Source organism: Homo sapiens, chromosome 2, assembly GCF_000001405.40.
Source record: "Homo sapiens chromosome 2, GRCh38.p14 Primary Assembly".
NCBI lineage: Eukaryota > Metazoa > Chordata > Mammalia > Primates > Hominidae > Homo > Homo sapiens.
Window position 1 is genome coordinate 203,225,698 of NC_000002.12, and position 563,901 is coordinate 203,789,598.

Sequence of the window (563,901 nt, forward strand, 5' to 3'; positions counted from 1 at the left end):
ACAAACATTGTTTTAGTTTTTCCCTTAGCAAATGATTATATGCCATAAATCTCTGTTTGTAGTTAACCAAATAATATATTAGGTTGAATTTTTTAAACCTACATTCTTTCATAATTATAATCTCTAGGGCCAGTCGTGGTGGCTCACGCCTCTAATCCTAGCACTTTGGGAGGCCAAGGCAGGAGGATCACTTGAGGCCAGGAGTTTGAGGCTGCAGTGAACAATGATCACACCACTGTACTCCAGTCTGGGCAACAGAACAAGACTCTGTCTCTAAAAATAAAATAAACCTTTTATCCAGTCAACTTTGACAATCTAAATGTTGACCTAATCCTTCTGGTTTTGTCAAGGTTAATAGAATCTAATCCATAATAAGACAGAAGCCAAACTCTGTTCCAGGTTCTTGTTTGTACTTTTGTCTCTAGATCCAGAATAACAAAACAACAGAGATGAACATGAACCTTTACCTACTAGCACCATCCATTCACTATACTACACTTTATTGAAGACACTTCATTAGAATTGGAAACTTCCTGCGTTAATTCATCTGGTAAGATTCTCAGTCACTGGACAATCAAAGCCATGTTAGTTACGTGCTTCATTAAGACTGCCTTGCTTTTGTAAAACAAGTTCATAACACCATTCCAAGCATCAAATAAATCTGTTTGTTTCACACAATGATACTGGAGCTTATATTTTCTTACCATATACAGTTGATCCTTGAACAACTTGGGTTTGAACTGTACAGGTCCACTTATATGCAGATTTTTTTTCAACCAAATACAGATCTAAAATACAGTATTTGACCTGGGAAACATAGACTCTTTCTCTACAAAAAAGTCAAAAATTAGCTAGGCACAGTGGTGCATAGCTGTAGTCCCAGCTACTTGAGAGGCTTAAGCCTAGGAAGTCCAGCTGTGTGATCACACCACTGCACTCAGCCTAAGTGACAGAGCAAGACCCTGTCCCCCAAAAATAAAAGAAAATACAGTATTCATGGGTTGTGAACCCCGTGTGTATGCAGGACAGACTTTTTGTTTTTTTGGGGGTTTTTTGGTTTTTTTTTTTAGCAGAGACAGAGTTTCACCATGTTGGCCAGGCTGGTCTTGAACTCCTGGCCTCAGGTGATCTGCCTGCTTCGGCCTCCCAAAATGCTGGGATTACAGGAATGAGCCACCATGCCTGGCCAATGAAGGGATTTTTTTAAAGGCATAAACCTATAAGGACAAAGAAAACAGGAGAGAAGATGATACAATTTGGGGAATTGGAAAATCAATGGATGAATGGTTAAAAAAAAAAATTCCAAATGGATGGATGAATACTTACAGGGAGCCTAAGATAAGGACAGTTACCTAACTTCAAATCTTTCCACATGTCCTCTTAAAAAACCATACAGATGAACAAGAAGAATAAATACAGCCTCAAAACCCTATGCCTTCGAGATATCTAGAAGACAAACAGTACAGACTTCAAATTAAAAATACAAAAAAGCCAAATTCCAGCAGAGCTATCTCAAGTTTCAACAGTAAACCTCTGCAGAAAGGAAGGTGGGTCCAAGAAAGCAGGGAGTAGGGAAATGGAGGGCCTAACATTGAGTTTTTTAAAAAGAGACTCCCAGAAAGAGAAAGGCCATCCTAAGTGCAAAAGTAATGAAAAGTGAAAGAATGTGAGTGGATCAGAGTACTGTATATTAAAAATGGACTTAGTGTGCAGGATTCGATGTGGCAGTCTCAGGAAGGCATTGTCTCTTGAGAAGAGTATAAAAATGTCCGGAGACTGAATAGTGAAGTGAAAGGGGAAAAGAGTGGGAGAAATTTATGATTTAAGATCCTACGGACAATAAAAAATAAATTGGGGCTGGGCACGGCGGCTCATGCCTGTAATCCCAGCACTTTGGGAGGCCAAGGCATGTGGATCACTTGAGGTCAAGAGTTCAGGACCAGCTTGGCCAACATGGCGAAACCCCATCTCTACTAAAAATATGAAAATTAGCCAGGCATGGTGGCACACACCTGTAATCCCAGCTACTTGGGAGGCTGAGGCACAAGAATCGCTTGAACCTAGGAAGCGGAGTTTGCAGTGAGCTGATATCATGCCACTGCGTGGGTCTGGGTGACAGAACAAGACTCCATCTCAACAAAAAAGGAAAGAAAAAAATTGGAATATGTATAATCCCATCCCTCACCCTCACCCTCACCCCCACCCCCACCCCCACCAAAAAAAAACTAAAACTAAGCTATTGTCTCATGAACAAAGATTCAAAAATCCCTAAGGGAATATTAGCAGGTCAATGCTAGCAATGTGTAAGAAGGATAATGCATTATTACGGTGATGGTTAATATAGTGTGTCAAATGATTGGGCTAAGGGATTCCCAGATAGGCGGTAAAACATTATTTCTGGGTATGTCTGTGAGGGTATTTCCAGAAGAGATTAGCATCTGAATCAGTAGATTGAGTAAAGGAGATGTGCCCTCATCAGTGTGGGCAGGCATCATCCAATCTGTTGACGGCCAGGATAGAACAAAAAGATGAAGGGCAAATCCCCTCTATCTTCTAGAGCTGGGACATCATCTTCCACCCTGTGATGTATGTTAGAGCTTCAGTTTCTTGGGCCTTCAGACTTAGATTGAACTACACCACACCATCTACTGTCCTGGTTTTCCAGCCTACAGATGGCATATCATAGGACTTCTCAGCCTCCCTAACCTCATAAGCCAATTCTATTGGTTCTGTTTGTCTGGAGAACCCTAACACAATAACCAAGTACAGTTTACCCAAGTAATTTAAAGTTAGATTAACATTTTAAAATTAAGGCTGGGCATGGTGGTTCATGCCTGTAATCCCAGCATTTCGGGAGGCCAAGGCAGGAGGATCACTTGAGCCCAGGAGTTTAAGGCTGCAGTGAGCTATAACTGCACCACTGTCTCCTTTTTTTTTTCTTTCTGAGACAGAGTCTCACTCTGTCGCCCAGGCTGTAGTGCAATGACGCGATCTCGGCTCACTGCAACCTCTACCTCCTGGATTCAAGTAATTCTCCTGCCTCAGCCTCCCGAGTAATTGGAATTACAGGCGCCCGCCACCAGGCCTAGCTAATTTTTTTGTATTTTTAGTACAGACGAGGTTTCATCATGTTGGCCAGGCTGGTCCTGAACTCCTGACCTCAAGTGATCCACCCGCCTCAGCCCCCCAAAGTGCTAGGATTATAGGCGTGAGCCACTGCACCCGACCATAAAACTTAAATTAATTTGTACAGTTTTCCTTTTTTTTTTTTTTTTTGAGATGGAGTCTTGCTCTGTCGCCCAGGCTGGAGTGCAGTGGCACAGTCTCAGCTCACTGCAAGCTCTGCCTCCTGGGTTCACGCTGTTCTCCTGCCTCAGCCTCCCGAGTAGCTGGGACTACAGGCACCCACCACCACGCCCGGCTAATTTTTTGTATTTTTAGTAGAGACGGGGTTTCACTGTGTTAGCCAGGATAGTCTCAATCTCCTGACCTCGTGATCCGCCCGCCTCGGCCTCCCAAAGTGCTGGGATTACAGGTGTGAGCCACCATGCCTGGCCAATTTGTACACTTTTTCTTGGTAACCTGTCCTTTGTTGTAGGGGGCTCAGCCATGAACCTAGTGATAGGTAAGAAAAGAAATCTTTCCTGCTCTACAAAGATAGATTTGGGGCAGGAGGATAGAATATCATTTATTTGACTAATTGTTAACTTGATGGGTGACTGTTGAGTATTTTGACGTGTCAAGCAAATCCACACCAATATTTCCATCTCCCTAAACCTTTGTACTTCTTCTATAGCAGGAGTTCACCCACTTTTTCTATAAAGGGACAGGCAATAAATATTTTACACATAACTCTGTAGCAATTATTCAATTCTGCTGTTGTAGCCATATATAGAACATAAATGAGCATAGCTGTCTTCCACAAAATTTTATTTACAAAAACAGGTGAGGCCAAGCATGCTGACTCATGCCTGTAATCCCAGCACTTTGGGAGGCTGAAACAGAAGAATTGCTTGTGGCCAGGAGTTTGAAACCAGCATGGGCAGCATAGAAAGACCCTGTCTCTACCAACAAAACAAAACAAAACAAAACAAAACAAAAAAATAGCCAGGTGTGGTGGCACGTGCCTGTAGTCCTAGCTACCCAGGAGGCTGAGGCAGGAAGATCACTTGAGCCCAGGAGGTCAAGGCTGCAGTGAGCTATGATTGCACCACTGCACTCCAGCCAGGAAATTTCTGGCATCCCAACTTGAATGACTGTAGGCCGACATTGAATCCAGACTTCAGTTAACCAAACAAGCATATGCAGATTCAATCTCAAGTGCTCAACTGATATGGTTTGGCTGTGTCCCCACCCAAATCTCATCTTGAATTGTAGCTCCCACAATTCCCACATGTTGTGGGAGGGATCCAGTGGGATGTAATTGAATCACGAGGGGCAGGTCTTTCCCATGCTATTCTCATGATAGTGGATGAGTCTCACAAGATCTGATTGTTTTATAAAGGGGAGTTTCCCTGCACAAGTTCTCTTGTCTGCTGCCATGTGAGATGTGCCTTTCACCTTCCACCATGATTATGAGGCCTCCTCAGCCACGTGGAACTGTGAGTCCATTAAAACTCTTTCTTTTGTAAATTGCCCAGTCTTGGGTATGTCTTTATCTGAGCGTGAAAACAGACCAATATGGTAAATTGGTTATCAGTACAGTGGGGTGTTGCTGAAAAGATACTCAGAAATGTGGAACCGACTTTGGAACCGGTTAACACGCAGAGGTTGAAACAGTTTGGAGAGCTCAGAAGAAGACAGGAAAATGTGGGAAAGTTTGGGACTCCCTAGAGACTTGTTGAATGGCTTTGACCAAAAATGCTAATAATCATATGGACAATTAAATTCAGGCTGAGGTGGTCTTAGATGGAGATGAGAAACTTGTTGGGAACTGGAGCAAAGGTGACTCTTTTTATGTCTTAGCAAGGAGACTGGTGGCATTTTGCCCCTGCCCTAGAAATTTGTGAAACTTTGAACTTGAGAGAGATGATTTAGGGTATCTGGTGGAAGAAATTTCTAAGCAGCGAAGCATTCAAGAGGTGACTTGGGTGCTGTTAAAGGCATTCAGCTTGAAAAGGAAAACAGCATAAAAGTTCAGAAAATTTGCAGCCTGACAATGTGATAGAAAAGAAAATCCCATTTTTTGAGGAGAAATTCAAGCAGGCTGCAGGAATTTGCATAAGTAATGAGGAGCCGAATGTTAATCTCCAAGTCAATGGGGAAAATGTCTCCACTTTTGCAGCAGCCTCTCCCATCACAGGCCTGGAAGCCGAGGAAGAAAAAATGGTTTCCTGGGCTGGGTCCAGGGTCCCTCTGCTGTGTGTAGTCTAGGGACTTGTTGCCCTGAGTCCCACCTGCTTCAGCCGTGACTAAAAGGGGCCAAGGTACAGCTCAGGCTGTGGCTTCAGAGGGTGCAAGCCCCAAGCCTTGGCAGCTTCCATGTGGTGTTGACCCTGCAGGTGCACAGAAGTCAATAATTGAGGTTTGGGAACCTCTGCCTAGATTTCAGGGGATGTATGGAAATGCCTAAATGTCCAGGCAGAAGTTTGCTGCAGGGGTAGCGTGCTCATGGAGAATCTCTGCTAGTGCAGTGCAGAAGGGAAATGTGGGGTGAGTGCCCCCGACACACAGTCCCCACTGGGGCGCTGCCTAGTAGAGCTGAGAAGAGGGCCACTGTCCTCCAGACCCCAGAATGGTAGATGCATTGACAGCTTGCACTGCACACCGGGAAAAGCCACAGACACTCAATGCCAGCCCGTGAAAGCAGCTGGGAGGGGGGCTGTACCCTGCAAAGCCACAGGGGCAGAGCTGCCCAAGACCATGGGAACCCACCTCTTGCATCAGCACGACCTGGATGTGAGACATGGAGTCAAAGGAGATCATTTTGGAGCTTTAAGATTTGACTGCCCCTCTGGATTTTGGACTTGCATGGGGCCATTAGCACCTTTGTTTTGGCCAATTTCTCCCATTTGGAATGGGTGTATTTATCCACTGCCTGCACCCCCATTGTATCTAAGAAGTAACTAACTTGCTTTTGATTTTACAGGCTCATAGGCAGAAGGGACTTGCCTTGTCTCAAATGAGACTTTGGACTGTGGACTTTTGGGTTAATGCTGAAATGAGTTAAGACTTTGGGGGACTGTTAGCAAGGCATGATTAGTTTTGAAATGGGAGGACAGGAGATTTGGGAGAGGCTGGGGTGTAATGATATGGTTTGGCTGTTTCCCCACCCAAATCTCATCTTGAATTGTAGCTCCCAGAATTCCCATGTGTTGTAGGAGGGACCTGGTGGGAGGTAATTGAATCATGGGGGACAGCTCTTTCCTATGCTATTCTCGTGACAGTGGATGAGTCTCACAAGATCTGATGGTTTTATAAAGGGGAGTTTCCCTGCACAAGTTCTCTTGTCTGCCACCATGTGAGACACGCCTTTCACCTTCCACCATGATTGTGAGGCCTCCCCAGCCACATGGAACTAACTGTGAGTCCATTAAACCTCTTTCTTTTGCAGATTGCCCAGTCTCAGGTATGTCTTTATCAGCAGCATGAAAATGGACTAATATGTCAAGTTAACACATTGACTTCCCAAATTCTGAGTGAATGAAACCATATAAATAAATTTAGCCCTTACCATCCTTTATGTTTTCTTTTCCTTAGACAAATATCTATTTCCATACATGCTTCTCAGTATCCCTCTAATACAAATTAGCAAGGTCTCATTGCTCCTTTGATGTATAAGCCAGTGTTCTGCTCCAGGTCCAGGCATTATGAGTAGAGTATTTTAAAACAACAATAGAACCAACCAAATGTGTTCTACTTTTTATGATCACTATGTGCTGGCAATAGTAAACTGTGAGTGACAAAATACCCACCCTGCTGTACCATCACCTGTCCCCTTTCTCTTGCAGTGCCTCTGTTCTCTAAGAACTAAACTGGTAATTATCTCCCTGGGCTATGATGGGTTTGACTGTTTTTACCCAGACAGTCCATTATTACCTTTATTATTTTATTAGTTTATTATTATCAGTCTTTTTTTTTTTTTGATATGGAGTCTCACTCTGTCACCCAGGCTGGAGTGCAGTGGTGTGATCTCAGCTCACTGCAAGCTCCGCCTCCCGGGTTCACGCCATTCTCCTGCCTCAGCCTCCCGAGTAGCTGGGACTACAGGCACCTGCCACCATGCCCGGCTAATTTTTTGTATTTTTAGTAGAGACGGGGTTTCACCGTGTTAGCCAGGATGGTCTCCATCTCCTGACCTCGTGATCAGCCCGCCTTGGCCTCCCAAAGTGCTGGGATTATAGGCGTGAGCCACCGTGCCTGGACTATTTTCAGGCTTTATTGCCTAGAAAAAATGAGAAGAAATGGGAATTCTTCCTCAGAGATAATGGGCACCACCTTGTTATATAACTGACCCAAAAGAAGTTTCTGAAAGACTCATGTGAGGGAAGTTAGTTTCCTCAGACAGGGGAGATAGGCCCACTCCCATTGACAAGGAAGGTTCAGCAGGACTTGGGGGTTTCAGCTTTGTCTTTCTCTGACCAAATGTACTCATCTAAGAGTCCTATTCCTTCTCAAACAGTGCCCTGATTTAGAATAAAAGACTTGGCAAGATTCTGCTTTTAGCTGGCATTATAACTCTACAACCTGCACAATTAGATTTTAGGGCCTGTAACCCAGCCGTATCTGCCCTGCAGCTGCACAAAATGTTCTTTTGTTTTTTTTTTTTTTTTTGAGATGGAGTCTCGCTCTGTCGCCCAGGCTACAGTGCAGTGGTGCGATCTCGGCTCACTGCAACCTCTGCCTCCTTGATTCAAGCAATTCTCCCTGCCTCAGCCTCCCAAGTAGCTGGGATTACAGGCACCTGCCACCATGCCTGGCTAATTTTTGTATTTTTAGTAGAGATGGGGTTTCACCATGTTGACCAGGCTGGTCTCGAACTCCTGACCTCAGGTGATCCGCCTACCTCAGCCTCTCAAAGTGTTGGGATTACAGGCATGAGCCACCATGCCTGGCCATGAAATATTCTTTTGAGAAGAATGGAAGCCTTCTGGTCCTTCATCTATACCATCTTATGTTGGAATGTCAAGGCCTAAAACTTGTTTTTTTTTTCTTTTCATAAGCTCTATAATGCAGTCAGAAATAGCCATCTAGCCCATCATCTTTTTTTTTTTTTTCTTCTTCTTCTTCTTTTAGACAGAGTCTTACTCTGTCGCCCAGGTTGGATTACAGTGGTGCCATCTCAGTTCACTGCAACCTCTGCCTCCTGGGTTCAGGTGATTCTCCTGCCTTAGCCTCCTAAGAACCTGGGATTACAGGCATGTGCCACCATGTCCAGCTAATTTTTGTATTTTTAGTAGAGACAGGGTTTCTGCCATGTTGGCCAGGTTGGTCTTGAACTCCTGGCCTCAAGTGATCAGTCTGCCCTGGCTTCCCAAAGTGCTGGGATTACAGGCATGAGCCACTGCGTCCGGCCTATTCCACAATCTTTTGCAATACCCATTGTTGCTACCAATAATCACTTGACCATGTAAAATTTCTTCCCTACTGACATTCCATCCCATGTCACCACTGGCAATAATTTGAATAATCTTGCTGTCATTGCATGCTACACATTATCACTATCAAGAATGAATCTCATCATGAGGTTGTCAAATATGTGTTTAAACTGGTCCTAGAATTCCAACTTGAGGAACTGTTTCTGGGAGCCACTCCTTGTGCCAACTAGAGTCAGGTCTGACAGTAAACAGTATCTCACTCCAATGGTTCAAAAGATTTTAAGGAAGAAACTATATACAAAAGTGTGGGGAGGATTAAGGGAACCAATAAAGGATGCTGAAGTCTCCAGAGACTACCAACAGGGGAAACCATTGTCACTCCTAGGTCTGAAGGGGCAAGGAGAGAAAATATTACTGTTGCTCAGAGAGGGTTGGAGGATCATAGGAGGAAGTTCTACCTCAAAAGCTATATATATAGTGGGATGTAGCTCCTGCCAGCAAATATGGCTCAGAGCTGACAGGGAGCAAAACAGGAGGCTTCTAAAGCTGCTCTCTTCTCAGCCTTAGCCTATTGATGCCTCTTGGTGGAATTAGAAGCAAGCTCATAAGAAGCCCAGGTGGCGTAGTCTGAAGGAATGAACATCAGTGGTGACAGTTGCATGGTAGACACACCTGACAGTGATAACGTAAGCATACCCTGAGAATGACCCTATATTCTAAGAAGATTGTGTGTTCACAATTCCAATCTAAGGAATCTAGTAGTAGCCAACCAGAGATTCATTTGGAGGTTGTTGTCAGCTGGGACTCCAAACTGCACTCCAAAGCTGGGACTCACCACTGCACTCCAAACCTGGGTCACAAAGTGAGACTCCGTCTCAAAAAAGAAAATTAAGGCCAGATGCGGTGGTTCACGCCTGTAATCCCAGCACTTTGGGAGGCCAAGGCAGGTGGATCACGAGGTCAGGAGTTCGAGACCAGCCTGGCCAATATGGTGAAACCCCGTCTCTACTAAAAATACAAAAATTAGCCGGACGTGGTGTCGCGTGCCTGTGGTCTGAGCTACTCAGGAGGCTGAGGCAGGAACATCACTTGAACCTGGGAGGCGGAGGTTGCAGTAGGCCGAGATTGTGCCACTGCACTCCACCCTGGACGACAGATGGAGACTCCATCTCAAAAAAAAAAAAAAAAGAAAAAAAAAGAAAAAAAAAATAAATACATTTGTAGGAGTTTTTAAAGCCACAGAGTTTAAAACTTTTGTGGTTTTTAGACTTTTTTTAGAGACTAGGTCTCACTATGTCACCCAGGACAGAGGGCAGTAGCACAACCATAGCTCACTATAACCTTGAACTCCTGGGCTCAAGTGAACTTCTGAGTCTCCCAGAGTCCTGGGATTATAGGTGTGAGCCATTGTGTGCGGCCCAAAAACTATTTTTTTTTTTTAGAGACGGAGTCTCGCTCTGTCGCCCAGCCTGGAGTGCAGTGGCACGATCTCAGCTCACTGCAAGCTCCACCTCCCGGGTTCATGCCATTCTCCTGCTTCAGCCTCCTGAGTTGCTGGGACTACAGGCGCCACCACCACGCCCAGCTAATTCTTTTTTGTATTTTTAGTAGAGACAGGGTTTCACCATGTTAGCCAGGATGGTCTCGATCTCCTGACCTCGTGATCTGCCCGCCTCGGCCTCCCAAAGTGCTGAGATTACAGGCATGAGCCACCACGCCTGGCCCCAAAAACTATTTTTTAATTCAACATGAGTACATGTTGAAGAGAAGAAGTATGACAGGTGATGAAGAAAATTACTTTCAAGGATAAAAATAATTTCATTAGAATAAAATTCTGTCGGATAAGTGCAATAAAAATAAGTTCAGAAAAAGGAACCATGGAAAATTTCCAGTTGTTCACAAAAAGTGTATGGGTTTTTTGTTTTGTTTTGTTTTGTTTTGGGTTTTGTTTTTGTCCAGGCTGGAGTGCAGTGGCGCCATTTTGGCTCACTGCAACTTCTGCCTCCCGGGTTCAAGTGATTCTCCTGCCTCAGCCTCCTGAGAAGCTGGGATTACAGGCGCATGCCACCACACCCAGCTAATTTTTGTAATTTTAGTAGAGGCGGGGTTTCCCCATGTTGACCAGGCTGATCTTGAAGTCCTGACCTCAAGTGATCTGACCGCCTCCGCCTCCCAAAGTGCTGGGAATACAGGTGGAGCCACCGTACCTGGCCAAGTTTGTGTGTTTTTAAAAAAAGTCTTATAGTTATCACATCACTATTATATTTACATTCCTTTTCATACACTTAAAAGAGAGCTGTAACAATTTCAAAACGTGAATATTTATAATATGACAGAAATTTAATCCTTTAAAGTCAAGATAAAAATTTTAGATGTCAATACAAAAAATGTGTGAAAAGATATATATGTGTGTATGTGTATATATATATTATATATATATTATTTATATATGCTTTTAGGGAGTATCTGGGCAAAACGTTTTAGGAACACAGGAAGAGGAGGTAGATGTCTAGTTTAGAGACTCACACTATAAAATATGGTGCCCTGACAATTTCTGGAATTTTTGTCTCTTTTTTACAGCCCTCAAAGTTCAGAGAGTCTCAGGATGTAGGTCAATTTAGGACTAAAAGAGAATTCTAGATATCTTGAAGGATTGGTACCTAAGATTACGGTACCTAAGATTACGGTTATATGGCTACCTTATGCAGTTAAAACTCTTATGTTTGGCCGGGCGGGGTGGTTCACGCTTGTAATCTCAGCACTTTGGGAGGCCCAGAGGGGCGAATCACGAGGTCAGGAGTTAAAGACCAGCCTGGCCAACATGGTGAAACCCATCTCTACTAAAAATACAAAAATTAGCTGGGCATGGTGGCGCGTGCCTGTAATCCCAGCTACTCGGGAGGGTGAGGCAGGAGAATTGCTTGAACCTGGGAGGCGGAGGTTGCAGTGAGCCGAGATCCCGTCACTGCACTCTAGCCTGGGCTACAGAGGGAGACTACGTCTCAAAAACAAACAAACAAAACAAACAAACAAAAAACTCTTACATTTACTGTTTTGAAAACCTATTGGGAACATCAGTTTGACAAGAAATATCTTTAAAATTCTGAACAAGAGACTTAAAAATGAACTTTGAACATACGACAGTTTAAAGCACATTTATATGCAGAGAAAGACTTAAAAATACAATTTCTGCCAAGTGAAATATTAAACAGCATGTTTCATTATATTTGCTATAGATGCCAAAAGAGTTGCCATTTTCAATGAGGTATGTTTCCTGCTTATGTAACAGTCATTTATCATAGAAGCTGTAAAATGCAATCTGGAATTTCTCTTGCCAAATTGCTGCCTGTTCTTGACATTTTATATTATTAAAGCTATAAAATCTATAAATACTTTTAGCACACTTTCACTAAAAGCAGCACTAGTAAGTAGCAGGCCTTGTCTTGTATTTCAGTAGCCACGTCAAAACTTCTGAGCCAGGCGAAATAGAAAGAGGGGTCCTAGGGTATTTTATGCCCAGGGCAACAAACGCCAAATGCTGACGTAGATAGCACTTATTCGGTTTTGCCAGGAGCTGTGCTAAGTGATTTTCATAAAATATGTAATTTAACCTACAGGCAACTCCATGTGGTATTATTTTCACTTTTTTACATAGAAGGAAATGGAAGCTTAGAAAACTGAAGCAATTTACCGAAAGTCAGAGTTAACAGAGCAAGGAAACCTGAACAGTGTGCAGCCTCCGCTCACCAGAAAGTGTCAAAGAATCACATTTACTAGTACTTCAGACAGAAATTCTGCGAAACAAGGCGTATCTACTCTTGTTTTACTCCCAGACACTTCCCTGTCCCGCTTAGATCAGTGGTGGTTTTCACTCAAATTTAAGTGTGTAACAGTGTCCCCGGGAGGGCTCTGTTCAAACAGATTGTTGTACGCGCCCCCTACCCCTGCCCACCCCGAGTGTTTGATTCAGTAGGTCTAGTTTGGGATCGAGAATCTTTTTATTTTGTTTTCCTTTTGTTTTGTTTTGTTTTGTTTTTGAGACAGGGTCTCGCCCTGTCGCCCAGGCTGGAGTGCAGTCGTGCCATCTCGGCTCACTGTAGCCTCTGCCTCCCCGGCTAAAGTGATCCTCCAGCCTCAGCCTCCGGAGCAGCTGGGGCCACAGGCAAGCGCCACCACTGTAGGCTAATTTTTTTTTTTTTTTTTTTTTTTTTTTTGTAGAGACTGGGGTCTCACTATGTTGCCCACGCTGGTCTCAAACTCCTGGGCTCAAGCGATCCTCCCGCTTCAGCCTCCCAAGGTGCTGGGATTACAGGTGGAGCCACCGCGCCCGGCATCGATAATCTGAATCTCTAACGAGCTCCCGGGCGACGTTGATGCAGCTGGTACCGGGACCACTCTTCGAAAATCATCGGTTTAGAGGTTTTAATTCTGAATCCATTGCGAAAACTGTTGGGCGGACAGAGCACTACTAACTCCTAACTTTTCTCAGAAAGCTGGGCTCTGCTTTCGCCAGCAACCCGGTCCGAAGTCGCGGGCATATTCTGTCTGAAATCGTGTGCACCGAAATCCCCGCCTTGCGGTGGAGGCTGGCGCTAGGCGGCCTCAGCCTCGGCCTGCTGCGCTCAGGAACCCGCGCCCCGGCTCCTCGGCGATCCATTGCTCTTTCCTCTGGCGCCGGCCGCAGGCCTCGGTCACGCCCCCAGCGGCCCGTTGGTTTCCGGGTCCCGCGGGGTGCCCCCGCCCACACGCTATGCCTTAAATTGGGCCAGGCTGAGGCGCTGCTGCTGGAGCGGCCGATCCGAGACGTGGCTCCCTGGGCGGCAGAACCATGTTGGACTTCGCGATCTTCGCCGTTACCTTCTTGCTGGCGTTGGTGGGAGCCGTGCTCTACCTCTATCCGGTGAGCGCCGTCTTGGCTCTCTGGGGCCCCGGGCGCCGCCCCAGTCTCTCTGTCGCCGGCATCCAGGCCAACCTGCCCGCTGCGGGCCGCAGGGGGCGGGCCTGAGAGGAGGGTTCGGGTTCGCTCCAGAGCTTCAGCGCGGGGACCGCACCCGGAGTCACGTGACGCCCCTCCCGGCAAGCTCTGAGAGCGACGTGGGCTGCGTCGCTACCCCTCAGGCGCCGGGCCAGGCGGGCGTAGAGCTGCTGAGGAAAAGCCCGCGCCCCCGCAGGCCGGTCTCACCTTGCCAGGCACCCCGCGCCACTCTCCAAGGCGGCTCTCAAGTACTTTGGGCAGCTTTTTGGCCATAACTCGCCAAACCCAAATTTCATTTCCCAGTGTGTCAGGACGAGACTCCTGGGCGCGCCACTCCTTTCTCCTTTCTTGAGGATTCTCCCAGCACTTGTGTATTCCTCTTTTCCATCTGTCCATCGATCTATCCTGACTGGAATCCAAAGTGCTCGAGGTCCAGGTCTTGCTCCTCTTAGGGGCTCCAGGCAAATGCTTCTTTGGGGAGAGCGCCGCGCTGCGGGTTCGGGTGCGAGGTTTCCTCTGCCGCTGACGCCTCTGCGAGCCTCCGGTCCTCCTCTCTCCACTTGCCTCCGTCAGCGAGAGAGGGAGGGTCTGAAAACAAAAGTGTTGATGACTGAGGACCGTCTTTAAAACCTGTTCTACACACTTTGGGAGGCTGAGGCGGGCGGATCACGAGGTCAGGATATCGAGACCATCCTGGCCAACATGGTGACACACCGTCTCTACTAAAAATACAAACATTAGCTGGCTGTGGTGGCGGGCGCCTGTAATCCCAGCTACTCAGGAGGCTGAGGCAGGAGAATCGCTTGAACCTGGGAGGCGGAGCTTGCAGTGAGCCAAGATCGCACCACTGCACTGCAGCCTGGCGACAGAGCCAGACTCTTATCTCAAAACAAACAAACAAACAAACAAAAAACACCTGTTCTACAAAGCAAGGTGGTGGTTTTACAGTGAAAGTTGAAAAGTAGCTGAACTGCTGGAATTGACCATACACCTTCTTAAATGTTCTTTTCCGAGCAGGTAAATGGATTAGACTAGAATCTTGCAACTACACAATCAGGGACTTCCTGAAATCTTATTTTCTGAGAAACTAAACAATTTTAGTGGTTCTTGAATTTTTGGTGATTTTAAAATGATACTCTTCTTTGATCAGCTCATAGAAGCACACTGTTTATTCTTAGCACTAGCTATGTGCCAGATATGGTTCCACGTGCTGGGAATCCAGCCGTGAAACAAACCGGACAGAAAATTCCTGACTCTTGGAATTTATTTCCTAGAGAAGGGGAACAGACAATAGAAACAAATAACATAGGATTGTGGGTAGAAATAAAGTTGGGGATAGGTAGATTGTTATTTTAAAGTAGGATGGCCAGGAGATACGGAGACATTTGAGTAGAAACGCGAAGAAGGTGAAGGTGCAAGCCATTCTGAGAAAGAGCATTCTGGGTCGAGGGAGCAGCAAATGCAAACCTTCAGAGGGAGACACGCCTGGTGTGTTCCTGGAAAGCAAGGGGACCAGTGTGGTTAGAGTGTAGTAAATGAGGAAGATACCAGAGGAGAGAAAGTCAGAAAGATGGGAGTGAAGGACAAATTTTAAATGACTTGTAAGGCTTTTTTAATGGACTTTTGCTGTGTGCCACTGGAGGATTTCAGCAGATGAATGCCATTTGAAATTGGATAGAATTCAAATTTAATTTTATTAGATAAATTTTAAAAGAATCATTGTGGTTGCTAAGTCATGAATTGACATGGGTCTCCAGGTAAGGATGGAAGCAAGCCAAGTAATTAGGAGGATATTATCATTTCAGCTTGGATCATGGTAGTAGTGGCACAGATAATGAGAACTAGTCAATTGTGAAGATAGTGCCAATGGGATTTCCCAGTGGATTGGATGTGAAATGTGAAAGAGAGGCATCAAGGAAAACACCAGTTATTTTTAGCCTGGTATCTGGAAGGATAGATTAATTCCAGGGAAGATCAGGGGTTTTGCTGGTGGTGGTTGTTCTTTAGTTTTGTTTTGGTGGGAGGTAGTGGGGATTTATAGAGATTAGGAGTTGGTTTTGGGTGGGCTAGGTTTGAGATGCCTGTTAGACATTCAAGTGGAGATGTTGAGGAGTAACTGAATATATGTCTTGAGTTTATGGGAAAAGTCCAGGCTGAAGATACACATTTGGGAGCTATCAATGTATAGATGGTATTTAAAGCGAGGAGAACTGGTTGCTATCTCCCAGACAATTTAGATACAGGAGAGAAGAGGTCCCAGGGACCATTCCCTGGATTCTCCAATGTTAATGGTTGAGGAGAGAAAGAAGAGCCAGCAAAGGAGACTGAGAAGGAGCAGCCACACAAATAGAAGGAAGCCAGATGTTTTAAGCAGAAGAGGATAATCAGCTAAGTCAAATGCTGCAGATATTTTAAGTTAAGGCCTAATAATTTGATAACATTGGTAATCTTTATTTTTTGTTTTGTTTCATTTAAGAGACAGAGTCTCACTCTTGCCCAGGCTACAGTGCAGTGGTACCATCATAGCTCATTGTAACCTCAAACTCCTGGCCCCAGGCGATCCTCGCACCTTAGCCTCTCAAGTTGCTGGGACTACATGCTCATGCCACCACACCTGGCTAATTTTTAAATTTTTTATTTTTTATTTTTTGATACAAAGTCTCGCTCTGTCGCCCAGGCTGGAGTGCAGTGGCATGATCTCTGCTCACTGCAGCCTCTGCCTCCCAGGTTCAAGCGATTCTTCTGCCTCAGCCTCCCAAGTAGCTGGGACTGCAGGCACACATCACCACACACAGCTAATTTTTTTATTTTTAGTAGAGACAAGATTTCACCGTGTTGGCCAGGCTGGTTTCGAACTCCTGACCTCAAGTGATCTGCCCACCTTGGCCTCCCAAAGCACTGGGATTACAGGCATGAGCCACCGTGCCCAACCTAATTTTTTAATTTTTTAATTTTTTATAGAAATGGGGTCCTGCTTTGTTGCCCAGGCTGGTCTCGAACTTCTGGGCTGAAGTGATCCTCCTGCCTCAGCCTTCCAAAGATCTGGGATTACAGGCATGAGCCACCGCAACATTTGTAATCTTAAGAAGAGCGGTTTCAGTGTAATTGGGGTGATAAACCTAAATGGTGTGGATTCAGAGATATCAAGTATAGATAGCTCTTTAGAGTTTTGCAGTAAAGGGGGCTGATAACTAGAGAAGGAAGTGAGGTGAATTTCTCTTAAGGTAGGAGAAATTACATTATGCTGATGAGGGCTGTCAAGTCATAAAGGAGAAACTGATGATGTAAGAAGCTTATGGCCAGCACGGTGACTCAAGCCTATAATCCCAGCACTTCGGGAGGCTGAGGTGGGAGGATTGCTTGAACTCAGGAGTTTGAGACTAGACTGAGCATTATAGTAAGACCTTGTCTCTAAAATAAATAAATAAATAAGACATGGTGGTGAGCGTCCGTGGTCCCTGGTCCCAGCTACTTGGGAGGCTGAAGCAGGAGGATCGCTTGAGCCTGGGAGATCGAGGCTGCAGTTAGCCAAGATGGCGCCATTGCACTCCAGACTGGGTGACAGAGTGAGACCATGTCTCAAAAAAAAAAAAAGCTTAGGTTGCATGGTCTGTTACTATAACCACTCCTTTGCATATACCTTCAATTCCTTTGCCCTGTATCCATTTGTCATAATCATCTAGCAAACCCTAATTGTGATTAAATCAAATGCTCTGTCAATTCCGCCCCTGAACCCACACAGCTGGAAAACAAACAAACAAACAAAACACAGGCAGAAAAGAACACAGCCATACTGACTAGTCTCATTTTAATTCATAAACCTTAAGTGGGGTGTCTGGAAATCCCCTGGTGCATTCACTCTCCAAATCTTCTAGATAACTTTTCATTCCTTCCCTGTCTTCAAATCTTCTGTCTTCACCAATAACTGATAATCTCTTGTTTTTTTGAGACGGAGTCTTACTGTGTCACCCAGGCTGGGGCTGGAGTGCAATGGTGTGGTCTCGGCTCACTGCAACCTTCACCTTCCGGGTTCAAGCGATTCTCCCACCTCATCCTCCCGAGAAGCTGAGAGTACAGGCGTGTGCCACCACAGTTGGCTAATTTTTGTATTTTTAGTAGAGACAGGGTTTCACTGTGTTGGCCAGGCTGGTCTTGAACTCCTGACCTCGTGATCCACTCTCGCCTCTTTCTTTTTTTTTTAGACAGAGTCTCGCTCTGTCTCCCAGGCTGGAGTGTAGTGACGTGATCTCGGCTCACTGCAACCTCCGCCTCCCGGGCTCAAATCCCGCCTCAGCCTCCTGAGTAGCTGGCATTACAGCACCCACTACCACGCCCTGTTAATTTTTGTATTTTTAATAGAGACGGGGTTTCAACATGTATGCCAGGCTGATTTTGAACTCCTGACCTCAAGTGATCCGCCCACCTTGGCCTCCCAAAGTACTGGGATTACAGGTATGAGCCACTGCGCCTGGCCTCTTTTTTTTTTTTTTTTTTTTTTGAGACAGGGTCTCACTCTGTCACCCAGGCTGCAGTGCAGTGGTGTGACCTTGGCTTACTGCAGCCTTGACCTCCCAGGCTCAAGTGATCCTCCTGCCTCAGCCTCCTGAGTAACTAGGACTATAGTGCTGGCCACTGCACCCGGCGAATTTTTTGTACTTTTTAAAGAGACGGGGTTTCCCCGTGTTGCACAAGCTGGTCTCAAACTCCTGGACTCAAATGATCGTCCTGCCTTGGCCTCCCAAAGTACTGGGATTATCGATGCAAGCCACCACACCTGGCCTATTTCATTGAAAAAATGACACCAATCTGGAGATAATTTCCAGACCACCCTGCCTATCTGCCTAAATTTGTGCCCTTATATTCCACGTTACCTCCTATTACTGTGAACTGGCTATGCTCCCAATTAAATGCCCCCGCCCCCCGTCTCTTCACTCCTGTACTAGATCTCCTACCTTCCCACCCACTCAAGAAAATGGCTCCGGCACAGCAGTTTTTCCTTATTTTTCTTTTGAGACAGAGTCTGACTCTGTCATCCAGGCTGAAGTGCAGTGGTGCAATCACAGCTCACTGCAACCTCCGCCTCCCAAGTTCAAGTGATTCTCATGCCTCAGCCTCCTGAGTAGCTGGGACTACAGGAGTGTGCCACCATGCCCAGCTAATTTTTGTATTTTTAGTACAGATGGGGTTGCCATGTTTGTCAGGCTGGTCTTGAACTCCTGACCTCAAGTGATCATCCACCTCAGCCTCCAAAAGTGCTGGGATTACAGGCAGGAGCCACTGCGCCCGGCCCAGCACAGCAGTTTTCTTCTGTTTCTTGCATCATCATAATGAAAGTGGTAGAATGGACCTTGATTTTTTTTTTTTTTAAAGCCAAACCAGCTGGGACCATATATAAACTCACAACAAAGAAAACGACGAAAAATGTACTGGATATGTGTTAGTTGATGTAGAGTGTATATTAAATTTTTCAAACACCTTAGTTTAACTGACAGAGGAAGAATAATATCCTGAATGAAATAATTCTTTTTTTTTTTTTTTTTTGAGACGGAGTCTTTCTCTGTCGCCCAGGCTGGAGTACAGTGGCGCGATCTAGGCTCACTGCAAGCTCCGCCTCCCAGGTTCACGCCATTCTCCTGCCTCAGCCTCCCGAGTAGCTGGGACTACAGGCGCCCGCCACAACGCCCTGCTAATTTTTTGTATTTTTAGTAGAGACGGGGTTTCACCGTGTTAGCCAGGATGGTCTCTATCTCCTGACCTCGTGATCCGCCTGCCTCGGCCTCCCAAAGTGCTGGGATTACAGGCGTGAGCCACCACGCCCAGCCTTTTTTTTTTTTTTTTGAGATAGAGTCTTGCTCTGTTGCCCAGGCTGTAGTGCAGTAGCACGATGTTGGCTCAGTGCAACCTCTGCCTCCCGGGTTCAAACAATTCTGCCTCAGCCTCCCGAGTAGCTGGGACTACAGGTGTGTGCCACCACGCCCGGCTAATTTTTTATATTTTTAGTAGAGAAGGGGTTTCACCGTGTTAGCCAGGATGGTCTTGATATCCTAACCTCGTGATCTGCCCTCCTCAGCCTCCCAAAGTGCTGGGATTACAGGCCTGAGCCACTGCGCTCGGCTGAAATCATTCTTTAAAAAAAAATTTTTTTTTTTTTTTTCATTTTAAGTTCAGGGGTACAAGTGCAGATTTGTTACATAGGTAAACTTGTATCAAGGGGGTTTGTTGTACAGATTATTTCATCACCCAGGTAATTATTAAGCCTAGTACCCATTAGTTGTTTTTCCTGATCCTCTCACCCTCCGAAAGGCCCCAGCATGTATTGTTCCCCTCTATGTGTCCATGTGTTCTCTTCATTTAGCCCCCACTTATAAGTGAGAACATGTAGTATTTGATTTTCTGTACCTGTGTTAGTTTGCTAAAGAAAATGGCCTCCAGCTCCATCTGTATCCCTGCAAAGGACATGGAAATCATTCTTTTCCATGCAAAGAACCCCTTTTTTTGTATTTTAATATGGAAATAATTTCTTAGATTCAGCTTAATTGGAAAGCTATTATTTAAGGTCCTGCAGATGTGTTGGTGAAACACATCTGACTTATGGGATATATGATAATTCATTATTATAAACTTTTTTTTTGTAAGGCTTCCAGACAAGCTGCAGGAATTCCAGGGATTACTCCAACTGAAGAAAAGTGAGTAATTATTTTCTTGGAATTAAGTAGAGTTAATTCTTCATTATTGATATCAAGACTAAACCATATTTTTAGCCAATCATGGTAGCTGTTGCCAGCTACTGAGGAGGTTGAGGTGGAAGATCGCTTGAGGCCAGGAGTTTAATGCTTCAGTGAGCTATGATTGTGCCACTGCACTCCAGCCTAGGCGACAGAGCCAGACCCTGTTTCTAAAAAAAATAAATAAGTAAAAAGAAAACTAAGGTTATTTTGTGGTAGGACTAGGCAGACAGATGGAATAGAGTAGGTAGTTCAGAAGACAAACCAAAATGATAAACCATATTTTTAGATCACTCATCTTATTCAATTCAATTCCTTTGATTGCCCTAAATTTACCTTGGCATGTAACCTAAACTTTGTTAACAGAAAGGAGGGTCGTGTAAATCAAAACATTTCATTGCTTTCACTTCCCCTTGCCAGAGAAAGCTGAAAAGAGGATTAAGATAGAAGGAAAGAAGGAAAAGATTGCCATAGCTGATCTGATGATTTTCACCAGCCGATGATGTCCATTGTCATCTCAGAATTAGGTGCTGGGAAAGTGGGATAGCTTTCCAGTATCTAAGTCGGATGTTCCTATGGAGCTTTCTTATTTGGTTTGAAGTGTTAAGAATTCTTAAAATATCAGACAAATCCATATCTAAATATAACTATAGAAATATAGCAAGAAGGCAAATATAATTGAGTTTTGGATTTTGCAGTAATTTGAATTTCATGAACCTTTGTTCTCATTTATTGATACAGTTAATTCAGAGTCAACTGTTGTTTTTCTCATTTTTCCAAATTAAATTGATTATTTTGTCAAATGTTGCTCTTTTGCCAGAGATGGTAATCTTCCAGATATTGTGAATAGTGGAAGTTTGCATGAGTTCCTGGTTAATTTGCATGAGAGATATGGGCCTGTGGTCTCCTTCTGGTTTGGCAGGCGCCTCGTGGTTAGTTTGGGCACTGTTGATGTACTGAAGCAGCATATCAATCCCAATAAGACATGTAAGTTTAATTTTCTTTCTAATTACCTGATCCTTACCTTTTAAGAATGAATGTTTAGGCTGGGCACGGTGGCTCACACCTGTAATCCCAACACTTTGGGAGGCTGAGGCAGGTGGATCACATGAGGCCAGGAGTTCGAGACCAGCCTGGCCAACATGGTGAAACCCCTTCTCTACTAAAAATACAAACACTAGTCGGGTGTGGTGGCACACACCTGTAATCCCAGCTACTTGGGAAGCTGAGGCATGAGAATCTCTTGAACCCCGGGGGCGGAGGCTGCAGTGAGCCAAGATTGTGCCACTGTACTCCAGCCTGGGCGACAGAGCGAGACTGTCTCAAAAAAATAAAAAAAGAATTAATGTTTATAAATAAAAACTGTATATATATATTGTTCTTGGATAGGAATAGCCAACATTTATTGAATGCTTTGTACTATGTGCTAGGCACTGTGCTGATGTCTTATTGCCTAATTTAAGATAGTATTTTAAATAATTGTGTTTTTCCTTAATTTATAAGCATATATGATAAAATCTCAGTGTAAATTCCAACAGGATTTTTTTGGGACCCTGAAAAAATAGTTCCAAGGTATATCTGGAAGAGTAAAGAGTAAATGTACATGAGCAACCAGGAAACAATCCTAAAAAGAGTATTAATGGGCTGGGCATGGTGGCTCACACCTGTAATCTCAGCACTTTGGGAGGCCGAAGCAGGTGGATCATGAGGTCAGGAGATCGAGACCATCCTAGCCAACATGGTGAAACCCTGTCTTTACTAAAAATACAAAAATTAGCTGAGCGTGGTGAGGTGTGCCTGTAGTCCCAGCTACTCGGGAGGCTGAGGCAAGAGAATTGCTTGAACCTGGGAGGCAGAGGTTGCAGTGAGCTGAGATCGCACCACTGCACTCCAGCCTGGGCAACAGAGTAAGATTCCATCTCCAAAAAACACAGAATATTAATGAGGGAAATACTTGTACCATCAGTTAGTATAGAGTATTATAAAGCTAGATTAAAGAATCTTGTATTGGCCAGGCATAGTGGCTCACACCTGTAATCCCAACATTTTAGGAGGCCAAGGTGGGAGGATCACTTGAGCCCAGGAGTTCAAGACCAGTCTGGGCAACATAGTGAGACCCCATTGCTACAAAAAATACAAAAATTAGCCAGATGTGATACATGTGCCTGTAGACCTAGCTACTTGGGAGGCTGAGGTGGGAGGATTGCTTGAGTTCGGGAGGTTGAGGCTTCAGTGAGCCAAGGTTGCGCCACTCTACTCCAGCCAGGCAGCCAGGGGACAGGGCAAGAACCTGTCTCTTGAAAAAAAAGAATCTCCTGGCCGGGCGTGATGGCTCCTGCCTGGTGTCCCAGCACTTTGGGAGGCCAAGGCAGGCAGATCACATGAGGTCAGGATTTCGAGACCAGCCTGGCCAACATGGTAAAACCCTGTCGCTACTAAAAATACAAAAATTAGCCAGGCCTGGTGATGTGCGCCTGTAATCCCAGCTACTTGGGAGACTGAGGCAGGATAATCTCTTGAACCCGGGAGGCAGAGGTTGCAGTGAGCTGAGATCATACCACTGCGCTCCAGCCTGGGTGACAGAGGGAGACTCCATCTCAAAAAAAAAAGACTCTCATACTGTGGTCAAGCTAGGCAAACAGATGTAAAAGAGTAGAGAGTTCAGAAGACAAACCAAATATGTATGATAAAGATAGCATTTTATGACAAAAGGGAAAAGTAATAAATGTTTTGGGGAATATTGGTTAGCTATTTGTAAAAAATAAATCTCAATCCCTGCCTTATTCTATTCCCCCCGCCCCGCCCAGCTTTTGCCCAGGCTAGAGTGCAGCAGTGCTATCATAGCTCTCTGTATAACCTACAACTCCTGGGCTCAAGCAATCCTCCCACCTCAGCCTCCTGAGTAGGTGAGACTATAGGCATGCACCACCATGCCTGGCTAATTTATTTACTTTTTAGTGGAGATGAGGTCTTGCTACGTTGCCCAGGCTGGCCTCCAACTCCTAGACTCAAGCGATTCTCCCACCTCTGCCCTCCAAAATGCTGGGATTATAGGTGTGAGCCACTTCACCTGGCCTCTGCCTTATTTCTTATATAAAAATAAATTCTAGATGATTAAAATATCAGGTCATAAAGGTAATACAAGAAAACATGGTTAAATATTAAATTTTTTCTCTTTGGTTGGAGAGAATGTAGATAAACCTCTTACAATGGTACAAGATCTAGAAGCTATAAAACACAAGTTAGATAAATCTGTCTACATAAAAATGAAAAATTTTAGTACAATAACAAACATCTTGAATGGATGCGGTAGCACATAGCTGTAGTCCCAGCTACTCAGGAAGCCGAGGTGCGAAGATCGCTTGAACCCAAGAGTTGAAGACCAGTCTGGGAGACACATTGAGACTGTCTCTAAATTAAAAACAAAGTCAAAATCACCTTGAGAAAGGAAGAAAGAGAGATGGTAAAATGTTGGCCACACATTGCTACACCTGATGTGTAGTAATTGATTACCATATTTTTGTTAAATAAAAAGGCACCATGACAAAATTTAAAAGAGAAATGGAAAAGTAATTTACCACCAATATGTTAAATATATATAGTCCTTAAAAACTAATAAGAAAAAATAGGCCAGGCATGGTGGCTCACGCCTGTAATCCCAGCACTTTGGGAGGCTGAGGTGGGCAGATCACCTGAGGTCAGGAGTTCGAGACCAGCCTGGCCAACATGGTGAAACCCCGTCTCTACTAAAAATACAAAAATTAGCTGAGCATGGTGGCAGATACCTGTAATCCCAGCTACTGGAGAGGCTGAGGCATGAAAATCGCTTGAACCTGTGAGGTGGAGGTTGTGGTAAGCCGAGATCAAGCCATTGCACTCCAACCTGGATGACAGATCGAGACTCCATCTCAAAAAAGAAAAAAAATGCCCTTTTAGAAAAATGGGCAAAAACAAGCTCATTAAGAAAGGAGTAAACAAATTTAAAGATTTCAGCCTCACTAATACTCAGCTGGGTACAAATAAAAATGAGAAATTTTACTTATCTCCCTAGAAGAGATGAAGAATACTGGCAGAACACACTGTTGATGAGGGAATGGGAAATCATGTGGTGTACATGTACTATACAAGCTCTCTGGAGAAAAAGTTGACAGTAACCATTGACCTAACAATAATATCTTAAGGAGTTGATCCATAAATTGATCATCACAGATGTGAGAAAATATTTATATTAGCATTGTTTATAAAAAAAAATTTGAAGCAACCTAAATATCAATGGCTGAATAAATGAATACTTTCAGGCCTGAATACGATGATGTAGATTGATTTTATCAGATACTTATATAGCAATTATGATATCTCAGCACTATTCCAAGCCCTTTACAAATATTAACTCATTTAATTCTCAGAACAACTTCATGAAGAAGGTATTATGGTTATCCCTTTTTTGTGGAAGAGAAACCTGAGGTACAGAGAGGTTAAGTTACTTGCCTAAGGTCACAGCTAATTAGTGATGGAGCTAGGACTTGAAGTCAGGCAATCTGGTTCAAGATTGTGCTTTTGTAGAACAAGGATCTCTGAGGAAGAAAAAAAAAAGATTGTGCTTTTAATTACTAGGCTTTATACAACATGAAAAGATGGCTCTGTCAGGGAATATAATGAGGAAAACCAGAATGGTCTCTGCTCCTATGGAGTTTCTAGGCTAATGTTGGAGAGTGAGGGAAGTATGTAAACATTCAAATTATCACACTAATGAACTGAGAGAAGTGCTCTGAAAGAGGAGAATGTAGTTCTTTGTGAAATCTGACAGATTTTTCTGTCTCTCTCTCTGTTAAGAAATGATAACAGCTAGGCCGGGTGCGGTGGCTCACGCCTGTAATCCCAGCGCTTTGGGAGGCCGAGGCGGGCGGATCACGAGGTCAGGAGATCGAGACCATCCTGGCTAACACGGTGAAACCCCATCTCCACTAAAAATACAAAAAATTAGCCGGGCATGCTGGCAGGAGCCTGTAGTCCCAGCTACTCGGGAGGCTGAGGCAGGAGAATGGCGTGAACCCGGGAGGCGGAGCTTGCGGTGAGCCAAGATTGCGCCACTGCACTCCAGCCTGGGGGACAGAGCGAGATTCTGTCTCAAAAAAAAAAAAAAAAAAAAAAGAGATGATAACAGCTGTGAAAAATGTCTAAAATGTTAACAGTATCTCGGATGCATTTTGCTGTCTTTTCTGTATTGTTTGAATTGTTTTTACAATGACAGTGTATCTTTGTATGCGTGTGAAAACAATAGTCATTAAAGAAACAAGAATTGGAGAAAATAAATTTTTGAATCCAGCTAAATAATTTTACTGTAATACTTGATAACCACAAATCACAAACTTATCCATTTTGCTTTAAAATCAGGGGAATGTGCTTTTTTTAAAAAAATTTGAAGACATTATAGTTATGTAGGTAGAAAATTTATGTCTGTATTAATGACTTAACAGTGGAATTCCCAGTCAGGATATTGTGTTCTTGCCAATTTTCACTGACTCTTAAATTGTTCATATTTTAAAAACAGTTTGCTGGGTGCGGCAGCTCATGCCTGTAATCTCAGCACTTTGGGAGGCTGAGGCAGGCGGATCACTTGGGATCAGGAGTTCGAGACCAGCCTGGCCAACATGTTGAAACCCCGTCTCTACTAGAAGTACAAAATTAGCCAGGAGTGTTGGCACACGCCTGTAATCCTAGCTACTTGGGAGGCTGAGGCAGGAGAATTGCTTGAAACTCGGAGGCGGAGGTTGCAGTGAGCCGAGATCATGACATTGCACTCCAGCCTAGGCGAGAAGAGTGAAACTCTGTCTCAAAAGAAAACTATATATATATGTGTATATATATATATATATATATATAAAAAATAAAAAATAAAAACAAGGGAATTATGAAAAACAGTTGCCATGCTTTCAGCTACAATTCTTTACCTCCCTGATCTCTTGTTCTCTTACAGGGTATCTTTTTGAGTGATTATTTTGATACAGAAATATTTAATTTGTCTGTTTCAGCGGACCCTTTTGAAACCATGCTGAAGTCATTATTAAGGTATCAATCTGGTGGTGGCAGTGTGAGTGAAAACCACATGAGGAAAAAATTGTATGAAAATGGTGTGACTGATTCTCTGAAGAGTAACTTTGCCCTCCTCCTAAAGGTAAGGTGATAAGTAGTTTGGTCTAGTGTTCTACAACATAAATAATAGTATTTATTTTTTGAGTATTGGTGTGTACTATCTTTGTTACTCTTTTCTTTCCTGTCCCTCTAAGCTAATTTTATTCTGAAATTAAAAACGACAACAATAACAAAACACACACACACAAAAGAAAAGAAAACAAAAATCTTAACATCCAGACTCACTGTATAAGTTGGAATGATGAGAGTAGAGAGCACCTGAAGAAGTTTCTGTATGTATGTATGTGTATATATATATATATATTTTGTTGTTGTTATTGTTGTTGAGACAGAGTCTCACTCTGTCACCCAGGCTGGAGTACAGTGGTGTGATCTCGGCTCACTGCAACCTCCGCCTCTTAGGTTTAAGCAATTCTCGTGCCTCAGCCTCCCTAGTAGCTGGGATTACAGGTGCGCACCATCACACCGGGCTAATTTTTGTATTTTTAGTAGAGGCAGGGTTTCACCATGTTGGCCAGGCTGGTCTCAAACTCCTGACCTCAAGTGGTCTACCCACCTCTGCCTCCCAAAGTGCTCCATGATAGGAGTTTTCAGATGCTGCTTGGCTTTGGAGAGTTCCTTATTCCCACTACACCTCTGAGCTGTAGGGCAGCTCCTATTAGCCGTATGCAGATTGCCACTAGTCTTAGTTGGCCCCACACTTTCTCGGAGCACACAGTCCACGCTAAGAGATCTGTGACTCCCCACTTCGCGGTTGATGAGCCTAATTAGGGCCCTCCATTCACACACTTTCACACACTTCCCCACTCCTAGTTCCTATGTTCGTAATTGGGGTGGTGAGAGTGGCCACCCAGTTTCCCAGTTGGGGTGGCGAGCCATTTTCGTCACCTCCAGTTTCCTAGTTGGGGTGGCGAGCCACTCTTGCCACCTCCAGTTTCCTTTTTGTAACTGTCTTAGCGAGCCACTCTCACGTCCTGTGTTGGTTCGGGTGTGAGTTTCATATGAATTGACGAGCCACTCTTGTCACCCCAAGCCCCTCTGGGTCAGACTATTCGGCACACCCCAGGAGGTGATCAGGCTCCCCTTCTGTCCCCACGGGTCCTGCCTTGGGCCCCAAAACCTTACTGCGGTTCCTGAAGCGCACTGTTTCTGAAATTGTCCTATAGCCCCTCTTTAGGTTCTGTTGTGCTGCTGGGTAGGGGCGCCAGGTCAGGGGAGAGCTGATCTCCCCTATGGGCTGAAGTTCTCCCGGCAGTGCCTGGGGTGACAGGTCTCCCCTGGCCCAGGGCTCCGGGCTCCATCCTCCAGAGGCAAAGGAGACAGTAAGCCTGCCATCTCGGGTCCTTTCATGGTCACCAAAAATGTTGTGGGGAACTGAGGACCAGAGAGACTGATATGGAGAACAGGAGGATTGTTTATTTTAAGGTACGCACCGGCTCAGTGGATTCACATCCAAAAAACTAAACATTGAACAAAGACAGAACGTGGTTTTTATAAGCAGATTTACAGAAGCAAAACAAAAGCAGTTAATCATACAGTGACAGGTCACATAATCTATAGCATAACATAAGTTGTGGCCTTGCATAGCTGGTGAGCTTGTAGCTGCATTGAAAGAAAAACAAGAACTGGTTAAATACAGACATTTGTAATACATAATCATGCTTAAGAAGCCAAGGAAAGGAGTAACAGTAAAAAAATTTGTCTTTTTCTTTTTCTTTTTTTTTTTCCTTTAACCTTGCTCTGGATGGGGGTGGTGGTGTTTGGAGCCTATTCCTTTGGCCTTGGCTTTCTGGACAGTGTTATCTTATAACTGTCCTTGAAGTGAGCTTGCTAGGCAGAGGAAAACTTGTTCTTTTCTTTCTTTTTTTCTTTTTTTTTGATACAGAGTCTCACTCTGTCGCCCAGGCTGGAATGCAGTGGCGTGATCTCGGCTCACTGCAACTTCCGCCTCCTGGGTTCAAGCAATTCTCTGCCTCAGCCTCCCGAGTAGCTGGGATTACAGGCGCCTGCCACCATGCCCAGCTCATTTTTTGTATTTTTAGTAGAGATGGGGTTTCACCATCTTGGCCAGGCTGGTCTTGAACTCCTGACCTTGTGATCCACCACCTCAGCCTCCCAAAGTGCTGGGATTACAGGCATGAGCCACCGTGCCCGGCCTTGTTCTTTTATTTTTAACCCTTGCCTTCCCTGTTACTTAGAGTGAATGAATGCATATTTATTTTTAAATTTCTGCCTCAACTTGAGGTCAGGAGTTCGAGACTGGCCTGCCTAATATGATGAAACCCTATCTTTACTAAAAATACAAAAATTAGCTGCGTGTGGTAGCACATGCCTGTAGTCCTAGCTACTCGGGAGGCTGAGGCAGAAGCATCATGTGAACCAAGGAGGTGAAGGTTGCAGTGAGCCAAGATCATGCCACTCACTGCACTCCAGTCTGGGCGACAGAGCTAGACTCGTCTCAAAAAAAAAAAAAAAATTGTTATCATTCCGGTGTTTTGTGTGCACAATAGAATTTTAATGTAATCAGATTATACTGCGTGGATAGTCTTTGTGTTTTTTATTTACCATTGTATTGTAAGCATTTTTATAGCACTTAGTATTCTTTGAAAATCACATTTGATCTGGGTGTAGTGGCTCACACCTGTAATCTCAGCACTTTGAGAGGCTGAGGTGGGTGGATCGTTTGAGGGCAGGAGTTCCAGACCAGCCTGGCCACCATGGTGAAAGTCCATCTCTACTAAAAATACAGAAAAATTAGCCGGGCGTGGTGGCACGTGTCTGTAGTCCCAGCTACTTAGGATGTTGAGGCATGAGAATCACTTGAACCTGGGAGGCGGAGGTTGCAGTGAGCCAAGATTGCGCCACTGCACTCCAGCCTGGGTAACAGAGTGAGACTCCGTCTCCAAAAAAAAAAAGAGGAAAAAAGAAAAGAAAATCACATTTGAAAAGAATCTCTAATGTCAATTTTACCTTCTAAATGCCTTTCTAATTGATCTACTTCTCTCCCACCAGCATTGCCATCACCCTGGTTTAGATTTCCATGATCTTACCTGGATTGCTTATTTCTCTTTCCCCTTTCCTTCCCATGTATTTTCCCGTGCTTTGCAGTTGACAGATACCTCTTGGCAGTCTGATGAAACCTTCAACTCCTGAGAATAACATTTTTAAATGCATAGCTAAAGCAAACCAATATAGTTACAAAATATTAATACTTTTTAAAAAAACTATGATATTATATTTGCCTCTTTGTTAACGTATTAAATAGCAAGATCTAATAATCCTTCCAGAAACTTCCATGATTTTAAAGTAGTGATGCAAGGGCCAAAATTATTATTATGAGATTTTTCCAGTATTTATAATCGGAACATATTTTGAGATTTGTATTGGTTTAAAAAGTCAGAGCCTATACTCACAATTGAAGGAAATGCTAAGTTTCATTCAGAGGTTAGTTAAAAAGAAAGATTGTTTTTTCCCCTGATCCAAGTTCATGGACTGCACTGGATTCCATGAACAGACCCTTTGGTATCTGTGGACTCTAGTTTGAAAACCCCTTTGTTCTTGGGACAAACTCCAAATTTTTAATGTAGTCTTCAGGACTTTTTATGATTTAGCCTGGCTACTTTTCCAGCCTGGTTTCCCACATTCTCATTTGGCTTATAGTCTAGCCATACTTGTTTTCTTTTAAGTCTTCAGATGTACCCTGTTCCCTCCTATCTCAGGGCCTGTCTATGCTATTCCCATTGCGTGGAATGCACCTCCAGTCATCCACACACCAAGCTAATGTGTGTTCATTTTTCAGCTCCTAGTTTAAATGTCACTTCCCCAGGGACGCTATCTCTGATCATCCCACATTGCTGGATAGGTCCCCTTTTATTTATTTTGTTTTAATTTTTTAAGACAGAGTCTTGCTGTGTTGCCTAGGCTGTAGTGCAATGACCTGATCATAGCTCACTGTAGCCTCAAATTCCTGGGCCCACGGGATCCTCCCACCCCAGCCGCCTGAGTAGCTGGGATTACAGGCATGTGCCACCATGCCTGGCTAGTTGTTTTTAAAATTTTTTGTAAAGACGTGTGTCTCATTATGTTTCCTAGGCTGGTCTTGAACTCGTGGCCTCAAGTGTTCCTCCCACCTTCATCTCGCAAAGTGCTGGGATTGCAAGCATGAGCCACTGCACCCGGCCAGTTTCCCCTTTTAGATGCTATCATAACACCCCGTGCCTTTCCTTTACAACACTTTTCCCGGTTTATAATTCTGTTTTATTTATTTATTTTTATTTTTATTTTCTTTTTGAGATGGAGTCTCGCTCTGTCTGCCAGGCTGGAGTGCAGTGGTGCAATCTTGGCATACTGCAACCTCTGCCTCCCGGGTTCAAGCAATTCTCCTTCCTTAACCTCCCTAGTAGCTGGCATTACAGGTGCATGCCACAACGCCCGGTAATTTTTGTATTTTTAGTAGAGGCAGGGTTTCGCCATGTTAGTCAGTTTGGTCTCAAACTCCTAGCCTCAGGTGATCCGCCTGCCTCAGCCTCCCAAAGTGCTGGGATTACAGGCGTGAGCCACCGCACCCACCAGTAATTCTATTTTTTGTAATCCTTTGAGTGTCTGTCTCCCTCACTTAAGTGTGTGCTCCGTGAAGGTAGGGACTATTTTATTTTGATTACTGCTGTATACTTGGCTCTTGTTATAGAGCAGGCCCTCAGTCAATATTTATTACATCAGTGAATGAATACTGATAACTTAATGTTCCTAAATTATTTGACTCCTCTCTTACTTCCATAGGTCTGTCTTTTTTCTCCTCTGAAACATTTTTCCCAGCCTTGCATGGCTAACTTCTACTCCAGCCTCCAGTTTAGTTAAATATGCTTCCCTCCATGTACCATCTCTAAACTTCCATAACAACTGGATATATTTACATAAAATTAAGATTTTTTTTTGTTTTTTATTATTTTTTAAAATTTTCACATACAGTTGGGGTCTCACCATGTCGCCCAGGCTGGTCTCAAACTCCTGGGCTCAAGCAGTCCACTCACTTTGGCCTCCCGTGATGAGACCCTGTCTCTACAAAAAAAAAAAGAGAAAAATTAGCTGAGCATGGTGGTGTATGCCTGTGGTCCCAGCTAATCGAGAGTCTATGAGGCGGGAGGATCGCTTGAGCCTGGGAGGCAGAGGTTGCAGTGAGCCAAGGTTGCGCCACTGCACTCTAGCCTAGGCGACTGTGAGACACTGTCTCAAAAAAAAAAAAAAAAATTCCATTTGGTCAGTTTGGGTTTATTTTCCTTTCCCTCTTCTATAACTTTGTTTATTCTTCCTAAAAATGTTCTGACTACACATTGTAAGCATTTTTGTATTTAAATATCTGGTAGTTCTCTTAAGAGTATGCCTTATTAAATTTAAAAATATCCATTAAAAAATTTTTTTTTTGCCGGTCTCAGTGGCTCACGCCTATAATCCCAGCACTTTGGGGGGCCGACGCAGGTGGATCACAAGGTCAGGAGTTCAAGACCAGCCTGGCCAACAAAGTGAAACTCCGTCTCTACTAAAAATACAAAAAATTAGCTGGGCGTGGTGGCAGGCGCCTGTAATCCCAGCTACTCAGGAGGCTGAGGCAGGAGAATTGCTTGAACCCAGGAGGCAGAGGTTGCAGCAAGCTGAGATCGCTCCACTGCACACCAGCCCAGGCAACAGTGCATGGACTCCATCTCAAAAAGAAAAAAAAAAATGTGGTTACTTAGTAGGTGTATATATTTATGGGGTACATGAGGTATTTTGATACAGACATACAATGTGTAATAATCACATTAGGGTAAATCAGGTATCTTTTTTTATTTTTTTCAGTCAAGGTCTCGCACTGTTGCCTGGGCTCAAGTGCAGTGGCACAATTATAGCTCACTGGAGCATCGAATTCCTGGGCTGAAGGGATCCTCCTGCCTCAGCCTCCTGAGTAACTAGGACCACAGGCACGTGCCACCCTGCCCAGCTAATTTTTGTATTTTTATGTAGAGATGCGGTCACACTATATTTCCTATGCTACTCTTAAAATCCTGGTCTCAAGTGATCCTCCTGCCTCGGGCTCCCGAAGCACTAGGATTACAGGTGTGAGCCACTGTGCCTCAGGCCTTTACAGTATCCACTTTTAAAAATTACATTTGGAAGCTGGGCATAGTGGCACATGCCTGTATTCCCAACTACTCAGGAGGAAGGATCGCATCAGCCCAGGAGTTCAAGGGTATTGTGAGTGATAATTGTGCCTGTGAATAGCCCCTGCACTCCTGCCTGGGCAACATAGCAGGACCCTATGTTTAAAAAAAAAAAAAAAAAAAACGGTTAGTAAATGTTGAATGCCATTTTTCCCATATGGAAGTTCTAGCTGAAACTCACACTTTCCATTTAAGACTTGAGACTGACTTTCTCAGTCCACTGTAAGCATTAATTAATACATTGGTTCTACTCTGCACACTTCTGCTTCTAAAAACAAACTGAACAAGACCTTCCTTTGCCTGTGGTTGCTGCTGATTAGTTTCTATCTTTTCCAGCTTTCATCTGTAACTGATAGCCAGTATTCTCAGGGCTATCAGGAGGCTTGTGCACCCAAATTCCCATTCTCTCATTGTTACCATTCCTGTTTTGTATCTCAAGGTTCTGTATTGGTTGTACATACGTCGTGTTCTTTGAAGCTCTCAGGCTGCCTGCTTTTTGTTTGCCATAGCTGTTCCTGTTACCTCTCATTTTCCTCCCTGGAGGCAGTTATGTTGCCTCTATTTAAGCACTCACCAGTCAGAATCTTCCTATTCTGCTTAAATACCCAACATTTGTCAGTAAGAAATAATTTTGTATTTAATTGTGTATCCCCAGGAATTTTGCCCATTTCTCTTTGCCTTGCTTTCAATCATGATAGAAGCACCTTTTTCTTTTCAATAATATTATTGTTAAAAGCCTTAATTATTTTGTCTTCTCTGCTTCAAACTAAGTAATTCTGACTTCCTTAATCTTTTATCACAGGCTCTGTTCTCCAAACTTTCAGTCTTTTCTGTTGTTCCATATTCCATTGTTTTCTCCTCCTACTCATTCAGAGGCAAATTAAGGTGGTTTTTTAAGTTTTGGTTTGTAGACTATGTCGTTATGTGAGAAATTTACTTTAGTTTTGTATTGTCAACCCCATAGCACAAGCCAGGTACTTAATTTAGGCATTAGTCAGTGATATAGTTTGAATATTTGTCCCTGCGCAAATCTCATGTTGAATTGTAATCCCCAGTGTTGGGGGTGGGGCTTGGTGGAAGGTGATTGGATCATGGGAGTGGAGTCCTCATGGCTTGGTGCTATCCTCACGGTAGTGAATTCTTGTGAGATGTTGTTTAAAAGTGTGTGGCACCTTCCCCCCTCTCTCTTGCTCCTGCTTTTGCCATGTGACCTGCTACCTCCCCTTTGCCTTCTGCCATGATTATAAGCTTCCTGAGGCCTCATCAGAAGCCAGGTAGGCACCTGGCACCATGCGTTCTTTATAAATTACCCAGTCGCAGCCGGGCACAGTGGCTTTTGCCTGTAATCCCAGCACTTTGGGAGGCCAAGGCGGGCAGATCACGAGGTCAGGAGTTCGAGACCAGCCTGGCCAATATGGTGAAACCCCATCTCTACAAAAAATACAAAAATTAGCCAGGCGTGGTGGCACATGCCTGTAGTCCCAGCTACTTGGGAGGCTGAGGCAGAAGAATCGCTTGAACCTGGCTAATTTTTGTATTTTTAGTAGAGACGGGGTTTCACCATGTTGGCCAAGCTGGTCTCGAACTCCTGACCTCGTGATCTGCCCACCTCAGCCTCCCAAAGTGCTGGGATTACAGGCATATCTTTTTATTTTTTTTTGAGACAGAGTCTCACTCTGTCATCCAGGCTGGAGTGCAGTGGCACTATCTCAGCTCACTGCAACCTCCACCTCCCAAGTTCAAGTGATTCTTCAGCCTCAGCTTCCTGAGTAGCTGGGATTACAGGCACCGACCACCATGCCCAGCTAAATTTTGTATTTTTAGTAGAGACAGGGTTTCACCATGTTGGTCAGGCTGGTCTTGAACTCCTGACCTCAGGTGAGCCACATGCCTTGGCCTCCCAAAGTGCTGGGATTGCAGATGTGAGCCACTGTGCCCAGCCTATTTATTTATTTTTTGAGACAGTGTCACTCTGTCGTCCAGGCCGGAGTGCAGTGGCGCAATTTCTGCTCATCACAACCTCCACCTCGCGGGTTCAAGCAGTTCTTGTGCCTCAGCCTCCCAAGTAGCTGGAAGTATAGGCGTGTGCCACGACGCCCGGCTAATTTTATATTTTTAGTAGAGACGGAGTTTCACCATGTTGGCCAGGCTGGTCTTGAACTCCTGACCTCAGGTGATCCATCCGCTTCGGCCTCCCAAAATGCTGGGATTACAGGCGTGAGCCACCGCGTCTGGCCTGTTTTTAATTTTTAGAGACAGGGTCTCGCTTTGTCACCCAGACTGGAGTGCAGTGGCACAGTCATACCTTAATACACCTTCCTGCACCTCGGCTCAAGTGATCCTCCAGCCTCAGCCTCCCAAGTAGCTAGGATTACAGGTGTGTGCCACCATGGCCAGCTAATTTTTAAATTTTGTTTTTGGTAGAGAGAGGGTCTCATTTTGTTGCCCACCCTGGCCTTGAACTCCTGACTTCAAGCCATCATCTGTCCTTGGCCTCCCAAAGACCTAGGATTACTAGCATGGGCTACCAAGCCCAGCTGGTATCTGAGATTAATGATAATTTATTTCCTTTTTTCCAACTTTAAGATTTTTAGTTTGTTTTCCTGCTTTATTGCCAAACATTCCATTATATATTTAATGTCTTTAAGATTCATAGTGCTTTCTCTCTCTCTCTTTTTTCTTATTCTTTTTTTCTCTTTTTTCTTGATTAGTGTTTCCAGAGGTCTTTATCTGTATGGGTCCATTGGGAGAGAGAAGGCATATAATTATTTGAACAGAGAAAGTTTTATATTAAGAATTATAGGCTGAGCATGGTGGCTCACATCTGTAATCCCAGCACTGTGGGAGGCCAAGGTGGGAGGATTGCCTGAGTCCAGGAGTTCAAGACCCGCCTGGGCAACATAGTGAGACCCCACCTCTACAAAAATAAAAAAAAATAAAGAATTATAATAGGGGCTACTCTAAGGAGAACTCTAAAGAATATAGGAATACAGCTGGGCACAGTAACTTATGCTTATAATCCCAGCACTTGGAGAGGCTGAGGTGGGAGGATTGCTTGAGTTCAGAAGTTTAAGACCATCCTGGGCAAAATGGCAAGACCCTGTCTCTACAAAGAAAAATTTAAAAATATATATTAGCTGGGTATGGTAGTGCATGCCTATAGTTCCAGCTACTCAGGAGGCAAGGCAGGAGGATGGGAGGATCCCTTGAGCCCAGGAGCTACAGGATGCAGTGCTCAGTGATCACTCCAGCCTGGCCTGGAGTGCAGTGGCATGATCACTGCGCACTGCATCCTGTAGCTCCTGGGCTCCTTTGTCACCTAAAAAAAAAAAAAAAAAAAAGGAATAGCAGATATATGGAACAGTCACAAACCCCAGAGCCAAGACAGAGGGCACTAAAAAGACTCCTCTTCCTCAGGACTCAGATTCAGGCTTCTTGGAGGAGCCACAGCTGCTATGAATGGCAGAGGGGTTGCTATGGTGCCATATTAGCAAAACTTGTTGCAAATCTGCCCTTTGGACCTGGTTGGAAATTTGTCCTCTAGTATGCTGTCCTCTAGGGTGGTGGGGAAAGCTGTTCGTGGAGAGGTGTCTCACCTGAGGCACAACTGTTTTCGGGGAGTTGGCAGGGCAAGCTGCTGGCCACTCCATGCTGCAGGAGGTGCTGCAGGGTTGGAGGACATCTCTTACAAAAGCATCCAAGGGGAGGGCTGATGGGGGAAGCTGCTGACTGCTTTCCAGTGCACTGCAGGACCCTGACACTGGAAAGCTTCAGACATCACAGTGGCCTGCTCTGTGACAAGCAGGGGAACAAAGAAGCAAAACTCTTCTTACAAATGCCTTTCTAGCACCTTATACTGAGAAAGCTTAACATCATGCCAGGTGGCAAAGGAAAAATATGTAAAGGACCCAAGTCGATTTTTATATTATTTTATTTTATTATTTATTTTTAAATTAGAGATGGTGGTCTCACTATGTTGCCAAGTCTGGCCTCAAACTCCTGGCCTCAAGTGATCCTCCTGCCTCAGCCCCTCAAAGTGCTGGGATTACAGATGTACACCACCATGCCAGACCTGCAAGTCTATTAACAGCGAGGCAGAAAGAATGAATTTATAGGTCGGGGCAATACATTTGTAACTGATATAGTGTCTTCGAATTTTGTTAAATTTTTTTACATGAACCAACTTTTTTTTCTATATATTTGTTTTCTAATTTTGTTTATGCTCTTATGTTTATTTCCTTCCTTCTGCTTTCATTGGTTAACTTGCTATTCTTTTTCTAGTTTCTTGAGATGATTGCTTAGATCGTTAATAAACAGTGCTTTCCCTCCCAATATATGAATTTAAGTCTATACATTTCCCTCTATATTTCTGTCATATACAAGTTTTTGTTGTTGTTGTTGTTGTTTGTTTTTTGTTTTTTTTTGAGACGGAGTCTTACTCTCGTCCAGGCTGGAGTGCACTGGCGCGATCTCGGCTCACTGCAAGCTCCGCCTCCCGGGTTCACGCCATTCTCCTGCCTCAGCCTCGTGAGTAGCTGGGACTACAGGTGCCTGCCACCACGCCCTGCTATTTTTAGTAGAGATGGGGTTTCACCATGTTAGCCAGGATGGTCTCAATCTCCTGACCTCGTGATCCGCCCGCCTCGACCTCACAAAGTGCTGGAATTACAGGCGTGAGCCACTGTGCCCGGCAAGTGCTTTTTGTTTTCTGTTTTTTGTTTTTTTTTGAGACGAAGTCTTGCTCTTGTCCCCCAGGCTGGAGTGCAGTGGCGCGGCTCACTGCAACCTCCGCCTCCTGGGTTCAAGCAGTTCTCCTGCCTCAGCCGCCCTAGTAGCTGGGATTACAGGCTCCTGCCACTATGCCCGGATAATTTTTGTATTTTTAGTAGAGACGGGATTTCACCACGTTGGCCAGGCTGGTCTCGAACTCCTGACCTCAGGTGATCAGCCCACCTCGGCCTCCCAAAGTGCTGGGATTACAGGCGTGAGCCACTGCGCCTGGCTTTTTTTTTTTTTTTAAATTTTAGGCGGAGTCTCCCTCTGTCGCCAGGCTGGAGTGTTGTGGCGCGATCTCGGCTCACTGCAACCTCCAACTCCGTGGTTCAAGTGATTCTCCTGCCTCAGCCTCCCGAGTAGCTGGGATTACAGGCGCCTGCCACCAGGCCTGGCTAATTTTTGTATTTTCAGTAGAGAATGGGTTTCACCATGTTGGCCAGGATGGCCTCGATGTCCTGACCTCATGATCTGCCCGCCTCGGCCCCCCAAAATGCTGGAATTACCGGCGTGAGCCACCGCTCCCGGCCCGTATGCAAGTTTTGATGTGCTATATTTCCATTATCATTTAGTTCAAAATAGTTTCTAATTTCCATTGTGCTTTCTTCTTTAGCTTAAGGGTTATCTACAAGTATAGTGCTTAAATTCCAGAAAGGTAGAATTTTTCTAGTTATCTGTTTTGTATTGATTTCTAGCTTAATTGCACTAATGGCAGAGAACCAATGATTTCAATCCTTTGAAATGTCTTTGAGACTTGCTCTGTGTCCCTGCATATGGTTGTTTTTGGTAAATAAAATGGTGTGCTCTGTTACTGTTGTTGATCTTTTTTATACGCTTGTTCTTTTTAGCTGCTGAGAGGAGTTTTCTTCCTCTGTAATTGTGGATTTGTGTATTTTTTATTTTAGCTCTGTTGAGCTCTGTCAGGTTTTTGTGTGGGGGGCGTGGGTGTTTTGTTTTTGTTTTAGAGACATTTCTTGCTCTGTCACCCAGGCTGGAATGCAGTGGTGTGATCATGGCTCAGTGCAGCCTTGAACACCTGGACTCAAGCGATCCTCCCAAGTAGCTGGTACAGGTGTGCACCCCATGCCTAGCTAACTTTTAATTTTTTTTGTAGAGTTGAGGTATCACTGTGTTGCCCAGGTTTGTCTCAAACTCCTGGCCTCAAACAGTCCTCCCACTTTAGCCTCCTAAAGCTCTGGGATTACAGGCATGAGCCACCGTGTCTAGCCTCTGTCAGTTTTTGGTTTATATGTTTGGAAGTTAGGACATTGAATGTTTTCCAACTTAGTCTTATTATATATTCTTGGTACTGACTACTTTGTCGTTATGAAATATCCCTCTTTATCTCTAGTAATATTTCTTGCCTTAAAGTTTATTTTTCCTGATATTAACTCCACTAGCTTTCTTTCAGTTAGTGTTTAATGTTTTATTGTTTTTCATTATTTTACTTTCAACCTCTCTGTCATCATAATTGGAGGATTTCTCCTGGGACTAGTATATAGTTGTATTTTTTTAATCCAGCCTATTTTAATCTTTTAATTGAAATATTCTGTTCATTTATAGCTAATGAAATTTCTGATGCACATGGGTTTAAATTTTACTCTTTGTATACCATTTGCTACTTGTTTTCTATTTGAGCTACCTCTTTTATACTTTTATATTTTTTTTATATTTCCTTTCTTTCGTTTTTTAGACGGAGTCTCACTCTGTCGCCCAGGCTGGAGTGCAGTGGTGCAATCTCAGCTCACTGCAAGCTCTGCCTCCTGGGTTCATGCCATTCTCCTGCCTCAGCCTCCCAAGTAGCTGGGACTACAGATGCTTGCCACCACACCCGGCTAATTTTTGGTATTTTTAGTAGAGATGGGGTTTCACCACGTTAGCCAGGATGGTCTTGATCTCCTGACCTTGTGATCTGCCCACCTCGGCCTCCCAAAGTGCTGAGATTACAGGCGTGAGCCACTGCGCCTGACCTCTTTCATGCCTTCTTTAGAAATAATAAAATATTTTTGAGTATTCCATTTTCTCTGTTAGCTTATTAGTTACATATTTTAACTATTTTAATATTTGTTTAGAGTAGGACTTTTCACTTTTGGCAGTATTCAAACTTAGGCCTGTGATTATTTATTGTAGAGGGCTATCCTGTGCATGGTAGGATATTTAGTAGCATCTGTGGCTTTTACCTCTAGATGCCAGTAGCACCTTACCCCAGTTGTGACAATCAAAAAATGTTTCCAAACATTTCTGAATGTCCTTTGGAGACAAAATCACCCTGGTTGAGAACCGCTGCCCTAGAGATTACAATAGGCATTCTTGGCTTATTATAATCTAATGTCAGTGATAACTTTTACCAATTACTCAACAATGCCAGGGTCTTACTAACTCCATATTCTCTCTCCCACCTTTATACTTTGATTTTGTACACTAATTATTCATTTGTCATGCACCCACATTCTGTTATTCATTTTCTGTGTCTTTCTTTCAGAGCTCTTTACTTTCTGTGTGTATCTATGTCTTAAATTTTCCTTCTACCTTTATTTTATATAAAGATAAGGGATTTTGATTCTATCGTAAATCCAGGATGATCTCATTACAGATCCTTAATTTAATTACATCTACAAATGTTTTTTGTTTGTTTGTTTGGTTGGTTTTTTGAGACAGAGTCTCGCTCTTTCACCCAGGCTGGAGTGCGGTGGCATGATCTTGGCTCATTGCAGCCCCGGTCTCCCAGATTCAAGCTATTCTCCTGCTTCAGCCTCCTGAGTAGCTGGGATTACAGGCGTGCACCACCACACCTGACTAATTTTTGTATTTTTAGTAGAGATAGGGCTTTACCATGTTGGCCAGGCTGGTCTCAACTCCTGACCTCAGGTGATCCACCCACCTTTGCCTCCCAAAGTGCTAGGATTACAGGTATGAACCACCGTGCCCGGCCTAAAGCTTGTTTGTAATCTTTTTACTAGACTCTGTTTTTATTCCATAGGTATTTAATAAATATTTGGTGAAGGAAGGAATGACAAAGAGACTCTGAGAGGTTTCTGTCACTGAAGTATGTTTAGGACTTTTATATATATTCATATGTTTATTGATTATTATGTCACAGGCATTCTGTGGCAGACTTTTCATTATTTTTAATTAGATACCAAGAGTATGGTCTTTTAATTTCCGTTGGGTTTAAGTTTTTTCTATCTTTGAGTTTTTAATTTATATTTTCTGTTTTTATTGTCGTGATAGTGGTTCTGTTTTGTTTTACATATCAGCCCTTTGCCAGAAGTTGAACCTGAACCATTGAGGATGCAATTATAGGTGGAGCTAGTGTTAGTCTGACAGATTCGTACCTGAATGTTGACTTTGGTTACAGAGTTTAACTGTTTGCCATTAAATGAATCTACTTAGTAACATTTTCTGAGATTTAGAAAGAAGAAACAGTAATCATTGTGCTTTTCTGTTCTCTTTCAGCTTTCAGAAGAATTATTAGATAAATGGCTCTCCTACCCAGAGACCCAGCACGTGCCCCTCAGCCAGCATATGCTTGGTTTTGCTATGAAGTCTGTTACACAGATGGTAATGGGTAGTACATTTGAAGATGATCAGGAAGTCATTCGCTTCCAGAAGAATCATGGCACAGTAAGTCTGGGGCTAAATTTAAAATTACTCTTTCAGGCTGGGCACGGCAGCTCACACCTGTAATCCCAGCACTTTGGGAGGCTGCAGTCAGGAGTTAAAGACCAGCCTGCCCCACATGGTAAAAACGTGTCTCTACTAAAAATACAAAAATCAGCTGGGTGTGGTGGTGGGTGCCTGTAATCCCAGCTACTCAGGAGGCTGAGGCATGAGAATCGCTTGAACCTGGGAGGTGGAGGTCACAGTGAGCCAAGATCATGCCACTGCACTCCAGCCTCAGTGACAGAGTAAGACTTTGTCTCAAATAAATAAATAAAATTATTCTTTCATCATTAGCCAGGCATGGTGGCATGTGCCTATTGTCCCAGCTACTGAGGCTGAGGCAGGAGGGATTGATTACTTGAACCCAGGAGTTCAAGGCTACAGAGAGCTACCATTGCAGCACTGCACTCCAGCCTGGGAGACAAGAGTGAGACCCTGTCTCTAAAAAATAATAATAATAAATTAAACAATTATTTCATCATACTGGGTAGTTTAATAATGCAGGTTGTTGCCTATCAAGAACAAGGCTTGGCTGGTTGTGGTGGCTCACACCTGTAATCCCAGCACTTTGGGAGGCCGAGGCAGGCAGATCACTTGAGATGAGGAGTTTGAGACCAGCCTGGCCAATGTGGCAAAACCCCATCTCTACTGAAAATAAGAAAAACTAGCCAGGCATGGTGGCTTGCACCTGTAATTCAAGCTACTTGGGAGGCTGAGGCACCAGAATTGCCTGAACCCAGGTGGCAGAGGTTATAGTGAGCCAAGACCGCACCACTGCACTTCAGCTCTGGGTGATGGAGTGAGACTCTTGTCTCACTCCAAAAAAAAAAAAGAAAGATCTTGGCCGGGCGTGGTGGCTCACGCCTGTAATCTCAGCACTTTGGGAGGCCAAGGCAGGTGGATCACAAGGTCAGGAGTTCAAGACCAGACTGGCCAAGATGGTGAAACCCCGTCTCTACTAAAAAATACAAAAATTTGCTGGGCGTGGTGGCAGGAGCCTATAATCCCAGCTACTTGGGAGGCTGAGGCAGAGAACCACCCAAACCCGGGAGCTGGAGGTTGCAGTGAGCTGAGATTGCACCACTGGCACTCCAGCCTGGGCTACAGAGCAAGAGTCCATCTCAAAAAAAAAAAAAAAAAGAGCGATCTCACCGCTGTTTCCAGGATTTTCTTCCAGTTGCTGATATTTATCCTGCATATTTTTATGCTGATGTTTTTTTTCTTTCCTTTCTTATAACCTCAAAATAGAAATAATTTCAAACTTCCAGAAAAGTTACAGTTAATACAAGGAACTCCCTCCCTCCCATATATCCTTCACCCAGGTTCAGCAGTTGTTTACATCTTGCTCCACATGCTTTTGTCATTCATCTTCTATCTTTATCTATCCATCTATCTATCTATCCATCCATTCCTCCCCCTTTCCTCAAACCATTTGAGAGTAGATTCAACATTTTGCCTGTTTTCCTCTAAATATTGCAGTTGATATTTCCTACGAGCAAGGATATTCTCTTATGTATTGACAACATAGTTATCAAGTTTCTTTGGTTGTATCAGTAATAATCTTGTGGATTCTCAGTCTCCTCCCCTCCAATTCCAGGACCCAATTCATGATCACTCAGTACTTGTAGATATCAGATCTCTTTAATCTGGAACAGTTCCTCAGCTTTTCTTCATTTCTAGACCTTTACATTTTTGGATAGTACAGGACAGTTATTTTGTAGACTATCCCTCAATTTGAGTTTGTCTGATATTTCATGAGTAGATTCAAAATACATATTTTTGGCAAGAATGTGATGTTTTCTTAATATTACTAAAAGCTGTCAAAGGAAACTTTTCAGACTATAAACAGGACTTATTCTTCCTCAAATTATTTGTTTTTTTTTTTGTTTGTTTTGTTTTGTTTTTTACATCCACAGCCTTGCCACCAGAGTGGCCTTTCAAAGAATTTTTTTTATTTGTATAAATTTATGGGTTATATGTATAATTTTATTACATGCATAGATTGTGTAGTGGTGAAGTCAGGGCTTTTAGTGTATCCATCACCCAAATAATGTACATTGTACCCATTAAGTGATTTCTTACCCTCCTGCCCACCCCTGAAATGATCTTTTAATGTCTGAAATACCAAGGGATGGCCATTGTCGAGTCATGCCACCAGGAGTAATAACCAATTTGTGAATTCAGAGCCAATGACGACTGCATCATGACTGCTACTTAGATGAAAACAGTTGGGAGATGTCATCAGTTGTAAGATGCATACTGATTTCACAGGTGTTAAAATGTGAAAAAACATACATCTTTCCTTCAGTTGCATATTGTATGTCCTAACTGCCCCCTACAAACATTGTCCCAAGTATTTTTCCACCAATATTAGTGTGCTCTTACTCTGTACTTTTGACAACATTTAGAATTGTTGGTCCTTAAATATTTGCCTTTCTAGGCCAGGTACGATAGCTCATGCCTGTAATCCTAGCACTTTGGGAAGCCAAGGCAGGAGGATTACTTGAGCCTAGAAGTTCAAGACCAGCCTGGGCAACACAGTGAGACCCCTGTCTCCAATTTTTTTTTTTTTTTTTTTTTTAATTAGTGAAGTGTGGTGGCATGCACGCCTGTAGTCCCAGCTACTCAGGAGACTGAGGGGAGGATCACTTGAGCCCAGGAGGATCACACCACCGCACTCCAGCCTGGATGATAGAGTGAGACCCTGTCTCAAAAAACAAAATTTTTGCCTATCCAGTAAGCCAAAAATGACATTTTATGATTGAAATATATAGTTCTTTTTTTTTTTTTTGAGACGGAGTTTCGCTCTTATCGCACAGGCTAGAATGCAGTGGTGCAATCTCGGCTCACTGCAACCTCCACCTCCCAGGTTAAAGCGATTCTCCTGCCTCAGCCTCCCCAGTAGCTGGGATTACAGGTGCCCACCACCACGCCTGGCTAATTTTTGTACCTTTAGTAGAGATGGGGTTTCACCATGCTGACCAGCTGGTCTCGAACTCCTGATCTCAAGTGATCCACCTGCCTCGGCCTCCCAAAGTGCTGGGATTGTAGGTGCTTGTCACCACGCCCAGGTAATTTTTGTATTTTTAGTAGAGATGGGGTTTCACCATGTTGGCCAGGCTGGTCTCGAACTCCTGACCTCAGGTGATCTGCCCACCTCAGCCTCCCAAAGTGCTGGGATTACAGGCGTGAGCCACCATGCCCATGTTGTGTAATTCTTTTATTACTTGTGAGGTTAAACATCTTTTTGCCTTGGTGCAGTGGTTCACCCCTATAATCCTTGCACTTTGGGAAGCTAAAGCAGGAGGATTACTTGAGCCCAGGAGTTTAAGACCAGCCTGGGCAACATGACAAAACCCCATCTTTGCCAAAAAAAAAACGACAGGAAAATTTGCTGCATGTGGTAGTACATTCTTTTAGTCCCAACTGCTTGTGAGGCTGAGGCCAGAGGATTGCTTGAGCCCAGAAGGTGGAGGTTGTAGTGAGCCATGATTGTGCCATGGCGCTCCAGCCTTGGAGACAGAGCCAGACCCTGTCTTAAAAACAAAAAACCAAAAATCATATTTTTATACTTTTGTTAAACACTTGGGTTTTTTTTTATGTCCTCTGCCTATATTTCTTCATTATTTTATTTACTTTTTTGTGACACAGTATCACCATGTTGCCCAGACTGGTCTCAAACTTTTGGGCTCAGGGGATCCTCTGACCTCAGCCTCCCAAATAGCTGGGATTTTAGGCCCACCTGGCTGTTTTGCCTATATTTCTATTTTTGTGTTGCTTTTTCTTACTAATCTAGAACAGCTCTTTATTTCTAATCTCAGTTTTCATTTCCTTTTACATTTATTTATAGTAAATAAAAGTTTTGTGATACTTTTTCAGTATCACAAATGTTACTGTTTTTATGTAGCTAAATCAATTTAACTCTTTCATTGTGAATTTGTGCCTTGTGTTCTGTCATGTTTAGAAACTGCTTTTGAACTTTAAGGGTCTTATATAAATATTTACTTTTTTTTTTCTTTTTTTTTTTTTTTAGGCTGCAGTGCCTCAGTCTCAGCTCACTGCAGCCTTCACCTCCCAGACTCAAGCTATCCTTCCACCTCACCCTCCTGAGTAGCTGGGACCACAGATGCTCACCACCACGCCTGGCTAATTTTTTGTATTTTTTGTAGAGACAGGTTTTCACCATGTTCTCGAACTCCTTAGCCCAAGCAATCTGCCCGCCTTGACCTCCCAAAGTGCTGGGATTATGGGTGTGAGCCACTCCACTCGGCCTACTATTCATTTTTACAGTAGTTTTAATAGTTTGAGTGTATATATATATATATGTATATGTGTATATATATATATATATATATATATATATTTTTTTTTTTTTTTTTTTTTTTGAGACGGAGTCTGGCTCTGTCCCCCAGGCTGGAGTGCAGTGGCGCCATCTTGGCTAACTGCAAGCTCCGCCTCCCGGGTTCACGCCATTCTTCTGCCTCAGCCTCCCAAGTAGCTGGGACTACAGGTGCCCGCCACCACGCCCGGCTAATTTTTTTGTATTTTTAGTACAGATGGGGTTTCACCATGTTGGCCAGGATGGTCTTGAACTCCTGATCTCGTGATCCGCCTGCCTCGGCCTCCCAAAGTGCTAGGATTACAGGCTTGAGCCACCGCACCTGGCCAATAGTTTGATTTTTTAACATTTAAGTAATCTGAAATATTTTCATTTAAGGTAAGGATTGAGGACTTTAAAAAATCTATTGTTTTTCAAATACAGTGTTTAGCCATTGTTTAATAAGTGTTGTGTTCTTTCCCTAAATTCTTTTTAGAACTTTTGAATTAAAATCAGGTTAAAGTTTTTTCAGGGGCTATTGACCAAATTGTGAAAATTTGGAAGCCTATTCTGCTGCTTATCATATCCAAATCTCAGACTTTTAACCTTTTTCTTTACCTCAGCCAATGTTTATCAATATTACAGGTGAAACAGAAATTTGTAATTACCTGTGAATTTTATTTTTACACTTATGCCAGTATAATACAAAAATGAGGGCTGGGCGCAGTGGTTCACACATGTAATCCCAGCACTTTGGGAGGCTGAGGTGGGTGGATCACCTGAGGTCAGGAGTTCGAGACCAGTCTGGAAACCCCATCTCTACTAAAAAATACAAAAATTAGCTGGGCATGGTGGTGGGCACCTGTAATCCCATCTACTCAGGGGGCTGAGGCTGGGAGAATTGCCTGAACTCGGGAGGTGGAAGTTGCAGTCAGCCGAGATCACACCACTGCACTCCAGCCTAGGCAACACAGTGAGACTCTGTCTCGGCGTGGGGGAAGAAAAAATGAGGGTTGACTCTACTGCTGTGTCCTTTTTCTTCTCCCTACTCCTTTTAGAGAAAAGGAATTTTTCACTTTCCATTTCTTATTAGTTTGAAAGTGCCTTGACTGAAGTCATCAAAATATATTTGTACCCTCCCCTCTGAAACTGTGGAGTAAAGGATTGTGCAGCCAGTTGAGAGGGAGAGCTTAATTATTAGATTTGTTGGTGAGGAGAGTTCCTGCTGGGTAGGTGGCTCACGCCTGTAATCCCAACACTTTGGGAGACTGAGATGAGAAGATCACTTGAGCTCAGGAGTTCAAGAACAGCCTGAGAAACATGGTGAAACCCGTCTCTACAAAAAATAGAAAAATTAGCTGGCGTTGGTGGCACACAACTGTAGTCCCAGCTACTTGGGAGGCTGAGGTGGGAGAATGGCTTGAGCCTGGGAGGTGGAGGTTGCAGTGAGCTATGATCGTGCCATTGCAATCCAGCACTCTAGCCTAGGTGACAGAGCCGGAACCCTGACTCAAAAAAAAAAAAAAAAAAAAAGAGTTAAAGAGTTCCTAAGTCATTAGGTTACATTGCTCTGTATTATTTTTAAAATTCTACCTATTAGATAATAGTTATGTATATTTACCTATTTTCAGGTTTGGTCTGAGATTGGAAAAGGCTTTCTAGATGGGTCACTTGATAAAAACATGACTCGGAAAAAACAATATGAAGATGGTAAGTTTGGTCACTTAATTTTTAGTGAGGACAAAAAATAAATGTGCCCCAGTTTTAATAAAGTAATCTCTGAATAGTGAGATTAAAGGTCATTTATATTTTCTTTTTTTTTTTTTTTGAGACAGAGTCTCGCTCTGTTGCCAGGCTGGAGTGCAGTGGTGCGATCTCGGCCACAGCAACCTCCGCCTCCCAGGTTCAAGCAATTCTCCTGCCTCAGCCTCCCGAGTAGCTGGGACTACAGGTGGGTGCCACCACGCCCAGCTAATTTTTGTATTTTTAGTAGAGACAGGGTGTCACCCTGTTGGCCAGGATGGTCTCGATCTCTTGACCTTGTGATCTGCCTGCCTCGGCCTCCCAAAGTGCTGGGATTACAGGCATGTGCCACTGTGCCCGGCCTATATTTATTTTCTTTCTTTATGCTTTTTTCTATATTTTCTACAATGAAAGTTTTCTTTAACAGAAGCGAGGAAAAATAAGTTAGTAAAAGAAACTCTAGCACAGACTGCAGAATGAGAGTGTTGTAGAGCTGGTATACTCTACAGGATTAATGGAAAGTATAAGTGTACAATCTTAAGAAAGCAGTTTAATAATGCATACTAAGAACCATAAATAATGGATGAAATTATATGAAAGAAGACAATATTCATGAAGATATTTTTGTAGTACTGTTTCTGCAAGTAGAAAACCAGGAACAAACTAAAGGTTCAACATTATAGGAATTAGTAGGGAAATGTCAACATGATTAAATATTACGGATATTTATAAAAAATGGCGGCCATGGCAGCACATGCCTGTAGTCCCAGCTACTTGGGAGGCTGAGATGAGAGGATCACTTCAGCTCAGGATTTTGAGACCAGCCTGGGCAATGTAGTGAGAGACCCCATCTCAAAAAATTTAAAAAATTAGCAACATAGGCCCAGTGCGGTAGCTCACACCTGCAATCCCAGCACTTTGGGAGGCTGAGGTAGGCAGATTACTTGAGGCCAGGAGTTCGAGACCAATCTAGCCAACATAGTGAAACCCTACCTCTACTAAAAAAATACAAAACATTAGCCGGGTGCAGCAGCGCACACTTGTAATCCCAGCTACTCAAAAGGCTGAGGCATGAGAACCGCTTGAACCCTGGAGGCAGAAGTTGCAGTGAGCTGAGATCGTGCCACTGCACTCCAGCCTTGGTGAGAGAGTGAGACTCTTATCTCCAAAAAATAAAAAATAAAAAATTAGCATCCTAAAAAATTCTTGCCATTATAACATTGAATAAAAATATTTTCAATGTTGTTTGGCATTGATTTCAACTTTATACAATTTACACAGAAAAATAGCAATTTTAATGTAATGTAGTACCCCCAAATTAATTATTCTCCCTTATTATTTTTTTGTTCTGTATTCTCTGTCAGTGGTTGAATAATTATAAAGCTTTAATACTTTTTTTTAAAATAATTTTTTTTTTTTTTTGAGACAGAGTCTCACTCTGTTGCCCAGACTGGAGTGCAGTGGTGCGGTCACGGCTCACTGCAACCTCTGCCTCCTGGATTCAAGCGATTCTTCTGCCTCAGCCTCCTGAGTAGCTGGGATTACAAGCGCCTGCCACCATGCCCGGCTCATTTTTGTATTTTCAGTAGAGATGGGGTTTCGCCATGTTGGCCAGACTGGTCTTGAACTCCTGACCTTGGGTGATCCGCCCGCCTCAGCCTCCCAAAGTGCTGGGATTACAGGTGTGAGCCACCACGTCCGGCCAATACTTTTATTCTAAGCTACCTCAATTCATTTTTTTGGAAGCATGCAGGATAAATTAAAATACAGAGGCTGCATTAGAATACTGGATTGTTTTCTATACATTATAGTATTGCTTCACAGGATTCTCTTTCTTCATCCTTTCAACAAACATTTATTGAGGCTGTGCTAGGCCCTATTCTGTGCACAGGAGACAAAAATCCCTGTCCTCATTAGCTTACTGTTTTAGTGATTTTCTTGGTCCAACAGAAGTAAAAAAAGAAAAAAAAAAGCCAGTTTAATTGACACATTTCCTGCTATCTGGTTTTTATGACCATTATGATTATCTTGATCAATGCGTTTGGATTAATTCCCCTTGATAAAAAATGTATTTCAGAAATATTGGTTAAATTAACATGAAATGAAAATAATTTATATTCTTTGATCCTAAATAAATTGTCTGGCATAATGTGTTCCTTGGGCTGTAACATGGGCATAAATCAAATTTGAGCTTTTATTAGAAATGATTATGTTCTAGTATTTATAAAAATGGGATGCCATGACTGGATCAGAGCTTCCTTTGTTTAATTCCCAACCTGCTTTGCACATTAGAATCAGTTGGAGAACTTAAAGCACAAAACCTGAAGATCAGACCTTATCCTAGACCAGTTTATTCAGAATCTGAGATCAGGGTGTCGTGGGCATCAGGTATTTTTGTAAAGGCTCTCCAGATTATTCTAATGTACTTGTAGGGTTGAGAATGTACAACAGTAGTTCCCAAACTTTGCTACACATTGAATCTTTTTAAAAATATTGAAGCCTGACTCCTACCTGTAAACATTCAGATTTAATTGACATGACGTGTGACTTGTGCTTTACTGTTGTTTGAAAAAACTTCTCAGGTGATTCTAATGTGCAGCAAAGCCTGGGAACAACTTCTTTATAGTGTTAATAATTTCTTATTTTCTTTTCTTTTTTTTTGTTTTTTTTTGAGACTGAATCTCGCTCTATTGCCCAGGCTGGGTGAGATTGCAGTGGCTCAATCTCAGCTCACTGCAACCTCTGCCTCCCGGGTTCAAACGATTCTCGGGCCTCAGCCTCCCAAGTAGCTGGGATTACAGACGCCTGCCGCCGTGCTCAAATAATTTTTATAGTTTTAGTACAGACGGGGTTTCACCATGTTGGCCAGGCTTGTCTCAAACTCCTGACTTCAAGTGATCCACCCACCTCGGCCTCCCAAAGTGCTGGGATTACAGGCGTGAGCCACCGTGCCTGGGAATAATTTCTCATTTTAATCACTAATGTGTATTATATTGATTCAATTCTATAAATATTTAATGTAGATCTGTGATATCCTGGCATGTTTTAGATGCTGAGGAACCTAAACAAAATTTCTTGCCCTTGTGGCACCACATTCTAGTGGGAAGAGACAGACAGTAATCTAAATAAGTAAACTGAATAGTACATTAAAAGGTGAAAAATGCTGTAGACAAAAATAAAACCAGAAGGGGATAGGGAGTGCCGGGGGTTGGGAGATTGCAATTTTAAGTAATTATTAGGAAAGGCCTCACCAAGATGAGGTGACTTTTGAGTAAACACTTGCAAGAGATGAAACCACTCATGCAGAACATGTGGATACCCAGATGTTCAAAGGAAGAATATTCCATGTAGAGGAAAAGTAATTACAGAGTCCTTGAAGTAGGACTCTGCTGCTGTATTTGAAGTACAACAGGAAGGCCAGTATGGCTGGAATGAAGTGAGTGAGAAGAGGAGCAGAAGATGAGGTCAGAAAGACTGGAGACAGGAATGGGTTTTGTATGGCTTACAGACCATTGTGTGACTAGGTTGTTACTATGAGGTAGGAAGCCACTGGCAGGTTTTGAGCAGAGTTACCATCTGAGTTATGTTACAAAAGGATCACTTTGACTGGTATGATAGACTGTATGGGTCCAGAGCAAAAGCAGGGAAACTAGTTAGAAGGCTGCTGCAATAAACCAGGCATGAGAGATAATGTGGCTTGGACCAAGTGGCAGGCAACAGGAAATATAGAACAAGAAAAAAAAAAGGAGGAAGAAAATAATTTGGTACTTTGAGGGTAGACCTACCAACACTGGCTGACAGATTAAAATTAGGGTATAAGGGAGAGGGAGACACCAAGGTTTTTGGCCTAGTTGCAAAAGGAGGTTGTCGGGAAATAAGATGGGGAAGACTATGGGAAGATCCAGGATTTGGGGGAAAGCTCAAGAGTTCAGTGTTTGGTATGCTTCAGACAACCAAGTGCAGAGGTTGAGTTTGTTATTAGAGTTAGATACATGAGTCTGGAGCTGAAGAGAAAGAAGTCCTGACTAGAAATACAGATTTGGAAGTGCACGGTACATATATTGCACTGAAAGCCTTGAGATTAGAGATCACCAGGTAGTGAATATAGATAGAAAAAGGAAAGAGGTCCCAAAACAGCCCTGTCCTTGAGCATTTCATTACTGAGAAATTCAAGAGATTGAAAAAGAATCAAAAAAGGAGACAGAATGAGCAGGCAGTAAAGTGGGAGGGAAGTGTGGAGTCTAGGGGAGTATAGTCCTGGGAACCACATGAAAAAGTGTTTCTTGGCCGGGCGTGGTGGCTCATGCCTGTAATCCCGGCACTTTGGAAGGCTGACATGGGCGGATCACAAGGTCAGGAGATGGAGACCATCCTGGCTAACACGGTGAAACCCCGTCTCTACTAAAAATATAAAAAATTAGCCGGGCGTGGTGGCACACGCCTATAGTCCCAGCTACTCAGGAGGCTGAGGCAGGAGAATCGTTTGAACCCGGGAGGTGGAGGTTGCAGTAAGCTGAGATTGCGCCACTGCACCCCAGCCTGGGTGACAGAGGAACACTCTGTCTCAAAAAAAAAAAGAAAAAGAAAAAGTGTTTCTTGGAGAATACGTTATCAACATCATCAGTGATATGATAGGTCAAGTAAGATGAAGACTGAAACATTTGTGTATAATTTTATGGGCCATTGGATATCAGTTATTGATATCTTTTAGGTTTTTATTTTATATATTTATTTATTTAGAGATAAATAAAATATTTATTTATTTATTCTCTCGCCCAGGCTGGAGTGAAGTGGCACAATCTTGGCTCACTGCAACCTCTGCTGCCCAGGTTCAAGCGATTCTCCTGCCTCAGCCTCCTGAGTAACTGAGATTACAGGTGCCTGCCACTGAGCCCACCTAATTTTTGTATTTTTAGTAGAGATGGGGTTTTGCCATCTTGGCCAGGGTGGTCTTGAACTCCTGACCTCGTGATTCACCTGCCTCGGCCTCCCAAAGTGCTGGGATTACAGGCATGAGCCACTGCGCCCAGCCTCTTTTAGGTTTTTAGAAATTTGCTTTTCTGATTATCTCACATCTGTTTCTATCCCTAAATAAGTGATTCCTGATTTGGGAGAAGGAATGGAGTTAAGAAGACAGAATTTAGAAGGAAGGTGGATGATATCAGAGAAGAAAGGCTTATGTGTTTGGAGGCCTCTAAAGTGCTGGTATTAGGCCAGGTGCGGGTGGCTCACGCCTGTAATCCCAGCACTTTAAGAGGCCGAGGCGGATGGATTGCTTGAGCCCAGGAGTTTGAGACCGGCCTGGCCAACATGGTGAAACCCCGTCTCTACCAAAAATACAAAAATTAGCTGGGCGTGGTGGCATGTCTGTAGTCCCAGCTACTTGGGAGGCTGAGATGGGAGAATCACCTGAGCCTGGGAAGTCAAGGCTGCAGTAAGCCAAGATCACACCACTACACTGCAGCCTGGGCAACAGAGCAAGACTGTGTCTCAAAAATAAAAGAAAAAGTCAAGTGCTGGCATTGCTCTACTTCTTGACCTAGGTGGTTGGTGGTGATTTATAATTATTCCTTAAACTGTACTTACATGCTTTGTGCACTTTTTTGTATGTATGTTAAATTTGGCAAAAAAGGAAGAAAATGATGAGTTTAAACATAAATTAGCTTTCTTTGTTGTTGGTTACTAACTTTGAAGGTTTTCTTCATATAGTAACATTGCACAGAATTATTTTTTTAAAGTTCAGTCTCCACTAATGCTTGTATTCTAAAATTATTTTGTTTTTTTCTCTAAGCCCTCATGCAACTGGAGTCTGTTTTAAGGAACATCATAAAAGAACGAAAAGGAAGGAACTTCAGTCAACATATTTTCATTGACTCCTTAGTACAAGGGAACCTTAATGACCAACAGGTGATATAATTGTTAAATGTTTATCAGGTAAAAAAATAAGCCAGAGCCAGGCACAATGGCTCATGACTGTAGTCCCAGCTACTTGAGAGGGTGAGGTGGGAGGATCACTTGAACCCAAGAGATCAAGGCCAACTTGGGCAATATAGCAAGACGCCATCTATAAAAAATAATGATAATCACACATATATACAGTGTGCTTTTCATTCACTTTAATCCAGATACCCTCCTAGAGTTCAGTGGCTTAAGAGAAGCATCATACATGTTTTTTTGGGTTTTTTGTTGTTGTTGTTGTTTTGAGATGGAGTCTCGCTATGTCGCCCGGCTGGAGTGCAGTGGCACGATCTCTGCTCACTGCAACCTCCACCTCCTGGGTTCAAGCGATTCTCCTGCCTCAGCCTCCCAAGTAGCTGGGACTACAGACGCGCACCACCACGCCCAGATAATTTTTCTGTATTTTTAGTAGAGACGGAGTTTCACCTTGTTGGCCAGGATGGTCTCTATCTCTTTCACATCATGATCCACCCGCCTTGGCCTCCCAAAGTGCTGGGATTACAGGTGTGAGCCACTGCACCCAGCTGCATCGTACATCTTTTATTGTACATCATTGGTAGTACAAGTACTTGGTCTCTATTATTTAGCTCTTTGAGGCAGCTGTATATTATTTAATATTATTAAATTGAGCCAAAATTCTTGAATTACAAAAGAGGAGAAGGACTTGTGTTAGGTGTATTAGACTAAATCACTTTGCCTGCTTGACCAGGTGTGGCAGTGTGGCTTGTTGACAATACTGCCAACATACCACTGCATTTGTGGTATTGTCAGGCCAGTGAGGTGAGTTGTTATTGCCACACCTCTTCATTGTAGGAATCTTCTGCCTCACTATACACATGCAAGTCCTTGTAGCCAGAAGTAGTTTGATATATGTTGGTGCAGAAATTGAATTTGGCTTCCAGGACAGGGATGAGATCTTCTGTCCTATTTCTGAGGCTTCATTGCTGTTTACTAGGCTAAGCCAGAAAAATAGGACCGAGTTTGTTTACCAAAGTAGATCATGAACCAGTAATACTCACAACAAATACCCTGATTTGATCATTACATGTTGTATACATGTACCGAAAATCACTTGTACTCCCAAAATACATACAACTATAGTTCATCAATTTTAAAAATATTTTTAAAAAGCAGTGTGGTATTTAGGTTGGTATTCACATTATACAGATTTGGTTTTTTGTTTTAGTGAAAACATCAAAATGAAATAATATACTTTTTTTTTCATTGACACTAATTTTATGCTGTAGATTATTTTAGCAGGGCCTAATATAGGCTACCTTACATTTTTCACACTTTCTAAACTTAGTTTTGTTTCCTAGATCCTAGAAGACAGTATGATATTTTCTCTGGCCAGTTGCATAATAACTGCAAAATGTAAGTATAAATTGATTTCTTTTTCAGAGGAATTACTAAATATATAGGCTGAGCACAGTGGCTCACACCTGTAATCCCAACACTTGGGGAGGCTGAGGTGGGAGATTGCTTGAGGCCAGGAGTTGGAGGCCAGCTCAGAAAACAGAGACCCTCTCTACAAAAAAAATAAGTTAACTGAGCATGATGGCCCGTGCCTGTAGTCTCAGCTGCTCAAGAGGATGAATCACGAGGATGGAGGCTACAGTGAACTGTGATTGTGCACTCCAGCCTGAAAACAGAGTGAGACCCTGTCTCAAAAAAAACAAGGCCAGGCATGGCAACTCACACCTGTAATCCCAGCACTTTTTGGGAGGCCAGGGCAGGAGGATCACTTGAGCCCAGGAGTTCGAGACCAGTCTGGGCAACATAGTGAGACCTCGTCTCTGCTAAAAATAACAATTAGCTGGGTGTGGTGGCGCATGCCTGTGGTTGCAGCCACTCGGGAAGCTGAGGCAGGATCATCACTTGAGCCCAAGAGATTGAAGCTGCAGTGAGTGATGGTCACACTATTGCATTCCAGCCTGGGCAACAGAGCAAGACTGTCTCAAAACAAACAAACAAAAATAAAACACTGTTTAGAGGACTTCTTTATAATTTTTCCCTCTTTTTTAGTCTTGTTTTAAAGGGCTGACTCACATAAGTGCTTTTTTTCTTAACCCCAAGTGCTTAAAGCCACCTCTGAAAATTGCCATAAATTTCTTGACACATTTTATGGATTGTGAATTCTTGTTAGTGCCTTTAAAATGAACTGCTGTTGACACCTTTCCAACCAAAACAGTGAGCTTTTCATTTCCTGCTGCTGCTTTCCACTTTGACTCCAAGCTAGTCTGCTATTACTAAGGTCTACCAACAAGAGTATATAGGCCACAGAAATCACGATTTAAAAGAACTCCTCTCGTTGGAATTGAAGGTGATTTTTATGTAAAATTGTAAAATATTTGATATGTTTCTAAGTTTCCTCACTTGGTTTTTAGATTGGTGGAGTACCATTTATTTATACAGTATTTATAAAAAATACTTCAATAGGCATAAAAATACACTAAGATAAAAATACTTAAAGGAAGTATTAGGGGACCAGGCAAGGTGGCTCACAGCTATAATGCCAGCACTCTGGGAGGCCGAGGTGGATGAATCACTGGAGCCCAGAAATTTGGGACCAGCCTGGGCAACACAGCGGAAACCCATCTCTATAAAAAATTCAAAAATTAGCCAGGCCTGGTGGCACACACTTGTAATCCCAGTTATGTAAGGAAGGCTAAGGTGGGAGGATCACCTAAGCCCAGGAGGTTGAGGTTGCAGTGAGCCATGATTGCACCACTGGACTGCAGCCTGGGTGACAGAGTGAGACCCTGTCAAAAAACAAAAGGAGGCCAGGCATGGTGACTCATGCCTGTAATCCCAGCACTATGGGAGGCTGAGGTGGGCAGATCACAAGGTCAGGAGTTCGAGACCAGCCTGACCAACATGGTGAAACCCTGTCTCTACTAAAAATACAAAAATTAGCCAAGTGTGGGGGCACATGCCTGTAATCTCAGCTACTGAGGAGGCTGAGGCAAAAGAATCGCTTGAACCCCAGAGGCAGAGGTTACAGTGAGCTGAGATCGCACCACTGCACTCCAGCCTGGGTGACAGAGCGACACTCTGTCTCAAAAAAAAACAAAAAACAAAAGGAAGTATTAGGACATGAATTTAAATTTTAGAAAATTTGTGTTCACTTGAAGGATTTCATTTATATCCCTCAATGTTTAAGGAAGCTTTCTTTAAAAGGATACAAATGTAAACGTCCCATAAATTTTTCTTCTTTAACATATAGAAATGTCCAGATACTATAGATGACTAAATTGAATTTAGGTAAGCATATGTCAAAAATAATGTATTCAACCTTTTTTTTTTTTTTTTTTTGAGACGGAGTTTTGCTCTTGTCACCCAGGCTGTAGTGCAATTGCGCGATTTCAGGTCACTGCAACCTCCACCTCCTCGATTCAAGTGATTCTCCTGCCTTAGCCCCCTGAGTAGCTGGGATTACAGGCGCCTGCAACTATGCTTGGCTAATTTTTGTATTTTAAGTAGAGACCATGTTGGCCAAGCTGGTCTTGAACTGACCTCAGGTGCTCCACCTGCCTCGGCCTCCCAAGGTGCTAGGATTACAGTCGTGAGCCACCACGTCCTGCCTTATTCAACCTTTTTTTAAAAATGCCTATTTGTTTGGTCCAGTGGTGCACACTTGTCCCAGCTACGTTGGAGGCTGAGGTGGGAGGATTGCGTGAGCCCCAGGAGTTTGCCTAACTTGGGCAATAAAACAAGACCCCAGCTTAAAAAAAATTAGTATAAAAATAGATTTAAAATCCTTGTTTTTAAAACGCATTACATTAAACCTAATATGTCTTTGCTAAAGACCTTTAAAAATCTAAATCACTTGTGCTCCGGACACCAAGAAAAGTGACTATTTCCAAGGTTGAATTAATATTTTAATCTTATTTTCAGTTTTTAGGGAGATTTTAGGAGTATTGCTATGTATTTGGATGTAGGTTAGTGGTTTTTTAAGTCTCCTCCGAAGTTTTTGAGAGAGTAGATAAATAAGAAACCTTAATAAGTCCTTACTCTGCCCCTTATTAGCCTTGGGCAAGATACTTATCTCTGCATTTTCCTCCTTTTCTAAAATAGGAGTTTAGCTCCAGATGACCTTCCAAGTTATCTCTAAGCTATGAAATTGTGTCTGATTCAGTATTGTATTTAAAACACATTAAGTGGCTTAAAATCACATTTTAAAGCTATTTTCAGTCATCATTTTTAAGAGTCCTACAAAGGAACCAGTGTGACAGGCTGGGCAATATAGTGGGACACAATCTCTACAAAAAAAATAATAAATTGTAGTTAGCTGTGCATGGTGGCATGTGCCTGTAGTCCCAGCTACTTGGGAAGCTGAGGTGGGAGGATCAATTTAGCCAGGAGATCAAGGCCTCAAGTGAGCTGTGATCACTACCACTGCACTCCAGCCTGGGTGACAGAGTGTGACCCTATCTAAAAAAAAACCCACAAACCAAAAGTCAATGTGAGAATTTTTTTTTTTTTTTTTTTTTTTGAGGCAGAGTCTCACTCTGTCGCCCAGGCTGGAGTGCAGTGGTGCAATCTCGGCTCACTGCAACCTCCACCTCCCAAGTTCAAGCGATTCTCCTGCCTCAGCCTCCCAAGTAGCTGGGACTACAGGCGCCCACTACCACACCTGGCTAATTTTTTGTATTTTTAGTAGAGACGAGGTTTCACTGTGTTGGCCAGGCTGATCTCGAACTCCTGACCTCGTGATCTGCCCGCCTTGGCCTCCCAAAGTGCTGAGATTACAGGCGTGAGCCACCACACCCAGCCAATGTGAGATTATTAAATTCATATTGTTATATTAATTTTTTTTTTTTTTTTTGAGACTGAGTCTTGCTCTGTCACCAGGCTGGAGTGCAGTGGCGCCATCTCGGCTCACTGCAACCTCTGCCTCCCGGGTTCAAGCAATTCTCCTGCCTCAGCCTTCCAAGTAGCTGGGACTAGAGGCGCGTGCCACCATGCCCAGCTAATTTTTGTATTTTTAGTAGAGACAGGGTTTCACCATGTTGGCCAGGATGGTCTCGTTCTCTTGACCTTGTGATCTGCCCGCCTCGGCCTCCCAAAGTGCTGGGATTACAGGTGTGAGCCACTGCATCCGGCCTGTTATATTAATTTTAAGTGATAATATAGTCAAGCAGAGTACAGGATTGACCACTGTGTGCAAATCTTTGTGGTGACTCCTTCAGTTGTATATTACTCTATGTTGTAAAATTGTGTGACATACATATTGTACACTGCACAAGTTTTCACATCACTTGTAAAATAGCAATTCTACAGTTCACTCAGAAGCCATAATGAAGAGGCATATGTAGGGAAAAGTTAAGGACAGGCAGTCACTCATGTTTTTTGTGAACTCTAGATATAAGAAAACTAATCAGAGTAATTGAGTACCAGGTTACTACTGATTTTAATGGTAACAATATTGGTAATAAGGTGAATCAGGCAAACTTTTTTTTATAAATTAACTTTGAGATAAGTTTAAGTTAACCCTTAGCGCAGGAAAGAGATCATTGGTAAGTAAAGTACAAGTTACTAGAAGGATATTAAAAAGTATTTGACACAGGAACAATAGAGCTACAGATGGTGTCAGCTCAAACATATTCTAGGGAAAGAGGTAGTATATATGTTCAGAAGTTTCCATTCTTTTAATAGTTATAATCCCAGTGTATTACTAAAGGAAATATAACTACTCTTTTTCCTCTGTTTTTTTCTCAACATGTAATTTCTTTACATTTTCATTTCTTCTGGTTTTTTTCTCAACATGTAATTTCTTTACATTTTCATTTCCTCAGTGAATACAATCCATAAACCAGTTTAAGCTAAAGTAAGCCATGAGCCAGTGATCTTCCCATTTTGGCGTTGAGATAAATTCGATATTCCATTTGTTAAAAGTACAGATGTTTGGACATTACCACAAACCTACTGAACCAGAATTTGTGAATGTGAGGTTATAGCATCAGCCATCTCCCAGGTGGTTTTTGAGAACCACTGCTTTTTTTTTTTTTTTTTTTTTTTTTTGAGACAGGATCTCACTTGATTGCCCAGGGTGGAGTGCAGTGGCACGGTCACAGCTCACTGCAGCCTCAACCTCCTGGGCTCAAGTGATCATCCCATCTCAGTCTCCCAAGTAGCTGGGACTATAGGCACACACCACCACACCCAGCTGATTTTTGAGTTTTTTGTAGAGATGGGGTTTTGCCATGTTGCCCAGACTAGTCTTGAACTCCTGAGCCTACGCAATCCCCCAGCTTCAGATTCCCTCCCAAAGTGATCCCCTCCGTGTGATCCCCTCCCGAAGTGCTGGGGTTACAGGTGTGAGCCACCACGTCTGGTTGAGAACTGTTCTAAGCAATAACCACTCACAAATTTTGAGCCAGTGTATTTACCATCACAAGTAAATATTTTAGAATATTGATTTATCGATAAATCTGCTAGCTTGATTTGTCTGAATTATTTCATTAGTGCTCCTAAGTGAACTGATAAATCGGCCTAATAAGGTTGAGTGCATGAGATAATCCATTGCAACAGCCAACATTGAGCACTCCTACAGATATGATATTTATTTATTATCATAACTATTTTACCTAAGGTAAAATTAAGTGGCTCCAGTTACTTACCAGTTTTAAGAAAGAAGGCATCCAGATTGCACTATGTCTGTTGGAGGGCATTCTGTAAATATTGATGTTCCATATAATATAAACCCTGTGAAGAATTTTACTTTTTAGTAGCACTTATATATCTTCTATATCATGGGAGAAAAAAAGCAAATACAAAAATCCCACCCTAAATAAGTAGTTTTTTTCTTATTCTATACCCAAGCCATGAGTTAGCTATTTTCATTGTTATTCATATAATGTTTGACCTAGTGTGTACCTGGGCAATCTGTTTTTTAACCACCTCTGAAGAAGTTCAAAAAAAATTATATGAAGAGATAAACCAAGTTTTTGGAAATGGTCCTGTTACTCCAGAGAAAATTGAGCAGCTCAGGTAAGAACACAATAAAAAGAGGAGATTATTAAAAGGTAAATTTGAACTGGTTTATCTAATTTAAAGCTATTGTTGCTATCTAGGAAAGCTACATATTTTTATAGGACTTAAAGTATTTATATGTAGATTTTATTAGGTAAATGAATCTGCTTTTTAAAATCATAAGGTTGTGTGGGAAATGTTTAACTTAGCCTGTGAAATAGTACTAATGAAGTCAAGCAAGTATGACACTCATACTTTGTTGATGGTCATAAAAAATAGACAGCCACATTAGATAATAATATAGTAGGCTTGACCGGGCGTGGTGGCTCACACCTGTAATCCCAGCACTTTGGGAGGCCAAGGTAAGTGGATCACTTAAGCCTAGTAGTTCAAGGCCAGCTTGGGCAACACGGAAATGCAAAATATTGGCCAGATGTGCTGGGACGTGCCTGTAGTCCAAGCTACTCAGGAGGCTTAGGTGGGAGGATCACCTCAGCTCAGGAGGTCGAGGCTACAGTGATTGCATCACTGCACTCCAGCCTGGGTTACAGAGCAAGACCCTGTCTCAAAAGAAAAGAAAACAATAGAAAACAATATGATAGGCTCTTAAAAAGTTCAACATACACTTATATGACCCAGCAGTTCCACTCCTTGGAATTTCATTCAAGATAAATGAAAACATGACTACACAAAGTCCTGTTTGCATATATTCATAGCAAATTGGAAGTAGTTCAAATGTTCAACTGGTAAATAGATAAACAAATTGTGGTATTACCATACCATAGAATACTACCAAGTAATAAAAAGGAACACCGTATCAATACACACAACAACACAGATGAATCTTAGTGATTTAAGGGAAAGAAGTGAAACATAAAATACTGGCTACTATATGATTTCCTTTGTGTGAAATTCTAGAAAAGGCAAACTGTGGTGATAAAAAGCATACTGTTGGAGGCTAGGAATGGGGATCAACTACAAAGGGGCATGAAGAAAATGAAACTATCATATATTACTTGTGGTTGTAGTTACGCAATTGTATACAATTACTAAAATTCAAACCGTACAGGTAAAATGGGTTAATTTTATTGCATATAACTATACCTTAATTTAATTTTTTTTTAATTGCAACTGTGATTGCTTCTGGGTTAGAAGTCTGAGACTGGGTAGCAAGCAACCCTATCTTGGAGCATAAAATCAACTATAGAAAAGATAGAGTGGCTGGGCGCAGTGGCCCACACCTGTAATCCCACCAATTTGGGAGGCCAAGGTAAGAGGATCACCTGAGCCCAGGAGTGCAAGACCAGCCAGAGCAACATGGCAAAACCCTATCTCTAAAAAAAAAATACAAAAAATTAGCCAGGGATGGTGGTGCATGGCTGTAGTCCTAGCTACTCAGGAGGCTGATATAGGAGAATCACCTGAGCCCAGGAAGTCCAGGCTGGAGTGAGCTACGATCACACCACTACACTCCATCCTGGTGACAGTGAGACCCTATCTCAAAAAAAAAAAAAAAAAAAAAAAAGAAAAGATAACCACTGGAAAGAACTAGGAGGCTTTTAAATGTTGGAAGTTTTATTTATTACATTGACTGTAACTATTATTTTAAAAGTAATACTAGTTGTCTTTTGAAGTTTTTATCATACCGAAGTGTATGAAGTAGAAGGTGAGGTTCCTTTGTAAATGTGCCCTTAAGCCCGTAACAGTTGGGCTAGGCGCAGTGACTCATGCTTATAATCCCAATAATTTGGGAGGCTGAGGCTGGAGGATTGCTTGAGCCCAGGAGTTTGAGACCATTCACGGCAACATAGTGGGAGCCTGTCTCTACAAAATATTTAAAAATTAGCCAGACATAAAGGCATGTGCCTATGGTTACAACTACTAGGGAGGCTGAGGTGGGAGGATCACTTGGGCCTGGGAGGTTGAGGCTGCAGCATGATAGAGTGTCACTGCACTCCAGCCTGGGCAACAGAGCAAGAACCTATCTCTTAAAAATAAGTAAATAAATAATTTTTAAAAGTTTAAGCTCTAATATAGCTTATGAAGCATTTCAAAAGCTGGGCCTTGTGTACTCCCACCTTATCCTCACTTGTGCCTCTTCATAGCTTTCAGTTTAGCTCTACTCAAAGTCTTTAGTTTCTTATCTCCTGTCCTGGCTTTTGCACAAACTACTCCTCTGTATAGATTCTCTTTTCGTCTCTTCTTTAGTTAAGTCCGGGTTTTGGTTTTTGGTTTTGGGGTGGAGTGTTTTTTTATCGTCGGTGGTGGTTTGAGTTTTTCTTTTCTTTTTTTTTTAATGTTGTTGTTGTTGTTTGCAGGTTTCAGCCTGTGTTTATTTCTCTCTCTCTTTTTTTTTTTTTTTTTTTTTTCAGATGCAGTCCCTTTCTGTCACCCAGGCAGGATTGCAGTGGCGCAATCTCAGCTCACTGCACCCTCCACCTCCTGGGTTCAAACGATTCTCATGCCGCAGCTTTCCAAGTAGTTGGAATTACAGGCATGCACCACCACACCTAGCTATTTTTTGTATTTTTAGTAGACACAGGGTTTTACCATGTTGGCCAGGCTGGTCTCGAACTCCTGGCCTCAAGTGATCCACCCGCCTCTGGCTCCCAAAATGCTGGGATTACAGACATGTGCCACCACGCCCAGCCCAGCCTGTGTTTATTTCTCTACAAAGCCCTTTCCCTAGAGTAGCTGCTCCTACCTTATATTCCAGTAATACCCTGAACTTCCTTTATAACATGTGCTATACTTAATTGTTCATCCTTTATGTCCTATCCAATCTGCCTCCCCACTGCCAACTAGATTCTGAACCCCTTTGATGATGTATCTCTTGTTTATTGTTGTAGCTCAGTATCTAGCACAGTGCTTCACATGCAGCAGGTACGCAATAAATATTTATACAGAGGAAAGGAAGGAAGAATGTTTCCCCTTTTGATTTTGTTGTTTTTGATGTTACAAACAATTAACACTTCTGTGCTTACATCTTTACTAATATTTCCAAATATTTCTGTATAATAAGGTCCTAGAAGTGAGCTTCTAGTTGAAGGATGTATGCAGTAGGACAGTGGTTAAGATTTGAATCCTGTGACACACAACTTACCTGCTGTGTGATCTTAAATAACTGCCTCTGATTTTAATCTGTAAAATTAGAATAATAATAGTACCCATGGGTTTCTTGTAAGGATTCGATAAGATCCTGTATATAGAGCATTTAAGTGAACTGACTCATAGCAAGATTGCAATACATTTTAGTTTTTATTCTCGTTGTGATGTACACTTAAGAGTTTGATATATATTGCCAAATTATGCTTCTGAAAGGTTTTACCAGTTTATACTTCCACCAATTGGATATGAGAATGTCTTTTTCTCCATCTTTTTCTAGTAATATCTGCTCTCATTCTTTTTCATCTTTGTCAATCTGGCAAGTAAAAAAAATGCTATGATTGGCAATCTTTAAGTTGTTAATTAAGTTGAGTATCATTTCATATGTCTTCAGGCCATTTGTAAGTTTTTGTGAATTGCTTTTTGTATTCTCCGTCCCTGTTTCTATGGGATTGTTGGATTATTTTAATTACTTTTAAAGAGGTTTTATACATGAAAGATATATTTACTGAAAATATTTTTCCTAGTTATCTTTAGAAATATGTAAACAAAATGTTTCTCTAGTTAGGTTATGTATATTTTTCTTTATAATTTTCTGTCAGCTTCGTGCTAAAAATAAACTTTTTAAAAATTGTAGAAACATTATTTTGAGTTTTCTTCTGGTACTTTTAAAAGTGTTTTTATTTGTTGAAATCTTTATCTACCTAGAGTTATATACAGATTTATAACAAATCTTATAAAAATGTATTTATTTTAAAATTTATAAAATTGTTAATCTTTATGTACTTCTAATATATAACATATCTTTAAGCAGATAAGAATTATGATGGGACTATTTCAAGTTGGGAATGTTTGAGCAGTTGTTGAAGAACGTTTTTTAAATGTATGTACATTTCTAACTGCCTCCCAAAATAAACATCTTCAAAAAAAATTTTTTTAAAACAGATATTGTCAGCATGTGCTTTGTGAAACTGTTCGAACTGCCAAACTGACTCCAGTTTCTGCCCAGCTTCAAGATATTGAAGGAAAAATTGACCGATTTATTATTCCTAGAGAGGTAGAAAACCTTTAATATGTTTAATTCATTCAGCTATTCTCAACTCTTTTGGTGTGTGTGTGTGTATATATATATATATTTTAGACAGAGGTTTGCTCTTGTCACCCAGGCTGGAGTGCAATGGCGCGATCTTGGCTCACTGCAACCTCCACCTCCCAGGTTCAAGGGATTCTCCTGTCTCAGCCTCCCGAGTAGCGGGGATTACAGGCGCCCGCCACCATGGCCAGCTAATTTTTGTATTTTTAGTAGAGACGGGGTTTCACCATCTTGGCCAAGCTGGTCTTGAACTCCTGACCTCAGGTGATCTGCCAACCTTGGCCTCCCAAAGTGCTGGGATTACACACATGAGCCACTGCACCCAGCCTGGTGTGTATTTTAAATTTGTTTAAAGTGGCAAATAAATGCTACCCATTATTAAATAAAAGACACAATTATTTTAGTTACAAAATAATATGTGCTTGTTTTAAAGTTCAAGCAATATAAAAGTCTTCCTTCCCAAAAGGTACTACTGTTAGCAGTTTAGTATGTATTTTTATAGACCTATTTCTGTGTATGTATATTACTCTGTGTATATATGTATAGAAACACACATATACATATGTATTAAACAATTTATATGTGAAAAGTTACTCTTTCTATATTGTTCTTTAATTTTCTTTTATTGAATGTATCATGGCTATTAGTATACCTAGCACTTGATACAGATTTGACTCATTATTATTAATGGCTGCATAATATTCCATTGTGTGAATGTACCATGATTTATTTTTTAATTTAATTTTTTGAGACAGAGTATCACTCTGTCACCCATCCTGGAGTGCAGTTGTGCAATCTTGGCTCACTGCAACCTCCGCCTCCCGAGTTCAAGTGATTCTCCTGCCTCAGCCTCCTGAGTAGCTGGGATTACAGGCTTGTGCCACAAGGCCTGGCTGATTTTTATATTTTTAGTAGAGATGGGGTTTCACCATGTTGGCCAGGCTGGTCTCGAACTCTTGGCCTCAAGTGATCCACCTGCCTCCACCTCTCAACATGCTGGGATTACAGGCATGAGCCACCATGCCCATCTAGCATAATTTATTTAAGCAGCCCCCGCTAGTGGAAATTATGATTGACATTATTTTTTTTAATTATATACTGGTACAGGTGTTGAGTAGAGTCTGAGACACGGAGTTTTTGTGTCAAAGTCCATGTATATGTTCAGTTATTATTATTTTTAGACAGGGTCTTGCTCTGTTACCTAGGCTGGAGTGCAGTGGTGTGATTGCAGCCTCGACCTCCCAGGCTTAAGTGATCCTGCCACCTCAGCTTCCCAAGTAGCTGGACTAAATTTTTTTATTTTTTATAAAGACAGAGTCTCACTATGTTGTCCAGGCTGATATGGAACTCCTGGGCTCAAGTGATCCTCCTACCTCAGCCTCCCAAAGTGGTGAGATTATAGGCATTAGCCACTGCACTGGGCCATGTGTACGTTAAATTTAAAATGTTCTCTAAAAGGCATTTTATACTTCTAGCAACAATGTATGAGAATGTTTTTTCTTTCCAAATCCTCACTGCCTCTGAATTTGAGTCTTATGTATATTTTATGAATCTTGCTTTTCTCTGATCATTGGAGAGATAGAACAAATTTTCATACATATATTAACAGTTTGTGTTTTTCTTTTGTTAATTCTGTCTTTATAACTTTCACTCATTTTTCTAGTGAGCTTATATATATTTGTATATTATACAAATTCTGTCAATTATATAGCAAATAACTTTTACTGTTGCTTACATTTTTTTTTGTTATTGTTTTTTAACTGGATGCAGATTTTTTTTTTATACTTTAAGTTTTAGGGTACATGTGTACAACGTGCAGGTTTGTTACATATGTATACATGTGCCATGTTGGTGTGCTGCACCCATTAACTCGACATTTAACATTAGGTATATCTCCTAATGCTATCCCTCCCCGCTCCCTCCACGCCACAACAGGCCCCGGTGTGTGATGTTCCCCTTCTTGTGTCCATGTGTTCTCATTGTTCACTTCCCACCTATGAGTGAGAACATGCGGTGTTTGGTTTTTTGTCCTTGCGATAGTTTGCTGAGAATGATGGTTTCCAGCTTCATCCATGTCCCTACAAAGGACATGAACTCTGGATGCAGATTTTAAATTTTCATGTAGTTAAGTCTGTTATTCCTTTATGGTTTCTAGATTTTGTGACATGCTTAGGGAGGCCTTCCTCATTGTAAGATCACCAAAATAATCACTTGTGGTTTCTTGCATTATTTTTAAATTATTATTTTGTATTCAATATCTATATTAAAAGAAGTTTGGAATAAGTTGACTTTCTAGGAGTCATTTTATCTCTGTTAGTCCTTGACTAATTGGATTTTTTTTTTTCACAGACCCTCGTCCTTTATGCCCTTGGTGTGGTACTTCAGGATCCTAATACTTGGCCATCTCCACACAAGTATGAAATATTTGTCATTGTATTTGTGACTGTCAGTTTTTGTGTTTGCACGTTTTGCATTCCTTTCCTAACTGTTGAGTAGAAAACTCAATATGTAGCAATGATACAACAAAAGAAAACTAGTGAATCCCCTTTTCTTCTCTTTCTTTTGAGACAGGGTCTCACTCTGTCATCCAGGCTGGAATGTAATAGTGCAATCACTTCTCACTGCAGCTTCGACCTCTCTGACTCAAGCCATCCTTCTGCGTCAGCCACCTAAGTAGCTAGGACCACAGGCGCGTGCTGCCACGCCTGGTTCATTTTTGTACTTTTTGTACAGATGGGGTTTCACCATGTTGCCCAGGCTGGTCTTGAACTCCTGAGCTCAAGCCATCCTCCCACCTCTGCCTCCCAAAGTGGTGGGATTACAGGCATGAACCACCAAGCCTGACCTGCATCCCCATTATATCTTCTGTTGACTGCTTTTTCTCTTATGTGAATCTGCTATTTGCTACTCTTTGTCTCTTTTATTACCACTTTTATACTAAGTGAAAAGTAATTAACATCTGTTTTAAGAAAATTAAAGCAGGCCGGGCACCGTGGCTCATGCCTGTAATCCCAGCACTTTGGGAGGCTGAGGCGGGCGGATCACAAGGTCATGAGTTCAAGACCAGCCTGGCTAACATAGCGAAACCCTGTCTCTAATAAAAATACAAAAATTAGCTGGGCATGGTGGCGCATGCCTGTAATGCCAGCTACTCGGGAGGCTGAGGCAGGAGAATCACTTGAACCTGGGAGGCAGAGGTTGCAGTGAGCCAAGATCATGCCATTGCACTCCAGCCTGGGCAACAAGAGCAAGACACAAGACTCCGTCTCAAAAAAAATTTTTAAAAAAGCAGAATTTCTCTCTCTTTTTTTTTTTTTTTTTGAGATGGAGTCTCGCTCTGTCGCCCAGGCTGGAGTGCAGTGGTATGATCTAGTGTCACTGCAAGCTCCGCCTCCCAGGTTCAAATAATTCTCCTGCCTCAGCCGCCTCAGTAGCTGGGACTACAGGCACCCGCCACCACGCCCAGCTAATTTTGTGTAGTTTTAGTAGAGACAGGGTTTCACCATGTTAGCCAGGATGGTCTCGATCTCCTGACCTCATGATCCACCCGCCTCAGCCTCCCAAAGTGCAGGATTACAGCCACTGCGCCCGGCCTCTTTTTTTTTTTTTTCCCCAGTGCATTTTTCTGTTCTTTATTGCTTCTCTTTTTGCTTTTTTTAAATTTATTTTTTATTTCAATAGGTTTTTGGGGAACAGGTGGTATTTCTTTGGTGGTGATTTCTGAGATTTTGGTGCAACCGTCACCCAAGCAGTGTACACTGTACCCAATGTGTAGTCTTCTATCCCTCATCGCCCCACCGTTTCCCCCAAGTCCCTAAAGTCCATTGTATCATTCTTATGTCTTTACGTCCTCATACCTTAGCTCCCAAGAATTTCCCTTTTTTAAAAATTCAGAGTTTAAGTCGTTTAAAAATACTTGTTTTTGCAAGGAATTTTTTTGTTCTGTGGTACGTGGGTTATTTGTTTTGTTTTTAATATATGCATTTCTTCAATGACTTTACAGAGTGAAATTCTATAGAACAAAAAATGTTTCTTAGGCCCTTCATTTCCCTGACTTTATTTTTTATTTTTATTGTTTCTTTAGGGACAGAGACAGGGTCATGCTCTGTCACCCAGGCTGGAGTGCAGTGATGTAAACACAGGCTCACTGCAGCCTCAACCTCCTGGGCTCAAGTAATGCTCCTACCTCACCCTCCAGAGTAACTGGAACTATAGGTATACGCTACCATGCCTGGCTAATTTTTTTTAATTTTTAATTTATTTTTATTTTTATTTTTTTCGAGACAGAATCTCGCTCTATTGCCAGGCTGGTCTTGGAATAAGCAAGACGCCAACTATGAAAAATAATGGGCTGGGCACAATAACCTGTAATCCCAGCACTTTGGGAGGCCGAGGCGGGCAGATCACCTGAGGTCGGGGGTTTGAGACCAGCCTGACCAACATGGAGAAACCCCTTCTCTACTAAAAATGCAAAATTAGCCAGGTGTGGTGGCGCATGCCTGTAATCCCAGCTACTCGGGAGGCTGAGGCAGGAGAGGTGGAGGTTGCAGTGAGCCGAGGTCATGTCATTGCACCCCAGCCTGGGCAACAAGAATGAAACTCCATCTCAAAAAAATAAAAAATAAAATAAAAAATAATGATAATAATCACACATATATAGAGTACGCTTTTCATTCGCTTTAATCCAGATACCCTCCTAGAATTCAGTGGCTTAAGAGAAGCAACGTGTATCTTTTTTTTTTGGACGGAGTCTCAATCTGTTGCCAGGCTGGAGTGCAGTGGTGCAATCTTGGCTCACTGCAACCTCCGCCTCCCGGGTTCAAGCGATTCTCCTGCCTCAGCCTCCCAAGTAGCTGAGACTACAGGCATGCACCACCACGCCCAGCTAATTTTTATGTTTTTAGTAGAGACGGGGTTTCACCATGTTGCCCAGGATGGTCTCAATCTTTTGACCTCGTGATCACCTGCCTCTGCTTCCCAAAGTGCTGGGATTACAGCCTTGAGCCACTGTGCCCAGCCTTTAAAAAAATTTTTTTTTTTTTTTTTTTTTTTTTTTTTGAGACAGAGTCTCACTCTGTCGCCCAGGCTGGAGTACAGTGGCGCGATCCCGGCTCACTGCAAGCTCCGCCTCCCGGGTTCATGCCATTCTCCTGCCTCAGCCTCCCTAGTAGCTGGGACTACAGGCACCCGCCACTGTGCCCAGCTAATTTTTTTTTTTGTATTTTTAGTAGAGATGGGGTTTCACCGTGGTCTCAATCTCCTGACTTCGTGATCCGCCTGCCTCGGCCTCCCAAAGTGCTGGGATTACAGGCGTGAGCCACCGCGCCTGGCCAAAAATTTTTAATAGAGATGAGGTCTCGCTATGTTGCCCAGGCTGGTCTCGAATTCCTGGGCTCAAGCAATCCTCCCACCTTGGCGTCACAAAGTGCTAGGATTACAGGCGTGAGCCACTGTGTCCAGCCTCTCTCACCTATTAATAAATCTGGATGTAATATAATTGATAAATATAATTTTAAGGCTGGAGCCTCCAATTTTAAGACATAAATTTCAGTTGAAGAGGCAATATAAAATGTCTTACATATTGATAAGGTGGTCTCATGTAACAGGTCTTAAATTTATTTAAAAATTCATTATATGATTTTCTATGATTTATCCTTATATTTCACAAAATAATATAAACTGGTGTAACAATCTTATACCTTGGTTTTCTCGAGAAATATATTTTGCATCTATCATTTAGAAATAATAAAGTAGGCCGGGTGCCGTGGCTCATACCTATAATCCCAGCACTTTGGGAGGCCAAGGCAGGTGGATCACGACGAGGTCAAGAGATCGAGACCATCCTGGCCAACATGGTGAAACCCCGTCTCTACTAAAAATAAAAAAATTAGCTGGGTGTGGTGGTGTGCACCTGTAGTCCCAGCTACTTGGGAGGCTGAGACAGGAGAATTGCTTGAACCTGGGATGTGGTGGTTGCAATGAGCCGAGATCACGCTACTGCACTCCAGCCTGGTGACAGAACAAGACTCCGTCTCAAAAAAAGAAAAAAAAAGAGAAATAATAAAGTGCCAGTCGTGGTGGTTCACACACCTATAATCCCAGCACTTCGAGAGATTGAGGCAGGAGGATCACTTGAGCCTAGGAGTTCAAGATCAGCCTGGGCAACCTAGGGAGAACCTGTCTGTACAAAAAACTGTTAAAAGTAGCTGGGCCTGGTGGCATGTGCTTATAGTCACAGCTACTCAGGAAGCTGAGGTAGAAGGATAGTTTAAGTCCAGGAGGTCGAGGCTGCAGTGAGCCTTGATTGCACCATTGCCCTCCAGCCTGGGTGACAGAGCGAGACCCTGTCTCAAAAAATGGAATATAGTAAGAAACAGCAATAGACTAAATATATGTTAAATAATTTGGGAACATAAAAATAAGTGGCATTTAAATATAATGTAAGAGCACTTTCTATTTTCAGTTGATTTTTAACTTTGTTACATACTTGTGTTCTTTTAGTGTCAACATGTAAGATGCCAGTGGAGCTATATTGTGATTAACCTCAAATTTTCTTTGTAGGTTTGATCCAGATCGGTTTGATGATGAATTAGTAATGAAAACTTTTTCCTCACTTGGATTCTCAGGCACACAGGAGTGTCCAGAGTTGAGGTGAATAATAGAATGCCAGACTCTGTTCTTAGAATTTTGATGATCACTGTTGATGAGAATGGGCAATCTGTATGATTAAAGTATTATTTTTTTATTATTATTGTACTTTAAGTTCTGGGGTTCATGTGCAGAACGTGCAGGTTTAAAGTATAATTTTTAATCTTTAGTAACTAATTGACTTTCTTCCTGACTAGGTTTGCATATATGGTGACCACAGTACTTCTTAGTGTATTGGTGAAGAGACTGCACCTACTTTCTGTGGAGGGACAGGTTATTGAAACAAAGTATGAACTGGTAACATCATCAAGGGAAGAAGCTTGGATCACTGTCTCAAAGAGATATTAAAATTTTATACATTTAAAATCATTGTTAAATTGATTGAGGAAAACAACCATTTAAAAAAAATCTATGTTGAATCCTTTTATAAACCAGTATCACTTTGTAATATAAACACCTATTTGTACTTAATTTTGTAAATTTGGATTTTTATATATCATATTTTCTTAATTCATTGTACACATTTGACTTACTGCACAGTATATTGATCATTTTAATGGGAAACTTTAGCTTTCTACTTTTTATTTTTGTTTTTTCACTTTCTATGCCATTATTTTTGTATTCTTTTTCTTAGTGTGAGCTCTAAAATCAATGTTCTTGAAAAAGAAATTATTTTGCAGAAGTTGGGGAATCATGTTTGTTGAATATGTATAAAATAGAAACATAGGCTGGGCGCGGTGGCTCACACCTGTAATCCCTACACTTTGGGAGGCTGAGGCAGGTGGATCACCTGAGGTCCAGAGTTTGAGACCAGTCTGGCCAACATGATGAAACCCCATCTCTACTAAAAATACAAAACATTGGCCGGGAGTGGTGGCTCATGCCTGTAATCCCAGCACTTTGGGATGCTGAGGCGGGTGGATCACCTGAGGTCAGGAGTTTGCGACCAGCCTGGCCAACATGATGAAACCCTGTCTCTACTAAAAATACAAAAAAATTGGCTGGGTGTGGTGGCCCACACCTGTAATCCCAGCACTTTGGGAGGTCGAGGCGGGTGGATCACCTGAGGTCCGAAGTTCGAGGCCAGCCTGGCCAACAGGATGAAACCCTGTCTCTATTAAAAATACAGAAAATTGGCCGGGTGCGGTGGCTCACCCCTGTAATCCCAGTACTTTGGGAGGCTGAGGCGGGTGGAGCACCTGAGGTCAGGAATTCGAGATCAGCCTGGCCAACATGGTGAAACCCCATCTCTACTGAAAAACACACACAAAAAAATTAGCTGGGCATGGTGGCACATGCCTGTAATCCCAGCTACTCAGGAGGCTGAGGCAGGAGAATCATTTGAACCTGGGAGGCGGAGCTTGCAGTGAGCCGAGATTGCACCCCTGCACTCCAGCCTGGGCCACAGAGCAAGACTCTGTCTCAAGAAAAACAAAAAAAAAGATAAATGGACAAAAGACATGAACAAACAGCTTTTATAGGATAGTATGGCTAACAAACTTTTAGAAAAGTGTTTAGTCTCACTAGTAAGTAACAAAATATTGGGGCAGGGCACAGTGGCTCATGCGTATAATCCTAGAACTTTGGAAGGCCAAAGCTGGTGGATTGCTTGAGCCCAGGAGTTTGAGACCAGCCCAGGCAACATTGGGAGACCCTGCCTCTACAAATATACAAAAAAATTACTGGGCATGGTGACACACACCTGTAGTCCCAGCTGTTCTGAAGGCTGAGGTGGGAGGATCACTTGAGACCAGGAGAGGTCAAGGCTGCAGTGATCTGTGATCACACCACTGCACTCCAGCCTGGGCAACAGAGCAAAACCCTGCCTTTAAAAAAACAAAAAACAAAAAAGGCCGGGCTCGGTGGCTCATGCCTATAATACTTTGGGAGGCCGAGGCAGGTGGATCAATTGAGGTCAGGTGTTCGAGACCAGCCAGGCCAACTTGGTGAAACCCCGTCTCTACTAAAAATACAAAAAAAAAAAAAAAAAATTAGCCAGATGTGGTGGTGCACATTTGTAATCCCAGCTACTCAGGAGGCTGAGGCAGGATAATCGCTTGAACCTGGGAGGCAGAGGTTGCAGTGAGCCAAGATCGCACCACTGCACTCCAGCCTGGGTGTCGAGTGAAACTCATTCTCAAAAAAAAAAAAAAAAGGAGGTGGGGAGAGCTATTTCAAGAATATTTTAAGTAGGCTGGGCACGGTAGCTCATGCCTGTTATCCTAACACTTTGGGAAGCCGACATGGGCAGATCACGAGGTCAAGAGATTTGAGACCATCCTGGCCAACATGGTGAAACCCCATCTCTACTAAAAATACAAAAAATTATCTGGACATGCTGGCGTGCGCCTGTAGTCTCAGCTACTTGGGAGGCTGAGGCAGGAGAATCGCTTGAACCTGGGAGGCGGAGGTTGCAGTGAGCTGATGTTGTGCTAGTGCACTCCAGCCTGGGCGACAGGGCTGAGACCTTGTCTCAAAAAAAAAAGGAGTATCTTAAGTGTCTTTCAAAATTACACTTTAGCACTTATAAATTTTATATATAATACTTTACTGATAGCATTGTATATTAGTCCAACTTTTTTGGCTACACTATTTGTGAAGGATTCCTTTTTTTCTTTAAGACAGCCACTGTAGGAAATATGCCAAGTACAGATAGTGAGGAAAGAAAGGAAGAAAAATGATAATTGTCTGCAAGTGGGCTTATTTTTAACACTGCTGAATTTCATTTGTAATTTTACTTTCAAGAATATACTCTGGTAGACTGAGGCGGGAGGATCACTTGAGCCCAGGAGTTGGAGGCTTCAGTGAGCTGTGATCACACCACTGCCCTCAGCCAAACCTGAGTGATAAAGTGAGACCCTATCTCTTAAAAAAAAAAATCCCTTTGTTGTTGAGTTATTTTATGTCATTTATTGGTAAATACCTAACATTTTAGACCTAGTCATTACCAGTTAACATAGAATTTAATTGGATGCAGTCTGTATTTTTGAAAAAAAAAATTTTTTTTGGAATAACTTAAATTCTAAAACTTTGGCCGGGCGTGATGGCTCATGCCTGTAATCCCAGCACTTTGGGAGGCCGAGGCAGGCAGATCACCTGAGGTCAGGCGTTCAAGACCAGCCTGACCAACATGGAGAAACCCCGTCTCTACTAAAAATACAAAATTAGCCAGGCTTGGTGGTGCATGCCTGTAATACCAGCTACTCGGGAGGCTGAAGCAGGAGAACTGCTTGAACCTGGGAGGCAGAGGTTGCGGTGAGCCAAGATCGCGCCATTGCACTCCAGCCTGGGCAACAAGAGTGAAACTCCGTCTCAAAAAAAAAAGAAAAATTCTAAAACTTTAAGTGAAATTTATTATCCCTTCCCACTTATTTTCTGTGGTTTTGTGTGTATAGAGCATCTTCCTTTGTTACCCAAGTACCTCGAATGGGTTGGAAACTGGCGGTAGAAGGTTAGAGTAGCCAATTGATATGTAAACCAAGTGTCAGATCAGATGAGATGAAAGAGGTGGAGTTTAAAGCAAGTGAGATATGATAAACAATGATGAAAGCAAAAATAGGGCAGTTGAACCAGAGTCAGCCAGTTGGCATAACTGCCAATAAATGAGGCAGTGTAGAATAACTAATAATGATTGGAATCAAGGAAAAGAGAGCATAGAGGAATCAGCTAAATTAGTATGTTTTATCCATAGTTACATGACTAACAAATGATTAAAAAGAAGTTATTCTCTAGATAATTTTTTAAATAAAAGTACTGTTAATATATAAACTAAGTTATTCATTCACTGTTTTTCTTCACAGTAAGAATGACAAAAATCTGTGTTCTTTGTACTTATCAAGTGACTCAAATTTTGGCCACTTCACTGTCACTGATGGCTTATAGAATGATTCTAGCAGGACTCAAGTTATTGAACTATCAAATGGGTTTTTAATTGATATTGAAGTAAGTAAGTTTTGTAGCTTTTGGAGTTTTTAAAAACTACTTCAGTGATTTTGATTTATATTCTTTTTGATAGTTCAGAAGTGTATTGTTAAAAAACATAAGCATGGCCGGGCACAGTGGCTCACACCTGTAATCCCAGCTCTTTGGGAGGCCAAGGCGGGTAAATCACCTGAGGTTGGGAGTTTGAGACCAGCCTGACCAACATGGAGAAACCCTGTCTCTACCAAAAATACAAAATTAGCCGGGCATGATGGAGCATCCCTGTAATCCTAGCTACTTGAGACGCTGAGGCAGGAAAATTGCTTGAACCCGTGAGGCAGAGGTTGCGATGAGCCGAGATCGTGCCATTGCACTCCAGCCTGGGCAATAAGAGCAAAACTCCGTCTCAGAAAAAAAAAAAAAAAAAAAAAACGGCCAGGCGAGGTGGCTCACACCTGTAATCCCAGCACTTTGGGAGGCTGAGGCGGGCAGATCACCTGAAGTCAGGAGTTCAAGACCAGCCTGACCAACATGGAGAAACTTCATCTCTACTAAAAATACAAAATTAGCCGGGCGTGGTGGCACATGCCTTTAATCCCAGCTACTGGGGAGGCTGAAACAGGAGAATCGCTTGAACCCAGTAGGGGAAGGTTGTGGTGAGCCAAGATTGCACCATTGCACTCCAGCCTGGGCAAGAAGAGTGAAACTCTATCCAAAAAAAAAAAAAAACCATACGTACATAACTTTTTTTCTTTTTCTTTTCTTTCTTTCTTTTCTTTTCTTTTTTTTTTTTGAGGCACAGTCTTGCTTTGTTGACCAAGCTGGAGTGCATTGGCATGATCACAGCTTACTGTAGCCTCCACCTCCTGGGCTCCAGCGATCTCACCTCAGCCTCTAGAATAGCTGGGACTACATATGCATGCCACCATGCCCAGCTGTTTTTTTGTTTGCTTGTTTTTGGTTTTGTTTTTTTGAGACAGGGTCTCCCTGCGTCGCCCAGTCTTGTCTCAAACTCCTAGGCTCAAGCGATCCTCCCACCTGGGCCTCCCAAAGTGTTGAGATTGCAGGTGTGAGCCACGGCACCTGGTCCATAAAACATTTTTTTATGAACTAAAGAGCTCTCTCAAACTTGTGCTAACAAAATTTAAGGCAATATTAATTCTGTGCATGTGTTTGGGAAAATTAAAAAAACTTACATAGTGCTTATTTGGCCCACAAAAGTACAGTTCCATTTTTTATATAAATAGATTCTACCTAACTTATAACCCCTATGTCAAAATTTGTTTATCTTAAAATAGTTTGTATAAAAAGTCTTTACTGCTTTATTATGAAATAATAATGTTTATTGTAGAAAAATCTAGGAAAACACAAAAATGTCAAACTCAGTTAACAGTCATAGTTTCACTATTTGAAGTTAACCACTGTTAAGATTCTTTTTTTTTTTTTTTTTTTTTTGTTTTGAGACTGAGTCCCGCTGTCTATTGCCCAGGCTGGAGTGCCATGGCACCATCTCGGCTCACTGCAACCTCTGCTTCCCAGGTTCAAGTGATCCTCCCGCCTCAGCCTCCCAAGTAGCTGGGATTGCAAACATGTGCCACCACACCTGGCTAATTTTTGTGTTTTTAGTACAGATGGGGTTTCACCATGTTGGCCAGGCTGGCCTCGAACTCCTCAACCTCAAGTAGTCTGCCCACCTTGACCTCCCAAAGTGCTGGGATTACAGGCATGGGGCACCATGCCCAGCCCCACTGTTAAGATTCTAATGTAGGCCGGGCACAGTGACTCATGCCTATAACTCAAGCACTTTGGGAGTTCAAGGCGGCCAGATTGCTTGAGCTTTTAGAAGTTTGAGACCAGCCTGGGCAACGTGGCAAAAGCTTGTTTCTATAAAAAAATATAAAAACTTAGCCAGCCTTGGTGGCACCACCTGCAGTCCCAACTATTCAGGAGGCTGAGGCGAGAGGATGGCTTGAGCTCAGGAAGTCAAGGCTACAGTGAGCTGTGGTAGTGCCACTGCACTCCCTCATGGTTGACAGAGCAAGACCCTGTCTCAAAAGATTCTAATATAGATACTCTTTTTATGCATATGTAATTTATATATATTATACAAAATATTATTTGCATTTAACATATTCTGAACCAATAGTCTTTTCTACAAGCAGAACATTAGTATTCTTGTCACTCTGAATGTAGGCACAGATTTTTGTCATTCTTTATCTTTTTTGTGTGTGTGTGACAGAGTCTCACTGTCACCAGGCTGGAATGCAGTGGCGTGATCTCGGCTCACTGCAACCTCTGCCTCCCAGGTTCAAGCGATTCTCTTGCCTCAGCCTTTTGAGTAACTGGGGTTACAGGCGCGTGCCATCACACCCAGCTCATTTTTGTATTTTTAGTAGAGATGGGGTTTTACCGTGTTGGTCAGGCTGGTCCTGAACTCTTGACCTTGTGATCTGCCCAACTCAGCCTCCCAGAGTGCTGGGATTACAAGCATGAGCCACCGCGCTCGGTCCCTTTCTTTTTATTTATTTATTTATTTTGAGATGGAGTCTCGCTGTGTCACCCAGGCTGGAGTGTGGTGGCACGATCTTGGCTCACTGCAACCCCTGCCTCCCAGGTTCAAGCAATTCTCCTGCCTCAGCCTCCTGAGTAGCTGAGACTACGGGTATGTGCCACTACACTCAGCTAATTTTTGTATTTTTTTTTAGTAGAGACAGGGTTTCACCATGTTGGCCAGGCTGGTCTTGAACTCCTAACCTCAGGTGATTCACACCCCTTGGCCTCCTGAAGTGCTGGGATTACAGGCATGAGCCACTGTGCCCGGCCATTTTTTTGTGTTTTTAGTGGAGACAGGTTTTCACCATGTTGGCCAGTAGTGTATTTAGTTATTTAAGGAGGGCTCAATCAACAGGTTTAAATGGTGTGCTATTCATAATTATTGCAAAAATAGGCCGGGCCTGTAATTCCAGCACTTTGGGAGGCCAAGGCAGGTGAATCACTTGAGGCCAGGAGTTTGAGATCAGCCTGGCCAACGTGGTGAAACTCCATCTCTACTAAAAATACCAAAAGTAGCGGGCGTGGTGACAGGTGCCTCTAATCCCAGCTACTCGGGAGGCTGAGGCAGGAGAATCGCTTGAACCCAAGAGTCGGAGGTTGCAGTGAGCCGAGATCGCGCCATTGCACTCCAGTGTGGGTGACGAGCGAAAATCCGTCTCAACCAAGAAAAAAGAAAAAAAGAAAAAGAAAACTTAACTGGCCTTTGGGGCACATGCCTGTAATCCCAGCTTCTTGGGAGGCTGAGGCATGAGAAAAAAAATAAACCTGGGAGGTGGAGGTTGCAGTGAGTTGAGATTGTGCCACTGCACTCCAGCTTAGGCAATAAAACAAGACTGTCTCAAAAAAAAAAAAAAAAAAAACTTATTGAGAGAATAATATACCACTAATATTTAAAGAAATTTTTGGCTGGTGCCGTGGCTCACACCTGTAATCCCAGCACTTTGGGAGTCCAAAGTGGGCGTATAACTTGAGGTCAGGAGTTCAAGAACAGCCTGGCCAACATGGGGAAACCGCATCTCTACTAAAAATACAAAAATTAGTGGGTGTGGAGGCGGGCGAATGTAATCCCAGCTAGTTGAGAGGCTGAGGCAGGAGAATGTCTGGGAGGTGGAGGTTGCAGTGTGCCGAGATCGCACCACTGTACTCCAGCCTAGGTGACAGAGTGAGACTCCATAGGTCTCAGCCAGACTCTGGAGGTCTCAGCCCAGGCTTGAGTGCAGTGGCATGATCTGGGCTCACTACAACCTCCATCTCCCCAGTTCAAGCGATTCTCCTGCCTCAGCCTCCCGAGTAGCTGCGACTACAGGCGAGTGCCTCCATGCCCAGCTAATTTTTTGTATTTTTAGTAGAGACGGGGTTTCACCATGTTAGCCAGGATGGTCTTGATCTCCTGACCTTGTGATCTGTCCACCGCGGCTTCCCAAAGTGCTGGGATTACAGGTGTGAGCCACAGCGCCCGGCCAAAAAAAGGAATTTTTAAGAGGAAAAAGAATGCTACCAACCTAAACACATTTCTGTGACTGTTTATATTTTTCCCTGTTCCACATACATACATTTTTACATAGTACGTTCATTGCAGCATGAGTTACTTTTCACTTAATAAATTTTAAACATTTTCCAGCTGGGTGTGGTGGCTCATGCCTGTAATCCCAACACTTGGAGAGGCCAAGTCAGGCTTATTGGGTGAGTCCAGGTGTTTGAGACTAGCCTAGGCAACATGGCGAAACTGCATCTCTACAAAAAATACAAAAATTAGCCAGGTGTGCTGGCGCACACCTGTAGTCCCAACTACTCAGGAGGCTGAGGTGGGAGGATTGCTTGAGCCCAGGAGGTAGAGGTTGCAGTGAGCCATGATCATGCCACTGCACTCCAGCCTAGGTGACAAAGCACAACCCTCAAATAAATAAATAAATACATGTTAAACATATACCTTTATTACTTCATTTTTGTAAGAGCTTCAGGGAATAGGCTTTTTTAAAGGGAATAGACTTATAGATCAATTTTAATATTTGACTTATAGAATTTTATGACACTAAATGGATAATTGTAAAGTTTGAGTTGGGACCCATTTTTTAAGACATTCAGGCTATAAACAAGGTAATAAATCACACTCTTCCAGTTCTACTCCCAATTTAATTGGTTTACAGTTCGGTGGCTGTCTTTTTTTTTTTTTTTTTTTTTTTTTGAGACCGAGTCTCCCTCTGTCACCAGGCTGGAGTGCAGTGGTGCAATCTCAGCTCACTGCAACCTCCCCCTCTCAGGTTCAAGTAATTCTCCTGCCTCAGCCTGCCGAGTAGCTGGGACTACAGTCGCACGCCAACCACCCCCAGCTAATTTTTTTATTTTTAGTAGAGACAGGATTTCACCATGTTTGCCAGGATGGTCTCGATCTCTTGTGCTCATAATCTACCTACCTCGGCCTCCCAAAGTGCTCGGATTACAGACGTGAGCCACTGCGCCCGGCCCGTTGGCTTGCTTTCTAGATACTGGGAATAGATCTTGTTATAGTATGTGATAAATAGATCTTGTTATAGTATGTGATAAAATGCCATGATCAAATAAATTACTTATATCCTGTTTGGTGATTTTTAGAAAAACATATTTATCTACATCTAAAATACTTATTTTAATTTTAAACACTTGATGGTATGAAATGAAATTTTGTTACTTTACCATTGTAACTATGTCATAAAGTCATAAAGTACCTGTCCCCAAAAAGGCAACCAGTAAATATTTTTGAGTAAATGAATGAAATCTTTATTGCCGGTGTTCTGTGCACATAGAATAAAGGAAATTATTAATGTTACTTAATAGTTTAAAAAAATTCAGAAGCCAAGCTATCCATAAAGCTACTTTGTGATGTGCTGAATACTCCATTAATAGAAGTGTTTAAGAGGATGTTGTATGCCTGCCTTCCACTCATGCCTGTGTTAGATGTGAACATAGATTTATAATATAGTACTATACAAAATACAACTAAAATAGTTGGTAACCAAGTAGTCATTTGTTCCTTCTATATCTTTTTTCTCTTTTTCTTTTTTTTTTGAGATGGAGTTTTGCTCTTGCCGCCAAGGCTGGAGTGCAATGGTGCAATCTCAGCTCACTGCAACTTCCGCCTCCCGGGTTCAAGCAATTCTCCTGCTTCAGCCTCCTGAGTAACTGGAATTACAGGCACGCACCACCATGCCCGGCTAAATTTTTTTGTTTGTTTGTTTGTTTTTTGTATTTTTAGTACAGACGGGGTTTCTCCATGTTGGCCAGGCTGGTCTCAAACTCCCAACCTCAGGTGATCTGCCCTCCTCAGCCTCCCAAAGTGCTGGGATTACAGGCGTGAGCCACTGCGCCCGACCCCATCCTGTTCCTTCTATATCTTATTACTAGATGATCATTGAACCAAGAAATGTTTAAAGATAAGGGTTTTTTACAAGGTTAGTGAGAGCATTATTTCCCACAATGTCTCATGAAACACCATCCTGTAAGATACTATGAGAAGTTTCCTTGATATTCATTCTCAGATTCTCCATACTATATTCTTTCTCAGATATTTATAATATATATATTAATATTGGAAGAGCTGAAAAGTCCTACTGTAAAGGAACCTACTTTAGGCCAGGCATGGTGGCTCACGCCTGTAATCCCAGTACTTTGGGAGGCCGAGGTGGGTGGATCACGAGGTCAAGAGATTGAGACGATCCTGGCTAACACGGTGAAACCCCGTCTCTACTAAAAATACAAAAAATTAGCCAGGCGTGGTGGCGGGCGCCTGTAGTCCCAGCTACTTGGGAGGCTGAGGCGGGAGAATGGTGTGAACCCGGGAGGCAGAGCTTGCAGTGAGCCGAGATTGTGCCACTGCACTCCAGCCTGGGTGAAAATGCGAGACTCTGTCTTAAAAAAAAAAAAAAAAAAGAAAGAAAACTACTTTAACTTGGTTAAACTCTGAATGTTCCAAATGTATTTGATGAAGGTACTCTTTTTTTCCAATAACATCTATGAAACCAGTTCCTGTAAAATCCAGATTTCATAGAAGTAGTCTCTTATAAAACAGAACTCATTTTGCCTGACATGATCTAGAGACAAATTCCTTAAACTATATATGGTCCAGAGATTCTCTAGTCTAAGAATGACCATAGCCTTAAAAGTGAACCACCTGAATACCATATTCTCTCCCTTACCTCCACCTCTCTTCTGCCAGAGCCCAGTGTGTCCTCTAGCTCCACTGACTCCTATCCCTGTCCTGATTTTTCCATTCCCACCCAAAGATATGGAACCCATTTGTCATACAACAGTTGCTTATTGACCATGTGTGCCAGATCTTATGCTACACACTGGGGATATAGCAGTAAACAAAACATACATGGCATTATTACTGTGTTCTCTGTCTTTTCCTGTGTTTCACCCCAGGAGGGAGAACCCCACAGTCTCATGTCCTAGAGCTTTACCACCTTGAATCTTCTAGCACCCAGAGCTCTCCAGGTACTGGGTTGGGAAGCAGCTTGATATGGTTTGGCTCTGTCACCCCCCAAATCTCATCTTGTAGCTCCCATAATTCCCAGGTGTTGTGGGAGGGACCCAGTGGGAGATGATTGAATCATGGGGGCGGGTCTTTCCTGTGCTGTTCTCCTGATAGTGAATGGGTCTCATGAGATCTGATGGTTTTTAAACCGGGAGTTTCCCTGCACAAGCTCTCTCTTTGCCTGCTTCCAACCACGTAAGATGTAACTTACTCCTCCTTGCCTTCCACCATGATTTTAAGGCCTCCCCAGCCACATGGAATTGTAAGTCCAATGAGCCTCTTTATTTTGTAAATTGCCCAGTCTCAGGTATGTCTTTATCAGCAGTGTGAAAACAAACTGATACAGTAAATTGGTACCAGTAGAGTGGGGCACTGCTGAAAAGATACCCAAAAATGTGGAAGCAACTTTGGAACTGGGTAACAGGCAGAGGTTGGAACAGTTTGGAGGGCTCAGAAGAAGATAGGAAAATGTAGGAAAGTTTGGAACTCCCTAGATACTTGTTAAATGGCTTTGACCAAAATGCTGATGATGATATGGACAATGAAATCCAGTCTGAGATGGTCTCAGATGGAGATGAGGAACTTGTTGGGAACTGGAGCAAAGGTGACTCTTGCTATGTCTTAGCAAAGAGACTGGTGGTGTTTGCCCCTGCCCTAGAGATTTGTGGAACTTTGAACTTGAGAGAGATGATTTAGGGTATCTGGTGGAAGAAGTTTTTAAGCAGCAAAGCATTTAAGAGTTGACTTGGGTGCTGTTAAAGGCATTCAGTTTTACAAGGGAAGCAGAGCTTTGGAAAATTTGCCCCTGACAATGCGATAGAAAAGAAAATCCCATTTTCTGAGGAGAAATTCAAGCTGGCTGCAGAAATTTGCATAAGCAATGAGGAGCCAAATGTTAATCCCCAAGACAGTGGAGAAAATGTCTCCAGGGCATGTCAGAGGTCTTCACAGCAGCCCCTCCCATCACAGGCCCGGAAGCCTAGGAGGAAAAAGTGGTTTTGTGGACTGGGCCCAGGGTCCCTGTGCTGTGTACAGCCTAGGGACTTGGTGTCCTGTGTCCCAGCCACTCCAGCCATGGGTGAAAGGGACCAACATAGAGCTCAGACTGTGGCTTCAGAGAGTCCAAGCCCCAAGTCTTGGCAGCTTCCACATGGTGTTGAGCCTGCAAGTGCACATAAGTCAAGAATTGGAGTTTGAGAACCTCCGCCTAGATTTCAGAGGATGTATGGAAATGCCTGGATGTCCAGGAAGAAGGTCGCTACAGGGGCAGGGCACTCATGGAGAACCTCTGCTAGGACAGCGCAGAAGGGAAATGTGGGGTCAGAGCCCCCACACAGAGTCCTCATTGGGGCACTGCCTAGTGGAGGTATGAGAAGAGGGCCATCATACTCGAGACCCCAGCATGGTAGATCCACCCACAGCTTGCACTGTGCACCTGGAAAAGCCACAGACACTCAATGCCAGCCCATGAAAGCCGCTGAGAGGGAGGCTGTACCCTACAAAGCCACAGGGACAGAGTCGCCCAAGGCCATGTGAACCCACTTTCTGCATCAGCATGACTCGGATGTGAGACATGGAGTCAAAGGAGATAATTTTGGAGCTTTAAGATTTGACTGCCCCACTGGATTTCGGACTTGCTTCTGGCCTGTAGCCCCTTTGTTTTGGCCAATTTCTCACATGTGGAATGGCTGTATTTACTCAATGCCTGTATCCCCATTGTATCTAGGAAGAAACTAACTTGCTTTTGATTTTACAGGCTCATAAGCAGAGGTACTTGCCTTGTCTCAGTTGAGACTTTGGACTGTGGACTTTTGAGTTAATGCTGAAATGAGTTAAGACTTTGGGAGGACTGTTGGGAAGGCATAATTGGTTTTGAAATATGAGGACATAAGATTTGGGAGAGGCCAACAGTGGAATGATATGGTTTGGCTGTTTCCCCACCCAAATCTCATCTCGAATTCCCACATGTTGTGGGAGGGACTGGGTGGTGGGAGTTAATTGAATCATGGGAGTAGGTCTTTCCCATTCTGTTCTTGTGATAGTGAATAAGTCTCATGAGATCTGATGGGTTTTAAAAAATGGGAGTTTCCCTGAACAAGCTCTCTTCTCTTGTCTGCCAACATGTGAGATGTGCCTTTCACCTTCTGCCATGATTGTGAGGCCTCCCCAGCCATGTGGAACTGTAAGTCCATTAAACCTCTTTCTTTTGTAAATTGCCCAGTCTCAGGTATCTCTTTATAAGCAGTGTGAAAACGAACTAATACATAGCTCAAGGACATTTTAGGTTAGTGGCTGAGAGGAACATAGGAAGGAACTTGGAGATAACTACATGACGAAGGTCACAACAGGCTTCTGTCATAGGCTATAATTGGGGAAGAAGCACAAGGAACTGCTGGAAGTGAAACCATCACTGTACTGTCTTTCTCCTTTCTTTTTTTTCCAGTCTTTCTTTTCCCTCCCTCCCTCCCTCCCTCCTTTCCTTCTTTCCTTCCTTCCTTCTCTTCTTTCTATGACAGGGTCTCACTCTGTTGCCCAGGTTGGAGTGCAGTGGTGCCATCTCAGCTCACTGCACCCTCTGCCTCCCAGGCTCAAACAATCCTCCTACCTCAGCTTCCTGTGTAATTCAGACTACAGATATGCATCTCCACACTTGGCTAACTTTTTAATTTTTTTGTAGAGATGGGGTCTCACTCTGTTGCCAGGGCTGCTCTCAAACTCCTGGACTCAAGTGATCCTTACACCTTGGTCTCCCAAAGTGCTGGGATTACAGGCATGGACCTGTCACTTTTCTTTTCTTTTCTCTTCTTTTCTTTTTTGAGATGGAGTCTCACTCTGTCGCCAGGCTGGAGTGCAGTGGCATAATCTTGGTTCACTGCAAGCTCCAGCTTCTGGGTTCAAGCAATTCTCCTGCCTCAGGCTCCTGAGTAGCTGGGACTACAGGTGAGTGCCACCACCCCCAGGTAATTTTTGTATTTTTGTAGAGATTGGGTTTCGCCATGTTGGCCAGGATGGTCTCCATCTCTTGACCTTGTGATCCACCCACCTTGGCCTCCCAAAGTTCTGGGATTACAGGCATGAGCCACCACGGCTGGTCTCATCACTTTATTTTCAATGTATGAGCAAGATGATTAAACTAGGTATCTGATCAAGGAATGCTTTCAACATTGATGCTGATTAGGAATACTGGAGAACTTTCAAAGTAAGAAGAAACAAAGCTAGGAATTGGTTTGGCTAAGTTACCGGGCAGTATTTATTGTAGTGGTCTGTATTAATTGTTGCTTACTTACACTGCAGCACTAGGTGTGTTGAGTTTCCATAATTTGTTGCATATATTGCAAGGTCATCAACTAATAGCTAATTGATTTTTAGAGCATGAAAGGACCTTGTAGAGATTATATGGGCATAGCCTGCTCACAATTTAACATTTTAAAGGGAGAAGCCTAGGGATTCTGGGGGTAGAAAAGTAACGTTTTTACCCTTTCACTTTGGATTTTTCTCATATAGGGCCTTCTGCAAATATGTGCTTAAGTCTATGATGCTATTATATTCATAGGATTTTTTAAGCTTTCAAGGAAGCGTAGATTCAGAAGAAATTTGAAAACAATTTTAAAAAATATTCTTGATACAGAACCTTTGAGGGAGATGCAAATGTTCTGAATGCCAAATTTACTTAGATTTAAAAATACATATCTTCAAGCAAAGTTGCCATGACAACCTTTCTTAATGTGTGTATAAATTTTATCTCTGTCTCTTTGAGGTTTTTATATTTTCCAGTACAGGGTCTAATTACAAGAATTGAGCTCTGTGGTATATTTCTATCTGGATGGTGCCCTGTAGAAATTATGTAATATTAGAAAATGCAAATCAAGCAATAGGGCAGTCCTATAGCACAGTGATGCCACAAAGATAAATGTCATCTTGTTCTCTCTGTGATCAGAGGTTTTTCTGGTTTCAAACCCAAGATGAAATTTGGGATTGAAGTAGAACTGTGAATCTGTTCTGTTTCTCTTTTTTCATATCTAGAAGATTCACAGGGTGATCTTAGGAAGTTTGGTACATTCTGGACCAACTCTCTTGGTTAGCCCTAAAACTGATCCAGCTACCTTGGGCTCTTCTCAATCTAATCAGTAGCTGATACCATAGGATGTCTCAGAACCACAAGACCCTTCTCTGCAATGGCATGCATGTGCACAGAGATCATCCAGAAGCAGCTTCCGGCCTAAGCCCCAATCCAGCAAACACTCCGGGTATACCTCTTCACTTCCTTTTACACAATTTCCATGCCCAGCCTTCAAACAAAACACTTGAAAGATGTCCCACAGTCCATGTTATGATGTTTATAAAGGTTTTTGAGTTCATTTTTATTGTAAGAGGCACAATCACTACTGGCTATATAATTTGTGAGACCTAGTCGAGGAGGAAATCTCCTCTTCTCATGGCCCTGCCTTTTCAACCTTTGGTGTATGCAACCCCAAGGAACTGAAATCTCCTGCACTGGGACACTTTACTGACTGGGGTGGTCTAAAGAGCCCTGCCAGTCACATGGTGAACATGCTGTGGTGCTGCCAGCCCAAAGCAGATGTTTCCTTGCCTTTCCTGAAAATTCTCCAAAACAGACTGCTTGTGGGCCCCCTCCAAACTTCACCCAGATCCCCACCGGAGGCTGAGGGTGACCACAGGGAAAAGTGAGCCTCCCCTCCACTCTCCTGCCAATGTAATCCAATGACTGCTCAGAGCAGAAGGCAATAGTGGTTGTAGTAGTGAGCAGAGCTGGGGAGAGGAAGGCTGGGTGGGGATCAGGGCACCAAGGAGCAGGCAGCTAGTCACTGAGAACCTGTAGGGGAAGGCATGCAGGTGGGCTCCGAGTCCCTGGTGCATGCTCCATGGTCCCATTGGACTTCACTTACAAAACACAAATTCAAAAATGAAATTATTAAGAATTTAAAGCCGGCCGGGTGTGGTGGCTCATGCCTGTAATCCTAGCACTTTGGGAGGCTGAGGTGAGCAGATCATGAGGTCAGGAGTTCAAGACCAGCCTGGCCAACATGGTGAAACCCCGTCTCTACTAAAAATAAAAAAATTAACTAGGCGTGGTGGTGCATGCCTATAATCCCAGCTACTTGGGAGGCTGAGGCAAGAGAATTGCTTGAACCCGGGAGGCGGAGCTTGCAGTGAGCTGAGATCAGCCACTGCACTCCAGCCTGGGCGACAGAGCAAGACTCTGTCCAAAAAAAAAAAAAAAAAAATTTAAAGACAGTGCCCCCAAAGCATTAAACCCCAAGCACAGTGTCCCTCTGAGAAGTGGAATTTGAGCAACTATGTTGATTGGAGTATAATTGGCCCCCGGACATGTCTGACTTTAGAGGGCATGGTACTTGTGACTCGGTGGTTTCTGAGGGCTATCCTTCTTGGTTGTATGCTAGTTGTTCTTGCAAATATCCATAAATGTCTCATTCACGATTTTTCTTTTAAGTGGTTTAAATCTCTCTAGAATGTCTTACAATTCTTTACAAAATAGGCAATGAATAGATGCCAATCTTTTTGTAAAAAAAGAAAAAAACAATTTCATAATACACATTTATTAAACTTGCAAAAGTATATATATATATATATATATATATATATATATATATATTTTGAAACATGGTCTCTCACTCTGTCGCCTAGGCTGGAGTGCAGTAGCATGATCATTGCTCACTGCAGCCTCAACCTCCAGGGCTCAAGTGATCCTCCCACCTCAGCCTCCTGAGTAGCTGGGACTACAGGCTCAAGCCACCATGCCTGGCTAGTTTTTGTATTTTTTGTAGAGACAGTGTTTCACCATGTTGTCCAGGCTGGTCTGGAACTCCTGGATTCAAGCTATCCCCCCGCCTTGGCCTCCCAAAGTGCTGGGATTACAGGTGTGAGCCACCACACCCTGACAAAAGAATTCTAATACACTAAAAATCTCTTTTCTTAAACCATTTCACTCATGAAACTCTTACTTTCCTGTATATTAACCATAATTGCCAGAAAATTTTCTGCTGGAAGTTAAAATGATGTTTTCCCCTGAAATATCATTATAAAACCCTATGAAATATTTCAGTGATATGAATCATTCACTTAGTCATATGGGTAGACATTTAGATAATAGAAGTAGTTAACAGAAATCTGTGAGAAATATATATTGTTAATTCCTGTGGAGGAGGAAGGAAGAAATCCTACTGAAATATTTTAATTGTAGTTAAATTCAGTGTTCCCTGCCATTTTAAAATATCAAGATTATTCTGTTCTACTCCTTTCCTTCCAAGAGGATACATGAAATAACTTTGATAAAATCATGAATCAGTTTTTGTTTGCTGTTAACCTCTTCTGTATTCTATTTCATGAAAATAGCAATTGGTGGCCAAGAATACCCTTATTCTTATCAACCTTGCACTACATAAATGAGACATTATTACCAAGCATCATAGTATTCAGTTAGCAATTTTGTCAAAGTATAATCTCTTTGTTTGCAATATTATTGCAATGGACAAGAAACAAATTGTTTTTTAAAAAATTAGCAAGGTTTGAAAATTATAAATTTGATAGGTCAGTTAATATTTAGCATCAGGTTCTAATGGTATTAATGTGTAATCAGAAAAACTATTACATTTCAAACTCTGTAATTCATATTATTAAATGAAGGTTAGTATACTTTTCAGTAATAAAAACCCAGTTAATACATTTTGAAGCTTGAAGTTTAAGAAAATCTTCAACATAATTTAAAACAAAAATATGAATAGGCTAGACACAGTGGCTCGTGCCTGCAGACCCAGCTACTTGGGAGGCTAGGGCAGGAGAATGAGGTGGGTGGATCACCCAGGAGCTTGAGGCTGCAGTGAGCTAAAATGGCACCACTACACTCTAGCCTGGGAGACAGAGCAAGACCCTGTCTCTAAAAAAATAAATAAATACAAATTTAAATATAAATAAACTATTTTTGAAAGATACATTTTCTATCCTATTCTTTTTTCTTTTCTTTTCTTTCTTTTTTTTCACTTTAACAAATCTACTTTAATTCCAAAAGAAATTAATCTAGGATGGTCAGTAATATACAACATACTTTTATGTTTCTTTTATAGGTATCTAATACAAGCTTATTTGTATATGTGCAATGTATAATAACTCTATCTTAGATATGAGTCCTAACAGGATAAAAATATTTTCTTGCAACTACTACTTTATGCCTATGAAGGGTGTGAGCTTGCAATGTCCTCCTGTCTTAAACCCAAGTTAATGACAGTGTCCTCTCAAAACTTTTCATAAATTATTAATGACCTAATTTCATTTAAAAAATAGTTTCAGCAGGCTGAGCACGATGGCTCACGCCTGTAATCCCAGCACTTTGGGAGGCTGAGGCAGGCGGATCACGAGGTCAGGAGAGCAAGACCATCCTGGCTAACACAGTGAAACCCTGTCTCTACTAAAAATACAAAAATAAAATTAGCTGGGTGTGGTTGTGGGCACCTGTACTCCCAGCTACTTGGGAGGCTGAGGCGGGAGAATGGCGTGAACCCAGGGGGCAAAGGTTGCAGTGAGCTGAGATCGCACCACTGCACTCCAGCCTGGGCGACAGAGCAAGACTCTGTCTCAAAAATAAAAATAAAAAAAGGTTTCAGCAAATATGAAAATAGAAAGTCCTGTTATTTGTCCACTCATAATATGAGAAAAAAAAGAGATGATACATTCCTCCATAGAAAAAGTGGGTTTAGAGAACAGTTCTGGTAGTATTTCACATGGTGAAGTATCAAAAGGTCTAATAAGTAGCCCCCTTGCTCAGGGAAAAAAAAGTGATGTTAATGTGTTTCTCTTCCAAATTGCTTAGTAACTCCAAGTGATTTTCAAATTGGGGGGCAGATTACTGGCACTGAGTTCATCAAATTTAGATCTATCTTGAATAGGGACATTATAGAAAATCAAGAACATCTCTAACCCTGCATATCTGGTGGAGTCTGGAGTTAGGGACTACATGACCCAAGCCATCAGCTAAATGTGCCAAGAGATTGAACCGTAGATGACCATCTTCCAGGGAGATGTCTTGCCAATTACTAGAAAGAGATGAACCAAAAACTTCTTTAACATAAGATTCCAAACAACTCTGGAGATCTTCAGGTTGTGTGTATGCTCGGCTTTGTGAGGGTAGACACACTGAGGATAGATTCCTTTTTCACCTCTTGTACTGTCTCAGCAACCACTGGCTCTTTCTATTTTCTGGATCGAGACCAAAATTCTGTATGTGGTGCCCCTGAGACTGTCCACATGAAGACTTTTCTGGTAATGCCGGACACAGATTGCGCTGCCATCTTCGATGAGATCCACGGGCCTCTCGTTTTCTTTTTCTTTTTTTGAGATGGGGTCTTTTTCTGCCGCCCAGAGGTGGGATCATGGCTCACTGCAGTGCCTCAACTCCCTGGGTTCAAGTGATCCTCCTGCTTCAGCCTCCCCAGTAACAGAGACAACAGGCACATGCCACCAAGCCTGCCTAATTTTTTTATTTTTTGTAGAGACTGGGGTCTCACTCTATTACCCAGGCTGGTCTCAAACTCCTGGACTCAAGTGATCCTCCCCAGTCTGTCTCCCAAAGTGTTAGGGTTACAGGCCTGAGCTACCGCACCCAGCTAGCTACCCCATTCTTTTTTTTGAGATGGAGTCTTCCTCTGTCACCCAGATTGGAGTGTGGTGGCGCAATCTCGGCTCACCACAACCTCCACTTCCCGGGTTCAAGCAATTCTCTTGCCTCAGCCTCCTGAGAAGGTGGGATTACAAGCGTGAGCCACCACACCCAGCTAATTTTCTTTCTTTCTTTTCTTTTTTTTTTAATGTATTTTCAGTGGAGACAAGGTTTCACCATGTTGGTTAGGCTGGTCTCGAATCCTGACCTGAAGTGATCCACCCGCCTCTGCCTCCCAAAGTGCTGGGATTACAGGCGTGAGACACAGCACCCAGCCTACCCCATTGCTATACATAGAACTACATTATGGTGCATAATTTAAAATTTACACTGTCCACTCTCTTATGGTTTCATGTTTAAAAAATTTTAGTCTCTTTATCGTTTACAAAGAAGGGAGCTCTTTATTTTGGCATTGCTGATAAGGAAACCACTATAGATTACAAAATATTACAATATAATCCCTTCAGGTTGTGTTCTGGGTATACAGTGTGTCTTCTCTCTCTTTTTTTTTTTTTGAGACAGAGTCTCGCTTTGTCGCCCAGGCTGGAGAACAGTGGCACGATCTCAGTTCACTGCAAGCTCTGCCTCCCAGGTTCACGCCATTCTCCTGCCTCAGCCTCCCGAGTAGCTGAGACTACAGGTGCACACCACCACGCCCAGCTAATTTTTTTGTATTTTTAGTAGAGACAGGGTTTCACTATGTTAGCTAGGATGGTCTCGATCTCCTGACCTCATGATCTGCGTGCCTCAGCCTCCCAAAGTGCTGGGATTATAGGCGTGAACCACCGCGCCAGGCCTTTTTTGTTTTTTGTTTTTTGTTTTGAGACAAGGTCTTGCTGTGTTGCCAGGCTGGAGAGCAGTGGCTCCATCAGGATCATGGCTCACTGCAGCCTCAATTTATCCAGCTCAAGTGATCCTCCCGCCTCAGCCTCCCGAGTTGCTGAGACTACAGATCCAAGCCACCAATGCCTGGCTAATTTTTGTATTTTTTGTACAGAAAGGGTTTTGCCATGTTGTCCAGGCTGGTCTTAAAAACTCCTGAGATCAATGGATCTGTCCCCCTCGTGAGCCACCGTGCCTGTACTCTCTTCTTTATAAGAGTAATTTTCGGCCGGGTGTGGTAGCTCACGCTTATAATTCCAACACTTTGGGAGGACGAGGTGGGCTGGTCACTTGAGGTCAGGAGTTCGAGACCAACCTGCGCAACATAGACTCCATCTCTACCAAAAGAAAAAATACAAAAATTAGCCAGGGATGATGGCATGCACCGTGTAATCCCTGTAATCAGGAGGCTGAGGAGGGAGAATAGCTTGAGCCCAGGAAGTGGAGGTTGCAGTTACACCCTTATGAGAGACTTGGAGCCACACCACCCAGAGGAGCTGCTCCCAGATTCCTGATTCTCAGAAACTGTGTGAGATAACAATTGTTATCTTTTTCCAAAAAGAGTAGTTTCTTCTTGAAAAATGTCTTCTATTGTGGTAGTGGATAATATGAGGGAATTATAGTTGGTTTTGTTGGATATAAAAATGATATTGTGGCCAGGCACGGTGGCTCACGCCTGTGATCGCAACACTCTGGGAATCAGAGGCGGGCGGATCATCTGAGGTCAGAAGTTTGAGACCAGCCTGGCCAACATGGCGAAACCCCATCTCTACTAAAAATATAAAAATTAGCTGGGCATGGTAGTGTGTGCCTGTAATCCCAGCTACTCGGGAGGCTGAGGCAGGAGAATCGCTTGAACCCAGGAGGCAGAGGTTGCAGTGAGCCAAGATCACGCCACTGCACTCCAGCCTGAGCTACAAAGCAAGACTCCATCTCAAAAAAAAAAAAAAGATATTGTGATTACGTAGCAAAATATCCTTGTTTTTTAGAGATATGTACTAAAGGATGTAGTGGTTAAATGTCCTGATTACTGTAATTATCTTTAAAATTCTTTAGCATAAGAATAAGATGAGAAGGTAAGGTAAAAATGGAAGACATTGTCACATGTCACAAATTAATGTTTATTCATTATATCATTCTCCATACTTGTATGTTTGTACTTTCATAATAAAGAGAAAAGGCCGGGTGTGGTGGCTCACACCTGTAATCCCGGCCCTTTGGGAGGCCAAGGTGGGAGGATCACTTGAGCTCAGGAGTTTGAGAATCCTGGGCAACATAGCGAGAGTCTGTCTCTGCAAAAATACAGATGCGCGCCTGTAGTGCCAGCTACTTAGGAGGCTTAGATTGGAGGATCACTTGAGGCCGAAAGGTCAAGGCTGCACTGAGCCAAGATCAGGCCGCTGTCCTCCAGCCTGGGTGACAAAGTGAGACCTTGACTCATAAAACAAAAATATCGTGGCTGGGCACGGTGGCTTATGCCTGTAATCCCAGGACTTTGGGAGGCTGAGGTGGGCAGATCACCTGGGTTCAGGAGTTTGAGACGAGCCTGGCCATAATGGTGAAACCCCATCTGTACTAAAAATACAAAAATTAGCCAGGTGTGGTGGTGCACACCCGTAATCCTGGCTACTAGGGGAGGCTGAGGCATGAGAATCACTTGAATCTGGGAAGTGAAGGTTGCAGTGCGCCAAGATCGTGGCTCCAGCCTGGGCAACAGGGTGAGACTCTGTCTCAAAAAAAAAAAAAAAAAAAAAGAAACCCTTCCTGCAAAAACAAATTGAATTCACACAGCTATAAAGCATGGAATCCTGTATTGCACAGCTGTATTGCAGAGTAAGGATTTTTTTTTTTAAGTAATTTGGTCTTTTTTTTTTTTTTTTAAGAGACAGGATCTCACTGTTGCCCAGGTTGGAGGGCAGTGGCATGATCATAGCTCACTGCAGCCTCAAACTTCTGGATTCAAGTGATCCTGCCATCTCAGCCTCCCTAGTAGTGGGGACTAGAGGCATGCACCACCACACCTGGCTAATTTTCTATTTTATGTAGAGACGGAGTCTCACTATGTTGCTAGGGCTTCTCAAACTCCTGAGCTCAAGGAATCTGCTTGCATTGGCCTCCCAAAGTGCTGGGATTACAGGCATGAGCCACCGCACCTGGCCAATCACATCATCTTTTAATAAAAAGCTCTGTGTGCATTTATCCTGAGTACTGTGTAATAGCTAACAGATAACTTAAATCAAGTTGATGATAAAATTACTAAAAAAAAAAAAGTCATCTTGGGTTGCATTAATAAAAGTATCCTTTCTGGCTGGGCACGGTGGCTCGCGCCTGTAATCCCAGGACTTTGGGAGGCCGAGGTGGACAGATGACGAGATCAGGAGATCGAGACCATCCTGGCTAACATGGGGAAACCCCGTCTCTATTAAAAATACAAAAAATTAGCCGGGCGTGGTGGCAGGCACCTGTAATCCCAGCTACTTGGGAGGCTGAGGCAGGAGAATCAGTTGAACCTGGGAAGTGGAGGTTATAGTGAGCCAAGATCGTGCCACTCCACTCCGGACTGGCAACGGAACGAGCCTCCATCTCAAAAAAAAAAAAAAAGAAAAGAAAGAAAGAAATTAGCTGGCTGTGGTGGTGCATAGCCTGTAGTCCCAGCTACTCGGGAGGCTGAGGCAGGAGAATTGCTTGAATCTAGGAGGCGGAGATTGCAGTGAGCCGAGATTGCGCCACTGCACTCCAGCCTGGCGACAGAGTGGGTCTCCGTCTCACAAAAAAAAAAAAAAAAAAGAAAGAAATCCTTTCTAATTTGGGGAGATAAAAGTCTCACTGGACTTGTAGAAAAATAATTTACGTTCATTTTAGAGAAATTAAGATGAGTAAAACTAAAAAACCCCTACAATTCGGCCGTTCAGATTATACGCACACACACTATACATTTACAAATTGCCTTTCAGAAAGGTTATATCAAATTCATGAATATATATGGTTGGTATTGTCATAATTGTCATTCTTTGTAATCTTTGTCAATCTGATAGGTGAGAAATGTTATCTTTTTATTTTACTTGCATTTCTTTGATAATTGGGGTATCAAACCTTTTTTAGTTACATTTACTGACTATTTGTATTTCTTATTTTGTAAATTTGCCTTTTGCTTGTTTGTTTGTTTTTTTGAGACGGAGTCTTGCTCTGTCGCCTAGCCTGGAGTGCAGTGGTGCGATCTTGGCTCACTGCAACCTCCCGGGTTCAAGTGATTCTCCTGCCTCAGCTTCCTGAGTAGCTGGGATTACAGGCGTGTGCCACCGTGAATTTTTGTATTTTTAGTAGAGATGGGGTTTCACCATGTTGGTCAGGCTGGTCTCAAATCCTGACCTTGTGATCCGCTCCCCTCAGCCTCCCAAAGTGCTGGGTTTACCGGCGTGAGCCACCGTAAATTTGCCTGTTTATGTCCTTTTTCTATTGGGTATTTGTCTTGTTGATTTCTAAGAGCTTCTTATGTATTCTTTATATAGTAAAAACATTAACCCTTCATCATAAACATCAGACATTTTCCTGATTGTCTTTTTTAAATTATTTGTGCTATTTTAAATTATATGAAAGTGTAACATTTTTATTTTCCTTTTTTTAAAAATATAATTTAGAAAAGTCCTCTCCCTTCCAATGTCATATATTTACCTTTATTTTCTTTTAGTTTTTTTGAGACAGAATCTTGCTCTGTTGCCCAGGCTGGAATGCAGTGGTGAAATCTCAACTTAATGCAACCTCTACCTCCTGGGTTCAAGAAATTATCATGCCTCAGCCACCCTAGTAGCTGGGCTTACAGGAATGTGCCACCATGCCTGGCTAGTTTTTGTATTTGTATTTGTATTCATTTTTTGAGATAGGGTTTCATTCTGTCACCCATCCTGGAGTGTAGTGGCATGATCTCGGCTCACTGCAGCCTCCACCTCCCCGGTTCAAGCGATTCTCCCACCTCAGTCTCCCGAGTATCTGGGACTACAGATGCACACCACCATGCCTGGCTAATTTTTGTATTTTTTGGTAGAGACAGGTTTCACCATGTTGGCCAGGCTGGTCTTGAACTCCTGACCTCAAGTGATCTGCCTGCCTCAGCCTCCCAAAGTGCTTGGATTACAGGTGTGAGCCACTGTGCTCAGCCTCTATTAGTGTTTTTAAAACTTTAAATCTTGAATTTATGTTGCATTTATTTATTATTATTTTGAGACAGAGTCTCGCTCTGTCGCCCAGGCTGGAGTGCAGTGGTGCAGACCATGGCTCACTGCAGCCTCAACCTCCTGGGCTCAAGAGATCCTCCCACCTCAGCTCCCCGAGTAGCTGGGACTACAGGCGTGTATCACCATGCCTGGCTAATTTCTTTTTCTTTTTCTTTTTGTAGAGACAGGGGTCTTACTTTGTTGTCCAGGCTGGCTGGCTGGTTTTGGACTCTTGGGCTCGAGTGATTCTCTTGCCTCAGCCTCCCAAAGTGTTGGGATTACAGGTGTGAGCCACTTCTCTCAGTCAGAATTTATTTGTTATTATTTTTTGAGACAGGGTCTGGCTGTGTTGCCCAGGCTGGAGTGCAGTGGCACAGTCTCGGCTCACTACAACCTCTGCCTCTCAGGCTCAAGCCATCTCCTATCTCAGCCTCCTGAGTAGCTGCGACTACAGATGTGCGCCACTATGCCCAGCTAATTTTTCTATTTTTTTTTGTAGAGACAGGATCTCACTCTGTTGCCCAGGCTGGTCTGAAACTCTTGAGCTCAAGTGATCCACCTGGCTTGGGCTCCCAAATTGCTGGGATTACAGGTGTGAGTCACTGTGCCTGGCCCAGTATTTATTGTTATATCATAATCTAACATTTTTTTTGCTGTTATCTAGTTGTTCTAGTACTCTTTATTTCCCTTTGATTTGAAATGTCACGTTGATCACATATTTAATTCTTATATTTACTAGGGTTGAGTTTTTAGTGTTTTTTTTTTTTTTTTGAGATGGAGTCTCACTGTGTCGCCCAGGCTGGAGTGCAGTGGCACAATCTCGGCTCACTGCAAGCTCCGCCTCCTGGGTTCACACCATTCTCCTGCTTCAGCCTCCCGAGTAGCTGGGACTACAGGTGCCCACCACCACAGGGTTTCACCATGTTAGTCAGGATGGTCTCGATCTCCTGGCCTCATGATCCACCTGCCTCGGCCTCCCAAAGTGCTGGGATTACAGGCGTGAGCCACCACGCCCAGCCAAGTTTTTAGTTTTTATTCTACTCTGGTGATACTTTCATTTACTCTACTTTATGGTTTTTTTTTTTTTTTTTTTTAGACAGAGTCTTGCTCTGTTACCTTGGCTGGGGTGCAGTGTGCAATCTTGGCTCACTGCAACCTCCACCTCCCGGGTTCAAGTGATTCTTCTGCCTCAGCCTCCTGAGTAGCTGGGATTACAAGTGCCCACCACCACACCTAGTTAATTGTTGTATTTTTAGTAGAGACGGGGTTTTGCCATGTTGGCCAGTCTCATCTGGAACTCCTGACCTTAGGTGATTCGCCCACCTTGGCCTCCCAAAGTGCTGGGATTACAGGCTACTTTATGTGTTTTTATTAATTAGAACCACAAGTTTTCTTCTGGATTATCCTTTTTCAGAAATGTCCTGGATACTCTTATGTTTTTATTTTTACACATGAACTTTAAAATTATGTTGTCAAGTTCCAAAAAAACTGTATTGGGATTGTTGTCTGGTATCATTTTTGCTTCATATATGGAATACTGAATTCAATTTGGGGTTCGCATTTTAAAGATTTTGACAAGATGGTGAAGACCCCAGAAGGAGGCAGCTACTTGTAAGGATAAGAACTGAATTTACATCAAAATGTCATGAAACAGCTCAAAAATAATGTTTGTATCTAAAACGTATTTTGTTCCTTTCTCCTGATTTTGAGTTTAGGTTTTCACACTTACTAGGTATCCTTGGGCAATCAATGTTTCTTAGTTTAAGTTCCCACATCGGTAAAAGGTTGGGGTAAGTCCTAGATAATCTCTAAGATGCCCTCCAACTTGTACATTCTATAATTCTGTGAAATATTTGATGAAGAATACAAGAATTGGTTGTGTTTAGCTTTGAGAAGAAAAAAAAAAACCCTATACTTAGTGAATGCCTGTAAGTATCAAAGAGTTGTTCTATTGAAAGGAATTAACAATTTTTTTTTTTTTTGAGACAGAGTTTCGCTCTTGTTGCCCAGGCTGGAGTGCAATGGCGCAATCTCAGCTCACTGCAACCTCCACTTCCCAGATGCAAGTGATTCTCCTGCCTCAGCCTCCCTAGCTGGGATTACAGGCATGTGCCACCATGCCCGGGTAATTTTGTATTTTTAGTAGAGACAGGGTTTCTCCACATTGGTCAGGTTGGTCTCAAACTTCCGAACTCAGGTGATCCTCCCGCCTCAGCCTCCCAAAGTACTGAGATTACAGGCGTGAGCCATTGTGCCTGGCCAGAATTAACCTTTTTTTTTTTTTTTAAATTAAAAGAGGTTATGTAATGGATGTTCAATAGGCATTATTAATGTTTATGTGCATTATTGAAGTACTGCACTTACAGAGTTAAAGTAGAAGTGTGATTTAGCATGGTATAATGGAAAAGAAAAACATGAAAAAAATCAAAACCAGGTATAATTGCTAACTCCCTGATTTCCAAGTATATTTGGTTAGTTTGTTTCTCTAAACCTTGGTTTTTGAATCTGGAAATGAGGATCATAAAACCTACTTTGCATTTAGTTGTGAAGATTAATTTATGTGAAATGCAGAATGAATGCCTGACACACAGTAGGCATTGAACACATGTTAATTACTCTAATTTTGCCCCGTCTCCCTCCACAGCTGTTAAAGACTTTTGAGAGGGCAAAACATGCTATACTACTGAAGGCTTTTATTTAATTAAATAACTTACCGACAGTAGCATAGTATCAACACAGAGCTTAATACAGCGTCCTAAAAGCCAGTGTTATTGATAACAATGATCGAAACATACAGAAAATAAATGTAAATTGGAGGTTTTCCAGGCATGTGAAATATTATGTAATTTATATGTAAATTGCACCACCAACTACCCAAGTGCCCAAGCCAGCAATCTTACCACCAACATTGACTCCTGTCTTGCATTAACTTCCATATTTAACCATTCACCAACCTGTATTGATTTTACCTACTAAATATTTATTACTCCATCCATTTCTTTGCATCTCCTCTCCCTGGAGATCACCATCATTTCTTAGCTGGATTGATTTCATAATCCTCAAACTAGTGTCTGCCTTGAGCATTGTTTCCCTGGTCTTTTCTCCATAGTGCATCCATCCTGAATTTATCTGATGAATACGTGAACATTTTGAATTTTCCAAGATATGAGGGAGGTCAGTCAGTATATAACGATTATATATTGTAATTTGATATTTGTTTGACCCATTTTTAGCCTGAAATGAGCAGCAACATGTTCTTATAAAGGAGATAGGCTGAATGTGTGTGGTGGCTCATACCTGTAATCTTAGCACTTTGGGAGGCCGAGGTGGGCGGATCACCTGAGGTCAGGATTTCAAGATCAGCCTGGCCAACATGGTGGAACCCCATCTCTACCAAAAATACAAAAATTAGCCTGGCGTGGTGGCGGGTGCCTGTAGTCCCAGTTACTAGGGAGGCTGAGGCAAGAGAATTGCTTGAACCTGAGGGGCAGAGATTACAGTGAGCCAAGATTGCACCACTGCACTCCAGCCTGGGTGACAGAGTGAGATGTTCATCTAAAAATAAAAAATAAAAAAAAGTAAAAAAAAAAAGATGCCTATTAAATCATATACAAAATTAATTGTTTTTATGCATTTTTAATTTTTTTTTCAGAGACAAAAGTCTATGTTGCCCCATACTGGTCTCAAACTCCAGGGCTGAAGTGATCCTCCTGTCTCAGTCTCCTGAGTAGGTAGGACTCCAGGCACGAGCCACCCTGTCCTGCTAGAAGTTATGGTTTTTAAAGGTAAGATGTGCTTCTATTACATGGGACTTAGAAGGGGCTAATAATTTTTAAAACACTGGAATAAATTTAAGAAAGATATTTTTTTAAGATGGGTTATAACTTCACAACCTCATACATGGGTATATTAGATTTGTATAATTTTGAAAATCTTCTTGTACTAAAGCTCTTAAATATGGCTTCTTAGAGCAATGAGTTTGCTTATTTACGTTTATAAGAAGTTCATGTGAAGTGTGTACAACTATTATAATTGTAACTCTCTAAGGGCTTGAAAATGCACTTTTATCATATCAGTTCATCTGAAAAACTGTAAAATTGAACAGATTTCAATTACCTTCATCAGCTTAAACAATGGAGAAGTAGTGGAAGATTTTCATGAGGTACACAATCTCATCCTTGAACCTAATAACTATATACTCTTTTACAGATTTTGTAGTTATCCTTTTTTGCTTAATCAATCTTGGTGGCAGCAAAGTGTTTTGTTTATGTCCTTGCATCTCAGATTCTGCTGTGTACAAAGCACCTCTCTAGATGGAGTTTCCCAGCTGCCAGAAATTGGAATCATAGACTTTTTGAGCCAGAAGGGCCGTTTCATAGGCATCAGCTGGGAACTTGTTAAACCTACATTAATAAATTGGGCCAGACCAACTGAATAAAGAACTCTGGAGGTGTGGTCCAGCAATCTGGTTTAGAAAGCCCTCCAGGTGATTCCAAACCACACTCAAGTTTCAGAATTCCTGACCTGAGTTTCACCCTTTGATTTCTCTTTCTTTTTCGAGACAGAGCCTCCGTCGCCCAGGTTGGAGTGCAGTGGCGCGATCTCGGCTCACTGCAACCTACGCCACCCTGGTTCAAGCGATTCTCCAGCCTCAGCCTTCTGAGTAGCTGGGATTACAGGCACCCGCTTCCACACCCAGCTAATTTTTGTATTTTTAGTAGAGACGGGGTTTCACCATGTTGGCCAGGCTGGTCTCGAACTCCTGACCTCAGCTGATCCACCTGTGTCGGCCTCCCAAAGTGCTGGAATTACAGGCGAGAGCCACCGTGCCCGGCCTCACCCTTTGATTTCTTGATAAGGAAACTAGGTCCAAAGAGATTGTCACTAATTAGAGAAAATACTAGAATCTTTTCTAGGTAATTTCTAGAATGACGAAACATCCCAGAGGGAAATTTGTTTATTAGGCTAATTGCTAAGCCATAGTTGAAAAAATGCTGGGTGGGAATAAGTAATGATAGGGGAAGAGTCTGTCTACCATTTAACTCACCTGATGAGCTTCTTCAACATTATTTTTTGATCTATTGAAGTTTAGTCTGAAAGAAAAGTTTGCTTCATCTAACATTTGTTTTATTCACTTGATTATTCATATGTCGTATTCACTGAAGCAAGTTGATGTGTCATTTAAATAACTACTCATTTCCATCACTCATGCTCTCAAACTAATGAATCTTAGTGTGTGTGACCCTGCAGCTTTCATTTTTAACAAGCTCCTCACACTGAAGTTTGAGAACCACTACTACAGAAGATGGTTAAAGTGCTTAAGAATAAAACTAGTTGGACTAGACCAACATTTTCAATATCCTTTAATTTAGGTTCCACAGTGAAAACTCATACATTCTGCTAATGTATGTATCATGAAGCCAATATAACATTAGGGTTTGCTCCAGATATTTGTAATGATATGGTATTAAAGTGATTTTTTTTTTTTTTGAGACGGAGTCTCGCTCTGTCGCCCAGGCTGGAGTGCAGTGGCACGATCTCCGCTCACTGCAAGCTCTTCTCCCAGGATGACGCCATTCTTCTGCCTCAGCTTCCCGAGTAGCTGGGACTACAGGCGCCCGCCACCATGCCCAGCTAATTTTTTTATTTTTATTTTTAGTAGAGACGGGTTTTCACTGTGTTAGCCAGGATGGTCTCGATCTCCTGACCTCGTGATCCGCCCGCCTCGGCCTCCCAAAGTGCTGGGATTACAGGCGTGAACCACCGCGCCCGTCCTAAAGTGATTTTTTTTTGAAAGTATAAGTTTCCTCATCATCTGAATGAAAAAAATTCACTGTAGGAGGGCCAAGAGATCACCAGATTAAGAAAAGTGTTGAAACAATGGATCTTGTTCTAACTACACAAGTCTAAGATGGTACTGCCTGGAATCAACTTTGATTTTCCACAGCACAAATAAAGGTCATGGCTTCATATCTCAGCAATGGTCAGGAGTTTTAGTTTTTCCAGATTACATTGTGTGGGGTAGTCTGATTTAGGAAAACAAGACACAGTATCTGGAGAATAAAAACAGAATTATAACTCTGCAAGAGGAAAATTATCTGCCTTGAATTTTTGTAGCACTTAATGTTTTTTCAAGGTATTTTCACAATAAACGTTGATTTTATCTATGTAACAGCCCTGTGAAGAAGGCAATTACTACTAGCAAAATCGTTTTCAAAATTTTAAATACTGAATCCATGAATAGGAAAAAGGACAGCGAAGTTGATAGCATTAGAGAAATGACAGAAAAGGTTATGAGTGAGGAAGCGAATCATAGAAATGGCAAACATAAAAAGCTGAGGCCCACGGCACCGCAAACCAGGAGAGAAAGGGGCTAATCTGGCAGGGGAGAACAGCGTTAGTGGGGAAGTGCAAAGAGGCAGGGGCGCAGGAAAGCTGGGGTTAGGAAACTGCAATTCACTGCAACAAAGAGGATGAGGTCAAATCTGAGAAAAATGAAGTCAGGTGGCATTGAAAGCTGCGTGGAAGTTTTATTCCTGCCCTGTTGAGGTGTGATCTTTCACAGAGGAGGGTCCCAAGAGTGGAGGCTGTGCCCTCCTTCGGCCTCCCGTCAGCAGCAGAGGGAGAAAAGCCTCGAGAAGTTCCCTAGGCCGATGACCTCCATGGGGACGGAGCCGAGATGAGTCCCGGAGGGAGCCGGCAGGAAGCCAGCTGAGCAGGGTGGTGTGTTCCCGCCGGGCTAACAAAGGCCGCCGGGAGGTGGGGGCTTCTCCAGCCGCTCCAGCGGCGGGCGGGCGGCGGAAGGGTTAACTGCACCACCAACTCCCGCGCGCATCCCGGCCCCTACCCCCGCCGTCGCTAGGAGACGCCGGAAGTGGGGGAGGGGCCGGCGGCGCGGGCGAGGGTGGGAATCTTTTTCGGGCTCCCGGGGGCGGAGGGAAGGGAGCGCGCGTGCGCGCGCCCGGCCGGCCGTCGCCGCGGTGACCGTCCTCGGAGTCCGTCGGCTCGCGCCCCGCCCCCGTCGCCCCCTCCCCTGTCGCGCGCTGGGGCTGTTTCTCGCTCCTTCCGAGTTACCGCCGCCGTCGCCGCCGCTCCTCCTCTCCCGGTCCTGGGTTTCCTTGGCGCTGCGGCCGCCGCTCCCTCTGCGACCTGTATGAGGAGGAGGAGGAGGAGGATGTGAAGATGGCGGAGCTGCAGATGCTGCTGGAAGAGGAAATCCCGGGGGGCCGCCGGGCCCTCTTCGACAGCTACACAAATCTGGAACGGGTGGCCGATTACTGCGAGAACAACTACATACAGGTGCGAAGCATCCCCAGCTGGGCCGCGTCGGGGACCCCCCCGCCGGGGGCCGCGCGCCTCGGGGCGTGGGGCCGAGGCCGCCTCGGGGACACGGCCCAGCGGAGCCCCCGATGGGGGTGGGGAGCTGGGTGAGGGCTGGGGCTGGTGAATGGGTGGGAATTCTCCGGCTGGAGAAACTGCATTTTAAAAACCTTTAAAAAAGCGGTGAAGCAGTTCTCGGCGTGGTGCGTGTGTCGCGTCCCGCCTCCTCGCCGCTCCCGCCCTCGGCCGCCCCCGCACTCCGCGCCGGTCAGCGTTCCGGATGGCGGAGGGGGCGGAGAGTGGCATTTTCTGTTTGACGGAATCCTGCTCCCCACCTTAGGGTAGGGGTGTCGCGGGTGTTGACGGGTTACCTCCATCCCCCAAATTCTGGATGATTTTTAAGGGGTTATCTTGCTGCAGAGTGAAGTGCTTCAGGCTTCAGTTTTCTGTTCCTGTGAATGCTTCAGAAACCCTTTCTTAATATTTTATGTTCTAAAGGGGATACGGTAGAAGAGCAGCAGTTTCTTGTTGGAAGTTAATGCCATTTTTTTCCCTATGGAGAAGGATGATGAGCTGATTCCCCCCTCCCTCCTAGTTCTGTTAGAATAGGCAGTTTTCCTGGGGGTGGGAGGAGGACAGACTATGACTGTTTCTTAGAGAGAATTGGGAAGATGAACCTCCTGGTTTAATTTTTTTTTTTTTTTTTTTTTTTTACCGTGATGGATCGTTTGGCTCAAGGGCTGATAGTGGTAGGGGCGTGTGTATGGAGGCGGGGGATACCGGATGGTATGAGATCCAGCTGCTCCTGGATGAAGCAAAATATTCTGTGGATTAAAAAAATCCTTCTTTAAAAATTACTTGAAAGGATAGCAGGTTAAAAGGCACAGTTTGCAAAATCTAAAATCTTTTGCTTTTTTTTTTATGGTTATTTTGAATTATGGGTTCTGCCTCCATTTTTTTTCTTTCCCGTTTAAATTCTCTTGGGATAAAGATGGAAATGGAAGCAATATGTTAAACTGTTTCTTCACAGTCTTTTTTTTTTTCCTTTTTTCTTGCTCCCACCTCCATCTCTCCAGGGATCCTTCTTTTTTCTTTTCTTTTTGAGACACAACCTCGTTCTGTAGTCCAGGTTGGAGTGCAGTGGCGCGATCTCGGCTCACTGAAACCTCGGCCTCCTAGGTTTGAGCAATTCTCATGCTTCAGCTTCCCGAGTAGCTGGGACTACAGGCGCCCGCCACCACAGCCGGCTAATTTTTGTATTTTTAGTAAAGATGGGGTTTCACCATGTTGACCAGACTGGTCTCGAACTCCTGACTTCAAGTCATCCACCCACCTCGGCCTCCCAAAGTGCTGGGATTATAGGCGTGAGGCACCTTTCTTAACATTAGCTATATAGGAAAGCATTTTCATGTCTTAGTGTAAATTTTAAAAAACAGGTGTTACAATTTTATAGGTTCATAAATTTTGTAATGGCCACATTGTTGATCGCGGAAGTGAGATTTTGTTTGATTAGACATACTGTTATCTTGTAGACAACATTTGTATTTGAGAATGACCCGAACCACTGTATAAACCTGTTCCTTCGAAAGAGGCAGTTGACTATGGCTACTAGGAAAGGAATGTAGGCAAGATTAATACAAAAAAATACAAATGTCCACTTGTAATGTACTTTGCTGATACAAGTGGGGTAGAAAAGATTCAGAGGTTCAGGCCTGGGCGATAAGAGTGAGACTACATATCAAAAAAAAAAAAAAAAAAAGATTCACTTGCTCAATTTTTCGCTAAAATTGAAAGTCTTTTATGGCCTAGAACTGTGTGAGGGGTGGATGGTACATACCTAGTAGGAGAGGCTGATCTTGGAGGAAATTAATACCATGTAGTTAATTTATACTCTGTAGTGCACTGCTGGTACCAAGGAGGACTGGAGGAAGCAATGCTGTTCTGAGGGATTTCACAATCTCTAGTAGAGGCAAAACCTAAAGGAATGAAGTGGTAATTCCATTGCCTTGTGCAGCATATTATGGGGAAAGAGTTGCAGGTCAGAAGAGAAACTGAGGGTGGAAAAGTGGATTGCAATTATTACCAGTAAGAAATAAAAAATAAACAGATTTCTCTCTCTTTTGCAAGATGATTTCTTATTGTAATTTGAAGGTACAAGTTCCTCTTAAGTTATAATTGCTATATAAAGGTAAAAGGATAAGGATTATTAAAGCTGAAAGGTTAAAGGCATCAGCAGTTTTCTTTTTAAATATTTTATACATTTCCTTCAGTTGAAAAGAGAAAAACGTTACTACTATCAATCTCTGTTTTAGCAATGGGACTCAAAATTTAGTGTGGTGACATTTTAAAATTTAAAGCATAAATATTGATTAATATTAATTTAATAGAAATGAACTTAGATTTTAAAATAGTTTATTTCTTCAGTTTAGCATCTGAAGTATATTTTACACTTTCTCTTTTTTGATTATCATTTATTTTAGGATGCCTTAGGTATATAATTGGTACACTCTCAGGATGATAGCTCTTATATGATTTGTTGATTTGTTGGGAAAGTTGATAAATAGAACGTGGTGACAGTGGATTTGTGCTGATCCAGCTGTACATTTGGTTGACCAGCAGGGGTTTTGATGCTGCCTGGACCCTGCAGTAGATGAAAGTTAATTCACAGGATCAGTGATCAAATGGTCAATTTAGCCTTTTTTTTTTTTTTTTTTTTCTGAGACAGAGTCTCACTCTGTCGCCCAGGCTAGAGTGTAGTGGCGCGATCTCGATCTCTGCTCACTGCAACCTCCGCCTCCTGGGTTCAAGCGATTCTTCTGCCTCAGCCTTCCAAGTAGCTGGGACTACAGGTGTGTACCACCATGCCTGGCTAATTTTTGTATTTTTAGTAGAGACGGGATTTCCCCATTTTGGCCAGGCTGGTCTGGAACTCCTGGCCTCAGATGATCGACCTGCCTTGGCCTCCCCAAAGTGTTGGGATTACAGGCGTGAGCCACCGCACCTGGCCAATTTAGCCTTATTATAGCATCATGTCTTAGCCACTAGCTCGAGTTAACTAACCCAACACTCATTTTATTGTGTGGAAATGTAATTTTTGCCTATAAAGTAGAAAAAAATCTGTTTATCATGTGTAATAAGTGTTTTTGCTCAGTGTTCTTTTTTTTTTTTTTTTTTTGACACAGAGTTTCACTCTGTCGCCCAGGCTGGAGTGCAGTGGCGCGATCTCAGCTCACTGCAACCTTCGTCCCCCGGGTTCAAGTGATTGTCCTGCCTCAGCCTCCCGAGTAGCTGGGATTACAGGCACGTGCCAACACGCCCAGCTAATTTTTGTATTTTTGGTAGAGATGGGGTTTTGCCATGTTGGCCAGGCTAGTCTCAAACTCCTGACCCCAGATGACCCACCCACCTCGGCCTCCCAAAGTGCTAGGATTACAGGCGTGAGCCACCGTGCCTGGCCCCCTAAGAGTCATTTTTAATAAAAATTTAGATAGTTTCATTATTCTAACCTCTAGAAAATGGGATAGTCAATATTTTTTCTAAAATATGATAAACAGGTATAACTACAGTTTGCTGATATTTATCAGATCAATTTTATTTCTTGCCTATACAAAGGATTTAGTAGTTGGTAGAGACTTTTTTTTGAGATACATGTAAGACCTGCGTTTTTCTTCATTTATTAATATACACACCTAGGCCGGGCACGGTGGCCCACGCCTGTAATCCCAGCACTTTGGGAGGCCGAGGCAGGCACATCACGAGATCAGGAGATCCAGACCATCCTGGCCAACATGGTGAAACCGCGTATCTACTAAAAATACAAAAATTAGCTGGCTATGGTGGCGTGTGCCTGTAGTCCCAGCTACTTGGGAGGCTGAGATGGGAGAATCACTTGAACCTGGGAAGCGGAGGTTGCAGTGAGCCAAGATCATGCCATTGCACTCCAGCCTGGGCGACAGAGCAAGACTCTGTCTCAAAAAAACAAAAATTACACATATAATGCCTAATATGTTTGAAGGTGTCCAGGAATTAAAAATGTTTTGGTTAACTTGGAATCTACGTTTTTACAAATAGAAGAATTTTTATTACAATATAGTTGTCTTAATGTTTTGGTAGATGAAATAACTCCCTATTTGTTACTTCCCTGAAATCTGAAAAGCCAACTTGTTGATATGTACGTTTTTCTTTTTGTTAGATAAAAGTTACTGATTTTTGTGAGTGACAGTTCACATAGATGCATAGTAAAATCTTATTGTTTGGATTAAGAGTAGAATCATCCCATAATATGGATTTATTCAAAAGAGAAGAAATTAAGAACTTACCTTAAATTTTTACCTGAAATATTTTTGAACAATAGGAGACATATTAGTAGCTTTCCTTTTCTTCTCTTAATCAATGTGGATACTCCCAGAGTTCACTAAAAACTTCATGAGAGGTTTACAAGGGAATATTATCAGTCAGTTTCATCAAAAGTAATTACCAAAATGATACAAAGATTTAAAATTTTTATTTAATAAAAATCATTAGAATACATGCTCATTGTTGAAAAATTATTGGAGAATACAAGTAGGTATTATGAAAGAAATGGAAAATTGCCCGATCATCTTGAATATATATCTGGTACTCATACTTTTAAATATTTTTTGTATGCACAACTATATATCAATATTTTTGTAGAAATGGGTTTATGTTCTATATTCTGTACCTTTAAAAGAACCTTTTAAGGATGCTGGGCTTGACTTTTTTTTAAATGGATGTCATATACTATATTGGGAGGAGGTTGGTTATATTTATAGGTCGAGTTCTGTATGTTCTTGCAAATGGGAGAATCTTAGAATACCTAGAATGAAGGAGAAAGAGGTCAGTTGAGAGTAAGGAGACTGAGTAGAATTTGGGAGACTGAATTCCCCATAGATTAAGATGACTCAACTCATTTGAAATTGATCAAGGCTTACCATTCCTCAAGAAATTAGTCCCTAACTCTCAGCAGAGACATTTGGTGAATAGATTTTCAGTGACAAATCAGTCATCTTCAAGACCTTTGACAAGATTGCAAAAACAGGCTAATTTATATTTGAGCCCCTTGCTCTTTTAAACATTTTGTCATTTGTACACTTCCTACACCTTCTTGTCCAAGGAACTTAAGTGACCTCATAATTTCCGTTATTGATCCAGGAAATCCAGTCTCACCTCATTTCACCCTTCCTTGAAGAGCTTCCTGGTTCAAAATTGCTCTTTACCAAAATAATTAATTAATAAACTGTTCATTTATTTTTTCTTTTCTTTTTTCTTTCTTTTTTTTTTTTTTTGAGATGGAGTCTCACTCCTTTGCCCAGGTTAGAGTGCAGTGGCGTGATCTTCGCTCACTACAACCTCCGGCTCCTGGGTTCAAGCAATTCTCCTGCTTCAGCCTCCTGAGTAGTTGGGACTACAGGCATGTGTCAGCATACCCAGCTAATTTTTGTATTTTTAGTAAAGACAGGGTTTCTCCATGTTGGCCAGGCTGGTCTCGAATTCCTGACCTCAAGTGATCCACCCGCCTTGGCCTTCCACAGTGCTGGGATTACAGGTGTGAGCCATCGTGCCCAGCCTCATTTACTTTTTCTTCTTACCTTGGTATGGGTAATGTGAGAATGTATGATAGGTTTACTTTATTTAGAGTCATCTTTTCTCACCCAGAGAATAATATATAAACCAAATTGGTTTACTTATGTGTAAAATATGTAGTAGAGATATTTTTGAGCATGAGGTGCTTTTGGTGTTACTTTTTCTTTTAAAATGCAGGGAATTTAATAGTATGCAGTTTCAGGGTGTGTAAGGTAATCTTTTGGTGGATGAAATATATTTGGTGGATGAATATGCTGTGATTTGCTTACACCCACCCCAAATCCATTTTGCAGCACCCTACTCACTGTCCAGAGATTCTGGGAAAAAAACAATAGAGAAGACAAAGCCAGTCTAGACACCATTTGACTCTACCTTGTGAATATTCTGAAAGTTACATTAGGCTAGTTGTAGATTTTTTTTTTTTTTGAGACAGAGTCTCTGTCGCCCAGGCTGGAGTACAGTGGTGCGATCTCAGCTTACTGCAACCTCTGCCTCCTGGGTTCAAGCAATTCTCCTGTCTCAGCTTCCTGAGTAGCTGGGATTACAGGTGCACGCCACCACGCCTGGCTAATTTTTGTATTTTTAGTAGAGACGGGGTTTCACCGTATTGGCCAGGCTGGTCTCGAGATCCTGACCTTAGGTGATCCGCCCGCCTCGGCCTCCCAAAGTGCTGGGATTACAGCGTAAGCCACCGTGCCTGGCCTAGTTGTAGACTTTTGATAGCTTATGGTTGAATTTTTATGGGATTGGTTAATAGATTGGATTCATGAGGTAGCATGTAGGGCAACACATTCTATTTTGGATTTTTCATTTACTTTGTGTTTCCTTCCAGATACGAAGCTCCTAGAAGATGGAGTCATTTCTTAAAAATTTCTATATTTTCCCATTAGCCGTAGGATGTTCTCCATATACTAGCCACTCATTAAATAGTTGCTGAATGTAAGAAATACAGACTTGAATATGCAAGAGCCTATGCACTGAATTATTTTTATTTTATTACTTTATTTTATTTTATTTTTTGAGACAGGGTCTCACTCTGTCACTCAGGCTGGAGTGTAGTAGCACGATTATGGGTCACTGCAGCTTGCACTCCCAAGCTCAAACAGTCTTCACACTTCAGCTCCCAAAGTAGCTGGGACTACAGGCTTGTGCCACCATGCCCAGCTAATTTTTTTTGTTGTTGTTGTTAGAAATGGGATCTCACTATGTTGCTCCGGCTGGTCTTGGAACACCTGGGCTCAAGCAATTCTCCTGCCTTGGCTTCCCAAAGTGCTGGGATTACACCTGTCAGCCGCCATGCCTGGCCTTGAATTATTTTATAAGTAGGATATAATTACATGTAAATTTACCTTGCAAGTTTTTTCCTATTTGATTTTTTGGTGACATTTATGTTCTGTAAAGTTTTGCAGTACTTTTCATATTTGCATAATTCATGCAAGGAACATAGTTTTGCTTTTTTCTTCTTAAGTAATATACTTTGTAGAAAATTTGGATGAGGTAACAGCTTTGTTTTGAATCATTTACAACATGAATTTTTTCTCATTTGATTTTTAAAGTCAGGTTTATTGAGTTTTAATACATATATGGTACAAGTCACCCTTTTTAGGTGTAAAGGTTTATGAATTACAATAAACTTACATAGTCATGTAACCACCACAATGTAAAATTTTCCTTGTACCCTCTGTAGTCAGTCCTGTCCCTCCACTACTAGCCTTTGGTAAACACTGATATATTTTCTGTCCCTCTAGTTTTTGCCTTTTCCAGAATGCCATATAAGGGGCATTATGTAGTATATAGCCTTTTGTGTTTGACTTCTTGGTACTAGAAGTCCTAATACATTTGAAAATCATCAGTGTTATTGTGTTTTGTCAGTACTTTGTTCCTTCTTATTACTGAGTAATATTCTAGAGTATGAAAGAATCATAATTTGTTCATCCATTCACCAACTGATGGATTTCTGGATTGTTTCTAGTTTTAGGCAGTGGTGAATATGGCTGTAAACATTTGTATACAGGTGTTGGTGCAACCTAAGTCTTCACTCTTTTGGGTAAATTTAAGGGAAAAGATCAACTGTTGTACCCTGGTAACAGTGGATGTATCCACATAGGCTGCATAGGCCAGTGCTTGAACTGCATCTGATCTGAATCTTGGCCGAGCACTTTGTGATCCTCTTGGAATATAAGATTATGGAAGTTTGCGAGGACCTTATGTGAAGCCCTTTCTCAATCTCTTCATCTGCCGAGGAGGCTGTACGTGATAACAGTGCCTCATCACCTCCTAGTTCCCATGAGATGAGGCTCTCTATTGTACCCTTTTAGGTAGTAGCTGCAGGCTGTAAGACTTTAGTTGCAGCATGGCATTGGCTCCTCCGCAACAGAGTGTCATATCTATGTTGTAGTCACCTGGCTCCTTTTGTTTTAGTATTGCTTTACACAAGGGCTGTATCTTTTACTACTATTCCTTCTGCCCTCCATGTAAATGGTAGGCTTTCTGAACCTAACAAGCAGTTGGGCAGGTCTATCACATTGCCTTCTCTTTGCCTTGACAATAAATATCTAATAGTGGGATTATTACCGTATGGTAAATGTGTGTTTAGTTTTATACAAATTGCCAAACTCTTTTCCAAAAACGATGGTACCGTTTTGCGTTCCCACCAGCAAAGATCCAGTTGTTCTTCATCTTTGTCAGCATTTGGTTTTGTCAGGTTTTAAAATTTTAGCTATTCTCTTGTTAGTGATGTCTCAAAGGCCATATATGACAAGCCTACAACTAACATCATACTCAACCATGAAAAGTTGAAACCTTTTCCTCTAAGATCAGGAATAAGACAGTGGTGCCCAGTGTCACTAGTTCTATTTAATCAAGTACTGCAAAGTACTAGAAGTCCTAGCCAGCCAGTTAGGAAAGAAAAATAAACAAAAGGCATCAAAATTGGAAGAAGTTAAATTGTCTCTGTTTGCAAATGACATGATTCCTTATGTATACAAAACCCTAAAGACTCCACCAAAAGACTGTTAGAATTAATTAACGAATTTAGTAAAGTTGTAGGAGACAAGATCAACATACAAAAATCTGTTGTGTTTCTACATATTAACTACAAACGATCTGAAAAATTAAGAAAACATTTCCATTTATAACAGCAGAAAGAATAGAATACTTAGGAATAAATGTAATCAAGGAGGTGAAAGGTCTGTACACTAAAAACTATAAGACATTTATGAAAGTAATTGAAGAACATGCAAATAAATGGGAAGATATCCCGTGCTCATGAATTGGTAGATTTGATATTGTTAACATGTCCATACTACACAAAGCCATCTACAGATTTAATGCAATCTCTATCAATATTCCAATGGTATTTTTCACAAAAATAGAAAAACCCTAAAATTCATAGGAAACCACAAAATACTTTGAATAGCCAAAGCAGTTTTGAATAAGAACAAAGTTGGAGGTATCATACTTCCTGATTTCAAACTATATTACAAAGCTATAGGCCTGGCATGGTGGTTCATGCTTGTTATCCCAGCAGTTTGGGAGGCCTAGGTAGCCAGATCACCTGAGGTCAGGAGTTCAAGACCAGCCTGGCCAGCGTGGAGAAACCTCATCTCTACTAAAAATACAAAAATTATAGGGCATGCTGGCACACGCCTGTAGTCCCAGCTACTCAGGAGGCTGAGTTGGGAGAATCGCTTGAACCCAGGAAGTGGAGGTTGCAGTGAGCTGAGATCATGCCACTGCACTCCATCCTGGGCAACAGAGCGAGACTCTGTCTCAAAAAAAGCTATAGTAATCAAAACAGTGTGTTACTGGCATAAAAGACATGTAGACTAATGGAACAGAATGGAGCCCGGAAATGTAGCCACATCTGTGCAGTCAACTAAGCTTTGATAAAGGCACCAGGTACACAATGGGGAAAGGATAATTCAGTAAATGGTATTGGGAAAACTATATCCACATGCAAAAGAATGAAATTTGATTGTTATATCACACATACAAATTAGCTAGAAATGGATTAAAGACTTAAATGTAAGATCTGAAATTATAAAACTCTTTGGTATGGGTCAGATGTTTGTTCCCTTCAAATCTCTTGTTGAAATGTGATTCCCAGTGTTGGAGGTGGGTCTTGGTGGGAGATAATTGGATTATGGGGGCAGATCCCTCATGAATGATGTAGCACCATCCCTTTAGTGATAAGTGAGTTCTTGCTTGGTTCACGTGAGAACTGGTTGTTTAAAATTAGTCTGGGAGCCCCCCCACCATGTGACATGCTGGCTCCACTTCTGCCATGATTACACCTCACCAGAAGTACGTGCCAGCACTGTGCTTTGTGTAAAGCCTGCAGAACCAAGAGCCGATTAAACCTCTTTTCTTTATAAATTACCCAGCCTCAGGTATTCCTTCATACGATCATAAGAATGGACTGATACACTCCTAGAAGAAAACATAGGGGAAAAAGCTCCTTGATTCTGGTCTTGACAATGGTTTTTATAAATATGACACCAAAAGCACAGGCAACAAAAGCAAGAAAAGATGAGAGTGACTACATCAAACTAAAAGGCTTCTGCACAGCAAAGGACACAAAATGAAAAGGCAATTTATGGAATGGGAGAAAATGTGCAAACCATACATCTATCTGATAAGGGGTTTATATCTGTGTGTGTGTGTGTGTGTGTATATGTATATATATATATATATATATATATATAAATATATATATATATATATAAATATATATATATATATATATATATAAAGGATTCATACAACTTAATAGCAAAAAACCAAATAACCAGATTTTAAAAAGACCTAAGTAGACATTTTTTCAAAGAAGACACACAGGCGTCCAACAGGTATGTGAAAATGTGCTCAACATCACTAATCATTAGGGAAATGCAAGTCAAAACAAAAAGGAGCTGTCACCTCACACTTGTTAGGGTGGCTATCAAAAGAGAGATAAGTGTTGGCAAGCAGGTGGAGAAAAGAGAATCCTTGTGTGCAGTGAGAATGTAAATTGGAACAGCCATTATGAAAAACTGGTTCCGGCCGGGTGTGGTGGCTCATGCCTGTAATCCCAGCACTTTGGGAGGCCGAGGCAGGCAGATTACCTGAGGTCAGGAGTTGAAGACCAGCCTGGCCAATATGGTGAAACCCTGTTTCTCCTAAAAATAAAAAAATTAGCTGGGTGTGGTTGGCGGGTGTCTGCAGTCCTAGCTACTCCAGAGGCTGAAGCAGGAGAATTGCTTGAACCCGGGAGGCAGAGGTTGCAGTGAGCCGAGATTGCGCCACTGCACTCCAGCCTGGGCAACAGAGCAAGACTCCGTCTCAAAAAAAAAAAAAAAAAGAAAAAGAAAAAAAGAAAACCCAGTTCTCCCTAAAATTAAAAATAGGACAAACATACAATCCCACTTCTGGGTATATATCCCTAGGGAATGAAATCATTATCTCAAAGAGACATCTGCACACCCATGTTCATTTCAGCATTATTCATGGTAACTAAGATATGGAAACAACCTAAGTGTCAGTGGATGAATGGATGAAGAAAATGTGTACTGCATGCACAGTTCTCCTTCAGTCTACATGGGGCATTGGTTCTAGGACCCCCAAGTATACCCAAATCTGCATATACTCAAATCCTGCAGTCACCCTTGTGGAACGCGTGTATATGAAAAGTCATCTGTCCCATCTGTATATGTGGATGAATACTGTATTTGTTTGAAAATAATCTGTATATTGGACCCACACAGTTAAAGGGTCAACTGCATATGTAATAGAATATTATTCAGCCATAAAAAGAAGGAAACCCTGCTATTTGTGACAACATGGATGAACCTGGAGAACATTAGGTAAGTGAAATAAGCCAGGCACAGAAAGACAAATACCGTATGATTTCACTTATATGAGGAATCTAAAAAGATGAACCCATAGAATGAAGCAGATAATAGAATCTGCTTCTATTATCGGCCAAGGGCCGTTGGGAGGTGGGGAGAAATGGGGAGATGTTAGTCACAGGGCACAAACTTGTAGTTATAGGATGAATGTGTTTTGGGGGTCTAATGTACTGTGTAGTAACTATAGTTAATAATATTGTATACTTGAAATTTACTAAGTCAGTAGATTTTTTTTTTTTTGAGACAGCGTCTTGTTCTGTTACCCAGGCTGGAGTACAGTGGCATGATCACGGCTCACTGCAGCCTCACCTCCCCAGGCTCAAGTGATGCTCCCACCTTAGCCTTCCGAATAGCTGGGACTACATGTGTGTACCACCACACATGGCTAATTTTTGTAGTGACGGGGTTTCGCCCTGTTGCCCAGGCTGGTCTCGAACTCCTGGGCTCTACCCATCCACCCACCTTGGCCTCCCAAAGTGCTGGGATTACAGGTGTGAGCTACCATTTGCCTGGCTGAGAGTAGATTTTAAGTGTTGCCCACTCCCCGCTCCCACCAAAGATAATCAAGAAATGATTATCTTGATTGTGATAACCATTTTACAGTTTATGTGTGTATCATGTCATCATGTTGTACACTTTAAATATATACAGTTTTTGTCAGTTATACCTCAGCAAAGCTGAAAAAAAAAACCCAAAGCAAACTGAACCAAAACAATATTGCCTGCAAGCCACAAACAATCAGCATCTAGCCTTGACATCATCTCCTGTTACACTCCTTTACCCTTCTTTGTTCACTCAACTTCAGCCACTTTGGCATCCTTTTCTTGAACATACCAGGCATACTTCTGCCTCAGGGCCTTTTTGCTTTGTATTTGTTATGCCCTCTGCCAGGAGTACTCTACTCCAAGATAGTTGCATGATTGGTTCTTTTACTTCCTTCAAGCTTTTGCTGATACATCACGTTCTTGATGACCCCTTCCTGGCTACTCTGTGTAAAATTATAACATACTCCTGCCCCTTGCTCACTCTCCCTTTGCTTATACTTATCCTTCCATGCTTTTTTTACGCCTACATATTTTCTCTTAACATACAGTGTTTCTTATTTATTTGTGTGTTTTCCCTCCCTGGTATGTGAGGGCAGAGATTTTTGTCTCTTACTCATTTCCAGTACCTGGAACAGTGCCTGGCACAAAATAGGCACTCCGTAAATATTCGCTAAATGAGCGAATTAGATCTTTTCTAGTAAGCATTAGAAAATGTCGGAGGGCAGTGAAATAAATTAGTTTTGGGCCAGGCTCAGTGGCTCACTCCTATAATCCTAGCACTTTGGGAGGCTGAGGCAGGCAGACTTCCTGAGCTCAGGAGTTTGAGACCACCTTGGCCAAGATGGCGAAACCCCATCTCTACTAAAAACAAAAAAATTTCTCCGGGCTTGTTGGTGTGCACCAGTAGTGCCTCGGGAGGCTGAGGCACGAGAGTTGCTTGAACCCGGGTGGCAGAGGTTACAGTGAGCCTAGATTGCACCACTGCACTCCAGCCTGGGCAACAGAGCGAGACTCCATCTCAAAAAAAAACAAAAGAAATTAGTTTTGCAAATTTGAAGAGTTGATAGATTTATGCTCTGGAAAATGAAAGTTGGCAAATACTTTTTATTTGTCCAGAATATTTAATGTAGATATGGCCAACAGAATTGACACTAATATTCCACATGTGGTTGGTGCTTTAGGGTTAAGCAGTTTATTTACAGTTACTTAGTGCAGGACTTACTCAATAGTGGAAGCTCATCAAATGTCTGAACTGATCTACAGCTTCCTGGGAGGTATAAGCAAGGGAGATATTCCTATTATAACATATTAGATGAGACAACTCAAGTTTACCTCTGACTCTGCTAAACTAAAATTCTGTGAAGAGAGGAATTATGTTCATTTTTTTTTTGCCTGTTATGTCCTCATTTCTTAGTGTTCAGTAAATTTTTGTTGAGTAAAATGAACTTATGACTCACACCATTTATTTTATTATATGTTTTTTTCCTTCCTGGTCGTTCAAAAATAGTTATTGAGCATCTTTCCATTCTGTGAGGTCAGTGGTAAGTAACTCATGGACCAAGTCCAGTTCTGTTACCATTTTGATTTCTATGAAGAATCTTCGTTGTAAATTTTGAATTAATGGAGTTGAACTGCATATAATATGGGACTGTTTTTTTGTTTTTCTTGATGTTATGTGGCCTTACCCACTTATGTGTTGAAGGCTTTTCATAAAGGCAAGGAGATAGGTTGTTAGGAACCTACGAAACAAAGTTGAATAGGGGAAGCCAACAAGGGATGCCAGCATCTTTCAATATGTAGTACCACAAGTTTTCTGCCAGCAGATAGTGCTTAAATAGTGATTCCATGTCTCCCTCAAAACCTTTTATTTATTTATTTATTTATTTATTTATTTATTTATTTATTTTTGAGACAAGGTCTCACTCTGTCATCCAGGCTGGAGTGCAGTGGCGTGATCTCAGCTCACTGCAGCCTCTGCCTCCTGGTCTCAGGCACTCCTTCTGCCTCAGCCTCCTTAGTACTACTGCTGGGATTACAGGTGCTCGCCACCATGCCTGGCTAATCGCCCTCAAAACCTTTTATTCTGAATCTAGAAGAGCAGGCTAGGTTGACAAAAATATTTAAATTGCCTGGCTTGATATAATGTCTATACACACACACATCTCATTGTTTTTGAGAGAAAAGGAAGTTTAAATTTATGGACATGAAATTTATATTATTTCTAGTTTTTTAATCATTCATGCATTTGTTTATAATGCATTAACATGCATAATTATGAATTTTATTCATGTGTAAATAATACAGTCTATACCGTTAACAAAAGACCATGAGATCTGTGGAAGAAGAAAAAGGAGAACTTTATTTCCTATAGAGGATTACAGCCTGCAGATTGGGAAGTGGAGCCTCCAGCCAAAACTAAAAGCAAGCACCTGGGGAGGCTGAGGCAGGTGGATCACGTGAGGTCAGGAGTTTGAGACCAGCCTGGCCAACATGGTGAAACCTTGTCTCTACTAAAAATACAAAAATTAGCGGGATGTGGTGGCACGCATCTGTAGTCCCAGCTACTCGGGAGGTTGAAGCAGGAGAATCGCATGAACTCGGGAAGCGGAGGTTGCAGTTAGCTGAGATTGCGGCACTGCACTCTAGCCTGGACGACAGCGAGACTATGTCTCAAAAAACATAAAAAAATTTAATGTTAGCAGGTTAGTTTGTGGTACAAACATGTTATGTGCATGTAATGACAAGGCATTATATTCCAGGTTTTTTTTTCCTTCTTTTGAAATGAGTGATTAAAGATAGAATTTCTAGGACTATTTATTTATTTTTGAAATAGAGATGGGGTTGCTCAGGGTGATCTCCAACTCCTGACCTCAAAGACATCCTCCTGCTTGGGCCTCCCAAAGTGTTGAGATTACAAGTGTGAGCCACTATGCCCAGCACTTCAGAGTTATTAATGAGGTTTAAAAACATGTTTTTAGAAGTAGATTTAAAGCTCTCTGATTGAGATTGGTTTAATACTATTTGATGTTATTTGCATATAGGCTCTTCTGACAAAAATATGTTAATTAAATCATGTCCTCTTTGGCCACTAATCAGGTCCCCTTTCTCCCTTTCCAAAAGTAACAGTTTTTGTCCAAGTTAGTTAAAACACTATTTTTTGGTGTATGTGGTGGCTCACACCTCTAATCTCAGCACTTTGGGAGGCTGAGGTGGGAGGATTGCTTGAGCCCAGGAGTTTGAGACTAGCCTTGGCAAAAAGACGAGAGAGACCCCGTCTCTACAAAAATTACAGAAATTAGCTGGATATAGAGGTGTGTGATGGTGTCCCAGCTAGTTGGGAGGCTGAGGTGGGAGGATTGCTTGAGCTCAGGGTTGGAGGCTGCAGTGACCCTTGATAGTGCTTGAAATGTCAAATGTTACTATTCATTTATATATTTCCATTTGGTTCTTACTCCATAGTAAAGCTTAGCGCTTCAACTGTTTAGAGACAGTCTTATTGAGCAGCATAAGTTGTACCATCTTACAATTATAAGAAAAGACTATAGGCCATTAATAATATTCATAGAAAGGAAACAATCTTTAATAATAAAACCCCAACAATGCCAGTAATTGCTTTAAAGTACTAATGATGTATTTCCTGATGAAAAAATCAAGAACAATATAATTTTTAAATTTTTTTTTCCTTTTTTTTTGAGACAGGGTCTCTTGCTCTATTGCCCAGGTTGGAGTGCAGGGGCGTGATCATGTCTCACTGCAGTCTCTGCCTCCTGGGTTCAAGCGATTCTTCTGCCTTAGCCTCCTGAGTAGCTGTGATTACAGGCAACTGCCGCCACACCCGGCTAATTTTTGCTTTGTTGTTGTTGTTGTTGTTGTTTTTGTTTTTTTTTTTTGAGTCGGAGGTTTGCTCTTATTGCCCAGGCTGTAGTACAATGGCATGATCTTTAGAGGTGAAGCCAGCTGGGCTTCTGGGTCCGGTGGGGACTTGGAGAATTTTTCTGTCTTGCTAAAGGATTGTAAACACACCAAACAGTGCTCTGTGTCTAGCTAAAGGTTTGTAAGCGCACCAATCAGCACTCTGTAAAAACGGACCAATCAGGACTCTGTGTCTAGCTAAAGGTTTGCAAGCGCACCAATCTGCACTTTGTAAAAACGCACCAGTCAGCGCTCTGTGTCTTGCTAAAGGTTTGTAAATGCACCAATAAGCACTCTGTAAAAACGAACCAATCAGCGCTCTGTAAAATGGACCAACCAGTGCTCTGTAAAATGGACCAACCAGTGCTCTGTAAAATGGACCAATCAGTAGGACGTGGGCATCACAAAATAAGGGAATAAAAGCTGGCTGCCGGAGCCCGCAGTGGCAACCCGCCGGGGTCCTCTTCCATGCTGTGGAAGCTTTCTTCTTAGGCTCTTCCCCAGTAAATCTTGCTGCTGCTCACTCTTTGGGTCCGCACTACCTTTATGAGTTGTAACACTCACATTGAAGGTCTGCAGCTTCACTCCTGAAGCCAGCGAGACCACAAACTTATCGGGAGGAACAAATAACTCCAGACACGCCATTTTGAGAGCTGTAACGCTCACTGCGAAGGTCTGTGGCTTCACCCTGAAGTCAAGCGAAACCAGGAACCCACTGGAAGGAAGAAACTCCGGACAGATCTGAACATCTGAAGGAACAAACTCCGGACACACCATCTTTAAGAACTGTAACATTCACGGCGAGGGTCCACGGGTTCATTCTTGAAGTCAGCCAGACCAAGAACCCACCGGAAGGAACCAATTCCGGACACAATCTTAGCTCACTGCAATCTCCACCTCCTGGGTTCAAGCGATTCTCCTGCCTCAGCCTCCTGAGTAGCTGGGACAACAGGTGCCCGCCACCATGCCAGCTAATTTGGTATTTTTAGTAGAGATGGGGTTTCACCGTCTTGGCCAGTCTGGTCTCGAACTCCTGACTTCAGGTGATCCACCCACCTCGGCCTCCCAGAGAGCTGGGATTACAGGCCTGAGCCACCACGCCCAGCCCTAATTTTTGTATTTTTAGTAGAGACGGGGTTTCACCACATTGGCCAGGCTGGTTTCAAACTCCTGACCTCAAGTGATCCACTGGCCTCGGCCTCCCAGAGTGCTGGGGTTACAGGCGTGAGGCACTGTGCCCAGCAATATTTTCTTTTTTAATCAGATGAGTTTTGCTTTTGACAAAAATTTGCTTCTGGCCGGGCACGGTGGCTCACGCCTGTAATCCCAGCACTTTAGGAGGCCGAGGCGGGCAAATCACCTGAGATCAGGAGTTTAAGACTAGCCAGGACAACATGGTGAAACCCTGTCTCTACTAAAAATACACACGCGCACACACACACACAAACTGAGGCAGGAGAATCGCTTGAACTGGGGAGGTGGTGGTTGCAGTGAATGGAGATCATGCCATTCACTCCAGTCTGGGTGACAAGAGTGAAACTCCATCTCAAAAAAAAAAAAATTGCTTGTAATTCTATGTTGATTCCAAATAAGATTTCAGAATAGTAAGCTATTTCCCAACTATTTAAATCTTTGAGGAGTTTATTGTTGCAGATGTGCAAACCAGATAGATCTACCGGATGCTACTTTGGTATTTGGTATCTTTTTCAGGTTTTTGCTAACAACCACAAAAGACTATGTTTGTTTGTTTGTTTGTATATTAGAGGAAAATATTTCTGCAGCTTGGGAATATATGGGACTAATAGGCATGTGTATCACCAGTGTGTATGATACCATATTACTGCCTGAATGAACACATCAGCTGTAAGAAGGAAGGTGAGAATTTGAGAAATACTGGTCTGTGTTTTGGGTTTATCCATTACTGGAGTTGCACGTTTTCCCTTGTCATAATTCCTGTAGCTTTTAGCTCTTCCTCATTGTCTGTTGAGTTGAATTAACTCTTTCTCCCCCACCACATTTAACTCTAGGGAGTGTAAACTTGTGCTGTTCTCTTTCTCATTCCATGTTTCTGTTGTCTTTTAGTTAACATCTTGTCTTTGAGGGGAATGAATTAACTTCTTTAAGGGAAGTGAATTAACTACTTTGAGAGAAATAGGAGAAAGAGCAGGGACAAAATAATAACCTGTGGCCAAAAGGAGGGGATGTGATGTATGATGAAATGTCATTCCTTTATCTTATCTTATATTCTTGCAGTGCTAGCTGTTAAAATGGATCCAGTAGACCTTAAACCTAGGCCCTTGTTTGTGCTGCCCGACTTCATGTGCTATAGTGCATTTTAAAATTTATTCAGCCATTCATTTCTTATCTTATAAACTTGAATTTGTTTTAATTTTGTATAGTTTTTCTTATTTAGGAAGGACTTTGTGTTCTTACATGAGTTTCATATAATAGAGTTTGAAACTAAGCTATTAAATTATGATGATTGCCCTAACATGTGCATCAGGTACTTTTTTGTTTTGTAGTTGGTTTTATTGGAGCCATTGCATGTCCTAACAGGGTAAGGAGTGATCATATAGAAAGCAAGGAAGTGATGGGTTTGGTCTCTGGTCAAACCATAGAAGTGAGTTGAGTAATTCATTTTTGCTCTATTTTTCCATCTGAAAATGGGAAGGATGATATCCTGACTCCCAGTTTATGCAAGTTTTGTTCATAGATAAAGGTGCACTGGTTTTCACTCATCTTTTGTGTGAAATTTCTGGTGGCATAGGAATTTAGAAAGAAATCAATAAACTTGTGATTCTTGTTCTGAAGATACTTCTAGCCTTGTAATCCCATAATGGACATAAGACCATTACACGAAGAACCGTAGCATGTAGTAAATGGCATGATGACATTACCACCCAAGGAAAATGTGCAGTGGAAACTCATGGTTCAATTTGACAAGGCGTTTATCAATCTCCACCATGTGCCAAGCCTTTCTGGGCAGCTGAGAGAAGAGATAACAAAATAGTTTCTGTTTTAGAGAACAGGGAATAGAAATGATATAAGGATTGAGATGATATTTTTATAATACTTTAGGTTTATTCTGCACAGGCAAACTGTGTATTATACGACACATAACTTATGACACTTAGGTTTCTAACTGGGAAATTGTAGGTGCTTGTTTAGTTATTGGGTGTTGTTAATGGCTTTTTGGTTTGGCAGTTTGTCTAAGGCCTAGCAGTTGTTTGAGGAACATTTACATATAGGATTAACCTTTTGTAATGTTTTCAGAATCCTGCAGTTTCGATGCTTTCTAGATATTTAGGATTTGATCATTAACCAGGTGATAATATAAGCATGAAAAAAATGATTTGGGCTGGGCGCAGGTGGCTCATGCCTATAATCCCAGCACTTTGGGAGGGTGAGGTGGGTGGATCACTTGAGGTCAGGAGTTCGAGACCATCTTGGCCAACGTGGTGAACCCTCGTGTCTCCTAAAAATACAAAAGTTAGCTGGGCATGATGGCGGGTGTCTGTAATCCCAGCTACTTGGGAGGCTCAGGCAGGAGAATCGCTTGAACCCGGGTGGCGAAGGTTGCAGTGAGCAGAGATCGCGCCACTGCACTGTAGCCTGGGGGACAGAGCGAAACTTTGTCTCAAAATAATAATATTTTATGTGAAAATAAATGTAATAAAGGTTAAGCTTAGTATTTTAAAGTTTGTTTATTCCTAGGGAGTAATAGTTCCCACATTAAACATGAAGAGTTTTTCAAAACTCAGTGATCATTCTAATTGGTATGAAGCATGCAGGAGGTAATTAGCTTAAGATGCAATGGTGGAAAACATGCATAATTTATATACAAGCCTTGTTACATGTGCAGCTATGAAAGAGTTCTTTTTCATATGGTCAGTTATATGTTATATGTCGACAAGATAATTAAAAGTAGATTTATAAGCCAAAATTTAATGATGGTTAAGTTAATGGAAATTTTCCCTCAATTAAAAACATTCAACAATAATGTAATATCACCTCACCTGGGTGAAATGAGTTTATTTTATCTTATTATTTTTTTAATAGGCTTTACTTTTTAGAGCAGTTTTAGGTTTACACTGTGAAATTGAGAAGAAGGTACAGAGATTTCTCATGTATTTTCTTCCTCCCATCACGTATGTACAGCCGCCTCCATTATTAATATCTGTCTCCAGAGTGGTACATCATTATAATTGATGAATCTACACATCATTATCACCCAAAATTTCTTTTATTTTTAATTAAAAATTTTTTTAAAAAATAGTACAAAGCCCCCTGAACCTTGCTGAAGGTGTTTTTTTTTGTTTTTTGTTTGTTTGTTTGTTTGTTTGTTTTTGAGACAGGGTTTCACTTCCATTGTCTAGGCTGGAGTGCAATGGTGTGATCTCGGCTCACTGCAGCCTCTACCTCGTGGGTTCAAGTGATTCTCCTGCCTCAGCCTCCTGAGTAGCTGGGATTAGAGGCATGTGCCACTGCACCCGAGTAATTTTTTTTTTTGTATTTTTTTTTTTAGAGGTGGGCTTTTGCCTTGTTGCGCAAGCTGGTCTCCAACTCCTGAACTCAAACAGTCTGCCTGCCTTGGCTTCCCAAAGTGCTGGGGTTACAGGCATTAGCCTCTGAACCCAGCTGGTGCCCTATAACTCTTGAACACTTTAGTGTGTTTTTTCCACAAACAAGAATGTTTTCCTGATTAATCACAAAATAGTCATAACAATCAGGAAATAATATTGATATATTTCCACTGTCTAATCCTGAAGTCTCCATTAACATTTTGCCATGTTTTCCAGTGATATCCTTTCTTCTTTTTTGAGGCGGAGTTTTGCTCTTGTTGCCCAGGCTGGAGTGCAATGGTAGGATCTTTGCTCACTGCAACCTCTGCCTCCCACGTTCAAGCGATTCTCCTTCCTCAGCCTCCCAAGTAGCTGGAATTACAGGCACATGCCACCATGCCTGGCTAATTTTTGTATTTTTAGTAAAGACAGGGTTTCACCACGTTGGTCAGGCTGGTCTCGAACTCCTGACCTCAGGTGATCCGCCTGCCTTGGCCTCCCAAAGTGGTGGGATTACAGGTGTGAGCCACTGTGCCCGGCTGTGTTCATTTTTTTTTTTTTTTACGGCTGAATAATATTCTAGTACATGGATAATACCACATTTTGTTTACCCATTTGTCAGTTGATTGACATTCTGATTTTTCCACCTTTTGCCAATTATGAGTAATTTCATAACATATAACGTTATAAATATTCATGTACAAGTTTTTGTGTGGGCATATGTGCTCGTTTCTTTGGGGTATATACCTAAGAGTAGAATTGCTGGATCATATGGTAACTGTATATTTAACCATTTGAGGAACTGCCAGCCTGTTTTCCCAGGTAGTTGCACTATTTTCCATTTCCACCATCAGTGTGTGAGCGTTCCAGTTTCTCCACATTGTTGTCAGCATTTGTGGACTGTCTCTTTATTTAAATTCAATTAAATTTTTTGAGACAGAATCTCACTGTCACCTAGGCGGGAGTGCAGTGGTGCTATCTTGGCTCACTGTAACCTCTGTCTCCCGGATTCAAGCCATTCTCATGCCTCAACCTTTTGAGTAGCTGGGATTATGGGTGTGCATTACTATGCCCGGCTAATTCTCGTATTTTTAGTAGAGACGAGGTTTCACCGTGTTGGCCTGGCTGGCCTCGAACTCTTGACCTCAGGTGATCCTCCCGCCTCGTGACCAACCACGCCTGGCCAACGGTCTCTGTTTTTAAGAGACAGGGTCAGTCTCTGTCGCCCAGGCTGGAGTACAGCGGCATGATCATAAGCTCACTGTAATCTGGAACTCATGGGCTCAAGCAAGCCTCCAGCCTTAGTCTCCCTAGTAGCTAGGACTAGAGGTAGACACTACCACATGTGGTTACTATTTTTTCTTTTTCTTTCTTTTCTTTTTTTTTTTTTTTTAAAGTTGAAGTCTTAATCTGTCGCCCAGGCTAGAGTGTAGTGGCGTGATCTCGGCTCACTGCAATCTCTGCCTCCCGGGTTCAAGTGATTCTCCTGTCTCAGCCTCCCAAGTAGCAGGGATTACGGGTGCCCGCCACTGTGCGCAGCTAATTTTTATATTTTTATTAGAGATGGGGTTTCACCATCTTGGCCAGGCTGGTCTCGAACTCCTGACCTCATGATCCACCCGCCTCGGCCTCCCAAAGTGCTGGGATTATAGGCATGAGCCACTGTTCCCGGCCTTTTCTTTGTTTTTGTTGTGTGTTTTGTGTGTGTGTGTGTGTGTGTGTGTGTGTGCGCGCGCGCATACTTTTAGGTGTTATATATAAGAAACTATTGCCTAATCCAGAGTCTTTGAAGATTTTCTCCTAGGAGTTTTATAGTTTTAGCTCTTACATTTAGATCTTTGATCCATTTTGAGTTAATTTTTGCATATGTTGTAAAGTAGGGGTTCATATTTACTCTTTTGCATGTCACTATCCAGTTGACCCAACACCATTTGTTTAAAAGCCTTTTCTTTCCCTCGTTAAATTGTTTTGGCATCTTCGTCAAAAATTACCCATAAATGTGCAGTTTTATTTCTGGACTCTGAATTCCATTGATCTATATGTCTATCTGTATGCCAGTACTTCAGTGTTTTTATTACTGTACTTTTATAGTTTTAAAATTGTGACGTATCTTCTACCTTTGTTCTTCCGTTTCAGGATTATTTTGGCTATTCTATAGCCCCTGAATTTCCATATAAATTTTAGGATCATTTGTTAATTTCTGCCACAAAGGCAGCTGGGATTTTGACAGTAATTATATTGAATCTGTAGATAAACTTGGGGAGCCATCTTAATGATAGTAACTTTTCTGATCCATGAACATGGATGTCTTTTCATTTACATCATCTTAAAATTTCTTTCAATGATGTTTTGTAGTTTTCAGTGTTTAGTTTTTTTTTTTTTTTCCTTTAGAGATGGGGTCTTGGTATGTCATGCAGGCTGGAATGCAGTGGTGTGATCATAGCTCACTGCAGCCTTGAACTCCTGTGCTCAAGTGATCATCCTGCCTCAGTCTCTCAGTAGTCTGGGACTACAGGTGCGTGCTACTGTGCCCGGCTGATTTTCGTATTTTTTGTAGAGCCAGCATCTCACTTCATTGCTCAGGCTGGTCCCAAACTCCTGGCCTCAAGCAGTCCTCCCACTGTGGCCTCCCCAAGTGCTGGTATTACAGGAGTGAACTACCGCACCCAGCCGGTTTTCAGTGTTTCAGTCTCGTACAGTCATGCGCAGCATAATGATGTTCTGGTCAATGATGGACAGCATATATGATGGTGGTCCCATAAGATTATAACAGCTGAAAAATTCCTAACACCTAGTGACATGGTAGCCGTCCTAATGTTGTAGCACAATGCATTACTCTTGTGTTTGTGGTGATTCTGGTGTAAACAAACCTACTTCGCTACTAGTCGTTATAGAAGAGCAAAGGCAGAAGACACACACATCACAATTTTAAAACTATGAAAGTACAATAATAAAGACACTGTGGTACTGGCATACAGATACACATATAGATGTAGCAGCTGGTTGTCCAGGCTGGGTGGGGTGCTGCCCCCATGCCTATAATCCCAGCTTTTTGGGAGCCCGAGATGGAAGGACGGCTTGAGTTCAGAAGTTCAAGGTTACAGTGATAATAATAAAGATTATTACTGGTATATGTATTTATGATATTGTACTTTTTATTTTAGAGTTTACTCCTACTTATTAAAAAAAAGTTAACTGTAAAGGAGTCTCAGGCAGTCCTTCAGGAGGATTCCAGATGAAGGCATTGTTATCAGAGGAGATGACAGTTCCATAAGTGTTATTGCCTGTGATGACCTTCCAGTGGAACAAGATGTGGAGGTGGAAGACAGTGATATTGATGATCCTGACCCTGTGTAGGGTTAGGCTAATACGTCTGTGTCTCGGTTTTTAACAAAAAAAGTTAAAGAAAAAAAAAATAGAGAAAAGAGAAAATGATATAAAGAAAAAAATGTTGTACAACTGCATAATGTATTTTTATTACAACAGTCAAAAGTTTATGAGGTAAAAATTACAGTAAAGGTTAATTTATTATTGGAGAGAGAAAATTTAAGAAATAAATTTAGCGTAGCATAAATCTACAGTGTTTTTAAAGTCTACAGTACTGTACAGTAATGTCCTAGGCCCTCCTATTACCCAGACATGTTCTAGTCCTGTAAGCTGCGTTGATGGTAAGTGCCCTATGCAGGTATACCATTTTTTATCTTTTATGCTGTGTTGTTACTGTACCTTCTCTATGTTTAGGTATTCAAATGCTTACCATTATGTTAAAACTCTCTATAGTATTCCATATGGTAACATACTGTACAGGTTTGTCGTGTAGGAGCAGTAGGCTATACCATATAGCCTAGTGTGTAGTATGCTCTTTCATCTAGATTTGCGAAGTTTACTCTGTGATGTTTGCACAGTGACAGAATTGTCTAATGACGCATTTCTCAGAATGTATCCCTGTTAAGTGATGCATGACTGTACTTCTGTTTCTAAATTTATTCCTAAATATTTTATTCTTTTTCTGTTGTGAATGGAATTTGTAATTTTTTTTCAGATTACAATTATCATATAAAAATACAGTTGATTTTGTATATTGATCTTTCATGGTTACTTAAACTTGAATTAAAATTACATTTAAAATTACATTTTGCATTTCCACTAGCTACCATTCAAGCGCTTCATAGCTACATGTGGCTAGTGACTACCATATTTAGTAGCACAGATTTGATTATTTTCAACGTTGCAGTTTTATTAGATACCAAATAAAAACAAAAAAATGAGTACCCCTTTTACCTCTAATTTCCCTCTGTCCAGAGGTGCTTCATTTATGTATTTATTTATTTTTTGAGACAGAATCTCGCTCTGTCGCCCAGACTGGAGTGCAGTGGCATGGTCTTCTCTCACAGCAACCTCTGCCTCCCGGGCTCAAGTGATTCTCCTGCCTCAGCCTCCTGAGTAGCTAGGACTACAGGCATGTGCCACCACGCCTGGCTGGTGGCTCATTCCTGTAATGTTTTTATATTTTTAGTAGAGATGGGGTTTTACCATGTTGGCCAGGCTGGTCTCGAACTTTTTACCTCAAGTGGTCTGTCCACCTTGGCGTTCCAAAGTGTTGGGATTACAGGCGTGAGCCACCATGCCAGGCCCAGAGGTACTTTAAACTCTTATCTGTTTCTTCTGGTACTTGTCTCCATATGTCCATGTGATATGCCCATATTGCTATTTTTTGAGATTCAGACATTTTTACTATGAGATATGGTAACTTAGCTTTCTTATATTTCTTCCTATCTTCTTAACATGTAGATTTAGCAACTTTTAGATTTATTCATTGTATCCATTATATCTATATAAGTAATCACAGCTGAAGCATAGAGTGGATTGTGATTAGATTTTATTTATTTATTTATTTTTGAGACAAGGTTTGACTCTGTCGCCCAGGTTGGAGTGCGGTGGCGCAATCTCAGTTCACTGCAACCTCCACCTCCCGGGCTCAAGCCAACCTCCCACCTTGGCCTCCAAGTAGCTGGGACTACAGGCACGCTTCACCACGCCCTGCTAATTTTTGTATTTTTTATAGAGACAGGGTTTCGCCATGTTGCCCAGGCTGGTCTCAAACTCCTGAGCTCAAGTGATCTTCTCGCCTCAGCCTCCCAAAGTGCTGGGATTACAGGTGTGAGCCACTGCACCCAGCCAATTAGACTTCTTAAATTTTTTCTTTTCCTTGGCCCTAATAATTCATTTTTTTGACTTGCTTAGTTACCTGTGAATCTATCTTTAATTCATCTCTAAACTCTCCTCTGGATGTATGAATCTTATATGAACATACTGAAACATATCAGTAAACTACCAATTGTCAAGACCTTCGAAGGGACTGAATTTTTACCCTGTCTGGAAGTTAACAGGTTAGCCAGGGAGTTTTGTAGATGCTGTGGCAAAAGATGTGAGACTTCTGGGTCAAAGGCGTAGGACTTTATTACAGCAACAATAATAGCCAGCATATTAGCATTTTCTTGCACTATACTGGTTCCCAAGGCCCCAGTTCACATATTGTGATAAGAAGAGGCCCAGGTGATACTTGTATATGCAAGGGTTGTATTACAGGGAAGAACCTGAATTTAGGTAACCTAAATCTTTTATATTGGTCTGTAAACATGCCTGCCCTTTGCTCCAGAGGGATATGCTATCTTAGTATCTTCTAAGACTGTTTTCGATATAAACATTTCTGGAAAAGATGGTGTGGAATAAAGGTAGTCAGTACCTCTGCTCACATGAGTGCAGAGACCTATGGAAAATTGTCTTCTAATATCAGTTTCATCCATCCTCCCCACAAGAAGACATAAGTGTGTCCCCTTTGCCATTCTCCAATCTGGATTGTCTGGATTGTTAACGTTTTAGTCCTGCTTCTCAGCTGCATCTCAGAAGTTTCCTTTGCTGTCAACCTTGGATTTCCCTTTTCCTCTTTGATGTAGATCCTATTTTCTGGATCCCATGCTTCTTTCTAGGCTTTCCGTTTTGACAGTGCATATCCTCTGGTGCTTCCTGACAAAGAATACATGGAAAGTTAAAAAAAGAAGACTGGGTACGGTGGCTCATTCCTGTAATCCTAGCACTTTGGGAGGTCATGGTAAGAGGATTGCTGGAGCTCAGGTGGGAAGACTAGCCTGAGCAACATGGTGAGTTGTTTCTACTAAAAATAAAATAAAAAAAAAAATTAGCCAGGCGTGGTGGTGCGTGCTTCTAGTCCAGACTACTTGGGAGGCTGAGGCTAGAGGATTGCTTGAGCCTGAGAGTTTGAAGCTGCAGTGAGCTGTCATTGCACCACTGCACTCTAGCCTGGGCGACAGAGCAGGACCCTGTCTCAACAAAAGAAAACAACAAAAAACAAAAAACCCAAGAGGCCAGGCGCAGTGGCTCATGCCTGTAATCCCAGCACTTTGGGAGGCTGAGGTGGGCGGATCACCTGAGGTCTGGAGTTCCAGACCAGCCTGATCAACATGGAGAAACCCCGTCTTTACTAAAAAAATACAGAATTAGGCAGGCATGGTGGCGCACGCCTGTAATCCCAGCTACTCGGGAGGCTGAGGCAGGAGAATCGCTTGAATCTGGGAGGCAGAGGTTGCTGTGAGCCGAGATTACGCCATTGCACTCCAGCCTGGGCAACAAGAGCAAAACTGTCTCAAAAAAAAAAAAAAAAAAAAAACACCCCACCAAGAAACCCCTGGTGTGCTGAAAATCTTCAACTTTCACTAGATGGTTTGACTAGATGTAGAATTATAGATTGGAAATAATTTTTTCCCCAGATTGTAAAGGCATTCTTTTAGTTTATTGTCTCCTAGCTTTTGTTGTTGCCTTTGAAAAGTCAAGTAGTGTTTTGATTCTCAGTTCTTTGTATATAGTTTTTTTTCTCTCTCTCTGAAAGCTTATGGAATCATTTATTCCTCATGATGATGATCCTTCCTACGGGTCTTTTTCATTAATTGTACTGCACACTTAATGAGTGCAGTTAGTGGAGACATACTTTTCAGGTCTGAAAAAATTAACTTGTGTTTTTTTTGAGACAAGGTCTTGCTCTGTCACCCAGGCTGGAGGGCAGTGTTGCAATCATGGCTCACTACGAGCTCAGACTCCTGGGATCTCATGTCTTAGCCTCCCAAGTAGCTGGGATCACAGGCCTGTGCCATCACACCAGGCTAATTTTTTAATTTAATGAAATTTTATTTTATTTTATTTATTTTGAGACAGAGTCTCGCTCTGTTGCCCAGGCTGGAGTGCATTGGCGTGATCTTGGCTCACTGCAACCTCTTCCTCTCAGGTTTGAGCAATTCTCCTGCCTCAGCCTCCCGAGTAGCTGGGACTACAGGCGCGTGCTGCCACGCCCGGCTAATTTTTTGTATTTTAGTAGAGACGGGAATCTCACCATGTTACCCAGGCTGGTCTCGAACTCCTGAGCTCAGGCGATCCACCCACCTTGGCCTCCGAAAGTGCTATGATTGCAGGCGTTAGCCACCATTCCAGTCCAAATTTTTAAATTTTTTGTGGAGATGATGTCTCACCATGTTGCCCAGTCTCGAACTCCTGGGCTCAAGCAATCTTCCTGCCTCGACCTCCCAGAGTGTTGGGATTATAGGCATGAACTACCACACTCGGCAGCATATTTTAAAATGCAGTTATTTCTGAAAGTTTTTGGTTTTACACAATTTTTTTTTTTTTAGGTAATAAGATGTATTGTAAGGATTATGCTTACGTATGGTACAGAGTATACTTCACATTGTTCCTGTCTTTTTTGTGGGGGAGGGAATGACCGAAAGCATTGGGAATGTTAAAGGCAAATGAGTAAAAAGAAAACTAAAAAACGATTACTTCTTCAAATAATGAGGAAAGCGTTTTTAAAATTTTTGTCTGTTTTTAAAAAGCAAGTTTCATGTTAGATTTCTTACCACACTCAATTTTTTCCTAATATAAAATAGATATAAAATTTGTGATTTGTTACTTTTTATGTAAGCATATATAGTCCAGTCTAAAATGACCAACTTCCAAATGTGTTCCAGAAAAGAATCATGACATTTTATAGCTGAAAAGGACCTAAAAATCCAGTCCTTTTAATATAACATATGGTAACTGACTCCTTGGGAGTATAAATTAATTATTTAAGAGCAAGTAAGATAGTAGCAGAGCTAGAACAATAACTCAGATGCCCTTATCCATTCTAATATCCACAGCATTTCTAGAAACCTCACTTAAGGCATTAATGTGATAGGTTTTACTCAAAATAGTCAACCACAAATGTAGCAAATACCTAGGTGACTTTATGTTCTGAATCTCACGAAGATTAACCTCTGATCATTTGTTTTATTTCTAAATAACCTCCTTTTTCTAAAGTGCTCCTCTGACACTTTGGTGTGTAGGTGAATATCAAGTTAACCTGCCTCAGTTATTTCCAGTTTGTCTATACATATGTTGTCTAGGCAGATGATATAACATATTTTAAAAGTGTCATGTTATTGAGAACTGAAGCCAGTATATGTTAAATGATTAAAAGGAACAATTTAAAGAATTTTAGGATTCTTTGGTCTCAAGTGACAGAAACTGAATTTGGTTTTTGGGGTTTTTTGTTTGTTTGTTTGTTTGTTTGTTTGAGACAGAGTCTCACTCTGTTACCCAGGCTGGAGTGCAGTGGCGCAGTCTTGGCTCACTGCAGCCTCCGCCTCCTGGCTTCAAACGATTCTCCTGCCTCAGCCTCCCAAGTAGCTGGGACTACAGGTGTGGACCACCACACCTGGCTAATTTTTGTATTTTTAGTAGAGATGAGGTTTCACCATATTGACCAGGCTGTCTCGAACTCCTGACCTCCTGTGATCCATCCGCCTCAGCCTCCTGAAGTGCTGGGATTACAGCCATGAGCCACTGTGCCTGGCCTGTTTGTGTGTGTGTGTGTGTGTGTGTGTGTGTGTGTGTGTGTGTGTTTGTTTGTTTGTTTGTTTTTGAGACAGGGCCTTGCTCTGTTGACCAGGCTGGAGCGCAGTGGTAGTTAGTCATAGCTCGCTATATCTTCACTGCAGCTTTGAACTCCTGGGCTCAAGTGATCCTCCCTTCTCTGCCTCCCAAGTAGCTGGGACTACAGGTGTATGCCACCATGCCTGGCAAGTTTTTAAATTTTATTTTTATTTTTTATTTTTTGTAGAGACAAGGTCTTTCTCTGTTGCCCAGGCTGATCTTGAACTCCTGGCCTCAAGTGATTCTTCTGCCTTGTCTTCCCAAAGTGCCAGGATTACAGGTGTGAGCCACCACAGCCAGCCAGAAATGTAGTTTGAACAAACTTAAACAACAAAACGTAAATTTATTAGTTATTAATTAAACCATGTGAAGGAACAGGAATCACTGGAATCAGGAACTCAAACACTTTTAGAATTCTGTGTCTCGTTTCTGCTTCTTTATGCATGTTGGCTTCATCCTTTCAGATGGGCATACTCCATTTTCTGTGAGATATCCTTTCATGTGTTTTAGGCCTTGTATATTAATAGTTCTGACATCAGAAGACAAAAGCATTCTCTCTTTTAGAATCAGTTTGAAAAATCCAGCCAGGCATGGTGATTCACACCTGTAATTCCAGCACTTTGGGAGGCTGAGGTGGGCAGATCACTTAAATCCATGAGTTTGAGACCAGCCTGACTAACATGGCGAAACCCAATCTCTACTAAAACAAACCACAAATTAGCTGGGTGTAATGATGCACGTCTGTAATCTTAGCTGCTCCGGAGACTGAGGCACAAGAACTGCTTGAGCCTGGGAGGCAGAGGTTGCAGTGAGCCAATATCGTGCCACTGCACTTCAGCCTGGGTGACAGAGTGAGACTCTGTCTCAAAAAAACAAAAAACAAAAGAAAAATCCATGGAGGGATCTATGTCATGGTCCTGTTGCTTGAACAAAATCACTGTGGGCCTAAAATGGGCAAATGTATTGGAATTTCCTTAGTGTAGGTCAGACTGTGGGGTGTGGGATGGAGAGAAGGCATTTTGTTTTCCTTTTTAATCAAGATGCTTCTGAGACAAATGTGATCTGCTATGACAGATTAAGGTTTTTTTAAATAACATAACCAGTCTTTTTATATATGCCTTTATATTTTCCTTCATTTTCATATGAACTGAAGACTTCTAATTCCCAAGTTGATAGAATTTTCACTGATTACATTTTCACTTGAGTTCTTATGAGTGATGTCTTAATTTAGAGTATTCAGCCTGTAGTTTCTCTCATTTGTAGAATGTACAAAGATCCCAAATCTGTACTTTGCTTAATGTGAAAAAATCAATATTTTTAAAATCTGTTGTAGTTAGACAATATACAGGTTATATTCAAATATGTGCAAGTATATAAATGTATGTGTCTTAGTTCATTGGTCCTTCTAAAACAAAATATCTTAGGCTGGGGTAACTTAGCAGAGATTTATTGCTTGCAGTTCTAGAGGCTGGGAAGTCCAAGATCAAGACGTCAGCAGATTTGGTGTCTGTTGATGACCTGTTCCTCATAAATGGTGCCTTCTGTGTGTCCTCATTTGGCAGAAGGGACAAACAAGCTCCCTTGGACCTCTTTTATAAGGGCACTAATCCCATTCATGAAGGCTCTGCCTAATCACCTCCTAAAGGCTCCACCTCTTAATACCATCAACATCAGTGTTAGGTTCCAACATGTACATTTTTGGGGGGGGGACACAAAAATTCAGACTATAGCAATGAATATTTAGAAATTAAGCAGTTTTGGCCAGGTATGGTGGTTCATGCCTGTAATCCCAGCAGTTTGGGAGGCTGAGGCGGGTGGATCATGAGGTCAAGAGATTGAGACCATCCTGGCCAACATGGTAAAACCCCGTGCCTGCTAAAAGTACAGAAATTAGCTGGGCGTGGTGGTGCATGCCTGTAGTCCCAGCTACTCAGGAGGCTGAGGCAGGAGAATCGCCTGAACCTGGGAGGTGGAGGTTGCAGGGAGCTAAGATTGCACCACTGCACTCTAGTCTGGGTGACAGAACGAGACTCCATCTCAAAAAAAAAAAAAAAAAAAAAAAGAAGCAGTTGTACCCTAAAGGCCTTTTAAGTTAGTTAATGTGGTCTATTTTATTTTAGGATTTAAAAAAACACTTTAAAATAATTTAAAAACAATTTGTGTTGTCATGTGAGGTCGGTTATCAATGATAAAGGTTCTTATTGGTAAGAGGATGAGGAATGCTTTAAACAAAAGGCGAAGTGTTGGGTGGAGCAGATTATTTGGCTTAGATTTTTGAGAAGCTGGAAAGGAGAAATGGGATATGATGAAGGGAAACAAATTTGGTGGTTTGGGATAGAACAGTTGAGGCACTGTAAACATGAGGTAAGAAGAATTAAAGCAGTGTAAGTAGTGGAGGACAGAGATGGTAAGAATAGAGAGAGATGAACAGGCTAAAGAAGCAGTTTAGCAAAATGGAGAATTTAGATACCAGGAATGACCTGATTCAGGCTAGTAAGTGACGTTTGCCTAGAGATCAGTCTAACTGGGGCTCAAGATATGGCCTAGCTGTGAAACAACAGATGATGAGTGAGAAGCCCAGCATGCAGAAAAGAAGTTTGCTTGGCAAACCAGAGATTCTACCAATATTTAGGGACATGGCTTTCCAAGATCAGGAAACTTCTGAGTTTAGAACATTGACTCAACACAAGGTTAAATGGGACTCTTGTTTAGTCTCCTTTGACTCTTATGCTGTTGCTAATATCATTTATGAAATCAGCAAGGACCAAAATTAGGGTAACAACTAATTGTTACCCTTTCAAGGATGACGTATGCTCTGTTTATTCAAGAGTAATACATTACTGAGGAGAAGCGTGGCCTCAGCATGAGCACTAGCTCCACAGGTGTGGCTGATGGCTGTCAGTGCTTTGTAAAGCATGTTCTCTTGAAAGGAGATCTGAATATATGTGTCTGGCTGCCACAGCAATCCTTGCTTGAAATAAAATTTTCCATTACTGTTAGAAAAGTCCCAGAGAAGTCTCCTGTTGGCCTGTCTTGAGTCAGTGCCTTAGCCTGTCAGTGGCCAACAGGTTGGTGTGCTTTTGGCAGGCTTGGGTCATGTGTCCCTTCCTGAGGGGATGGGAGTCAATTCTCGGGCTTAAATCACCATATGAAAGTGAAATTCTGTTACTAGAGAACAGTAATGGATGCTGAACAAGAAAATGTTTGGCTTGGTGTGGTAGTGTGTGCCTCTAGTCCCAGCTGCTTGGGAGGCAGAGGCAGGAGGATCACTTGAGCCCAGGAGTTGGAGTCTAACCTGGGCAACGTAGTAAGACCCTGTCTCAGAAAAGAAAAAAGTTCTCTATAATGGTGGTTTGCTGCACTGAATTTTTTCTTGGCAGGGGACAGTTTGCTGCACTGAATTTTCTCTTTTTGTAGGAGACAGTATAGAAGTTGACAGAATGCTAAGGAAAACAGAATGAAAACTAAAAAAAAGGAGAAAGGCAGAGCCTGTTGTGTTGCATGGCAATAAAACCAGATGAAGAATGACCTGTTTTCAACCAGACAGTTCCTTATTTCTACTTAAAACATGACTGTTCTATGCAAATACAGGAAAATTTAAAAGGGCCATTAACATAGACATTCTCCATCCTTTTGCCTAGATTGAATGATGTCCTGTGTCTTATAGTGTCATTTATTGAGCGAGGTACCCTTTCTCAAAGCTGTGTCTGTGCTAAGTTTGCAGGAATCGAAATTTTGAGTGATTGTACTATATTAGTGAGGAAGGCTAGTGAAAAATAATTACTTCCCTTGTGATCCTTCATGAATCCTTAGGAGATTTAGCTAAAAATAATTTTTTGTTAGAGGAAACATTTCTAATGAGTTCTGCTGTTGACAGATCAGTTTGGAAAGAAAAGAGCTCTGCAGTTGATCAGCATAGTAATATATTTCTAGTTTATTTGTATGCTGGACCCTGGATGACATAGTTCCTGTGATCTCAGTTATTCTGGCAGTAGCTCAGCTAGTTCATATCCACAGTTGTGGCAAAAACTTTTGTACTGAAACAAGTGAAGTACAGATAATGTGACATCCAGAATGTGCTATTGTGGTCTGTTTTTCATCTAAGCATGAAATAATGATATTGAAAAATTGTTTTTAATTATAAGAGGAATATATAATGTTAGATAAAATAACCTGTACTTTCACTGTGAATATTTATTTTCTTTTAATAACTTCTAATATAGCAGTATAAGGTCATGTTGTTTGGACGTTCTGGGGGTAGTTGCTTTATATTCACATTCATGTAATTGGGAGTGTATTACCTTTGGGTCCCACTACATTTTAAATATTGAGTTTTACTATATTTTATTTTGTTTTTTCTACTGGTATTTTATTTATTTTATTTTATTTATTTATTTTGAGACTGAGTCTCACTCTGTTGCCCAGGCTGAAGTGCAGTGGTGCTTCACTTGGCTCACTGCAACCTCTGTCTCCTGGGTTCAAGCTATTCTCCTGCCTCAGCCTTCCAAGTAGCTGGGATGACAGGTGTGGGCCACCGTGCCTGGCTAATTTTTATATGTTTAGTAGAGATGGGGTTTCTCCATGTCGGGCAGGCCGGTCTTGAACTCCTGACCTCAGGTGATCCACCTGGCTTGGCCTCCGAAAGTGCTAGGATTACAGGTGTGAGCCACCACACCTAGCCTATATTTTAAATACTTTTTTGTTTTGAGATGGTCTCACTCTGTTGCCCAGACTGGAGTGCAGTGACCTGATCTCAGCTCACTGCAGCCTCACCTCCTGAGTTCAAGTGATTCTCCTGCCTCAGCCTCCTGAGGAGCTGGGACTACAGGCATACACCACCACGCCCGGCTATTTTTCGTATTTTTAGTAGAGACAGGGTTTTACCATATTGGCCAGGCTGGTCTTGAACTCCTGGCCTCAAGTGATCCGCCTGCCTCGGCCTTGCAAACTTTTGGGATTACAGGTGTGGCCCAGTGCACCTGGCAGTATTTTAAATACTTTTACATTAAAAAAAAATTTTTCGTGAGTATATAGGAGTAGGTGTATATATTTATGGGTTACCTGAGATATTTTGATACAGGCATACAATGTGTAATAATCACATTAGGGTAAATGGGATGTCCATCACCTCAAACATTTACCCTTTGTATTATAAACAATCCAACTATACTCTCAGTTATTTTAAAATGTACAATTAAATTATTTTTTATGAAATCACCCTGTTGTGCTAGCAAATACTAGGTCTTACTCATTCTTTTCTATTTTTCGTATCCATTAACCATTCTCACTTACCCCTACCTCCACCATTCTCACTTTCCCCCTACTCCCCACTCCCCTACCTCCCTATCTTTCCCTCTACCTCCTCCTGTCCTACCTCCCCACTTTCCCCCTACCCTTCCCATCCTCTGGTAACCATCCTTCTACTCTCTATTTCTGTGAGTTCAATTGTTTTAATTTTTAACTCCCACAAATAAGTGAGAACATGCGATCTTTCTGTGCCTGGCTTGTTTCACTTAATATAATGACCTCCAGTTCCATCTATGTTGTTGCAAATGACTGAATCTCATTATTTTTTATGGCCGAATAGTACTCCATTGGGCATATGTACCATATTTTCTTTTCTTTTCTTTTTTTTTGAGACAGAGTTTTGCTTTTGTTACCCAGGCTGGAGTGCAATGGTGCGATCTCGGCTCACTGCAACCTCTGCCTCCTGGGTTCAAGCAATTCTCCTGCCTCAGACTCCCAAGTAGCTGGGATTACAGGCATGTGCCACCATGCCTGGCTAATTTTGTATTTTTAGTAGAGACGGGGTTTTACCATGTTGGTCAGGCTGGTCTCAAATGCCTGACCTCAGGTGATCTGCCCACCTTGGCCTCCCAAAGTGCTGGAATTATAGGCGTGAGCCATGGTACCTGGCCTGTACCATATTTTCTTTGTCCATTCATCTTTTTTTTTTTTTTAAGTTTTATTTTGAGACAGAGTTTCTTGTCCAGGTTGGGGTGTAGTGGCATGATCTTGGCTCACTGCAACCCCCGCCTCCTGGGTTCAAGTGATTCTCCTGCCTCAGGCTCCTGAGTAGCTGGGATTACAGGCATCTGTCACCACACCCAGCTAATTTTTGTATTTTTAGTAGAGACGGGGTTTCACCATGTTGGTCAGGCTACTCTTGAATTCCTGACCTCAAATGATCTGCCCGCCTCAGCCTCCCAAAGTGTTGGGATTACAGGCGTGAGCCACTGTGGCTGGCAGGGAAAGATACTTGTACATGGGTCAGGAATTGAACCCGGGTCTCCTGTGTGAAAGGCGAGAATTCTACCACTGAACCACCATTGCGCTGACTTATCCGTAGAGCAGATAAACGAACAGCAACCTTGGTCCTTTAAACTTCATCTTGAACTTAGAAATAACAAGAAAAGACCCTTGAGCCCCAAATAACTTTTTGACGAGCATGCAAATGTAAAATACACTTCAGAAAGGTTTAAAAATCTTTTGGACCTCTTATGCTTTATAATTATTCCTTATAGTTGACTAGGATAGAATACTTAAAGTTTCTATTCTTTTATATTAATGCACATACATATTTTTTTAATTTTTTTTTTTTTTTCAAGAGACAGGGTCTTGCTTTGTTACCCAGGCCAGAGTGCAGTGATATGATCATGGCTCACTGCATCTTTGGCTTCTGGGCTCAAGTCATCCTCCCACCTCAACCTCTCTAGTAGATAGGACTACAGGGGTCCACCATCATGCCTGGCTGATTTTCTAAACTTTTGTGGAGTTGAGGTCTCACAATGTTGCCCAGGCTGGTCTTGAACTCCTGTCTTTAAGCAATGCTCCCGCCTCAGCCTCCTAACGTTGTGGAATTACAGACATGAACTGCCACGCCTGGCCAGCGTTATGCTTTACTCCTTTTGATAATGGAAGTAATACATGCCCAAGTTAAAAAAAAATTAAGCCATACTGAAAACATTTTAAAAATACAAATCAACTTTATTTCCAACATTCAGAGAAAACTTAGGTTATCATTTTGGAGCTTACTTTTTGGACTTTTTTTTGTGCTTGTATTTACACACAGGCACATACAGAATTATGATGATTATGTTCAAGATGCTTTGTAACCAGCTTTTTTTCACTTAGTTATATCGTAGATATCTTTACATAGCAGTAATGCATAGTAATACCATTTTAAATTACTGCATTAATGTACTATATGAATGTATTGTTTAGTCAGCCTCATGCTTTTTCTCTTTCATCATTAAATGAGTTCATGAACATGAATATTCTTGTCTGTACCTTTTTCTTATTTCATTATTGTATAATTTAAAGCTACAAATGTAGCAGAACTTGTAAAACTTCAGAGTGAAATATTGAAGCCCTTGAGGTGTTGGTATTTTTTTTATTTTATTTTTTGTTACTCTGGGATCAAGATTAGGAAAAATATTTCTCTCTCTCAGGCTACGTGTTTTCTGGGGCTGTTATCTTTTTTTTTTTTTTTTTTTTTTTTTGAGACGGAGTCTCACTCTGTTGCCCAGGCTAGAGTACAGTGCCATGATCTTGGCTCACTGCCTTCTCTGCCTCCCGGGTTCACACTGTTCTCCTACCTCAGCCTCCTGAGTAGCTGGGACTACAGGCGCCCGCCACCATGCCTGGCTAATTTTTTGTATTTTTAGTAGAGACGGGGTTTCACCGTGTTAGCCAGGATGGTCTCAATCTCCTGACCTCATGATCTGCCCGCCTCAGCCTCACAAAGAGCTGGGATTACAGGCGTGAGCCACCGTGCCCGGCCGGGGCTGTTATCTTAATGCTTACAGGACTTTATTTGTATTTTTATCTTTGTTTATTTTTGTTTTTTAAATTTTTTTACTTTTTGTGTTTTTTTCCATATTGGTTTTTTCATGTTCATATGTAAACTGTCATAGTATTTCTTAGACATCATTAATGGATAGAAATCTTAATTTTAAAATGGAAAAGAAGAATGAGTCTAACTGCATGTGTCAACTTAATTTATTTTAAAAATTACTTAATGTTTAGCTGGGCCTGGTGGCTCATGCCTGTAATCCCGGCACTTCAGGAGGCTGAGGCAGGCCAATGAATCACTTGAGTCTAGGAGTTCGAGACCAGCTTGGGCAACATGGCAATTTACATCTTTTAGGGTTATAACACTTACAATGTTTGGGAAGGAAGGATCCTTTTATTACTTTTAGTTTATCATGATTATTATTACCATTTTATTTATCATATTATTTATAATTTTTTTCTTAAAATTTTTTTTTCCTGGATGCTCTTATAGGGTTAAACATTATTATCACTTTAATCAGACATTATGTTATGGCCACATTTCACATATTAGAGTGAAAGGAAAAGAGGAATTCAGAAAAGCAGAAGAAAGTGAGTCAAAATTTATACGTTCAAATCAGTGCTACCTTTCCAAGCAATATATACTTTGCTGCCACTGCTCAAATTGTCCATTGGATCTCATTTTCTAGATAATGGCTTTAGGGTTTTATTTGCATCTGTGCAAAGATGTGTCTATTCAACATGAAAACATTAGTGAGTTCAGTCAATAGTTTGGTTTGGGGTTTATGTGATACCAGTAGTTTTCAATTCTGGTGGATTAGTTTTTTTACTTTCTGGTGGACTCAGCAGAATCGTTGTGATGAGTTTTTTGGTAGGTTAGTTTGCTAGAAATGGGTTATTTTTGAATTAATGATCACTGGTTTGTTTTTTTTCCCAGTCAGCAGATAAGCAGAGAGCCCTAGAAGAAACCAAAGCCTACACCACCCAATCCTTAGCAAGTGTTGCCTATCTGATAAACACCTTGGCCAACAATGTCCTGCAGATGCTGGATATCCAGGCATCCCAGCTACGAAGGATGGAATCTTCAATCAATCATATTTCACAAGTGAGACCACAATATTTTCCTATTTGCCTATGAGGAACCCTTAATAATAAACACAGGCTATCTGTAATGCTGGCAGCTTTTATTATGTAAGTTAACTCACATGTACGATTTGGAAAATAGCAACTTAATATTAGGTTGTTTTTAGATTCTGTCTTTTTGTGGGATGGTTATCTTCTCTGTGATTTTGATAGGAAAGTAAATCGTAATGAATTTTATTAAAACTCAGTTGTCATGGTAACATAATCAGCCCTATAATGAAACTTCATCCATTCCCCCGCCTTTTTTTTTTTTTAAAACAAATTTCATACTTCTTTATCAATTTAAAAAGATAAACTTGATAGATTGGTGGCTTGTTCAAAAATTTTTTTTTCTTTTGGTAGGATTTATGTTTACTGGGATGGTACCATACCTGCAATAATGGAAAGACTAGCAAACCTTATGAAATTATTTTTATTATATATAATTTAAAAAAAAGTGTATTACTTCATGGGCTTGTAAAAGTTTTTTAAAAAATGTTAATCTGTCTTCATTATAAAAGCCATACTCATGAAAACCCAGAAAAAGAAGAGAAAAAGTAGAAAAATAAACCATTTTACCACTTCCCAAGCTTTTCTCTGTTAATATTTTGGTATATCTCCTTGTAATCCTTTTTCCTGTAAGTAGTTTTTTTTAAATGTAACTGTGGGCTGGGCACACATCTGTAATCCCAGCACTTTGGGAGGCTGAGGTGGGAGGATCGCTTCAGCCCAGGAGTTCCAGACCAGCCTGGGCAGCATAGCAAAACCCTGTTCTCTACCAAAAATACAAAAATTAGCCAGGTTTGGTGGTGCACGCCTGTTGTCCCAGCTACTTGGGAGGCTAAGGTGGGAGGATCATCTGAGCATGCGGAGGTCTAGACTATATTGAGCTGTGATTATGACATGCCCTTCAGCCTGGGAGACAGAGTGAAACCCTGTCTCCAAAAAAAAATAAAAAAAAGTAGCCAGGATTATAATAGAGTCAGTTATAGAATAGGTATAAAATTTTGGGTTCTGCTTTTTTAACTTAGCGTTAAGGCAAACATAATCTCTTGATGTTGTAAGTTCTTCATAAACATTCTCAGTGGCTGCATAATGTTGCGTGTATATGTTGTACCTTTCATAATCATTCCCATATTTTGGGGCCATTTAAAATAATACTGCAGTGAAAAACCAATTAAGTTGTAAAATGCAATTTAAAAAATATAAAAATGATAAAGGTTTTGGTCTGCCTCCCTTTTTTTGAATAGATCTTTGAAATGTTCTATTTTAGCACTCTTGTCATTTGAATGATTATTATTCAACACTCTTTTTAGACCTAAATGATTAGAACTATTTTGGAATGAAAATAATTTTTAAATGTGCATATTATTATTATTTTTAATGTCTTGAGAGTTCAGGGCTCTTTTCAAATGAACTAACCATCTTTGAGAGTCTAAAGTTTAGCAAATTTGTATAACTAGACCAAATATAGTCCAGATAATAAAATCAGATATGGTATTTTTGAAAATTTGTCAGACCAATTTAGAGAGATTTCTTATTTAATATTACTTAATCTGAAATCTGAATTTGCCATTATAAGGGTTTCTTCACATTTTATACAAACTTCTGCAGACATATCATTTATTGCTTGTTATATTGTGTATCTTAAGTTAAAAAAAAATTGGTGCGTTTTAATGAGTGTAAGGTAAATTTCAGTTGGGAAAGGCCTCCTGAAGGAAATAATCAATGGGATTTTAAATGACGAAATAGATGAATTTTTTTTTTTTTTAAGAGACAAAGTCTTGCCCTGTTTCCCAGGCTGGAGTATAGTTGTACAATCATGGCTCACTGCAACCTCGAACTCCTGGGCTCAAGGGATCCTCCTGCCTCAGCCTCTCAAGTAGCTGGCTGGGACTACAGGCACGTGCCATGCTTGGCTGATTTTTTTTTTTTTTTTTTTTTTTTTTTTTTTTGTAGAGACAGTGTCTTGCCATCATGCTGGGGCTGGTCCTGAAATCCTGGGCTCAAGCAGTCTCCCACCTTAGTCTCCCAAGGTGTTGGGATTACAGGTGTGAGCCAGTACTCCTGGCCTGAACTTGGTTTTCTGTAGAAGGAGGGAGGTTGACAAATTGCTAATGTGATATAGAATTTCAAGATCTATTCTTGAGAATCCTAAAATTTTTCCATGTTTGAAGCATTAGCAAAGGATGTTAAAAAGAAACGTTAAAAAAAAGAACAAATATAGAAGAGAAACTAGTATATTTGAGTTCCTAAAAAGGAGGAACAAGTTTTACTAGGCATTAGGGGAGAGTAGGAGAGATTATGTGGGTAAATGATGACAACAAGCAAATAGCAATGAAGGATAATAATTTATTTTCTGTTTAGAATTTTGTAGTACTTTGGTAGAAAAGTGTTAGCAAGCTCAAGGAGGAAGGTGAATACTCAGCCACCCTAGATTTTGAGTATATGTATTAATTCAGTTATTCAGAACATTTTCTTTAGGAGTATCATATAAATTGGCGTTTAATTAATGTGGTCAATTAATGCTGTCTTTTAAAGCTATCTTAATGGATTAAGTAAAAAACAGAAGAATGGATAGAGATTAATAAACTGGAAATTACAGAGGCCTCAGTCAAAGCTGTCAGGAATACGTCGAACCTTCTTTTTTCAGAGTTGAGTGTCTAGAGGGCAATAGTTGGAGGGGTAATAGATCTGCAATTCTCAGTGGCTGTTAAGTTTATACAGAATATAAATTATTATGTTGGATAAAGGATCAAGTCTGAGAAATAGGCTGATAGAGGCTATATTTAAGAAATAAGAGTAATTTTAAAAATTTATGTATTTTCTAGCATTTGCCTCAAGGATTGAAATTTTTTTTTTTTACTTGTGTTTACAGGTAGAATTCTTTATTTAAAAAGTCAGTTGAATATCAAAACTATTTGATATTCTTCAGACTGGAATATTATTCTCTAGTGTAGAAGAAAACATTTTCTGCTTACAAAACAAATAGTAAATACTCTAAAATAGGGGTTGGCAAACTTTTCTTAAATAAAAGGCCAGATGGTAACTATTTTAGGTTTTGTGGGCCATGTGTTGATAACTATTTTAGGTTTTGTGGGCTACGTATGGTGTCATTCTCCTATTCTCTCTCTCTCTCTCTCTCTCTCTCTCTCTCTCTCTCTCTTTCTGTGTGTATGTGTGTGTGTGTACTTTTTTTTTTTTGGTTGGGGGATGGGGTCTCATGATGTTGCCCAGGGTGGTCTTGAACTCCTGGTCTCAAGTGATCCTCCCACCTCAGCCTCCCAAAGTGCTGGGATTACAGGCATGAGCCACCATGCCCAGCAAAGAGAGATGACATTGCATGTAAGGATAGAGATGTGGACAGATTTGAGAGACAGTTTAATTACGTTTTCTTTTCTTTTTTGTGTGTGTATTTTTAAACAATGATTTAAAAATGTTAAAACTATTCTTAGCTTCTGGGCCATATAAAAGCAGGCAGCGGGCCACATTCTGGCATGGAGCCTTAGTTTGCCAGCCCCTGCTCTAAAATACTTTTTCCAAATGTTTGAGTGTTAAATTTTATTATGATGCTTGTATTATTATTTAAAATATTGTGTGTTTCTAGAGGGAACCAGGGGGTTCTTGAGACCAGATTTTTGTGCAACTTGGGCAAAAATACTAGATTCCGAGAGTTTGTAGAGAAGATTGAGTTGAAGGAATGGAGGGTTCAGTCAGGTCAAAGACAAGATCACACATTTATTGGAATGGCAATAAGCCTCAAGAGTTGTAAGGGTAGAGTTGTTTAGGACTAGTAGATACTAGTTATCTAGGGTATTGAGTTTCTTTTCCCATTAGTATTCTTTTCTCTATTGCCTGGGTAAGAACTTTACCACCTTTCAGCCTCCTAGCCCTTTCATCTATTTTAACGAAAAAGAACGCTGAGTTGGCCTGAAAAAGATCAGGGCATCTAGGCTTTACCCTGACTCTTCTGCTGACTTGTGTGACATTTGACTTCTTTGAACTTAGGTTTTTTCATCTGTAAGGTAGGACTGTTTAGATAATTTCTTAAATGTTTTCCATCTTGAATTCCTTATTTTTGCGATTCTCACAAATGAGCTTGATTTTATTTGCTTCCATTCTGTTCTGTTGGTTCTGCTCTTTACCTCAATCTGTGTCCACTGGTCTCAACCCTCTATTACTTTAATGTAACTGAACTGTTTCCCAAATTACTCTGAATTGTAATCCGAGGATGGGAATTCCATTGACTGTACTCTGTATCGGGGAGAAATACTTCAACAAAACAAAGTAATAACCCACTCTTTCTAAATGTCAAATGTTTTCAAAAACAAGATATTAATTGATTAGGAATATATAGTATCAGACACTTTTTTGTATTAAAAGGACAATATAGTATTAAGTAGTATACTAATTTTTACTACATTCATCATATCTATAAGGCAGTATTAGGGTTGGTTCTTAACATGGATTATGTTATGTATTTTAGGGCTGGTAAATTTTAAAGAAATTTCATCTCTAGCTTTGTTGCTGTTATCCTATTCATTCTTTGGAAGGATATTATTAAAACAAATGAAAATTTTTATCTTCAAACTGATAGTGGAGTTAAATTAACATTAAATATTTCCCCTAAATATATACTTATCAGAGCAAACATGTAATTTTACTGAATACTTGTACAGGTACACATACCTTTAAGTCAGTATAGTGTAACATTATTATAAGGATGAATGTTGCTTACTGTGCCCATTATTTTGTGTCCTTTTCTGGTAAGTTTTTTTTAATAAAAAGTTTGCAAAACACTTTTCAAACTAAAACTCTTATCAGTTTGTAAACTAAAATTTTTCTTTTTTCTTTTTATTTTTATTTTATTTATTTATTTATTTTTAATTGATCATTCTTGGGTGTTTCTCGCAGAGGGGGAGTTGGCAGGGTCATAGGATAATAGTGGAGGGAAGGTCAGCAGATAAACAAGTGAACAAAGGTCTCTGGTTTTCCTAGGCAGAGGACCCTGCGGCCTTCCGCAGTGTTTGTGTCCCTGGGTACTTGAGATTAGGGAGTGGTGATGACTCTTAACGAGCATGCTGCCTTCAAGCATCTGTTTAACAAAGCACATCTTGCACCGCCCTTAATCCATTTAACCCTGAGTGGACACAGCACATGTTTCAGAGAGCACAGGGTTGGGGCTAAGGTCACCGATCAACAGGATCCCAAGGCAGAAGAATTTTTCTTGGTACAGAACAAAATGAAAAGTCTCCCATGTCTACTTCTTTCTACACAGACACGGCAACCATCCGATTTCCCAATCTTTTCCCCACCTTTCCCCCCTTTCTATTCCACAAAACCGCCATTGTCATCCCGGCCCGTTCTCAATGAGCTGTTGGGTACACCTCCCAGACGGGGTGGTGGCCGGGCAGAGGGGCTCCTCACATCCCAGTAGGGGCGGCCGGGCAGAGGCGCCCCTCATCTCCCAGACGGGGCGGCTGGCCGGGCGGGGGGCTGACCCCCCCACCTCCCTCCCGGACGGGGCGGGTGGCTGGGCGGGGGACTGACTCCCCCACCTCCCTCCCAGACGGGGCAGCTGGCCGGGCAGAGGGGCTCCTCACTTCCCAGACGGGGTGGCTGCCGGGCGTAGGGGCTCCTCACTTCTCAGACGGGGCGGCTGCCGGGCGGAGGGGCTCCTCACTTCTCAGACGGGGCGGTTGCCAGGCGGAGGGTCTCCTCACTTCTCAGATGGGGCGGCCGGGCAGAGACGCTCCTCACCTCCCAGACGGGGTCGCGGCTGGGCGCCCTCATATCCCAGACGGGGCGGCGGGGCAGAGGCGCTCCCCACATCTCAGGCGATGGGCGGCTGGGCAGAGACGCTCCTCACTTCCTAGACGGGATGGCGGCCAGGAAGAGGCGCTCCTCACTTTCCAGACTGGGCAGCCAGGCAGAGGGGCTCCTCACGTCCCAGACGATGGGCAGCCACGCAGAGACGCTCCTCACTTCCCAGATGGGGTGGCGGCCGGGCAGAGGCTGCAATCTCGGCACTTTGGGAGGCCAAGGCAGGCGGCTGGGAGGTGGAGGTTGTAGCGAGCCGAGATCACGCCACTGCACTCCAGCCTGGGCACCATTGAGCACTGAGTGAACCAGACTCTGTCTGCAATCCCGGCACCTCGGGAGGCCGAGGCTGGCGGATCACTCGCGGTTAGGAGCTGGAGACCAGCCCGGCCAACACAGCGAAACCCCGTCTCCACCAAAAAAGTACGAAAACCAGTCAGGCGTGGCGGCGCGCGCCTGTAATCGCAGGCACTCGGCAGGCTGAGGCAGGAGAATCAGGCAGGGAGGTTGCAGTGAGCCAAGATGGCAGCAGTACAGTCCAGCTTCTGCTCGGCATCAGAGGGAGACCGTGGAAAGAGAGGGAGAGGGAGACCATGGGCCGTGGGGAGAGGGAGAGGGAGAGGGAGCGGGAGAGGGAGAGGGAGACTAAACTAAAATTTTTCTAAGCGAGGCCCATCTTTTTTCTTTGCTAGTAAAATTAGTCAGTACTTATCCATGTTCAAGTTTGTCATGGCTTAGAAAAAAAGATTAAGCAAGGTCAAAAGGCAACATAAAGAACTTAAGAAAGTAGTGCTCTTCCCACCTTCCCAAGGGCTGAGTAGGACTTACTGGGCCAGGTGTTAAATTAGTTAGCAGGTAACAATTAAAGGAGCTGGAAAATAATTATCATAAAATAATATAAAATTGGAAGTAATTCTTCTCAAGAGCTAGGTATTGAAAGGCAGTGGCCTTAAGAACTCAACAAGTAGGGTAGCTTTTACTGTCTAAAAACTTTAGGCTGGGTGTGGTGGCTCATGCCTGTAGTCCCAGCACTTTGGGAGGCTGAGGCAGGCGGATCCCTTGAGGTCAGGAGTTTGAGACCAGCCTAGCCAACATGGCAAAATTCCATCTCTCCAAAAAATGCAAAAATTAGCCAGGTGTGGTGGTGCACACTTGTAGTCCCAGCTACTCAGGAGGCTGAGGCGGGAGTATCACTTGAGCCCAGGTGGTCGAGGCTGCAGTGAGCCATGTTCATGCCACTGGATTCAAGCATGGGCAACAGAGTGAGACACTGTCTCAACAACCCAAAACACAAAAACTTTATATAGATAGCCTTGCTTAAGAATTTCTAATTTTGGCCAGGCTCCGTGGCTCACGCCTGTAATCCCAGCACTTTGAGAGGCTAAGGGTGGCCGGATCACCTGAGGTCAGGAGTTTGAGACCAGCCTGGCCAACATAGTGAAACCCTGTCGCTACTAAAAATACAAAAATTAGCTGGGTGTGGTAGTGGGCACCTGTAATCCCAGCTACTCTGGAGGCTGAGGTAGGAGAATTGCTTGAACCTGGGAGCGGAGGTTGCAGTGAGCTGAGATCGTGCCACTGCATTCCAGCCTGGGTGGCAAAGCGAGACTCTGTCTCAAAAAAAAAAAAAAAAAAAAAGGAATTTCCAATTTTAATTAAGGAGATACACTGAAGGTTATCAATACGTAATTATGCATAGAAAGTAGACTTTTTATACTTCCCAATTAATTTCCTATGTAGTTTTTATATCACTTTATATAAAAAAACTGAAAATTACTCTGTTAGTAACTAATTTGTTTTATGAATGATACATAATTTGAAGCATAATTGTAATTTAAATGTTTATTTGAAACATTAGCTTACTAATAAAAAAAATTGAGACATATTTAAAAACACCCAATTTAGTTGGGTTAATCCACTGTAACTGTTTGATTGCAGATGTTTTCCCACACTGATGGGCAGCTAACTGAGGTAGTGCTATCCAGTACAGTCAACTTTCAATTATCTGTGGTAATGGGAAATGACAATGCATGGATAATCCTAAAACAAAATATTTTATACAGTACCTTCCTGTCATCTGCTGTGGCCTGAGCATGTGCTTGGGTTCATGAGGGAGATGTGGGAGTGGGGCTCAGGCTTGCAAAGGAGCTGGGAGTCAGTATGATTATCTCAAGGCCATAAGAGGTATCCTTAAGGAACCTGGGTTTGGCACTGTGTGGCTGAAGTGTCATGGGGAAAGCCTGCAGCATGCAAGATCAGCTTGGCAATATCAGTGAGAAGGATGGGGAAGCTAATTAATAAGGAACTGTGGGAGAATAGTTGTTTATTAAGTCCTATACAATTGCAGTGATATATCTTGGTGTGTTTTTTGGTTAATGGGATCTGTAGCAAACAATAATTATATTAATTGTGTATTTGAATTAGTTTTGGTCATCTTTGATTGCTAGCAGAACACATTTTTTACTTGCCACAGGTGAGTGCTGTTATTGAGGTCTCTTCTAAATAAGTAGGTTTATTGTCATATAACTAGTAACTTAAAAAACCCAGAATAAATTTGAAATACTTTTCTTACTTTTAAAATTCATCCTAAATATCAGTGTTGAACTTGTACTTCCAAAATTTAACTTAATGAAATTTAACATTGTAATGTCAAAGAATATCATGAGGGCAAATGCCATAATTACTGATACTGTGAATTTGATGTAGGAAAAATATAGTAGCCATATTTTATTTAAGAATATGTTACAGGAGCTTTCCTAAATTTCTTTTACAACTGACAATTGTCTACGAATTTATGAATGTTAAAGCTGCATGATAGATGTGAGGAGGGAGTGTTTATTATTCTATCTAATTTGAATATGCTTATTTTCTACAAGTGAAAGCTATAAAAAAATTGAAGCAGATGATTGCTGAAAACCTTAGAATCTTCTGGACCAACCTGAGAATCTTCTGCTTGTTTATGAAATAGATTTAGTGCTCTCTGTCAAATTATTCAAACTCCAAATAGAACCGTAGCCATTTTCTAAAGGCATGTTTTCTTCTGCCCACAGGCAATACTGCAGTTCAACCCCGTGTGGTAGTATGATGGCAAGAATGCAAATTATACCGTTGTTAGATTACCTTTATTATTATAGATGTTTTTTAAAAGTTATTTACTTAAAATATCTATACTTAGGCAAATTAGAGGCGTTGATCTTGAGTCGACTTTTGTGACCAAATTTGGAAACAATTGCAGTTTGAGATTGAATGAGGTAAGGGACCAGCTAATTAGTCCTTCCTCTATAGATCTTTGGTTCTCAACCAGGGAAGTTTTGCCCCCAAGGGGACATTTGGCAATGTTAGACATTTTTGGTTGTCACATCTCATGGTGGGGGAGTGCTACAGTTATCTACCTGGATGCTTTTCTATATTCTGCAATCCTCAAGACAGCAGCCTTCACCCCTGCCCACAACAAAGAATTATCAAGCCCAAAATGTCAATAGTGCCACTGTTGAGTTACCCTGCCCCTAGTGTTTCTAAGATGTAGGCATTCTTTGAAGTAGACAATTAAAAACATCATATAGCCAAACTAAATTATTTTGACTTTCTGTATACTTATGCTGTTTAAAAAACATGCCTTCAGTTTTTACTGAGATTTGATATAAAAAGCAACAACAAATATATTTTTAAAGAATTTAATCCTGGGAAACATTTCACTTTCCTGATGAATTGATATATTTCCTCGTAACTCATTATGTTTCTATTTTGCCTTCTCTCCCTGGAGGCTTAGTGCCAATTTTTTTGCTCTATTATAACAATGACCCTTTATTTTAGGCTTATTGTTATCTTTCTATTTACTGTATTGGTCTTCCCTTTTTTTTTTTTTTTTTTTACTGTTATGGTCTATGGGTTTGGGCTAAGTGTGTGTTTGTGTGTATATGAAGAGAACATGTGGGTAATATGTAAATGTCCCCAATCCCTAGACCAAGTCACATCTCTATAAGATCAAATGAACAGATTTCTAATTTATATTTTAATGCTTTTTTAAAGTCTCAATTTTTCAAACAAGAAATATGTGCTTGTTATAAAATATTACTGTGTGTTAGTGTAAATAATAAGTGGAAGATTACTTCTCCCTGTTCATTCTCTGGAGATTTATTAATATTTCTAGTATGTGCCAGGCATAGTGGCTCATGCCTATAATCCCAGCACTTTGGGAGACTGAGGCAGGAGCATTGTTTGAGGTCAGGAGTTCAAGACCATCCTGGGCAACACAGTGACATCCCATCTCTACAAAAAATAAAATTAGCTGGGCATGGTGGTACATGCCTGTAGTCCTAGCTACTCAGGAGGCTGAGGTAAGAGGATGCTTGAGCCTAGGAGTTCAAGACTACAGTATGCTATGATTGTCCCATTGCACTCCAGCCTCTGTGACAGAGTGAGAACCTGTTGCAAAAAAATGTATATTTATAGTATGCAGATGTGAAATAGAAGCTATAAGCTTGTAATTCTGTTATGGCTGCTCAGGTTTACACTCTTATAGTTTCATTTCTGAATAAGTTAAGTACATTTCTAAAAACTGAGGAGAATAAAAACAATGTCTTGAGGATTGTGTTATCTGATGAACCTTTTATTGATCTGACGAAGACCCATTTTATAAAAAAAGTGTCATATTTTATTTTTTGAAGCATACTTGATGGTATGAAATGGTATTTCTAGCCCATACTTTTAATGATTTAGAATGACTCACTAAACTTTATTCAAGGCCAGTACATTGGCTTACTCCTGTAATCCCAGCACTTTGGGAGGCCAAGGTGGGTGGATCACTTGAGCTTAGGAGTTCAAGACCTGCCTGGGCAACATGGAAAAACCCCAACTCTACAGACAGTAGAGAAATTAGGCCAGCATGGTGGAACACGCCTGTAGTCCCAGCTCCTTAGGAAGCTCAGGCGGGAGAATCATTTCAGCCTGAGAGGTCGAGGATGCAGTGAGCCATGATCGGGCCAGTCCACTCCAGCCTGGGCGACAGAGTGAGATACTGTCTCATAAAAATAAAATTTAATCCAAATGTGATTAATTTCCATTTCTCTAAAGTTAAAAATTAAGTGAATTCCAATATCATCACTAATATGCAAGCTTAACTTTTCTGTTACAGTTTTCCCAAGCAGTTGAAGAGGAAAGCTATTCTCATAATTAGCCTAACATGCGTAGAAAAGTTTAGAGATTATTTTTTTTCTTTTTCTTTTTCTTTTCTTTTCTTTTTTTTTTTTAAGATGGAGTCTCGCTCTGTTGCCCAGGCTGGAGTGCAGTGGCACAATCTCGGCTCATTGCAAGCTCTGCCTCCTGGGTTCACGCCATTCTCCTGCCTCAGCCCCCCAAGTAGCTGGGACTACAGGCACCCGCCACCATGCCCGGCTAATTTTTGTATTTTTAGTAGAGACGGGGTTTCACCGTGTTAGCCAGGATGGTCTCGATCTCCGGACTTTGTGATCCGCCCACCTTGGCCTCCCAAAGTGCTGGGATTATAGGCGTGAGCCACCATGCCTGGCTGAGATTGTTTTTTTCTTGAATACTTAAAATTGTAAGATTACTACCATGGTTAGTTTTTTATTTGATGTTCCATTTATACATTCGTTAGCTCTGGAACATATAGATCCTGTTGTTTTTAAGGTCTCTTGGTTGTAGAGAAATAAGAGGCTTTGAATTTGTTTCAGGCTTACCTCATACTTGAGGCAGTTTAGAAGGATAAATGATCAGTGTTCAGATTTCTTAAAGCAGTATTTTATAATGTCATGATGATTATCTTTTCACTGTTACTACCAGGTTCTTTTAGAAAGGGGAAATTGAAGTAGGACATTGAAGTGGGACTGGGGAGGAGTTAGCAAAAAATGTGTCTGTTGATTGCTGCTTGAGCCAGGAATTGGTGGTAAGAGATGTGAACCATTTTAGTGAAGTGATTTTTCAAACTCTTTTGACTGCGACACACAGGAAAAAATTTTTTTTACGTTGTATTCAGCACATAATTCATGTATATATTTATATATATAATAAACAGACTTTTCAAGAAACAGTATTTTACCTTACTATGTGTACATGCAGTCTGATGTTTCTGTTCTATTTGATTTGAAATAATTGCTGCTTACATACCACTAAATTGCAGCTTGCAGTTTAAAAAATTTTGCTTTAGTGTACTAATTACCTGTGTATGTGGAGAAATTCACCCTCTGTTAGCAAATAGAAGATTGTAATTACAATACATTCTTACTCGTATGTCTTATGTGAGCATTTAATAAATATAAATAAATTAATGAAATATTTTACAGGCATTTTGTCATGATAAAATATAAGCAGCTTTGCCCAAGCAACTTGGTCTTTTGGGGTCAAAAAATGGCTTTTTTGTTTTTTGACACAGGGTCTTGCTCTGTCACCCAGGCTAGAGTGCAGTGGTGCATTCATGGCTCACTGCAGCTTTGACCTCCTGGACTCAAGCAGTTCTCTTATTTCAGCCTCTCAGTTAGCTGGGATTACAGGCATGTGCTGTCATACCCAGCTACTTTTTGTAGAGACGGGGTTTCGCCATGTTGCCCAGGCTGGTCATGAACTCCTGGGATCAAGCAATCTGCCCACCTTGGCCTCCCAAAGTGCTTGGATTACGGGCCTGAGCCACTGTGCCTGGCTTTATTTTTAACATTATATTTCAGCCCTCTTTCTTTTTAAATAAAAAGATGTTTAAACATGAATAGAAATTATACTAATAGGTCATTAGAAATGTAACTAGATTAATTTCGGGGGCTTTCTTAATCACTATATTAGTCTAAATCTTAATGGAGAGGGAAAAATTAGCATGCTTTAACCCAGGGGTTGGCAAACCTTTTCTGTAAAGGAGCCAGCTAATATATACTTCAGTTTTTGTGGGCCATACCATCTCTGTTGTGGCTCATCTCTGCCATTACAGTGTAAAGCCTAGACAGATAAGCAAGTGAGCGGCATGGCTGTATTCCAATAAAACTTTACTTATGGAAAAGCAAATTTGAATTTTATATAATTTTCACGTGAAGGTTTTTTTTGGTTGTTCTTTTCTCCAAACATTAAAAAATGTAAACACCACTCTTAGCTTGTGGGCTGTAAAAATCAGATGATGGGCCAGATTTGGCCTGTGGGCCATGGTTTACCAGCCCTTGCTTTAACCTAAAAATGGAGAAAATCAGTAGTCCAGAAGAATAAAAATTTAGCAAGCATAGTTTAGAATATGAGTAGCAATATTAAATCTCTAGGCATATATATTTTGATTTTTGTGGATATTAGAACTATACATTTTTGTGTTGTTTTTTACATTATATTTTGCAGACAGTTGATATTCATAAAGAGAAAGTTGCAAGAAGAGAAATTGGTATTTTGACTACCAATAAAAACACTTCAAGGACACATAAGATTATTGCTCCAGCCAACCTTGAACGACCAGTTCGTTATATTAGAAAACCTATTGACTATACAATTCTAGATGATATTGGACATGGAGTAAAGGTAGGTATAATTTTTTTCAAGCTTTTAAAAGTAGTAACCCATAATGAAACCAACTCTTGAGAAAATTAAGCTTTTTATCTGTCTTTCTTTCCTAGAGGACAAAGTCTTGGCCCAGTTGTGGTTGTGAAGATTCCTTGCTACTATAACTGTTTTACCCTTTTTGCTTTTTCTTAGTGATGTATTCTCAAGTTTTAAACAGTCATCTTTGAATGAATTATATTTGCTTGGTTATGATAATACCTCCTATGGTTTGAGTAAATAAGTGTCGTGTAATCTTTCCAATTTTAATTTAATATGACTGATTAAAAAATCATTCATCATGTTATTATGAAAGTGTTTACCTTATCTCAAGTATTTATCAGCAGACTTTTGGCATTAGTTTTCAAAAACAAGATATATTAATAGACATGTACTTTGAATTTTTCTAAAATAATTTTATCCCAACATTTTGGGCAAGAATAGTGTTAGGTAAAAGTGATAGGTGAATTAATATTGCCACTGCTTTTGAGTGTGTAGCTATTACATATTTTGGCTGTCTTTTAAGATGTATTTGGGTGCCTAGAACATGCAAATTTCATTTAAATTGGTGTTTGAACTTAATGATTCAGAGCTTTAGCTGAGTATTAATTTATGTCTGATCAGTAGTTTGAAAGACAGTGACTTATCAGATGTGACTAAATAAATATACATGCTTATAATGATACTGTACAGTTCATGTAGTTGATTTTTTTTCTAATATAAACATACTTAAAAAACACTGTTATGGATGGAAATCAGTTAAATCTAAATTTAATGGAGATCTAGGTAAAAAGAAAATATACACTGTAAATTTATTTTTAAAATCTCTTTGTCTTCAGGGTTTTGATGCAAGCACTATTATCTGGAATATGATATTTAATTTAACTTTTTTGAGACAGGGTCTCACTCTGTCACCTAGGCTGGAGTGCAGTGGCACAATCATAGCTCGCTCCAACCTTGTACTCCTGGGCTCAGGTGATCTTCCCTTGTCAGCTTCCCTGGGACTACAGGCACGTGCCACCATGCTGAGCTAAATTTTTTGTTTGTAGTGACAGGGCCTGTCTGTGTTGCCCAGGGTGGTCATGAACTCCTGTACTTAAGTGATCTTCCCACCTTGGTCTCCCAAAATATTGGGATTACAGGTGTAAGCCATCGTGCCTGCCCAATATTTAATTTTATAGCCAATACCTACATGCATTTAGATTACTAATAAGAGCATGTTAAAATAAGATGTGTAATTGGATGGTTAGTTAATAACTGAAATTTCTTCTAACTTGGGAAAATTTATTCAAGGCTAACAACTGCTAATGGAATATTTTAGAATACCTCTAGAATCTAATGCCAAAAAGACACTTAGAATATAAAAGATGACATTTGTGTTTGCCCAATTACATAAGAAAAAAGTAATCCCATTTTTTTAAAATATATAATTCATAGGTTTACATCCCCCATTCTTATAATCCTCAAAGTAAAATGTTTTTCTTTCAGGATTCTAGCCCCTTCATTTTTTGACTTTCAGTGTTTAAGGGTCATTAATTTGAAGAAATCTTTAATACAGTTAAATTGTGGAATAAAACAGTATCTTAAATTCATCAGAGAAACTTCTGTTCATGACACATTCTGCTTTAACCACTCTTTCTATGATCTACTGAAACATTATTTTGTTAATGCTGAATGCTTAACTTGTTTTTTCTTTTTTTCCTTTCTCTTCACATCCTGAAGTTTCAACTAACCTTTCAATGCTTTTTTTCCTTACCTCTTTTATTTGCTCCATTTATGCATTAAGTGGTTGCTTAGATTTAAGGTAAGAGATTCCAGGGCTGGATTTCCATTCTTTGTTCTTATGTAGAATATTACATATGGGGAGTTAAAGAGATTGTTAACTCTTGGCCTTTTAAAACCCAATAAATAATTCCTCCTTTTTGTTTTATTTTTTGTCATGCAACTTTGTGGTGTGTCTTCATGTTCCTTGAGGGCAGATATTTTTGTCTGTTTTGTTCACTGCTCTATCCTTGTGCCTAGAACAGTACCTGACACACATTAGGTGCTTAGTAAATATTTGTTGAATGAATGGTTATTTTGTAATGTTAATATATTTTGTGAAACTGAAATGTAAGCTACCCTATCATAAAAATGTTATGAAATATAATTAGCTGGATTTTTATAAATATAGAGACTTTGTTATGAATTGGAGGGCCAATTAATGTACTTTATTTAACCCTCCCCCTGTGTAATAGCCTTTTTATTCTATAAATGGTATGCTTTCTGATATACCTTATGGACAATATGTCATTATCTTTTAATCAGTATAAAGAAATTGAGAAGCAGAAAATATTCAGTGACACGGGTTTTTTTTTTAAGTTGCAGTATCATATTTTGTAGAAAAATTATTCTTTTTTCCAAATAGCTGTATAAAGAATATATTTCAATATAAACTGTAAGAGCTTTTAAAGGTGAATATAATTATATGCAAAACATCAAAAGCTCATGATAATGTTTAACAGAATATCAGTTAAGAATTAGAGATATTTCCTGTTAGAATTCGTTTCAATAATGTTTTGGTATCGTGGAGGATTCGTGATAAAAGAAATTCAACTATATTCAAGAAGCCTGCCTAAAATACAAGGTTACTACAATTATATACAAAACTTAGCATGCATTTCTTCTTTGATTTTTTTTTGTAGGTGAGTTTTATAGTTTATTTTCAAATATATATTCCTCCCATCTAATACCCATTATTTGCCATATCTTTAGTGTAGAAAGTGATGACAAGATGACTGAGCTCTGAATCATTAACTAGTACTAACTAAGGCCACACAACTTTCCCCTGCCCGTGGTAGGTAGATTTGATTGGAAGAGCCCAGGCATATGGACACCTGTATTATTGATTGGATTGTTGGTTCCAAATCCTCAGTCATGGTGAGTAAGATGTGGAATTGTGAAGAAATCCTTTTGCTTGAAATAGGTGGGTTGCAGTGAACTAGACCAAAAGCAGACTGTGGCTGCTTTGGCCCTTTTACCCTAAAGTCTGTATTCAAATTTTGACCATTGATGTGTTAACCTCCAAAGTGATAGAAATACACGGAAAGTTTAATTGAAGAAAAAATACAGAAACACACAGATTCTTTACCCTTAAAGTTTAGACTAGCTTGCCCAAGCTACTATCTCATGCTTGTTTTCTCTAAGCCCCAGTATGATTCCTTCTTGATGTTCCTGCGTCAGGATCTGTTTCCATTGTGAGAGACAGGCCAAACAGAGTCTCCTAGAAAGATCTAATGAAGAATCACACTTAGATAAGATCCCTGAGCTTTTTGGAGACCTGTGGATTCTAGCAAGTGTCTTAGAAGTCTCCTGATGAGCAATAGCATTATGGATTCCTTATCCTCATTTTAATCAGGGTAGCTGATTAAATGTTCAAAATTTAAAACCTATTTAAGACCTAGTCGTTTTTCTTTCTACTTCTCTTTTTCTCTTTCTCAGCACTTTTTGAGCTCTGTCTTTGCTGCTCCCATTGCTGTCATACTTTTTATACTTTTCAGACAGTCTCCAGAGAAAGTCATCATACTTTAGGACCAGACATGTGGGATTTGACTCAGAAGAGACCTCCTTGTTTAAAAGTTTAACTTTTACTATTTTATACAGCATGTTTGATGCTTAATTGTTCTTGACATCTGAAATTTGGATTAACTGTTTTTCTTCAGTCAAGTTACAAATTTAAGAGTTCATAAGATTTTTAAAAACACTATGGTAATAGTTTTATAGCAAAGGACGTACAAGGTCAGTGGATAGAATGCCATATTGGAGGTGTTTTCATATATACCTAAGGCCATATAAAAGTGGAATGTACCTTGAACTGGTTCCTGTTCCATACTCTTGTTTTTGTTTTTGTTTTTTTTTTTTTTTTTTTTTTTTTTTTTTTTTTGAGACAGGGTCTCACTCTGTCACCCAGGCTGGAGTGCACTGGTGTGATCATGACTCACTGCAGCTTTGACTGCCCTGACTCAAGTGGTTCTCCTGCCTCAGCTTCCTGAGTAGTTGGTACTACATGTGTGCACCACCATGCCTGGCTATTTTTTAACAAATTTTTTGTAGAGATGGGGTCTCACTGTGTTGGCCTGGCTGGTCTCGAACTCCTGTGCTCAAGCCATCCTCTCACCTCGGCCTCCCAAAATGTTGGGATTACAGTTGTGAGCCACCGTGCCTGGCCAGTACTCTTTTAGTAGTAAAAAGAATTTTAAGACCCTGTTACTGAGGTCAGTATGATGTGTTTGTAATGAATTTTTCTGTTGAATGCATTAAAATTGTCACTAATGAAGCTAAACTTAAGTATTTTTAAAATAAGCATATTAGTTTAATCAAAAGTAATAAAAACTTCTGACTTTTAATGTATTATTTCAGTTGAACATCGCCCAAGCAGATTCTTTTTTTTTTTTCTTTTTTTCTTTTTTTTGAGACCGAGTCTTGCTCCGTCACCCAGGCTGGAGTGCAGTGGCACGATCTTGGCTCACTGCAACCTCCGCCTCCCGGGTTCAGGCGATTCTCCAGCCTCAGCCTCCCTAGTAGCTGGGATTGCAGGTGCCTGCCACCACGCCTGGCTAATTTGTGTACTTTTAGTAGAGACAGGGTTTCGCCATGTTGGCCAGGTTGGTCTCAAACTCCTGACCTTGTGATCCACCCGCCTCGGCCTCCCAAAGTGTTGGGATTACAGGTGTGAGCCACCGCACCCGGCTCAGATTCTTTTTTTTTTTTTGAGACAGTCTTGCCGTTGCCCAGGCTGGAGTGCAGTGGTGCCATCTTGGCTCACTGCAGGCTCCACCTCCCAGGTTTCACGCCATTCTCCTGCCTCAACCTCCTGAGTAGCTGGGACTACAGGCGCCCGCCACCTCGCCCAGCTAATTTTTTGTATTTTTAGTAGAGACGGGGTTTCACCGTGTTAGCCAGGATGGTCTCGATCTCCTGATCTCGTGATCTGCCCGCCTCGGCCTCCCAAAGTGCTGGGATTACAGGCGTGAGCCACCGTGCCCGGCCAGATTCTTAATAATTAATGAGCAGGGCTTAAGAGTTTTACAGCCAGCAAATTAAGAATATAATACTTTTAAAAATTTTGCTTAAGATCTTGAAGATCCATCATTTAGCCCCATGTTTAAAAAATGGACTGTTTTCACTTGAGTACTATTTTTAGCAAGTATTTGTCATTCCTTACAGAAATATGATAAATTCCCCTTATATTTCTAGCTTTCAGGTACAGTTGAAGGTACACTCTTAAAAATTTATCCGACACAGCACCTGGAGGAAAACCTTTGTAGTAACATCAACCTTTGAGAGACCCATCTGTTTTTGCCTATAAGTTCCAACCTTAAGCCATCAATTCTGTTTTGACAAAAGCCAGTTGTTAGAATCTGTTTTCAAAATCAAGCAGGAGTTTGTCCATCTTTATTTCTCTTGTTTTCTTCTGCTTTCTTTACCTGTTTCTCTTTCCTCTTACTCCTAATCTTATGTTCCCTTATTCTCTGTGTTTTATTGTTGGACTCTTGACTCGATAGGCTTTTTTGTCTTTTAACCCTTTTTCTAAAAATCTTAACCTCTGTCCTGAATTTATACTCTAATTCCTGGTTTCAGCTTTGATTTTCCTCAGAGGATCTTTTGGTCCTTTTCCTGGTGTCCCTTAGGAATTGAAGTAGGAACATACATCCTCTGAAGAGAGGGATAGAGGTCTCTAGAAAGCCAAATAATTATGTACTAGATGGGACTATAATGGGGAACAAAACTGGACAGAGAATGAAGGCCCAAAGGTGACTGACCTCACTTTTTTCCCATCCTCACTATTTCACATACAGACACAACCTACACACACTTCCCCTCTTCTATTTGTGTGTTTAAATTCTCTTTTCTTTTTTTTAAAGAGATGGGGTCTTGCTCTGTTGCTCAGGCCAGAGTTCAGTGGCATGATAGCTCACTGTATCCTTGGGCTCAAATGATCCTCCTGCCTCGGCCTCTCAAGTAGCGGGACTACAGCCACTCCTGGCTGTTTTTTTTTTTTTTTTTTTTTTTTTTGGAGAGACGTGGTCTTGCTGTGTTGCCCAGTCTGGAATCCTGTTCTTTTAAAACTTAACAAGTTTAAGAAATTATTAGGGAAGTTTCATAGAGAAAAACCAGCTCAGGTTTTTCTCTATGAAACATTCCGTAACCTTCCCACATTGATATTTCTTTTTTTTTCTATAGAATCTGTAGACATTGCTTTTTTTTTTTTTTTTTCCACGTGGAGTCTCACTCTGTCACCCAAGGTGGAGTGCAGTGGCGCTATGGCTCACTGCAACCCCCGCCTCCTGGGTTCAAGTGATTCTCCCTTCCTCAGACTTCCAAGCAGCTGGGATTACAGGCATCTGCCACCATGCCCGGCTAATTTTTGTATTTTTAGTAGAGACAGGGTTTTGCCATGTTGGCCAGGCTGGTCTCTGAACTCCTGGCCTCAGGCGATCTGCCCACCCTGGCCTCCCAGAGTGCTGGGATTACAGGCATGAGCCACCATGCCCAGCCAGACATTGCTTTTTATTTTAGGCATGTGAGTCTTATTTATTTCAGAATACCTTTAAAGCAGAGAAATCATTCTATAGACCGTTTTGTCTCCTTTTTTTTCCCCGCAGGCTCCCTTCCTTTTTTTTTTTTTTTTTTTTCCCCACATGCCTTTACTCTTGTACCTAGAGGGTCTAGTAGGAGATTAATATATAAGGTGTATACCACACATAACATTTTAGGATGTGTCTGCCACTGTTCTGTGGTAGTAGGTCATCTGTTAATGGGAGATTTCATAGCAGAGGTGATGTCTTCTATGAATTAGAGATACTTGGCTGTCCAGGCATGATATTTGTAATGAATATTATATCAGTATTCAAGGAAGTATTGAATGTACCAAAGAAGGTAGAGCAGGATAGGTAGGAGCATTGTAGAAAAAGTATTAAGTCACAATAATTGGCTTAATGTGTGGTGCCAGTTGTAGTGATCTCCAAAGCCTGGTCATAAAGGAACTGCTTCTACCTCCGGTGGTATTTGCATTCCTTCATCATAGCCTATTGGGAAAGTGTTTGAGCTGTGGCCATGCATTAACCTTCATCACCTAAATGAAATATTTCTTCTGTTTTGGAGGTTTCTGTCTGGTAGGGAAAAAGTGGGGACTTTTCCAACTTTTCTTTCTTGTACCTAATACCTGCTTCACTTAGCTCTTGAGGTCTTTTCATTTTATGGAATAAAAAAATACATAACAAAATTATGATTGGTATCGGCCACCAGAGTATTGTTCTAATTTCCTAAACTGCTGTGTGTGCCTGATGATAGTTCTGCTATGTTTGTAACTTTAAAAAGTATTTCAAGTGAAATTACTATTATGAAGTGGCTGCAGTATTGCTTTGTTTTCCTTGTCTTGAGTTTATGGTATATGTTCTGTCTCTCTCTCTGTCGCTGTCGTTAAGTTCCTCTCCATCAGCACATAGAGATCTCATGTTTTGCTACTTGTCAGGAAATGTTTTCTCTCTTAAATACTTCCCTCAAAATAGTTTTTTTAGGATCAATCATGATGGCTGTCTAGTAAATATATTTTTATATTTACCAGATTATTTTAGTTCTGAAATATAGTTTAACTTTAATTATAATATAGATTTTACCTATTATAAAAATTGTTTTGTTTGGCATTTATTTCTGTTCTTCCTTTTCTTCAAATTTGATGGCAGTATTTATATTCTGCATAGCATATTTATTGTTTTACTTAGCGTAGAAACATTTTTCACACGGGAAAAGCTGCCTTGAGGAAATATTGAAAAACTCTTTTAATAGAAAGGTAATGAAATATTAGGTATAAAATTAGATTGTTTGGACATTCTACAGAGACTCTTGTTTCTTAAGTGACTTATGTTAGTCATCCAATCCCATTAACCAAACAAATATACAGTCATTTGATGATTCTACAGATCATAAAATGTACCAAGTTATATTCATAGAAATGTTGGCCAGGCATGGTGGCTCATGCCTGTAATCCCAGCGCTTTGGGAGGCCAAGGTGGGTGGATCACCTGAGGTCAGGAGTTCGAGACTAGCCTGGCCAACATGACGAAACCCCATCTCTACTAAAAATACAAAAAGTAGCTGGGCGTGGTGGTGCGCCTGTAATCCCAGCTACTCGGGAGGCTGAGTCAGGAGAATTGCTTGAACCCAGGAGGTGGAGGTTGTAGTGAGCCGAGATCAGGCCATTGCACTCCAGCCTGGGTGACAGAGCGAGACTCTGTCTTAAAAAATAATAATAATAATAATAAATGTCCACCAGATTTTAATATATAGATTGTTTATTTTATGCTATTTTTTTTGGTGGGGGGCGGGTAGGTCCAAAGACTTACAGAAGATACTGCAATTTAAACAAAAACACCTTGCATACCAAAACTTAAAACAAATATAAGCTGGAAAGCTCTTTTCAAATATTTTAGCTATCCCATGTATAGAATAAAATTCTCTCTTAAATTCCTGCTCCTTTTCCTTCCTGTTTCTCAGCAAATTGATGTAGTTTTAGTGTTTGGTTCACTTCTCCCTCATCACTTAAAGTAACTTTGGGTTTTATGTTGTTTAAGGTTGAGCTTAAAGGACTTTGGTTACCACTTTAAAAAAATCTTCTGGTTTCAGAAATTAAGATATGCAGTTTTAAAAGCTATTCATTATTTGTCATATTACTCCTAAAATTTTCCCCAAATGTGGATTGATTTTTTTAAAAAAACTTTTTCTGGCATTTTCATTTTAAGATACAAGTAGTATACCCTCCGCTTATTAATGAGAGGGAGAGCAAGGATAAGTTAATCTTTACTCTTACTTGATAATGTTTGTTTTTATTGTTTAAAAGCAACAACAAAAGGATTACAGATAAATGCTTCACTTTAAAATATTGACATTTCAAAGGTATCATTTGTCATTAAAGATTGTTTTAACATCACACACAACTTGTTCACTGGGCTATTCATTTGAAGAATTTGTTTCTTGAGATAGTATTTCTTGCCTATTCAAATAACAGGTAGTATTTTAGGATTTTAAAAAATTCCACTTAAGCCAGGGTTGGTTTTGATAGCCTCACTTCTCTGTATACAATTATGATTTGCTTTCTTAAAATTTATATTCTGAAGTTACAGTTATAAATGTATTCTGATTTCAATGGTATGATGTCTTGCAATTTTATTTAGAAAGTATAATTTGACTACTCTAGCCATATTATTTTTAGAAAAGTTGAGGTCCTTTTTCAAAATATGTTTTGAAGATGGAAATTCAAAATATTAGGGTCTTAAAATAGAATCACATATGAACCTGTGTGGTGAACATTAACCCATTGGTAGTCTCAACTTGAGACTGCATTTGAACTACACTTGTGAGTGATTTTTCTTAGCTTTTTGAGATAGCCAGGGCTTTCTGTATAAGTGCTAACATACTCCTTTGGTGACCTCCATTATTCCCAGATTATGCATCTTTCCTACACTTGCATTTTCAGTTGGGGATAGAATAGTGAGTGGAGTTACGGTCCAGCTCTGACTTAGGACTATGTTACATCTTTCTCATGCCTGAATTCACCTTCAGTTTGGGCCCAAGTGGGTCCAATTCCCATTGGAACTAGGACATTGCCTGTGGCCCTTGTGCTGCTCCCAGTTGAATGGGATACCTCAGCCCTAACTTTCTGGTTCAGATGTTTAGGAACATGGCTTGAACTTCTAGCAGTTTTCAGGTAGGTGGTTCCCTCATAAGAAGATACTAACTAAATCTGACTTATAAGGCTGGCCCACAATTTAAAAAACTAAAATTTTCTGTATATATTACATGATTTATCTTTATATTCTCTAGTTACAGTGGATCATATGCATAGTTGCATATTTTTATTTGGGAAATGTATTTTGCTTATGATATGCTTACTATCTAAAGAAAGTTACTGGCCGGGTGCAGTGGCTCACGCCTGTAATCCTAGCACTTTGGGAGGCCGAGGCTGGTGGATTGCCTAAGCTCAGGAGTTTGAGATCAGCCTGGGCAACACGGTGAAACCCTGTCTCTACTAAAATACAAAAAATTAGCTGGTCGTGGTGGCATGCACCTGTAGTACCAGCTACTTGGGAGGCTGAGGCAGGAGAATTGCTTGAACCTGGGAGGCAGAGGTTGCAGTGTGCCAAGATCGTGCCCCTGCACTCCAGCCTGGGTAACAAAGCGAGACTCTGTCTCAGAAAAAAAAAAAGAAAGTTATCTCTAAAAATAAGGAATTGCTTAAAAGCATTATTGTTTTTGATTGAGTTACTCTTTATTAAAACTAAAATTTTGTAGTTATTCTATTTAATTTTAATTGAATGTAATATCAAATAATCTAACCAGTGATCTGTTGGTGTGATGGCCTAATGGCAAATAAAGTCTTTGCATACAAGTTTATAATGATTTGAAAATCTCATGTTAGGAAGAGTCCTTTGAGTACAACTGTAGAGTAATAGTAGAGTAGAGATTGCATATGAAATGCATGGCCTCTAATTTTTTTCCCTTTATTTAAACCTTCCCCTCCTTTGTTATGTAGTGTAGCATATTATTTCCCAAAAGTGCCACTTTATTTCACTGCATACAAGTTGAGTTTTCCTTAAAATTTTTTAGGTGAGTACCCAGAACATGAAGATGGGTGGGCTGCCGCGTACAACACCTCCAACTCAGAAGCCCCCTAGTCCCCCTATGTCAGGGAAAGGGACACTTGGGTGAGTATATAAGTAGTAATTGAAAACCATTTCATGTAGTATTGTTTAAAAATGAAGCACAACATATTTAAATTATTTTTTGAATATTTGAAGAGAGAACATTTTCTTTGTAGGATTGTTGTTTGTGTGTATAACTTCCTCTTCTCTTGGGAAACACATTTTTATACTTCAGAAAGATTTGTTTAGAAATTGTTTTTCTAGTGAATTTTAAATTTGAGGTAAAATCCTAGCCCAAGTTCATAGTTTATTGTAAATTGCAGTCTAATTTTAATTCCTTTTCTTTCAGAAAATGTATATAGTCTTTTATATTACAGTTTAACTCCAACTATCCTTTTTAAGCTGTGTAGATTATAAAATTCTATAAAACTTATAAGAATATTGAGCTTCAGGCCAGGTGTGTTGGCTCATGCCTGTAATTCCCAAAGTGGGGATTTTGAGAGACCAAAGCGGGCAGATCACTTGAGCCCAGGAGTTTAAGACCAGCCTGGGCAACATGGTGAAACCCTGTCTCTACGAAAAATACAAAAATAAGCTGGGTGTGGTGGCATGCACCTGTAGTCCCAGCTACTTGCGAGGCTGAGACAGGAGGATCACCTGAGCCCAGGAGGTTGAGGCTGCAGTGAGCCGTGATCATGCCACTGTGCTGCAGCCTCAGTGGCAGAGTGAGCCCCTGTCTCAAAAAAAAAAAAAAAAAAGAAGAATATGGAGCTTTATTTTGGTCCTAGAGTTGGGCTCTAGATTTGACTTTTGGCAAAAATGGCCAATTAATGGAAAAGCTTGACTTTTTTCTTCTAGAGCATCGTATTATAAACTTGACTTACTGTGATTGAGATTTACGATTAGGTTGGCATTAGTATAGCCCAGAAGCCAGGTGATTAAAATTCTGTTTCAGCTGTGCTGTTACTTTATAATTCCTACATAGTCAGCTGCCAAGAATTCAGTTTTTTCATCTGTAAAAGGGGGGTAATATTTGTCCTCTATAAATTTTTCAAGGTCACTGTACCACAAATTGGATTTTTAAAAATGTGTAAGACAAAGACAAAATGTTTTGACAACCATTGGCTTTATGATATATGCTAAACAAGTTTTTAATTGACAGTCTTGTTTTTGGCTTCCTCAGCACCACCACCATCACCACCACCACCACCACCACCACCACCACCACCACCACCAACAACAACAACAACAACAACAACAACAAAACAACCACAAACCTTCAAAAAACCGAAACCCAATCAAGCACTGAATCAGGATAGGACCAAATGATTTGAGATGTAGTGGAGGATAGTGCTGGAAGAGAGATAATAGGACAGTAGGAGACCAAAGAATAAAAATAAATTCCAACCAGGAATAGGATGACTTTATTAGGAGTGGACAAAATAATTCTGCTTAGAGAGAGAGAAAATCTAGTGGATCAAACAAGATTTAAACTTCAAGGTAGAATGTAGATGGCATAGTAGTGTATAATGGTGCCAGGGGTCGGGGTAGAGAGATGAAGAGGAACTCTGTTTTTATTTTCCTATGTAAACATTTACATTTATATCATGTGTAGTGCCTTATGGATTTTGTTGGGTTTTAAGTCAAGATTGTTAGTAAGATAAGCTACTTAGTCCCCAGAAAGTCCCTAGAAGAATGAAACTTTGTGTTGTTTTCAAGTTTTGAAGATTTGCTCATATACCAATGTTTGTTTTCCTTGTATATTAGCAATGGTTCTGCAAGATCCTTGGGGACCAGAGTTGCTGAGGCCCACTCTGCTAGTTGATGGCTATAACCTGTTTTTCCACATAGTCTTTGCCTAGTCACCACATTTTGTTCCTTTGCTCCTTTTTTTTTTAAAAAAAATCTTATTTGTGTCATTGCCTTCACTCTGTAGTTCTCAATTATCAAATAATTTTTACTTGGATGCAACAGAACTTATTTTTTTGAGACAGAGTCTCACTGGAGTGCGGTTGTACAATATTGGCTCACTGCAACCTCTGCCTTCTGTGCCCAGGCAATTCTCTTGCCTCCAGGCGATTCTCCTGCTTCAGCCTCCTGAGTAGCTGGGATTACAGGTGTGCGCCACCATTCCCAGCTAATTTTTGTATTTTTAGTAGAGATGGGGTTTTGCCATGTTGGCCAGGCTGGTCTCAAACTCCTGAGCTCAAGTGCTCTGCCTGCCCCGGCCTCCCGAAGTGCTGGGATTACAGGCATGAGCCACTGCACCCGGCTGCAACAAAACATTTTTATTGCCTGGGAAAAATTGTCTGAAAATTAGATGTTGGAGAAATTAATGTTTCCCATTTTATTGTTTAATATTTGCATTATAATTTAAGAGATGCTGGAACTTCCTTTTAGTATTTTAAATCCAAAGTCCTGACATTACTTTTTCCTCTTTTGACCCAAGATTTCATCCAGTGTCCCTTATTTTATTTTTAATTACCAATGTATGTATTTATGTAAGGAGACTTTGAAGGGTAGTAGAGTAAATTGCAAAGTGATCTCATGCAAAATCAGTGATCCATAACTTGAGTGCCCCAGGAAAGCAATAGTTAAAGGAACTCTGGGATCCATACATAAGTCAGTAGAGCAACATCATTTCAGGAAAAGAAAGGTTTTTAATTTTCACATCTTGATCAGTTCTTATTCTTTTAGTGACCAAGATCTCATCTACAATATGTCAATTGACTGTTTATCATTGTCATAAAGAATTTGGAAACCTAAGTAGAAATGAGAACTAATTTAATAAACACTAATTTCCCCATGTGCATCCTGTTCCCTGTCATATTTCCTTTCTTCCTCTTTTCATCCTCTTTACGAGGAAATTTTGGGAAAAGGCGGGAAATATGTGTTAATAAAATCCAGTCTGGTTTGTATTTTACAGTTCAAAGTAAATAATATAGAAAGGCTGTTGTGGTGGTCATTCCCTTCCCCCCACCTTTGTAAATGTTGAACTCTGAGGAAGGAAAGAGAAAAGAGATCAAGGTGAAAGTTGAGGGAGAAAGTGAGAACGGAAGATGAGATTAAAGTGTGTATTTTTGTATATAGATATACTTTAATTTCTGTATATTTGGTATATAGAAAGGGAAATGAGTTGTTATGGCTAGTATTGATCATCAGTGTGGGGGTTATAGATCCTAAATCTAGATTTGTAGTTCCTGTCTTTGAATATCTTTGGTTAGGGAGAGAAGGGAGAGGAGAATAATTAGTGCATTCATGAAGTACAGTTGGGAGACTTTAATATGATACTAAAAGAATTCCAACTCTTCTAAGAAGAGGTAGGGTCTGGGAAACATTGGCTTAAATGGTAGAGAACCTTTGTGCTCTTTGAGAATAAATGAACAAAATTGCATTAGCACAGGGAAATGAGGTTGGAGACTGAAAAATAACAATATTCACCAAAACCCTAATGGTGGAGAAGTGATACATTAGTAAAGACTGAAATTGGTAGCTGGGTTATGTTAAAACACATTTCCTATCTCTGATTACAAATTGTATCTCAACTGCTGGCAACTCTTTGAATTTATTGTGCCGAAACTTGCTTAATCATACAATACATACGCTCTTCTTTTTGTAGGCGGCACTCCCCCTATCGCACACTGGAGCCAGTGCGTCCTCCAGTGGTACCAAATGATTACGTACCTAGCCCAACCCGTAATATGGCTCCCTCGCAGCAGAGCCCTGTGAGGACAGCTTCTGTGAATCAAAGAAATCGAACTTACAGGTATTTTCTCTACCTCAGTGCAAAATGTGATGGTCATAGTACCATAATCTGTTCAGATTACTTCAGGTAAATCTCTCATTTTCCAAGCACTAAGTTCTTTTCCTCACTCTATTCTCCCAAACCTCATCTGATTTCACCTCTCTCTCCTCATGTTCTGATTCAACTTTGAGCAGTCAGGAAGTTGATAAAGAACAGACATCTCAAAGTGCAGACTTCTCTCCAAGTTTTAAGAGTTCAGTTGATCTGGAAAAAAAATTATGGACCAAATGTGGGAAATGTCAGGTTGTTTTTTGGTGGAACTTTACAGATGAAAAACTATACATAATAAAACATTAATATGGGATAGTACATCAGAGTATGATTATTAATTAAAATTACTCAAATCTGTTTAGGAAAATGTTTTTGTTTTATTATAAAAGAAGTTTCTTCAGATAGGCATTAAACTGGAATATAAAAAGGCAATATTTATTGTTTTAATGTGTTAAACCTCAACATTTATCACTTGTATTTATGGATAATTTTTTCAAAATGTGGTCAAAACAAGCTTATTGAACTCAGTTTTCCCCTCAACTTTATTAATAAGTAAATATATATATATATATACACACACACACACACACACACACACACACACACACATTTTTTTTTAACCTGTCACTGACTTGGAGCTCAAGGAAATTTTATTTTGAAGTGGTACGCTTTTGAATTACCTTTATTGTAGCTACATTCATCTCAGAAAATGTCGGGAAGTGCTGATGATCTCTTACTGTTTATAAATACTCATGTTTTGGTGGCTCTTATTTCTTTAGCAGCAGTGGGAGTAGTGGAGGGAGCCACCCAAGTAGTCGGAGCAGCAGTCGAGAGAACAGTGGAAGTGGTAGTGTGGGGGTTCCTATTGCTGTTCCTACTCCATCTCCTCCCAGTGTCTTTCCAGGTAAAACATTCATGGTGCCTCGTCTTCACTTTTCCTTTCTGAATTTGATTCAATTTGTGATTTAATTATGGTGGGCTTTCTTCGTAATCAGGATTTTTTTTCTTTAGGAATCATAAATATTGGGAAGTCTATATATTTGTTATTTGTAAGCAAGTGATTTGTAAGTGTTTGCTCACTTTGCACTTCTCTTTATGCCTTTGGTGATGTGGCTCAGTTGCTGCTTTGAGGTTTCAGATCACACTTTGTTATGAGTACAAGTTTAATTCCAGCTAGTGTTATGACAGTGCAGTCTTTGGACACAGTGGGAACTCAGTGTGAGAACCATATTAGTAACAAAGGATTGGGCAGATATAAAAAGTAGTTTTGACAGTTAAATTTAGTGGCTGTATTGGAATTTAGTAGTCTCTGAAAATACTACCCTCTTTTCTCTGAAACAGAAAAATCTGCTTATTTGATTCGAGGAGATACACACTTAAAACTTAGTTTTGAAAACGTGACACAAAATACATTAATAGAATGTTACATACTTAATTTACTTATAGTAACAAGTAGATAATGCCTTTTAAAAATCATAAAGATTTGTGTTTTAAAAAAAATTTTTAATCTGATAATATGGAATATGTCTATTTTCTGATTTGTGTAATTCAAAATGGAAAACTGTTGTTTTTTAGTGTATTATGTTAGTTTTGTATACTATATACAGAATGTTATGCTAAAAATAACAATACGAAGGGAACACTTTTCTTCTGGAGTAGTGCTTTCAATTGAAAAGGAATGTTTGTTTTTAATGAATTGAAAAAATCTGCACATTACCCTGAGCATCTTGAATTATTTGCTGCTTATATAGTAATCCTTTAGCATAAGTTTTATTCTTTTTTTCAACTCTGTTCTTTTGGTTAGTGTTAAGCACTGAATATCTAACATTAAATACTCTAATACCTTTTCTAATCCTGCCTCATGTGATTGCCTCATTAATGCTGCCTCTTACTCCTCTTTCCCCTCAGCCCCTGCTGGCTCTGCTGGCACTCCTCCCCTTCCTGCTACTTCTGCATCTGCCCCTGCTCCTCTTGTTCCTGCTACTGTCCCTTCCTCCACTGCCCCAGACGCTGCTGCTGGGGGTGCCCAGACCCTTGCTGATGGCTTCACTTCTCCAACTCCCCCTGTTGTTTCTTCCACTCCCCCTACAGGTAAGTATTTGCTTATTCATTGGCAGGCAGATGCAGTCATCTGGCTATTCTCTTACTTGCACCTCTGATTTTTGTTTGTTTTTGGTTTTGTTGTACTTCGTATTAAAAAAAAATAAGAATAATGTACTAACCAGAAAGTATGTGACCAAAGATTAGCATTTCCTGAGAAAATTGAGGTAAAGTTTCTCATACATTTTTCCAATAGGGTAGCATAAATTTGTGTTTTTTTATTGCTTGAATTTCATTTATTAGAGATTTTTAAGTTTAATATGGAGCTACCTTCTATACAGTTTTTGGAAATTATCATTAGAAATATTTTCATTATAGGTTAAGTGATTAACAAAAGTCTATTACAATAATTCTAAGGTATATTTTATAGGAAATATTTGATACAACAAATGGAAAGCCTCTGTAAGTCTATTTTTAACAGAATCTGTTGCTTATTATAGCAGCATTGGAAACTCATAGACAATGGACTTTTAAAGAATTTCAGGTTTATTTAAGTTGGCTGGTGTTTTAAAATTGCAATCTAAAATCTGTTTTGATTGGGGAGGAGATAGACTCAATTGCTACGAAATATATTTGTAGAGTTAATGATGCTGGCTAGTAACAGGTTCTTGTCTGCTATAAAATGTATGTGTTTGGACATATATCACTGTATTAGTCTGTTCTCACATTGCTATAAATACCTGAGACTGGGTAATTTATGCAGAAAAGAGGTTTAATTGGCTAACGGTTCTTCAGGCTGTACAGGAAGCATGATAGTGGCATCTGCTTGGCTTCTGGGGAGGCCTCAGGAAACTTACACTCATGGCCTAAGGCAGAGGGGAAGCACACTGGTCACGTGGCCAGAGTAGGAGCAAGAGGACAAGGCGGGAGGTGCTACACACTTTTAAACAACCAGATCTCATTATTGCAAGAACAGCTCCAAGGGGGATGGTGTTAAACCATGAGAAACCGCCCTTGTGATCCAGTCACCTCCCCCTAGGCCCCACCTCCAACATTGGGGATTACAATTCAACATGAGATTTGGGCAGGGACACAGATTCAAAGCATATCAATCACCGTAGTGTTCCACTTGCCAGTGAAGAACTTCATGGCATTTATATTCAGCTTTGCTGTTATACATGTTAAACATATATAAGATCTTTACATGTTTTAAAAGACACTTTTAGCCAAAATGGATTTTGGGTGATGTCTTGTGGGATTCCTTCTATATGACTTTTAAAGAAAAGCTTTCTGCAGTAGATAAATGTAAACATGGGGTGTTTTTTGATCCAGATACAACTGTTAGGCCAAACTAACTAGTTAAATATAGGAATCTCGTTATGCTCCTGCTTTGATAAAGAATGCATCAGAAAGGACAAATCACCCCCAACTGAGAGTCTATGTTTTAGTAATTAAATATTAATTGAATAACAGGTGCCTGGCTCAGTGTTCACTAAATAAACATTTGTTATGTGAGGGGATAATTAACTGTGGTTTTTAAAACAAAAAGCAAGGTAAATGTCTTATTAATAATTTATATCAGGATAGTCTGTTTTATACAGTACCTGAGTTACCAAGCAATTGTTTTTCTTTTTACCAAGGTATAACTTATGTACAGTAAAATTCACCCTTTATACCATATATGTTTGTGAGTTTTGGCAAAGGTGTACTGACATGTAATTGCCACCACAATCAAGTTACAGAACAGTCCTATCATCGCAAAAATTTCCTCCATGCCCCCTTTATAGTCAGTCCTTCCCTTCCACTCCCAGCTCCTGGTAAGCCCTTGATGTGTTTTTTTTCTCTAAAGTTGTGCCTTTTTAAGTATAACATAAATGAAAGCATATAGTATGTAGCTTTTTTGATCTGTTTTTTTTGGCCAGATGCATTTGAGAATTACCCATGTTGTTGCATGTTTAAGTATTTCATTACATTTTATTGCTTAGTAGTGTTGTATTGTATGGGGATGTACCACAATTTGTTTATCCCTTTCTCAGAGGACATTTAGATTTTTCTAGTTTTGAGTGCTTATGAATAAAGTTGCTATAAACATGTACATACAGGGTTTTTTTTGTGCACATGGGTTTTTATATCAGGTAAATACCTAGGGAATAGAATTGCTGGGTTATATTGTAAGTAAATTTTTAACGTCATAAGAAACTGCCAAGTTGTTTTCCAAAATGGCTGTATAATTTTACACTCCCAGCAGCAATGTGTGAGTTTCCAGTTGCATCCTTGTCAGCCCTTGGTGTTGCCTTTTTTAGCTTTAGCCATTCCAATACATGTGTAATGGTTTCTCATTACATGTGTGGTTTGGATTTGCATTTTCTTAATGACTAATGATATTGAACATTTTTTTCATGTGCTTATTTGCCATGTGTATATCCTCTTTGGTGAAGTATCTGTTCAAATGTTTTGTTCCTTCTCACCTTTTTAATAGGGTTTTTTTCCTTATCATTGAGTTCTTTTATATTCTAAATATATGTCCTTTATAGATTATGAGTTACAAATATTTTCTTCCATTTTGTGATTCGTTTGCTTATTTTCTATTTTTTTGGCGGGGGGAGGAGGGGCGGGCGGACAGAGTTTCACTCTTGGTGTCCAGGCTGGAGTGCAATGGCAGGATCTCAGCTCACTGCAATCTCCGCCTCGCGGGTTCAAGCGATTCTCCTGCCCAGCCTCCCAAATAGCTGGGATTACAGGCACCCACCACCATGCCCAGCTAATTTTTGTATTTTTAGTAGAGACGGGGTTTCACCACGTTGGCCAGGTTGGTCTTGAACTCCTGACCTCAGGTGATCCGCCCGCCTCAGCCTCCCAAAGTGCTGGGATTACAGGCGTGAGCCACTGGGTCCAGCCTGTTCATTTATTTTTTTGATGTTGTATTTCAAATAGCAGAAATTCTTCATTTTTATTAAGTGTTATTTTTCAAAATTTTTTTAAATGAATCGTGCTTTGATGGCATATCTAAGAACTCTTTACCTGAAGTCATAAAGATTTTGTTCTGTGTTTTCTTCTAGAAGTTTTTAGTTTCAGGTTTTATCGCTAGGTTTATGATAATTAGGTATATATATTTTTAAAACCCCAAATGGTAAATCGACTCATTAATAGTGTGAATAGTGTCTTTTTTTTTTTTTTTTTTTTTTTTTTTTGAGACAGAGTCTCACTCTGTCACCCAGGCTGGAATACAGTGGCAATCTCGGCCCACTGCAATCTCCGCTGCCTGGATTCAAGTGATTCTCCTGCCGTAGCCTCCTGAGGAGCTGGGATTACAAGTGTGAGCCACCACACCCAGCTAATTTTTTGTATTTTTAATGGAGACAAAGTTTCACCGTGTTGGTCAGGCTGGTCTTGAACTCCTGATCTGAAATGATCCACCCGCCTCCACCTCCCATAGTACTGTGATTAAAGGCCTGAGCCACCATGCCCAGCCCATGTGAGGTTTTAGACTAGATCTAACTATATAAAATTCATAATGATGTTAATCCAGATGTTTTTAACTTGATCGTAGGTTTGTATTAGTTTGCTATAGATTAATTACTGAAATGCTAATTGTATTCAGTGGTTCAAATAACTAAATATGCCTTTTAAATCATAGTTTATATGTTTTCATTTTTATCATGGTTACAGAGGCTTCTCAGTTGATAGTGGATTATGTTTAAGCTTGAGTGCTTAAGTTTTTGATACACATGTAAGATGTTTAAATGTTATAACAAGCCTTGAGTGCTCTTATAATCCTTATATGACTCCATATGAATCTAAGCTTGGTAAACTTTCAGCTCCTGTAGAACAATTTTAGTCATATAAAACCATTTTATAATCATAGACAAGATGAAAAATTGTCAAAGTGTTGTTTTCCTCTAATACTTTTAATTAAAATTACCAAGAAGATAGTCTCATATTAAGGTAGAATAAAGATGGTAAGACTCAGCTGAGAAATATGAAGCCTGGAAGAGGATATGACTGCAGTGTTTGATCATGAAGATTTCAACAAATCAAGCATTCATCAAATTCCATATTACATAAGTCTTATCTCACTGTGTTTCAAGTAGTTTATTTTAGAATTTAAAAAATTTCAGGATAACCTTAGGCACAAATGGATAGATGAGTGTGCCAGGTATCATCTGTTCCTCCAGTCCCCCCTCCTCTACTCTCCCCTCTTCTCCAGTAGGCTGACCTCCATGAAATGTTTCAGTGGATTCTTTTGCCCTCTGGCTTCCTGTTGGGTTTAGCAAAAGTGTTTTTTTTTTCCTTTTCACTTATCTCCTCCTTTTCTCCCTTTCTCTTTCTCCTTTCCTTTCCCCTCTGCTATCCTCTTGCCCTCCTCCACCTTCATCTCCTCCTCCTCTACCTTCCTGTCCCCTTTCCGCTTTCTTCTCCACCTGCTTATTTCTCCGCCTCCTCTTCTCTCTTGCCCTCCCCTTCTCCCTTGTCTGCTATTGTGCTCTCTCATGGGTGCTGTGGTGCTCTGTCTGTAAGAAAAAGTTCTCAGCTTAATGTAGGTGGGAGTGCAGTCAAGGTAAAGTTTAGGGAGTGGATTATATTATTAGGAAACTGATGGATTATGGAATCATGTCTCCAGTTGACATTAGCTGTGGAAGAACTCTCAAGAGAGCAAAATACAGTGAAATTGATGATAACTATATATGGACTTAGGGATGATATTAAAAATAAGATATATTTTGACCCTCTTTTTATATCTTAATTTTTTTCATGATTGTAAATTTTTTAGATTTTAATTTTAAGACAAAGTAATGTAGCTTTCGTGGTAGATTTTTTTGATTAAAAGAAAGAAATGTTTGATTTGGAATTACGTCATTTAACCTTTTGTTGAAATACTTCATTTTCCTTTAACCATACTTTTTTGCTACCTTACGTTTATTATTATTTATTATTTTGGAATAAGACTGTGTGTCAAACATTTTTTCTCTTGCTTTCCCAAACATCATTCTTGTCGATTTTAGTTTTCAGTGTTCAGTGGCTGTATTTTGGGGGTGGAGTAGATAAATTTTAATTAATTGTGATGATTTTGAAACCCCATCAGATTTTTAATTTAGTGAAATAATAGTGTTAAGTAGCAAACTATTTATTTATTTTGAGACAGAGTCTCACTCTGTCACCCAGGCTGGAGTGCAGTGGTGCAATCTTGGCTCACTACAACCTCTGCCTCCTGAGTTCAAGTGATTCTTACGCCTCAGCCTCCCGAGTAGCTGGAATTACAGGCGCACGCCACCATACCTGGCTAATTTTTGTGTTTTTAGTTGAAACGGGGTTTCACCACGTTGGCCAGGCTGGTCTGAAACTCCTGACCTCAAGTGATCTGCCTGCCTTGGCCTCCCAAAGTGCTGGGATTACAGGCATGAGTCACTGCACCCGGCCCTAATTAGTAAACTATTTAGACATAACTTTCCAAACTTAATCATATTTTTGTTTGCTTTTCTGCTTTTGTACTCTGATATAATATCAGCGAACAATAACTCACCTTGCATTGTATATTTCAGATACCAGTTAAACTAGCTGTTATTTTTAATTCTTAAGATTTAGGCATTGTACATAAAGTATTTAATGATCTGAGATAATTTTCTTTTAATGACATATGTATGTTCTATCTCTTTTTCAGGTCATCCTGTACAGTTCTACAGCATGAATAGGCCTGCCTCTCGCCATACTCCCCCAACAATAGGGGGCTCGTTGCCCTATAGACGCCCTCCTTCCATTACTTCACAAACAAGCCTTCAGAATCAGATGAATGGAGGACCTTTTTATAGCCAGAATCCAGGTTAGTTTTTTTGTTTTTTTGCATTCTATAGAATGTATTTAATTAAAAACCTTCAACTACAAAAAACCCTTAATTACAAATAGTGCATGGTAGGTGGTTAGCACCATTTGTTGAATGAATGGGAGAATGAATGAATTGTAGGTTGTTAATACTGTATCTTTCAATTCTTTAAAAAAAAATCAGTATGTGATTTCCACGTAAAGTCATACAACTTAGTTTTTCTGAGCAGAATTTTTTTGAATATTTTAGTGGTTATTTGCTTTTTAAAATAACATTGTGGTGAATGGTATTTCCTTTTTATTTAATCAGACATCCTTACTTTTAAATAACAAATAATGAAAGTTGTGTGCACATGAACAGAATTTAGAAGTGGCAAAGGAAAAGAGAACATTTTTGAAGCTACTTTGTGCTAGGGAATTATACTAGCTTATACAATTCTCATACCAAACCCATGGTGGAAAAACTAGGAATTGGGTAAATTGAATCAGATATAATAATTACACTAAATAATCGGTTGTATCATGCATGCAGAATAACTAATCTGGAACATATTTAATAATTATTATTTTGTTTACTCCCCAGAGAGGGCAAGAACAAATATTAGACACCATGGCTATTGTGGACATGGTATGTCAACTTACTGCTTTTTTCTGTATTTTTGCCAGGAAGCCAGTAAGCCTATGTGTGAACACCTCTCATACTGGGTTCAACTCATTCCATTTTTGATAAGCCTTGAATTTTATGGAGCTGCAGTTTGTCTCTGTGGCTGTGACCTATAGTGATATTCTTTGAAAGAGTCTTGCAGAAGAAATTTGATCCTCCAACATAAACACTTAATTTAAATAATGTTTTTATATTATCTCATTTGATTCTTAGAATCACGTACAAAATAAGATTGGTGATCATTTTCTTATATCTTATAGGTAAGGAAAATGAGGCTGAGGTGATGGTCAGGTTAGGATTTGAACTTAGGTTTTCTGACTCTAAGTTCCATGTTCTTTCTTTCTGTTTTTTTTTTTTTTTTTTTTTTAAATTGAGATGGAGTCTCGCTCTGTTGCCCAGGATGGAGTGCAGTGGTGTGATCTCTGATCACTGCAATGCCTGCCTCCTGGGTTCAAGAGATTCTCCTGCCTCAGCCTCCTGAGTAGCTGGGATTACAGGCACCCACGACCACACCCAGCTAATATTTGTATTTTATTGTAGAGACAGGGTTTCACTATGTTGGCCAGGCTGGTCTTAAACTCCTGACCTTAAGTGATTCACCCACCTCAGCCTCCCAAAGTGCTGGGATTACAGGCGTGAGTCACCGTGCCTGGCCTAAGTTCCATGTTCTTTCTATTGTCCTACCTACATATTTAAAAAATTTTTCTCTTATCCTCCCAAGTCTTCTCTTTTTTGGAGGGGAAGGCGGATGAAAAGATGTGATATAAAGTGCATGAAAGCCTGAGACCTTGTCAGTCTTTTATACAGTTACATCCTGGAATATTGCTCAGGAACTGTTTGTTGAATGCCAAATGAATCCCTTGTTCATTTTTCCAAATCCCTTCACTGTTCTGGGTCCCTCTCGTAAATTAAGTGCTGTATCTGTAGTCCATCCAGTGCAAACCATAGTGTGAATACCAACTGCCTTAATTGATATATACTTCCCTTCTATCTTTTATCACGTTTAGTGTTTTTGGCTATGCCATTCTTTTTAAATCATTCTGAACTTAAATTTTGACAAAACTGCCCTTTTTATACATTTGCCTTTTAAACCATGTTTTCAAACTCACATTTGTTCAGGAGCACGGGATTACAGGTACCTGCCACCACGCCTGGCTAATTTTTGTTTTGTTTTGTTTTGAGACAAAGTCTTGCTCTGTCACCCAGGCTGGAGTGCAGTGGTACAATCTCGGCTCACTGCAACCTCTACCTCCCGGGTTCAAGCGATTCTCCTGCCTCAGCCTCCCAAGTAGCAGGGATTACAGGCACCTGCCACTACACCCAGCTAATTTTTGTATTTTTAGTAGAGACAGGGTTTCACCATATCGGCCAAGCTGGTCTTGAACTCCTGACCTCAAGTCATCCACTTGCCTTGGCCTCCCAAAGTGCTCAGATTACAGGTGTGAGCCACCGCACCCGGCCTATACAGGGATATTTCATGCTTTGTTCGTGTATGCTCCAAAATAGTCCTATGAGAACTCTGTAGGTAGAATTTATTTGAAGGCTGTTTAAGCACATATTTAAATGCATTTTATAATACATACTTCAATAGTTTCTTTGTAAATCTGATTTTCAAATGCTTGAAAGTATATGTTAAAGTAAAAAGATCCCCACTTTATGGAATGATTTTAATGAAAAGTATTTTTCTCACTCATGGAAGTAAGGTGAATTGGGATTGTTAGGCTTTCTGTGTAATGTGTGAGTCAATTTAGTTGTGCTTTTTTGTTTTTCTGTACTCTGCTCTATTAAGTTCTGCCTTTCATCTCCAGGGATTTGATAACTGTTTAAAGTGGGTGGCCACAGCATTGTTAGTTGGTTAATCAGAGTACTTTTTGTAAACTAATTTTTTTTTAACTAAACCATTTTCTTGGAAAAGCTCTTTTTGCAAGACTTAATGATTTGTGAATCAGTGTTCTAAGGCTGTTAGATGTACTTTTATTTTATATTCATTAGAATATTATTTATGAGTCAAGCACTGTGGCAGGTGCCTGCAGTCCCAGCTCCTCAGGAGGCTGAGGCAGAACGATTGGTTGAACCTAGGAGATGGAAGTTTCAGTGAGCCGAGATTGTGCCACTGTACTCCAGCCTGGGCAACAGAGTGAGACCCTGTCTCAAAAAAAAAAAATTATGTAAGTCTCCTGTATTACTCCCAGTAGCCCTGCAATTGTCCCTATTTTTTTCATATTTACAATGAGAATATTTGTTGTGCTTTCTCAAGTAACTAATTCTCTGATTTAACAAAAATGATCTGAAGTGTGTGTTTTATGAGCTTTTTTTTTGGGGGGGTAATTGGAGTCTTGCTGTGGTTGCATGCTTCTGAGGAAGTGAGCTGACAATCTTTGGAAGGTTTCATGTGAATATAAATTCAGTGGGGTTCTGTGAGGTGTAAATCTAGCAGTGCTGTTACTATATTTGTTAATGTACAATTTGATCTGAGTTTGAAAAAGGGCAATTATAACATAGGAGTTAAAATATGGAACACCCAGTGTCTAGTGCCAAGTCTTAGGAGCACAATAATTGTTTTTTTCATGAGATTATTTCAGAAACAAGTTATTGAAAGGAAAGGAACCCTTTGATCAGGGCATAACTGAAATCCCTTTGGTTCTCATTATTTCTTAATCTAATCCAGCCAATGAAATAGGAATACCAATTTATCATTAATCTTGCCAGTGGTAAGGAGGGGGTCATAGAAACACATAGGGCTAATTATGAGTTAACAGTCTCTACTTTAAATGTAAATATGAAACACCTTGGTGGTCAAGAAGAATATACATATATCTACATGTGAGTATGTGTACATATACTTACATAAGCCTTGTTTGTTAAGGAATCAGTAATGTAGCATGTAAGTATTGAAGACTTTAGGAGAAAGTAGCCTGTATTTTACTGCTCATATTTTCTTAAAAGCTTTTGAAAAAATCTAGTTCATAAAGTGAATGTTGGTTCCAAGAGATGTGTCTATATATAGTTCTATGAGATATAGGAGTTTCTGAATGGGTATGCTGTTTCACAAAGAGAAAGTGTCAGGCTTAGTAACCCCTGAATGGTTTTAAAAGCGACTAAAAAAATAGGAAACAATGTTGGGATGGTGCTGTTCCAAAATAAAAAGCCATTTCACATATTCTCTAAATGATTTGTGAAGTTACAGCATCACCATAAATGTCTAAAACGTCTAGAAGAATACTGATGTGTTGGGGCTTTAGCAAAGTATAAATAAAGAGCAGGAGCAGGAAGATTTTTTTTTCTCCCCAAAGTCTTGCTTTGTTGTCCAGGCTGGAGTGCAGTGGCACAATCTTGGCTCACTGCAACCTCTGCCTCCTGGGTTCAAGCGATTCTCCTGCCTCAGCCTCCCGAGTAGTTGGAACTACAGGTGTGTGCCACCACGCCTGGCTCTTTTTTTTTCTTTAATAGAGACAAGCTTTCACCGGGTTGGCCAGGCTGATCTCCGACTCCTGACCTCAAGTGATCCAGTTCCATCTGGCGTAACAAAGGTCATCCCAAATTCTACTTTTCTCCACGGCAAACCTTTAACAAGGTGGTCGAAATTAATTCAGATACCACATCCTTTTCTTTTTGGACCATGTAAGATCTCATCTGACTAGAATGTCTGTGAGCCAGAATATACTGTCTTTCTTGGAGTTGAGCTGAAAACAAACCATTCTAAGAGAATTTAAGCAGAATTTTGAGCAAAGAATTGTTGCAATATTCAGTTCTAATCCTAGTCATTTTGTTACTGCTTTGGCCTCCCAAAGTGCTGGGATTACAGGTGTGAGCCACCGCATCCAGCCTGAATTCACTTTTACATACCTTTTGTTCTAAGTTGGTATTCATGTTTAGAAAATACTACACTTACACATTGTTTATTTCCTTCACTGGGAAAAAAACATAAGCATCTCAACTCGCATGGGCTATATAATATATATATCTCCTCTAAATGTGATGTTCAGTAATGACTTTAGAAGTAGTTTTTAGAGCGCTTATTTTGTCTAATATTCTCAGAGTATTTATAAAGCTGTAAAAATAAGATGTAAAAGCTTAATTTTATTTTTCCAAACTTTTTGAATTGGACATCTAAAATACAAGCTTCATTGATGCTTCAGAGGACTTTATAAATAACCAGGAAGGTTGTACTTGGAAAGTCTGTACATTTCATCAGCACAGATTCATCATTTAGGTTTGGATTGCTTGGAAAGCCTTTTACTGTTTATATCTAAACATTCTTGTATATTGTGAAAATTACATAACAATCTAAGTTTGGAGATCTTTTGGTGGTTATTGGGAAAGAGTCTTGTCTTATGAGGAATCATTTTAGCTAAATGAAATGAAAACAAGTTTGCTTCCTGCTCTTCTTTGCCTGTTCACAAAATGACTAGGATTAGAACTGAATATTGCAACAATTCTTTCCTCAAAATTCTGCTTAAATTCACTTAAAATGGTTTGTTTTCAGCTCAACTCCAAGAAAGACAGTATATTCTGGCTCACAGACGTTCTTGTCAGATGAAATCTTACAAGGTCCGAAAAGAAAATGATGTGGTATCTGAATTAATTTCGACCACCTTATTAAAGGTTTGTCCTGGAGAAAAGTAGAATTTGGGATGACCTTTGTAACCCCAGACGGAACTGAATTTTTGAACATGCCTTAGACTAGCTTTGAAAAAAGTCTAACTTGTTACCAAGTCATTCTTTTAAGGAAGAACTGCGATTGATCTTTCCCTGGCTGCTGGTGGACTTTTTTTTTTTTTTGAGATGGAGTTTTGCTCTTGTTGCCCAGGCTGGAGTGCAATGGCATGATCTCGGCTCACTGCAGCCTCTACCTCCTGGGTTCAAGCGATTCTCCTGGTTCAGCCTCCCGAGTAGCTGGGGTTACAGGCACCTGCTACCACACCTGGCTAATTTTTGTATTTTTAGTAGAGATGGGGTTTCACCATGTTGGCCAGGCTGGTCTTGAACTCCTGACCTCAGGTGATGCGCCCCCCTCGGCCTTCCAAAGTGATGGGATTACAGGCATGAGCCACCGTGCCTGGCTGCTGGTGTACTTCTTAAAACCACTATGGCTTCAGATTTTCACTTTCAGAAGTAGAAAAGAAATAAGCATATTCATCTTAAAAAAAAAAACCTCAGTCTACCCACAAAAAGACTGCTGTAGGTTAAGCACCTAATCATTCTTTTTTAGCTGAGTACCAAAAGGTCATTTTTTATATTTGGTAGAGAAACAGTGACTGAAGTGGGAAATTTCCCACTTTTCTGTTACACGGAAGGTTAGGTTACATGCCAACAGAAGAGGAGCATTTCATCTTGGATGTGAACATGTGCCTTGTCTCTACTCTTCTAGTGCCAGTTGCTGCCTGCTACTGTTTCTCAGTTTTATCTTTTTTGTCTATGCTACCTTCTCCTTTCTTTTTTTTTTTTTTTTGAGACGGAGTCTCGCTCTGTCGCCCAGGTCGGACTGCGGACTGCAGTGGCGCAATCTCGGCTCACTGCAAGCTCCGCTTCCCGGGTTCACGCCATTCTCCTGCCTCAGCCTCCCGAGTAGCTGGGACTACAGGCGCCCGCCACCGCGCCCGGCTAATTTTTTGTATTCTTAGTAGAGACGGGGTTTCACCTTGTTAGCCAGGATGGTCTCGATCTCCTGACCTCATGATCCACCCGCCTCGGCCTCCCAAAGTGCTGGGATTACAGGCGTGAGCCACCGCGCCCGGCCCAACTACCTTCTCTTTTCACTGTCTTCTGCTTACCCTTGGAAACAGTATTATGAACATATCAACAGTTGTTGTAAGCCTCTGAGTGGGAAGCAGACACGCAAGTCAAGGATTTACTGCCAAGAATTATGACTTTAGGGAAAAACCTAACCAAAGGTGTCTTTTTAAGAAAGGTACCAATTTCTAGGGTTATACTGCTCTGTTCTTTGCATCTAGATATTCAAGATTATCTGCTTAACTCTTGTCTGTGCATTTATATGTCCTCCCTGCATCTATCCATAGCATCAACTGTAGATATTTTGCATAATCTCAACCCAAATATATCATATCATTATCTCTCCCTGACTTACCTGTTTACCATCCCATTTCTTTCCCAGTACTACCTACCAGGCTTAACATAGTTAGTGACATCTCCATCTTCATAGTTACGAAGGGTAAAAATCTAAGAATGACCTTCAGCTTGTTGCTGTCCTTGATATGCTAGCTAAATCATTAATTGCCAACTACTCTCTTCCCACACTTTTAAAGTTCTCTCCTTTTCTAGAAACTGCTTTGATTTATTACGTGCCAGCCACTGGGTTAGGCTTTCCACATCCATTGTCTTTTTTTAATCTTTGCAGCCACTATTGGAAGTAGGTTGCATTACCTTGTTTTCATATCACATTTATGGAATAGGCCTGAAGAAGTTAATTGACTAGCTATCCAAACAGCCAGGAAATGATGGATCAGAGATTTGAGGCTGAGTGACCTGAAAATCCAACCTCTTTCCACTAAGCACTCTTCCACCAGGCATATAAGATCCTTCCCTATTTCATATCCTCCCATTGATATTTCTGGGTTTTTTACTTTCTCTTTGGGTATCTTTTCCTAGCCATATGGAAACATTTCTGGTCCTGTGAACTGGTTATGCTGTTTTATGCCTCTGAGCCTTTACCCTCACTTGCTTCTCTCAACTTGATTATCTTTCTCAACCCCTGTCAGCTTGGCAGGTTCCCTTCTTCAAGTCCCTGCTGAGAGGTCATTTCATTGTAGCCCTCCTTACCTCCACCACTACTTCCAGGGAATTGCTACAAATATTGTTGGGTTAAGATTATCATGTATTCTTCTGTTTCAATAGAATGTGATCTCCTTGAGAGCAGAGACATGTTCATCTTTTTAGTTTTATTAGTCTTAACTGTATTTTGGAGCTAACAGAGGCATTTTCTCTTTATAAGAAAATGCATATCCTACTTTGTACCCATTCTAAAGGAAACTGTAACTGTAGAGTAATCTTTTTTCTTTCTTTTTTTTGCCGCTTTAGTTTCCACACATACCTGGCTTATTAGTGCAATTATATATGTTAAACATCTGTTGACAGTTTATTAGTTCTAGGCACTGTGCCAGGTGATTGAGGTGCAGGGAAATACACCTTGGGAAGGAGAGTGGAATGATTTGATTAAGGCCTGCACTTTTCTATACCATCAGGGAGGAAGTGTACCAATGAGTTGGGATTATGAAAAATTGTAATGACATAGCACCCGATTCTCAGAGGACGGTTTTGATACTGTTTTCCTAGCAGGTGTTTGCCACTTACTTAGTATGAAGTCAGTAAGTATTTGTCTAATTAATGAATGAAGAACCAGTTTACTTGCCTACAATTAGAGTAATAAAAGTATCCATTTAGAGTGTTGGGATGTAATATTTTTTTCTCTCTGTATTGACAAACATTTAAACTTGTAACCTTCCAAGGTAAAATTCAGAAAACAACATCATGGTAATCTGCAGAAATGCTTTCCTTGAGAAGGCATGATGTTAATGATATGAAAAAAGATCAATTATATATAATATATATATAAAACATGATTGTTATATATAAAAATGGGATTATGTTTTATATATATAAAACATACGATTATGTTATATATATATTTAACATATCTGTGTATGATAAATGCCTCCTGTTGTGATTTTCAAAAACTTACTAAAAATTCCCCCAGTACTTTGTTTGTGTTAATGAGTTGTCCCTCAACAGGGGATCCTTGAGATCACTGATAAAATGTTTGTGAATAGTAGTTTCCCTCCTTTATGTGTTTATTTTATTGTATTATCCTTTCCTTTTAATGTAACTCGCCCTTATCCCTTATCCTCCACACCTTTTTTGTTTTTGCAGTATCTCTTGCTCCTCCTCCTCCCTCCATCCTACAGGTAACTCCTCAGTTACCTTTAATGGGATTTGTGGCCAGAGTCCAAGAAAATAGTAAGTTTATGTCTTCTTTATGCTGTAGATCAGATTGTAGGCATAAAATGTCATTTATATGTGATTGACTGGATAGTCATTCATTTGCTGATACTTCAACATTTCAATATTATGAACAAATCACTGTCTGGCTAGTGGAGATAAAATAGAGAAATTTTCTACTTTTAAATAACTAATAGTAAAGACATAAGACAAATACATATAAAATAAGGCACATATAAGAAAAGAAAGATCACATCCTACTGAGGAGGTATCTTTAATCACTAGATATCCCATCTTTTTCTCTGGGTTGCTCAGATAAGTGGTAGTCTAGTTTCTTATCACTGGAGTTTTATGGGTATTATAGGTGGTCTGAGAATCTTCCTCCAGTTTTGTGATTCCAGATATCAGAAGGGCCTTTTATGGTAGGGCTCAGAGGACCAGGCTGCCAGTCTGTCTCCCAAGAAGCCTCATAGGTTGGCAATGAATTTCCCTTGGCCTGTTCAGGTAACTAATTTTGTTCATACCTTGAGTCTTCTAGGGAAGCATTAAGGGAGCTCAGGAGGCTGATGACAAATCAGGAGGCCTGTATCAACATTCAGTGAGGAATTGCTGTCACAGAGACCAGTGAACATAGACTGTATGATGGACAAATCCTCTTCTTATGGGCAGTCTTTGCGAGGGCCACATCACAATAATAAGGTTACATGATTTGCATGAATCTGAACTAGGAGAATGATATTAAAGATCTCATGTCATCAGACCAAAGTAGTCCAGTGTATATATCTCATAACAAGGATGGATGACTTCACTGGTGGGGTAGAAATATTTGCAATCTGTGGCTTAGGACTCCTGCTTATTTGGAAATGGGCACTGCCAGTACTAGAATGTAAGCTCTATAAGAGCAAGGAGTTTTGCCTGTTTTGCTTGCTAGCTGTTTCCCCAGCACTTGGAAAAGCATCTGACACATAGCAGGCACTTTTGGTCCCTGCTTTTTTCTGCTTCTGTAGCTGACCAAATGCCCCCCTTTTATCAGCACATTCTTCTAGATGTGGTTGTATTTTAACTAATAATTCAGTCTTACTGGCCTAAGGGCTCAGTGTCTTTCAGCTGCCTTTGCATCTCTATTTGCTAATTTCTGAAAATAGTCTATTTTACTTACTTTTGTTTATTGGAAGGTACTCCATGAACACCTGTAATGTTTACCACACCGTGACTTCATAAGATGTTTTGTTGAGTTTAAGAGCTATTTTCACATATAATTAGGTTGATTTCATATGTTTTAAATTATGCTATTGGGGCCGACTCTTCTTTAGCTTGGGTGTGACCCACACTGGCTCGAGGAGAAAACTGCCTCTCAGCAACATTCAACTATTAATAGTTCAGCATGTGCCAAGCACATCCATAGTGTGATCCTCTGCCAGGCTTGTGAGGTCAAGTGTGGGATACAGGGTCACTGTTGCCAGGTTTTAAAAAATGTCTGCTGCATCCAAACAGGATAAATACCAAGTAGAAAAGGATTTAATTACAGTACGAGAATTGAAGGACTTTCCAATGCTGGTTCCATTCTACATACTCCATACAAGGTGGAAAGTCTAAGTAAATGTCATTACAGTAAAATAATTTTTTTCCATCACAAATCCGGTTTAATCACAATGATTAATGATGGTAGTCACTTGAATAATACCCTGGGAGTTTTTTCTGTTTTTACTATTGTGATGAGTGTACACCTTAGAGAATTCTGCCAATCAATTGCTACTGCATGTTCTGTGAGATGTTGTCATTCATTTTGAACAAAAGTGGTTCTGAGCAGCTTCTGGAGTAAAGGCCAGATTTTGAAACTGACATTGAAGACTAATCCATTAATGAAACACGAATGTTTGTATAGCAACTAAGTGGTTATTTTCTTAGCAAAAAATGAGACTTGAAAGTTGAATAGGATTTAAAGCAGGATGTCATTGGTTTTCGCCAGTCACCAGTGAAAGCTGCAAGCTTTGTAGAAACAGCAAAATGTTTCATGAACCAAACCTAAGAAGTATTGTTTTAATTTAATAGTAAAGTGCATGACTATCACTTTAAGACTTAGGAATGTCTTAAGTAGATGACTGCAAAACATTATTATAGCAGCACTACCTATATTTTAAAAAGTCATTCCCTAATTTGACCACCCTATCACAGTTGATTGCCTTTTGGATTGGTCTTTTTCATCTTTTCCTACAATCATATACGTTTCTCATTTACACAACGTATAAAAAAATTGTGTATGAGGTGTGCTGTGACTAATTTTACAGACGTGGCAGGACTTAAACATTAGTCAAATAATAAACATTATTTGAATGTTTAAGTCTTTAAACTCTTTAAAACATTCACCTTGGAAAAATACATACATTTCTTTTGGTACATCTTCAAAGATAATTCTTTGGAATTATCTTCAAAGCTTTCCAGGTATATTATTTTGAAGATATTCCTTGGTAGCAAATACTCACTCTGCATTAAGTTTGATGTTTGGAAGAAGTCTGGAATAATTTGGAACCAGTTATAGTGACCCAGTTATACTGGGGTAAGAAGTACAGCTATGACCCTGTTATTCCCCTTAAAATCTTTCTGTGGCTCACCATGGCTCTTTGGATAGAGTCCAAACTGCTGTAAGGCCCTTCCTGCCTCATCCTCTTCAGCTTCCTGAAGCTGGCTACTGAATTTGGACAGTTCTTTGAAAGTTTCTTGCTTTCTTACCTTTGTACTTGCATTGTCTTTTTTTTTTTTTTTTTTTGGAGACAGTCTCACTCTGTCACCCAGGCTGGAGTACAGTGGTGCAATCTTGGCTCTCTGCCACCTTCCCCTCCTGGGTTCAAGTGATTCTCATGCCTCAGCCTCGTGAGCAGCTGGGAATACACGTGTGCACCACCATGTGCGTCTAATTTTTGTATTTTTAGTAGAGACGGGGTTTCGCCATATTGGCCAGGCTGGGCTTGAACTCCTGAGCTCAAATGATCCTCCTGCCTCAGCCTCCCAAAGTGCTGGGATTACAGGCGTGAGCCTCCCCGCCTGGCCTTGTTTTGTTCTTTGTATCTGACATGAAATATCAATGCCTCTGCCATCCTACCCTCCCCTCTTCCTCCCCATTAACTCTTACTCTTCCTTCAGGTTTCAGGAAGCCTTTCCTGACCCACATAACAAGTGTGGTTTATGCTGTGTGCTTCTATAGTATCTTAAAGCACACACTACACTCAATTGTAAATGAAGATTTGGTCGTTCATGTCTTCATGACTTTTGCCTACTGCCCTTTTCTCAATGCTGAGCATAATATCCAGCCATATTAGTTAATGTTTGTTGAATAAATACTAATGAAGCATGACTTGAAGTTTTTAAAATTTATCCCATCCCATAATAGTGTAGCTTTTAAGATAATAGGCATTGGAGTTCAGGTGCTTTTCCACTTACTTGCTGTCAGAATACTTAATCTTGGAAAGCCAGTCTCCACATCTATAAAATGAAAAACACCACCTCCCAATATAAAGATGAAATGAAATAATGCATTACAAAGGACTAGCTGAGTAATTGGAACATTTTAAGTCAAAAGTAGTAGCTTATTAAACTGGCAGTTACAAGAAAAGTAAAAATGACCAATGGCAGCATCTTTGAGTAATTTTGTAGTGTCATTTCTCAAGGTTATTGTTTTGAAAGTTCCTTTGGATCTATGGTTCTGTGCAGTTGTTTAAAGTCAGTCTTTTTATCTTACAAATGGAAATAGGATAAATTTCTCTTTCTCACCCAAGTATATGGTAAATCACATATCTATATCTTTTGTTTATTAATAAAAACTATTAGGATGAAAGACATTCTATTTAATGACTGAAGTTTTAAAGTTTATAAAGTAGATCAGTATAGAGGGGCACAGCAGATGGGAAGAATACTGATAAGACAGCATGGTGTTGATGTGGCTGCTCCCACCAGGCATCAGCAGTCTTTGAAAATCCATTTAATTCACCGGGCGCGGTGGCTCACGCCTGTAATCCCAGCACTTTGGGAGGCCGAGGTGGGCGGATCACAGGGTCAAGAGATCTAGACGATCCTGGCTAACACGGTGAAACCCCATCTCTACTAAAAATACAAAAAATTAGCTGGGTGTGGTGGCGGGCGCCTGTAGTCCCAGCTACTTGGGAGGGTGAGGCAGGAGATTGGCATGAACCCGGGAGGCAGAGCTTGCAATGAGCCGAGATCACACCACTGCACTCCAGCCTGGGCGATAGAGCGAGACTCCGTCTCAAAAAAAAAAAAAAAAAAAAAAAAAAATCCATTTAATTCAATTCGTAGGCTTAGATTAAAAAATACTAAATAAATTGGATTGCTCAGAGAGTCACATGGGAACTATACTGGTACCTCATAAATAAGAATTAGTGCTGTTCATTAAACCTGGGGAGCTGATAAACAGGTTTATTCATTTCATTCTGTTCAGTTGTGCTCACGTATTTACCAACCATTTTGAAAGCTTAAGGTAGCTGAGTTTGAAGATAATCTTTTTGATGTTACTATATATTGGTATGCAAGCTGTGGAAGCAGATCTCCATGTGAGATATTTTAAATTACTCTGATAGTACACTTGGACATTTAGCCTGAAGAAATTCTGAATTATAGTCTGAATTAGAAGAAATTCTATAAGTAAACAAACATCCTCATAGATGAAGTAACCCAAGTTTGTTGATGATTTTTTTCCTCTTGAATTTGGTAAAATGCTATTTTAGAAAAATTCATTAAGAGGAAAGTAGTGGGTTATTAAAATTTTACTATTCCCTGGACTCATTTAAGTGAAAAAATATTTTAAGAATTTGTGAAATATGGTTTTCAGTGTTAGTATTTCTGATAACTTACCCTTGAATACAGTGTAAAGCTCAGCTGTATTGTACTGATCTCTGGGTTTTTTTATTCTTATTTTTTATTGTTTATTTTTTTTTTGCTGTTGTTGTTTTTGAGATGCGGTCTTGCCCTATGGCCCAGGCTGGAGTGGCGTGATCTCGACTCACTGCAACCTCCACCTCCCCGGTTCCAGCGATTCTTGTGCCTTGGCCTCCTGAGTAGCTGGGATTACGGGCGCCCACGACCATGTGCGACTAATTTTTGTATTTTTAGTAGAGGCAGGGTTTCACCATGTTGCCCAGGCTGGTCTTGAACTTCTGACCTCAGGTGATCCGCCTGCTTCGGCCTCCCAAAGTGCTGGGATTACAGGCGCGAGCCACCGCTCCTGGCCATACTGATCTCTTTGGAAAGAGGATTTGTGTTAATATAAACAGGTTCCAGAGGCTCAGTTAATAATTATTTTGTCTAAACTTTATTCAGTGTCCATTAGCATTAATCCAAGGGCAAGAGAGGGAGAACGTCATACTTGGAGCTCTAGAACGTTATAGTTGGTGGGAAGACTTATCTTGCTCATTGATTTTTTGAAGGAATATTACATTTATTTTCAAGTCTAGGTTTATATTCCATGAACCCAGAAGCTTGGATAGGAAATACTGAACTTTGCATAACATATAGTTTTGTTGTCAGCCTGATACGTTCTTAGTTTCAGATACACCACCTCCACCGCCACCTGTGGAAGAACCAGTCTTTGATGAGTCTCCCCCACCTCCTCCTCCTCCAGAAGATTACGAAGAGGAGGAAGCTGCTGTGGTTGAGTATAGTGATCCTTATGCTGAAGAGGACCCACCGTGGGCTCCACGTTCTTACTTGGAAAAGGGTAAGTTTCAGAAGGATATCTGGATAGATGGGAAGAAACCTCTACATAGAAATGAAATTTGCGGTACTGAAGAGAATCTTATTTTCTACTAAGTGAAGTTCTATTTATTTGTATTTGTGCATTTTTACTGAGTTTACAAGGTTCATGATTTTGAAAGTTACACTAGTAAAATTCTGTGAATATTTGATTTTAAAAAACTGATGGTTATCTATATTGTTCCTATTGGACATGCTTTTTATGAATGGTTTCTATCAGTGTTTTTCTGTTTTCCTTTGGCCTCAGGAAGATTATTTTTCCACATTATTATTCCTACCTCCATGCTTTAGAACATTAGTTTGTGTCACCTTATAATCAGATACTTCAGTTTAAATGTCTCCACATGAAACTTTCTTCCACAGAATAATGGTTTCTCAGTTTCTTTGCCAAGTAATATTGGGCATTTCTTTTAGTGAAAAGCTTCTTTGATATTAGCTAATTATGATGTAGCACTTTGGGATACAAGCTTTCAAATCCATCAAGACTAATCAGCTCAGAAAAAAATGTGTGCTGTCTGGAAGGAAATTTTCTTTTAAGAAAATCAAAGCTACTAACCCACTGAGTCTCAAAGCTGGCTACACATTAGAATCACTTGGAGAGCTTTTATAAAGAAATAATAGGCTTCCACTTTTGGCCAAGAGAGAGCAACAGTAATCAGGTGTACCCTCCCTCCTAAAACAGGAATTTTAAAACCCCACAAAATAATGGTTTTCAGACATTGAACAACAGGCACTGGAGAGAAGGAAATTAATTTTTTTCTTTATGTAGCTACTATAAATACCACATGTGATCAAGAAAGTAAAGGAGAACATGAACATGAGAGAGACGTGGAATATATCTTTAAAAAGAGAGAGAGAGAGAAAGAGAAACATAATATTTCTGGAGACGAAAAACACATGCTGCAGAAGAAAGCATTAGCAACCTTGATGCCATGACAATAGAAACTATCCAAAATAAGGCACAGAGAAGAAAGTGGAAAAAAAGGCAAAAAGGAAAACAGAGCAACAGATAATGTGAGACAAGGTCAGATAGTCTTTATGTATGTGTAATTGGAGTCCCCAGGAGATGTGAGAGGAAAAAGAGTTGAAACAATCATAGACAAAATATTTCCACGTTTGATGAAAACTATATTAGTTGTGTATTGCTACCTAACAAGTTATTCCAAAAATTTAGTGGCTTAAACAAAACATCCATTATCTCCCAGTTTCTCTGCGTGGCTCAGCTGGGCCCTCTGGTTCAGGGACTCTTCACACGGCTGCAATCAAGGTATCAGCTGAGGCTGCAGTGATCTCAGGGCTTGACTGAGGGAGACTGCTTTCAGGCTCACTCGTGGTTATTGGCAGGATTTAGTTCCTTGTGGGTTGTTGGCCTGACGGCCTCGGCTTCTTCATTGGCTGTTGGCCAGAGGCTGCCCACAATTCTGGATCACATAGGCTTCTCCGTAGGGCAGCTCACAACATGGCAGCTAACTTCATTAGAATGAACAAGCAAGAAGCGCCAAAAAGAGAATGCAAGCAAGACACTAGTCCTTTTTTCACCTTAACCCAGCAGCGATGACCTGTCATTTTTGCCATTTTCTGTTCATTAAAGCAAGTTAATAGGATTAGTCAACACTGAAGGGGTAGGGATTACATAAAGGCATGAATACTATGAGGCAGAAATCATTGGGAGCTGTTTTAGAAGTTGTCTCCCACAAAACTATAAACTCACAGATCCAAGAAGTTCAATAAACCCCAAATAGAAGAAAAGAAAATCTTGCCAAGGCACATCATAATCAATTTGCTAAAAACCAGTACCTTAGAAAATCTTAAAGATAATCAGAGGAAAAATGACATATTACATACAGAGGAACAAAGATAAGAATGACTGCATGGTTCTCATCAAAAAGCTGTTAAGTCAGAGAATTGAGCAAAATCTTCAAAGTAATGAAGGAAAATGTCAACCCAGTGTTCTTTACTTAGCAAAAATATCCTTCCTAAATTAAAGATCTTTTTTTTTTTTTTTTTTTTGAGACGGAGTTTCGCTCTTGTTGCCCAGGCTGGAGTGCAATGGCGTGATCTCAGCTCACAGCAACCTCCACCTCCCGGGTTCACGCCATTCTTCTGCCTCAGCCTCCCGAGTAGCTGGGACTACCGGCGCCCACCACCGCGCCCCGCTAATTTTTTTGTATTTTTAGTAGAGACGTGGTTTCACGGTGGTCTTGATCTCCTGACCTCATGATCCGCCCGCCTAGGCCTCCTAAAGTGCTGGGATTACAGGCGTGAGCCACGAGGCAGAGTCTCGCTCTGTCGCCCAGGCTGGAGTGCAGTGGTGTGATCCTGGCTCACTGCAAGCTCCGACTACCGGGTTCACGCCATTCTCCTGCCTCAACCTGCTGAGTAGCTGGGACTACAGGCGCCTGCCACCATGCCTGGGTAATTTTTTGTATTTTTTTTTTTTTTGGTAGAGACGGGGTTTCACCGTGTTAGCCAGGATGGTCTCGATCTCCTGACCTCGTGATCTGCCCACCTCTGCCTCCCAAAGTGCTGGGATTACAGGCGTGAGCCACTGCGCCCAGCCTGTGCTTTGTATTTTATGTGGTTTGCCTTGTTTAATATAAGAATGCTTTGGGCTGTAATCCCAGCACTTTGGGAGGCTGAGGCGGGCCGAACACCTGAGGTTGGGAGTTGGAGACCAGCCTGACCAACATGGAGAAACCCCGTCTCTACTAAAAGTACAAAATTAGCTGGGCATGGTGATGCATGCCTGTAATCCCAACTACTCGGGAGGCTGAGGCAGGAGAATCACTTGAACTCCAGAGGCGGAGGTTGGGGAGAGCTGAGATCGCCCCATTGCACTCCAGCCTGGGCAACAAGAGCGAAACTCCATCTCCAAGAAAAACATGCTTTGAAATGTTAGCTCTATTGTAATTCCCATTATATAGTTGAATAAAAAGAAGCCTAGGAAAGTTAAGTATGTACTGTAAACTATTAATAGTTAAGTGTTAGAATTGGGATTTGACTGGGTGGTATAACTCTAGACCCCACACTCTTAACCATTGTCCTAAACGTGAGCTCTGGCATCTGGCAGACCTAGGATTGAGTCTTGGCTTTACAGTTTATGAGCATTAAGTCCTCCCTGGAAAACTTTTTTACTGCCCGTTTTGTATCTCTTAACTTTTGTAAAGCCATCTATTCTTTTGTTCTTCTGGCTCAGTGATACAGCTTTTAGCTAGAAGTATAAATGATATATAGGAATTGTCAGATAACATTTCTGTCTTCACAAGACTGTGACAGTCCCTTTTTTTTTTTTTTTGAGACGGAGTCTTGCTCTGTTGCCCAGGCTGGAGTGCAGTGGCACGGTCTTGGCTCACTGCAAGCTCTGCCTCCCAGGTTCACGCCATTCTCCTGCCTCAGCCTCCTGAGTAGGTGGGACTACAGGCACCTGCCAGCACACCCGGCTAATTTTTTGTATTTTTAGTAGAGACAGGGTTTCACCATGTTAGCCAGGATGGTCTCAATCTCCTGACCTTGTGATCCGCCCACCTCGGCCTCCCAAAGTGCTGGGATTACAGGTGTGAGCCACCACGCCCAGCCGACAGTCCCTTATCTGGTTCATCTTCGTACCTCTAAAAGTCAGCATGGATGCTCTATTAATGATTGTTAAAAAATGAATAGTGCCATTAATTCTTTCTGGGGAATTCCTAGAAAGCTTCTCAGAGAACATGGCGTTCTTGGTGCCTTGAATGATGAATAGGAGTTTCTCAGGCAGAGAAGAGAGAAAGGAAGGGCCTTCCAAGCTGAGGGAATCACGTGAGTGAGAGGGCATGGCTGTTTGGGGCAGAGCAGTGTCCAGTGCATGAGGGTGGGGGTGGGTTGTAGGGAGAGAGGGTGATATGAGCACGCAAAGGGAATAAATTGTAATTAGGTGGTGGGTGGCTAAAAATGACAATGCGAAGGTGTTGGATTAAAAAAAAAATCTGGTAGTAGAGGGAAATTATGGAGGATTTTTAAAAAGGTTAATGATAATATCCATCTACTTATGTAACTTTTTTTGGAGATACCTGATAATAGTGTAGAGTGCATTGGAGAGGAAAAGTAGGAGTTGTAAAGACCATTTTGGATAAACTTTGAAGCAAGGGATAATGGCCTCAACCAAGGTAGTGGTGCTGAAAAGATTGTTTACATAAATAAGCAGATACAAATAGAAGGATTTTTCAAGTGGCATTGTAACTGCACTTTTCAAAGTTATTTGCCAAAAATCAAATAACGTATCTTCAAAAATCATGTTTGATGATGTATCATCAAGGTCTTTCTTAAATTTTGTTGAAAGCAAAGGAATAAGAGCCACCTGATTTGCAAACGGATTGAGTTACTCAGTGGAGTAATTCTTTTAATATGAGCACCATTATTTTGAATGGTCCCTTTGGCACCCAGTGTTTTGTACTTTAAGACAGTGCACCACTGTGCTTTTTTTAAGTAGAAGGACAAAAAGGATATAAAAACTTTTATGACTGCTTGACTGAAGGTATGATCTCAAGCAGATCAATTTTAGGAAGCAGTACTTAAGATTAGAAAATCTAGAAAGAGGCCAGGCATGGTGGCTCACGCCTGTAATCCCAGCACTTTGGGAGGCCAAGGCCGGCAGATGACAAGGTCAAGAGATCAAGACCATCCAGCCAACATGGTGAAACCCCACCTCTACTACAAGTTCAAAAATTAGCTGGGTGTGGTGGTGCACGCCTGTAGTCCCAGCAACTCAGGAGGCTGAGGCAGGAGAATCACTTGAACCCAGGAGGTGGAGCTTGCAGTGAGCCAAGATCACTCGCCACCGCACTCCAGCCTGGCAACAGAGTGAGACTCTGTCTCAAAAAAAAAAAAAAAAAAAATCTAGAAAGAGAGCCAGTTGCATGTAGTGGCTCACACCTGTAATCCCTTAAAGTGCTGTAAAGCACTTTAAGAGGCTGAGGCCGGCGGATTGCTTGAGACGAGGAGTTCAAGACCAGCCTGGGCAACATGGCGATACCCTCGTCTCTACAAAAAATTAGAAAACTTAGCCAGACATGGTGGTGCATGCCTGTAGTTCCAGCTACTCTGGAGGCTGAGGTGGGAGCATCACCTGAGCCCAGGAGTTTGAAGGCTGCAGTGAGCTGCGATTGCACCACTGCCTGGGGACAGTAAGACTCTGTCTCAATAAAAAGAAAAAAAATATCGAGAGTCCCTATAAACTGTCTGCCACCCACACTGCTTAGAAAATCTCAGGTACCCTGAGTGATAAATGTAATCAATTTTAAAGATGGGTGCACTAACTGGGGCGGTGACTATGATGATGGAGAGAAGTCGAGTGTTGGTATTTGGGAGATTTAGAAGGTGGAATTAACAGGACTTGGGGATGTCGGGGAAGGTGAGTGAGGGGAAGGCAAAGATGACTCCTAGTTTCCTGGCTCCACAGAAGCGTAGTAATCAGATAACTGGGAGAAGACACTGTCATGGAAGCCATGGAGGAAAATGTCAAGAAGCAGGCAGAGGTAATCATCATTGCCAAACACTACAGGAACATTAGACAAAGAACTGAGAAGAGGCTCAAAAGTAGAAGGCCAGTTTTTTTCAAGTGAATAGTTTCATTGGAGTGGTAGGGGCAGAAGGAATATGGCTGTATTAGTTAAGCAGCATTATTTTCATTGAAACAGCATCTCCAGTGGGTTCTAAAACATTTCTTAGAATACATTAAGTGGTTTAACCAACTCTTCATTGATAGTGTCCAGGTTAACTTTGCTCTACCTCAGGACAGGTTATAACATAAATTCCAAAGTATGTTAAATGTTTTGCTGGCTTAGGATGAACTTTTTTCCATATAAATAAAATGATGTCAACTCACAATATGTAATTTAATACAAACAGTATATTGAAATGGATAATCTTACTAGCATTTTGATTTTTCCAGTGGCTTGCTAGTTTAGGGTACTTAATTGTTAGGTGTGGTTGCTAATACCCTACAATATTTGGTGGTCAGTCTTTTTAGTTCAGATCAGTCACTTCTATGTAACATGCTCCTTTTGGGCCTTTTTGTTTTACATTGTTATTTTAGTATCACCTTAATTTTTCCCCCAATATGTATTTAAGTTACCTTTATTACTCACTGTGTAACTGAATAATATAGAATATAGATGTATTTAGAAGTATCCAAAAAGCTAGGCCTTGTGTTAGGCGCTAGGGATACACAGAGATGAGTGATGGGCCCTTACCTCCAGGAGTTTATAGTGTAGAGAGTTTTATGTTTAGATTGCTCCTCTTTGTTTCAATTTACTATTTTAGGAGAGAAAAAATCATCTGGGTCCTTTTTTTTCTGAGACGGAGTCTCGCTCTGTCGCTCAGGCTAGAGTGCAGTGGTGCAATCTCGGCTCACTGCAACCTCCGCCTCCCAGGTTCACGCCATTCTCCTGCCTCAGCCCCACGAGTAGCTGGGACTACAGGCGCCGGCCACCATGCCTGCTAAATTTTGCATTTTTAGTAGAGGCGGGGTTTCACCATATTGGCCAGGCTGGTCTCAAACCTGACCTTGTGATCTGCCCACCTTGGCCTTCCAAAGTGCTGGGATTACAGGCGTGAGCCACCGCGCCCAGCCCAATCTGGGTCCTTTTCTGCTGGCATGGTACCATTATTCTTTGCTTATCTTTAACTCTGCAGCATACTTCATATAAAATTATAGGATTAAAATTAAAAAGAGAATCATTTAAGCTAAGAAGTTTTTTTCAGTTTTACAGACCTTCATAAAATATTCTAGAATGTATTCAATTGAAATGCTAAATATGAACAATGTACTTTGAAATTTAGAATGTATTTTTACTTTAGCAGAAACATTTAGAAGAACAATGTGTAAGTCCTTTTCTGTTTCAGTCATAACTGCACAAAAACCAGATGTCTAGCATTTTAAGTTTTTTCTTACATGTGCTTTATCAGTTCCCCATATGATTTTGATACTATGCGTGATATACATGCATAATTGGAAAAAGTGACTTTCTTCCCTATTGCCAAAACCAGTTTTCCAGACTAAATAAAATCTAGACAGATTTTACATTTCTCAACATCGGTATTTTGAATATTGGTGAAAACACAGATACTTTATTACACCGCTTTAGAGTTACTTTGATAAAAGTTTGTTGCACTAAATCAAGAGTATTTTGCTTTTTGATGAATGGCTTTACAGTAAAGAATTAGATGAAGTAAACTGCTGGTGTATATCTTTCCCTGGAGTGAAGTAAACTACTGGTGTATATCTTTCCCTGGAGTGAAAATGAATATTCATTTAAAAATTACTTATCAGGGTCTCGTTCTGTCACCTGGGCTGGAGTGCAGTGGTACGTTCAGTGCTTACTGCAGCCTCAACTTTCTGGGCTCAAGCGATCCTCCTGCTTCAGCCTCCCAAGTAGCTGGGACCACAGACGTGCACCACCATGCCTGGCTAATTTATTATTTTTATTTTTTTAGAGACAGGGTTTTGCTATGTTTCCCAGACCAGTCTTGAACTCATGGCCTCAAGTGATTCTCCTGCCTCGGCCTCCCAAAGTTCTGGGATTATAGGTGTGAGCCACAGTGCTCAGCCAGAAAGTGAATATTCTATACAGCATATTTCTGATTTTTGAAAAAGTTAATTTTAAAATAGTGAATACTAATTTTGGCAAAAGAAAAAGCTGAACAGTTGTTAAAACTCTCAGCTCTCTACCATTATAAACAGTCTCTGGAATCATGTTAAGTGTAAATTCTATCTAATCTAGTTTCTACTTTTGATTTGTTTTGAGACAGTCTCACTCTGTTACCCAGGCTAGAGTGCAGTGGGAAAATCACGGCTTATTTCAGCCTCAACTTTGCTGAGCTCAGGTGATTCTCCCAAGTAGCTGGGACCACAGGCACGCGCTACCATGCCAGGCTAATTTTTTTTTTTTTTTTTGTATTTTTTTTTTGGTAGAGATGGGGTTTTGCCATGTTGCTTAGGCTGGCAATTTCTACATTTTAAAGAAGAAAATGAATGTAGATAGAGCTTACTAACTTTCCACTTCTAAGCATCTCTGTTACAACAGGCTTCATATTCTCTTCTGAATTACTTTTCATGGGTTTGCATTTCTTTTTCTTTTATTTTTCTTTTTTGAGACAAGAGTCTCACTCTGTCACCAAGGCTGGAGGGAAGTGTTGCGATCTCAGCTCACTCAAGTGATTCTCTTGCCTCAGCCTCCCAAGTAGCTGGGATTACAGGCGCCCACCACCACGCTTGGCTAATTTTTGTATTTTTAGTAGAGACGGGGTTTCACCATGTTGGCCAGGCTGGTCTAGAACTTCTGATGTCAGCAGTCTGCCTGCCTTGGCCTCCCAAAGTGTTGGGATTACAGGCGTAAGCTACCGCACCTGGCTGGATTTGCATTTCTTTAAGCATCAGGAATGTTGTCTTTCCTTAAAAAAACACTAGAAAATATTAGGTTGACTAGAAATGCTAAATATTCTAAATTGTATTTTCTGGGTTTTTTTGTATTTTCTTATATTTAAACTTGTATGCCATTTAACTACATTTGATTGTGTTCAGGCATTTGGTTATATATTGAGAAATGCACACTGATCTCTTCCTAGCAAGGATCTTCTAAAGTATTTTCTGACCAGGTGCAGGTGGCTCATGCCTGTAATCCCAGCACTTTGGGAGGCCGAGGCAAGTGGATCACCTGAGGTCAGGAGTTCAAGACCAGCTTGGCCAACATGGCAAAACCCCGTCTCTACTAAAAATACAAAAATTAGCTGTGCGTGGTGGTGGGCGCCTGTAATCCCAGCACTTGGGAGGCTGAGGCAAGAGAATCGCTTGAACCTGGGACATGGAGGTTGCAGTGAACCGAGATAGTGCCACTGCACTCCAGCCTGGGCGATAAGAGTGAGACTGTCTCAAAAAAAAAAAAAAAAAATTCTGGTGTTCCTACAATATCACTATAATGGAAAATATTCACAATTTAAGGAAGCTATTTAATTTTTATTAAAACAGGCCAGAAACAAATTTTCTTTAGGGCACATTATATCAGAAGTCCCTGTTGTAGTTTGTTTCTCATTGATTTATGTGAGGCACAAGGTTGCATGAGAAACTAACAAAGACAGTGTGTTTGTCTTGGAACAATGGATAGGTGGAGATTTCATTGAGTGGTATAAAATAGGTACAGAAGATGAAGAGGTTGGAGCAAAGGATAATTCTTCAAGTGGAATTGAGGATGTTACAGGGCATCCCAGTATAACTAAACTGTTGAAATTGATATAATACTTGGGAACCAGAGATTATCTGGTTGAAATAAGATAACAGTTGAAATAACCACTGAGATAATGACTCAAAGAGCCAAGTTACCAAGTGATTTAAGCAATGAAAATCACAGGAGGGCTTATAGGTATCTGATTTTCTTGTCACTTTTAGTCTGTTATTATAGTTATATTAAATTGGTGACATAGTGCAGCATATGTTTTGAAAAAATATATGTAGCGGACTCCCATCATTCATACATTTAACTTGGGGAAATTGAACCACCATTCTACTTAGCGAAGAGGCATAGGCTCCAGAGAGAGTGAGAAAGGAGACAGAAATCTGCTGTTCCATTAGTCTGGTTTCTCACTTGACTCTCATAGTGTATCTCATTGCCCTAGTATAATTCTAAGGTAAAGAAAAGCTTTAAAAAAAAAAAAAAAAAAACCACAATATGGTATCTCAACACAAACTCAAATGAAGAAACAGCCATCTTTCTTGATTCTAGGATTGTGTACCTCTTCAATGAGGTACTTCCCTGTAGGCTCTTAAAAGGTCATCAAAAGCACATTTGATTAAATGTGCTTTTTCCCCATTTGTACTCAATTTAGAGCCTAACATCCCTAGAAAATGGAATTTCATTGTATATGACTGGGTATTACTTAGAAAAAAAAACATGTAAGTTTTGGTTGGTGTTTAGAAAGTCACCATGTTTGAGTGCTACAGGATTTGGGAACAGATAGCTATTCACTGGCTTGGTTCTGTCTTTCTAGGAATATTACTGTCTTTCACATCCTGTTTTGTTTTCTTCCCTCCTAGTTGTGGCAATTTATGACTATACAAAAGACAAGGAAGATGAGCTGTCCTTTCAGGAAGGAGCCATTATTTATGTCATCAAGAAGAATGACGATGGTTGGTATGAGGGAGTTATGAATGGAGTGACTGGGCTTTTTCCTGGGAATTACGTTGAGTCTATCATGCATTATTCTGAGTAAAGCTCAGCAGGGCTGTGCTTGCCTCACAGGAATAGTCAGGTCTTCCCAGATTATCTGAAGGCCCTGGGGATTCCACTCCAGTAAAGTAGAATGAAGGATACAAATGATAAAAATTACACTTTTTTTTTTGGTTTATTCCCCAGTATTAAAAACAAAGCAAGCTGAGTCTGAACAAATGGATCTTTCTGCCATCATTTGTACAATGCTGAGCTGTCTGGATTGAAATAAAATGACCATTTTTATGTATGTCAAAGGTATAACAGCATAACTGTGTAGCCAAAACAAAATCAGATTAAGACTGATTCAGAAAAATCTGGGATCTTTCTCAGGAATACTGTATACCCTTGGGATTTCTCCTCCTGCAGAATCTGTGGCATTGGATGTTCTTCATTGCCTGTGCTAAGGGGTTAACCTCATGGCCCAGTGGGTACCCTAGCCCCTTCTTTTCTTCCACTTGTATGAAGAGGAGGGAACCAACATTTAAATACCACACTTAACCATTTTTACAATTATTTCAGATGGCTTTTTTCCTCTGTGACACTGTAAATTCTGCATTCTCTCAGCACTTGAGTGCACCAAACGAGTGAATGCTGAACTCACTTGCATCCCTTCATGTTTCTGTTTGTGGATTATAAGGATGATGAAATGTGAAAGTCTCCCAACACTCTGAGGGTGGTGAACGATTGCCACCCGTTTGATTTTAATGTGCTGCTGCATGAGACTGCATTGTTGCTAATGGCCAGTGTACCCAGATGTGAAGTGTGGTAGGCTGGTTCATATGTGGAGGTGGGTGTGTGAAGCTAGACACGAAGGTCCCTAAGGTTCTGAAGAGACTTGAACTGTGGAAATGCTCTTAGCAGGCATCCCGAACCCCTGCTTCGGTGCTGTTTTGAGGAGTAGGATCTTGGAGTTCAGACCAACTATGACTATCATTTCCTTCACTATCTAGAAAAACGCTATTCTACTTTGGAAGAGAATAGTAGTTATTTTCAAGTCTCCTGACAGTCACTGGGAGTACAAGGTTTGCTAATGTGCTCTCTGGACGTTATTAATGGCCAGTATTAGTTGCTGCTGTATTACTGACTCGCTTAGCTGTAGAAAGGGTAATACTCTCCTGATTTTGTATGATTGGACTCTTAAGTAGCTGCTGTTAGTCAGAATTAAAACCCATCTCAGACTAAGAATATAATGAATAAGATTAATAGGCCAAAATATGTATCTAATCACATTGATAAAAATTAATATAACTGACACAATAAAACACATTTCCCCCATCTGTACAATAAATACAGCTTCAAATTCAGTGGAGTCTGTAGGGCAGATAACTTTAATCATCACTACTGTAGTCAGTATAAGAAATGCTGAAAAAAATCCAGGAGGGCTTGTCTCTTTGTGGGTGGTCACTGTGATGTTGGGCCAGCTCCTGTTCAGGTCCAGAGCTGCTAACGTGGGTTCTACTCAGTCCCAGTGACTTGGCCAGAATAGAGCTTTGCCAGGTAACTGCCCTGTGCTAGGTGAAAGGGGAAAAGCAGTAGCTGGATATATTTCAAATGAGGTTTTGAACAAGTTCAGAAAGTGGAACTTGATTGAAAAGTGAACAAGTGTAGTAGTGTGTGAGAAAATTCAGATGGTGTCGGATGCAGAAGTTAATATTCCACTTAATGTTATCTGAGCATTAAAAATCATCAGCATTTAACTGAGACCCCACTATAGAGTTTCCTTATCAAGACTTTTTGGTTTTAAAGTTGTTTTTAATGCATTGCAAGTTACAATAGCTATTTTGCTTTTAGATTTTTCCCAGCACTTTGTATTTATTAGCTTTCATTAACTTGCCTCCAGTATACATTCCACTTCGTGCTTTTCTTAGGTCATTTCTACATCCCTTATTCCTTGTTTTCCTGCAGTGTAATGGCCCTGAATGTCCTCTGAGCCTTCAGCTCCATTATGGACCCAAACTAGACTATACTTGGATAAGTTAAGCTCTTCTTCGTGTACTGGTCTATAATTAGAAAAACTGTTTTAAATTAGATGTTCCCATTATTTATTTAAACAGCTTTTTGCTGAGAAAGCTTAGTGGATTAATGAGGCAGAGGGTGTTTTGAAATCCAATAAATAGTTCCCACAGGCTGGGTGTGGTGGCTTATGCCTGTAATCCCAGCACTTTCGGAGGCCGAGGTGGGTGGATCATGAGGTCAATAAATTGAGACCATCCTGGCCAACATGGTGAAACCCCATCTCTACTAAAAACACAAAAATTAGCTGGGCGTGGTGGCGCACACCTGTAGTCCCAGCTACTTGGGAGGCTGAGGCAGGAGAATCACTGGAACCTGGGAGGCAGAGGTTGCAGTGAGCCGAGATTGTGCCACTGCACTCCAGCCTGGTGACAGAGCGAGACTCCATCAAAAAAAAAAAAAAAAAGTTCCCACAGCTCACCACTACAGAAGCAGGGAAGACAACTATGCAGAAAACAGAGTTAGTGGCGGTCAGCAGGAATGCAGCTGGTCTTTTGGACCCCTACGGGATGGGGGCAGTGCAGAAGACACTGGTGAAGTCCTTTATACTGAAGACCTGTGGTTGGGAGCAGGGGTAGTCCATGGGTCTGCTGATTTTTTTTCCCTATTTAGTACTAATGTGTGTGTGATCTTTGTTTTACAAACAGTACCTTTTGGGTTTTCTGCATATTTTATAATTTTTGTACAGTTTTGAATTCTATAGATTGTCTTGGAAGGATACTGTGTGATGGGTCAGGCACACAGTAATTGGAGACTTTTAATGTATGTAATATTTCATAGATTGCATGCTATTAATCATCTGTGAGGGTAGTATTTTTTGTTTTATTGTAAGTTTCCCTCTTTTTTTATAAATTAAAAGATGGTTGGTATTAGGAATTTCAAATGAATGCAGAAAATCTTACATGCTGTGTACTATTAATATTATAACAGACGATCCAAGTCCAAAATCTGACCAATAAAGCAACCATTTTATCAAGATAGAGGGATTCTAATGGGAGAGGGGATTCTTCCCTCCTGAAGTTTGTGTGTCCAGTCCCCTTAAAAAAAATGAATAGTTGTCTTTTCTTGTCATATTAATACTCGAAAGTCCATGGTGGTATTAATGAAAGTACACTTTATTGTTGCCTTTGAACTTACGGCCAAGGCAATAAATCAGAAACAAAAATAGTGCCAATGTGTCAAAATCGACATCTGAGAGATTCAGCCTCCCATTTGGAATAAATATGAATCTTCTAAGCTATCTTGTTTAATATTTTCCATCATTTAGCTACTTCCTATCTCCCTCAGAGGCGCCTGCTGTTCCCATTTTAGAGTTGACAGTGGCCTGCTAATTTTGCTATGTTCCTAAAAGTTACTGGGTGTGAGACATTTTCATCCCCTCCTTTTTCCTACTGCTGGTGTTTATTATCCAGCTAGACAATATTTTATGCATATTTACCGTGATGTCTGGACCGTACCTGTGCTCCTTGGCAGTTTATGTTGAAGATAACTAAAGATTTTTCTCTTTGGGAGGCATCAAAATGATGGTAGTTTGCTTTTATCTTTTTATGTTCATTTTCTTTTAGTAGGTGACCTTTCTGCATTAAGAACTGTTTTTATCTTTTACTACCTTTTCTTTTCTCCTTTGTGGAGACAGCATGACATGTCCTGAAGGTCACCTTTGCCTTTGAAAAAGGTTTGATGGAGGAATTCACAGGTGACTGACAAGTCTTTGAAAAGAATGGGATCTGCTCACTTCTGGTCTTTTTGGCCGGGAACTCCTGATTGGTGTTAAGGTGGTAATTTCCCCCATATAAGATTTAGAATCACTGAGTTTGAGCTAGATGAAATTTTTAAAATTTCTGGTTGTCTCATTAGACTGATGAGGTGAGTTTTCTTCTTCATATGAACAGCTAGTTAATAACAGCAGAGTTCTCACTCAGTGCTCAGTACTTAATTTTCCACTGCACCACAACTGTCTTAACTAAATGTGCTGTATTTTTCTTTAAAAGTTAAGAGTTCTATTTGGTGTTTTCAGGAATATACGTGAAAAGACATGCCATGTTTTGGTAAATACCATCAGAGTTGTGTAAAGGCGTGTACTAAGTGCAATCTTAATTTGTGGAAATAATCTTCATTTACCCCTCCTAAAACTACACTCAGTATAAACACTTTCCCATAAGGTGTGTGCAGTAAAAATGTTATATTACTCCAACACTGGCAGGAGCACAGCACAGCAGCCTTATTGGAGAGAGCCTTATAAAAGTGATTAAATGGAGGCATTGAGCTCATTACCTTTAAGTTTACTTTGTGCTGACCTTTGTTCCTGTTTTGAGAATCTCATATAATTATTAAAAAAAAAAAACAATTAAAACGAAACGGCGGGGCCTAGCTGTGTATAAATGATCCTTGCTGAATATCTTAAGGTTTTTTGTAAGAAAAAAGAAAAACCAACAAAAAAAGCTTATTTTCACATTAAAATGAAACCTCTTTTGCAACTTAAGAATTCTATGGAAAAGCAGTTTTTATCATATTTTGTGTCCATGCACCATTTTTCTTAAAATGGCTTACAAAAAAGAATGTAAACAATTTGTGATCTGGCCAGTTGTACTTTTAGCTCCCAGAGGGAGAGTTGGTGGTATTATGAGTTGAGTAAAAACCATCCAGGGGAACTTGAGGGAGCAGTCTGTTGCCAGTAATGTTCCTTGTGTGCCATTAAACCACCTCCAGATGAGTGGAGGAACATCACTTTTTAATTTTTTAATTGTATTTGGAATTGTTGCCGTGTACTAAGAACTTGACCTAAATAAAATCCCACAAAGTATATTCAGGTGTCTTGTTAACTTATTTATATAAATAACCTCTTTTTCTAAGGTGGTATCTTGAGTTTACGTGTTAGGGATAATCTGACTTTTCTGTTGCTCTAAACCAGGGAGCTGCCTTTTATTACTGAAGAAGTCGTCTTTTTAAATTTTCAAAGATTTAAAATGTTGAGCTTTAAATTTGATCTCAAGTTTCTTCCCTGAAGACAGCTGTTCTAATTAAGAACTTTCTAATCCTGTTTTTGCTCCACTCGCACCTGGGGTTTTCTTACCACTTTTCTCCAAATCTAATTCTGTTAATGTACAGTTTTTTTAATTCAACAGACAAACACTGAAGATGGGTGTTGACTAAAAAATATTGCAGACTGGTCAGAAGTGAATCTAAAAGACAAACCACTAACTAGCCTGTGCTTTGTTGCTATGAGAGCCTAGATTATAAAAGAATTTTCTAATGATGTATCTGAGGGTAGCAAGTAAGTTTGTCTTCACAATACCCAAAATGATGTTTCAGCTTTTCTCACTTTTCAAGCCCATCTTATTTCCTCTGTACCTTTATTATTTTGGTATCATTAGGTAAGGTGAAGAATAATGTAGGAAACAAATACCCAGCTAAAACATTTATGGGTTTCTCGTATTTGTGAATAGGATTTTAGGCGTCAGAGCAGTCTTGTCTTGTCTCAAAGATAGATAGTATCCAATCTTTTGTTAATAAGCCTATTGCTTGACTTTTTTGGGTTACTTTGGAATTACACATTTGGTTGAACGGCTTTGTGGATCTGGGGCATATGCCAATTAAGGGGCACATGCCATGCGTTCTGTTTTCCTGTCAGCCTGTGTACACTGCTGCTTCTGAAGGCATAAGTACAGGTGCAGTTTCCACAACCACGTATGATTGACAGATGGTGAACGAAAGGGGAAGGCTTCCACTTTTTTTGCCCTAGTTTGGTACATAATAAAGTGATTGCAAACACATTATACATTTATACATACCTTCACATGGCAGTCCAACACGTAATTGTGACTCCAAAGATTTGAAACAAACAAAAGGCATTCCTTTTTGTATTACTTTACTTTGTACTTAGTTCTTTGTTTAAAGAAGAAAAATCTTTTTTACCTTTTTTTTTTTTTTGAGACGGAGTCTCGCTCTGTTGCCCAGGCTGGAGTGCAGTGGCACAATTTCAGCTCACTGCAAGCTCCACCTCCTGGGTTCATGCCATTCTCCTGCCTCAGCTTCCCGAGTAGCTGGGACTACAGGCGACTGCCACCACTCCTGGCTAATTTTTTTTTGTATTTTTAATAGAGACGGGGTTTCACCATGTTAGCCGGGATGGTCTCGATCTCCTGACCTCGCGATCCACCCACCTCGGCCTCCCAAAGTGCTGGGATTACAGGCGTGAGCCACCGCACCCGGCTGAGAAGAAAAGTCTTTCTTTAAAAGCTGTTGTCACTTAATCACCAATGTATTTAATGGCCAAATTTCCCTAGTTGGTATAAACTACTCTTAAAAGTTAACAAATTGAACATATCAAACTAGTTTATTTACCACACTTAATTTCTTCTGTGTATGGCCTATGTTTTGGGTACCCTGACATGAAATGCAAAACCAGATTCTTAATGGTGCCGATCCACAAACACTCAAAGTCCCCATGTTTAAATGAAATCTATGAATTTTTTTTATTAAGGATTTGATAAGCTGATATAATGAAAACATGTAAATGAAAAACATTTACACTGACTGTACGACTAGTGTGCTAAGCCATTACAATAGTTTACTGACATAACTGGCAAGAGTAACTTGGAAAATAACTTAATCCAGCAGAACAAAAACATCCTCAGAAAAACATCCTCAGTAGTACTGAATATATCTCTCTCATATATCTATCTATCTATCTATATATATATATATATATATATAGCTTTGCACAATCAGGGAGCAAGGCACATAATGAAATGAGCATACATTTATGCAGAAGAAAATAATAGCAACAAAGCTGCGAGAAAAATTGTAACTTCATCTTCACTGAGCTGTGCATAATCCTTTGAATAATAATGTCCTCTACCTGGTACATTATAATGAAGTTCCTTGTCTTCTTCATGCTTTAAAAAAGTATACTTCTACATTGTATCTACCTATGGCAAAGCTCCCACAGCCTACAAGTTGGTGTGAGCCTTGACTCTTGTTTTTTAAAGAACTGAGGGAGGGAGCAATCCCAGTTAAATATAATGTGCAATTCCCCTTTAACAGTAAACAATGTTTTTAAAACACTTAGCACAAGCTAATTTTATCTTAAATGTACATCTCTGTAAGAGTTCACTAGTGGCTGATAGTAAAATGAAGCAAAATTGTTTGAAACATTCCAGTTAATGCTTATTTTCTAGAAGGGGTTATTTTACAAGTAGCAAAAAAAAAAAAAAAAGTAGGAGGTGGGGAAATAATATGAAAAACGGCAGTTTTTGGTATTAGGTTACAATAAATTTAACGAATGGACAGTTTGCAAAATATAAGGGTTTCTCCCCCTTTAGTGCTGCAGACAAGTTTTACTGCCTAAGACGTTGAGGCTGCAACAATCATGAGCTTGGTATTAGTAGCCATCCATGATAAACATAATTAATTCTCAACTTAACCATCTATAAAATATGTAGTGTTCACCATCACCCTGACTCAATTCACTTCTCTAAATGTCTTTGGTAGAAAGCAGCCAGACCCCACGTGGGTAGTGATGTCTCTTGTGAGACACTTTTCATTTCTGCCAAAACTAGAAATACCACCTTCCTTTACTTTCATTAGCACCTCAAAGTTTGCTTGCTGGATTTCTTTAAAAATATTCTGCCAAAAGAGTTGAAGGCACTGGGGGTTTACAGCAAGTATTTTCTCTTTAAAACGGTTTATTACTTCAACAAGCAAAGAGCAAACCAACTGGAGAAATGTATGTTTTTTCTTTTTATTTATCAAGTTTTATTCTACAGCTAAATTTCAGATTTCTTTTACATATAGACCTTGCAAGGGCACGGTAAGAACTGAGCACTTGTTTTATTTGAGGGATAAAGGTGTAGAAATTTTCTCTTTGAATTTTATAAGGAAAGGCTGGGTACAGTGGCTCATGCCTGTAATCTCAGCATTTTGGGAGGCTGAGGCAGGAAGATCACTTGTGGCCAGGAGTTTGAGACCAGCCTGGGCAACACAGTGAGACCCCCATCTCTACCAAAAAAAAAAAAAAACCTTAAAAGATAATAAGTATCTAATTCTTTTATACTTGCATTTCTCTTTGGATCAAATCTCAACTTTGTGAGAGGTCATACATTTCTACAGGGTTAGGAGTACCCTGCATAATTTATACAAATGTAAAGTGTATATTAAAAAAAAAAAAGTGAAAGTTACCTGCAATCTAAAGGGTTTTCTTCCCCTAGAAACAGTCACCCTCTCGTCAAGTGTATGACCCAATTATACCTATTTTATGAAAAGCAAGGCATCACATTGATAACCATACAGGATCCTATGGGTTTAACTGGTCTAAACTTGAGTGGATTAAATCAGTTGTAATTAGTTAGCTCTGTAGGTATATGAAAAACTTTTGGTAATGTACAAAAATAGGAATGGGTTTTTTACCTGTTTAAAGTCACTTTGTGTTTATAACAAAATTACTTTTAGCTGAGGAACAAAGGTGACAAAGATTTCTGTTGGTGGCTGAGAGTCAAAGCAGGCCAATCCACACCATTACCTGAAATATTTTTCAGGCTAATTTATAACTTTATGGATTTCCTCGATACAAGTTTATTAGTTTATTCTCCATATACAAGTTTATTCTCCCAGAATAGCAGCAAATAAAACTTGAATTGGATGTACAGCTCCTAATAACCTTGATGTCAGAGTTGTCACTTGGTTGGAATTATTATGATCCCCCAATTTAAATTTTCTTGATAAACTCAGCGTTGTTTGTTTTCAGTGACAAGAAAACATACATGGAAAGGGGACCCAAGACAGTTCACCAAGATAGTTCACAGCCCTTTGCAGGATATGCCTTTGGTGGGTGGGAGCACCTAGATTTTAGAGGACTATAAAACGCCATGTTTACTTTGTTTGAAATTTTCTGATGAAAAGTCTTTTGTAACTTAACATTCCACATTTTCATTTAAAAAGTCCCAGAAATATAAACTATCCAATTTACAACTAAGGTGGGTATCTGTAAAAACCTTAAGAATAGTTACTCTTCCCAAGAGAATTACAGCGTCTAAGGGGGGGAAAGAAAGCATCTGAGCAGTAAAAGTCAAGCTGGTAAAATCCAATACAGAATATCTAATAAACCATAAGTTATTTTACTGAGAATAGATTCTGCTGCCCTACAGCATTGGTGCCAAAACTCTAAGCATAGAGTGATTCTACTTTGAAATTATCCATAGTAGAAATTAGGAGTGTCACTAATTAAGCAAGTCACTACCTCTAATAAGCACCTGTTTGCACTGCCCTCAGCAGCAGGATGAGTTAATCCATGCTGTTCACTTTTCAGTACAGCCAAGTCAACTGCACAGACTTGAAGCAGCCAAGCTGGGTGAGAGCTGCAGAGCAGAGGGCAGTGAAAGAAGGCACAGTACTAGTGTCGTGCGGCAGTAGATGCTTTCCATGAATACACCAGAGAAAAAGAGCTACAGAAATACAGTCTAGGAAAAGCTACATCCCAACAAAAATCCAAATTAAAGAAAACCCACTAGGGAGTAAAACAGAAGTATAAAGTATCACTTTAGTGGTTTTTTAAATTCAGTTCATACATGAGGTTAAAACATTTTTAATAGCCATTTCTGTCTGTGGAGGAATGTAAAGGGAAATGGCCTGTTGTCGGACAAGCCACTGGACTGGGGTTAAAATGAGTCTCCTCCTCTAGCCTTACTCTCTTCCTGGCATCATTAGTGTTCAAAAGGATGTCTGCTATTCCAGGAAAACAGACCAGAAGCATCTGTTCAGGATGGCTATCATCAGGATTGATACAAGCAAGAAATTCCAAGAAATCCTGCACTGAAAACATAAAGGCTGTTGTTTTAGGGCTCAAATCATGGGTGAAAAAAGGTTAGCGGGTACATTTTTTCCCCCTCAAGAAAAACTGAAGTGTTGTCTACCTTCTCATGAGAAAATCACCACCACAATAAAACTCAAAACCTCAGGGATGAATACTTTGATAACTGGATTCATATTCTTACTAACTCTAACCCACAAATATGGGTGCCCCTCAAACTATAAAACTGCAGGCAGAAGACTATGAGAAATTCATTCATGAATCACAGTAGCGCTTGGCAATCTACTCAAACATTACCCAAATTTCTGTGCATGCTTAAATTAACAATGCAGATGTGTTAAAGATCACTTCATAAATATCAAACACAAAACTTGGTGAACAATTTGAAAGACCTAAAAATTAATGGTATATATTCTTATTGCTCCATAACCACATGAACATAACCGAACAATATTCTGGAGATGTAGCAATGGAGAGGTGCTGTTCACTCTCTGTTTACGATGCGGTTTTCGTGGAGTGTGGGTTATGCAAGACCTTGAGTATACTGTACTAATTAAGCACTTTTGCTCATTCTAGAATTATTTACCATCTCTTCCCCCACTTTACTGGCATCACTTTTTCCTTGTGGGACAATGTCAACTGATTTCTGCAGTTTGCATTGGTAATCATTAACAATAGGCACAGACTTTCATTACAAGATGTGCTCCCCTTATAAGTGCTGGGATGGCCCATTTTTATTCTCTTGTTTAGGAGCTGCTCTGAGATTGTTTTATTCCTAATAGTCCAATTTATCATAAGTTGATGAGAGTACTTATTTCTCTCATGTACCAAGGAAAATTCACAGAAAAAAGCATATAGAAGTATAGTGTGTCGTTAGAGCACTGACTCCACGTTATACCAAACTGCACACGCATAAAACGTAATGTCAGTTACTGGACTTGGACTGTCCCACTCCATCAGAACACCTAGTAACCTGAACTAATCACAACCAGGCTGCAGTCAGCAAGGGTCCTGGTAGCCCCAGTAGCTATAAATGAAACTGTCTTCCCTCTCCATGTAGTCCCATACTTAATGAGCTTTTTGTATTACATATTATAACCCATATACAACCAGATTAATGACACCTGTACAGGGGCCAGTTCTGTTCTCTCATCACCCTTCCCTTCTATAGAGCAATGCTCAAAAAATGCATTTTAGAAAATGATTTTGTTTTTCATAATGCACCATATTGGGGCACAGGATGTGTATATTTCATATACCAATTGTCTACAGATATGTAATAACACCTACCTAAAGCACATATTTTAAGAAGGTAACTGGTGACCCAAAGACATACTGGGACAGAACATTACAGAGATAACTGTGTTATCCATCCTCTTAAAATCAATCAAAGTGAGGATCATGAAGCCAAGTTGATAAAGCTTCATAAAACAGTACTAAAAAGGAACTATCCAGAATTATAGCACTAATTATCCATGTATTGTAGGCAAAGAGCTTATCTGTCAGCACATCCTAAATGTGGGTGGATCACTGCAGCAGTACTGCAGCTAGAACAGCTGAGTTAATTACGCCATGTATTTACTTTCTATGCACAACCACATACAGATGATGTCTGTGAACATTTCCCCATCCTGCACTAGTTACCCGTTCTATGAAGCTGAGAGATTTTCCTGATTTAAAGTGCCCCTTCATGTATAGCAATGAAGTGTCAGTCAAGCAATTCTAACTTCAGCCAACTGGGGAAAAACAAACACAAAAGCCTTATAGATACACCAAACATTCTGGTGATTTTTCTCAACCAGAAATAGCACATTCTACATCTATTCCTTAGTTATATAATACACAACATGCACGAATAGGCTACACATGGACAGACACTTATAAATACCTTCTAAATAAGTGATTAGAAGTTTTTGGTCCAATCCACATGATATAGAAATCTTAAGAGACAACACACATCCCCTTCTATGCCTCTTCCACCCAAAATACAGAACACCCATTTTCAGATTAGGAGAGAAAAGGAATAAATAGAATAACTCTCAGCTCTCTCTCTATATACACATACACATACATATATGTATACATATATACACACACTGTACAGCTGTGTGTACATGCACGTGTACACACACACATACACATATAGCTGGACACTACCTGAATAACATCATACCAGGAGGCTCTGAACACCTGAATTCACAGATGATCAGGTGAGCTGATTGTAGCAGTGATTACAGATATCATGAAAATAAAGTCCTATGGTGGCTACCAGTCTCTGGAGAGCTTGGTGTTCTGGTCTCTTTTGGGGGGAGCAGGAGGGGGTCCTCTCCGCAACGTTGCATAGCCTGATATATGACTGCCTCCGTAACCAGCCTTCTGTTGATCAGACAGCAGTTCAGGGGGTGGTGGAGGCAATGCCATATCATCCATGGTGGCTGTTGGTTCTGCTCTGGACATGCGGGAGGAGAGTGAGCCGTGCCGAGTGATGGACTTTCGTTGCAGTGTCCTGTTGAGGTCAGCCAGGAATCCAGGCTGGACACTAAGGCTGGATTTGGGAGAGGTGGGCACTTGTGGCACAACTGTGGCCATTGTTGGCTGCTCAGAAATCTCAGCTTGAGTGAGGCGGGTGCTATCATTCCGTTTGGGTCGTGTGGGTGGAGGGGCCTTCTTCACTGACATTTTAGACCATTGTTGTGGTTGAGGATTAACGACTGCCACTTTTGGAGAGGTGTTTCCCGAGAAAACTGCTGGAATCTCAATGGGGGGCAGAGGAAGCTCTGTTTCAGGTGGAGGGGGTGGAAAATCAGAATCGGATGGAGGAGAAGGAAATTCCACCACGGAGTCCTTTCCACGCCCACTCAGAACAGGGGCTTTTGCTGACACACACCCTTGTTGGAGAACTCCAGGAAGGTTGACTCCAGAAAGATTGAGTTTTCCAGGCTTGGGGGGTGCTGCAGGAGGTGGTAGGGTCTCCTTGCTGGGAGACCCTGATTCTGCTGGCGGTGTAAACTTGCTGACTAGACTGTCCACCGAGGGTCTCTTGGGCTCGGGGTGCTCTGCACCACTGCTGGATTTAATGCTGGAGTTGCGCTGTGGGGTTGGGGGTGGTTTCTTTCCCCCAGGGCTGGACGTCTTACTGGTCTTTTTGCCTGGAGATCCACTTTTGTCAGGGGTAGGAGAAGCTGTGGGTGGAGGTGGTGGTGGTGGGGCTGGGACAGGTGATGGGGGTGGAGGAGGAAACACCAGGCTGCTTTCAGGAGGGGGAGGAGGGAAGTCCGGAGAAGGGACTGGGATGGAGCTGGGCTGCCACTTGGGCTTTGCTTTTACTGCAGGAGGGGACTGTGGAGCTACATTTGCTGGGACAGGCTTTAAGGGCTGAGATTCCATGGCAGGGGGAGTTGGAGGGGGTGGAAACTGGCTGGCTATCTGCTTCACGACCGAGGGCACCGGTGACAGTGGAGAGGGAGGGGGTTTTGCACAGAAGCTCTGTTGCTTGGGTAATGTTGGCGGGGGTACTGGAACAGGAGGGGTAGGGGGAGAGGGTGGAATGTAAGAAGCAGGGAAAGCTGGCTGCTTTTTTGCTGGGGGCACTGGAGGAGTAGGTGTGGGTGGTGCAGCTTGAGTCACAACAGGTGCCACAGTCTTGGTGCTGGTTGGTGCGGGGATGGTCACAAGGGGTTTTGGGGGAGCTTGGGGAGGGAGGGGTGCAGGGATAGGAGGAGGTGGGGGGGGTGTTGGGGGAGCCACCTGAGTAATATGCTGAACTTGATGGATCTTCAGTGGAGGAGGCGGGGCACTGAACTGTGGAAGGGATGGGGCACACGGTGCAGGCTTTAGCTGGGCCATGGCAGAGCCTGGGGTTGGGGGTGGAGGAGGGGGAGGGGGTGGTGGAACAACTCCATTGGGGGGTACCAGGATCTGAGGCTTCACTGACTGTGACTGCATCACTGGGGGTGTTGGCGGCTTAAACAGGGCCCCTGAATGCTGAGACGCATTCTGTAGCCGTGTTATTGTGCTGTACTTGACGAACATTGGGGCTGCTGAGCCTGCAGAAGGTGCAGACTGGCTGGGGAGTGGGGGAGGAGGGGGTGGTGGAGGGGGTGGTGGAGGAGGAGGTGGGGGTGGCGGAGGAGGTAGAGGTGGTGAAGGCTGTGAAGCAGTGTAGGGGGTGACTATCTTAGGTTGCGGGGATAAAGGGGGCACAAGTGAAGTGTAGGGCCGATTCATAGACTCCATTCTGGCCTAAAAGGAGTATAAAAAGGGAGTGGGAGAGAGAAAAACACAACAAACAAAACAGTTACAGAGGTAAGCTTTGATTGTGTAAAACTAAAAAGCAGGGAGTCTGGGACATGCATGAAAAGGATGCAGAAGTTGGTGGTGATCATAAAGATGGACAATGTCAGGAAGGCTAAAATCTGATTGTGCGGGCAAGAAGGAAACAGAAAACTTGTTTTACCCCACAGTAAAATAGCTAGACCATCTAACAATCTAGGAAAAATGTCCGGCTGCAAAAGCTGTTTGAATGGTGACAGGATGCATGACTTCTGACCTTGGCTGTATGACTTTGACACAGCCTGCCCTACATGGAACCCTCTGTGGCGGTCCTCTGAGCACTGGACTTCCAAGGGGAGATGTGATGGCTCCAGTTTACCTTTCAGTCCATGACTGCATCCACATCAAGCAGATGCTATAACTGGGTTTAGGAGGGCTTCCTGGTGGAATGAGGATGGCTTTTTGATGCTAGTAAGCTGACACAGGAGAGTATGAGAATGTTGAGCAGGCGTGCACAGTCACACAGGAATGAATAAGCTTGACACACACACTCGTGTTGGTGTGAGACAATTGCATCCAACATGCACAGAAGTCCAGCAATGCAGGTAAAGGGGGGACATTCTTTACATTTGTTTTACTGGAAAATACATAAAGAAATGCTTTGTAAACATTATAGCAAAAGACTGTAAAAATATCATACAGAAAAAGCCAGAAGAAATTAAGAGGAAGCTCTGGAAGGCTAGAATAAAGAAAATGTATCAAGAAATGGCAGCTAGCATTTGCCAACAACCAACCCATCTGGGTAGCTGAAATGATCACATCTGGTAGTTTATTTCGTGGAGCTAATCATGCACGATGGTGGTTCAGGTACTTTGAAAAGAGGAAAGGAAGGACCCTTGTTTTAAAAACTTTAGGTACATCTTTTAGGCTCTTTGAACAAACTTTGAGGATCCAAGATAAACCATTTGTTTTCAATTTTGAATGACATCGAGAATGCATGGGTTAGTGAACTAGAAGGCTCATTATAGGGCTGAATTCTAATAGCCATCCGGACATTCACATGTTTCTTTTAAAATTACACAAAAAGATTAGTCTGTGAGATTGGGATACAGGCGTCACCGAGGTTAATGTGTTTCCAGAGAACAACCCCTGACCTTAACTTGACCCTGTCTTGGCTGCTTCAGGGGCGCAGGCCTTAGCTGTGCTGGCCTTCTCATTTGGCACCTGAGACTGAGGTAACAGGAGAAGAAATACAGAGTGATCAAGCCTTAAAGCATTACTGCTGACAGCAGGGTTCCTACTCTTCTGAAACTCTGTGCAATAACGGACTTTGCTGCTTAATCACAGAACATTTTGGGTCTGTGATTTTGTTTTCCTTGGCCTTACACATAACTAGGTTCTATAACTTAAAATGCACACGGATCTCACCATTAGTAATTTGGTAAGGCAAAGGGGTTTTTCTTTAGCCATCCGAATTCTGTAAACCAACTTCTTTAGTACATTTTTAAAATACTAGCTCCATCCAAATTGATTAAATGGGGGAAGGGAGAGAGAAATTATTTCTTAAAAGTTTGAGTCTCTAATAAGGGAGTTAAACTCAGTGTTTTGAGAATTTAGATCGTTAGAACCAATTCTCAAATGCTCATTTCTGAAGGAAAGGGCTTCAGCCCCACATGGTGCTACTAAGGCCTTCTCTTCCCTGCGGGAGCCCAGTTAGTGAACCACATATACGAATGAAGGAATAAAAGGAAAAATGTCCATTTATTCTCATTCGTGAATGTACCTGTATAAGTGATTCAGACCAAAAGCACCCCCCACCAAAAAATTAAATAAATAAATAAAAACAATTATTAGTAAAAATAAAATAGTTGAGCCCAGGGTGCCACTGGTTCCTCAATGATGGAGTGACCTCTTGCATATTGAAATGGTGACTACAGCCAGGACACATCCTTGCCTACACAACTACAGATGATGTCTGATAGAAGGCCATGATGTCTTTCAAATGAACTGAAGAACCTCTCTATTTTCCTAATTATAGTCTTGCAATAACTATACTCATCCTTCAGTCTCACTGCACAATATACTATGCAAGGCTCAGGAATCCAAAACTTTTAAGGGAAATGATTTTAATTTAGTCTTCCACATAAAGTATAATTTGAAAAAATTCATCAATGCCCAAAGAAATGGCAAAAGCATTAAAAAAAAAAAAGGTAAGGAATGAGTCTGAATAAATTAACCAATAAAGAAATAACTGGACTGAATATGGTGGCTCATGCCTGTAATCCCAGGACTTTGGAAAGCCGAGGCAGGAGGATCGCTTGAGGCCAGGAGTTCGAGACCAGCCCAGGCAAAATAGCCAGACCTTGTCTCTACCAAAAAATAAAAAACTAGCCAGGCATGGTGGTGTGCACCTGTAGTCCCAACTACTCAGGCAACTACTCGGGAGGCTGAGGTGAGCAAGCAGGCTGAGGTGGGAGGATCATTTGAGCCCAGGAGGCTTAAGTGAGCCCTGATAACACCACTGCATTCCAGCCTGGGTGACGGGAAAGGGAGAGGGAGAGGGAGAGGAGGGGATGGGGAGAAGGAAGGAAAGGAAGGGAAGGAAGGGAGAGAAGGAAGGGGAGGGAGGGAGGGAAGTGAGGGGAGGGAGGAAAGGAGGGAAGGAAGGAAGAAAAGAATAAAAAAGAAGAGAAAAAAAGAGAGAGAGAGGCTGGGCACGGTGGCTCTCGCCTGTAATCCCAGCACTCTGGGAGGCTGAGGCAGGTGGATCTCGAAGTCAAGAGGTTGAAACCATCCTAGACAACAGGGTGAAACCCTGTCTCTACTAAAAATACAAAAATTAGCTGGGCGTGGTAGCATGTGCCTATAATCCCAGCTACTCGGGAGGCTGAGGCAGGAGAATCGTTTGAACCCGGGAGGCGAAGGCTGCAGTGAGCTGAGATCACGCCACTGCACTCCAGCCTGGCGACAGACTGACACTCTGTCAAAAAAAAAAAAAAAAAAAAAGGAAGAAGAAAAAAAGACAGGAAAGAAGAGAGAGAACTGTAAACAGCTTCTCTAGAATTTAGGGCATTTGCAATAGATGGTGTTTTGCCATCCAAACTGCTTAAAGGTGGAAAGGAAGAAATTGTTATTTCTTAAAAATCTGAGCCACTGATGAAAGAATTAAACTGCCAGTTTTTTTTGTTTTTTTGAGATTTTAAGTCATTAGAGCCAATTTGTAAAATACTCATTTCCAAGGGGAAGTCAAATCAACAGGTCTCTCTGAACTGTCTTTACCCACTACAATTAGGAAGATTGAAAATTAATAAAGGAGACTGAAATAAGGCCAAATAAGATCCCCGATAAAGACATAAGAGAGCAACAATTTAAACCCAAAAGAATACCACAGAATTTTCAATGTAAATTAAAACGAAGCTGTTACCTTGCTGGACTCTTCCAACTGAGTGCCTCGTTTCCAGGCTTCAGAGAATACGGAGCTCACAATGCTCTGGGAACGGACGTGTCCTGCTGGCTGGGTGTCAGAAACTCCGCTATCAGACTGATTGGAGTGGTTTGACTGAGACTCTGTTTAAAATAGTTTTTTAAACATAGGTTTAAAAGAGTCAGTATTCTGACAATATTCATATGTATGTCTAGTTAGATCTTTTACACAAGGTCAAGTGCTGTGTACAACAGCACCAAGTTATTTTACTCATTTCATCATAAACACAGCCAGTATTTTCTACTAGAAAACTTCCCTTACCTTGGAATTAAGAAATCTCAGATTAGTGTTAAATATTTCACCATGAGAGACTGATAATTATAATAAATGATTCACATAACATTATTGGTATCCTGACACCCAGTCTTGCATGAAATCAACTCTAAACAATAAAAGAATTAATGAACCATCAGTAGAGGAGTCTCTCAATCATGTCTGCATTACATTGAGAATCAGCCTTTTTAATACCCCTGCCTTAAGGTCACGCCAGAATTGTAACTTAGGAATTCGGATCTATACACAATGATTATTTCCTTTTTTCTAGCAATGAGCAATACTTAGAATTTGACCCTCTAGTGCGAAGTGTGTTTCCTAGGGATTTAGGTATTGGACCCATAGGGTGGCAGCTGTGCTGTATCCTGGCCTGTCAGCAAGGCACAAAAAAGTTTTGAAAGGAGTGGGGCCTGGTGGGAATGGCTGTGAGCATACAGTGTCTCTTTGCCGCCTGAGCAAGGAGGCTGAGGTGGGAGGATCATTTGAGCCCAGGAGAGTTAAGTGAGCTATGATAACACCACTGCATTCCAGCCTGGGTGATGGGAGAGGAAGGAAGGAAAAGGAAGGGGAACCATGTTCTGGAAGGGTTGTTGGTTGGTTTTTTTTCCCCATTTTAATAAATATTTTCTTAGAATAGTTTTAAGATATCTACATATTAGATATTTGAATATTAGAACAGTTTTAGCACAGAATTCCTACATACCCGGCATCCAGTTTACCCATTTAGCAATATGTTTGGTTTTAAAGAAATTCTCCTTTGGGGAAAAAGTGTCCTCTTTTAATTTTATTCCCTTTTCCCCATTATTAACATGTTACATTACTATACTACATTTGTCACAACTAAGGAAATGTCCTGCTACTATTAACTACGCTCCACACTTTATTTGGATTTCACTAGTTTTTCCCTCATGTGCCTTTTCTGATCCAGGACACCACGTCACAGTTAGTCATCATGTCTCCTATAACGGCTTCTCAGAATTTCCTGTTTTTGATGACTTAGACAGTTTTGAGGAATAGTGGTCAGGTATCTTGTAGACTGTCTCTCAGTTTTGGTTTGTCTGATGCTTTTTCTCTTGATTAGTCTGTTTATGGAACTTGGGGAGGAAGATCATAGAGGAAAAAAGCCATTCTCACACACTATGTCAAAGGTCCCTATAACCAATGTGACTTAGATACTGACCTTGACCACATGGTTGTGGCAGTGTTTGTCAGGTTTCTCCACTGTGAAGTTACCCCTAATCCCCGTTCCATAATCACTGGAAGCAAGTCACTAAGCACAGTCCACACTTGAGGACTTAGGTAAGCTCTACTTCCTTCAGGACAAAGTGTCTTCATAAATCATTTAGAAATCTACACAGGACAGTTCTCTCCTCTTCCCCATTTATTTATTCAATGATTTATTTACATCAGTATAAACTCATGGATATTTATGTCCATGGGTTACAATCCTATACTATATTACTTATTGTATTGCTCAAATTGTTCCAGCTTTGACCTTTGGAGCTCTTTCAGACTGGCTCCTCTGTGTATCCCTTTGACATATTCTCATCTTGTGTTTTGTGAGACAGGGTCTCGTTCTGTTGCACAAGCTGGAGCACAGTGGTGTGATTATAGCTCACTGCAGCCTTGAACTTTTGGGCTCAAGCAATCCTCCTGCCTCAGCCTCCTGAGTTGCTAGGACTATGTGTACTACTAAGTCTGGCTAATTTAAAAAAAAAAAAAAAAAAAAGTTGTGGAGATGGGGTCTTGCTGTGCTGCCCAGGCTGGTTTTGAACTACTGGGCTCACGTGATCCCTTAACCTAGGCCTCCCAAAGCATTGGCATTACAGGCGTCAGCCACTGTGCCTGGCCCTACTGTCGTTTTTTAAGCATTCCCTTACTTTCTGGCATTACAAGATGCTCTAGGCTCATCTTGTATATATTCTCTGCTGCAGCCCTATAATTTGCCATTTCTTTGAGAGCCTTGGTTTTCTTTTCTTTCTTTTTTTTTTTTTTTTTTGAAGAATGGTATTAGAAACCATGATCTATTTAAGCAGCATCCTTGGCCAAAATTTAATAAAACGAAAAAACAAAAAGAAACCTCTATGATCTAGGGACTGGGTATTCTCATTGTTCCTGGGGTATCACTGCTTCTAGTCCTCAGTGGACAGCACTAGGAAATGTATGTGTATATACACATTCTAAATTTGTTTTTACTTAATAGAGATGAAATAGAGTCATGCAGCTTTTAAATATACTACTAAAGTTATTATTTCTTTCATCACATCCAATGCAAAAATTTAAAAATTCTGCTTTTAGATGACATGGATCTCATTCATGAAACATTTTGAATTGAAAGAAGATTTATGTTAAGATGTAATCATAGCATGCACTTGTTTAAAGGATATAGGAATCTGAAGGAGTGCAGCTTCTTCATGGTTTCTGAGTACAAAGATTCTTTCCAAGTAATGTTTTATCCCAAATTATGCATTAACAGTGTCCAGCAGTATGTATGTTTTGAATAAATTTTATAAATATAAATAACAAAACTGGCTTTAGAAATCTATATACTGATTTTTCATTTCAAATACATTTGTGAACTAGCCCATGATACTGTACCCTCTAGCAATTTTTAAAAAGGCATCTATTGATTATAATTTAGGAATTAAGTATGGCTCCGGTTTTTAAGAATCAAGTTGAAATTTCCAGGTCTACTATCAGTCTCTACAGAGACCTTCATATTAATCGCAAAATAGTGCTTTGAAGCATTTTGAACTACCTGGGATGCTGGAAGAACTGGATCCCGATTTAATGCTGGAGCTGGATAAGGAAGTCCAATCATAGGCTGACTCTGTCCTCTTCAAGGCTTCTTGGTAGTTCATATAGAGCTGCTTCCCATACTAAAGAGAAGACAGGAAATGGTGACATCTAAACTTTACTGAGTATGATACAGAAGGATAAGGTGAAATGGGGGACATATTTCTGTTTACTGATTGATGGTCTGTATTAAAATTAATACCTATGATAGTTCAAAAATTCCTCTAATACCATAAATTATAATCTATTCTTATTTCTCCTCATTTTTAGAGGGGCAGCAAGAAGTCAACACTTGATTCTGTTTGTTATAAACATTAATGTTTTTTCACCCCAAATTCTTGATCCAAGGGCAGCTTTTTAGCACTCTTCAGGATACTGCTCCAAATGTGGTTGGTAAATGATCATTACTTAAAGTAATTTAATTTTTCCAAAACTTACTTTGCTTAGGCTAAACTCTACTATTTAAGAATCATATAATGCATTCTCCAAAGCCAAAATAAATCACTTTGATACTACACAAGCTTTTACCAGCAATATTATTCCAAGTATACCAAATGTTAAAAGTTTATCCCTATAAACAAGGAAAAAAGACAACATTTAAAACTTGAAACTTAGGCCTGAAAAACGTAGGCACTGGCAAATCCATGAACATGAAATAGTCAGAATAGTTGTCATGAAAACGAAAACTATATCATCGACAAACACCTCATTATTCCATCATCAAATCAAAAGGAGACATGCCTTTGCAATGCGGATCCCATTGACCCACTGATGCAGTGTCCTCACATCATCACAACAAAGGTATTTGATATATTGAGATTTCTTCTGGATTTGTGGATGCTGCAAGATTAAAGACAAAATCCAACTAAGTCCCTTGGAGAACTAAAGAAAAACAAACTTTATCAAAGCTTAAACATATCCTGACAAGTTATAGGCCATTAGAGTAATGGCCAATACATTTATGCTTCTTATATGGCCATAAGGCCAAATAAAGTAGCCCATAAGAATTTTTACAAAGTAAATGAGAAAGAAACTTTTGTGAAATTTTAGATCAAGATATCCAAGTTAAAATAGATCTTCACATCTTGAGAAATTCCCAAACGTTCCTTCTACATTTCAAAGAAACAAAGTTCATCAAGGTTAACAGAGTCCATAGAATTCTCCATCTATAAGATTATGGAAAAGGAAGAGAATGTTTAATTTCACTTTCAACCCACTGAAATTATGGGTGCAGAAGACTCCAAATCAGAGAGGGACTTTGACAAAGCTTCAGTGTCTAGAGGTGAGGTGAATTACTGGGCTGGGTACACCAAGCCTATGGCACAGCACCTGGGACAAGAATCTACAGTCACACCTGTCACAGGGAAGTACAGCCCTGTAGGTCCCACTCTCTACCAAACTGCAGGGCTGCAGCACTTGCCTCCAGGGGACACATAGATGTCAACAGCATCTTCACATTTAGTTTTCACAACCCACTGTACTTTTCAGTTGAGGCTTGGATGAGAGGTGACTGACTGAACCTTGGCTACAAAATCCAGGTGTTAGGAATATGTTTAAGAAATTTTAACACCACTGAGCCTCAACCAGTAGGTCCTTGGAAAGAAAAGCCCTAAATCACACTTGTTCTGAATGTAATGACTTATGAACACCACATCTCTTTTCAACTATTCTGAAAACCAAAAAACTAATGGCTATAATTTGCCTGGAAAAAATTTTAAATTTGTGTTCAGTTATAAGAAAGAAAAAGGCCAGATATGGTGGCTCATGCCTGTAAACCCAGCACTTTGGGAGGCCGAGGCGGGTGGATCAAGGAGTCAGGAGTTCGAGACCAACCTGACCAACACGGTGAAACCCCGTCTCTATTAAAAATACAAAAATTAGTTGGACGTGGTGGTGCATGCCTGTAATCCCAGCTACTCAGGAGGCTGACACAGGAGAATCGCTTAAACCCAGGAGGCAGAGGTTGCAGTGAGCCAAGATCGTGCCACCGCACTCCAGCCTGGGTAACAGAGCGAGACTTCGTCTCCAAAAAAAAAAAAAAACAAAGAAAGAAAGAAAAAAAGCTTTAAAAGAATTTAGTTTTCCAAAATTCCCCAATCATAGTCATTTGTTGTGAAAATCCATGAGCTCAATAAAATAAGCAATTTAAATAAGTTTTCAATCCATCAAGAATAGATGGCCACCAACATAAGTTATGTATCTGCATTGTTAAAGATCAATCACTCTGGTCTACAATGAGGGAAAAAAAAAAGAAACCCATTAATTCTATTCTTTGCTTTTCAGAGCTCAGCTCCTATAACATTTAATACCAAAACCAATTTTCTTGTTGAAGGTTATAGTCAGTTTTAAACAATAAACCCTCAACAATAAGAGGTTAGCAAAATAATACCTAACAGTCTTCCCTCCTGATAATATAGGCCCTCTCTTGGAATATGCTCCTTGTCCACGGTAAATTACATTATAATAAACCATAATAGTGACCTTGAAAAAGCAAAGGAGGGCAGACAGAGAAGTATGTATTCTTCTATAAAAGGAGGAAGGGGGATTTTACCTCATTCATTCATTCAACAGATACTTATTGAGAACTATTTGCCAGGTGCTTCAGGTAGGTTTAGTGATGAGCAAAACAAAAGCCATAGTTTGTGCAGAAGATAAAATAGGCCAACTGAAAAGAGCTCTGTTAGTGTTGCCAGTGAGGGCTTAAGAGACTGTTCTGCTTCATGGAGGCACTGCCTGCAGGGCAAGGTTCAGAGATCTCAGCAAGCTGCTTTAGATGGCTCGCAACTGTATCACCACGCCCTCCCTTCATGGTGATTTGCAAACTTGACTGCATAGGTGTTCAACTGTAGCAGAAGCCCAAGTGTGCATGTGTGCTTCCATGCGTTCTGCACAAAAAGAGGGTTTTTTTTTTTTTTTAATCAAAACAACATCTGGGAAAATCAAAGAGAAATTATCCTCCACCCTGTTCTCCTCATCTCTCTAACCTGGGAATACAGATAATAACCTGAAGAGTACTATGGTATAAGTATGAGTCTTTTTAAGTCAAGTATCAGATTACTGCTAGTTTAAAATTCCTTTTAGAACCTCAAAACATTTTTTCATCCTCTCACATAATAAAGGCATTCATTACTTTCCTTATGGTCATCCAGGCTCTGTACAAGTACTTCTGCAGATTGTCTGTTCTGCTAATACATTATTTTATTAAAAGTGGCATTTATTGCACCCTTGCTATGTACTAGACACTATGTAAAATATTTCACATACTTCACATTTTTCATTAAATACTCACAAAACCTCTCTGAGTTACATATTATTATCTCCATGTTCCAAGAAGAAAGCAAGGCACAGAGTAAGGTTAAAACAGCGCTCAAAATTGCTTCCGATAAGTGAAAGGTAGTACTAGAATTTGAACCCATGCAATCTCATCCCAGAGTGCATGCTTTTAACTACTATTTCATACTACTGCCTTATTAAAATGTGCCCCTTTGAATCTGCTACCTCTGCTCCTTTTTTCCCCACAATATTATGCTGTCATTTTTAAAATTATACCAGGGTTAAGAGGAAGGCTGGAGGAAACATTCATTGCTAAAAACCAGAAGCTCCACATTTAGATTCTTAAGAGAGTCCAGAGAACATATAATGAAATTGCTCCCAAAACAGATGAATACCTATTAAGAAAGAAAGGTCAACATTTCATTTTTAAAATGACCCTGACAGGTTGAGTGCAGGCCCCTATGGCTATCTCCTCCTCCCCACTTCTTTCCTGGCAGAGCCTTACCTCTCACCTATATCCCACAGGGTGTGAATTCTGACTGGTGTAAGCCAACCATAGTAGTTTTATTCCCTTGTCAGTGATTGGCTTGTCAGCAGAAAATGTACTCTGGGCCAGTAACTCTCAAAAGGAGGGTGGTTGAGTAACTTCTGTGAAATAGTTCCTTCCTCTTATAAAAGACAAATACAGGGAGCAATAATCCCTCTTCTGCTGGCTGGATTTTTCTGGGTCTACATGTGATGCATAGAACTGCAGCAGCCATCTTGGGACTGTGAGGTGAATCAGCCTGAGAATAAGCTGATATGCGGGAAGTAGAACAAGGAAAGATGGAAAGAATTTGAGTTCTCACTGACAACCTTGAGCCACTGAAATAACCAACCAACTTTTACTGTTTTCATGTTATGAGAGTCCCCCAATAACTTTCTTTTACGTGGATTATGTCTACTGATATTGAAGGAGTTAAAAATGTACCACCCTGGCATATTGACTAAGTTAAAAGACACTTGAAAAACAGCAGGTACAGAAGATCACTCTGACCTTCATGCTATTTCTTAAAAGCCTTAGAAGATGAAATTACCATGCAAAAGATGCTTTCTCAATACTAGAAAGCGAAAATATCTTTCTCCTCAGGGATGAGAAGTTGAAACCAACAGAATTCTGTACAGACCTTGTTAAAATAACTCGTATCTTTAAGGCTTCACATATAATTTAGTTGCTTCTTCACAAATTATTCTTTGTCCAATCCAGTATACAAGTAATTATGCTTTTCTCCTGTTGATCTCTTATGTCAATTTAATTTGTGTGCCCAGCTAGGACCCTAAGAGTATGAAGTGAAGTTTTTCCACCCCAGCAATACTTACATTATAAATTAAAACTAAGAAAAAAATTAAACTACAAGAATACACAGGCCAGGCCAGGCACAGTAGCTCACGCCTATAATCCCAGCACTTCAGCAGACTGAGGCAGGCGGATCACTTGAGGCCAGTCTGACCAACATGGCAAAACCTCATCTGTCCTAAAAATACAAAAATTAACTGGGTGTGGTGGCATGTGGCTGTAGTCCCAGCTACTCGGGAAGCTAAGGCATGAGAACTACTTGAACCCGGGAGGCAGAGGTTGCAGTGAGCCGAGATCACATCAGCCAGGGAGACAGAGTGAGACTGTCTCAAAAATAAATAAATAAATAAATAGACAAACACACATTACACTAGCGTGAAGATACCATCACATGTCATATAACCTCTTAGAAAACTCCACTATACATATGTGAGAGAATGAAAGTTCAAGAGGCAAATAACATCTTAGCATTATTAAATAATTTTGACATCATGGTCTTAGGGACTGACTCTCAGGAGACTGTGGACCTCATTTTGAAAACTGCTGAATTAAGCTACTTTGTACTGACTTTTAAAAAACTATTTGCACCTAAAGGTACCTAAAATGATACAGTGGTGTTCCCCAAAAACACAATTATGTAATAAAAGGTTACCATTATGGCCAGGAGCAGTGGCTCTGCCTGTAATCCTAGCACTCTGGGAAGCCTAGGCAGGCAGATTGCTTGAGGCCAGGAATCTGTGACTAGCCTAGGCAATATGGCTAAACCCTGTCTCTACAAAAAAACACAAAAATTAGCTGGGTGTGGTGGCATGCACCTCAAGTCCCAGCTACTTGGGAGACTGAGCTGGGAATATCGCTGGAGCCTGAGAAGTCGAGGCTACAGTGAGCTGTGATTGTGCCACTGCACTCCAGCCTGGGTGACAGAGCAAGACCCTGCCTCAAAAAAAAAAAAAAAAAAAAAAAAAAAAAAGGTTGCTACTACAATGTACTGACTTTATCAAAGCAATCAAAACTCCAAAATCCTAAAATCCTAAAACTCCCAAACTAATGGCAGTCCCCAAACTAAAGTGACAATTCTCAGAGAAAAGTGAAATTAAACATGATATGAACATGTAGACCTAAGTAGTTACCAAGAAATTACAAAGATGGAGCCAATGAAAAAAAAATTATCTCCCTAATTTTCTTGAATTTTTGTATGTCGTTTTTATCAGTGTTCTAATAGATCACTATAAATTTGCTTAAAATGTCCGTTCTTCTCAGAAGTACAGATATAATCATTGCAAGAAGTACAAAAGCTTGAATAAAGAAGAAAAAAAAACCTCCCTAAAAACAGCTCAGGTCACAATACATACATGGGCTATCATGACTATAGTTCAGGGAAAAAAAGAGACAAAAATTATTTCTGGACCAGATAACAGCCAGTCTGATTTGAACTTGGACACAGTGCCCTCTGATGGTTTGCTGAGTAAGTACAGGAAAAGAACTAAAGCACATTTATGACCTACATTCGGCTCTGTTCTAAGTTTTCCTAAAATAAGCCTGGTGTTAAATGAGAATCTCAAATTTATAATCAAATACATTTTATATCTCACAACTCAAAGCTTACAATCTAATATTCACTCCTTACCTAGAGATAATTGGCCCAGGGTCTGCTATGATATAGCACATGCTTCTTTTCCTTACCACACTTCACCATTCCTTTTTAAACTTTGAGAATAAAGCAAAAACAGTATAATTGATGGAATCTCAACAGTTCTAAAATATCCAATAACCTGCTCTATGTCTAACATCAATTAAAATTCCTAAAAAGAAATATGTGTTTACCTTCAGCACCAGACAATAGTCTGTAGGTGCTTTGTATTTGTTCCGATAGTCCTGGCCATAATAAACGTTGACATGATCCAGCTGGAGAAAGCACACCAGATCCCGAGAGACCTAAGATAAAAACACCAAAAAGATAAAATTAATAATAATGCACAAACAAGCAAATATACCTGGTTAACATTTTCTAGGTGAGAATCAAAACTACTTTTGCTAATACTAAATAGAAATTATTGCTATTTACACGAGACAATGAGATGCTCCATAAATGTTTCTTCTTTAATCATTAACGTAACAAAAAAGCAGCCCATTTTACTTACTGTTTTGTCATTCACAATGAACACTAACTTGTTAAGGAGTGTTGGCATTTTAAAGATACTATTAATATAGTCTAGTACATTAAAAACAATAATGTATAATAGAGCTCTCTGGAAAGAACAAGAAAATATCAAGTCGTTCAGTGCCTATAATGCATATGTAAAGTATAGTGATTCGCAACTGGTTGGGGGGAGGTTTTCACCAGTTAAATAGGGGCAACAATATATGCTCATAGGACTATTGTGAAGACTAGATGAGATAATACTGTAAAAAAGTTTAAAACAGTCCTGGTGCCAATAAGCACCGAAGTGATAGCTACACCAGGGTGGCCCTTAGCAGAAGAAGCATATTACCCAAACAAGATAAAAAAGCCTGTAATCCCAGAGAGCTGTGCTGTTCTTCCCAAACAAAAATAAACAAAACTACTCCAGAAAGAGTCCCCAAAAAACAACAAATAAAACTATGATTTCAAATTTGGTAAAGAGAACTGAGATAGGCTCAACTAGTGACCAGAGAAGTAAGAACTTTCAGGTTTCTTCTTCTTTATAATAGATTAATAAACAAAGCAATATTCTATGTCTTCCACGAACTGAAACAAATCATAGCCTGGGTTCACCTTGTCAGCATACTCAATACAAATTAAAAGCAATTAGCATAATGAGGAAGTTCAAATTCCAACAGAAGGGACACACCTTTGCTTTTCCTTTGGGAACATAGTAGATACCAGATGCTCGCAAGAGAAAATAACGCTTTTTCCAGGACTTCTTGCCATCATCCTTCAACCAAAGGACTCCTTCAATTTCTGGTACAGTTACAGAACTTCCACAAAAACATTCCTAAAATAACAAGATTATTTGCAAAGACTTATGATCGTTGGATTCTCAGAACAAAGTTGTGTTTACTCCTGTGAAATGCATGACAGTTATTAAACCAAAATGGTTTTATATTAAAACCAAGCTGCTAATTTAACCTCAATTAGAACTTTCCAGCCAGGTGTAGTGGCTCATGCCTGTAATCCCAGCACTTTGGGAAGCGGGTGGATCACTTGAGGTCAGGAGTTCAAGACCAGCCTGGCCAACATAGTGAAACCACGTCTCTACTTAAAAAAAAAAAAAAAAGCCAGGCATGGTGGCGCGAGCCTGTAGTCCCAGTTATGTGGGCAGCTGAGGCACAAAAATTGCTTGAACCTGGGAGGCGGAGATTGCAGTGAGCTGAGATCACACCACTGCACTCCAGCCTGGGCAACAGAGCGAGACTCTGTCTCAAAACAAAAACAAAAACAAAAACAAAAACAAAAACAAGACAAAACACTTTCTATTCTAAACACAATATGAATTTGGAACTACTATGGCAATCCTAAAATGTTTATTAAATAAAAATGCCAGTCATACATGTAATACTGAATTTTTACCTACAAACTTTTAACTAAAACACTGTTTCGGAGAAAAACTAAGTTGACACATGAACTGAGTTGCATGTAACAGTAGTTAAATACCTTTGCAAACAGCACAGTTACACTAAATTTAATAAAACTGTCAGGGCAAACCAAGCGTTAGACTTTATTTTTTCTCTACATTTAGATTAGCTGTCAAACTAAACAGGAATATATTTTAAAAGAATGCAACGTGCTAAGTGTATGATTAAACTTTAAGAATTTAAAAACTATCCATTTATGTGACTCTAAGACAAAGAGGGCATTTATTTAAAAAATAATACTAGGTTGAAAGGACTATAAACACTCAAAATTCTAAGTTCTAAACACTATGCTTTGATAAAAATCTAATATTAAAGAAATCAATCATGTATTTGTGAAAGAAAAGAGAAATCCTCAGAAAACACTAATATAGGACATTTGGGCCTAAATTAATTTTTCTCCTCAAAGTACAGAAAAATTAGGAATTACAAGGCAGATTTTTACTTAACCGTAGTTAGTATCACTATGAAAACTGAATGTTGATCTTCGCTTCCTAATTGCCTTGCTGGTAAGTAAGGGTTTATTCAGGTTTTCAAGTATACTAAGTTATTTGATTTTAGTTCTATAAAATCAGCCAAAAATTCAATTATATTTTTCCAAAAAATGATCATGATTTTAAAAATTATTTAATTATTTAAGGATAAGGCTGGAAATAATTTGTGAACAGCTAATTATATTCAAATTTCTCTCTGAGTAAGCAGATAAAAACAGCAAAACCACATCCTTCATTGACCAGCCACCTCTCCCACTTGGCAGCCCCTAAAAGCTCATTATTCTTAGATCACTAGAATATGGCTTGGCAAAATAATAAAGGGTCTTCAGTGGCCTAACACGTTCACACAGTTGAACTCTCTCCCTCATACTATCAAAGAATACACAGGCTTCTTTAATTAAAATTGTAACTACAAATATAGAACACTGACATACTTGACTTCAAAAAGGTATTTAATATTTTATTTTATTTATTTATTTATTTATTTATTTTATTGAGACAGAGTCTCACCCTGTTGCTAGGCTGGAATGCAGTGGTGCAATCTCGGCTCGCTGCAACCTCCGCATCCCGGGTTCAAGCAATTCCCTGCCTCAGCCTCCCGAGTAGCTGGGATTACAGGCGCCCACCACCACGCCTGGCTAATTTTTTTATTTTTTAACAGACAGGGTTTCACCATCTTGGGCAGGCTGGTCTTGAACTCCTGATCTTGTGATTCACTCACCTCAGCCTCCCGAAGTGTTGGGATTGCAGGCGTGAGCCACCATGCCTGGCCTAATATTTTAATTTTTAAATGTGCAGGAAAATGGGGGTTGTCATACCTCCAAGAGGACTTCTTTGTTTCTATCTGCCATCTCAGCTGTTTCTTTTTTCCCCAAAAGATAATTCTGGAAAAACAAACATATGGAAGGGATGGGTGGGAGAGAAAAAAAGAAGGTTAAAGCATAAATCCATTCTGTTATTCCCTTGGCACAGGTGTGTGTATGTTTTCTTCTAGAGAAATAGCAACTCTGATTTCTGTTGGTATAGAGTAGAATAAACTTTGAAAAGTTACCTGTGTATGGGCATCATCACTAAAATGCTTAACACCAGTCTCCTCCTTGCCTGTCCACTTGTCATAAACTGTCCTTACCCAGACTGTGAGGTGGTATTACATTCAACAGCTGGCAAATATGTTTTGGGATATCTAATGAAAGCTACGTTAGAGGATCTGAAAGGTTTAGAAATTCATAAGTACAACAAGTAAGGCAAATTTCCTTAAAATATACTGATCTAGGTGCAGAAAATTTATGTTCTGGCTTTTTAAGAAGAAATCCCATATTCTCTGGGACTCATTTATTAATAATCTCATTTACTTGACTCAACTAAAAATCTGAATTCTGGCTGGGTGCAGTGGCTCACACCTGTAATCCCAGCACTCTGGGAGGCCAAGGCGGGTGGATCACGAGGTCAGAAGTTCAAGACCAGCCTGACCAACACGGTGAAACCCCGTCTCTACTAAAAATACAAAATTAGCCAGGTGTGGCAGCACGCACCTGTAGTCCCAGCTATGCAGGAGGCTGAGGTAGGAGAATCGCTTGGAGGCGGAGGTTGCAGTGAGCCAAGATCACGCCACTGACTCCAGCCTGGGCAACAGAGCGAGACTCCATCTCAAAAAAAAACAAAAAACAAACAAACAAAAAAATCAAACTGAAGTCTACTCATTAGTACACAGTCATCCCTTGTTGTCCATAGGAGATTGATTCTAGGATCTCCCCTGTATACCAAAATCTGCTGATGCTTAAAGTCACTTATAAAAATGGGGTCACATTTGCATATAACCTATGCACATTCTCCCTTGTACTTTAAATAATCTCTAGATTACTTACAATACCTAATACAATGCCTACCTATCATTTAATTTGCATGAATTCAATGCAGTACTCAAGCGTGGCATATTCAAGTTTTGTTTTTTAGAACCTGGAATTATTTTTCTGAATATTTTAGATCTGCAGTTGTGCAAATCCACAGATGCAGAACCCATGGATATAGAGGGCTGACTGTACTTCTTTTTCTTTTTCTCTTTTTTTTTTTGGAGACGGAGTCTCACTGTCACCCAGGCTGGAGTGCAGTGGCACAATCTCGGCTCAGTGCAAGCTCCGACTCCCGGATTCACACCATTCTCCTGCCTCAGCCTCCCAAGTAGCTGGGACTACAGGCGCCCGACACCACGCCCGGCTAATTTTTTGTATTTTTAGTAGAGACAGGGTTTCACCGTGTTAGCCAGGATGGTCTCGATCTCCTGACCCTGTGATCCATCCACCTCAGACTCCCAAAGTGCTGGGCTAATTTTTTGTATTTTTAGTAGAGACGGGGTTTCACCGTGTTAGCCAGGATGGTCTCGATCTCCTGACCTTGTGATCAGTCCACCTCAGCCTCCCAAAGTGCTGGGATTACAGGAGTGAGCCATTGCGCCTGGCCTGTAATTATTTTTCATAACTGCCTACAAAAAGATCTGTTGATACCCCCAAATATGTATTCTTCACTAAAACATCCAGAAAAGATGTGTCATGGTTATGCCATTTGAAGCATAACTATGCAATATCTTTAACACTGCTGCTATTTTTCTTCATTACTACTTTTTATTGTGGAGTTGTTTTCCCTCACCTACTGAATTTTGTAAAATGTCTAGGTATTGGGAAGTATTAACTCAAACATTATTTTGGAATAAGGAAAGATGTCAAATAAATCAAAGTATGTTTATTAGAATGTAAAGCCATTTGTAATCAAGGTTACTGGGATGTTTAAAAAGTAATTCCAAAAGAAGTGTCAACTGGATAAATGGCTGGAGTAGAGAAGTACTTTTCTTTGATGAGATGACAAACTCACCAAATAAACAGCTGGGTTCAACACAGCTCTGGATTACAGAGCCAAAAGACCTGGTAACTCACTAGAGCTATACTTCTGCTTCCAAAACGGCTCACCCCATCTGGTTCTGGAGGACTGGGAACCTCTTTAGGGCCTAACACGTGGGCACCAGCTGACTTTCCACCTCAGCAGCAGCAGCAGCAGCAGTAGTAGATGATGCTCCTATAGGATTTTGCAGGTATATCGCTCCAACCAGGTGTTTACCAGTCTTTTAACTCTAACTTAGCAGTAATCGAATAAAATAGGAGACATATTTACAAATCCTGACCTCTGTAAGTTGTTTGGTCTTACCTGTGGGTTTTTGAAAAGTGCATATTTTTCTATACGCTCCATAAATATAAGCTTGTTTTGGCTATCTCTTGTCCAATTAAGAAGATTTTCAACCAAGTTTTCATGGTCTTCAAAGATTCTCTCTGTCCCAAAATAAAATATCCGTATTTTGTTAGTATTCATTAGAGTTGCATGAAAGACATGAAACTTTGTGAAGTAGTTAACCTCAGAACCACATAATCTTAACCGACATTTTAGCACCTAAAAATTATCTGGTATTCCCTAATTTTTCAAACAAAGAAATATGCCTTAATTATGTTAATGACATAACCAAGGTCACACAGCTGATATATGGAAGAACTAGGACTAGAATCTAGGCTTTCTGACTTGCAGGACACCATTCTTCAGTCTTAAACATTTTCCCATCCCACCCTTAAAAATAAAACATTAGTTACATCTTATAAGTTTCGATATCAAGTATTTCCTATTTAGTTCTTGGCATTTAAAACATTTCCAAGATGATTTCTTCTTTGATCCATGACTGTTGTTTAATCTTAAACATATATGTATTTTCTAATTTCCAAATTAGAAATGAAAGAACATGTCCTGTATACTGAACATATGTTAAAGAACACGTTCTAGATATGGATTCTTTGAAATTTGTTAATGTGCTTTGTTTCCCGAGTCAAATGCTGGTTTAAAGACTTCAGTACAAATTCAAGTTAACATAATAATTTTTAGTAAATGCATCAGTCTATCCAGTTCTTATTTGAAAAAAAAAAAACTATTTTGTTACCTTTTAAAAAAACTTTGTTTTAGCCATTATAAAATCTGAAGTGAATTGGAAATGATCTTGTATTCAAAGAACTCTTAAAACACTTCAGAAAAAAATAATGTAAAGAAGCCAAATTATGAAAGGTAATTTTATCGAAAAAATATATAAAGATGAGGCCAGGCGTGGTGGTTCACGCCTGTAATCCCAGCACTTTGGGAGGCCAAGGCAGGTGGATCACAAGGTCAGGAGATCAAGACCATCCTGGCCAACAGGTGAAACCCCATCTCTACTAAAAAATACAAAATATTAGCCAGGCGTGGTGGTGCACGCCTGTAGTCCCAGCTACTCAGGAGGCTGAGGCAGGATAATTGCTTGAACCCAGGAGGCAGAGGCTGCAGTGACCCGAGATCGTGCCATTGCACTTCAGTCTAGGTGACAGAGCGAGACTCCATCCCCCAAAAAATTAAAATAAAATAAAATAAAAACATATATATATATATAAAGATAACTCAAAATGTTTTTATCAGCATGAAAACTGATGAAATTACACAAAAATTAGAAAGCAATTAAAGCAATGATATTACTAACCCATTTGTAATTCAGAAACGGTTTCTACCAGTGACCAGTCTAAACTATAACCGCAGTGGGATTTGTCCATCAGGTTATCCAGTACTTGTCTTACTGTCTGCCTCTCATCCACCATCATTGTTTTAGAACTGTCATCAGACATGTGGACTCTGATCACCAGCTATAACAGGTAAAAAGAAAAGTAAATGAACACTAAAAAATGGCATTCTAGGAAAGGCACTGATCCAATATCAAATAAAATTTGGATTAATGTATTTGTATATAAATTAAAACACAAATAATGACTTCATTATGCAAAAATATAGGCTAAAAATCAGACATCAAATAACCTGTAAGTAAATTTAAAGCATTTTAAAAATATAACAGATAAGGTTATAATGTTATGATTACTCCTTTAGGAGAATTCAGAACCAGAAAATTACTCCTTTTATAATGCATTTTACCCACAAAAAATACTACATGTGAAAAATATATTACTAGGAAGAAATGCCCCTGTATCTCTCCATATCTTAGAAGTACATTACATAAACAAGGCAATTCTTCACAAATCCAAAAAACTGATAAAAAAATCCCAAACCAGGAAGAGGCCCACATATCACCTTTTTCACTTGTGCCTCTTTAATTTTCTCTAGGGCAACTCTGATCTTCTCAGCTTTCAATTTTGCTGCCTGTTCTTCCTGTGAACACAAAGCATTTCAGATAAACAATGCTAAGATGATGAAATATTTGAGAAATCTTTTTTATCCTTAAGGATGCTCCCAGCAATAAATTTCATTAAGAATATAACTACACACAGAGCACATTTAAAAAATAACTGTTCACAAAGAGCAGACATATTATAAAGAAACATTTTATAGATGCAGACTTGAAGATGTCTTACAATAGGCATTTCTACATCCAATATTCTAGAGGAAAAAAAGAACTCTGTGATGTAGTAAATTACCAAGTTTGATTCTGTCAATGTGAAGCAGATGAATTTCAGGTTCTGGGATAGGAGAAAAATGAATGTATAGTGGTGACAATTTGTTTTCCCTGCAGAATCCCTCAACTCTGAATTTCCACTCCCTCCAAAGTAAGGGCAAGTCTTTGAATATTAATGTTCTGTTCTGTTACACTGAAAGTATACCACTATCATAAAAATATCTACAACAAAAAACAATACCTACCTGTTTACAACCATATAAAAACCCTTTAAAAAATAAAAATGTAGGTACAATCTCATTAGTATACCAATACAAATATAAGAAGCTGCCTTATTGCGTAAGTTTCACTCTGCTTTGGAAAATCATACAATGTAATCAATGTCTTATGTCAGTAAATTCAAAATTTGTTTTTATTAGTTTACTGACAATATTTTTAAATGCTAAATATGATTTTCCAAATAACTTAAAATTTCTAGTAACTTCTACCTCAGAAAACTTAGATTAAAAAGAGTAATAAAAATTATAACTAAAAATATACTTAAACCATTTGTCTGCTTTATTCTGAATTAGCATATAGTACTCTAATGCTGGTACTTGTAATTTCCAGCAATAGGCCATAATATGCTGTGGCATTAATCTCCAATTTTAAAAAACTTGTATAAGTAAACTTTTGTTTATAAAGGATTATTTTCTATTTCTAGGCTTTTGATTACTCTGGAAAATATCTAAGAAAAATAAAAACTTTTTGGTTGGGCGTGTTGGCTCATTTCTGTAATCCTGGCACTTTGGAGGCTGGGGAGGGCAGATCATTTGAGGTCAGGAGTTGGAGACCAGCCTGTGCAACTTGGTGAAACCCCGTCTCTAACTAAAAAATACAAAAATTAGCTGCTCTTGGTGGTGTGTGCCTGTAACCCCAGCTACTTGGGAGGCTGAGGCAGGAGAACTGCTTGAGCCTGGGAGGCAGAGGCTGCAGTGAGCTAAGATTGTGCCACTGCACTCCAGCCTGGGCAACAGAGCGAGACTCCATCTCAAAAAAAAAAAAAGAAAAGAAAAATGGAAACTTCCACCTTAAATATTCCTTAAGTCTAAGAAGAAAAAATCCTCATCATATCAGCCAAACTTTATCCTCTCTGCATTGTGATGAAAACCACAATCCATATGTTATTCATTAAAAAGCTAAAGCTTCCAGGGCAAAAAACAAAAAGAGAAACTCAATTCAGTTCATAGATTTATTCTGTCTGCCTAAATTCTGTTGGCTTTCTTATTTATGAACTACTTTTCTATTTTATACTCTAGGCTGTCTCCCATCATTTCAAGCTTAGTATTTACTATTTTGTGGAACAGAGAAGAAAACAGTGGTTAGGGAAGGCAGTGGGCTTGGTTGCCAGAAAGCTGATCCCTTCCATTGAAAGGAGCCAATGAATTACCATAATAACCAGGGTCTGGAAATACTATCTGTAAACTCAATTAGGCAGAAAACAAAGAACTTTATTTTTAAAATGGAGAGGGCTAAGACGAGACTGAATTCTTATACTATTATATATTCCTCTGACTAAAAGATTAAATCATCCTATTTTTTTAAAAAATCCTTTATGCAAATAAACAAATAGCAGAATTATAAAACATGTTTACGTTTTAAGATACAAATTTTTCTCTTTTTAAAACAAGCTATGAAACGAGAAAACTAAATTACTGTCATTAAAACTCTCAGTTTTTAGAATTATGAGTCTTACAGAAACAAATTGTTAGGTAAATTACCAAAACTTATATGCGTTTTTGATGAACAGAGCACTACTTTATAAAGGAATCTGCAATACTAGCATTTTCCAGCAGTTTTTATGAAATCAGTTACTTGACAAATTTAGGGGAAGAGAAAGAAGGAGGCAGAAGTTTCATGAATATTTTCTCAATGGGATAATGATCTTATTATGTTCCTCATGGCTCATTTGCCGCATCCTTATATTGGCATGAATTGCAAAGAAAGTTTACCAAGGTATATTTGCAGGTTTCACTTCATATTCCTGAAAAGTAAATTTAAAGTCTGAAGAGGAAAAACTGATATGTGGAATCAATGTTTTGTATATTTGGAATATAAACATGAACTTTTTTCTTTTTGAGATGATGGAGTCTTGCTCTGTTGCCCAGGCTGGAGTGCAGTGGCATGATCTTGGCTCACTGCAACCTCCACCTCCCGGGTTCAAGCGATTCTCCTGCCTCAGCCTCCCAAGTAGCTGGGATTACAGATGCCCGCCACCATGCCCGGCTAATTTTGTATTTTTAGAAGAGACAGGGTTTCGCCATGTTGGCGAGACTGGTTTCAAACTCCTGACCTCAGGTGATCTACCTGCCTAGACCTCCCAAAGTGCTGGGATTACAGGCATGAGCCACCATGCCCAGCCAAACATGAACTTCTAAAAGGCCAAATTCTTTATGGTATTACATAATCTATAAATTTAACATTTTAAAAGTTTACAAGATGCCCTCAAAGCTGAACATATTTCTGAGAAAAAAGGAATATTCAAGAGAATGAGAAGACAAGGGATAAACTGGGAGAAAAAATATTTGCAAAAGACGTATCTGATAAAGAACTGTTATAAAAAAAAAGAGAGAGAGAGCTCTTAAAATTCTTTAAAACAAAAATGAACATGATTTTAAAAATAGGCAAAAGACCTGAAAAGATACCTCACTAAAGAAGACAGCTAGTAAATAAGCATATAAAAAGATGTTCAACATTATTTGTCATTAGGGAATTACAAGTAAAATGAGATACCACTACACACCTATCAGAATGGCCAAAATCCAAAACACTAACACCACCAAATGCTGCCAAGGATGTGGAACAATAGGAACTCTCATTCATTGCTAGTGGGAATATAAAATGGTACAGTCACTTTGGAAGACAGTTTTGGCAGTTTTTTACAAAACTAAATGTACTCTTACCATACAATTCAATTCAGCAATTGTGCTCCTTGGTATTTACCCAAATGAGTTGAAAACTGATGCCTACAAAGACATGCACATGGATGTTTATAGCAACCTTATTCATGAGTGCCAAAACTTGGAAGCAACAAAGACGTCACCCAGTAAGTAATAAATAAACTATGGTGCATCCTGACAATGGAATATTATTCAGCACTAAAATGAAATGAGCTCTCAAGCCATGAAAAGACATGAAGGAACATTAAGTGTGTAATACTAAGTGAAAGAAGCCAATCTCAGAAAGATATTTAGTGTACAATTCTAACTACATGACACTGGAAAAGCCAAAACCATAAAGACGATAAAAAGATCAGTAGTTGCCAGGGGTTAAGAAGGAGGAATGAATAGGCAGAGCACGGAGGATTTAAGGGCTGTGAAACTATTCTGTATGATAAAACAATGGTGGATACATGTTATCACATATATTTGCCAATATGCATAGAATGTACAACACCGGCAAGGCATGGTGGCCCATGCCTGTAATCCCAGCACTTTGAGAGGCCAAGCGGGCAGATAAGGAGTTGAAGACCAGGCTGGCCAACATGGCAAAACCCTGTCTCTACTAAAAACACCAAAATTAGCTGGGTGCAGTGGTGGGCGCTTGTAATCCCAGCTACTCAGGAGGCTGAGAAAGGGAGAATTGCTTGAAACCAGAAAACGGAGGTTGCAGTAAACAGAGATCACACCACTATACTCCAGCCTGGGTGACACAGCAAGACTTCGTCTCAAAAAAAAAAAGTTGACACAACGGACATAGGGATTAAACAAAGAAGAGACCCGTGTAACCAACTAACATACATTAAACCAATTAGATTTCCTAACTGTCAATAAGAAATTTTTATAAAGCAGCTAGATGGGGGCTATTTTAACAAATCCAAATCCCAGCTGCTCTTCCATTTGCTCAAAATGCTACTCTTTATGCTTACATAAAGTGGTCCATGTTAAAACTGTATGAAATTAAGAGCTGGGTTAACTTCAACCTAGGCATATTTTAGTTTATACTTCTCTAGTTTTATTAAAGGATAACCCTTGCTAGCAGCTTTTTGAAGAAACAGAACTGATCATGATACCTCTTTTAGAGTCTGAGTATCATCCCTGGAACAAAACTGGAAATGAAAATGTTTATGTCAAATTGCAAGACTCCTAATATTTTTATGCTTCCTGTGGGTAATAAGCTCTTTCTCAGAGAGTGCTATTTGTGTCTAATGTATTTAAGCAATCACCATATCTTTTAACTATTAACAACCTGGGAAAAATAGAAATTGTCTTAAGCTCATGGGGTGTTGTATAATACAGGAAAAATAAATGTTTGCTGATACGTTTAGATGACATACTTAGAACACCTCCAATAGTTTATTTATAAAGGCAATGCAAATCTACATTCAATGTTTACAGCCCAAGTTTAATACAAAAGACAAAGCTTTATTCATCTTATGTTCCGCTTCCAAAGTCAGGTGTTAAGTTTTCTGCCCCATATCCTTGGACTGTCCCTTTCTTCACAACTATATTAAACTTAAGTAAAAAATACCTCACATATGTAAAAACTTAAATTTCTCTCCCATACCTTCTCTTAAAAGAGCAAGAGACAATCTATTTTCTACTGAAAAACTCCTATGTGGCTATCAATAACCACCAATGCCAAGCCTCCTCAAATTTACGTAAAGACAAAAACTAGGTGAAGATCCTATGATTAAATGAAAGCCAACACTGTGGCTACAAAGTGTTAGAACTTTCTCTATGGTGTAAAAATTAGAATACTTACAGAAAGTGCTACTGTTGCTAAGTTGTTCCTTCAACTGGGAAGCTTAAGCTTTGTGGGTTCAGAACAAACCCAGTTGAAATTAAGGGGCTAAACAGTGGTTAAGAATTCCTTCAGGATCTAGTTTAATTCATATATTGCAATACAATGTAAATTAAAATGATTTAAATAGAACTTGGAAAGATATAAACAGCTTAAGGGTCATTAAATAGCACTGCTTAGAATCAAAATAATTAACAACTATAGCTGATCCTTGAACCTGAGTCTGAGCTACTAGTGTCCTTATGTGTAAATGTTTTTCTATAAATACATTTGACCCTCCATACTGGAGGGCTCTGCATTCCCAACCAAACTCAGATAAAAAATATAGTATTCTCAGGATGCAAAATTCCCTATACAGGCTGGGCATGGTGGCTCACGCCTATAATCCCAGCACTTTGGGAGGCTGAGGCGGGCAGATCACCTGAGGTCAGGAGTTCAGGACCAGCCTAGCCATGATAGCGAAACCCCGTCTCTACTAAAAAAAAAAAAATACAAAAATTAGCTGGGCGTGGTGGCACATGCCTGTAATCCCAGCTACTCAGGAGGCTGAGGCAGGAGAATTCCTTGAACCTGGGAGGTGGAGGTTGCAGTGAGCCAAGATGGCACCACTGCACTCCAGCCTGGGTGACACAGCAAGACTCTGTCTCAAAATAATAATAAAAATTTTAAAAATTCGCTATATACAGGAGGACTTTTCATGTCCAAGGTCTCAGGACCAACTTCAGGACTTGTGTACGTGCAGGTTTTGGTATTGATTTGGGTCCTGGAAGCAATTCCCTATGTATACCAAGGAATGACTGTGGTTTATTTTTAAACTTTTTGTTTTTTGGCAGGGGGATAGGGTCTCACTCTGTCACCCAGGCTAGAGTGCAGTGGTGTGATCATGGCTCACTGCAGCCTCGACCTCCCAGGCTCAGGTGATTCTCCCACCTCAGCCTCCTGAGTAGCTGGGACTACAGGCATGCACCACCACGCCAGGCTAATTTTTGTATTTTTTTTGTAGAGATGGGGTTTCACTATGTTAGGCAGGCTGGTCTTGAACTCCTGGGCTTGAACTCCACCACCTGCCTTAGCCTCCCAAAGTACTGGGATTACAGGCATGAGCCACTGACCATGTTTATCCAAAACTTGCAAAGAATAACACTGCCTATGGTAGGAACTTTGTTTTGTTCACTGCTGTATCTCCAGGGTCATAAACATTGTCTGGCACATAGTAGATACTCAGTAAATATTTGTTGAATGGATAAATGAAGTTATTTATTCTTTTCAATGGTTTCCAGCTACAGTTAGAGAAAAATAAAGCCTCGGTGTGGCTTGAGTGATCTGGCTTCTCCTGCCTACCTCCCCAAACCCCAATCAAGACACTTGTACTTTCACTCAACTAGGGTGACTGGCAAAACGGTCTTTTTTCAACCTCTCAAACATGCCAAGCTCTTTTCCTTGACTTATGTACATGGAACACTCCCTTAAGCCCCAGGCTGGTTTCTTTGCATCCTTCAGGCTTTAGCTTAAATATTACCCTCCTAGAACCCGCTGATCTCATCATCTAAATAAAATGTACCCCAATCTTTTTCCCAGTATGTTCTACTCCTTTCTTTCCTTCATAGCACTTAACATGATTTAGAACTTCTTTACATGCTTGCTTGTCACTGTTTATTATCTATCTTCATAAACAGACTGTGAGCTCGAGGGTGAGGAACAGGTATATTTTATGCAATGTTCTATCCCAGCACCTGGCAGTTCATGGCTCAATAAATATTGTTGAATTGGCAATGAAAATGGTAAAATGGCAAACTTCATCTGAGAGCTGTGTATAAAATGGATTGGAAGGGGGACGGGCAATAATAAAGAGCTAAGAGTGAGCCTGTAGTAGAATGGTGGTAATGGGAATGCAACAAATGGGTGAGCTCAGTAAATCCTACAGATTAACACAAGCTTCATTAGAAATTGGAGACATTAAATGAGAAGAAAGGTAGCAAAGATGATCAGAGGGCTTAAACCTGGTAATTAGAAGAATGTCAGCATCCTAAACAGAAACAGAAAAGATGACAACAGATATAAATTATGGAGCCCAGGGATAATGTAGGTAAGTAGGCTAAACACCTGTGGGATTTAAGGTGCTTGTAAGATGTTGGTGATCTTCTAGGAAATGCCTAACAGCTGTTTGGAAATGTGCTCTTGGGAGACAGATCCATCTAGAATAGAGATCCTAGCTGAAGATACAAGTGTGGACTCTAGGGAAAGAGTAAATAGAGAACGAAGAGGGAAGAGCTGAGGAAAAAGGAAAAAGAGCTAGACTTAGACTTCTACACTGACCAGCTTAGACTTCTACACTTCCCTGATCTTTAAATTTCTACCACCAGTCATAGATCTGCTTTAAAAAGAGAAACTCAGGGTAGAGAAAGGGTCCCACTGCTGACTTTGTTAAAGGGTCTTTTCTTTGAGCTGCTTCTTGGGCAGATTTTCATTTTGGTCTACCATCTTCTTTCATAAATGTACAAGGTTAGAAAGAAATTAAAGCAAACAAACCTCAGATACAATAACAACAACTTAGGGACATTACCCATAACTGTATATTTTTCAGAAATATGTCTGATATTCTTGAATTTAACATTATTTAAATAAGCTAATGAAATAAAAACATGACTTAAAAAGAGGTAGAAAGCAACTCAGCTTCCCTACTGTATTATTCCCTAGTTAATGATGACAATGGCTAAAATATTTCAAATGGATATAAAATACCAGCCCAGTGAAAATCTGGCTGGACTGATTCAAAACATTCCAAGGGCAGAGAACCGGGCAATTAAAATTGCAGCTTCCTCTTTCAATTTGACTAAGTTAATATTAACTAAGATTCTGTTTATATGAGTAAATGTTTTAATTAAATGAGGAGGTGATAATATAAACAAGAACTAGGAAGCAAAGTTTGCTAAAGAAACCCAGAGTATGGACAACCATTAGCAGTAAAAGTTACAATTAAAGCAATGTTTTTTAGACTTTAAAATGCAACAGTGTTAAACTAGAAAAAGTGCAACATACTTGGGAAGACTATTAGGCATTTACAAAAGTTTAAAAACTAATGAAAATTACTGAAAATATTTTGTACTCTCAATATTGCCTGACAGTCATTAAGATCAGTAAATAATTACCATCTGTAAAAGAAAAAGTATATTAATGACAAAGATGCTAGAGTAAGAAAATAATAATATAAGAGCATGATCAAAAACAGAAATCATATTCTACCTACAAGGCAGTAAATAGTTACATGCATGTGGAAGAAGTATCACCTTGGTCAGCAAATGAGAAGGTTTTCCTGCAATGTTTCTCAGAAGAAGGGAGGTTTCCCTGTCCAGATAGGAGTGCTTGTTCAGAAAAGAGAAAAACAAACAAAAAAAGGCAATAACAGAAGTCAGTGGAGGTTTTATGTGTTTAAAACATAAAGTAGACAAAGCAAGAATGATTCTCTATAATTAATCTCATATCTTTTCCCTAAGTTGAGTGAAATATCTCCACAAAGAAAATGTAAAAAAAGAAAAAGAAAAGGAGCAGGGAGGTAAAGACATCATCCGTGCCAGTAGGCGTGTCCCAGCTGACTCCTGCTGATCCCTCCCTCTTTGGGAAAATGGGTAGTACATGCAGACTGCAGAGCCAGTCTGCCTTCTAGGCCAATGCTCATGAATGCTGTGCACAGCACACAAATAAATGAATGTCAGAGACCAATGACTAAACTCCCTTTCTCTTGTTAAAGCCTATGAAGACCTATATAGCTTTAAATAGTATATTTCGGTTAGAATAAGACGACATCATTTTTAAAAGCTTATCCAAGTATTTCTGATCAATTCAATGATAGCTGCACCAAGACGAAAAATATCCATCAATATTTTGCCTAATGGACACACCTGTTTTCAGTAAAACTTTATTAACCCACTCATTATTATCAGAATAAAAATAGGAGTATACTGCACAGTAAAGAATTTGCAGAGCAAATGAATGACATGAACAAAATATTCAGAAGTGTCACACACTTAAATTAATTCAAGTAACTGTTTTCGTGAAAATAATTTGTAAATGGCATGGTCCCTATCATTCTCCCCTTAACTTTTCAGTAACATGTTGTAAGATAAGTTAATACAATTGTATTTCATTTATCCTTAAATTGTAGTTGTTTTGATATATACATGTAATTTGGACTGGCCTCTCATGAAAAAATTCCAAATTAGTATTTAACAGTACATAGTTACTTATCACCATTTAAAAAAATGTACAATACAGCTGAGTAAAAGTATAGAAAATATTGTTATATTTTATAAATCTAAATACAGGTTAAGTTATTCTTGGAAATTCTTTGGAAAGAAACTAATGCAAACAAATACTAGAGCAGCACCCCCTATAAGAAAGTACATGGCCCCTAGCACTTTGGGAGGCCAAGGCAGGCAGATCTCTTGAGGTCAGGAGTTTAAGACCAGCTTGGTCAACATGGTGAAACCCCGTTTCTACTAAAAATACAAAAATTAGCTGGGTGTGCTGGCAGGAGCCTGTAATCCCAGCCACTCAGCAGGCTGCTGCAGAAGAATCGCTTGAACTTGGGAGGCAGAGGTTTCAGTGAGCCGAAATTGTGCCATTGCACTCTAGCCTGGGCGACAAGTGAAACTCTTGTCTCAAGAAAAAAAAAAAGTACATACACGGTCATAGATAAAATACACTACTTCAAGATTAAAAACATGTTACAGAAGACAATATAATCTTTGCTCACATCTATACTATGTTAAGTTTGCTATATGGTATTTTATTGTCTGCATTTTTAAAGCTGTGTTTTAATGCAAGGTAAACTTTATAAGCATAAATGCCCCTCTCACCCATTCTTTAAAAAAAAAAAAAGAAACCTAAGGTCCAATTTTTTTAATTGGACATATTCATCAAGATTAGCACTAACAAAGTCAAACAATAACAAGAACATAGAGAACTATCCCTAGGTCCTCATTTAACTAGATTGTGTAGTCCTCCTAAAGGTAAGACTGATTGGCTCCTCCATAAAGACACTAGGTAAGTAGTAATTTCTGAAAATTCAATTTAGTTTGAGGTTAATGCACAGCCAAGGAGGAGGGAGGGAATTGGGAAAAACAAAGAACAAAAAGCACAATTTGTAAGAGTAGCCATTCTTTGGTTTCTTTAGTTCTTTTTTTTTTTTTTTATTTTTTTGAGACAGAGTCTCCCTCTCTCACCCAGACTGGAGGGCAGTGGCGTGATCTCAGCTCACTGCAACCTCTGCCTCCCAGCTTCAGGCGCTTCTCCTGCCTCAGCCTCCTGAGTAGCTGGGATCACAGGCATGGGCCACCACACTCGGCTAATTTTGTATTTTTATTAGAGACAGAGTTTCGCCATGTTAGCCAGGCTGGTCTTGAACTCCTGACCTAAGGTGATCCGCCCGCCTTGGCCTCCCAAAGTGCTGAGATTATAGGCGTGAGCCACTGTGCCCAGCCACGTTTCTTTACTTCTCTAATAAACTTGCTTTCACTTAAAAATAAAAGAGCAACTATAACTTTCATTGCTCTTATTCCCATTCATTTTTAGCTATTCAAATATAATGGGTAAACATGTACTGCTACACAATTACTATGTAAAACATGTAACATGTATTTCAAGAAATTACTTTCTTGAAAACTTACTGTATTTATCTTATAAAAGTTACTTTTTTAGAAAAATTATCTCCAAGTGAGTAGATTATCTATATTCAGATCATTATATTTCAAATTTAAAAAAATAAAATCTGCCTCAGGCCATCAAAACAAACTATGATTTGGTAAATGTAATTCCAAACATCAAATTCAAATTTAATTCTTAAAAACACAAGATTTAATCAGTTCTCAAACTCATGACCTCAAGACTTCAAGTCATCAAAAAACTGATAATTTGGTTAAGTATGAGGCAATGATATTTAATTGTATCTGATTAATGACACAGAAATAGAAGTCCATTTTGAAATATTAAGATATTCAAATAGCTTAAAATAAAAAGAGGGTAATCATTATGGTTGGTGGTCCCAAAATATGCCACATTCAAAAAATGAGACCACAAACAATAGTTAAACATGATCATAAATTATATCCTGCATGGATGGTTACGTAGCTATTCACTATTTAGTTACTAGCAGAAACAACAAACATGTGGAAACCCGAGGCAGCAAACTCCACTGGGCATGGTGGCTTGAACTGTAATCCCAGCTACTCAGGAGGCTCAGATAGGAGGACCACTTGAGCCCAGGAGCTTAAGGCTGCAGTGAGCTAAGATTATGCCACTGCATTCCAGCCTGGGCAACAGAGCGAGACCCTGTCTCAAAAAATAAAGTATCTTCTTCCAATTGGTACCAGTCATAACACTGATCCTAGAATTCCTTGCTCTTCAGAAAAAAGGGGCAGGGGTGGGGTGAAACTGGTTACTGGAAGGATGCAAGAGGGATGAGAAGAGTGGTGCACAGCTGAAGGACTAAGGAGAGTAAATTATGTAGTTTTAAAACTACATAATTTCTACCAGGGCCGTATTATCAGTGAAACATTTTAAACTGCAGAAATTGTGGTTTTGGTTCAGAAACAAGTTGTATATTTTTCACCCTTGATTACAGGGGAAAAAAATCAGTGCTGTGTCTTTGTGGGTTGCTCTGCTATGGAGATCTTACTGTAACTGAGTAAGGCCATTCTGTTTAGAAATATATTTTAAACGTTTAATTAAAAAAAAATTATGGTTTGGGCATGGCATCCAATCAGGCTTCAGTCTTGGTTTATGTTGTGAGTTAATAAAAATGCATACAGCTTCATATAAACAGGGCCTTCTTATATTTTCTTTTATTTACCAACTATAGACACAAAGTCAAGGGCTTATTTTCAATCCATTTTATTGATTTATTTTATTTCTCTGTTTTCCTCTTCATGTATTCAACCATTTTTTAGGCTCCAACTTTTGAGTGTGGAACCATGCCAGCATTAGAGATGCAAAGGTGACCAAGATGGGCATTCCTTGCCTCACAGAATGTAGTCTAAATAGGGAGATGCAGACCAACTTGCAACTACAAAACAGTGTGTTAAGTGGTAGGTGAGCAAGGAGACGGGTATCTAACCCCAAATTAGCGGCTTAATAAAGTAATTCTGAAAAAGCTACAGTCCTGGAGGATGATTAAGAGGCTGCTGGGGTCGCAGTGTGAGGGAGTGTGGCAGGGTAGAAAGAGGGCAAAGGGATATTTGAGACCAGTGGTTCTCAAAAGAGGGTAGCTCTGTCCTCAAGCAGGAATTTCAGAAAATGTTAAGGACATTCTGGGCTGCCACAATGAAGAGGAGAGGGAGAGTTACTGGTATTTATTGGGAAGTTGAAAATGCAAGATGCCTTGCAAGCATGGTACAATGTCAGTAACAACAAAAGTCCCACATTCCACAATTGTTAAATGTCCTTACACGGAGAGTCGCAGAGATGGGAAATCTTGCTTATAACAATCTGAGCTTAGAATCTAATTTCATTTTACATCTAAAAAGTATTTTTGCATAATTTTAATACTGAATGAATTTTCCAGGATGCTATTACCCTCTAAAATAAATGGAAAGAAGTCTGCACTTTCTTTTGTTCTGAGCTTACAAACAGCTGTTCATAATGTTGGAAAATAATTTCACCAATGGAAAACTAGCTTGAAGTAAGAGTTGCCAGTACCACAACTGGCAGTGTACACTCTGTCACATGCCAGTAAATGATAGGAGATATTTGGAATTCCTTTGAACAGAATTAAAAGCAAAATAATATTAAATTAGTGAAAACATGAAATTAACGTTATTAGTAAAAATTGTTTTAAAATATTTCATACTACTGTTGTCATATTTAAAATACATAGCACAGAAGGCCGGGAGTGATGGCTCATGCCTGTAATCCCACCACTTTGGGAGGCTGAGGCAGGTGGATCACCTGAGGCAAGGAGTTCAAGACCAGCCTGGCCAACATGGCAAAACGCCATCTCTACTAAAAATACAAAAATTAGCCAGGTGTGGTGAAGCACACTTGTAGTCGCAGCTACTTGGGACGCTGAGGCGGGAGAATCGTTTGAACCCAGGAGGCAGAGATTGCAGTGAGCCGAGATGGCACCACTGTACTACAGCTTGAGCAACAGAGCAAGACTGCATCTTAAAGAAATAAAATATGGCCGGGCGCAGTGACTCATGCCTGTAATCCCAGCACCTTGGGAGGCCGAGGCGGGAGGATCACAAGGTCAGGAGATCAATACCATCCTGGCTAACATGGTGAAACCCCGTCTCTATTAAAAATACAAAAAATTAGCTGGGCGAGGTGGCGGGTGCCTGTAGTCTCACCTACTTGGGAGGCTGAGGCAGGAGAATGGCATGAACCTGGGAGGTGGAGCTTGCAGTGAGCCAAGATCGCGCCACTGCACTCCAGCCTGGGTGACAGAGCGAGACTCCGTCTCAAAAAAAAAGAAATAAAATATATAGCATGATGAAAAATCTACACTGTAAAAAAAATCAGATATCAAATGATTTTATTACTACCATCTCATCCCACATTATAACACTGAAATTATTTTGTCATTACAATTATAAATAATCTTATCTCATTTGCAAGAATTTTACATGCTCCCATTTTCTCTACTTGCCTATAAACTGTCTCAGCACATTATCCCTACTTCAATTAAGATTATTTCCCTTTTTCTCATAGTATATACAAGTATGTCATTATCTGCTATCACTTATAACATGTTTCAGTTCTGGGGTCCACTCATATTTCTGTTCTTTTTCCTACACTTCTTGTATAAAAAAAAAAAAAAAAAGGCTTCTGATCTCACTTCTCTTAAACCCAAAGTTCTTGATTATAGGTAGGTGTAAGGTTTGACTACTTCATTATGTCTTTTAATAGTGGCAGCTAAGCATTTACATACTAAAACAGATATATTATTTATTATAAATTTCTTTTTCATTATTTCTCCTTCATAGGTGTTGGGGCATTACATTCATATAAAAAAGTAGGTATGTAAGTAGGTTATATTATTTACAAATTTCACTTGGACAGTAAAGATGGTGTTAGAAATCATCACAAAGGTAATTTAAAATTTTGTTAGCCACATTAATTTTAAAAAGTATAAAAAGAAAAAACTGAAATATTCATATATTTTAGTTAACCAAAAATATCCAAAATTTTAACAAGTAATAAATACAAATAAATTTTGTTGTTTTTGTTTTTTTAAGTCTTGCTCCGTCACTCAGGCTGGAGTACAGTGGTGTGATCTTGGCTCACTGTTATCTTGGCTCACTGCAGCCTCCGCCTCTTGGGTTCAAGCAATTCTTCTGCCTCAGCCTCCTGAGTAGCTGGGATTACAGGCATGTGCCACCAAGCCTGGCTAATTTTTGTATTTTTAGTAGAAATGGGGTTTCGTCATGTTGGCCAGGCTGGTCTTGAACTCCTGGCCTCAAGTAATCTGCCCACCTCGGCCTCCCAAAGTGCTGGGATTACAGGTATGAGCCAACACACCCGGCCACGAGATTTTTTTTACATTTTTGTTTCATAGTAAGTCTTTGAAGTCCAGTATGTATTTTATCCTTACAGCACACAATTCAGATTAACCACATTTTAAATATTTAATAGGCACACGTGGCTAGTGGCTACCGTATGGGACAGTACACCTCTGAAGCATCCAGATTTGCCAACCATGGCAAATGGCATGGCAAAAAAAATGACCAAAGAATAAATTTTTTTAAGAAAGAAACTAGGCTTTCAGTTAAGCATCAGTGCAGAAGAATCATTCCATTTGGTAGCTCTGCTGTAAAGAACAATTCAATTTGTTAGTATCTTAAGAAATTTACAAAAGCCCTTAGTTTCAGAATAAAGAAGGCATGTTGTTTCAGGTTCTAATACAAAAATCATCTATATCAATTATGCTACCACCTACATAATCATACCAGGAGTATTAATATTCAGTTGTACCATATCTAAAGTTGCTTATTTGTTTTTGCTAATTTATTAAGTTTGGTTTAATTTTTATTTGAAAAACTGAAGTTATATGAAAAGGTTTCATCATTTGGAGGTCTAATGAATGCATTCCTCTTCATTAAGTCATGCCATGGCATGTTTATAGAACTTACAGGTGTCAGCTCAGCCTGTTCTTCTGTGAAGTCAATATGACGCTTGGCCTGCTTGCTGGAACATCTCAGAGAAATAGCATGCTGTGAAAATGCAGTAAGGAAGAAAATGATAGGTAAAGGAGGTGAAACGGGCAGTTCTCATTACCATGCAGGAAGAGAAAAAGATCAATGAAGTGAAACAAAACAGTAATGAAACAAAATAGTAATGAAAAGTTGCATGCAATTACCTTTCATTCTCTTATACGCAAAAATTATAAAGGTAAGACCCAGATGATCCTAACCCTTGATAATTTAAGGATAACCTCACTCCACTTCTGGATAGTAGAGTTCTATGAAATAATTGTGCAGAAACATTATGTCTAATACCAATTCATGCTAACAAACCTCAACTGGTCCTTAACCACTGTTTGGCAGTGCTCTTATTAATTTTTCCCCTTATGTTATACCTGTTCTAAGTCTCTATGTTCTTCAAGCTTCTAGCTTCCCTCTTCCCTCTCTTCATATGACTGCACTTCCCTCCATGTGAGAAAGCTACATCCATTTATCATGAGGATCTTCATCATTAGAATGTACCTTGTAATTATACCCATATTTTTATCCTCCCCTCGAATTCTAGATGAATAATGTGTTTTGTTTCCCCTCCCAAAGCTAAGCATGTTCTAGATCCCATTCATTTCCCCCTCCTAAAGAGAAAGTATCTTTAGTCTCTGATACTCAACTAATCAGTACATTGGGGGTGAGGAGAAGAGGAAAATGTTCAGTTCTTCTGGGTACCCTCCTCTTGTTAAACTGTTTCTCCTCTCCACTGCCAAATTCCCTTAATTCATGCTAGAAGGTGCCTCCTCCACTTCCCAGCCACTCATTTTTCCCTTAATTTCTTGCAATTTCTTCCCTAAAGCCTTCATCCTTTGAGTTATAATGTATTCTGTAATTCATTCTCAAAGTCATCAATAACTTTTTGTTTTTTTTTTTTTTGAGACGGAGTCTTGCTCAGTCGCCCAGGCTGGAGTGCAAGTGGCACGATCTCAGCTCATTGCAAGCTCCACCTCCTGGGTTCACGCCATTCTCCTGCCTCATCCTCCCGAGTAGCTGGGACTACAGGCGCCTGCCACCAAGCCCGGCTAATTTTTCTGTATTTTTAGTAGAGACGGGGTTTCACAGTGTTAGCTAGGATGGTCTCAATCTCCTGACCTCGTGATCCGCCCTCCTTGGCCTCCCAAAGTGCTGGGATTACAGGCACGAGCCACTGAGCCCGGCTTGTCATCAAGAACTTTTTAACCAAAAAGGTTTTCTCTCTTTTCCATCATAGTTCCTACCACACTGTACCAAAATCACTTGTTTGGTTGTCTATATCCTCCCCTCCATCCCTCCATACAATAAATTATCACTTCATAAGGACATCATTTTTTGTTTTTTTTTGTTTTTCTTTTTTGAGATGGAGTCTCACTCTGTCGCTCGGGCTGGACTGCAGTGGCACGATCTCAGCTCACTGCAACCTCTGCCTTCCAGGTTCAAGCAATTTTCCTGCCTCAGCCTCCTGAGTAGCTGGGATTACAGGCACCCGCCACCGCACCTGGCTAGTTTTGTACTTTTAGTGGGGATGGGATGTCACCATGATGGTGAGGCTGGCCTTGAACTCCTGACCTCAAGTGATCTGCCCACCTCCACCTCCAAAAGTTCTGGGATTACAGGCGTGAGCCACTGCGCCCAGCCAACATTGTGTATTATATTCCAGTTTTATCCCTTACACCCCACCACAGTGCCCTAGGCGCTCAAATATTTACAGAATATATGAATAACTTTCTGCTTGGCCTGCATGCCACATGCTTGGCCAGACCAAGATTGTTTTTGTTTTTCCCTGTGTATTTTCTCATTAAGCATATTCTGTTTCAATTACTACATCAACAGGAGGCCTATCAAATCTATACTGCCAATAACCCTGTTCTTAGGAAACAGATACTGAAGTATTAACGAATATACGGGAATGATAAACGTAACCAACTCTCAAATGATTCAGGAAAAATAAATATAGACACAGAAAAATAATGTGGTAAAATGTTAAAAATTACTGAATCTGGCAAATGAATTTCATGAGTTCTTTGTACTATTCTTTAAAGGTTTTGTAAGTATATTATTTCAAAATAATTTTTCTTTAAAAAATCTATTCTTTCTGGACTCAATCTTGCACAAGTGTCCATTATATTTCCAAATGCTTACTGGCTAAACTTTCTAAAAGCCTAAATCTGGGCTGGGCACGGTGGCTCACGCCTGTAATCCCAGCCCTTTGGGAGGCTGAGGCGGGCGCATCACTTGAGGTCAGGAGTTCAAGAACAGCCTGGCCAACATAGTGAAACTCCATTTCTACTGAAAATACAAAAAATAGCCAGGGGTGGTGACTCGTGCCTGTAGTCCCACCCAGCTACTCCGGAAGCTGAGGCAGAAGAATTGCTTGAACCCTGAGGCCAGAGGTTTCAGTGAGCCGAGATGGCGCCACTGTATTCCAGCCTGAGCAACAGAGCAAGACTGACTCAAAAAAAAAAAAAAAAAATTAAATCTGAAGTATTCAACAAGAGATGATTGCCTATGTTACATATAAAACAGTATGACGGAATACTATAGCTATTATTCAGTGTACCCTTACCAGAAAAGGATATATGTGAAGTGACAAAAACAATACAAAATAGTAAATAAACAAAGATTAAAAATTTAGGTTACATTAACATGAATAAAAAGGGATTATAGAATAATATAGCTTTTTAATATGAGGTCTATTTCCATAAAGTACTTATTTTCTTACCAAAAAATATTATCTGCTCCAAGTCTAATATTTACGTACTCTTTATCACTACGTTCATAAATCTAAAAGCTGTGCTCAAAATACGTAACAAAAATGTCCAGTGAGTCTCCCATGGGGAAAAAAAATGAATTTAAAGGTCAATTCTCTGTATAAATTTTGCTGTACATTTTCTCAGTTTTGAAAACTTTCATTTGTATTACAAAGTGTTGCGCCATTTGTGTTTGATAAAAACTTTCTATCAATCTTATAAAAACTCACCACAAATCTCTGCAAAGTAAGTTATGAATCACTACTTTCTTGAACTGAATCTGTAACATGTTAAAACAAAGTGCCATTTACAAGCCAGAGTCCTTGGGGTTGGGGTGGGAGTGCACATATTAAAAAGCATTGATCTGGCTAGGAGCAGTGGCTCATGCCTGTAATCCCAGCACTTTGGGAGGCCCAGGCGGGTGAATCACTTGAGGTCAGGAGCTCGAGACCAGCCTGGCCAACAGGGCAAAACGCCGTCTCTAAAAAATTATAAAGACAGGCCGGGTGTGGTGGTGCGCGCCTATAGTCACAGCTACTAGGGAGGCTGAGACACGAGAATTGCGTGAACCCAGGAGGTGGAGGCTGCAGTGAGCTGAGATTGCACCACTGCACTCCAGCCTAGGCAAAAGAGCAAGACCCTGTCTCAAAAAATAAATAATAAAAAATAAAAAAAGTAAAAACCATTTATCTGAACACAGGAGCCAAACCATTATAAAGAAATGGCCTTGTACCAAAGTAGTGGTTACAAATAAAACACTTCCTTGTGATAGCTAACACTTTAGATTACAACTGGAAAGAAGTGGAGGCTTATGACCACTCATTAGTGTTTCAATAAAATAGATTTCCATCATCTTTACTGACACACGTATGCATTTTCCACAAATAGTATGTTGAAAATAAGTATAGCATGATGGTTAAGAATGGAGACCCTGGTGCTAGAGTGCCTGGGTTCAAGCCCCAGCGTGGCCATTTATTGGCAAGGTGATTCTGGGCCTATCATTTAATCTGTTTCCTCACATGTAAAATCGGGGTACTCACAGCATTGATCTTCAAAGGTTGGTATAAAAATTATGAACGATTAATATTACTACGAAGAGTGGGAACCTGCCAGCCCTCATCTTAATTTTATTTAAGCTTTATTTAGTTTAGAGCTAGAGTTTACCTTAATTTTCCTTAAAATATTTTTAAAAAATACAAAAACACCACAAGATGGGGATGCTATTACATACATCTCTTTGCCTTTTTCTCTCCTGCCCATGTAGTTAGTTCTGTATCTAGGTCCGGCTCTGAGAGCACTGGCCAGTCTACTTGTCTTGATTTTCCTTCAGTTCTGTGATGAAGTAGCATGATATGGTGGTATGAGCTCTACAACCAGTATGTTTGGGTTCAAACCCTTGGGCAAGTTATTTAGTCACTCTCTACCTCCGTTCCTTCCATTGTAAAAGAGGGATAACCATGCCCTCCACAAGGTGTTGGGCTCTGCACAATGTGTGTTAAGACATAAAGCACAATGGCTAACAGAACAAGCACTCAATTTTTCTATTTTGCCCCCTTTTCTCTTTATTCTACTCTCCTTCTACTGGATATTATATAGCCGGTAAATCTGTAAATGTTTTTAAAACTATTTCTTTTTGTTTTATAGCCCCTATTCATTTTAAATAGATGAATATATATATATATATATATATATATACACATTTTTTTTTTGAGATGGAGGCTCGCTCTGTCACCCAGGATGGAGTACAGTGGCATGATCTTGGCTCACTGCAACCTCCACCTCCTAGATTCAAGTGATTCTCCTGCCTCAGCCTCCCGAGTAGCTGGAATTGCAGGTGTCTGCCACCACGCCAGGATAATTTTTTTTTTTTTTTGTATTTTTAGTAGAGACGGGGTTTCACCATGTTGGCCAGGCTGGTCTCGAACTTCTGACTTCAAACGATCCGCCCACCTCGGCCTCCCAAAGTATTAGGATTACGGGCGTGAGCCACTGCACCAGGCCACATGAATATATTTCTATTATTGTCTAAAAAAAAGGTCCTTCACCAGCCCTCCACAAACCCAAAACAAAAACAGACCTAAACCTAAAGATGCTTTTTACTTCTGCAGAAAAAAAAAACACACACACACACAGATTTCCAAGAAACACCAACAATAAGAGTCAAGGCATATGTGCCAGTGATTATTGGGGGGGTTTATTTGAAATATGTTTGTGTGAATTAGGCTTTTCCCCTGGATTTCACTAAATCTTCAGCCTCTTTTTTCATCTGATACCTATTCCTTTATTTTATTTTATTTTACTTTTTGAAACGGAGTCTTGCTGTCGCCCAGGCTGGAGTACAGTGGCATCATCTCAGCTCACTGCAACCTCTGCCGCCCAGGTTCAAGTGATTCTCCTGCCTCAGCCTCCCAAGTAGCTGGGATTACAGGTGCCCGCCACCATGCCTGGCTAATTTATGTATTTTTAGTAGAGATGGGGTTTCACCATGTTAGCCAGGATGGTCTGATACTCATGACCTCAGGTGATCCGCCTGCCTTGGCCTCCCAAAGTGCCGGGATTACAGGCGTGAGTCACTGTGCCAACCTTACCTATTCCTTTAAATTTAGCAAAAGGTTTTGCTGAATCTTAAGAAAACTTGATGATTGTGTATATTATGATGAAAAAAATCCTTTGAATTTGCTATAAACTAATAGCTTTACAAAGTATTTTCATTTTAAAAATACACTGTCATGTATAAAATTCCAAATTCCAAATTAAATGGGCATGATATTGTATGCCTGAGGACCCAGCTACTCAGGAAACTGAGGCAGGAGGATCCACTGAACCCAGGGAGCAGAGGTTACAGTGAGCCAAGATGGCACCACTGCACTCCAGCCTGGGTGACAGAACGAGAATCTGTCTCAAAAAAAACAAAACAAAACAAAACAAAACAAAAAAAAGGTAATAATATGGCAGAGTAAGGGGAGCTCCATTTTTAAATAGCATAATCAAAGAACGCCTCAATAAGAAAGTGACATTTGAGCAAATTCCAGAAGGTAGCTAGGAGAATGTTACACAGAAGACTGGGGAAAGGCGTCTGGGCAGGGTTGAATAAGTGCAAAGGCTAAGAGGCAGGCTCTGGCTACTGGCTGAGAACAAGTATGGGACAGTATGGCTAGTGGGGTAAGGGACAGAAGGAAGAAAAATAGGTGGTAATGGGAAAGCAGATCAGGCAAGGCTTTATAGGCATTATAGGGGTTTGGGCTATACCATGAGATGCAAAGCCTTTAGGTTTGAAAAGAGATGATCTGACTTATCTTTCAAAAGGATCACTCTGGCTGCAGTGTGGATGATAGACTGTTAAGGGAGAAAGGTGAATGCAGAAAGACCAGAAGGAAGCCTATTCAAAAATCTAAATCAAGATGATATTGGCTTGGTGGCAGTGAAGGCGGTGAGAAGTGATCACATTCTAGACATATTCTGAAGATAAGGCCAACAGAATTTGCTGCTGGATTGAAAGGGAGGTAGAAAGAAAATAAGTAGATAAAGACTCCAAGGAGTTTGCTTGATGAACTAGACGGATGGAATATCCATTATTTGAGATAGAGAAGACAGTGGGAGAAATAAGTTTGAAGAGAAAGAGCAGGACTTTAGGTTTAGACCAGTTAAATTTGAGCAATCTATTTATGATGGTTAATTTTAGGTATCAACTTCATTGGATTAAGGAATACCTAGAGAACTGGTAAAGCATCTGGGTATGTCTGTGAGAGTGTTTCCAGAGGAGATGGTGTGTGAACCAGGACTGAGTGGGGAAGATCCATCCTCATTGTGGGTAGGCACTATCCAATTGACTGAGGGCCCCAGATAGAACAAAAAAGGCAGAGAAAAGGTGATTTCCTCCCTATCCTTCCTAGAGGTGGGACACTCTGCTCCTACTCTTGGATATCAGAACTCCAGGCTCTCCAGTCTTTGTACTGCAGGCCTTATACCAGCAGCCTCCCTTGGGTACCCAGGCCTTCAGCCTAGGACTGATAATTATACCATGGGCTTTCCTGGTTCCGAGGCTTTTTGACTTGGACTAAGTCACACTACCACCATCCTAGGGTCTCCAGCTTGCAGACAGCCTGTCACATGACTTCTCAGCCTTCATAATGGTGTGGGCTAATTTCCATAATAAATCCCCACTCATATCCTATTGGTTCTATCTCTCTGGAGAAATATAATACACAATTAGACATCCAAATAGAGATATTGATTAGAGATGGAATATATGCACCTGGAGTTCAGGAGAGAGGGACTGGCCAAAGATACCTATATTTCCTTAAATCTAAGAAGATTTGATGCTGGTACTTTCTTGATCTTTATTAGAAACTTTCAACAGAAGGACTTCATACAACGTACTATAACTGCCACCTTGCTGATCGTGACTAACAGGTGCCACACGATTTAAAATGTGGTTTCTCAACCTTGGCTCTATTTTGGGCCAGATAATTATCCTTCATGTGGGCTGTCCTGTGCACTGTAGGATGTTTAGCAGCACCTCTGGCCTCTACCCACTAGATGCCAGTAGTAGCACACGCCCTTGATGGACAACCAAAAATGTTGCATATACCCAGCAGGACAAAGTAGCCCAAGTTGTGAAGCATTGTTTTACAGGGATTAAAATGGGGGTGGGAAGATGTGGAAAAAAAGCATATGGCTGAGTGGTAACCAATTTAGCAAATCCAAGAGAAGCTGAATGCTGGGCCAGCACTGGAGAAAAGCAGAGGAGCACTCAATTTATATCGTGTAACCTCAGAAGTCCTCAGAAGCAAGAGTAGACAGGTGATGGTGCGACTAAAAGCAGGAAGAATGGTTGAAAACACATTTAAGAAAGCAGCTAATTCTCAGATTCCCTCTTTTACTCACTCACCCACCAGCAGTGGTCTCAGGTACAGATTAACATTCGCTGACAAGACCCAACAGACCATAGCTTGAAGCCAGATTCACTCAGTTCTGAATAAATAAAAAGAGACATGCCATCTTCTGAGGGAGTCCATACAGCTCACCACAGGCCCTTTTTGGGCCCATAAATAGCTCATTGTAAGGGAAAGAGACCACATGGTAAGTGCAGAAAACACCCTGGCTTAGGGAAACTTCATGCTCCATGGGAACCAGCAGTACCTTTTAACAGCCAATGAGGTTAAGTTCCAGGGCCCCTTAAAGAACACGTTCATGCTCATTTATAAGAGTTACACTGCTGGCCAGGTGCAGTGGCTCCCACAGTGTAATCCCAGCACTTTGGGAGGCCGAGGCAGGTGGATCACTTGAGGTCAGGAGTTCGAGACCAGCCTGGCCAACATGGCGAAACCCTGTCTCCACTAAAAAAAAGAAATACAAAAATTAGCCAGGCGTGGTGGCATGTGCTTGTAATCCCTGCTACTCGGGAGGCTGAGGCATGAGAACCATGTGAACCTGGGAGGCGGAGGTTGCAGTGAGCTGAGATTGCGCCACTGCATTACAGCCTGGACAACAGAGTGAGACTCTGTCTCAAAAAAAAAAAAAAAAAAAAGAGTTACACTGCACACCACGAAGTCAAGGTCTATGTCTTTTCATAGGCTAATTTATTCATTCATGGACAGTCTTCCTGGTCCATATACACTCACCAACAGGGGTCAGTTTCACAATAAACAATATTACCTGGAGATATTCTATATTTAATTCTTAATCCAGTATGTGTCCAGGAAAAGAATGCCAGGAGAAGGAAAACCCAAGGTCATTTTCCACGAAGAAAAGGACTCAGGCCTACTGTTAACCCTCTCTACCTAGAGCAGTGGTGATTCTCAATTGGGGGTGGATTTTGTCCTACAAGCAACATGTAACAATGTCTACGGACGTTTTTAGTTGTCACAACTGAAGAAGGTAAATGTGTACTACTGACATCTAGTGTGTACAGGCCAGGGATGCTGCTAAACATCCTACAGTGCATGGGACAGCCACTCACAAAACTATCTAGCCCAAATGTCAATAGTGCTGATAGCTGAGAAACCCTGACCTAGAAGGATTTGATGAAAGTTCATAGACTGGAACAATGGGGACCATCCTCATGTTCCAACCCTTCTTTCCCAAATGGGCTACTAAAACACTGGCAGCCAGCATAGAAGACTGGAAGAATCTTCTCCAGAGAAGCTCACCAGCCTAGGAAAAAAAACCTAAGGATAATCCTGAAGACTACAAAAAAAAAAAAAAGAAAGAAAAGAAATAAATAGAATTTTAAGAAGATGCAATTAATGGAACGCTAATTTGGCTTGAACCAGAGAGATTTAATCAACTGGGAGAAAGTCTGAAGTTGAAACAGTGATCACCATATAGAAAATTAAATATTTTTAAACATATATTCATTCCAGTAAAAGTAAAATGATATTCCAGAAAGGGGATGTAGTCACAAGAGTATATGGAGGTTAGCAGTAAATTTCAAGTATATAGTCATTTTAATATAAACACTGAATATGAGCTCAATCAAAATATATTTGGAGAATGGAAAAACAGGAAGGGAGAAGTGAGAAGAAGCTGTATATAGACAGCTATACCCTCCATCTTCTGGAGTAGAGTGAGAAGTCAATAGGTAATACATACCACTAAAAAGAAAATCAAGAAATGGCAATGTGTATGTAGACTTAATGATAAAGAGGTAAAGTCCCTAAGAATCAGCTAAATGAGCAAAAATTGCTTACCTCTGGAAGCAGAATATGATGTGTATGTGAGTAGAGGATAGTTTTCCGTAACATATCTCATAGAACTATTTAACGCCATGCATGAAAAACTAAAATATTTTTAAAACTGTATTTGCACTTAAAGACAATTTGATACATGAGTTCAGGATATATTAAGCTTGCCTCAGTTTACTTTATTTGAATCAGAACAGACTAGACCTAGGAAAAAAGCAAATGGAAGCAAGTTCCGGGTTTGTTAAACCACCTTTCTATACTCCTAGGTGAGGCAAAAGAACAGGCTAGCTAGATAAGGCTTTTTAACTCCTTTCCCTGCTATAGTCCTGGTTTACTCACCAAACCTTACATTAAACTCTTATATTAAACATTATACCATTGAGCACTGGTATCTTTGCAGTATTCACAGTGATACCCATGGATACCACTAGATACCATTTGAAGTGCGCTTGCTGGGAGAGAGGAACTTTTCACGTTTTACTTCAATTTGCCCCTATACTGTATGAACTTTTATAATGAGCACATTTTACAGACAGAAAGACATGCATACGGTATTAGAAGATCCTTAATGATTAGTTTATAACTTGTCCCTCACGCATCTTAATCCAACTCAAAATACTGTAAACTGATTGGAAGGAATATCAACATACAAAACAAAGAATGGCCAAGAAAGCACATCCCTAATAAAATATTGCTCATATCCTAGCAGGTAAATCTAAAGGACATGAAATGATACATATTAAGTAGCTGGTGGCTAAATATAATTCCCAGGTATCACAAAATAGAAATCAGTTTTTTTTTTCCTTTTTTTTTTGTAGACGGAGTCTTGCTGTTGCCAGGCTGGAGTGCAGTGGCACGATCTTGGCTCACTGCAACCTCCGACTCCCTGGTTCAAGCGATTCTCCTACCTCACCCTCCCGAGCAGCTGGGATTACAGGCATGCGCCACCACATCCAACTAATTTTTTTTTGTATTTTTAGTAGAGACAGGGTTTCACCATGTTGGCCAGGGTGGTCTCAAACTCCTGACCTCAGGTGATCCGCCCGCCTCGGCCTCCCAAAGTGTTGGGATTACAGGTGTGAGCCACCACGTCCGGCCTAGAAATCAGTTTTCAAGTTCTCTATAGAATATATACCACTTAGATAAGTTTCATTTTAAATAAATGAAAGTTTATTCTTCAGATTGATAAGATTCGCTTTCTTTGAAATAACTCAAGTTTATCTCCAAACCACCATGATTCATACTCCTTTTGTGCTCCACAGTACCAAAAACAAAGCTACGCACATGGGTGGGTACCAAGAGTTACCTACTGATGGAAATTAATCCAAAGAATTAAATAAGTTACGAAAAAAAAATCAATGATGTCAAGTAATAGTTAAAATTCAAGATTTTACTTTAGTACTGATTATTCATAAATAGATTCTTTTATCCCATATTAGAATATTGTCAACACAAGCTTATTGGAAAGGTTGACTTAACTTTGCCCCATTTTTCTTCTTTCTTGCTGCTACCCTATGACAGAATTACCATCTCTTTGATGAAAACAACTCAATAAAGAATTCTCTTTCACCAAACTCAGCTTTTGTTGAACTTGTTACCGCAAATCTATTCCCTATCTTATCCAGTCACATGCTGAAAAAAATTCCATCTTTTAAAAATCTGTTCATGAATAACTTACGGTTCTCTGAACCACCCTATCAGGAAGGCAGATATAGTATTACGAACTCTGGCTGGGCGCAGTGGCTCACACCTGTAACCCCAGCACTTTGGGAAGTGGGCGGATCACAAGGTCAGGAGTTTGAGACCAGCCTGGCCAGCATGGTGAAACCCCGTCTCTACCAAAAATACAAAAATTAGCCAGGCATGGTGGCACACGCCTGTAATCCCAGCTACTCAGGAGGCTGAGGCAGGAGAATCACTTAACCCGGGAGGCAAGGTTGCAGTGAGCCAAGATCATGCCACTGCACTCCAGCCTGGGCGACAGAATGAGACTCCGTCTATTAAAAAAAAAAAAAAAAAAAAAAAAAAAAAACCTGTTTATGAACAACTTTTGTTCTCTGAACCACCCTATCAGGAAGGCAGATATAGTACTATGAACTCCATTTTACTTGTGAGAAATTGATGTTTAAGAGAATAACTCACTTAAGGTCCCATGGGTAGTGAGTGGCAAGGAAAACTCAGAATCAAGTTTCCTGATTCCATACCTGGTGGCCCTTTCCAATATACCATACTGACTCTTCAATAATGAAATGGAGGGCCGGGCACAGTGGCTCACGCCTGTAATCCCAGTACTTTGGGAGGCCAAGGCGGTTGGATCACCTGAGGTCAGGAGTTCGAGACCAGCCTGGCCAACATGGTGAAATCCCATCTCTACTAAAAATATGAAAATTAGCTGGGCATGGTGGTGAGCGCCTGTAATCCCAGCTACACTTGGGAGTCTGAGGCAGGAGAATCACTTGAACCTGGGAGGTGGAGGTTGCAGCGAGCTGAGATCACGCCACTGCACTCCAGCCTGGGCATGAGTTGTACAAGAGTACAAACTCCATCTCAAAGAAAAAAAAAGGAGAAAAAAAAAAAGATAATGAAATGGAGTTAACCCTGTAAACTAGAATCTTGGAGGACCACAATGGTGATATGAGTGTTTTTCTTAAGTTTTACTTTAAATCAACATACATTAAATAACTAAATGGTTTTGTGAATCATTTTAATTTTTCAAATCACGTGAAATGACTCATATTACAATAAAAAATGCCATTCAAGAACTTCCAAATACTATAGTCACGAGAATAAAAAAGAAACTAAATTTCTTCTAAATCATCTTTGTGCCACTACCATATCTGATAATATATTCCTTCTGTACTCTTGAAACCTATCTCAGAAGTATCTTTGACAAATTATAAATGTAGAAGAATTTAAGAAGTTAATTAAAATTATTTTAATATAATTTCTCCTTTATTTTAATAACAAAATACCAGGGAAAAAGTTCCATTTATTTACCTCAGTAATTGGCTGCCCTTGATGTGTCAAATCCAGCTCTTGAGGGCGTGTTACTTTATCAATATCCAAAGAGTCCATGCTGGAGGCTGCGGAAGTGATGCTGGAATGGGAGGAATTACTAATAGAGTGTACTTCAGCATCACTCACTGTGCCTGCTGACGCGGTTCTTCTGTGCTGATTAGTTACTAAGGGTTTAGTATCTTCTAGTACAGATTGCTGAGCAGCCTCATCCATACTCAAAGAGGCCTGTTCTAACTGTGCAGTGACGTCGTCCAAGGAGTAGCTGGCATGGGAAGGTTTAGCTATCCTATTAGATGAAGAAGATAATCCTTTCAAGGTGCCATGTTTCAATGTATGTCGGCTAACAGGCAATTTCTGAGTAGCTTTCGTTTCTGTGATTTGACGCTTACTGTTTCCTGAACCAATGCTGCTGAGCTCCTGCTCTATAGAGCAAAGATCAGCCATCAAGGCATCCAGATCCACAGTCTCTCCCTGATTCAGAGCTTCTGCAATGAACAACACATAATGTTTCCAGAATTTATACATTCTATTATAAATCAGTTAATAAATGCAGGTGATGAAGCAAAAGAATATATTTTGTTGGGCCTAAAGCAAATAAAATTAAGTATTTCTGGTTTTTGTTTTAAATTCCAAGATAAATTTTTAGAAGTACACAGTCCTCCTCTTTTAAGGCTTGTAATAATCAGAGGAGAATAAATTATGAGTTCAAAGACAAAAACACTACAAAAATCTTATACTGTTCCATGGTTTTAACCACATTCCTCTGTGCAACTTTTTACCACAGGCTTCAATATATTGTTAATATGATCAATGCTTTGGTAGAGATGTCAATACTGAAAGAGCTGAGGGCATAAAAAGAGAAGTCAAAAGTCTAAAAAATTACAGACTGACAGGTCAATATTATAAACTTGACTAGGTGGAATACAACAGATAAAGGCCACAGTGGCTGCTTTAAAAATTACTAAGAAGTAACTTCACTGGACTTTAATCCGGTGAGAAAACAATGCAATTAAGTTTGCTGTGGGGTTCCACCTGGGTATGTACTTTGTCAATTATTAATAAAACCAACTATCTTTTAGTTATGTTCTAGTTTGCTTTTCTCTGTGATATTTTCAATTAGTAATATTAATAAAATACACAAATCAAGAAATTTAAGGGCTGGACGCAGTGGCTCACGACTGTAATCCCAGCACTTTGGGAGGCTGAGGCAGGTGGATCACCTGAGGTCAGGAGTTCGAGACCAGCCTGGCCAACGTGGTGAAACCCTATCTCTACTTAAAAAATACAAAATTAGCCAAGTGTGGTTGTGCATGCCTGTAATCCCAGCTACTCGGGAGGCTGGGGCAGGAGAATCGCTTGAACCTGGGAGGCAGAGGTTGCAGTGAGCCGAGACTGTGCCACTGAACTCCAGCCTGGGCGACAAAAGCGAAACTCTGTCTCAAAAAAAAAAAAAAAAGAAAAAAGAAAAGAAAAAAGAAATTTAAGAACTTGGTCGAGTTATGCATGTAGCTTTTATATCGAGTTTTTATATTGGGAATTGCAGTTGTACTGCTCCTACATTGTGTGACTTAGCATACTATTTTACATTTTATTTCCAATTACATCTTACCATTCAAGTTGTATATGGAGAAGCGGTAAGAAAAGTTGGCCATGTTTGTTTCCTGGCGAAGAGGAGATCTTTTTACTGGTTCCATGGGCTTGTCAGAATCCAAACTCTTTATAAAAAGAAAGTTTAATAGTCATATTAAATTCAGGTTTCAATAATATAAAAAAAGATGAAGTTTGTTTTATGATTAAGTGAACTGCCACACTATAATTAATTAAACCAAAGTTCTCCTAAGTAATAGACTTAAGGAAAAGTATAATTGTATTTGACATTATTATTTTGGTTATACTTATTTCAATCTTTAGATATATGCTTACTTTTTTTTTTGGAGATGAAGTCTCGTCCTGTCACCCAGGCTTAAGTGCCGTGCCACAAGCTTGGCTCACTGCAACCTCCGCCTCCCGGGTTCAAGGGATCCTCCCGAGTAGTTGGGACCATAGGCATGTGCCACCATGCCCGGCTAATTTTTGTATTTTTAGTAGAGACAGGGTGTCACCATGTTGGCCAGGCTGGTTGCAAACTTCTGGCCTCAAGTGATCTGCCCACCTCCATCTCCCTAAGTGTTGAGATTACAGGCGTGAGCCACCATATCTGGCCTATGCTTACTTTTAAAGGCACTTGAGATTGTCATAGTTCAGAGTAAATATCTTTTCAAATATATTAAGTATAGTGACTGACTTCATTTTATATACATGCACTATAAAATAAGTGAGGTAAGTGAATATGGACATGGTAAGCTAAGAAATAGGTGTGATGGCTCACTTTGTAATCCCAGCACTTTGGCAGGCAGAGGCAGGCGGATCAACTGAGGTCAGAAGTTCGAGACCAACTTGGCCAACGGGGCGAAACCCCATCTCTACTAAAAGTACAAAAATTAGCTGGGCACAGTGGCGGGCGCCTGTAATCCCAGCTACTTGGCAGGCTGAGGCAGGAGAATCGCTTAAGCCTGAGAGGCAGAGGTTGCAGTGAGCCGAGATCACGCCACTGCACTCCAGCCTGGGCGACAGAGCGAGACTCAATCTCAAAAAAAAAAAAAAAAGAAACCGCACAGAGAGTTCTGTTCTTTCTTTCCTCAAAGGGATTTGGTTTAGGTCCAGGAAAGCCTCGATCTTTGCTATATGAAGTACTCTGAAGATAACGGACAGTTCTGGATTTAAAATTATTAAGACCCAAGACTCACTAATTTTAATGGAAAGTGATTACAAGTTCAAACAATGATGAAATATTCTTGTCCTTCTCCAGTTCTATCAAAAGGAGGGCAAATTGCAACCCAGCTACACTGCCTGTGACAAATCTTGAATCATACTGTATACTTTGGGTAGGGTGACTTGTAAGTTACACTTGTAAGTTTAAATGATACTCTTCCTCTCTAACCTTTCTAGAGCAAGGAAAAAAGATATTTACAACAGAGAAATTCAGAGAAAGGGTCAGTAGTTATTGTTTAATAGATTCACAAAATATAAGGATTAGTGTTTTAAAACTTTAATTTATATCTACAGTAAGCACTGAACAAGCTTCAAATTTTAAAAGAATGCTGGATACTCTATGTGTTTATAATGCTATCTTTTTTTTTTTTTTTGAGACAAGGTCATGCTCTGTTGCCCAGACACGAACTCTTAACCTTTTTAAAGGGGTTGCTGAGAATTTTATAAAAGCTATGAACCCTCTTCCAGAAAAATGCACATACATAAAAAACTTTACAAACTATTTTAGAAGATTGACCAACTACCTAAAACTTAAACTTGTTTTAATTCTAAGTTGAAAATACCATACCACTGAGTACGTGATACAGGTGTACAGATAACACTGTAATGAACTAAAGTAATGAAATAAACAAGAAACTTGAGGTTTTAGCCACAAACTTTGTAAAGTCAAACATCTCTTGAAAATGTCCCAAGTGTTACAAAGCAACATATTAGCAGTGAGTCACACTATGCCACAGTTTTAATCTTTTTTTCTCTCTAAAGACAGATTTATATAATGAAAAGAACAGTCACGTCATTAGTGGCTCTTCACACTTTTATGTCAGGCAACTTAAAATACAGGGGAAAGTACAAGGTATCAAACCAGTAGAAACACCATTTTCAGGGCAGCATCATGTAGTTCCTAGTTCACCCAGAGCAGCTGGACCAATATCTACCTGCCTTTTCTCTTTTGGGCCCCTCCTCCCAAGCATGGACAATAAAACCACATGGTCAAGAACACCCCACATGTCAGCTGGCCCTTGCATACTTTTCTCCATGCATTATCATTTTCTATTTGCTCTTCTTTGCTTCCTCTCTCTCCCAGAGCAGGACTGCATAGCCTAGTGATAATCTCTATGCTTAAATCACCCTTTTTATAAATTAAGAATTAAAACAGAAAGAATTTGGCAGTTACAGACATAAGACATCTCTGACAAAAAATGTCACTTCTTCTGATTAGAGATGAAGGGAATGATACCTATGAAATCCTAGTAGGAGTTGAAAACATTCTCCCCTGGCCAGGTGTGGTGGCTCCCACCTGTAATCCCAGCAGTTTGAGAGGCCGAGGCAGGTGGATTACCTAGGTCAGGAGTTCAAGATCAGCTTGGCTAACATGGTGAAACTCTGTCTCTAATAAAAATACAAAACCAGCTGGGCATGGTGGCGCATGCCTGTAATCCCAGCTACCTGGGAGGCTGAGACAGGAGAATTGCTTGAACCCGGGAGGCGGTGGTTGCACTGAGCTGAGATCACACCACTGCACTCCAGCCTGGGCGACAGGAGTGAGACTCTATCTCAAAAAAAAAAAAAAAAAAAAAAAAAAAGAAAAAAGAAAAAAAAAAATCCCCCCAAAATACAGTATTAACAGATTATGGTCACAAAGATGTCTGCCTTTCAAAATGATCTAGCAAGAATTACACGAAGAGTTTATCACTTTGAATTCTAGATTGCTGCAGAAATAAGCTGCTAGTAATTTAAGCTTCCACCTTGCCCACTTTGCTTTTCCTTTAGTTAAGGAATCTCATACCTACGCAATTTTACACAAATGTTCTTTCCAAAGACATTATTTATGAGTAAATAAGTTTTGTTCTAATGTTCTCATTGCCATGAAGTTAAATTTATTTAATAAACATAACCATCTTCACACAGTGAATATAATGTATTACTGGGGCAATAATAACAGTACCCTTTTATTCTAAAAAGTGTGCTGGTTTAGAGGACAAGGTCACCTTCTTTAAAAACCCAAGATCGAATAAAGCAAAATGAAAAGATTTTGCCACTGTTTTAAAATGCAGCCCAGAATTAGGTTTTGTCAGTATTCTACAATCATGTCATAGAAAATATTTACATGGGGCCAGGCATGGTGGCTCACGCCTGTAATCCCAGCACTTTGGGAGGCTGAGGTGGGCAGATCACGAGGTCAGGAGATCGAGACCATCCTGGCTAACACAGTGAAACCCCGTCTCTACTAAAAAATACAAAAAATTAGCCGGGCGTGGTGGCGGGCGCCTGTAGTCCCAGCTACTCGGGAGGCTGAGGCAGGAGAATGGCGTGAACCCCGGAGACGGAGCTTGCGGTGAGCCAAGATTGCGCCACTGCACTCCAGCCTGGATGACAAGAGCAAGACTCCGTCTCAAAAAAAAAAAAAAGAAAAAAAAAAAGAAAAACAGAAAATATTTACGTGGAAGGAAATTATTTATGTTGAAAATGTATTCAAATTTACTAAGGTAACAGGGTTTTCTAAAATTTAGACTTTTGAATTTCAGGCTTTAAAAGTTTTTAGCTAATTATCTCATATTTATGAAACATATATTAAGTAACCCCTCTAGATGAACAGAGCCTCTCTCACAAGTATTTTTTTTAACATCCTTAAAATAACCATAGATTCTTAATATCTTCTGTTCTAGAATGACTTCATTTACTTGTCAATACTTCGAACATTTCTTCCTTTCTGGCAATACTTTAAAATTTAACTTATATCCATATCCTCTTCTGCACATTAAACTTTTAACACAATGGTGACTTCAAATCCTCAACCAGTTTTTCAAGCACTACTCACCTGAGTGAGTTTGTCTAGTTCTCCAAGCCAGGCTCCAAACATTTTGTCCAGGTCCTGATCTTCCTTGTCACTGTCTTCTTCAGCACCATGATCAATTTCTTCATCTGATAGCTGCTCCATCTGAAATACAGACATTTGTGTAGAATGAATAGTAAGTTACAGGTTTAACTTGAAAAATTATGCCATATATGCTCTGATATATATTATATGCCTCTGAAGTCAAATCTTCAAAACTAGAAATTACATTCTAAAAGAAAATCTTAAGTCATTAATGGAGACAGTGTTCACAAGTGAGTAGAAACAAAGAATAAAGTTTCAAATTTTTTAGGAAACTGTAAAAGAAAAGCCAACAGTATCAAATTATGACCAGAATCGCATTACTAAAAAAATTAACAGAGCACCCCTTTCAATCAGCAGAGGACATAACAGTAGTACAGTTCTCTCCACTACTAGATCCTAGGACACCCAAACACCACAAAGAAGCCATTTCAGAAGACTTTAATGGAGCAAATTATTGTCCTGTTTATTCTGTAAAAATCTGTTTAGATACCAATAGGTACCCTGCAAAACCTTAGTCCAACAAGTATTTAAGAGAAAATTTGACAAAACAAAAATCTTAATCTAGTTTTGTTTCTTTCTATTCTACCCTCCTACCCTCACTTTCTATCCCATTTGTCTTCTTTCTCTACCTTACTTCCTCATCAGTTCCAACAAAACCCAAAAAGGAAACAGAATTGAAAACTTCTAAATCCAGATCCAAATCCTGTTATGTGGTGACTTTTCAAATATAAGTCCCTTGAAAGAAGAAATTATCTTCCTTCTTCCCATTAATAAAATAGTGTGGCTGGGCGTGGTGGCTCACGCCTGTAATTCCAGCACTTTGGGAGGCCGAGGCGGGTGGATCAACCTGTGGTCAGGGGTTTGAAACCAGCCTGGCCAACATGGCAAAACCCCGTCTCTACTAAAAATACAAAATTGGCAGGGCGTGGTGGTGCATGTCTGTAATCCCAGCTACCTGGGAGGCTGAGCCAGGAGAATCACTTGACCCTGGGAGACAGAGGTTGCAGAGAGCCGAGAACATGCCACTGCACTCCAGTGTGGGCAACAAGAGTGAAACTCCGTCTCAAAAAATAAATAAATAAAATAGTGTGATATCTGACATGGAACTTGCACATTATTTTGAGAAGATGGGAAGAAAAATTACATAAAACAATGTAAGATCAATGACTGATTAATCTGATAAATATAAATATTTCAATATTAAAGGCCCTGGAAAATCTTCAAATAAACACTAGCTTTGCTTAAACCAGCCAGCATATTCCAAAATTAAAATTAAAATCAGGCAGGCATGTTAGTATGAACTTGAAACAAATTAAATGTTTTTTTTCTTCAAGTTAGCAGATTATAAACCCTGGTTTACAAAGTTATGGTAGGTATTTTATGTTTCTTAATATCATAGTTACTGACTAAAATCTGATAAAATTTTATTTGTTAGAAAAACCAGCATATTCCTAAGTTATTTGACCACAATCCCTTTTCCTTCAACTTCTGTCCCAGGGACACAATGAACATCATCACCATATGTTACATTAAATACTCTTGACTCACATTTCTAAAACACGAATTTTGTTATGGTAGATCTAGGCAATATTTGGAATATAGCCTGTCAGCTGGTTTAAGCAATTCCTCCAAGATTATATATGGTGTATGGGCATTCCATTAAAAAAGATATGCCTAATCTTTACTAACTTGATATACATATGCCATGGTGTTAATGTGTCCCTTCCAAAACTCAAGTGTTGCCAATGTGATAGTATTAAGGGGTGGGGCCTTAAAGAAGTGATTGGGCCATAAAGGCTCCTTCTTTATTAATGGTATTAAGGATTTTATAAAAGAGATTTCATGAAGCACTGGAGTACTTTGTTCTTCCACTCTTCTGCTATGCAAGAGCACATCTCGTGCCTCCCTGTGGAGGAAGCCAGCAACAAGCCCTCACCAGACACCAAATGCCAGTGTTTTAATAATGTACTTCCCAGCCTCCAGAATAGTAAGAAAATTAATTTCTGTTCTTTATATATTACCCAGTCTCAGGAATTTTATTGCAGCAGCACACATGGACTGGTATCTTCAAAGCAGCAATCCACAAAATTATATCTGGGATCCTTAAAGGTTAGGAGAAAATGTAAGGAATCTAATTATCTGACATGGTATCATCAAGTTAAATTTTCAATCTTATTTCACTATATAAAATTTTGCAGAAAGGGTCAAATAATGTTACAAAATTAAACTGAATTTAGTTTTCAGATGCTGAAAATCATATCATATCTCATTTAATTACTTAAGGGAAATAATTTTCTAATTCTCCTAATACTGGGAAGAACCACAGCTAACCAATATCTCTAATAAATATATCTCTAATAGAAACTGATAATTTCCATTTCTTAATCTTTTATCACTCTAATCATATATAAATCAGGTCATTCTACCCTGGCAAGTGAAAAATGGATCTACCAATTTCCCAATTCATAAATGTGATTCTTAAGAAGATTTGGTTTTTACAATTTGTAACAATATTATTTCTAAGATTTTATTCATTACTATATAATTGATAGGTCAATCTCAACAGAAACTTGGTATCAGAGTTCATTAAGTGATCTACCCAGGAAAAACATAAAATGTTACTGAAAAGAAAAACCTCATCTGACCAGATGACTTAATTACTCAAATAGGTGCTAGTTTGAGAACACTCAGGAGCAGTAATAGCCAGTTTTCATAAAGAAGGTTAATAAGTAATATAATCTGGAATATACTTGCTTTTACTTCCTAATCTTTCAAACTAAACACATTGGAATAACCCAGAAAATATCCTAGGAGGAATTCTGTTTTGAGAGAGTAATACTTATTCTTAATTACATTTTATATCTCTTAAGTACATTTAAAACAACTGGGCCTGCAGCACTGTTGTCCAACAGATACCATTATGTCACTATTGGCAGAAACAGCAGCTTTAGTAACTTTAATGAGTATTTTAGGCAATAATACGCAAGGCACTGGGTTTATGGTGACTATATTCTCCATAGTAAAAATGTGGTCACATGATATTTAGGTGACTCATCATCAGGAAAATCTGTGATGTATGAACATCGTAACACACACTAAGAGGAAGTTATAATCAAAGAGAACAGGGAGAGAACATTAGTCATAAGCCTCCACGAACCATTGTGATAGGCAGGTATTATATCATTCCCATTTTATAAATGAGGAAAGCTAATCAGAAAGGGTGGCAAGCTCCGTTCTTGGAGAAGGGCTTAGAGGACAGCACTCCAGGTCTGCTGTTTCAAACAACACCTCCGATTTCAGGCATCTTACAGATAGGGCTTCCACATTAGATATCATTTAAACCAAGAGTTCAAATTTTTAAAAATGATTTTAAGAAAGGTTTAAATCCTGGACTTCTGAGAACAGAGTGTAACTGCCCATAAAAAAAATGCCATACTGGGAAAAATAAAACAACACGAAAATAACATTGTAAGATAAATATAAAATAGTTCAAATTAAAGGAATAATTTAAATTACAATGGAGCCAAAGAGAACTACAGTCATGTGCTCATAATGATGTTCAGATCAATGACAGACTGCTTATACGGTGGTCCCATAAGTATTTTTACTGTACCTTTTCTAGGTTTAGATACCATTGTATTACAATTGTCTATAGTGTTCAGTACAGTAACATGCTGTACAGGTTGTAGCCTAGGAGTAACAGGCTATACTCTACAGCCTAGGTGTGGAGTAGACTATACCACCTGGGTTTGTGTAAGTACAATTTATTATGCTGGCCCAACAAGTGCTTAATGAAGCATTTCTCAGGAAGTATCTTCATCATTAAATGACACATGACTGTACAGACTCTGCATCCAAAGCTAGCGTGTTTTAAACTGAGTTTTTTTCCTACTGTTCAAACAGGCTATTTTAAAAATCCCTTTAAAAATTTTCATTTATAGTTTTGTTTTGATCTAGACTACTACTGCCGACTTAAGGAAAATATCGCTAGAGAACATGACAGCAATGACAGAGAAACATAAAATTAACAGAAATTTTGAAAGTATCTATTGAACGTTAACTACTTAAGTTACTTTTGCCAATTTTGTCCTATTTTCAATTTGTCCCTATGTGGATTAGTTTAACAGCAACAAAAAAAAAAAAACTGGCCGGGTGCAGTGGCTCACACCTGTAATCCCAGCACTTTGGGAGGCCAAGGCGGATGGATCACCTGAGGTCAGGAGTTCAAGACTAGCATGGCCAAGATAGTGAAACCCCGTCTCTACAAAAATTAGCTGGGCATGGTGGCGGGCGCCTGTAATCCCAGCTACTTGAGAGGCTGAGGCAGGAGAATCGCTGGAACCCAGGAGGCAGAGGCTGCAGTGAGCCAAGATCGTGCCATTGCTCTCCAGCCTGAGTGACGAGTGAACTCCATCTCAAAGAAAAAAAAAACTTAAGAAACTTACTCAGAGACTTTCCAAAAAAAACTTAGGTCCTACAACATTTCTTAAAGAATTCACACTCTAAAACCACTCTCCATTCTCTAAATGCTGATGTTGATGAACCTTATTCTCCAATTCCCCAATACAGCTTAATTTCCACTAACCATACACATCAAATGAGGTGCCCCCAGACATTTTCTTATAGGCTGGGCACCATCTTGGGTCAGCCCTCTAAACTTAAAACCACATGAACATGCTCAGATACAGGACAGCAGAGTGCTATCAGAGCCATTTCCATGGGTCTAGAGTGCTCAATGTTCCAAAGACACAAGAGAAGCTTTGATTTCATTGAACATTCACCATGCCAGACACTGGAGGAACAGAGATGAACATGACAACCTCTGTCCTCAAGGAACATATAATCTAGTAGGGAACAGAAAAGGAAACCAACAATGATGAAACACTCTGTTAAGTGCTATAAAAGAGGTATGTTAAGTGAGCGTAGTTTAACTCAGTTTGAGAAGATAGGAAAGTGGTGATGCTTCAGTGGAGACCTGAAGAGTGAATATGTAAGAGAAAGGAGAAGGGTGTTTTAGGCAGAGGAACCAACATATACAAGGGTATAAAGACGTGAGAACAACATGTTAGAACTCAAAGTGACTTAGCATTTCTGAAGCATAGGATGGGTGGTACAGACTCATGGAAAATGAGGCTAGAGAGGAGGAAGCGGCAAAATCCTAAGCCATACCAAAAACTTTGGACTTTATCCTGTAGGGCAATGTTATTCCAATTGTGGTTTGTTGATGACCTGCATCAAAATTACCTGGGGTGCATCTTTTAAAGTCAGTTTTAAAATGGCCCACTCAAGATCTACTGAATACTAATGTCAAGAGGATGGAATATTTTCAACAAGTTACCCAGGGTATTGCTTATACTCACTTAAGTTTAACAAAATATAAACAACTATGTTGTTTAATAATTACTGGGAGCTCTTGCAAGACAGTAAGTAATGCCATTTTGTGTAACCACAATTTGGTTAAAGGTAAATGTGGACTCCTTAAATAAGTACTAGAATGAGTACTCCTTAAAACCATAAGGAAATCAGGTACCATGAGGATCCATCATTAACACACCCCAATTATTCCTCTTCCATTACCATAGTCTCATGCTTCCTCTCACAGTTATTCATTTACAGATAAATTTTAGTTCTTTATTTCCAGTTATGTTTCAGTAGCTTTCTCACAAAAATGGTTTTAGAAACACCTCCTATGCTGTTCTAACCTTAAAAATAATTCTAAAGAAAAACATGCACTAGAGAAAGGGGCAGGAGGGAGGTGAAGACTTCCATGTTCAAGGAGTACCCCAACTGTGCAAGTTACAACTGTTGCAAAATAAAAGCAAGAGGAAGGAAACGTAAATCAGACTAGAGAAACAATAAGAAAAAAAATGTTAAATTTAGTAAGGCACAAAAAGAGGAAGAGGACTCATCAAAAGGAGGAGAGAGGAAGTCAGAGCAGAGAAGGGAAAGGAAAGGAAAGAAGTAGGACACTCATAATGTAAAATGGAAAGATAACTGTAGGGGATTAATTACTTATCAGATGGGGCAGTGCCTGGTATGCTTGGTTTCTTTCTCTCATTACCTACAACTACACTATTTTAAAACAAGACCTTTAGTTCTGCTGTGAATGAAGTGCTGTTATTTATAAATTGCCCAAATGGAAACTGGGAATTTAATAAACCGTCTGGGAAGTTTTAAAAATGAATTTGCATGGTCAGGTATGGTGGCTCACGCCAGTAATCCTAGCAACTTTGGGAGGCCAAGGCGGGCAGACTGCTTGAGCCCAGGAGTTTGAGACCTGCCTGGGCCACATGGCGAGACCTCATCTCTTAAAAAAATAAACATAATTTTATAACTTTTGCTCTTAATTTATAAAGTAGATGAGTTAAAAAAAAAAGTTAAAAGTTGCTTTTTATATATCCATCACTGAAGTTTCCTCTGTAGATTAGTGACCCTCAATAGAAAGGGCCTACAGAAAGGTTCTACTTAGGATCCAAACCTTCGAAAATACTCTGCCTACAAAGCATCAAGCTAAGCATTATGAAAAAAAAAAAAAAAAAAGGCAAAAAAACAAATACAAATTCTGTAACTTCAAAGAACATTAATACTAACTGTGGGAGAACAGGGCTCCCTGCAGCCTTGACCTTCTGGGCTCAAGCAGTCCTCCTGCCTCAGCCTCCCTGAGTAGCTGGGACGACAGATATAAGATATCTTGATTAACAAATTCTCTAGCAACAAAGTTCCTTTTGTAGACCAGTGCATGAAGCAAATTTAAAGGAAGCTACAGTCTCCTATGTGTTGAAAGGGACTAAGAAGGAAGCAATGTGCTATGCTATTCAGAAGCTTCATAGAAGCAAGCCTGAATTAACTAGCTACCAGGGAACTTGCATGGATGGCCTGGTCCTCAGAGTGAGCTGACACCTGGAACTCAGTTTTGTAAAACTGCCAGATGGAACCAAACCTTCCTAACAGAGAGGTATGCTATTCTTGGGCCAGTCACGGTAAATTCTTCTTTACCCAGAGGACAGAGAAGTACTAGGAAAGATGATTTACACCCTTATGCCATCTCTTTGATTTAAGCCTTCATTTCTGACAACCCAGGATGTAACTAACACATCCTCTTCACTATCATCTACATTAACTGTGAAGTAATTTAAGATCACATAATGAAGCATAAAAACAAACTAGAACTATTTTAACAGTTGGTAGAGATTGTATTGCCTAAGAGTTATAAATCAAATTCAAAGGCAATTTTATTAATGTTTTATTTATCAGGCACTTAAATGAACCCCTTAGAAAAAGAATTTGGGAGGCCGAGGCGGGCGGATCACGAGGTCAGGAGATTGAGACCATCCTGGCTAACACGGTGAAACCCCGCCTCTACTAAAAATACAAAAATTAGCCGGGTGTGGTGGCAGGTGCCTGTAGTCCTAGCTACTCGGGAGGCTGAGGCAGAAGAATGGCGTGAACCCTGGAGGTGGAGCTTGCAGTGAGCCGAGATCTCGCCACTGCACTCCAGCCTAGGCAACAGAGTGAGACTCCGTCCCAAAAAAAAAAAAAAAGAATTCCTTTTACAGAAAGGTGAACCAGGCCGGGCACAGTGGCTCACACCTGTAATCCCAGCACTTTGGGAGGCCGAGGCAGGCGGATCACCTTAGGTCAGGAGTTCGAGACCAGCCTAACAAGGTGAAACCCTATCTCTACTAAAAATACAAAAATTAGCTGGATGTAGTGGCTGGCAGGCACCTGTAATCCCAGCTACTCGGGAGGCTGAGGCAGGAGAATCACTTGAATCCAGGAGGTAGAGGTTGCAGTGAGCCAAGATCCCGCCATTGCATTCCAGGCTGGGTGACAGAGCGAGACTCTGTCTCAAAAACAAACAAACAAACAAACAAAAAAATGAAAATATGAACCAATTTTAATGAGAATAAGCATTCCTTTATTTACATTAGATTTTCATAATATTGGATATTCTTAATCTATTAAACCGCAAACAGGAACTCCCCATCTGTATTAGTCTGTTTTCATGCTGCTGATAAAGACATACCAGAGACTGGGAAGAAAGAGGTTTAACTGGACGTACAGTTCCACATGGCTGGGAGGGCCTCAGAATCATGGCAGTGGCAAGACAAAATGTGAAGAAGCAAAAGTGGAAACCCATGATAAACCCATCAGATCTCATGAACTTATTCACTATCACAAGATTAGCACAAGAAAGACTGGCCCCCAAGATTCAATTATCTCCCCCTGGGCCCCTCCCACAACACATAGGAATTCTGGGAGATACAATTCAAGTTGAGATTTGGGTGGGGACACAGCCAAACCATATCATTTGGCCCCTCCAAATCTCATGTCCTCACATTTCAAAACCAATCATGCCTTCCCAACAGTCTCCCAAAGTCTTAACTAATTTCAGTATTAACCTGAAAGTCCACAGTCCAAAGTCCCATCTGAGACAAGGCAAGTCCCTTCTGCCTATGAGCCTATAAAATCAAAAGCAAGCTAGTTACTTCCCAGATACAATGGGGGTACAGGTATTGGGTAAATACAGCCGTTCCAAATGGGAGAACTTGGCCAAAACAAAGGGGTTACAGGGCCCATGAAAGTCCAAAAGCCAGTGGGGCAGCCAAATTTTAAAGCTCCAAAATGATCTCCTTTGGCTCCAGGTCTCACATCCTGGTCACGCTGATGCAAAAGGTGGGTTCCCATGGTCTTGGGCAGCTCTGCCCCTGTGGCTTTGCAGGGTACAGCCTCCCTCCTGGCTGCTTTCACGGGCTGGCATTGAGTGTCTGAGGCTTTTCCAAGTGCACAGTGCAAGCTGTCTGTAGATCTACCATTCTGGGGTCTGGAGGACAATAGCCCTCTTCTCACAGCTCCACTAGGCAGTGCCCCAGTGGGGACTCTGTGTGGGGGCCCCAACCCCACATTTCCCTTCCGCACTGTCCCAGGAGAGGTTCTCCATGAGAGCCCCACCCCTGCAGCAAACTTTTGCCTAGGCATCCAGGTGTTTCTATACATCTTCTGAAATCTAGGCCGAAGTTTCTAAACCTCAGTTCTTGACTTCTGTGCACCCGCAGGCTCAACACCACATGGAAGCTGCCAAGGCTTGGGGCTTCCACCCTCTGAAGCCACAGCCTGAGCTCTATGTTGGCCCCTTTCAGCCACAGCTGGAGTGGCTGGGACACAGGGCACCAAGTCCCTAGGCTGCACACAGCACAGGGATCCTGGGCCCGGCCCACGAAACCACTTTTTCCTCCTGGGCCTCTGGGCCCTGTGATGGGAGGGGGCTGACCTGACGGTCTCTGACATGGCCTGGAGACATTTTCCCTGGTCTTGGGGATTAACATTAGGCTCCTTGCTATTTATGCAAATTTCTGCAGCTGGATTGAATTTCTCCTAAAAAAAAAAAAAAAGTTTGTCTTTTCTACTGCATCATCAGGCAGAAAATTTCCTGAACTTTTATGCTGTTTCTCCTTTAAAACAGAATGCTTTTAATAGCACCCAAGTCACCTTTTGAATGGTTTGCTGCTTTGAAATTTCTTCCATCAGATACCCTAAATCATCTCTCTCAATTTCAAAGTTCTACAAATCTCTAGCGCAGGGGCAAAATGCCGCCAGTGTCTTTGCTAAAACATAATGAGAGTCACCTTTGCTCCAGTTCCCAACAAGTTCCTCATCTCCATCTGAGACCACCTCAGCTTGGATCTTATTGTTCATATCACTATCAGCATTTTTGTCAAAGCCATTCAACAAGTCTCCAGACAGTTTCACACTTTCCTACATTTTCCTGTCTTCTTCTGAGCCCTCCAAACTGTTCCAGCCTCTGCCTGTTACCCAGTTCCAAAGACACTTCTACGTTTTTGGGTATCTTTTCAGCAACGCCACACTCTACTGGTACCAATTTACTGCATTAGTCCATTTTCAGGCTGCTGATGAAGACAAACCTGAGATTGGGAAGAAAAAGAGGTTTAATTGGACTCACAGTTCCACATGGCTGGGGAGGCCTCAGAATCATGGTGGGAGGCAAAAGGCACTTCTTACATGGCGGTGGCAAGAGAAAATGTGGAAGAAGCAAAAGTGGAAACCCCTGATAAACCCATCAAATCTCATGAGACTTATTCACTATCACAAGACTAGCACAAGAAAGACTGGCCGCCATGATTAAATTACCCCCCCCGGGTCCCTCCCACAACACAGAGGAATTCTGAGAGATACAACTGAAGTTGAGATTTGGGTGGGGACACAGCCAAACCATATCACTAAAGTGGAAAAATACAATTTAGTTCAACGCTCTACAAAGAAACCCCTAACATCCCTATATATAAAAAGTTCTGATTATCTTATAATTAACTATTACACAATATGCCATAAAGCATTATCTGAAACCACAGAGTAGATAAAAAACTATAAAAACTGAAAAACAACAAATAATTGATTGTGTTGTTTATATTCCAGATTCTCAATTTCAAGAGCTGTGAGACAGTAAATTTCTGTTGCTTTAAGCCACTCAGCGTGTAGTAATTTGTTACTGCAGCCCTAGCAAATGAATAGTTACTATACACACACGCGCGCGCACGCACACACACACACGGCTGCTCCACACTTCAGACCTTTTGCTGTTATACTACATAGTGTAGCTATTTAGTTATTTTTGCAGACAGCTGATGTTGTGCATGTCCACTCCAGCCTCAACTAGAAGTAGAAGCTGCAACTTCATTCCTCTTAGAGAAAACGGTCTTGAAACTATGGAAAGCCTCACGAGGGAGGCAGCAGTATTTTTCTTCACTTTTGTCCTACCTATTCCCCTACCAGATGGCCAAACGCACTGGCAAGAAATCCAATCCCAGAGGCAACCCATGCTTTGAGAGGAAAGGGGGTAACAAATAGACGTAGCCTATAGCTTGGAAGTCATTTGGATTAGGTATTGAATTATCAGTATAAATAAACTCAAGGTTTCAAACAGACAAAAAGATGGGCAGAAATAAAGACAGAGATGTGTGTATTATGTGTTTGTAGGTATGTCCACTGAAAAAGCCTGGTGGCAATGACACCAGGTAATTAATTAGCACACTTGGTTCCCAGTTTTTGGTTTCAAAATACTGTATACACTCTACACAAAAAGTAACAGACACCTGGAGTAGTAATTCCAGGGCAGGGCAGGGAAAAAAAACAAGATGAGATCTTGCAGTGAGCAGAGATCGTGCCACTGCACACTCCAGCCTGGGCAACAGAGCGAGACTCCGTCTCAAAAAAAAACAAAAAACAAAAAACAAAAAACAAGATGAGCCTCTAGAACATCATCTAGTGGCAAAAAGTCCTCAATTAATGATAGGCACATGTCAAATGGACACAGGAACCAGCCTGAAGGCCCAGATCAGGGGTCTAATCTGTGAAAAGTTAAATACTGAAATAAATTATGATAGAAACAAATTATAATCCACTGACTAAAATCCATATATAGATATATATCTATATATATATATATCTATATATATATCTATATATATCTAGATATATATATCTATATATATATCTATATCTATATATCTATATATATATCTATATCTATATATCTATCTATATCTATATATATATATATATATATATAGATATATATATATATATATTTTTTTTTTTTTTGAGATGAACTTTCACTCTGGGTTGCCCAGGCTGGAGTGCAATGGCACAATCTCAACTCATTGCAACCTCCACCTCCCAGGTTCAAGCGATTCTCCTGCCCCAGACTCCCAAGTAGCTGGGATTACAGGCGCCTGCCACCACACCCGGCTAATTTTTTTATTTTTAGTAGAGACAGGGTTTCACCATGTTGACCAGGCTGGTCTTGAACTCCTGACCTCAGGTGATACGCCCACCTCGGCCTCCCAAAGTGCTGGGATTACAGGTGTGTGCCACCGTGCCTGGCCACAAAATCCATATTGAATTAAATAAAATATACACAGTAAAGAAGAAAGCTCTTACTTACTGTAGAATGCCAACTACTTAATGTAGATGAAATGACAAAAAAAAATCACCATTTTGCAACCACTGTTATAATTATAAAGTATTTATTTTAAAAGTAATTTAAAAACCAAGTTGCTAAGTTTTAAAAAATCAAGGCAAGAATCATCAATAGAGGCTAAAACTAGTAGGTGAAAATTTGATGACATATATTCTCAAAATATCTCCCCACAAATTACTCAGAAGACAACCTTAACCAAGTGACCAAAATATCATCACTACAAAGGCAAACCAACATCAGAGGGTTCCAGTTATAATGCATTGGGAAGGATACAACATCACTGTAGTTATTCCTGCAAAAAATGCAGTACCTGAATCAAATCATAAGAGACATTTTACAAAATAATTGGCCAACACTTTTCAATAATGTGATGGCCAAGAAACAAAGAAAGGCTAAGGAAATGTTCCATATTCAATGGAACTTAAAGAGACATGACAACTAAATACAATGCTTGAACCTGGACTGGATCTTAGACCCAGGGAAAATATCTAAACATAGCCATAAGGACAATGTTGGAACAGTTGACAAAATATGACTGGATTAGATCACAGTATTGAATCAATGTTACATTTCCTGATTTTGATAACAGTATTGCAGTGACGTAAGAGAACATCTTTGATCTTAAGAAATATACACTGGGGCCGGGCACGGTGGCTCATGCCTGTAATCCCAGCACTTTGGGAGGCTGAGGCGGGCGGATCACCAGGTCAGGAGATCAAGACCATCCTGGCTAACACAGTGAAACCCCATCCCTACTTAAAAAAAAAAATACAAAAAAATTAGCCACATGTGGTGGTGGGTGCCTGTAGTCCCAGCTACTTGGGAGGCTGAGGCAGGAGAATGGCGTAAACCCGGGAGGCAGAGCTTGTATAGTGAGCTGAGATAGCGCCACTGCACTCCAGCCTGGGCAACAGAGCAAGACTCTGTCTCAAAAAAAAAAAAAAAAAAAAAGGAAGAAAGAAAGAAATATACACTGGGGTTACAGGCATGCACCACCATGCCTGGCTAATTTTGTATTTTTAGTAGAGACAGGGTTTCTCCATGTTGGTCAGGCTGGTCTCGAACTCCCAACCTCAGGTGATCCGCCTGCCTCGGCCTCCCAAAGTGTTGGAATTACAGGCGTGAGCCACCACGCCTGGCCTTGAGGTTGTTTATATTCTTCTTACAACTTTTCTGTAGGTTTGAAATTACAGTTTTCCCTTGGCACCAGGGGGACTGGTTCCAGGACCTCCACCTATACCCAAATCATGCATACTCAAGTCCAGTAAACCCTCCATATACGTAGGTTTCACATCACCACAATGATCCATGTTTGGCTGAAAAAAAATCTGCATACAAGCAGACCCACACAGTGCAAACCTGTGTTGTTCAAGTGTCAACAGTATATCAAAATAAATTAAGAAAGAGAGAGATGAAGGAGGAGAGATAAAAAGAAAAAAGTCTTTACCCTCAGAAAGCTATAATTAGGAAAACAGTGTGTTAACAAATAGATCATCTAAATTTCAGAAATAAATTTAAGGAAAAGGAAAAAAAGACAAGCTATAAAACACTTTTACTAAATTAATACGTTTAGTCTAAGGACACTGAAAAATAATTGTGTATTTCTCCAATATATGGTTTTTATTATGTATGCATATGCTCCCTTTCCTAAAGTATATTTGCCTTGCTTACTCAGTTAACCTTTTTAGCTTATTTATAAAAATTTAGCATCTTAGAAAGATATTTATTCATCAGACATCCTTTCACAGATGCAAAAAGAGTCATTTAAAAAATAATTTTTTTTTTTTTTTTTTTTTTTTAAGAGAGAGTCGCTCTGTCACTCAGGCTGGAGTGTGGTGACACGATCTTGGCTCACTGCAACCTCTGCCTCCCAGGTTCAAGTGATTCTTGTGCCTCAGCCTCCTGAGTAGCTGGGATTACAGGTGCACACCACCACACCTGACTAATTTTTGTATTTTTATAGAGATGAGATTTTGCCATGTTGTTCTCAAACCCCTGGCCTCAAGGGATCCAACCACCTTGGCCTCCCAAAGTGCCTGGATTACAGGCGTGAGCCACCACACCCGGCCCTAAAAAAATAAGTAATTTTTTAAAAAGTTCGTTAACATCACAAGTAGGTCAGAAAAAAATCAGAATTCGGTTCCAAATCCAAAGTTAGTATTTAATTAAATTGAAATGCTTACAGTAAATACAGACTTCAAGATGGGTATTTTTAAAGATGTTTTGATTATTAAAACTGTGTTACTTTTGTTACTGTCAGAACAAAAGGAGTAAAACAGTAAATCACTTCTATTTTGCATTATTCATTAACATATTTCCTGACCTCTTCCCAACATCCAGATAGGAGGTATTACTAAAGTTGATCAAATATCCCCCACTGATATAGTTTGGATGGGTATCCCTGCAAATCTCATGTCAAATGTAATCCCTAATGTTGGAGGTGGGGCCTGGTGTGAGGTGATTGGATCATGGAGGTGGTTTCTCATGAATAGTTTAATACCATCCCCTTGGTGCTGTCCTCTCAATAGTGAGTTCTTGTGAGATGTGGTCATTTAAAAGTGTGTGGCACCTCCCCCCTACTCTTGCCCCTGCTCCGGCCATGTCACCTGCCTTGTTCCCCCTTCACCTTCTACCATGATTGTATAAGCTTTCTGAGGTCTCCCCAGAAGCAGAGCAGATGCCAGCATCATGCTTCCTGTATAGCCTGCAGAACCATGAGCCAATTAAACCTCTTTTACTTATAAATTATACAGTCTCAGGTATTTCTTTATAGTAATATGAGAATGGCCTAATACATACAACCAAAAAAGCTTCAAGATGTCTGCTTTCTGTTTCTATCTCATAAATGTAAAATTCCTAGGAAAGACATTTTACCACTCATTACTGATAAAAGATACATTTAATACTGTCGGCGCCTGCCTGTAATCCCAGCTGCTCAGGAGGCTAACGTAGGAAAATTGCTTGAACCTGGGAGGCAGAGGTTGCAGTGAGCTGAGATCATGCCACTGCACTGCAGCCTGGGTGATAGAGCAAAACTCCATCTCAAAAAAAAAAAAAAAAAAAAAAAAAGTCCTCTTGAGGTTCTTGAGGGTAATAGGAAGTAATCCCTTACCAAAGGCTGTAGTAGAGGTAGGGACCATTCATAAAGAAGCCAGAGGATTAAGAGAATAGAAATGGGAAAAAGGATGCTCTGCAGGAGAGCAGAGAGTATTCTCCAGGGTGGCATCCCCCAGGCAATTAAGACATTTTCTTCCAGGGTCACTGAAACTACAAAAACAAACTCTCAAACCTGGGATGCAAACTCAAATACCTGCAGGGGTCAGGCAGCCAATATACATACTGGTGGTGGTAGTTAGATATAAACCAATAGGGAGTGGTGAGGTCTGGGAACTGTGACAGCACACCTCAGCTAAAAACACTAGAATTTTTTAAGTTTATTCTGGAATTAAGATAGTGGTGAAGGTTGCATGACCTTGTGAATGTAATAAAACTCACTGAGTGTACACTTTAAAAGAGTAAATGTTTGGGAGGGTGAGGCAGGAGGATTGCTTGAGCCCAGGAGTTCGAAACCAGACTGGGCAACATAGCGAGACTCTGTCTGTATTAAAAAATAAATTTAAAAAAAGAGTAAATATTATGTATATCTCAATTTAAAAAAAACTAAAAGTTTAAGTGTGTGCTAGTTAAACAAGAGAGGAGTTAGATGCCACTTCCTCTGAGAAGCCCATGAACTCTGTACCTCTATGGCATTTATAGCTAATCAGCTTTGTATTATGTGGTGGTTACTGGTGCACTTGCCTTATCACCCTCCACACCCAACTAGATTGCAAGCTCTGGAAAGAGAGAAACCATATGGTTCTCATTTTTCACCCCAGAGCAACTACCACAGAAATATATTCTTTCTTGATGCAAATTTCGACTTTTTTCTGCCAAGTATTTCTAATTTAAGATGACTCAAAGCTAAAGGTACATTTCTTTAAAAAAAAAAAAAAGTGGCCAATTTATCTGGTTCTAGTTTAAAGAAATATTAATCAAAAGAAACCAACACATTCCAAAATTAATTTCCCTATCAATAGAAGAATGGTTAGGAAAAATCAGAAAATTCTGCAATGCACTTTAGCTTCAGAAGAGTATTTTAATAGTATTTCTATAAGGTTATTTCAAGGCATATGATTTGATTCAATAGCTGCGTTAATGACTCTCTGGTAAAAATTAACAAATGACTATTAGTAAGGGTTCTTGCACCTGACAGAAACCCAACTCAAACTAGTTTTAACAAAGAATCTATTCAAAGTATAATTATCGGTACATTTGTCACAATGTTTGTCCTCTCAATTTCTTTAATCTCCCTTCCTCTTCCCTTCCAGGGTTTCATTCCAAAATTCTCTACCTTCTTTACATTTCCATTTCCCATGTCTTTGCTGTCTCCCCATTTTAACCTGTGAGTTCTCTTTCAGTATCCCTTTAAAAAGCTACTCCCAATTCCTATATATGAAAAACCAAAATCCACACAGTCGCTAAAAGAGACTTTAAGAATCGGCCAGGCACGGTGGCTCATGCCTGTAATCCCAGCACTTTGGGAGGCAGAGGTGGGAGGATCACAAGGTCAAGAGATTGAGATCATCCTGGCCAATATGGTAAAACCCTGTCTCTACTGAAAATACAAAAAAAATTAGCTGGGTGTGGTGGTGTTCCCCTATAGTCCCAGCTACTCGGGAGGCTGAGGCAGGAGAATCGCTTGAACTCAGGAGGCAGAGGTTGCAGAGAGCCGAGATCGCACCAATGCACTCCAGCCTGGTGACAGAGTGAGACTCCGTTCCAAAAAAAACAAAAAAGAATTAAGCAGAATATGGGCCAGGGGTGGTGGTGGCTCACACCTATAATCTCAACACTTTGGGAGGCCCAGGCAGGCGGACCACTTGAGGTCAGAAGTTGGAGCCCAGCCTGGCCAACATGACGAAACCCTGTCTCTACTAAAAATACAAAAATTAGCTGGGTGTGGTGGTGCACACCAAGATTGTGCCACTGCACTCCAGCCTGGGTGACAGAGTGAGACTCTGTCTCAAAAAAAAAAAAAAAACCCAAAAAACAAAAAACAAACAAATTCTCCCTCCATGTTTGTATGCCTCAACATTTTATTCCACCAGGAGTAAGAAATCCAACCAGAGATGGATCATTATTCCTGACATTAATGAGACACAAATGGAAGTAAGATAGAATTTAACAGTCAAAAATTGCCTTGGGTGACAAGAATAGTCTAAAAAACTTATTGAAATTTTTGGAATGAGTTTGTTGGGTATTTAAACAACATATGCTAAACATCCCTTACCTTTTTTTTTTTTTTTTTTTGAGACAGAGTCTTGCTCTGTCATCCAGGCTGGAGTACAGTGGTGCCATCTTAGCTCACTGCCACCTCCGCCTCCCAGGTTCAAGCGATTCTCCTTGCCTCAGCCTCCCAAGTAGCTGGGATTACAGGCACATGCCACCATGCCTGGCTAATTTTTTGTTATTTTTTAGTAGAGACAGGGTTCACTGTGTTAGCCAGGATGGTCTGGATCTCCTGACCTGGTGATCCGCCCACCTTGGTCTCCCAAAGTGCTGGGATTACAGGCATGAGCCACCGCGCCCGGCCATCCCTTAACATTTTAACACAAATTCTGGTCCATAAGAAATCTCAAATAGGTAAATCTTTCATGTTTATGTCCTAAGTGTGAATGAGTAAAAACAGACTTTCATTATCTTACACAATTGAAAACGTTAGTTTAATAAACAGTTTGCCAGATCTCCCTAGTTATCTAGGACTAAACAAGGAATCAGGAGACTTGAAATTCTTGTCTTAATTCTGCCACTAACTAGCTAGAACTTTGAGTTAAATCATTTAAATCCTTAGCCCTCACTTTCTTAATCTGCAGAAAAATGGGGGGGGGAATAGATGAACTAGTTGATACCAAAGATTTCCTCCACTCCTCCAACCCCATTCTATTTTTGTCTGAATTTCTACTATTTAATTACTGACTTCACTCTCAATTTCTTCCTATTTATCAGTCTTTTCTCTCAATCTTTTTTTTTTTTTTTTTTTTTGAGATAGAGTCTCGCTCTGTCGGCCAGGCTGAAGTGCAGTGGTGTGATCTCGGCAGACTGCAAGCTCCACCTCCCAGGTTCATGCCATTCTCCTGCCTCAGCCTCCCAGGTAGCTGGGACTACAATCCACCACATTATGCCCCGCCCGAGACTCTATTTCAAAAAAAAAAAAAAAAAAAAAGGCCAGGCGCGGTGGCTCACACCTATAATGCCAGCACTTTGGGAGACTGAGGTGGGCAGATCACTTGAGGTCAGGAGTTCGAGACCAGCTGGCCAACATGGTGAAACCCCGTCTCTACTAAAAATACAAAAATTAGCCAGGTGTGGTGGCAGGCGCCTATAATACCAGCTACTCGGGAGGCTGAGGCAGGAGAATTGCTTAAGCCTGGGAGGTAGAGGTTGCAGTGAGCCGAGATCACGCCACTGCACTACAGCCCAGGAGACAGAGCAAGACTCAGTCTCAAGAAAAAAAAAAAAAAATCAAAAAAATTATACAGAGACTCTCTCTGTCGCCCAGGCTGGAGTGCAGTGGTGTGATCTCAGCTCACTGCAGCCTCCACCTCCCGGGTTCAAGTGATTCTCCTGCCTGAGCCTCCAGAGTGGCTGGGATTACAGGCACACCACCACACCCAGCTAATTTTTGTATTTTTAATAGAGACAGGGTTTCATCATGTTGGGCAGGCTGGTCTCAAACTCCTGGCCTCAAGTGATCACCTGCCTCAGCCTCCCAAAGTGCTGGGATTGCAGGCATGAGCCACCACACCTGGCCCTCTCTCCAATCTTAATTCCGGAGTAAGGTATCTGCTGCCAGCTACTCTTTACTCTATTACTTAAGGGGAGGGAGCAGTTTAGGGAGCCAGCTTTCCCACCTTCACAGTCCAAAGACAGCCACAGCTATCTGCTCTGCCCTAGTTCAAATGAAGTCTCAGGAGTTTAGAAATTGTCTGAGGTGCTTTGACTTCTAATTTAATACTTTTAGGGTTTTTTTGTTTTTGTTTTTGTTTTTACTCTCTGTGTATTCATTTGTTTAAATAGTTAATATGGTCATGGTTATGAGAGAATAAAATTCAACTTAGTGTACAACAAAATATGGATTCCAGGAAGCTTAGAGGGTGGCTACCAGTGAGACAATGAGCAGTATCCCCCCAGGGTGGGCAGCATGTCGCACATCTAAAATTTGTGGGGTTTTTTTGTTTTTTTAAGACGGAGTCTCGCTGTGTCGCCCAGGCTGGAGTGCAGTGGCGTGATCTCGGCTCACTGCAAGCTCTGCCTCCCGGGTTCATGCCATTCTCCTGCCTCAGCCTCCCGAGTAGCTGGAATTACAGGCGCCCACCACCACGTGCAGCTAATTTTTTGTATTTTTAGTAGAGACGAGGTTTCACCGTGTTAGCCAGGATGGTCTCAATCTCCTGACCTCATGATCCACCCGCCTCAGCCTCCCAAAGTGCTAGGCTTACAGGCATGAGCCACCGCACCTGGCCAAATTTGTTTTTCATTTAACAATCTTGAAAATCCACATCAATTCCACATTCTGCTTCATATAATACCAATTAGAATAGAAAAAGTGTTTAAAACTAAGTAAAACTAAAGCTTCAGAATAATGCTGCCATATTTATTATGTGGTTTTGCATTCCCAATCTCTCCCTCCCAATCCCCAACCCTGTGTGCATGTGTACATACACTTTGAGGGGACCTAGGGGTACAATACTCCAGTTTTGAAAAGTAGGAAAGTAGAGGGTATCATCTCCATCCATTATAATGAAGAAACTGACATTCACAGTCTCAGATAATATATTAAAAATATTTTATAGGCTACTTATAATTATCTTTTGTGTTAACCTCTCAATAAAATTTAAGCAAAACTTTAAAAATCTGTAATTTAACTAATGTACAATAAAGAAACCATTAACAATGCATAACCATTGCAAGTTCTGTTTGACGGTATACTGTGTAAAAAGAGAAGGGGATTTTCAAAATAACAGCGATTCTAATCTTGCCACATTGGCTAGAACTAATAATGGTCAGGCAGTGTCAAGTTTAGTGCCCTGTTTTTCATCATAGCTAAAAGGTTCACATGAATGGCCTCATATCCACAATATGCTAAAATGACATTCGGCTAAATTGGCAGAAATGGCTAAGCTGGTGTCTTTTATTGTATCACTGTTTGGTATGCATTGCCAGTTGAAGAAAATGAACTTCATTCTGTTAAGAACGGGGCTGTCTGGTTATTAGACCACTTGAGTTGGAATCCCAACTCAAACACTGAGTAGTTCCATCAACTTACCTACAGAGGAACAAACATATAAATTATATCCAACTTCTCAGAAACCATGCAAGCAAGAGAGTGGAGAGAAACATTTAAAGTGTTGAGAGAAACCAACCAAACTAGAATTCTGTACCTGGCAAAATCACCCTTCAAAAGTGAAGGAGAAATACTTTCTCAGACAAACAATAGTTGGAGGAATTTGTTGCCAGTAGAAGTGCTTTGCAAGAAATATTAAAAGAAGTACATTAGAAATAAGGAAAATGATATAGTTAAGACACTCAAACTGGCATAAAGGAAGAGCATCAAAGAAGAAATCAGTGAAGGTATAACTTTTACTCTTCTTAATTGATCTAAAGATAATAGTTTGTTCAAAATAATGGCAACAATATACGTGATTACGTAAGCTTATGTATAGATAATATATATATGCTTATGTATGCTTACATATAAGTGAATTACAGCAATGGTTCAAAAGACAGGAGAGAGGAATTCATATTTTGTTATAAGGTACTCACATTACACCCATGAAGTGGTACACTATTATCTGAAAGTGGATTTCAATTAGTTGTATATGTAAATTGCAAAGTCTTGGGTGACCGCTAAAAAAAAGTAAGAGAAATACAACTGATACACTAAGAAAGGAGAGAAAACTGAATCATATAAAATGCTCAATTAAAAGGCAGAAAAAGAGTAGAATACAAAATGGAATAAAAAAACAAGGTCAAGAAATAGCAAATGGTAATAAATATGGCAGATATTAATCCAATTATATTAATAACCACTGTGAACATCAACAGTCTAAATGTATCAATTGAAAGAGATTTTTGTTGGCGGGGCGTGATGGCTCACGCCTGTAATCCCAGATTTTGGGAGGCCAAGGCGGGCAGATCAGTTCAGGCCAGGAGTTTGAGACCGGCCTGGCCAACATGGTGAAACCCCGTCTCTACTGAAAATACAAAAATTAGCCAGGTTTGATGGTGTGCATCTGTAATCCCAGCTACTTGGGAGGCTTGAACCTGGGAAGCAGAGGTTTCAGTGAGCTGAGATAGCACCACTGCACTCCAGCCCAGACAACAGAGTGAGACTATGTCTCAAAAAAAGAAAAAGAAAAAAGGCCAGGCGCAGTGACTCATGACTGTAATCCCAGCACTTTGGGAGGCCAAGGCAGGCGGATCATGACGTCAGGAGATCGAGACCATCCTGGCTAACACGGTGACACCCCGTCTCTACTAAAAATACAAAAAAATTAGCTGGGCGTGGTGGTGGGCGCCTGTAGTTCCAGCTACTCGGGAGGCTGAGGCAGGAGAATGGTGTGAACCCGGGAGGCAGAGCTTGCAGTGAGCCGACATCGCGTCACTGCACTCCAGCCTGGGTGACAGAGTGAAAGACTCCGTCTCAAAAAAAAAAAATAAAGAAAGAAAGAAAAAGTTTTTGTCAAAGTGGATCAAAAGACAAGACCCAACTCTGTTGTCTACAAGAAACCCACTTTAATATAGACACAAATAGATGAAAAGTAAACCAACAGAGAAAAATATGCCATCCTAACACTAATCAAAAGAAAGCAGGAGGAGCTAACTTAATTTCACAGTGGACTTTAAAGCAAGGAAAGTTATTAGGGATAAAGAAGGGTATTACATAATGATAAAGGGTCGAGTCTCCAAGATGACATTACATCCTGAATGCATATGTGCCTAACAACAGAGCATCAAACTATGAGAGGCAAAAAAAAAAAAAAAAAAAAAAAAGACAGAAAAGAAAGAAATGAATCCACTATCATAGCTGGAGACTTGAATACCTCTCTATCAGAAATGGGCAGATTCAGCAGGCAAAAAATCAGTAAAGATATAGTTGAACTCAATAACACCATCAATCACCTGGATATAACTGACATCTATGCGCTAATTCATCCAAGAACAGAATACATATTCTTCTCAAGCTCACACTGAATATACTCCAAGACAGATCACATTCTGGACCATAAAACACACCATTAACAAATGTAACATAATAGAAACCATATATAATGTCTGCTCTCAGAGCACAATGTAACTAAACTAGAAATCAGTCACAAACATAATTGAAAAAAATATCAAAATACATGAGATTACACAACAACCTCTTAAATAACACCTGGGTCAAAGAAGAAATCTCAAAAGAAATTTTAAAAATATTTTAAATAAAATGAAAATGAAAACACAATTTACCAAGTTTGTGGGATGCAACAAAAGCAATGCTTAGAGGGACATTTATAGCATTGAATGTCTGCATTAGAAAAGAGGACCTAAAATCAACAATCTAAGTTTCTACCTTAGAAATCTAGAACAAGAAGAGCAAATTAAATCCTAAATAAACAGAAGAAATAATAAGAATCTGAGCAGAAATCAATGAAACCAAAGATGGGAAATCAAGGAGAAAAATCAAAACCAAAGCTGGTTCTTAATAAAATTAAATTTAAAAAATCAATAAAATTGATAAGCTTCTAGGTAGCTTAACTAAGAAAAAAAAGAGAACACAAATTACCAATATCAGAAATCAAAGAGGGGACACCACTACAGATCTTACAGACATTAAAAGGAAAATAAAAGAATACTATAAGGCTGGGCACAGTGGTGCACACTTGTAGTCCCAGCACTTTGAAAGGACAAGGTTGGCAGATCACTTGAGGTCGGGAGTTTGAGACCAGCCTGGCCAACATGGTGAAACCCCATCTCTACTAAAACAATACAAAAATTAGCCAGGTGTGGTGGCAGGCACCTGGAATTCCAGCTACTTGGGAGCCTGAGGCATGAGAATTGCTTGAATGTAGGAGGTGGAGGTTGTAGTGAGCCGAGATCGCACCACTGCACTCCAGCCTGGGCAACAGAGTGAGACACCATCTCCAAACAAAAAAAACAAAAAAACAAAAAAAAAACAAAAAACTACTATAGGCCAGGTGTGGTGGCTCACAACTACAATCCTAGTGCTTTGAGAGGCCAAGCGGGAGGATTGCTTGAGGCCAGGAGTTCAACACCAGCCTGAGCAACATAGCAGGACCCCCTTCTCCACAAAAAAATTTAAAAATTAGCTGAGTATGATAGCATGTGCCTGTAGTCCTAGTTACTTGGGAAGCTAAGGTAGGAGGATCATTTGAGCCCAGTTCAAGGTTACAGTGAGCTATGATCCCACCACTGCACTCTAGCATGGGCAACAGAACAAAATCCTGTCTCTTTAAAGAAAGAAAAAAAGGATACTATGAACAAACTCCATGCCTATAAATTTGATAACTCAGATGAGATGAACCAATTCCTTGTTAGACACAATTTGTCAAAACTCAAACAAGAATAGACAATCTGAATAGGCCTGTACCTACTAAAGAAACTCCATCAATAATTAATAATTCCAAAATAGAAAGCACAAGGCCCAGATGGGTTCATTGTGAATTCTACCAAACATTTAGTGAAGAAATTATACCAATTCTCTACAATCTCTTCTCGAAGATAGAAGCAGAGGGAATAATACATAGTAACTCATGAGCCAGCATAATCCTAATACCAAAACCAGAGAAAGACATTATAGGAAAAGAAAACTATAAACCATTATCTCATGAACATAGATGCAAAAATCCTCAACAACATATTAACAAATTGAACCCAACAATGTATAAAAATAATTATACACCATGACCAAGTAAGATTTATCTCAAGTATGCAAGGCTAGCTTAACATTTGAAAATCAATTAATACAATCCATTACATCAACAGGCTAAAAAAATTTTTTTTAATCACATGATCATATCAATAGATGTAGAAAAAGCATTTGACAAAATCCAGTACTCATTCATAAATTCTCAGTAGGCTAGAAATAAAGGGGAACTTCCTCAACTTGATAAATAAAATCTACAAAAAAACCCCACAATTAACATAACACTTAATGGTTAGAAACTTGAAGCTTTCCCACTAAGATCAGGAACAAGATAAGGATGTCCACTCTGACCACTCTTTTTCAATATCATACTGGAAATAACAAGATAATAATAAGATAATAAAAGGAAATAAATAAAATAAAAACCCAACCATGATATTTTTACTCAAGTATCCATGATTACCAAAAATTAAATATGTTCCCCAACAAAAAAACTAACAGGAAAAAAAAGCAGCCATGGGTCCTGTTGGACAAATAATCATCTAAGTTATCTACACAGATGTCACAACATGGGAGCTAATGCATTTCAGGCAATTCTCCAGTATCAAACACTCATACAGCCACAATAGGTAACATTTTCCTATAGAGAAAGCACTTTTAACCTTACAGTGAGTGAATAAACAGAAACAGTGCTTTTAGTCAAAATTCTTTTAAAAGCTTTGTCACTGGAATTTCTTAATGACACTTGAAATAATAGTTTCCACGGATTAAAAAATATACCACAGAGGCCAGGCACAGTGGCTCACACCTGTAATCCTAGCACTTTGGGAGGCTAAGGTGGGTGGATGGCTTGAGCTCAAGAGTTCGAGACCAGCCTGAGAAACATGGTGGAAAACTATCTGTACCAAAAGAAAAAAAAATAATTACCCAGGCCTGGTGGCAACCACCTGTGGTCTCAGCAACTTGGGAGGCTGAGGTGGGAGGATCACTGGAGCCTGGGAAATCAAAGCTGCAGTAAGCTGTGATCATACTACTGTACTCCAGCCTGGGTGACAAAGGGAGCCCCTGCCTCAAAAAAAAAAACCACGCCAGGCATGGTGGCTCATGTCTGTAATCCCAGCCCTTTGGGAGGCCGAGGCGGGTGGATCACCTGAGGTCAGGAGATCGAAACCAGCCTGGCCAACATGGTGAAACCCCGTTTCTACTAAAAATAAAAAATTAGCTGGGCATGGTGGTACTTGCCTGTAGTTCGAGCTACTCAGGAGGCTGAGGCAGGAGAATCGCCTGAACCCAGGAGGTGGAGGATGCAGTGAGCTGAGATCATGCCATTGCACTCCAGCCTGGGCAACAAGAGTGAAGCTCTGTCTCAAAAAGGAAAAAAAAAAAACTACAGAACTCCTTATTTCTAATAACCATACTTCTAGAAACATACTAAAGAAGGTTAAAAAAAAGAAACCATCAGACTCATAAAGTTGGCAAAAATAGTGTGATAAAACCAGGGGCTGGTGAGGATGTGGAACAATAGGAACATTCTGGTAGGACATATATTCCTCATCACTTTGGAGAGCCATTTGAAAAACACATATCTTGTGAACCAGCAATACCACTTCTAAGTGTCCAACTGGAGCACCAGGAGAAATGTAAAATAATGTTCACTGGGGCATCCTAACTATCTAACTGTCCCCCAAAAGGGGAATGGAAAAATCGGCTCATTCTGATAAAAAGAATGAACTGGATCTATGAATCAGCATAAATCACGTCAATCATATGATCAGTAAAATACGCAGGTTTTGGGGTTTTTGTTTTGTTTTTGAGACGGAGTCTTGCTCTGTTGCCCAGCCTGGAGTGCAGTGACACAATCTTGGCTCACTGTAACCTCTGCCTCCTAGGTTCAAGTGATTCTCCTGCTTCAGCCTCCCGAGTAGCTGGAATTACAGGTAGGTGCCACCATACCCAGCTAATTTTTGTATTTTTAGTACAGACGGGGTTTCACCATGTTGGCCAGGCTGGTCTCGAACTCCTGACCTCAGGTGATCTGCCCACCTTGGCCTCCCAAAGTGCTGGGATTACAGGCATGAGCCACTGCACCCAGCCAAAAATGCAGATTTTTGAAAAATATAAATATATATTGTTTATATAAAATTCAAAAGCACAGAAGAATATTAAGTAAAATTTTATGGATACATACGTATGTATTAAATGGACTAAAACATGGCGGGAACACCACAAATTACCTGGAGGAAGATTTTCATTGTATACATTACACCTCTTTAAAGGAAATTATTTGGAGCAAAGTGTAACAATTGGCTACTACTGGTGGTGAATATGTAGATGTCTATCATGTTTTATACTTTGGTTAAAATGTTTCAAAATTAAAAACAAATTTTATTTTTAAAAAATATTCGAAATAAAAATGTAACATATGCTTATTGTACAGTAACTTTAAACAACATGGAAGCATAAAGAGAACACCCCCCCACACATTATATTATTATAAGGCAGATGTTCTAAGTTAATGATATACATTTAAATAACTAAATTGTGCATGCAACAATGAACTATAAAATGTACACACACATATGAGGAGAATATACCAAAAATTTTAACTGTAGTCATTTCTGGATAGTAGGATTAAGTCTTATTTTCTTTTTTATACATTTATCTGTGTTGCATATTTCCATTAATATTATTAGTGAAAGAAAGAAAAAAGGAAACTACAAAATGCAAACTCAAAATCATCACTGGGTAAAAACTTACACACCAACTCACCTGACAAGATTCTACTTTACATCTGATTCTAAAAGTATCAGACTATCTTTAAAGATTGGCCTCTTTAAATATTAATATCCAAAACCATACAAGCCAAAAGAATTGTGCCAATAAACTATACAGCTTTAAACTTCTACTTTTGCATAACAAAAGATATCTGTTTTAGTCTCCTGTATTTCTAGCATTGTCACATCAGAGTAGATGGTCCTGTTATGAATTAGATGTTATCATATGGAAAAATCTCCATACCAAATCTCGATTTATATCATAAAAATAAAGCTATGTGTAAATAATGATGTAGCTGTAGGAAATGAAATAGGACAGCATGCAGTGTTTATGTAATACATTGTAAGGCAACTGAAAAATATAAACATTGCTGTGTAAGCTCTAAATAAACGGACAGATATGCCATCTTAATAGATTAGAAGATGCAATATTATCAATGCCTATTCTCCCCCAAAATGAACTAGGTATTCAATGTAATTACAACCAATGTCCCAGTGGGCATTTTTTTACAGAAACTGACAAGAGTATTCTAAAATTTATATGGAAAAGCAAATGACCTAGACTAGCCAAAAGAACCTTGAAAAGGGTTGGGTGCAGTGGCTCACACCTGTAATCCCAGCAGTTTGGAAGGCTGAGGCAGGCGGATCACCTGAGGTCAGGAGTTCGAGACCAGCCTGGCCAACATCGTGAAACCTCATCTCTACTAAAACTACAAAAATTAGCCGAGCATGGTGGCGGGCACCTGTAATCCCAGCTACTCGGGAGGCTGAGGTGGGAGAATCGCTTGAACCTGGAAGATTGCAGTGAGCTGAGATCACGTTACTGCACTCTAGCCTGGGCAACAGAGCAAGACTCTGTCTCAAAAAAAAAAAAAAAAAAAAAGAAAAAGAAAAGAACCTTGAAAAGAGTAGGGGAGGAATGAATTTTACCTGATTTCAAGACTCACTATCCAGCTAAATAATCAAGACAATGTAGTACTGGCAAAAGGATAGAGAATCACATCAATGTAACAGAATGGAAAGTCCAGGAATAGACCCACACATAAAATGTCAAACAATTTTCAGTAAGGATGCCAGAGGTCAGGGGCGGTGGCTCACGCCTGTAATCCCAGCACTTTGGGAGGCCGAGGCGGGCGGATCATGGGGTCAGGAGATCAAGACCATCCTGGTTAACACGGTTAAACCCCGTCTCTATTAAAAATACAAAAAATTAGCTGGGCGTGGTGGCGGGCGCCTGTAGTCCCAGCTACTCGGGAGGCTGAGGCAGGAGAATGGCGTGAATACGGGGGGCGGAGCTTGCAGTGAGCTGAGATTGTGCCACTGCACTCTGGCCTGGGTGAAAGAGCGAGACTCTGTCTCAAAAAAAAAAAAAAACCACGTCAGAACTGAGGTAGGCAATGAGGAAAGTGTTTTTAACAAATGACACTGGCACAACTAGATATAAATGGGGCAGAGGGCTCGATATCACTCATAAACAAAAATTAATTCAAAATGGATTGTAGACTAAAATGTAAAAGCTAAAATTATAAACTCCAAGGAGAAAATATGGAAATATACTTTCTGAACTTTGGTGTAGGCAAAAATTTATTAGGGCACAAACGACACTAACCATAAAAGGAAAAATTGGTAATTTTGATGAAGCCCAATATAAAAACTTCTGCTCTTTGAAAAACACCATTAAAAAAATACACGGCCAGGAGCAGTGGCTCAGGCCTGTAATCCCAGCACTTTGGGAGGCCGAGGCAGGTGGATCACCAGGTCAGGAGACCGAGACCATCCTGGCTAACATGGTGAAACCCCATCTCTACTAAAAATACAAAGTTAGCTGGGTGTGGTGGCATGCGCCTGTAGTCCCAGCTACTCGGGAGGCTGGGGCAGGAGAATCCCTTGAACCTGGGAGGTGGAAGTTGCAGTGAGCCGAGATCACGCCACTGTACTCCAGCCTGGGCAACAGAGCGAGACTCTGTCTCAAAAGTAAAAAATAAAAAAGACAAGCTAAGTTACAGACTAAGAGAAAATATTTGCAAATATATCCAATAAAGAACTTGTATCGAGTAAATAATTGTTAAACTAAATTTAAAAAATATATACAATCTTATTTTTTAAATGGGCAAAGACTTGCTGTCACTTCCCAAATGACTAAGAACATTACATTGCTCAACATCAATAATAATCAGCGAAAGGTGAATTAAAGCTACGGTTATATCATTACATACCCATTAAAATGGCTAGAATGAGAAAGACTGACAATACCAAGTCTTAGGATATACACCAAGTGTCATATTATGCTGTTGGATATAAAATGATACAACTTTGGAAAAATTTGCCCACTTTAAAAATTAAAGTTAAAAATACACCTACCCTATAACCCAACACGTCCTCATAGGTATTCATCCTCAAGAAATGAAAACCTGTCCACAATTGGAAACAGCCTAAATTTCTATCAAAGGTGCCTGGAAAAACGAAATGTGGCATATATGCATAATGGAATACTTTAGCAATAAAAAGGAACTAATCCAAGCAACAAGATCGAAGAATCTAAAAATTATTATTCTGCATGAAAACAAGCCAGACTTGGGTGGGTTAGGAGGGGAAGGGAACAAGACACTGTATGATTCCATTTATATAAAATTCTAGAAAATGCAAACCAATCCATAGTGACAGATTGCCGTAAGACAGGGGTAGAGGGGGACAAATTACAAAGAGGTATGAGGAAACTTTGGGAGATGATGGAAATGTTCAGTTTTGATTACAGTGATGATTTCATGGGTGTATTAAAACTTACCAAATTGTACACTTTAATATGTGCAGTTTATTATATAGAAATTATACCTCAGTAAGGCAATAAAAAATTTTTTAAAGAAACAAGCAACCTAAAAGACTTCATAGCAGAATTAGAATTAGAATTCACTTCTGATATATGCAATTTTCTGATTATGTATTGTTCTTCAATACAAAGTTTTTAAAAGGAGGAACATCTATCTAAATGGCCTAGCAATCCCACTCCTTTATCCAAGATAAATGAAACATCTGTCCATAAAAAGACTTGTGCAAAAATGTTCATAACCATTTTCTTCAGAATAGTCCCAAACTAGAAGCAGCCCAGTTGCCCACCAACAGGAAAATGGATAAGAAATCTGGTATATTAACATCTTCTTTTTTGTTTTTTTGAGACGGAGTCTCGCTCTGTCGCCCAGGCTGGAGTGCAATGGCACAATCTTGGCTCACTGCAGCCTCCGCCTCCTGGGTTCAAGCGATTCTCCTGTGTCAGTTTCCAGAGTAGCTGGGATTACAGGCGCCCACCACCATGCCAATTTTTGTATTTTTAGTAGAGATGGGGTTTCACCATGTTGGTCAGGCTGGTCTTGAACTGCTGACCTCAGGCAATCCACCACCCCCTTGGCCTCCCAAAGTGCTGGGATTACAGGTGTGAGCCACCATGCCTGGCCATATTAACATATTCATACAATTGAATATTACCACTAAAAAGGAACTACTGATATAAGCAACAACATGGATGAATCTAAAAACATGCTGACAGCCTGGCCAACATGGTAAAACCCCATCTCTACTACAAATACAAAAAAATAAAAATAAGCCAGGCACGGTGATGCACACCTGTAATCCCAGTTACTTGGGAGGCTGAGGTGGAAGAATTGCTTGAACCTGAGAGGCGGAGTTTGCAGTGAGCTGAGATTGGGCCACTGCACTCCAGCCTGGGCAACAGAGTGAGACTCTGTCTCAGAAAAACAAAACAAAAAATGCACATGCTGAATGCAAGAAGCTGGAGACAAAAGCATGGTTATGATTTAATTAATACAAAGTTATAAAACAGGCAAAACTTACCTGTGCTGAAGCAACTATGACTGCAGTTGCTTTGGGGATAGGCAAAGAAAACAGAGAGAAGGAAAAGATAAAGAGCAGGGTAATGGAAAATGTTGTATACCTTGCTGGAGGTGTTCCGAAAAAAAATACTATGGACATGAAAAAACTGTAAGTCTATAAAATGCTACTCAATTACTAAGTTAAATACTTAATTTTTTATTTTTAATTAAGGGTACTTTTAAATTCACCTTGAATAATTCCTAAAAGGATAATGCAAAATTCAAATTTAGGCTTCTGAAATAAGCCTATAATTTCGACTGTATTGAAGAATAAATTTTATTAAAGTCTCAATTTGCTAACGTTTTTTAAAAAAATGTTTTATTACTGTATGTGTTGAAAAATTATAGGTATATACATTTATGGGGTACAAAGTGATATTATGATTTCTGATATAATGTGGAATGATTTCACTTTGCTGAAATTATCTACTTTCTTCCACAAACATTACTTTCCAATTAGTATTAGAACCAGAATGTCTTGTCCCAAGTGCTTTAAGATGACTTCATATAAGAATACTATACACTGGCCAGGCGAGATGGCTCAGGCCTGTAATCCCAGCACTTTGCGAGGCCAAGGCAGGCAGATCACCTGAGGTCAGGAGTTCAAGGCCAGCCTGGCCAACATGGTAAAACCCCATCTCTACCAAAAATACAAAAATTAGCCGGGTGTGGTGATGGGCACCTGTAATCCCAGCTACTTGGGAGGCTGAGGCAGGAGAATCACTTGAACCCAGAAGGCAGAGGTTGCAGTGAGCCTACTGCAGTGAGATAGGAGCGAAACTCTGTCTCAAAAAAAAAAAAAAAAAAAAAATACAATACACTATGAAGTGGAACTTAATATGAAAGGCTCATTATTAACAATTTTTCTTTTTCTTTTTTTTTTTTGAGACAGAGTCTCGCTCTGTCACCCAGGCTGGAGTGCAATGGTGCGATCTCAGCTCCTGCAACCTCTCCCTCCCAGGTTCAAGCAATTCTCCTGCCTCAGCCTCCTGAGTAGCTGGGATTACAGGCACATGCCACCACACCCAGCTAATTTTTGTGTTTTTAGTAGAGACAGGGTTTTGCCACATTGGCCAGGCTGGTCTAGAACTCCTGACCTCAGGTGATCCGCCCACCTTGGCCTCCCAAAGTGCTGGGATTACAGGCGTGAGCCACCGTGCTTGGCCTAACAATACTTCAGTAAGACTGTATAGTAGTTTCCAAAATGGTTACCTCCATTTATACCCCAGGATGTATGAGTGATGATTCACTGGGGTATACGAACATCTTATTAGAAGTTCTATTTTTATTTAATCCTTATCTTAATACACACATGTATTTTATATATAATACATATTTATCCTTAACATACAGACACTGGCGTCTTCACCGTGGCCACCTGTCAGAGAATCACACACCATACAAAGTAACATAAGTATTCTGGTATTAAATAATTGTAGGTATTGTGAGGCTAGAGTGATAGTAATTACTATCTTTAATACATTGATTCTTTTTCAATAATAAAGGATCTACCCTTTTGTAAGCTTCTACGAGAGACTGGTATTCCAGAGAAGACATATTCTCAACAGTAAATGATTTCCTCAATAAAAACGTTTTATGTGCTGGCCGTGGTAGCTCATGCCTGTAACCCCAGCACTTTGGGAGGCTGAGGTGGGCGGATCACCTGAGGTCAGGAGTTCGAGACCAGCCTGACCAACACAGAGTAACCCCGTCTCTACTAAAAATACAAAAAATTAGCCGGGCGTGTTGGCGCATGCCTGTATTCCCAGCTGCTCGGGAGACTGAGGCAGGAGAATCGCTTGAACCCGGGAGGCGAAGGTTGTGGTGAGCCAAGATTGAGCCATTGCACTCCAGCCTGGGCAACAACAGTGAAACTCCATCTCAAAAAAAAAAAAAAAAAAAAAAAGTATAGAAAACTGTATTATATAATCCTTCATGAAGCAGCTGCTTTGACCTCAATGAAACAAAGGTGGAGGAGAGGGTAAGGTTTAAGTCCAAGGGCAAAGCAGAATAAAAGAGAAACTGAAGCAAGAACAGAGCCAAGTGTTAACGGATGTTGTTATTGATGTTGTTAAGGAGTGATCATGGTATTTTGTACCAAACAGGTTTGTCTCATGGCAAATCATTTAAAAAATTGTGCAATTTAAAGATGAAGTAAGCATTTATCTTTTATAAAAAGAGTAGAGTTCTAAATTTGCTGAATTTCTGTTGTAAGTGGCTGTGCTGTGGCAGTATGCTACCTAGACATAGTTTCTAAAAACAGAAACATGGTTAATGCATCTGTACCTTAAAGGTAAATGAGACATTTTAAAACTTAGTAAGAAAATAGCTGTATTCTAAAAAAAAAAAATGTGTCATCTTAAAATACTCATATCTACACACTCTAAGAACAGAGAAGCCATTTCTAACTTTTTAAATGCCTTCCAAACACAGTTTTGGTGGATTTTGAATCCATTTATTAAAACTTTATAAATACAAATCCTCACACTGATTTGCAAGAATAGCTGATTGACAAATAGGGAGAACAAACTTTGTACTAGCCCAATCTGCATAATTGATGGATACAAACTTAACAGTATCTCCTAATAGAAAGTACAGCCGAAGAGGCACTTCTTCTTTTTGGATATATGTTCCTACATGAGCTGCCTTGTCAGCTAAGAGAAGCATTAAAAACCAGTAACATAATAAACAGATTCAAGAGCCAGATTTGGAAATTTCTGTGTTAATGAGTACTATAACCAAGATTTTTCAAATATAACGTATCATATTCATTGTTGCTGCCTTAAACTGTATATGTTTATTCTAAAAACTTAGGGTAAAAAAATTTTGAACCATTACTGCTTATTAAGTACACTATTCACAGATAAGTAGGATCACTGATTTCCTTTACCAGTTTCCAATGTCATTTGTTACAATATGAAATAAACCAAATGAGCCAAGAAATAATTATCCTTTATAAAGTAAACATTATTGGAAAATTAGAACAAATTATATTTGGGAAACATGCAAAATTTGGGATATATAAAGAATATATTTTCAAGTCATATTACTGGTTGTTTTGCTATATATATATATATATATATATATATTTTTTTTTTTTTTTTTTTTTTTTTGAGACAGGGTCTCACTCTGTCATTGCAGCCTTGACCTCCCAGGCTCAGGTGATGCTCCCAATCTCAGCCTCCCGAGTTAACTGCAACTACAGGCACACATCACCATGCCTGCCTAATTTTTGTATATTTTGTAGAGACAGGGTTTTGCCATGTTCAGGCTGGTCCCAAACTGGGCTCAAGCGATCCACCTGCCTCAGCCTCCCAAAATACTAGGATTATAGGCATGAGCCACCGCACCTGGCCTGCTCTACTGATTTAACCTAATACTTTTCTTCACTTATCAAACTCAGTAAAATCCTTCTAAAAGTAATTTCCAAAAGCATCCAAGTTTTTTATTGGTTTTGTTTTGAGACAGAGTTTTGCTCTCGTTGCCTAGGCTGGAGTGCAATGGCGCCATCTCGGCTCACCGCAACCTCCACCTCCCAGATTCAAGCAATTCTCCTGCCTCAGCCTCCTGAGTAGCTGGGATTACAGGCATGCGCCACCACGCCCGACTAATTTTTTGTATTTTTAGTAGAGATGGGGTTTCTCTATGTTGGTCAGGCTGGTGTCAAACTCCCCACCTCAGGCAATCCACCCACCTTGGCTTCCCAAAGTGCTGGGATTACAGGCATGAGCCACTGCACCCGGCCAAAGTTTTAAATACCATTGCAAAATTGACTTAAGATTCTACAATAATACTGGGCCTACTGAATATGTTTACAGTCCAATTTTTGCTAGCTATCACCATTCTTCACCATGGGGCTTAAATTTTAATAGTCTAACATAATGGTAAATCCTTGGCTTCCTGATCTTGTTTTTCTTCTCATCTAAAGGGATGACTTGTTCCTCCTTTTGTAAACTTTATCTGTTCACCCATTTTCAACTCAAAGACCCTTCTGCTTCTTTGTGGTCCCTGCGTCTTCAGTGTCATCTTCTACTGATTCCTCGTATTTTATACCTAAACTGGCATCCTCTCTATTGTGGAGAACAGAATACCTATCTTAGATTTCTCTATTATGCCTAGCTCTGCTTAGAGCAGAAAAACAGTATGCATTTTATTAAGAGCAAATACATATATACTTTTCAAAAAGCCAATTTATAAGACATAAGTGATATAGTTTAAGACATCTGCCTTAAAGCATGAAAAATACCTTAATAGCAAGAAGAGCATATGAAAAAGCTTTAGAGATCATACAGTCTGGAGTTTTAAAAACTATTTCACAACAAAACTCATCCAGATGAAATTTTACACAGCCTCTCAAATATATAAAGCTGGCAAAAGCATTGCTATTTTATGTTCAAATACATTATGTTAATTTATTGTAAACTCAAATAAAGAGATAAACTAAGGGTTAGAGATGTTAAACAATCCATTTATTTTTGTATGCTTTGTTTTGATTTCACCCAGGTAAGCAGTTGCAGCTCTTAACAGTCCCATCTACAGTCTTCAGGATACTCTTCAAATACACTGATCCAAATGTTTTAAACAATAAAAGGAAAAGCTTTATTCTTAGGAATTTCTGCCCCATCGCACCCCCAAAATTAGCCACGTATAACCATGTAGCACTATGGTCTTCAATGTGTTAAAAAAAATTTAGGCCAAGCGTGATGGCTCACGCCTGTAATCCCAGCACTTTGGGAAGCCGAGGTAGGTAGATCACCTGAGGTCAGGAGTTCAAGATCAGCCTGGGCAACATGATGAAACTCTGTCTCTACTAAAAATACAAAAATGAGCTGGGCACGGTGGTGCATGCCTGTAATCCCAGCTACTCGGGAGGCTGAGGCAGGAGAATCGCTTGAGCCTGGGAGGCAGAGGTTGCAGTGAGCTGAGATTGTGCCATTGCACTCCAGCCTGGGCAACAGAGTAAGACTCCATCTCAAAAAAAAAAAAAAATTATATACACACATGCATACATATAAATATACACATGTGTATATATGAATGAGTATGAGTGCCAGAACCATTCAATGGGGAAAGGACAGTCCTTTCAACAAATGGTGCTGGGAAAACTGGATATGCAAAAGAATGAAGTTGGACCCTTACCTAACACATTTGCAAAAATTAATCCCAAATGGATCAAAGACCTAAACATAAGAGTTGAAACTATAAAACTCCTAAAAGAAAACAGGGAAAACCTTCATGACATTGGATTTGGCTACAGCCTCTTGGATATAACACCAAAAGCACAGACAGAAGAAAAAATAAATTGGACTTCCTCAAAATTTAAAACTTTTGTGTTTGGGGAGTGGGGGGCTGGGGGAGGGATAGCACTAGGAGAAATATCTAATGTAAATGACGAGTCAATGGGGGCAGCAAACAAACATGGCACACGTATACCTATGTAACAAACCTGCACGTTGTGCATATGTACATCAGAACTTGAAGTATAAAAAAAAAAATTTGTGCAAAAGGATACTATCAAGACAGTGAAAAGATAACCCATAAAATGGGAGAAAATGTTTGCAAATCATATATTTGATAAGGGATTAATATCCAGAGTGTACAAAGAACTCCTACAACTCACCAAAAAACAACCTACTTTAAAAATGAGTCAAGGACTTGGATAGACATTTCTCCTCAGATATACAAATGGACAATAAGCATACGAAAAGATGCTCAACATCCCTAATCATTAGGAAAATTCAAATCAAAACCACAATGAAATACCACACCACGCCCATTAGAATAGCTATTATCAAAAACATAAAAAGAAAAAACACTAGAAAAGAAGTGTTGGCAAGATACAGAGAAACTGGAACCTTTGTGCATTGCTAGTGGGAATGTAAAATGGTGCAGCTGCTGTGGAATGCAATATGGCAGTTCCTCAAAAATTAAATATAGAATTAGCATACAATCTAGCAATCCCATTTCTGGGTGTATAGAAATACTGAAAAAAGAACCGAAAGGAGGGATTCAAACAGTTGTATACCAATACTCAAGGCAGCATTATTCACAGTACCCCAAAGGTGGAAACAACCCAAATATCCATAAATGTGGTATATACATACAACGGAATATTAATCAGTCTGAAAAAGGAATGGAATTATGATACATCCTACATGGATGATCTTGAAGACAGTGTGTTAAGTAACATAAGCCAGACACAAGAATCAATATTGTGTGAGTCAAAAGTAGAAAAGTTGTTACTAGGAGGGTAGGGTAGAGGGAGGGAAGTGGATAGTTACTGTTTTGTTTTTGAACAGGGTCTCACTCTGTCACCCAGTGTGCATGATCATAGCGCACTGTGGCTTGTAGAATTACTGTTTAATGGGAAGAATTTCAGTTTGGGATGATAAAAAATTTCTGGAGATGGTGGTGATGATGGCACAATAATGTACTTAAGCCACTGAACTGTACACTTAAAAATAGTTAAAATGGTAATTTGTATGTTATGCATACTTTACCACATTTCTTTCAAAGAGTATATGTGTGTGTTGCTTTAGTGGCAGTGTAAAAACATGGTTAAGAATACAAGCTTAAGAATTAGGCTGCCCGGTTTCAAATCCAGCTCTGCCACTATAGCTCTGCAGTCTTTGGGCAACTTATTGTCTGTGCCTATTTTCTCAAATAATAGACTCTATTTCATAGGGTTATGGCGAGAATTAAATAAATTATCACATATAAAGTGTTTAAAACAGTGTACGTCATACAGTGGCCACTTTTTATTATTATAAGTTTAAAATACATTTTTATTGAGATTAAAGTCAAACATCTGCAGAATCTCTGAAATTCTCAAGTTCAGTGAAACAGTTTAAGAAGCAGTGATCTAATCCAAACTTCTCATTTTATAGGTAAAGGAATTAAGAGTCCAAGATAAGTTATCTGCCTGAGGTCACATCTTGCTTCACTAATATTAATTTTCCTAAAATTAAGTGTTTGGGATTAACAATACTAATGTTGACATTCAATTACTTCCAAACCAAGGCAACCAAAGCCATGAGATTCTACAATGTGTAACCAAGAATCTGTGAATAGTGTGACAGTTATCCACGATGCCAATCTAGTAAGTATTTATGGGGTGAGCACCAAAGGGCAGCAAAACCAAAAGACATAATCATCCTCAAAGACAATGGTTAAAAACACCTCTTTGGAAAATAAAGAGTTAAATATTTGTGAAAACACACCCAATAGTGCCCACTACTCCACTCCTTTCACCCAGTCACATACTCTATAATCTTAGTGAGACCTCTGAGTCTGAAAAATAAGCTGCTGCTTCTACCAAATAAAGCTAACGTTTATCATAAGGCAACATCTACAAATAATTCTTTATTACATTCAAACAGGAGACAGCAATCTAAATTATACAAAATGTCTAACCCAAAAAATCATGAATTAAGCTTTTTGTACTTACTTGAGTAGGGCTGCATCTGGTTTCTGGGAAATTCACCACACAAAAAGCAAAATAACGGAGACAATCTTTGAAGGTCAGACTCAACAAGAGTTAAAAGCTATTGAGCGTCTCTATTTTGCCCCTCCCCCAAAGGTCCTCCCCCTCAATTCGGCTCTCAAAGGATAGCACCACCATGTGAAATGTCCTCCTCCCCATCTGAATCTGCTGAAATCCTACTCATCCTTAAAGGTTTCACTTAAATGCCGAGGCTTCCATGCATTCCTCCCTCAATTTAGAATTAATCTCTCTTCTTCGCTCTCCTATTCTATACCTCAACATTTTACTATATAGTTCACTGTATTACACTTACCTACATTCACTAACCCCCCGCACCGCACCCCCAAAAAAACCACCCCGAGGAGGAAAGGAATTTAAGGTGCTGTTAAACACCTCTATGCCAGGCAAGGTGCTACGCATTTTGCATACATTATCTCATTTAATCTACATGAAAAACATCTGGGGAGGTAAACAGGTGGTGTTATTCCCATTTTACTGATAGGGAACGTACTGCAGAGTTCAATAGCTTATCCAACTCACATTGCAAGCCAATTCCAGGGCGTACGGTTTCCCCCACTCCGAAGAGCTCTTTCCACCACCCCATGCTTGTTCACCTGGTGTCACCCAGCCTAACTGACAGAGTAGGTATTCCATAAATGTTTGCTGAATTTAATATCCCCATGGACTGACTCTTTAATAATCCGATCACGCCTCATCCCTAACCCGTTACCTTTACTGTTCCTTAACGGTGGACTTTACCTACATAAGCAGCTCTCCACATTTCCCTGAGAAATGCTGCAGACAACATCAACCCTTATTGGAAGATTGAGTGAAGAACTTTTCCATTCTCCCGGATTTCCCCAACGGATCTTCCCAAAGAATTTAAGAAATGCACACACGCAAGACACATGTAACACTTACACCCTCCCTCAAGGCTCTTATTTCATATTAAACCATGTCTTCGAGCTTGTAAGCAATAAGGTTTATGCGGTTTCCAGCTCACACAGTGGGGACACCCTAAGTCACTGCCTTAAGAAAACCACATCTTTCAACCTGTCTTAACACGAAGGCATCCTAATACTATCACACTGCCCCCTCCCTCCGTCCACCCCCCCCCCCCCCCCATGAATTGCAGTTTGGATTTCCGGCGGGAATGTATAATACAGACCGCAAGAGGAGACGCGGTTAAAAAGCAATGAAGCAATTACTTATCCTGTTTAATTAGAAAGAAGACACAGAAGGAGCCCCGCCTTTCAAAATCTCTGCACTGAACTCATCTATGAAAGATGGGGGCATCGAAACCCAAGCAACCCGACATCCAGTAGCTGGTTTCTGCAGCTGGGCGGGGGAAAGTCCTTTCCTCCCTGCGGTCCCGGGCCACCAGCCCCCGGTGCTGGGTCGGAGAAGCCTAACCGCACCCTCCCAGGCGGCCCCTTATCTCATTGTCTCCCTCCGTCGCGGTCCCCAGGGGCGCAGGGTGCAGTCCAGGCCCCACCGACCTCCATCCACCAGCCGGGAGCGGTCCAGCCAGCCCCGGCCCGATCCCCAACCTGGCAACGACCCCGCCCCAGGCTGCCGCCGACCGTACCGCACCCGGATGGCGGGGCCGGGCGCCGGGAAAATGGAGGCGGGAGCGGCAGGAGCGCCTCACGGCCCCGCGCCCAGCCGGCTCCCTACCCCCTGGCCCCGAGGGCGAGGCTAACCACTCACCGCGGCAGTCGGTCGGCCTTCCCGCGGCCCCGGGCAAGGAAACCGCCGCTCGCGCTCCTCCAGCCGCTGCCTCCGCCTCCTCCCCAGGCGCGGCGCTCCCTCGCCAGAGACGCAGCGACTGCCAGCAGCTCCCGCGCCGCGCGCTCAGTGACTGACTGACTGACTGACTGACTGACTGACTGACTGACTGGCGGGCGGCGGCGGGAGCGGGGGCGGGGCGGCCGCAGCGCCCCGCGGCGGCGGCGGCGGCGGCGGAGCCGAGTGTGCTCGCGTCCAGCCGAGACGCAGAAGGCGGGGTTGAGGGCCGGACTGCCGACTGTAGGGCCGACTCGCGCGGGACCGCGCGCCGCCCCCGCCCGCCGCCAACCACTCACTTCCGGCGCAGGCCGCCGCGCCCGCCGCCCTTCCCTAGCCCGCGCCCCGCGCCGGCCCTCCGCCCTCCCTTCAGGCGCCCGGCCGCGCCCGGCCGCACTCAACCGCGGCTCCGCTCGTGCCTCGCCTTTCCTCCGCAAGTCCCTGTGAGCCGCCTACAGGAACGAGTGAATCAGAGAATGAATGAGTGGGGAGGAAAATCCCAGTGCTGCCCCACCCCCTGCTCGCCTTTCATAGGAAGCCGGCCCAGCAGCCTCTGTCCTAGCGCCCTGGGAGGCACAGCAGCCTCCAGCAGTTCTGTCAGGGAGCTGTACGCATCCACCTTTATACGCTGTCCGTGTATTCAGAGACTCCAGAAACGCATCCGGGGTTGGCTCGGTCACTTACAGGACCATTGTCGTTGAGATCTGTGAGGCCCTTCTTTAGGAAATCCCATTTTGGCCAAAAAGTCTCTGCAGTTTCATGGAATGTATTGGGAAACTTAGGAACGGGACATTTCGATGACCTTTACTTTTTAAACTTCGAAATCTGTTAATCCTGCCTCCTTAATTTCTGTCCCCCCACCCCATCGGAATTGTGTAGTAGTAAGGTGTCGGCATTTTTCCTTATCGCTAAGCTCAGCTGCTGCCTCTTTAGATGCAGGCTTGACTTCGGCAGACTTTTAGATTTTAAGTATGTCCTTATTTTGACCTTCACCTAAAGTTGATCAAAGAAAGGAACAAATGGAACTAAGTTATGTTTGCTTGGCTACATGCAAAGCAAGTTTGTTGACAGCATTAAAACAATTGAGAAATTGGGAGTGTGACCTGAAATTGGTTGCAATGAACATTGCTTTTTCATGTCTTCCCATCTGCTTGCTAAGAATTTATTTAAATTTTCACAAAGCATTGACTGTACATTCCTGAAATCCTAGCTCCCTCTCTAAGAATGAGAGTGTTCATTTCTCTGTCCTGGGGCCAAATCCTGGTTTGGTTAATTACATTCTTACTTCCTGATATTCTTGAGGACTTTCAAGTGGTTTCAGTCTTTTTTGTACAATCTGTTCCAAACTGGTACACAATCTGTTTCAAATTGGTATTTAGAACCATACAATACAGATACTGGCTGCCTTTCACACTTGAGATATCTGTACTTTTGAAACATAACTGCCCTTTTGTATTTTAAGTTCAGTAGGTATGTCAATATTCTTGTATAGAATAATACTATCTCTTGACTGGATTAAGAAAATGTGGCACATATACACCACGGAATACTATGCAGCCATAAAAAAGGTTGAGTTAATGTCCTTTGTAGGGACATGGATGAAGCTGGAAACCATCATTCTCAGCAAACTATCGCAAGGACAGAAAACCAAACACCACATGATCTCACTCATAGGTGGGACTTGAACAATGAGAACACTTGGACACAAAGCAGGGAATATATCACACAGGGGCCTGTTGGGGGGATGGAGAGGGGGGAGGGATAGCATTAGGAGATATACCTAATGTAAATGATGAGTTAATGGGTGCAGCACACCAACATGGCACATGTATACATATGTAACAAAGCTGCACGTTGTGCACATGTACCCTAGAACTTAAAGTATAATAAAAAATAAAAATAATAAAAGAATAATACTATCTCTTATAAATGAAGATGATCCTGCTGACCAACTTCTTTTAGACTTCTCTTCCTTTCTTGTGGGAATCATCATTTGCCACCTAATTATTTCAAGAAGTTATCCTCCAAAAGTGAATATAATACAACACTTTATTCATCCTTGTATCTCCCACAATATCTAGCATAGTATCTTGCACAATAAGTATTTATAAATTAATAAATGCTTTAAAATTTTTCATAAGTGATAATTTTATACAAATGTATCTAGTCTTTCACCTCATTTCCCTTGTGACCAAGTTTGTTGACATTAGACACACCTGGGTGCCAAACTTAATGAATCCTATTGTCATTAAATGTACTAGGCTGTGTGATACCTTACAAGGAAGATGATTCATTTAAACCTCCTTAAAAAAATAGACGATTGAAGCCAGGAGTGGTGGCTCGCACCTGTAATCCCAGCACTTTGGGAGGCTGAGGTGGGCGGATCACCTGAGGTCAGGAGTTGGAGACTAGCCTGGCCAACATGGTGAAATCCCATCTCTACTAAAAATACAAAAATGAGCTGAGCATGGTGGCGGGTGCCTGTAATCCCAGCTACTCAGGAGGCTGAGGCAGGAGAATCACTTGAACTTGGGAGTGGAGCTTGCAGTGAGCCAAGATCCTGCCATTGCACTCCAACCTGGGTGACAAGAGTGAGACTCCATCTCAGAAAAAAAAAAAAAATAGACCATTGAGTGCCTTTTACATAGGTCTTAGCCAACTCTTCTCCAAGTGCTTAGCCTAAGATCAAGGTTAATTAAAAGAGAAAAAAGGTCACTTTCAGTCATTGAGAAAAGAGTGTTCTCATCAGTTTCTTTAAACCATTAAATCATTCGTTCATTCAATCAGAGTTTATTAAGCTACAATTAAGGCCCAGGAATACAAAGACAAGAAAGACGTGGCATGATGCTTCCTGCCTACAAAAAGCATACAGTCTAGTGGGTAAAGCAGGTAAGGAAGTCATTGTTAGACTGGAAGTCCATTACCAGATCAGGAAAGCCTTCCTGATGGGGAGATTCTTGAACTGAATGTTAAATGATAGGGAGGAGCTAACCAGAAGAAGGAGGGAACAAGCATTCCAAACGAAGAAAACAATATCTCTGCAGGTGTGTGGAAGCACCAAGCATCACCATGCTTTAGAGGCACCGTAAGTGTATTAGTCCGTTTTCATGCTGCTGATAAACACATACCTGAGACTGGGAAGAAAAAGAGGTTTAATGGACTTACAGTTCCACATGGCTGGGGAGGACTCACAATCATGGCAGAAGGTGATGAGGAGCAAGTCACATCTTACATGGATGGCAGCAGGCAAAAAGAGAGCTTGTGCAGGGAAACTCCCATTTTTAAAACCATCAGATCTCATGAGACTTATTCACTATTATGAGAACAGCACGGGAAAGACCCACCCCCATGATTCAACTATCTCCCACTGGGTCCCTCCTACAGCAGGTGGAAATTATGGGAGCTATAAGATGAGATTTGGGTGGGGACACAGAGACAAACCGTATTAGTAAGTAATTCCATTTTGTCAGAACAGGCATAGAGAAGAGTCAAAGAGGTTGGAGGAAAGGGTAGGAAGGGCTTCATTCATGAAGGGGCTCTTGTTAAACTAAGGAATTTGAATTTGATACTCTGGGAAATGTAGTAAATAATAAAATATTTGAAGTATTTTAGCTCCAGAACAACTGAGTTTGTGTTTTGGAGACCAAGAAGACCAGACTGGAGCAGGAGAAAATTAGGAGGTGATGGCAACAACCTGAATCCTAATGAGATGTGTGCTGCAGGTCTCAATAAAATCAAGAGGTCATAAAATGGCGAGGAGGGACTAGATGGGAGATATATTAAACAGGTAGAATCTACAGAATATATAACTGGATATGAGGGAGTGAATGCAACAGAGACATTTAGAATGACTCTCAGGATTCTGGTTTAGAAGAGTGACTGAATGGTGGTGACCTCTGAAATAAAGAGCGTGGGAAAAGAGCAGGTTTCAGGGAACTGGCTGAATACCTGTATGAGAAAGAATAGTACCATAAATCCAGGCATCTTAGTCCATCATTTCCCCAAGTGTTCTTTGGAACTCTAGTCCCACAGGATTTTAGTAGATGTGATTCCCCCTCAAAATTTTAAGTTCCTTTAATCAAATGAGAATGCCAGACAGTTCAATGGGTTTCTAAACTAGAGAGATTTCTGGTGGTTTTAATATTTTAATGTGCACTGGGAATTTCTGAGGTAGATATTATATACAAGCGCTTTCCAAATGTATTCAACCATGAAACCCTTTTTCCAATGGAACATCTTACAAGACATGTGTTCCACAGCACATACTTTGGGAAATGCTGACCTAAACCAGATTTTTGGTTTATAGTAAAGGAAGCTGTAGCTTAAGGCATGAAGTGACTTGTCTAAAGTTAAACAGCTATTACTAGAAGATACTGGACTAAGGTCCAGTATCTTCTGACCCCAGTCACATTCTCTTTCCAGTACATACTGCTTTATGAGTTACAAACTCAATTCCAGCACCTTCCACCAATCATGGGGAGAGGAATAAAAAATTATGGAATATATCGTTTTAAATGATGTTTCCAATCAGTCATTTTTAAAGATATGCTAATTTTTAATGGTTAATATTTTACATAAGATAAAAAGATTTGTACATTGGAGAAGTGGGACCGATTATCACCTTCATATGATCTTTCTGATAATTGAACAGGAGACTTATAAAATTAAATTGCCTAACTAAATAGAATATTCATCTAGTCGTCCTATCCCTGAAGTAGCTTTAAATAAAATAAACTTTCAGGAATTGATAGAAACATTAAAACTCTCCCCAAAAATATTAGTGTTTTTTTGTTTTGTTTTATTTTGTTTTTTTGAGACGGAGTCTCACTCTGTTGCCCAGGCTGGAGTGCAGTGGCACAAACTCGGCTCACTGCAAGCTCTGCCTCCCGGGTTCACGCCATTCTCCTCCCTCAGCCTCCCGAGTAGCTGGGACTACAGGCGTCCGCCACCACGCCTGGCTAATTTTTTGTGGTATTTTCAGTAGAGACGGTGTTTCACCGTGTTAGCCAGGATGGTCTCGATCTCCTGACCTCGTGATCCACCCACCTTGGCCTCCCAAAGTGCTGGGATTACAGGCGTGAGCCACCGCGCCTGGCCAAATTTTAGTGTTGATTTTATTCCACCTGCACATGGAAGGAAATGTCTGGTACTATGAAAATCCACACCAGATTTTGACTTCCTCTCTGGCACAATTCCCATGATTCTGAAAACTCTAATAGCTAATGGATGAGAGAGTTTTCTTATCCTAAATTCATATTCTTAATTCTCAAAGGAGGAATTTTAGTACTGCCTATTCTTAGAAAAATGAGACAATATTTTTTTTCAGGAGACCTCTTAGGACTCTGGGACAAATTTTAAGAGTAGCTTCTATAGATATTATCTTTGAAACAAGTTATCAGCATTTTAATTTATGTTTCGCACTTTATAAAGTATTTGTTTCATTTCTGAATGCTATATTCATTTTTAGTAGGCAGATCAAGACAATCATATGCGGTGTAAATATGTTGAGTGAATGAGTAATTAATTACTTTATTTTTTATTTGTTTTGGAGACAGAGTCTCACTCTGTTGCCCAGGTTGGAGTGCAGTGGCACAATCTCAGGTCACTGCCACCTCTGTCTCCCAAGTTCAAGCGATTTTCCTGCCTCAGCCTCCCAAGTAGCTGGGACAGCAGGTGTGCATTACCATGCCCAGCTAGTTTTTGTATTTTTAGTAGAGATGGGGTTTTACCATGTTGGCCAGGCTGGTCTTGAACTCCTGACCTCAGATGTTCCACCCACCTGGGCCTCCCAAAGTGCTGGGATTACAGGTGTGAGTCACTGAGCCCAGCCAGTAATTACTTACTTTAAAACTTCAGTAGCTATACGTCATGGAGAAAACACTATTATTATTATTATTTATCTTATTTATTTGTTTTTTTTTGTGTGTTTTTTTTTTGAGACGGAGTCTCACTCTGTCACCCAGGCTGGTGTGCAGTGGTGGTATCTAGGCTCACTGCAAGCTCTGCCTCCCAGGTTCACGCCATTCTCCTGTCTCAGCCTCCAGAGTAGCTGGGATTACAGGCGCGTGCCACCACGCCCAGCTAATTTTTTGTATTTTTAGTAGAGACGGGGTTTCACCATGTTAGCCAGGATGGTCTCGATCTCCTGACCTCATGATCTGCCCGCCAAGGCCTCCCAAAGTGTTGGGATTACAGGCGTGAGCCACTGCGCCTATTATTATTTTTGAGACAGAGTCTCGCTCTGTCACCAGGCTGGAGTGCAGTGGCACGATCTCAGCTCACTGCAACCTCTGCTTCCTGGGTTCAAGTGATTCTTCTGCCTCAGCCTCCCAAGTAGCTGGGACTACAGGCACACACCACCATACCCAGCCATTTTTTTGTATTTTTAGTAGAAACGGGGTTTCACTATGTTGGACAGGATGGTCTCAATCTCTTGACTTCGTGATCTGCCTGCCTTGGCCTCCCAAAGTGTTGGGATTACAGGTGTGAGCCACCGCGCCCAGTGCAAAAACACTATTATTAATCCATTTATCAAATTAATTGCATTTATTTATTTAATATTCACTGCGTCTCCAGCTGTGTCTAGAATCTCTAGAGAAATACATGAAATAGTCTCTGATTTTTAAAAATCATTCCACCCATCGTTGACAAGGATGGGAAGAAATAGGCACTCTCACACCTGCAAGTGGGAATATAAATCATTGCAACCTTTTTCTATAGGGCAGTTTGGCAACAGATATTCAAAGGAGTAAGAACAAAACATTAGCTGGGATATTGTGGGATGATGACAAATATTTGGAAAGCCCCTAAATGTCTAGCCATGGGAGGTTGTTTAAGAAAATGAAGGCTGTGGCTGGGTGCGGTGGCTCACGCCTGTAATCCCAGCATTTTGGAAGGCCGAGGCCGGCGAATCACCAGGTCAGGAGATCGAGGCCATCCTGACCAACATGGTGAAACTCATCTCTACTAAAAATACAAAAAATTAGCCAGGCGTAGTGGTGCATGCCTGTAGTCCCAGCTACTCAGGAGGCTGAGGCAGGGGAATGGTTTGAACCAGGGAGGAAGAGGCTGCAGTGAGCTAAGATCATGCCACTGCACTCCAGCTTGGTGACAGAGCAAGACTCTGTCTTAAAAAAAAAAAAAAAAGGACAGAAAATGAAGGCTGAGCATGGTGGCTCACACCTGTAATCCCAGCACTTTGGGAAGCCAAGGTGGGCAGATCACCTGAGGTCAGGTGTTCAAGATCAGACTGGCCAACATGGTGAAACCCCGTCTCTACTAAAAATACAAAAATTAGCTGGGTGTGGTGGCGTGCACCTGTAATCCCAGCTACTTGGGAGGCTGAGGTGGGAGAATTGCTTGAGCCTGGGAGGCAGAGATTGCAGTGAGCCAAGATTGCACCACTGCACTCCAGCCTGGATGACAGAGTGAGACTCTGCCTCAAAAAAAAAAGAAAGAAAGAAAGAAAATGATGATTTGTAGATTTTTTTTGATAATGAAAAGATGTTCACAATATGTTGATTAAAAAGTTACAAACATTATGTACAATATGAACCCATGAGAAAACATATGGGAAAAACCTAGAAGGAAATGCAAGAAGACAAAGTGTTTATTGCAGAGTGGTATGATTGTGGTACTTTCTTTTCCTACTTTATCTTTTAACAACAAATTTGTATTCTTTAATTGACAATTAAATGAATTGCACTGTCGATATTTATGAAGATAAATCTCTTAAAATGTTGAGGAAAACAACAATATAAAATGTATATTATTTAAAAATAGTTGATTTTACTTTATTTTATTTATTTATTTATTTTTTGAGATGGAGTTTCTCTCTGTTGCCCAGGCTGGAGGGCAGTGGCGCGATTTCGGCTCACTGCAAGCTCCACCTCCTGGGTTCACTCCATTCTCCTGCCTCAGCCTCCCGAGTAGCTGGGACTACAGGCGCCCGCCACCACGCCTGGCTAATCTTTTTGTATTTTTAGTAGACACGGGGTTTCACCGTGTTAGCCAGGATGGTCTCGATCTCCCGACCTCGTGATCCACCCACCTCGGCCTCCCAAAATGCTGGGATTACAGGCTTGAGCCACCGTGCCTGGCTGATTTTACTTTAAAAGGGGATCTCTACATTCAAGAAATTTTACTCACGAGACAAGAACATATGAAATAACCAGAGAACAACTAAATATTAAGCTCTGATACAGACTGTAAGTACAGTAGGAGTTAAGGGAAGAGGGAATTCAACAGACGTTAAAGCAGGTTAAGATAACTTCATGGAAAAAATGATACTTAGCTGACACTTAGAATCTGAATGCCAAGAGGAGAAACAGAGTTAGGGGTAGTAATACAGGGGTGAATCAAGGGCCTCATATGGCCCAAATCAGAGACATCTCATTCCTCCCAGTCAAACATTAACAACTGCAGAACACTTGATCCTTGCCTTTAAGTATATTTCTGCTTCTTGCATGTGAGATTTAAATACCCTACATAATATAAATACGTAGTAAACAGAGTATGACATACCTACACCTAATAAAACAATTATTTTAGTTGTTTTTTTCTAAAGAGTAGCCCTTTTGGGCCAGGCACGGTGGTTCACGCCTGTAATCCCAGCACTTTGGGAGGCCGAGGCAGGTGCATCACCTGAGGTCAGGAGCTCAAGATCAGCCCGGCCAACATTGCTGAAACCTCATCTCTACTAAAAACGCAAAAAAATTAACTGGGCATGGTGAGGCCACCTGTAGTCCCAGCTACTCAGGAAGCCGAGGCAGGAGAATCGCGTGAACCTGGGTGGCAGAGGTTGCAGTGAGCCAAGATCGCACCACTGTACTGTAACCTGAGCGACACAGCAAGACTCCATCTCAAAAAAAAAAAAAAAAAAGTAGTCCTTTTGGGGAGGCTTTTTATCTGCAAAATCTATAAAACTGGACATTTCCAGGTATTTACTTAGAACTAATACAAACTATTATGCAAGAGCAGTTATCACAATAACCTGAATCCTTGTGAATGTTCTGACGTCCGTACCAGTCAGACCACAAATGAATTCAACCAACCAGAACTCAGCAATTATCTGATTACACACACGTTAGAGTGCAATTATTAAGCCAGCTTTCCAAGGTGATAACTAAACTGCTACTAGTAGTAGTAGCTATACATATTAGAGTGAGTGAATGACTTGTGTTTAGTACCTAATAATAAACCAAAAATATTACACCCATCTCAAAAATGCCTGCAGTGGGAAAGAATGGCAGAACCTGAACTTCCATCTTTTTTGTTTGTTTGTTTTTTCAGTAAACACTGGGAAAAATTGTTTTATTAGAGCTGAAGAGGTCTAATAACCAATGCAGTAGAGTCCATTTTTAAATGTGCCAGTCATTTTCCCAACTCCACACCCTTGCAATGACTTCATTCCCTCTGTCTAGAATGTCCTTTTTTCCTTCTCTGTTTGGTCTGCTCCTACTAACTACAGTTCAGCTGTCTCCTCTTTCATTCCCAGTTCCCCTAGATAAAGCTATTTGCTACATCCTATGTGTTCTCAAAAAACTTTGCACATTGGTATTAGAACGTTTCGTGCATGCGTCTGACTCCTCCGAAAAACCATGAGTTCTTCAAAGGGCAAAGACTGTGACTTACTCAGACATATATTTTCTTAAGCACCTTGCATGTTGTCTTGTACACAGAAAAGTTCAGCAGTATTTGTCAAGAAAAGGATGATGAGAGATATGGTTAAGAAAAGTCTGACAACATTTTTTTTTTTTTTAGACAGGTTTTCGTTCTTGTTGCCCAAGCTGGAGTGCAATGGCGCAATCTTGGCTCACTGCAACCTCTGCCTCCCAGGTTCAAGCGATTCTCCTGCCTCAGCCTCAGTAGCTGGGATTACAGGTGCGCCACCACACCTGGCGAATTTTTTGTATTTTTAGTAGAAACGGGGTTTCACCATGTTAGCCAGGCTGGTCTCAAACTCCTGACCTCAGGTGATCCGCCCGTCTCGGCCTCCCAAAGTGCTGGGATTAGAGGCGTGAGCCACTGTGCCCAGCAGAAGTCTGGCAACATTTTGAAGATAGATCGGATAAGGAAAACAATCAGAAGGCTGGTTGTATTAATGCAGGCATGAAATGATGAGAAATGAGAAAGCAGGGAAATTGAATTACATTTGGAAAAACTGACAGACACAGGTGACAGATTGGACAAGGGTAAGAAGATTGGACAGATTGGACAAGGGTGAGAAGAAGAAAAGTCCGGCCGGGCGTGGTGGCTCACGCCTGTAATCCCAGCACTTTGGGAGGCCGAGGTGGGCAGATCACGAGGTCAGGAGATCGAGACCATCCTGGCTAATACGGCGAAACCCCGTCTCTACTGAAAAATACAAAAAAAAAAAAAAAAAAAAAAATTACCCAGGCGCGGTGGCGGGCGCCTGTAGTCCCAGCTACTAGGGAGGCTGAGGCAGGAGAATGGCGTGAACCCGGGAGGCAGAGCTTGCAGTGAGCCAAGATCGCGCCACTGCACTCCAGCCTGGGTGACAGAGAAGAATACTGAAAGCAGAGGACTGACAGCATCACTGAATCAACAGATAGATACCAAGTGCTTGTCGAGCTCAAGGCACTGTGCTGAATGATGGGGAAGCCACAGGGAAGTGTCTGCTAACCATAAGGACAGCTGAAAGGCATGTGAGTTCAGTTTTGGACAAGTTGTATTTGAAGTAATGGTGGAACATCCAAGTGGATCTGTTGTTTAGCTTGCTGGAAATAAAGAACTGGGTTGTCCTCAAGGCTAAGAATTGTGTCTTTTCAATCACTGAATATCCAGTCTCTGCCTTCTATCACAGTGTCTAAGACATCACTGGGTTAGTTTCCTAGGGCTGCTATAACAAAAAGACACAGACTCAGTTGCTTACACAACAGAAATTTACTTTCTCCCAGTTCTGGATGCTGGAAGTCCGAGATAAGCTGTTGGCAGGCTTGGTTTCTTCTGAGGCCTCTCTTCTTGGCATGCAGGTGGCCGTCTTCTCCCTGTGTCTTCACATGATCATCCCTCTATGCAGTCATGTGTCTAGTGTCTCTGTATCCTAATCTCTTCTTAAAAGAATGCCAATAGTACTGGATTTGAGCTTACCCCACCTACCCCATTTTAACTTAATTACTCCTTTAAAGGCTGTATCTCCAAATACAGTCACATTCTGAGGTACTAGGGGTAAGGGCTTTGGCAAACAAATTTTGGGGGGACACAATTCAGCCTGTAACAGTTACCCAATAAATATTGTTGAATTGAAGGGTGTGTTTCCAAGGTGAAAAGTCAAGAATGAAGAGGTAAATACACATAGATGGTGGCCATAAAGACTGGAAATACAGGTACACATATACATATATATTCTATATAATAAATGGTTTATTGATATATGATGTGTTCAATGACATTACATATGTTTAAAGTGTTGTTCCTTATTAACAATAAGTAAATGCACTGTACAAAATTGCAATGAATGTGGCTCATTAATGCAGTCTTTTCATCACCCCCTGCATATTCATCAGAGATTCTTTGCTTCAGATGATTTGTGTCTGAGATTTTCATTGAATAAATGTGCAAATTTTTTTTATTCATAATTTTTTTTTTGAGATGGAATTTCGCTCTTGTTGCCCAGGCTAGAGTGCAATGGTGTGATCTTGGCTCACCGCAACCTCTGCCTCCCAGGTTCAAGTGATTCTCCTGCCTCAGCCACCCAAATAGCTGGGATTACAGGCATGTGCCACCACGCCCGGCTAATTTTGTATTTTTAGTAGAGACAGGGTTTCTCCATGTTGGTCAGGCTGGTCTCGAACTCCTGACCTCAGGTGATCCGCCCGCCTTGGCCTTCCAAAGTGCTGGGATTACAGGCGTGAGCCACCACACCTGGCCAAGTATACTATCTTTAGTATACCCCAGAAGAAGTAATCATGGAGGTTCAATCTGTAAAAAAAATGAAATATTATCTAGGTTTCCAGATTTTATGTTCAACCTGTATATATGTAACATATAAGCAAAATGTGCTTTTATGGAAGTTTCAAAGACCTGTTATTTAATGAAAAGCATTTTTAGGTTCTCCGAATATTATACGTTTAGCATTTAACACATTTTTCCTTTATAATTCATTTAGAGGAGTGATAAGTGCCTCATGATCATGTTTGTATGATTCTTTGAACTATTTGAGAAAGGCCATTTGAAAAATATATCATGGAAAAACAAAGTAAACAGATGCATAGCTGATCACTAGAACTTTTGTTCAGTTATGCACTTTGAGGCAAGGCTATGCCAAAGAACATGACATCACCTAAGTGCTGTCACCGAGTCCCATCAGTCATGCCTTTCAAATATCCCTAGATTGTCTCTTCCTCACTGTTCTGTCTGCCACCACCTCTCTTGAAACCTTCATCATCTCATACCAGGGGTTTGCAGAAGCCTGTGGGCTGGTTTCCTGTAAACCTCTCCTCCCTTTGAAACAGTCCTAACCAATCTGGCACTACTGGGACCACTTTTGCACCATTTTTCTGTTTAAAAAACAACAAAAAAGATGTACAATGTTTTTATTTTGAAAAATACACATCAGCAAACACCCTGTACAGTAGGAGTCTGATATTGTTGAAAACAAAAAACTCAAGCCCATAAAGGTGAATATATATTTATTGTATTAATTTCCTATTGCTTCTGTAACAAACTGCCGTAAACTCAGTTGCTTGAAACAATAGTTATTATCTTACAGTTCTGGAGGTCAGAAGTCCAAAATCAGTCTCAGTGGTCTAAAATTCAGGTGTCAACAGAACTTCATTTCTTCTAGAAGCTCTAGGGGAAAATTCCTTTCTTTGCCTTTTCTAGCTTCTAGAGTTTGTCTGTATTCTTTGGCTTAGGGCTTCATCTTCAATCTTCAAAGCCAGTAGCATAGTATCTTCCAATTTCTGTCTGACTCTGACTCCCCTGTCTCCCTCTTTTTTTTTTTTTTTTGAGATGGAGTCACTCTGTTGCCCAGGCTGGAGTGCAATGGTGCGGTCTTGGCTCACTGCAACCTCTGCCTCCTGGGTTCAAGTGATTCTCCTGCCTCAGCCTCCTGAGTAGCTGGGATTACAGGCACCTGCCACCACGCCCAGCTAATTTTTGTATTTTTAGTAGAGACGGGGTTTCACCATGTTGGCCAGGCTAGTCTTGAACGCCTGACCTCGTGATCTGCCTACCTCGGCCTCCCAAAGTGCTGGGATTACAGACGTGAGCTACCTGGCTGCCCCCCTGCCTCCCTCTTATAAAGACCGTAGCAATTACACTGGGCCCTCCAATCAATTCAGGATAATCTTTCCAACTCAAGATTCTTAACTTAATTACAACTGCAAAATCTCTTTTGCCATGAAAAACAAACCCACATTCACAGGTTCCAGGAATTAGAATATGGATATCTTTTGTGGGGTGGGGCATTACTTTATCACTCCCATACATAGACATACACCAATGCACAGTATACATGAAAAAAGAAACTGAAAGAAAGTATACCAAATACTAATGGGTTGATGATTTCTAGGTTAATAACTTTAGATGATTTTAATTTTTACTTCTTTGTGTTTGAGCAATATTTCGTTTTCAAAATGATCTTGCATTACTTTTGTATTTATAGAGAGCATCAACAACAAAAAACAATTCAATAAATGTTACTATAGGGGACATCTGCTATTTCCTCTGCCCTGCTCTTTTTTCTTCTGGAGACAGCACATTTCTTTTGGAACTGCTCCTCCCAACCCAGCCCCTAACTCAACCCTGTAGTTCTTAGGGATGCTGGCAATCAAAGTACCTCTTTCTTTACCCTGGTTGTAGAGGAGACCATGTGATCCACACTAAGGTAACCAAAGGCATTCCCACATTCCTTCCTTCCTTCCTTCCTTCCTTCCTTCCTTCCTTCCTTCCTTCCTTCCTCCCTCCCTCCTTCCTTCTTCCCTCCCCTCCCCTCTCCTCCCCTTTCCTCTCTCCTCCTCCTCCTCCTTCTCCTCCTCCTCCTTCTCTCTCTCTCTCTTTCAGCTGGAATTAGGAAAAAAATTCTATGATGAGACTCTCAGGAAAATGCAAACCAGAAAATGTTGGTGACTATGGCGCTAATGTCATAGAAAACATGAAAGCAAAGCAAAGATGAGGAAAACAGAGAGAGAGAGAATCCTATCGGTATTTGCATCCTTGGTTCAGGTTGTCGGAGGACCAATTCTATTTCCCTTCTTCCCTAGGTTTGGATATATAAACAAATAGATTCCCTTTTCTGCCAAAACTGGCTGTTTGTATCATTTGCAACAAGAGTCAGGATTAAAATAGGAATGTTTTTAAGCCTGCAACAATTCCTTGTTTCTTGTAACAGTTTCCAATTAGCTCCTCTGACTGGCTTCAAAGCTGGTCATAACCCCCTCCTTCTCTTGCCTCCACTCAGCTGACCTCATCTTTTCTTACTCAGTTCATGGAGTTTGTTTTTGTGGCTTTGCTCTTCTTAGTCTCCTTGTCTGGACTATCTTCATTTCCCCCTCCCTGCCCATCCAAATCCTATCCAACCTTCCCAGCCACTCCCAGTACACATCCATGAAACATTCCCCAAATCAGCCACAGAATTCCCTTTCATAATGTTTATAATATGTAAGGTCTATATCATGCATTCCACATTCCACACCTATGTCTTTTTGTCTTTTTGTTTTTTTGTTTTTGAGACGGAGTCTTGCTCTGTCACCCAGGCTGGAGTACAGTGGCATGATCTCAGCTCACTGTAACCTTCGCCTCCCAGGTTCAAGTGATTCTCCTGCCTCAGCCTCCTGAGTAGCTAGGATTACAGGCACGCACCACCACGCCCGGCTAATTTTTGTATTTTTAGTAGAGACAGGGTTTCACCATGTTGGTCAGGCTGGTCTCGAACTCCTGACGACGTGATCCATCCGCCTCGACCTCCCAAAGTACTGGGATTACAGGCATGAGCCACTGTGCCTGGCCCTTATGTCCACTTTTTATGGTTTGAGGTTACTCCAAATAAATTATAAACCCCATGAGGACTAGAACTATACCATGTCTTACATTTTGCACTCATAGAGCTACCCGTGCATGCTGATTAATTCAATCACGTGTTAAGAAAAAGCTCAGAAATATTAAGGGAGAGTCCTCTGTGGAAGAAAGTGCAGTGGACATTGTGAACATTTGTGAGTGAGAAATGGCCTAGTACATTGGAGGACAGTTTCATGACACTAAGTTGTTATTCTTACGCTGTATGCTTTCTCATCATTTCCACAAAGATAATTTAAGAATGGGAAGTAAGACCTGATGGGGAAATAAGAAGCCAGAATTATTTAGCTGTGAGAAGAAAAAATGGAAGAGGACCTAACAATCTTAACATTTGTGAAAATTTGCTATCCAGAAGCTAGGGTTCTTCCTCCTTAGGAATGAAGAATGAGGTGGGGCATAAGCATATAATCACATGATGAAATTTAAGTATGTCTAGATAGATTTTTCACTACAAGGGTGTCAAACAATAAAATGAGTTCTGAACTTTGTATAATGTATTTCTTTTTCTTTTTCTTTTCTTTTTTTTTTTGAGACAGTTTCTCTCTGTCACCCAGGCTGGAGTGCAGTGGTGAGAACTTGGCTCACTACGACCTCCATCTCCTGGGCTCAAGCAATTCTCCTTGAGTAGCTGGGATTACAGGTGTGTGCCACCACGCTCAGCTAATTTTTGTATTTTTTGTAGAGACGGGGTTTTGCCATGTTGGTCAGGCTTGTCTCAAACTCCTGGCCTCAAGCGATCCTCCCGCCTCAGCCTCCCAAAGTGCTGAGATTACAGGCGTGAGCCACCATCCCAGGCCTGTATAATGTATTTCTATGGTAGTTCTAAAAAAGTCTTTTTAAAATGGATTAAGGGTAATTTTGCCTAAAAGTAAGGAATTGAGGCTGGTTGTGGTGGCTCACGCCTGTAATCCCAGCACTTTGGGAGGCCAATGCTGGTAGATCACAAGGTCAGGAGTTCAAGACCAGCCTGCCCAAGATGGTGAAACACCGTCTCTACTAAAAATACAAAAATAGGGCCGGGCGCGGTGGCTCACGTCTGTAATCCCAGCACGTTGGGAGGCCGAGGCGGGTGGATCACGAGGTCAGGAGATCGAGACCATCCTGGCTAACACAGTGAAACCCCGTCTCTACTAAAAATACAAAAAATTAGCCGGGCGAGGTGGCGGGTGCCTGTAGTCCCAGCTACTCGGGAAGCTGAGGCAGGAGAATGGTGTGAACCCCGCAGGGCGGAGCCTGCAGTGAGCCGAGATTGCGCCACTGCACTCCAGCCTGGGTGACAGAGCGAGACTCCATCTCAAAAAAAAGAAAGAAAAAAAAAAAAAGTAAGGAATTGAATAAGATGGCCCCATCTTCAAGGCACTACCAGGGATGAAAGTGCAGGAGAAGAACAAGCGTGCATGACAGCTCTCATTTTCTCTTTTTAAAAAAAATTTAAAATTTCTTATATTAATGTCATGTATTTAAAAATTTTTTTTTCTTATTTAGTAGGACTTCAGAATGACACAGAAAAACAAACATCTCTCATTGTCAAGACATACCCACCCTTTTCCCCAGAGGCAAACCCAGTTCTCTTTTTCCTCCAGGGAATCCAGCATAGACCTCTCTATGTGTTTAGGAGTTTGGAAAAAAAGACCAAGAAGGGAAGTATCTTGGAAGCCACTTCTGCTTTCCTCCTTGTGACATATTAATATTCCCTGCAGCAAAGAAGCACGGGGCCTACTATCTTCCTGAATATGGGACAAGAAAGAGGAAAATACACAGAGAACGCCATAAATACCTATCTCAAAAGCTCCATCCTCCCACACAGTCAAATTGCGCAAGCTTGCTCAGCTGAGTTAACAGGGAGACTCTTTTGCCTGCAAACAGGTCAATCACCAGTAAGCCATTATACTTGATACCTACCCTCTTCTACAAATTAACTTAGAAATTCTGATTGGGAAAGAAAAGTCAAAGGTCAGAGGAATAAAATGGGTGCGTAAAATTGTTTTCATAGTTTACATTTATTTTTCCTACAAGTTTAATTCCAGTAGGTAAAATATTAAAAGTATGAGCACCTGTAATCGGGGTCAATTGATAAAGTTAGAAAATTCCAGTAGGTATTTTGTCCTTTCAGAGCATGACTCTACCTTTAAAAATGTCAATGAGAATGTAATTTAGATAGTTACGATTGTACTGTAAGAAGAATCACCTGATGATTTGTAGTAAATACTCTCATGTATATTTACATTTAACTTACATCCACTGATATTTTTTCCTAAAATAATCTGGTAAAGAGCAAGGCAAGTCACTACAAGCAGTTTCTTCAGTGATATGTTTGCAACTTCTGTAATAACTTTTGCTCTGTAATTATTGCTTTTCTTTTCCTAGAAGCTCATGTGTTGACAAAGGGAAACATAGGAGTCTCCATTTTGTCTGGAGACTTCTCTGTTCTTCTGCTTTAGTTTTGGATACATTTATGCATATGATAGCAATGCTAAGTAAAAGTTATATTATAATTAGAATATATGGTAATGTAGGATGAGTAATATGTGTGTGTGTGTGTATGTATGTGTGTGTGTGTGTGTATATATATATATATATATATATAACAGAGATTCTTTGCTATTACCACAACAAATCATGGGAAACCACAAGGGCTTTTCATGCATTTTTCTATTTAAAGGGCCGTCTATATAGAATATTTGTCAAATCCCTACCATGTACTAAGTGAAAGATTTCTTTCCTAAATATTTTTACCATTTTTCTTACTTATAGTTTATAATTTTATTTAATAGAAACATTATTTCCTTTAAGTATTATTTAAAGGGAACATGGCTTTTAATTAAATACCAATGTTTCAGCTGTGCATGGTGGCACGTGCCTGTAAGCCCAGCTGCTTGGGAGGCTGAGGCATGAGAATCGCTCGAACCTGAGAGCTGGAGGTTGCAGTGAGCTGAGATGGCACCACTGCACTCCAGCCTGGGTGACAGAGCAAGACTGTGTCTCAAATAAAAAAAAAAACAAAACCCACAATAAAACAAATAAATATCAATGTTTGTTGAAACTATTCCTTAATTATATTTCCTTAAACTTATTCTAAAGAAAAAGATATATACATCTGCCACTAATTACCCATGTCTATATATCATGGTTCATAGAATCTGGGACATTAAAACTGCACACACGGAAGCCAGCAATTAGCTGTCAGTGTAACGTGAGGATGTGTGTCTGACTTTTTCCTTAAGATTCCAAGAAACAAGAGAAAAACCTTTTTCCTCCAGCATTTTCTGAGTGGCATAGCAATTGAAGAATAAATCATCTACATCAAAATTTTTATCACATAGAAATGTGTACTCCTAGAGTATTACACAGAACAAAGAATTACCATGGATAATTTCTTCTGGACTTTTGGCTTTGCCTGACCTTCTGTCACTCTAATCTTCATCCATCATGTATTGATTCACCAAAAAACTTTTATTGAGAGCTAGTAAGCTCTCAAATATACTATGAATCAGGTATATTCTTAGAAACATAAAAGCAAATGCAGTCTACGGCCGAAATGCTGAATTGTGTCCCATGGTCACTGTGGGAGCTCAGTTCTACTAACTAACTTGGTTTGGGGTGGTGGTGGTGAGGGAGGGTGGCTCTGAGTTTCAGATTGACCACTTGGCATAGGGTGGGTGCTTTGAGGGCTAAGGCAATGGGAAGCGGCTCAACCAGACAGTCTCCTGAGAGTAACAGCCATGCAGTCATGTCAGAGCAATGAGTAGAATCCCAGGCAGGTGGTCTGTAGTAGGGAGGCCTGGAAGTGTGTAGCACTGCCCTGGTTTGTGGTAGTGCTATTCCTTTTCCCAAGAGGTCAAGAGCCAGATGGATCACAGGCCTAGAGTACCTAGGGTGAGAACTATGAAGGATAGTATTGTTTACCACCCCAAAGCTTCCCCAGCCTCCTTCCTTTGCTGTGAGGGGTAGCCATGTGATCCAATTCTAATGCAAGAACTATTAAAAGATGTCTGTTGGGAGTAAGGGGCAGGCTTTTGAGAAATCTTTTGCTTTCCTGATAAATAGGGTTAAGCATACCTGGCAAGAACATTTTTTCTTACTTTTGTTTTCCAGCCTTGAATATGAGCATGCTGCATGCTGCAGCAGTATATAGTGATCAAAGGCAACAAGCCAAGGATGATGGAAGAACAAGAGAGAAGCAGGCTGGTTCTTTGACATTGGACAGCCAGAGTCCCAGCCCTGGATGGCCTGTTCCAGACATCTTGTCAAGTGAAAAAAAAAAAAAAAAAAAAAAAACAAGGAACACTTGTTTGGTTAAGCCACGATTGGGATTTCTGTTGCTTACTGTCAAACATATACCTAATTGAAATAGAAACAAGGCTAAAACTCTATGGAAAATAATGAGATGGCTGTGGGGATTCAGCTATTGAGGTGGGAGTAAGAGATGAGAGATGCAGGAAACTAGGATGAAACTCAGTGATAAGGATAAGGCAGAGCACAATTGGCAGAAGGCTGATTTTCAGATTTCTTTTCTTTTTTTTTTTTTTGAGACAGAGTCTCGCTCTGTCACCCAGGCTGGAGTGCGGTGGCACGATCTCGGCTCACTGCAACCTCTGCCCCCTGGGTTCAAGTGATTCTTCTGCCTCAGCCTCCCAAGTAGCTGGGACTACAGGCACACGCCACCATGCCTGGCTAACTTTTGTATTTTTTGTAGAGACAGGCTTTCACCATATTGGCCAGGCTGGTCTCGAACTCCTGACCTCGTGATCTGTCTGCCTTGGCCTCCCAAAGTGCTGGGATTACAGGTATGAGCCACCATGCCCGGCTGATTTTCAGGTTTCTTAGATACCCTATGACCAAACAGGATTGGACTCAGAACCCGGGAGAGGGGTAAGGCATCTAGATTAGGGCATGGTGAGGTGTTTTGTTTGTTTGTTTGTGAGACAGGGTCTTTGTCATCTAGGCTGGAGTGCAGTGGTGCAATCAGAACTCATTGCAGCTTTGATCTCCCAGGCTCAAGGAATCTGCCCACCTCAGCCTCCCGAGTAGCTGGCACTACAGGTGTACACTACCACGCCTGTCTAAGTGTGTTTTTTTTTGTTTGTTTGTTTTTGTTTTGAGACAGAGTTTTGCTCTTGTTGCCCAGGCTGGAGTGCAATGGCGTGATCTCAGCCCACTGCAACCTCTGGCTCCCTGGTTCAAGCAATTCTCCTGCCTCAGCCTCCTGAGTAGCTGGGATTACTGGCACCCACCACCATGCCTAGCTAATTTTTTTGTTTGTTTTTTTGTTTTTGTTTTGTTTTAGATGGAGTTTCGCTCTTGTTGCCCAGGCTAGAGTGCAATGGTGCAATCTAAGCTCACTGCGACCTCTGCCTCCCGGGTTCAAGTGATTCTCCTGCCTCAGCCTCCTGACTAGCTGGGATTACAGGCATGTGCCACCATGCTCAGCTAATTTTGTATTTTTAGTAGAGACGGGGTTTCATCATGTTGGTCAGGCTGGTCTTAAACTCCTGACCTCAGGTGATCTGCCCACCTCGGCCTCCCAAAGTGCTGGGATTACAGGCGTGAGCCACTGCGCTTGGCCTAATTTTTGTATTTTTAGTAGACACAATGTTTCACCATGTTGGCCAGGCTGGTTTTGAACTCCTGACCTCAGGTGATTTGCCCACCCTCAGCCTCCCAAAGTGCTAGGATTACAGGAGTGAGCCACTGTGCCTGTCCCAGGCTAAGTTTTAGAAAAGTTTTTGCATAGTATCCCACGGTGTATATGATACTGTGCAGCCATAAAAAAAGGATGAGCTCATGTCCTTTGCAGGGACATGGATGAAGCTGGAGACTCAGCAAACTAACACAGGAACAGAAAACCAAACACCACATGTTCTTACTCATAAGTGGGAGTTGAACAATGAGAACACATGGACACAGGGAGGGGAACATCACACACTGGGGCCTGTCAGCAGGTGGGGGGCTAGGGGAGGGATAGCATTAGGAGAAATACCTAATGTAGATGATGGGTTGATGGGTGCAGCAAACCACCATGGCACATGTGTGCCTATGTAACAAACCTGCACATTCTGCACATGTATCCCAGAACTTAAAGTATAATAAAAAAAAAAATTAAAAAAAATTTTTTTGTAGAAATGGGGTCCCACTATGTTGCCCAGGCAGGCCTTGAACTCCTGAGCTCAAGTGACCCTCCCACCTTGGCCTCCCAGAGTGCTGAGATTACAGGCATGAGCCACTGTGCCCAGCAGGCATGGAGAGTTTTGAGGGCAGAGAAGGAGCCAAATCTATGTCTTCTATTGTCAAATTTCTCTTAAAATTTTATCCCATTGTTTGAAAGCTCCAAGATCATGTCTTTCATCATGCAAACCCAAAAGTAAATACTATTTTTCTTTTTGGAAAATCACAACATGTCTTTCCTCATTGATAGATTGACTAAAATACCTGTTAAAGTGATTGATCTAAATTACAAAAATGAGAGTCAAGAGGTCTTACAGAACTAACACCTATGGAGCCCTGTGATTCAGCTGAGAAAAATATGACAATAATAATAAATATAGTATTATATTAGTGAAGAAAATGAATCACATTTAAAGATGTTTAAAGCCTTTCTTATTAAAAAGTAGAAAGTGTACAGGAGAGGCTGGGCGTGGTGGCTCACGCCTATAATCCCAGCACTTTGGGAGGCCAAGGTGGGCAGATCACTTGAGGTCAGGAGTCTGAGACCAGCCGGGCCGACATGGTGAAACGCTGTTTCTACTGAAAATACAAAAACTAGCCGGGTGTGGTGGTACACACCTGTAATCCCAGCTACTTGGGAGGCTGAGGCAGCAGAATTGCTTAAACCTGGGAGGCAGAGGTTGCAGTGAGCTGAGATTGCACCACTGCACTCCAGCCTAGGTAACAGAGTGAGATTCTGTCTCAAAAAAAAAAAGTATATAGGAGGTATAAAATGTAGCAAAATAAGACTTGTCATCTGAATATGTAATTAAATTCTATTTCTAACTGGAATAAAAGAAAATATTCTGGAAATCCATTATCTGTATTTGGGAATCCTGGGGAAAAAAAGGGAAGAGGTAGGTTGGGCGCAGTGGCTCATGCCTGTAATCCCAGCATTTTGGGAGGCTGAGGCGGGCGGATCACAAGGTCAAAAGATCGAGACCATCCTGGCCAACGTGGTGAAACCCTGTCTTTACTAAAAATACAAAAATTAGCCGGGCGTGGTGGCAGGCGCCTGTAGTTCCAGCTTCTCGGGAGGCTGAGGCAGAAGAATCACTTAAACCTGGGAGGCAGAGGTTGCAGTGAGCCGAGATCGTGCCACTGCACTCCAGCCTGGGCTACAGAGTGAGACTCTGTCTGAAAAATAAGTAAATAAATAAAATAAAAGGAAGGGGTAAAGTTAGGATTGAGAAGTGAGGACACAGCCTGTGTAGGTGTGGGTAGAGAGAAGGTCTAGGATACAGAGGGACCCTGATGACTGCCTGGGCTCAATCTTGGATAGATGACTACTCCCCTGACTTTGGTTATTCTTTTTTTTTTTTTTTTTTGAGACAGTGTCTTACTCATCACCCAGGCTGAAGTGCAGGTGGCATGATCATAACTGACTGCAACTTTTAACTCTCAAGTGATCCTCCTGCCTCAGCCTCCCAAGTAGCTGGGACTACAGGCATGTGCCACTATGCCCAGCTAATGTTTTATTTTTTGTAGAGACAAGGTCTCGCTATGTTATCTAAGTTGGTCTCAAACTCCTGGCCTCAAGCAATTTTCCTGCCTCCAGCTCCCAAAGTGCTGGGATTACAGGCTGGTTATTCTTGATATCAAACTTCCAGGCCCACCCAAAGAAAGCTCTGATTTACTAGGTTACATAGAGCTTCATCCAGAAAGAGCTTGATCCACTGGATAGAGACTGAGGTGTGAATTGTCTCTAACAAAGTTTAAATTCTACTGAAGTTCATTCCTAGAAAGTCTGACCTAGTTGGTTGGCTTTACACCCATGCAAAGTCATTTTGTTGTTAAAAAGACCTTACTCTATTTCAGACTTGGTTCTTTCAATGGGTTTCCCAAAGAGCTCTTCAGCCAGTGTTCAGCTATTGACCAAATGGTTGGCTCCAGCCAGAAATCTGATCAGAAACATGACTGAAAGGGAGGCCTTATCTTCAAGCCTAAATGGGAGCTGCACAGAAGTGACCATTTTCTCAGGGAGATTGGGTAATTTGGTTGAGAAGGCTTGTCCTCCACCTGTCAGAGGAATCCTCAGTCTAAAGTCATGGTTCTTTCAAGGCCAGGAACAAGGATTTAGTTGTGGAGACCCTGACACATTTATCATACAGGAAAATAATTAATTCTTCATTCCGAGTACACATAGGCCATGCCAGAGTCTCCCTGTCCCCACAAAGATCTCTTTACCTGCTTGATTATGCTGAAATTCCTTTCCTTGACAGCTCTTTTCATTGACAATTAGAGATAAAAGACAAATGCCTCATTGAAGAAGTATCTTGACTGATGCTCATTCATACCACAGTGATAGGCCAATTAATTAACAAGCCTAAGTGACTGATTTGGCAGAAGCTATGACTCCTTGAAGTGGATGATGAGGTGAAGAGAGGTCTACATAGAACAGGAAGACTGGAATGAGTTTTATTAAAAGGGCAGATGATAGGGAGGCCAAGGCGGGCGGATCACCTGAGGTGAGGAGTTTGAGACCAGCCTGGCCAACATAGTGAAACCCCGCCTCTACCAAAAATACAAAAAATTAGCCAGGTGTGGTGGTATGCACCTGTAGTCCCAGCTTCTCAGGAGGCTGAGGCATGAGAATCGCTTGAATCCAGGAGGCAGAGGTTTCAGTGGACTGAGACCACACCACAGCATTCCAGCCTGGGCAACAGAGTGAGACTCCTTCTTAAAAAAAAAAGAAAAAAAAATGGGGAGAGGGGAGATGGGGACTCTAAAGGCAAATGTCATTTATTCTACTCAAGAATATTGCTTTTCACTTGCACAATGCACACTTCTTATTATGTAGAAAAGCTATTATTTATTATTATTATTACTTACTATGTAGCAAAGTTGTGATTTAAACTTTAGCGAAGTTTAAATCACGACTTCACTAAAAAGCAGTTTCATTCCAAATAGAACTGGTCCAGGTTTACATAGTAAGCTACTATTTCATCATTGTTATTGCTATTTCTTTTTGTTGTTGTTGTTGTTGTCGTTTGTTTGTTTTGAGACAAGGTCTCGCTCTGTTGCCCAGGCTGGAGTACAGTGGCGCAATCATGGCTCACTGCAGCTTTGGCCTCCCAGGCTCAAGTGATCTTCCCACCTCAGCCACCCAAATAGCTGGGACAACAGGCACACACAGCCACATCCAGCTAATTTTTCAATTTTGTGTAGAGACGGGGTCTCACTCTGTTGCCCAGGCTGGTTTCAAACTCCTGGGCTGAAGTGATCCTCCTGCCTCAGCCTCCCAAAGGGTAAGGATTACAGTTATGTGCCACTGTGCCCAGCCTTAATTGCTATTTCTGCTAACTAAAATAATAATGATGACAATACAAATGCACATACACATATCACTTAATGACAGAAACCTATAAAATAAGCAAATTCAGATGATTCACCCAAATTGTTGACTCAATCTCTTTCTCAAATAGGAGGAAGTGGAAGTCCTATCCTCTCTCCTCACATTTGTGATGCCCTAACTCCATTTACTTTTACTTCTTAGGAACTCACCTTCAATGCCGACTCAGGAGTTTTTATTTTCCATTTTAATCCTTGAGCAAATGATTTTTTTTCATATTTTAAAGTGTATCTTTTATCCAAAAATTACTGCATTATAAATTTGATGTGAAAGCCAAAGGCAGACATTTAAATAAGTGAATATTCTGTATCAATTAAATAGAAATTTGGCTGACATTATTTTTCCTTGTGCACATTCAACATATGCTGTGAGCACAGTATGAAATGACACATTTTTATAGCTAGAAAAAAGTATTGGAGGCCATTTTTGTCACTATTGAATGCTTCATATATATTAGTGTTTAGAAAAGAGTTGTGTGATCCTTGAATCATTTTAAATCACATTTAAAAGTACGCTATGTGGAAATGAAGGACATGACAGAAGTATAAGGAAAAAATTGTAAGAAAAGATAATTCTAGCCGGGCGCCGTGGCTCAAGCCTGTAATCCCAACACTTTGGGAGGCAGAGGCGCGTGGATCACGAGGTCAGGAGTTCGAGACCAGCCTGGCCAACATGGTGAAACCCCGTCTCTACTAAAAATACAAAAATTAGCCGGGCATGGTGGTGGGTGCCGGTAATCCCAGCTACTCGGGAGGCTGAGGAAGGAGAATCACTTGAAACCGGAAGGCGGGGGTTGCAGTGAGCCGAGATCGCGCCACTGCACTCCAGACTGGGCGAAAGAGCAAAACTCTGTCTCAAAAAAAAAAGAAGAGATAATTCTAAAGTACCTTTGTAGGATATTGCCAATCGCAGTACATTTACTGAAGAGAATGCCAATTTGATTTGTTGAGAAGTCTGAAATTAATATTAAACATGTTTTTAGACATTATTTTCAAGTTCTGTGGCAGAGACGGCCAGCTGTCCCCCCAAAACCTTTCCCTCTTATGGTTATAGCTATTGCTGGAACATGACTCCTGAGTCAGGGTCTAGATTTCCTGGCCTCCCTTGAACCTAGGTGTGGCCATGCCATAGTTTTAGATAATGGAAAGTGAGCAAGAGTGACCAATGTCGCTTCTGGGCCAAGACTTTTAAGAAGCAGATATTCCTTTTCTATCCTCTGCCATCTCCTCTTCCTTCTCCTTCATCTGACTGGAGGCACATGATGATGGGGCTTTAGAGAAGTGGAGCCCCAGATGCATAGACCCTGGGTCCCCAAATCACCATCTGGAAGAAAGCTGCCTGCCAACCTATTTTGGGGCAAAATAGCCTCCAAGATGTGTAATAGCTGTAAGACAATAGAAGTTTCTTAGTTACAGCAGCTAGTGGTACCCCAGCAATACAAGTACCCTTATTATTGTCATTTACTAAAAATTTCCAATAAGATGTTCTGCTGGACTTTATTTATTTTTTTGAGACAGAGTATCACTCTGTCACCCTGGCTGGAGTGCAGTGGTGTGATCTCAGCTCACTGCAACCTCCGCCTCCCAGGTTCAAGCGATTCTTCTGCCTCAGCCTCCATAGTAGCTGGGATTACAGGCACAAGCCACCACTCCAGGCTAATTTTTGTATTTTTAGTAGAGATGGGGTTTCACCATGTTGGTCAGGTTGGTCTCAAACTCCTGACCTCGTGATCCGCCCACCTTGGCTTCCCAAAGTGCTGGGATTACAGGCGTGAGCCACCTTGCCTGGCCTATTTTAAGTGCTTTTTATGTATTATCTTTTTTTAATAATTTTTTTTTTTTGAGGCAGAGTTTTGCTTTGTTGCCCAGGCTGGAGTGCAGTGGCACAACCCTGGCTCACTGCAGCCTCAACTTCTTGGGGTCAAGCAATCCTCCAGCCTCAGCCTCCTGAGTAGCTGGGACTACCGGTACATGCCACCATGCCCAGCTAATTTAAAATTTTTAAACATTTTTTGTAGAGATGGGGTCTCATTTTGTTGCCTGGGCTGGTCTTGAACTTCTGGGCTCAAGCAATCCTCTCACCTCAGCCTCCCAAGGTGCTGGAATTACAGGCATGAGCTACTGCACCTGACCTCAGGCATCCTATTAAGAGAGTTAGTGAATGGAGTGATTATAACCTAAGATCAATCTTCATCCAGAAAGCATACCCAAGGGTTGCTAATGGAATTTCAACTAGAACAGGGGTTTTATGTTTTGCCATGTTGACTCCAACTCTCTCTAGAGTGGCAAAGAAACAGAAAATACCAGGTCTGCCCAGACCTACAAGAATTGAATAGTTACAAGTTAGCAGAGCACATTCCAAATCACACAAAAAGGCTTACTCTAAATGCACCATGACTACTATCTGGGTTGGTTGCATTTTCCAAATCAGTTGTGTGGGGTTGGGAACCTTAAACTATCTAGTTTAAATTTAGATCAAGCTCCTATATCAAATTCCCACACTCCTCCCTTGATTCTAACCTCCCAGAATAACATTCTCTCTAATCCTTTGCTCTCCTTCCTGCTTATCTGCTTTCATTTGTTCTTATAGCCTAATCCACTTTATAAGATCTGTTCAGGCTCCCATCAGGGCTAATGCTTTAGTCTCCTCCTGGCTCTCTGCGATCTCCTGTTTTTAGCTCCAACAGCTGGGATCTCGAAGCCCTCACTTGTAGGCTCAGCCCTATGTTTATATTTGGGAACAATTCTTTGGCAGGGCTGGGAGAATTTAAAGAGTCTTAGGCCAGTATCTAGACAACTCAGCCTCAAGCCAGCCTGTCTACTGATGCCATTTTAACACTCTTCTTGTATTTATTCAGCAATTACCATGCCCTACCACCCACCCCCTACCATATGCCAGGCACTGTGTGAAGTATTGGAGAGACATCATACCAAGACACAGTCCTTACCTTGAGAGCCTTTAGGTTTAGAAAGTTAGATGGGCAAGTTAACCAATGACCAACCATGGCTGTGACAGGGGCATGCATGGGACTCTCGGAGCCCTGGGAGAGGCACCAACCTTGGGTTGGGGTGGGGGAGTGGTCAGAAAGGCTTCCCAGAAGAGTTGGTTTCTGTATAAAGATGAAGGATGAGTAGGAGTTACCTAAGCACATAAGGAAGGAGAGAGAGACAGTGTGTGTGTGTGTGTGTGTGTGTGTGTGTGTGTGTGTGTGTGTGTGTAAGCCAGAGGATACATGAAGCACAGCATCTTCCAGGAGCTCTTAAGTAGCTCTGTTTGGCAGCATAACATAGTAGTTAAGATCATGATCTCAAAGCCAGACCACCTAAGTTTGAATTCTGACTGCTGCTATGTGACGTAGGGCAAGATACTGAATCTCTTTTTGCCTTAGTTTCTCCATCTGTAAAATAGGAATGATGATAGAACCTGCCTTATAGGATTGTTGTGAGGAGTAATACACCTGATACATACAAGTGTTTAGATTGCCTAGAATAGTGCCTGGTATATAGCAAAATGATAAGGGTTTGTTATTACTTAGGTATAGTATTACATGAAAAGTAGGGAGTGGCCAAAGAAAACTCTTGTGTGGCATGGTAAGAAGTTTGGATTTTAAAACCATTCATTGAATCCCTATTGCCCTCAAGGTAATCAGGGCAGATAGCCTCAACATGAGTTTTGGCGGGGACAAACTGTATTCAAACCATCGCAGAAGCTATAGGGCATTATTAAGTTTATTCTCCCCTCCACCAAATTAGCATTATAATTATATTTGCAATCCAAAATTTGGGATGGTAATAAGTTTCCTTCCACCTAGGCTATGCATTTAATTGTGTGGGAAGTATATAAACAAACTAACGCTCTTCAATACTTATTTTGAAGGCCGGCCAGAAGCAGTGGCTCACACCTGTAATCTCAGCACTTTGGGAGGCCAAGGCAGGCAGATCACTTGAGGTCAGGATTTTGAGACCAGCTTGGCCAAAGTGGTGAAACCCTGTCTCTACTAGAAATACAAAAATTAGCCAGGCGTGGTGGCACGTGCCTGTAATCCCAGTTACTTGAGAGGCTGAGGCAGGAGAATCACAGGAACCAGGAGGCAGAGGCTGCAGTGAGGTGAGAATATACCACTGTACTCCACCCTGGGTGACAGAGCGAGATTCCATCTAAAACAAACAAACAAACAAACAAAAAAGAAAGTCAAGCATGATAGGAAGGAAAAGACAGAAATGGTCAAAAGAATGTAACCTTCTGCATTAATGGTTCTGCTTTTCTATGGGAGTGGAATTCACATATTGCTTTGGGAAGGCAATATTCTTACCAAAAATGATTTTCTATGTTTCTTGAACACCACATGATCTACAAGGGGATCTATTCTGTGACACTACTCTATTTGAATCATTAGTCAATACATTTTAACACAATGGAAGCTATAAAAACAGCATAAAAAGATCTGGAAGTTTCTCAGATATCCTGCCTTCTGAGATAAATGGCTTGTTATAAGGGAAAAATCTTGTTCCTATTTCTTAAGGTACAAATTAAACCACTGGGTTTTCATTTAAGTCCAGGGACTTTATTAACATGGCAAAATAGAAAAGAATTGCCCAAGGTAAAAGTCATATTGCCACTGATTCATTGCAATTAGCTAATTGGCAAACTCTTTTTCCCCTTCCCATGGAAGAAAGAGAAGCCTGTGAGCTCGAGAGCCTTAGAGATCATTTTTCTACAGATGAAGAATCTTGGATAATTTTTGCCAGTTCAGAATGATGAGGATTGCATATTTATAACATGTTACTCTAAGGCATCATTTCTTATTGTACAGATGAAAGAGAAGTGCTTTAAGTTTGCTTTTGTCTGACATCTAGAGTCAACCACTTTTTGTGTATATGATTCTAATTATAGCAAAAAACAATGTCAATATGTAGTCATTCTTCTCCATGTGTAAATAAATCCTTTATTGAAAAAAATAGCTTTTCCCTGTTCTGCTTGAGAATGCTAATATGCAATGTCTGTTTTTTGTCTGCAGTTTTTTAAATTTAATTTTTAAATTGACAATAATCGTACGTACTCATGGGGGTACATAGTGATGTTTTCCTATGTATAATGTTTAGTGATTGGATCAGGGTAATTAGTGAATCTATCATCTCAAATATTTATAATTTCTTTGTGTAGGGAACATCCAATATCCTCCTTCTGGCTATTTGAAACTATTAATGTATTATTGTTAACTATAGTCATTCTACAGTGGTATAGAACACTAGAACTTATTTGTCCTATCTAGCTATAATTTTGTATCTGTTTGCAGTTGTTTTTTGAGACATTTTTCTAAACATCTGAATTTAAAATTATATCTGTCAAAACAAAAATACTTCTTTTATGTATTTTCCAAGTAATAAAACTGACTCAGAAAAAGAATACTGGCACCAGTTGGAAACTCCACTAGTTACAAAATCACACATAATTTGTGCAACCTTGAAGTCTGGAGCTGCTTGTGGAAACTCATGCCATCAGCCCTCCAACTCAATTAAGTACAGATTTGTTAACATCACTGCTGGCTGTGTAACCTCAGTGGATGCAGGCAAAGAAATATAAGGAAGCTGTGGTAACAGACAGATGTGCTACTCTAGACTTCTCATCATTTGATATTCACTCCTTTGAAGTAAAATATTTTATTTCAGGAGTGGCAGATTAAAATGCAGGAGCCTCTGGATGAAATGCAACATTGGACCATTGTCTGCTGTTAGCACCTTAGGAATAAGCAATTCATTCATTTTGGGAAACGTTAGGAGACCTAAGCACAGGAGGCCACTGATACAGTAGAAAGAGTTGGCCAGGAGACTAAGGGCATCAAAACTCTAATTACCACTCTACTAATAGCTAGTTGTGTGACTTTGAGCAAATCACTCCCCTTACCCAGCCTGTCTTTACACATTGGTAGAATGAGGATATTGTTCCACTCCAAATTTCCACATCTCTACTAAGGAAGAGCAGGCACAGTGAGGTAAACTGGGCAAGTGTAACAATGAGTCTTGCTGTCCTGACATTTTTGTCTCTGCAAAGGGAGAATGCTTGAAGGCCTGCTCCCAAAGCAACTCTCTAACTCCTACTCAGCTCTGTGCCTAGTCTTGGGTTGCCTCAGGTGATTGGTGGTTCCTGATCAAGGAGCAAAATCCCTGCAGTTAGATTTGCTTCACTTTGAGCCCCACCTAGCCTGGCTTGTACTCAGCTTTTAAATTTTTAAAAACATATCTGTGAACCTACCCTTTAATGACACTCTGTTCTTTGAGCATGAAATAGCCCAAAATGCCTCAATTTTATCTGCTCTATGGGGCTCTACATCCCTGATTTCCTCTCTCCTTTCTTTTCAGAGTGGAACAAAATTGCCCTTTAAAGGGAGCATTGAGTTTACCAGAGGCTGATTCTGATTCACTCAGGACCCCTTCCAATGGTAGAGCCAGTTTATCCAACCACCATCCCTGGCCCTTAAAAAACCAGCTAGCCTCCTTAAGAAATCCAGATACTGTGTTCGTTCTGATTTATGAAAATCATTAGGCAAAATGTAAATTAAACACCTTTTCTGACACTTCACGTCATGATCAGAAAGAAGCCAGGCCTATTGCCTCTGTCCGTTCACCAGTGTGCTCCATGGGAGAAAACAAACAAGTACAGAATTCGTATTGGAACAGAGTTTTTGTTCTTAATCAAAGCAGCAATAGGGTAAAACAGATTTGCAGAGCTTGGAGAACTGTAGACCCAAGCTGCCCCAGCTTTTTTCAGATTAAAAAAAATAATAAGTGAACAAGGCAAATAATATAAGTAGATGAAGATGTGCAAAGACCTCTTTTTATATCCTTCCAGACGTTTTCAGTCCATAAAAACATCCAACACATGTACTCACATTTTTTTTTCTATTCCTCTCTCTCTCTATAAATGAGCTCTTCTGTTCATCCCACTTCTGCTTTCTTTTCTTTTTTTTTTTTTTTTTTGAGATGGAGTCTCACTCTGTCGCCCAGGCTGGAGTGCAGTGGCGCGATCTCGGCTCACTGCAAGCTCCGCCTCCCGGGTTCACGCCATTCTCCTGCCTCAGCCTCCCCAATAGCTGGGACTACAGGCGCCCGCCACCACGCCCGGCTAGTTTTTTGTGTGTTTTCAGTAGAGACGGGGTTTCACCGTGTTAGCCAGGATGGTCTCGATCTCCTGACCTCGTGATCTGCCTGCCTCGGCCTCCCAAAGTGCAGGGATTACAGGCGTGAGCCACCACGCCCAGCCACTTTTTATTTCTTAGTTGGATAAGTCAGAGAGCATAAATAAGAAGCCACACTTTTTAGACAGTCTCTTTATAAGATTAGCTTTGGATAGAATACAGATCTCCTTCTAAGCAAAGACCCCTTTTTGTGCTTCTTGGGGAAGTAACAGGAACAGTCTCTGTTGGCAAACCTTCCCTATGCTGTGAAATCGACATGATATCTGGTGCAGTTGCATGTATTACCTGTGCTTGGCATTTGTTAATTGGTGGTAATTAACATGTTTCATTTTTGAGGAAAGAAGTGAGTTACTGAGAGATCAAGCCACAGGATGGTGGGAGTAGGCCAAGATCCAGTGCTTGACTGTTGAACTTGCTTTTTGGTCATTGACTGTTTCTCATTATTTCAAGGACAGTTATTACCATTACCATTAAAATAGCTGGTTTCAAGCTGGCAGGTGTTAAGTACAGACTAAAAGACCGACAAATCTCAAGACACAAAGGTAAGTCTAAAACACAGGAGATGAAAAGAAGTCCATGTCAGTAAGTCAAAAATAAACCATGATTATTATTGTTGGTATTCTGATGACCCAACTGAAATGAAATAAGAATTACATTGTCATTAATTTACATACTGAAATTAATGGAAAACAGTTCTTCATAGGCTTGTTCCTCAGGATGAGCAAAACTGCAATTTTATGCAAGATCATTCTCTATTCCTAAGTGCCTCTTCTGTAATTCCAGGAAGATGTGATTTGCAGTGCAGTGAGCAATAGCAATCACTCCTTTCTCCTATGGGCTGGAGCTAATGCTCGTTCTCACCTTGCTCCTCACTAAGACATGCAGCAGACATCAATCATCATTACTGCACAGCCTGTCTGCATCCTTAATTAGGAAATAACACACAATAGAGCTTAGTGGCAGAGTATGCAATATTATGCATTTTTTGGACTATTTGTGGTAAAAAGCAATCCCAGATAAATTGCACAATGGCTTTGTGCATCACAAAGTGTGAGCTCAGGGCATCACAAGGTCTTAGGAAGCCAAAACCATTTGTCTGGTAGAATTTCAAGAATCTAATTGAACATAACTTGTTTGCTTAAGCAATTAGCAATTATCTTTTGAGTATAAATAAGGATGTTTCCAGGGTTATCCCTCATATTTTTTATGGTAATTTTCCAAGTTGGTTTACCTTGTTGTGGTTGCCTCTTGCTGTCTCCTTGGCTGTTTATTTGGCATTTGATGCAATTTGCTGTTGATGGTTCCAGTAAAATTAGAGAGTATGACTGGATGGGAAAATACCATGATTTATCATATTGCTTATATCATATTTAACATATTGTTGACTTGTTGCTTTGTTGTTTCATTTTATTGTCATGCCTCATTTTGGCTATCCTTGGGCAACAAAGAATGGTGGAAGTTATTCTGATTTAAGGAAAATACAGGCATTTAAAACTGCAGCAGGGAAAGGAAAGGGAGCTAACATTTACTGAGCACCTACCATGTTCCAGGCAATATTCCAGGAACATTTTCTTGTTTTAACCTCACAACATACCTGTGAGATACATTATTATCTCTATAACGAATGAAGAAAATTTGGATAATATAACTGCTTAATGTCACACAGCTCTAAAGTGGTGGAACCAGGATTGGAACCCAAATTTATCTAACTCCTATAATTCCGCTTCTTCAAATAGTAATGGTACCTTATATTTGTGCAGAGCTCTATAGTTTTCAAAGCAGTTACCCACATGTTATCACCTTCTGTTTCCAAACAACTCTGTGAGGTATGCGTTATTATGAAACTTTACAGACCAGGAGAAATGATGTGTTCATGGTCAAACACAGAATAAATAGAGGACTAGGACTTGAAGATTTATGAACTTTTCACATGATACCACTGAAGCCTTGGGACAAACCAATTGCTATTTTAAAGAATGCAAATTATCTTGTACCATGTTTTCTATTACCAATAACTATATATATATCTATATTCTGTGTACATGGGAAAATAATTTGTTAAGAATCACGGCTTCAGACATAGATGTTGTTATACAATTAAAACGATGGTTAAAATAGTAAGCAGTGAATGGTGATTCAAAACCTAGGCTAAGATTAGATTAGAAAACCTAGGTTAAGAAGCACGTTAGTGCTTGGTGTTCAATTACCTTTCTCTAAATCTGTACTCAAGGCCAACCCTAAAAAAAAAAAAAAGATAGTAAACAACAGGTCCCAGTTAGTTATCTCTGGTTTTGTCCATTTTGTTCACAAACTGTATTGGTCTGATTATTGGTAGTATTATCTGATCTGTGTGCATCTGGTCCAGATAAAGGTAGCTATTGACCAAGAAAAGAGATACCTTCTTACTGTAGCATTGATGATGCTACCAGATGCTTTTCAGTCTTGTTTAATAAAGGACTGTCTTGCCCAAGGAGAGGACTCATTAAAAGTTGAAAGTGGAGTGGGGACAAAGTTGGAGGAGCAAGAGGAAATAGGTTATCATAATGAATGCAAGCTGGAGTGCACTGGCACCTTCTCGGCTCACTGAAACCTCCGCCTCCCAGGTTCGAGCGATTCTTCTGCCTCAGCCCCTGCTAGTAGTTGGGATTACAGGTGCGCGGTACCACGCCTGGCCAATTTTTGTATTTTTAGTAGAGATGGGGTTTCACCATGTTGGCCAGGCTGGTCTCAAACTCCTGACCTCAGGTGATTCACCCACTTTGGCCTCCCAAACTGCTGGGATTACAGGCGTGAGCCCCTCTCTACTGGCCGCTGTCTACTTTTTCTTAGTTTCACTTTCTAATCCCCTTCTCTTTTATTCCCTCGTCCCCCTCACAAAGATGCTTATCTAATAAACGCATTGACACCGAGGTGTGAATGACTGCTCTGCTTACCTCTTCAAAGAGAAATATATTACACAATCAGGCCTCTGAGTGGTAGAATGTCTCTGAGAGGTTCTTTTGGATAGGAGCAGTTTCTGTTGTTCTTTGATTGTTTCAAGCAGCCACTTCCCTAAGTTTATTCATATTCCCCTCAAAATACTCCGTTCAATATGCTTTCAGCGACAAGTATTTATTGGGCACAATTTGTGATGGGCACTGTGCCAAATGCTGGGGACATGTTAGTGAGAAAACAGACATGTTCTCTCACAGAATATAAACTCCCGGAAGACAGGGACCATAATGTATGGAGCTAGCATTGTTTTATACCAGCCACAGCCATCTTCTCACTTTGGCAAATGGCTCTATACTCCCTTGGGCTCAGCAAAAACAAAAACTAATAGCATGTATATGGGTTGTGGGTTCACAGATGGAATAATTCAAACCATGGATAGGGTATCTACAACGGATACGATGTTGCAGCCTCTCTCCCTCCCTTCTTTTCTTGTCTTCATTCCTTCCTTTCCTCCTTTCCCCATTCTTCTTTTCCTTCCTTTATTCCCTTCCTTCTCTTCTTTCCCTCTTTCCCCTGTTACCACCCCTATTATTCTTGAGGACTGAGATAGATTTACAGCAATCAGGGAAGACCTTCATGTTGGGTCTAGACACACATCATAGACCTTGCCATTTGCCAGCTGTGTGCCTCTGAGTTTCATTTGCTCCTCATGTCACATGAGGACACTTAATAGCTACCTGCAAGTATGCACTATGGGTACAGAATAGGTGCACGGTAAATGGAACTCTTATAATTAGATTTAGAATGCCTCATCAAATAATTAATTACTTTTATAATACTGAAGATGTTTTCTTAAGGCATTATTTATAAAAAGATAATATTTATAATAATAATTCTGCACATTTCCAATTGCAGTGTATTACTTGTAGGACTTTCTTTAGCCTATTTATAACTTAGATGTTTTTTACCATCCTAGGTAGGGTCCTCATATTCGATTAGCTCAACTAAGCAGTTGAAAAGCCTATGCCGGGCACGGTGGCTCCTGCCTGTAATCCTAGCACTTTGGGAAGCCAAAGCAGGTGGATCACGAGGTCAGGCAGGTGGATCACGAGGTCAGGCGATTGAGACCATCCTGGCTAACACAGTGAAAGCCCATCTCTACTAAAAATACAAAAAAATTAGCTGGGCGTGGTGGCAGGTGCCTGTAGTCCCAGCTACTCAGGAGGCTGAGGCAGGAGAATGGCATGAACCTGGGAGGTGGAGCTTGCAGTGAGCTGCGATCGCACCACTGCACTCCAGCCTGGGCGACAGAGCGAGACTGCGTCTGAAAACAAACAAACAAACAACAACAACAACAAACAAAACAAAAAACACCAATGGTCATTTGAAGTCAAGTCTTGATAGTCAAGTTGGATACTTCCACTTGAGGTTAAAACAAAACAAAATCTGATAACTATAAAATAGAATAAAAGCGGGGCATGGTGGTCCATGCCTGTAATCCCAACATTTTGGGAGGGTCACTTGAGGCCAGGAGTTCGAGACCAGCCAGGCCAACATGGCAAAACCTCATCTCTACTAAAAATACAAAACATTAGCCCAGTATGGTGGCATGTGTCAGTAGTCCCAGCTACTAGGGAGGCTGGGAAGAATCGCTTGGGAAGCGGAGGTTTGCAGTGAGCCAAGATTGGTCACTGCACTCCAGCCTGGGCAACAGAGTGAGACTCTGTCTCAAATAAATAAGTAAAATAGTAAAATAAAATATAATAAAAGATTATGATGAATATAGCACATAAATTGACTTTAAAAACAAATCAGAAGTAGAATTCTGAAATAACTTTAGGCAATGCCAACATCATTGGAATGACACTGCTTTCCAAGGTAACTGCTTTAGAAATTTAACTTCTAATTCATTTATGAAAATGCAGTCTTGTAACTTATTAATGACAGTTCATGCCAACATGGTCTAAGAAAGAAATTCCAAGAACTTAAGCACTGTACTCTTGACAATTCAGGTACATTTTTACTCCAGTGCTTAGTATGATGCCAAGCATTTTGTGGCAACTGAATAAATAGGAGACAATGATGATGCCTGGCTTTGATATCAGTGGAGGTGACAATGTAAGAAGAGTTGGCAAGACATTAGTGACTGTGTACTGGCTGCTTCAAGATTGCTGGCATTGCCTTAGAAAGAATGAATGAAATTGCTGCTTACTGGTAGTTTTTTGCTCTCTTTTTTTTTTTTTTTTTTTTGAGATGGAGTTTTGCTCTTGTTCCCCAGGCTGGAGTGCAATGGCACAATCTCGGCTCATTGCAACCTCTGCCTCCTGGGTTCAAGCGATTCTTCTGCCTTAGCTTCCCAAGTAGCTGGGATTAAAGGAGTACACCACCACGCCCAGCTAATTTTTGTATTATTACTAGAGATGGGGTTTCACCATGCTGGCCAGGCTGGTCTCGAACTCCTGACCTCAGTTGATCCACCAGCCTTGGCCTCCCAAAGTGCTAGGATTACAAGCATGAGCCACCTTGCCCGGCCTTTTTTGCTCTTTTTTTATGGCAACTTATAAAACACGTGCCTCGTGCTTGTTTATGACACAGCTTATGGAAATTATGTAGTAACGCCACTGTACGCAGAAGAACAGCCCCTGACAATGAAGAAGCCTGGCACAGGACAAACATGAAGTGGCTCCTTATAAGGAAAGAAAGTCTTAAGAGACCACGCTAATAGTATCAATGATGGTTAACCCAAGGGGAGGACTCACAGATGGTTGACCTGCAAGGTATAGTCAAACCACCAAGGACTTTCTACTCTCATTTATAACTTTGGAAGCATTTGGGTTTTTTTGTGTTTTTGTGTGTGTGTTTTTTTGAGACAGAGTCTTGCTCTGTCATCCAGGCTGGAGTGCAGTGGTGCGATCTTGGCTCACTGCAACATCAGCCTCCTGGGTTCTCCTGTCTCAGTGACTCTCCTGTCTCAGCCTCCTGAGTAGCTGGGATTACAGGCACCTGCCACCACACCCAGCTAATTTTTGTATTTTTGGTAGAGATGGGGTTTCACCATGTTAGCCAGCTGGTCTCGAACTCCTGACCTTAGGTGATCCACCTGCCTTGCCCTCCCAAAGTGTTGGGATTACAGGCATGAGCCACAGCGCCCAGCCTATATTTTTATACCAAGGTATATTAACTGATATATTGGCCTGGCACAGTGGCTTGTCCCTGTAATCTCAACACTTTGAGAGGCTGAGGCGGGCAGATCACCTTACGTCCGGAGTTCGAGCCAGCCTGGCCAACATGGTGAGAGCCTGTCTCTACTAAAAATACAAAAATTAGCCAGGTATAGTGGCGCGAGCCTGTAATCCCAGCTACTTGGGAGGCTGAGGCATGATAATTGCTTGAACCCAGGAGGGGGAGTTTGCAGTGAGCCGAGATCACGCCACTGCACTCCAGCCTGGGCAGCAGAGCAAGAGTCCTCAATAAATAAATAAATAAATAAATAAATAAATAAATTAAAATTAAAAAAAATTTTAAATGACTTCTATATGTAAAAATTGTGGCATATGCTCTAAAAATACAAAAATGAATTCTCTTTGGATTTTGCCCTGAGGGAGTTTACACGTTAGCAGAGGAAATCAAGATAGGCAGAAATAACAAGAAAAATAGAAAGTAGAAAGTGATAAAAATTGTTTGAGAGGTACAGATAAAGAGAATATTTGGTCAGAAGGAGAGTCAAGGAATGGTCCCTGGAGGAGGTAACGTTTGAACTGAGATTAGAGAGTGAGATCAGAGAATGGCGCATCACATATATCAAATCTGTAGAAGCAAAAATCCATGAGGGAGAGGAGTGAATTGTTTAGTTGTCTGGATGTGGGAGTGTGAAGGGGAAGGGTTGGAAATAAGGTGGGAGAAGTAATGAGACTTCAGGCAGTAGGAAGTGAGGAGCAGTAAACAGATGAGTGATACCACCTGAACTTTGCTTTATTAAAAACAATCTGGTAGCACTCTTTCAGGGCGAAATCTATTTTCAGCCAATGTTAAACAATTGGCGAATGTCCAAACACTAAATTAGCTTGAGATGTTGTCCGCCATTAAATGTGAACCAAATTTGGGTTGTAAATGCATTTTTAATTCTGTAGCTGTAGCGTTCCTGATTGACTTAACAAATTAAACTTTTCACAGATGAATGGTGTTGGTAATATGTGTTAGCTTTATATTGTCCACTAGCCAGACATTTAAACAAACAAACAAACAAACCAAAAAATACTGTGAGCTGGATGAAGTTCTCTTGAAAATGCCTCAAGCATGGAGAGAATATTTTTTCCCCATGAGATGATAAATCTGGGCCGGGCGTGGTGGTTCACACCTGTAATCCCAGCACTTTGGGTGGCCGAAGCAGGTGGATCACCTGAGGTCAGGAGTTCAAGACCAGCCTGGCCAACATGGCGAAACCCCATCTCTACTAAAAATACAAAAATTAGCCAGGCATGGTGGCATGTGCCTGTAATCTCTGCTACTTGGGAGGCTGAGGCAGGAGAATCGCTTGAACCCAGGAGGCGGAGGTTGCAGTGAGCTGAGATTGCACCATGGCACTCCAGCTTGGACAACAGAACGAGACCTCATCTCAAAATAAATAAATAAATAAATAAAATAAAATAAAAATAAAAATGATAAATCTGGAAAAATGCTCAGGACAGAGGTAGAGCTCTGTTCATTTATATGTTTATATCCCTTTCAGCAATATGAGACCAGTGGAATGATTTGTTGAAATTTTCTTAAACCTCTGTCTGTGGCAGAATGCAGGTTAGTGCAAGCTTCTTTTCAGTTCCCCAGGCTACGATAAACCCAACATCTGCTGTCTTCCTCGTGGTGGATTTAAAGCCATGCATTTGGCACTAGAATGCAGACCAGGAAATCAGAGAGCTTGACCATGTTGCCTTCCATGATGGTGCTGGTTCTGTTATCAAACAAAATAAAAAAAAACAAAAACCCTTAAACTCAAAAATTGTTGCGTGTGCTTAGTTAAGTCCAGGCAACACCAACCCCAGGCTGGTGAAGCGATCAGCGAAAGCAGGAGCGGGTGCACAATTGCAATGATGATTCATCCTCAGAGGTGCATGCTTTCACTGAATTAAAGTTGCAGTGTTTTGAACGTAGCTTTTACCAACACAGAGCTTCCATAACCAAGTGTGGGAGTAATAACAGGACAAGCAGATTATAAGGAACTTGAGAAGGGATTCCACTACTGAGGAAGCAAACCAAGGGAATAGCTTTTACACGAGACATGAATTTTTCCCCACACATTTGTGTCCCTTCCAAATATAGATTTTTTTTTCATGTGGTACCAATGACTGAAAATGTGGGCCACACACACACACAATAAATTCAGTGTAGCGAGCACTCCGCATGTTATAGTATTACTTAGAATGTTTCTTTGGTTGTTTTCCCCAGAGTATTGAGGTGACGTATAATTTTTAGCTCAGTGTTGCTGATTGTAGATGGCAAACGATAGTGGGAGATGTGAATAAATATATCAAATAATGCTTACTTTTACCTTTTTAACTAAATATACGTACCATGTATGAGACTCTGAGCTAGACTCTGCAGGGTGTACGAAATTGAGTAGAGCATAGTCTTTTTCTTAAGGAGCTTATATCTGGTAGGGAACATAAGATAAAGGCAGTTGACTGGATTACAAGGGAGGCTATGTGCCATGCCAGGTAGATATGTTCCACACCATAAGTGAGCCTGCAGGCCATACACCATGGGGACTTGAAGCAGAAGAATGTCCAGGAAATGTTAAATGGAGGAAATAGGTGTGTGTCTTCAAAAATCTGGGTGCTGGGAAGATGGTGGCCCCATTCATGGAAATAGGGAAGTTGGGAGGAAGAGCATGTTTGCCTGTGAATGCGTCAAGTTTGGGATTTCAGTGAAATATGGTGGGTATAACGTCTTGGAGGTAGGTGAAATCTTGTCTAGAGAGAATTTGAGACTGGGAATGTGGATAGACATGCAGGGATAATAGTAGAAGTTGTGGAAGGGGTGAGATCACCAAGAAAAACTACATAGAGAGAAAAAGAGCACTGGAAACCTTTAGGGAAAACCCAATTTTAGAGCACAGGAGAAAGAAGGGGAAGTGATAAGATCCTGAATTAATGGTTTGAGTAGTAGGAGAAACTGGAGCGTGCAGTGCAGTGTAGCATTTAAGAGAGGATTTCAGGAAGAAGTTGAGCAACACTGAGGACTGCAATTGAAAGCTCGAAGGAGGATGAGGACAGAAGAAAATGGGATTTAGTGATTAGAAGGAGATTGATAAGAGAGCGATTGATAGGGGTAAAAACTAGATTAATTATTAAACATTTGCTGAAGTATACAAAACAAATGACACAAAGATCACAGTTTTTCCTGTTAGGACAACTGCTCTGTGCTTTAATGTCAGGGAAATAATGCAACAGCAAGAGAAAATTATTCCATAATGGATTAAGCATTAAAACATTGCCGGCCGGGTTCACGCCTGTAATTACAGCAGTTTGGGAGGCCAAGGTGGGCGGTTCATGCGGTCAGGAGTTCGAGACCAGTCTGGCCAACATAGTGAAACCCCGTCTCTACTAAAAATACAAAACATTAGCCGGGTGTGGTGGTGTGTGCCTGTAATCCCAGCTACCTAGGAGGCTGAGGCAGGAGAATCACATGAACCTGGGAGGCGTAGGTTGCAGTGAGCCGAGATGGTGCCATTGCACTCCTGCCTGGGCGAGAGGGTGAAACTCTGTCTCAAACACACACACACACACACACACACACACACACACACACACACACACTTGCCATTTGGGGAGGTTACCTGAGTCTTTCTCACACATGCTAATGTAAACCCTTCTTTGAGATAATGGAGTGGCTGGTCTTCACACTTGCTATTCACACTTTTTAATACAAGGGAATAGCAACCAGGTATCACTAGGCACCAGAAGTGGTGGATGTCTGGAGTAGATCAGGAAACATAGCAGAGAAGATTCCACTTCAAAGGGTTTAGTATGAAGCTACTTTAGTCATTGATTTTTCTGTCTTGGAGTGCCAATTTCTCCTCCTGACTTGTACACTTCTCTTTTTTAAAAAATTTTTGTCTTTCTTTTTTTTCTTTAGTTCTTCTGAAACAAAAAAAAGGGATACATGTGCAGAACGCGCAAGTTTGTTACATAGGTATACACGTGCCATGGTGATTTGCTGCATCTATTGACCTGTCCTCTAAGTTCCCTCCCCTCACCCCTCACCCGCTATCCCTCAACAGACCCTGATGTGTGCTGTTCTCCTCTCTCTGTCCATGTATTCTCATTGTTCAACTCCCACTTATGAGTGAGAACATGCGGTGTTTGGTTTTCTGTTCCTGTGTCAGTTTGCTGAGGATGATGGCTTCCAGCTTCATCCATGTCCCTGCAAAGGATATGATCTCATTCCTTTTTATGGCTGCATAGTATTCCATGGCATATACCACATTCTTTATCCAGTCTATCATTGATGGGCATTTGGGTTGGTGTCACTTCTCTTTGGACTCCAAGCATTTGTCTTTGATGGTGTTTTTGAGTGGTTACAGATGAAACAATGGGACTATCGCTACAAAATTGTATGACAAACCTTCCTCTTGCCTTCTTCAGTAGAATTAACTAGCTGATGATTATGGAAACAAAAGAAGATTGCAACAATAATATATTTTATTTCTTTTTTTAAAAGTTATTATTTTTTAGTGACAGGATTTTGCTATGTTTCCCAGGCTAGCCTCCAACTCTTGGACTCAAGCAGTCCTCCTGTCTCAGCCTGCTAGTAGTTGGAACTAGCGACATGCCCACGATATATTTTATTTCTGTATTGCTTTGTACCTCTCAAAGCCATTTGCATGCATGCCCCCTTTTGACCTCAAATCAGTCCTGTGGGGATAGAGAGAGATCTTTTGGGTAGGAATAAATACACAGAGAGAATATATAATCTGTTTATTGAAGTTCACCACCATTGTAAATACTGTCTTCTATTTTAAGACTATTTTTCTTCTTTGGATTGAAGACATGTAGATAGACAATATTGCTACACTATTTTTTTTTTACAACCTTAAGTGCTGATAGAGATCAGATAATTAGATAAACAATCCCTGATATATGTAAGAGTAAACACTCCACATGGATACTATATGTAAAAAAATAAACAATGGAAACATCATTGAGATAAAATTAGATAATTATTTTTATTTATTGAAATTAACACTGAAAGTGGAATGTTCCAACACTGTTAGGGATTACAGTGAGACAGTTTGACTTTATCTTATTCCTGAAGATGTTTTCACTCTTTCAATTTGACAACTCTTCTATAAAAGCCTTTACCTGGTGGATTAACAGTTTGAGGTATTTAGAGTTAAAGAAGCGTTGTTCAAGAGATTGGAGATAAAAGCAGGGGCGGGGGGAGTTAAAGAGGAGGAGACTCATTTATTCATGAATTCTTTCATTCATCCATTCCTTTAACATTTATTGATACCACTATGAGTTATGTACTAGATATTGTACTAGATCTGGGAACATGGAGTTGCTTTCTTTCATGAAAGACTTTCTGATGGAAGAAAAGAAATAATATCATTTTGAGGGGAAGAGTTTTCCTTGAAAACCTTGAAACTACTCTGGTGTTGGTTTCAAGCAATGGTGTGTTTTTAGAAAATCAAAATTTGCCAGGACTGGTCATGTTTCAACTAGTGTGTTGATTTAATTCTTACTCAAGGGAGAAAATTGCCACTTGGATCATCAACCCCAGTTTCTGTGGAATCAGATCTTTCTCCCTGCCTCTGAAAGCCCTTATATAAGAACTGTCCAGAGTTAAATGAGGGGTGACAAGTTCATAACGCAGAAGGAACATTGTGTCTCTGGGCTATCAAAACATTGATCACCCATCCAGCCATTTAGCAGGGTATTCCCTTGAAAATCTCTGGCTCCTAATGAACAGTATAAATATGTGAATAGGAAGGCTAGATTTGGAAAGCTGTCTGTATGAGAAGAAAGTACACTGATGACAGAACACACATATGTATCCCATGAGTTGGCAGCAGTGTGATTATGTTGACGATGTTGACATTTGACAGTCAGAGCCCAGGACATGATGTCTTTGAGAAATTCTTCTTAAGTTGGGTATATTTTTTCCTAGTAGAGTAAGAGATAGAGTTGGAAGTGATTGCCTATTCTATACTGATAAGAAAGACATAGGCTTTGTAGAGTTCAGGACCTTGGCTGGCACTTCTCTTGGCTGATGAAGCAAGCCAGCATGGCCAGTTCTACTGGTGGTTATCTGAGCCAGTCTGCACAGGTCCCTGATTGCTATGAATCAGCACTCGTAGGTTCCACAGGCAGTAAGGAACCAGAAATACTGGTTTCTACCAACAGTTGGTCTCAGAAGGACTGGTGTGACTAACCAACTGTAAGAACAGCCTCAAATCCTTTCTGGGAAGAGGCAGGGTTTATAAATAAACAGAAAACAAACACAACTGACTCAAACTGAAATTTGTGGCTCTGGTTTGATGTGGTGAATGTATTTAATGTAGCCCAAGAGAGAAAGCTGAGGTCTCTACATTTATGAAATTACTAAAAGATTGCAATCACTGTTCAGCATTGTCTAAAAATATCATGTACAGTGTCGAAGACTTGTACTAATCATATGATTAATAGAATGATTATGACAGTGCTCTATAAATAAGGGTATGAAGTGGCAGTGTAGGGGCCAAGGGAAAGCTTCCCCTTTGCCCTCTGAAGGTTGGCTGAAAAATCAACTCACAAAAGCAGATTAATTGGAGAAAAGGCATATAAATGTATTAATGTGTACACAGACAAGAACCGCAGAGTGATTACCCTGATCCCTCAGTGGGGTTCAGAAGCTTATAAGCCATCTTGAGCTTACACAAAGAAGGGGGGGGCTTGGATTGTGACAAAACAGTTTATGGTGACAAAACAGGTTATGGGAGAGGGAGAAGAGGAGGCCTGGCTAGCAAAGGTAGTCTTGCCTGCCGGGTAGCAGCCCTCAGAGAGAATAGAAGGTAAATGATTCCTTCAGACCTTTGAAGGTGTCAGACTTCCAGTTAATCTTTCCTAGATCCAGCCAAGGGAAAGTCTCAGAGAAAGCCTGGCTGCAGCAATGTATAGCTTCCAGATGCATATTTTCCTGACAATAGACAGCTTTCCAGGGCTACTTCTCTTTGCAGGCCCTCTGAAGAGCCATCACAAAGTATGTCAAATAAATATATTCTGGGGTGAAATATTTTTATTTCCTTCAATAGTGAATAGAGACAAGTATGGACTGTTTTAACAAAACAAAATAAAAGCATGCCAATAATAGACATTAGAGTATTAACTACTCATTGCATATGCCTGCAATTCTGTTTGTAATGGTAAATAATCTAGCATTTATGTAAACTTTTTTTTTTAATGCTTCCCCTCTGTTTGAAACTAAAAATTCCCAGGCTGGGTGTGGTGGCTCATGCCTGTGATCCCAGCATTTTGGGAGGCTGAGGCAGGTGGATCACCTGAGGTCAGGAGTTTGAGACCATCCTGGCCAACATGGCGAAATCCTGTCTCTACTGAAAATACAAAAATTAGCCAGGCATGGTGGTGGATGCCTATAATCTCGGCTACTCGGGAGGCTCAGGCAGGAGAATCACTTGAACCCCTGGGGCGGAGGTTGCAGTGAGCCAAGATCGTGCCAGTTCACTCCAGCCTGGGCAAAAGAGTGAGACTCTGTCTCAAACAAACAAACAAATAAAAACACAACAACAAAAAGAAACTAAAAATTCTATTTAAAAAAAATAGCCAAGGCTCTTTACAATTTATCTTCTTTACTTTAAAAAGAATAGAGCAGCAACATCTGAGTAAAGTACATTTTTTACATTTCAACCAATCCTTATGTAAAAGACATCTAAAAAGGTATATATTAGCATTTTTAGGGCTTTTTGGAATTATAAACAGATTGACAGCTCTGTGGCCTGGAGTTAGTGCTGTTTATTTCCTAGACTGATATAGCAGCGGCTGTAGTTCCATGCATGGCACCCTGATTCCCAGGATTAGGAATACAAAGGCTGATTTGTGGGGAGGAGAGTTTTCTGGAAGCACGTGCAGCTGCCACTGGCGCATGCCAGCACATTCATTAGCCAATCTGACAGCAGAGCTGATGTCTACTCTCAGCTTTTCGGGGCAAAGAAAGGCACATGATGCCAAAGGGCCTTCTCATTCTTAGCTGAACACACAGAAGGGTAAAGCCAGGGGTTCCCATGATCCTTCCTTTTTCCTGGATCGTTAGCTGTCAGGATCTCAAGTAATCATGAATTAACCCCTGTAAGGCATCTGAATGAATGCCTACCTTATTTTAAACCTGAATAAGTAAAACCCTCTTAAAGATTGCTGTTTCATGCTGCCCGCCCCATCCCCCCAACCCACTCCCTTTTAATAATGTAGCAACATGGAGATTGAAGTGGGTAATTTTTCTCTTTGTATACTGTCTTTTTCAATTCTGGAACAGGTCCAGAAATTATAAATTGAATTGAATTATAAATAAGTATTGAATATTGTTTTGCTATTCCCAATACATTTAATACTGTCAATTATTTTAATTGGGCTAGTCATTTCAGAATTTAAAATAGTAAAGGCTCAGTCAAGGTTGCATCAGGGATTCCTGATACTTGGGAAACTAGAAAACAACAACAACAGTTCAAATCCATGTAGCTTCATTCAAATCATTCATGTACTGGCGTATGCCATAGTCCTTAACCTGACCCTACCCTGTGGTTCATAAAACTGTCAACTAACTTGCATATCATCCAGATGTCTTGTTTTGGCTCACCACATTTCAGACTTCGGTCTGTGAATACTTGCAAATATTTTCTTTTTTCTTTTTCTTTTCTTTCGCTTTTTTTTGAGACGGAGTCTCGCTCTGTCACCAGGCTGGAGTGCAGTGGCGCGATCTGGGCTTACTGCAACCTCCGACTCCCTGGTTCAAGCAATTCTCCTGCCTCAGCCTCCTGACTAGCTGAGATTACAGGCACGTGCCACCACACCCAGCTAATTTTTGTATTTTTAGTAGAGACGGGGAGTCACCATCTTGGCCAGGATGGTCTCAATCTCCTGACCTCGTGATCTGCCCGCTTCAGCCTCCCAAAGTGTTGGGATTACAGGCGTGAGCCACCGTGCCCAGCCACAAATGTTTTCTTAAATAATTTAGCATACATTACTGGTTGTCTCAGAATATTTCAGCAATAACGTAATAGTCTTTATTTATAACTAATAAAACTAGGATAATCCAGCAGTGGAAACCAATGAATAGGAGGCAACTCACCATGGTCTTGCTGGTTTTGCCAATGCCAAGCCAGAGGAACACAGGCAAATTATGAAATTCCTCTGGGTAGTATCACAGAAAAGCAAGGAGAATTTCAAAGCCGGGCCAGGAGGTGCTATTTAGGTAGAGATATTAAACATAATCACAGTTTAAGTGATTATATAAAAAGGGGCTGTTACAGAAACAGTGAAATCTTTATAGCCTCTGATAGGATACTTGATGGGCTTCCAAATTTGCGCACTTCCCTCTTGAAGAGAGTTAGATCTTTTGACTAGAGGGCTAGATCTCTCTCCTCTCTGAATTTCAAAAGTGTTAAAATAACAAGCAATGTCTAGCTGGGTGATTTTCCACATTCGTCCTGTCTAAAGGAAGAAGTTTGTTCTACTGTAAACAGTTATGGGAACTGTTTGCTTTGGATGGGCTTGGTCCTCATTGGCTGAGGAGGACTTTCTTACTCTGGTTTCTTGCCAAGGTAGAAATTCAATGCCAAAAGCTTCCTAGTCCTGTCTGGACATCCTCTAATCAGAATAAATTTGACCTAAAGAAAGTATGTTGGAGAGCTGCAAGCATGGTAGTAGTGCCTTGAAAAAAAAAACCAGTCGATTTAAGTAGTAGATTGTGCGGTTCAGTAGCATGGAACAAAGTTCATTGTCATATCCTGGACAGAACATTTCTTGGATCTTTTCTTGCTCCACCTCTAACCAGAAAAGGCTCTATCCTGAAACTATATTTGCATGTATGCAAGCCCTTTGAAATTCTTACACTCCTTTGCGTCTATTAAACCAAGAGGATAAGCAACCTGGTAATTTAGCACGGTCATGAGCATTTATCTACACAGTGGGCTCCAAATGGGTGTCTGAAGGTGAGTTGAGTGTGGATGTTAGAAGCCAGTCTTTCATTCTAGTCTTTCAAATATTAGCTGTACAAAGTGGATTATTTATACAAGTTATAGTTCTAAGCACAGTCTCTAGAGCCAAACTGCCTTCAGTTTGAATCCTGCCTCTACCAATTGTTTGGCAATCGACCCTGGACAAATTGCGTAAGTTCACTATACCTCTTTCTTTGCCTCTGTGAAATGGGCATTGTTGTGAGGTTTCAATGTTAATATATGTGAGGAACTTAGATCAATACTCAGGAACAAGTAAGTGCTCAATAATATTAGCTGTTTTTATTTTCTCCTTCTCTTGAAATTACAAGTGATGCTCACTGACTACTGACTCATTGTCTAGCTTGATGCTTCTGGCTGGAGAAGGATTTATAAGGGAGTGAGAAATGTGTGGATGTGCCATCTGTCCACTTTTACTTCTAGGTGTATCCGTATCTGTGTATAAAAGCCAAAAAAAAGGCCCATTAAATGCTCAAACATTTATGAAGACTTTTCTCAAAAAAGACTTTCCTGGCTTTTAAGCTGTTAGGCAAATCAGTTCTATATTTAAATATCATTCTGTCCTTTTGATGGTTGAATTCAAATTGTGCCTATTATAGCTGACTCTTAATCGTAGGTGGTCCTGTGCCAATCGTGTAAGACTACTGACAATGATCTATGGCAACAATCATTTCTGTACACAAGTTGTGGTTGACTAAATCCACATATTCTCTCAGGTGTGGGGCAGAACCTCTAAAATGCCACAGTGAGTGGGAGGTGGGGCATTTATAAGTAGCAGATCATTGTACAACCATTTCCTGTGCCCCAGCCTCCTCTGACCTCAGCTACTTTTTTAAGGTACTGACCCACAGCCTCTGCTATGAGCCATATCCCCAGCACCTCCTCTGTGCAGCTCCAGTAGCCACTTCTTGTCTTGGAGGCTGGCTGTGTCATGCAGTGTTGCAGATTATGCTAAGTGAATCCAGTATCTCCTTGTTGCTCCCTCTGTCAAGGATCTGCAGTTTGTGGATTTAATATGTGGAGCACATATTCATTTATTAATTCACCACTTAGGCATGTATTAAGGCCCACTATACACTAGGCATTGCACTAAGCATTGGGAATGTAAATATGACCAAAGTTCTTCTTCTTCTTTTTTTTTTTGAGACAGGGTCTCACTCTGTCATTCATGCTGGAGAGTAGTGGTACCATCATAGCTCACTGCAGCCTCAACCTCCTGAGCTCAAGCGACCCCCCAACTCTCCCCACTCCCCACAACTTTGCTTTAGGCTCCCAAGTAACTAAGACTCCCAGTTAATATTTTATTTTATTTTTTTGAGACAGAGTCTTGCTCTGTCATCCAGGCTGGAGTGCAGTGGCACTATCTCAGCTCACTGGAACCTCTGCCTCCTGGGTTCAAGTGATTCTTGCGCCTCAGCCTCCTGAATAGCTGGGACTACAGGTGGGCGCCACTGCACTCAGCTAATTTTTGTATTTTTGGTAGAGATGGGGTTTCACCATGTTTCCCAGGCTGGTCTCAAACTCCTGGTCTCAAGTGATCCACCCACCTCGGCCTCCCAAAGTGGTGGGATTACAGCACCGCGGCTAGCCCTTTATTTTTATTTTTTGCTATGTTACCCACTATGCCTAGCCTGACTAGATTCTTGATAGCACCTCATGACTATATATTAGACTCTAGAGGTGAAGAGAAACACAGGTGGATATGACAAAGGTAGCAAAATGGTGTGGGGTCATGGTTAGAAACATGGACTTTGAGCCTGAGTGTTTGGGTACAAATTCTTACTCAGCCACTTACTAGCTGTGTGACCTTGGACTTCATAATAACTTCACTTCTCTATGCCTAGTTTCCTTATTTGTCAAGTGGCAACTGTCATTGTACCTAGGGTTGTTGTAGGAGTTAATATTTATGACTATGTAGGGGAGTGTCTGAAACATAGTAAGTGCTATGTAAACATTTAAGTAAATAAGTGCAGCAATCGAGCTATATACAGGGTATTATAGGAGTACCTTGTCCAATTAGCAATATCAAACTTTTGCTTCTGTTCAGGTCTGTCCAAGGTATGGGGACATTTCCGAAGTCAGGAGAATTAAAAAAAAAAAAAAAAAGCCAGAGTTTGGCTGCTCAGCATCAGTGCAGCATTAGTGCAGGCCTTAGCCCACAACTTACTTCCACTAATGAACATTTGTCTCATTCCTTGGGTCAAATTTCTACCTGGTATCTTTGTCCTAGTAAATGAGTCTTTGTCCTATTTTCCTGCATCTTTAGTCTCTGCCTAAATTTCTGGTCAAGTCCTCAGTTCTTCTGGAACAGAGGTTCTGCCTTGATCTTGCTAATTTGCATGCCCGTAAGCTCCACTCTCCAAGCAGGGTTCCAGCTACCAGCTGCCAGGCCTGCTTGCTGCCTGGGTTTCTGAATATTACTTGCTCTAGGAGTCCCCATTGCTATTTTTCTTCCATGCATTTAGCCACCCATCTGCCTATTATTCTACTCTCCTGACACTATGCCCTGACCTGGCTGGTGTCTCTAATTGCCTGTTTTCCATGTGGCTGCCTGGCCCTTAGGGACAGGTGTTTGATCTTATCATCTCACTTATGCCTTGTTCGGCCACCACTTAATCTTCCCTACTGACAAGAAAGAAGGTGGCAAGGAAGAACGGCTGAGTGAGACACTCTGTGTTGCTCATCAAGTGACCTAGTTTAGTTTACCAAGGAATGTTTGGGTGTATCTGTTGGGGGTAGCTTATCATAAATAACTATGCATAGCCATATGTGTAATTAGGAGGGGCTTGCTCTCTACAAAGTTTCCTATGTGAAGACTTTCTCTTCTTGATGCCCCAGTTAAGGAAATTCCTTTACTAATTTATCTTCCTGAATAACCCGTCCTCCCTGAATAATCAGTTTCATGTGCTGTCCCACTGCTGCTAAATTACTCTAATGAAGTCATAATACTGTGGTTCTGGGCTTTCAAGTTCAGTACTTTCTACGTATTTTTCATTCTTAGTGTTTGCATGCAGGCTAAACATTCTAGGACGTCATGGTTTCCCCTCTGCTCCCCACCATTCCTATTTTTACTTCTCGGAGTTTTCCAAAACTTGATTATAGTCAATGTCAGCCCAAAGAATTTCCCTTTCCCTGGAATCACTTCTGTTGAACATGGCCACTTTTGTTTTGAATAAGAAAACCTAATCATCTCAATTACGATAATAACCTCGAAGTTGCATTACTGACGAGGGTGTCATGAAAGTGAGTCAATAGTGGAAGGGGAATAAAGGGCATAATATAATCCCCAGCTCTTAGCAACATAACCTAATTTTCATTCAGTCCCATGTAGCTGCCTAATTTCCATTAGGCGCATGCTGATTTCTTTTAGCCCCATGCACAGAAGACGATCTTATTTTCCCTTCAGTTCTATTTGGTACTTAGAGTTAATTGGAAACTTAATTATAAGTGCTAGAAGTCATCTGCAGAGTATTTCTCATTTGTGATTTATTATCCATTTTTATGGTATGCATTTATTTTCTTGATCGAAATAATTTTCATTTTAAATAGCATCTGACATTTGCAAGGGTTTTAAAGCACATTCATATATGCTATCTCATTAATTCTCACAACAGTCCTGTGAGGTAGGCAGAACTGTTATTATGCCTATGCTACAGACGAGAAAATAATGGCAGGGAAAAAGATTGTGGGAGAATAAAGTAAAAAGTGCATAGGAGGAAGAGCCTGATGATTAAGCACTGCTTGCAGCTCTGGCGTTGTTGACTATGAGCTGCATGCCTCTAGGCAAGTTACTTAAACTCTCAAGCTTTGTTTCTTCATCTGAAAAATGAGGGACTTAAATTTAGGGTTTCTTGCAGTTCTGAGTCTGTGTGATGTTTGTTTAAGCCGGCATATTCATATTAACCTTCCCTACTCAACCGCTGATAGGTGAGGAATACACACACACACACACACACACACAGAAGTACACACACACACACACACACACACACACACTCACATCAAGGACTCCTTTGGGCCCAAGAGTTGAGATAGGCAATCCTGAAGTGAGGGGGCTGGGAGAACCAGGGAACTGAGCATGTAGGAAGAGATGATTTGCTCTTGAAAAGGTGTAGTGGGGCTGGGCACGGTGGCTCACATCTGTAATCCCAGCACTTTGGAAGGCCAAGGCAGGCAGATCACAAGGTCGGGAGATCCTGGCTAACACGGTGAAACCCCGTCTCTACTAAAAATACAAAAACAAAATTAGCCAGGTGTGGTGGCGGGCACCTGTAGTCCCAGCTAGTTGGGAGGCTGAGGCGGGAGAATGGTGTGAACTTGGGAGGCAGAGCTTGCAGTGAGCTGAGATCGCACCACTGCACTCCAGTCTGGGTGACAGAGTGAGACTCCATCTCAAAAAAACAAACAAACAAAAGGTGTAGTGAATATTCATTCTAGGTTGAGTGAGGTGGCAAGTCCCAGCTGGGACAGCTTTGGGACCAGTTCAGTGCAAATTTGGAGGAATTAGAGGTTGGGAAAAGGTTGGAAAAGTGTTTCCTTTTAGGGGAGAAACAAACTGGACATCAATTACAAAGTTTCACTGTATGTTGGCTGATAGAAATATAGTAACCATTCGAATTTTGTGGCTGGGTGTGGTGGCTCATGCCTGTAATTCCAGCACTCTGGGAGGCTGGGCAGATCACTTGTCAGGAGTTCCAGACCAGCCTGGCCAACATGGTAAAACCCCGTCTCTACAAAAACAAAATACAAAATTAGCTGGGTGTAGTGGCACGCACCTGTAGTCCCAGCTACTCGGGAGGCTGAGGCAGGAGAATTGCCTGAACCTGGGAGGTGGAGGTTACGGTGAGCCGAAATCGTACGACTGCACTCCAGCCTGGAGACAGAGCAAGACTGTGTCTTAAAAAAAAAAAAAATTACAAAAATTAGCTGGGCATGGTGGCACGTGCCTATAGTCCCAGCTACTTGGGAGGCTGAGGCATGAGAATCACTTGAACCTGGAGGTCACAGTGAGCTGAGATCGTGCCACTGCTTTTCACCCTGGGTGACAGAGCTAGGCCCTGAATAAAAAAATAATACTTTTGGAAAAAAAAATAGCACCAAAACTCTGAAAGTAAAGCTACTCTATAAATGCAAAACTGTGATGTTATTTATTTATTTGAGACAGAGTCTGGCTCTGTAGCCCAGGCTTAAGTGCAGTGGCACAATCTCGGCTCACTGCAACCTCCACCTCCCAGGTTCAAGCAATTCTCCTGCCTTAGCCTCCTGAGTAGCCGGGACTACAGGTGCCTGCCACCACACCCGGCTAATTTTTTGTATTTTTAGTAGAGACGAGGTTTCACCGTGTTAGCCAGGATGGTCTCAATCTCCCGACCTTGTGATCCGCCCGCTTCGGCCTCCCAAAGTGCTGGGATTACAGGCATGAGCCACTGCTCCCGGCCTATTTATTTATTTTTTTGAGACAAAGTTTCGCTCCTGTTGCCCAGGCTGGAGTGCAATGGCACGATCTCGGCTCACCGCAACCACTGCCTCCTGGGTTCAAGCGATTCTCCTGCCTCGGTCTCCTGAGTAACTGGGATCACAGGCGGCCGCCACTTCACCCAGCTAATTTTGTGCTTTTAGTAGAGACGGAGTTTCACCGTGTTAGCGGGGATAGTCTTGATCTCCTGACCTCGTGATCTGCTTGCCTCGCCCTCCCAAAGTGCTGGGATTACAGGCATGAGCCACTGCACCCCACCCGATGTTTTTGAAACAATGGATTTATTAATCTTTGCATGAGAGTCTTGCTGTAACATTTTGGAAAGGGGGAGGCTTTTTCTTCCTTTTTGTGTGTTACAATGTTATGTGGCTAACATTTAGCCAAAGAAGGATGTAACCAGAAGAGTATCTGTTTTGCAGCACATAACCTAGAAGGATTTCAATTCTAGGGCTCACATCATGGTGTCTGTGTGTGTGTGTGTGTTTGCCTATGTTATATTTTAAATAGCTTAGCTGCTTCTGTGATTATGCCACCTTTTTTTTTTTTTTTTTTTTGAGATGGTGTCTTGCTCTGTCAGCCAGGCTAGAGTGCATTGGTCCCATCTCGGCTCACTGCAACCTCCGCCTCCTGGGTTCGAGTGATTCTCCTGTCTCAGCCTACCAAGTAGCTGGGATTACAGGCATGCACCACCACACTCGGCTAATTTTTCTATTTTTAGTAGAGACAGAGTTTCGCCATGTTGGCCAGGTTGGTCTCGAACTCCTGACCTCAGGTGATCTGCTTGCCTCGGCCTCCCAAAGTGTTGGGATTACAGGCGTGAGCCACGGCGCCCGACCTACCACTTTTTGATATCTGCTAGAGCCATCATCTTCTCCTGATCACTGGTAATCAATCTCTGACAGAAGCATAGCAGAACCATTGGAAAACAGTACTTAACTGATGGCGGAAGTGAGACAAGCTCAGTGTGGGCAAGGAGGCTGCCTATGTTATTCACCCTAATCATCTGAGTCCCTGGCAATAGTAGATCCTCAATAAAATCGTGGGTGAATAAAGCATATTTCTCCTAAAACTATAACAATTATTGTTATCAACAGAGGAAACATTTGCATGATGCTACAAAGTAAGCAAAATAAGAAACAAGCTCTCTGTGTGAAGTTAAGGTAACAGGGCTTCAGATAGTACCTTGAAAAACATTATTTAAGGTAGGGGCTCTTGCCTGTAATCCCAGCACTTTGGGAAGCTGAGGTGGGAGGATTGCTTGAGCCTAGGAGTTTAAGACCAGCCTGGGCAACATGTTGAGACCCTGCCTCTGAAAAAAAAAAAAGAAAAAATTAGCTGGGCATGGTGGTGCACGCCTGTGGTCCCAGCTACTTGGGAGGCTGAGGCAGGAGGATCTCTTGAACTCAGAAGGTTGAGGCTGCAGTGAGCCATGTTCAAACCACTGTACTCCAGCCTCGGTCTGAGGGCAAGACCCTGTTTCAAGACAAACAAAAAACAAAACAAAAAACATTATTCTTTAGTGAATATCCTGCCTTTATTTCTGAGATCACAAAGCAGTGGAGTGTCCCTGGCTTTTGAATAGATAGCGATAGTTTCTGTATGGGCAAGAATTTGTTCCTTTGCTGAATATTTTGAGAAGTGAGTATCCCATACGGAGGTTGGTGAGAATACCATATGCATCTTGATTATCCTGACAGCCCAGAAAAGGAACCAAGGTAAAATTGCTAGAGGGTAATTTTCTGTGGTCTCAGCTTGAGACTGCAAAGCAGAGCATGATAAGGGGACAAGTACCTCCGCATCTCATGGAAAGGATCTAGACTAACATCAGGTCTGGCTAACAGGTGCCCAAAACAGTTTCCACAACCTGTGGCCCCCACCCATCTCAGACAAGAGAGTTCTTTTGCAGATTTTTTTTTAAATAACAACTTTATTGAGATATAATCACGTACCATCAGATTCACCTTTTTAAGGTGTGTGATTCAGTGATTTAAAATCTATTCAGAGTTGTGCAGCCATCACCACTGTCTAATTTTAGAACACGTTTGTCATCCCCAAAAGAATCCCTGTACTCATTAGCAGTCACCCCCCATTTCTCCTCCCAGCCACTGCCAATCACTAATCTGCTGTTTCTATGGATTTGTCTGTTCTAGATGTTTCATTTGAATGGAATCATACAACATGTGACTTTTTGTGTCTGGCTTCTTTCACTGAGAACAATGTTTTCAAGCCCAGGTGTGGTGGCTCATGTCTGTAATCCTAGCACTTTGGAAGGCCAAGGTGGGCAGATTACTTGAGGTCAGCAGTTTGAGATCAGCCTGGCCAACATAGCGAAACCCTGTCTCTACTAAAAATACAAAAATTAGCCTGGCATACAAAAATGGTGGCATGCACCTTTAATCCCAGTTACTTGGGAGGCTGAGACACAAGAATCACTTGAACCCGGGAGGCAGAGGTTGCAGTGAGCCGAAATCATGTCACTGTACTCCAGACTGGGCAACAGAATGAAACTGTGTCTCAAAAACCATAATTAAAACCAAACCAAAACAAAACAAAAGTATAATGTTTTCAAGGCTCACCTATGTTGTAGCGTGTATCAGTATTTCACTTTTTTTTACAGTGGAATAATAGTTCATTGTAAAGATATACCATATTTTACTCATCCATGCATCTGTTGATGGACATTTGCATTTTTTCCACTTTGGGACTCTTATGAAGATGCTGCTATGAACATTCATTTACATTTTTTTGTGTGGTCTTAGGAGAATTTGACCTTGTTCCCTGAAGTTTGTGAGCATAGAGTATGAAGTCTGTTCCTTGTCTAGACATGGGATTGGCTGGAGCTGCACCTTAGAGCAAAGAGGAGAGCCAAGATTGTAGTGGGAGTAAGCCACAATTCTACAGTACTCAGGGTAAGTGTTGTGTTTTCTGAAGACTAGAGTGCACACTGTGGAAGATACAACCATTTTTAAAACACCTTGCCCAACAATACTATCTGTGTGGTGCATTATTTTCTGACCCAGAGCTAGGGGAGAATCATTAGTGGTCACCAGGGGAGTATATTTTCCATCTGAGAAAAAAAGGAAAGTGTTGGAGATCCCCAGTGGAGGTTGAGGGTTTTTCTAAAAAACACACATAAGCTCCCTTCAAGAGTGAGTCAGCTGGCATTTGAACATGGGTCCCACAGAACATACCAACATCCAAAGAAAACAGCACCAGCTAAATAATGAAGAACCTTTTGCTTTTTACTTCTCCTTTCTCCTCTATCCCTCACTGGGGAGGAACAACAAACCACAGAGTAACTGGGGTGTGACTGGAATAAGAACATGCTCCACTTCCCTACTGCAGGTTACTGGGACCCAGTAAGACCTGACCTGGAATGTAAGAGAGGAAGACTTGAAGAAGAAGAAAGAGTGAAGTTTGGATATTAAAGAAGGCTGAACCTGTATAGTATCTTTTTTTTGTTTTTTGTTTTTTGTTTGTTTGTTTGTTTGTTTGTTGAGATGGAGCCTTACTCTGTCACCCAGGCTGGAGTGCAGTGGTGCCATCTCGGCTCAATGCAACCTCCATCTCCTGGGTTCAAACAATCCTCCTGCCTCAGCCTCCCAAGTAGTTGGGACTACGGGTGTGTGCCATCATGCCTGACTAATTTTTGTATTTTTAGTAGAGATGAGGTTCATTATGTTGACCAGGCTGGTCTTAAACTCCTGACATCAAGTGATCTGCCTGCCTCGGCCTCCCAAAGTGCTGGGATTACAGGTGTGAGCCACTGTACCTGGTCCCATGTAGTATCTTGAAATAAGATTATTACAAAAGTGAAAAGCACTGGAAAAGTTACAGAGTTTGCTCAAGATATTGTCTGGGGTCAGGAAAAAGAGATTGGACAGAGCAAGTCTGAAGCACAAGCACGGCAGAAAAAGAAAATAAAGCCATTTCCTGACTGCACTTTATAGGGTCCTGCCTGATTAATAAACAAGCTTTTGTCAGAGTAAAGTTATCTCTGAATTGGGACTGCTTAGGGCTTCTTTAACCCTGGAACTGTGCTAAAGGTGCCTTACTGTAGCTGGGAGGTGGCATCCACTAGTGGGGCTGCCAATCAAAGGGCCTTGCCTCCCCCATTGCAAAAGTAGGTGTATGTGCAGGCTGACCAATTAGGACAACCTGTTTCCAGGTGACGGTGATGGGTCTGGAGGTGGGCACATGACTCAAGCAGGGCCAAGCAGAGTCCTTGTCTGTAGAGGGTTAGGAATGGCAAAAGTCTTTCTCTTCCTGAGATCATGAACTGTAAACATTATGCATACTTGTTGTGTCCAGAATTGTCTTTCCCTTCACGTGGTAAGAGCTTGCTGGAGAAAGAAGCCAATTCAGAGAGAAGTGAGTTGAGAGACAGAAACAGAGTCCACCTGATTCATGATTACATTGATGGAAAAAAAAAGACTCAGGGATCTGTTTTCTTTTAATTTTTTTATTATTTATTTATTGAGACGGAGTCTCACTTCCCCAGGCTGGAGTGCAGCAGCTGGATCTCGGCTCACTGCAAGCTCCACCTCCCGGGTTCACGCCATTCTCTTGCCTCAGCCCCCCGAGTAGCTGGGATTACAGGCACCCGCCAACACGCCCAGCTAATGTTTGATATTTTTAGTAGAGACGAGGTTTCACCGTGTTAGCCAGGATGGTCTCGATCTCCTGACCTCGTGATCCGTCTGCCTTGGCCTCCCAAAGTGCTGGGAGTACAGGCGTGAGCCACCGCGCCCAGCCTTTATTTTTTATTTTTAGAAGTCTTGGACCAATGGTGCACGGAGCTGAGTAAATCATACTCCTCAGTTCTTGACATACATCACTACTTGGTGTGTAAAAGACAACATTCACTTAAAAAATTACTGTTCTTCATCCAGCATTCCCTCTCTCATTCTCCTGTTACTACAGGCACCACTTAAATGTGTTTATGTATTTTTCAAAGATACATACATACCCAATAACATATATTGGCATCGTTTTGTGTATATATGTGTTTTTAATATAAATTTAAATTAAAAAGGTAATACAAATGGCATTATATTATAGATTTCACTAAGATTCTTTTTTTTTGTTTTTAACCCAGTACTGTGTTTTAAAGTTCTCACCACACTACTGTATATAACCCATTGGCCCAACTGTGGCTAGAGCTCCTAGGTTCAGTAAAGCTCCGACTACCATGAACAATGCTGTCATTGACATCTTCATGCAGGTCTAGGGATATATGCAGAAATGGAATTGCTAACACTAACTTCAGGACATTTTAATTACTGCATAATTAATGCATTCTCTTTTTGCATAAGCCATTGTTAATGAGTTTATGTGACTTTTACCCAAAGGATGCCTGGTTAATCCTTGCCTGTTGAAGGTGAAGGGTACCATGTCCTATCTGCTGGCCACCTCTAACTTTCTTAGGAGAGGCCAAAAATAAAGTAGCCTTTTTCCATGTCCCTTCAGCACTCCCAGCCATGCTTTTATTTACTTATTTATTTTTTAGAGACAAGGTCTTGCTTTGTCACCCAGGGAGGAGTGCAGTGATGTGATTCTAGTTCACTGCAGTCTCTAACTCCTGGGCTGAAGGCATCCTATTGCCTCAGGCTCTCAAGTAGCTGGGACTACAGGCAGGTATGACCATGCCTGGATAATTAAAAAATTTTTTTTTCCTGTAGAGACAGGGTCTTGCTACGTTGCCAAGGGTACTCTTAAACTCCTGGCCTGAAGCAATCCTCCTGCCTCAGCCTCCTGAAGTGCTGAGATTAAAGATGTGAGCCACCATGCCCGGCACACCCATGCTTTTACACTCAATAATTGGTGCCTCCTTTGGAAAAAGTCTCAATACTTCTGTTTCACGTGATGGATAATACGCATCTATAGGTGTTGTTTTATTGAAAAAGTGTTTTAATTTTTAAAAATCCATGTTAAATGTTCAGAACATAGAAAAATATTTTCAAACTTTGGAATTGCAATTATGTTTGCAGCAGAGATATCTATTAATGCTAAAAATACTTTACTAGATCAATCATCTTAATAATAAAATCTTATTAAAACAGTCTTTTCTCACCACAGGAATGCTAGTTATGAGACTTTGGTTAGGGAGATTTCCTTCTGCAATCCATAGATCTTTCTCCAAGTGTTTTTTGTTTACTGAACATTTTGAGATTTCTCAGAAGTCTTCCTGTGAGACACTGCTACAGAAACCCCCTTTCCATACACAAAGGTCAGCTGAAGTAGCTGAAGGATAATGAAATAGTCCTCTGTTCCTTGATTATGAGCTGATAGCAATCATATGAAGTTCAACAGAGATGAAGTCAATGCACATAAATATAAAAGTATTCATTGATGTTAACCCTAACATTAAACAGGTTCAGGAAGGGGTAGGCCTGGTTTGATAGCAGCTCATGTGAAAAAGACACAGAGGCAATGCATGTGTGGGGATAGGGGGAATATGGGAAATCTTTGTACCTTTCAGTCAATTTTGCTGTGAACCTGAAGCTGTTCTAAAATGTAGTCTATTAAAAAAGGAAAAAAAGGAGAGATATTAATTGACCTTAACTTAATATATAGCAACAGTCTGTAAAGGCTGTTAGATGCACCAATGCAATGTAATGGAAGTGTTATCCTGTGCTCAGCCTGGGGGCCAGGGAAAAGAATCACTCTCTTCTCCTTTCTAGTTTTACCATTTCTGGGGTGTTATTCTGAGAACCAAGCTTAAAAGAGACAAAGACAAGTGAGAGGCTTGTAGATTAGGACAATTAGCATGGAAAATAAATTTAGAAACTATAATGCCAGGAAAGACCAAGGGAATACCAGCTGCCTTCAAATACTTGGAGGACTTAGGTGTGAATAATGGCAACATTTTAACTTAGGTAGCATCTCACAATTTCCAAAGCGCCTTTATTTTTATTATTTAATTTGATGCTTATATTGGCTTTGTGAGGTAGACCTTTATAAAACGGTAAGCTGTTTTATAAAGGAGGAAACTCAAGCTCAAAGAGATTAACTTCATTTTGCTCTAAGTAGGATGGTGGTTAAGTGGAGATGTTGGGACAAGAATGCAGGCCTCTTGAATTATATTTAGTGTTCTTTCAATGACATAAGACATCCTGTGCTTTTGTAGAAAGTGAACTAAGGGCCAATGGTAGTGAAGCAGAAGGCAGTGAATTCAATATAAAAATTTTTCAAAAACACTGGCAAGAACTTTCCGATAATGGAAGGGCCAGCCCCCCAAAGTTGTCAACTTTTCCAGTGGAAATTAGATAATCGTCCTTCAGGGATATTGTAGCAAAGATTCCAGTATGGAAAGACACTGGACAATCTTACTGGTTTCCATAACTGTTATTTTATTTGTATTAGACTGAGAAAGAAACAAACATATAAATATGCTGGCAACCTGCTGTGTTTTCATTAATCAGTTTGCTAACTAGGGCTGAAATCTGAAAACAAAATTCCATTTGAAAAATATTATTCAGGCTGGGTGGCAGATGAATGACTCATTGATATGTTTTTGTCAATCTTAATTCTGTTTACTTACTGGTCATAGTACATTGGTGTTGATTTCTCTTATACTTCAGCCATGTCTCTTAATACCAGTTACACTGAGAGACAAAGAACAAGAGAATAATTACGAAAAATCAGACTTTGGGAACTGAGCTGTCTGGGTTGAGGTCACCTCAAAAGCTCACGAAGTCTGATGTTTGTGCAGCCTCAAGTATATTTTTTACTGTGTGTCTGAAGCTCATGACACGATCAAGGTTAGTAACTATGGAGACTGGTGTGATTTATTTACCACTGAGGAGGTTTAGCACTGACAGAATCAGAACAGGCTTCCTCATGCAAACGGAGTGCCTGCCTATCCTTATTAAGGGGATCTGGGGAAAAAAAGATGAATTAATGCAAACGATGAATTAATGCAATTAAATGAGGTCACATGAAAGTAAAAAGGAGAAAGAAAGGGCTTGAAAAAGCATGGGAACTCCTTTTTTTTTTTTTTTTTTTTTTTTGTGAGATGGAGTCTCGCTCTGTCGTCCAGGCTAGAGTGCAGTGGTGCGATCTCAGCTCACTGCAAGCTCTGCCTCCCGGGTTCACGCCATTCTCCTGCCTCAGCCTCCCGAGTAGCTGGGACTACATGCGCCCGCCACCACGCCCAGCTAATTTTTGATATTTTTAGTAGAGACGAGGTTTCACCATGTTAGCCAGGATGGTCTTGATCTCCTGACCTTGTGATCCGCCCGCCTCGGCCTCCCAAAGTGCTGGGATTACAGGCATGAGCCACCGCGCCCGGCCATCCTGTTCCTTCTCATCCCTGTGTCTCTGCTTATACAGTTTTCTCTTTTCAGAATGCACTCCTTATCCAGGGTAGTGACCTTCTAGCTCACCCCACCGGTCCAAACCCCACCTCTTACACAAAGTCTTCCTGATAAAACTAACCAACATTTATGTCTCCCTTTTTGGACTGTGTCAGGCAGCTTCTGTACCATGCCTATTTGCAGTGGATTACATTCATAAAATGGGCTGAACATTGTGATTATTTTTCCCAGGGTTGTCCCCCATGGATATGCATTTTTTGTTCTGCCCAAGGGCACCTGGCCAAAGAGTTGAGTGGGAGCGGAGACCCAGCCCATGCTCCTTTCTCCATGCCAGTAGCATCCCTAGTGCCTTTCTGAATTCTCAGGAAACATCAGTGGATGAGTGCTGGCCCTGGCTGTCCCTGAGTATTACCCTTGTGTTCACCATGTCTCCCCAATGGGTTTGTATACCCCTTGAGAGCAGGGGCTCTGTCACAACTTCTGCATTCCCCATGTGGCCTAGCCTTAGGTAAATGTTCCTTCGCTTGACTTGAACACAGACAAGGAATAGAAGGAGGTCTTTTTTTCTGGAAGTGAAGCACAGAGAAGGTGGTCTATAAAGGAGAGAGAAGGAAAAAGGCCTGGGGAAAGAAAGTGGAAGCAAAGGGGTTTGAAAATGCAGAGACTGGGCTGGACACAGTGGCTCATGCCTGTAATCCCAGCACTTTGGGAGGCCGAGGCGGTGGGGATCACGAGGTCAGGAGTTCAGGACCAGCCTGGCCAAAATGGTGAAACCCCATTTCTACTAAAAATACAAAAATTAGCCGGGCCTGCTGGCAGATGCCTGTAATCCCAGCTACTTGGGAGGCTGAGGCAGAGAATTGCTTGAATCTGGGAGGCGGAGGTTGCAGTGAGCTGGAATCATGCCACCGCACTCCAGCCTGGGCAACAGAGTGAGACTCCGTCGCAGAAAAAAAAAAAAAAGAAAGAAAATGCTGAGACCATGTATTAGTCCTGCTTTTTTTCTTGAGCTCCAAGAGCAGATTGATTTTCTTTGGCATGTCTGGCTCCTAATCTTTCATTCTATCCAAGGGCTATTGGGCACCAGAAAGAAGTTCTCAATGGTAAGGTGCTGGGCGTATGGGGGCAATGTCAGCATGTCTGGGTCCTGCTGGTTGCCGGAGCTGGGCTGGGGGTCTGAGTGTTTAGGACAAGGCCCAGCATGGGTTTGGAATCACAGAAGATCAGCAATAGTGATTGATCTTCAGGAGATGACCTGACGTATCTCACTGGATCCCATGGGAAAAAATCCCAAGAAAACCCTTCTTCTCCCAAACAACATTTCTCTTCCCTTTTCAAAATGAAGTTACCTTCAAGCACAGTCGTGTCTTTTGCAAATCATGTTTTCTGGTGGGGCTTACCTCAGAGTCCTATGTCAGAGCCGGGCGGGCCTAGCTGACCACCTTCGCATTGAATTTCTCTTTTTTCAGAGTCAATGTCAATTATGCATATGACTTAAGAAGAAATCACTGGACCGTTTCATTGTTTCCTCTCTGAAACTTCCCTTACCTCAAACCCCAAACCAAAAATACCAAAACCTCACCGCTCTTGAGCAAGCCACCAGAGGAGTGAGAACATGTCTGAGGAGTGGCTGTGAGCGGCCAAAGACCAGTTGCAGACAGAAGAAAATAAGAAATACATCAAAACGATGGAAATCTGACCGGGCACGGTGGCTCATGCCTGTAATCCCAGCACTTTGGGAGGCCGAGATGAGAGGATCGCTTGAGTCCAGGAGCTCGAGACCAGCCTGGCCAACATAGGGAGCTTGTGCCTCTATAAAAAATAAACAAAATTAGCCAGGTGTCGTGGCGCATGACTGTAGTCCTAGCTACCTGGGAGGCTGAGGTGGAATGATCACTTGACCCCAGGAGGTTGTGGCTGCAGCAAAAAAAACATCTCTTAAATTTTCATACTTTCTGGAGGCAGGGTCTTGCTCTGTTGCCCATGCCACTGCCACTGCCACTGCCACTCCAGCCTGGGCAACAGAGCGAGAACCTGTCTCAAAAAAAAAAAAAAAAAAAAAAGCAAGCATGACAATTTAAGAGTTGCTTTTTGTTTTGTCAGTAAGAAAACTGGATTCATTTACTATAGGCAAAACTTATTAGGTGGGATGGGTTTTGGATGATCAGAGGAAGTTGAAAATGTTGCCAATAGAACAGTTCTAAGGGATGATTAAGTCTCCCTCTTTGACATGAGCACAGACCTCATTAGCTAATGTCTTTCACATCTGGGTAGAAGTAGCACAAGTAAAATCATGGTGTGGCCAGGTGTGGTGGCTCATGCCTGAAATCCCAGCACTTTGGGAGGCCGAGGTGGGTGGTTCATGAGGTCAGGAGATCGAGACCATCCTGGCTAACAAGGTGAAACCCCCGTCTCTACTAAAAATACAGAAACTAGCTGTGCGTGGTGGAGGGCACCTGTAGTCCCAGCTACTCGGGAGGCTGAGGCAGGAGAATGTGTGAACCCGGGAGGCGGAGCTTGCAGTGAGCCAAGATTGCGCCACTGCACTCCAGCCTGGGCAACAGAGAGAGACTCCGTCTCAAAAAAAAAAAAAAATCATGGTGTGATGCAGCATAAACAGATGGGATTTTTACTGAACAGTGAAACAAAAAAGCACATCATGAAAACTCTGTCTCCTGAAATAGATGCTTTTTGTTTAAATACACCCTGATACCCATAAACAACAAAAATGAAGCTCCCTTGAAGTAGATGCTGCAAAACTGTTTCATGTCTACTCAAACCAAAACTTCTGGTTTGTGGTATGGAATGGCAAAAAGGTTCTTTAAACGTAGTAGCTTTCTTCTTTGTAAACCTGGACTAAGTAGACCTCTGGGACCTGGGACAAGTCACTCGATGTACCTAAACTTCAGTTAACTCATCTGCAACATGGGGTTTAACGATGCCATATGGGTTACCATGATCATCAAATGACATAGTCCACGTAAAATAGATGTTTAGTGCAATGCCTGGAGCCTAGGTCTCAATAAATGTTTGCTATCCTTATGGTTTAGCCCAGTGGCTAACCATCTAGATTCCAGTGCCAGCATGTCTGTCTTTGGATCCTGCCTTTACTATTAATACTTACTGGCTGTGCAATTTTCAGCCAGTTACTTCTCTGTTCATCCATTTTCTCAACTTTTAAATGAGGAGAAGACTACCAAATACTTGTATGGTTATTGTGAGGATTAAAGGAAATAAGCCTTTAGAGCACTGCTAGGCACACAGTGAGCACATACTAAGTGTTAATTATTTTTATTATTCTGCAAACAGAACTTTGCTGTTGATAAGATGCTTCTCCTGCCTGCTCTGCATTCTCTACCCCAAATCTTGGAATTCTTAGACTGTATAGCTCATCCTTTCTTTTTACATTTGAGCTACTAGAAATGCCTCAATTCACAAACTCTGTGGGATACCATTCCCTCTGTCCTGGGACCACATTCAGTAGTGTGAAAGTGGAGGAACCAGGGACACTTACGTATGCAAGAGCCCTGATGTTAGCTCCTGTTGGTCTTCCTCCACCTCGCCCCTTCCCCAGCTTAGCCCTGGGGGCTCAAATATCATCCTAAGGATCTTGGGGGCTGTAGAATTGAATGAGAACCCTGACGAATACAACATCCTTTTTAAAATCTCCACTCAGAAGAGGAATTTTACAGTAGACATTTAAGTCTTTGTGTAAATTTTAAATCAATGTGTCACAGCTGGGCGCGGTGGTTCACGCCTGTAGTCCCAGCACTTGCTGGGAGGCCGAGGCAGGCGGATCATTTGAGGTCAGGAGTTTGAGACCAGCTTGGCCAACATGGTGAAACCCCGTCTCTACTAAAATTGCAAAAAATTAGCCAGGCATGATGGTACATGCCTGTAATCCTAGCTACTCGGGAGGCTGAGGCAGGAGAATAGCTTGACCCTGGGAGGCGGGGGTTGCAGTGAGCCGAGATCGTGTCACTGTACTCCAGCCTGGGTGATAGAGCAAGACTCCATCTCAAAAAAAAAAAAATAAAAATAAATAAATCAATATGTCACAATTCCAGAGAAATAGTCTCATTTTAAGATCCTTTGCTGATTCTAAAATAAAAGTCTTTATTTCATTGAAGAGATTTAAGGCATTAGGCAGTAGGTGGGGGGAGGATTTTGGAAATTCTCCTCCTAAAATAACATAATTCTCACTCTAAGTCTGGTCTTGCTAATAATAGCAACCACAATATAATGATTTTTAATAACAGTGACTACAATGACCATTGAAGTGACATGTGATAGGTACAAGTGGGCTATGCCCTTTATATAAATCTTTTTTTTTTTTTTTTTTTGGAGACGGAGTTTTGCTCTTGTTGCCCATGCTGGAGTGCAATGGCACAATCTCGACTCATTGCAACCTCCACCTTCCAGGTTCAAGCGATTCTCCTGCCTCAGCTTCCTGAGTAGCTGGGATTGCAGGCATGCACCACCACGCTCGGCTGATTTTGTATTTTTAGTAGAGACAGGGTTTCTCCATGTTGGTCAGGCTGGTCTTGAACTCCCGACCTCAAGTGATCCGCCCGCCTCAGCCTCCCAAAGTGTTGGGATTATAGGCGAGAGCCACCAGGCCTGGCCTATGTAAATTGTTTTATTCAATCCTCACTGCAACCCTTGTAGGATGGTATTATTATATTATCCATTTATAAATAAAGACATTGAGGCTCAGAGAGGTTAAATGATTGCTTAGGAGCATACAGATAGTAGTCGTTAAAGAGTTGGGATTTGAACCTAGGGCTGTGTGTCTTCAGAGACTGGGTGTGGACTCATCCTCCATGCCATACTGGAGAAAACTAAGCTTTGGGGGAACCTTTGTGAGACAGACCAGAGGTCCTCTTTACCTTTCTTTCTGTAGGTTTTCCTGCCCTTCTTGCACAGATGGCCGTAAACACATGATTAGCTGGCAGAGGCTGCCTTGACTGAGTCTCCATTTCACAGAAGCGGCAATAGAGTGATTCTGTTTCTGGCGTCTCAGTGCAGGCACTGCTGAGTCGTGTGCTTGCCAGAGCCTTAGCTTAGCTGGATTCTGATCTGTTAACTCTGTACCTTGTTGCAGTGGTGTGATGGTCTCAGGCTCCTTTTCTACCTACATGTGAGATTTTATACTAAGTGAACTTCTTTTTTTTTTTTTTTAAGATGGAGTTTTGCTGTTTTTGCCCAGGTGGAGTGCGATGGCGCAATCTCTGCTCACTGCAACCTCCACCTCCTGGGTTCAAGCAATTCTCCTGCCTCAGCCTCCTGAGTAGCTGGGATTACAGGCATGCGCCACCACGCCCAGCTAATTTTGTATTTTTAGTAGAGACAGGGTTTCACCATGTTGGCCAGGCTGGTCTTGAACTCTTGACCTCAGGTCATCCACCCATCTTGGCCTCCCAAAGTTTTGGGATTATAGGCGTGAGCCACCGCACCTGGCCGTAAGTGAACTTCTGAGGAAAATTATACCAAAACTTGTTTTTTGCGCATGCTCAACTAGACAACCTGAAAATGGAGTTAAAACATTTCACAGTCCCAGAGATTTCATAGGTTATCAGTTCTTCCTGTTTCAGGTCAAACCCCCAAATACTCAAAATACCTCCAAAATAATTATTCTTACTCTCTTGAAAGGAATCAATGTTTATAAAATACAGGAGAGAGCCTGAAGACTGTGCTTTGTCTCTGTCTAATGTGATGTTCTCTGTGGGTTCTGTTAAAAGGTACAAGAGAAGGTCTATGTGTAATGCATATTCAATTCTGCTATAGAAGAAAGCAAATGGGAGGGATAAAGCATACAAGAAATACCGAGCACACATAGAAATCAAGCTAGCAGCTTATGAGATATTGGTAAAACTCCCAGGATGTTAAGTTTAGATAATGAGTAAGGAAATTCTGCCTGCCTTGCGTGGCAGGCAGAATTCATAAGATGTGTTAAATATAGACAGTAAGTTAGTAATCTGTAAAACATATTAAAGAAAGATGGAATAAAGCAATATATGATGGGAAAAGAAAGAATGTTACTTATAAGTAGAAAGGGATGAAAAGATTAAGTCCTAATCATGCCCCTCTGGTCTGACAGCTACATCATTCCTAAATTGCCCATCCAATGGTGATACCCATTCTGATCCCACATGTTTGTGCCCAAGAAATGCACATAAAACCCAGAGGTGCTCAGCAGGCTAATTGGGAAGCTATAGCTGTGGTCAAGCCTACTTGCCCCTGGACCCCTTTGATAGAGCAAGTGTGTCACTGGCCCAGGGCACCTTCTCTCTGGGAACCCCTTGCTGCAACCTCATCACTTTATTTCTGGCCCTCATAACCACACGTCAGTAGGGGAGGCTGATGTGGCAGAGAGAGATAGGAGACACATGCACTGACCCTGCCAAGACTCAGGTAGTGGGGTCTTTCCACCCGTTGCATCCTATCCTAAGTGTGTTCACTTACCTGTCTCTTTCACGTTGCTTTTTGTGGTGTCTTTTATATTGATTTACGAAATCATGCAATTCGAGCATATTTAGTTTTGAGGCTTTGAGCCTTTCCACCAAGGTAGGTTCCTACACGACATCCATATTAATTTCCATTTGAATCTTTTCACTAGTATCATCTATTTCCTTGGATAACACATCAGCAGTAGATACTTTCACTTCATCAGAGGACCTGGGAAAGAGCCGTGCCAACAGAGTTTGGAATGGAGGCAAAACTAATTTTGGAGAGCTCCAATGTGTGTTGAAAAAGAAAGCAATCAAATAATTGTGTTGTATCACATCCTGAATATGGTCTCAGGCCTTCTGCCAGGTAGTCAGAGAACATTTTTTATGAATTTGATTTTTTTTTTCCGCTAGGAAAATTACCAAACCTCAGATTCAACCAGAATAGCACAAGAGGAATAGCATGGGCTCCCTGTCATTCGTTCACAGTACATTCGGGAGGGAGAAGAACAATGGTTTGTAAAATAGGTCCATACATAATGCATGATGTCAATAACACTGGGTAGCTTAGTGGCTCACATTGAGTGACCTTCTCAATATATTATTTATGCCTTTCATGTTTTTTTCTAGTATAACATCTTTTTTCCCTCTGGTCAAGTATTCTATTGCTCATTTATTGTGTTTTAACCACAAATGTCTTGCCACTATCAGTCACATGGCTCTAAATGAAATATAGATTATAAAAGGAAACACTTCCCACACATTAAAAAAATGATTTCCAGCTGGTCTTAAAAGTGTCTGCAGTTCCCTCTGGACGTAAGCATTTATCTGCTAATGCTTATCACTTGGGACTTTCCCTGCTGTTTCAAAAGTGGGAACGTGGAGATTAAAGCCAGTGTTTTAGGAGATTAGTACAGTTGTGTGCCGCGTAATAACATTTTGGTCAAGGATGGACTGCATGTATTACGGTGGTCCCATAAGATTACAATACTGTAGTTTTACTGTACCTTTTCTGTGTTTAGATACGTTTAGATGGGCAAATACTTACCATTGTGTTACAATGGCCTACAGTATACAGAACAGTAACGTTTTACACAGGTTTCTAGCCTAGAAGCAATAGCTAGACCCTGTAGTTTAGGTGTGTAGTAGGCTACACCATCTAGGTTTGTGTAAGTACATTCTATGATGTTCACACAACGACAACATCTCCTAATGACAATTTCTCAGAATGTTTCCCCATCGTTAAAAAATGCATGATTGTATTGAGAAACATAAAATTGGATACAATAAATATCACACTTCTATAAGAAGGTTTTAAGCACTATACAGTGAAATTATGTCTCTCCTCCAGAAAACAAACAAATCTGGCCGGGCGCGGTGGCTCACACCTGTAATCCCAGCACTTTGGGAGGCCAAGGCGGGCAGATCACGAGGTCAGGAGATGGAGACCATCCTGGCTAACACGGTGCAACCCCGTCTCTACTAAAAATACAAAAAAAAAAAAAAATTAGCCCGGCGTGGTGGCAGGCACCTAGTAGTCCCAGCTACTCGGTAGGCTGAGGCAGGAGAATGGCGTGAACCCGGGAGGCGGAGCTTGCAGTGAGCCGAGGTCGCGCCACTGCACTCCAGCCTGGGTGGCAGAGCGAGACTCTGTCTCAAAAAAAAAAAAAAGAAGAAAAACTTAAAAAATACAACCTTTTTAATGTGTCAGGAAATACAGAGCTTGGTCTGTCTGTGATCAGGAGGAATGAAGTTGTGTATTCAGAATGATAAAGTATAGGTGTGTGTGATGAAGTCCCAAGTGATCTGTAAATTCCTGCAGAGGACCTCACATTGCTGGGTGAAATCTTTGTGGGAAATTGGTAAAAAGAAAAAGACCCAGCAGGTACCCTAGAAACTCTAGACCTAATACAGATTCCCTTCTTTATTGGTGGCTCTGAAAATTTTTCACACTGCTGCAGGTACTTTGGCCTTGGAGACATCTTACTGGGGACTTAACAATGAGAAAGACTTAGGGATTCATCACTTCCAGGCAACTGTAAGGAAAAGGGAGATCCCCGTGCCTGAACTTATAGGGTTGGATAATCATTTTCCTTCCTGTTACACAACTTGGTTTTCCTGGCTGTGGTGCTAGGTTTATAGCAGTTACAGGGTTTATTTAAGGCAATCCAACTTTGGACTTCAATAAGATAAATAGTGATATCTAAAAGAGACATAGTGAAGAAATCACACTCAACATGACAAAGCATTGAGATAAAAAGTAATAAAGTCCAGAAAAACTCTTCAAACAGTAATTTTGCTTCTAAAAATCCTTTGACTTTGATGTGTCCATCAATCATAGGCCTATTTTTGCTTCATTTCATCTGTCTTTGGCTAAAATGGGTGGGATGAGGCTTTTTGGATAGCAGTAGTTGGTTTCTCCTATTTTCTCTTAATGGACAAAGAAGCAAGATTTATGTCTGGAAGACTTGCTGAAAAGAACGAAGTGACCTCCCAGAGCCACCTAGTACCTTAGCAATAATCTCCCAGCTGAAATCATTGTTGCCTTGATGAGCTACAAATCAGGGTGGCATTTCCCAAACAGGATTCCCCCAAACTCAAGTTGCTTAAACTGCTAATATTTTCATTCTGTTCTGTTTTGTTTTAGCCATTGTGTATGGTCAAAAAAAAAAAAGATATGAAAAGTCCTGGGTTAAACAAATTTCAAGGGGTTTTTTTTTTTTTTGCAGGATATTTCAAAATATTTAATGTTCTAATGTGCATTGCATGTCTTGGAATTAAAGGTGTGCCGAAAACAGTTTGTGAAACATTGAACATTGGAGAGAACCTGTGGGGAAGTGGCCCATGCTTGGGACATCAGTTGACTTCTTTTTTGTTTGTTTTGAGATGGAGTTTCACTCTTGTCACCCAGGCTGGAGTGCAATGCATGATTTTGGCTCACTGCAACCTCCACCTCCTGGGTTCAAGTGATTCTTCCGCCCCAGCCTCCTGAGTAGCTGTGATTACAGGGACCCACCACCGTGCCTGGCTAATTTTTTGTATTTTTAGTAGAGACAGGATTTCTCCATGTTGGTCAGGCTGGTCTTGAACTCCTGACCTTAGGCGATCACTCGCCTCAGCCTCCCAAAGCAGTTGACTTCTTGGCTGCCAATGGTTAAGCAATGCCACTGGACAGCCCCCTGTGTGACTGAGGGATAGGGATGAAAAAGGCAGGAAAAAAAGGAAGACAAAGCTGAAAAATACAGAGGAATACGTAGAAGAAAATAAAAATTCCTGCTTCATACCACCCCAAAATAACCATTTTAAACCTGCAATATGTTTCCTTCTAGTCATCTTACTGTGTGTGTGTATGATTATGCTCATCATATAAATTACCCTTTTTGTTTTTTGAGATGCAGTCTCGCTCTGTCACCCAAGCTGGAGTACAATGGCGCAGCTCACTGCAACCTCCGTCTCCCCGGGTTCAAACGATTCTCCTGCCTCAGCCTCCCTAATAGCTGGGACTACAGGCGCCCGCCACCACGCCCAGCTAATTTTTGTATTTTCAGTAGAGACGGGGTTTCACCACATTGGCCAGAATGGTCTCCATCTCTTGACCTCATTATCCTCCCACCTCGGCCTCCCAAAGTGCTGGGATTACAGGCATGAGCCACTGCGCCCGGCCAACTATACATTTTTATATGATAATCATACTATGTATAATTTGACATTTTGTATTTTAAGTTTAATACTTTATATGTATGTACTTGAAAGCATAAACTAAATATAGTACTTCCATATCATTATTTTCCTATTAATTGATAATTAGGTTATTCCCAACTTTAGTATAAAAATAAAGGACACATAAATGGCACACTGAAGAAATCAGGTTCATAGGAAATAAACAAAAGGCAGCCATATTTTTGTCTTTCAAAATTTTGACTTTAACAATGTATCCAGGGAAGGAAAGTATTTCCCTTAACCCTGAAAACTTGGGCAGTCCCATGAATTTCTGAATTACAAAGTTACTTTAAGCTTCATTATCTCCACTCAGAAATTAAAACGTCTAGTCCAAAATAAGAAGTCACATTTTAATCTTCATTTAAAGGTATGGCTCTTCCCATCCCCAGGTAGGCCAGTGGCAGGTTGTGTGTGGTCAGCTTCTTCTTGTTTCCCTCTTCCCCTACTCAATAGCTACTGTTGCTGACCTGGGGCTGGGCAGGGAGAGGGATGAGAGGTAAGGGGATGAGACGGAGAATTCCTACGTGGTTGTCTCATAAGCTGCGGCAGTCTGCAGCTGCCTCCCTGTCAGGGGTGCGCTCCCTTGATGGCAGCATTGATACAGTCTCCTTGGGCTGGCCGTTGTCCTGGGGGACCCTTGCTTTCCTGCAGTCCACTCCGTACAGACTTTCTCAGCTGGGTTCTATCGTTGTCACCCACGTGGTCTTGGGTAGGGTCCCTTTTTAAAATTATTTTATTTTATTTTATTTTTCCAGACGGAGTCTCACTCTGTCACCCAGGCTGGAGTGCAGTGGCACCATCTCTGCTCACTGCAAGCTCTGTCTCCTGGATTCACGCGATTCTCCTGCCTCAGCCTCTCCAGTTGCTAGGACTATAAGTGCACGCCACCATGCCCGGCTATTTTTTGTATTTTTAGTAGAGACAGGGTTTTGCCATGTTGGCCAGGCTGGTCTCGAACTCCTCACCTCAAGTGATTCACCCGCCTTGGCCTTCCAAATTGCTGAGATTACAGGTGTGAGCTACCACACCCGGCCAGGTCCCTTTGAATAAGACCCCAGGCAGAGCGTTCTCCTAGGGAGTCTGCCTCTGATTCCTGGGATGCACACAACTTCCATCCACTGTACCACTGCTCAGACAAAGCCCTCTCTCCTGCTGCCAGTTACCACTGCTTTCTCAGATGTGAGTGGTACCAATGCCTGTGACCTTCAACGGCAAGGGGCACATATGAGACTTTCTGAATGGTCCCTTTAAATCCTCCTCTTGGGTCTTGAAGTGAAGGGGGAAGCACTCCTCCCCATTTTGGTGGGGAAGTGGGACACAGCACAATCTCTTTCTGAGAAGTCCTCTTCAAAAACCCGTTTTTCTCCTCTCTCTCAGCTCTTTTACATCTTTTTTAAAAATCTAATTTAATTTAATTTTAATTTCTGGGATACATGTACGGGACATGCAGTTTTGTTACATACGCAAACGTGTGCCATGGTGGTTTGCTGCGCCTATCAATCTATCACCTAAGTTTTAAGCACCACATGCATTAGCTATTTATCCTGATGCCCCCCTCCCCTCCATACTCCCTCTGCACCTTGACAGGCCCAAGTGTGTGCCTTTTATATCTTCAATGTGAGTCAGGAATTTAAAAGAGTTAAAGCACCAATTTTCAGCTGAGTCCTGTAAAAATTTTGCATTTGACTTATACCTCCTTTGGAATGCAGCAACGATTCTATCTTTGTGCCTCAGTTGAAGTTTCAGTTTTAATTCATGTTACAAAAATATTTGTATGTAAATCTTTGAATTTCTTTCAGGAGGGTAGTTTACCAAACCAGGATGGTTTGCCAGAAGGGAAATCATTGGCTCAAAGGATTTGGAAAGAGTGTTTTCATTCTAAACTCATGGTTGTTTTTCTCACCTAGAGACTTACGGGGAAAGGCTGGGCCAATTGGGAATGAAACAGGTTGTAATGCAGAAGCTAGACCATGTGTTAAGTGGTGCTAGGGTAGGTATCGGAATTTTTCCACGTACCTATAATTTGCTTACTTGTTTAGTGCCAATAGTTTGAGATTCTTCACATTTTGTGAAGTTATACTACTAAGCGGCCGGGTGCAATGGCTCTCACCTGTAAACCCAGCAGTTTGGGAGGCTGAGGCAAGTGGATCACCTAAGGTCAGGAGTTCGAGACCAGCCTGACCAACATGGTGAAACCCCATCTCTACTAAAAATACAAAAATTAGCTGGTGTGGTTGCAGGCACCTGTAATCCCAGCTACTCAGGAGGCTGAGGCAGGAGAATTGCTTGAACTGGGGAGGCGGAGGTTGCAGTGAGCTGAGATCAAGCCATTGCACTCCAGCCTGGGCAACAGAGTGAGACTCTGTCTCAAAAAAACAAAACAAAACAAACAAACAAAAAACCTAACCAATTCCCAGTGCAGGAATACTTACAAAGGGACCAGGCCTGTGTTTGTAATGGAAATAGGAGAATCTTAGATGTCATTGATTAATGGAGATTTTAACAAGAATAGCTAATATTTGATAACGCTGAGCATGAACCAGGCTGTCATAGCTACATTAGCACATATTAATTCATGTGAAACTCATATCAGGCCTGACGCCGTGGCTCACGTCTGTAATCCCAGCACTTTGGGAGGCCAAGGTGGGCGGGTCACGAGGTCAAGAGATGGAGATCATCCTGCCCAACATGGTGAAACCCCGTCTCTACTAAAAATACAAAAATTAGCTGGGCGTGGTGGCAGACGCCTGTAGTCCCAGCTACTCGGGAGGCTGAAGCAGGAGAATCGCTTGAACCAGGGAGGTGGAGGTTGCAGTAAGCCAAGATCACACCACTGCACTCCAGCCTGGTGACAGAGACTCTGTCTCAAAAACAAACAAAACAAACAAACAAACAAACAAAAACTCGCATGAACTCCATGAAGAGGCATTATTATTTTTATTTATTTATTTACTGTTTTTGAGATGGAGTCTCTGTCTACCGGGCTGGAGTGCAGTGGCACAATCTCGCTGTATCTCCCAGGCTGGAATGCAGTGGCGCGATCTTGGTTCACTGCAACCTCCGCCCCCACCCCCGGGTTCAAGCGATTCTCCTGCCTCAGCCTCCCAAATAACTGGATTATACACGCCTGCCACCGCGCCCGCCTACTTTTTTTGTATTTTTAGTAGAGGCGGGTTTCACCATCTTGGCCAGGCTGGTCTTGAACTCCTGACCTCATGATCCACCCGCCTCAGCCTCCCAAAGTGTTGGGATTACAGGCATGAGCCACCGCGCCTAGCGGAGGCATTATTATTCCCATTTTACAGATGAGGAGGCTGAGGTATGGTGAAGTTAAGGGATTAACTCGTCTAATAAGTGGCACAGCTGAAAGCTGAACCCAAGCAGTTATCTTTGAATTTCTGCTGCATAATATGTGTCTAACCATTGCTGGTTAAACAAGATGTGTTAAACCAGATACTGTTTGTTGGAATTGTCCTCAGAGGTTTTGTTACCTTCCCACAAAGGAGACTGAAAGCATTTTCAGAAATTAACCTGATTTCCAGGACTGAGTGTGCAAAAGAGGATTTTAATTTAGTTGAATGGGTACCAGCTCCCTCCACTGGCATTTGTTTTTCTTCCCTTGATGGGGAAGTGGGACCCACAGCCCAGTTGTGCATGGTGCATAACAGATGCTTAGTAAAATGTCATTGTATGACTGAGCGAATGGTAGAGTCCACATAGCTAAGGACTCAAATGTCTGCTTTCTGTATTTCTGTTTTCTATGTCATTATTATCTTTACTTATCATAGCGACATTAAAAGGTAGATATCGTCGGGCGCGGTGACTCACGCCTGTAATCCCAGCACTGTGGGAGGCTGAGGCGGGTGGATCACAAGGTCAGGAGTTCAAGACCAACCTAGCTAAGATGGTGAAACCCTGTCCCTACTAAAAATACAAAAATTAGCCCAGCGTGGTGGCAGGTGCCTGTAATCCCAGCTACTCGGGAGGCTGAGGCAGGAGATCACTTGAACTCGGGGGGTGGAGTGTGCAGTGAGCCGAGCGTGTGCCACTGCACTCCAGCCTGGGCGAGGTGACAGAGTAAGACTCTGTCTCAAAAAAAAAAAAAAAAAAAAAGTAGATATTATTGGCCGGGCGTGGTGGCTTACGCCTGTAATCCCAGCACTTTGGGAGGCCGAGGTGGGGAGATCATTTGAGGTCAGGAGTTCGAGACCAGCCTGGCCAACATAGTGAAACCCTGTCTCTACTAAAAATACTAAAAATTAGCCGGGCGTGGTGGCGGGTGCCTGTAATCCCAGCTACTGGGGAGGCTGAGGCAGGAGAATCACTTGAACCTGGGAGGTGGAGGTTGCAGTGAGTCAAGATCGTGCCACTATACTCCAGCCTGGGAGACAGTGCGAGACTCCGTCTCAAAAACAAACAAACAAACAAACAAAAGTAGATATTATTGCCCTTGTATTACAAATGAAGAAGCTGAAGTTTGGAGTAATTATCTTGTGCAAAGTAATTATCTTGTGCAAAGACTATCTTGTGCAGAATAAGTATCCTGTGCAAAATAATATTGGACTGTATCTTGTGCAAAGCCAGACAGCTACTCCACCACAGATACAGGTTCCAGACCATTGTCAGTCATGCTTGTCTGTTCACCTAATGCAGCCACCCATATCCTGGGACTGTTGCAAGGGTAGAATTAATTATTGGCTTATGAGGCCGGGCATAGTGGCTCACACCTGTAATCCCAGCACTTTGGGAGGCCGAGGCAGGTGGATCACTTGAGGTCAGGAGTTCGAGACCAGCCTGGCCAACATGGTGAAACCCCCGTCTCTACTAAAAAAATAAAACTTAGCTGGGCGCGGTGGCACGTGCCTGTAATCCCAGCTACTTGGGAGGCTGAGGCAGGAGAACTGCTTGAACCTGGGAGGCAGAGGTTGCAGTGAGCCGAAATTGCACCACTGCACTCTCATCTGGGTGACAGAGCAAGACTCTATCTCAAAAAAAAAAAAAAAAAAAGTATTGGGTTTGGAATTTCCCCTTAAAATAATCCATTTACAAGACCTAGCTAGTTTATCCTCATTTAAATTCCTCAAATTCAGTCTTGCTATTAAAATATTTCCTTGTGCCTCCAAACTGATTGCTCACATCCTTTTCATTAAAATTAAATCAGAATAATTTCTACATAATTTAGAACACTATTGGCTTTGTTAGAAAACCCCTGTGATTGCATTTTTCTCACATGACATCTTTTCGAATTAATTATTCCATTCTGTTTTACCCCCTTTCTGAGCACAAGCCCAGCAGCTCTCCTCTGTGAGGAACCTGGGAAGAGTTTCTTCCTCATGCCTCCTGAGGATGAAGTTGCCTCACCTCCAGCATTGCAAGAATCAATACTTTGACCTCGCATGAGAGAACCTGAGTCCTCGTGCTATGCTGCTCCTCACTAGAGCCGGGAAGTATTTTAACTGCTCTTGACCCCAATTTTCTCCTACATGAATGAAGAGCTATAACTAGGTCAGGGAAAGTGTTAGGTATGCCCAGGGCAGACATCACTAATCACTTCAGGGATTCCTCCCTGCTGACTGTCAATGCAAATTTCCAAGCAGGTTCCATGTATCCACTGGAAGTGGCATCTAATGTGAAAGCTGGTTGCTGTCTTTGGCAAATATGAATGTTCAGCTCCCACACAGGCCTGGGGCCCCATTTGTGGGGCCTGGGGAAACAGTACAAATGGAGGCCACATGCTGTATGTCAAAATATTTAAAAGTTATAAATCAAGGGACTCAAAGAGACACCCACGTCCATTGCAGCATTATTTGCAATAGCCAAAAGGTGGAAGCAACCCAAGTGTATATCCATGAATGAATGGATAAACCAAAGATTTATATACACAATGGAATATTATATTCAGCTGGAAAGAGGAAGGAAGTTCTGATACAAGCTACAACATCAGTGTACCTTGCGGACATTATGCTAAGTGAAATAAGCCAGTCACAAAAGGACAAATACTGTATGATTCCTTATATGAGGTACCTAGAATAGTCAAATTCTTAGAGACAAAAAGTAGAATGGTGATTACCAAGGGCTAAGGGTGGGGAGAAGGGAATGAGGAATTAGAATTTGTGTGTGTGTGTGTGTGTATGTGTTTTGAGATAGGGTCTCACTGTGTCACCCAGGCTGGAGTGTAGTGACGCTATCATAGCTTACTGCAGCCTTGAACTCCTCCCGCCTCCCAAGTAGCTGAGACTACAGGTATGAGCTACTATGACTGCCAGGAAGTTATTGTTTAATGGGCAGAGGGTTTCAGTTTTATAAAATGAAAAGAGTTCTGTGGGCAGATGATGGTGATGGTACCACAGCAATGTGAGTGCACTTAATGCCACTGAACTGTAGACTTAAAAATGGTTGACAGAACATTTTGTGTTACGTATATTTTACCACAATTTAAAAAAACAAAACAAAACAAATTAGTGCTATCCTCAAAGACCTGGCAACCTAAAATCCTATACTTTGCTAAGCAACCATTAAAGAAAAGAAGCCAAAACAAAGATTTTTTTTTTACCAAAATAGTTATAAATCCATCTAACAAAATGTTAAATGATACATGTTTTACTCTCCTACTTTGAAAAACATAGCTTCGTAATAACCTGGAACTCTACTCTTTAGTGTTCCATATTGGAATTCCATGTTGGAGTTCATGTTGGAACACGGCAGCATGCGGAGAAACAGCCTCTGGCCATGGCTTAACCCCTTTTCTTCTTGGACCTGGCTGCAGCCCCTGCTACAAGGGACCTCTTTGCAAGCATGTGGTTACCCCCACTTGCATATAAAGCTCGGCTCACACTTCTGTAAACAGCTGCCTCCAGCCACTCTTTAGGCCTAGATGTGAGCACCCTGATGGTGCAGTCCACCCTCAGGATTTAGGCAAGAGGACTATAAAAGCCTTGAAAGTCTTGGGGCCATTTGGGCAGAGTATACTGGAGTCATGGTTGGTACATAGGCCCTGCGGATGCTTCACCCTGTGAGAAGGGGCATAGCTGAGAAAGGGCCAGAGTGGCTTCTCTAAAGCATAAGGTTTTTCTGGCCTTGATTGTTCTTCCTCCTCTAGATACTATCAATAGCGAATCCATTCTTTTCACCACTGGTCATTTATGACTACCTACATGTTGGTTATCACCATACTTCCATCCACGAAACTCAAGGGAATAGACTATTAGTTTCACGAAGGAGAGAAGGGTTAACAGTGTCAAATGCAGCAGAGAAGTCCAGGAAGCTAAGGACTGAGAAATGTGCACTGAGACTGGAAACTGGATGTTATTAGTGGCATTTTTTTGTTTTCGAGACACAGTTTCACTCTGTTGTCCAGGCTGGAGTGCAGTGGCACGATCTTGGCTCACTGCAACCTCTGCCTCCCGGGTTCAAGTGATTCTCGTGCTCAGCCTCCTGAGTAGCTAGGACTACAGGCATGCACCACCACAGCTGGCTAATTTTTGTATTTTTATCAGAGATGGGGTTTCACCATGTTGGCCAGACTGGTCTCGAGCTCCTGACCTCAGGTAATTTGCCAGCCTCGGCCTCTCAAAGTGCTGGTATTATAGGCGTGAGCCCCCAGGCCCGGCCATTAATGACATTTGATGAAACAGATTCCTAGTGAAGAGGGTTGAAGGGTGATGAGAAGTGAGGAAGTGGAGGTAGAGAGTGAGGAGTGTAATGACTTTTTCTCTCTTTTTTTTTTTTCTGGGACAGGTCACACTTTGTCGCCCACGCTGGAGTGCAGTGCTGTGATTATGGCTTACTGCAGCCTCAACTTCTGGGGCTCAAGTGATCTTCCCACCTCAGGACTGCCCCTCACTGCGAGTAGCTGGGACTACAGGTGCATGCCACCATGTCCCACTAATTTTTTTTTTTTAATTTTTTTGTAGAGTCAGGGGTCTCAGTATGTTGCCTAGGCTGTTCTCAAACTCTTGGGCTCAAGTGATCCACCTGCCTCGGCCTCCCAAAGTGCTGGGATTACAAGCATGAGCCACTGCACTCGGCCCTTTAGTGACTTTTCAAAAAGTTTAGCTGAGAAAGGAGAGCAAGAGAAAGGGCAGTAGCTAGAGTTGGATTTAGGGTCAAGCTTTTTTTTTTTTTTTTTTTTTAATGGAAAGCAAGAGTAAGGGCAGTAGCTAGAGTGGGATTTAGGGTCAAGCTTTTTTTTTTTTTTTTTTTTTTTAATGGAGTCATCAGAGAATATTTATAGGCTGAGAGAAGAAGCTACTGGAGAGGGGCTGGGTGCGGTGGCCCACGACTCTAATCCCAGCATTTTGGGAGGCCGAAGCAGGTAGATCACAAGGTCAGGAGATGGAGACCACCCTGGCCAAAATGGTGAAACCCCATCTCTACTAAAAATACAAAAAGTAGCTGGGCGTGGTGGCATGTGCCTGTAGTCCCAGCTACTCGGGAGGCTGAGGCGGGAGAATTGCTTGAACCCAGGAGGAAGAAGTTGCAGTGAGCCAAGATTGCACCACTGCACTCCAGCCTGGTGACAGAGCGATACTCTATCTCAAAAAAAAAAAAAAAAAAAAAAAAAAAAAAAACAGAGAAAAAGAAGCTACTGGAGAGGGAAAAACAAGACGTTTGATAGGGGATAATTGATGGTACACGTGGAGGACTGGGGTCAACAGCACAGGTGGAGGGCTTGGCCTTGAACCAGAGTTGAAATGATTCACTTTCTGAAGCTAGAGATGGTGACAAATACGGGCAAGTTTGTAATTGGGATGTTGAGGCAGATTGTGATTGCTTTAATTTTCTTTTTTTTTTTTTTGAGACGGAGTCTCACTCTGTTGCCCGGGCTGGAGTGCCGTGGCACCATCTCAGCTCACTGCAACCTCCGCCTCCTGGGTTCAAGCAATTCTCCTGCCTCAGCCTCCAGAGTAGCTGGGTCTACAGGTGCACGCCGCCATGCCTGGCTAATTTTTTGTATTTTAGTAGAGACGGGGTTTCACTGTGTTGCCCAGGCTGGTCTGAAACTCCAAAGCTCAGGCAATCCGCCCACCTTGGCCTCCCAAAATGCTAGGATTACAGGTGTGAGCCACTGTGCCCGGCTAATTTTCTTTTTAAATAAAGAGATAAAACCACATGCTGAGAACGAAGGAAGAAAAATATGAACTTCAGCAGAGAATTAAAATTTTGGATTAACTGCTTAGGAGAATGGGGGAGGTTGCTGATCAAGGCAGTTAAAATAATTGTCGACTGGCACAAGGACAAAGCTGAGTTTGTTGAACATGAACATTAAGTGGCAAAATTCTGCAGGGTTGTGTGATTGATTTCTGGAAGTTAGCACCCCCCGGTCGTGGGCAGAGGAAATCGGTTGTAGAAATGACCCCGGGTGGGAGTTTGGTGCTCGTGTGCAAAGTAGTTAGAGGTACAAATGGGCAAGGGAGTGAGGTATCCAGGTAACATGGTAGAGCAGGTGATCCGCCATAGACTGTAGGCCTGGAGGCTGATGGAGGCAGAAGCGATGCCGGCAAGGGGTTGATCTACTCTGCTAAGTTGGAGAAGTTAAGGAAGAGCATGTGTAACTGGAGTGGGTATATGAGAGAACCGGATGGAAAGGAGAATCCTGGCTATTGGTGCTCAAGATTTCAGAGATGAAGCAGTTAATTAGCTAGACTGAGATGTAGGATAAGAAGGTCCTGGGTGAGGCTATCGGAGTGAGTGACTTAGGCAGAATGGAAGTTGCAGATTAGCATCGAGGAACTCATGGAAATTGGATGCCAAGGTTGGTTTGGTTTTACATATTGTAGTTAAAGGATAACAAGGCTTGACGAAAAGAGGAAACCTGATAACACCATATAAAACCCTCTCCTTATTTAAGACATGGGCCCTATGGACATGGAATCCACTCCACATTTCTCCACGTTTTCTTTCTTTCTTTTCTTTTTGAAATGGAGTTTTGCTCTTGTTGCCCAGGCTGGAGTGCAATGGTGTGATCTTGGCTCTCTGCAACCTCCACCTCCTGAGTTCAAGCGATTCTCCTGCCTCAGCCTCCCAAGTAGCTGGGATTACAGGTATGCGCCACCATGCCTGGCTAATTTTGTATTTTTAGTAGAGATGGGGTTTCTCCATGTTGGTCAGGCTGGTCTCAAACTCCCGACCTCAGGTGATCCGCCTGCCTTGGCCTCCTAAAGTGCTGGATTAAGTGTGAGCCACTGCGCCCGGCCCCACATTTTCTTTTTACTTTTATTTGTTTTGAGATGAAATTTTGCTCTTGTTGCCTAGGCTGGAGAGCAATGGTGCGATCTCGGCTCACTGCAACCTCTGCCTCCTGGGTTCAAGCAACTCTCCTGCCTCAGCCTCCGAAGTAGCTGCGATTACAGGTGTCCATCACCGTGCCCAGCTAACTTTGTATTTTTTTTAGTAGAGACAGGGTTTCACCATGTTGGTCAGGCTGGTCTCGAACTCCTGGTCTCAGATGATCCACCTGCCTCAGCCTCCCAAAATGCTGGGATTACAGGCGTGAGCCCTCGCACCCAGCCCCACATTTTCGTTTTTATCACTTACAAGCTCCTGATCAGTTCATCAAGGACTTTAAAAACTCTCATACTAAGGCACAGAAGTAATAGGTTGAAATCAACATGGATATGAGGGAAATGCAGATCTAGCTTTTAAGTAGAGGGGTATGAACAGCCTCCCTTGAGAGAGTATCTCAGGGAGAGCCAGATCCTCCAAGGAGGACTAGGTCTCAGTTAAGGCCTGAAAAGGAAGGGAGTGCTGCATGAGAAACCGGAAAGACCTTATTGCCCTTGAAGAGGAGTTTCAGAGGATGGTGGAAACGTGGGAGAAGGTGGAGAGGTCAAGAGTGATCAGAGCAAGGAGTGGAAGTCTAGATTTAGAGTTGAGGAGGACATGGAAATTTGATGCTTAGGCTAGTTAGATTTTATAAATGGTAACTAAAAGATAATACAAGGCCTGAAGAAAAGAGGAAGCCCGATAACACCATCTAAAACCCTCTCCTTAGTTAAGGCACAAACCCTCTGGGAATACTATCCAGCTACTTTTTCAATGTTATCATTTACGGAGGAAGTAGAGTATCATGGAGATAAGGGGATGAAAGTTCTGGGGGAGAAGAACGAATTGAGAGGATTATACGTTGGCTGCTCCCCAAGGCTAGCAGGGATGCATGCAGTTTCCAGATGGGACAGTGTGCTTGGTCATATCCCTCAGGACCTGGCCAGGTGGGGAAAGCTGTGCTGGTGGGTCCCACACAGGCTCAGCAGCTTGAGGATGTTGAATCTCAGAAGACTGAGCTTTGGCCGGGCGCAGTGGCTCACGCCTGTAATCCCAGCACTTTGAGAGGCTGAGGCGGGCAGATCACCCGAGGTCGGGAGTTTGAGACCACCCTGGCCATGATGGTGAACCCCGTCTCTACTGAAAATACAAAAATTAGCTGGGTGTGGTGGTGCACACCTGTAATCCCAGCTACGTGGGAAGCTGAGGCATGAGAATGGCTTGAAGTCAGCAGATGGAGGTTGCAGTGGGCCGAGATTGTGCCACTGCAATCCAGCCTAGATGACAGAGCAAGACTGTCTCAGAAAAAAAAAAAAAAAAAAAAAAGGCCGGGCGCGGTGGCTCACGCCTGTAATCCCAGCACTTTGGGAGGCTGAGGCGGGAGGATCACGAGGTCAGGAGATCAAGACCATCCTGGCTAACACGGTGAAACCCCGTCTCTACTAAAAATACAAAAAAATTAGCCGGGCGTGGTGGCAGGCGCCTGTAGTCCCAGCTACTCGGGAGGCTGAGGCAGGAGAATGGCGTGAACCTGGGAGGCGGAGCCTGCAGTGAGCTAAGATCGCGCCACTGCACTCCAGCCTGGGCGACAGAGCGAGACTCTGTCTCAAAAATAATAATAATAATAAAAGGAGCCTAAGCTTTAAGAGGTTAGTCCATTTAACTAGGATTAGGGTTTAGGGTGGCAGTGGGGCTAGGGGAAGAGGGTGAGAGGGAGGAAGCAAGGTAATTCACGTTTGTTAAAGCTCTGTGTTAGGCATTTCACATACGCTCTTTTAATTCTCACAATAATCCTACAAAGGAAGCATCATTATCCTCAGTTTATAAATGATGTGTCAACTTGCCTGTAACATAATGCGAATTTCTATATGAATGCAGATTTTTCTTCCCAAATGCTGAAAGTAGACAATTCGTAAATGGAAAATAAAAAAAGAGTAATAAAAAAAGGCAAGTCAATAAGCATATAGCCTTCATAACTGCCTTTAGTTTTTAGATAATATTTTATTGTACCTTTCATGTCTCCTTTGTTTAATCTTGGCTCAGGGCCTATCTGTTTTATCATTCGACAGGATTCAAAGTGCTATTTCTAATCTTCACCGGTAAAAATATTCAAATCATATGCTTTAAAGAGTATTCAAGTCATATTCGCTTCAGATTGCCTCTCTAGGGAGACAGCTCTGATACAATGGAAGTACTGGATTGAGGATCAGAGCCATGGATTCTGGTTCTGGTCTTTGATTAATTATTTGAAGCTGGCAAGGCACTCAACTCCACAAGTTTCCTGTGTCTGAAACAGGGATCATTACATCTGCATTGTTGTAGGATTGATGTGTAGGTGAAAGGGCTGTAAAATGCTATGCAGATGGCAAGGATTGGTGTTCTTGAGGCAGAGAATTCAGAACCACAAAACCTTTATTGAAAACCTTTGGGGACAAATGTGTTTTAGAGTGTCCCAGATTTTTTTCTGACTTTAGAAAGGAAGAAGAGAGGCCGGGTGCAGTGGCTCACGCCTGTAATCCCAGCACTTTGGGAAGCTGAGGCAGGCAGATCACTTGAGGTCAGGAGTTCGATACCAGCCTGGCCAACATGATGAAGCCCCTGTCTCCACTAAAAATACAAAAAATTAGCTGGGTGTGGTGGCAGGTGCACGTAATCCCTGCTACTCGGGAGGCTGAGGCAGGAGAATCGCTTGAACCCAGGAGGTGGATGTTGTAGTGAGCCAATATCACACCACTGCACTCCAGCCTGGGTGACAGAGCAAGACTATCTCAGAAAAAAAAAGAAACGAAGAAGAGTGCCCATGTTGCATATTACTCAACACTCCCGTTAAAGTCTGGAGCAGCACCCTGTAATCCCACACGAGTATTTCTTTAGCAAGACATGATTATTCACATTAAGAGGGTTTGATAAAAATCATAAATAGCCTTATTCATGTAGGCTAAATAATGGGCACCTATAGATCTCAAGTCTTAATCCCTGGAACCTGTAAATGTTACCTAATTAGGAAAAATAGTCTTTGCATATGTGATTGAGCTAAGGAGTTTGACGTGTGAGATTATCCCAAATTGTCTGAGTAGGCCCTAAAGGTCCTCACACATAACCTTGTAAGAGAAAGGCAGAGGGAGGTTTGATACACATGGAAGAGAAAAAATGATGTTACTTTGGAGGCAGACAGATTGGAGTGACATGGCCACAAGTCAAGGAATGCTGGCAGCTACCAGAAGCTGGAAGTGGTAAGGACCAGATTCCCCCACCCCCTGGGGCCTCAGGTGTGGGTGTGGCCCTGCCAACCCATTGATTTTGACTCAGTGAAATTGATTTTGGACTTCTGGTCTCCAGAACTATAAGAGAACATACTTCTATCATTTTAAGCTATGAAGTTAGTGGTAATTTGTTATGGCAGCCACAGGAAACAAATATAGTCAGGTTTTGCTGCCAAATGGGCAATGAAAAAAAAAAAGGTGAGTTTTCAGATTTCATACACCTATATTTAGGACTGATATCCAAGTACTTTTAAAAGCGGTTGTTGTGATATCTTGTTCATTCATAGCCCTTCAGAATGGCAGGCATGGGCCTGGAACTGCTGCTAGCCTTGCTCACTGTGGCGGTGAGATGGGTGTTGAGGCATGTTGAAGATATAAGGGCAGATGGGCCTATCCAATAGAGAAGTTTGAGCTGAGAGAGCAGAATGTTTTACCTAAGGGCAATATCTAGCCTTAGTGATTCAAGCAGTAGCTGGGCATCCCCACAGGTAGGTGACTCTCAAGAGCCTAGATAAATAAGCACAGGTAAGGGTGTCTGGGTATCAGATATCAGGTGAGGTTCAGGGCAAGGGCTAGGATATCGGGGATCATGGTAGCAGACAGGTTACTGCTACAGTCTGAATGTATGTGTCTCTCCAAAATTCTTATGTTAGAACTTAAACCCCAAAGTAATAGTATTAAGAGGTAGGGCCTTTAGGAGGTAGTTAGGCCAGAAGGGCTCCACCCTCAGGGATGGGATTAATATCCTTATAAAAGAAGGCTCCAGAGTTGCCTGGTCCTTCAATCTCTTCTGTCATGTGAGGATACAGTGTTCATCCCTTTTTGTCCCTTTCTACCGTATAAGGACATAGCAGTAAGGTACAATCTTGGAAGCAGAGACAGAGCCCTCAGCAGACACCGAATCTGCCAACACCTTGATTTTGGACTTCCCAGCCAGCAGAACTGTGAGAAAAAAATTTCTGTTGTTTATAAATTACTCAATCTAAGGTATTTTGTTATAGCAGCACAAATGGACTAAGACAGTTACTATAATAGAAATGGAAAAAATAGGAACTGATACAGAAGCCCAGGTGGATGAATGTGTGTGTGGGGGTGGGGGTGTGTGTCTGTACAGGCCAGGACATTTGGATGACAAAGTTTCTTTATTAGAGAATATCTTGGGGTGGGAATGATGACTTAGGTAGAATGTGGGCTTTTCCAGGATCTCGAACTACACTAGCAGCAAGAAAAACTCAAATGAACCCCAGAGGGGAGTGACTTGGGGAGCAAAGCAGGAGCCTGGACCAGCTCTGAAGTGCTTGCCATGGGCCAGGACAAGAAGGAGACATGGCCAATTCTCAGCCTGAGGAGGGGATGCTGAGGCTCCAGAGCCTGTTGCTTCATGCTCAGCTTGACCAAGAAACTGGGGTAAGTAGGGTATGAGGTGGGAAGATAAGTGGGTCCAGCAATAGAGAGCCACAGGCCAACAGAGGGAAAATCTTTGGGGGCATTGGCGGTGGGGGGAGAGAGGACCTGCTGACATTGTCAAAGTCTTTGTCTTTCTAGTTTGTTTTAAAGTCAACTTCCTGATGATAAAACGGTCCTCGTATCATGAGGCAACTGTCAGTCTATGATGAAATTACTTAAAATCTCCAATTAAAAACTCATTACGTTTATCTGAAGGCTATTTTAAAAGTTATGAGCTAATCTAAATGGCCAACACAAGACTTGGTTAAATAAACTATGGGCATCTATGCGACCAAATGTTTTATAGCCAATACAATTATGTTTATAGAGAGTTTCTAAAGGCCTAGGAAAATGTTTATGCTATAATGCTGTGTTAAAAAGGCAGGATACAAGATTGTTTATAGACTACCAAGAGACCAAATAAAAACTATGCATGAAAAACAATCTAGTAGAAAATCCACCAAAATATTAATATAGTGATAGCCTCTAGAGAGTGAGACTAAGAGTATTTTTTCTTTTTTTTTGGGACGGAGTCTTGCTCTGTCACCCGGGCTGGAGTGCAGTGGCACGATCTCGGCTCACTGCAAGCTCCGCCTCCCGGGTTCACGCCATTCTCCTGCCTCAGCCTCCCCAGTAGCTGGGACTACAGGCGTCCACCACCAAGCCCGGCTTATTTTTGTATTTTTAGTAGAGATGGGGTTTCACCGTGGTCTCGATCTCCTGACCTCGTGATCCGCCCGCCTCGGCCTCCCAAAGTGTTGGGATTACAGGCGTGAGACACCACGCCCGGCCAACTAAGAGTATTTTTAAATCATCTTTCTACTTTTCTATTTTTCAAATTATCTGTGCATCACATTTTCTTGTAGTTGTTTTCCTGTTTTATATACATTACTTTTGTCACGGGAAGGACCCAAGAAATTCTCCTTTCTGTAAAAGCTCACACCTTACTTTTTACAAATAATCTGAATTCAAAGCCTTTTGTGTTTCAAAGGGCAATGATATCTACAAAGAAAGGGTATTGCATTAACATTTCTGATTATATGAACTCTAGATACAAAAGGCAAAAAATAAACAGATTCTCCCCCCAAAAATCAAGCCTCAGGAGAAATGATCTTATTTTTTTTCTTTTCCCATAAGATCCAACTGGCAAGAAACTTCAGGCTGTGGAAAAGCACTAGACAGTCATAATATGGTGCAACATGGCTTTAATGATGTCATTTAAACCCTCTCACTGCAGGAAGAGGCTGCTTTAGTGATGAGTGTGGCAGAGGAGGAGCTGTCTCATACTAGCCTGCGGATTTCCTTTATGGAGTAAATCCTTTAAGATTCTTCTCAAGAGCTGGGCGCAGTGTCTTATGCCTGTAATCCCAGCACTTTGGGAGGCCAAGGTGGGCCTTCGAGACCAGCCTGACCAACCAGGAGAAACCCCGTCTCTACTAAAAATACAAAATTAGCCAGGCGTGGTTGTGCATGCCTGTAATCCCAGCTACTCAGGAGGCTGAGGCAGGAGAATTGCTTGAACCCGGGAGGCAGAGGTTGCAGTGAGCTGAGATAGCGCCACTGCACTCTAGCCTGGGCAACAAGAGCGAAACTCCGTCTCAAGAAAAAAAAAAAAAGACTCTTCTCAGATATTATCTCTTCTATGATGTCTTTCCTTTACCCTGAGCTGGAATAAATGCCCTTGTTTCCTCAGTACCCGGTGCAGGCCTCCTTCCCTGGCCTTATCATATGACATAATCTCACCACGAGGCTGTAAGAGTCTCAGAGTGGCAGCAACAGTGTTTTATTTACGGTGCTCTTCACAGCACCTAGCAGAACTGGCAGATTGTGGGTGCTGAATAAATGTTTGTTAAATGAGCTGAGTAATTCTCCCAAAGTGTGAGAGAAATTGTATTCGTTTTCTAAGGCTGCCATAACAAAGTACTGCAAACTGGGTGACTTAAGAAAAATGTATTCTCTCACAATTATGGAAGCTAGGAGTCTTAAATCGAGGTGTTGGCAAGGTTGGTTCCTGCTGGAGGGCTCTGATGGGGGCAGGGCTGTTCCATGCTTCTCTCAGCTTCTGGGTGCAATCCCACATGCTCCTTGACTTTCAGCGGTATCATCCAACCTCTTCTTGCATCTTCACATGGTGTCTCCTCTGTGTCTCTGGGTCCCTGTGTCCAAGTGTTCCTTATTTTTTTTTGAGACAGTCTTGCTCTGTTGCCCAGGCTGGAGTGCAGTGGCACCATCTTGGCTCACTGCAACCTCCGCATCCAGGGTTCAAGCGATTCTTGTGCCTCAGCCTCCCGAGTAGCTGGGATTACAGGCATGTGCCGCCATGCCCGGCTAATTTTTGTATTTTTAGTAGAGATGGGGTTTCACCATGTTGGTCAGGCTGGTGTCAAACTCCTGACCTCGTGATCTGCCCGCCTCGGCCTCCCAAAGTGCTGGGATTACAGGCGTGAGCCACTGCGCCTGGCCTGTTCCCCTTTTTATAAGGACATCAGTTACACTGGGTTTAGGGCCCACCCTAATCCAGTTTGACCTTAACTCAGTTACATTCACAAAGACCCTATTACCAAAAATGTCACATTTACAGATACTGGGATTAGGACTTGAATGTATTTTTATTTAACTCACAACAGAAACTATAGCTATAGCTAGCTAGATAGTATATAGTAGAGTACAGATACTCAGTGAAGTGGTAATAACCAGCTGATGTACCCAGTATAATATATGGACTCTGCAGCGAGTATAAGATCATTTCTCCAGAGGCTTGATTTTTTTGGGGGAGAATCTGTTTATCTTTTTGCCCTTTGTATCTAGAGTTCATATATTTGGAAGTGTTAATGCAATAACATTTTTCTTTGTAGATATCATTGCCCTTTGAAACACAAAGTGCTTTGAATCAGATTAATTTTGAGAAAGTTGGGTGTGAGCTTTTTCAAAGAGTTTCTTGAGTCCTTCACACGAAAAGAGTAATATATATAAAACAGGAAAACTACTAAGAGAAAAAGTGGGCAGGGCACGGTGGCTCATGCCTGTAATCCTAGCACTTTGGGAGGCCGAGGTGGGTGGATGACCTGAGGTCAGGAGTTCGAGACCAGCCTGACCAACAGGGTGAAACCCTGTCTCTACTAAAAATACAAAAATTATCTGGGTGTGGTGGCGTGTGCCTGTAGTCCCAGCTACTAGGGAGGCTGAAGCAGGAGAATCACTTGAACTTGGGAGGCGGAGGTTGCAGTGAGCCAAGATTGTGCCATTGCATTCCAGCATTACAGCCTGGGCGACAGAGTGAAACTCTGTCTCAAAAAAAAAAAAAAAGAAAAGAAAAAGAAAAAGTGATGCACAGATAATTTTGAAAAATGGAAAAGTAGAAAGATGACTAAAAAGATACTCTTAGTCTCACCCTCTAGAGGCTATCACTATATTAATATTTTGATGGATTTTCTACTAGGTTATTTTTCATGCATAGTTTTACTTTTGTTTGTTTGTTTGTACTCTATAAACAATCTCATAAACTGCCTTTCTCACAGAGCATTATCACATACTGGGCAGACTGGGCACCTGAGACACAGTCCTGGGTAACCAGGAGCAGAAGACTGGTTCAATATGAAATCCATAAGGCGCAGCTGAGCGGGAATTTGGAGAGCCAAGCAAGTGGATACTAAAAACAAGGAAGGAAGAAATGAAATTTCAGAAATTGGGCAATGTTGCCAAGAGTGGGGAGATTGGAATTTGGGTTTAATGGAGGAAAAGAACAGTTTGCTGAAGTCCACCCAAAGACTTTTCCTAGGCTGTTTAACCACTGCACATGTGTGTTGGTCTTTGGCCCATGATATTTGCTTAGCATCTGACCCTAGATACATATACATCAGGGATTTGGCACCAAATGAGGCGTGTAAGGAAAAAGCAGAGGATTTTTCTCCTAGGAACCATAAAAGAAAAACAAATGTGTTGGCTCTATGTACTATAACAGGATGTGAGGGAAACACATTGAACTCTATATTCTACAGTTGTTCTAATTGTGCATTTTACTTTCTGACAAATAGAGCCTCTAAGAATTGGTAGCATATTTGGCAGAGATTAAACTCTAGGTTGGGCGCTGTGGCGCACACCTGTAGTCCCAGAACTTTGAGGGGCCAAGGTGGGCGGATCACTTGAGGCAAGGAGTTCAAGACCAGCCTGGCCAACACAGCAAAACCCTGTCCCTACTAAAAATACAAAAAATTACCCAGACGTGGTTGTGCATGCCTGTAGTCCCAGCTACTCAGGAGGCTGAGGCACAAGAATTGCTTGAACCCAGAAGGTGGAGGTTGCAGTGAGCCGAGACCGTGCCACTGCACTCCAGACAGGCAAGACTGTCTCAAAACAACAACAACAACAACAACAACAACAACAACAACAACAACAACAACGAGATTAAGTTCTAATATATGGCCATATGGTAAATTTTATATTCATATTCAACATACTACTCTGAGATTTGAAGAGCAAAAGGCATGCTGTTGTTTTTCTTTGAAAACAGAATTTAAAAAAATATTTATTACTCATTGGAAAGAGTAATTAATAACATCAAAATGGGAAATATCTCAGTAAATAAATGCCCTAAGGTGGAATAGTTCCTATAAGCTATTCCTTTGTGAGAGCAATTTTTCCTAAAATCTCAAAGGAACTGGCCACTGCTTAATCTGAGAGGGAGGCAGGACAGAACCTTAACATTTCTGTGGTAAGACACTTAAGCCCTTATAGTTGCAATCCCTTACTCTAAGTTACTTGTCCGAGAATATCTAAGCTTATGCAAATTTTAGACTGAATATCAGAAGGCAAATGGAAAAATTAATGAGTTGAAATGCTCTTGCTTTGATTAGGACCATGACATTTGAGTTTAGTTTAGTTGAAGTAAACATATTAACAAGCCAAGGAGAAAGATAAGGAGGAGACAACACGTGAGAAGGCTGAACCAATCAAAGCAGGAGACCCAGGATGTGGATGTATGAAAATTCCAGGGAAGACTGTTTACCTCCCAGACTCCAGAACAGGAGATTGGAATTTGCAAAGGCAAAAAAGATGAGAACTGGGCTTTATCAAGCAACCATAGTTTTCAGTTGCTTCATGCATGCCTTGGGTCTGTTTTGATAACCAGCATATCTTTTGTAACCCAGGCAAGAAGGAAAAATATGTGTCCTACTGAAGGGGCTGGACTAGATTGTGAGATGGGCTCTGAGCATTCCAGCCTCAAAGATAATTAAGACTCAAGAAGTTTTCTTCTTGAGCAAGAGTTCAGGAAAAGTTTATACTGACTTCACAACTGGCTCTGACCAAAAGTTTCAGTGCCCTTTTGTTGGAAGTATTAACTTACTTGACCCCTAGTTTGTACATAAAACTGGCTAAAGAGAAAGGAGGCAACATGAAAATGGATTTTAAAAATCCGGTTTTGAACTATGCCTGGCATGCTAAAATATTTAATTCTTCAACACTTGGCATTTAGAGAAGAGGGTGGATTTAAACAGACCAGCTGGCTAATTACACTTTGCCAACATTCCTACTGGCTGCTTACTGGGTGAGTCCTGTTTATGTCAAAGTCTAACTCTGTCCTTTATCCCTTATCATGGCCAAGAAATGGAATCCCATGCATTTTACTTAATATGAAATGTTCTGGTGAAACCCAAAGCAACAAAGGCCACTTTACTTTCTTGGTGAGCTGGACAAGGCAGGTGGTACTTGAAGGTTGTGGAGAAGTCTCCGGACAGGCTTAAAGTTATGAACAACTAAGATTCCAGCTTACCACCCTCCCCACCTCCTTTTATTTATTTATTTAGAGACAAGATCTTGCTCTGTCACCCAGGCTGGAGTACTGGGTTGTGCTCCTAGCTCACTGCAGCCTCGAAATCCTGGCCTCAAATGATCCTCCTGCCCTAGCCTCCCAAAGTGCAAGGCCAACCTCATTTTAGTGAAGATAATTTTTTTATCCTTAATTAAGATATTGTGAAGCCTGGGCACAGTGGCTCATGCTTGTAATTCCAGCACTTTGGGAGGCCGAGGTGGGCAGATCCCTTGGGCCCAGGATTAGGAGATTAGCCTAGGTAATATAGTGAACCCCATCTCTACAAAAAATACAAAAATGAGGCAAATGAGCCGTGTGTGGTGGTGTGCACCTGTAGATCCAGCTACTTGGGAGGCTGAGGTGGGAGGATCACTCCAGTGTAAAGACATTTTAATTAAATAAATTTTTGAAAAGTAAAGACACTGTGCTGACCAGACAAAACGCATCCGTGAGCTGTATTTTGCTTTAAGGGCTACCAATTTGTGCCTGCTATCTAGTGACAGCTCATAATTGAAGGTCTGAATTTTTGGGCTCCACTTAATTTGTTAAAAGTGGCTTGCAAAACTCCTTTATAGGAGAGGAAACGATTGTCCAAATCTTCTGCATGTTCTAAAATTAGGTAAAAACATTTTTCCTATAACTTTTCTAGTGCCATTAAATGAAGTGTCCTTGGAAGGAAGATGTTCATCTTGGAAATTGCTAGGTGAGGGTTGCCCTTCACTTTCTCAATGAATAGCTAGCAGTAAATACTCAGGGTCCCCCTCCATCGCCCCCACTCCAATCTTAGGGGTTATCAGCACACCACTCTGGACCACTCCTTAATCCCAGGCGTACTGGGCTCTGCTATGTACTTCCAAAATCCCAGTGGCACCATAAAGGAAGCAAGCCATCATTACAGTGACTTTTAAGTCAGTTTTGTGAATAAGGCCGGAAGTTTTTGTTGATGAGAAAGAGAGATTACTGTGTTGCTTTGTATAAATAAATAAAAATAAATTCCTCTTAAGGTGGGTGCTCCTATGGGGAGAAGTTTGAATGGGTATGATTTACAGTAGGGATAGTAATATTTAGACAAGGATAGAACTATGGCTTTTAAAATCCTCTAAGGCTCTAGAGCCTTATTTTTAGACCCCTTATCTGAGAATTTCTGAGAATTTCTCTCTAAACTCCTCAATAAGGATATTACTAAAAAATAGCTTTAATACATAGCATATATTCCTAAGCACATCTGTGCAAACCTTTCCTCTGGCTAGACCACAGCCTTCAGGATCTTCTGCTACAGTTAGACATAAATATCCATGCTCCAGGCTGCCACAGCAAAAATGACACCAGCAAACAGTTACCAACCACTTATGGTATATCTAGTACTGTGTATATAAAAAGTGAAATAGAAATATGTATCAGCTGGATGATACAAAGAAGAGGGCTATCAGACTAGCTGGAGTAAAGGGTTAGAAAAGTGGGTTGGAGATAGACTATAGGGAGTTTTGCAAGCTAGACTGAGGAGTTCAGACATTTTCCTGGAGGTAGGGAGCCATTGAAAGTTTTTGAGCAGGGAAGTGAAATGATGGAAGAGGCTTTTGGAAGGCTTAACCAGGCAGACATCTGCAAGATGGTTCAGAAGGGGGACAGACTAGAGGCTTGGAAATCAATAATAATAATAAATTCAAGCATAAAATCATCTAAAGACTTACAGTGACAATAGGATACTGAGTTACAGCGAAGAATAGCTAACATTAACTGCATGCTGTCCATATTGTTGTGAGTGCTTTATATGCACTAGTTAATATTTTCAACAACATGCAGAGGTGGATGATAGTAAAATCACTCTTTTTCATATAAGGAAACTGAGGCTTAGAGCTGTGAAAACACTTGCTCACTATTAACTGGCTAAGAAGTATCAGAGCTGGAATTCAAACCCAGGTAGTCTGCCTTTAGGGCCTTTGCCTTCAACCAAGCTCTACAATGCCTTTTAGCTACTTGTAGCCAAGCGTCTCAGACCCTGGCCCTCCCCTGCCATTGTGGTAAGGCTGGGACCCAGCCTGGGACTGTTATCACCCTGCCTCATTGTCTATTTTGTTTGTTGACAGACCTCTTCCTCAAATAGCATCCTCGCCAAGGTGTTAACTTCAAGAAACTCAAAACACTTGCCAAGGCTTGCATCTATTTCAAAGGAAACTTGTGAGCAAAGAAGGGGAAAAGATGAGACATAAATACTGTGCAAATATCCCTCATGACTGCTCACCACATTCTAGTAGAAGAAGGAAGGAAATTCAGGTCTTTCTGCCCTGTTGCTTGCCATTGGACATTAATGATGTTACCCGCCTGGCCTCACTGGCCTTGGTTCAGTGGTTTTAGGATGCATTTACTTCCCAAATGGGAGAGTTGGAGCTCATGTAATTTTAAATTGTTCAGTGTTTTACTGGCATCCTTTTGTCACCATTGGATGGAGAGGATTTATTGTGAACTCAAACTGACTACATGTTTTTTTCAAAGCTACCGTGAAAGTTCCCAAACATTTTGAGCCTGTAGATCATCCAGGCATATACAATCTTATAAGAATAAAACCAAGATGTTTACCATTGATTTATTTTATTTTATTTTATTTATTTTGAGACAGAGTCTTGCTCTGTCACCCAGGCTGGAGTGCAGTGGTGTGATCTTGGCTCACTGTAACCTCCGCCTCCCAGCTTCAAGCGATGCTCGTGACTCAGCCTCCCAAGTAGCTGTGACTACAGCCATGAGCCACCACACCCGGCTAATTTTTGTATTTTTGAGTAAAGATGAGGTTTCACCATGTTGGCCAGGCTGGTCCCAAACCCCTGACCTCAAGTGATCTGCCCCCCTTGGCCTCCCAAAGTGCTGGGATTACAGGTGTGAGCCACCATACCCGGCCTGACATTGAAATTTTTTAAAAAACATTTGTTCTCACAAATTAAAAGCCTGACATAGAGTCAACCAGAAGGTGACCTAATTAAATTATGTTTAAATTAAGGTAATTCCATACAGGTTGCATGGAATAATTTATTTTTATAATTATGACATTTTCCTGTATAAAGATAGCTATGAACTTAGAGAACATTAATTTTGGCTAGGACTCTAAAATATGTTTACTCTTTTTATACTTCCTAATAATGCTGCAGTGTTAGAGGAATTCTATTGTAGGAAAACAGAGAATACTTTAATTGTAGACCTAAACTATTTATAAATTATTGTCGTCATCTCATACAATGGAGGAGCTTAACACACACGTATTTGATTTGACACCAATTTCAGCAAAACATTTATTGAGGTTGTGCACATAACTAAATCCATGTGGTGAGGTTTTATTGCTAGGTTGCATTCTCTGTGCTGAGTTATATCAACAATACTTTGTTTACTGTTTTAGCAGGATGACCTCTGCACTAGTCAGAGGTCAGGCCTAGCTACATTCTACTGCATCAGCACATCAACCTATTGATTAATTGTTGAGTCTTTTTTTAAGTTTAAACTTCGGCCAGGCAGTGATTGAAATGGATTTATTTTTGCAAGTAAGCAGATTACAGAGGCAAGCAACCTTAGAAGGACTATTGAGAAATCATGAAATAATTTTGTTTGGAAAGTTAAACAAATGTCTTTATTTCATAAGATAAACATCTAAATCAGAGTGGGTGCACATGCAGTTCTCTAGTTGTCAACATTTAAATACGCATTGGTAGACTTGTCAATTTTCTATAAAAGTATGTTACTGAGATCTGTAATGTCAAGGATGATTTTTTTTTTTAGACGGAGTCTCACTGCAACGCCCAGGCTGGAGTGCAATGGTGCGATCTCAGCTCACTACAACCTCCACCTCCCGGGTTCAAGTGATTCTCCTGCCTCAGCCTCCTGAGCAGCTGGGATTACAGGCGTGTGCCACAATGGCTGGCTGATTTTTGTATTTTTAGTAGAGATGGGGTTTCACCATTATTGGCCAGGCTGGTCTCTAACTCCTGACCTCAAGTGATCCACCTGCCTCAGCCTCCTAAAGTGCTGGGATTACAGGCATGAGCCACCATGCCTGGCCAACATCAAGGATATTAAACTCATGAAACTAGTTTAAAAAATTTTAAGTAATCCCTGTTTGATTTAGTATGGGTCTCATTTTAGTCAGAATTGGTATTAAAAAGTAGGACTTTTTTTTTTTTTAACAGTAGAGAAAGTTCATCAAATCCTTGAGGAAAAGTTTAACATTTAGGTCACTCTTCTAATAATACTGAGTTTGTAGAACTGATATTGATTGAGAACTAAGAATTCTGTTTCTTCTTAGGAGTTTTAAAAATTGATTTCAGAGAATCAATTTTTAAAAGTCAACCTTCCCCAAATCCACATTTCTTATTAAATTTTACTTTATGTTATTTTACTGTATTTTCCTTAATTTTTTACCTTCAGAATTGAGGGCTTTTTTTCCATTTAAACAATAAAATTCATTAAAATGGTTTTTGGGCTGATGAAATCTTAAAAACAATCTGTTTCTTAAAAATTTTAGACCCATGTTGTATACAAACATCTTGTAATAAAAGACTCAATGATAATGTATGAAAGAGCCCCTCACCACCTTCCCATCCCCATGATACCTCCAGCTGCAGTACTGTGCTCAGCTCTCATCCTGAGGAGCTTACACACACACAGCTCTCTATTAACATGTGGACAAATTACTTTCCAGTTCCCTCCTCCCCAACATTTCTATTTCATTTTCATAACATTCATTTTTTGATAAACTTGTAACAGACTTTATATGATAAATAATGGTTGAAACAGCTGGGCGTGTTGGCTCATGCCTGTAATCCCAGAACTTTGGGAGGCCGAGGCAGGTGGATCACCTGAGGTCAGGAGTTGGATACCAGCCTGGTCAACAGGGTGAAACCCCATATCTATTAAAAAAATACAAAAATTAGCTGGATTTGGTGGCAGGTGCTTGTAATCCCAGCTACTCAGGAGGCTGAGGTAGCAGAATCGTTTGAACCGGGGAGGCGGAGGTTGCAGTAAACCAAGATCACGCCACTGCACTCCAGCCTGGGTGACAGAGCAAGACTCGGTCTCAAAAAAACAAAAACAAAAGCAAAAAAACTGTTGAAGCAACTGATTAAACAAATATGTCTCATTAGGGAATCTTTTATCTGGCCGTGTTACTCTTGTCCACTGTTGGGTAACTCTTTGTCTGTGTCCAGGAGAATCTAGAGATGCATTCTGTCTACACTCTGTCAGGACCATAAACAATTTATTTCTGTCCCATATTATTACTTCTATGATCAAGAAGAAGAGCGTTCTGGACAGCCTTACAGAGAGGGTCACCTGAAACAGATTTTGATGACTTTCAACCATTCCTTTCCTGTCTGTCTTGCCTTCTCTTCTCCCTCTCTTTTACTTTCACTCTTTTCTTTTTCTTTTTCTTGTGTTTGTTAGGAATGCATGATTGTTGTTCATTTTAGGGTTAAACCAGAATCTGTTTTAGTCAGGGTTCTCCAGAGAGACAGAATCAATTATACGTGTGTGTGTGTGTGTGTATGTATGTATGCATGTATATGTGTATATATATATATATATATATATATATATATATATATGATTATAAAATGTCTTTAATTATATATAATGCCTCTATATATTATTATATATAACATATTTGTATTATATATATATATTTTGCATTGGTAACTATGAATTTTATTATGTGGACATCTACTGTGGCATGCATCTGTACAAACCTTTCAGGCCGTGGTCCACAGCTGGGTTATGAATAAAAAGGCATACATTTTTCTCTCATTTTATTGCAATGAAGTTTACCGGTACAGAAAAGTCACATGACATTGGTGGGTCAGATTTCTTAAAACCTGCAACATGAGGAACTCTAAATACAGTAAATATTGTTACACATTCAGACTTCCAATGTACAAGTACTTGGAAACAGTTACACCCCTCACCAAGCTAGATTGGGGACTTGAAGTCCAACAGCATCTGAAATGCTGTGAAGGCATAACTTTACAAAAGAGCAATGTAAGGTTACAGAACTTGCCTTTATTAAAGTGATATGTTCATGTTATTCCAGCACCTTCACAATTTAATGAACCAAATTTACTATACTTCACTTCTACAAACCTAGATGAAACATGAAAACGAAGCCACACAGTATAAATTGCAACTTCAGGAAAAGCTCCTGCTTTATTATTCCACATAATTTTTCCCATGTAAAATCAACGTCCAATAGTTCCTGGTATGTGGGAAGATAATATTTGTTAAAGTCACAATGAAGCCTTATTGATGGAAGCTTGGATATATAAACAGCACAAGTTAGGCCGGGCGCGGTGGCTCACGCCTGTAATCCCAGCACTTTGGGAGGCCGAGGCGGGCAGATCACGAGGTCAGGAGATCAAGACCATCCTGGCTAACACGGTGAAACCCCATGTCTACTAAATATACAAAAAATTAGCTGGGTGTGGTGGCGGGCGCCTGTGGTCCCAGCTACTCTGGAGGCTGAGGCAGGAGAATGGCGTGAACTTGGGAGGCGGAGCTTGCAGTGAGCCAAGATCGCGCCACTGCACTCCAGCCTGGGCGACAGAGCGAGACTCCATCTCAAAAAAAAAAAAAAAAAAAAAAAAAATAATAATAATAATAAATAAATAAATAAACAGCACAAGTTGAGAAAAGGTTTAATCTCCAAACCTATTAGACTGGATGAGGTAAGATCAGTACTGGCCACCTTGCAGCATTACAGGAGGTCTCATTCCCATTGGAGGTCGAGGAGGCCCACTCTGGTAAGGGGGCACTGTTGGCGGTCCCTGCCCATATGGGGGGATAGCACCAGGAAGGTATGCTGGCATGGCTTGATGATGACCACCATACTGACCATGAGGCGGCACTGGGGGGTCTCACTCCTTGTTGCTGTGGGATGCCTGGCTATGGTGGCGTCATACTTCCAATTGGTTCAACTGGTGGATTACCAATGGGGGCCTCTCCTTGCAGAGGAAGATTATGTTGATCTCTAGGTAACCGTGCCCTTCTGTCTTCCAGATATATACCCTCATCTGGATGGATCAACTTACTGGTTGCATTGGTTGTTACAAGTGTAGCAGGCTTACTTGTTATTGAAGCTGCTGGTTTAGCTGCAGTACTATTTGTTGTACTAGTGGTTGAATCTGCAGACTGTGTATAAGCAGAGAACATAGGCTTTGGGGATGCTGTAGTTGCTTCAGGGGTACTATTTAAGGGTTTGAAATCTGTACCAACAGGTCCTTGGACAGCTGCCTGAGCCTGTCCAGCACTGGAGAAAAGAGGCTTCGTAACTGGAGGCTGTGGAGCAGGTACAGTTGCTGTTGGTGCAGGTGGTCTGTTAAGAATACCTGGTGCTGAAACAGCCTGTGTTTGGGTCACTGGAGGATTCTAGGATGTGGAATGGGGGTCGGGGAGTGGAGGGGATACCTGGTGACATTCCAGGCATCAGAGGTGGTATTCCTGGTCCAGGTGGTGTATTCCTGGTCCAGGTGGTGTATTCCTGGTCCAGGTGGTATATTCCACCCATTGGCATCATTATGTTTTCACCGAAAAATGACTGGGTGCATTTTCTTTGATGATGCAATCCAGGTGGCATGGCTGGCATAACTGGTGGCATTCCTGGCATCAGAGGAGGAACACCTGGCATTAATGGAGCTATGCCTAGAGGCATTCCTGGTGCTCCTGGTACTGGCGGCAGTCCTGGCTGTGCCACTGGAGGAATATAACCTTGTTGAAGTTGAACAGGTTGTGGGTGAAATGAAGTTGAGCCTGCAGAGTCGTCGTCATCGTATTCATCAGAATCATCTTGTTCCTTCTTTTTTTGACTTTCTTGTGTTTTCTGTTCAAGAACTTGTCGTCCTTCATCCATGTCTTTTTCTGGAATACCTTCCATACCATATATTTCCAATTCTATGTCTGTTATCCCAGGTATTGCATTTGGTACAGCATCTATTATTTCTTTATGCACCTGCATGCAATGAATGGCTAAGCCAGGTCCTGGATACAATTTCTTGTGACATATATGACATTTAAAATGCTTTGCTTTTTGGTGCTGTATAAGGATCTTCTCATCACCAAAATCTCTATTACAATACCAGCACCACGGCTTCCGCTGCTTCTTCTTCTTGCCCCATAACTGCGCTCTACCAACAAAATAAAAGGGAGGAGAAAAGAAGCAAGAGAAACAAGGCAAAAAATCACTCACGTTCCCAACCAAATGGTTACCACTGCGTCCCACAGGAAGCAGACATAAAATGCTATATTATATTATAAATATATACTTATAAGTATATTTATGAGTGTTTATAAGTATTATAAGTATATTATAAATATATTTTATTTATTTATTTATTTATTTGAGATGGAGTCTTGCTCTGTTGCACAGGCTGGAGTGCAGTGGCCTGATCTCAGCTCACTGCAACCTCCGTCTCCTAGGTTCAGCACTTCTCCTGCCTCAGCCTTCCGAGTAGCTGGGACCACAGACGCATGCCACCACGCTTGGCTAATTTTTGTATTTTTAGTAGAGACAGGGTTTCACCATGTCGGCCAGGCTGGTCTCAAACTCCTGACCTCGTGATCCACCCGCCTCGGCCTCTTAAAGTTCTGGGATTACAGTTGTGAGCCACCGCGTCTGGCCTATATTTATATATTATATATTTTATACATAACTGATTATATATAAATATAAAAATTATATAATTATATATTAAAATATAATTTCTATAAAATATTATAATATATATGATTTTTAGATATTATATATAATCAGTTATATAGTATATATAATTTGTATATATATAGACAGAGAGAAAGAGAAAGAGAAAGAGAGAGATAGGATAAGGGATTTATTAGGGGAACTTGGCTCCATTACAAGTCCAATGATAGACCATTTGCAAGCTGGAGAACCAGGGAAGCCAATAGCATGACTTAATCCAAGTCTGAAGGCCTTGGATTATATATAACTCAGTCTGAGGTTGAAGGCCCAAGTGCCTAGGAGGTGGCTGGTGCAAGTCCTAGAGTCCAAAAGCCCAGAGAACCTGGAGTTTTGACACTCAAGGGCAGGAGAAAGATGTCCCAGCTCCAAAAGAGAGAGCATAGACTTTACAAGTGGAGTCACATTTGCCTGGTGGATGACATCCAAATGCCAGTGAGCACTGATTTTGCAACATTGTGGCACAGTGAGTTCAGGGGCAGAGAGGCTCATATTTGAATCCAGCACTTGCTTGCTCTGTGGCTACAGCAAATTACCTAATCTAGCTAACCTCAAATTGTTCAATAAAATAGGAGTAATAAGGTTGGTTGTTGTGAGGAATGAATGAAATAATGTATGCCACACTTCCTGGCATAATAAACGGTAGTTTTTATTACCACAGTGTCAGCAGTACTTGCCTTGGGGATGGTGTCGGGGAGAGAGGAAACCTTAGTAGATTTTGATCACTGGCTTGGCTTCTGGAAAGGCACTTCCTGAATTTACAAAAGTTTTTGTGAGGAAGTAGAGAAAGGAGGGATCGCATGTAAAGTGGCTCAGACAATTCATTGGGTGAGACATTTTGAATTAGAAAAGCTCAAAAGGGGTAAGCACAAAAAGTTTACGGGACGAAATCAAAATGCTGAGATGCAAGATGGGAAAGGTGGGCTTCAGCTTGAATGACAGCCCTGCTAGAATTAGTTCAATGAGTGCTGTTTATTTATAAAGTCAGTAAGATAGTGGGATGCATAAAAGTCAAAGGGCAGGAAGTGGCTTCTCAGCTTTTCCCAGCACTGGTCTGACCTCAACTGTGGCTACTTTGTGTCTCCCCTTTAAGGAGGTTGTGGGGAACTGGCAGAGCTCCAGAGAAGAGCAAAAATGTAATTAAGGCTTGGAAAATAAAGGCTATGAGGAAAGGCCAGAAAGCTGTAGGGTTAGTTAACTTAGAGAAGAAAGGTCCAACTGATTTGAAGGGTCATTAACAGAAAAACATTGGTTGTTTCTCATCTCCACAAACAACAGGACAAGAGGAAAGAAGCTTACATTGCACTGGAGAAGGGTTTGGCCTGTGAGAATTGTTAACAAGGAAGCTCTCAAGCCTCGTGCTGGCAATTGAAAAAGAAAATGGATTAAAGTGCAACTACTGTGTGCCCACCCATTCATTCACACTGACTTGCAAAGGGAGTGTGAAGGTGGTTTCAGAAACCGTTTGCATAAGTTTGAAAAATAAACCTGTTGTTTCCTCTTCATTTGAACTCATTTAGTTGTTTACTATTTAAATCCAGATATTAACAAAAAGTTAGTTTGAAGGTTTAGATGCAAATTAGATCGGTTCAGAACTTTCTAGGTAAGGCCTTGCCCTATTAGGTTGATTTTGACCACCACAATCTTTTAGGCCAGGCTTATTCACTACATCTCAGGAGAAACTATATTTGGTTGTGACTTTTGGGAAGAGTCGGATAAACCCCAGTGCTGGCATCTATATTATTGCACAGCAAGGCTGCAGTGATCTGAACCCGCAGGCCTCTCTGTCTTTCATTTTGGCCCTTTGGCTGGCGATAGAAAAGGTGTGGCCCTGCAAGGATTATGAAGAGTTTCAGCTCAGGATGTGGTGGTGTCCAAGTTAGAGGGAGAGGTGTACATTTGTTTCTGCAAATATGTGGTCTCTCAATGATTCCTGCTATGCTTCCAATTTAGGTGACTGAATTCAGTTTGGATACTTCTGCCACAAAGTGAAGGCATGCTTAGTAAGGATTTTTTTTTTTTTTTTTTTTTTTTTGAGACGAAGTCTTACTCTGTCACCCAGGCTGGAGTGCAGTGGCGTGGTCTTGGCTCACTGCAACCTCTGTCTCCCAGGTTCAAGCGATTCTCCTGCCTCAGCCTTCCAAGTAGCTGGGACTACAGGCACGTGCCACCACACCTGGCTAATTTTTGTATTTTTAGTAGAGATGGGGTTTCACTATGTTGGTCAGGCTGGTCTCGAACTCCTGACCTTGTGATCTGCCTCAGCCTTACAAAGTGCTGGGATTACAGGCATGAGCCACCCTGCCTGGCCAAGACAGAGTCTTACTCTGTCCCCCAGGCTGGAGTGCAGTGGTGTGATGTTGGCTCACTCAACCTCTGCCTCCTGGGTTCAAGCAATTCTCCCGCCCCAGCCTCCCAAGTAGGTGGGACTACAGGCATGCACCACCACACCCAGCTAATTTTTTTTGTTTTTTTTTTTTGTTTTGTTTTTCTTTTTTTTAGTAGAGACAAGGTTTCACTATGTTGGCCAGGCTGGTCCCCAGCTCCTGACCTCAAGTGATCCGCTAGCCTAGGCCTCCCAAAGTGCTGGGATTACAGGTGTGAGCCACCTCGCCAGGCTTAATGAAGATTTCAAAAAGACTAAAAGAGCTTTACCCATCATATTTCTGTTCTCCTTTCCATCTACCTCTTTCCATTAGCATTTCTGTTATTAATTTTCAATTACCTTAGTAATACAGAACAATATATCTTGGGATATTTCCATGTTGGCATGTATAGCTCTACTTCCTTTGTTTTAACTAGTGCTTTTTTATTCCTTAGTATAGATATACTGTCATTTATTTTTGACATAATTTAAAAATACTTTAGTAATAATGGTGAAGGCAGAATAATGGTTACCTTTGGAGGGGTATTGGTCGTATGTGGCGTGCAGGAATATCTGGGAGGATGCTATAAATAAATGTTCTATATTTGGCTCTGAGTAGTGATTATATAGGTGTATACACATATATAAAATTGTCATTTTTATACTTTACATACTTTATTGTATGTAAATTATACCTCAATACAAAAGTTTTTAAAGTGAACTAAAATCATCATATATTAAAGGTATTATAAAGTGTTAAATTTCATTTCTAAAGAAATAGGACAGGGATGCAGAAAAGGAGAGGTGGGGAGGAAGGGAGCTAACATTTATTAAGCACCTTCTATCTGTGTATTATATAATTTCTTATATAATTATCAACAACTCTGTGGAGTGGGTATTCTTTTTTTTTGTGACAGGATCTCACTCTGTCGCCTAGGCTGGAGTGCAGTGGTGGGATCATGGCTCACTGCAGCCTCAACCTCGTGGGCTTAAGCGATCCTCCCACCCTAGCCTCCCAAGTAGCTGGAACTACAGGAGTGCTTGACCACACCCAGTTAATTTTTACATTTTTTGTAGAGATAGGGTTTCACCATGTTGCCCAGGTTGGTCTTGAACACCTGAGCTAAAGTTATCTGCCCACCTCGGCCTCCCAAAGTGCTGGAATTACAAGTGTGAGCCACTGTGCCCAACCATTTTCTTTTTTTTCTTTTAATTTTTAATTTTTGTGGGTACATAGTAGGTGAATGTATTTGTGGAGTACCAGAGATGTTTTGATATAGGCATGGAAGTGAAATAAGCACATCAGAGTAAATTGGGTATCCATCCTCTCAAGCATTTATCCCTTGAGTTACAAGCAATCCAATTATACTCTTTAAGTTATTTTAAAATGTACAATTATTATTGACTATAGTCGTCGTGTTGTGCTATCAAATAGTAGCACACATTCATTCTTTCTAACTATTTTTTGGTATCCGTTAACCATCTCCACCTCCCCTCAGCTCCCCACTTCCCCACCCAACCCCAGCCTCTGGTAACCATCCTTCTACTCTGTATGTTCATGAGTTCAATTGTTTTGATTTTTCCATCCCACAAATAAGTGAGAACATGCAATGTTTGTCTTTCTGTGCCTGGCTTATTTCACTTAACATAATGACCTCTGGTTCCATCCTTGTTGTTGCAAATGAATGGCTCTCATTTTTTTTTTATGGCTGAATAGTATTCCATTGTATATGAGTACCACATTTTCTTTATCCATTCATCTGTTAATGGACACTTAGGTTATTTCTAAATCTTGGCTATTGTGAACAGTGCTGCAACAAACATATCTCTTTGATATACCGATTTCCTTTTTTTTTTTTTTTTTTTTTTGAGAAGGAGTCTCACTCTGTCTCCCAGGCTGGAGTACAGTGACACGATTTCAGCTCACTGCAAGCTCCGCCTCCCGGGTTCATGCCATTCTCCTGCGTCAGCCTCCCGAGTAGCTGGGACTACTCGGGAGTCCCAGCACCCGCCACCACGCCTGGCTAATTTTTTGTATTTTTAGTAGAGATGGGGTTTCACCGTGTTAGCCAGGATGGTCTCGATCTCCCGACCTCGTGATCTGCCCGCCTCGGCCTCCCAAAGTGCTGGGATTACAGGCGTGAGCCACCACGCTTGGCTCCGATTTCCTTTCTTTTGGGTATATATTCAGCACTGGGATTGCTGGATCATATGGTAGCTCAATTTTTAGTTTTTTGAGAAACCTCCAAACTTTTCTCCATAGTGGTTGTACACAGTGTATGAGGGCTCCGTTTTCTCCACGTCCTCACCAGCATTTGTTACTGCCTGTCTTTTGTATATAAGCCATTTTAACTGGGGTGCTATATCTCCTTGTAGTTTTGATTTGCATTTCTCTGATGATCAGTGTTGTTGCACCTTTTCCTGTTCCTGTTTGCCATTTATATGTCTTCTTTTGAAAAATGTCTGTTCAAATATTTTGCCTATTTTTGATTGGATTAGATTTTTTCCTATAGAGTTGTTTCAGCTTCTTATATATACGGGTTATTAATCCCTTGTCGGATGGGTAGTTTGCAAATATTTTCTCCCATTCTGTGGGTTGTCTCTTCACTTTGTTGATTGTTTCCTTTGCTGTGCAGAAGCTTTTTACCTTGATGTAATCCCGTTTGTCCATTTTTTGCTTTGGTTGCCTGTGCTTTTATGAGTTTTTGCTCAAGGAATTTTTGCCCAGACCAATGTCCTGGAAATTTTTCTGATTTTTTCTTGTAGTAGTTTCATAGTTTGAAGGAGTGGATATTCATATTCCATTTTTTGTAGACGAGAAAATATAAAAAGGGTGGCCAGGCGCGGTGGCTCCCGCCTGTAATCCCAGCACTTTGGGAGGCTGAAGTGGGCGGATCAGGAGTTCAGGATGTGTCCGGAATTGGTGGGTTCTTGGTCTCAATGACTTCAAGAATGAAGCCGTGGACCCTCGCGGTGAGTGTTACAGTTCTTAAAGGCGGCGTGTCCGGAGTTTGTTCCTTCTGATGTTCGGATGTGTTCGGAGTTTCTTCTTTCCGGTGGGTTCGTGCTCTCGCTGGCTCAGAAGTCAAGCTGCGGACCTTTGTGGTGAGTGTTACAGCTCTTATGGCGGCGCGTCTGGAGTTGTTCGTTCCTCCCGGTGGGTCTGTGGCCTCGCTGGCTTCAGGAGTGAAGCTGCAGACCTTCGCGACGACTGTTACAGCTCATAAAGGCAGTGTGGACCCAAAGAGTGAGCGGCAGCAGGATTTATTGCAAAGAGTGAAAGAACAAAGCTTCCACAGGGTGGAAGAGGACCCCAGCAGGTTGCCACTGCTGACTAGGGCAGCCTGCTTTTATTCTCTTATCTGGCCCCACCCACATCCTGCTGATTGGTCCATTTTACAGAGAGCCAAGTGGTCTGTTTTGACAGGGTGCTGATTGGTGCAGTTTACAATCCCTGAGCTAGACACAAAGGTTCTCCACCTCCCCACTAGGTTAGCTAGATACAGAGTGTGGACACAAAGGTTCTCCAAGTTCCTACCAGAGTAGCTAGATACAGAGTGTCGATTGGTGCATTCACAAACCCTGAGCTAGACACAGGGTGCTGACTGGTGTATTTACAATCCCTTAGCTATACATAAAAGTTCTCCAAGTCCCCACCAGAGTAGCTAGATACAGAGTGTCCATTTGGTGCATTCACAAACTCTGAGCTAGACACAGGGTGCTGATTGGTGTGTTTACAAACCTTGAGCTAGATACAGAGTGCCGATTGGTGTATTTACAATCCCTGAGCTAGACATAAAGGTTCTCCAAGTCCCCACCGGACTCAGGAGCCCAGCTGGCTTCACCCAATGGATCCCGCACCAGGGCGCAGATGGAGCTGCCTGCCAGTCTGGCGCTGCAGTGTGCCCGCACTCCTCAGCCCTTGGGTGGTCGATGGGACTGGGCGCCGTGGAGCAGGGGGCAGCGCTCGTCGGGGAGGCTCGGGCCACACAGGAGCCCACGGAGGGGGCGGGGGGGAGGCTCAGGCATGGTGGGCTGCATGTCCCGAGCCCTGCCCCACGGGAAGGCAGCTAAGGCCCGGCGAGAAATTGAGCACAGCAGCTGCTGGCCCAAGTGCTAAGCCTCTCACTGCCGGGGCGGCGGTGCCGGCCGACCGCTCCGAGTGCGGGGCCCGTGGAGCCCACACCCACCTGGAACTCGCGCCGGCCCGCAAGTACCGCACGCAGCCCGGTTCCCGCTCGTGCCTCTCCCTCCACACCTCCCCGCAAGCTGAGGGAGCCGGCTCTGGCCTTGGCCAGCCCAGAAAGGGGCTCCAACAGTGCAGTGGCGGGCTGAAGGGCTCCTCAAGTGCCACCAAATTGGGAGCCCAGGCAGAGGAGGCGCCGAGAGTGAGCGAGGGCTGTGAGGACTACCAGCACGCTGTCACCTCTCAAGGAGATCGAGACCATCCTGGCTAACACGGTGAGAACCCGTCTCTACTGAAAATACAAAAAATTAGCCGGGCGTGGTGGCGGGCGCCTGTAGTACCAGCTACTCAGGAGGCTGAGGCAGGAGAATCTTGTGAACCCGGGAGGCAGAGCTTGCAGTGAGCTGAGATGGCGCCACTGCACTCCAGCCTGGGCGACACAGTGAGACTCCGTCTCCAAAAAAAAAAAAGGGTAAGTTTGCTCAAATTCACACACACTTGGTAAATAACAGGGTCAGGCGTTGAACTAAGATCATTCCAACTCTATTCTGAACGTAATTCTGAAAAGAGGCTGTTAAAAGTTTAAGAAAGTAGAGCTCATAGGCTGAGTGAATTGCCCAAGATCATGTCAAATCCACTGGTCTCCTAGCCCACCACACTTCGTTAAAATGTAGTTTTTGAAAAAGATGGGGTCCCACTATGTTGCTCAGGCTGGTCTTGAACTCCTGGGCTGAAGTGATCCTTCTGTGTGAGCCTCCTGAATAGCTGGGACTACAGGGCGTGCCACCATGCCCAGCTCCACACTGCACTTCTGTGCAACAACCGACTTCCTCTCCATTTAATTTTCAGAATGTCCAATAATGTTATTCTTTTTTAGATCCTGGATGAAAATACTTTAAGTGAGGATTTACTGTTGGAGAAACTTCTAGAAATTTCCTACTGTCAAAGAATCAAACATTTGGGCCGGGCACAGTGGCTCACGCCTGTAATCCCAGCACTTTGGGAGGCCGAGACGGGCGGATCACCTGAGTTAGGGAGTTTGAGACCAGCCTGACCAACATGGAGAAACCCCGTCTCTACTAAAAATACAAAAAATTAACCAGGCGTTGGTGGTGCATGCCTGTAATACCAGCTACTTGGGAGGATGAGGCAGAAGAATTGCTTGAACCCGGGAGGCGGAGGTTGCGGTGAGCCGAGATCGTGCCATTGCCCTCCAGCCTGGGCAACAAAAGCGAGACTCTGTCTCAAAAAAAAAAAAAAAAAAAAAAAAAAAAAAGAATCAAACATTTAACATTCATAAAAGGGCGACCTTAAACTATTTGAGAGCCTGAGAACATTATCATTTTGGCCCTAGGGCAACGTGAAAATTGTATGCTCTCATGGAAAATGATTTGGTTTTTAGCCTCACATATGTGTATGAGAGTTAAGGACTTTACTTATTTTGGAAGTTGTGGATGATATATCACTTATTTGAAAGGTGGTAAGAATTGTTCAAACTGACCAAGGAGTATCTGGGGGCAATTTAGGAAATTAATACTAAAGTATGAATTGCACAAACTTCTATATCATTTTGGTTATAGAGACTGTTTTTCCCTTTTCTGGCTACTTCTCAGTTTAATTCATAAAAAATAATAATTAAGGGCCGAGTGTGGTGGCTCACACCAGTAGTGCCTTCCAGCCCTTTGGGAGGCCGAGTAGGGCGGATCACAAGGTCAGGAGTTCGACACCAGCCTGACCAACACAGTGAAACTCTGTGTCTTCTAAAAATACACAATTACCCAGGCATGGTGGCGGATGCTTGTAATCTCAGCTATTTGGGAGGCTGAGGCAGGAGAATCGCTTGAACCCAGGAGGCAGAGTTTGCAGTGATCCGAATTGTGCCACTGGACTCCAGCCTGGGTGACAGTGCGAGACTTGCCTCAGAAAAAAAAAAAAAAAGTTCCTCTTTCTACACTTTTCATTTTTAAAAACATTTTTTCCTTCATTCTTCTCTGCCATAAATTTTTTTCTACTTCTCACTACTGAGTTACATATGTTTTCATTAAATCTCAGCATTTGGCATGAGATTGTTTACATCAAATCCACTTGATTATTTTTTAGAAATTGATAATTATTCTTTTTCAGTAATGACAAGAATGCAGCAAAAACACATACTCCTAATATAACCAGTGTATCCCCATAATTGGAATAAGTTCTATTCTGAAATATCATCTATTGAGAACTATGCCCTCAATAGCACATTTTCTAGAACTGTAAATAATAGAATCTTAGAATGTTAGCCATGGAAGAGGCCTAATTTTGCACAGAGGAAAAAAAAAGTCTAGGGATCTTTGTGCAAATTGGTTCCTTTCATCAGTCAGCAATCTGACTCTCATAACCTAAAGAAAATGATGTTTCTTGGCTGGGCGCAGTGGCTCACGCCTGTAATCCCAGCACTTTGGGAGGCCAAGGCGGGCAGATCACGAGGTCAGGAGATCGAGACCATCCTGTCTAACACGGTGAAACCCCGTCTCTACTAAAAATTCCCAGCCACTCGGGAGGCTGAGGCAGGAGAATGGCGTGAACCCAGGAGGCGGAGCTTGCAGTGAGCCGAGATCGCGCTACTGCACTCCAGCCTGGGCGACAGAGCGAGACTCTGTCTCAAAAAAAAAAAAAAAAGAAAAAAGAAAATGATGTTTCTTTATATTATTGATTAAATGAGTCCATAATTCCTACTTCCTTAGTGGAAGTGGTTTTGGAGGTGTGTATTATAATGCATGCAAAGTTGGGAATGCTTTTTGGATTCTCTTGTTATTTAATTTGTAAACATAGAATCACTGGTAAAGAAAGAAGAAAAGGAGAACAAAAGTATAGCATATTTCTTCCAGCTACTTGGGCTCTTTGGCCTGAAGCCAGGTTACAAATTAGCAGTATCATGTTAGAAAGTCCCCTAAAGTTAGCGATATTCCTTGTTGCCTCTAGAGTAGACTCAAAAAGAATAGACCTATGATTTTCTCTGCTGGAATATACTTCTTATGCTACATGGAACTTTTGGCTCTTTTTGACTGTTTCTCTACATTGAGCAAGATAGTCAAGTCCAACTTCATGTTCATAAGATTTGACATTGACGCAAGATTTTTCTCAGACACTTTGCCACCTGGAGACCTCTAGCCAGCCATGCCCCTGCCTGGGCCTTGCTAGGCCTGGGCTGGCAACAAGCGGTGCCCCGCCCACTCAGCCAACCGGGCTGTACCTGGCTTGTACTCCAGCATGGATCCCGTGGTCACTGCAACTGTGCACTCAGCCCCTGGTGGGAGGAGGGTGTGTGAGCAAGCGAGTGCAGGCCTGGCCAGCTGCTCCAAGTGCCGACACAAGAGTGGGCTCTGTGCAGGGCTTGTGGCTGGACCAGGTGTTTTGCAAGCAAACTCCTGTGGTGGAGTCCAGTGTCCTGATGAGGGGAACATGGTGGTGCCCAAACAAGGAAGGCCGCAATCCCAAAGCCCCAGAGAGGGTGTTATGGCATGCTAACACCTCTTGTAGTCCTGCAGTCTGCAGCCAGATGAACCGGGTCCAAGGTTCTGGGCCTGGCCTGCTCCACCACTGCTTCCTGTCATGTGGGGGCGGCCACAGGGTGCTGGTGGGCTACACTGTTACTGCCTTCTTCGTGCTGGTGTTCACTGGGGTCCCAAGTTCTTGTCCTGTGTCCAAGAAGAATGAGATCAGACTGACAATCAACTGGTAAGAAGGGTGGAGAAGAGTTTTATTAAGTGACGAAATCGCTCTCAGGGAGGGGAGCTGCAAGGGTGGTTCCGCCACCCAAAGTCGGTGGTCTCTCTTAGTGTGGCTCAGTCTGGTGTTTTTATTGGCACAGGATGGGGGAGGGGCGGGCCATAGGTAGTATTGGAAAAGGTAACATTCAATTGATTAAAAGGCATTATTTGGAAAGAACGAATTGGAAAAGTGTGGGCAAACAGGAATGGAAATTCTCACTCTGGGTCATCAGTTTCATCTGGAACCAGCAGCCTGGTCTTTCAGGCTTCAGGCTGTTTTTGGCTTGAAGGTGCGGTTTCACCGGGGGCCCGCCCCATCTGCCTAGGTATTTTTCTGCCTCCTGCCTCTATCAACATGGTTATGATTTTCTGATTATGACAGATCCACAAAGTAAATTCAAATCTATTATCTGATGAATAAAAGGTTTTGTTCAAAGTGAGTTACTACTACTTCAATAGAAATATATTTTGAAATATTATTTCTGGAACATATAATTTTATAATATTTAACTCTAAAAGGAGCTACATTTCCTTCTCTTCCCAAAATAATGGTTTTCTTGTTTTTCTTTTCTGATTACCAAAATAATAAATTGATGCATAAAATTCAAGAAACAGAAAAGTATTAAGAAATAAAGTTATCCTAATTCCCAATGTTGACATGTTCAAAAACATCCTTTTTGATATCTTTCTATGCATTTATTTTATCCACGATATATGTGCATGTGTGTGTATGTGTGTATATATGTATACATATATATTTTTAATGTAAATGATATCATATTCTTTTGTAGTTTGCTTTTATTCAACAATCTGCCATGGAGATTTTCTTTCCTTTAATGAGTGTTAAATTCTTTTTGGCAACTGCAGAGCAACCCATTGTATGGATGTGCCAGAATTTAATTAATCCCCAACTGATGGACATTAGGTTATTTCCAGTTTATTATTAAATAAGCAAGGGCTGAGTTAACACTTTACCCCAAGAGCTTATCAGTAAAGTAGATAAATTCCTAGGAGTCTGATTCATGTTACTGATTTGCTTTTCCAAAACTGGCTTGCTTTCTAAAACCTTATTTTATATATAAATATTTATATACATGTATATATGTAATATATATATTTTACCAGCTTTCATTGCTACTAATAATATCTGAGAGTATAGAAGGAGATTTTTCAGTTCACTGACTTGAAAGTCTTCAAATATTCAGAATTACTATGCATTAATTTTGGCAAACAGGTGTCAAATGTTCTTAATGAGTAGGTTAAATGAATGTGGTAGTAATGATCAGAAGGCAAAACGAGTCTATCCAACTGTTTGTCAAGTAGTCAGAAAAAATCTCTTTTTTCTTTATGCCCCTACACACAATACTTTGGGTATACCTCTATTGGAGCACTTTTAAAATTTTGACTTATATTCTTAGGTGTCTTTCCAGTTAATGTTAGCTCTCTGAAGACAGGAACTGCGCTGCAATCCTGCAACGATCTCATACAGTGTGTTTGTCCCTTAATAAACTTTGTGGATGAATAAATAGCCACAAAATTTTCCATTTGCTTCTCCTGCATTTAGAAGCATCCACTTCCCTCTCTTCCCTTTGCTTTTGAAATATAAGTGTAATATTTGCCCAGGGTAAACAGACTTGGAGCTTGGGAGACAGCATTGTGTAATGGATGTTAATTTGGCCTGATTTCACTCTTGGCTCTCTGATTTGTTAGATCTATGAACCTGGGCAAGTTGCTTAAGTCCTAGTTTTCTCTTCTGTAAAATGAAGATAATAGATTCTACTTCAAAAAGTGTTGTATGGATTAAAGGAGATCACATTTTAAAGCCTTTAGCAAGGTGCCTACTATAATACTTGATGAAGGATAGCTATAACGATTGCTGTTTCCTCAAAGGTACAGATATCCTAATATATATATATATATATATGTATGCATGTATATATGTCATTGGCTATTTCTTGCCTTCCATTCTAGTGGACACAACAACTTCTGGGTTGAAGGCAAAAAGAACCTAAAAGTTAATAGAGATTAGGGGCTTAGGCTCTCAGTAAAATCAATTTGGAACATATGTCAGTTGATAAAAATTAGATTTTTATGACGTTTTCAAAACAAATGCTTGGAGTATTGAAATAGGGGAAGAGTAGGATTGGGCTAGGTAGTAGTAACCATAAGAGTGTTTTATTAGGGTAAAAAAAAAATAACTGTAGGCCCTATCTAGCCTAAAGCACCACATTATACAATTCCAGGGAATAAAAAAACAAAAATAAAAATGTAAAAGTTGAACTACAGTGACCTTTGTTCTTTTCTAACTAGCAACCAACTTTTCATAATGACAGCCTACTTGAGTCTTTTTGCACTAGGGTTATTATTAGTTTTTACCAGGCTTACCTTTCTGCACTTGAGCATATGTACCTGAGCTTATTTTCCATGTAACAGTTGAGTCTTAAAAACGTGGGAACGGCCAGGTGCAGTGGCTCACGCCTGTAATCCCAACACTTTGAGACACTGAGGTGGGAGAATTGCTTGAGCTCAGGAATTCCAGACCAGCCTGGGCAATATGGAGAAACCTCATCTTTGCCAAAAATACAAAAAAATTAGCTGGGTGTGGTGGCGTGTGCCTACAGTGCCAGCTACTCAGGAGGCTGAGGCAGGAGAACTGCTTGAACCTGGGAGGCAGAGGTTGCAGTGAGCTGAAATTTTGCCATTGCCCTCCAGCCTGGGTGACAGAGTGAGACTCCATTTCAAAAACAACAACAACAACAACAAAAAGCACAACTCCAAAACCAAACAGCAAGTGCTTTTTTAAAAGTTTATAGAGCAAAAGATGGCAACATCTTCTGAACATAATAAGCATTTTCAAATGTGGGTCAAAGATAGCTCCTTTTGAAAGGCAGAATTTTTAAAAAGATGAGCAAAACATTTACTTCGTGGAACTTAGTGAATATCCTCTTCTCTGTAAGCAAAAATACACTTCTCCCCATTCCTCTAAGGATGCCAGATCCTGATTCATTTTCTGTTCAAGACTCAGCAGAAACACAATGCTCCATTTTATAGAGGGTTATTGCAACACAATGACGGCACTATAATTTCTGTCAGGGTGAAGTGCTTCACTTGGCTTTGGGCCAGTGAAACTCAGTGTTGTTTAGCCCTTCTGTAATTTTGGACACAGGCAAATACCTTCATGTTTATGCATTCTGTATGCTTTTAGGAAGCATTTTTAAAATGTGGTTTTAACAGCATCTCATTAGAAGCAGCAGTTGGATTTTCCATGTGACCAGATTTCTTATCCCTGGTGTGAACATTTAGTTTTTAAGGCATTGCAAATGAAAGCACCACCCACTTCTGAGGCCAAAGCAGTCGTAAAACCCCTTTGTCAAAGGAAACCTGTAATTGTAAAATTCCTCCTTGATTTCATCGTTCATGTGGACTGAAATAGAGTTCCTCTTTTTTTTTTTTTTTTTGGTCTGGTTATGTGGTGTGTGGTCATTCCTTTTTTTTTTTTTTTTTGAGACCAAGTCTCGCTCTGTTGCCAGGCTGGAGTGCAGTGGCACGATCTTGGCTCACTGCAATCTCTGCCTCCTGGCTTCAAGCTATTCTCCTGCCTCAGCCTCCCGAGTAGTTGGGATTACAGGTGTGTGCCACCAAACCCAGCTAATTTTTGTATTTTTAGTAGAGACGGAGTTTCACCATGTTGGCCAGGATGGTCTCCATCTCCTAACCTCATGATCTGCCTGCCTCGGCCTCCCAAAGTGCTGGGATTACAGGCGTGAGCCACCGCGCCCAGCCCCAGTGTGTGGTCATTCTTAATGTTGTTTTGAAGAAGTTATAGACAGTTAAGGAAACATCTTAGAGAACTGGCCAAGCTCTAAAGCTAGGCACATTTCATATTTTTGTCTATTTAATAAAAAAGGACAAGACTGTTTTCCCGGAAGCCTCCTGGTCCGACTCCCAATACCTGCCTGTGGATAGCACTGTGGACTTTTGTCCCAGAAGACTAGTGTCTGGATAAATGTTTTGTAAGCCTTACTTCCTGGATGGGAGCCAACTGATTGCTTACACGTGATACTCATCTCCCCATGAACAGTCATGGTGGCTGCTGTGTACTGGAGTCCTGCAGCTGTAAAGGGGACACGCTAGAAGGAGAGAAGGGAACAGTCCTTTGCAGGAGCACAGCTGTGTAGCAGGCCTTTGATCCAACAGCAAAACCAAGCCTAGCAAGTTAGTTATCTCATTCCTTTTTAGCAATATGACATGACGAACATGCTGCAATGACTTCCAAATACTTCCCTCCTTTTTGCTTAGATTGGGGGTAGAATGAGGATAGAAAATGAGAGGTCTAGGGAAAAACAAAGTATTTGTGTATTCAGACATTTATTGACTCTAAATGCAAACATTTACTAAGTCCTCTCTGCAGGCCAGGTACTGTGCTCAATGTTTTACATGAGTTCTCTCTCTCAATTCTTACCATAACCACCAAGTAGATAAATCCCAACTTCTGTTTAGCAGTTGAGGAAATTGAGCCTTTGGGGAGGTTAAGAAACTTGCCCAAGGTAACATAGTAGTAAGAGGCAAAGCTGGGACTCTATCCTGATGCGATGCCAAGCCTATGCTCTTAACCACTGTGCTATACTGCCTCCCTGTGTTAGAATATCTTTTATCTTTTATCCCCAGCACTGTGGAAGAGAAGTAGAAGATAACAAACCTGCTACATGGTAGATGCCTGGAGATAATATTATGTATGTTTGCCATTATATTATATTCTTATGTTAGGGTACACTAAATTGCTATGTTCTATTTGAAACAACCAGGAAACCTAACTGGGCTCAAGCAAATGTAATTCAAGCTGTTTGATCTCTAAAATATGATTATAATGATCTCTTCTTATTGGCCTCTCTGTCTGTCCCTGGCTTTCTGAAGAGATCTTTTGTTTTGTATGTACAGTTGTTACTGAGAAATACCAGCTGCAGGGGAACAATTCATGACATTACCTTCTCCCCAGCATTTTCCCTCCCCACAACCCCCGGTCCTGGAGAGTGCTGTTATTTTGAATGAATATGATTGACAGAGATGGGAAGGTCTCACTTTTGTTTATCTTATAAAATTTACTGAAGCCAAAACTTCTCCAAAAGAGGTCCCAGCATTTTCCTTTGGTTCAGACACAAACCTTCAGAGGAAAATAAATGCTCCGGTGAAACATAGTTGAAAGACAGAGAGGCAGAAGGAGGAGTAACACTTTTAGGAGTTTCAAGCACTGTGATAGCCATTGACTTTTATTTTTGGAATCCTGAGGGATAGTTACATCTCAAAGCACAAACTAAAGATAATTCCCGAGATTATTGAATGTCCTCTGATAGAGACATCAGATTTCAGGTTGGTCTAATTTTCTTTGACTACTTATTTCTGAAAATTGTCTGTGGAATACGGAGTCCATCCTTAAATTAAGCTTTCCCTGGCTGGGCGTGGTGGCTCACACCTGTAATCCTAGCACTTTGGGAGGCCAAGGCGGGTGTATCACTTGAGGTCAGGAGTTCGAAACCAGCCTGGCCAACATGGTGAAACCCCATCCCCACTAAAAATACAAAAAAATTAGCTGGGTGTGGTGGCTTGAACCTGGGAGGCAGAGGTTTCAGTGAGCCAAGATCGCGCACTGCACTCCAGCCTAGGGTGATAGAGCAAGAGTCTGTTTCAAAAAAAAAAAAAAAATTAGGCCTTCCCCTAATTCCATATTCTGTGTGAGGGAGTTCCCTTAGGTAACCTAAATCAGAATAAATCTGTATATATTCCTCTGGTCTTCCATACAAGTATAAAGCTTTCTGCCATACTAGAGGCTCGCAATCTCCTGTGTTTGTAGCACACTTTCAAGTGCTGTAAGTATTGGCAACACACATAGGGGCTTAAAGGAATTGAAACTACACCACCATGTTCAGTATGATATATGATAAAACAGTATCTTATGGTATCCATACAAGTACATACAGCAAAGGTACAGCTCTTATGCTTCCCTTTCCACGCCACATCTAGGTTTGAGGACTGCTCAGTTTACTGCCTTTACCTTGATGTCTTCATTTTTTTTTTTTTTTTTTTAGACAGAGTCTCGCTCTGTTGCCCAGGCTGGAGTGCAGTGGCGTGATCTCAACTCACTGCAAGCTCTGCCTCCCAGGTTCACGCCATTCTCCTGCCTCAGCCTCCCAAGTAGCTGGGACTACAGGCGCCCACCACCACGCCTGGCTAATTTTTTGTATTTTTAGTAGAGACGGGGTTTCACCATGTTAGCCAGGATGGTCTCGATCTCCTGACCTCGTGATCTGTCCACCTCGGCCTCCCAAGATGTTTTCTTTTATGTTTGGGGAACAGTGTTTCCATGTTTTGGAAAACATGTAATTGTTCTTTGCTGCAATCTGTCATTACGCCACAACTTTTACTTTTTGCAGAATGCATCTTGATAGACCTCAGTGTAACCATATGTATACTCAGTTGCAGCAAAAATAGATTTTACAAAATTTATTTTACCAAACAAATGGAGTGCCATAGCATACTGCTGGAAAACCACTGTCTTATATACCTGAAGAGTAAATCACAATAAAAAGAAGAGCAGAATGAGGCCGGGCGCAGTGGCTCATGCCTGTAATCCCAGCACTTTGGGAGACCAAGGTGGGCGGATCACTTGAGGTCAGGAGTTCGAGACTAGCCTGACTAATACGGTGAAACCCCGTCTCTACTAAAATTACAAAAATTAGCGGGGCATAGGCCTGTAGTCCCAGCTACTCAGGAGGCTGAGGCAGGAGAATCTCTTGAACTGGGGAGGCAGAGGTTGCAGCTAGCTGAGATCACACCACTGCATTCCAGCCTGAGCAACAGAGTGAGACGCTGTCTAAAAAAAAAAAGGAAGAACAGAATGAAAAAATTGGAACAGCATCGGAGGGTCCTTGCCCAGTGGCCCTACACTGGCATCTGAAAGCAGAGCTTTGCCCTTCTCCTTGTGGGATGACAATGCGAGGCTGCTTTTCCAGTTAGTGCCACTTAGAGTTGGCTGCTCTGGGAGACGTATGGACATGAGGTTGCTTGGTGAAGCCTGGATAATGTGCCAGAATGTCAGTGGGTTCTTATAGTTTGATGATGTAGAGGTGTGGATATGCGGAGAATAACATTATATATATACTTAAAAGTTAGCACTTGTAGGGCTGGGCACAGTGGCTCAGGCCTGTAATCCCAGCAATTTGGGAGGCCAAGGCAGGTAGATCACGAGGTCAGGAGATCAAGACCATCCTTGCTAGCGCGGTGAAATCCCATCTCTACTAAAAATGCAAAAAATTAGCCGGGCGTGGTGGCAGGTGCCTGTGGTCCCAGCTGCTCAGGAGGCTGAGGCAGGAGAATGGCGTGAACCCGGGAGGCGGAGCACGCAGTGAGCTGAGATCGCGCCACTACACTCCAGCCTGGGCGACAGAATGAGACTCCATATCAAAAAAAAAAAAAAAAAAAAAAGTTGGCACTTGTTTGGTATTAAAAGCTCAGGTTTGCAAGTGTCTGCCTTGCATTTAGAGAAGCTTGTGGTATTATCGCTCCGTGTTCGGAATTACCCAAGTGATTCCAGGAAGATTAGGCAAGTTTATTTTATTATCATGCACATTAATTTAGGAATTTGGCTGGAAACTTTATTTCCCTTTTTCTTAAAGCAAATATCTAAAGTTGATCCTTTTTAAATACTACAGCATTCATTTTCCTCAAGTTTCTTAGTATCATAGGCAAATGTAAATCCTGGGTAGTTTGGAGAAATGAATCAAAAAGAAGGAATGAATAAAACACAACAAATTTCATTCAGAATAAGCCTGTGCCTAATGCTTACGTGCAGTGTGGGTAGGGCATAGCTACTTTATTCAAATTATTTGTTGAAGGTCTACCATCTACCTAATCTATATTCTAGTTTCTGAGGATAAAACAGTGAACAAGACAGATCAGTTTCTGCTGTCGCTGATCTTAAATTTTAGTGGGAAGGGCAAATGACAAACAATATACAAATGAATATATAACATGCCAAATAAGGAGGGAATCGAGAGTAATGAAGTGGGGAGGGAGCCACAAGTGCTAATTCATAACTGGTAGGTGGGGAAAAATTTCTGATAAGGCGACATTTGAACAGGGAACTGGTGAGCCATGTGGGTGTCTGTGGCAACTGTACTCCAGGCTGAAGAACATCACAGGCAAAGACCCTGAGGAGGCAGCACAGTGGGCACATTCAAGAGCAGCAGGAAGACCATTATCTTCCTGGCTGGATCAAAGTGAGCCAAGAAAGCACTGGAAGGTGATAAGATGAGGGTGCAGGGAAATCATGTGGGTCCTTACAGACTGAGGTGAGAATTTGGCTCTTATTCTGAGTAAGAGGAATCTACTGGAGGATTTTGAGCAGAGGAATGACATGATCAGGCGTACGTTTTTGGCTATCGTGTGGAAGACATGGTGGGTGGGAAAGTGGGTAGGAGGCTATTTTGATCATTGAAATGAGAGCTCATGGTGGTCTGCACCAGGATAATAGCAGTGACAGTGATGAGAGGTGGTCAGACTCTGGATGTATTTTGAAGACAGAGTTGACATGCTTTGCTGCTGGACTGAACGTGGAGTGCGAAAGAAAGAGAGGAGTCAGGCCGAGGCAGTGGCTCATGCCTGTAATCCCAGCACTTTGGGAGACGAAGGCAGGTGGATCACTTGAGGTCAGGAGCTTGAGATCAGCCTGGGTAACATGGTGAAACCCCGTCTCTACTAAAAATACAAAAATTAGCCAGGTGTGGTGGTGCGTGCCTGTAGTCCCAGCTTCTCTGGAGGCTGAGGCATGAGAATTGCTTGAACCTGGGAGGTGGAGGTTGTAGTGAGCCAAGATCGCACCACTGCATTCCAGCCTGGGTGACAGAGCGAGACTCTGTCTCAAAAAAAAAAAAAAAAAAGAGGAGTCAAAGATGACTCCAATGTATTTACCACTTAGTGACCAGAGAAAGGCTATTTCCCTGGGCCTTTCTAGATGAGAACTGTGGGTGGGATTGTGGAGATAGGAATGAGGGCACAGGGAGACAGGCTATGCATAGAATGGGGATTTCGGTGGGTTGTTTCTTGGTGCATAATTATAAACTGTTTTGCTGTCAGCTACATATTTGGTGTCCTTAGTCTGTAATGATGTTTGGGAAGCCTCAAACCAAACCAAAGCATTTCCTCTGCCATCATGGGGGCCGTTTTAATTGCTCCAGTAGAGAGAAAAATCTTTGTTTAAACAATTGGAAGACAGGCCAAGAAGCTTGAAGTCTTTTTTATGGAAGAGGGAGGGCCAGTTTGAAATTTGCAAAATTCGGAAAGACTGGGGAAAAAACCCACATATTTGTTCACCTTCCCTTTCAACATTAGAATTAGCCCAGCTAAGCTTAAAGGAGGTGGTGTTTAGGCAGTGAACAGGCATTACTGTTTTACACAGCAGGTAATAAATAGATAGAACTCTGTACTCCAAGGATGATATAGATTGAAAATATAAATGTACTTGATAAGTGTTTAGAAAACTTGCAGCTAGTATATATAATAAATTATTGTATAAACTAGGGATTCAGTTATACTCTACCAAAATTTATTGAATGTGTACTTTGGGTATATTATTATGCTAACTGCTATGGCAGATATAGTAATGAATAAAATACAGTCCTGTTGCTCAAGAGTTTCTAATCAATAGGAATGACAACATGCCTCTAAGTATAAAAATTCAGACTCCTCTACACTATGGTAGATTGATTGCATTAACGGCCCCTCCCAGTTTTCACAGCCTTTGCCCTGAACCTTTGTGTTCCCTCCCATTCTGACTCTGGGCTCATTGATGTGACTTGCTTTGGCGCTGGAATGTTAGCAAACATGATGCAAGCAGAGGCTTGAAAAGCGCAGGCGTTTCCTCTTGCCCTCTTGCATGATTGGGTGTGTTCTCTTTTTCACTTCTTCCTTGTCATGAGGACATGACATGCCTGGGCTAACGTACTGCCAATGTGAGGCACATGTGGAGAAGATTCAAGGCCATCCTAAACCCCTCATAGCCCCTGACTCCCAAACACATGAGACAGCTCTGCCAAGATCAGCAGGAGTGTTTCTCAATGCACACTCTGACTGCATATGCCTACATGACCCCAGTTCAAGCCAGAGGAACCATTCTGCTGACCCACAGATTTATAAGCAAGAATAAATGGCCTTTTGAGATAGGGTCTTGCTCTGTCACCCATGCTGGAGTGCAGTGGTGCAATCATGGCTCACCGTAGCCTTGACCTCCTGGTCTCAAGTGATCCTCCCGCCTCAGCCTCCGGAGTAGCGGGGATTATAGGTGGGTGCCACCACACCAGGCATGGCTATTATTTGAAGCCGCAGTTTTGGGATGATTTTTATGCAGCACCACTGCAGCAGATAACTGATACAGGCACTCAAGACTCTTTGCAACTCGTCCCTGCCTTTCTAGCTTCTTGTCCCGCCTCCCCCATGCCTTTTATTTTATTTTACTGAGACAGGGTTCTCCTCTGTTGTCCAGGCTGGAGTGCAGTGGCACGATCTTGGCTCACTGTAACCTCTGCCTCCCGGGTTCAAGCGATTCTCCTGCCTCAGCCTCCTGAGTAGCTGGCATTACAGGCACCTGCCACTATGGCTGGCTAATTTTTTTGTATTTTTAGTAGAGATGGGGTTTCACCATGTTGTCCAGGCTGGTCTCGAACTCCAGACCTCAGGTGATGCACCCGTCTCGGCCTCCCAAAGTGTTGGGATTATAGGCTTGAGCCACAGTGCCTGGCCCCCTATGTACTTTATACTTCAGGCAACTGAGTTACCTGAATTCCTGAAATGGAACATGGTTTCTCATGCCTTTCCATATGTGATGTTTTACTTCTGAAATGTTCTTCACGCCTATCTCTGTCTGGACAACTGTTCTTTCTTCAATTCCAGTGTTGCTCCTCTGGAAAGTCATCCTGACACCCCAGGCTGGGTTCAGTGCCCCTTCCCTGTATCTGTAGCACAGAATGCACACATGGTTACAATTTTTTTTTTTTTTTTTTGAGACAGAGTCTTGCTCTGTCACCCAGGCTGGAGTGCAATGGCATGTCTTGGCTTACTGTAACCTCCGCCTCCCGGGTTCAAGCGATTCTCCTGCCGCAGCCTCCCAAGTAGCTGGGATTGCAGGTGCCTGCCACCATGCACAGCTAATTTTTGTATTTTTAGTAGAGACAGGGTTTTGCCATGTTGCCCAGGCTGGTCTCGAACTCCTGACCTCAGGTGATCCGCCTGCCTCGGCCTCCCAAAGTGCTGGGATTATAGGCATGAGCCACCGCACCTGGCCACGGTTATAATTTAGTATGCTAAGCATTCTCTATCCCCAAGAAGCAGAAGTTCCCGAAAAACAGGGACTGTGTATTCTCTACATCCTGAATACAAGGTTTGACGCAACATAGACTCTCCACACACATTTGCAAGTTTGCAAAGACATTTCTTTACCTTAATGTCACTGAGTTCTAAGTCTCATAGAGAAAGGAGAGATTTCTAAGAGAACAGGGAAGTTTTCACAGAAGAGGCAGAATTTGAAATGTTCCTTAGTTTTAATGGGTGGAGAGGGTTCCAGAGTTGGAGAAGAACATTTTGGGTAGAAGTAACACCCATAGACAGTGGCAATGTGGTACTCTGGTAGTTGAAGCATCCAGTATTATTGCAGTGAAGAATTCATGAGCAGGTGCAGTCAGAGGCAGGCCATTTTGTAGGGGCTTGAATAGCATCTTAAGGTATTGGGTCTTCATTTTGCAGGGCAGTGACACCATAAAGAACCATATTTTCAAGGGTTACTTTGGAAGCAGTGTATAGGGTATATTGGGGGTCAGGAAAGAAGGAGACTGGATATGTAGAACCATCTCTTGACTTTTGGAACAATCCAGACAGAAGGCAATAGTGAAAGTGAGAACGTGTAAAAAGAACATATAGAAGCTGGGCGTGGTGGCTCACGCCTGTAATCCCAGCACTTTGGGAGGCTGAGGTGGGCGGATCATGAGGTCAGGAGTTCAAGACCAGCCTGGCCACTGTGGTGAAACCCTGTCTCTACTAAAAATATAAAAATTAGCCGGGAATGGTGGCTCACGCCTGGAGTCCCAGCTACTGGGGAGGCTGAGGCAGGAGAATTGCTTGAACCCAGGAGGCGGAGGTTGCAGTGAGCTGAGATCGCACCATTGACTCCAGCCTGGGCGACAGAGTGAGACTTCATAAAAAAAAAAAAAAAAAAAAAAAAAAACTTTGGGAGGCTGAAGCGGGCAGATTACCTGAGGTCAGGAGTTTGAGACCAGTCTGGCCAACATGGTGAAACACCATCTCTACTAAAAAAAAATACAAAATTAGCCAGGTGTGGTGGTGAGTGCCTGTAATCCCAACTACTTGGGAGGCTGATGCAGGAGAATCACCTGAACCCAGAAGGTGGAGGTTGCAGTGAGCCAATATTGCACCATTGCACTCCAGCCTGGGTGATGGACGAAACTCTGTCTAAAAAAAAAAAAAAAAAAAAGAACATATAGGACATTGTAACTAAATGTGGGAAATGAGAAAGAGAAGATAATTGAAGATGACTCCTAGATTTTTTTTCCTAGTGTCTGGAAAAGAGGAACAGGCTTGAAAGGAAGGTTAAGTGGAGTTTGGACATACTGAGTTTGAGATGTATGTCAGCGGAGATCTCTAGCAGGCAGTGAACAATATGAACCTGGAGTTCAAATCAGAACTGGCACACTTGGGGATCTTTTACCTATAAAGGATCTTCAAAAATGAGGCCCAGAGAGATAAGAAGCCTGAGAGTAGATCCATATATTATGCTTTATACCCAGGACAAGAAGAGAAAGTAGGGTCTGCAAGGGAGACAGAGATAGATGAAGAAACGAGAGTTAGAAAAGGGGAAGTGACAGACAGTGCAAAGAAGGTCCTAAGAATGGGATGAGGAATCAGTTTCAGACAGGAAGAGAAGCTGATGAGAATGAGGAGTGGGGGAGGGGCCAGTGGATTTGATCATTGAGAGGCCATTGAGAAAAGAATGTTTTGGTCTATAGTTATGGGTTTTGAAGCCAACTTTCAAGGATTGAGCTGGGATAAAGAAGAAGTAGAGGCAGAGAGTGTAGAGTCCAACGGATTTCATAAAGAGAAGAGAGATGAAATAGTAGCCGAGAGTTGAGATAAGACATTTATATGATTTGGGATTTGTGTACATAAATGGGTGGGGGTGGGGTGGGAATGGGGTTGAGATAAGGGAAGACTCAAAAGCTCTCAGAGGAGACGGGAGAAGGTAGCGTTGAGAGCATATAAGGAGGGGTTTGCCTTTAGTAGGGGGAACTGCACTTCTTTTTTCTGAGATGGGAAATAGAGGAGGGATATTTATTTTTTGCCATTATGGGGAACAACGATAGCTTCACACAGGCTATGTTTGGGCTGTACTTAGAGACAAAATATCACACTAGATGATCAGCCACTTGACATGGTATGGCAATTATAATTTTCAAACTGCCTATTTTAGAGGTCATATTTAAAAGAGGAAATGCAAGTATATTAGTCTCTTCAATAACCTACTTGTCTATATGACCAAGAAATGTTAAACTGCCAAGTGGTAAAAATCAAATGTTTGTTCATGGTTTTCTAAAGAGTGGGAAATCAAGCAGATGATATTTATCGAATGCTTGCTTATCTATCAACAACCAGTTTTTTAATGTCTGCAAACATTGAGGGTAATGGAAATGAATAGTAATTTCAGTGCAATGTAGGCACAACCTGTATATGCCCTTTATTTTATTTTAGATGGTGGTTTCACTCTGTCACCCAGGCTGGAGTGCAGTGGTGTAATCATGGCTCACTACAGTCTTTACCTCCTGGGCTCCAGCAATCCTCCTGCCTCAGCCTCCAGAGTAACTGGGACTATAGGTGCGTGCCATTATGCCCAGTTAATTTTTAAATTTTTTGTAGAGATGGGGTCTTGCTATGTTGCTCAGGCTGGTCTTGAACTCCTGTCTTCCTGTGATTCTCCCACCTTGGCTTCCCAAAGTGCTGGGATCACAGGTGTGAGCCACCATGCTTGGCTTCTCTATATCCTTTTTATTTGGAATAAGGACTTTGTAAAATAGAAGAACGTTTCACAAGCAGTTTCAAAAATAGACCCATAACTGTGTATATAAATATCTACTTGCTCATATAATTAAGGCTGCAGCAAATACATGCCCATGAAAATATTTGTATTAAATTGGTAGAAATTTATAAATAATTAAAAAAATTGTTCATAAAATTCTGCTAAATGCAGTTCATGCTTTTATGACAAAAAAAGAATCTCAAGAATTGATCTTTGAACCAAGTCTTTATATAAGGAGCAGTTGAAATGAGGTTTCTCATTGCTATGCTTGCTTGGTTTAAGGTAATTTTAATACTCTTGAGTCTGCCCTAGAAAATGTTTTATTAAAATATTTGGGTGGCCTATTATATTTTTGACTGAGGATGCCAAGATGTGGATGAAAAAAGTCTAAGGACAAACAAGGCTGTGGCAGGTGGTTGCATATTCTTGAGTTGCTTTCATGTCTTGGCAGGAAGTGAACCACCATTCCGCACACATTCTTTGCCTGTTTTCCTTCTGCCCCTGTGCAGACTGTTGATGATGTTCTCTAAGGAGAGGCTGGGATGTTGAGGGTGCTTCTCAGAAGGAAGCCTGCTTTGATCTCTGCTGGACGGACAAGTGACCCTGATCTCTTGGGTCATGTCTCTCTTTGAGGATCCCCAGTTCATATTGGTGTTTGGACAAGGAAAAAACACTGTCCCTGCACTCCCAACTGTGGGGGCCTTGGCTGCATGGCCCAATCCATCAAGATTCCAACACACCCTACTGAAGAGGAAGCCTTACAAATCTGAACTTTGGTTTAGGCAACTAGGAATCAAAGATTTTTTTTTTTTTTTTTTTTTTTTTTTGTGAAACACTTGCCCTTTTTACAAAACGCCTCAAGAAAAATACTTTTAATACTGGAGCCCTATAAACTTAAGAAAATTTGATTTTTTTGATGAGGAAATACCTTGATACCTAAAACAGAGGATACAAGTAACCCTCCCTCCCTAAATATTGTTATTTAATCTATTTAATAATTTTGAATTATCTGGAGATAAGCAAAATGTAAGCAAAAGTAGGAGAGAAAGAAAAAAATACATATATTTGCTTTATGGTTTACAGACAGTAAGATATGGAAATTATTGCTTGGGTATCTATAATTATTAATAAAAATTCCAGGAAATCTATGTAAAAAAAATAGCATACATGACTGCGTGTGGTGGCTCATGCCTGTAATCCCAGCACTTTGGGAGGCCAAGGTGGGTGGATCGCCTGAGGTCAGGAGTTCGAGACCAGCCTGGCCAACATTGTGAAACTTCGTCTGTATTAAAAATACAAAAAAATTACCCCGGCGTGGTGGTGCATGCCTGTAATACCAGCTACTGGGGAGGCTGAGGCAGGAAAATCGCTTGAATCCAGGAGGCAGAGGTTGCAGTGAACTGAGATTGCGGCACTACACTCCAGCCTGGGTGATGGAGTGAGACTCGTCTCAAAACAAACAAACAAACAAACAAAAAACCAACAAAACGAACCAAACCATGAAGCTAAGGAGGAGGATAATTTCACTTTCTGAGGAATTCTCAAGAGCAGGCATCTTAATGGTGTGTCATTTATGTGTCAAAAAGAAAAATGGTGTCACTCAAATTTGTCCCTCTTATTCCTATTTTCTATAAGAGTTGATACTGAAACTAAGTCAGGAGCAGGGGGCTTCCCATTATTTTCTGAAGGTTCCAAGGCCTGGGCTCTGTTTCCTCTATCTCTTTTTGGCCCTCTGAATCCTGCAGGCAACTCAGACCACTAAGCCCTTTCTCTCCATTCCTGTGTACAGGGGGGCAAGACCTTAATTACAAACCACACATTCATATATTCTCATAGAGTATGGTTGCTAATAATCTAAATCCTAGTGGTTTATTTCACCCTGGAAGTTCTAATGGCTTTGGGGAGTGGATTCTTGGTATTTTGATTTTTTTTTGGTATAACTGTTTATGTATATGTGTTCACACATATCTATTTGAGTGACCATATGGTTCCTTAAGTACTTAGTGATTGTCATCTTCAGATAAAGCCCCAGCACTTTAACATGCCTGGAATCCTCTTTCCCTTATTCTTTGTCTGGTTGACACTTCCTCTCTTTATGGGTTCAGCTCAGCATTAATCATTTACAGCAAATGTCTGAGGCCCCAGAATGTATACAGGGCTCTCATCTCTCCTCCTGAATCACTTAGCATATTATAATAAAATTATTCACTGATTCATTGGTTCAGCAAATATTTATTGAGCACCTACACTTATTAACCTAGCACTATAAGCTCCAACAGGTCAGGCTTCTCTGCTAAAAAATAGACCTCCATAAATATTTGTTCAACTAAAATAGATATATATTATTTTTAGTTTTAGGGGAAAGGCTTAATTGGTTGCGATGAATGTAATTGCTGTTAGAGAAGCAGTGTGATGTGAAAGAGAGAGAAAAAAAGACCTTACTGGAGTTACAATCAGAATAACTTGTTATAGGTGCTGGCTAAGAGCCTACCTTTCACAGTCAAAATACCTAGATTGAAATCCTGGCTCTTTTGTTTGCTGGCTTTGTGGCATCCAGCAAATTATCCACTCTCCTTGTGTCTCATACGTAAGATGGAGGTCATGACAATACCTAATCTACAAGGTTATTGAGAGAGTTATATGAGGAAGAGAGTGTGTTGTAAATTTTGCAGTGACATATTTATAAAATCAGGTTTTTTTTTTCTTTGAGACGGAGTCTCGCTCTATTGCCCAGGCTGGAATGCAGTGGCGTGATCTCTGCTCATTGCAACCTCTACCTCCTGGGTTCAAGCGATTCTCCTGCCTCAGCCTCCCGAGTAGCTGGGACTACAGGCGTGTGCCACCACACTCAGCTAATTTTCATATTTTTAGTAGAGACGGGGTTTCACCATGTTGACCAGGCTGGTCTTGAGCTCCTGACCTCAGGTCACCTGCCCCCTTCAGCCTCCCCAAGTGCTGGGATTACAGCGTGAGCCACTGTGCTCTGCCTATTTGTTTAGGTTTTTAAGTTTCTCAGTTTGATCCTTGATCCTGCTCCTCAAACTTTAATGTATATACAAATCACCTGAGGATCTGGTTCGGCTGCAGTTTTTGATTTAGTAGGTCTGAGGTGGGGCCTGAGATTCTGCATTTCTAATGAGCTCCCAGGAAATGCTAATGCTGTGCTCCACAGGCCACTATTTGGTCTGGCCTAGAGTCATAGTTTTCAAATCGTACTGTGCATCAGCTTTTCCTGGAGGGCTTGTTTAAACATGATTGCTGGGCCTCTCACCTGAAGTTTCTGCTTCAGCAGGTGGAGGATGAGGCTGAGAATTTGCATTTTTTTCTTTTTCCTTTTCTTCTTTAATTCTTCCAAAAAAAAAAACCGTAATACATGTGCAGAACGTGCAGGTTTGTTACAAAGGTATACTGTGCCATGGTGGTTTGCTGCACCTGTTGACCTGTCCTCGAAGTTCCCTCCCCTCATCCCCCATCCCCCAGCAGGCCCTGGTGTGTGTTGTTTCCCTCTCTGTGTCCATGTGTTCTCAATGTTCAGCTCCCACTTATGAGTGAGAACATGCAGTGTTGGTTTTGTTTTGTTTTTTTTAGACAGAGTCTCGGTCTGTCACCCAGGCTGGAGTGCAGTGGTATGATCTCAGCTCACTGCAATCTCTGCCTCCCAGGTTCAAGTGATGCTTCTGTCTCAGCCTCCCAAGTAGCTGGGACTACAGACGCCTGCCACTACACCCAGCTAATTTTTGCATTTTTAGTAGAGATGGGGTTTCGCCATGTTGGCCAGGCTGGTCTCGGACTCCTGACCTCAAGTGATCTGCCTGCCTCTGCCTCCCAAAGTGCTGGGATTACAGGCATGAGCCACCAACCCAGCCTCATGGTTTTCTGTTCCTGTGTTAGTTTGCCAAGGATGATGGCTTCCAGCTTCATCCATGTCCCTGCAAAGGACATGATCTCCTTCCTTTTTATGGCCGCACAGCTGAGAATTTGCATTTCTAACAAGCTCTTATGTGATGCTAATGCTGCTGATCTAGAAACCTCATCCTTTGAGAACCACTGATCTAGAAAGATTGTTTTACTCGGAGAGTAAATTACTTTGCTATGCTTCAGAAAACAGGAATTGGGACTTAAGACTTGGATTCTGCCTCTTAGATTATAGTTCTGGTGCCTAAGCACATTTAATACTATTTTTTAACAATGATGGGCACTGATGTGTTTCTATGGGCTTTGCATTGTCGAGGTCTGCCACAACTGTAGTAACAATTTAACCCTATCCTCAGACCCCTATAAAGATTACCCTGAGAACTAATGAGATTTTATTTATTTATTATTTATTTATTTTTGAGACAGAGTCTTGCTCCGTCGGCCAGGCTGGAGTGCAGTGGCACAATCTTGGCTCACTGCAACCTCCATTTCCCGCGTTTAAGCAGTTCTCCTGCCTCATCCTCCCTAGTAGCTGGGATTACAGGCATGTGCCACCATGCCTGGCTAATTTTTGTATTTTTAGTAGAGATGAGGTTTCACCATATTGGCCAGGCTGGTCTTGAACTCCTGACCTCAGGTAATCCACCCGCCTCGGCCTCCCAAAGTGCTGGGATTACAGACGTGAGCCACCGCACCAGGCTGAGCCAATGAGATTTTATTTCTTGACTAGACATCTCCCTTCTCCCTTAAGATGAAGGTAGAAAAGAGAGGAAAATATTTTAGTAAGGTTCTCATCAGGCATAGTGAACAGCGGCTCATGTATTGATAGCCTTTGCCATAAGAAATGATATACTAACATAGTGGATTCTCTTCACAGACTTAACGGGAAGGTTGGTACAGACACACTTGAAAGGCATGGGTTATATGACTCCTCAAGGGTTTACTCACAGAAAATCATTAAAAAAAAGTGTGTGTGTGGTTCAAAGTTGTCCCTAATTGAAACAAACATTAGGAAGATGCAATATCAAAATATACTGAACTGGGCCAGGAACGGTGGCTTACGCCTGTAATCCCAGCACTGTGGGGGACTGAGGCAGGCAGATCATGAGGTCAGGAGTTCAAGACCAGCCTGGCCAACATAGTGAAACCCTGTCTCTAATAACAATACAAAAAAATCAGCCGGGCATGGTGTTGGGCGCCTATAATCCCAGCTACTCAGGAGGCTGAGGCAGGAGAATTGCTTGAACCCAGGAGGCAGAGGTTGCAGTGAGGTGAGATCATGGCACTGCACTCCAGCCTGGACAACAGAGCGAGACTCCATCTAAAAAAAAAAAATATATATATATATATATATATATATTTAGAACTGGATCTTCCTAGGTTTATTGGTATTCTAGCTCTTTGGAGTGGAGAGATGTTGGCAGCACTTTCTGGAAGATCAGTTGTTCTTCTATGTCAGCCTGGTACTCTTAGTCCAAGCAGCCTCTTCAGTTTAAAGGAGAAAAGGAAAATACCATGAAACAAAATCATACTTCCCTATCTGGGAAGTGGATCAACTGTCTATGTCCAGTTTATGGCCCCTTCTTCACTATGGGATGGTGTGCTATATTCTGGAGTAAGTTCAAGAGTGGTTCTTGTCCTCAGGATATTTATCATTTTAAGAGAGATGAGGATTTATGTAAATAATTATACGAAAGGCAGAATAGAAGAATTGTTATATCAACCACACTACCAATGTGAAGAAGACATGCAGAGGAAACAATATAATACATTCTGCTTGAGGAAGTTGGAGATGGCTTAAGGAGGCTGTGGCATGTGGGCTGAGACTTTAAAATTAAGAAGATTTCAGAGCTGGGCATGGTGGCCCACTCCTGTAATCTCAGTTACTCAGGAGGCTGAAGTGAGAGCATTGCCTGACACCAGGAATTCAAGACGAGCCTAGGCAGCGTCACAAGACTCCCTCCCCTACCCTCACAACTCTAAAAAAATTAAAAAAAAATTAGCCAGGCACGGTGGTGTGCACCTGCAGTCCTAGCTACCTGGGAGGCTGAGGCGGAAGGATTGCTTGAGCCCTAGAATTCGAGGCTGCAGTGAGTTATGATCACACCACTGTACTGCAGCTTGGGCAATAGAGTGAGACCTCATCTCTTAAAAAAAAAAAAAAAAAAAGGCCGGGTGCAGTGGCTCACGCCTGTAATCCCAGCACTTTGGGAGGCCGAGGTGGGCAGATCACGAGGTCAGGAGATAGAGACCATCCTGGCTAACACGGTGAAACCCCGTCTCTACTAAAAAAGTACAAAAAAATTAGCTGGGCATGGTGGCAGGCACCTGTAGTCCCAGCTACTCGGGGGCTGAGGCGGGAGAATGGCGTGAACCCAGGAGGCGGAGCTTGCAGTGAGCCGAGGTTGCGCCACTGCACTCCAGCCTGGGGGACAGAGCGAGACTCTGTCTCAAAAAAAAAAAAAAAAAAAAAAAAAAAAAAGGGATTTCAGTAGATGGAGCCCTGTTAAGGAGTTTATAGCGATGTAATGTACTTACTATATTGAACCTAGAACTAAAGTTTCCACTTGGTGGACCTCACATACATTGTAAGGGTTATTTCCCCTCAAGTAAGTGGTGTGTAATGCAGAAAAATAGAAATGAACTTTACCAAAGGAAATGTGTGTTAGATTTTGTTACACGAAAGGTCAATGTTTGCTTAGATATTTTTTAAAATTTCTGTGCCCTGATTGCCTCAAGACCCAGTGAGATTTTGGTTGTTTGACCAGATGCCTGGTTTTTCTGTTGGCCCTGTCTGCACAATTCTAAAGTGGAATTCAAGGCTGTCTATAGTTTAAAGACTGATTACTTCAACTTTAGAGGCCATTGCTGTGAATTATCTTCTTTACATCTTGTAGAGCCCTATAGATTATTTACAATAAGAAAGTTGGATAAGATACAGAAAAGACTGAATTGCCTTTTTAGATCTAAATTTAAATTTGACGGAACCCAAACTTGCTCCTTTGCTCTGTGTTATCACATCTGCTTTGGGACCCACTAGACTGTCATTTACTTAACTGTCCCATTTCCTCAACTGTTCTGTTTCCCCACTATCAGCAGTTTTCTGGTATCATTTCCTTACAAGCCAACCTAGACTTGTAACCTATCCCTTTGACCACTCTCTCACCATTTTATTTTATTTTCCATCCATTGCACTCACCCACCAAGTCCTTAACCCTAGATCAATCCAATTTCTGACTAGACAGCTGTGATGGCTAATACCGAGTGTCAACTTGATTGGATTGAAGGATACAAGGTATTGATCCTGAGTGTGTCTGTGAGGGTGTTGCCAAAAGAGGTTAACATGTGAGTCAGTGGGCTGGGAAAGGCAGACCCACCCCTAATCTGGGTGGGCACAATCTAATCAGCTGCCAGGTCGGCTAGAATATAAACAGGCAGAAAAATGTGAAAAGAGAGACTGGCCTAGCTTCTCAGCCTACACCTTTCTCCCGTGCTGGATGCTTCCTGCCCACCAACATCAGACGCCAAGTTCTTCAGTTTTGGAACTCAGATTGGCTCTCCTGGCTCCTCAGCCTGCAGATGGCCTATTGTGGAACCTTGTGATTTTGTGAGTTAATACTTAATAAACTCCTTCTTAGATATGTATCTATTCCATTAGTTCTGTCCCTCTAGAGAACTCTGACTAATACAACAGCTTTATCCCTTTACTTAATATATGTGTTTCCATGTTTAGGTGTGTTTCTTGTAAGACATTTATAGCTGCATTTTGTTTTGGTTTTTATTCAAATCTGAGAATAACGGTTTCTTAAATTGGTGAGTTTAACTTGTTTATATTGTGATTACTGATTTATTTGGGTATATTTATATCACCATTTGAAAGAAATTTTATGTTTTTTCTTTATGCTTTGCCTTTACTTTTTTAGCATCACTTTAAAAAAAGAAATTTTTCTTTGTTTTAAAAATTTACATTTTTTTCTTATTCTTTATTTGTTACCTTAAAAATTTTAACATGCTGGCCGGGTGGGGTGGCTGACACCTAGAATCCCAGCACTTTGGGAGGCCGAGGTGGGCAGATCATCTGAGGTCAGGAGATCGAGACAAGCCTAATCAATATGATGAAACCCTGTCTCTATTAAAAATACAAAAATCAGCTGGGCGTGGTGGCATGCTCCTGTAATCCCAGCTACTCAGGAGGCTGAGACAGCAGAATCGCTTGAACCGGGGAAGTGGAGGTTGCAGTCAGCTGAGATAGCGCCATTGCACTCCAGCCTGGGCAACAAGAGCGAAACTCTGTCTCAAAAAAAAAATTTTTTTAACATACCTATTTAACATGCCTATTTAACTAACATTAATAAATATTTCTATTCTCCCTCAGAACAATATAAGCACTATGGAATAGTTGAGCTCTGACATCCATATCTGGTATTCCATGTTGTTGCTCTCTAGAATTTTAGTTCCATCTTGTTTTTAATCCCTTTACTATTTGAACAAAAATTTAATTTTATATATACATATAGAAAAGTACATAAATCATAACTACTCATTTGAAATATTTTCAAAAAGGAAATATAACCCAGGTAACAACCACCCAGATCAAGAAAGAGAGTATTACTAGCACCCCAGAAGCCCCACAAAGAGGTTCTCAGTCACCACCCCTCTCAAAGGTAATCTTGATCCTAATATCTGTGATCATTGATTAGTTTTGCCTGTTTTGAACTTTATATGGACTCTTTTGTCTGGCTTCTTTCCCTTAACATTGTTTTTGAGAGAGACATCTATGCCCTTAGATGTAGCAGTCATTTGTCTATTCCTATTGCTATAAAATATTCCATTGTATGAATATATAATTTATTTATTCATTCTTCTATTGATGGACAGTTAAGTTGGTTTTAGTTTGTTATGAGTAGTCTACTATGACTTTCTTGTCTTTTGTACTGTTTCTGGGCACTTGCTCTTAGGTACATTTTCTATGTACCCATTTCTGTTGTGTATATCTAGGAATGGAATTGCTGAGTCATTAGACACATAATTTACATTCTCACCAATAGTGTACGAGAGTTTTGTGAAGTGCCTGTTCAAATTCTTTCTGTGGGTTGTACTTGTTTATCATTAGCTCATTTTTAGATAAGATTACTTTTTACTGTGGAATCCTATGTGTCTGGGGTTGTGAATGTATACTCTGGAGTGTTTTGTGGGTGTGTATTGTGTTCTGCACTTACTTCTCCTGGGACTCTACGTGTAAAATTTTTGGCTTGGGATTCTAGCACATAAGGGTGGTACAAATTTGTAACTCACACCTGGAAGGGACACATGCTTAATGTATCAATTTCTCACTGGGAGAGTTTTCCACCTTCATCCAAAGATTGAGGCAGATAACACATCTTCTTGCTGCTTCTTTGTGATGGTGGCCAGAGATTTTCTAGATTAGTACTGCCCAGTAGAACTTTCTGTGCTGATGGAAGTGTTCTGTATGTATGCTGTCCAACATGGTAGCCACTGGTACTCAGTAACCCACATGTGGTTATTGAATACTTGAAATGTGTGATTGAAGAATTGAATTTTACATTTTGTTGGATTTTATTTTATTTTATTTTATTTTTTGGGACAGAGTCTTGCTCTGTTGCCCAGGCAGGAGTGCAGTGGTGCGATCTTGGCTCACTGCAACCTCCACCTTCCGGGTTCAAGCAATTCTCCTGCCTCAGTCTCCTGAGTAGCTGGGACTACAGGTGCTCACCACTGCGCCTGGCTAATATTTTGTATTTTTAGTAGAGACGGGGTTTCACCATATTGATCAGGCTGGTCTTGAACTCTTGACCTCAAGTGATTCACCAGCCTTCCAAAGTGCTGGGATTACAGGCGTGAGCCACTGCACCCAACCTGAATGTTAATTAATTTAAATTTCAATAGTCATGTATGGGTAGTAGCTACCATGCTGGATAGCACAGTTCTAGATCAATTTTAATAGACTGGGCAGCCCATTGAGGATCTTGGATATACGTAGTAGACTTAGTTCTACTTCCTCTCTTTTTGCAGGGTCTATGCCTTGTCTCTTGTCCTAATACTCTTGACCCCAGCACCAGCATCTGTCTAGGCTCTATAACCTCAAGCCACCATATAGTCAATTGGAGTTGGCTTTACTTTCCTTCTGTGACTAAGCTCAGCTATGTAGTGCATATTTTGCAACATTGTGCTTGAGTATTCATACTGGAGAGGAAGGATAAATATCAGCTCAGTCCACAGCTCCAGCTCTTGTGTACTTCTCAAGCCACTTGCCATTGTTCTTCTGCTACCACTGCCCATGGAGACTTCCATTGCTAATAGCAGCTCCACAGCACTGTATTTAATGGCTCCTTCTTAATCCTATCCTACATGACTTGTAGAAAGCTTTGGCTTTGTTGACCATTGCTTCCTTAAAGCAGTCTTTCCCTTGGCTTCTTTCATAGTACCAATTTTCTTTCTACTTATATTGATCCTCCTTTCCAGGCTTCTTCTAGGACTTCTCTTATTATGCTCACACCCCCACTACCCTCATTATCAATGGGGAATCAGATCTCAGTCTTTTTTTCTTTTTTTTTTTTTTTTTTGAGACAGAGTCTTGCTCTGTTGCCCCAGGCTGGAGTGCAATGGTGCGATCTCGGCTCACTACAGCCTCTGCCTTCTGGGTTCAAGTGATTCTCCTGCCTGAGCCTCTGGAGTAGCTGGGATTACAGGTGTGCGCCACCACACCCAGCTAATTTTTGCATTTTTAATAGAGATGTGGTTTCACCATGTTGGTCAGGCTGATCTCGAAAACCTGACCTCGTGATCCGCCTGCTTCGGCCCCCCAAAGTGCTGGGATTACAGGCGTGAGCCACCGCGCCTGGCCCAGATCTCAGTTTTATTTCTTTTCTCACTGTATATATCTTCCCAGGGTGATTTCATTCCAATTGATGGCTTCAGGTATATTTTATGAGCTGATGACTCCCAAGTTTGTTGTCATTTTTGAAGCATTAACTGTTGTCATCCCTGCAAAACAAAAGTAGAAACAAAAAATACAAAGCAGCAGGTTTTTCTAGGCTTATAAGTTTTTTTTTTCAAGTTTCAGTTATTTATTAATCAGTATAATCTTCAACACATTATATCAACATGATTTCATGCATTTAGAGGAGAAATACTTCCTGGTTAAGTGGAAAACTGTGTGGACGGCTTCTGGAAAACCTTCATTCTAAAGCAGCTTTACAGTGACACATTTCACTTAGAAATCTGGACCTTCTTTCTTCAGTTTGCTGTAATCCATATGCACTGAGTAGAACTTGTATTGATCCTTGGGACTCAGTTTGTTCCAGGGCCCTGGGTTATTCTTTCTGTCCCAACTAACATCTGGATTGAACAATGCCAGACACAAGAGATACACTGCTGCTCCAGGACCTCCAGCTCCAATAAATACAAAGAGGGGCATCAAGCTTGGCTGCTTCTTGGTATAACTGAGGATCTAGCAGAGCATGTTTGCAACAGAGGCCCTCGATTAGAAATGAGAGAACCAGCCTAGCCACCAGGCCCTGGGCTAAGTAGTATCTGGCTCATAAGTTTTGAGAGCAAGCTCTAAAACTCCAGTGAACAGTTAGCTGCACGGTGTATTTAGGCAGACCCTTGACCCAGTCCTTCCCTGATTTGTCTTCAAAATAATTGTGGGGGCACTGAAGAATTGTGGGACACTGGCAAGAAGAAGAATCTTAGAGCAATTCTTTGATCTAGTTCAATTAATTAATTAATTGACAAAAATTGTATACATTGATGGTGTACAACATGATGTTTTGATATATGTATACATTGTGGAATGGCAAAAGCAGGATAATTGACATATAAATTCCCTCACATACTTATCTTTTTTTCTTTTTTCTTTTTTTTATGGTGAGAACTTTGGTCTATTTTTCTGGTGAATAATATGTAGCAGGACTGGTACCAGAACCAGGTCATCCAGAGATGTTCTGTCTGCTGCCATCAACTCGGGACCTCAGAAGGTGGTACTCCTCCCCTAAAGGTGAATTATTTTAGCTAAAAAAAAACAAAGAGAAATCCTTATTTCTAGATGAAATAAGAATCAACAGGAAATTCCAGGAGATTTCAGTTACATCAGTTGTTACAGTTGGTACATAATGATGTAACATCTGTTCCAAAGAAAACAGCAAGTATGTATTTAATACACTTTTACGAAGTCCCCATGTTTTCTTTTCTTTTCTTTTTTCTTTTCTTTCCTTTTTTTTTTTTTTTTTTTTTTTGAGGGTTGCAAGGTTTATTGTGAAGAGTGAAAGAACAAAGCTTCCACAGCGTGGAATGGGACCCGAGTGGGTTACAGCTGCTGGCTGGGGTTGCCAGCTTTCATTCCCTTATTGGCCCCTCCCATGTTCTGTTTTCATCCTATCAGAATGCCCTTTTTTCAATCCTCCCTGCGATTGGCTACTTTTAGGATCCTGCTGATTGGTGCATTTTACAGACCGCTGACTGGTGCGTTGTACAGAGTGCTGATTGGTGCATTTTACAATCCTCTTGCTAGCTACAGAGTGCTGATTGGTGCGTTTTACAATCCTCTTGTAAGACAGGAAAGTTCTCCAAGTCCCCACTCGACCAAGGAAGTCCTGCTGGCTTCACCTCTCAATCCCCGCTCTAAACAAGACATCCCAGCTGAAAAGTCCCCATATTTTCTTTTAGTAATCATTTTAATGTGTGTGTGTGAGAAAAGGACACTATTAAAAGAAACTTTTAAACTTTTCTTTTCTAGTCCTATGTCTACTTTTAGCCAATATTTGTGAGCATCAACCATATCCCTCCTCAGTAATTATATTTTATTTTTTCCTCCCAGGTCATGTGAAAGACTGTGTATAATTCAGAAGAGATATTTCTACAGTGAAAAAAAATACCCCATATTTAAATCAATTCAAGTTTCTTCTTGACATCTAGGCTGTATCTAGGACACATCTGGACATCTGGAAACATCCAAATTTGACTGACTTTTCCAGTTTTCAGCAGAACATTTAGTAAATAAAAGAATAAGAAACTTGTACTAATCATATATTTTTTTGAAAGTCAACAGCATTTCAGTGGGGCTGATGTCCTCATGGCCTGGCCTTTATTTCTTGCCTCATGTCAGACTTAACCCATGTTGGTGGAGGAGGCTGACATTCAAAGGGTGTGGTTTTTGAGGTTGCCACATGCCTTGCCATGACTTAAAATATCTCTCTCTGGCTGCCAGATGGCCTGGGGAAGCACCAGACACAGGCTCCATTGACCTCAGAACTTGTTGCTTTAGGACTGGAAGCTCTTTCAGGGTCTTTCTTAAATTTCTGTTTCTAAATATCTGAAGCACATCAAGCCTTAAACTGGGGTTTTGTGCTGCTCCTCCTCGCTTTCCTGAAAGCAAAGGGTAAGAATTAATTTCGGGCACAGATAGTAAATGCTGACTTTTCATTGTTCCCTTGAGAACACTTCACTCTCCAAGAGAAAGTCTCCCTTCTTCAGCCCAAATCTTGTGGAAACTGTGCATATGAGGTGTGGAGAAACCCCATGGGAAAACTGGGAGTCTACAAACAGGCCTAGTCTTTGAGGATGCTCGGCAGGGGTGGAGGAAGACGCCTCAGGTATCTCTTCAGGTCCAATTCCCTACTGGATGTAGATATACAAAATGTAATTTACTTCCAGTTATTGAATGATAATGTCTTGAAACATTAGAAAAATAGTCATCTTGAAGGAAAAGGCAAAGAAGATTATTTGGAGAGGAGAAGTTTTTTTTCTGTTTGTAGAGTGGAAAAGTGAGATAAATTGGTTTGAAAAAAGAAAAGTAAATACATTGCAAGGGAAACTTTATTCATTAAACATTTATTGAGCACCTACTAAGTGCCAGAGACAGTTCTAGTCTCTGGAGATACAATAGTTAGCGGACTAGACAAACATGTTCTTTGGCCTTATGGACTTCTCAGTCAAGTGAAAGGGCATGGAGGGGACCTAACCCAGCGGGTGTGTGCAGCAAGGGATCAGAGGAGATTTCTCTGAAGGAGTTATATTTAAACAAAGACCTGAATAGAGTTAGATGGACAAAGCCCCCAGTTTAGTTTGGCTTCATTTTCAATGATCCCATTACAAAGCAAAACCAAACAAAAATTCAGTTCTAAGTCCTTTATTTTTTTCTACTTTAGACGGTTGCCTGCCTGAGATACAACTCTGATTTCAACAAGAGACAATTGGATTGCTATTTTTCTCTCTCCTTTGACTTGATATTTATTATTTCTCATCTCTCACTGTGTTATGACTTATTGGTTTATGTCTGTCTCTCTCTGTAGACTATGAGTCACTAAAAGCCAGGGACTGTCTTAATAGTCTTTGTTCAGGCACCACATAGCTCTAGGATGAATAAATAAAGGAATCAAGATGAATGAATAAAAATAACAGTTGTTTTCACAGCATCATTTTGCATCGAGAAAAGTGTCATATCAAACTATTCTTCCCATCCAATCTCTTTAATTGCACAACTAACCGAATCTCCCATCCAGTCTATTCAATAACACTAATGCATTGAGCGTCTACCATGTACAGGCCACATGTTTGTCATGGGGATGTAATGGTGAGCACAATAGACAAGGCATTGGCTCTTGTGGAGTGTACAGTCTGATGGAGGAAGACAAACTTTATATAAATAATCACTCAAATACTTGATTCCTAATTCTATCAAAAGAAACAATGTAGGTAAAAATACTGAAATAAAAGATTTGAGTTGAAAATGGCAGGAAAATTTAAAGTTTTGCCAAGTTTTTGGATGCCTATAAGAAATGTGTCTTATGCTTGCTTCCTCTTTTCCCTTCTAGCTTCTTGCAGTAATTGAGTTTGTAAAATCAAGATGCATAATTTCTACAGGGAAAAGCAAATAAATTGCATTCATTCTAGGTATTTTAGCTGCCTAGGTTGGCCCAACTGTTAATAGCAAAACCCATTTTTTGGGCAAACACCAGCTAATCATTAGTGGTACTTTGATTTTCCCCAAAGTTGTTTTCTCGTCATCCTGATAACTATCACGCAAGTCAGAATCCAATTTTGCACGGAAGTTTTAGAGCTCTAATTACCATCGTCTATAATCAGGGGTGTTATTCCTGCACATTAAGAGTATGAGAGGATATACCAGGAAAGGGAAATGGAAGAATGAAAACAAACAAACAAACCAGAGAAGCAAATGAGATGACAGATGGATATAGAGATAGAAAATAAGAGTAACAAAAATTTGCACTGCTCTCCAAATGTCAGAAAGACTACTCTTAGAAGCTTATGAAATAATTATACACAGAACAGGATACACATTTTTTTTTTGGCTCCAGATCTAAGAAAATAACTCTTTGGTATTAGAAGATGAACATTGAAGGAACAAACTGACCTCCTTAATATAGTAGGACAATAAACTACTATTAAGTTGATATTTCATAGTTCCCTTTGAAATTTTTGGATATAAATCAGGATTCCTCTTCCCCACCCAATGTTCTTTCCCTTTCTTTCCATATTTTTCTCATTTTTGATTTTTTTTCTTTTTTCTGAATGCTATCGTGGATCTCTGAACTGTGCTGCTAATACACATGATATATATGCTACTGACAATAAACAAGTATGAAGGTGAGAGGGCACATGAAATGGTGTGATGACACTGGATAATAGTATTCACAGATATTTTACTTCTCAGATAAAAGAAACTGCTAATAATTTGAAAAGGAAAGGCATATTTGCTACTGTTGTTTAATATTGTAAAATGTTTGAAAATACTGTCTCCTTTATTCCTAGTCTGGTGTTGAATTGTTTACCATTTTAATAAAAATATGAGAGCTGAGTTGGTAAGAATAAAGACAGCAAGAGAGATAGAAAGAAAGAATAAAAGAAGTGAGCTGGGCGCGGTGGCTCACTCTTGTAATCCCAGCACTCTGGGAGGCTGAGGTGGGTGGATCACCTGAGGTCAGGAGTTCGAGACCAGCCTGGCCAACATGAAGAAACCCTGTCTTTACTAAAAATATAAAAATTAGCTGGGCATGGTGGCACATGCCTCTAATCCCAGCTACCTGGGAGGCTGAGGCAGGAGAATTGCTTGAACCCAGGAGGCAGAGGTTGCAGTGAGCCAAGATCGCACCACTGCACTCCAGCCTGGGTGACAGAGTGAGACTCCATCTCAAAAAAAAAAAAAAAAAAGAAATGAAAAAAAAATAGAAGTATGGGTCACTACTCACAGCTTCACCATTAAAGTAGACTACCTCCATCTCCCCAAATGAGCCTCCCGTTTGTGTTTACCTTGTCAACCATGGAGGACAGCCAAATAAGAACCTTATAACAGGTTGCACTTCATATGCCATGAGTCATGCATCCTCAACAGGGGCTATGTCACCCCCAAGGAAGTGAAAATTGGTTGTGAGTATATGTAATCTTACTTTCTCATGTATAAAGATACATATATATATATATTATATATATAAAACAGATACATAGTTTATATGATATTAAAATTTTGTGGGGGGCAATTAAAAAATGTCTGAAAATGTTTTTTAGAGGGACAACAATAATGAAAACAAATGATTGAGAGACACTGGCTTTAATTGTATCTTCATGCTTTGTAGAGGAGGTAATTTACTTCTGGGTGAAGCTACTTTATCTTAAAGAGCTTGATATTTATACTGCAACACCAACTAGGAAATGACCATTATTGAATGAAGCCAAAATGGTACCATGACTACCAAATGGTGGAGAAGCTTGAGGCAAATGGATAGGCTTCTCAATAGCCTTACTATAAACCCAACAAATATAGCCCCAGATCGACTATTTGTATTGGAAATGAAGTGGTAAGAGGTAAATCATTTTTTGCTTATTTGCAGATTTTTTTTTTTTTTCCCTGAGACAGAGTCTTGCTCTGTTGCCCAGGCTGGAGTGCAGTGGCACAATCTTGGCTCACTGCAACCTCTGCCTCCCAGGTTTAAGCAATTCTCCTGCCTCAGCCTCCCGAGTAGCTGGGATTACAGGCGCACACCACTACGCCCGGCTAATTTTTTTTTTTTTTTTTTGGTAGAGACGGGGTTTCACCATGTTGGCCAGACTGGTCTCAACCTCCTGACCTCGTGATCTGCCAACCTCAGCCTCCCAAAGTGCTGGGATTACAGGCCATTAGCCACCACGCCCAGCCTGCAGATTTTAATTTACAGAATCTATAGTTTCAGGGATACATGTACAGTAGACATTTTCATAACTGACTCTCACTTAATTGACTTGCCAGATTAAGAGGTTCTCCACATCCTCTTTAATGCATCCCGCTGAGGTCCATGGCACTCTGCACACTCTATGTTAGTAGGCTACTCACTGTTATACCCTACGCTTCTGTTCTCTTCAGTTTTATGCTTACTTAGAGTAAACTTGGTTTATTCCCAAATTTATTTATACCAGTTGCATTTGTTACTAAGTTATTATTTAATGAAATAAGAGGTAAGCATATTAATGCAAAAGAAAAGAGGATTATTGTTTCTACAAAACCCAAATTGAATGCTTTAAGAAAGAGTCAACAAGAAAAGTCACAATTTAAATTAAGAACAGTCAGAGTGATTCTATGCTTGTTCCCAGCCATGTTCAAATACAGGTACAGAATAGGCAGAGCATGAAGGAGGTAGAGAAGGTACAGGGAATTAAAGGTGTACCTAATAGGTTAATGAGTATCATGATGAATATTGGACTTTAAGCTGGTTAAGGAGAAAAACAAGAACATGAAGGTCTTGAGAGGTGATGATAAGATGGTAGGCTTTGTCAACTGGAGGGCATTGGGTTATAGTCAGAGTCATCTGAAATATTGCAGATTGTGATTAGAGGATGAAATACTTGAAATTAAGATTATGAAGGGGGTTCAGTTAATGGTAATAATGGTAATGACAAGAAGGGATTAGGTGCTAAAGTGCTGTAAAGGACAACTAAATAGGTGTAAATAAAAAGACAGCAGAGGCCAGGTTATTGGAAGGATACTGAAATCACCAAGAATTACCCCAGGAATGTAATTGGAGGAAGACAATGAAATGGTCAAAGAATAGAGTGTCATGTAATTCAGTAAATGATGTCGGTAAGTGCCAGAGATACTCAGAGAACAGAAAACATCATGTGTTGCCATGGTTGGAAAAGCATCGTGGAGGAATGGGGATTGCATCTGAGGAATCAGGTGGGATAGATGGAGAGGACGGGGAAGGTGTTTTAGGTTATGAGTCACAGAGTGAGCAAAGGCCAAATGGCAGGAAGAAGCATGGTGTGTTTTTGATGTCAGAGAGTGTAGGAAGTATGATGGCTTTGGATTGTAAAAGGTTTGGAATGCTAGACCAAGGTGGTTGAGTTTTTTTTTTTCCACTTTTTCTATAGAAGAGTAATTACTGTTTAGCTGCTGCCTTTTAGAATTCTCTCAATGGGGTAATCTTTTTTGTTTGTTTGTGTCTTAGAGAGACAGGGTCTTGCACTGTCACCCAGGCTGAGTGCAGTGGCTCCATCATAGCTTACTGTAACCTGGGCTCAAGTGATCCTCTCACCTCAACCTCCCAAGTAGCTAGGACTACAGGTGTGCACCACCATGCTTGGCTAATTAAAGAAAAATTATTTTTTAGAGTCAGGGCCTTGCTATGTTGCCCAAGCTGTTCTTGAACTCCTGGCCTCAAGTGATCTTCCTGCCTCAGACTCCCAAAGTGCTGGAATTCCAGGCATGAGCCATCATACCCAGCCTCAATGAACTAATCTTTACTGATGTTATCCTTTGAGTGAGAATTTATTCTTGTATTAAAATTTTAGGTTGTGAGAAATTGCCTTCATTTGTAAACACAGGTCAATAGTCATGCATGTTAAAATATAAAGGGGCAGATGGAAATAGATCAGAAAGTTAGACTATAAAAATTGAGTCTGTATCCAAGCTCACTTAGTGGCTGTATTCTCAGAAGCTTGTGCCTGTTAAACTTCAGATTCTTTATCTTTGAACCCAGATCTTAGAGCTCTTCATCTTAGAATGCCACCCCTTCAAATTTGTGATTTTTTTTTTTTTTTTTGAGACGGAGTTTTGCTCTTCTTGCCCAGGTTGGAGTGCAATGGCGCGATCTCGGCTCACTGCAACCTCTGCCTCTCAGGTCCAAGCGATTCTCCTGCCTCAGCCTCCCGAGCAGCTGGGATTACAGGCATGCACCACCACGCCCGGCTAATTTTGTATTTTTAGTAGAGATGGGGTTTCTCCATGTTGGTCAGGCTGGTCTCGAACTCCTGACCTCAGGTCATCTGCCTGCCTTGGCCTCCCAAAGTGCTGGGATTACAGGCATGAGCCACTGCGCCCAGCTGATTTTTTTTTTTTTTTCTGGAGAACTAAAAGTAAACGGAGTTAATTCTGTCACAACCACTTCCTTTTGACTTTCCATTTAGTATCTATTGATTTGAGAAGAGATATTGAACTCTCACAAGACTCTGTATATAGGGATGATTTGACCAAAGTCTTCTATGTCTTTAGCTAGAACAACATGGAAGGTCAAACTATCAGAAGGCTACTAGATGAGGTGTAATAAAAATAAGGGTAGTTTTTCTGGATGAGACAAATGTGAATTGACATTGGGCTTTGCATGACCTATGTGTCCATCCCCAAAAGGGTCTTCCTGTCATTCTTCATCAGTTATTTCAATCACGGTCCAAGTGGGAAAGAGAAGGCACAGTCAAAAGTTTTATTGAAGAGAAATAGACTTCAACAAAGGGACTCCTTGTAGGGCTGCAGGCAAGATTAAGGGGACTAACAAAGAAGATAAAGCACCTAGGGGACTAGCAATGTTGGGAAGCTGTTACTTCTGCTCCTAGGCCTGCAGGGACAAGGAGAGTGAGTGGTGTTAGAGACCCAGAAAGAACAGTAGCCCTGGGAGAGGGGCATCCAAGAGGAGCTGTGGACATAAGTAGAGGAATGCAACCACTTAGGGAAAGAGTAGACAGAGCAAATACTCTGGTCTCTCTCTCTTTTCACCCTTGAATCTCCTGCAATTGGTGGAGCCCAGCTGGAAGCCAGAAGGCAAGAAAGCCTAGATGAGGCGGTCCAAGGTGGTCAACTCCTGAGAGGCAGCAAAGAAGAGAAGAGCTAAAAATAGATCTGGACAGGCAAAAAGAGAACAACCAACACCCTGTTTTTGTTTTTGTTTTTGTTTTTGTTTTTTTTGAGCCGGAGTCTCGCTCTGTCACCAGGCTGGAGTGCAGTGGTGCAATCTCGGCTCACTGCAACCTCTGCCTCCTGGGTTCAAGTGATTCTCCTACCTCAGCCTCCTGTGTAGCTGGGATTACAGGCACACGCCACCACACCCAGCTAATTTTTGTATTTTTAGTAGAGATGGGGTTTCACAATGTTGGCCAGGATGGTCTCGATCTCTTGACCTTGATCCACCTGCTTCGGACTCCCAAAGTGCTAGAATTACAGGCGTGAGCCACTGCACCCAGCTAATGCCAGTACCCTATTTTTTCGACTGTTAGTCCTCCAGAAATCTGGGTACTTTCAGTTTCTCCCAGGAGCAGCCCTGTATTAAAATTCTGAAAAATTAAAAATCTTAAAAAATACTTCTTGTTATTAAGCCACTGTTAGAGTTTTGGAGAGGGCCCAAGAAACAGAACATACTGGGGAATGATCCAAATGACTGGCAGATGAAAGCCAAAATACCATGTTAGTGATTGGTCAAGTTAGGTTGGAGGAATGGCTTAGTGTAAGGACCTATAAATCTACTAGCCGAGCCCAGAATTCATCAGTCTTTCCTACCCAGTCTCAGATGGCACCAAACCATGTCAGGGAGAGTCTATTCCTGGAGGAAAGTAGAGAGTGTTTACTTTTTTTTTTCTTGAGATGGAGTCTTGCTCTGTTGCCGAGGCTGGAGTGCAGTGGTGCAATCTTGGCTCACTGCAACCTGTATCTCCTGAGTTCAAGCAATTCTCCTGCCTCAGCCTCCCAAGTAGCTGGGATTACAGGCGTCTATCACTGTGCCCAGCTAGTTTTTGTATTTTTAGTAGAGGTGGGGTTTTGCCATGTTGGCCAGGCTGGTTTCAAATTCCTGGCCTCAAGTGATCTGCCTGCCTCAGCCTCCCAAAGTGCTGGGATTACAGATGTGAGCCACTGTACCCAGCCTTGAGTGTTTGCTTTTTGTGGGCAATTGGTCCCCCAGGGGAAGATGGGGAAGAAAGGGGTAGGCCTATTACTCACCAGGGCAAAGCTGGAAGGGTAGAGTCTGGCAAGGGCCCCATGAAGGCAGCTTATGCTCAAGAGGAAGCCGGGTGGGGCTGGGCCACACATACCTATTCTTTCAAAACTTACCAGGCTTTTCTGCTGCTTTGGAGAGGAGTGAATTAAGGGCGTTGGAGGGGATTGCCTTTTCTCCACCACATTTTCTCATTCTTTAGTTCATTCAACTTACAGACTTTCAGGAGTTAGCCACACTATGAAGGCTGGGGATGCAAAGATGAAAAGGATGCAGTTTATCTCTAGATGGTGATACTAAGAACAGCTAACAGTTATTCAAGATGTGCCTTAAAATGGGATGTAGTTTTCACTCATTTGTCTTAAAACATTCACAGGCATCATATTAAACAGATAATTACTAACTTTTACAGATGGAGACACTGAGGCTTGGAAAAGTTAAGGGACTTGCTTAAAGTCACAGAAATTAGTTAATGGCAGAGCTAGGATTCAAATCCAGGCAATCTGGCTCCGGGGCTAGTATTCTTAACTCTTTCCCATGTCACAGGCCAATGCTGGAGACAGGCCTGTGAGCAAATAATTACAGTGTAATGAATGAGGTAAGTGCTAATGGAGGGACATATACCGTGCTAAGGGAATGAAGGAAGGAGTGACTAAGGTTTTGTGTAGGACATTTGTGCAATTTCCCTTGCCCACTGCCAGAAATGAACAAAGCAGAGTCTTTTCGGGGCATGCTTTATTTTGCTATACGTGGATGTAGATATAGAGCTCAATTCATGTTGCCTTGCTGCCCCTCCCAAACATAACAACACTTAAAATAATTTCTTCCTGACATCCTGGACCCCCTCCAAGAGTTTGTCCCAGCTTTTGGACAAGGCAGAAACAGGAAAAGGATGTCCTAATGTTCCCTGACCAGAGACCTAAATTGGAATTTGGAAGAGTTTCGTAATTAAAATCATTGTTAAGATTTTATTGTCCTGTACCCTGTAGTGTGTGTGTGTGTGTGTGTGTGTGTGAACATTATATATCAGCCACCACACATGTACTATATACAATCACTAAAATCAACTTTTGTGAGATTGCTTAAATCTCAAAGTTTCTATAGTTTGTAGATCTATGTTTAGAAGATATTTTGTTTTTTCATAAAGGAGAATTAATATTTTTCAACTCAAATACTTTTTTTGCTATGACTTAATCATAATTTGGTAGTAATATATCACAATTTCTGCTAATAACGCAAAAACAAACTCACTTCTGTTTCATTCTCTCTCAATAGAAATTGTTTCAGTTTGGCCCCCTATACTGATTCATTTCTCAGCTGATCTTTGAGATATTGAACATCCATACCTTTGGTATTTTTATATTACTTGATATTAGAGCGTCATTGAATTCATTTGAACAGACTAGACACCATAAACAGGTGCTGTCTGCCGCCGCCAAGTGATGGCCTATTCATGCCAGGATATTAAGCATATCCTGCAGTTTGGTAAACAGAAGGTGGGATTCTAATCCATTCAGTATGGAGCCCCTCGTTCTTTCCTCTGTAGTGAAGGAAAATCTCTGGGAAGTCCCTGCTCAGGAATTCTCTATAGCTTTAGCAGTTAGTGAGTCTCATTCCAAAATGACCCAAGAAGAGGGCTGGATCAATTACCCCCAAGCTTCCTGTTGACATAACCTATTTCTTGGAGTGACCTCAGAAATCCACACAAAAGTTCCAAGTTGCCATGTAGCCCCTTTCTTTTACTTTACTCCTTTTGGGTTTCAGCGTTGGAGAAACCCTCTCTCCTTTCCAAAGCTGAAACTGCCTGGGAGCTTTGAGTCTCTGACTCACTACTAGATTGCTCACCTATCAGGGCCATAGAGAAGACAGAGTGAGACAAGGACATTCTTACACCATGGAATAACCTCTGGGGCTTATGGTCATCAAAGCAGAGTCTTTGGTCTACAGGAAAAAGGTAACACTCTTAGACCCAGCAGAGGCATCAGCAAGGGAGTTTCCCAGGGGGAGGGACAGCCCTGCTTACTCAACTGGTCAGGGGTTACTACACACAGTAGCTCTACTCTCACAGCCTTTCCTTGCTTAGGCATACCAGTGTGTCATGATGGTGCAGCTAGTCTGATAAATGGAGCAGTTTTGGAGGGAGGCACACTGCAATAGCTTTGCAACAAAAGAGTCTATGTCTCGTCCATCATTCAAAGGAGTTATCTGAAAATTGATGACTGTAGCAAACTACTGGCTATCCCCCAAATCAATCCTTTTTTTTTTCTATAGTAACAGAATTCCCAACATGTAGCTGAGAACAGCCATGGCCATATAGGTCTGAGGTCAGCAGAGTTACACAATAGAAGGCACCTGGGTTCCAGACCCTTGGGCTGCCATACTGATCCTGGACTGCTTAGTTCCAGATTGTTAGATGAGACAGGGGAAACCATCTAGTGTACCTAAACTGCTATTATTTTGGGTCTCTGTCAAGGAGGTCAAGCCTTTATCCTAATTCAGTGACTTTGGATTTCAGTAGAATAGAGTCAATGTTAGTTGAGAACATGGTGTCATTACCCCAAGTCACCTGTTTTCAACAGGTAGCCTTACTTCTCTCAGAGATAGGTTCTTGGGACACTCTGCAGTTTCCACTGAGGGTGCAGCCTTTTGGGGACTACTATAGAGATGATTTCTCCTGTCTCATCTAAAAATCTCGACCTAAGCAGCCCAGGTCTAGTATGGCAGCCCAAGGATCTGGAACCCAGGTGCCTTCTATCATGTAAATCTGCCAGTCCATATGGCCTGCCTCTTCCCTTTAAGGATACAATCCAGAAATGGCATCACTTATGCTTACATAGAGAAAGAAAGGGCTATGATATTAGGCCTCAGAAAAGGGAGTGGAGATCTAGACTTTTCACTTCAACTCAAAAATCCTGCCCAAGACTGATACTTACTCCTTTAAACATTGCCATATTTCTCCGGCACACCCAATGATTGACGTCTGAAAGAGCAGCAGCACTTTCTCAGACATGACTACAGTGTTTAAATGTGTTGCTAGGGCATCTGTGGAATTTTCATATTCTATCTTGGGAAAGAAATCTGATAGTTCTTTGATGCTACATTCTTCTCTAGCCAGAAATACAAGGAAACCACTGTTTGCTGTGACATTTTGGCAGAACTCTGAAGTGTGGTCTGGATCTGGGAACCCACAATCCAAGAATAAGGCACCATTTACGTACAAAATTGTTGAATTTGGATGGAAACTAGGTTCAGCCATACTTGTGAAGCCACTGTCTTGCAGGGTCAAAAAGAGCTTATTTTTCAAGTAAGTGTGTTTCACTGTTTACTGGTGACTACCAAAATAATTATTTCCTGTGTGGGTCAGTAAGAGTGAGGTAATCTCAAGGAAAATGTTCCATTGTGCTTACTGGGCTGGGCAGCGCAGCAGCTCCAGACATTCTCTTAAAGCAACAGTAATTGCGTTGAATGGTAAAGTCTGGTTCATATGCCCCTGGGAGGGAGATTCATTTTCTCTTTGATACTCTGAGGATCTTGTGAGAGACAGCAAATGTGAATATATACATACATCTACACATACACATGAACATATCTGTGGGTGTGCTTAGCAGGTTGGTTCATTTAAATAGTTTTATAGATATTTTAGAAAGGTAGTTCTTTATGAGCCAGGATAATGTGCTCTGCTTCTCTCAATGTGAAAGTAGAACCTCACCTTGTGCAAGTTGTCATTGGTTTCCTTGTCTGTTACGAGCCACTTGAGGGTAATGCTTTGTCTTTGTCTTCCCAGCCCATACTAATGGGCCTATCACTGAGTAAAATTCTCATTAATCACTTGTTGGATGAATGAATGGCTTGCAAAGGAAGTGAATTGCAGGAAGGTGACTACCACCCAAAAGTTGACTTGTACCATGACACTGACATGAGAGAGTTTGCCCGAAGGAGTGCTTAGCCAGCCAGGATTGGAACATCATTGAGGTGCCAAACTCCATGGTTCCAGAGATTAAACAGCTCTGTGCTTCATATCACCATCTTTCCTGGAATAAGAATTATCCACCCCAGTTGTTAGATTCTGGCACAACAAGTAGGGTGAATTGTGGCAGCTGGATCAACAGGTGACAGACAAACTAGGCCAAATGAGATATCACTTCTGGTCCATAAAATAGAGAGATGCTTTTGAATATTCGATATTTCACCCAGCTCACTACCTTCCACGACTGCTCTCATGTAGGAGCCAAGAGTGTACATTGTATATTATAGAAAATATTCCCCTATTATAAGAGGGAATACTCACTATTGATTAATCCACTTACCAAATTTTTGTTGAGTGCCTGCTATGTGCCAAGCATTGTATTGCTGCTGGAGTACACAGGTGGACAAACCAGACGTGGTTCTTGCCCTTAAGAAGCTCAGCCTTTGGCTGGGTGCGATGGCTCGTGCCTGTAATCCCAACACTTTGGGAAGCCAAGGCGGGTGGATCACATAAGGCCAGGAGCTTGAGACCAGCCTGGCCAACATACTGAAACCCCATCTCTACTGAAAAATACAAAAATTAACCAGGCGTGGTGGCACACTCCTGTAATCCCAGATATTCGAGAGGCTGAGGCATGAGAATCACTTGAACCAAGGAGGTAGAGGTTGCAATGAGCTGAGATTGCGCCACTGCACTCCAACCTGGGCAACAGAGTGAGACTCTGTCTCAAGAAAAAAAAAAAAAAAGTTCAGCCTTTAATGGAAGAGTCAGACAAATAAACAAAATACATAAAATAATTATGTTTTATGTGGCCAGTTATGAAAAATAAACTAGATATTGAGGTAAGGATGAAATGGAAGTACATAGGGGGTGAGAAATAACTGTCAGGAGGAAGGAAAAGGCCTGGGATGAGTAAAGGGGAAGAACATTTTAGAGGAAAAAAACTCATGTTAAAGACCTCAGGCCTAAAATAAATTGGTGTTTTAGAGGCTAGAGAACAATGCCCATGAGTCTATAGCAGAGTGAGTGAGGGGGTGAGTGTGTCCTAACTGGCAGAAGTCCTCTAAGGATTTTTGGATCTATTGTCAAGGACAGTATATCAAATGGTAGATGTTGACTGTTTGCAGAGCGCTCAGGAAGCTTTACATCATTATCCACAGCAAGAGGTCTGAGCTTGAGTGTGGTCCTCCCACTGCACATGTAATCTCAGATACTACATGTTCTACCTTGCTGAGTAATAGTAAGTAGAATGGAATGTTGGACTTTATCTAAAATGTGGGAGTAAAACAAGTACATGTGAAACTGCAGAGCTTATCATTCTGGTCCAGGTATCATGAGGAAAGGAGAAAACCATGGTTGGGAGCGGCCATCCACACCCAACTAGTATTTGGAACTGGAGGCTACAGAGAATTCTGCTACTGAGGTCTACAATGTTATTTGCCCTTTCTGCTCCTTGATCTTTCACTGCATAAACCATCTGGGAAGTGTCCTTTATGGTTGTCATTAAAATGCTGCCAGATTCCAGTATTGAGACCATAGGGAATGCAGTAGTGTGCGTGTGTGTGTTTGTGAGTGTGTATGTGTGTGTGCCATCCATGTGTGGGTAGATGAGATGCTGATGGGAACCGGATATACTAATGTATTCAGGGGTTCTTAACTAGGTGTCCAATGTAAACTTGGTTGAGAAAAAAATTATACCTTCCTTTTCATTATCCTCTCCAACTGAAATTTAACATTTCAATGATATATTTAAGTAACAAACCACAGTATTTTTTGCAGTACTTGTCACTTTGTCATCAATAGAATCACAGATATTTTCATGTCACATTATAGTTGTTCCAAGTATCTCAAAATATTACTTATGCTTACCACTACTTCAAAATTATGGTAGTTATCGGCTGGATGCGGTGGCTCACGTCTGTAATCCCAGCACTTTGGGAGGCCGAGGCGGGTGGCTCATGAGGTCAGGAGATTGAGACCATCCTGGCTATGGTGATACCCCGTCTCTACTAAAAATACAAAAAATTAGCTCGGCGTGGTGGCGGGGCCTGTTGTCCCAGCTACTTGGGAGGCTGAGGCAGGAGAATGGCATGAACCTGGGTGGTGGAGCTTGCAGTGAGCCGAGATTGTGCCACTGTACTCCAGCCTGGGCAACAGAGCGAGACTCTGTCTCAAAAAAAAAAAATTATGGTAGTTATCATACCATAGCTAGATTTAATATGTTAATGAAGCATATTTATTACTATATCATGAACATTTGTTTTTAAAAAAATATTTGAAAACTACATTTCAAAACTTTCAGTTTTCTTTGCAATCCAATGTATTTTATTTTATGCATTTCAAAACATGATTGTGAGAAGGGGTCTTTAGGCTTCCAGACCACCAAAGGGGTCCCTGACACAAAAAAGGTTAAGAGCTGTCAGACTTATTGGACATAGTCTTGCCAGGTGGATGTAAGAGGAATGTTGGGGACAAAATGCCCGCATATCCACTTTCATATGAGACTTTTTTTGCATACTGACTGAGTAGAAAAAGGGAAAAGGCAATAAGTACTTAACCTCATGCTTGCACAGAAACACATACATAACTTTGTCCAGCTTGTAGACTGAATTTCTGAGAAATAAAAAGACAGTAATAGATCTAGAGAGCTTAGAGAGAGATCTGCGAGAACAAACCCACAATCTTGGGTACATATTGTGCATTTCCATAAACCTTCCCTAAGTAGAGATCTGGGAAAAGAATGGACATAATTTTCTCGAAACTCTGACCTCTAGGACCTGGAGAAAGTCCATTCAGCCAGCCAGAGCCCTCCCTATTCCCTTGGGCGGTAGCCTCAGAGTCCTCTGGGACAACATCTGCAAGCGGAATGCAAATCACTAGCCTGTCTGCCACCCCTCATTGCTCAGCACCTTATGGTTGCTATTTTTAGGAAGTCCGAATTTCTCAATAGAGACACAGCATCACCAGCAAGCCCTGAGAAGTTAGCCTTGTTTCCCAAATGTCTGAGGGTGGACCCAGAGTAAACACTCCACCTTCACTCCCTTCTGCTGAAATTAAAATGCTTCTATTTCTGCAGCTTGAAGGGAGGAAAGAGAGAGGGAAGAAGAAATGTTTGTTCATTTCTTCAGGTATTTTAGAAATTGAACTTGCAAGCAGGGTCTGTCTCCAGTTAATCAAATAAAAATTCTTCTTAGTATCACAAGACAATTTAAAACTAGAAAAACTCAGAAACTGCATCTGACAAAGGTCTAATGCCCAGAATCTATAAGGAACTTAAATAATTCAACAAGCAAAAAAGAAACAACCCCATTACAAATTGGGCAAAGGACAGAGACTTCTCAAAAGAAGACGTACATGCAGCAAACAAGCATATAAAAAATCCTCAACATCCCTAATCATCAGAGAAATGCAAATCAAACCACTATGAGATGCCATCTCACATCAGTCAAAATGGCTATTATTAACAAGTCAAAAAATAACAGATGTTGGCAAAGTGGCAGAGAAAAGGGAACACATACACTGGTGGCAAATGAGGCCATTCACTCACCCCCATCCTCCACTTCCCACCCTCCACCACACAAACCGAACGATGGTTTCTGATAATGCCCCTTTCACTCATTCACACAGTCTGGCGGAAGCTCATTCTGAAGTGATGGTTTAATCGCAAAGAGCAAGAAGCCAGAGTCAAAGAATCCATCAGCTTTTCCAAGATTACAATCTTAGACTGGAAGGATTGTGTTTGAATCCTTTTCTGCTACTTACTAGATCTTTCCATCTATCAAATGGAATAATAATAATTACTCCTATACAGTAGTTCTGTGAGATAACATGTGTGAATTGAAAAGTGCCTGATCAACGCTAGTTAATGTATAACTGCTATAACTTCTGTTTTCCTAGACAAGTGTGATAGTCTCAAAGGAAGCTTGCTCCTGTTTAATGAATGCTAAAGTATTATCTGGCGTCCTAGGGCCATTTCTCATTGCCTCGTTTTTTTCTCCTGCAAATTATCCTCTACTGCTTATGTCTTCAGTCTTTCTCCCTCTGCCTCCTGCTGCCACCTGCTCCCACCTTGGGGACCTGCCTCCCTGCAGAAAGCAAGTGTCCTGCTCTGGGCCATGTGGTAGCTTAGTGGTAAAGACTCTCTCCCTGGAGGTGGGACCTGTGGTTTCTGGGCAAGAACTGTGATGGGTGGGTAGGTCTGCCTAATAATTCTGGGGTGCTTGTTGTGACTGCACGGCTCAGCCACGTTCTCGGGTAGCCCTCTATCAGCGATATTTTCCTCTCTGTCTGCCTGACTCCTTTGTCTTTCTTGGTCTGTCTTATAGGATTTAGAACTGAATTAGCAAGTAGGAAGGAGTAATTTATTAGCCACCTCGAACTCCAACAATGGAAAAATGCCAAGATTTAAGGGACAGGTGGGGAAGAGCTGCCTGCAATCTGATCTGGGTTCATGGCTTTATTCTCACCCTGACCTGGGAGTCCCAGGAGTACCATCTCCTATGCGCCTCCTCCCCTTCCTATGCTCCCATTGAACTGATATGAAGTTTCAGAAGTCCTGTTCAACACAGTGAGTCAGACAGCTGATTTCAATCTGTTGGAGCTGCTGTAAGAGATTCAACCTATTTGAAATCCTGGCTTTCATATGCTGCTGCCTCTTAGATCTGTCCTGGCAACCCAGACCTGTGTGCTGACCCATATCGTGAGGGTTCCTCATTGCTCTCAGTACGAAGAGCAAACTGCTTAGCAAGGCATAAAAGGTCCTTTGTCACTGGCCTCAACTACCTGTCACCTCCTGGGCCCTTCCTCAGTGTCCTTTCTGTTCCAGCCACACTGAGCTCCTTGTGGTTGGTTCCCTTAGCAAGCCATGCACTTTAAAACTTTTCCAAGTAGTGTATACTTTACTTGGAAGGGAAGGCCCTCTCTTCGCCATGCTGATCTGGCCAGTTTTCGTTATCCTCCAACTCAGCACCTCTGGCCAGAGAAGCCTCTTCAGGCAAATTAGGGCCTTCTTACTGCCTTAGTCTCTCCTGGCATCATGGTGTAGAGCAACACCTGCTGTGTCATAGTCACTGAACACAGGTTTTTAGGTAAGCAAGTGCAGTTTCAAGGCCATTATAGGCCTTCCTACTCTCATTTTTTTCTGCCTAGAGGCCAGTTACACAATTCCAATTTTCCAGAAGAGTTCTATAACAATCTGACATAGCAAAGCTGGGTGAATTTCATACAATGAACAACAGTGCAAGAGGTCAACCTAGATTAGATTCCTGAAAGGGATGAGATTTCCTTGTGTTTCCACTATTGATTCTGGCCCCTCAATGAAGAGAATGATGAGCCAAGTACCAGTCATTCCAAATCTGAGCCATCTGTAATATAATGGAAGCTAAATTCTGTAAGAACAAGTTTAGCCTGGAATTTTCCTCAAGATAATGTATACATGACATCATATGCACTGCGGTGTTAATGGGTGTTTCTGGATGGATTCTCAGACAAATATTAGATTTGTTTGGACCTTGTCTTGGGCTGTAGCCTCTTTACTTTTGCTCTTTACCTTACTATTGGATATCTTGCAACATCTCAGATTCAGGTATTTTTTTCTCCCCAAGTTCCTTTATTTTTCCTCCAATATTTCTAGGAGAAAGCACACAGTCTTCAGTTTTATCGCCTGTACCTATGAGAGGTTAATAAAGGCTTTGTGTGTGTGTATATATTAAGATATGGAAGTATAGTCACTTAGGGAGAAAGAAAATTACTGCTTTTTCTAAAACTTAAAGGAAAAATTAAGGCTTAAAAACCTGGGATGCTTTTAGCTTTGTGCTATATCTAGCATCTAACAAATGCTTGATAAAGTTTGGCCATAATTGTTATCATAATTATTAATACTATTAATAGTAATGATAGGATTTGGTACATGAAAACAGGTTGTATTTATGCCAATGCCAAAAAGCAAGTGTGGGGAGTATACTCTGCTGGCCCTAAGTTCCCCATAGGAAGTAGAGATTGCATATATTAGCTGGAACTCGCCCAAGCTACTTTTGGGACAAACAGGATAATGTGTTCGGAACAGAGGTCAACAGCTGTTACTCTTCTGTGACATTCCGGAGATGTGGACAGATGTATTCAGATTGACCTTCCTTATTTAGTGAGTGTGGGAACTGGTGGGAAGGGGTAGGGGGAAGGGAGATACAGCGAGGGGGAGGATGAGAAGGTTCCCATGGGGGCCTGGTAACATGAGAGACCACTGAGAGCAATGTTGAAGTTAACAGTTCTATTTCCTGGAGGTGCTGTACTAAACAACATGTTAGGGGAGGAAGGCCCTTAAAATTGTTCCGAAAGGAGGAAAACCAAGCCTGACAGTTTTCCCAAGGCTAGGACAAGATTGCAGTTCCTGAAGGGGTCAGAGGTTGCTTCCTTACCATTCCACTGATTGCACAGTAGGGAATCAGAGAGGGTCAAATCAGGTTCAATACAAGATGTGGAGTGAAATACATTCCTTACCTTGCCCTCTCAACCCTGGTCATATTTAATGAACATTCCTGTTTCCAGAAAATATCCAAGTGTCCTAGTGGCTTCAAAAAAATAAAAAAAAATCAGCCAAACACAGAACTGTTGATACCTTTGTGGAATGTCAGCAACAAGGCAGGTAGCTGGTCTTCAGTGAACCCAAAAAAAGCATGGCTCAGTGAGACCATTAGATCTTCAGAATCACAGGATTTTTGAGAAGTGTAGATTTCCCTAATACCAATCTCTTTGGGTTCTGAGACTTATAAGTTTACCCTGTCATGATAATTTAGATGGAATATGATTGGTGATAGTATCCCCCCACCTTTAATGATGGCAATTGACTTTTTTTTTTTTTTTTTTTTTTTGAGACGGAGTCTCGCTCTGTCGCCCAGGCTGGAATGCAGTGGCGTGATCTTGGCTCACTGCAAGCTCTGCCTCCCAGGTTCACACCATTCTCCTGCCTCAGCCTCCGAAGTAGCTGGGACTATAGGTGCCCGCCACCATGCCTGGCTAATTTTATGTATTTTTTAGTAGAGACGGCATTTCACCATGTTAGCCAGGATAGTCTCGATCTCCTGACCTCGTGATCCTCCCACCTCGGTCTCCCAAAGTGCTGGGATTATAGGAGTGAGCCGCTGCGCTGGCCGCAATTGACTTTTTTTATATCTGTCATTCCCTCTCTGCTTTTTTTCAGATGATCAAGTGAGTGGGCCTTTTGTCATGGAGGTGTCCTGAAGCTCAGATCAGCACTGCCTGGGTTCATGATGTATCTCTCTTGCTGACAGTACACAAATTCATGGTCTGGTCAGGATCAATTTCTCCAGATGATGTCACAACTACACAAGTTTTGCATCTTCTATTGTCTGGATCTACGTGAATATAAAGTCAGCAGGGAAATAATAAGAACCGCATCATATCCTGGAGTAAAGGAAGACTTTGCAAGTCACACATAGACTTCTAGCTGAATCTTTATAAAGTTGGTGGCTGAAGGTCAGATTTGTTTATTCAGAAGGTACATTTCTCTGTAAAAACCTTGCTCTTAACCTCTGTACTATCTATCAATCACATGATCAAGCTGCTAGTTTGTCAGGACCGTGTCTATCTTTCACATGATACTCAAATCTAGAGTTCCATTTTTTGAGTCAAAGTTGAGTTCAAATCTCTTCTTTTCTACTTGCTGTATCATTGTGGACAAATTACTTAAGTTTTATAGGATTAGATTTGCTTGTCTGTAAAATGGAGATAATAGTAGTACCAACTCCCTATGTTGTTATCAGGATTAAATGAGATAATGCATGCATAATGCTTAGCACAGTACTTGGGGGCAGGATGCCTCTAATAAATGATAGCTGTTGCTTTTATAACTTGTAGTAATAGGCCTGTCTGTCTAAGTGATCAAAAGGTTTTTAAGTAATTGTTTTAAGCTACTTTTAACCACATTTTTCATGTAACACCTTATTTTTCATGTAATCCTTGATAAAGCCTCTTGGATTTTTCCTGCAAATATGTCTTTTTGCAATATTTGTTTATTCAGTGGGATTAGTCAATCAATATGGCCATTATTTCTGATTTTTCTTTCTCTGAGGCTTAGCATAGTGTTTTTTTTTTTTTTTCAGGCTTCGGTCCTGCTGATTTGTGATAATATGCATGACTTTCTTAACTTCATCTTTGTCTATTTTTTTTTGACAAAGTTTTTCGTAGCAACAGCTGGAATAATACCACACAGCTCAAACAGAAAGTCTCAGGCTTCATTATTTCCCCACAATCACCATGTGACAATTCGAATCTCTGTAAGGCAGAGCTTTGGGGGAAGATTAGAAACTGAAATGAAAGGCAAATTTCTAGCTGGAATTTAGATCAAAGAAGATATTATCCTGGTAGGCTTGCTGTGTACAAGAGAGAGCCATGGGGCTTCTCACTGACCAGCTTGACCACAATAATTCTTAAAGACTCTTCAATGATACTTTGCAGTTTATACTGGTATATGTTATTAAAGGATTGTACATCAAGGAGGAATACTATGCTAATGTAAAAATCGGGTTCTGGTGGCATTCATGCTGTAGAGTAAAATCAATCCACATAAATATATTGAACCTATATTCAAGGATCCATTCTGGCTGTTCCAACAAAGATTTATTGAGCCCCTACAGTAAGTGTGAAATGGAGATTCATCAAACTTTCTTTGTGTCTTAAAAGCAAGGGGAGATTTACACTTTGTGTGAGATATGGACAATATATTGAGTGAGGTATTGTCATCCCTATTTTACACATGAGGAATTGAGGCTGTGACTTTATGAGATTATTATATAACTAGAAAGTGGTCCAACTACATTTGATCCCTAAATCTGTGGGACTTCAAATCTGTGTGTTAGCTACTGGAATTCCCAAGTCAGTTACCTTTCCTGTTCTGCATTCTAGATGGTAAACTGAGTATGGGTATGCATTCTGTGCAGGGAGCTCCTCATCTCTCAAGGTCTAGATGGGAACCACAGAGGCCCCAGGGGAAAGAGGAGGGAGATGCTGAGTGGCTAGGCATGACTCTGGCCTTGGCTGTAGGAGAAATGAGTTGTGAAGGTGTTAGGTCTTTGAGTCTTCTGTATCATTGAGCACAGCTCAGACAGAAATATAGGGTAGAGAACAGACAGGAATATATATGTCCTAGCTAGTGGCAAAATGCTATTTTCAGCAACACTATATCTAGTATTATATCCTTGGGAAACCAGGGATGAGAAGATTACCATGGCCAGAGTACCAGAGAGAAAAAGGTTCACAATTGCAGGCATATTGATTGGAGGTCAGAGAGCAATGGTGGAGTGTTTCATTCCTTCAGTAAATGCCTTATTGAGCCCTTACTATGAGCTAGACACAGGGGATACAGCTGGAAATGAGAGAGACATGGATTCACCCTCATCATGTTTATAGTCTACTGGAGGACATAGACATTAAACACTTAATGGCACGAACACATCTGTAGTTACTTTTTCTTCTTGGCATTCCCAGTGCGCTGTATAAAGAGTGCAATGGAGATTATAGCAGGGAGACCTGGTTTAGATGGGTCAGAAGTGGGGAGTGTGTGTGTGTGTGTGTGTAGCCAATGGTGGCTGGAGACAGTATCTTTGAAGAGGTTCTGTTTACTTTGATCCTGGAAGAATGAGGGCAATTTACTCGGATTGGAGATAAAAATCCTGACCAGAGAGCAATAAGTGGTGAAGGCCCTGAGATTCATTCCTCACTCAACTCCCTCACAGGATCTTATTTTCAGCCTTAGTTCCTGTTACGTTTCAAACAGCCTATAGAATTTGGTCACCTGTATTATATTTTTCTCTAACAAGCAATGTGGTCGGGACTTCAATCTGCTCATTGATTGATTAAAGTTGTTTGTTTCATCGTGATGCATATGTCCTTGAATATCAAGGGCTTATGTGGATTTAACAAATCTGGAATTTCTCCAGAAAAATACAGGTGCACTTCTATGAAGCACAGTTAATTATGACTTCCCAGAGCCGTTTGGGCCACTCCACGGTTTCCTAAGTGACTCCATTTAAGCTCTAAAGAGATACACCATGTTAGATGTCTTGCAACTGAAAGGTAATGAATACCCTTATGTTTTTGTCCTCATAACTCTTAAAATTAAAAAAAATATATACTTAGGAGAAACAAATACAGGTTTCTTTTTTTTTTTTGAGATGGAGTTTCACTCTTGTTGCCCAGGCTGGAATGCAATGGCGCAATCTCGGCTCACCACAACCTCCGCCTCCCAGGTTCAAGTGATTCTCCTGCCTCAGCCTCCCTAGTAGCTGGGATTACAGGCATGTGCCACCACGCTTGGCTAATTTTGTATTTTTAGTAGAGATGGTGTTTCTCCATGTTGGTCAGGCTGGTCTAGAACTCCCGACCTCAGGTGATCTGCCTGCCTCAGCCTCCCAAAGTGCTGGGATTACAGGCATGAGCCACTGTGCCCGGCCACATACAGGTTTCTTACATGCATATATTGCATGGTGGTGAAGTCTGGGCTTTTAGTGTACCCACCACCCAAATAGTGAGCATTGTACCCCATAGGTAACTTTTCAACCCTCACCTGCCTCCCACCTCCCACCTTTTGGTGTCTCTAATGTCTATTATTTCACTCTGTATGTCCACGTGTACATTGTTTAGCTTCCTCTTTTAAGTGAGAACATGTGTGTTTGACTTTCTGTTTATGAGTTATTTCACTAAGGATAATGACCTCCAGTTCCATCCATGTTGCTGCAAATGATTTCATTATTTTTTTGGCTCTGTATTATTCCATGGTATGTGTGTATGCATTGCTGCAAATGATTTCATTATTTTTTTGGCTCTGTATTATTCCATGGTATGTGTGTATGCGTATGTGTATGTGTGTGTGTGTATACATTATACACCTTTTGTACGTGTGTGTGTGTGTGTGTGTGTGTGTATATATATATATATACCTCCAATGTATAGCTATAGCCCATATTCTTTATTCAATCCTCTGTTGATGGACTCTTGTGTTGATTCCATATCTTTGCCACTGTGAATAGTGCTGTGCTAAACATACGAGGGCAGGTATCTTTTTGACGTAATGATTTCTTTCCCTTTGGGTATATACCCAGTTGTGGGAGTGCTGGATTGAATGCTAGTTCTATTTTTAGTTCTTTGAGAAATCTCCATACTATTTTCCATAAAGGCTGTACTAATTTACATTCCCACCAGTGGTATACAGGCATTCTCTTTTCTCCTCATGATTATTGGCTGTTTTTAGACTGTTTATTAATAGCCATTCTGACTAGTGTAAGATGGTATCTCACTGTGGTTTTAATTTGCATTTCTCTGATGATCAGCAATATTGAGCATTTTTTCATATGTTTGTTAGCCACTTGTATGTCTTGTTTTGAAAAATGTCTGTTTAACAAGCAAATGCTGAGGGATTTTGTCACTACCAGGCCTGCCTTACAAGAGCTCCTGAAAGAAGCACTAAATATGGAAAGGAAAAACTGGTACCAGCCACTGCAAAAACACACCAAAATATAAAGTCACCATGAAGAAACTGCATTAACTAATATGCAGAATAACCAGCTAGCATCATGATGACAGGATCAAATTCACACATAACAGTATTAACCTTAAACGTAAATGGGCTAATGCCCCACTTAAAAGACACAGACTGGAAAACTGGATAAAGAGTCAAGATCCATCGGTGTGCTGTATTCAGGAGACCCATCTCACATGCAAAGACACATAGGCTCAAAATAAAGGGATGGAGGAGTATTTACCAAGCAAATGGAAAGCAAAAAAAAGCAGGAATTGCAATCCTAGTCTGTGATAAAACAGACTTTAAACCAACAAAGATCAAAAAAGACAAATAAGGGCATTACATAATGGTAAAGTGATCGATGCAACAAGAAGAGCTAACTATCCTAAATATATGTGCCCTGAAAACAGGAGCACCCAGATTCATAAAACAAGCTCTTAGAGACCTACAAAGAGACTTATATTCCCACACAGTAATAGTGGGAGACTTTAACACCCCACTGTCAATATTAGACAGATCAACAAGACAGAAAATTAACAAGGATATTCAGGAGTTGAACTCAGCTCTGAACCAAGTGGACCTAATAGACATCTACAGAACTCTCCATCCCAAATCGATAGAATATACATTCTTTTTAGCACTGCATAGCACTTATTCTAAAATCGACCACATAATTGGAAGTAAAACACTCCTTGGCAAATGAAAAAGGACGGAAATCATAACAAACAGTCTCTCAGACCACAGTGCAATCAAATTAGAACTCAGGATTAAGAAACGCTCAAAACTGTGCAACTGCACGGAAACTGAACAACCTGCTCCTGAATGACTACTGGGTGATAACGAAATTAAGGCAGAAATAAAGAAGTTCTTTGAAATCAATGAGAACAAAGACACAACGTACCAGAATCTCCGGGACACAGTTAAGCAGAGTTAAGAGGGAAGTTTATAGCACTAAATACCCATATCAGAAAGCAGGAAAGATCTGAAATTGACACCCTAACATCAAAAGTAAAGTAAATAGAGAAGCAAGAGCAAACAAATTCAAAAGCTAGCAGAAGACAATAAATAACTAAGATCAGAGCAGAACTGAAGGAGATAGAGACATGAAAAGCCCTTCAGAAATTCAGTGAATCCAGGAGCTGGTGTTTTGAAAAGATTAACAAAATAGATAGACCACTAGCCAGACTAATAAAGAAGAAAAGAGAGAAGAATCAAATAGACACAATAAAAAATGATGAAGGGGATATCACCACTGATCCCACAGAAATACAAACTACCATCAGAAAATACTATAAACACCTCTATGCGGCCGGGTGCAGTGGCTCACGCCTGTAATCTCAGCACTTTAGGAGGCCAAGGCGGGCGGATCATGAGGTCAGGAGGTTGAGACCATCCTGGCTAACATGGTGAAACTCCATCTCTATTAAAAACACAAAAAATTAGCCGGGCATGGTGGCAGGCGCCTGTAGTCCCAGCTGCTCGGGAGGCTGAGGCAGGAGAATGGTGTGAACCTGGGAGGCGGAGTTTGCAGTGAGCCGAGATTGCGCCACTGCACTCCAGCCTGGGCGACAGAGCGAGACTCCGTCTAAAAAAGAAAAAAAAAACCAAAACACCTCTATGCAAATAAACTAGAAAATCTAGAAGAAATGGATAAATTCCTGGACACATACACCCTCCCAAGACTAAACCATGGAGAAGTCAAATCTCTGAATAGACCAATAACAAGTTCTGAAATGGAGGCAGTAATTAATACCCTATCAACCAGAAAAAGCCCAGGACCAGACAGAGTCACAGCTGAATTCTACCAGAGGTACAAAGAGGAGCTGGTACCATTTCTTCTGAAACTATTCCAAAAATTAGAAAAAGAGGGATTCCTCCCTAACTCATTTTATGAGGCCAGCATCATCCTGATACCAAACTCTGGCAGAGACACAACAAAAAAAGAAAATTTCAGGCGAATATCCTTGATGAACATTGATGCCAAAATCCTCAATAAAATACTGGCAAACCGAATCCAGCAGCACATCAGAAAGCTTATCCACCATGATCAAGTCGACTTCATCCTTAGCATGCAAGGCTGGTTCAACATACACAAATCAATAAATGTAATCCATCACATAAACAGAACCAATGACAAAAACCACATGATTATCTCAAAAGATGTGGAAAAAGCTTTGATAAAATTCAACACCGCTTCATGCTAAAAACTCTCAGTAAACTAGGTGTTGATGAAACATATCTCAAAATAATAAGAGCTATTTATGACAAACCCATAGCCAATATCATACTGAATGGGCAAAAGCTGGAAGCATTCCCTTTAAAAACCAGCACAAGACAAGGATGCCCTCTTTCACACTCCTATTCAACATAGTACTGGAACTTCTGGCCAGGGCAATCAGGCAAGAGAAAGAAATAAAGCGTATTCAAATAGGAAGAGAGGAAGTCAAATTGTCTTTGTTTGCAGTTGACATGACTGTATATTTAGAAAACCTATCTGTATTTTTAGAATGCTGTATATTTAGACTGTATATTTAGAAAACCATCTCATGCCAGTTAGAATGGCGATTATTGAAAAGTCAGGAAACAACAGATGCTGGCGAGGCTGTGGAGAAATAGGAACTCTTTTACACCATTGGTGGGAATGTAAATTAGTTCAACCATTGTAGAAGACAGTGTGTCAATTCCTCAAGGATCTAGAACCAGAAATACCATTTGACCCAGCAATCCCATTACTGGGTATATACCCAAACGATTATAAATCATTCTACTATAAAGACATGCACACGTATGTTTATTGGAGCACTATTTACAACAGCAAAGACTTGGAACCAACCCAAATGCCCATCAATGATAGACTGGATAAACAAAATATGGCACATATATGGGCTGGGTGTAGTGGCTTACGCCTGTAATCCCAGCACTTTGGGAGGCCAAGGCAGGTGGATCACCTGATGTTGGGAGTTCGAGACCAGCCAGACCAACATGGAGAAACCCCATCTCTACTAAAAATACAAAAATTAGCTGGGCCTGGTGGTGCATGCCTGTAATCCCAGCTACCTGGGAGGCTGAGGCAGGAGAATTGCTTGAACCTGGGAGGCAGAAGTTGCAGTGAGCCAAGATCGTGCCATTGTACTCTAGCCTGGGCAACAAGAGCGAAACTCTGTCTCAAAAAATAAAAAAATAAAATTAAATTAAATTAAAAAAAAGAAAATATGGCACATATATACTATGGAATACTATGCAGCCATAAAAAGAATGAGTTCATATCCATCGTCTCAGCCCAAAAACTCCTTCTGATAAGCAACTTCAGCAAAGTCTCAGGATACAAAATCAATAGGCAAAAATCACAAGCATTCCTATACACCAATAATAGACAAGTAGAGAGCCAAATCATGAGTGAACTCCCATTCACAATTGCTACAAAGAAAATAAGATACTTAGGAATACAGCTTACAAGGGATGTGAAGGACCTCTTCAAGGAGAACTACAAACCACTGCTCAAGGAAATAAGAGAGGACACAAACAAATGGAAAAACATTCCATGCTCATGAATAGGAAGAATCAGTACCATGAGATTGGCCATATGGCCCAAAGTAACTTATAGATTCAATACTATTACCATCAAGCTACCATTGACTTTCTTTGCAGAATTAGAAAAAACTACTTTAAATTTCATATGGAACCAAAAAAGAGCCTATATAGCCAAGAGAATCCTAAGCAAAAACAACAAAGCTGGAGGCATCCTGCTACCTGACTTCAAACTGTACTATAAGGCTACAGTAACCAAAACAGCATGGTACTGGTACCAAAACAGATATATAGACCAATGGAACGAAACAGAGACCTCAGAAATAACACCACACGTCTACAACCATCTGATCTTTGACAAACCTGACAAAAACAAGCAATGGGGAAAGGATTCCCTATTTAATAAATGGTGCTGGGAAAACTGGCTAGCCATATGCAGAAAACTTAAACTGGTCCCCTTCCTTATAGCTTATACAAAAATTAACTTAAGATGGATTAAAGATTTAAATGTAAAACCTAAAACCATAAAAACCCTAGAAGCAAACCAAGGCAATACCATTCAGGACATAGGCATGGGCAAAGACTTCATGACTAAAACACCAAAAGCAATCACAACAAAAGCCAAAATTGACAAATGAGATCTAATTAAAACTAAAGAGCTTCTGCACAGCAAAAGAAACTACCATGAGTGAATAAGCAAACTACAGAATGGGAGAAATTTTTGCAATCTATCCATCTGACAAACGTCTAATATCCAGAATCTGTAAGGAACTTAAACAAATTTACAAGAAAAAAACAACCCCATAAAAAGTGGGCAAAGGATACGAACAGACACTTCTCAAAAGAAGACATTTCTGCAGCCAACAAACATGAAAAAAAGCTCATCATCACTGATCATTAGAGAAATGCAAATCAAAACCACAATGAGATACCGTCTCACGCTGGTTAGAATGGCAATTATTAAAAAGTCAGGAAACAACGGATGCTGGCGAGGCTGTGGAGAAATAGGAACTCTTTTACGCTGTTGGTGGGAGTGTAAATTAGTTCAACCATTGTGGAAGACAGTGTGTCGATTCCTCAAGGATCTAGAACCAGAAATACCATTTGACCCAGCAATCCCATTACTGGGTATATACCCAAAGGATTATAAATCATTCTACTGTAAAGACATGCACACGTATGCTTATTGCAGCACTATTTACAACAGCAAAAACTTAGAACCAACCCAAATGCCCATCAATGATAGACTAGATAAAGAAAATATGGCACGTATATACTATGGAACACTATGCAGCCATAAAAAAGTATGAGTTCATGTCCTTTGCAGGGACATGGATGAAGCTGGAAGCCATCATTCTCAGCAAACTAACACAGGAGCAGAAAACCAAACACCACATGTTCTCACTCATAAGTGGGAGTTGAACAATGAGAACACATGGACACAGGGAGGGTAACATCACACACTGTGACCTGTCAGGGGGTGGGGATCAAGGGGAGGGAGAGCATTAGGACAAATACCTAATACATATGGGGCTTAAAACCTAGATGATGGGTTAATAGGTGCAGCAAACCACCATGGCACACGTATACCTTTGTAACAAACCTGCACGTTCTGCACATGTATCCCAGAACTTGAAGTAAATTTAAAAAAACAAAAAGAAAGAAAAATGTCTGTTCATGTCCTCTGCCTACTTTTTAATGGGATTGTTTTTTTCTTGTTGAGTTGTTTCAGTTCCATGTAGATTCTGGTTATTAGCCTTTTGTCAGATGTTTAGTTTGCAAATATTTTTCCCATTCTATAGTTATCTACTTACTCTGTTGATTGTTTCTTTTGCTGTGCAGAAGCTTTTTAGTTTATTTAAGTCCCATGTGTCTATTTTGTTGCCTTTGCTTCTGAGGACTTGTTCATAAATTCTTTGCCTCGGCAGATGTAAAAAAGAGTTTTTTCTTGGTTTTCTTCTGGGATTTTTATAGTTTCAGGTCTTACATTTAGGGCTTTAATGCATATTATGTTAATTTTTGTATATGGTGAGAGGTATGGGCCCCGTTTCATTCTTCTGCATATAGCTAGCCAATTTTCCCAGCACCATTTATTGAATAGGGAGTCCTCTCCCCAGCATATATTTTTGTTAACTTTGTTGAAGATCAGTTGGTTGTAGATATGTGGCTTTATCTCTGGGTTCTCTATTCTGTTCCATTGTTCTATGTATCTATTTTTATACTAGTACCATGCTGTTTTGGTTACTATAGTTTTACCATGTAATTTGAAGTTAGGTAATGTGATACTTCAAAGCTTTGTTCTTTTTGCTTAGGATTGCTTTGACTATTCAGCTCTTTTTGGATTCCACACGATTTTTAGGATTGCTTTTTCAAATTCTGTGAAAAATGACATTCTTTTGTTCTGACAATTCTTAACCCCACTTCAGACCAGTTTTCTCATCTGTAAAATGGAGATAATAATAATCTTCCTCACAGGTTGTGTATTAAATGAGATCTGGAATGTAAAGTTCTTAGTATGGAAATGCTATTATTTTTACTGAAAATGTTGTAGGGTCTCAGTATCCTGTGTATTGCCGGATTTAAGGTCCTTATTTTATTTCTGTCATTTCTACCTCTTGGTATATGTGAATGCTATTGGATTTCAAAAGCAAATGTGAAAGGATTCTAATGAAATGGTTTGCTTCTTTAGTGTCATACATGTTAAAACATAGGAAGGCAAATGTCAAAGTTTGTGTTTCTTTTTATTCTATGGAAAGAAAATTAAATATGGCTCATCAAATAATAAGGCCAATAATATTTAATTATTGTTTTGTGAATTCGTATAAATGAGCTGACCTCTCTGGGCTGCAGCTTCCTTCTCTGCAAGATAAGGGAATTAGGCCAGATGAGTGAACTGTTTCTTTTTCAGCTAAGTTTGACCCGATTACTACTATTTACATAGTATTAACTAGATGCTATGTAGTCATCTTTAATATGCTTGAAGACAGTTATTAACTCACTCCTTAGCCTTTTGTTGTTGATCATGGAAAACTACTGGGTATCTTTGTTTCTTCTGTGTATATTCTCAGTATGTATAATGAGTCTCAGAGCCTCTTGTTTTAAGATCTGGGTAGGCTGGTGGCTCTAGAATATGGATGACCTTTTAGGAAAGGTCACCTTGCCATCTGTAAATTTTCCCCCAGATAGACTTCAGGCCCTGGGGAAGGCATGGGTTCCCCTAACTGGATAGAGGATCAGAGCCAGGAAGACTGTGTCAAATTCTAGAAGTGAATCTTCTCCAGGACTCAGGGCATAGCTTTGTCACTTACCTATAGTTCAGAAGTGTGAGTGAATCATTTCCAAGGACAAATTTCTCCAAAGGACCAAAAGATGTGTTAGTAAGAGGGGTTCACAAAGACTGTGTTTGTGGGAAAATTGAAGTGTGAACAAAGAAGGTCTACCAGGACAGGAAATACTTTTGATCTGTCATTTATCAGATCAGGAGGGAGGGACATGAAGCCTGCCTCCTCTTACAGCTAGGTCATCAAAGAGTTTGACTGTAGCATTTTAAAATAGCGAAGAAAAAAAGGTAACAACACTAGGGGTTTGTTAAACAATTTATGATATAATTAGAGAATGGAATATTATGCATCAATTACAAATAATGTTTATAAAGATACTTAAATGACATGGGAAAATGTTCAAGATATAACAAATAATAGTACATATCTGATGAAAACTATAAGTAAAACATGATATTAAACATGTAAAAATCTTAACAGACCAACAGGTGGAAGGCAGTGGACCAGAATATTAGCAGTGTTTATATTAGGGTGGTAAGAATGTGGATGAATCTTGTTTTAATGCTTATAATTTTTCTAAACATTCTCAATGAAATATGCCTTACTTTTATAGTCAGAATAAAAAGCAATACAAGTTATCTTTTAAAACAACCCACATACACAAAACCCCCAACTAGAGTAATTGCACAAAGCTTAGATTATCAAAAAGAAGAAAAAAATTACTGGAAAAGTTTTGAAGAAGTCATTGAGTACAAGATACTGACGTAGGTGCCGGAAGAAGAGAGCAGTTGGCCGTGCTGGTGGAATAACCCTCTCTGCAAAGGGCCTGGGAGTTGAAGAAGGGTGCAGTCGGGTGGTGGTTATGAATCTCAGAAATCCTGCCACGGAGCCTCCTTTTGTGCCCTATTACTTAACCTTGAGGGACATAGAGAGCATGAGACACCAAGGGGCTTTTGGTTGCCTTACTGTCCCACTAAGAACATAGAATGTTGTTTTGACTTTCCCTTTGCTTAGGGAACCTCCCCCAGATACTCAGCTGGCTGGCTGCTTGCACGTAGAATGGGTTTTGCAAAGTTCCTAGAAGTGAGTTGGAGGAGGCTTGACATAAATCAAGCACTGTGTGCTAAATGCTCCAGAGGGCTACCTTATGTCCTACACAAATGTTACATTTCTAATATTTGTAACTCCTTTAAACGTTTATGCAGATGTTTCCCAATTCCTCAGTAGAATTCTTACCATTATCTTTTTGACACAACCTGTCCCCATCCTATGAAAATCTCTCCTCTGCTAGAGACTTTATTCTTTCTTTCTCTCTCTCCCCCTTCCTTCCTTCCCTCCCTCCCTCTTTCTTTCTTTCCATCTTTCTTTCTTTCTTTCTTTCTTTCTTTCTTTCTTTCTTTCTTTCTTTCTTTCTTTCTCTTTCTTTCTTTCTTTTCTTTCTTTCTTTCTTTCTCTTTCTCTCTCTTTCTTTCTTCCTTTCTTTTTTCTCTCTCCCCTTCCTTCCTTCTTTCCTTCTTTTCTTTTCTTTTCTTTTCTTTTCTTTCTCTCTTTCTTTCTGTCTTTCTTTTCTCATTCTGTTGCCCTGGCTGGAGTGCAGTGGCATGATCTCGGCTCATAGCAGCCTCCACCTCCTGGGTTCAAGCGATTCTCCTGCCTTAGCCTCCCTAGTAGCTGGGATTACAGGTACCCACCATGATGCCTGGCTAATTTTTTGTATTTTCAATGGAGACGGGGTTTCACCATGTTGGCCAGGCTCGTCTTGACCTCCTGGCCTCAAATGATCCACCCACTTTGGCCTCCCAAATTGCTGGCATTACAGGCGTGAGCCACTGCACCCGGCCTGTTCCTTCTTAAGAACACTTTGTCTCCCCTTTAATCTCTGCTGGATTTCAAGCACCCCTTTTACACAACTCTTGATATCCATCAATAAAGAATAATTCCCATAAGCCCATCATGTAGTGACCGACTATTTTTCAGTGACAAAAAAAAAGTCTTTAAAAATAGAAGTAAAAGTCTAAAGTCATCAAAACAACGTTATATCCTGTGTGAAATGCTGCAGTCAGGATGCCTTGTGGTTTGAGTGCCTTGATCATGTGCCCTAAGGGGATGGTGGCGGTGGTGGTGGCCGTGGATGACGGAGACTCTCAGGCCTTGGCAGGTGCGTCTTTCAGTTCCCCTCACACTTCGGGTTCCTCGGGGAGGAGGGGCTGGAACCCTAGCCCATCGTCAGGACAAAGATGCTCAGGCTGCTCTTGGCTCTCAACTTATTCCCTTCAATTCAAGTAACAGGTAAACAATGTTAATGTCTTTCTTTCTGTAAATATTTTTTGAGGTCTTCCAATTGGCTTAGTTTATTTTAAATTTCTAACAATGTGTGAAATTTGAACATTTGAAGTGTAGTTTTGCTGTAATAGGGCAATGTGTTATTTTGAAAATCATTGATTCTCAGACTACAATATAGTATCTTAACAAAAGTCCCTTGGAAATAAATTTTCTAAGCTATTAGTTTCTCTAGCTATTAGTTGATAGTGTCCCAAGAATTTATTATTATTATTATTATTTTAAATTGAGATGGGGTTTCACTATGTTGCCCAGGCTGGTCTCAAACTTCTGAGCTCAAGCAATCCACCTGCCTCTGCCTCCCAAAGTGCTAGGGTTACAGGCATGAGCTACCATGCCCGGCCAATAATTTTTAATTTATGTATCGTTTCTTTCTTTCTTTCTTTTTTTTTTTAATTTAAGAAAGCTGCTGTAAGTAGATTGGCTCTGGAAGCTCTGAATTTAGGTTGCCTATGTTCCTAACACAGGTCCAATTCTCACTAGGTAAGCTTAGGCTTAGCTATTATTTAAACTCTCCAAACCTCAGTTTCCTTAACTGTAAAGTGGGAATAATAATAAACCTCACCTCAAGGTCATTGTGAGGTAAAATGAAATAATCCATGCGAAGGGCTTAGCTCAGTCAGGCTTCAAGATAAATGTGAACTGTAATTACTCTATCTACCTGAATTGAATGAGTTCCAACATGAATTCTGGAGTCACCACAGAAGCTGCTACAACACCAATATTAATAAATTAGTTTTCTTTTACAATCGGCCAAAATGTATTTTCTTAGATTAAAATTCTTTAAGTTCCCAATGACGATGATGAGGAGGATAATACATCTAGCACTTTGAGCAGCACACAGTTCTCGTAACTAGAAGGTAGGTATTACAGTTAACTTCATTTCAGATGAAGAGACTGAGGGGTAGGCACATTAAGGGATTTGCCCAAGGATGTACAGGTGGCAGCTATAGGAGGCAGGGTCTGAACCACCTTAGTCTGACTCCAGTGCCGGTGTTGTTGATTATTATGCTATTCCATCTAACATGGTGTGATTTGTAATTTCATGGACTCAGGTAAATCCAGGGTTAAATTAACTTCGGAAAATCACAAGCACAATTCCTAACAGAAAGAATTTGTTACTTGGGTGGGCTGGAGTAAGATGCTCATTCAACGTGTTCTCAGAGTTAGAAAAAGGCCCCCGCTTGGTTCAAAAACTGGACTGATAGGGGTCAACAGTCATGCTTAAATAAGGACAGTTATTTTTCCCTGAAAGATACATTGAAAAGCCAGTATCCTCAATTTTCTTTCTTATTTTGGCAGTACAGAGACTGCATTATTTGTTGTTATTCTTAAACATTAAGTGTACATAGCCCAAAGAGTATAATTTCCCAATCTGCAGAGGTACAGTAGTTGCATATATACCCGTTTATTTTATGGTCTGACGTACCAGTGAGCACAAATTGTGTATATTTATAAAACGTGTTGATATAATGAAAGACATGAGTTGGCAATGAGATCTGGTACCAAGCGTTTACAGCTACCAAATATATTCTACAAGAATCTTTAACATTTATTTTAAAAAGGTCAAACCTTATTTTTAAGAGATCTCTCAAACTTAAAGAATATTTAAAATTACTTAATTTGTTAGACAGTCAAGGGAAGCCTACCCTGACTGAAAACTATTTAAAATTGGTAATTGTACACTAAATACTTTTCTGATGTGCTTTGTGGACACCTATCTGTCATCAACTTATTCACTCTCTTTTGAAGAGTTTTTGGTAAGACTCAAAACTTTGTATGTTTTCTTTAGAACATTTATTAAAAGGGGACTAGCTAGATAAGTGGTTGGAGAGTTCACACACATAGGGCCTTTGTTTTCTACTTTGACATATATTTACTTTTCAAATGCCAATTCACTTTTCTAGTAACTTTTAGCATTTGATACTGAGTGGCTATCTAATGAAGAAGGAAAGAGATGGGAGTGAAGGGGACACTTTTACAGTCTTTTCCAGTAAGAAAACTTACGAGCAAGAAAAGAATGACCACATAAAAAATGTATGATTTGGCCTGGTGTGGTGGCTCACGCCTGTAATCGTGGGACGCTGAGGCGGGTGGATCACTTGAGGTCAGGAGTTGGAGACCCGTCGGGCTAACATGGTGAAATCCCATCTCTACTAAAAATACAAAAAAATTAGCAGGGTGTGGTGGCATGCGCCTGTAATCCCAGCTACTTGTGAGGCTTAGGCAGGAGAATTGCTTAAACCCGGGACGCGGAGGTTGCTGTGAACTTAGATTGCACCCCTGCACTCCAGCCTGGGAAACAGTCTCAAAAAAAAAAAAAAATTATGCTGCATTCTAATCAAATAGTGCAAAGCTTCTTGTGTGCTTTGCCTTTCTCTGTACACACCTTCCATTAAGAAATTATAGATAGGGAAATTCTCTGGTCAAAGTGTAACTGTCCTTCCTAGGTCTGAGAAACCACTGTTATGCCTGTGTTGAGATGTGTATCTGTGTGCGTGCATGTGTGTGTATGTATGTATATGAAGAATAGTTCTTTTTTCCATTAATTTAATAATGTGTGTGTATGTATGTATATGAAGAATAGTTCTTTTTTCCATTAATTTAATAATGTAACTTATTTGTTTACAGCATAGCTTAAAATATTTATTCTATAAAGGTTAAGTCTAACCTGATTCCTTATGAGTTGGATGACAGTGTAGAGAGATATTTATGGCTAAGTTAAAGAAGTGTGATTTAGGAAGAGTGAGGAAACCTTAACTTAGATAAGCCCTTTGCATGTTTTCTACTAGACTCGGATAATTGTGCAACTGAGATCCACAGAGAGTATTTTGCTGGACTTTGGGATAGGAGTCCAGCCCAGAACTACAGAGCCTTAAGAGGGAAATGCTCTGGGATTGATGATAGAAGGATGGTATGCACAAAATACTTGACATTGGTCACATGTTTCAGGCCATATTTGCTATTTTTTAGCAAGCCTAATCATCCAGTGTGAAGAGAAAAATCAGCATATTACCACTTATTTTTCCATGAGATCATTCCTTTTCACTTCTCCAAAACTTGGGCAAAAAACTGTCAAAATGGCCAGTTTGGACAAAGCTAATTTCTCCAGCGCCTTCCCTTAGCGCTTATTTTTCTGAGAGAGGCATGGAAAGCAGGAAAATAACTGACATTTAATAAAAAGTCATCAGCAAAGCAATTAAAAATTTTATTTGTACTCTAGTCTTCAGCCAATGACTCCCCTGAGCTGGTTGTATACGGAAAGAAGTAATTTGTTTCTCACAGTTAAGTGTTGCTCTGAGACTGGGCTTGGGAAAGTAAGGTGAAAAGATGAATGTCAAAAAATCAACAGATTGCCGTATTTACATGACTTCCAATATGCTGTGGCCAGTTTTTCTGTTAAAAGAAATTGACTGGATGTTTTTGTCATTTCAAGTAAATTTGATGGATATTTCAAAAGTATAGGCATTGCTTAAGGATTTGTTTTACTCTACTACCGTGCCCTAGTTAACACATTGTGTTTTTTAAGGCAACCATCCAGCAAGGACGTTTACAGCAAGGACTGCAAAATTAATATCAATATATCAATACCAGGAAATGGAATGAGTCATTGCCACAGATAGATTAGAAATAGAAATGAATCTGTGATTGTAACTCCAAAGCTCTCACATTCAAACTTTTACTATGGGTGGGGAGAGGATCTCGCTGCCTCCCCTTCTTTAAGACATAGACCCTCCTCCTTTTTAACGTCTTATGCCTTTTTTCAAGGGTGGAGAAATGCCATATGATTACCATTTGGCTTTTATCTTGTGTGGATATCTTCCTCCAAGTATTTCCTGCAAGCAGTGTGCTGACATTTACAAAAGGAAAATTTTTATGCCACCAACATCCCAGAAGAAAATTTGTTGTGGTTTATCATCTCTAACACAAAAGCCCTTTATTAACTAGTGTAGGCATTGATGAGGATACGCAATTCATGTCAGACTTGGTTGTCTAAAAATCAGAGGACGGACACTCCTTCAAAGCACAATTGTTTCCCAGCAGGTCATGGCAAGGGATAGAATCTTCTTCTCTTTCTCATGTTGGTTAAATTTTTGTTTGCCTTTTTCTTCAAGAAATTTATTATTTATGGAACTTCACAGAGGCTGGAACTTTTCTTCTCAGTACATAGTTGAGCTGAGCATCTGGAAAAATTACATCTGGGTGGTTTTGTGACTGACTGAATGGCTCTCTGGTTAAGCTGTGTTAAGATATCTGTGTCTCTTTTACGGTGATTTATTTGGCCGTTTTTGGCCAATGACAGGGTGTTAGCACCAAAAACCCAAAACCAAAAAAACCAAGACAATTCACTCAGAGCTTTGAGCCTGATAATTATAGCATGAGAATTGGTGCCTGAAGCTGGGGGGAAGGTAACCCAGGCCCCACAGAAAGGTGGTTGCATGCAAGTGTCTAACTTTTTCCTTGTTAATCTCATTTTGAGGACTCCAAACACTAGAAGAGAAGTGCACTGGATAGGATCAAGAACTACTCAGTCATTTGGTAGAGGCTTGGAAAAAAGAGTTTAGACTTCTCACTATTTCAATGTTAATTTCAAAGGCATGTTTATTTAGTCTCGTGTCACCATGCAGGTTATATGTGCTTCTGTTTTCATTGCTGGAAGAGAACCTGCAAGGTGGTGGAGAAGTTCTTACTTAACTTTGAGCTGCTCCCTTATCTCTGCATTACCATTACTGTCATCTTTTTCTTTGTCATCATCTTCATTATCTTGGGTATTGTGGCTGACAATATAACCAGGTTAATGGTTCCTGATGGTATCATTCAGAATTACTCACTCATAGTTCACTTTGGCCTCTGATCTAATTGTGAGCCCCTTTCTGCAATATCTGAATCACCTCATTGGCTCACAATCCACCATGTAATCTACTTGTCTTTCATGTTAGACTTTTCGTGAAAGATCCACCTCCTCGAAGAAGCTTCTGGATACTTCAGCCTTTATTGTGGTCTTGGAAGAGGAGTTCTGATGGAAGTGTATCTCAACTTAACAAATATTTATTAAACCTCTCATATTTTAATCTCCATCAGAGTTTCAGAGAATATAAAAAGAAATATAGGCCGGATATGGTGCCTCACACCTGTAACCCCAGCACTTTGGGAGACCAAGGCAGGCAGATCACCTGAGGTCAGAAGTTTGAGACCAGTCTGGCCAATATGGTGAAACCCCATCTCTACTAAAAATACAAAAATTAGCCAGGCGTGGTGGTACACACCTGTAGTCCCAGCTACTGGGGAGGCTGAGGTAGGAGAATTGCTTGAACCTAGGAGGCAGAGGTTGCAGTGAGCAGAGATTGTGTCAATGCACTCCAGCCTGGGTGACAGAGCGAGATTCCGTCTCAACAACAACAAAAAAAAGAAATATAAAATCAGTACACAAGTATTGTGTAGTACAAGTAATTAGGTAGTTAACTGAGTTCTCTCTGCTTTTACAGCCCCTATGATTTAGTTGAGTAGGTTATATATAATAGGAGGATGTAACATCTGGAAACAGATAAATAACACTTGGCAGTCACTACCTCACCATGCTATTTGATGACTAAAGGACTTTGGTTTGCCTACATTATTTTTATAATCTGAAATGTCCTCTACACCTCTCACCTGAAGAAGCCTTCTCTGAGACCCCAAATGGCAAAGAGAGGGACTTCCTTCCCTCTCAAGTTTCTCCAAATTATTACTGTGTATTGACACATTTATTTTCTTTTCCACTAGACTATGAACTCCTTGAGGGCAGAATCATGTCTTATTCATCCTTCTAACCTCTGTATTAGGCACAATGCTGTAAGCATATAGTTACTCAATAAATATTTGTTGAAGAAAGAAATGAATGAATTAGTAACAAAATGAGGAAGCATAAAATAAATACTCGTAAGATTAATGTAGAAAGGTAAGCCTTTATGGAGAGTTGGGAATTAGACTGGACAGTAGACAAGATTTGAATGAACGTTGTTATTAATAATAATTGCTAGCTAACATTTATTTTGCACTTATAATGTGCCAGGTAGTGTTCTGCCTGGCTTTCCCTGTATTAAGTCATCTAATCTCCAAGTCCTATGAGGTAGTTACTATGATTGCTATGATTATACTATTTCATAGATGGGGAAACTGAAGCACAGAGTGGGTAGAGCATCTTGCTTATGGTCACAAAGCTACTAAGTATGTAAATCCAGATGGTCTTGCTCTGGGGTTCATGTTCTTACCAATGCTGTGTTGTCTCAGGAAGGAAAAGGTGGATTAATAAAGAAATTAAACCAGGAATACTGTTTCATGTTCTCAGAACAGATGGCAACTCTGAATGTGTGAGGTTATGGTGAAGCAGCGGAGAATCCAGCTAAGCAAAGGATAGAATACTGGTAACAGAAATTCAAACTTTATTTTCAAGTCATTTTGAAGTAATGGCCTGGGTAAGAAGAAAATATTTCAGAATCCTTATCTTTGGAATGAAGCTGGAGTTATGGGAATGGATGGCTAGTCGAAAGGAGAGGGCATAACTGTAGAAAAACAGAGAGTGGAGCTGAATCTGGAAACTAACTGGCTCTGATGGGAGTCAGCTGAAAAGGATGGTTAGCTAGTGAAGGAGACAAAGAAAGTGGTGAGAGAGGCAGGGGGACACAGTGAGGCTAGTGGAATGCCACTAAGCCAATGAGGGAAAGAGTTTCAAAAAGATAGTGGTTAATAGCATTAAACATAAGAGGGAAAGGAGTGAATAATGGCTTGGGATTTGGCTGAAACGCCACCTGGGACTTTTGAGTTTAGGCAGAGACATGGAGAAGGAAGATAAGACTTCACAGGATTAAGAAAAAGTGGAGGGGGACAAAACAGAGACAGTGAAAAGGAGAGGAAATAGATAAGGTAAAGACAATTAGGAACTTATATCACCTAAAATGTCTACCATGGTATTTTGTGCATGTAATAATAAATGTTTGCAAATGGCTGAGTGACTTAAGTATGTTTGACATGTGGAAGGAGCCAAGTGCTGGACCTGAGAGAGAGAGAGAGAGGGAGAGAGAGAGAGAGAGAGAGAGACAGAGAGAGAGAGTGTGTGTGTGTGTGTGTAGCATTGCAGGGCTTGAGGGTAGAGAAGGGTATTATTAGGAAAGAAAGGAGGAGGAGGGAGAGGAAAAAAAGAGGGTGGGGATAGTTTTCTCAAGGAGATAGGGAGGGAGATTTGTTGCATAGGAGATGAGTGTATTAGAGAGAGGAGGACAAATCTCTAAGAAGATAGGGAGGAAGAGAAGAGACTTATAGGGGTAGAGATAAGTTAGAATGAAGCTATGGTAGATGAGTGATTCTATACTGGTGAACCTGAGGTTAAAAACAAACAAATCTCTCAGAGTAGGTCATGATGTTAAACCTATATCAACAAGGGCTACTGGGTAATACATGCCTTCTCTCTGAAGACTTTGCCCATGTGTACTTTAAATTCTTGCTTGAGTCCTCAACAATGCACACTATGGCTAGGCTTGACCTCAGCTCACGGCTGAGATCACAGGGTCACAGGGTTCAAACCAACCCTGCCCAACATTATGGGCGGGACTCTAGTTTCCAGTCAGGGATGTTAATCTTAGCATTTCCCTGTGTGTTTTGGAACAAGGATATGGTTGCTTGACCTTGGCTTGGGGAGGCCAGTCCGCTATTCTTTTGCCCTCTCTTTTTTCAAACTCAAAAGCTAATCCCAAGGATTTCTCAAGGTGGGGGATGTGATTAGGAGTATTAGTCTATCATACTGTGACAGAACTTTTCTAGGCCTCGGTTTCTTCATCTGATACATGAAGAGTTTGGGCTGGAGGATATCTCAGGTCTACTTTCTGGCTTAAAAGTGCTTCTGAAGTGGAATTTTTTAAAAAGCTAACTTTTGTCGGGTCTAACAAGGCAGCTCAACTACCCCATCCCCTTGTGGATGCTCTTATGACCTGATAGAGCAAATACAAGAAATTAGAAACCAGCCATCTCTGAAATCCCTTGCAGGGATTGCTAACCAGGATCCTAAATGCTGCTAATGTGCTTAGAAATGACTGCTGGACTTTGAGGGGGCAATGCTGCCTTTGCTATCTCCTGTTTTCCTATGCAATGTTAAGGTCCAACACAGTAATTATTTAAACTTCTGGGCCATGACATTTACCTGGAGGTTCTGTATATGACAAGGTGATCCTGAGCAGATTCTTCAGAGGTATGTGATTTAGGCAGAATGGAACAGACAGGAAAAATGTACTGTTGTCTTCATCACAGAGTTGTTTTGAATGAGGGATCAGGATAATTGTGGCTCAGGAGGAAAATATGGCTCTCAAATTTGGTTACTAGATTAAAACATATATTTAGAAAATAATAAATTAATAGAGGAGGTCTCTTTATACCTGTGGGTTTTCTTTTGATCCGTTAACTGAATTACTATAATAATATATATGTACAGAAAGCTATAATTCCCTGGTTACCTCCTATTTAGACTACAGGCAACCTTTTAGAATAGTGAGATTTGATTTTGGGGAGTTGTCTGGTGGCTCTTGGTATGGGTTCCACTTTCATGTAAGTTAAGGTGCTCTTGCTATGTTGTCCCCTTAGATTGTCTTTCTAACATTAGGAGATCAGAGGAAAATTGCAGACCTGACCTGTGAACGGTAGGGATTGGGTCACACTGCATCTGAGTTTATGTTGCTTTGGGTTAGGAAGTTTTGGTCCCAGAGCACTCACATCCTGCATTGCTGTGTGGTGTCTCTGAGTGGTAGGGATGGGTTACAGCACAGGTGATGGTTTTTAGCAATTTTAATATTAACTGTCATCCTAATACATATGAACTTCCTAATGTACATTTCTATCCCCAACTGGCTTCCTCGAACTCTAGTCCTATACTTCTAACTCCTTCTGGATCTTTCCTCCAGGATGAACAAATTTCCTCTTAACTTACCTCATTTTGTCAATGGTGCCTCCACTCATACCCTTACCCAGTGCGTGAACTCTGGGTCGGTTTCCATTCCTGTTCACCATCAGTCTGTAAAACTGAGCACCAATGCCTTGTTTGACCCTTTCATACCAGCTGCCACCTCCACAGCTCAGGCCTTATGAACTCACATCAGTGCTATTGCATCAGCCTCCTGATTGGTCTCTGCCTCAGTTCTTCCCTTGCTCCAAGCCAAGGGCAGTCAAGATTGCTTGCTGCACTCCTCAAGGCTGTGCTAACCTTCCCAAAGCAGCATGTACCACAACATTCTCAACTCAGACATCTTCAGCATCTCCCATGGCCTTTCTGGTAAAATCTATGTGCCTTTTCTTGGCTCCCCATGACTGGTATTGGCCATCTTCACCTGTTTCCATCCTACATAAATGGAATACTCTGCCAGTTCCCAATAAACTCTCACACTAAGGTCATTTCCATGATCTTAGCCTGTCTAAATTTGCCCCAGACCTTATGGCCCAGCTAAATGTGAAGTCTCTACAAAAGCCTCCAGAATCATCCTGTCTGGAAACAAGGCTTCTTTCGCGTGCCTGTCAATGACCCTTTAAAGGGTTCATGTACCACGGATGGCTTCGGAGAGTAGCTGATTGTGTACCTGCCTTCGGATTTCTCCTAGAATGAAACAGCTCTGTCTTTTACATCTTCCCATCTCCTAAGAATCAAGTACATTAAGTCCCTTATTTATTTGATGAATAAATGAATGAATGACGCTGTCACAGCAGAAGTCAGAATACCAAAGGACGATTCTGTGACACATCAAAATTTCTTCTCAGAAAGTACTCATTGATTGTTTTTGATAACTTTTCCCTCTCAAAAATGAATGCCTTAGGTCTTGGTGCTCATATGGGACTTTTTGCTACTGAACTATCTGACCTTTGACTTACTTTCTGACAGTTACATGTAGCACAATAATTTTTTTAAGAGGACAAGAACAAGTGTCCTCTACATTATAGTGTCTGCCTGTGTAGGAACACAAATAAAGGTTAAAGGTGGGGCTTAGATTAGTGCTGACCAAAAGCAACTTCTTTACTAAATTATTTATTTATTTGAGATGGGGTCTCACTTTGTTGCTCAGGCTGGAGTGCAGTGGTACAATCACCACTCACTGCAGCCTTGACCTCCTGGGCTCAAGTGATCCTCCCACCTCAGCCTCCCAAGGAGCTGGGACTACAGGCACATGCCACCACAGCCAGGTACCCCCACACCCAGCTAATTTTTGTATTTTTTGTAGAAATGGGGTCTCGCCATGTTGCCCAGGCTGGTTTCCATCTCCTGGGTTCAAGCGATCCACCTGTGTCATCCTCCCAAAGTGCTAGGAGTACAGGTGTAATCCACTGTGCCAGGCCTTTAGTAAATTTATTAATCAGGATTCTATTTCTATTTATATTGTTACCTATAATCATTTGTCCTTGTTCAAACTAAAACCTCTTTAGATTTTGTTTTAAAACCATACTTTCTGTCAAGAACAGTTAATGTGCTTGGTATAACTGATAGTTGTGATATACACAATCTTGGCCAAAGCTGGTTGCTTGGTCTGCTTCTCTTGATGGAAGTCATTGCTTCTGTCATGGTGGCCTCCACTACACAACTCTCTTGCCTTCTGGTTCTGGTAACTTCGCTGTCCCCTGGTCTCTTTCGACCTAAGGGTGGTCATAATTCTGCTGCTGCAAGTCACAGGCTCTGGCACTACCCCTCGTGGTTCTGCTCTTGCCACACCTTTGCCAACAGTCCTTTCATAAATAACCTTCCTACTCTTGCCCAATTTTGTGTGTGCCATCTGTTTTCATTTGGGATCTGGAATGAGACAACATATAGTTGGCCCACTGTATCCACGGGTTATGCATCTTTGGATTCAATGAACCATGGATCAAAAACAGTATTTGTGGGATGCAGAATCTATGGATACAGAGGACCAACAATTGCATGACTTGAGCTTCCATGGATTTTGGTATCTGCAGGGGTCCTGGAACCAACACCCCATGGATCCAGAGGACCACTGTATATGCATGTTTATCAAGCTTATTCAAAGCCCCCTTTTTCTGTGTGAAGAGATTTTCCTTAAATCTTCATTTCTTGTGAAAATGGGAAGACTTTCAAGATAACAGTCAACAGAAAACTAGATGAAATGACCACAGAATTATTTTTAAACCATAACTTGCATTATTATCATTATTATTACCATTTTTTCATTTTAACATGAATTTCTGGGAGAGAGAGGCTGGGTCCATTCAAAGCATGGTAGGTCATGAATAGCTTTGTTTTTATCTTCATTGCAGCTCAGAGAGGATGGTGAAAGGTGCTACAGTCTGGTGAATGTTTTGTACTTCTCTTTCTCTTATCAGAAGGAAGCCAGGCCACCAGCTAAGGTTATCAGAGCCATAGACTGTTGAGTCCCCCTTTCTTCTCAGGGAGCACGGTTTGTCTCACAGTTTCCTGAGCAACCACCGGGTTGTCTTGTGGGGGAGCCTACCCCTTACAGAGCCTGAAAAGGAGCCAGTGGTCAGATGGTCACGTGTTGAAGGGCATCCTGGGCCTGAACAGGAAATATACTCAGAGGAAAGTTACAGTAACTTAACTAGCTCTGTGGTCAGGAGGGAGGTGCTCTTCTATGCCAGGGAAATCAGCATCACCTTCACAGTGTGCTCACAAATATCACAGGGCAAAATGGCTGAAAGTAGAAGCTTTCATTGTTTTTGGTTCCTACCTAACATGTGAAATTCTGTTCAGTCCGAATTTTTAAAAGGAAACAAGATAATTAGAATCTTACAACCTGATTTTTCAACTGCAAAAGAAAGTCAGACTATGATGTGCATAAATGGAACCTGATAAAGTTCTTAAAGATTCTGGAGGAAAATCACATTTTGCTAATTAATCATGTATTCCAGCTCTCTAACTGCTTCTTTAGCTTCCCAGTACGTTTTATTTCTCTATGGTGCTACGATAAAGAAAAGGAAAAACTATGACAAACAAATGTAATTCACAAAAGCCCTGAAGTTAAGGATTTTCCTAGTGAAGTTCAGACTGAAATGTGATTTCATGTGTTGACTCATGTCTATGTTCAATCCCTTTTGTATACTTGGGTAAGCTAGAATGGAAGATCTCAATGGTATAATTATTACTTGTGCATCAGAAATAATTTATAAGATTATTTGATGTGATCATACTGTCTGTAAGCCTTATCTGGGATCCATCTATGACCTTCAGGAAATCTTCAAAATTGTAAGCAAAATGTTTTGTATATGTGCATTAGAGGCAAAAAATTTGGAAATGTATTTTTTTCTAGATATGAGCATGAAATAAATTCAGTCTTGCTGAATGAACAAAGTTGTTTTTCTGTCCATTTATGATTTAAAACATTACTCCTAGATGTCTAAATAAATAAATTACATCTTAGCTCTTCCATTATTTGTGTGACCTTGTTTGAAAAGTCATTTACTTCTTCTCTTTTTTTCCCCCCAATAGCCTCTTCTTTAAAATAAGGAATTGGCATAGATCATCTCCAAGTTCCCTTCCAGTTGAGTGTGGTTTTTTGCAGGATAAGACTCTAATAAAATAGTGGGGAAAATGAAATGTATTTTGTTCTGGTCCTCTTCCCATTCCATTCACTCCCCTACTTAATGGTAATCTCCTCCCTAACCCTCACTCCAGACATCTGGTACCATCCTCCCTATCAAGTCCAACTTTGAGAGGATCTAGAACCAATCACTGCAATTGTGTTGAAATTTTGATGCAACATGGCAGAAGGAAATGAACAATAGATTAGAAGTCATAAGTTATGAGCTTAAATTTCAAGGATCACTTATGTTTCCTGTAACCTTGGACAACTCATCTACCTCTTTGACCTCAGTTTCCCCATGTGTAAGATGGGCATAAAGATGACTGTCCTGCCTATTTACTTCACAGTTGAATATAGAGTTCAGATGAGATAAGAGACAGCATTTTATAGCCCTGTGAATGTAAGCCATAGATACTAAATTAAGCCAATGTGTTTCCCATATTGCATTTTGGGCTTCATTTTCTTTGGAAATCTAAGCATTAACTGAGCTGGTGGGAGGGTCCTTTTAAGGTCAGGGTTCTTTGATGCTGGGAGCCACACCTTAGAGGTGGTTACCACCCCACCTATGCAGAGGGTTGACCTCATTACTAAATATGGTAATTGACCCGTTTATAATAGGTGTAAACGGCAAGAGTTGTTTTTTTTTGTAACCAAGCTTCCCCACCACCCACTGCCATTCTCATGGAAGTTCAAGCAACTTTCAATTTTCCTGAAGTCGGCTGTTTCACAAGATTCACAGATTATCTGTGGGAAATCTTTTAGCTCTCAGTACCTTGCTCACAAGCAGCAGATAAGTACCTTCTCACCTCCAATCTCACTCTTCATGTTGCCTGTTGTTAAGCAGGAGCTGTGAGGGAAAGAGGTTTGAGGTTAGTGCTTCCTGTCTCCACACCTTTAGCTGGTTTAGCTGCTAGGAAAGGCTTTGAAAAGCAAAGCACTAAATTCACCTTCAAAACAACTTGTCAATTCAGTTAGAGAAATGTCAGTCAGACCAATCTTTTGATAACGTAAGCAAAGAAAATGGATGGGTTGACAATGTTTCTTTTAACCTAGTAGGTTTGACCTAGGTAGACCTTACCTGAACACTCACAAGAAGTAAAATCAAATATTCACAGGGAAAGGGCTGGGTCTCCTGATACCCAAGTAGCCTAAGAAGAATGCCTTCCACTCCTAGCATGAACTGGAAAGCAAAAAGAAATCAAACACAAGTTAGGACGAGGGAGCTACATATTTGGGTTTCTTCTGAGTCTAGATATGTCCTTACATTTGTAATATGTCCTTACATTATTTGAAGTACTGTGGATTTTCAGAAACTCAGAGACCGAAAATACATATCAAAGCCAAATGTCATCTGATATTCTGATTATCAGCTACTTTGATTTCTCCATGTTTTTACTTCATAGAGCAAGGGGTGTGCATTTTTACACATGCCCCATTTTAAAAGAAAATAAGAGAAATCAGAATTATTGTGTTTACTCAAAGTCACAATGATCACACATATTCAGTATCACTTAGAGTCACTGGTTATCTTTTTCTAGCACCAAAAGTAAATTTCTCTCATTTACTGTCTTGCAAAGCATATAGAGATTTTGAGGTCCTGTGAGATAGTTTCCTATTTAGGCTTCTCTGAATTATTGACATGAACCAAGGTGGGACCAAATGCTATGAGGATATAAATATTGAGAAACGAGATTTTATCAGCCAACCTTGAACTCAGCTTGAACTCTAAACTAGGAGGCTGTTAGCTACATGTTAACACATAGTAAGCAAACGATTTCAAGCACAGTATCTGTGTTTGAGAGCCAGCTAATTTAAAAATGATCTATGTTGACAAAGAAGAGGGAGGAAAGTAAACATGAGCAATAAATTGGATGGCTTTTCCTCAAATGGCCTTATCGAAAACAAATAGTTTTCAAGCTCTTTTCCAGCAAAATCTTAGCACTTTTCTGCATAAAAGCCTTCAGTAGATCTTCATCACCTTCAGAAGAGAGCCCAAGCTCTCTAATGGAGTGAACTATGCTTGCTCTGACAATCTTGTCTTTTGTAACTCATGGCCCAGCAAAAAGAAGGTAGCTGTAATTCCCCAAGTCGGCCACACTCTTACCCTCCTCATCTCCCTTGCCCAGACTACTCTTTTTCTCTCTTTGTCTTATCCTCCCCACAGTCCCCTAACTCACCCCAGCCCAAACACACACTCTCCCACCTCACCCCAGTCCCCAACACAAAGACACGTCTTAGCCAGGCTAACTTTTACTTAGTAAAAGTTGGTCAAATCCATGTATGCATACTCCTTCAGGACTCAGGTCAGCCGTCATCTCCTGAGATCCTTAGCTGGTTTCCCTGTTGCCCCCGGAAGTTTTGTGCAGATCACTGTGTCACTATGTTTAAAGTAGGGTCTATTTATATCTTTCTTCCCCATCAGATCATGAGCTGCCGTAGGACGGGAATTGAGTGGCATTCATTTTTGGGAAATCAATTCTTCTCTCCCATGTGCATCTTAGGAACATGTCACACCCTGAGTTAGACAGGACATATTCAGCAAACCACTGGACTCTAGATGCCACAGCTTTTCTTCCTTCCTCTCTCTCCCTTCCCTCTCTCCACCTCACTGTGTGTGCTGGGAGAGGGAGTCAAACTGGGGAGCCATCTGGGGTTTCTCTCCAGCCCACCCACACTCCCTTTTTTTGTCTCCACAAAGAAGTCCTATTCTCATTCCCATCTTTTTCTTTAAATCAGCTCACAAAGGCAGATCAGGAAGAATTTGAATGTGCATTAAAACAGAATCCAAATAATTAGCAATAGAAACACAATTCCCAGGGCGGTGAGCAAGCAGAATACAAATGCCTAACCTGCACTCACTCTCTGAAAAGGAGGAGAGATGCAGGCATTGCTTGCTGGAGTTGGTTGCTCTTCCAATTAGAACTGACCTAATGACTCCTTCTAAGTAAAAAAAGGAAACAAACAAAATAAATCAAAAACAAAAAAACAAATTGGATGTTTGTATTAAGACAGGTCGAACTTTTTGATTCTTTGCATGTTTATTTTTCAGTGCTTTTGCAAAATATTTGTGGAACAAATAATAGGTGAAGTTAAAGTTGTTGACACAGGTTTCCAAAAAGGATTTAATGAGATGGTAGTCAAACCTAGCTGCTGATAACAACAATACAGCCGAATCACCATCTTTCACTCCACAATTATTTTATGAGAGTCTATTAGTCATACTGTGTTATGTAAAGAAGCATAACATGTGGTCCTTTCTGTCAAGAGACTTGGAAACCAGGGGCCTAAGGGAAATGCACATGAATCCAAAGCTAAGCAAATTGAAGCATGTGAAACAAGAGTTGTTTAAAAGGTAGAACTCAAATGTCAAGTGAGCGATACAGATAGTAATCATTTTGAGACCTGAGAAGGGAGTGGTGCTCTGTGCCAAGGAGTTAGTAGACAAGGCATGGAGGTAGGAATGCTCACAGTCTGTTCTTGGGATGTTGGCTTAAATGGTCTAATTAGGAGGGCTTCGGTTTGAGGAAATGAGGTTGGAAAAACCTGTGGAGGCCGATTTGAGGATAAGAAGTTAGTTTTCCTCTGTTAGGCCACTGGTTCTCAAATTTGACTGCCATCTAGAATTACTAGAGAAACTTAAAAAATATGAATGGATGCCTGGGTCCTATACCTAGAGATTCTGATTTAATTGGCCTTGGAAAACCAAAGGCTTTTAGATTTTTCCAGGTGATTCTAAATATGTTGTCAGGTGAATTCCACTAGGCCATAGTGGCTTTCAACCCAATTGAATATTAGAATCAAGTGGGGGAACTTTTAAGATAATATGAAAGACAATCCACAGAATGAGAGAAAACATTTACAAATCACATATCTGATAAGAAACTTGTATCAAGGCTGAGGCAGGCAGATCATCTGAGGTCAGGAGTTTGAGACCAGCCTGGCCCACATGGAGAAACCCCATCTCTACTAAAAATATAAAAATTAGCTGGGGGTGGTGGTGGTCACCTCCAATTCCAGCTACTCGGGAGGCTGAGGCAGGAGGATTGCTTGATTCTGGGTGGCAGAGGCTGCAGTGAGCCAAGATCATGCCACTGCACTCCAGCCTGGGTGACAGAGTGAGACTCTGTAAAAATAAAAAAAAAAAAGTATAAAAAATGCATACAGAACTCCAATAATTCAATAATAAAAAGATAAATAGCCTAACCAGTTAATAAATGGGCAAATGATCTGAATAGAGAGTTCTCTAAAAAGAATAGACCAATGGCTAATAAGCACATGAAAAGATGCTTAGCATCATTAGTTATTAGAGAAATAGCAAATCAAACCATGATGAGATATCACTTCACGTCCACCAGGATGGCTATAATAGAAAAGATGAACAATAACAAGTGTCGGCAAGGGTGAGGATAAATTGGAGCCCTCATTCACTGCTGGTGAGAATGTACAATGGTGCAGTTGCTTTGGCAACAGTTTGACGATTCCTCAAAAAGTTAAACATAGAGTTACCATATGACCCAGCAATTTTACTGCTGGCAAATACCTAAGAGAGTTGAAAACATACGTCCACACAAAAATCTGTATGCAAATGCTCATAGTAGCATTATTCATAATAGCCAAAAAGTGATGAATAGAAAAACAAAATGTAGTATAGCCATACAATGGAATATTATTTGGCCATGAAGAGTGAAGTTCTGGTGCATGCAACAACATGGATGAAACTTGAAACATGGATGAAACTTGAAAACATTATGCTAAGTGAAAGAAACGAGACACAAAAAGCCACATATCGTATGATTCTACTTATAAAAAAAGTCCAGAATAGGCAAATTCATAGGGCCAAAGTAGATCAGTGGTTTCCAGGGATTTAAGGGAGGGAGGAAGCAGGGTGATGGTAAATGGGTATGGTATTTCTTTATGGAGTAATGAAAATGTTCTGGAATCAGATAGTGGTGATTCATTCATAACTTTGTGAATATACTAAAAAATCTCTGAATTTTACACTTTAAAACAGCAAACTTTATAGTACCTGAATTATATCTCAATAAAGTTATTATCTAAAATAAAGAAAAAAAACTTAGTATCAATCCTTCCCCCCAGCCTAGACCAATTAAATCAGAATTTCCGGAAGTGGGAGGACTTGGGCACAGATATTTTTTCATTTTAAAGTTCTTGATATAAAGCCAGCAATGATTTTTTAAAAAGAATTTTGTAGAGATGGGTTCTTTCTATGTTGCCCAGGCTGGTCTTGAACTCCTGGGCTCAAGCATTCATCCCGCCTTGGCCTCCCAAAGTGCTAGGATCACAAAGGTGTGAGCCATCATCCCCAGCCAGCATTATTGATTATATAGGAGACAAAAAGCTACTATTAATTTAGTTCTATGCCATTTCCTTCTTACCAAAACCAAAACAAAACACCTGTGTATATGAATTCAAATTCAGTTAAATTGTAAATTTCATTTAAAAATGAATCTGATTTTATTTGGCTCTTCAGTGTGGGTATACGGGATGTTGCTTCAAATAAACTTAAAAGAAATGCAAGTAGGTAAATAATTATTAACATACCCCAAAACAAGAGCAAAAAAATGCTTTTGTTTGCATTGAAATTTGAATCAAAGACACAAAGTGGTTTGTTGTTTTAGAAAAATTCTTGAGGGCCAGGCGCAGTGGCTCACACCTGTAATCCCAGCACTTTGGGAGGCCGAGGCGGTGGATCACCTGAGGTTGGGAGTTCGAGACAAGCCTGACCAACATGGAGAAACCCCGTCTCTACTAAAAATAGAAAATTAGCCGGGCATGGTGGTGCATACCTGTTAATCCCAGCTACTCGGGAGGCTGAGGCAGGAGAATCACCTGAACCCAGAGGGCGGAGGTTGCAGTCAGCTGAGATCGCACCATTGCACTCCAGCCTGGGCAACAAGAGCGAAACTCCGTCTCCAGAAAAAAAAAAAAAAAGAAAAATTTTGGAAGGTGTCTTGGTTGCAAAGTTGATTCCCAGTTTCTCAGTGCTTCAGTGGTCTATTTCTCAGGTGGTCATAGCCAACTTGGGTTTTAGTTCTGGCTTTGCTCACCATTTGTTTGGTGACTTCAGACAAACCAGCTAATGTTTCTAGGCCTTATACAATCATTAGAAAAGAAAAAAAAAAAGAAATAATATTGTCCTGTGCCAACAATGAGGATACCATGGGAAATGAGATCAATGTGTTCTCTTCACTTATGGAGTTGATAAACTAGTTTCAGGTTCTTTGCTTTTAAAGATTGAACTAAATGCTCTCCAGATTCTTTGATCTTTTATTGGGATAGCAGTAAAGGTAGATGATGGACCAGAGAGATAACTCCCCTCTGGAGTCTTTCACCTTTCATGATATAAGGGAATAGATCTATGAATTTCTTGGGGAGGCTATTCTCTGAATTTGGTGCAGAAAACACATTAAAGCAAACTCTTGGGTTATATTTTTTCTTATCTCTTCATCCCACTCTTGCAATGGGCAATAAACAAAGTAAAAATGTTTCAAAATATTTTAATTCCTTTACAAAAACCTGTATCACAACTTAAAAACAAATCTATTTGTAGGTTGGGCATGGTGGCTCATGCTTGTAATCCCAGCACTTTGGGAGGCCAAGGTGGTCAGATCACTTGAGGCCAGGAGTTTGAGACCAGGCTAGCCAACATGGTGAAACCCCGTCTATACTAAAAAAATAGAAAAATTAGCTGGGCGTGGTGGTGCATACCTGTAATCCCAGCTACTTAAGAGACTGAGGCAGGAGAATTGTTTGAACTCGGTGGGTGGAGGTTGCAGTGAGCTGAGATTGCACCACTGCACTTCAGCCTGGGCAACAGAGCAAGACTCTGTCTCAAAAACAAACAAACAAAGAAACAGATCTATTTTTGTGTCTGTGTCAGGCACTAAAGCCACCTCCAAATATATCACTCAGTCAGGAAATTGGCCCAATGCATGATTAATATTAATGTCTCAGGAATATAGATTTAAAAATTGTGAGTGCCTAGCTGTGGTGCTCAATGCTAACAGAAAGCCATGTACTGCCTTCTGGGTGAAAACATGCTCCATTGTTCCATTCAAAAGAGGATGAAAATAATATTGAAATGTTAACTTTTGAACTCTCAGTATAATTATCCCCTGAAGAGGTCCTACATCTTCTGCCAAGAGAAAACCTTTGCTGGAGATCTGTTCATTTAGTTAATTAATATATTTTGCTCTCAGGAAGAAAAATTATCCTTATATTCTTGTTCTAAGCAAATGATTTTTTTTTCCCCCAGGAAACAAGATTTTGGTGAAGCAGTCGCCCATGCTTGTAGCGTACGACAATGCGGTCAACCTTAGCTGCAAGTATTCCTACAATCTCTTCTCAAGGGAGTTCCGGGCATCCCTTCACAAAGGACTGGATAGTGCTGTGGAAGTCTGTGTTGTATATGGGAATTACTCCCAGCAGCTTCAGGTTTACTCAAAAACGGGGTTCAACTGTGATGGGAAATTGGGCAATGAATCAGTGACATTCTACCTCCAGAATTTGTATGTTAACCAAACAGATATTTACTTCTGCAAAATTGAAGTTATGTATCCTCCTCCTTACCTAGACAATGAGAAGAGCAATGGAACCATTATCCATGTGAAAGGTAACATACAACTTTACCAGTGTACCACCCTAAAGTAATGGTTTTCAAATGCAGTCCTGAAAACTGGGTTGTGGTCAGTGGTGGGGTTGAATAAGGCCTAAGTGATTTGATACTAACAAAGACAAATAATGTTTTCAGAAAAATTTTTCCCTTTACTGTAGAGGAGATTCAAGGTTATATTTTGAATATCTTTATTTTCCTTTGCTGACATTGAGCGGGAGAGTAAGTGATGAAGTTACCGCATGTGGGAACAGATCATTTTTCTCCATTCCAGTGGATCATGGCAGAAAAGAGGTTACCATTAAAATGTAAGCCCAGGTGCCCTCAAGTAACAGCTGGGTCTAATGGGTTAAGACTCAGGAAGACTCACTTCTATTTCTAATTAATTCTTTTTTTGTGCTCCATAATCTTCCTCTGTAAAAGTACCTTTCCATTTTCTTTTTCCTTCCTTCCTTCCTTCCTTCCTTCCTTCCTTCCTTTTCTTTTCTTTTTCTTTTTCTTTTTTTTTGAGACGGACTCTCGCTCTGTCGCCCAGGCTGGAGTGCAGTGGCGGGATCTCAGTTCACTGCAAGCTCTGCCTCCCGGGTTCACGTCATTCTCCTGCCTCAGCCTCCCGATCAGCTGGGACTACAGGGCCCGCCACCACGCCTGGCTTATTTTTTGTATATTTATTTATTTATTTATTTTAATTAATTAATTTTTTTTTTTGAGAGGGAGTCTTGCTCTGTCGCCCAGGCTGGAATGCGGTGGCGCGATCTCGGCTCACTGCAAGCTCCGCCTCCCAGGTTCATGCCATTCTCCTGCCTCAGCCTCCTGAGTAGCTGGGACTACAGGTACCTGCCACCATGCCCGGCTAATTTTTTGTATTTTTAGTAGACAGGGTTTCACCTTGTTAGCCAGGATGGTCTCGATTTCCTGACCTCGTGACCCGCCCGTGTTGGCCTCCCAAAGTGCTGGGATTACAGGCGTGAGCCACCGCGCCCAGCCATTTTTTGTACTTTTAGTAGAGACGGGGTTTCACCGTGTTAGCAAGGATGGTCTCAATCTCCTGACCTCGTGATCTGCCCACCTGGGCCTCCCAAAGTGCTGTGATTACAGGCGTAAGCCACCGCGCCCAGCCCGTACCTTTCCATTTTCTAAAATATACAAAGAATGCTGGACTAGAAACCGGGGGACATAAAATTTGCTATTAATCAACTGTGTGATCTTGGATAAGTCACCTAACTTTTTCATAGTCAAAAACTCAGTACAACTGTTAAGCAGTATTTGTGAATTAGTGAAAATAAGTCTACTGAACTTTTGTTGATGTTATGTTCTGCCTAAATGTTAGGGAGAAAAATCATGATTCCCCAACTCAGAAGAATACAGTATTGGTAGCAACAAGTAAAGTTTGATTTTTTGGTATACTTTGTGGATATATCATAGCTTTTCATTTTTGTGGAATGATAATAAGAAACACATATGTTCAGTTTTGTACTGAATCCTAGCATAATGCCAATGAATGGTTTTTCTTCAATGCTGGAACAGAGCCATGCTGATGAAAAATAGGATACTAAATAAGGAAAGAATTGTTAATGTGGCAGATAAGCTTTTGTGTTCTGGCAAAATAGAGACAATTAATGTGTGAATATTTTGTTTGCTGAGTCCTATTTAGATTTCTAATATCTGTAATATCCAAACAGAATATTTTAATTGTATCAAGTCAAAGGTTAAAAAATTATGCTATTTTGCTTGTAGCTAAGAGTGAAATATTTTTTCCTATATGAAAGGCATGCTACTTTAGGATAGTATTTTATATATATGTATACACACATATACACATATCATTTATGTTAGAACTGAGAAGGACACCAATGATCCTGTACTTAGTAATTTTCAATCCTATCTGTATATTATAAATCTGAGTAGGTTTTAAAAGAAATACCAATGCCTAGTTCCAGCCCTGAGATTCTGATGTAATTGATATGGGTTGAGGAAGGGGTGCTGGACATCAGTATATTTTCAAACTTTCTCGGATAATTTATTGTGCAGCTAGGATGGAAAATCAATGGACTAGAGGATTTTTGGTATGCTTTCTAGTTCTAATTTTCTCTAATTTTGAATAGAATTCTATAGGTTCCTTCTCATCCCCTTTTGATTCCTAAAGATACAAAGTGATTTGTTTGTCATTATATAATCTATGAGACAGGGTTGGAACTAGAAATTTATCCTCTGATTAGCAGTCCAGTGTTCTGACTGCCATATTAGGCTGATGATTTTCTTAAGGCTTGAAAACATGCATATTATTTAACTTATTCCAAGGATGCAGTTTAGGGTCTAGATTAACTATCTTCTGATGGGAGAAACGGATAAAGTTAGGTTAAGGCCATTGGAAGTCACCGTTTTGAATCACACAGTAGAATCCACAAAGTCAAGTGAATACAAGTCTACCAGTGTACCATCCTAACGTAATGGCTTTCAACTGTGGTCGTGAAAACTGACCAGATCATGGTCAGTGGTGGGGTTGGGTAAGTCTCAAAGAGGAAATCTATTCACTCTAAGCTGGTGATATGTTTAATATTTTTATTTCTTTCACATTTTTCTCTGATGTTCACAAGGAAGGAAATGCACTCAATTGCTATTCCTGTATCATTTAATCCACTCTATTTTGTTTTTCAGGGAAACACCTTTGTCCAAGTCCCCTATTTCCCGGACCTTCTAAGCCCTTTTGGGTGCTGGTGGTGGTTGGTGGAGTCCTGGCTTGCTATAGCTTGCTAGTAACAGTGGCCTTTATTATTTTCTGGGTAAGAGAAGCAGCACTGCTTTTATGTAACTTTTCCACTGCACATGAAATCTGAACACATTCAAGAATTTTGCCTATGTGGTTTATTTTCTGTTTAATATAGGATGATGATTTTCTTTTCCCCATGCTTGAGTAGGTTCTCTTTTAGCTTGTTCAACTCTATCTGAGATAAAAATCTGATATGAGTTAGATTTCCCAGAAGGCATTGAGTAGGTGGTGAGGCAAAATAAGAAGCTAAATGGGTAAATTAGGGTGGAGGGATTAGGAGCAGTTGCCTTTCTTCTCCCCATTTTGCAATATAATTATGACACATAAAACAGTTTTAATGCGTATATATGTATAAACACCTAGGCAACTTGGGAAGCTAGGCAACTGAAGCCAATGGACAATGTTGGCTTGATCAAAAATCATGAGAAACTTGGCTACTGAAATTGTGTATTCAAACCTAGCAAAGAAACTAGATCTGTTTATCTGAGTCATATTTTTTTTTCTCCTCTGAAGCAGTTGAATTGTGTGAGGCCAAGTATGGTGCTGTCATTATGAAACTATAATGGGAGTTAGAATTTTCTGAGCTCTCACCACTGAATTGAAGTACTAACTTTTGCAAATGTTTACGTAATAAATGTGGTGTATTTTTCTTTACCTTCCTCAACATTGAATTTTTGGCCTGGGTTTGAACACATTTTGATGAACGCACCTACAGTTAAGAACGTACCCCTGAGTGACCCTTGTTCTTACTCAGAAACTTCTTAGGTACATAGTATGGTACAGAATGTATTGACTCCATGTTGTCTTTGAATTTTTTTCTAGAAGTTACATGCATGGATGAGTCATTTCTTCAATGAGAAATGTATTCTCAAACATAAAAGACTATTTCTCTTGATAGTCTCCAAAAGACTATTTCTCTTGATATTCTCCATTTGATATTAAGTACATTTGGTGCTTAATGAATGCTTATTGGATTGATGAATTGATAACCTCCAGAGAGGTCAAATTAAGGATTTAAATGAGTCTGCCTGAAGTATGATACTCATCTTTAAGGCATAATCTGTATATGTACCTAATTCATAGATGGGTCAGTGATTTCTGAAAGCCATATCATATGAAGTCATTCTGTTTACTGTCAGCTTGGTGACTGCGGGTACAGACCTGGATCCACAGCCATGCCTTCCTATTATCCAGTCTTAGATTCTTTTAGACTCTTCTTGGCCTATTGCCAAAGCTTACCTTTCAGTTGTTCCCCACATGCTCCTTGCAGTTCAGAAGACCCTAGGGCTCAGATGGACATTTGTCAGGCTGCCTGTTGCTTACTCTGTACTTGCCGCAGGGTAGGAAACAAAGTGGTTGCTTGTTCCTGGAAATTCTTTATACTAGGTATCATCTTAAGAATTTGCCTGGCTTGCCTTCTGCAAGTTGCCCAACCCTGAAGGTGGGGCTTTGGTATTGTAAAATGTTGCCTGAATTCTGCCTCTGATGTTAGTTGACTACTTTCACCTTTCCAGATCTTGGTATCTTCATCCAACTTACCTTCTAACTTTGATCCTCTGGTGTTTGCTGATAATTTTCGAGTTTTTAGAATTCTTAGTTCTTGTTTCTTCTTAATCTCTGGCCATTGGCTTTTATGCCTACCATATGGCTTTTCAATCCTCTTATTGGGAATCTCAACTTTCTAACTTAAAGGCCAGGTGCAGTGGCCCTTTGGATACCCCTCCAGGAAAGGCATTCCCCTGTGATATGCTGACCTAGGTCAAAGTAATTTACTAGCTCTGCAGAAAGTAGTTTTGGGAATTACTTTAACCTTCAATGGCCAGAGGACACTGCTCATTATTGAAAACTTATTATAAATATTCATTAGAATGTCAGTTACTATAATGAGACATCAATTTGTTGAGTGACTTGAGTCACCCAAAGGGACAAAAGCAGCTTCTCACTTTCAATGAATTTAAACCGTTCACTTTCAACTCAGACACATCATAGACACACTGGGTTTTTCCTTGGCAGTACTACTAATTCCTAGTGAGATTCATCTTGCTTTGTTTTAAAAAAATTTTATTTTTGTTTTACTTTGTCTTACAGACCCCCTGTGAATTGGGCAGTCCTGTCATTTGTGGCCTCTTGTAGTCAATTCGGTTACCCAATAAAAACTACCACTTATCTGCATCTCAAACCTGGGTCTTTGTACTCTCTTACCAAAAGAGTATAAATACAAGTTTGTCTATATTTCGTAGAATAACATAGTATTTTTACTCTGGGCTCATCTTTTCCTGCTGTTGGTATTTAAGCAACAAGTACCTTGCTGAGTTGGGCATCTAGGCCATTATGGATCCCTGGAGTTTAGCTGTTTCCTGGGTAATTTTCTGAGATCCTATTTTTGGCTGGTCTGCAGCGTGCCTTGATGTAAGTTGCTGTTTTCCGGAACTTCCTGAGGGCCTGATATGCTACTGTAGGCAGTTCTGGGTTGAGTGGGTTTCTAGGCTGAGCGGGTTTCTGGGAGCAGCTGCAGATTCTATCTCAGTTCTTGACCTGATGTTGACATTTGAGTAAATAAAGAGCTCCCTTTGGTCAAGCTGTCACAGGCCAGCACCTGTCACTGTCTTTCAATTCTCCATTCATGCAGCTGTGCTGGTAAAGCTGCCCGTTTTCCTAAAGAAATCTTTTTAAAAAACATTATGTTCCCCACTGCAGATCATAATGTGAGGAATGTAGATAGTGTGTGTACAGGTAGTGTCTGCTTTTTATAATAATCCAGTAGATTCTTGAAGACCACGTACTTAAGTAGATTACCTTGCATATGCCCTGTGTATTGCTGCTGTTCCCAGGAAACAAGTGGGTAAGGCTGGCATGGGGAGAAGGGCAAAGGAGGAATGGTCCAGAAATTACATATCATTAGCTGACATTCACTGTTGAAGGGGTGGAGATGACACAGACACATAGGGTAGGTACTTCCTGCACACATATGCACACATACTCAATGCACATGGGTGCTGTAGGTTCTGCGTGGTGTTTGTTCCCAGCCATGCATCTGTCATTTTCATCCCACTGCTGTGTTTAGAGTTAGGGTGATAATAAGTAAGTCTGCCATCTGACAATCACTTGAGGATAAGCATGGGAGCTGACTGCAACAGACCTTTCATTATTTTATGTGCAATGTAAAGAACCTGAGAATCAAGACACCTTTATTGCTGTGGCCTCTCTACCAGCTATGATTTGGTTTGGGTGTCCGGAGGCAGAGGCTGACACTTGGAGGTTTGGCAAAGGGAGTCCTCAGGGTTGGAGTAAGTACTAAAAATGCTTCCCAGGTTATCAGCTGTTTTCTACACTCATCTGGGGACAGACATTTCCTCGGCCTCACCCCTGCCCTGCTGTGATCTTGTGCTCAAGACAGCTCTAGTCTTTCATTTACAGAAAGGATGTAGAACCAAAACAATTCTTCATTGCATTGTAGGATGTTTAGCAGCATCTCTGACCTCTACCCAGTAGATGCCAGTAGCATCCCTCCCCGTTGTGATGATCCAAAATGTTTTTAGACTTCACTAAATGTCTCCTGGGACAGGGATTAAGGGAGCTTGAGGTGTCAAGGATGAGGTTAGGAGGTCTGTCTTGGGCAGCTGTATATATGGTAGTGTCATTCACTCAGATGAGAAACACTGGTAAAAAAAAAACAGCATTTGGGGGAAATCTTGAGTTTTATTTTAGACATGTTGAGTTTAGAGTGGCTTTGAGGTTTAGTCCAGAGATATAAATTTGGGTGAGTAGGTGGTAATTGAAGCTGTGAATGTGGATAAGATTGCCTAGGGAAAGAGGATAGAGAAGAAGGCCTAGGACCAAGCAGTGAGAAATTCTAACGGCTGGTTAGAGAAGGATGAGCTTGCAAAGGAGGCAGGGAAGGAGTGACAAGACAGGTAGGATAAAAACTGGGATGTCATAGATGGCAAAGAGAAATAGTATCACAAAAAGAAGAGAGTTATCAATAGTATAGAATACTGCTGAGAGTTGAAGAAGATGAGGACTTAAAACATGTTAGCTGTGTTTAGTAACATGGAAGTCAGCGTTTTTCAAACCTTTCTTTAGCACTTACTCATGCCCCTTTGACAAGGAAGGTGTGAAGTGCTCAGGCAGGAGTGTATGGAAACAAAACCAGGGCTGAAATCATTCACTTATTTATTCATTCAGGTATCATGTCATTCATGTACAGCATTATCTACTTAGGTATCAGCCTGTGTGCCAGGAACTAGGCACTTTTTTCATAATAGAGAATTCTGAATCCAGAAATCTGATGGCTTTCTGTTTTTAGATGTTTTCTGGGTCATTTGTTAAGAAATGTAGAATTTTACTATCACATTGATTCAGAAATGATGTTCCTAACCCTTAGTCAAAAATTTTGCTAAGATTCATGGTGGGTGAAACTATTGCCCTTACTTCCCTCACTTCTGGTGGAAATTCATCCTGATGGAGCCAAGCCTATGAAAGAGAGATGAGTGTAGAAATACATACCCATAAAGACATAGGAATGTACTAGTTGTCTAGAACTGTAAATTGCCATTAGTTTGGACTCCACCTTTACAAATTTGTGATTATTACAGACTCTGGAGGAGTTGAAAGTCCTCTTCGGTTAATTATGGAAAAACAGCTTGTTAAGCAAATGCTAATGTAAGAAGATCACAATGTGGGTAGGCTTAACCTAGTCAAAGGAGGAAGGGCCTTCAAGTGTATTTACATATCAACAGTGGATATGTTAATTAGTGTGCATTTTTAATTCAGGTCAGATGACAGCATTGAGAGTAACAGGGATGCATTTCTCTAAAATACTTTCTTTGAGATTTTTCAAGTTCAATGTGAAGAGTCAGTAGTTGGGTGTGATTAGTCATTACCCAAGTCCAAGGTGCTCAAAAAAGGTTAGTGTTTTAGTGTCTCTGTCATTTGACAGTTAATATTATGAATAGTTGTGCCCACAGTCTTAGAACTCCTTCCATGACATTGTCCCTCCATACTGACACTTCTCTTTCCTGCAGGTGAGGAGTAAGAGGAGCAGGCTCCTGCACAGTGACTACATGAACATGACTCCCCGCCGCCCCGGGCCCACCCGCAAGCATTACCAGCCCTATGCCCCACCACGCGACTTCGCAGCCTATCGCTCCTGACACGGACGCCTATCCAGAAGCCAGCCGGCTGGCAGCCCCCATCTGCTCAATATCACTGCTCTGGATAGGAAATGACCGCCATCTCCAGCCGGCCACCTCAGGCCCCTGTTGGGCCACCAATGCCAATTTTTCTCGAGTGACTAGACCAAATATCAAGATCATTTTGAGACTCTGAAATGAAGTAAAAGAGATTTCCTGTGACAGGCCAAGTCTTACAGTGCCATGGCCCACATTCCAACTTACCATGTACTTAGTGACTTGACTGAGAAGTTAGGGTAGAAAACAAAAAGGGAGTGGATTCTGGGAGCCTCTTCCCTTTCTCACTCACCTGCACATCTCAGTCAAGCAAAGTGTGGTATCCACAGACATTTTAGTTGCAGAAGAAAGGCTAGGAAATCATTCCTTTTGGTTAAATGGGTGTTTAATCTTTTGGTTAGTGGGTTAAACGGGGTAAGTTAGAGTAGGGGGAGGGATAGGAAGACATATTTAAAAACCATTAAAACACTGTCTCCCACTCATGAAATGAGCCACGTAGTTCCTATTTAATGCTGTTTTCCTTTAGTTTAGAAATACATAGACATTGTCTTTTATGAATTCTGATCATATTTAGTCATTTTGACCAAATGAGGGATTTGGTCAAATGAGGGATTCCCTCAAAGCAATATCAGGTAAACCAAGTTGCTTTCCTCACTCCCTGTCATGAGACTTCAGTGTTAATGTTCACAATATACTTTCGAAAGAATAAAATAGTTCTCCTACATGAAGAAAGAATATGTCAGGAAATAAGGTCACTTTATGTCAAAATTATTTGAGTACTATGGGACCTGGCGCAGTGGCTCATGCTTGTAATCCCAGCACTTTGGGAGGCCGAGGTGGGCAGATCACTTGAGATCAGGACCAGCCTGGTCAAGATGGTGAAACTCCGTCTGTACTAAAAATACAAAATTTAGCTTGGCCTGGTGGCAGGCACCTGTAATCCCAGCTGCCCAAGAGGCTGAGGCATGAGAATCGCTTGAACCTGGCAGGCGGAGGTTGCAGTGAGCCGAGATAGTGCCACAGCTCTCCAGCCTGGGCGACAGAGTGAGACTCCATCTCAAACAACAACAACAACAACAACAACAACAACAAACCACAAAATTATTTGAGTACTGTGAAGGATTATTTGTCTAACAGTTCATTCCAATCAGACCAGGTAGGAGCTTTCCTGTTTCATATGTTTCAGGGTTGCACAGTTGGTCTCTTTAATGTCGGTGTGGAGATCCAAAGTGGGTTGTGGAAAGAGCGTCCATAGGAGAAGTGAGAATACTGTGAAAAAGGGATGTTAGCATTCATTAGAGTATGAGGATGAGTCCCAAGAAGGTTCTTTGGAAGGAGGACGAATAGAATGGAGTAATGAAATTCTTGCCATGTGCTGAGGAGATAGCCAGCATTAGGTGACAATCTTCCAGAAGTGGTCAGGCAGAAGGTGCCCTGGTGAGAGCTCCTTTACAGGGACTTTATGTGGTTTAGGGCTCAGAGCTCCAAAACTCTGGGCTCAGCTGCTCCTGTACCTTGGAGGTCCATTCACATGGGAAAGTATTTTGGAATGTGTCTTTTGAAGAGAGCATCAGAGTTCTTAAGGGACTGGGTAAGGCCTGACCCTGAAATGACCATGGATATTTTTCTACCTACAGTTTGAGTCAACTAGAATATGCCTGGGGACCTTGAAGAATGGCCCTTCAGTGGCCCTCACCATTTGTTCATGCTTCAGTTAATTCAGGTGTTGAAGGAGCTTAGGTTTTAGAGGCACGTAGACTTGGTTCAAGTCTCGTTAGTAGTTGAATAGCCTCAGGCAAGTCACTGCCCACCTAAGATGATGGTTCTTCAACTATAAAATGGAGATAATGGTTACAAATGTCTCTTCCTATAGTATAATCTCCATAAGGGCATGGCCCAAGTCTGTCTTTGACTCTGCCTATCCCTGACATTTAGTAGCATGCCCGACATACAATGTTAGCTATTGGTATTATTGCCATATAGATAAATTATGTATAAAAATTAAACTGGGCAATAGCCTAAGAAGGGGGGAATATTGTAACACAAATTTAAACCCACTACGCAGGGATGAGGTGCTATAATATGAGGACCTTTTAACTTCCATCATTTTCCTGTTTCTTGAAATAGTTTATCTTGTAATGAAATATAAGGCACCTCCCACTTTTATGTATAGAAAGAGGTCTTTTAATTTTTTTTTAATGTGAGAAGGAAGGGAGGAGTAGGAATCTTGAGATTCCAGATCGAAAATACTGTACTTTGGTTGATTTTTAAGTGGGCTTCCATTCCATGGATTTAATCAGTCCCAAGAAGATCAAACTCAGCAGTACTTGGGTGCTGAAGAACTGTTGGATTTACCCTGGCACGTGTGCCACTTGCCAGCTTCTTGGGCACACAGAGTTCTTCAATCCAAGTTATCAGATTGTATTTGAAAATGACAGAGCTGGAGAGTTTTTTGAAATGGCAGTGGCAAATAAATAAATACTTTTTTTTAAATGGAAAGACTTGATCTATGGTAATAAATGATTTTGTTTTCTGACTGGAAAAATAGGCCTACTAAAGATGAATCACACTTGAGATGTTTCTTACTCACTCTGCACAGAAACAAAGAAGAAATGTTATACAGGGAAGTCCGTTTTCACTATTAGTATGAACCAAGAAATGGTTCAAAAACAGTGGTAGGAGCAATGCTTTCATAGTTTCAGATATGGTAGTTATGAAGAAAACAATGTCATTTGCTGCTATTATTGTAAGAGTCTTATAATTAATGGTACTCCTATAATTTTTGATTGTGAGCTCACCTATTTGGGTTAAGCATGCCAATTTAAAGAGACCAAGTGTATGTACATTATGTTCTACATATTCAGTGATAAAATTACTAAACTACTATATGTCTGCTTTAAATTTGTACTTTAATATTGTCTTTTGGTATTAAGAAAGATATGCTTTCAGAATAGATATGCTTCGCTTTGGCAAGGAATTTGGATAGAACTTGCTATTTAAAAGAGGTGTGGGGTAAATCCTTGTATAAATCTCCAGTTTAGCCTTTTTTGAAAAAGCTAGACTTTCAAATACTAATTTCACTTCAAGCAGGGTACGTTTCTGGTTTGTTTGCTTGACTTCAGTCACAATTTCTTATCAGACCAATGGCTGACCTCTTTGAGATGTCAGGCTAGGCTTACCTATGTGTTCTGTGTCATGTGAATGCTGAGAAGTTTGACAGAGATCCAACTTCAGCCTTGACCCCATCAGTCCCTCGGGTTAACTAACTGAGCCACCGGTCCTCATGGCTATTTTAATGAGGGTATTGATGGTTAAATGCATGTCTGATCCCTTATCCCAGCCATTTGCACTGCCAGCTGGGAACTATACCAGACCTGGATACTGATCCCAAAGTGTTAAATTCAACTACATGCTGGAGATTAGAGATGGTGCCAATAAAGGACCCAGAACCAGGATCTTGATTGCTATAGACTTATTAATAATCCAGGTCAAAGAGAGTGACACACACTCTCTCAAGACCTGGGGTGAGGGAGTCTGTGTTATCTGCAAGGCCATTTGAGGCTCAGAAAGTCTCTCTTTCCTATAGATATATGCATACTTTCTGACATATAGGAATGTATCAGGAATACTCAACCATCACAGGCATGTTCCTACCTCAGGGCCTTTACATGTCCTGTTTACTCTGTCTAGAATGTCCTTCTGTAGATGACCTGGCTTGCCTCGTCACCCTTCAGGTCCTTGCTCAAGTGTCATCTTCTCCCCTAGTTAAACTACCCCACACCCTGTCTGCTTTCCTTGCTTATTTTTCTCCATAGCATTTTACCATCTCTTACATTAGACATTTTTCTTATTTATTTGTAGTTTATAAGCTTCATGAGGCAAGTAACTTTGCTTTGTTTCTTGCTGTATCTCCAGTGCCCAGAGCAGTGCCTGGTATATAATAAATATTTATTGACTGAGTGAATGAGTTTTACATGGCCTTATGAATTAACGGTGAGTCTAAATGTTATAATCATACTTTGAGAGGGAGAAAGCCAGTTCTATTTTCTACTTTCCTCTTAAGAAGTTCAAAAATTCATTTTATTAAAAAAACAGGAGGTAAAATATATACACAGCCAAATCTAGTGAAAGAAAATCTGATGAATATAAGTTCATTTACGTTTTAGAAATTTTTGTGCAGTGAGGAAAACCAGTACTGTTAGAAAAGTCATGCCAACTCAGCCACTGTCAGGAGTAAGTTGATTTTCCATTGAAGTCCCCAAATTCCCTCTTAATGGAGTATTGGCTATATCTTAAACATATCTTTAGTTTAAGACTTCTGAAAATGTTGTCTTTGTCTAAAATGTTAAAATCCCATCCTACTACTGACCTGCTACTCTTTTTTCTGGGGTGATTTTACCCCCAACAAATTCTATAAATGCCTTCTCTGGCTCTGATTCAAAAAGTGCTCACAAATGGAAATGCTGGGGACAGAAAATTTCAACTTCTTCACCTGTCATACTCATATCATAGCTGAACACTCTAATAGCACACACACACACACACACACACACACACACAGACCCACACACACACACACACACCCCTATCATCTTCTGGGTAGGGGAAGGGAAAGGCGCTTGAACAACAGACACAAGAGCTGGTCTAATAATTCATGTAGCACCTTCTGTTTCCTTCGTTGAAATTTTACTCTGAAGGTGACTCAGAGTCAATTAAATTGGTGTGCAATGAGTTCATCTCTAAACTGATTCTTTTCTTTGGTGAAATGAAGCTTATTAAACTTAATAAAGGTAATTAAACTTGAAAAAGATGAGCTTATATGTCTCTTACTACTCCAAGAAAGACTGAACTCAGCTGGTTACTCATGGATAGTTCAATAAGACAAATCAAATCAATTGGAAAGGAACGAGATGGGTAAAAAAAAAAAAGCCATTAAATGAATCTGCTCAATAAGCACTCCTTTACCATGCTAATAAAAATAATGTAACCCAGTTCTGTAAAAAGGTTCTAGTACTTTGAAACTCAAGTTCAAAACAAAATAAAATGCAAACTTCGCTTCACCTAACACCTCCCACAACATTCTAGCTACCCAACTGGGTGAATATTGTAATTGCCCACAACCCCGAATTCACTTTTTCCCTCCAGTATGATAAAACAGATTGATTCCCTTTTAAAGCAATACCCTTTCTTCTCTCCCATCTTGTCGGTATCAGAGATAATGGATAGGTGAGAAAAAATTAAAGAAGCTTCTGGATTCATTGTAATGGGGACCTAACCATCACACTATGCAGCAGCAAATGGGATGGTCTGGAAAGCAGACCAGAACCTTGTCTGGTAACTTTGCTTCTAATGTCTGTCTGTGTTTCCTAAACTGAGGCCTAACTCTTGACTTTTTGACAGTGGTGCTCATAAGAAAGTTTGGGGCTGGGCACGGTCACTCATGCCTGTAATGTCAGCACTTTGGGAGGCTAATGCAGGAGGATCACTTGAGTCTAGGAGTTCAAGACCAGCTTGAACAACATAGGGAGACCCTGTCTGTATTAAAAAAAAAAATTAGCCAGACGTGATGGTGCAGGCCTGTAGTCCCAGCTACTTAGGAGGCTGAGGCTGCAGTGAACTGGGATCATACCCCTTCAAGAACACATGTGAATGGTGGGGCCTCTCAGCTTTCTCTGATTTGGCAACCCAGAAGAAATATGTGCTTTCTCTTTGAAGATTCACAGGATCCTAGCACTTGGAAACCTAGGCCACTGTCCAGAGCAGAAGGTCACACAATTTCTCAGAGTGACTTTTGTTCATTTCAGGGTGTTGACACCGGGCCCAACACTTGAAAATTGCTTGAGATGATAAATTGCTTGAGGTGATCAAAGAATATATCAGCTCTTCAAAGCTGACCTCATTCTTGGTGCAACTCTCAGGGCCAGAATGTGTGCTTCCCGAAGCTCATTTTCCTATCTGATTTGCCTGTTGAAACTCTGTGAAAGACCCTTGAATGCTAGGAATTTGAAGGGACAAAAAGTTGAAGAAAGGTGAATGGATTTCAGGGTGGAAGTGGACTGGATTTTACTCTCACTTCATCAGGCAGAGCTATCTCAGTGATAAATTGAAACTCTCCTCTGGCTCCAAAGAACAAATCATGAGCTGGGTGGAAATGTCAGTTGAGAAGAAGAGCAGCAAACAGCTTTGTTTTCCTATAGTTGTGGTTTTACATGGTGATGATGACACACGAAGATGAAAATGTGCAGCATGAACTCCAGTTGTTATCTGAGTGAGCATCTCTGCCAACACTGAAGGATATGTGTGGGTGTCACCTGAAAACAAAGAGAAAGACAGAGAGAGAAAAAGAAGAAAAGGAGGCCCTGTTTCGGAAAGAAGAGCCAGTTAATCAAAGATCAGCAGTGACAAGTGGCGCTGTTTATTTCATGAGCTTTATATGTGATTTCCTTCCCCTTGCTAATCTCGTCTGAATTTATTCTCTGGACTAAATATATTTGCATCTGGTGACTGAGGAAGGGGTGGAAAAGGTGACCTTGAATGGGCATCGGGGTAGTTACCATAGTTATTTAGTCATTTCTTCAGTCTCTTGGGCACACACTTAGCTTCCCAAATGGAGGTTTCTGCTAACTTTTGAGAACCTGTGACATATTACACAGGGAAGACAAACTTCAGGTGGTTGTTGGGGACCCTCTTTTATCCCCAACCCTATGCAATGCTTGTTTCATTTGCTTTATGTTTCTCCTTCCTCTCTTCTACTTCATTCATTCTAGAACTAGTTAATGGGCACCTGCCCAGCACTAAGATGTGGGCTAGGTACAGGGATGTGGCAGTGTGCAGCACAGATATTACCTCCACACTTCCGAAGTGTAGAGTGTCTGCTTTGTATATTACTTCAGTTTTTTTTTTCTTTTCCTGCCCCCTATATCCTGCTTCTAGGGGTAACCACTTAGTCTTGATTTTGGGACTTAGATCTTAATGTGGCTACTTGATAGCCTTTGTTGGTTTGCCTGAAATTCATTTCTTTGACATGTTCCTATTTAACATCTCTAACTCTTTCAATGTCATAGATCAGGAATCAGCAAATTTTTTTCTGTTAAGGGCCAGATAGTAAATATTTTAGGCTTTGTGACTATACTGTCTCTTATAGATAATAAGTTTTGCCACTGTAGTGTGAAAGCAGCCATAAACAATATATAAACAAATAAGCATGGCTGCATTCCAATAAACCTTTATTTATGGATATTGATATGTGAAGTTCGTGTGATTTTCATGTCATGCAATATTACTTTTCCTTTGTTTTTTTCCCCCAACCATTTATAGATGGAAAATCCATTTTTAGTTCATGGGCTGTACAAAGGCAGGTAGTGGGCTGGACATGGCTTATGGGCTACGGTTTGCTGATCCTTGACTTAGATCTAAGCTGCAACCTTAGCTATAGGCTTATTTTTGAGTTCCAGCCACCTTCTACATTTTTAGGGCCAGAAGGAATTGGTTTGAATGTGTGTAAAGGCTTCTTGGGAGTGCTGAGAGTCAAGCATCTCTTTTGAAAGAAGGACATGGATCAATAAAGAAGAAGGAAGAGCTTTCATCTAAGGAAAGCCATTTGAGGTAGAAGAAATGGGAAGTTATAAGCAAAGGGAATGAGAAGCTGTTTCAGGAAGACAGAGTCTTCTGTATATTATTATTATTAATTTTGACAGAGTCTTGCTCTGTCACCCAGGCTGGAGTACAGTAGCATGATCTCAGCTCACTACATCCTCTGCCTCTCGGGGTCAAGCGATTCTCATGCCTCAGTCTCCTCAGTAGCTGGGATGATAGGCACACGCCACCACTCCCGGCTAATTTTTTTATTTTTTATTTTTATTTTTAGTAGAGATGGGGTTTCACCATGTTGGCGAGGCTGGTCTCGAACGCCTGGCCTCAAGTGATCCACCCACCACGGCCTCCCAAAGTGTTGGGATTACAGGCATGAGCCACTGTGCCTGGCCTATATTATTGATGAAAGCCTAAACATCTTGGGAGCTCTTGTTACTCTTTTCTCAAGTCCTTTCTACTCTTTTCCCTCTTTTCTAGGCATCACATCCTTGTAATCTCCAAGGAAACAAATTTCTTTCTTTCTTTTTTTTTTTTTTGAGATGGAGTCTCGATCTATCGCCCAGGCTGGAGTGCAGTGGCACTATCTCCGCTCACTGCAAGCTCTGCCTCCTGGTTCATGCCATTCTCCTGCCTCAGCCTCCCGAGTAGATGGGACTACAGGCATCCGCCACCCACCACCACGCCTGGCTAATTTTTTGTATTTTTAGTAGAGACAGGGTTTCACCATGTTAGCCAGGATGGTCTCGATCTCCTGACCTCGTGATCCGCCCACCTTGGCCTCCCAAAGTGCTGGGATTATAGGCATGAGCCACCGCGCCCGGCCAGGAAACAAATGCACAGAAGGAAGGGGGCAGAAAATGGTCTGTGTCCAATGTGATGAACAGGCTTGACTTCCCTGCTAATTCTTCCCTATGTAGTACATCCAAATCCAACTCTGGGTGGGTAGAGATCAGAAGCAGCTGTCTCAGAATTGGCCTCCTACTTTCTACCTATCTCATGTTTCCAGTCTGCATTTGGCTGCCATTTATGAGTGGCCAAGAGTAACCCCTCATGAATCTACATTAAGGCTCAGCATTTCACAAGTAGCTGATGAAATCAGTATTACTCAGATCAGAAAGGCACCGACCTAACCCTTACCATCCCTTGCCCCCATTCCTCACTCCAGTCTTGTTATACCCAAGGTACAAATCGTTCCTGGAAGCAGCCCAGCATATGGGGGCACCCTAAGCCACACACCCAGTCACACCATCTGGGCAATTTAAAAATAGGGCCAAATGGAGCATTTAGACTGGTCTGTCCAGCCAAGATCAGGAAATTGCCTCTAAAAGGTCAGATGATTAAGATTATTGTACCAACAGTCTAGGATGTCAGTAATGAAAAAAAGCTTCTGGCAGAATGAATTTTCCTGACTTTACACATGGTGTTCCAGTTCTGAGTTGGGGTGAACAGCTTTGGGAAATCCCAAGATTTTTCTACTCCAGAAAATAGTGCTACTATGTACATTTATGCACTGTGTGCCTTGCACAAAGGCCCCTAGTGAAGGGAATGAAGAGGGCTGAAATCTAGTCAAGCTCCCCTTATCAAGCTCTGCACCTGCTTAATGAAGGAGAGGGCGCCTTCTCTAATGCCCGCATGTATGGGCTATTGAGGCCCTGATAGAATGCTAGCCTTTCTGCCATTTGGTTACTGAGCTTTATAGAAATTATATCCCCATTCTCAAAGCAGGAATTTTCTAGGATGAGTAATAGTTAAAACAAAATAAAACTACCCCTCCCCCACAAAATGGAATGGTTCTAAATATCACAAAAATTTATCTCCTCGGTCCCTTCTTTAGTCTTCCCTTCACCTTAGCTCTGCATGTTTTAATTTAGTTGGTTGGTTTTTCTTGACTTACACTGGGTGGGTATGTCTTTGGAGAGTAATGAGAGAAGAAACTTCCTAGTTCGTGTCCTAGTTTGGCTCTTAGAAGAAAAACAAAAAATGTTTTTGTGACCTGAGGAATACTAGGTAATATAGCTTGGATATTTGTCCTCTCCAAATCTCATTTTGAAATTTGATCCCCAGTGTTGGAGATGGGGTCTAGTGGGAGGTGTTTGGGTCTTAGGGGCGGATCCCTCATGAATGGCTTGGTGCCATTCGTATGGGATTGAGTTCTTGCTCTTAGTTTTGGGGAGATCTGGTTGTCAAAAAGAGTCTGGCATCCTATTCAGTGCCTCCCTTCTCCCCTGCCTATTTCTCTCTCTTTCTCACTCTTTCTCTCTCTCTATCTCTCACTTCCTGCCATGTGATCTTTACATACCAGCTCCCCTTCCCCCTTCTGCCATGACTGGAAGCTTCCTGAAGTCCCTGCTAGAAGCAGAATAGAGTGCTATACTTCTTGTACAGCCTGCAGAACTATGTTCCAAATAAACCTCTTTTTGTTATAAATTACCCAGCCTCAGGTATTCCTTTATAGCAATGCAAATGGACTAAGACACTGGGTTTGGGGTTAGTTTTGGGGATGTACCTAGAACTCTTCAGTTAATGTAGTCTACTCTTATTTCTTAGTTATCAGTACATGAGGGGACCAGACTAAATAACCTCAGAGCTCATTCCTATAATTGTTTTCATACTCCATATTATAACTCTCCTAGAATTATCTTCCCATCATGAATACCATTGTTTTGGGTTTCTCCACTATCACATTTCTAAGTCTTACAGATATAAATATTTTATGTTTGAGATTTGTCAACCAGGATTATTTGAATAAATGTATAATTCTCTACAACAGTTAAGTTTACTAATTTATCAAAATTGTTTCCATCACTTTTTCTGGAGAAAATAATGAATTCTAAAGTTTAGTTTAAAGTTAAAATAATGAATTTTAAAGTTTAATGAAGTTTAAGGTTTAAAAAATGATGTAATAGTTTACTATGTAAATACTATGTAAACTATTACATCATTTTTTAAAGCTTGTCATTTTCCAAATAAACTTCTTATACATTATTGAAGTCTTCATAGTGAACTACATCTTGCATGTGATGGGTGCTCAGAATATCTTAATGAGTGAATCAATGGATGGATGGATAAATGAATGACTATCTTTCATTTGATAAATATCCGCAAGCTATTTTGGTTTTTGACAAATTAGACGAAACAGGTATTATGAAAAGACTTGGGAAAATTGAGGACAAATTAGTTAACTAGATACTATGAAAAGACTTGGGAAATTCATATTTTTAAAATTATTGAAATGTATTAATTAATATGCATTTTAAGACATTGTTTAGGCATTCAGAAGCAAAAACTGTTTATCCTTCCTTGGCAACAAACAGAACTCTAATTGTGTTCAGTTATCTACTCTCCATGTGCTCTGGGGAGTTCCAGGGAGTGGATAAGGATTAGTTTAAGCCAGAATGGTAGTCCTAACCTTCTCATCAGTGATTGGTTTAGGCATGGACACATGATAAAATTCTGACCAATAGCCTGACGGGTCTCTGATAAAGTTTCTTTTTGCTCTTTTTTTTATTTTGAGACAGTCTCACTCTGTTGCCCAGGCTGGAGTGCAGTGGTGCCATCTTGGCTAACTGCAACCTCACTGCAACCTCCAGCTTCCTGGGTTCAAGCAATTCTTGTGCCTCAGTCTCCTGAGTAGCTGGGACTACAGGCATGTACCACCATGCCTGGCTAATTTTTGTATTTTTAGTAGAGACAGGATTTCACCATGTTCGCCAGGCTGGTCCCGAACTCCTGACCTCAAGTGATCTACTTGCCTCGGCCTCCAAAGTGCTGGGATTACAGGTGTGAGCCACCGTGCTCAGCCTCTCCTTGCTCTTTAAAAAGAGATGTTTGGAAACAAAGTTTCCTTTCTGCTATAGAATGTTATGTCTGCAAGCAGCATCTGATATAGCCTCTTTGCGACCAGGGGAGGAATTGGCCTGAGAACATGCTGAGGCAGGAAGAGCAGAAAGAGGGGAGGAACCTGGATCTTGGTGACATTATTGAGCTGCAGATTGAGCCGACTTGAATTCTCCTTGCTTCCTTCCTTCCTTCCTTCCTTCCTTCCTCCCTTCCTTCCTTCCAGTTCTTGTCATGTGAGACAGTAAATAACTTTATTGTTTAAGCCCTTTTGGGTTAGATTTTCTATTACATGAAGTTTAAAGCATTCTGATAACTTCATGTTTATTGATGTGTATAAATACTAATATATTCTATTATTTGGGGGATACAAAGAATTTGACTCAATAGTATCTTGTTCTATTGACATGTTCAATTATTAATCACTGATAACCCTGAATAACTAAATGTTATTACCACATTTAGGACAATATCCACGTCCACTGACATATGAAATTTGGGCAATTTGCTTCTTTGGGAAGCATTATAAATCACAGAACAGCAGAGGATACAAAGACCCCCACAAGAGATCATCAAGATTTTCTTCTTCCCTTCTTTTTGTCATACACATTGCTGAGAAGGAGCACCTCCAGGAAGGAACCAAATTATTTGTATTTTTCTGTTATTTTTAGTTTTGAGACCCGGTCTCACTCTGTCACCCAGGCCGGAGTGCAGTGGTACAGTGGCTCACTGCAACCTCTGCCTCCCAGGTTCAAGCAATTCTCCTGCATCAGCCTCCCAAGTAGCTGGGATTACAGGTGCCCACCAGCACGCCCAGCTAATTTTTGTATGTTTTCAGTAGAGATGGGGTTTCATCATGTGGCCGGGCTGGTCTCGAACTCCTGACCTCAAGTGATCTGCCCGCCTCAGCCTTCCAAAGTGCTGAGTTTACAGGCATGAGCCACCAAGTCCAGCCAATATTTGTATTTTGAATTAAAGTATGTATGTGAAAAATGAGAACACTGGCTCACTTCCTGGTAATATAAAATACAACATATCAGTAAAATCTTCCATGATTCTCCTAGTTCAGTGATCTCTTTCTACCCCTGTGTTACCTAATGCTGGCCTAAACTCCAGCGGCCTGTAGAGGAGATTGGTTTTTGTAGTTGTAAAATAATATTTTAGGCTGGGTGTGGTGCCTCATGCCTGTAATCCCAGTACTTTGGGAGGCTGAGGCGGGCAGATCACGAGGTCAGGAGATGGAGGCCAACATGGTGAAACCCTGTCTCTACTAAAAATACAAAAATTAGCTGGGCGTGATGGTGCGTGCCTGTAATCCCAGCTACTTGGGAGGCTGAGGCAGGAGAATCGCTTGAACCTGGGAGGCGGAGGTTGCAGTGAGCCGAGATGGCGCCACTGCACTCCAGCCTGGGCAACAGAGCGAGACTCTGTCTCAAAAAAAAAAAAAGTCACGTTTAAAAATTCAAAGTATACTTATATTTAAAATTTTCTAATAATGAAATGTTATCATAAGACCAAAGTAGATGTACTGGGCCTGGATCTTCATCCTTTCAGTCTGTCTTTGATTCTGACAGTGGCACCTCCAGCAACATTGATCTTCTCTGGGGGCCCTGGGATAACACATTAGCTTCTAGAATGGCTTGGGGATTTCCTGCTTGTGTCCTATGAAAAGGACACAAACTGGCCACACATGTGTTCAGTCTAGTGATGGGGACTGAGAAGGACAGAAAGAGATTTGACAGAGTTTTGACCTTAGCAATTTACTACTTGGTTGGGGAAATAACTCGTCATAAAGGTAGTATATACTAAGCTCTAATTAAATGATATACAATTCAAGTTCAGAGGTGAAAGACTATTGTGGACTGGAATTCCAATCTGGCCCTGAAAAGCAATACACAGCTTTTCAAACTTGTGGGAAATAGAATAGCTTTGAGAAGGAGTACTTGCATTTTTAATTTTTAGAAATATTGCCAATTTGCTTTGCACAGAGGTTATATTGATATACAGTCCCATCAGTCACGTATGAGAGAGCCTTTTACCCTATTTATTCTCATTAGCACAGTGTTAACATGTTTGATCTTTGCCAGTTTGATAGTTTGAAATGATATTTTATCATTGAGTTGATTTGTGTTTCATTTTTATGAATCAGATTCATCATCTTTTCATTTCTCATAAGAGTCTTTTTTTTTTCTGTGAACTGTCTACTCATATCCTCTGCCCATTTTTTTTTCAGTTGTATTGTCAGCTTTTTAATGTAGAATCACTTCAAAGAAACTATTCCTTTGCTTGTAACTCCTTCATTTTAGAGATGAATAGATGTAAGAGGTAAGCTTATTGTTTCTTTGTTTATTCATCAGCTTTTATTAAGTATCCATTCCATGCCAGGCACTGCACTTGTCACAGGAATTAGATATAGATCCTGTCCTCAAGAAGCTCCCAGGCTATGGGAGACACAAAGCTTTTCACATGGTTTTCAGGTCTATAATAGAGCTATACATAGGGAGTTATTGTGGCTCAAAGGTGGGGCATCACCTAACCATGCAAGGAGTTGGGGAGGCTCAGGAAAGTATTTGTAGATGACAGCAGCTGAATCTTAAAGAACAAGGGAGGCTTAGGCAAGTGACGAAGCGGGGAATTACATTTCAGGTAGAGAGACTAACTTGTGCAAAAACACAAGCACGGTGCCTTTGAGGAGTTCAATGTGTGAATTCAGGGTGGCTGGAGAATAGGTTAAGTCCAAGAGAGTATAAGAGATGAGACCACCTCTATTAAGACAAACTCTTTATTCCTAGGAATTTGGGGCTTATCCCAAGGGCAAGGGAAAGCTAATAAAATATATAATTTTAAAAATTTGCTTAAAATTATTATTTATAATATATAACCTATAATCTTACATTGCAGAAAGCTATAAAATGAAAACTAAATGTCTTCCTCCTCCTTGTCCCCTGTCCCACAGTTCTATTTTTCAGAGGTTACCATTTTTTTTTTAACAGTTTCCATTTACCTCCATAACTCTCAATATGTTTATCTCCCTGTTTCTTGATTTGTCAAACCGAACAGTATTTACAGACTCTCCACTATGAAGATGAAGAATTCAGCTCACTTCTACTAACTCCCACCCTTCCAATTTTTTGGAAGGTTTTAAGCACAAGAGGGACCTGATTAAATTTGCATTTTGGAAAGATTATTTTGCTAGCAATGTGAGGAGTGGTTCAACAGCTGTTGCAGTAAATCAAAGAACATAAGTTGGAGGGATGCATTAGTGGAAGGTACCTAGAGGACAGAAAGGTGAGGACTATTGGAAGACTAGAAGATAGAGGGAAGGAGAAGGTCACTCCTTGGTTTTATTTATTTATTTATTTTTGGAGATGGAGTCTTGCTCTGTCGCCCAGGCTGGAGTGCAGTGGCACGATCTCAGCTCACTGCAACCTCCGCCTCCTGGGTTAAAGCAATTCTCCTGCCTCAGCCTCCCAAGTAGCTGGGACTACAGGTGCCCGCCACCAGATCTGGCTAATTTTTTTTGTATTTTTAGTAGAGACGGGGTTTCACCATGTTAGCCAGGATGGTCTTGATCTCCTGACCTCATGATCCACCTGCCTCAGCCTTCCAAAGTGGTGGGATAACAGGCGTGAGCCACCGTACCCGGCCACTCCCTGGTTTTAGACTGGTGCAGGTGGTACTTACACTCTGTGAGCTAGAGATGCAGGAGGAGGAATTAATTTTAGTAGGGGGCATGATGTTGAATTTCACTTTGGACATGTTGAATTTGGCGTGTTTGTGAGAATCCAGGTGGAGATGCCTTATGATGCAGCTGGACAACTAATAGAGTTGCGGCGGTCAGGAGTGAGCAGAGGCTAGGGAGATAGATCTATGAGCCAGCCCTCAATGTATAGTTTATTCATTTTCTCATTCATTTAATAAATATTTATTGAATACCATCTAAGAGCTAAATGCTGGGTATAAAATGATGAGAGAAGAGACAAATTTCCTCACCTCATGGAGCTTTTAAGCTGGCAGAGGAGACAAACATTAACACAGAAACTCACAAATACATATGCAATTATGGACTGTGGTAGGTGCTACAAAAAAGAATACAGGCTTATGTGATAGAATAACAGCATGCACCAAATTTAGACTGGGGCCTGGGAGGGAAACAGATGGGCAGGCAAAGCTTCTTTATACCTAGATCTGCCAGGTGCAGAAGAGTTAAAGAAGCCATGTGCAGAGGACATTTTGAAGTGGAAGTCATGGTCAGGACCAGCCATAATCTTTGTGGAGCTTAGGATAAAGTCCAATCAACGGAGACCCACTAAATATCTAGACATCATCAATCAAGAGAGCTAAGTGATATTACATATGTTCTATCCCCCTCTCTTGACAAATATATCTTTATGATGACAAATAGAAAAATACACGTAAAGTAAAACTGAAAGTTGGCAAAATATCAATGACAACCAAATTTAGTTATTATCGCACACGTCCGGGTCTTCTGTTATGGGTTGAGATGATTGTATGAGCAATAAAATTAAGACAGATACAATATTCAGTTTCTTGAACTGGGTGCTAATTACTATTCACTCTGCAAATTTTCTGAGCTATATATGTATGACTTGTGTACTTTTCTGTATTTACTATTCCATAGCAGAAAATTTAAAGGATTTATCAAATACTTACGTCATAACATTATTTATTTATTTATTTATTTATTTATTTAATTAATTTATTTTTTTTGAGACAGCGTCTCGCTCTGTTGCCCAGACTGGAGTGCAGTGGCACAATCCCAGCTCACTGCAAGCTCTGCCTCCCAGGTTCACGCCATTCTCCTACCTCAGCCTCCCGAGTAGCTGGGACTACAGGCGCACGCCACCGCACCCAGCTAATTTTTTGTATTTTTAGTAGAGACGGGTTTTCACCATATTAGCCAGGATGATCTCGATCTCCTGACCTCGTGATCTGCCCACTTCGGCCTCCCAAAGTGCTGGGATTACAGGCATGAGCCACCACGCCTGGCCTATTTTTCAGTTTTTTTGAGACAGAGTTTCATTCTTGTTGACCATGCTGGAGTGCAGTGGCATGATCTCGGGTCACTGCAACCTCTGCCTCTCAGGTTCTAGCAATTATCCTGCCTCAGCCTCCCAAGTAGCTAGGATTATAGGCACCTGCCACCATGCCCGTCTAGTTTTGTACTTTTTAGTAAAGACAGGGTTTTGCTGTGTTGGCCAAGATGGTCTTGAACTCCTGACCTCAGGGGATCCACTCGCCCACCTCGCCTTAGTCAGTTTGGACTGCCATAACAAATTACCATATGCTAGTTGCTTAAACAACAGAGATTTATTTCTCATAGTTCTGGAGGCTGGGAAGTCCAAGATCCAGTGTCTGGTGAAGGCCTGTTTCCTGTTTTGCAGATGGTCATCTTCTTGTGGTACCTTTATAGGGTATGAAATAGAGAGAGGAAGCAAGCTCTTTTGAGTCTCTTCTTAGAAGAGCACTAATTGCATCATGAGAGCCTCACCCAAATGACCTACCGACTTCCTAAAGTCCTCACCTCCTAATAGCACTCCACTGGGGGTTAAGGTTTCAACATATGAATTCTGTGGGACACAAACATGTGGTCTGTAACAGTCATGTTTTCAAAAGCAGTTGTAAGGACAAATTTGATGTGTTTCATCAAGATTTCTATCTGTTGGCAGATTCATAAAATATTGTGTGTAATCTTTGAATTTTTCTAAAGAACATTGTCATTATCAGCACATTTGAAGTCATGTCTCCTAGTGCCAAATATAAATGATGAGTCATATGTGACTTCTGTATTTTTGGCCAAAATTCTGACTTATGTGCATTTTTATGTACATTCTTTCCAACCGTGGTAGTGCCATTCTCATAGGCTTTCCTTTGATAATTAAAAAACAAAACAAAACAAAACAAAAAACATTAAAAGGCCAGGCGTGGTGGCTCATGCCTGTAATCCCAGCACTTTGGGAGGCCGAGGCGGGTGGCTCACCTGAGGTCAGGAGTTCAAGACCAGCCTGGCCAACATGGTGAAACCCCGTCTCTACTAAAAATACAAAAATTAGCCGGGCTTGTTGGCGGGCGCCTGTATTCCCAGCTACTTGGGAGAGTGATCGAATAGAAAAAAGAGGATCATTTCTCTCAGCTTCAGCCTGAAAAGTCTCAGGGAACTGTTCTGACTTGTTCACCTTAGATCAAATGCCAATGGGGAGGACTCTTTTATGGAAGAAGGGGAGAAGCGTACAGACATGATTTCTGGAAAAATAACTGTCTGCTGAGCTGCTGCCCCATTTTTGTCTAAGATAGGTCTAAGACAGGTGTAGTTCTTCATAAGAAAATAAGAAAATGGAGGTTTTGGAGTGTCATACTGTTTCATTCACTGGCAAGGTTTCATGAATCCGGCTCCATGTTTTTTTCCTTATGGGTATATTCTGGGCTTGTTCCTATTATATATCTGAATCACCACTAAATTCAATTGGTCATAACCTTTTGATGGAACATGGACCCTTTTGGGAATATTTTAAAAGTTATGGAACTTCTTCCAGGGAAAAAAGCATATAAACATAATTTTTTTCTATTGTTTCATGGTATTTATTTACTTATTTATTCTTTTGAGATGGAGTTTTGGTCTTGTTGCCCAGGCTGAAGTGCAACGGTGCGACCTTGGCTCACTGAAACCTCTGCCTCCCTGGTTCAAGCAATTCTCCTGCCTCAGCCTCCTGAGTAGCTGGGATTACGGGCACCCGCCACCATGCCTGGCTAATTTTTGTATTTTCAGTAGAGACAGGGCTTCGCCATGTTAGCCAGGCTGGTCTTGAACTCCTGACCTCAGGTGATCCACCGACCTCGGCTTCCCAAAGTGCTGGGATTACAGGCGTGAGCCACTGCACCTGGCCTGTTTCATGGTATTTATTAAAATTCTTAAACTTGTGAAGTATTCCTGAACAAGCTCATGCAAAGGTCACTTTTTTTTTTTTTTTGAGATGGAATTTCACTCACTCTGTCACCCAGGCTGGAGTGCAGTGGTGCGATCTCAGCTCACTGCAACCTCCAACTGTGGGTTCAAGCTATTCTCCTGCCTCAGCCTCCTGAGTGGCTGGGATTACAGGCGTGAGCCACCATACCCAGGGAAGGTCATATTTTAAGAAGGAAATTGTGTGTCATTATGATGTTGTGAATTTGGACATCTTAAAAGATATCAAGAGATCTACCTTTGGTTGCTCTAGGAATGTGTATTTTTAAAAATAATTTTATTTATTTATTTTTATGGGTACATAGGTGTATGCATTTATGGAGTACATGAGATATTTTAATATAGGCATGCAATGTGTAATAATCACATCAGGGTAAATTGGGTATCTATCACCTTAAGCATTTATCCTTTCTCTGTGTTATAAACATTTCAATTATACTCTTTCAGTTACTATAAAATGTACAATAAGTTATTGTTGACTGTACTCATCTTGTGCTATTGAATACTTGATCTTATTCATTCTAACTATATTTTTATTTCCATCAACCATCTCCAATTCATCCCCCTACCCCATACCCTTCCCAGCATCATTCTATTCTCTACCTCCATGAGTTCAACTGTTTTAATTTTTAGCTTCTACAAATCAGTGAAAAGGTGTGAAGTTTGTCTTTCTGTGCCTGGCTTATTTCACTTAACATGATGTCATCCCGTTCCATCCATGTTGTCGCAAATGACTGGATCTTATTCTTTTGTATGGTTGAATAGTACTCCACTGTGTATATGTATCACATTTTCTTTATGTATTCATCTGTTGATGGACACTTAGGTTGCTTCCAAATCTTGGCTATTGTGAACAGTGCTATAATAAACATGGGAGTGCAGAGATCTCTTTGATATATTGATTTCCTTTCTTTTAGGTATATAATTAACAGTGGGATTGCTGAATCATATGGTAATTCAATTTTTAGTTTTTTGAGGAACCTCCAAACTGTTCTACACAATGGTTGTACTAATTTATATTCCCACCAACAGCATATGAGAGTTCCCTTTTCTCCATATTTTCACCAGCATTTGTTATTGCCTGTCTTTTGGATAAAAGCATTTTAACTAGGGTGAGATGATATCTTACTGTATTTTGATTTGCTTTTCTCTGATGATAAGTTATGTTGACCACCCTTTCCTATACCTGTTTGCCATTTGTAGGTCTTCTTCTTTTTTTTTTTTTTTTTTTTTTTGAGATGGAGTCTTGCTCTGTCACCCAGGCTGAAGTGCAGTGGTATGATCTCAGCTCACTGCAACCTCCGCCTCCCGGATTCAAGTGATTCTCCTGCCTCAGCCTCCTGAGTAGGTGGGATTACAGGTGCGTGCCACCACACCAGGCTAATTTTTGTATTTTTAGTAGAGACGGGGTTTCACTGTGTTGGTCAGGCTGGTCTTGAACTCTTGCCCTCGTGATCCACCCACCTTGGCCTCCCAAAGTGTAGGTCTTCTTTTGAGAAATGTCTATTCAGATCTTTGTCCATGTTTAAATTGGATTATTGTATTTTTTCCTATTGAGTTTTTTGAGCTCCTTATATAGTCTTGTTATTAATCTCTTGTCTGATGGATAGTATGCACATATTTTCTCCCATTCTGTGGGGTGTCGCTTTGCTTTGTTGATTGTTCTCTTTGCTGTGCAGAGCTTTTTATCTTGATGTGATCCCATTTGTTCATTTTTGCTTTGGTTGTCTGTACTTTTGGGGTGTCATTCAATAAATCTTTGCCCAGACCAACGTCCTGGAGATTTTCCCCAGTGTTTTCTTTTAGTAGTTTCATAGTTTGAGTCTTAGATTTAAGTCTTTAATCCATTTTGATGTGATTTTTGTATATGGTGAGAGACAGGAGTCTAGTTACGTTCTTCTGTATATGGTATCCTGTTTTCCCAGCACCATTTATTGAAAAGACTGTCTTTTCCCCCATGTATATTCTTGGCATCTTTGTTGAAAATGAGTTCACTGTAGATATATGGATCTATTTCTGGGTTCCCTATTCTGTTCCATTGGTCTATGTGTCTGTTTTTATGCTAGTACCATGCTATTTGGATACTATGACTCTGTAGTATAATTTGAAGTCAAGTAATGTGATTCCTCCAGGTTTGTTCTTTTTGCTCAGGATGGCTTTGGCTATTCTGGGTCTTCTGTGGTCCCAAATAGATTTTAGAATTTTTTTTCTATTTCTGTGAAGAACGCAATTGGTATTTCAATAGGGTTTGCATTTAGTCTGTAGATTGCTTGGGTAGTATGGACATTTTAACAAGATTGGTTCTTCCAATTCATCAACATGGAATATCTGTTCATTTTTTCCTGTCCTCTTCAATTTCTTGCATCAATGTTTTATAGTTTTAATTGTAGAGATTTTTCACTGTAAGTTAAGTTTATTCCTAGGTATCTTATTTTATGAATATTTGTAGCTATTATAAATGGATTTTTAAAAAATGTCTTTTACAGATTGCTTGCTCTTGGTATATAGAAATGCTGAGTTTTGTATGTTGATTTTGTATCCTGCAACTTTACTGAATTTTGTTTATTAATTCAAATAGTTTTTTTGGTAGAGTCTTTAGGTTTTTCTAAATATAAAATCATATCATCTGCAAACAAGAATAACTGGACTTTTTCCCTCTTTAATTTGGATCCCCTTTCTTTCTTTTTTTTTTGTCTGTTTGCTCTAGCTAGAAGTTCCAGTATTGCGCTGAATAACAGTGGTGAAAGTGGGCATCCTTGTCGTGTTCCAGGTCTTAGAGGAAAAGCTTTCAGTTTTTCCCCATTCAGTATGCTAGTTGTATGCCATGTATGGCTTTTATTGTGTTGAGATACATTCCTACTATCCTTAGTTTTTTATTTAAAGGGATGTTGAATTTTATCAAATGCTTTTTTCAGCATCAAGTGAAATTATCTGGTTTTTGTTCTTCATTCTGTTGATACAATGTATCACATTGATTGATTTGCATATGCTGAACCATCCTTGCATTCCTGGGAGAAATCACACTTGGTCGTGATGAATGATTTCTTTAATGTGTTGTTGAATTTGGTTTGCTAGTATTTTGTTGAGGATTTTTACATTAAGGTTTATCAGGGATATTGGCCTGTAGTTTTCTTTTCTTGATGTATCTTTGTCTGGTTTTGGTATCATGGTAATACTGGCCTCATAGAATGGGTATGGAAGTGTTTCCTCTTCTTCTATTTTTTGGAATAGTTTAAGTAGGATTCGTATTAGTTCTTGTTTAAATGTTTGATAAAATTCAGCAATGAAGCCATTCGGTCCTGGGCTTTTCTTTGCTGGGAGATTTTTTATTATGACTTCAATCTCATTACTTCTTATTGGTCTATTCAGGTTCCGGATTTCTTCATGGTTCAATCTTGGTAGGTTGTATGTATCTAGGAATTTATTCATTTATTCTAGTTTTCCCAATTTATTGGCCTATAGTTGCTCATAGTAGTCTCTAATGATCCTTTGAATTTCTGCAGTATCAGTTGTAATGTCTCCTTTTTCATCTCTGATTATATTTATTTGGGTCTTCTCTCTTTTCTTCTTAGTATCACTAAAGATTTGTCAATTTTGTTTATCTTTTCAAAAAACCAACTATTCATTTCAGTTATCTTTTGTATTTTATTTTTGTTTTAATTACATTTGTGTCTGCTCTGATCTTTATTATTTCTTTTTTTCAGCTAATTTTGGGTTTGGTGTGCTCTTACTTTTCTAGTTCTTTAACATGTATTATTAGGTTGTTTATTTGAAGTGTTTCCTTTTCTTTTCTTTTCTTTTTTTTTAGACAGAGTCTTGCTCTGTCGCCCAGGCTGGAGTGCAGTGGCTGATCTCGGCTCACTGCAAGCTCTGCCTCCTGGGTTCATGCCATTCTCCTGCCTCAGCCTCTCGAGTAGCTAGGACTACAGCCACCACGCCCAGCTAATTTTTTTTGTTTTTTGTATTTTTAGTAGAGACAGGGTTTCACTGTGTTAGCCAGGATGGTCTCGATCTCCTGACCTTGTGATCTGCCCACCTTGGCCTCCCAAAGTGCCAGGATTACAGGCATGAGCCACCGTGCATGGCCACAATGTTGTAATATTCTGTGTACTTACTATTACCAGTGAGTTTTGTACCTTCAGATGATTTTTTATTGCACATTAATGTTCTTTTCTTTCAGATTAAAAACTCCCTTTAGCATTTCTTATAGGACAGTTCTGATGTTGATGAAGTCCCTCAGCTTTTGTTTGTCTGGAAAAGTCTTTATTTCTCCACCATGTTTGAAGGATATTTCCACCAGATATACTATTCTAGGATAAAAGTTTTTTTCTTTCAGCATTTTAAATATGTCATGCCACTCTATCCTGGCCTGTATGTTTTACACTGAAGAGTCTGCTGCCAGACATATTGAAGCTCCATTATATGCAATTTATTTCTTGCTGCTTTTGGGATACTTTCTTTATCCTTGACCTTTGGGAGTTTGATTATTAAATGTCTTGAAATAGTCTCATTTGGGTTAAATCTGCTTGGTGTTCTATAATCCTCTTGTACTTGAATATTGATATATTTCTCTAGGTTTGGAAAGTTCTCTTTTTTTTTTATCCCTTTGAATAAATTTTCTACTCCAATCTCTATCTCTATCTCTTCTTTAAGGCCAATAACTCTTAGATTTGCCCTTCCAAAGCTGTTTTCTAGATCTTGTAGGTGTGCTTCATTCTGTTTTCTCCTCTCACTGTGTATTTTCAAGTAGCCTATCTTCAAGCTCATGAATTCTTTCTTCTGCTTGATCAATTCTGCTGTTGAAAGACTGATGCATTCCTTAATATGTCAACTGTATTTTTCAGCTCCAGAATTTCTACTGGATTTTTTTTTTTTTTTGAGACGGAGTCTTGCTCTGTGGCCCCAGGCTGGAGTGCAGTGGCGCAATCTCGGCTCACTGCAAGCTTCGCCTCCCGGGTTCATGCCATTCTCCTGTCTCAGCCTCCTCAGTAGCTGGGATTACATGTGCCTGCCACCACGCCCAGCTAATTTTTTTGTATTTTTTAGTAGAGACGGGGTTTCACCATGTTAGCCAGGATGGTCTCGATCTCCTGACCTCGTGATCCACCCGCCTTGACCTCCCAAAGTGCTGGGATTACAGGCGTGAGCCACCACGCCTGGCCTGGATTTTTAAAAATTATTTCAATCTCCTTGTTAAATTTATCTGATAGGATTTTGAATTCCTTCTTTATGTTTTCATGAATTTCACTGAGCTTCCCCAAAACACATATTTTGAATTATCTATCTGAAAGGTCACATATTTCTGTCACTCCGGGATTGGTCCACTGGTGCCTGATTTAGTTGATTTGGAGTGGTCATGTTTTCTTGGATGGTCTTGATGCTTGTGGAAATTTATCATTGTTTGGGCATTGAGGAGTTCGGTATTTATTGTAGTTTTCACAGTCTGGGCTTGTTTGTACCTGTCCTTTTTGGGAAGGCTTTCCAAGTATTCAAAGAAAATTGAGTGTTGTGATTTAAATCTTTGATCACTATAACCATACCTGCATTAGCAGGCACCATAAGCCCAGTAATGCCGTGACTCTTGCAGATTCATACAGGTACCATCTTGGTGGCCTTAGATAAGATCCAGGAGAATCCCTAGATTACCAGGCAGAGATTCTTGTTCTCTTCCCTTACTTTCCCCTAAACAAATGAAGTCCCATTGTCCATGCTGAGCTTCCTGGAATTGGGGGAGGGGTGGCACAAGCACCGTTGTGGCCATCAGCACTGGGCTACACTGAGTCAGACTCAAAGTGTAGCACAGCACACTGAGTCTTACGCAAGGCCTGCAGTGACTACTGCCTGGCTACTGCAAATGTTCACTCAAGGCCAAGGGCTCTTCAGTCAGCAGGTGGTGAATCCATCCAGGCTTGTGTCTTTTTCTTCAGGGAGGTGAGCTTCCCCTGGCCCAGGGCAGGTCCAGAAATGCCATCGGGCAGCCAGGGCCTGGAGTCAGGAACCTGAGGAATGTACTTGGTGCTCTATCCTCCTGCAGCTGAGCTGACACCCAAGCCACAAGATAAAGTCTTTCCCACTCTTCCTTTTCCTTTCCTTATGCAGAAGGAGTTTCTCTCCCTGTCCACCACTGCCCTAGGCCCATGACAAATACTGTCAGGCTATGGCTGAAGTTCACACAAAGCCCAAGGGCTTTTCAGTCAGCTTGTGGTGAGTGCTGCCATGCTTGGGTCTCTCCTTTCAGGGCAGTGGGCTCCCCTCTAGCCTGGGGCAGGTCTAGAAATGCCTTCCAGGAACCAAGGCCTGGAATCTGGGACCCCAAGAGCCTGCTCAGTGCTCTACCCTACTGTAGCTGAGCTGGTCCCCAAGCTGCAAAACAAAGTCCCCTTTAATTTTCCCTCTCCTTTCCTCGAGCAGAAGGAGTCTCTCCCTGAGGCCACCACAGCTTGGAATGCACTGAGTCACAGCAGAAGCCAGCATGGCTCTGAGTCTCACCCAAGGCCTGTGGCAAGTACTGCCTGGCTACCACTGATATTTATTCAAGGCCAAAGGGCTCTTTAGTCAGCAGGTGATTAATCCTGCCAGGACTGGGTCCTTTCCTTCAAGGCAGCAGGTTCCCTTCTGGACCTAAATGTGTCTAGAAATGTTTTTCAGGAGCTAGTGCCTGGAATGGGGGCCTCAGGACTCTGCCTGGTGCCCTAACCTACTGTGGGTGAGTTGGTATCCAAGTTGCAAGAAAAGGTCCTCTTCACGCTCCCCACTCCTCTCCTCAAACAGAAGGAAGGAGCCTCTCCTGGAGCTGCGAGCTGTGCTGCCTTGGGCTGGGGAGGGGTGATGCAAACACTCTCTTGGCTGCTCTGGCTGGTGTCTCACTATGTCGCATGCCCCCCAAGTCCACTGGTTTCAAGCCACATGGCATCAGTAGTTGCTTAGGAATTACAGTCCTTGTGGCCTAGACTACCTTTCAAGTTTATTTAGGACCCCAGAGTACTTTAGCCTGAAGTGGTGGGGCTTGCTGGAACTCAGGTTCTGACCACTGGGATGGGCAATTCTCCTCTGGCTAGGGTTGGTCTAGATGCTCCCTCTGTGGGTTCTGGCTGAATTCTGCCCTGTGTTGCTTTCTGCTGTGGCAGGACAGTACTGAGTTCCAACGTAAAGTCCTGCAATCACTGCACTCTTTCTCCTCCAAGCACACACATTTTCTCTCTGCTGCTGCCAGGCTATGGGGGAGGGGTGATGTCAGTGATTCAAGACAGTCTTTATTACCTTCTTCAGTGTCCCTTTCCTTGATATGATGTTAAAACCATGCACTGTGAAGGAATGTGTATTTTTGAATCCATTCTCATGTTGAATCAATCCACAGAAAGATACACAAATCTAACGTCATTTCTGTTCAAACAAACAAAAAAATTCAGTTAGTTGTTGTGCATCTGTGATGTCAAACATCAACGAGACACTTGGATATAATGTTTGTGAATTTGTTTTCAGTCTTGAAAGCCTTCTGTGTAGAAGAGAGATAAGTGAGTTTCATTTTATGAGGCCCAGAGGTATAGAATAAAGACCAATGACTTGATTTCTCAGGAGAACCAAATTAAAACAGTTGAAGCTCCTCTCTGTTTCATTCCAAAATGGCAAGAGATGTATGTTGAAAGCAAGAATAAAGGGCTTTGGTTGGGCTCAAGAGGCGTCATCTGTTTAAAATATGGCAATAGTGCGTATTGTCCTCAAATTCCTTACCCCAGGTCAAAGTGTTAGGGAAAGAGGCCTGGTCTACTAATGGGTACATGGTTCCCAAAGGTATTCCCCTATCTAACATCAGGGCCTTGGTTAACAACACATTTCTTCTAAAAGGGACAGAAACAACTTCTTAACTCCACTTCCAAACTTCCTAAGAGAGCAGTGTGGGGAAATGATGATTCCTTGCTTTAATTTATACTGCCTATTTCCCTTCCACCTACACAGGAAAGGCAGGAGAGTGCAGTAGAACTGGCACTTCCTTCTTACATAGTAGGATGAAGTAATTGAAGTAAGATGAAGTAGGATGAAGAGTTGACTATATGCCTTGGACATCTCTTACGTATCACTGCAAATCTCAACCTTGCCTGTCTCTTTTTGCTCCTTCTATTGAGGCAAGCAGCTTCATGCAGTTTCAACCTGACAGTACCTCATCTCAGACGCCCTCTGAATGCTGCTCACCTGCTCTGGAGCTTCTGAGCTGATACCTTTGTGTAGATTCCTTAGAAACACAGTTGGTGCCCACATATGCTTGGCAGATTAGATTATGACTTTCAATCTTCATTCCCTCCCTGTAATAGAATTATACATTGAAACTCATTGTCAAGTGTTTTTATTTTTAGTACCTCCCAGTGGAAGAGATGGAGATTTTATCTCTGCCTCCTTGACTTTGGGTTTGGCTATATGACTTTGGCCAATGGAATATGGAGTGCATGGGATGCAGGCAGAAGCTGTAAATGTCTGTGTTGTTTGACTTGGTCTCATGTTTCTGCCATTCACCATGAGAAAGCATGGACCAGGAAGTTTCTGGTCCAAAGAGAAGATACATATGGAGTAGAATTGAACCCAACCCACTCACAGACTGGAATGGAGCATGGCCAGCTGACCTACAGACCCAGGAGTGAAAAATTGACATTTGTTTTGTAAGCTTATAAAATTTGGGGTTATTTGTTATGTAGTATTGTTGCATTAATAGGTGGTGATACGGTTTGGATCTGTGTCCCTGCCCAAATCTCATGTCAAATTGTAATCCCCAGTGTTGGAGGAGAGGCTTTGTGGAAGGTGATTGGGTCACGGGGGCGGATTTCTCCCTTGCTGTTCTTGTGATAGTGAGTTTTCACAAGATCTGGCTGTGTAAAAGTGTGTAGCACCTCCCCCTTCATTCTTTTCCTTCTACTCTGGCCACCTAAGATGTGCCTGCTTCATCTTCACCTTTTGCCATTATTGAAAGTTTCCTGAGGCCTCCCCAGCCATGTTACCTGTATATCTTGCATGAGTCAATGAAACCTCTTTTCTTTATAAATTACCCAGTCTCAGGTATTTCTGTATAGCAGTGTGAGAATAGACTAATACAGTTGGGTAACATATATGTGCAACCTAGAAATGTGGGGTGTCAATGTCCTGTGGGGTAAACTCTGAACCAATGAGAATTGGGAGACAATGGTTAAATGCTTCCCCCTCTCTACTCCCAGATTTCATAGGTTCCCATATAGTCCTGTAGGGTTGAACAACCAGTCACATATAGTGGTGACTAATTGAATAACTCACCCTTGACTTGGCTTTCCCTTCGTCCAGGTTTTGTGTCACCTTGCTACGAGTACTGCCTCCTGGATTCACTCCCCAATAAAGTATTCATATAGACATCTTTGTTTCCCACTTTGCTTTCTGAGGAACCCAAGCTAAGACACTGTATGTTTACTTCTAATTTTCATTAATTACAAGTTTATATACATTGTTCGGATATTGGAGGTTCCAAAGTGTTCACCACCCCAACCTCCCACACTTTTGCCAGCAATTAGACAGTCACATTCTTTAGATCTTCCTTGAACAAGCCTAGGGGGCTTCAGGGAATGTGTAGGAGGGCTAATGAGAAGATGTTGACCTGATTTGAGACTAAATTTTATTTTACCTTCCTATCTATCTGAATCCAAAGCCTCCTCTGTCAGTCATCAACAGAGCCCTTGCTATCGCCTACCCCGAATCTCTTTCTTCTTAGACAAATAGCAATCCCAGCAATAAGGATGTACTCTGTAACTCTTGGATAATTTTCCAAAGATGGAATGGACTAACTAGGGAAGCAAGGAGTTCCTCATCACTGAAGAGGAGTTAAGGAAGCTGGGTGATCATTTGTGAACTATGTACGAATTAAGTAAGTAAATAAAAATCATAGCTATCATTTATTTAGTGCTAGGCACAATGTTAAATATCTTAAGTATACTAGCTCAAGTCCTCACAATAACCCTCCACACTATTTTCTTCATTTTTTCAGCTGAGGGAATTGAGACTCTGGGAGGTTAAGTAACTTGTTTAAGGTCTGTGACTAGGAAATGACAAGGCCAACCCAGTTTGTCCTGCTTCCAAGCCTATTCTCTTCTTGCAAGTACACATGACATTTTAACTATGGGCTAGGGGATTAAATCAACTTGACCTTAAGATCTCTTCTATTTCAGAGACTCTACAAGTCTACTAACTTCTGCAACAAAGCACAGTAGCAAAAGGAGATGATATAATACTGTATGAGGTTTCCTTCCCACCTGTTTTTCTTCATTTAAAATTGAAAAGATTAACACATCATAACTTTTCAAACAAACAAGTGAGTGTAGTGGTTTTCACACTCAAATCAAACCCAAGGTTGTTTTCTGATTCCAGACAGGTTTTTGCAGAATGTAGTCATTTATAAATTAGGTGAGGCTTGTGCTTGACTATTCTGGATGGAGTGGAGAAAATGAGCCATGAAGGTCTGTGGGAGTGTGGAGGTCGTGCTGGGGGAGGTATAGGTGATGTTTACAAGGACAACTACCACAGTCAGAGATATCCTACACCTGGGTGACCTCTGGGTGTTTGGGAAGGATTATAAGTACTAAATATAATATAAAAGGAAAAAAGGGGGGCAAGGGAGTTGGGTTTGGCGTAAGAGCTTATGATCTGACTCAGAGAGACCTGAAAACATTCGAGAGAAGGGGAGGAAGGTGTGTGCTTTGGGAGGATATGAGTGCACGCACATAGGACAGTACATCTGTCACTTTGAGAGTGTACTGGAACATTTGCATACCCTAAATAAGGACGTGAGTGTTACTTGGGCTTTTCTAAGGCCTAAAATGTGCTAAGTGAAAACACCGACCTTGTGCTTTTTTTTTCTTTTTATTTTGACCTCTGAAATTTTTATTGGCCTCCTGTTCCCCAAAGGGCACCCTGCTTCTGTTGGCTTAATGTCTCAGAACTTTGGTGTCATTGGTCTCAGACACCACTTTGCCATCCACTGTTGGCAGGTGGGAGTCTTTTGGGTGGTTTGCGTGGAGTTGCTGCTGTCCAGAGCATCACCAAAATTGAAGTCCTCGCCATCTTCCAGCAGGCGGCGGTAGGTGGCGATCTCAGCCTCCAGCTTGACCTTGATGTTTGGCAGGGCCTGGTACTCCTGGGCCTGGCCCTGTCCCTCTGCCCAGGTCTGTGCCAGCTCTGACTCCAGGTGCAGCAGGATCCCATTGAGTTGTTCCATCTGCAGGGTGTAGCAGGCCTCCACCCCCCCTTCAGGCTGTTCTCCAAGCTGGCCTCCAGATTTTTCATCCAGTCCAGGTCGATCTCCAAGGCCTGGACTGTATGTCTCAGCTCCGTGAGCATCATCACAGCAGCTCCAACCTCAGCGGACTGGGTGGTGACCACTGTGGTGCTCTCCTCAATCTGCTGAGACCAGTACTTATCTAGCCCCTCTCAGTTCTTCTGAGTCAGCTTGTTGTATTGGGCCTGGATGTCTGCCATGATCTTGGCGAGGTCCTGAGATTTGGGGGCATCTACCTCCATGGTCAACAGAGCTGGCAATCTGGGCTTGTAGGCCTTTTACTTCCTCTTCGTGGTTCTTCTTCAGGAAGAGCAGCTCCTCCTTGAGAGCCTCGATCTCTGTCTCTAGCTGCAGCTGAGTGACACTGGTGTCATCAATGACCTTGTGGAGCCCATGGATGTCGTTCTCCACAGACTGGCACGTGGCCGGCTCTGTCTCATACTTGACTCTAAAGTCATCAGCAGCAAGATGGGCATTGTCGATCTGCAGAATGATGCAGGTATTGTCCACAGTACTTGTGAAGATCTGAGTCAGGTCCTCCTCGATGGTCTTGAAGTAGTGGCCCCAGTCTCTGACCTGGGGTCCCTTCTTCTCCAGGTGCTCCCAGATTTTGCTCTCCAGCTTCTCCCAGATTTTGCTCTCCAGCTTCCAGTTTCCCATCTCCAGGCTCCTCACTCTGTCCAGGTAGGAGGCCAGGCGGTCATTCAGGCTTTGCATGGTCTCCTTCTCGTTCTGGATGCCTCCCATTCCTGCCAGACCCCCGGCCATACCTGCGGCCATGCTCCTGGACCCCAAGCCACCCTGGAAGCTGGTGGAGCGGGACATGGAGATCCGGGAACCTGAGCTCCCAGGGCCTGCATAGACGCTGGCCACACTTCTGACCAGTGGGCGCGGTAGCTGGGCGCCTGGACAGAACCAAGTTGGTGGGGAAACAAGTGGTGAAGCGCATACTGTGCCGGCAGGGGGTAGAGTGACAGGACAGATCAGGCTTGGCTGAAGGCTCTGTTGTTGGTTGTTTTGAGATGGAGTTTCACTCCTACGGTTCAGTTTCCTTATCTGTGAAATTAGAACAATATTGTCTACCTCAGAGTGCTATCATAAAGACCAACAGTGAAAGCAGAGTTCGCTTAATGGTTCTGGCATGTGAAATTAAAAATTCCACAATAATGTTCTCAAGGACAAAAGGTTTAATCTCTAGTGTGTGTGTGTGTGTGTGTGTGTGTGTGTGTGTGTTTGTATAGCCACATCAAGCATGATATCGTTAGACTACTAGACTTTGATGAGTCAAGAAACATAATTTTTAGGTCAAGCTATTGGATTCAAGTAGATATTTTCATAGTGTGAGTCTTAAACAAAAACAACCATAAAAAGGAAAAGGCTTATGAATAATGGAGAGGAGAAATTCAGGTCACACTATGCCCAGAAGCCATACTTTTTTTCTATCTCAAGTAAGGAGATCTCTAAACATATATTCTTCATAGATACAGAAAACATCTTTCTTTCTTTTTCTTTTTTCTTTTTTCTTTTTCTTTCGAGACAGAATCTTACTCTGTTGCCCAGGCTGGAGTGCAGTGGCACAATCCTGGCTCACTGCAACCTCCGCCTCCCAGGTTCAAGCAATTCTTGTGCCTCAGCCTCTCCAGTAGCTTGGATCACAGGCATACACCACCATGCTCAGCTAATTTTTGTATTTTTAGTGAAGACAGGGTTTCACCGTGTTTGCCAGGCTGGTGTTAAACTTCTGGCCTCCTGTGATCTGCCCGCCTCACCCTCCCTAAGTGCTGGGATTACAGGTGCGAACCACTGTGTCCAGACACAAAACATTTCTTGTAGTGGTCTTTTATAGGAGACATTTGCAGATAATGTTCCAGAACATATTTCTCCATAGGAGCTTTGCATTTCCTGATATTTCAGAATTTGCATGGATCTATGTAGTAATGAGTTAGGAGCACAATGAGCTACACCAATAGATGTGTAGTTAACGAAGCATGTGGTTGAAATAGAAAGTGTAATTTAAAATGGAATTACTAGCACCAGAGGAATTTGAATGCTTTGTTGTTGGTCTGTTGTGTTAGGCCTGATTCAAGAATCAACATATCACCAGGTGTGGTGGCTCAAGGCTGTACTCCCAGCACTTTGAAAGGCCAAGGCGGGTGGATCCCTTGAGTCCAGGAGTTTGAGACCAGCACGGGCAACATGGTGAAACCCTGTCTCTACAAAAAATGCAAAAATTGTGTGGTGCATGTCTGTAGCTCCAGCTACTTGGGAGGCTGAGGCAGGAGTATCATGTGAGCCCGGGAGGCAGAGATTGGAGTGAGCTAGTGAGCTGAGATTGCACCCTTGTACCCTAGCCTGGGCAACAGTGTGAGACTCTGTCTCAAAAAAAAAAAAAAAAAAAAAAAACCCAAAACCAAAAACCTGTCATTGACAAGAATGTGATCTGAAGATCATGAGAGAAGACTACAGTTGGGACTAGAATTCTAAGAATTTCATTAACACTTTATTCTTAAAGATTTCATTCAGATGAGTATAAAATACAGCTCTACTTTAGTAACAAATTCCTCCATAGAAATTGACCCAATAGTCCCATAGACAGGTTTTTTTGTTGTTGTTGTCGATAAACATAGCAATTAACCCTTCTGGTCTTAAAGCTTAAAACTTAACATTTGTTTTATCTGAGTTCCTAACTTAGGAAACAACCCTCAGGATTCTGAAAAAATATCAAATAACTGAAACTCACCAGATTATCCATCTAGACAATGAGGTGCCAGACCCCTCACTTGTCATAATTGCTTCCTTACCTCTCAGTAGTTCCTGTTTTCCCACACAAAGGTACATTTCTTCCCTGCTAGGTAAACCCCTAATTTCAGTTGGTCAAGGAAATGGATTTGAGACTGCTCTTCCACCTTCTCAGCTGCAGCACCTGATTAAAGCCTTCTTCCCTGGCAGTAATTGGCATCTCAGCAATTGGCTTTCTGTGCAGCAAGCAGCAGGACGTAGACCACAGACCCTTGGAGTTTTGGTAATAGCATCACAAGAAGTTTGGTAGGTTGTCCATGACTGGTACAGGAGCTGAATCACATGATCAAAGCCCAGGCTTTTTCTTTCTTCAGATGCCACCATTTTAGGGTTTGGCTATTGTCTTCAAACTTGCAAGGCATCTGCTTCATTTCAGGAATCATATCTATGTGCAATTTGGGAAGAAAGGTAAAGGGTCAAAAGCCTTCATGAGCTTTTCTTTTTTTCTTAAAAGTGTTATTATTTTTTGGCAAAATACACCATCCATAAAAAGAGTTCAAATAATAAATGTATAATATGTGTCCACACATATATATGTGGTTCAAAGTATGATGATGTAATGAAAACCTGTATCCACCTGTCCTAGAATAAGAAATAGAAAATATTTATTTTCTATTGCATGGAAGATTGCCTACATGGGAAGTTCCTTGCATCCCTCCTCTATTCCATCTCCCTCTCTCCTTATCAGAGATAAACATTGATTTGTGTTTTTATCATTTTCTTGCTTTTCTTTAATTTTAACATATATGTATGCATTTTAAAGCAATATGTTTTTTAGTTTTGCATGTTTTGACCTTTATGTAGAATCATATTCTATGTTTTCTTCTGCAACTTGCTTTTTTGCTCAGTATTAGATTTGAGATAGTTATCCATACTGATGCTATTCATTTCCACTCTCACAGTTTTTCCATTGTTTGAACATATCCTTCCAATTTTAGTTGTTTTCCTTTTCTTTTTCTTTTCTATTTTAAGGAATCAGGCTATTATATGTCTCCTTGTGCATGAGTGGAAGATTTTCTTTAAAGGACATATATCTAGGAATGGAATTGCTGCATTTTAGGTTGTGTTAAATTTCAACTTTTCTAGATAATGGCAAATTGTTTTCCAGTTATTGTGTCAATCCTCTTTACCATTAGCAATGTTTAGGATTATCTGAAACTGTAAAACTCCTAGAAGAACACATAAAAGAACAGCTTGTTGACGTTGGTCTTGGTGTTGATTTCTTGGACATGACTCCAAAAGCATAGGCAACAAAAGCAAAAACAGACAAGTGGGACTACATCAAGTTAAAATCTTCACAGTAAAGGAAACAACAGAATGAAAAGGTAACAAAAAGAATGAGAGAAAATTTTTTTTTTTTAATTTTACTTTAAGTTTTAGGGTGCATGTGCACATTGTGCAGGTTAGTTACATATGTATACATGTGCCATGCTGGTGTGCTGCACCCACTAACTCGTCATCTAGCTTTAGGTATATCTCCCAATGCTATCCCTCCCCCCTCCCCCCACCCCACCACAGTCCCCAGAGTGTGATATTCCCCTTCCTGTGTCCATGTGATCTCATTGTTCAATTCCCACCTATGAGTGAGAATATGCGGTGTTTGGTTTTTTGTTCTTGCGATAGTTTACTGAGAATGATGATTTCCAATTTCATCCATGTCAGAGAAAATATTTTTAAACCATATATATATCTGCCAAGGAGTTAATTTCTAAGATATATAAGAAACTCTTTTTTTTTTTTTTGAGACGGAGTCTTGCTCTTTAGCCCAGGCTGGAGTGCAGTGGCGCGATCTCCGCTCACTGCAAGCTCCGCCTCCCGGGCTCACGCCATTCTCCTGCCCCAGCCTCCCGAGTAGCTGGGACTACAGGCGCCTGCCACCACGCCCGGGTAATTTTCTGTATTTTTAGTAGAGACGGGGTTTCACCGTGTTAGCCAGGATGGTCTCGATCTGCTGACCTTGTGATCCGCCCGCCTTGGCCTCCCAAAGTGCTGAGATTACAGGCTTGAGCCACCGTGCCCGGCCAGAAACTCTTACAACTCAATAACAACAAAAAATAGGCAAAAGATTTGAGCAGACATTTATTTAAAGAAGACATGCAAATTGCCAACAAATATATGAAAAGATGGTCAACATCATTAATTATGAGGGAAATACAAATCAAAACTACAATGAGATATCACTTCATACCTGTAAGAATGGTTATTATAAAAAAAATTGTTGATGGGAATATCAAATGGTGCAGCCACTATAGAAAACAGTATGGAGAATCCTTCAAACATTAAAAATAGAACCATATGATCCAGCAATCCTACTTCTGGGTTTACATCCAAAATAATTGAAATCAAGATCTTGAAGCGATCATAGCACTCCCACTTTCATTGCAGTTTTTTTTCCCACCATAACCAGGATACAACCAGGATAACCAGAAGCAACACAAATATCCATGAACAGATGAACGGATGAAGGAAATGTGGTATGTACATACCATGGAATACAGTTCAGCCTTAAAAAAAGAAGGAAATCCTGTCATTTGTGACACGGTTCAACCTGGAGGACAGTACGCTAAGTGAAATAAACCAGTCACAGAAGGACAAATCCTGCATGATTCTAGCTGTATAAGGTATTTGTAATAGTCAAACTCATAGAAGCAGAGAATACAATAGTGGTTTAGGGACTAGGGCATGGGAGAAGTGGGGAGCTGTTGTCAAAGTGTATAAAGTTTGGGTTATGCTAGACAAGTAAGTTCTAGAGATCTGCACAATATGGTGCCTATAGTTAACAATACAGTCTTGCGCACTTAAAAATTGGTTAAAAGGGGCCGGGCGTGGTGGCTCACGCCTGTAATCTCAGCACTTTGGAAGGCCGAGGCGGGCAGATCATGAGGTCAGGAGAGGGAGACCATCCTGGCTAATATGGTGAAAACCCGTCTGTACTAAAAATACAAAAAATTAGCTGGGCATGGTGGCGGGCACCTGTAGCCCCAGCTACTCAGGAGGCTGAGGCAGAAGAATGGCGTGAACCTGGGAGGCGGAGCTTGCAGTGAGCCGAGGTTGCTGCCACTGCACTCCATCCTGGACGACAGAGAGACTCCGTCTCAAAAAACAAACAAACAAACAAACAAACAAACAAAAAACAATTGGTGAAGACGATAGATCTCAAGTGTTTGTACTGCTAAAACCAAAACAAAACAAAACGAATAAACAAAACAAAAAAACAAAAGGGCACAAGAAAACTTTGGGCAAGTGTTTGATATGTCTATTATCTTAATTGTGATGATATCACAGGTGTTTGTATTTATTTAAACCCATCAACTTGCCTACATTAAATATGTCTGGTTCTTTGTATATCAATTATACCTCAATAGAGTTGTTAAAGATTTCCTTTTCCCCACATCATTGCCAACATGACTCATTTAATTTTTATTAGCCTGATGGGTATAAAACAGTATCTCTCCCAGCGCTTTGGGAGGACAAGGCGGGCGGATCACCTGAGGTCAGGAGTTTGAGACCAGCCTGGCCAACATGGCAAAACCCCGTCTCTACTAAAAGTACAAAAATTAGCCGGGCGTGGTGGCAGGCTCCTGTAATCCCAGCTACTCAGGAGGCTGAGGCAGGAGAATTGCTTGAACCCAAGAGGCAAAGGTTGCAGTGAGCCAAGATTGTGCCACTGCACTCCAGCCTGGGCGACAAGAGTGAGACTCCATCTAAAAAAAAAAAAAAAAAGTATCTCGATATGTTTTACTTCGTATTTTTCAGGTTACAAATCAGGTTGAGTACATTTTATGTTTTTTGGCTATTTATGTTTTCTCTTATGTAAAATTCCAGTATAAGCCTTCTATCCATTTTTTTCTGTGCTTTTTTTTTCTCCCTATTTTTCCTCTACTTTAAGGAGTTCTTCATATTTTCTGAATTCTGGTTCTTTGTTATTTATGTGTTACAAGCGCATATTTCCATTTTGTGTTTTATCTTTACATGACCTTTACGATGTCGTCTTGGCTGAGATAAAATTGATAATTTCTGCCTAAAGTGTTTTCCTTTTAAGTTTGTGTGTTTGGGTTCCATTTTTAAAAATCTCTTACCTGAGATCATAAACATATTTTCTCTAAAGGTTTTTAAGTTTGTCTTTCACATATAAGTCCACAATGTATTTGAAATTGATTTTTTTGAAGATAGTATGAAGTTGGGATACACTTTTATTTTTTCAATGTAGATCTTCATTTGTTCCACCATTTTACTGATGTGTAATGCCACCCACATGTGGATGTGGGTCTATTTATGGACTCTCTATTTTGTTTCAGTTAACTCCATTTTGTTGACCTAAAATTGACTTCCCCTGATAACTATGGCTCTATAATAAATCTTGCTTTCTGATGGTCCTCTTCAGGAGTACCTTGGCTATTTGTTTTATGTAAATTTTAGAGTTAACTTACCAAGTTCTGTGAAAAATCTTATTGGTATTAGGATTGGAATTTCATTAACTTTAAAGGTCAATTTGGGGAGAAAGTATTTATGTACTTACATATATTTATACATTAAATTTTCACATCTAAATACATAGCATACTGCTGCATATATTTAGTGTTCTAAAACTATACCACTTTAAAAAGAATTAAAATAAGGTATCTAGGAATAAATTTGGAAAATATATGCAATAACTTCAAGAAGAAAGTTTAAAAAACCTTATTGAAGATACATTTCTTAATATTTTGTTTATGTTGTACCGTAACACAACTGACTTTTATATATTGATTTTATATCTAACATTCTTGCCAAACCCTCTTTTTAATTATGATAGTTTTTCGGCATATTCTTTTGGATTTTTTTTTTGTAGATGAGCTTTTCCAGTGAAGTATGTTCACTTCGGGTCCTATTTGCTAAGTATTTTTTTTTAAATACTGAGTTTTATTTCACGTGTATATTTTTGTCTCCCCACCATTTCCATGTCTGACCACTGCTACTACTATGTCCTATCATAACATTCCATACCAAGCAAAGGGTGGAGTTCCATCTTTAAAAACTAAACAGGCATTTTGGGCAACATATTCTTGGCAATGGAACTTGGACAACATTTATCAAACATGGTAGGGAAAGTTCTTACTCTGCATTATAAAAAGGACAGCCAGATATCATCTGTTACAGAAATGAAATAAGACGGAAAATTTTTAACAAATTGTTTAAACTATTTTCTTAAAAAGACTTCCTCCATTGCCAGAGATCTTGAGTAGCCTCCTGCTCAGTCATCTGGAAGTAATTCTTCACATAATTGATGAACTTGGCTTCCACTTTGGGAAGAGAACCACCTTTTTCTATACTTACTTGCATTTTTGCTATAATGTCTTCTACAGAACTAGGTCCTTTTGGTGTTTTGGGAGTTTTTTCTTGTTTTTTGAAGGATTCTTGTCCTTTTGATCTTGGTGTTGATGATGGTTTTGAGCCTTTTCCATTCTGATTTGACTTTTGTGCATCTTTGGCTCGAGTATCTCATATAGATTACTCGTGCTTTTCTTCAGCTTCCTCATCATCAAAATCATTATCATTTTCATCATCATCATCATCATCATCATCATCATCATCTTCATCAGCAGCAAGTTTTCCTTTTTTCTGTGGAACCTTGCTACCACCTCCAGAGGCAGACCGCTTTCCAGATATGCTTAAGAGGTTCACATCCTCCTCCTCTTCATCTTCTGACTCTGCATCTTCCTCCACAGCTACTAAGCACTGTCTACTAATATGCACTGGCCCTGAACCACACTTCAACTGTAAGACCACTGGTGGTGTGATTTCAAAGCCCCCAAGGGAAGCAGTTGGCTGTACAGACATTTTCAAAGTTGCCAGTGTGACTTTAATTGGACTGCCTTCATCATTCATGGCCTCTGCTTCAACAATGTGCAATTCATCCCTTGCACCAGCCCCTAAACTGACTATTCTTAAAGATAACTGGTCTCATTTTCATCATTATCCACCTTAAAGTGATCATCTTTGTCGGCCTTTAGTTCACAACCGAAAAGATAGTTCTGGGGCCTCAGGAGGCTCATGTCCATGTCCATCAAATCTTCCATCGCGTGGCAGCATGCACTTAGATGGGAGAAAAGGCAGATGGAGATAAACAACCGCTGCTCAAGAGAACAGCCACGCAGGATGGAATCACACCAGTTTGCTAAGCATTCTTTAAAAATAACAATGAACATTGGACTAAAACAAGTATTTTTTCATCTTTTTATTTTAAAAGCTAATCTTATGGCTTTTCTAATTTTAATCTATTAATATGGTTGTGATGGCCATGCAAACACGTTAATCAGACATCCTGATGCAGGGAACACAATTGCCTGATGACCCCGGCTGCTATCCTACTGGATAGCACTGTGTTCACACTGAGGCCAAACTTCCTGTGGGCTGCTTCCAGCCATTGGTGAACCAGGGTGAAAGTACTCATGCAGGACTATTTCCACAAGACACAGGACTCCCTCGTGGGCAACTTTGGCTTGCGAACTCCACATTGGCATGTTTAATGTGCTATTATTTATTGTCAGGTATATATTTAAGTTTCTTTATTCTTACGCACCGAATAGCACCACTGGACTTTTGTTGGAAGTCTCAATCTCCCAAAATAAACACTTTATGTGTTTTCTCTTTTAAAAAACAGATTTATTGATGATTCAATCCTCCAGGATACAGAGGATAAAATGAGAAGAACCATATCTCTGAAATAATTGATCAGCAATGAATAGATAGTTGCTGTGAAAGTTAAGCCAACATTGGGGGAAAAAGTGATTATACCAATTTTACAGGCCATTGAATAGTCAATGAGGCCAACATTGGGTTTGTCCTATATATGAAAACTCATTTCACAATGTTTTTTGGGGTTTTCTTATGACCAGAGACTCCAAAAGGATTGATGATACAAAGTGATGGGCATTTCTTAAAATGAAATCTTGAGAATGTGTTGAAAATGATTATAGTGAGGAAGAAGCGGAAACAACGAACAGAGACAGCGAAGTGGTAGAGGAGTTTGCTGGCGAGCGCAGAGTTTAAAAGGACACACCCAAGCAATGGAAGGTGAGAAAGCAGCCAAATGTCACTGGGTCATCAGTTCTTATATTTTTTTCTCATGATGTTTTCTCTTTTCCAATTATCCCTGTTTGAGAAAGAAAGCGACCCTAAGCTTCCTTGTCTTGGAAGAGATTTGTAGTGTGGTAAAATATCTAAGACTTTCTATCTTTTGTTTCCAAGAATTTGAGGCTTCCTTAAGCAAAAAGGAAGACAGCTTTCTTGGGTAGGGGCAGAGTGTCTAGGGAGCACAGGACTTTCCCAGGTTAGAAAGAGATTGTCCGTAGGACGGTCGGAGGAAGAGTGGTCTGTAGGGTCCTTGAGTCGAGGTCACCCGTGCACTGCACTCTGGCTGTGCTTGTTCAAAGCCATATCCCGTGATTTTCTAGCACAGACTTTACCACTAGGCAAAAGCTCATAAGTATTTTTTAAATGTGTGAGCGTCTGAAACATGGAATGCAATGACTCGTGAGGAATTCTAAGGATAACACAAAGAACTTTTGAAGAGCTTCCTAATAGGAGAAAAAGGAAGGAGAGCCTACTATTTGGCCAGGTTGGTATATCAGATGACACTAAAAAGAGAGAGTCACTCAATTCTGATTTTATTTCCCTGTTTTTTAGAACCGGGGCATGTGAAATAAACTAACCTCTCAACTGAGGCATGTGAAGTAAACATGGCTAAGAGGATTCTTCAGGCTAAGGGCGCTGGTTCGTCTTCATCTCTACCCTTCTCTGTGTCACACGGGCTCTCTTGCTAATTGCCTTCTTGTTGGGTTTGGCCAGTGGGAAGCACTGGTGGACAGTTCGGAGCTGGGTGAGAGAGAAGCTGGGGTGTTTCTTCCTAGCACCCTCCCCGGCTTTGGTGTCTCATTCCTTCACACCAATGGACCCTCCTGTTCCAGTTTGTTTGCAGACAGTTCTAGCAACAACACTTCCTTCTCTTGCCCTTTGGGCTTAAGGGGCTGTGCTGGCTATTCTTTGCTCTTCTGAATCCACTCACCCCCATCCTCCAGCTTGCTCTGTCCCCAGGTGGCTCTCCTGTATGGACTTCACTAAAAGCTTCCCTTTCCTCTGGCATCCAAGTGGGCTCGGCCAATAAGAGGCATTAGCTGGATTTCAGAGTGAGGAGGGTGAGATTGGGGCATTCACTCCCCTGTCCTCATATACCTCTGACACCCCCTCCCCAACAATGCTGGGTTGGCTGTGGACAGTGGGCCTCTACGAAAGGCCACACAGTGCTGCTGTCAGGGCTGTCCTATACTACAATCTCTGTGGATTCTAACAATAGTTTCCTCCACTTATTCATTCAGACCCAGGGATATTCACTTCCCCTGTCCTTACTAGCCCCCAAGATATTGAATCATCACTTCTTGTATATCTTAAACACTGCCCACAGCTTTGTAAGTGGTCCCTTCCCTCAATTACCTAGTTTAAGTGGGTCATCTAGTTCTTTCTGCCACCCTGACTCATTCAGAGTCTTAACCAGCTTTCCATTATCTCTGGGGGCTGCACCATCCCTGTCTGTTTCCTTAACTCTGCCCACATCCCTGTAAGTTGTCCTTCTATTAAAGTCTCTTCACATTATCCCTCTGGGGGGTGAGGAGGGGATTCTATGTCCTGCCGGGACCCTGAGCGATACACTAAATGAGGACATGATTAGATATTTACTTGCTGCATTGAGGGAATTTACATTCTCAACCACAGACAGATTATAACTCACAGAACTGAAGTCACTTGCATTATTTGCACTCTCAAATCATTATTAATAATTTCTTAAAAGCTGTAGAGGCTAGGAAACATGATAGGAAACTAGAAATGAGCAGCTTGGTACATGAAGTCCCCCCAAAGGAGAGAAAAGTGGCTTCCAGCAAATTCATATCCATGAAAACATAGGTTCCTAGTAAAATGCCAGAATAAATTCTTAAGCAGATATTTTATGATTACTTAGAAAGAGAAGTAGTCATCACCAAGAGGTCATTATAGTTATTCATTAAGAGAGGAGTAAAGATTTTACATCTTTCATAAGATCTTCAGTCTAAAGAGATAAGAGAATTGTCAGCCCATAATATACATTGATTTCAAGTAAAATTTGATGAAATAGCTCATGCTATTTTAGAGAAGAAATGGATACTGACTGAGGCGCATTTAGATGGATCAAGTGATAGTCTGAATACTTGCATCCAAAGAGAACTAATTGATTAGTTTCAACCTGGAAGTAAATCTCCTGGGGTCTTCTCCATGGCTTTGTTTTCAGCCTTATTTAAAAATTTTTGGCTGGGCGCGGTGGCACGTGCCTATAATCCCAGCACTTTGGGAGGCCGAGGCGGGCGGATCACGAGGTCAGGAGATGGAGACCATCCTGGCTAACACGATGAAACCCTGTCTCTACTAAAAATACAAAAAATTAGCCGGGCGCGGTGGCTGGCGCCTGTAGTCCCAGCTACTTGGGAGGCTGAGGCAGGAGAATGGCGTGAACCCAGGAGGCAGAGCTTGCAGTGAGCCAAGATCGCGCCACTGCATTCCGGCCTGGGCGAAAGAGCGAGACTCCGTCTCAAAAAAAAAAAAAAAATTTTATTGGACACTGATTTGAATGAGCACACAGAATGCACCTTTGTTATTCACAAATTTGACAAATTGTGGGGAAGCGGATAATATTCTGGGTTATAAAATCATGATTTGAAATTATCTCAACCAGTTGGAATTTTAGACTTAAAAATGAAAGATAAAATGCACTAGAGAGAGGCATAAGGATCGGAAGGGAGGAAACAAAGTGTCATCACTCACAGATAACATGACTGCATATGTAGAAAGTCTAAAAGAAACGACAGACAAATTATATTGATATATGAATTTGGCAAGGTCTCTGGATACAAGACATATATACAAAAATCATTGTATTTTTATATACCAGCAACAAACAAATAGAAAATAAAATGCCAATTGCAACAGCAAAAAAACTATTAACTACCTAGATATACATGTAACAAAAGACACATGCAAGACTTTTACTCTAAACATTACAAAACATTATTGGGAGAAATTAAAAGAACGCCTAAACAAGCAGAGGAAGAGACCAGACTAATGGGTTGGAAGACTCAGTATTATAAAAAAGTGAGTTCTGGCCAGGTGCGGTGGTTCAAGCCTATAATCCCAGCACTTTGGGAGGCCAAGGCGGGTGGATCACCTGAGGTCAGGAGTTCAAGACCAGCCTGGCCAACATGATGAAACTCCATCTCTACTAAAAAATACACAAATTAGCCAGGCGTGATGGCAGGTGCCTGTAATCCCAGCTACTCAGGAGGCTGAGGCAGGGAGAACTGCTTGAACCTAGGAGGTAGAAGTTGCAGCAAGCCGAGATCACGCCACCGCACTCCAGCCCGGGCGACACAGCGAGCGAGACTTCATCTCAGGGGGCAGGGGGCAGGGCGGGGAGGGGAAGAAGTGAGTTCTACACAAATAAATAAATAGATTCAACAAAATTCCGGTCAAAACACTACAGATTATTTTGCAGAGATTGCCCAGGTAGTTCAAAATACGTGTGGAAATACAAAGAACCTACAATAGTAAAAGTATTTTAGAAGCAGAACCAAATTAAAGGATATACATCATCAGATATCTCAAGGCTGATTAAAACATGTAGTATTGGCAAAGGAAAAGCAAAATGACCAAAAGAAACGGAATAGAAAGTCTAGAAACAGAATCCGCACATGCATTTTGCCTGACTTATGATTAAAAAAAAAAAAGTCCTTCAATGCATCCTTTAACAGAAACGATGGTCTTGTCAATACAAGGTGTTGGGTCAGCTGGATATCCAAACGAAAAAAGTGTATTTTGATTTCTGCCTCATACCATGCCCCAAAATTTTATTCCAGGTGAGTTGTCAATCTAAATTTTAAAAGTAAAACAATAAAGTTTTTAAAAGGAAATGTAGTAGAACGAGTCCATGATTCTGGAGTAGGCAAGGATAGCTTAAACAGGACATGAAATGTGCTAATTATAAAGAAAAAAATTGGTTAATTAGACTATATTAAAATTAAGAAATTTTGTTTTATCAAATATACCATTAAGAGAATGAAGAGGCAGTATAATTACATAATGGAGTAGTTCTAACAACAAAAATGAACCAACAATAGCCATACAAGACACTGTGGATGGGGCTGGGCGCAGTGGCTCACGCCTGTAATCCCAGCACTTTGGGAGGCCGAGGCGGGCAGATAACGAGGTCAGGTCAAGGCCATCCTGGCTAACATGGTGAAACCCCGTCTCTACTAAAAATACAAAAAATTAGCTGGGTGCGGTGGTGGGCGCCTGTAGTCCCAGCTACTCGGGAGGCCGAGGCAGGAGAATGGCGTGAACCTGGGAGGCGGAGCTTGCAGTGAGCCGAGATCGCGCCACTGCACTCCAGCCTGGGCAAAAGAGCGAGACTCCGTCTCAAAAAAAAACCCCAAAAACCTGGGCGCAGTGGCTCACGCCTGTAATCCAGGCACTTTGGGAGGCCGAGGCGGGCGGATCACGAGGTCAGGAGATCGAGACCATCCTGGCTAACACGGTGAAACCCCGTCTCTACTAAAAATACAAAAAAATAGCGGGGCATGGTGGCAGGCGTCTGTAGTCCCAGTTACTTGGGAGGCTGAGACAGGAGAATGGCGTGAACCCAGGAGGCGGAGTTTGCAGTGAGCCGAGATCGCCCCACTGCACTCCAGCCTGGGCGACAGAGTGAGACTCCTGTCTCAAAAAAAAAAAAAAAAAAAAAAAAAAGACATTGTGGATGAAACTTACAAATGTGATACTGGGCAAGAGAGTACACACAGTATGATTCCGTGTATATAAAACGCAAAACACAAAAATAATCTGGCTGCTAGAAGGCAGGGGAGTGGTTACTCTTGGGCAGACAGTAGCTGCCAGAGGGTGTGAAGGGGCTTCTGAGGTTTGGTAATTTTTTTTTTGTTAGTTACACATGGGCATTCGGTGGGTGTGTTAAAATGTATTGAATTAATTCACTTATGATAATGGCACTTTTCTGTAGGTATGTAATTCATGAGTAAAAAATTTAAAAGTTAATAAAAATAAATACAACGTTTTGAATTAAAGTGCAAAAGTGCAAAAATTAAAGTGCACAAGTAGCAGCCTGGTGTGTCTGGAGTTGGTTCCTTCCTGTGGGTTCATGGTCTCACTCACTTCAAGAATGAATCCACAGACCTTCACAGTGTTACAGCTCTTAAAGGTGGCAGGGACACAAAGAGTGAGCAGCAGCAAGATTTATTGTGAAAAGCAAAAAAACAAAGGATCCACAGCGCGGAAGGGGACCCAAGCAGGTTGCCACTGCTGGTTGGAGTGGCCAGCTTTTATTCCCTTATTTGTCCCCACCCATGTCCTGCTGATTGGTCCATTTTACAGAGTGCTGATTGGTGCATTTTACAAACCTCTAGCTAGCTACAGAGCACTGATTGGTGCATTTTTACAGAGCATTGATTGGTGCATTTTACAAACCTCTTGTAAGACAGAAAAGTTCCCCAAGTCCCCACTCGACCCAGGAAGTCCAGCTGGCTTCACCTCTCACTGAGGAGTCAGGTTAACTAATGTTAGATACCACAACAAACAGACTGTGAAATTTCAGTATTTTAAAGAGTAGACATTTATTTCTCATTGATGCAAAGTCTGATGGGAAGCCTACCTTCACGTGGAATGTGTCCTCCAAGGTATCTGCAGCAGGGGAAGAGAGGAATGGAAGAGGCATACTGGCTTTTAACTGCCTTGGCCCAGGAGTGACACTTTATTTCTGCTCCTGAAACTATAAACATGGATGGCCCCAACCAAACTGTGAGGGAGGCTGGGAAGTGCAGGAAAGCAAATGGGATATTTGGTGAACACTGACTGTGCCACACTTAGCTTGATGGCAGTTGGCTTGAAAAATACTGCAGTGTTTTTAGTTAACTACAAATGTAGCTTGTGCCACCTGTGTATGTGTAATGTGGTTGCTAAGCATAAGGCAACTTTGGAAAGCACTAAAAAAAATAAATATGGTACTCAGGAAAAAAACAACAACAACAAAAGAAGAAAGTAGTTTTCCAGTTTTATTCCATCAGGATCAGGTCACATTTGAAAAATTGTGTTCATTTCTGGATATCACCTTTTAAAAGTGATATTGACAGGCTAGTGCATGTCCAGAGAATGGTAACTACAAAGATACATTAGCCATGGCAGGCTAGGATATATTGCAGTGATAAATAAACACTCAAGCTTTTTTTTTCTTTTTTAAGACAAGGTCTTGCTCTTTCACCCAGGCTGGAGTGCAGTGTCGTGATCATGGCTCACTGCAGCCTCGACCTCCTGGGCTCAACCTATCCTCCCACCTCAGCCTCCTAAGTAGCTGGGACTACAAGAGAGCCACCACACCCAGCTAATTTTTAAGTTTTCTGTAGAGATGGGGGTCTTGCTATGTTGCCCAGGCTGGTCTCAAATGCCTGGACTCAAGGAGTCCTCCCACCTTAGCTTCTCAAAGTGCTGGGATTACAGGTATGGGCCACTGCACCTGGCCCAACTCTCAAGTCTTAATGGCTTAATACAACACTCATGCCACAGTCTGACAGGTGCACGAGAGGTAGCCTTCTATGTGCTGACGCAGGGATTCAAGCGTCTTCCATCTCACAGATTCCATGCCTCTTATGTGTCCTGAGAATTTTCCACTGGATCCTCTGCACTAAGCAAGTCAATGAGTGAAAGAGATCAAGGAAGATCTCATAAGACACATGGCCTGGCATAGAAATAGCACACATACGTTTAATCTTGCTTTATTGGCCGAAACCCAGTCACATGCCCCAACCCAATGGCTAGGGTATTCTTGTATGCCCAAGAAGAGGAAATGGGATTGGGGAGCATCTAGCTAGCTCTGCCACAGATGGTGACAGATCCAAAGTCATGTGGGACACAGTTGAAGGAACTAGATAAAGTCAAACTGGAAAAAAATGATACCTGTTCTCAAATATACCTCCCTCAAATATTCAAAGTGCTGTTGTGTGGAATAAGGAATATACTTATTCTGGATAGCTTCTGAAGGCAGAACTAGGAAGAAAGAGTGAGACAAATGGGACAAAGTTTTATCTGTTTAATATAAGAAAGAACTTGCTATCAATAGAGCTGTTCATCTCAGAGCAGATTACTCTGTGAGTACTAATAAATACTATTTTATTAAGTGCTTACTATGTGCTAAATTCTTAAATCATTTGGTTATAATAACTACTCTTGAAATAGTACTACTAATATCCATACTTTGCAGATGAAGAAACTGGTCTTAGAGAGATTGTGTAAGTTGCCCAATGACACACATATAGTAAGAGGCAGGACCAGGATTTGAATCCTGGTCTTTTTGAACCCAAAGTGTGTGCACTTAAACCCTAGGCCATACTGCCCTTAAGGAATTTTGTTATTAGGTGGTGTGGATAATAACAGTTCAGCAGGGATATTTCAAAGAGGATTTCTTCATTGTATTTGAGTTGGACTGAAATGGAAGCTGTCTCATGATAGGTATGTATAAAGAAACTTCTGAGTACTCACTTCAGAAGCACATATATTAACATTGGAATGATACAGAGAAGATTAGCATGGTCTCTGTGCAAGGATGACACGCAAATTCCTGAAGCATTCCATATTTTTACCACCTGAATTTTTGTAAAAATAAAATAAATAAAATAATTTAAAAAGAAACTTCTGGGGACATTGAAAGAGTCAGTTAAGTAACTAGTGCTTTGGTGTTGGGTGCTGAGGGAAGCGCAGGACTCATACAGGGAAGCAAAGTTAAGCAAAATTCATTGCTGTTCCAACTAAAACTTCACCATGAGTATGTGGTTGCCATAAGTGATTAATAAACAGTAGGAGGTTTGGGGGTGAAAATGACTCATGGGGCTACGTCCTATGCATGAGGGTTTGGCTACCACCAAAGCAAATCTTGATACAGCCACTGCCAGGAATATTGCTGGGCTTCAGCTGGATGCTCAACATCTCCCCCTACAGGAGTCAGAGATGCAAATCCTCTACTTGTGTTGGCTGTAGTAATTTGTTTAGTTCACACTCAGTCACATAGAAGCAGGCGCTGGCAGCCTTAGTAATTTTGTCAGGTAGCCATGGAGACTCTATGTTGCTTCAGAAATTCATGGTCTACAAAGGGCGAGTGGATTCTGAAAGCATTGGAAGCGCATCATAATTCCCTGTCTCTGGCTTGCATTTGTAAAAGCAGATGAGCAAAACAAATATAATCGGACCCAAGTATCCAAACCTATGAAGAGACCCATTGCACAGAACACAGTACTACTAGTCCTGCATCCTACAACAAGCAAGTTCTTATCTGGACTCAAGTGGCTATTCAGGAATTGCTGCATGCCAAGAATACAACACTGCAAGAAAATGCTCTCTAGTTTGTAAAAATTTATACCCTGTCTAAAGTGGTTCAGAAGTCACTGCCTATGCCATTTAAATGTGAAACAAAACAGAGTTCACCCCAAAGGAGAAGAAACAGTAAATATATATGGAGCACAGAATTGAACAGACTGCCACACTTAGGTAAGAAAATTGCTACACGATTTCCAGTAGCTAAAGCTGTAAGAGAAACACAGTTATATATTTTTCATTTTCTGACAACAGGAAGCAAATAAATCCATCAGCAGATAATTTTTTTTTCTCCATGCAAATAAATGAAATGACCAATGAATGGTATGGGTTCTTGTATAAAATACAGAGATTTATGGAGTGAACAGAATCTTAACTTCAGTATAAAAGATACTGAAATGAGCCCTCAGATGGCTCTTGAATTAGACATCCATAAAGACAGAGAGCATAACTTTAAGTAACAATGAAGTCATTTTTGTAACAGGCTCTGTTGACATTGTGCAGAAATTCTTTTTCCAGGGTTTAAGTTAATAGAGGGATAGAACTGTGAAGCTCTATATCAGGGATTCTCAAGCTTTAGTGAATGACTTTGGGAGCTTGATAAAAAGGTGGATCCTTAGGCCCCTTTCCCAGAGCTTTGGATTCTGTAGGCCTGGAGAAGGGCCTAGAAATCTGCATTTTTAACTCTCACCCCACCAAGTGCTTGAGATGGAGGTGGGCTGTAGATCCGATTTTGAGAAACACAGATGGGGTGACATAAGTGGACTTTGAGCAGGTGTTAGGCCAAGATCTGTTTGCAATGGGAGGGAAACTAGCTGGAAGCATTTCACAGCCTCTGTGCAGCTGAGGCTCATTTGGAAGAAGGGCTCAAGGTCTAACGTGGGCCAGGAACTACACTAGATGCTTGCATACACTGACTCTCATAAAGAACCAAGAAGCCACAGGCAGCATTTCTCTTCACAACACATTAGATTTGATGTCTATTTAAATTATCTGCCATGAATTGCTTAGAGCAAAAAGCTTACTATAACATTCTAGTTACAGAATTATGTGAGCATTGTGGTATGTCCAGAGTCCCAGGAATGTTAAGTGTGTATCCCTAGATGGCCCCATTTTTTCTATTGCTCACAGTTATGAAACATAGTTTAAAACTTGTGTCCCCATGAAAGGAATTTGTGCTTTGAAGTTCTTCCTACATCTGAGAAATCTAAACATGCCAGTGGTCATCATAAAGTAACCCTGTGGGCCTGAGGGGGATGTGGGTGTGCACGAGTGATGGGCAGGGAAGCTGCGGACAGGATTAGAGAGCTTCTTCCATTTTTCCCATTACTGGTCACCACAGGTCGTGCTGGTTTGAAAACAGAAACAAAACAAACAAGCAAAAACCCACCTAGCTTTTTGGGTTAAAGAATGGTTAACTTTGGGGCCGGGCGCGGTGGCTCATGCCTGTAATCCCAGCACTTTGGGAGGCTGAGGCGGACGGATCACAAGGTCAGGAGATCGAGACCATCCTGGCTAACACGGTGAAACCCCGTCTCTACTAAAAATACAAAAAATTAGCCAGGCGTGGTGGCGGGCACCTGAAGTCCCTGCTACTCCAGAGGCTGAGGCAGGAGAATCGCCTGAACCCGGGAGGAGGAGCTTGCAGTGAGCCGAGATCGCGCCACTGCACTTCAGCCTGGGCAACAGAGCGAGACTCCATCTTAAAAAAAAAAAAAAAAAAAGTTAACTTTTTGGGTTTGGCGTCGGTGCACATCTCTAGTCATGATAGTGTGTCCGGAATTGGTGAGTTCTTGGTCTCACTGACTTCAAGAATGAAGCCGCGGACCCTCGCGGTGTTACAGCTCTTAAGGTGGCTTGTCTGGAGTTTGTTCCTTCTGGTGTTTGGATGTGTTTGGAGTTTCTTCCTTCTGGTGGGTTTGTGGTCTCGCTGGCTCAGGAGTGAATCTGCAGACCTTCGCAGTGAGTGTTACAGCTCTTAAGGCAGCGCGTCTGGAGTTGTTTGTTCCTCCTGGTGGGCTCCTGGTCTCGCTGGCTTCAGGAGTAAAGCGGCAGACCTTCACGGTGAGTGTTACAGCTCATAAAAGCAGCGTGGACCCAAAGAGTGAGCAGTAACAAGATTTATTGCAAAGAGCGAAAGAACAAAGCTTCCCCAGTGTGGAAGGAGACCCGAGTGGGTTGCCACTGCTGGCTTGGGCAGCCTGCTTTTATTCTCTTATCTGGCTCTACCCACATCCTGCTGATTGGTAGAGCCCAGTGGTCTGTTTTGACAGGGTGCTGACTGGTGTATTTACAATCCCTGAGCTAGACACAAAGGTTCTCCAAGGCCCCACCAGAGTAGCTAGATACAGAGTGTTGATTGGTGCATTCACAAACCCTGAGCTAGACACAGGGTGCTGATTGGTGTGTTTACAAACCTTGAGCTAGATACAGAGTGCCCATTGGTGTATTTACAATCCCTGAGCTAGACATAAAGGTTCTCCAAGGCCCCACCAGAGTGGCTAGATACAGAGTGTCGATTGGTGCATTCACAGACCCTGAGCTAGACACAGGGTGCTGATTGGTGTATTTACAATCTCCGAACTAGACATAAAGGTTCTCCACTTCCCCACCAGATTCAGGAGCCCAGCTGGCTTCACCCAGTGGATCCCGCACCGGGGCTGCAGGTGGAGCTGCCTGCCAGTCCAGGTGTCGTCCGCCGGCACTCCTCAGCCCTTGGCTGGTCGATGGGACTGGGCACCGTGGAGCAGGGGGTGGCGCTCATCGGGGAGGCTCGGGCCGCACAGGAGCCCACGGAGGGGGTGGGAGGCTCAGGCATGGCGGGCTGCAGGTCCCAAGCCCTGCCCCGCGGGAAGGCAGCTAAGGCCCGGTGAGAAATCGAGCGCAGTGCCGGTGGGCCGGCACTGCTGGGGGACCCAGTACACTCTCCGCAGCCACTGGCCTGGGTGCTAAGCCCTTCATTGCCCAGGCCCGCAGGGCCGGCCGGCTGCTCCGAGTGCAGGGCTCGCCAAGCCCACGCCCACCCGGAACTCCAGCTGGCCCACAAGCGCCGCGCGCGCAGCCCCGGTTTCCGCTTGCGTCTCTCCCTCCACACCTCCCTGCAAGCTGAGGGAGCCGGCACCGGCCTTGGCCAGCCCAGAAAGGGGCTCCCACAGTGCAGTGGTGGGCTGAAGGGCTCCTCAAGTGCCACCAAAGTGGGAGCCCAGGCAGAGGAGGCGCCGAGAGCGAACGAGGGCTGTGAGGACTGCCAGCACGCTGTCATCTCTCAATAGGATGCAGGTCAGAGGGCAGGGGTAAGAGGGAAAAACACCTGATTGCTTCTAAGAGTCTAAACGAAGGACACATCCCACCAGTGGTGGTGCACCATGAAGCATTTGAAGGTCCATATAAGACATTTCGAAGCCATGAATCTTGTTTGTTTATTAAAATTTTTTTTTGTTATACCGGAGCATAGAGATCTATCTTGGGGCAAAGTTTCAGAAAATAAGTAAAAGTCCAGTTTTCTAGATTCAGAACTATCAAAGGCTAGACAATGGCAATCAATAATAATGCTCCCCTCCATACCAATTTGAAAAGTTAAAAATTTTATCAGACATGCAGATGTCTTCACATTATGAAACAATTGTAACATTTTTTTCTCCTTCATTAAATGGCCGATTTGACAGCTGTTTCAACTCAACACTCTTATTTTGATTATTTGTTATTCAACATTTGGCCCTGATAGTATTGTCAATTCTAAAGTGCTAAGACTATATTTAAATCAACGGAAATATTTTGGTTATGTTTTATTTACGGGACTTTTCTCTGCTTGTCTTTTAACCTCCCTTAATAGCAGGCAGCCAAATTATTAGCTCATCTATTTTGGCAGAATAAAACAATTCATGGTTTAAAGAGTTTGGAAAAGGTAAAACTTCAGAGAAATATAACAACATCCAGCTTACAATGCTGTTTGTGTACTTTCTATAGGATGTGTAGCTTCATCCTGTAGGAGGATTTCCTCCATTTGAATCCCCAAGGCCTCTGACTGATTTCCCTCTTCCTTTGGTGCTGTTTGTGTTTAAAAAATAATGCCTGAGGGAAAGATAACCATCGTTCTGTTGCTTTGTGGACACATGCATTCTCATACAATTTCTGTTCCCTATTCCTTGTCAGTGATGAGATGAAGAATTGAGTGTAAGCACATCAAAATTGCACAGTAAGTGGTCAGGAGTCTTTCAAATAGCGCTAAAAGAGGCTGAATTGCCAGTGAGGAAGGCGCAGCTGGAAGCTAGATATTGCATCATCTGGCCTTCCTCTGCTGAACAAAGAAAATTATTTTGTGAAGTATGTACAGATGCTCTTATTTCAAGTGACATAATGCATTTGTTTCAATGGAGGTTTTCAATCTGCAACTTTGAAACTTTTCTGCATGTGGAAAACCCCATGACAATTCGTTGTACCCTAGGGTACATCTGAAAGAAAATTGTTGGATCTTAAAGCCAAACCAGCAATTTGGACAAACTTGGAGGATTATTTTTCTGGGATGTTTCCATTTAATATTACAACACAGAGGTTCTGCATTTATGTCAAAAGGGAAGGACTAGAAAAAGGCTTTCTGTAGGCCATGAAACTAGTTATGCTTTGCGATTGTAAATCCATATTGACCACTATAATTCAAGTGTTTAACTTGCATATTCTTAGAAACTGAATTTTTCAGAAAAGCAAGCATCAATATAAGCTTCTAAAATCAAAGCTAATTTAGTCATTTATTTATGACTACCAGGTTGAAGCTTCCTTTAAAAATCCTATTTCATACAGAGCAACAAAAACAGATGACAAAATCTAAATATTTTTACGTTTATTCTAAAGATTGGTGAAAAGTATATTGCTGGATATTTTATCACCATGAGTTAATTGCTCGAGAAATAACCTCCAGATTTAATAAAAGAAAAGAGGAGGTTCTTCATGAGCTAGTTAAAATCATGGATATGCCCCATAACCCACTTCTGTCAGGTAGCAAGGTTGCTTATGGAAAGAAGAGCCAAAGAAATTGTTTAAGCAGGCCAAGGAATTGAAAAAGTGGAAAAGGAGAAGGTTGTCTCAACTGAAGTCACTAGTACCTTTCTAACTCAGAATCTTGGAGGAATTTCTCTGCACATCTCTTGTCCTTTACTTGACAGACCAAAATAAACCGAGATGCCAGAAGAGTTTGTTCAGATTTTTTAGTTTAGTTTCAGTTCCCCAGTTTTTCAGAATTGAAGGCCAACAATATTCCCTCCACACGATGATTCACCTCTCTACCCCTTCATGTTTCTTTAACTTCATTGCCTACTATAGTAAGTACACATTGCCCTGGAGTCAGGTGGACTTAAGTAATCAACAAGAATATATTTATGACCTACTCTTCAAATGCCCTGTGCTAGGTACTGTGGGGGTCATATGGAAGTACCTGGATTTTTACAGTCCTCAATAGGGTCCTTTTGCTTTAGCATAGCCAGTTCACTTGCTGTCTGTGCCCAGGACTTAAATCCCTCCCTCTGGAAACTGCTTACGCTTTCTACCTGCAATACCTTCCCCACACCACTCTGGCAGTTCCTAGCCTTCAAGTATAGTTCAAAATTAACTTCTTTCACTCACCCCACTTTGATTTTTTCTGTGTCGCCTCTGAACACAGTCCCTATGAACTCCTTGAATGTGGAGATCACAATTTATTCATGCTTGTGTGCCTTGTGCCAAGAATAGCCTAGGAAGAAAGTCCATAAGATGATACATACCTTCATTTATTTTCAGTGAAAGGATTGGTCTGAAAAACGGGCCTGCCATTATTGGAAATAGAAAAGCATTAATCTCTTTGAAGAACATCATGTTGCACATTGACCAAAGGGCTGGAAAAAAAAAAAAAAAAAAAAAGAACACCATGTGCCCTGATTTCCTTATCACTTTTCCACATAATAGTGTTTTGCTTGAGGAGAAGCCTCTAAGATTGGTTATTTTTTACAAGTTTGTTTTTTGTTGATCCCAACATGCAAATATATCTGTTATCTATGGATTTGTTCACTCTTTGACATAATCCTCTAAACTCTTTGGGAGTTTTCTGCCCTCTTGATTAGGAAGCGTTTATTTAAAATATCAGTTTTTTTGAATGAACTTAGTGGAATTATGTAGTACAATTTTAGACTAACTTGTAACAAGACAAAATGCCAAACCTTAAAAGATAATCTTTTAATCTTAAATTTAGGGTCTAGACTTTGTTTCTTTGTTTCCTTCCTTATTTTCCCTTCCCACGGCTGGCTGGATGACTTGACCATTTACATTATATATATACATATATATATATATTTTTTGAGATGGAGTCTTGCCGTGTTGCCCAGGCTGGAGTGCAGTGGCGCGATCTCGGCTCACTGCAAGCTCCGCCTCCCGGGTTCACGCCATTCTCCTGCCTCAGCCTCCTGAGTAGTTGGGACTACAGGCGCCTGCCACCATGCACGGCTAATTTTTTGTATTTTTTTTAGTAGAGACGGGGTTTCACCGTGTTAGCTAGGATGGTCTCGATCTCCTGACCTCATGATCCGTCCGCCTCGGCCTCCCAAAATGCTGGGATTACAGGAGTGACCCACCGCGCCTGGCCTATTTACATAATATATTAAGGCCAATTCATTTTGACTGATACTAAAGGTAGACTTGAACCTTGTAATTGATAATCACTTACACAGTGTTTACCATGTGCTAGGCAAAGGCTTTGTGTGT

At 41.0% G+C, this 563,901-nt stretch overlaps 4 protein-coding genes and 8 pseudogenes across 166 annotated transcripts, besides 20 other annotated features; 5 read left to right on the forward strand and 7 right to left on the reverse strand.

Annotated features, from left to right (window-relative positions):
- Window positions 13,022–13,071: an enhancer, noted in NCBI's record as "active region_17009". NCBI's record gives its function as "activates an Ori minimal core promoter by ATAC-STARR-seq in GM12878 lymphoblastoid cells {active_cell/tissue: GM12878}" and the evidence as "EXISTENCE:reporter gene assay evidence [ECO:0000049][PMID:35858748]".
- Window positions 13,142–13,351: a silencer, noted in NCBI's record as "silent region_12253". NCBI's record gives its function as "represses an Ori minimal core promoter by ATAC-STARR-seq in GM12878 lymphoblastoid cells {active_cell/tissue: GM12878}" and the evidence as "EXISTENCE:reporter gene assay evidence [ECO:0000049][PMID:35858748]".
- CYP20A1 (cytochrome P450 family 20 subfamily A member 1) lies at window positions 13,321–80,329 on the forward strand. 19 transcript variants are annotated; one of them, NM_001371695.1, is made up of 13 exons: window positions 13,321–13,437; window positions 20,149–20,198; window positions 21,058–21,224; window positions 26,270–26,412; window positions 40,817–40,984; window positions 46,949–47,051; window positions 52,876–52,991; window positions 54,362–54,416; window positions 59,915–60,035; window positions 64,068–64,179; window positions 66,565–66,629; window positions 70,777–70,866; window positions 71,061–80,329. In NM_001371695.1, exons 1-13 carry the CDS (start codon window positions 13,366–13,368, stop codon window positions 71,209–71,211), a joined length of 1,413 nt encoding a protein of 470 aa, NP_001358624.1. In that variant the 5' UTR covers window positions 13,321–13,365; the 3' UTR covers window positions 71,212–80,329. The 19 variants fall into 19 exon arrangements, 14 of the variants coding, with proteins under 14 accessions (NP_001358624.1, NP_803882.1, NP_001358635.1 ...); NM_177538.3 differs by having other exon boundaries at window positions 46,973–47,051; NR_163985.1 differs by lacking the exon at window positions 64,068–64,179 and having other exon boundaries at window positions 46,973–47,051.
- Window positions 13,357–13,928: an enhancer, noted in NCBI's record as "NANOG-H3K27ac-H3K4me1 hESC enhancer chr2:204103777-204104348 (GRCh37/hg19 assembly coordinates)". NCBI's record gives its function as "activates a minimal SCP1, AML or CMV promoter by ChIP-STARR-seq in primed H9 embryonic stem cells {active_cell/tissue: H9 hESC(primed)}" and the evidence as "EXISTENCE:reporter gene assay evidence [ECO:0000049][PMID:30033119]".
- Window positions 13,357–14,041: a biological region, named in NCBI's record as "NANOG-H3K27ac-H3K4me1 hESC enhancer GRCh37_chr2:204103777-204104348".
- Window positions 13,752–14,041: an enhancer, noted in NCBI's record as "active region_17010". NCBI's record gives its function as "activates an Ori minimal core promoter by ATAC-STARR-seq in GM12878 lymphoblastoid cells {active_cell/tissue: GM12878}" and the evidence as "EXISTENCE:reporter gene assay evidence [ECO:0000049][PMID:35858748]".
- On the forward strand, window positions 33,907–34,200 carry RN7SL670P (RNA, 7SL, cytoplasmic 670, pseudogene; annotated as a pseudogene).
- On the reverse strand, window positions 89,493–90,196 carry MRPL50P2 (mitochondrial ribosomal protein L50 pseudogene 2; annotated as a pseudogene).
- Window positions 101,584–102,554: an enhancer, noted in NCBI's record as "H3K27ac hESC enhancer chr2:204192004-204192974 (GRCh37/hg19 assembly coordinates)". NCBI's record gives its function as "activates a minimal SCP1, AML or CMV promoter by ChIP-STARR-seq in primed H9 embryonic stem cells {active_cell/tissue: H9 hESC(primed)}" and the evidence as "EXISTENCE:reporter gene assay evidence [ECO:0000049][PMID:30033119]".
- Window positions 101,584–102,695: a biological region, named in NCBI's record as "H3K27ac hESC enhancer GRCh37_chr2:204192004-204192974".
- Window positions 102,356–102,695: a silencer, noted in NCBI's record as "silent region_12254". NCBI's record gives its function as "represses an Ori minimal core promoter by ATAC-STARR-seq in GM12878 lymphoblastoid cells {active_cell/tissue: GM12878}" and the evidence as "EXISTENCE:reporter gene assay evidence [ECO:0000049][PMID:35858748]".
- Window positions 102,452–102,639: a silencer, noted in NCBI's record as "fragment chr2:204192872-204193059 (GRCh37/hg19 assembly coordinates)". NCBI's record gives its function as "represses an EF-1alpha promoter that drives an FKBP-Casp9 reporter gene in an ReSE screen in K562 erythroleukemia cells {active_cell/tissue: K562}" and the evidence as "EXISTENCE:reporter gene assay evidence [ECO:0000049][PMID:32094911]".
- ABI2 (abl interactor 2) lies at window positions 102,697–206,472 on the forward strand. Of its 123 annotated transcripts, none has more exons than NR_164707.1 (13): window positions 102,697–102,934; window positions 141,180–141,347; window positions 154,511–154,687; window positions 156,492–156,509; window positions 157,546–157,624; window positions 165,349–165,446; window positions 169,003–169,149; window positions 169,959–170,083; window positions 171,088–171,270; window positions 176,879–177,037; window positions 191,211–191,384; window positions 201,480–201,572; window positions 201,799–206,472. NR_164707.1 is itself a non-coding variant. In NM_001375663.1 (13 exons), the coding sequence occupies exons 3-13, from the start codon at window positions 141,285–141,287 to the stop codon at window positions 201,653–201,655; spliced, it is 1,407 nt and encodes a 468-aa protein (NP_001362592.1). In that variant the 5' UTR covers window positions 102,697–102,934; window positions 125,858–125,981; window positions 141,180–141,284; the 3' UTR covers window positions 201,656–206,472. The 123 variants fall into 123 exon arrangements, 108 of the variants coding, with proteins under 108 accessions (NP_001362592.1, NP_001362608.1, NP_001362601.1 ...); NM_001375663.1 differs by lacking the exon at window positions 157,546–157,624 and adding exons at window positions 125,858–125,981; window positions 185,588–185,674 and having other exon boundaries at window positions 201,480–206,472; NM_001375679.1 differs by lacking the exon at window positions 157,546–157,624 and adding exons at window positions 150,360–150,435; window positions 185,588–185,674 and having other exon boundaries at window positions 201,480–206,472.
- Window positions 102,916–103,265: a silencer, noted in NCBI's record as "silent region_12255". NCBI's record gives its function as "represses an Ori minimal core promoter by ATAC-STARR-seq in GM12878 lymphoblastoid cells {active_cell/tissue: GM12878}" and the evidence as "EXISTENCE:reporter gene assay evidence [ECO:0000049][PMID:35858748]".
- Window positions 119,402–119,902: an enhancer, noted in NCBI's record as "H3K27ac hESC enhancer chr2:204209822-204210322 (GRCh37/hg19 assembly coordinates)". NCBI's record gives its function as "activates a minimal SCP1, AML or CMV promoter by ChIP-STARR-seq in primed H9 embryonic stem cells {active_cell/tissue: H9 hESC(primed)}" and the evidence as "EXISTENCE:reporter gene assay evidence [ECO:0000049][PMID:30033119]".
- Window positions 135,473–135,562: an enhancer, noted in NCBI's record as "active region_17011". NCBI's record gives its function as "activates an Ori minimal core promoter by ATAC-STARR-seq in GM12878 lymphoblastoid cells {active_cell/tissue: GM12878}" and the evidence as "EXISTENCE:reporter gene assay evidence [ECO:0000049][PMID:35858748]".
- Window positions 138,666–138,866: a silencer, noted in NCBI's record as "peak4020 fragment used in MPRA reporter construct". NCBI's record gives its function as "represses an SCP1 promoter by STARR-seq MPRAs in K562 erythroleukemia cells {active_cell/tissue: K562}" and the evidence as "EXISTENCE:reporter gene assay evidence [ECO:0000049][PMID:32103011]".
- Window positions 138,711–138,781, reverse strand: TRE-TTC9-1 (tRNA-Glu (anticodon TTC) 9-1; annotated as a pseudogene).
- Window positions 206,473–207,984: 1,512 nt separating the features above from the next.
- RAPH1 (Ras association (RalGDS/AF-6) and pleckstrin homology domains 1) lies at window positions 207,985–309,604 on the reverse strand. 20 transcript variants are annotated; one of them, XM_047445540.1, is made up of 18 exons: window positions 308,463–308,534; window positions 307,668–307,690; window positions 271,618–271,698; window positions 269,537–269,656; window positions 265,517–265,622; window positions 263,887–264,392; window positions 251,379–251,459; window positions 244,542–244,616; window positions 236,151–236,228; window positions 235,552–235,711; window positions 234,210–234,331; window positions 231,833–231,898; window positions 229,740–229,883; window positions 228,733–228,843; window positions 223,041–223,139; window positions 222,262–222,382; window positions 219,171–219,313; window positions 207,985–215,716 (listed from the first exon to the last, which is right to left on the reverse strand). In XM_047445540.1, the coding sequence occupies exons 4-18, from the start codon at window positions 269,654–269,656 to the stop codon at window positions 213,740–213,742; spliced, it is 3,909 nt and encodes a 1,302-aa protein (XP_047301496.1). In that variant the 5' UTR covers window positions 271,618–271,698; window positions 307,668–307,690; window positions 308,463–308,534; the 3' UTR covers window positions 207,985–213,739. The 20 variants fall into 20 exon arrangements, with proteins under 20 accessions (XP_047301496.1, XP_047301495.1, XP_011509948.1 ...); XM_047445539.1 differs by having other exon boundaries at window positions 308,244–308,534; XM_011511646.4 differs by lacking the exons at window positions 307,668–307,690; window positions 308,463–308,534 and adding an exon at window positions 309,414–309,604.
- Window positions 309,373–309,472: a silencer, noted in NCBI's record as "silent region_12256". NCBI's record gives its function as "represses an Ori minimal core promoter by ATAC-STARR-seq in GM12878 lymphoblastoid cells {active_cell/tissue: GM12878}" and the evidence as "EXISTENCE:reporter gene assay evidence [ECO:0000049][PMID:35858748]".
- Window positions 309,543–309,632: a silencer, noted in NCBI's record as "silent region_12257". NCBI's record gives its function as "represses an Ori minimal core promoter by ATAC-STARR-seq in GM12878 lymphoblastoid cells {active_cell/tissue: GM12878}" and the evidence as "EXISTENCE:reporter gene assay evidence [ECO:0000049][PMID:35858748]".
- Window positions 309,683–309,752: a silencer, noted in NCBI's record as "silent region_12258". NCBI's record gives its function as "represses an Ori minimal core promoter by ATAC-STARR-seq in GM12878 lymphoblastoid cells {active_cell/tissue: GM12878}" and the evidence as "EXISTENCE:reporter gene assay evidence [ECO:0000049][PMID:35858748]".
- Window positions 374,571–375,454: an enhancer, noted in NCBI's record as "NANOG-H3K27ac hESC enhancer chr2:204464991-204465874 (GRCh37/hg19 assembly coordinates)". NCBI's record gives its function as "activates a minimal SCP1, AML or CMV promoter by ChIP-STARR-seq in naive H9 embryonic stem cells {active_cell/tissue: H9 hESC(naive)}" and the evidence as "EXISTENCE:reporter gene assay evidence [ECO:0000049][PMID:30033119]".
- Window positions 408,815–410,442, reverse strand: LOC729532 (zinc finger protein 207 pseudogene; annotated as a pseudogene).
- Window positions 439,665–440,307: an enhancer, noted in NCBI's record as "H3K4me1 hESC enhancer chr2:204530085-204530727 (GRCh37/hg19 assembly coordinates)". NCBI's record gives its function as "activates a minimal SCP1, AML or CMV promoter by ChIP-STARR-seq in primed H9 embryonic stem cells {active_cell/tissue: H9 hESC(primed)}" and the evidence as "EXISTENCE:reporter gene assay evidence [ECO:0000049][PMID:30033119]".
- On the reverse strand, window positions 446,481–446,708 carry LOC100287498 (cytochrome c oxidase associated subunit FA4 pseudogene; annotated as a pseudogene).
- Window positions 458,383–458,432: an enhancer, noted in NCBI's record as "active region_17012". NCBI's record gives its function as "activates an Ori minimal core promoter by ATAC-STARR-seq in GM12878 lymphoblastoid cells {active_cell/tissue: GM12878}" and the evidence as "EXISTENCE:reporter gene assay evidence [ECO:0000049][PMID:35858748]".
- CD28 (CD28 molecule) lies at window positions 480,785–513,215 on the forward strand. 4 transcript variants are annotated; one of them, NM_001410981.1, is made up of 4 exons: window positions 480,785–480,920; window positions 500,936–501,292; window positions 503,951–504,075; window positions 509,087–513,215. In NM_001410981.1, the coding sequence occupies exons 1-4, from the start codon at window positions 480,827–480,829 to the stop codon at window positions 509,213–509,215; spliced, it is 705 nt and encodes a 234-aa protein (NP_001397910.1). In that variant the 5' UTR covers window positions 480,785–480,826; the 3' UTR covers window positions 509,216–513,215. The 4 variants fall into 4 exon arrangements, with proteins under 4 accessions (NP_001397910.1, NP_006130.1, NP_001230006.1 ...); NM_006139.4 differs by lacking the exon at window positions 480,785–480,920 and adding an exon at window positions 480,942–481,051; NM_001243077.2 differs by lacking the exon at window positions 480,785–480,920 and adding an exon at window positions 480,942–481,051 and having other exon boundaries at window positions 500,936–501,001.
- Window positions 480,822–480,971: an enhancer, noted in NCBI's record as "active region_17013". NCBI's record gives its function as "activates an Ori minimal core promoter by ATAC-STARR-seq in GM12878 lymphoblastoid cells {active_cell/tissue: GM12878}" and the evidence as "EXISTENCE:reporter gene assay evidence [ECO:0000049][PMID:35858748]".
- KRT18P39 (keratin 18 pseudogene 39) lies at window positions 538,539–539,944 on the reverse strand (annotated as a pseudogene).
- NPM1P33 (nucleophosmin 1 pseudogene 33) lies at window positions 546,637–547,821 on the reverse strand (annotated as a pseudogene).
- RNU6-474P (RNA, U6 small nuclear 474, pseudogene) lies at window positions 556,340–556,446 on the forward strand (annotated as a pseudogene).

Coding starts and splice junctions, on each gene's coding strand:
- CYP20A1 (NM_001371695.1), top strand. CDS start 13,366: ATGTTGGACTTCGCGATCTTCGCCGTTACCTTCTTGCTGGCGTTGGTG. Junction 20,199..21,057: donor ATTACTCCAACTGAAGAAAA/GTGAGTAATTAT, acceptor CTCTTTTGCCAG/AGATGGTAATCTTCCAGATA. Junction 66,630..70,776: donor ACTTGGCCATCTCCACACAA/GTATGAAATATT, acceptor TTTTCTTTGTAG/GTTTGATCCAGATCGGTTTG.
- ABI2 (NM_001375670.1), top strand. CDS start 102,818: ATGGCGGAGCTGCAGATGCTGCTGGAAGAGGAAATCCCGGGGGGCCGC. Junction 165,447..169,002: donor TCAGGGAAAGGGACACTTGG/GTGAGTATATAA, acceptor TTCTTTTTGTAG/GCGGCACTCCCCCTATCGCA. Junction 177,038..185,587: donor TTTTTATAGCCAGAATCCAG/GTTAGTTTTTTT, acceptor TTGTTTTTGCAG/TATCTCTTGCTCCTCCTCCT.
- CD28 (NM_001410981.1), top strand. CDS start 480,827: ATGCCTTGTGGTTTGAGTGCCTTGATCATGTGCCCTAAGGGGATGGTG. Junction 480,921..500,935: donor AGACTCTCAGGCCTTGGCAG/GTGCGTCTTTCA, acceptor TTTTTCCCCCAG/GAAACAAGATTTTGGTGAAG. Junction 504,076..509,086: donor TGGCCTTTATTATTTTCTGG/GTAAGAGAAGCA, acceptor TCTTTCCTGCAG/GTGAGGAGTAAGAGGAGCAG.
- RAPH1 (XM_047445538.1), bottom strand. CDS start 308,511: ATGTTGTCTGCAGCATTTCTCAGGGAAATGTGGAGAGCTGCTTATGTA. Junction 265,623..269,536: donor AACTAGACAAACTCACTCAG/GTGAGTAGTGCT, acceptor CTTTTTATAAAG/AGTTTGGATTCTGACAAGCC. Junction 244,617..251,378: donor AACAGGCTGAGCTGACACCT/GTAAGTTCTATA, acceptor TTTCTGAACAAG/CACTCCTATCTGGACAGGGA.